The following is a 551900-nucleotide window of genomic DNA, read 5'->3' as shown; positions in this document are numbered from 1 at the left end:
GCCCCAGGTGAATATACTGCAGCCTGTTTCACAGCTGCTGGTTGCAGCCCTGTCGCTCAATACTGGAAAAATGAAAAATACCCACCCTTTAAGAGATTTGACACCATTCGCATAACATAGAAAATATATTCTACACAGTCCCTGATGCCTATGTTCAGCAGCCAGCTGCAGTTACTTAATTTTGATAAACTCATTCATTTTGAATACTCACTATTTAGAAATGCCTTATACTCCATTTGTAATTCCACTCAGAGTGCGAACTGACTATCTTTCAGGAAAAACAAGCTATGAACTCACTGCTTTGGTCTTTGATTCAAACCTACAGGTGACCTTGCAGTTAATAGACACAGAGTATACTTCTGTATTCATCTCCATACATTATTTTTATTTCTGTTGTAGGAATGTGATAGGAAAGACTTAGGAGTTTGATAGTAGTAATGACCAGGCAATAATAGGCAAAGGTGTTCAGATTGTAGAGTTTTTCTAGAAAAATGAAAGACAGAAGAGGATTTTTTTCTTTAAACTCTTCTTTAATTTAACAAGCATTTCAGGAAAATCGATTTCAGAGTGAAATGTCCTTACAAGAGATTATTCACAGTGGAATGTAAGCTAGTGAGATATACATGAAACAATCGGTCATAAGACTCACTTCTGACAAAGCCTGGGTTGTTAGATACCTTGTGGACGATGGGCGCTTTCACACATGTACAAGAAGTTTTTTCAAATTGGAAATTTACCCAGTGTAGCAGCAGCAACATTAGGGGTAGTTTGTTACAATATAAGACCTGAGCTTGAAAAATAACAAGCATTCAACCAAATGCAGGTTAAGTTTGGGCTAGGCTTATTTGATGACAGTTATTTGCATTCGTCCAGCGCAATTTGGCATCCCGTCAACCTATTTCCATCAGTGTTTTGTGATTATCTCCTAATAGAAGTGACTCCAGCATATATTAAATTAGGAATCCACTAAGCATTGTGAGAAACTGAGAATAAACACCTTCTTTTCTGTCTACTCCACGACCATCAGTTGAGCAAGACTGCATGCATGATACAGACACTCATGGTGTTGACTCCTGATGAATGACTTGCTAGAAGCGTCCCACTGTGTGTCACCTCGCCCTCCCTCTTTCACTGCACTCTTGCCCTTTTCTCCCTCATTGACAAAACCATTGTTGTCTTTACTCCGCAACTAAAAAAAAGCCACCCACTGTGCGGCACCTGGTACCTGTGCTTTCACACGGTCCTCTTACTCTGACACAAAGGAAAGCTGAATTCTCATAACAACTAACGACGTCACTGATTTGCCAAATATAATGTTTACGTTTTTACAATACTGTGTAAAGTAATTTATATGATGTTGCTTTTGTATGTAGAGGGGACCACACTCAGTGTTTTATTTTTCATAGATGTAGAGTTTAGTGTAGATTAAGGATCACGTGCTTAAATGCTGTGTAACATGCTTCTTCTGCAGAACAGTGTAGGCTTACTTGTGTCAGTCTAATCTAGTTTGTTGAGGATAGAGGATATTAGATACTCCTTTGTCGTCCTGCTCATTGTATTTTATGTACAGTGGTAATAAAACACTAAAATGACAAATCAGAGGTTTGAATTTTTTTATTGTTATTGTTTCACCAGTATAAACCATGTTTTATTGCTCAAACAGTAAATCTGGATTGGTGTCAACTACCATTCAACTCACACGGTCTTCATTAATTTATGATTATATTTGATAACGTATATTTACAGTTCAGTTCACTGACGTCCAGTTTTGTCCTAAAAAGTTATCGCTGTGGTGATAAAACAAACAAACAAACAAAACAAAAAAAAAACAAAGTGGCCTAAATGGTGGCCTTTCGGCAACATAGGCAGCCCACCCTCACCTCTAATCCAAAGTTCTATCGCTAACAGTCAGTCTGTAGTAGGGGTACCACCGCTGGTCCATTTAGTTCATCAATGAATATGCTAGGTCCTAGGTCTTCAACAGGAGGTCTGCAACCCCTAGGGGTTCGTCAGAGTTACTGCAGGGATGCCGCCAAATTATTGTTTGGTAATTTAATTAAGTTTTAATGTTCATTTATTCATATATTTTAATATTTTTAAATTAAAACATGTCTGAAAACATGATTCCAACATACTATTATTAAAGATAAATTGGCCAATTTCTAAAACAAACGACAACAAAAACATGTGTACAGTAAATAACATGATGATAATGATAAGCTAACTGTTACCTATGAATCCTTGTGCAATCACAAGCTGTAGCTAACACTAAGCCCTTTGCCCACTGAATCCGTTTTTTTTTTCCAATTAAAAAAAACCCCAACGATCTCATGTTGTGTCAATCACGTTTGCACACTGAGTCCGAAACTTCTGTCCGTCATCAAAGTTTTCGGAAGAGGTATGATTTTTCTGCGCTTTTCACATCTATCAGAGACATTAGACCAAGAATCAGTGAAGAAAATGTGGCAGCGGGACGCATCCATGACAAGACAGAGGAACGGGAAGCACAGAATCATTTCATAACTCAGATGGTAATGTTCAATGGGATGATGATGAAGAAGAGGAGGATGTGGACTGCACACAGAATGTGGAGGACAGCTCCACCCCTTCATGCAGCTGTGGCGCCAAATGAAAGACAGGAAGGGAGTGGTGACATCCAGAACAGCAACTCAAGTGGAGAGGGACAAAAGGAGGGAGTGTCTTTTCATTTTGTCACGTATTGCAATTTTTTGGCAACTAGAACAACAGAACACATCACAACCAGTGTGAAAGGTTTCTGTGCCTAATGATTATTTTTTGAATAATGGATTAAAAAAAACGCATCAGAAAAAAATGGACTCAGTGTACAAAGGCCTTTATTGTGCCACCGGTCCATAACAGCTAGGTGAACTAGTTAGCTAACTATTGAAACACATTGGCCAATTAGCTGTGTTATTATGTTTATATTTTATTATGTGAAATTATTACTGACTGGTTCCAAAAATTGGAGCAGCTTCAGTAGTGTGGAATAAACTGTGGCGTCCTGAATGTTTCATGAACAGCCCGGACTTCTCAGGCTTTTTTAGCGAGTTACCGCTCAGAGGGAACTCATTCAGCAGCTCCTCTGGCAGCAGCTTAGCGTCTCGCCTTCTCCTCTCTCGCTGTTTGCACACAGGAGTCAGTGTCGTCAAGTGATTTTGTCATAAACCTTTGGTAATGTAAAGCTACGTGACACTCGTGGCTCGATAAATACTACATATATGTGAATGTGCGATAGTTCTGGTATCATAACAGCCTGTCACAGGTTACAGCGTGATGATTAGAGGAGAAATGGCAGAGCATAAAGGTCCAGGTGGAAAAAAACCCCAACTCAATTACTAGAAATTTTTGCTAAAAGAGAAGGAACTCACCTGTTGATTTATATATATAGATCCCAGGGTACATTTTTTGTATCTGGGATCTGTTTAAATGTGTAATTTGTGGTAGATTTTATTTTGTTAAACTATTAATATTGTCTACTCTGATAATCTGAATCTCACTTTGAGTTACTGTTTACAAACTTAACTTTTTACTGAATATCTGAAATTGTTTCTTTACTAATTTCTCATATTGTCAAGAATATTGTTATCCCAAAAATACCCTTAAATATTGTGGTATCGTTTTAGGGCAATTTCGCCCACCCTTAGCTGGAGCCTTTATGGGTATGGTGGAGTGGAGAGGATTAGAGTAGGATTAGAGTAGGAGAAAATATAATCTGGGGCGCAAAACAAAAAATTTTGCAAGATTTTTTTTAGCCATGTTGTTTATTCTTGTTGATTTCTCATTTGTTTATTGTTTTGAGGGGGAGGGGGGCACCAGGGGAAGCTTGCCCTGGGTGCTGAATGTACTGGGTGACCTTGTGGTGAACCCACAGTGGGTTTGGCAGTGTGAACAATAACATAACTTACTTTCAGCAGATACTCTGATGCTCCCAGGCCAACATCTCATGAGTCAAAGTTGTGATTCAGTTTGACAAATGTCCTAAAACTTCAATGTTTTGACTTCATAGTTAGAACCATATCCTAAGTTTGACTCCATATGACGTCAAAATTATAAGCCACACACACAGTTTCAAATTTACTTGTGATACATAAAGACGTCTGTCAGCCCAAATGTGTGTGAGCTGTGTTTTGGTTGGCTCAGTCCTCCACTGCCTCCCTCTGCTATGGGCGTACACGTTGGGTAATGTTATAGTCGTCCCACAGCTGAGGTGCTCTGGGTTCAGTTCTGCCCCCCTGTGGGTAAAGTAACCACCGCATGGGAGTTAGTCTCCTGCCACCGAGGTTAGTCATTAACCTTGTCTTCGCAGTCACTCAGGGCACCGAAGAAAGCGGACAGCGCTCTGTCCAAGGCATGCTGCCGCTCGGCCGTCTCATCTTACCATGGGCGACTGTAACCACTGCACACCCGGCCGGGCTTTGTCCGTAGAGGACGGCGTCACCGTCGTGTTCCACAAAGTTGACAGCCATAGCACGAACTGCAACGACGACCGCGACGACGACGACGACGACAACGGCGATGATGAACGGACGACAGAGAGGATTCACTTGCAGAGTAACTGCCGTGTGTCGTGGGAAAACGACTGTGATGCCGCCGAGGGAGAAGCGGGAGGACGCGAGGATTCACCGGAAGGCAGCGAGGAGAAAACGCTCTGTCCGCTGGTGTGTTGCGTCAGAAGCGGGCTCGCATCCCGAGACGGAAGCGCACGTGAAGGTAGAAGAGCGCACGCACTTAGACAGTTAAAACTGAAGTGATAACGTGTCTGTCCATTCTCACATCACTTGTGTGTAAACTTTGTGATGGGAAGACGACACAGAAATACAGTTGTAAAGCAACCAATGGCTTCCTGCGTGACAGCCTCACGTTATACAACCGTGTAACGTCATGTACTATCAGTTTAAGCGGGTGCTGATATCACGTGGAGGCTATTAGCCTATTAGCTGAGATTTGTTGAAAGTCACTACACATTTTTTACACACTTCTTTATCATTGCGGGCACAAATTACATATTTCATAATGAGCTTTACGTCACAGTTAATCTGGTCCCCACTGATGTGAGCTGAGAAATCATTTTAAATTATGGTTTTAATGGTCCTTTTATGGTTGTTTATTATTTCCCGAATAAACAGCAATAACTGATGGTGGTCCTTATCTTTTAATTCTGCCTAATAACAAGTATGATGCACATAAGGATAAGCTGTTGTAAGCCATCTTAACAATTACATCACCTTTAAAGAGGAAGGATGACTGTGCACTTTTCAAAGGGCCACTCTAGGACCATCACAACTGTAGTATTTGATAGATAGATAGATAGATAGATAGATAGATAGATAGATAGATAGATAGATAGATAGGTAGGTAGGTGGATGAATAAATATATAGATTCATAGATATATAGATGATAGAGAGATGGATAGGTTCATAGGTAGATAGACAGCTAGATAGATTCATAGATGAATAGGTTCATGGATGGATAGATAGATAGATAGATAGATAGATAGATAGATAGATAGAAAGGGTCATAGATAGATTTATAAATATAAATATAGATTCATAGATATATAGGTGATAGAGAGATGGATCATAGGTTCACAGGTAGATAGATAGATTCATAGAGGAATAGGTTCATGGATCAATAGATAGGTTCATAGATGATAGATAGATAGATAGGTAGATTTGTAGATAGGTTCGTGGATAGATAGATGGATCATAGGTAGATAGACAGATAGATTAAAAAATGAATAGGTTCATGGATCGATAAATAGGTTCATAGATAGATTCATAGATGATAGATAAGTAGATTCGTAGATAGATAAGTTCATAGATGGATGGATGGATTGATAGATAGATATATAGGTTCATAGATAGACTGATAAATAGATCTGTGGTTTGACCCAGGGGAAATTGCAATGCTAATCATTCAAGGTTTTTTTGTGATCTCTTGGGGCAACCAAATAACATATTAAAAGTATAAAAAAATTCAGGGCTCAAAATTTGGGGCCATTATGGTCTCTCAAAGAAGTACATATCTCTGCTTCTGAACACAATATTTTCATACAATTTATGTCTACACATTAGTTTTTTTGGATGTTTTTTCCGACCACATATAACCATCAGATATGACCTGTTCTGAATGTATATGTGTGATTAGGGGGTGCCCTTTTTCTGAATTCAAACAAAATCAATAAAATTAGGTTATAAAGCATATTATCATTCAATTTCCTGCATATACAAATGTGTTCGTCCATGAAAACACACACACTCTGTTTCTCCACGTCAACCCAACCCTTCACCTCCCCTGCACAACAATCCCCTATTTAAATCCTAAACTTGCAATGAATGATGACGTTATAGATACTAAATAGAGAATAATTTATGCCCAGTTTAGATGCGGACACACCTATAGGAGCAGTGTGGTGCAACCTGTAAGTGGAAAAGTTGGCAAAAAAACAGTTGTTGTGTAGTAGTACCTCTAATGTAGGTCTGTCATCAGTATATCCTCTTGAAAAGTGTGTTCTTGGAAAGATTGACCCCAAAAACTTTGGAAAAGACACCAAATATGTTTGATAGGTGTACAGAGACTCTCCAATATTAACATCATTTCACCCAAACCATGTCTCTGTAAAATGTAGAAATTTTTCTTTTGAGCTTGAAAATGGAACATTATACTAAATCCATGAAGGTATACTTTTAATATATGATGCAGGAGGGTAATAGGACCATTAAAACTAAGAAACATTACTATTGCAATTCCTACTGGGATGGACTCTGTCTTAAGTTATATTGACTGGACTATATGTTCCACCTGGCTCTAGGGACACTAAATCAATGCCCAGACGGAGTTTGGCTTTGTCTTGGAAGTTTACAAGGAAGTGAGAAATGCCCTTTCTTTACCCTTTGCACCTGATGGAAAATGATGTCACGGAGCACTTGAGGAAGAAAGACTGACACTAGTACTAGGAGTGGTGGAGGAAGTATTCTGATCCTTTGCTGAAATAAAAGTACTAATACCACACTGTAGAAATACTCTGTTACCAGTAAAAGTCCTGCATTGAAGATGTTATTTAAGTAAAAGTACACCGCCGGCCACTTTATTAGGTACACCTTGGTAGTACCAGGTTGGACCCCATTTGCCCTCAGAACTGTCTTAATTCTTCGTGGTATAGATTCAACAAGGTGCTGGAAACATTCCTCAGAGATTTTGGTCCATATTGACATGATAGCATCACACAGTTGCTGCAGATTTGTCGGCTGTACATCCATGATGTGAATCTCCCGTTCCACCACATCCCAAAGGTGCTCTATTGGACTGAGATCTGGTGACTGTGGAGGCCATTGGAGTACAGTGAACTCATTGTCATGTTCAAGAAACCAGTTTGAGATGATTTGAGCTTTGTGACATGGTGCGTTATCCTGCTGGAAGTAGCCATCAGAAGATGGGTACACTGTGGTCATAAAGGGATGGACACGGTCAGCAACAATACTCAGGTAGGCTGTGGTGTTTAAAGCATGCTCAATTGGTACTAAGGAGCCCAAAGTGTGCCAAGAAAATATCCCCCACACCATTACACCACCACCACCAGCCTGAACCGTTGATACAAGGCAGGATGGATCCATGCTTTCATGTTGTTTACGCCAAATTGTGACCCTACCATCTGAATGTTGCAGCAGAAATCCAGACTCATCAGACCAGGCAACGTTTTTCCAATCTGCTATTGTCCAGTTTTAGTGAGCCTGTGTGAACTGTAGCCTCAGCTTCCTGTTGTTAGCTGACAGGAGTGGCACCTGGTGTGGTCTTCTGCTGCTGAAGGTTTGACGTGTATTTCATTCAGAGATTATCATCTGCATACCTTGATTGTAACGTGTGGTTATTTCAGATATAGTTTCAGTCACTGGATATTTTCTCTTTGTCGGACCATCCTCTGTAAACCCTAGAGATGGTTGTGTGTGAAAATCTGAAACACACAGACCAGCCCATCTGGCACCAACAACCATGCCATGTTCAAGGTCACTTAAATCAACTTTCTTCCCCATTCTGATGCTCACTTTGAACTTCAGCAGGTCGTCTTGCCCATACCTACATGCCTAAATGCAGTGAGTTGCTGCCATGTGATTGGCTGATTAGCTACTTACATTAACAAGCAGTTGAATAGGTGTACCTAATAAGTGGCTGGTGAGTGTATATACCTATAAATCAAGAAAATGTAGATTAAAATATAATTAAATATAAAAAGTAAAAGTACTCAAAGCAGAAAAATTTTGTAATTTTTTTTTTTGGGGAGGGGGCATGCAAAATATCGCAATGCTATGCTGTATCAATTTTTTGCCCCCATCCTTATATAATGTGATACAAAATTCTATCGTCCAAGTCAAATCTGAAAAGTGTAATGCTGTAATACTAATGCAGTAATATAACACTGTGATAATCTCTCTGTCTGTGCCTACGAGGCATTATATTATAGCTAAGAATAAAAAAAGAGAAGTTTTTGGCTCGGTGCAAGGTTGAGAAAACAAATGCCCTATATCATTGGTAAATGAAAGTAGACCACACATTGTGGACAAACACAAAGGAAGATGTCTGAGAGACCTCAGGTTGGAATTTAATCTCCACAAGCATATCAGTTTATTGTTCCACAGGCAGGGTTTGCAAACACAACACCGCTGTCTTGTGCAAATCTATCTAAATCAACCGAGTTTCGCACCCGGGCCAAATGGAGTTCAATAACACACTTTAAACTTCCCTGCTCCACCCTGCAGTTACTGTATCAACGTAAGCTTGACACAGAAAACAATGTTTTTATTTTTTTATTTCTGTTAAATGAAATGTGAAATAGTGATATCGTTCTCAGGACGCCTTCCTCTCTTTTTTCTCTGCTTCTATACCCTCCTGCTCGTTCTTTGACTCTCTCCTTTTGTTCTTTTTCGCAGATTCGGAGACACCAAAGAAATGTTCAGGTCTTGGTTTGTTTTATGCGTTCCTGTCCACAGTTTTCTTCTCCACCATTGCCCTCTTGGTGAAAACCATCCAGGGAATCCACGCCATAGAGATCAGCGCCATACGCTGCTTCTTCCAGATACTCTTTACTATGCCATTACTCATCTACCACAAGTAAGCACCAAGGAGAAACTCAAACATTTAGATTTCCACAGGTAGCTTGTGTTGCTTCTTGCCTTCATCTAGTTCCACTGTTTGACACACTTGGCTGTTATTGGCGTAAATGAGTTGACATATTCGCAATGATGTAACCTACTGTTTGTGTAGCAGATATGCGACATACAGAATTTTTTTAAATTCAGCACTCGCCATTGCCCATCGACATCGAAACTGGGTTGGATTTAGATGCCAGACCTGCAGCACCTGTACTTGTAATATTACTCAATGCATTAGTTGATGACGTGACTCCATCAGCACACCTTAAATCTCACTGTGATAACTTTGACCATTACTTTAGTATTTATTCTCTCTCTTGGATGACATACACTTTTAGGGTGCATTCACACTGGCGCTATTTGGTCCGCTTTAAACGAACCCTGGTCCGGTTCCACGGATGGTGCGGTTCATTTGGTAAGGTGTGTATGCTCATTGGAACGCTGGTGCGGTTCGTTTGGTAAGGTGTGTATGCTCATTGGAACGCTTCCTGCTTCCTGGTCATTAGTCGTTTCGGGCAACGCTTCCTGCTTCCTGGTTATTAGTTGTTTCGGGCAATACCGCCCCCAAACGAGCAGCTGTTGTAACTGCGTGACGTTGTCCAGGCAGTTTGGTCCACTTTAAAAAGTGCAGTGAGAAAGTGAAGTGAAATGAAGGTGTGAAACTTTTTCCGCATTCCCTGCCCAATCGAACCGAGTCCCCCGGACTATCCTTGTGTGAATGCACCCCTAGTAATGAGTGGATCTTAAAGATATTCTAATCCTCAATTGGAGAAAGAAAAGCGTCGAGGAGAGTTGTTCCTGTGGGCAACACTAAACACCTGAGCTTACCTGAGAAGGACTAAATGCACAAACCCGATATTTTTGAATATCCCATGGAGAGAGACTCTCACTGCAGCCTGTTCTATTTTGTTCCGAAAATGTCGGCGTGCAACCTCATTCTGTGGACGATAAACGAGATGCAGACTTCCCTCTGTATCACTTGTAATGAGGAAATACAGTGAGTGCTGGACGGAGCAGTGAGCAAAAAAGCATGAAGAAGAGGAAAACCCAGCTCATCGATTGGCCAGGACCGAAAACTGAAATCCATTGTGGGCAGCCACAAGCAACTGCGATATATAGTCCTCTTACCATATATCAATAAGTGCCTGCACCTCCTCACTACTCCACGTCTGCCCACGAGACATTTTCCAACTTTTTCTTTTTTTTACCTCTGCTTCTCCCGGTTTGCGCTGTTGGCTTTGGGGTTTTTTTTTCCCAAAATGCAATGTGCTCTACGTCACTTCCTCTCTTTGGTTCGCTGGATAGGCCGTTTGGATTTCTGACTGTAAGCGAACCACACCAGGGTTCCCTTGCAATTGAACCAAGACCCCCAGTTTTCAAGCGGACCAGGGTTCGCTCGTTTGGTCCGCACCAGCGTTCCAATGAGCATACACACCTTACTAAACGAACCGCACCATCCGTGGAACCGGACCAGGGTTCGTTTAAAGTGACCAAATAGCGCCAGTGTGAATGCGCCCTAAAAGTGTATGTCATCCAAGAGAGACAATAAATACTAAAGTAATGGTCAAAGTTATCACAGTGAGATTTAAGGTGTGCTGATGGAGTCATGTCATCAACTAATGCATTGAGTAATATTACAAGTACAGGTGCTGCAGGTCTGGCATCTAAATCCAACCCAGTTTCAATGTCGATGCCCTCTGTATCACTTGAATTGAGGAAATACAGTGAGTGCTGGACGGAGCAGTGAGTGACAACAACTCCGCCCACATTTAAGGGTACTGTTTGCGGTGGAAACGCTAAACAGACTTAAGTTCTTGGTTCCATTTTTGAAGGGTTCCAAAGGTACCATACTGAAAGTGTTTGGTGGAATCGGGGCTATTGAGACCCCAAAAATCCAAAGTTAAATGTCTTTGAAAATTCCCAAAGACTGCCACCAGTGCTTCTATTCATTCATTTACCTATTCATCCATCCATCCACACGTCCTCTACATTCCCCTTTGTTTTTACTTTAATTCATACCGAACTCTCCACCTCTCCTTCAGCCCAATCCGTTCATCAGTCCGTCACTGTCATCTCCACATTACTTATCCATCTATCCATCCATCCACCCATCCTGTCATTTGTCATCCCTCAGCTCACTCCGCTGCTCAATTTGTCACCATCCCTCCTCGTCTAAAATTCAGTTTATTACTTCCTCTGTCAGTCCGTCTAATCATCCATCCATCAAGCCATTCATTCATCCATCATCCTCATATCTCTGCTCCTCCAGGACAGGTTTCCTCGGTCCCAGAGATAAGCGTGTATATCTGGTGCTTCGGGGTTTCATTGGCTCCAATGCCATGATCCTGCTCTTCTATGCTGTTCAGCAGATGCCGCTAGCGGACGCCACGGTCATCATGTTCAGGTAGGATCTTAATTGATTGTGGCTTAGCGGAGATTATACTAATACAGAGGGATTCTATTCTCCCTGAATTGTACAACTGCCACCTTTTTTTTGTGCTAATCCTCCTCACGTGCTCATTCTTTCACACTTTTTAACATTTGCACTAATTCTGCTTAATTATGTCTCTCATGAAAGATCTGAGACAAATGTGTGAGACAATAATCAACGCTTCTCTCAGATTACCTGAATGTTTTATTCATTTAATAGTACCCATGCATGTATTACTAAAACTCTCTTCTCTGTCAGTAATCCAGTCTTTACCTCCATCCTGGCCTGGATCTTCCTCAAGGAGAGATGTACCATCTGGGACTGTGTCTTCACTGTTTTCACCATCACTGGAGTCATCCTCATCGCCCGACCGCCGTTCCTCTTTGGCGAGGACCGACGTGGCATCGAGGGCAACTACACTAACCACATCAAGGGGACTATCGCTGCCTTTGCAGGTGATACGATTCATAAACTCAGCGTTTATACAGCAGTTAAGTTTCTCTGACTGTGATAGGGAGGTAAAATCATTCAGGAGGAAATATGATGCTCAGTCTCCTGGCACGTCTCTCCGTCAGGATTACCATGGCAACTGGGGGAATTCAGTGCGCTACAGCTATGTCCCCATGGCACGTCAGGGTCAGATGAGAGATACAGTCTTTCCAATTAGTTGTGGTTCTTCTCTAGGGAGTCTCCTTGCAGTCGTGTTTGAGTTTCCCCACTAGCTGGAATCATTAGTCTATCATCAAAGTCAGGATCCCTCACTGGCTTCCCCCCCTGCAAACAATTTGTCGTATATTTCTGTCAAATCAGCCTGATAGAAATTGAATGCTGGCTTTGAAGTGCTAAGAGCTTTTTATTTTGCACCACCTAAGTGTCCCAAATGAAGATCGACCAATAAATTAGGAGCTTCACTTTGTAGTTAACCTTTCTTTTCACCACCACAGTCACGTATCTTTACAGCACACTAACTGAGGAGCCTCACTTGTGATTAATCTCACAATCCTCTCCACCTTCATTCGTAAATTACCCGCCTTTCACGCCAAATGTGTGAGTGAAAAGCTGTTATTTTCGATGAGGAGTGTATCTGTGATTCACTCAGCAGAGGTGTTGATTTCCCTGATTTTCTGTGTTTTCTAGGTGCAACTAAAACGAACCAAAGCCCCCAAAATAGACCTCCAAATAAGCAGACCTCCACAGCACATGTCAACACATGTAAATGTATTCTGGCATTGACAGAAGGTGGATGTCATGACACCAGCAGTTTCGCTGTAGAGAGAAACTGAGGATTTTTTTTATATGTGCATTTGTAAATTCCAAGAGTTGAGAGGTTTAGTAAAAAATCTGAAGCATTGCAGAAAATACCAGAGTAGGAGAAAAGTGCAGGTGGAATTGACAGACTTTAATGGCCGTAACCAGTAATCCTATCAGAGCTTTAATTCTCTGCCAGAACCTGATTGGGCCTGACTCGCCAGGCTGAAATTTCTCAAAATTTCCCAGGGCTTAAATCAGTTTTGCTCCAATTTCCCAGCAGTTTTTATTTTTTATTTTTAAATGCAGCACTCGTAGTCTTTGTAAAGTCATAAATAATGTAGGCAGTGGGCTGTTTTGCCAGTAACTCATCTCATTTCTTGTCCCTCATCAATGGGATATGTTATTCAATCGCTATTTATTATACACTCACCAGTCACTTTATTAGGTACACCTTGCTAGTACCAGGTTGGATCCCTTTTGCCTTCAGAACTGACTTAATTCTTGGTGGCATAGATTCAGCAAGGTGCTGGAAACATTCCTCAGAGACTGTGGTCCATATTGACATGATGACATCACACAGTTGCTGCAGGTTTGTCGGCTGCACTTCCATGATGCCAATCTCCCGTTCAACCAGATCCTAAAGGTGCTCTATTGGATTGAGATCTGGTGACTGTGAAGGCCATTGGAGCCTGTGTGAATTGTAGCCTCAGTTGCCTGTTGTTAGCTGACAGGAGTGGCACCTGGTGTGGTCTTCTGCTGCTGTAGCCCATCTGCTTCAAGGTTGGACGTGTTGTTGGTTCAGAGATGGTCTTCTGCAGACCTTGGTTGTAACCAGTGATTACTTGAGTTACTGTTGTCTTTTTATCATCTTGAACCAGTCTGGCCATTCTCCTCTGATCTCTGGCATCAGCAAGGCATTTTCACCCAGAGAACTGCTAATTAGTTATTTGCAGTGTACCTAATAAAGTGGCTGGTGAGTGTATATGGCATATGACAAGTTTTTTGGATGTGCTGAACATTAATAAGGAGAAGGCACAGGTTGGAGATTGTGTCTCAAATGTCTGTCAATGCACTGAAAAGACTTTAGTTGACTTTAGGTTGTTATAAATGTTTAAATATTTTTTTAAAAATACATATATTTTACAGTGAAAATTATTTTTTTTCTTAAAATCAGGCTCAGGCCCAAAACTGCTGCAAAGGTTCAGGCTCGAACAGAAACTGTGCGGGTTCCTGTCAGGTCTTTGGGCCCGCAGCTTGATCATAACTCTAAATCCTATAGATATAAATGGTCACCAGAGGATTCGCTAACAAGTTTAACTTAATTAGCTCAAATAATTCCACAAGGAGGAGGTCTGTAGCTATGAAGCGCTAGATTAAATATGTATTTTATTTGTCCTTTAGGTCTCATATGTTTTTTTAATGGTTTATACATTGAGTGCTGTATTCATTCAGTCTTTCATTTTCTATTTATCCATAGGAGCCATTGGAGCTGCCTTCACATTTGTTGTCCTTCGCAAAATGGGGAAGAGTGTCCATTACTACCTCTCTGTCTGGTACTATGCTGTCATCGGGTTCATCGAGTGCGTCATCACTGTATCCGTCCTTGGGGAGTGGAAAATCCCATTCTGCGGCCGCGATCGCTGGCTGCTGATGCTGATTGCTGTCCTGGGTATCGCCGGCCAGACCTTCCTCACAAAGGCCCTGCAGATTGAGAAGGCTGGACCTGTGGCCCTGATGAGAACTATCGACGTGGTGCTGGCGTTCATCTTCCAATTTATTTTCCTCAACCGTGCACCGACCTGGTGGAGCCTCGGAGGGGCGCTGTGCGTAGTGGTGAGCACAAGTGGAGTAGCACTTCGAAAGTGGTACGTCAACTCTCACAAGAGCTGAAAAGGAGGAGCGACACAGAATACTGTGGCGTAACTATTTATTCTTTTTTTTCACTATCATATGTTCTTGATTTATTCTGTATTTTACTTGTTACTTAAATGCAAACCCTTGAGGAGGTCTAAGCTTTTTGGAGAATTGAAAGCAGGAATATAGAAAGATAATTTAGTAGGAGTCAGTTATGAGTTTATGATTGAATTCAAAATTGAATTATGTGCATCTATACATGTTGATTCCTGAGAGTCAACCTGTGGAACTCATTGTTATGCATTTATTTTTGTGTAAATGAGCACTAGAGGAAATAGGAGAAAGGAAAAACTGTTGCTGCCCCAAAACCATATCCGGCTCCCTGGAACCTGAGCAGCTAACTAAGTATTCAACACAGATTTCCTGTTTTGTCCTTAATATATAGATAACATAAATGGGACTGAAAGTTGAATTTTGCCATGGTGAAGCAGTCCATTTTCCCTTCACTGTATTGTAACCTGAGTGAAATAGCCAAAGAGAGAGGTTTACTGCTTTGGGACCATTCGTACTGTGTCACATAACTTGGTAATAATAATAGATTGAATTAAAAGTAAACTACATATTAGTATGTACTAGGCGCTATCAAATGGGCATCTGCAAAAAGTACTTAAAGGGACAGTTCATCCCAAAATCAAAAGTACATATTTGTCCTCTTAACTGGAGTGCTGTATATTATCTAGATTGTTTTGGTGTGAGTTGTCAAGTGTTGAAGATATCGGCCATAGAGATGTCTGCCTTCTCTTGAATATAATGGAACTACATGTCACTCGACTTGTGGTGCTCAAAGTGCCAAAAAAACTCAACAGCAATGTCTAATGAACTAGTTACTGAAGATAATCCACAGACCTTGTTGTGAGCAGTTTCATGTAGGAACTATCTTCTACAGAACTACACTGGCCAAATGTATGACCGCGCAGAAGGAAGCATGCATCTACTCAAGGACAAGAGAAGTATGAGGGCCCCATGTATACTGTCACATTCTTAACGTGAAGTTACAGAGGATAGGTTTGAAACAAGTAAAGTTACTGTGTTTAGGTTTAGGAAAAGAAACATGGTGACGATGCAGCTTAAAATGACTCCGAGTTCACACATTTCCGAACACTGGTCTCCAGGGGGAAAGTCCTGTGTTTTGTGACCCATCCACCAACGCAACCCTCCTTCTTTACTCTTGTGAGTGCATTGGTCACATGATTGCAGCCTTCCCAAACACATGGGTCATAAACAAATTACTGGCTCATGATTATGTGGGATATGTGTGAATTTTGTTGCATTATATTTTGTAAGAAAACTGCAAGAGAGCATCCTGGTGCTTTTGATGGCGTCCGCCATTATCTTGAGTAACTGGGTCATGATATCTGGAAAGAGACATTGCTGTTGAGTTTTTCAAATGTAATTTTTTGGCACTTTGAGCACCACAAGCCAAGTGCCATCTAGCTCCATTATATTGGAGAGAAAGCAGACGTCTCTACGACCGAAATCTCCAACATTCAGCAACTCACACCAAAACAATCTAAACTGATAAAAAGCACTACAGGTAAGAGGAAAAATGTGTATGTTTGATTTTGGGGTGGACTGTCCCTTTGATACATCTGTAGTGCTGACAGTACAACTAAAAACCAAATAAGCAGTATTAGCACTTAAATACGCACTTTTGTCTGGCAAACAAAATGTGTTTAGTAGAAAGGCACTGCAGACATTAAAGTCAACAAAAATATATGTATGAAGATAAATAATAATATTCCCAAATTGGTTACAAGAGTTCACTTGTAAACAGAGAGATGCTGTAAGATTTGCTCAGGGATCTCATTCCTAACTGCTCATTATGCCCGGTTATTAATACACCTAAATCCAACCCAGCATTCTTATTCATGAATCATTTATTCCTTTGTGATTTTTGATTTTATTTTTCTTCTGTCACCCTGTCTCCTCTAATATATTACATGGTAATATCCATTATTATTCAGCTGATAATTTCTCAACAATATTTTAGAAGTGCCTTAACTTTACCCTCCAGCTTCCCTTTCCATTAGAGCTGTTCAGTAACCAGCAACTTGAACTGGGCAGCTCTCAGGTGTGAGTGTGCGTATGAATCCGAAGTAGGGTGCTTCTTACAAAAGTCAACCCAATAGCTAATGATTTTTAAAATCAATTTTAAGTCTAACAGTACTTTAATAAGGCACCAAAGACATGACCGTTATCCCTACTCTAAAGACCACACGCTGATTTCTTCATTATCTCAGTAGGAGGCGTCTCTGTCATCTTGGCTCGCACTTAACGTCGCTATTAAAGCATCTAATTAGTGTTCGCAGCAGTCTGAAATAGGAGTGTTGGCACTTTGCTGCGAAAGAGTACAAAAAGCGTCAGAAAGCTGCCACTTTAGTTAAACAAATGAGATGAAAGAGATGCATACAAGGATTGCTAGATAACTTCCTCTTCCTAGAGAGGAAAGATGAGAAGTGAAACTGCATCAAAGGAGTGCGGGATTTTCAATATGAACACTTCCTGAATATCGGCAATATTGTCAAAACTTTCACCTGTTCAACTGCTCATTAATGCAAATAACAAAACAGCCGATCACGTGGCAGCAACTCTCATGGTCAAGACGACCTGCTGAAGTTCGAACCGAGCATCAGAATGAGGAAGAAAGGTGATTTAAGTGACTTTGAAGGTTGTTGGTGCCAGACGTATTTCACACACAACCATCTCTAGGGTTTACAGAGGATGGTCCGACAAAGAGATAATGGATATTGTGCTAAAAGCAATATTGTGTTAAAAGGTCGCCTCATGCAGCGCTGGACCCAGCGGCATATTGAATCAAAGGTGATCTCAATGTGTTAATGTTTGTGGGAAATCCCAGACATACCTTTATTTCAGGGGATGTGGGTTTGTAGCCCAGCAGCCTGTGTGTGTGTGTGTGTGTGTGTGTGTGTGTGTGTGTGTGTGTGTGTGTGTGTGTGTCTGGTATAAATCATTCTGTATTTTTAGCATTTAGCCAGGAGTTTCCCCTCTGTCATGACTGATGAAGTCTCGGTGCAACTGCGGTCCTCTGTTGTGGGGATGTTTAATTGGGTGAAATACAGCCAGAAAAGAAAGGCAGTTAGTGCTGCCAGACTGCTATTTAACATCCCACAGTCTCTTCCTCGCTTTTTTTTTTCACATGCTGCTGTTTGTGTTCTTGTTGTCGAGCACAGCTGCATCATCAGACTTGCCTCCAATTATAGCTCTTCCTTTTAACTAGTAAGTCACTAATAAACTGAACTCTTGAGTTTGCACGTTGTTGTTTTGTTAAATCGGATCTAATGTGACACTTCATTTGACAGTGATGTAAGTTGGTTTTGATATTTCTCTTCTTTAAGAAGTCAATCACAGATTCCAGGAGGAATATGTAGAGCAGGGATGGCACAGTGTGACATCTGAAATCTTTCTAGGCTGGAAAAAGGACTTTCCTATGGGAGCTTATTTAATTTTTATATCAATTTGCTGCGATTATTATGACTAGGAACATGTATCAGTTCATAAAATTCTGGTCTTACCCATTATTTTTAAAGAGTACAGTATAGTTAAATGAATAATTTGCAGTAGTGCAGCAATTTACAGTATACTGAGGTATTTAGTAGGGCTGCCCCCGACTCAGAACTTTCCAGGTCGACCAATAGTCGTCATTTAGGGCCATTAGTCAACTAGTCACCCGCATGTTTACGATATGAATTTAATTATTAACTGATATATTTTGGGCGGGGCAACACAATGGTTTGAGTTCAAGGTCTGAGAAAGAATAGTATCAGTAACATTGTTAACACTGTGCTACAGTACAGAGAAATACAAGCGTGGTCCAGTCATATAGGTTTTGATTTATTTTGACAAGGCGCAGCTCCTACTAAGAGTTTCACGTTTTTGTTTTTTTGTTAATGAAATCTTTGTTAATGACCTTTCTGATCGACTAATGTTTGGTCGACTCTAGGGAGCAGCCCTGGTATTAGAAATACGGATGCTCCTCTTTCTATTAAACTGACACAGAGATGCTGTATTGAGGGGATGTATTGTAGTGCACAGCACAAGCCACTAGAGGTCAGTCTCTACTAGCGGAACAGGTGACTGCGAGTGATGGGGATAACATTACAGGACAAGTAAAAAATCCTCTGTTTGGAAGTATTGCCACATGTAACTTAATCTTGAAATGACTTCTTCCAACTAGAAAAGCAATTCATGACCCACATGACTTCATTCAGCACCTCAGATTCATTCACCCCACTGTTGTGTCAATATCCGCCCTGGCAACTTGTGTCGTCAGGTCCTCTAAATAGAAGCTAATTGTATATGAGAAACACATCAGTGCAATGTCGTACATGTTTCTTGTTACTTACATTGTTTTTTTGCACAAGTATCTTGGTATACCGAATACCCTTGTGAAATAATGGGAATGTATGAGAAATATGATATGATAAAATATGATAAAAGCTGGTCTATCACATGTAGTCCCAGTATCATACTTTAGTGTGGAGGACTTTATTTAAAGGCACTGTAATCATTGTTCCGTAGTACACAAGGCAGTTACCGTTACTTCAGATGTTCAGACACTAATTATACGTTCTTCTTGTTTGATTTGCTTTGACGTTGCTTTTTACCTCCAGAATATTAGTTTAGCTGACTTGAATGCTGGTAGTGTTGTATTTCCATCAAATGGCTAATTAAACATTTGTTTCAGAACCTATAAGCCTTACAAAATAAACTGTTTTTAGAGTTTTTAAACTATGCTTTATAGTATTTATTTTACTATTTCTGTAATGTATTACATCAAAATATTCTATGAGATGTATATATTTCTGCATAGTGATTGATTATATTTAGTATACTATGATTTAATAATAAATTCTATATGAATTTATAACTGTTCTTGTCTGTGGTCTTGTTTCCTGCTGTCAGACTTTATTTATTTAACCAATCAAGACACATTTAAAATGCAACAATAGAACATGTAATACAAAAATCCACAATAAAACAACAACTATTCAAACATAATGGCCTCTTAAGAAAAACAAGCTCATGTCTCTGTCACCACAATGCTCTTGAATTTATCAGTGGATATAAGTGTTTCTAATTTTAGATCTTTTTGAAGATTGCTCCTTGCCAGAATGCAGTTTACCCCAGATTTGTTAAAATCCGGGGTACATTAAAAAGCAACCACTGGGTCGACTTCTGCAGCCAGGTTTCTTTTTCACAAATCATTTGAGAAATTGTGGCTTCATTATCTTTCTAACCTGACTGAAACTTGTGGAACAGACCCAAACTGTGTAGATGCATTGTCTGTACTTAGTCATTGTCCCAGAGCCCATGGTGCTACCCTCGCTTTGCTAATGGGTGACAATGGTGACAGACCACTGAGTCAGGTAGCTGTTGACAGGAGTGCACAGAATAGTACCTGGCTGAGTGGATTGTAGTCATTGTTTGTACGCGTGCATGCAGATTATGTGTCTCTTTGAGCATGGCACCTTTGTTTATTTCCGCCTTTGTTTGTACACAGTTGTGAGGCATTGTGTATTCATGCAGAAGGGCTGTGTTTCATTGTGTCGCAACATAACCCATATCTTGCAATAACAAAGGCTTGTACCTTCCATAGAGGGCTGACTGTATGCAGATGGTGTCATAAACCTTACTCTAGATCTAGGCATGGTTGCGGGGAAATTTCTTAAGCTGAGCGCTGAGCTAAGTAAGTGTGAAGAGGGGCTCTTTGTTGTGGGGGAGGATTAGGACTAACTGGATGCTAAAATGTGTTGTATAAAAATGAAAGCTGGGCTTTTTATCTTCCACCTACAGCTTAGTTCTTTCTTCTATGTTCTCAATTTCAACATGCAATCACCATCAGTCTATATAAAGCACATCACCTATCCAATATACCCGTGTTATTGATAAAGGTCACACTATACAAATAACACAACCGTTATAGAAGGATGTATTTTGTTTATTCTGTGTATTATTGGTAGTTGCAGTAGTAATGGTGCATCTGCTGTGATCAATACCATTATTATCAATGTTATTATTGAATCAGAGCCCAGAAGTAACAGTAATATAATAATAGCTTCCTTCACGTGTAATGATCCTTTACTGACAGCAGAGGGCAGGATCCACTAGAACTAGGACTGGCTCTTGAACGCCACTTCACCTCATCCTTTCTGACTTTCCCTGAAACTTTTATGGTGGATGTAGCTTAAGATATTGGTTTTATTAATGTTTCACAGTCATAATCTGAATAACTGAATGTCTTTGTCCAGTTTTCAGAGTCATTTAAAGGGACTTACCTGTAGTGCATCAGGATGAATTCTGAAGTGTTTGGGGCACCATTATCTGCTCAGATTCAACCAAATGCTTCAAAACTCATTGGACGATGCTTCACAGTGCAGTTGGACAATGACCTGAAGCATACTGCAAAAGCAACCAAAGACATTTTTAAGGCAAAGAAGTGGAATGTTCTGCAACGGCCAAGTCATATCATCTGACCTGAATCCAACTGAGCATGCGTTTCTCTTGCTGAAGCCAAAACTGAGGGCAAAACACCCAAAACACAAGCAGGAAGTGCAGACGGCTGCAGTAAAGGGCTGGCAGAGCATCACCAGGGAAGAAACCCAGCATCTGATGATGCCTATGTGTCCAACACTTGAGGCAGTCATTGACTGTAAAGGATTTGCAACCAAGTATTAAAACTGACTGTTTAATTGATGATTATGTTAGTTTGTCCAAATACTTATGAGCCCTTAAAGTCGGGGGACTGTGTGAAGAAATGGTTGTAATTCCTACACGGTTCATACTACATTTTTGAAAAAAGCCTTAAATGAAAGCTGAGAGTCTGCACTTTAAGCAGGTATTCATTGTTTCATTTAAAACCCATTGTGGTGGTGTAGAGAGCCAAAATGATGACAACTGTATCATTGTCCAAATAATTATGGACCTGACTGTATGTTCATATTGCTTTTATAAATCAATAAAAAGAGAATCACCAAAAATAAATAAATAAATAAATAAAAATAAATCATTTCACAATTTGCCCTTAAGAGCTTTGCTTTGGAAAAACAGGTTTGTAGGTTACTGATTGGATCAGATAAGTAAGGTGTGTGTACAAGATATCTAACAAGTATATCAACAAGTACCTTATTTACACTGCATTTCAATACACACTTGTTTTCAGGTAAGTATGTTATCTTCCATCATGGGGGTAAAAGGTATTCCAGGGCAAATTCTCAAGTCTCTCCCTTCCTTGTCTACTTTCTGTTTTCCCTCTTGATTACAAAGCAATTTCTTGGCAAAGTGTAAAGTCACATCAGATGTAATGGACTGGTGAAATCAAGATACGGTAAGGCATGAAAAAAAAAACGCCCTCGTGTTTTATCAGGGCGCTGGGGATTCCCAAAGGTTTGCGCGCTCCTGGGTGGAGGAGAGCTGGAGGAATGGAAGGGTTGCACATTCCTGACGGATGGCATAAGACTTCCCATCAGTGGAGCGGGAGGGAATTGGAAAATAATCCCTCATTTTCCAAGTTGAAATAAATGCAGTTATAGGCTGTGAAGTGGAAAAGGGCATCTCTTTCAAGCACGTGCTTTCGCTGTCTCGGGGGGCGGGGCGGAAAACGGCAACCTACTTTCTACTCTACTCCCTGAATGATGATAATAAAAGCGATCGTGCGTTGGGGAGATCAGTGAGACCACGTGTCGTGTGTTTGCAGCGCGCGAAACATGCCAAAAAAATTGAATAGATTATTGCAGCACTCATTCCAGATGCTATACATCTGAAGACTGAATCTGTCCCGCATACAGATGTGGCTGATTCAGCTGAGGTGAAACACATCTGGATCTATTAGCAGATTATATGAGGCAGGGTCAGTCCAAGCAACAGGCTGGAGGAGGAAACAAGGTGTCTGTCATGTGAGGGCCAACCTGCTGCACCAGAGGCACTTATTTCACCAGTCTATTTATGTGATTGGCCCCTGAGTTAAAGCAAATAGGCTGACAGAACAACTTAACTCTGAAGTCTGTGGTGAATTCCTATAAAACAATTTTTTATCAGACAAGTGGAAACTGTATAGTGCACGCTGAATGGAGTGGATGACTGGCTATATGGTGTGAAATTGTTGCCAGACATTCCAATGTGGTGACACACACACACACACACACACACACAGAGGACCACAAAGTAACCCAGAGCCGCAGTTATTGTCCTCCTGTCCGCAGCTCAGTTGGCTACTGGGAGAGAAGATGCTGCATTCACTTGCTGTTGGATATTTTACAATTAAGTTTAACATGGCAGAAAACACCAATAAAAAACATGATTAAATACACATATCTTGCATTTACCACACAAAACAAAACACTTAACACTATTATGCCTATATGTGACATAAGTGACATACCATCTGTGTATTGCACATCTTCCTTCCTTCCTATCTAGCGCAGCAGATTATATGTGGAAGCTCATGTGGACCACATGCCCAGATACATTCCAGTTCTCTCATGCTGTAATAATACTAACTAGTCCTGAGTCCTGAGTGTTGTTTTATTTGTTGCAATTCAATTTAACAATGTACTATAGGAATAACCACCACAAAAACACATCCATCCATTTTCTAACCGCTTATCCTCTTGAGGGTCGCCGGGGGGGGGGGGCTGGAGCCTATCCCAGCTGACATTGGGAGGCAGGGTACACCCTGGACAGGTCGCCAGACTATCACGGGGCTGACACATAGAGACAGACAACCATTCACACTAACATTCACACCTACGGCCAATTTAGAGTCACCAATTAACCTGCATGTCTTTGGACTGTGGGAGGAAGCTGGAGTACCCAGAGAAAACCCACATTAAATTAAGATAATATGGTCTTAAAATGACTCTTGGACGAGAGGCGAAATGTCTTCAAGAAACACAAGCAAATCCAGTTGCATACAGTATAGCACTTATGCTTGGCATTCATTGTTTTACTATTTGTTGTATCACACAAACTACTGCAATTTTCCCAACTTGGTTTTACCGTACAGTGGCCTAAATGCAACTTTCCATATTTGCGAAGTTTTTCCAAGTTATAACATATAACATGATACTAGTCCATCCATACCCATTGAGTACAGCATACCATACCATGACTTAGAAAAAACAAAACATTCAGCCACAGGGGGAGCCACAGCGATCTGTCGCATTTTAGCCATTTTTAAGCATTTTTCTGTTGTTATAGCGCCACCCAGTTGCCAATTAGAGTTAAATTCTCCAGTCACCTTGAGGCATCCTGTTCTACATATCTACCACGTTTAGTAAAAATCGATAAGGCGGTTAGGCCTAGATAAGAAATTAGCTCTCTAGCGCCCCCATTTTGTTTGATGGGGTCAATAATGGAGGGGTCCCCTCAGATTATGTGTGGTCATATGCCTACAAAGTTGCGTGGTGATCGGTGAAACCCTTGAGATGTTATACACCTTTATGTGATGAGCCACGCCCTCCGCAATATTCATTGCCTTATAGAAGCTCAGTTTTAGTAAGTTTTCCAACTTTTGCCAAGAGGGAACTTTAGATATTGGTCCCTAGATTATGTTCACCGAGTGTCATGCAGATCGCTCAAACGTCCTAGGAAGAGATCGATTTTAAGTGTTTTTCAAAAAAATCAAAATGGTGGAAAATCTATATAAGCGGAAGTTATGGGTTCTTGAGGCAAATTTGTTCCTCATGAGGAGAGGCATCTCTGTGCAAAGTTTCATGTCTCTACGACATACGGGACATGAGATATGCCCATTCAAAGTTTGCAATTTCAATCAGTTGCTATAGCGCCCCCCTTTGGCCAATTGATGCAATATTGCTTCATTCGCATCCTCCCATGACCCTCTACCACTGTGCCAAATTTCACATGGATTGACCAAGTCAGTGAGGAGAAAAACGTGGAACAGACAGAGTTTTCGTCATTATATAGTAAAATAAAGTTGTGGATCACATAAGGAAGTGGTTGGGTACAATGGTACCTAAATCACCAAGGTTATGCCTTATGGGGGACCAAACAGAACTGCCGAACGTATCAAAATATGACCCTGTGGTGCTAAATGTAGGGGTTGTCACAGCTGCTCAAGTGATCCTCAGATTCTGGAAGAGTACATCACTTCCAGATTTTGAAAAGTGGAAGGAATCTATGTTAGAAATTGTGTCATACAAACATGTTAGCTAGGGTCAGTGATGAAGTTGAAAGCCACTACTATGGGTACAAGAATGTGTAACTACCAGGTGCCTGTTGATATGTTGAGTTCAAATAACAGTACTGTCTTGTCTGTTCAGATGACTGAATAGATAAATAAAGAAATCATATCATAACATATCAGCCAAAAAGCCTTTGGAATATATAAGAGCACACTCACTATCTCCTTGGTAACCCACCAATCTACCTAATAGTACACCCAACCCATCAACAACCACAACACTGTCAACAGCTGGACTAACATGTTTACCTTTACCTCAGACTATTCCATCTATCATCTACCCTATATACATACATATATATATATATATATATATATATAAATATAGTATCTAAACATGAGGCTACAGTCCACAAAATAGTACTTATTTTGGCAACCAAAAGCACTTTGAGTCTTGGTTTGACTTTGAACTACACTTTTCCGAGGAGCACCTGAAGGCACCAGAGCAGAGAGAGCAGTTTCCCACCGCAGCACGAGCTGCTGCATCAACTGTCTCCCCGCGCGAGCTGTGGAGCAGCCAGTCCACGACAAGTTAGCAGGACGTGTGTTGAACCCGTCAGTACGCGCAGTTTACATGGATGCTAACTGGATTTGACAACATTTGTCGGTAAGTTTGTGCCAACACGTCCTCAAACTGTCACGTCAGTGCACGTTCAGACACCTTTTCACGCGCTGCGTTGCACGAGTCGCGAGCGGTTTGTTTGTGAAGTCGGTGTCAGTGTCAGCGGTTAACTAACTGGGGCACAGGAACCCCGAAGTCACCGAAATCAAGCTAATAGAGCCGGGTTTGCGTTTAGCCTGGTTTTCCCGGTACTATAAATGAAAGTAGGTTAAAAGTTGTTTGCTCGACTCAGTTTGAACCGGGACAGCAAACTGAAATCACTCTCACTAACTGGGGGTCCTGCTGTGTCTTTTGGGGCTCTCCTCATGTTAATAAAAGCGCTTCAACTACCATTAGCCATCTTTTTAAATGTCTGTGCTGCCTTCAGGGTGCATTACTCTGTATAAAGGCTGCATCACTGACAAAGTTGCTTGTGTTTATTGACATTAGCTTATTTTTGGCTAACATTCAAATGCAATTTCCATTCACTTTAAAGTTGGGTGTGCACTTGTGCATGCTAGTTTTCAGTCTGACAGGTCCGATTCTTGTTTGCTTACACAGAGTCCCCCAGACATCCCTTGGGCTCTGTGACCTTTGACCCTCTTGTATGTGATGCTGCAGCAGAGGTTGCTTTAAACTAAAGAGCTCCAAATGGAAATGAAAGCTCAGATAAATCAGATCCAGCAGTTTGGTTTGTGTCTGTGGTCCAGTGACACATGGGCAGCTTATGAAAAAAAAATCACTCCCTATGAGTCTTGACACTGACTACTAGGATAACATGGCCATATTTACAAGAGAAAAGAGACTGGAGCTGCTGTCGTTGACACAATCACTGTATGATTGCAGAAAAGTTCTTTGTAAAAACTTTCACTTCTCCTCAGATTGATGCTGTTTGCATAGTGCACATCTCCAGTCACCTTGTGTGCTCTAACATCAGGGCATAATATGAGGCAGCAGTTGGAGCGAAGGTGTGGTTATGTCTTGAGATAGAAATCAGGAGCAGTCAGGGAGGGAGACTGGTTGGACTTGTTGTTTTCGAACTCATTCTCTGCCTAAGTGCATCCTCACTTACAGAACTCCTTGTAGGTGCTTCCCATTTGATTGGTTGTCTCGGTGACATTCCACTTTGGAAGGGTGTTTGCGGCCAAAGTTGACCTTTGACCTTAAAACATGTAGCAGCTGTAGAATACATTCTTTTTCCATCATGCTTCTCAAGCTGCGTTGATTACCTGTGTCTAGAAATGACAGGTGCCCTGTGGAGATTTTTGTAAACTAACAAAAGTTATATTTATTGCACCAAACTGCATTGCACAAATCCTTGAGTTGTAACAGTCATGTTGAATGTTCTTCTTCGCCTTTCCCTGGTGTGTTGCTATGCACGGTTGAAGCCTAACCTAGGTAGTAGCAACAGCCAATTGGAAGCACTCACATGACCTGGATAATAACATGGCAGATGAAACAAATTTCAGATAATGAAAAAATAATATGACATGAGATGAAATTACACTGCTGTACATCATAAATGGAAATAGGCAGCCATATAGGTGTTAACATTAGCACCTTTTACACTGCCTCTGAAAGGCAGAAAGTTCATGCCGTCATTCCACTTGCCGTGCCGTGTAAAAGGTACAGTCGCAGAATGGGGGGGACATAGTTGTCTCGCCTTTAAACTAGCAATGGAGGTAGCAACAGTGCTGAACATATGTCTGCGCAAACAGGGCAGCTGGCAGGACGGGATCATGGGCAACACAAGTGTGACGTTTTGACAACGTGTTATGCGTGTGACCCAGCACCGGGAGATTTAAAAGTAGCTGATAGCAGTTAGCAGCTAACTCAAAGAATAAAAACAGCGGGCAAAAATGTCTGCAAATTGGAAAAACAATGAGGCCCGGGAGCTCCTTACCCTCCGAGCAGAGGTCGTGATCTACCACTGTATAACAGGGACGGTAAATGATTGTTATTGCCATGTAATGCCATTGTTATTGTTTTTGCTTCCACAATGCCGGCATGCTGTCCAAAATCACACACTTGAGTGGCATTATGTCGCTGTTCTGGGTAAAAATGCAAAGGAGGCACAAAGAAGGGACTTTGTGGCGGCACTATAGCACCACCTCTATGGAGTCTAATCTAGTCTTAACATTTTTCCCTTTACCAGCTGTCGCTCAGTGGAATAGTGTGAAACTGGTGGCAGGAATGTGTATTGGGTTGTCTGTGTATTTGCACATGCATGTGAGTGCTCATCCTTGTGTGCAGCATCAACAAAACAGGGACCAGCTCATAAAACAACAATGCTCTATAGTGCTACTATTATGTCGAAAGTCCACAGGGTACCTTCAAGTCTGCTCTGTTTACAGCCACTTCACAGCAGTACACAATTAAAGGAGCTAAATGCTGCATTTAAATTCTTACACTGCCACGAAATTTCTGAGATTCAGGTACTTTACACCTTGAGTTATTCACATTCATATGTCCTTATGCTTTTCATGCTGTCTTACATACAGTTGCTCAGACAACACATGTGAACATGAACAAATTTTAGGCAAAGGCAAAACCACCGATCAAAGCCATTACTTTACATAATCAGATATAAAAGCCAGATCCCTTGCAGCAGAGTTTACTGGCTTCAGTGCTGAAACCAGACTTCCCCAAGCTTGAACTAGACCCTGATATGAACTTATTTTGACTTGGACTTGTCCGGGAAACAACTGGGAAGTGATTAACTGTAATTAGGCGGAGACGTGTGTTGCGTGATTGCCATATGCTTACATGATGTTTAGTCTGTCCCCAGAAATGTAATGAAATTCTATAAATAAAAAATAGGTGATTGCATGGAGCTGATTTGACAGACTAGTTCATTTAATTACAATAAACAGCAACAAGTTTGTTGTTTGTTGTATGAAAAACCTGAGGCTTATCGTCATTTCTACTGGCGTGGATCACTTTTGTTATTCCTCAACAACACACTGTCTGTTGTTATAGACGCACACACACACACATTTATTCACAAATACTGGCGCTTATTTCATTCTCCACTTCAGCAGTCTCCGTTTTTGTGAGTCATCTTTTTGTCTGTCTTTGTTAACGAGTGCATGCACGCACCGCGCACACTTGCATTCACACACTTATCCGCCGTGAAGATACAGTCACCCCTTCTTGAGTCAGCCCTTGTTACACTAACACAAACATACTCTCACACACACACACACACACACACACACACACACACACACACACACATAGAGCCCCACTCTCTCTGCACACTTTCCACTGGCGTCTCTCTCTGCCCTGCCTTCTAATCAAAGCCATATGTTCCCCAGGTCCCTCGCATGAAAAGTCTGTTCTGTTTGCAGCACTGTTCCCAGCGTAACCAGCCTCGCACTTTGTTAACTGGCAGATGGGAGACTGTGTTGGAAATGAAAGGTAACCTGGCTGCAACAAAATGCAGGTTGATGTTTCATCCTTTTGACTTTATTTTCCTTTCCTCGAAATGCTTTTGTCAAAGTCTGTTTGAGTTGTCTCTGGGCGATAAAAGCTGCTAATGGGAAGGTGGGTATTCTCTTGCATAAGTCCTTTGTGCAGTTGTGTCAGTATTTATGAGCTCTCCTGGTGGCTGGTTTGAAACGCTCTTCATGAACACTCCCTGAAACAAGTGTTTGAGATTTCAGGGTGTGTAGGATCACATCGCCTCTTCAGAAGAATCAGCTGTCACTTTTTCTTATTAGAAAAACATGTGGTCCAGGAGGCCAAAAAGAGACTGGTCAAACTTATTAATCTGAAAACCATGACCATGACTAATAAAAACATAACCAGTGCTCTTGTCATGTGGGGGGACCCACTAGAAACTGGCATGTGACTCATTATGGGTCCCAACCCAAAAAATATAACCGTACTCCCTTCAAATGAAGAGTAATACATGCTTTAAATTCTCCTCATAAAGAAGATGCCATCCTGTTGATCTGGTTATGGATAAAGTACAGATTCCACTCAGCTGGGTTTCTTCTCTGAAAATTTACAGGCCAGCACATGGAAAGCAGTTTTCCATCAGATCTCTTGAGCTGTGATTCTCTGCCCAAAGCTGGCAGGATCCGACCCATTGGGTTTGGACCAAGTCGAGCTTTTTGAATTTTCCCAAACTTCAATTAGGTCGGGCTTCAAGGCACTATTCAGATGTTCCCGTTGTAAAAACGGACTGATTGATTGTTGATGGCTGACTCCCATGTGTGATTAAGAAGTAGAAATCTACAATTTATGGTACACACTTGATGGTTTTGACTTTGAAAATAAGAGGTTGATTTAGATTTTGTTTTGAATCAAAATCATACGTTAGTAGGGTTGTGACTCATTAAATGCAGCAGTGGTTCAGGTTTGGGTTTGGGTTTGAACCGAGACCACGCCAGTTTTTTGATTAGAAACCTGGTCCAGTTTTCTCTCAGCCAGATCAAAACTCTGCTGCCCGCAGTCATTTTGTCAATAATGCAACAATCTAAATTAGGTTTTTATTTGTTGTAATCACAAACACTCACATGACATTGTGCTTTTATTTGTTGATTTTCCTCTTATAATCTAAATTTGTGTCTATGCTCCATCTGCTCTCGTCTCTCCCTTTCTCTTTGTCAGCTTCTTTTCAACTGCGACCAGTTTAAGGAATGTGATTCTATTGTAGTCATATGATGTGTCTTTTCTTCTCTGACCCCCCTGTGTTAAACAGAGGGGGGCTCGTTTGCACGAGTGTGTTAGTATACTGAAGATTTAAAGGGAACTGTGCAGGGTTTTCTTTTACTAGATCTCCACACCACATCTTGATTTCCAATACACTGCCACAATACAGAGTATCTACCTTACTTTACACAGCTCGCTTCACATTCCTATTTAGCATGTATAAAGCTCTTAAAGGGATAGTTTGGATTTTTTAAAGTGGGGTTGTATGAGGTTCTTATCCATAGACAGTATACGCCTCTAGTTTGGAGAAGCAGGCAGGAAGACTGACATTAAAGCAAGGTAATGCACTGCTGTGAATGGGGCTAGCAGCAAATTGCAATTTAGCCAGCTAAAAAAAGTCCCATCTAAACATTCATTAACAATTTAAGTGTGGCGGTAGCTGACGACAAGGAATGGTGTTGCTAGGTTTCCATTTCTTTTTTCCTGCATGTGTGTCCTTGCATATCAGTCTATAGCCCCTTTTACACTGCCAGATTTTCCGCGAATGTTGGGCTGTTTTGCTGGCAAGCTGCGAGCGTTTAGACACAGAGCTGGATTGGCGAGTTGATCTGAGGTGCCCGATTTTCCGCCTCGTAGCATAGTCATATTGGTGGAACCCTTTTAGTTTAAACAGACCAAGGCGGCCTTCCGCAACAGGAGGGGCTGTTGATGACTTGTGGGAGGAGCTGTTGATGATGCCGCATGTGCAACCCACCCAAACGAAGAGGCCATTAGCCGTCAGATGACGGGGGCGGTGAAGAACGGGCCGACTTATGAGAGATTTGCTGAAGGACTGACCAGCTACGGCTTCCCTCCATGTCACTGTTTACGTCACATGCTGAATTACACGTTTTGTTACTTGCTCACGCCCCCCATTGCCCTGAAAAAGGCACATCGATGGATAAGATCAGGGGCTCCTGTGTCCAGCGATGTTGAATTACTGTTTTTCTAAATGGAGTCTGGCTTTAAAGAAAACAATATGGCTTCAAAACAGTTTTGTTGCTGACCTGTCCACAGCAGTACATCACTTACATTCCATGTCAATACTCCTACCTGTTCCTCCAAAGTGGGGGCTTGCAGACTGACATCTGCTGTGAGTAATGCACTAACTATGGACCTCTTACGACCCCCTTCAAATGATCAGTTATTCCTTGAATAATAAATTGTCAAAAATTCTTCTTTGTTTTCACAAAGCATATGTTACTTCTCTTTTGCCAGCTCACTGGAGCTATGTTATTTAATTTTGTTTGGTATTTTCATGATCTTCCAGGGAATACTTGTCAGTCATTAACTTTTGAAGGTAAAGTTATTTTTTCCCGTAGTCAGTCCAGTGGTTTCGGCCAGATTAAGACTGAAAGCAAGTATGTTATCAGTGCATCCTTTGTTGCATTACACTCTCTCACGTGTAATATTCTCTCTAAAGGATTGTTTTTCCCTTATTTCCTCTTCTCGCCAGTCCTGTTACTTGACTCACTTCTCAGAGTTTCTTAGATTATGAATGGAATTCACATTAGTTAGGTTTTGGAACTTTCTCTATAGCACTACTAGTCACCTTTTTGGCATCACCAAAGCATTCGTGACTGCAAAGATGATCTAATTGAAATCTGTGTTGTCAGCTGCATGCCTGTCTCTTTGCAGCTGGGTGACACAGTTGGAGCGTCACTCTTTTGTACTCACATGGCATATGCTGTTTTTTCCATGGCCCATACACAACAGAAAAGGGGATTCCTTCCCTCCCTGACCTGCTTATTATGCTGGAGGAATGCTACAGATCCAGCACTGAATCTTAGTGTGAAGTATTTAGCCGAGTAATTTGGAGGCTCAGGATAAGTGACATTTCAGCTCAGTTTGAATCCAGCTCTCATTTTACACTTTTAGATTTTCCATGCCATTTACTCCCCCTCTTACTCTCCTTATCCACTGACTCTGTTGTATCAAAGTGAACTTCAGAAATAATGAAAAATACAAAGCAGTAATTCACGGTGCTGCTTTCCACTTCACTGATTTGGCCATACTTTCCTGCACTCCATGTGAAGTTAGACCTAATAATCACATACCAGGGCATGAGTCATCGTTTGGATGAGTTGTGAAATAATCCTCCATGAATGAACATTAGAAAAAGGCTTTTATGTGAGCATGAAGGCCTCCTGTTGAGGGGATAAACAATGATTTAGGACACGGTTGCAAAAAAGGTTCTGTTCCTGAGACACGAACTCATTAAAACAAATTGTTACTCATGTTGATTGACTACCCAATGAGACAATAGGTTATTACACAAGAGGCATTAGTGTTTAAATCCATAATTTCAATAAGAGGTCGAATGTGTTAACTTAAAAAAAAGCTGTCCTTCTTTAGAGCTGTGTCAGATTTAGATTTACATCCATCAGTCAGCACCCCAGTCGCCAGAATAAATGTTGGCATTGTACACTTATGCAAACCACGAAAATGTAACATTAGTATGTTTCATATATAGCGGATATGTTGAAAATTTCAATTTGATGTTGTGACAGCACTGTGGTTAATGTGTGGTTAGGTTTAGGCACTTAAACTACTTGGTAAGGGTTAGGAAAACATCATGTTTTGGCTTAATATACCCAGTTTGGTTGCTACAAACACTGCAGGAAGTGTCACGAACTCTCGTTTAAAAAAAAAGAAATGGTTTTGGCACTATAACACAGCTGGACCTGTCTCGTACTCTTGGTAAAAGCACAACAAAACACTTTTGTCGCTACCAGAATGGCTGGAAATGTCTCAACCTGTCGTTAAAAAAATACCCACTATTCGTTGGTTTTGAACAGTGTTCTGCTGCTTGGCAGCCTGGGTGGTGTCTCACCATCACCATACCCTCCTCCTCCTCCTCCTCTTGATGAGAAACTCATCTTACGTGCATGTAATCTGAGCTACATCCCTTTAGAAATGTTGAAATGATTAGTATGAAACTAACAAATGTAACATGTCTGTGGTTTGCAAAACGTACAGTGCCAGCATTTTATTCTGGTGACTGGGCTTTTACTTGCTATAACCACCTTGATCTACCATTAGCTTATGAAGTGCTTATGGCTAGCAGTTTCCTACCTCCATCCATTGAAATTACCTCCTGAGACCCTGTGACCTCATATGAGGACACCGCATTTTTGGTTTCCTGCACCTTATACTTCATTCTACTTAACTCAGACCTGTTGTCCTTGTTTGTGGACACTTGCTGTGCCATCTAGTGGTAGTAAGAGCACAATGCACTAATCCATGGTAAAGCAAGATGGCAGCCACTCTGCAGCCGATCCGGACACAAAAGTGGGCAAGGTACAAAACCTGATCACATGCTATGGTTGAAACTTGTTTATTTATAATTGATTAAGTTTGTGGTCTGACAACAAATTTGACCAATTTAAGCAACAGTAACACGATAAGATGCTGTAGGATGTACTCGTTTGAGGACATTGGGATTTTTTGAGATGTACTTTAAATCAGTGGTTCCCAGCTGGTGGGTTGCAGTCCAGAAGTGGGTTGCTGGTCCATTGTGACTTGTGAACATATTAAGTTTTTAAAAAGCACACTTTCTTTTGAAGTATAGTGAATTCCTGGCACAAGCTTTTATTTTAAAATACTGTTTCATGCTGTAGAGTGAGTGAATAACGAACAGCTGCTCAACAGAGACAGAAAAGTAGCTCCACAACATGGCCAAACACAAGTATGATGTTGAATATATTGAACTTTGTGGACCTTGAACTAATAACTAAGGACAAATCTGGACCTTGTGGCTGGACCAGTTGGGAACCACTGCTTTAAAATGTACTAAAACTCACAAGTAAAACTTGACCTGTGATGTCACACCACATTGCAATACTGTGACATGCCCTGTATGTGAAAGCGACATTAGTATTACACGGTGTTAGCTCCAACACAAATTACACTGTACATCATTTTCTACTTGATGTATGGCAGTGTGGAAATACTCTCTTGAGATAAATGAGGGAACAAGTGACACGTCACACCCACAAATACAAAAAACCCCGACAAAAAACAGCACAGTTTTGTTGTTAACCATCTGATTTTGATTATATCCCGTTTCTTCAGGACTGTCAGAGGTGCTGAGATCATCCCCTTTTGCTTTCATCAACATGTGTTACACTTTATTGCAGCACGGAATATGTTGGTAGTACCCAGCAGTTCTCTTTTAAAACAAGATGAGCAGACAACTGTCTGTCCGTATTTCATCTGTTTTTTTTCCAGTGCTGCAGCTGAGATCACTGTTTTCCTTGGCTTTTATTGAAGTATACAAGCTGTTTGAAGTAGTGTACAAGCCCATGTTCAAACCTTTGCCTCAACTATATTTTAATATTTCTAAAATCCAGGTTGTTGTCTGGGATTGTCTAGAATACAACCAAGGGCCTATGTGCTATAGTTTAAAGGGGAACACCACCTAAAGTAAGAGTTGCATGTGTTATTTCCATGGCCAATGAAAGTTCAATCAATATTTGTGAACATGAGCTGCTCTCCCACAAAGCCAGACGCCAGAAAAGTAGGCTAAGTCTCAACACTTGTGATGTCATAGGGTTTAAAGTCTGGAGCTGCTCCATAGACAATGCATGAGAGCCTGATTTTGTGGACCCAAAGAATGTTTGTTTTCTGTTTTACACCCAAATGAGCTTCATTCTATTGTAGTGTTCTCAGCGTTGAAACAGAAAATGTACCCATGTACTCAGAGCATTGCACTTCCAGGTAGACAACTGGCAATAGATTTTAGTTGCGGAGTGTGTGTTTGTAAATCCAGTATAATGGAGTGTGCTGTTGTTTGATGTAACAGATCTTTCTGTTTTTACGTAAGTTCACAAACAACCACATGAACCACACATACACTTAGCTTGGCGCTCTGCTGCTCTGTCTCCACAGACAGAGTGACAAGAGTATGCTCTACTGCTCAGGGAGTGTGGTGCTCTGAATAACATAATGGTGCATTTCAACAGTGCTCAGAATTTATGTACGGTCCGGTTTGTGCCAAAGTGTGCTTCGGCAGTTGGAGTGAGTATTTCCAAAGGAATGTAAGTCCCCACTGGTTACCTGGCAACCTGATGGGCACAACAAGACTTGGCATGCACAGGTTTTCAGCGTCAACGCAACTGTATTATCTCTGAGTGTGAACACAGTGTAAAAACAGAGCAGAAAAAAAGACATGCATGTGACTCAGGTGTGCAAAAGCTCCACTTTTTAACATTTTTTGTTATTCAAAGAAAAAACCTGCTCAGCCTGTCTGCCTGGCGTTAATTTCATTATAACATAGGATATTAATCCTTGTTAAGGGACATGCTGTTCAGTTGGGAAGCAATGGCGCTTGTGCGTTGAGTCTCAAATTCGTGGCATTCCTGGAATTTAAGCTCTTGTTGCATAGTAAGTTGTTTCAGTATATTGCCGGTGCTTTGACAAACCATTTTTCCCTCTCCAAAATGACCCCGCCTGGCACGTTTCTAGCAGCATAGATGCTTGAATTTGGAACAGGTTCTCAACTGGAACTGGTTCGTGAGTCCCTTCCCTTAATAAAAAAGATCTAACTTGTAAATTGGTGAGTTTTAGAGGTGCTGGTGGGGGGTGAGATGGGGTGATTGATATCTTTGACCAGAACAAGTTATCTCTGTCGTTTCTAGTTTTTCTACTAAGCTAACCAGCTGCTGTGTAACTCTTATTTTAGTTATTTTCAAAGGGGAGACATTTTACACCTACTTCGATGAACAAAATGGTTTCAGGTTTCAATTTTAGTAATTAAACAGTTGCTTAACCAAAATAACCCCCATCATTCTGACTGATAATAATATAAAATCTGTAATATTATGATACGGTAAAACCTCAATATTTTCTGAGACTGTTATCATACTGTGAAAATCTTGTGACGTTGCAACCCTACAACATATTCAGCATCTCACTTAGGACCAACCATTCATGGTTATGTGTCACCGCAGTCTGCCACATCCTGTGCTGTAACTGTCTGTCAAATGACTGTTAAGGTGAAACATTTACATCAACAAACCTCAGAAACACGTTCTGATTGGCTGCTGACTTGGCAGACTGACTGTGGGAGGCCCATCCCACATGTCAGTGCCTGTTGCTCTCTCACACACTAACTCTCTTTCACTCTCTGTCTGTGTGTTTCTCAGCTGACAACAACACAGTGAGCAGGAATCCTGATTCACCTGGAAAACCTGGAGTATTATATTTACAAGACTTTTTACAAGGCTACCTGCCTACTTTAATGTAAGTATTATCATTAAATTATACCTACCTCATTGTAGTGCTTAGATTTTTGTACCATTTTAGATAATTCCTAGAAGAAGAAGGAGTCTGGTGTTATGAGTACCATGTGCTTTACAATATTGTATATAATACGACAAGTCAAGTAGAAGTGATTGAAGGTTTTCTTGGTCAGTGCACTTGTCACTCTGTGTGACCTGGTTTCCCTTGTGGGTGTGCATGTGGGTGTGTGTTTGTCTGCGTTTTTGGCCCAAGGCTGAGATTTAGCCTGGAAGAGCCATTTGATTTCCCGGTCAGGGTCACAGTTCAGCTGATAACAAGAGCTACTTTGAACTGTGTTCAGTGTGTGTGCATGTTTTAAGGTTAGCAACTGAAGAGACTGTATCATTATTTTTTAATTACTAGCAGTTCTCTTTTATTTGTAAATGTCTGCTATGGTTGTGGTGCTGTGAAGTCTTTATTGTTGCCATTTAATTTTCTATTTCTGTAAGTTCTGAGGAGTAAACGCAGCCATAAGGATCAAGACTAAATGAACAGCTGTTGCACATCTATATCAAACCTTAATTCAAATCCACATGCTTCCATTTAAAATAACCACAGTGTGGAAATGCTATCCTGTTGCTAATTTCAGACTGTTTTTAAATTAACTCAATGGTAAGCACAGCTGTCTATCTGTGGATTCAGGATTTAAAGCCACAGTGTGAAACTTCTTGCCTGGAGTAGCCAAAAAGTTATGCTAGTCTCGCCCTTCTAACCCGTATTTGGACAGGTTCATGCCCTATTGTGTGTCAAGCGTGTCCGTGTCCTCGAATGACATTAGTGTCAAGGCGACAGCTAACATCTGTACAGCCACAACATTAGCTGAAACAGCAGACGATGAACACAGATGGTTCCCAAATAGAACGTTGTTGTTTTCCATGTTTTTTATTGCATCTTGTCTGCACATTGCCGTACTTTCGTTTCTCATTGCTCCTCCCAGTCGTTTCGGTTGGTAGGACTTGCCTGTGCTATGGTTGCTGATCTACGCCCAAGCTTATTGGCATGTTCATGCATACCAAACTTCACGCGTGATTTCAGGTAATTAAGAATATAGACATGTCCTCACAGGTACACAGAAAGGTAGACTACTCTTATTGTATTTTATTTATGATTTGATGGCAGAAAGTGAGAGTCTCATAAGACACAGGCATTGGGGAGAGATATTGTTCATCTCATGCAGTGGCTGAAGGCTTTGCACATATACTTTGTCAACTTTTGATATATCTGGTTCAACCTGTTCGTTGACTGTGACACATGCAGGTGAGATTCCTCCTGTTTTGGATCAGGGTGGGCTGTCAGTACTAAAAAATGTAAACTCACATGAATGCTGATTTTGCTGATAAGGATATGGGCTTTTGAAAACTGATTTGATTCCCTCAGCTGAGGTGGAGATTTTTTACCCCTCAAACATTCAAACATTGAGATGAAATGGGCCTCGTTATATTTTGGTTGAGGTGAAGAGAAACCTCTTCAGCATATTAGTGTGTCAGAAGTCTTGATGTGTCTCTCACTTTAATCTGGAGTGTAGCTCCAGGGAAGCAGCTCCCACGTGTTTCAGTTTCAGTCACAGAGATTGTGCAACTGAAATCTATTATTTACCTTGGAACTTGTAGTCAGTTAAATAATGTGCGCTAATACGCTGCAAGTGTGTGTCTTTTTAAAGTTTGGGGTTCGTTTTGGTACGAATTATTATTCATTAAATAAGATAAACTTTATTAATACTATGCAGGGAACATTGTGGATTATTTTTTAAATTCTATTTTTATATAAAACAGGTCACTGGGATATTAAAAGCAGATATTATGCACATCCCATGATCCCCGAACCTGTCTACCCTGTCTTCCCAGATCTGCTTTATAAAAGGCAACAAATCCTGTTTGTACCCTCCATCAGCCTTATTTTACAGTGTTGGCGTGCTGCAAAATGTTTTGATGTGTAACCATGACAAAGTTACTACAAGTGTATGTATGTGTCATCCTGGTGAAATGTGGTCCTGGTGACACCTATTTTAGCAGGAACTACCACAGATGTGGTTTGGAATACTTTACCAGGTGTTTATACATCTGTGTGTGGACAGATTGTGTCACTGTGATAGTGTCACAACCCTGCAAGATGCAGTCTTGAAACTTTACAGGTGTGTAGCTGAGATTAAAATGAACGCTGAGTTATAGGTGGGTGTGGTCTGAGCAAAGGTGCTGGAAGTAAGGGGGTAGGAAGTAGGGAAGGGGCCATTTCTCTTCCCCTTTACGCCCCCTGGCCCACATTTATTTTAAGTAATGGATTGCTGCATCATGGCTGGAGTGATGCCAAGATGGTCTCAAGTATCATATCTCCCATCAGGCGCGCATTTCTCCAGCCTGGTTGACAAGCGGTTCTGCTCCCAGCTGTTGTCTCCGTCACCCGGCTTGACACATTCGCTCGTGGCTCGCGCAGAAAATAGACCAGACGCCGAAATGATCGCTGCAGGGCGCGAGCTGGTCACGGTCCGGTGCTTCGAGGCTATTCACAGCGCTTCCGCGGGCGGTGTGGCCACGGGTGAGAGAGGGGGGGCGAGCGAGAGCGTTTATAATGTAATATTACAGATAATTGTTTTATGTGTTTTAATGTGTAGGTATGTAAATGTTTTCAAAGACGTTTATGTTGAAATAAAAATACCTACAAGTAGTTACGTTTCCTTGTATTAATACATATACAAGTATGTTTCCTTGTATTAGTTTGCACTCTTGTGGACATAATGCGGAAAAAAAAAGAGGTCACAACACACGCAAACTAGTGTTTTTTGTTGAATACCGCGACCATTCGCTCGCAACTCACGCAAACAATCGGTGTCTCTTCTATTTTTTCTTGTGGTGTAAATGAGGCCTACACGAATCCTACTACCAGACTTTTCGACAAGCCGAGGTGTTGTGGCTCCAGTAGCACTTTTTTTTTTTTTTTTTTTTTGTTTTGGGCATTTTGCCTTTAATGGACAGGACAGGTAAGCGTGAAGGGGGGAGAGAGAAGGGGGGATGACATGCAGCAAAGGGCCACAGGCCAGATCCGAACCCAGGCCGCTGCGGCAACGGCCCTGTACATGGGGTGCCTGCTCCACCACTAAGCCAATGACACCCCCTCCAGTAGCACTTGTAAAAGCCATTGTTTCTAGCGAAGACGATGGAGAACAGGCGTTCTTCTTCGGCACTCATCTTTGGCACCGACTGACGCACGTATACTGCCCCTGTCAGTTCTGACAGGAATCGACACGGCTTGCTGAGGGCAAAGTTGTATCCGGTACTTACGTTACCGAAAAAAACAGGTATCAACGTACACTGCCTGGCCAAAAAAAAAGTCACCACCAAAAAAAAAGGTCATACACTCTAATATTTCGTTGGACCACCTTTAGTTTTGATTACGGCACGCATTCGCTGTGGCATTGTTTCGATAAGCTTCTGCAATGTCACAAGATTTATTTCCATCCAGTGTTGCATTAATTTTTCACCAAGATCTTGCATTGATGATGGTAGAGTCTGACCGCTGCGCAAAGCCTTCTCAAGCACATCCCAAAGATTCTCAATGGGGTTAAGGTCTGGACTCTGTGGTGGCCAATCCACGTGTGAAAATGATGTCTCATGCTCCCTGAACCAGTCTTTCACAATTTGAGCCCGATGAATCCTGGCATTGTCATCTTGGAATATGCCCGTGCCATCAGGGAAGAAACCTATTGATGGAATAACCTGGTCATTCAGTATATTCAGGTAGTCAGCTGACCTCATTCTTTGAGCACATACTGTTGCTGAACTAGACCTGACCAACTGCAGCAACCCCAGATCATAACACTGCCCCCACAGGCTTGTACAGTAGGCACTAGGCATGATGGGTGCATCACTTCATCTGCCTCTCTTCTTACCCTGATGCGCCCATCACTCTGGAACAGGGTAAATCTGGACTCATCAGACCACATGACCTTCTTCCATTGCTCCAGAGTCCAATCTTTATGCTCCCTAGCAAATTGAAGCCTTTTTTTCCGGTTAGCCTCACTGATTAGTGGTTTTCTTAAGGCTACACAGCTGTTCAGTCCCAATCCCTTGAGTTCCCTTCGCATTGTGCGTGTGGAAATGCTCTTACTTTCACTATTAAACATAGCCCTGAGTTCTACTGTTGTTTTTCTTCGATTTGATCTCACCAAACGTTTAAGTGATCGCCGATCACGATCATTGAGGATTTTTTTCCGGCCACATTTCTTCCTCGAAGACGATGGGTCCCCACTATCCTTCCAGTTTTTAATAATGCGTTGGACAGTTCTTAACCCAATTTTAGTAGTTTCTGCAATCTCCTTAGATGTTTTCTCTGCTTGATGCATGCCAATGATTTGACCCTTCTCAAACAGACTAACATCTTTTCCACGACCACGGGATGTGTCTTTCGACATGGTTGTTTAGGAAATGAGAAGCAACTCATTGCACCAGTTGGGGTTAAATAACTTGTTGCCAGCTGAAAGATAATCGCCCATGCAGTAATTATCCAATAGGAGGCTCGTACCTATTTGCTTAGTTAAATCCAGGTGGCGACTTTTTTTTTGGCCAGGCAGTGTATGTTTGCATGTTTGCATCGACTTGGTACCGAAGTATCGGTTCTCATGACCACACTAATACCAGTATCTATATATCCACTTTTTTTCCCTAAATAATTTTAGTGATCCTTAAGTCTCTTCTGTAGTGGGATTAGTATCATATTACGCATGTATACTCTTATTGTGATGGTCCACCAGCAGATGAAGACATGAAATGCAATGCTTGTCAGTGTAAGTAATATTTATTCATTGTGCAAAATAAGAGCATGTTGGCCAATTCCGATATTTTAAAGCCAGTATCGAACGATGCCGATATCATGCATTCCTAGCCCTTATGTGTGGAACTCTAGTGTTTTGGCATTGCACAAAATGAGCATAACTCAAGCAGTGCTACCTCTAAAAGTCTTGAGTCTTTTTTTTGAGCTATCAAATCAGTGTTGTCAAAAGGCAGAAGCTAAGCTGCAAAGTAGAGGAAGACATATGAAGGTTAGATGTCACTGTGAGCTTATGAATGGAGCACTTGTCTGTTTCATCCCTTTGGCTTAAGTCTTGTCTGTGTGAATGTAGCACAGAGCCTTGAAAAGAGGCTGCAGACACCCAGCGCAGACACCTTGATAAATGTGTGTGTCTGAGCATGTGGGTGGTGTTGGGCACCAGAATGCTTTGACTGCATGATTTACCATGTATCAATGAGTTGTGCCCTTTCCTCCCTATTTGTATAACACACACATGCACGAAAAATGTTGCCAGTCCTCCCTCCCTGGTCGGTCCCACATTCCTTCGGTGGCCCACGCACTTTGGCAGGGACATAGTGCTGTGGTCGCTCTAATTATGAGGTTTCAGGCACTAGTTTTTGGATTTATACATTGCTGGCCACTGTTGACGATACCAGAACCACACAATTAGTATGCGTACATGTTGTGGGTGAGTGTCTCTATTATGGATGTATTTCGTGCAAGCAGGGTGCAAAACTACTGTCTACCCAGCTCTGATTAATGCAGCTACCAGAGTGATAGATTGATCTAGACAGAATAATTGAAATTAAGTCAGTTTTTCTGAGATATTGGATATGAGACATAATTTCCTGTTTATTGTAGAGCTGTGTTTGATGAAAAGCAGCGACTAAAAGTGGACTGTTTGGTTTCATAGGCATCCTTGCCTTTTCTCTTCTCCAGCTGGCACTCTGCAGACTGAGTTTGCATAATTGCTTCCTTTTTAGCAGTAAGAGCTTTCATTAAAGACAAGAGACGTGTATTTCAAGACTGCTGGACAACATCAAAAATAAATAAGCTGATTGTGATAATTGCAGTCAAATGCCTTGATAACATTGCCAGTGTTTGTGGATGAGTAGGAGGAAAGTTTAGGGGAGTATCAATATTTGATTGTATATAACGTCTGTATTTATTAACTGGCTTTCAAGCTCAAAACATGTTGTTACAGATAACATTAGGTGTGTTTTCATCCAACTGTTTTATGCGCTTTGTGCGCTTTGGTGAATAAATAATGACATACCTCTCTTCATCATCTCTGGAAGGCTTTTAACACGGTCATGCGCACAGCACTGTTACCAGAACTCTTCGAAGTGCATATAGCTGTAATATTAGTTGTTTTTTTTTAAGGTCATTTATATTGCGTTTTTGACTTTATTGATAGGGCAGCTAGAACTAGTGGGAGAGAAAGGGGGATGACAGGCAGCAAAGGGCCACGGGTTAGAATTAGGGCTGCCCCTGACTAAGAATATTCGTAGTCGACCAATAGTAATCATTTAGGGCCATTAGTCGACTAGTCTGTTTACGGTATTAATGTAATTATTAAATTATATATTTTAGGCGGGGGAAACAAAATGGTTTGTATTGAAGATGTGAGAAAGAATAGTATCAGTAACATTGTTAACACTGTGCTACATTACAGAGAAATACAAAACCGTACTAATGAACCTTCATTAATATAGGCCTATATTTTATCTACAAGTGCACGTCACACACTGAGCGAGCCGCCTGTTAATGACACTGTCGACAAAGCAGTAATGATTGTGCTAAGTGGCTAATGGGCATGTAGCTACTTCCATGTTTCAGATGATGCGTCATGTTTGTAGTCGACCAATGAAGATGAGTTTACATATCACCTTGGGTTCGTCCTTCACCTTCTCAAAATGATCCCACACTTTGGATTTCCTGCCCGACATGTTATTAACTAGCCTGTGGAATAACTGCAGGTACCAGCCCTGGAAATTAGGGGCTATACACATGCTGCGTCTTTAACCTACTGGAAAATGCGAGATTGGGCGCTGGGCGCTACTCCAGTGCCTTTCCTGTGCCATTTTTTAAGAGTACTGTGGCAGGTTGCATCAGTGGTTGTCATGCAGCATTAACAAGTATCATATCGTATAACCCATTTATTTTTTGATGTTGTTGTTGTTGGACAGTAGTGGATGGAAAAGCATTTAAATTCACATTTTCTTTTGTTAATTTTCTGATAAATTGGTTAAAATTTGCTCTACATTTGGGTGGAAATCCAACTAGTGAAATTAATTACTTTTGCTTACACCTTATGGAATCCTTCTTTTCAACTGAATTTTAATTTCAATGCTTCTAATTTTAATCCAAAGTTGTGTTTTTTAATATTTGGGGAACATTTCGTGCCTTTTTAGATAGTAGATAGTAGAGAGACAACAGGGAACAAGGGGAGAGAAAGAGATGGGGAGTAACATGTTCAAACGTCACTCTGCAATTGTCAAGTTCATGGTCATCACAATAACTCCTAAGCCACCAGCATCCCCCTATTTTTATCTTTATTTACACTGACATCACATCGTGGAGATTTCAAGATAACAGTTGCAGTGCACCAGTCCAACACAGTTTTTCTTATTATCCAGAAAAAATATCTCATGGTGATGCTAGATAACTGTGGGCAGTCTAGTTATGGGAACCAATTTTTAGACCACATTGATGTTGATATGACTCCCTTGAAGTTTTTCCATGGTGTTAATCCATACTCTTTCTCCAACACACTACTTCACTGAGGGATTAAGCACATAACACGTGCCATAGCTCATACATCATCTCAGGAAATTGGGATAAATGTGCTGTTTATAGTTTTATTCTCATTGCCCCAGAAAGTTGGTATTTTTTATGGGTATAACATGAGTGTTGTTCCTTCCCTCATTTTTCTCTTTCCCGCTTAAACTCAGTATTTGTTGTTTCAGTTGCTTCGGTCACAATGGCTCACGCTGTGTCTGGTGATTTGGCTGAATAGTTTCAGATAAGAAAGCTGATGTGATGAAAGAAGAGAGCACAGAAGGAAATGAGAAAAAGTCTTTTAAAGTTAGTAAAATGTGTTTCTCGTGTGTTTCTTTCAGTTTCATCCATGGTTCTATTAACTCAATCTTAAAGTTTGTTGCTTTCTCACTTAATCCTCTTTGAATAAGCTTTGATGGCAGTAATGTTGAGCATTTATTTAATTGCACATTAAAAATACAGTGGAAATTGCTTTGAATAATGATTGGTGTGTCTGTGTTTCTCTTTCTTTTTTTCTCTCTCAGGACCTGCAGATGGATAACCATGGCACAGATACATGTCAGGACCAGTCAGGGCTAGTGCGCACAGGCACACACACATGGCCCTGTGAGCTGTGACTGTGACTATCAAGGAAATTCCTCAGTCCTCCAGGGTCACCTCCGTGGGCTCTCTATCTGGCCATTTGTACAGCTGCACAAGCTTCTGTTTCTACAGCACACGCACACACACACACACACACACACACACACAGAGCACACTCTGTATGGACATGTTGTCTTAGTCACTCAAGAGGTCACTGGAAGCTGAAGTCATTATTTGCCCCAGCGCAGGCCTATGACCATGATGGTACACTGAAATTGAGAGAGAAGCTTGGGACTGTTATGTAGCATGACCTGAAGTGGATCGCTCTCATCATCTAAGTAAGTATTTTAACTGAAATACAGAAGGTTTGGTGCTGATGATAGTGAGTCACTTACTCATTCAGTCAATCAGCCACAGTGTGGAGCTGCAACAGAGAGATGTGCTTTAATCCCACACAGCTGAAACAATGTAGATATATTAATGAATATGTGCTCCATGCAGGGACTCACTATCATTAGTCATCCAGACCATCTGAGTTACAAACGTGACGCTGCTGTCACCTTACATAATATATGGGGTTTTGAAGTCTGCAAATTTCATTTCCTCTGCAAATTTCATTTCCTCTTGCTGCTCTATGGAGCCACTAATTGAGACGGAAGACGTCTCCTCAAATGTAAGGGATTAAGAGAGTCCTAGAGAAATGTAATTGACTGATGCTTGCATCACAAATGCAGTCTGATGCAACTAGTTTTAGATAGATAAAGGACTTAAAGTTGTTGGTCACTTTTATGAAAACAATTTTTTGTTGCATTTGCTGAAACTGTCACTATATTCTGAAAGAAGTACATGAGACAGATAACCTGAAGAAAATTATGTCACTCCCCCTCCTTCTTCTGCCTCTAATGGCATTTGCGAGAATTCATGCGGCCAACTGAAAACAACCAATCAGAGTCGGGGAGTCTAACGCCGCTAACGTAGCTTTAATTTCTGTGACCCACTGATGCTCATGGACAGACGCACAGATAATGAAGTCAGTAAGATAACCTTATGTAGTCTGTGTTCACTGCCACTAACTGCCATTTCCCTCTTAAGCCCAGTTCAGACCAATGATTTACGATGAGATGAAACTGTTTTAGAATGTTGCAGCAGTGTGAACTGGCCATCTGAGCTCGACTCAAGCCGGCTGTTGGTGTCACCTGCAACTCAGCTGGTCAAATTGCCAGCGGATGGTTTTACAACGTAAACCGTGTCTCCTGTTTCTACAGCCAGTCAGCTTGTAGTGAAGTCTGCTGGTAGAGTCAAAAAGACCGCAGTCGGTGTGTTTTAATATTATTGTGGCGTATTTAGAATGAATACAGTTCATCTAATGCTCATTTTGTTTCCGTTTTTCGCCGTTTCATCACTACTACAAATGCAGCTGTATCCAGTATCTCACTATCACTGTTCTCATTCATATTTTAAGAAGCTACAAAGTAAATTCAGCCACAAAATAAACCTGAAAAGCTGCAAACAGAGCAGAGGTACGGAGAGTTGTTGCATAGAGATGATACACCATCTCATTTAGTTGCATTGGTGTGATCCGGCAGGTTTTCAGAAAGTTGCAGAACAAGGCATTGCAAGTAGTTGCATATTTCAACTCGTGTCATCGCGAATCTTTGGTCTGAACTGGGCTTAAGATTCCACATGTCTGTCAGTGAGCATGACTGACATGATTGACAGCTGTATTAGAGACTCGTTTGCTCTGATTGGTTGTTTTCATTCACAAGCAGTAATGCTGTTAGCGGTGTGAATATAGTGACAGTTTCAGCCAATATGACCAATAGATGTTCTTTATAAAAGTTCCCAACTATGTCTTTAAATCTTCTAAATGCTGATTGGTTACATTTCTCCTGCTTAACTGTCATCAACAACAAAGTGTTGCTTATTTTCAGAGCTGCAGCAAAACAAAGGCTAAAGCAGAACGTTCCAGGGACACGAGATGTCTACTGAGGAAAATCAGACACAGGTCGAGGCTGTAGTTCTGGCTCAGCGTGCTACACCCCCATCCACTGGGAGCAGACCCAGCAGAGAGGCGAGACACGCAAATGACAGCCAGGAAGTGCGGCAACACTTGGACCAACTGTGGCATTCAAAACAGCGGAGCAGCCCTTCCCTCCTCTTGTATAGGAAGTTGCCATGTGACAGTGGGAAAGTGGCAATTTTGGACGAGGGATACGAGTGTTTGGAGTACAGATCAAAACTCTCGAGTGCTGCGGCGAAACTTTATCCAGAGCTAAAGGCTGGCAAGAGAATTGATGGAATAACTAACACAGCTATGCCGATACCTGGGAAAAGTTCAGAGGGATCTCCGTGCCAGCTGGACACCCCTGGGGAGGGCGTGGATGCAGGCAGAAACAGAACTGGCAGCGCCCGTTGCTCCTGCACTCTGTCTAGCCTTTACACAAGTCCAAACATCTATTGTTGCCACAGCTCCGGATCAAGTCCGAGCCCCAGCTCCAGCCCTGTTCACAGTCGTCGCCTCTGCCCCAGCCCCTCGCAACCCAACCAGAGACACATTCGCCGCAGCAGCCTGCCTGTGTCTATGCTGGCTTTCCACAAGGTAATGTGGGAGGAAGTTGGTCACCCTGGTTACCTATATACATTTAGCTGCTACATCAAGGCTGTGTTATGTGTTCTCTGTCCTCGAAGTGCTTGTTTTTAACATGAAATAAGCAAACATCACAAATTTTATAATGTAAATTAAATATTTGTCCCCATTAGAAAGCCCATTCAAGCTATTTTTGCTGTAAAGAAACATTAAGATTATTTTAATTTGTCATGTTTTCTGCTCCTAGATATCACCCTGCCTCTCACCCCACTGCAGTCCATCCAGTGAACCGAGCTCTGTGGTGTCCTCTCCCTGTAATTCCCCCCTTCCCAAGCACCGCCAGCATCAGCAGAATGGACACATTCACCGGCGCCATCTCAAAGATGGCTACTCAAGTTTAGAGAGGCTCAACAGGAGGCCCAGGGTTGACAAATACTCCTTGGAGAAACTGTTTCTGAGACGAGCATCTCTAGAAAGTATGAGGACAAACCTGAGGCATGATGAGACGTCATCCTCAGGAGTGACCAGGAACTGCAGCGAGGACAGCAGCAGTGATGAGGGGGATGGGGAGGGGCTCTTGGATAACACAGAGTTTATTAGGAACCGTAAAGAGCGGTCCACTGTCCTGGTGAGGCGCTTCTACAAGAATAATCAAAAGGTATTTATGTGCAACACTCCTTTCCTGTTGGTTTTATGACTAACAATTTTGGTGTCATGTAGAATTTGTGTCTTGGCATCTGGGTGTTCAGTTGATATCTTGATCCTGAAATACTTTCCTTCTCCGTAAGATGACCAAGTCAGTGTGTACTGGAACCAGAGCGATTGTCAAGACGCTGCCGTCAGGACACATCTCAGAGGAGGTCTGGGAGGTGGTTGTTAATTACAGGATATGGCAACCCAGCAAGAAGGATGTGTGGCCAATCGTAATGCGTGGTATGGGAGAAGAATTCAGAGCCTGCGGGGAGATACTGCGTTATGTTGGAGTAAAGCTACAGCTGGTAAGAGAGTGAATACACAGACAACACACACTAAGGCTCTGTTAACATTACAAGCAAATGTGGTCCAAATCTGAGTTATTTTTCTCCTCTCATGTGACACAGATCATATTTTTTTAGGAGTTGTGTTGACACAGAAATCTGATTATTTACAGTCACATCTGGGTTACTTTCATATGTGGTACTAAATCCGATACATATCTGATCACTGGTCACGTTGGCCATGGGTTAGGCGTTGATCACACAGAAAGTGTCTTGCAGGTTGCAAAACACAAGGTGTGCCACTAAATTAAATGCCACTAGTGAAAAAAAGCTCGCTGCACCTTTTCAATTTTGCAACCATGGACTCACGTAAAAATAGACGGGCAGAGGGTCCAGCTCTGGTTGAGGGTGAGAGGCTGTCAGCAAATAGTTTTTTGGGTGCAGGGAAACGGAGATCTGTGTGGGTACATGAGACCCTAAAAAAGAGGGTGGATCATGGGGAGTACCACCAGTTGGTCCAGGAGCTTCTCCTCGATGATGGCTGTTTCCAGGCATATTTTAGGATGACTCGGGCAATTTGACAACCTGCTGTCAATTTCGGGCTGTATAGCTCTGGGTATCCAGCAACCACTACCACCAGTTTCTCCTCCACTGTTTACCAACTGTAGACCTCTTATCATGACCACCACAGAAGGCCCTACTCTGCTTGAATCATCTGATTGGACAGTGGAAAAAAAGATGAAGAAAGAGATGACATGGGCCGTTTTTACGCTTTGGGTTAAAGTTTTTTCAACTCGACGAGTTCAGAGTGCTCGGAAGAAGATGCTGTGCGCTTAGAGTGCAAAAACACCAGGGGTGTCGCAACACAAAAACACCGAGCAAAAAGCTTCATTCTCATTAAAAACAATTACAAAAAGGAACCTCCAGCTGCTAAATCACTTTATGTGTAATCAGGGCTTTGGTTTGCCTTATGCTTTGACAGCATTGTTGTGAGATGCTGATGGAGATATTGGAGTGAAGTTTTGGAGAAACTGTTCCTCCATGAAACCCTTCACATTGCGGCCCCACCAACACTGATTTATCTGCGCCCACTACCAGCTTCGGCTGCTAAAAGAGCTACATCTCTGGCATTCCTTTTTTCTTCTCAGGTTTTACGTTTCGTATCCCAATGCCTCAGTAGTCTGAGAAATGTCCCATTTCATGACAGCTGCATATCCTGAAAACAAAGAAGGGTCTGATAATTTTACTCTGCATATTAATTCGCCACGTGCTTCTGTTTGGAACAGTGGGCAGTCCTCTTCACAACATACGAAAAATTGTCACCTGACTTCTGCAGCAAGTCGTTCGGGATATGTACACTTGCACCGCTGTATCTTTAATATTGTTCCTATGTGCCAGTTTTGTAAATGTGCATTTATTGTTGGTGTTTCAGTGCACATGTGAGGTGTTGTCAGGACAGAGATCAGTTCACACTGATGTCAGATATGGGTCACTTCAAACATGAATGTGAAAAGTCTAAGCAGAACGATTGGATTTGAGGAAAAATCAAGTTGAGCATTAAGCCCTGTAATGTGAAAGTTTTTAATATAAATGCACAATAGAAGCATTTCATATCTCAAGGACTTTAATGTGTCGTAAAAGTTGGTTCATGTAGGTTCAGGACAGCAGTGCAGTGAACTTCTCAGGTCTAGTTTATTTGTCTCACCCAGGCCACTGTTAACATGCTCCGCTTAAGAAAGAACTGTACCAACACAAAAGGATTTCAAGTAACTTTACAGTGTTAATCAACACAATTAAACATTTTTCCATAATCATCCTAAGCCAAGGGTTATTAAGGTTGCCTTTTTAAGAGTTTAGGAAATGTGTTGCAGTGGGAGGCATTCAGTCTTTATGGTGTTCATGGCCTTACATCACTGACGTTGCGCCTCGAGCTGTAATGTGCTTATTCTTCACATGCTTTAAAGTGATGTGGATTTTCCACAGATGATAAGGCATCGGGTTTAATATGTGGTTTGCTTCTCAAACTCTCTTTTCTCTGCCACAAGAAAATGTGCAATGCTCAATAGCTGCAGTGGCACAGGAGTATGACTTGATTGATTTTTGCTTCAATGGAGGAAAATTGTTCTTGGCTTTTGCTCCGCTCTGTTTGGGTTGAAATGTTACGCCTGTTATGCATGAGAGATGAATAATTTGCTCAAGGAATATGTTAATAGACCAACACACACACACATGCACACACACCTCAAAAACACACACACACACAGGCTCTTTGTTCAGGGTAGGCCCCTGCTGCGGAAAAATGATTTATTCTCTGTTAGTTCTGCTCCCCGTATTACTGACAGACTGAATGACTGGTCCTTCTGTGTGTGTGTGTGTGTGTGTGTGTGTGTGCGTGTGTGTAAATGGACTGAGCAGAGTTGGCATCTGCATTAAAGTTATAGCCATGGAAATTGGAGAGAAGGTAAATGAGCAAGACAGAGTGAGAAAGTCAGAGAGAGATGGAGGATGGAGGAAAAGAGACCGAGGGGGACAGACAGAGAGGAGACCGGGACGTTGCTGTGTTATTATCAAGTTTCCAAGCAAAAGAGAGTGTTTTTACAAACACGAAAAACCTCTCACAGGGGCTGTTCGGCTTGAGCAACCTTGGCAGGCGCAATTCGGTAAAAATACTGCTTGTTGCTACCTTTCAGCAGGAGTCATTTTGTCGGTCATAAGTCATGCTTGTTAGCGTGAGGGGTGCAAACATTATGAGAATCTGTGAAGACTTTATCAGCAGCATCACTCAGGATACTCTCCTGTTGTTTTTTGTTATCTTCTCCCTCCTTTTCCTGTAAGAACTCAAAACACATGGAGCCTGAAATCCAGTGCCCTGAAGACACATGCAGCTGCAGAATAACAAGACCAAGTTTATTATATTGTAATGCCAAGCAGCACATTTCTACCTAACTTCTCTGCTGTGTATAATTGTCACAAGAAATACTGTATGTTTGTAAACCAATTATTAGGTAAATATTAGCAGAGTGACTATGTCTACTAGCCATCTCCTGTAAACAGGGTTCATACACAAATAATATGAAATAGCAGATGTGTTTTTAGGGAAACATAAAGTTTTCCAGGGCTCAAACTGGACCAAAATGGTTTCATATGCGACCTTTTTTTGTGAGTGTGCGAGATAAAATATCACGTGGTCGCATTCAGGCAAGTGCATGATGCAAACTGAAGTCAATACTAACAGTGACAGAAGCCCCTTTTACACTGCCAGATTTTCGGCAAATATTGGGCCGTTTTGCTGGCAAGCTGTGAGCGTTTAGACACACAGAGACGGATTGGCGAGTTGATCCGAGGTGCCCAATTTTCCGCCTTGTAGGGTAGACATATTGGCGGAACCTTTTTGGTATAAAAAGAACGAGGGGTTCTTCCGCCACGGGAGGGGCTGTTGATGACTTGTGGGACGAGCTGTTGATGACGCCGCATGTGTGACCCACTGGTGGTGGATAAACAGGAAACAGCTGATTGCAGGAATTAGCAAACAGCTAGTAGCAAGAGGGAAACACAAACCTGACAGACACTGTAAAGATGAGCAACTGAGGAGACAAGGAATTGCGTGCCCTCCTTGTCCTCGCAAATGAAGCGGCAATTAACCGTCAGATGACGGGGACAGTGAAGAATCGGCCGACTTACGAGAGAATCGCCGAAGGACTGACCAGCCACAGCTTCCCTTCCACTTCACTGTTCACGCCACATTCTAAACAAAAGTAGGTAGGCGGCATTTTGCCACACTCCCCGATTTTGTTTTTATACTGCCAATGCTGAAAAAAGACTGATTGGGCTTTCCTGCAAATTTGCACAATTCCTATTTAAAAAGGGCTAGAGTCAGAGCTGGTCCACATAAAAGGATCTAACACAGGTTCCATGTGGATTGTGGGGTACGCAATACACACTTCTTGTGTGTGAAACGTCTGTGTCACTGCGCTGCTTTTTTATAAACTGTCATAATCTGGTCATGTCTTTGGCTGTGTCCAAGCTCTACTTAACCCCACTTACTCTACTTGTAGTACACGTACACATACAACTGAAGTTACATCCAATAACTATTATTACTAACAGCACAACATTACCAGCGGATAGACCAGGTGTTATTGCAACTTCACTGTAGAGAATTGTGATTTTTATTACAACTTTATAGTAATATCTGTTTAATAGAGCAGCTCCAGTAACCCAGCACCGTACTAGTTGTTTAAACTTATTCTTTAAATAACAAAAATTATATATTAACGATAATTTGTACTGAAGTGTCATGTCTTCGTAGTCAAATGTTGCTTCATAAAGAACAGGCATCTATTAGCTAATAATTTTATCAACACCGGAGTGAAATAAATCAAGGGAAAACAAACAAACAAAAATAACACATTTTTGATCTGATTGCCCAGGCAATAGCAAGGTGAAAAAAGTGATGAAGTAGTGGAGCAACAGTGTGGAGCAAGTGCCTCTCAAAATGTAATTAATTACATATAACTAGTTACCTTCATTTAAAAGTCGTAAGTTACTTTACAATAAAACTCTCTGTGTGGCTTAATAAGTTATTTATTACATTACTTTTTGTAATTTTCGCCAGAATGATAATATAATAGGCATTTTAAATGGATGAATGTCATGTTGTTTTACAGCCAGTAATTAAAGCACAGAGGCTCCAGTTAATTACAGTTCATTTCAAATCCATTGATGCAGGTCTGACTCATTAATGCATTTACATACAGTTGTAACCACTACGTATTAAAGGCTCTGCTAATATTAATAATACTGTGATGATCTAGAACAGTTAGATAGCCTAGACCGTTTAAAATAAATGAACAGCCTTGGGTACAAGGAGGGTCAGGCAGAGGATCAAAGCCTAATAATTATAAGATATGGATAAATATGTGTCTGCCTATGATATGAAACATAATAAAAAAATATTGAGGTTAGCACAACAAACAGAATAGTGTGCGAGTAAATCACTATGATGAGCGCAAATAAATACACCGGTGCTGAAGGACCCAACTGCTGGTTCCTGGTGTGCCAGTTGGCTACAGCAGCACCGGAGAGTGTTAAGCATGAGAATGAGACTGTGTGCTAGAGTTGCTCTGCAGTTGTTGGGGATGTGAATGAAGAAAAAGATCCAACATATACTAACATCACTTATATATGTCTATCACACTGGTGGGAGTATTGCGGTGTGGATCAGTGTGGATAAATGAAAAATGAAAACAATTAACAGTTTATTTGTGTGGTAACGCATTACGTGACACCGAAATCCTGTCAGTAACACGTTCTATTATTTTGTTACTGCTAAAAAGCAATATATTACTGTAATGTGGTACACATTACCCCCAACACTGATCGTAAAACCAGCACGGTTTGGCTGTATGTTGATTTTATATATTGAGTTGTTGTCATGTCTTGTAGGATAATGTGTAATGTTCATAATACACAGTGCAAAGAGTCCCATATTGCAGTATCATTTAAAATGCAATTTGGCGATTGAAAAATGTGATTAATGATTCCAAATGTCTCATACACAATTTTGCGCTCAGTTTTGACTGTTTTCTGAATATCTTCCTACTTTAAGACTAGTCAACTAGTCTAAGCTTAAACTTCGGTTTAAACGTCAGGGAAATCAGTCGATAGGAACATGCCCAGCGCTGGTTCGACCAGCTGAGAAAGTTGTTTGCACCAGTGCTACCAGTTGAGAAGTTGAGAACTCTAGGGCCTTGTTTTGTATTAATATTATGAGGATATTATGAGTTGCAAAATGTTGACGCTGAACATACCAGTGAAATGTTCACTGAAAACGTATTTCATTTGGTTTTCTGCCCTAATAGGCAATCTAGAAATACAGTTTTCACGTGTAGTGACTATAGCATTATTTTGTTATTATTACCTTTTTCTTTAACATTCAACCTAACTCACGATCTTTGCTCTAAACTGAACTAAAGTGCTTTTGTTGCCTAAACTTAACCACAGACAGGAGTGTGGACACAAACCTGGTATTCTTGTGTCACAGTCCTGCACTCTGTGTGTCCACCATCCACCCTGAACACCTCCCCACGAGTCCAGCATGGTACATAGATGACTTTTTAAGAGACACTGTCTTTGAACATAATCCAGGCAGTGATTAGGTTGTCACCACAACTTAATCATGAATGCAATCCAGTAATATACAAATGTAATTTCCAGGAGACAGGGTTGATATGAGGGCACTTGACCGGCTTGTGACTGTGCTGTTATTATGTGTTAGTTTTTCATGATTGGATTCTGACATGCGCTTAGTTATAATGCATATGTGTGTGCATAAATGTACAGATGTGTATTTGTGTTTTTTATGAGTTCATGCATCGCCACAACAGAGCCAAGCGCTGTCTAAAGTTTCTCACGTGTGGAGAGGGGCTCGTACGCTCATGCCATACAAGCACACACTCGTACTCATGTGCACGCTGCAGTGTGGTTTCTGAGTTTGCCAGAGTGTTTTTATGAGTCCTTTGTGGTTGTAGAAATACGGGCCGAGTTAAGTCGAGGCAGAGCTGCTTTAATAATGAGCCCGTTGAAAATGGGGGAGCTGCCAGCGTTTTCCTTGTCAAAACACCATCTGAGCTACTCCTGTAAGGGGTCACCAGAGAAACTCTGAGAACACGGAGCGGCAGTGAATAAGTGGAGTTGTAGCAGGGCTGTCATCAGGATCATAAAAAACTATGAAAAAGCAGGAATGCGTCCCATTACAAACAAATGGGAACCATATTCCTTCTGTTTCTGTTTTATCTGATAGCATACAGCACATAGAGATTGGAGAATACAACATTTGAGTTAAATCTTAAAGTACATCATGTTTATTTTCGTCCCGAACCATCTGATCACGCTAATTGGAGATCGTAGGTTCAAATAGTTGTATTACGTAAGCAGCAATCCGTGCACAAACATCGTAAATGATTGCATAATTGCGCAAAACAAAGCACTGTTTCCAGCCATACTCCATGTTCCACAGGCCCCCTATATGTGGCGTGTTAGCCTGACTCTGCAGTACTCATGTTGAGGAGTTTTCTGGAGGTATCCTGTGGCCCCGTGTGTTTATTGCTACAAGTAATGAAGCGAGCCAAAGAACACAGGATTATATGAAGGAGAGATCGTAGCAGGGCAGCAGGGAGGGAGAGAGAAGGAGGGAGGGAAGGGTAACACACTGGAGAGAGAAAGGGAGAAAATTAGATTTTAACAGTGGAAAAAGAAGAAAATCTACCATGGAAGAAAAGTGAGAAACAAGGTGGGGGGGAATCAGGCATGGACTATTTGAGAGAGAATAGGGAGTGGAAACAAAAAGGAGGTTTAGACCAAGGCAAAGCCATGAACCTATGTTTTATATAGGTTTTTTAAAACAAAAATTTATAGTGGAAAATGGACATGATGGAAAATATTCTAAATTAGCACAAAAAATACAAAATAAATTGTCAGTGTTCCCATTAAACGTTTTTAATTCCCTCCGTGCACTGATCAGTGTATTATTGTGTCGGGGAAGTTAATTACAAAATAAGGAAGTGTTTCATTACGTTGTGCAAGTTTAATGGTGAAATGCTCTCTCTCTCACACACACACACACACACACACACACACACACACACACCTGGCATAGGGATCAAACGGTCTTTAAAAACCAGAAGCATTTTATTGTTTGCCTTTGTGGAGTCTACCTATTAGAGCCCCGCTGAGTCCTTTCATTTAACTCAAAGTGGTGTCAGGCTAAGTGGTAAGTGACCAGGCACACACAGGCAGGCACAAACATACACCCACCCACACACACCCACCCATCCACACACACACACACACACACACACACACACACACACACACACACACACACACTTTAGGACTTTTACCACAGCAGTTTGGGCTGATTGGTTTTGGGGCTGAGAGATGGATGGCTGCAAATATATCTTATATGTCTTCCCATTATAGAAGATGCAGCTAGTCTTCAGGGACAGAAATAAATTCTTCCTCCCTGCAGGCTCCATGCTTTCCGGTCTCCCTCAGTGTTTCTTCTTATAACTGTACCAAAAGCCAGAACGTTGCCAGATCAAATCCGGGAATATCTTTGCTGGGAAAGTGAATCAAAAATGTCTCTTTCTAGAGTGTGCTTTGGGAGTTGTTAAGGACTTCTCTTATTAGATTTTGATATTCACAGGCTTGTGTCCAGGAGATATTGTGCAACATGGTTGTCCATCGTTTCCACTATTGATCCAGCTGGGAGATTTTTATGCCCATTAGTGCTTTGGTCGTGCTCGAGTCAAGTTAACTGAAGTGCTTTCAACCCATCCCACTTGGAAACTGTCCAATAACACCAAGCCATGTTTTCCAAACTTAATTTTTCAAGTTGTCATGATCACATGTTCATTATCACTTTATCTCCTTTGCCTCCCGCATAGTCTCCACTGTTGTTGTGTGTCATTAATGACACTTTTTATAAATTGCCTAGTTGCCTTGTTTAAAAGACTTAGAACGATCATGACTCATACACATAAAGGATATGATGGACCTTCTGTTAAATATGCATGCATCCTCTTAATGCCTTCACTCTTGAATTGAGGTTCATTACAAATCTTAAAGCTGTCATTCACCATTGGCATCACTGGCATGTCTTTATATAAAAGACCTCTAAATTTGCTTTCTTTATATTTATGTAAAAGTTTCTATCTGACAAATGCTGACAGCTACTACAGTCGCTCTGTGACATATTCATAAGACTTAGGGTGCATTCCAAATTGCGCACTTTTTCGTTTTACTTTCAGTAGGTCCCTCAAAAAGTATGTACTGTTGTATGCAGTATGCACACAACTGGGACATACTACACCCTGAACTTTGACCCTCTTGCTTTTATATCTGTTTCCTTGGAGATAAAACAAATGCCACTAACCGAATTCGCCATAGACAAAGATCAAACCGGAGAGATCTGCTGTTGTTACTTTGCAATGTATCTAGTTTAACTTTAAATTCTATATTTTAACGTATTATATTTACGACAGTGAACTTACATGTGCATTTCTCGGTCATTTTTATTCTCACAGTTGCGTACATCCTATTGTTGTTTGTAATATTTCTGATTATTTTGTTCACTTAAACAATTAATATTCCTATTGTTACTATGTGACTGGTCATCAGTTACTTGAATGAGCCATCATCCGTCATTGCGACTTTTGACAGCTGTCAATCAGCTGTCAGTCAGCTGTCAAACAGCTGTCAGTCAGCTGTCATCTCTTGAAGGCTCAGTGGGTGTGACACATTGTCGGCTGCGCAGAGGATTGTGGGTCAAAATATCCAGAAAAACATGCTGGCTTGCCTTCTGCAAAATCAGACCAAATATAGAAGAACATCCTGTTTTTTTGGCATACTTACATACTACGTATTGGGACATACTAAATATTTCTCTGGTATACTATATAGTGTGATAGTATGGGTATTGGAACACACAGTTACTCTTGCTGTCTGTCCACAACGTCCATCTTAAAATGGGAAAAAGGGCTTTGCTGCTCCTGCAGCTTGAAATCTGCAGCAGACTAATTTAGGTTCTAGGAGAACTGGTCTCTTCAAGTGTTTTCAAAAATAGATTGAAGGAGGTGGAGGAAGGTACGCCAAACTGTAGACGCCTTGACTGAGCTATTTGCCTCTATGTGATCCAGGATATGTTGACCTGAGTCCTGTGTTTGGTATAGTCATGAGGTGATCTGAAATTTTATTGTCTGTAACTGTGTTTGTTTAATGTGCAGCTGCCTGTCTTAGCCAGGACACTTATGAAAAGGAGACTTGTAATCTCAGTGAGGTTTTTGCGTGGTTAAAATTACATTTTAAATAAAATATATAAATGTTTTGTTACATGTTATTAGGCATGGGATGATATCAAAATAACGGTAGGCACGGTAGCACAGTGGTTAGCATTGTCGCCTCACAGCAAGAGGGTTCCCAGTTCATATCCAGGGTGGAGCCCCTCTGTGTAGAGTGTGGGTTTTCTCTGGGTGCTCCGGCTTCCTCCCACAATCTAAAGACATGCAGGTTAACTGGTGACTCTAAATTGCCCGTAGGTGTGAATGTGAGTGTGAATGGTTGTCTGTCTATGTGTCAGCCCTGTGACAGTCTGGTGCCCTGTCCAGGGTGTACCCTGCCTCTTGCCCAATGTCAGCTGGGATAGACTCCAGCCCCTCTGCGACCCCTAACAGGATAAGCGGTTACAGAAAATGAATGAATGAATAATATCAAAGTTTCATGTCATGGTTATCCTAGCCAAGATAACTGCTATTCTGTTTTGATAATCATCAAAATATGCTTAAAGCTCTTTAAATAGCACATACTAGAATCACCTACCTCACATTTTATAGACACTGATATTTCTTTGCATCACAGGCAGACACTTATTTTTTTTTAGTGAACATAATTTTCAGTGAAAAGCAAACAATCTTGAAAAGGCGGTCTTCTCATTTATTTAAAATGGGATTGTGTCTTTTGATATCAAATATGCTGATCAATGAATAAGGTCTTTGGTGTTTTTTGATGTTGGTGTGTACACAGCCTGTTTTTGCAGAGTCTCTTTTATTGTTGGTTGCCTGCAGTCTGTTTGGGTGCTGCTAGACACAATGTCCACAATTATCCCCATAATGGGAATCGATATATGATCAACTTCATGGTGACAAAATTGCATATCGACCCATCCCTTTTTTTTTTTTTTTTTGACAATATTTGGAGCTCCATTTAAAAGCACGGATCACCAAAATATTGTCTGTTAGATTTGATTCACAAAAACAACAGTGACTGAATACATAATTTCCTGAAGTTAAATCTCAGACGGCCTCTTCAGTCAGTGGTTGCAGTTGATTAAAGAGGAACACTGACCACTGAAATATCAAAGTAAGCACATTTTCTGCCTTTCTCTGTAGCCAAAGACAAACTCTGATTCAGCCTGAAATCCAGTCTGTTTGATTGCTCCATATATGGATGAACCAAGAATGATGAATGAAAACATGACACTAAAAATCTCCTTAATCACCTCTGATAATCATCCATATGGCTGTGGCTTCTGTCAGTATGACTCGCAGGGCTCCCCGGCACTGCTCGTTAATGGTGTCTAGCTTCAGGACACGCTTCCTCCCGTTCAGCAAATGTTAACTTGGCTGTCCCAGACAATAAGATGCAGCGTGTGACATATGGGAGTTGTTGTTAAAGCTCATTCTTGTTTGCATTGCTGAGTGTTATTTTCCCTCCAGCCCTGTGCTGGTTAAATATCCATGCCTGTAAAATGGGTCATATGTTTGAAGAGAAGTTATTTACAGGCTCAGGTAATAACTCTTGCAAACACATGCACATCTTGGATACCAATTACTGCTTGTCTCAAAGGTAGCATTTTAAGATAAAATGTCCAGCAAATATCCGCTTTTAAGACATCCATAACGTGCTGTGTTGTCATGGGATGACAGAGCTTTGATTGGCTGTCCAGGTTATTGCTGCAGTAAATAGACTGGTTTGTTTTTTAGCCAGGGTCGTCAGACAGTCGGCACCAACAGTTTTCTTTTCTTCTTTACTGTATGCAACTCCTTTTTCCCTCTTGTTACGATCCTGTTTAATGGATCTGAGGTCACTGGCCTACAATGTGAGATGGTAATTAATGTGCACACACAGTGTTAATGCTTAAGTGTTTCGGTTCGAGCTATTTAAAAGGTTAAGTGAATTAAATTATTACCATTACCATCACAGTTTGAACTATAGGAAATGGAAGTCACTGTATAGCTGGAAGCACAGTTTTTTTTCAAATGTAAGATTATGAGAGACCCCACACATAAAGAGTCTTTTCTTGCCTCTCAGTTGCTGAAGCACACACACTACTTGTTACCACTCAGAGCCTGAGAGGCTTTCAAACAGCCTCTAATGCACTAATAAAAACAGTTTGGATGAGAAAGGTGGAAGAAAAAAGATCTACATGAAACCTGGTTGTGAAAATTGGCTGAGCATGGCATGTACATTTTTGCAAGGTGAACTAGAGTTGAGCAACATTGCAGCTTGCCAGACCAGTGCATGAGACCTACTATTGTTTTTTTTGTGTGTGTAATCAGCAGGGCATGTACAGTATTTTTCAGTATCTGTCCTACTGTCAACATCATGACTCAATTAAGCAACTTTGTATTGTGTAATTGCGGTACTGAATGTACCTGAGTACCTTGATCAATTTGAAGATTGACTGAATTTTACAAGCTCCGCACTAAGTTGGAGTCTTAATCGTTTGTTATTGGAGAGTATCTCTCTGAGTTAGGTTTATTAAAGGGAAAAATGTTCACCCCAAAGTCAAAAATACATATTTCTCCTCTTACCTGTAGTGCTATTTATCAGTCTAGATTGTTTTAGTGTGAGTTGCTGATTGTTGGAGATATAGGCCATGAAGATATCTGCCTTCTCTCGAATGTAATGGAACTAGATGGCATTGGCTTGTGGTCCTCAAAGTGCCTTTGTTGTGATCTGCCACCCAAATCAAGGAAGCCTGCATCTGCTACAAGCTAACCTAGTACCACTGAGCTAGCTAAAGCCCCGTTTCCACAAAGCAGTATGGTACAGAAAAGTTGTGGATGGTACCAATGGAACAGTTCCATACCGTCCCCATTAGGGATGCACCGATCCGATATCTGGATTGAATATCGGCCACGATATCATCAAAATAGATGGATCGGGTATTGGAAAATGCAACCTATACCCAAGGCGATCCTTTCCCTCTAAATCTGTTGCGACGCGAACTATGTCATACGTCATGGAGCAAAGGAGAGAATCTGCTGTGTGGAGGTATTTCACACTGTTTCAACTGCTGTTGCACAATTGTTCATTTTTGTTAAAAATAAATAGTTCATTACTGCATTAATCCGTTTCATCTTGTTTCATTTTATCTTAGGAAAGAACTGTGTAGTCATCAATGCCTGATGCCTCTAGTCTTTTCCGTTCTACATGTAAAGGTATATAGCTTTTTAGGTCAACCATGGTATCGGTATCAGTATCTTGTGTTGGCTGATACTCAAAGCCACAGCATCGGGATCGGTATCGAAACTGAAAAAGCTGGATCGGTGCATCTCTAGTCCCCATTTTTGGTTGGGGTACCTAGCACACAGATCTGGTACTAAAGGGTGGAGCTGTGAACACTGCAGTCTGTTGATTGGTCAGTAGCAGACGGTCACTCTGCTCAGGGCTGAGTTGTGGCTGGTTTTGAGGCTCATGTAACCACTGTTCATACTGTGGAGAGTCTTCCATCTGTGTCACCAGTAATGAGGAAATACAGTAAGTGAGTGACAACAACCCCACCCACATTTAAGGGTACTGTTTGCGGTGGAAATGCTAAACAGAGCTAGGGTCTAGGTACCATGTCTGAAGGGTTACTTTTCCCAAAGGTACCATACTGAAAGTGTTTTGTGGAAACATGGCTTAACACTACAGCTCAGCTAAGGAGGTTTGTTTAATGTAATGTTTACATGTTGTGCTGAGATGAGCATGAGCCTCTTGTTGAGGAGTAGATGCACACTTCCTTCTTGCCAATGCTACAGTTGGCACATGTAGTTTAGTAGAAAGAAAATAGTTCCTACATGAAACTGCTCACAACAAGGTCTGTGGATTATCTTGAGTAACTGGGTCATGAAATCTGGAAAGACACATTGCTGTTGAGTTTTTCAATGGTATTTTTTGGCGCTTTGAGCACCACAAGCTGAGTTCCACCTGTTTCTATTATATTAGAGGGAAGGCAGACATCGCTACGTCCGATATCTCCAACACTCTGCAACTCACACCAAAACAGTCTATACTGATACACAGCACTACAGGTAAGAGGAAAAATGTGTAATTTTGATTATGGGATTAAGTGTCCCTTTAAGTTTAAGATCTAATAAATGTTTTCTCATACCTTCTATCTCTTCAGATCCCTCAGTTTTTATAAGCCACCAGCAGTGCACAAACATTCAGGCAGTCAGTCAGCTAAAGAACAAATATAAAATATGATTTCTTACTCGTACAATAAAAAAACACCAGAGAAATGCATATTTTAAAGAAAGAATTAACTACCATGAAAATATTCAGCAGGGGAATTGAAAGGATTCAGATTAGATGAGCAGTTTCAATTCTGAATTATAATCATATTAACCCCAACCCCAAACACACATAAAAACACACACATACACGCTTCCCCTCCATGTATGTCACACTCATTTAACCTCGTGTCCGTCACCCTTATGTTCTCTCTCTGTGCGTTGTGCCACTACAAAGGAATGTGCCGAGCAGGCCACTCTCTCACCCAGCTGGGTGTTGCGGCTTAGCCTGAGATTAGAGTGTGTGTGTGTGTGTGTGTGTGTGTGTGTGTGTGTGTGTGTGTGTGTGTGTTTGTGTTGAGACACACTCTTGTTTAGTCAGATGTCTGCTTACACTGAAAATGGGTAGGACAGTCAGTAAATATCTAGCGTGCCTGTGTAAGGAGTACTGCTTTTCTCAGTGACAGTGTCTTGAACAATGTGACCTCTCTGCTCTTTAAACATGGTGAGACTTCTTTCCCAGCTCCTTCGTTTATTATCCTTTTAAAAGTTTGCTTGAATCTGCTGCACAGGAGCCCATGTGGCTGCTGCTGCTTGTTTGTGTTGATACACATTCCATCTGTTTGCTTTTGTGGTTCGACAGAAGGGTGTCAAAACTGCATGTGGGTGTTTTCACTTCATGGAGTTAAAGTGTGTGTGTGTGTGTGTGTGTGTGTGTGTGTGTGTGTGTGTGTGTGTTAGCCCAGGCCTCTCGCATCTCTGTGATATTATGGGAAAATTGCGCTGCTCCAGAAGCAGGGGAACGGTCCCCACAGAGATGCAGAGTCAAGGCTGTTAAACTGTGGGTCAGGACCCGACACACAAACACAAACAGTGGAGAATTTTGACCCCAGGAGGTGAATACAGTATGTATAGCCACACAATATTACACAGCTGGTATATGTTGGTTTTTGGGTGATAATAACCTTGAAAATGTTCTATCATGAAAAATGTCATGAACTTTGAACACATACAATATTCGGAATGCAAACAAGCACACACTTGAACTTCCTGTCATAGTGAGTAGGGGTATAACTGGTCACTTGTTTCATCATGATACAATGACATGTCAAGTCTTAGAACAAGAACAACAATATGATATTTGCTGATATCACAAAGTCTGTCACGATATGATTTCGATTTGACTCAGGGGCCTGCAATCGATATGAGACAATGTCAAATGCCCATGTAACAAAACTGATTAGAGATGAAGCTGCCACCACTTTCTTTTTTGCATTTTGTCATAAAAGATAAAAACAACACGTAAATAATCGTAACCAGTTAAAAACAGTGACATTTACTTGAAATGGACTCCACCAACACTCATAAAGCAGCACATGGGATACATTAACTCTCAGGGCTTTCTGCCAGAGAGCCCTTTCTGGAAGAAATCTTTTTATTTTAACCCAAATCATGATCTTTTTCCTAAAAATTTACAGCTATCGGATTTTAAGCCCTGAAGGCAAACGTCTCCATAAGACATGTATTAACAACAAAAACATTTTACATTTTACACTTTTAATTAAATAAATTAGCCTAGCAGCTAGCAGACTTTTTTCCTACTCATAGCTCCAACAATTACATATATTATTAATACTTTTTACTACTCGCTGGTGGTTTAAGTCATTCCATCTCCTGCATGGTTGAATTTCAGCCTGCATGCATGTTTTTTCAGCCTAACATTGCTGTAACAGAGCGGCAGATGTTGCAGTGGCAAGAATTTGGCGAAGTTAAATGCTCACCCAGAATTTTATTTCGTAATAGTGCTGTTTACATACGGCATGTGCTCTGTCTGTTGACCAAAATATTTCCACACTGCTGATTTGCTCACATTCACACCTACGGTCAATTTAGTGTTACCAATTAACCTGCATGACTTTGGACTGTGGGAGGAAGCTGGAGCACCCGGAGAAAACCCATGCTGACATGGGGAGAACATGCACACTCCACAAAGAAGGGTTCCCCCACCCTGGGTTCGAATCAGCTGTGAGGCAACAATGGTAACCACTGTTATCAGTCTCTATGTGTCAGCCCTGCGATGATCTGGTGACCTGTCCAGGGTGTACCCTGCCTCCCGCCCAGTGTCAGCTGGGATGGGCTCCAGCCCCACTAAGACCCCTAACAGGATAAGTGGCTACAGAAAATGAATGAATGAATGATTTGTCCCTGAGTAAATAATGTATCCTTGTTGTTTTACTTGGCTACTTGCCCTGATCTGCCTGTCGCTGTTTGACAGTGACATTGAGTCTCTGAAAGATTATATGGATCGATGTTCTCACTTTGCATCAATAATATTGCATCTCTGATCATTGAAACAGTGCATTGATCAAAATCGATGGTTTTGATACACGGATCATAACTTTCTGTTCCTTCGACCTCCCAGTTACATCACCCTCATGTGGCACAGCATTTCTGCTCACAGCACCCCGACGACACGGCTGCCGCATGTGTCTCATTCTTTCTGCTCCCCTCCAGTGATGTAACCACCTTTTAGTATTAAAGATAACCCACTAGCACCACTAACACCTGGATTTGATTTAGAAAAGAGCATTTGGGTGGAAATGAAGGGACAATTTTCATGAGAGCATGAAGCGGTCATGCTATTATTGTTGCACTCGAAGAATAACACAATTGGTGTAAAAATAGGCTGCCACCTCCCCTTCCTTATGCTTTGACTCATAATTTGAGTGGTCATCCTGAGGGGATTTAGCCAAAATTAAACCCTTAAGCTTACAGGATGTGGTAGTTTTAATTGCATTTTCATTTTTGTGGAGCAGAGTTAAAATGCATCAGTGTTAAAGCAGGGTGTCTGACAAACGTATTACCAAAGTATAATTGTAATCTTAAATTAAGGTTGGTATTTAACTTTGCAGTAGTTACAGCAGTTTTAAACAATAGGTTTCAAGACGTTTTAGCCTTGCCGAGCAGCATCTGGCCCACTGATGTATTCCTGAACAGGGCAATGAATTTCTATCAACCAAGAATTTTAACAACAGTTTGCATGTACTACTTAAACATTGATCTAAATTGATAAGCATGGCTTTAAAGATACTTTCCATTTACTTTTTCCTGCCTTCTGTTATTATATAAAAGTATATCAAGTAGAGGTGAGAGGGCTGATTGAAATTGGTAATAGCAATGACTAATGAAAAGTGAGCCTCTGGTGCCATCTAGTGAATAAAAGAATATTTGATGCTACAGATGATCTAAGCATTGTTGGTATGTGAACACCTGTGACTGCTGAAGCATGAGTCATTATTTATGTTTCATGAGAGATTGTGCATGAGAGATTCTTGGCATACAACTGCACTTCCTGCCGTCTTTTGATCTGCATGCTTGTGGTTTGTACGTGGGTACATGGACAGAAAGTTTCACCAACAACAACACTGATGTCATGTCTATGTCTGACTGGTCGACCTTGTGTTAATACAGCAATGTGCAGAGCAGAGTTGGTTGATCACTAGTGCTAAAGAGTCTAAATTCAGTGTCATTATAAGTTGCAATCTTGTAGGATGAGGTCATCTAATGATCTGTGAAATTGTGATTGCCTTTTTTTAGAAGCTATTTTCCAACATTTGATATATTACAGGACTAATAATGAATTAAAACAATAATCAAGAGATTATTTGAGTACTGCCGATAACGGATTATTAATGACGGTCTACAAATGTTGTGAATAATATCTGTAACACCTTCTTCAAGTCCAAGATTACATCTTAAGGTTGCTTGTTTTGTCCGACTAACGTTCCAAAGCCTAAAAGTAAGAAGTTTATTAACAGTTAAGACACAGAAAACCAGCAAAAAACTCGCTTTTTGTGGCACTTGCGCTTAAAAAAATGACTTAAACAGCTAATCATTCATCAAAATAGTTGCCACAAGTTTTTTTTCTGTTGATCAGCTATGTGGCTTAGGAGGTAAAGCAGGGCATCCACCAATCGGATGATCGGGGGGTTGATCCCTGGATCCTCTAGACTGCATGTTGAAGTATCCTTGAGCAAGACCTGAACCCCAAATTGCTCCCAAAGACTGTTCCATTGGTGTGTGAGTGTGTGTGTGTGAATGGGTGAATGTGACTCGTGGTATAAAAGCGAAGACTAGGAAGGCTTCTTACTGGTAGAGGTGATCCTTCATTTTCTTTTATTTTACTTGTCAGATTTGATGTTTTTTCCCTTTAGTTGTCAGTGCTTCCATATATATCCACAAGAGGGCAGCACACCTTTTAAAATAAACCAGCATCAACAGTTTTCCAGAATTGTCCTTGCAAATATTGTGCTGTTGTATAAACTCTGCTTTGTAATAAGCCACTCCAAGGTGTTGTGAGAAAGACAGAGATAGCAGGCTGGTGTCTGTGTCCAGTGGTTGAAAAGTGTGCAGAGTCACAAAACAAAACAGCAGCACATTATATTATTGTCTTAATTTATATTGACTGGAGGACTTTGTGCCGTCGAAAGGCAATTAATGTAATAAGTGGAGTATAATACATGAATCTGACCTCTCATTACAGCTCAGGAGGCCAGTCTCATTAGCCGAGTATTGATCAAAGACATGCAAAGCAGAGACTGAGGGCAAGCCAGCTGTTGGCTTTGTTCTAACGAGCACTTTGATGTCAACTGGGCATGAAACAGACTAATTTTTCCACTTGATTAGGCAGATTCATTAGGACGTTCTGTATTCATTAGACCTGAGACTGTTATGTAGGGTTGTCATGATACTAGAATTTTAAACACTGATACAATACTAGTATAAAAAAACTGATACTCAATACCTCTTAAGATACCTCGTCAAAAAAAACAGTCTAAGACACACAAAATATGATTTTAGATCTGTTTTTTAATAGCTTTGGTTTTTTGGTACTATCGAATGTATAATTGATGGAGATTGTTCTGTGTTAGGTTAAGCCAAAAACACACCAAGCAGTGGCGAAGTGTGGTAGGCTGTAATATATGCATTTTTCTGCAGGCGGGAGGCGTGGTCATGCGTTTCAGGTAGGAAGAAATTCTCTGAAACATAGGTCAGCAGGTCATATGAGTCACAGGATTCTGTTTCCTGATTGGCTGCCAGTATTCTCTGGTCGCAATTTGCCACCAAAAGTTAAACTATCTCGAGTTCACAAGTGAGGGTAGAATGAAGTGCAAAATGGATTGGCGGTTTGGTGTGGAGGTGATACGGGTGATGTGTTGTGGGGAAGAGGGAGCTGAGCCGGAAGGCCAAGCTCTTGATTTACTGGTCTATCTATGTCCCAACCCTCACCAATGGTCATGGGTCTGGGTAGTGACCGAAAGAGTAAGATCGCAGATACATGCGGCCAAAATGAGTTTTATCCGTGGGGTGGCTAGGCTCAGCTCGGACATTCAGATGGAGGTCGGAGTAGAGCAACTGCTCCTTCGTGTCAAAAGGGGTCATTTGAAGTGGTTCAGGCATCTGATCAGGATGCCTCCTGGGCGCCTCCCTGTAGAGGTGTTTTGGGATCGTCCCACTGGTAGGAGGCCCCAGGACAGACCCAGAACACACTGGAGGGATTACAAGTCTCATCTGGCCTGGGAGCGCCTTGGAGTTTGCCAGGGTTGCTGGGGAGAGGGACATCTGAGGTACTTTGCTTGGCCTGCTACCCCCGCGACCTGGCCCTAGATAAATGGATGAAAATGGATAGATGGATGGAAGTTAAACTATCCCCAACTTTTAGAGTGGCAGACACTGCTTTCCATAGACACTGCATGGCAGCTTGCTGCAGGCCACTCTTTGCCAGCTGCTCTATGTATTTTGGATGTTATACCACTATTACAGTTTAGAGAGGAAATGATCTAGACTTTTGATTAAATGAAAAAAGGGGTTTTAAATGTATACTTTGCAGGAATTGTTGGCTACTGTTTGTTGACAACATTCTTCCCTTTACTGGCTGTACGTACACTACAAGCTACTGTACTATCGTGGAAACATTACATTTGCTGTAATGGAAAAGCCAATACTTGAGCTAATTAAGCTAACTGCCAGCACCAATTCATCTAACAGAAAACAGCCCAACTTTGCGTTGCTCTTCATCCTCATCCTCTCCTTCAGTGCTCACCAGCAAAATTGAAAATGTAAAGCCAATCCCAGATTCACTCTCGTTTTGAGACACAAAATAATAAGAGCATAGAACAGGCAGAGGGCAGAGTCCATGCAGATAAATACACCACCACACACTCATGACCCACACACTGGGTCATAAGTAATGATAAAGAGAGATCACTCATGTATGAGACTACACATTGTTTATTTAGGAATACTGTTTAGTATATATTTTTGTATTATCCGTACTATGCTATTGAGGTGATTCATAAATGTTCCTTAATTGTCCAAACAGTAATCAGTGTCTGATGTCTCAGCCGAGAGTGTGTTGATACATGTCATGTAGATAATACAGAGGTTGTTGCAATGTAACTGCAAGTGCTTGGCACCACCATCGAGCGAGCTGGCTTAAACAGAAAAGCTGCAACACTGGTCTTTAATTGGAGGTTGGCATAGAAACGCTCACTGGAGCAAAGCTAATAACAAGGATCAAGTGCCCCTACCTCAGTCTCTATTGGTTTAATGGCCCACGGCGTCACCTGTCCCTGTGACAAGCCAAGCTGGAACGTGGCAAGTGTTTAGCCATTATGACACCTTAAAGGCGATTTGGGCTCAGTGAGAATTAATTCGTATTTACCCAGAAGAGCACAACATGGAGGCTGATTTTTTACTTCACTATCTCAATATTTGAGTCTTTTAGCCTGTGAGTCACAAACATGGAAGCACTGTAACAACATAATAGTGGCACACACATGTATAGAAGATATTTATACTGACAGTTCTCATTGTAAGTTATGTTCAGCATATAAATGTTGCACTACACGTACAATTTTTCTACAGTGTGACAAAACAACCCAAATTCAAGGTTTGCCTACTATCTTTTCTGGAGCTTTCAGCCTCATCATGCATCTCATTGGTAGGTGGAGCTTGCTCAGTTGTCATGGCGATGGATTTGTTGACATGAATTTCAGTTGTGATCTCGTCTGGAGTACTGTTTTAGCTCTTCTCATCTATCTCTTCCATTGGATTCTCTTGTTTACAAAGGATATTCTGGGCCAACTTTCAGCATATTTATGTGTATACCCAAAGCAAAAAATTGAAAATGGCTATGCTCTCCGTTCTCAGAACATTTTTAACTGTTTGTACTGAGAGTACTTTCAGAGTTTGGTAAGCGAGCATGTATGTATGCAGCTCTGTATATGTGGAATCTTCTGCAGAAGGACTTACAGTTGCATACATTGGTTCCTCTCGGCCGTTTCAAAGCACTCTTGCGGGTTTTTTGTACACAGTGCCAATATCACAGTGTATGTTACCTGGTCTTTGTAATCATGTGTAGGTGACCTTTTTGGCATTTTTTTTGGTTCACTTCTAGTATACATTAACATACATACATAGCACATGGTCCACTTACTAGCTGCGTCCTGAGCTTTTAATCGACTGATCACATGATCTTCATCAGTAGTTTTCATTTATTGGTCAGTGAGCAATGACATCATGTGACACTTGGCTGTAGTTCTTAAAGGAAATGGCCACTTGGCCACAATGAAAATACAGACAGTACTTACTGGCCCTCATGCCGACAAGAAGTCCATTGTAGTTTTTTAATTCACAAAACTCGTTCAGGGTTTTGCAGGATAACAGCTTGCCGGGATAACAGCTACACTTGAAGTGCATGGAACCCACATTTTGAAATAAAATAATGTAATAAAACTCGGCTAATGCATTTCAAAAACGTCAGAACGGCTTGTCCGCCGTAATCCAAGTGCCCTGAAGCCGCGGCATGCAAAATTGACGTAATTTACTCCATTTTCATAGCATCATTTCTCACCGTGGTCAGTTAGCCTGCCCTGCAGGCGTGCTGTGTTTGCATGGCAACTTGGGCGAGACTAGCTGATGGCTGGTGGTGGTGCTAGTTCTCGAGTCTCGCGCAAGTTGCCATGTAAACACACCGTTATCCTATGATGCCCCGAACGAGTTTTGTGGATTAAAAAACTACACTGGACTTCTTGTCGGCATGAGAGTCAGTAAGTACTGTCTGTGTTTTCATTCTAAAGTGGCCATTTCCTTTAACTCAGGAATAACCTGCTACGGAAACATTTCGTGCAAACCGTATTCACTTGGCAAATAACACACCACTCATATGTGAGTGGGGAGTTTTTCCTTATCCACTGTGAGGGTCCAAAAGACAGAGGGATGTCATATGCTGTAAAGCCCTGTGAGGCAAATTGTGATTTGTGATATTGGGCTTTATAAATAAAATTGATTGATTGATTGAAAATGATGTTGTAATGTCATCACTGGGCCCAGTCCAATAAGACACACTATTGCTTACTTAAAATCAAGATTCAAAGATTCAAGATTCAGAAAACTTTGTCTGTCACTTAATGAAAGAAAATTGTGCCTGGGGGCTCACGAACAACATAAAAACATTCATTTGTAGGATGTCCAGTGGCTCACCTGCTTAAGCATGCAGCCCCATGTACTAAGGCTGTGTCCTTATTGCAGCAGCTCTGCTTTGATTCCAAAGTGGGGCCTGCTGCGTGTTGTCCCCTCTGTCTGTCTCCCCCCTTTACTGTCACTCTTTATCTGTACTATCAAACAAAGGCAAAAAGGTCAGAAAATCTTAAATAAGAAACATACAACCATGAAATTACATTAAAACACAAACGATTCCATTAATAGATGAATAAATAATGTATGAAATGCTGCTTAAGCTCAATCTTGTTTTTACTTTGCATAGTACAGTTTGTATCGACACAGTATTATCTCCTTAATTTGTACTTTGTAGTCGGCTACTGCACAGTTTAATAAGGTCACTGGGGGGAAGGCTTTTGCACCATTTCCTGACTTCTGCCAAAACGCACAAGTCGCCTCACTGTATTACTAAAAACACTATCCTGATATAAGCATTTGCTCTGTCTTTCGTCAAAATGACCAGTTCCTTTCATTGATTGGCTTCAAACACTTTGAATTGTCTTTGGTGGATCACTTCTGGATTAGGTGACTGATGTCTGCTTTGAAAAAGAGGCTCAGTTTTCAGGTCCTGTGTAACGGCTCCCAAATTGAGCTTTGTCAGACATTGTTTACACATCGAACAGGCTCGTAGAGAAGGATCGATTGAAATCTTGTATACCAGTGTCTCCTCTGTCTTTGTGTGTTTAGAGTGAGCTCACTGATAGAAATCTCCCCTGTTGCTGCCGGATTGTGACGGGCCAGTTGCCTCATAACCTAATATGGGGGTACCGTCTGAGATCTCTGTCTTCTCCTTGTCTCTTCCTCTCCTGTCTCTTTCCTTTGTATCTTCCCCTCTCTGCGTCTCTCTCTATCTCGCCTCCTAAGGCTTTCTCTGCTGATGTAGAGATCTCTCTTGCACTCCCTCTCTCCCTCTCTTCCTCTCCCTCTCTCTCATGCTGTCTTTCGCTCAAGCCCTGCTCTCACTTTTCTAAGTGTACTCAGACTAAGAGGGATTGGAGCTTGGTGGTTTTTCTTCCTTTCGCTTCAATATATCAGCCGTATTTCTGTGCTACAGTAAGTAAACTGTTTACTACGAGTTCTCGCTGTGTTTTGACGGGGAGAAATCTTTTCATTCATTGTGTATTGTGGCTGTGAGGAACTTCACTTTGAGATTTCCATTTTTAGTCTGATCAGCGTTGCAGCAGCAGGACTTGACTTAATTTAGCTAAATGTGCAAAGTTGAACACGGGGAAAGCACTTGATAGTGAAGTGCTGCCAGAATACGTACGAACTTATTTGCTTTAGGATAACTTGAGAATATGTGTATGAAAGTATGAAAAAAGTTGTGCAGAAGGCCTTTTACAGCGGTCTTGTTGGGACATAATCGAACAGGGAGGAAATTAAATTTGCGTGATTTTGAAAATGTGGCATTACTTGAAGAAGGTAGATAGACGTTAAGTGGAGTAGTTAAGATGTTTAAAACAGCAGTTGTCAAGTGTTAAACTTTAAGATTAGTAGCATGCATGTGTACCAAACCCAAAAACATGCACAAATAAATGAGTTAAAAAAAATAAAGCACAGAATAGTAAGATCTGAAAATAAAATATGAATGATAAAACAGAAACCTTTAAGACAATCTAAGGGTTTAGAAAACATGTGGGTCTTTGGAGGGAGAACAGTTCCAAAGCTTTGGGGCGACTACTGCGAATGCACGATTGTCGTTCCCCCTTCAGTCTTAGAGATACAGTATAAAATAGTGCAGTAGTAGCAACGTATGCCACCTTTTGTATTGTTATCTCCAGAACATTCAAGCAAAAACACCTATGCAGCTACTACTTTCAAATCCTTCGACTGTATTTGTCTGCAGAATTATATTTTGTGTCGAACTTTAAGAACTCAGAAACATCCATCAGGCTTATCTCTGGCTGTCTGACTACGACTGTGTGCCATTGTGTAGGAGAGTGTAGCGGCTCGCTGTAGTATGACATCATGAGAACTGTAAGTGGGGGAGTGTGGTGGTGTGGAGGGGTCCTGCTGGGTTCCTCTAATGGGTTCCAGGTTGTTTTGGCCCTCAAGATGACCCCAATTTTTTTCTCCCTCCCAGACTCTTTCTCCAACTTCTCTGTCATTTATTTCCCCTCTGTTAGACTTCCTCTGCTCTCCACTGGCTTCTCCACTCTGTGAAACTTGCCTCTTCCTCTCACAGCTTAATCATAATTTGTCCTATCAGTAATGATAACATATTACTCACCCGCTAGATTGCTTAGATTTCGGAGACAAGGATCCTTCCAATCAGTACAGCACTTTGTCGTTCTTATATCTCCAAATAAAGTCATTAATGCCTCAGCTGAACTGCGTAGATGACCTCCTATTCTCTTTAATTTTTCCATTGGGTTGGCTGGGCTGTACATTGTACGCAATGGCTGCAAGAAACCCAGTCTTAAATAGCCTTATGGGACGTTCTGCATGTTACTGCTCTGCGTCAGTCTTCACATTTTCTTTACTGTGATTATTAAGGGTAAATATTGATGCATGAACTGGTCATAGACGATCAAATAGATGATTGTAACCATATTCTTTTTGATTGCCTTACATTTGACTCTAATAATGTCTTAGAAATAGAGAGAGACTGATACTGCTTTACTTAACAGGGCTCAAAATACCTCTGTGTACAAGCACTGGTGCATGTAACTTTTAAGATTACATTACAAAAAATTTTAACTGCACCATTAGGTAAATTTGTCCTTATACACACTTCCATTTTGGCTAGATTTGACCGAAATTACAGTAATGTACAGTAAAACTACTTCAAATGTTATATAGCCATAGGAGCATTTTAAGCAGCTTCTCAGTTTTTAAAATCATATAAGGACTTCTTTGGTGACTTCTTAACTTCTAATTTATATGAATATTTAGTTGCAAATATAAATAAATACTGTAAAACTTCAGTTAGTAGCACGGGTTGTTATTTATTTAAATCAGTGAAATCAACAGGCCTATATTTGAGACAGGCATCTATATGGGACAGACACAAAACTGTTGCACAGCAAAGATGGTAAATACAATCAAATTGTTCAGTTAAATCAGTATGATTATTAGTTGTTGTAAAAGTTAGGATTGCGGTAATATATTAATTACGAATCATTCATTTGTTCCAGCTCCCACAGACAAAGCATCAAAGAGAGAATGAGTTACGGCACTCAGTATACCGACACTTTATCCTGTTAAAACAATACTCACAATTCGGATTCATTTTTATGGAAAAACCCTTTTGATTCTTTTGATCTGAGGACCCTTACAGACTAAAGAAACATGAATAACTTACAGGGTAATCGAGGAATGGCCACATAATTTGAGCTAGCCGACAACCCGGTTTTAAATGCGAAGAACTACTACTACAAAAAATTCACTGCTTGGCAACCAGACCAGGCCTCTAATTGAGACAGGCCTTTATTTGTCTAAATGTGTAGCCACACCAGGCTAGTAGATGGGACTGGGCGTTTAATTGGGACTACGCTTTCAATTAAGGTTTTAGGGTAGATAAATAAATAAATATTACTGACTGAATATTAACCCCTACACTTCATTTAGCACCTTCATGATCAGTTTCAGTGCTGTCAGTCTGTGATGTTTACAGCTGTACTAAGTTTCCTTACACTGCTGCCAACAAGAGTTGAGAATGACCTTATGTTATATGCACTATCATGAACATGCACATGGTGTCCTTAGCCCTGCTTAATTAAGCTCTGTTTATAGCCCTTATTTTCTAAATTGTTGTGGTGCAGCTGGTGAGCAACATGTTAGAACCATTACCTAAACTACGAACATTAAAATAGAGGCTCAGAAGTTTTCTTTAACCTCACTTAAGCCCATTAGGAATCCCCACTGTGACTCTTCTTGTTGTAATAATATAACTGTGATAAATAGTTATGATACATAGTGTTCCACAAAGCAAACGGTAACATTATCTACTAAAATGGTGACTAAGCACAACTTGTCGTTCCCTTTCTACTCTTCATTCACTCTGCTCAAATTAGATTAGATCGTCCTTTCCTGTAAATGGTGTCTTTTCTGTTGCACTTTCTCCTTTTTCTCCGCTGTTTTTCCTTGCTGGCTCTAAAAGGGGTCAACGACCTGGAAATGCAGCTGCTGGCTGATGATCTGTTTATTTGTTTTTTTGTCTTCATTTTTGTGATGCTGCTTATCTCAGCTAAAACTATGCAGTGTGTTGTTGTGTGCTCAAGGTTAACATCTGCATTTGAGTTTCTAATAGATGACATGCAGTGCCCACCGCTCAGCTCAGAGTTTTCCACTCCTCTCCTTCTGTTTGACACACACACATTGAGTACACACAATAATGCCCTAAGCTTGTTAAAGGTGTGAGGCGGTGCTCGGGAGGTGGGCCCAGCTCTTGGATCTTTGGTGAAACGGCTCCTTGTGAAATTCAGCAGGGGATTATGATTCAAGTCACCCTTGGCCTCCCTCTCTGTTTCCTCTGTTGTGCTCTCCTGTGTTTTTCCCACTTCACCTCCTTTTTTTGTCTATTTCTGCTGCACTGTTCTTTTTCTCCCCTCCTTCATCTTTTTTTCACCTCTTTTTTCATGCCATCTTTTGCTCTCTTCTTCATGCTGTCTATTGAGCCACTTCCTGTTTTGACAAACCTACCTCAAACCTTGTCAGTCTTCTCTATAATAGTTTTTCTTCTTATCATTACAACCCTTTCTACCTCTGTCATTCATCCTTGTTTGTTATCATCCTCCTCCCCCTCATTCCCGCTTGTTCCCTTCATCTTCCTTCCTATCTCCACCAATTTTAGCAGTAGAACTGGAGGATCTAGTTAGGGGGAAAAAATGGATAAAAGGGGCCATAACGTAAAAAGTAGCTGGTTTAAATGTCTGGTCAGAGACAAGCTGCCATGTTATTCTCCCTTTTAGATACACTAATCAAATGCTGATTTACTGAACAAAGGCTTGGGCCACAAGTGGTACTATGGACTAAAATGAATAACTCAAATCAAATTAAGGCTTTGAACTAAACATTTAATGTGTGTTAAAAAATAATGTATACCCTTTGAGATCCCCTTTTTAAAAATGATAATATATTAATAATCAATTACACTGTAAAAATTAGCCTAGCGACGAGCTGAGATTTTCTCTGCCAAGAAGTATAAATTACACACAAGACTTTAAATTCTATTTTTGTGGAGGCATTATTATCTACACAATTTGTTGTTTCTTATCTTTGAAATAAAAGTAAATAAAAACTGCGTTTCCACTGAGTGAAATGGTTTCAGCTTACAAAAACAAAAAGGAGCTCTTCATTGCCACAACATGTTGTTTAATTCCTGGGGAGGTGCACGTCAGGCTACGCCGTAGGTTACAGCGTAGGCTCCATGTCAACGCCAAGCCTACGCAGTAGCTACAGCGTCAATTCAACGCAGAAGTATAATTCCGCCTAAGAAGGGACTTAAAAGAGATCACTGACTCAGCCGACCTGATTTCCTTGGGCAGATTGTTCCAGAGCCTCGGGGCCCTGACAGCAAATGCTCTGTCCCCCTTAGTTTTCAGCCAGGCCACTGGAACAGACAAAAGACCTCTGCCCAATGACCTCAAAGTGTATGGTACTAGGAGGTGAGACCACCAAGAACCTTAAAAGTAATCAGGAAAATCTTAAAATCTATTCTAAAACATAGTGGGAGCCAGTGTGAAGAGGCCAAAACTGGAGTGATGTGATCACATGTCGTGGTTTGGGTTAAAAGCCTGGCAGCTGAATTCTGAACAGTCTGGAGTCGGTTAATAGATTTTTGATTCAGGCAAGTAAAAAGGCTGTTGCAGTGATCCAGGCATGAAGAGATGAAGGCGTGTAAAATTGTCTCTGTGTCTTTAAAAGTTAAAATGAGTCGTATTTTTGAAACGCTTCAAAGAATATGAAAACACGATTGCACAAGCTTTGTGACATGCTGCTCAAAACCTAAATTACTGTCAAACCTGACTCCAAGATTTCTTGCAACAGGTTTGATAGTATCCAACAGGGGACCAACCAAAGGCAGAATTTGTTGTTGTGTCTATATTTTGTCTGAGTTCAGGTGAAGGCATTTTTTTGACATCCAGCTTTTAACATCAGTAAGACAGTCATTGAGTGAGCACATCATTCCAACGTCTGTGGATCTAATGGGCAGGTACATCTATGTATCATCAGCGTAAAAATGAAAAGAGTATATCGTATAAAGTGCTTAAGGGGAAGCATGTAAGGAGAAAAAAATTGGTCCCAGGATTGACCCCTGAGATACGCCATACTAAAGAGATGAAAATGAAGAGAAGTGGTTGTTGACTGAGACACAAAACCTCCTGTTCATCAGATAAGATGAAAATTACTTCAAAGCTGTACCTGATGTCCTCACCCAGTGCCTCAGTCTGTTTAACAGGATGTTGTGATCCAGCATGGGGTCAACCAGTACAAAGACTGAACACATACCCCCATCAGTAGCCATTAAAAGGTCATTGGTAACCTTGACCAGGGCAGTTTCAGTGCTTTGATACTTATGGAAGCCAGATTGAAACTTCTCAACAGTGCAAACTTTTAATAATCTAAAGTTTATATTATTGTTTTATTTTAAAGGAACAGTGTGTAAGATTTAGGGGAATTTATTGGCATCTAATGGTGACGATTGCAGATTGCAACCAGTTGAACTTCTCCTGGTTAGGATTCCTTTAGTGTTCATTGCTCAGGACGTTTTTACCAGGAGCCAAATTATCCACAGACGTCTCTTTCTCTCCAAAAACAAACGTACCAGGTGATTTAAACTGGGAGAAACACTGAATAAAGCAGTTTCATGTTAAAAAATCAAGTGTTTCTGATGCTTTCTAATGTGTTCTGTGCTCCTGTAGTAACATAGTGGTGCAACATAGCAGATTCCGTGGATGAGGACCAGATCCCTAAACCTTTAGCAGCTCAGTGGCCTTGTGGTAGAGTGTCCGCCCTGAGACTGGGAGGTCGTGGGTTCGATCCCCAGCCGGGTCATACCAAAGACTATAAAAATGGGACCCATTGCCTCCCTGCTTGGCACTCAGCATCAGGGGTTGGAATTGGGGGGTTAGATCACCACATGATTCCCGAGCGCGGCACCGCTGCTGCTCACCGCTCCCTCAGGGGATGGGTCAAATGCGGAGAACAAATTTCACACACTCAGGTGTGTGACAATCAGTGGAACTTTACCTTTACCTTTAATTGCTTTTCCTATTTGTATTATTTTAGCCCATTTTTTTCACGTAACGTCCAAAGCAAATGTCTGTGAATATAGTTCAGTCTCTCCATATATTGGGAATCCCAGGGAAAAGCCTTCACCAATGACTTTTGGGGGTTCCCAAACGCCCACACACTTACAACACCCACATTACATTTACAGTGCAGTATTGCATGAGTCTAACTCCTAGAAATGTCATCATCATAATCCACCCACTGAGTCACAGAGGACTTGATCTGAGACGTGACTCACACAAGAAGGGTTTTCTTCCATGGCTTAGTTAAAACAACAAACTCCACTGCTTTTGTGTGAGATAACCAGAGCCATGTTATTGTTCAGTTTTTATATGGTGACCGTGTTTTTTTTAGTATGTAGAAATCATTTCTCTCTTGTTTGTCTTCATTCAGTCATTTCCTCCGTGTCCATTTGAACAGCTTTAGCTGTGAGGCCAGTACTCACTGTGCTTGTTGATGTACTGCAAACACCTCTTGTCTCCTGTTCCATCTCTTTAACGTGGTTGGTAATTACAGTACTGAAACTACCACAAAGACAGTGTTTCATAACCTTGGACCAAGCGGCGCATTAAAAATGAGGTCATGCATGAATAGGAAGTTTGTTTCTAGAAATGTTTTTATCTGTATAGTTTGGGTTCATCTCTAAATCTGCTGTAGCTGCTAATTTTCCTATGTGCTTGATTTTGAACTTCTCATTTAACATCACTTTTCTTGTGCTGCTTTCAGACGCCTTTCACAGGTGTTTAAACCTTTGAATATTGACCAAATTGGTGTGATTTCTTAAAAAAAAAAATGTGAAAAAAGACGACAAGCAAGATACGAAATGTCCCACAAATTGGAAAAAAAAAAATCAGAAAATACTTAGGAAAAAAAACCTAGGAAAAAAGAAAAAAAAATAGGAAAAAAACAATATTTATAACAATTATTATTACATTTTAAAAATGCAGAATTACTATTATTTTAAGCACTCTTTCCAGGTAATTTTCTTGTGTGTGAGTTTAAAAAAATGTACAACAGTTTTTTTTTTGTTTAAATTTTCTCTTTTTTGTAATTTTTTGTGCATTTTTTGGGGGTCGTTTCATTGCTAGTTGCCTTCTACCCATGTTTTTAAAAGAAATCAAGATAATTTGTTCAGGTATCAAAGAGTTAAGATTCGGTCGGATTATGTCCCTAATGTGTTTTCATAAGGGAGAATCGTTCATGTGTGTCTGTGTGTATTGTATCCCATAGTATGTGCTCTCTTCTGTCTTATTCAAAGCATGACATGACATTAGGCTCCTCCAGTCTAAGCAATGCTGACTCAAGTGCATGGACCACCTACACACACACATATAACATGCACTCAGACAGAACTCAACAGCACATAAATACACGGAGCATACAGTTAATACATATGCATACACAGCCTGTACAAGCATATATCGAATCTATATCTGTCAGTGTAACTACACACAACTTTTTTTTTGCCTATGAGCTTGTACACACAAATGAGCGCAGCACCCAGTCAGCGGTGAGACAGTCCAGGCTCAGGCTGCGGGAAAGCAAACATTACCTTGTGGAGACAGAAACAGCAGAAAAGGTCAGAGCAGAACAGGACAGTGCGGAGAGGTTGTCTGCTTCCTGGTGATGCAAACCAGGATTTGGAGTCGCTGGGATAAAGTGAGGGGTGTGCTGCGTACACTAAAACACACACACATATGCACACAGCACATTTCACATGTACATATCACAGCTGAGAGGTGGGATGTCGGCTTGGCATGTTTGGGTGTGCTTGCTTTATGGCCTGTGATTTGGTTCACTGCGTCTAGGTTGGGTGGGGTGAGAGTGTCTGGGTGCTGAGATACCAGAGCTGCTGAACATACCTGGCTCCTCACCGAGTTTTCAAATAGACTAGGTGCAGTCGATTTAAATGGTCTCGTCGCGCTGGGTGGGCAGGGTGCACAATTTCTTCATTTCCCTCAAGACAGCTTTGTGGGCTCCATTTTCACTGTATTAAAGCAAACACACTGTCCAAGTGGTATGAAGGATTTCAGGAATATGGGGATTTCTCAGACCTAAATCTTCCAGTGATTTAAAGCACTCCAAGAATGAAGCAGAGGGAAGATTCAACTGAGTTTTATTGGCTTCTTATGGCCCTTTATTGTTAGTTTGAAACATTAAGTTGTCAAGCTGCAACATTAAAGTGTTGAATTAAATGCTCTCAAGTGTTACTGTTTGTTTTCTAAGGCTTTGTCATTGTATTTACAAGTGTAAGCACATTGTTAGTAATAATGTCTATGTAGTCTGCTTTTCTCCCCTCTGTCTGATGTCTCTCAACTGTGTGTACATTTTCTTTTATGGTAGCACAGTGGTTAGCATTGTTGCCTCACAGCAAGAGGGTTCCCAGTTCAAATCCAGGGTGGAGCTCCTCTGTGTCAGTGTGGGTTTTCTCCGGGTACTCCGGCTTCCTCCCACAGTCAAAACACATGCAGGTTGATTGGTGGGTCTAAATTGTCCATAGGTGTGAATGTGAGTGTGAATGGTTGTCTGTCTCTATGTGTCAGCCCTGTGATAGTCTGGTGACCTGTCCGGAGTGTATCCCACTTCTCACCCAATGTTAGCTGGGATAGGTCCCCCTTCCCGTACCAAACCTTTTTACCCAAAATTAAATCAACAGAGCACTGCTATCACTTTCACACTTTACTACATCCCTGCTATGTAATAAATCTTTGCGTCAAAATAAGACTTAAAATAAGGTTCTCCTTCTGGAAGAACATAATTCGATTTTTTTTTATCACACCATATACAAAATACACCAATCAGTATAAAATTTACAAACATTCTGGGATGGGATTGTTCTTATCCTTGAGAGAGTTTTAGGTTACAAGATCCCAGGGGACCCACGGATTGTGTACTTGGGATTAATACCTGAGGAGAAGGACACTTATCTATTCAAAGCCCTTATACTGGCATGCAGAAAGACCTTTCACCTGAGGACTTAAGCAAGGACACATGTACAATGCTGGGATAAATGGATACATGTTTTGGTAATTGAATAATTGAAAAATTCATAAATATAAAGTTTAAAAATAATAATAATAATATTCTTCCTCTCTTGAATTCAGTCCCTCTCCTCAAAGCAAAATATAAATTAAGTATTTGTTGTACACACATCTTTGGACGAATGGAATGCAGTTGCATTGGTCATATCCGTCTGTCTTTGGGAGCTGGATGAATCCAGTGATGCCCTGTACAGTGTGGTTGATGCTTGACGAGGACGGGGATTCAGTGGGGCAACGTTTGCAACATTATTCTTCTTGGCCTTCATGCATTCATCATGCTGCAGACTGTGTTGTGATGTTTTTTCTCTTCGATGGTTGAGCAAGTTAGTTATGTTGCTTTGCGGCACAGCCCCAAGTCTCATGCACTGTAAATCCAAAATACTTCCAAACAAATAACTAGGTCTTTGTCTTCTGCTCCAGACATTTGATTTTCATTTCGCCTGTCTGCTCTCTGTTGTAACCTTAAACTCCTCTACTCTGGACTGCAGCCGCAACATTCAGGAACGTTTTTCACAGGCAGGGAGCACGCATGCATGACAGCTGTCATGTCTGTTAGTTTAGGGAGCACCTGATTTATTATGCAGCTGAGGTTTTTATGAGCGAAGCACACATTTTAAACATCAATATCACAGTCCATTTAATTGTGGGAAGCCAAAATTGTGACCATGATTAATATTCCATTAAATGTGGAGCCATAGCTGCTAATCTTTGCTATAAAGAAAGTGAAAGTTGGGAGACATTTCGTGGGATGAGAAAATGAGGAAATGATGCCACATCCTGCAGCTTTAATGTTCCTCAGAACTCTCTTTTATTTGTTCTTTTGCATCAGACTTAATTTTGGCTTCATGTGTCATGAAACGAGGTACATTTCCACAAGGGGTTTTGTTCTCAAGCCAGAAGACTTAAATCTTGTTCTGTCCTCCAAAAAAAATACACCCCAGTATCGTAAATGAACATTTTAAGACGAAAATAAACCAGCGCTCGCTCAGTGAAGGAAGAGTTAAGGCTGACGTATATCCCAGTGACCTCGGCTCAGAGTCCGCAGACCAGAATAACAGAGTTCTTTTAACGCTGACCTTGGCTGACCTTGACCCTCCATGATGCTTCTAAAAGTAGAATTTAGTTGAAACCATGTATTTTCTATTCCTTGAATGTCAGCGTCGTGGGAGAGTATGTCGGGGGTGGCAGGGTACTAATGCAGCGATTTGTCTGATCCCATGTGAGTACTTTGAGTAATTTACCAGATTAAGGTTTGTGCCCTTGTGTGTGTTTTTGTGTGCATGACAATAGTGGGAGGGAAAATGCACTGTACACACACACATACACTATTGCAGCATGACACAGGCAGCTGGGTTATAAAGCATCATGGGATTTCTGCCTTGGAGTACTGTACAACATTCAGAGTAATTGAAGAGGAGTGCGTATGCGAGCGAGACAGGGTGTCAGTGTGGGAGTATGCAAGTGTGTTGGTGGGCCAGGGACATCAAAGTAAAGAGGTCGAGGTGTGGGTGGTTGGATTTCTGGGAGACAGCTTTGGCTTCTCCAGTGTCTTGCATGCTCATACATACAGTATGTGTCTGGTATGATATACATAATGGCACGGGCATGAGTCAGAGTGTGTTTGCATGTCTGGATTTTAGCATGTGTACGTATGCGTGTGCATTCCAGCTCAAAGTTCAGTAGATCTGTGTGGTGCCCCGTGCTAATCCTTTCCCAGAATGGCTGTTGCCAGGCAGAGAAATTACCCAATGGGGCACTAATGGGACTTCATGGCAAACTCATTCATAACTGTAGGTGACGGGGACTGATTGTGTGTCATCATGAAAGGTCATAACTTTTATTTACAGTATTTTGGTGTTTGCAAATTTTATAAATATTCTATTCTCCCTTAATTTACGAATGTGCTTTGGGTCCAGTGTTACAGATTTGATCCCCATACTTGAGAAAGACAGGCTCTCCCTATTCTTTAGGTGGCAGCAAGCCTCAAAATAGGGCACATCATCCAACCACGCTGGACAGTTAGATTGTGGGTGGTAGAATTATGAATGGTAGTAGTAGGATTATAAATAGTAAGAAAAAGTTTTGGAGTTCTTGATTGTTACAATTTATTCTAACTGTTATGTAGCAACATTAGCTCTTAGTAGCTAACCTTGGTGGAAAAACTCACCACCTCCTGCAGAGCTGTGAAATATTTATCCTTGGATGCACCTTCTGTCCCCTGCACTTACGAGTGATATCTGAGTGATGGCTAGTGATAGCTCTGTGGACAATATTTTTAACAGGAGCTGAACACTCAGTCTGAAGCAGTAGAGAACATCACACCAAGATGACCTTAGATCCAAAATCCCACACCATTGCCTCACATTACGATTTGTCTTTCATGATACTCCACTTCCCGTCTTGGTCTTGCATCACCCTGAGACCTTCTTGAAGAGGTGGTCTTGGTTCGGTTACAAACAAATTCTGTTGCGGTTCGTTTGTGGTGAGAACGTCTTCCGACCTCGATCCGAACCAAATGCAGTCACATGACACATTGTTTGGGTCAAACATGAGCATGTTACAGTCCTGGAGGATTATTAATGTGCACCTCCTCCTGTACTGCCTTAATATGCACATTCAGCACATCCAATGCATCAAAACATTGTTTTCTAGTTGGAGCTGCGCCTCGTTTTCAAACTGTATGGTTTGACAAAAATGAACAATGACAGCAATATAGTCCACGATGACCAGCGCTAAAATCAACCTGCGTAGTTGTCCCTCCATTGTGACATTAGAAAGTGTCACATTTATCTTGCAAGTGTATTCTTCTTCAACATTTGGTTTACTTCCTGGATTTTTCCCTCATGGAAATTCTGACCAATCAAGAGCAGCTTTCTCGCACAAGGCATTTTATCTGGTCCACTTGTAAATGCTGCCGTGAGAACATGAACCAACTCTAGGCAATTATGCAACTTTGTAACAAAATTAGTGCCTGGTTCAGACCAAAGCAAGACAACTCTAGGTCTGAAAGCATCCTGCGGTCAGAATTATGTTCATAGCAAGTGTAGAATGCTGTTGGCCACTCCGGGCACCAGAAACATACAGAGCACTGTTGCCATCCACTTTGAGTCATATATAGTACTTCATCTCCAAGTAGTCTTTATCTTAAATCTTAAGCTCCTAATCTTTACTATAAAGGGAGTGAAAAATGGAATAGGAAAATTAGGAAATAATGCCACATCCTGCAGAACCCCCAGGAGTTCTGAACAGCATGAAAAAGTTCTCCAGAGATCCTAGAACGTTTGCTGTTGGCCACTTGGGGCACCAGAAACATACAGAGCAACATTATCATTCATTTAAAGTCGTGTTCCTTGCCACCTGGCTAATGTAAGTCCAATCATCGCTCACTTTTTTAGCTCTGCCTTTGGTCTCTATCAACGCCTCATAAAATTATCTGGCCCTATTAGCTGCTAAATGCCCCCTTTATTCAACTGTAGCCAAAAATGATGCCATTAGAGCAGATGGACTGAACTGTATTTTGAAGAAAATTTAAAAATACATTCATCCAGAATGTCCCAAAACAGAGATCACAAAGTTTGGATAAAATTCTGACTCTGAAAGGAAAATAGAAGTCCCTTTATATACTACACTATATAGGGCTGCTCCCGACTAAGAATTTTCCTAGTCGACCAGTAGTCGTCATTTAGGGCCATTGGTGGATTAATTGCCCACATCTTTACGATATTAATTTAATTATTAACTTATATATTATTGATATATTGTGGGTGGGGCAACACAATGGTTTGAGTTGAAGGTGTGAGAAAGAATAGTATCAGTAACATTGTTAACACTGTGCTACATTACAGAGAAATACAAAACCGTACTAATGAACCTTCATTAATATAGGCCTATATTTTATCTACAAGTGCACGTCACACACTGAGCGAACCGCCTGTTAATGACACTGTCGGCAAAACAGTAATGATTGTGCTAAGTGGCTAATGGGCATGTAGCTACTTCCATGTTTCAGATGATACGTCATGTTTGTAGGCGACCAATGATAGCTTTACCTTTTTCATCTGCAACTATTAGACCAATGAAATCTTGCCGACTAATGACCTTTCTGTTCGACTAACGTTTGGTCGACTATCAGGGGGCAGCCCTAACACGATACTGTATTTGCAATATGGACACCATGTGCTCTTTGTTACAATTGCAAATTTGTTTGCAGCACTGTAGCCTAATTATTATTGTTACAGTGAATAGTAAAACAGACTTTAACTTACTGAAAGTGGAGCTCAATCAGTGCAGCTGCCTCTAGCAATTACAAGTTGCCTTCACTGAGCTTAAGCTATTAGCATTTCCTGTACACACACACACACACACACACACACACACACACACACAGTGTAACATGAGATACAGAGCTGCATTAGTGGCAGTTGACTCATATAGCTGTAGTTCTGCTAACTGGCTAAATGGTAAGACCGGTGGTCCTGTCACCGACTTGGAAGAACAACACGATGGATACATTGGTATTGGATGACCTGTTCTTACGTAATTGAGCTCAAATGCAATTATTGCCTCCATGTCTGATGGGACTGTGGCTACATTAATCAAAAGACTACTGTCTGTCCTTCTGCCTGCCTACTTTACAGTAATAATATTTGACACTGAGATTAAAAAGCATTAGTGAAAATGGAGAATTCTGTTGATTTATTTAATTATTTCCCGTTAATGGATGTTAAAACTAGTTAATAGCCTGCTCACTCCCACACTCACTCCTTCGCACCTTCACTCACCCACTCACTCATTCCCTTGTGCCTTTTGTAATTCACAACAAGAGTACATTTCAATTCCATCCTTGTTATTTATAGGTTCACTTGTGTTGGGACATCTGTGAAACCTGAGAATCAGATCGAGGAGTTTTTTCTTCCCTAAATAGAAACATCTCCTCTCTTTGAGTTGTGTAGATACTTTTGACCATGTTTTTATGTACTTATACACACACATACCACAGTGTTTTTGTGATCTTGGAGGGAAGTCGGTCTGTATGGACATGTGTTCACGCAGAGTTTGAAGATGAGTTTGTTTGTTTGTGTGTGAAGACAGCTGCTTTGTGTCCGTCAAAAGCAGCACCGCATTCCCCGCAGTGTCCTTTGAAGTCAGGCTCTCTTACACACTTGTATGTACACACACAGAAGCAGCTTTTTCTGAGTCATTAGTCACCTCTTTCAGACTCTCGGTCTGTGTGGTAAAGTAGAAGTAGCACTTACAGTCAGAGAAGAATCCTTTTAAATGTGCTCATGTTAAGAATAAAACGGTATCAGGAGAAGGAACAACTGACTTTAACAGGGTGAAGTGAGTAAAGTGCCCACAGAGCTTTACACCAAAATACACTTAGTGGATTTTTCAGTCTGAAGGGGCTACTAATCCTACACACAATTCATTCCTTGGGGATTTATTGTTTGGTGCTATTGTAGACAACAGCAACAATCCCTGGGGCAACTTGTCACGATATCAAAGTCATATTTAAAAATAAAATCATCACCATAAACCACTGCACACTAAACTGAAATACTGTGATTTCACTAAGAGCGAACAACGGGTTTTGCCCCTGGCTTCTTCAAGTTCACTCAAAAGAAGAGGCCAGGATGATTGTACTTAAGTATTAGGACTCTGATGATGATGATTTTATCTGAGATGTTCCTGCGGCCAGCCAACACCTGATCCTTGAGACTGGCTGTGCAGAGGGAGTTCTGTTTACTTATATTTAAGACTCTTGCATGAAAAAATCTTCTACCAGCACAAAGTATGAAGTACAATATAGATAAAGAAGTATTTCAGGGGCGCAGAGAAGTTCATCTGGTAGAGCAGGAGCCCCGTGTACAAAGGCCATGCCCTTGCTGCAGCGACTGCAGGTTCGATTCCAACTCGGGCCTTTTGCTAGAATTCAGTATGCTGCACCAGACCAATAAGCAAAAGACCAACTTAATGCAAGTGTCCTGTCTGGAAACAATATGGCAGCTAGCTGGTAACAAATTATCTGGTATTACAGTTAAACAGCAACTAAAATATGTTTCTGAAAACCTTTTGGGCAAGAAATAGGCAACACAGTAACAGAATCTAGGTTTATATTTGATCAGCACTGCTTTGTTTTACCATTTGATCTGAGTTTGGATATAACTTTAAGAGAAAAAGAGAGGGTCTCTCTTGATTGGCTTCTATACTCTTTAGCCCCGTTTCCACCAAACACTTTTGGTATGGTACCTTTGGAACCTAAAGTAACCCTTCAGATGTGGTACGTAGACCCTAGCGTTTCCACCACAAACAGTACTCTTTCATGTGGGCAAGGTTGTTTTTAGCCTGGTGAAACCAACCTGATCTCGCGAGCTCATGTTCTATTTTGCTCCGCAGATCAGGCTGGCCATGGAATCATAGACGCGAATTCTGGCATCGGTTTTGGCTTACCGGGCCAATCACAACCATTTATTACTTTGGGGCGGGTTATTTGAAATCACGTCATCAGAATAGGAGGGTCAAGGAGCGGAGTGAATGCATTTCGTAAACAACCAACATGGCTACTGATTTTGAAACTGCTATGGTAAATGTGTTGAACAAACTGGAATGTATGTTTTCTTTAAAAGCAGAGCAAACGGCTGCACTGAAAGCTTTTATTGAAAAAAAGGATGTGTTCGCCGTCCTTCCTACAGGGTTTGGTATAAGTTTAATTTACCAATGATGGGACTCAGGACAGACCCATTCACGTTTTGGGAATTGGGTCTGGCAATGCCAGGCTAGGTTGTTTTCACTCACTGCTCCGTCCAGCACTCACTGTATGTCCTCCTTTATCAGTCTGCACCTTGTTTATCGTCCACAGGACGAGGTTGCATGCCGACATTTTCGGAACAAAATAAAACGGGCTGCAGTGAGAGTCTCTCTACATGGGATATTTAAGAATAGCGGGATTGTACATTTAGTACTTTTCGGGCAAGCTCAGGGTTTTAGTGTTGCCGGAGACCACAGGAACAACACTCTGCGACGCTTTTTTCTCTGTGTGAGGGTTAGAATATATGTAGTTCATATATCCCGGTTAAAATTTATATATATATGTAAACGCTTGAAGATCCACAAAACCAGCCACAACTCAGCCCTGAGCAGAGTGACCGTCTGCTACTGACCAATCAACAGACTGCAGTGTTCACAGCTCCACCTTTTAGTACCAGATCTGTGTGCTAGGTACCCCAACAGAGGGGGGGACCAAAAGTGGGGACAGTACGGAACACTTCCATTGGTAGCATCCACAACTTTTCACAGTGAAAACAGGAAACAAAGTGTACCAAACTGAACTGTACCATCGGTGGACACGTGGCTTATGTGTCCTAATGCGTAAGTACAATCTGTAGTTGGAACAGCAGACCCACAGCAAGCCAAAATCCACCTGATAGCGCAGTTTGAGCTGGGAAATGAGCAGGGAGATCTGGGGTGCTAGTAAGATAGAAGTTCACCACAGTTCACACACACATACTACTCACATTGTTATGATACAAAGCCGGTTAAAAAGAGGCAAATTATCCCTTTAACTTTAGGTGAAGATGATATGAAAATAGAAATAGGAATCTTAGAAGGCAAAAATACCAAACAAGATGGAAATAATATTCATTCGACTGATGAAAATGAAGCAACATTGTGTTAATAGTCTTTTTTATTTCAGTTCTATTGTTTGTCGAGTGGAGTAATGGTTCAGAGACACAAATGTAATTCCATATTAGCTGTTTTTTAGGGCTGTTTGCAGCCACTTAGTGATTTCTATTGATATTTCTCTTGCTTTGATACTCAGCACTGAAGTATTCAGGCAATGTTAAAGAGCATAGAAACTTCTCTACCTGTAAATCCTTTGGGTTTGATTTGTTTATTAGTTACCAGAAAACAGAAAATATAGCCTTAATGAACTCAAAGCCTTCCCATCTAAATGTAGAGAAAATAACGGAGGCATGAGTGTTATGTTCGACCCGGGCCAAGTCTGCTTTTTTTTTTCTTTTTGCTTTTGGTGCTGTATTAAATGTGGAAAAATACACTGTTAGTAGACTTTATGTCTGTTCGGTGGACATGCACAGCCTCTAGATGCTGATAGAAAAAACGAGGCCTTTTACCAGAAATGTGAGTCAGTGAATGTTCTGGATAAGGAAAGAAAAAAATCGATGCCGCTTGTGTTTAATCACACTTTAGTTTATTTCATAATGTTGTTGAAAGTTTCAGCGTTTGGTAACAAGCTTGTTGCAGGAAAGCAGGTCAATACAGTACGTTTCACATAATGGGCTTGTTACTGAGAGAGAAGGTGTGTGTGTGTGTGTGTGTGTGTGTGTGTGTGTGTCACTCTTTCTCCGTCTCCCTCTCGCTGGCTCTGTCAGTCTCTAAGCGTGCAGGCTGGTATGCCTTCTCTCTCTCGGGATGGCCCAGATCTGACAACACCTAGGCCTACACCCCATGCAGGAAACCCATCCCACTGAGACAAGTCGCTGGCCATGTACTGTGTGTGTTTTTGTGTGTGTTTGAGCCGCTGCCAGCTCTTCATACAAACAGGACATATTTTAAAGAGCGAACACAGATTCACTTAATTCTCATAATTTACACTATAATCCTTCCACTATCAGCCTTCACTTCCCCCCTTCCTGGCACTATCATGAAGCAGTGCTTATTGACGATTCCACTCAAGCCATATTTTCTCATGAAACTTGTATTGCATTCGTCCCCCACTCTGTCACCGGCATTGATTTTGTCCAATTTTGTAATACCCACCCTGCTGACGGCATTAGCGCCCACTCACAGTGCCACAAAATGCCGCCGTAATGGCTTTTCTCTGAAATTTGTGCTCGTCTGCAGGTTCACTCAAGGACAAAGTGCAAGTGAATCGGTTTGGATAAGTGTTTCCTTTTATGTCAGATGGATTTAGTTCCGAGAAGAGTGTGAGCTGAAGGAGGAGGAGGCGTTTCTTTAAGGTCAAAATGTTCGCTCGGTGCAAACTCCTCAGTGACTTCTCCTCTTTCTCTCTCGCCTCCCACCTTCTTCTTCATCATCTCCTCTAATATTCTCCCTCCTTTTACCGTCATATCTGTCTGTCTCGCCCTGATGATTTCTTTGAGGATCCCTTTTCCACCTGTCTTCCTATCTGTTATGTGCCTCACTGGTATTTCTCTATTAATGCTTTCTTTTCACTCTTTGATTTCCGCTCTGCTGAGAGGAAATTGCTTCCGATAATGACCACAGCAGAGGAGCTGATGACAGTGACCTCTGATTCAAATGTTATATAACGGTCTGGAAACACCACAGCGTGATATGAATTTCGCCAGAAAGCTTGTGAATCACTCTTGAATCTTAGTTATTGAGTTAATGTGTACTTTAAGACTGATTAGCAGGATCAAATTTATACCATATTAACTGTGTTTTACTGGAACCATGGACGTAACCTTTATTTATATAAACTGTAAGTAAGTTAGTAAGTGAGTCATTTGTCAATGACTTCCTCAACAGGTTAACAACTATGTGCAGGACAGAGAGGAACTCCACCTGATTCATCCTGCCAAAAAGCTCCTGCTGTCTTGCCCTGGATGCGTGTGTCTCAGGGAGTCTCATCGGCCGTCGCACCCTCTCAGCACCAGCCCAGACAGACCGGGCCTGAACCCCTGTCTCAAGTCTGGATGTTGTCACCCTTCTCACTCACCTAGGTTTGTCACCATTTGTTTTGTTTAATAAAGTTTTTCTTAACTTTATACCAGTATTTGGTCCATCATGTGATGAAGAGATAGGAGTCCTGGAGATACTGTAAATTTGTTTGTTGCAGCTTCTTTCCCATATGACGTCACTGACAACATTTTCGTGCTGTTCAGATGAAGGACAGGCAACTTGAGGCAACGACTACCACACTGTACAAATGCCCATGATTTGCGCTGTTTGCGACTCTTCCAATTTATCAAATCAGAAGAAAAACGAGTCTTTATGAGCCCCAAAAGTATCAGTATCAGAATGTAAAAAAAAACGCCTTCCTTGGACTCACTGTAAAATTGGAGGTCTTGAGGATGCGATAAATTACGACGATTGATTTCATCCAAGCTGGTCAAATAGGTCAGACTGTGGGAAAAATCATATTTCTTCAATTTGTAATGATCACATCCAATAAGAGTTTCAGTTTTCTGATGGTACCTGCTGCCTACAAGTTTATCAGACCATTTTATGTATTTACTTGCCTCTATTTTGCAGGTTGCACAGTGTATGGATTTATCACTTCCTGCCCTCCATCCCCATTTTGCGCATTGTAATCGTCACATTATTGCAGACAAGCTTTTAACAGTTAAACATTAAGATAATTAAGCAAACGTAGCTGATTAATGGTTATGTACAAGTGGAAAAATTGATATCGTAAGTTGCAGCAGCTGCAGTGTGTGTTGGTAACATAAAACGCAGGGTTTCCCCACACATTCATTTATTTGTGGCCCACTGCCTCAACATTAGCATCCGTCGCCACATATGGATTTTGTAGTTTTGGAGCTACATGTCTCTCTTGCTCACAGCTGAACTTACTCAGGCGGAGCAGCAGAGCACCAAGTGCAGTAAAAGTGAAACTTAACTGTTCTTTGAATAATGTAGTTGTAGTATTGTCTGTTTTTTTTTTTTTTTTTTTTTTTTTTTTAAGCCTAGTTTAGATGAAACATTCTGCATTCCCATGGATATCACGCACACTGCAGTCCAGTGCTGGGTGCAGCCTGTGTATCAGCAGCAGAAAAGAGTTTGCTCGCCTCTGCAGCAGCTGCTCCTCTAATCCATCAATTTAATCTGATCGATCCGACCACAAACTGATCAAAAGGGAGTCTTGAAGGTGGTAGTCAAACACTTTGTTCCTTAATCATCCACCCTGTGACTCAAACTCAACAGACTGCTGCTGATGAAAAAGATAAAATGTCATGAAAAGTGTTGCTTGTGCTGCGTTCATGGACCCTTGTGAATTTGTGAGTGCAATGTGGCAGTCTTTCATGATGTGTTTATTGCGCAAGTTGACACTGGGCCTGACAGAAACGTTCAGATTATAATTAAACTTGATTTTTCATTTCCATTTATTTGTTTCTAGGTTTTATCTTGCCTGTGGCCAGCGGACGTCGGTGTGTTCGCTTCTGACCGGAGCTCTGCTTGAGGCCACAGCAGCTCTCGGTGCCCGCTCCGCTCTGCCCTACCCTTTGCCCCAGGCCCCCAACAGCCACGCTGTGCTGAAAGGTGGGTGTAATACTGTAGTGTGTTTTATTTATTTGCTTATTTGAGTGTGCAAAAATTTGTCTTTTGTGTATAATTTGTGATCCAGCAATAGTATAAAACCCAGATCATACATACATACAGTATGTACAGTATGTGTTGATCTGCTAAATAGAGGAGCATTATATCTGATGACAAGTGAAGCGGGGACTTTGGGCAGAGCTTCTGTATCTGTTTGATTCTGAGAAGAAAAGGTTCTCACTATTCCCCTGTGGTCTACAGCTCCACTCTTTCCTCTTCCTCTCTGCTCCTTTCCCACACGGCTCCTCATCCACAGCGGGTTTTGGGTCGGTAAAAGCACGTCTGTAGTTGATCCCAGTGGTTTGCCCTTTCCTTTTTACTTTTCTCTTCATTTCCTTTGCTTTCCTTTCTCCTACCATCCTCCCTGCGTTCAAAGTGGTTCAATGAGCACAGCAAGAAGAAAAAGCCTCCTGACATCACAGGGTCCACACAGCTCTGACACACACATACACACAAGGTTATGTCTTTACATCCGACAAAAGGTTATATGCACTTCAAACATGCGCCTGTGTTTTTTACATAAGAAGACAACATTCATATGCCTGCTTTTCATTGTACTCGAACCACATAGCAGCAGCTAACTCTGCCACTGAAATGTCTTGAGACAGACATAAACATGTTAATTCCTAAAACTTAATGAGACAAGAAAAAAGATCTCATCATGCCTACAGTATGTCATCTCTTTGTCTCTCCTACTCTCCACATGACTTCATCCTCCAACCAGTCGCGCTGTTGGTCAGTCGCTCAGCTGGTAACTGTCTGTCCACCTTCTCTACAATGATGTTACGTATGACATAAATGTAAGCCGATCCTGACATTAATTTCCACTGGCTTTTGTCCAGGGGACAGGCTGTCTCTGGCAAGATCAAGGAGACGCTCACACACACACTAACATGACTTTTTTGCATTTGTTTCTTTGCTGCCCTCGTTTTTATCAATCATGTTAACAACGAAAACTTTGACTAGAGAACAAGACAAGCTTTTGGAGAGCAAAAAGATTCACACACAGACACACACACACACACACACACACTGTAGCAGCACATATCTTTAACATGACACCGTGTTCTGTTCTAATGGGTGTTGCAGGAAACAGAATAGAGCCAGGCACGCGCACACATAGCAGCTTAGAAGTCTTGGCAGGACTAGGGTTTCATAGGCGCACACTCACACACAGCATGAGAGACTCCCTGTCTAACTTTCTCTGTCTCGCTATCTTAGCACCAAAGCTTCCCAGATATTACCACACTGCTGTGTTCTTAAAAAGTTATCCGTTTCCAGTCTGTCATTCACGTTTGTCTTTCATGGAAACCACCTGTGTGGCTGTGCCGTTTGAATGAATTGACATGTATACTAGAAATTGGTGTCTGTCTCCAGAGATGATAGTGTCCCTGTAATAGAGACACATACTGTAGTTTTGGTGTTTTAAAAGTTGCTGAGTGCTGTGTTGGAAGCTTAAAAAGAACCAACAAAAGAGTGGCTTTAGAAAAAGCTATTTAGCAAGAAATAACTTCTTCAGCTGTCTCCAAATGGCGTTTTTAGATGGGGCATAGTTTTTCAGAGGACTTTGTTTGTAAGATTAAAGTAATTTTCAGATGTCATAAAAGACATTTCATTATCCTGAAGCTTTGGGAAGGTCAGACTTAAGTTTCACATTTGGATAGTGCTTGTGTAGTTATTGCTTTCTTACCATTTATGGTGTTGTTCCTCTCTTCAGTGTTTCAACAGAACAACCTGCTCGTCTTCTCTCCTGTGTTAGTAAAAAAGCTTTTTCTCAATCCAACTTCAGTTTAAAATGAACATAAAACCCCCTAAAAAGTTGCCAGCAAACATTAAGTGTGAATGGTAAATGGACTGCACTTATATAACGTTTTTCTACCTTGACAGACAAAGCGCTTGTGTCTGTTTATTGACTGTACAGTCTTGGAACCAGGACGCCCCTTGTGCCTGTTGAATAAAGAGATCTATCACGCAGTTTCGGGTCAGTCTTTTCAGTTTGATACCAGCTTCTGCTAGCTTTACACAAAGAATAGGTATGAATAGGTATGAATCTGTCACACAAAACTGACTGGGTTTGAAATAGACATTGGACTTTAGAAACACAGTGTGACACCACTGTCTGTCAAAGTGGTCCAACTCCTCTGGAAATGAAAAGTTCTTTTTATTGTCCCTGGTGAGGGTCACCTATATGTCAAGTCTACAGAGGAGCTTTTGTGTTCTCTCGCCATACATTTCCTCTCGTTATTTCTCTTTGCCTTTATCCACTTCCTGAAGTGAAAGAGTGAAACTTACTTTTTTCCCTGTATCCTGGTGGTAATTGCTTATCACTGGTAAAAGCTCAGATGGATTTTCATGTTGAGGTCTTAGTATTGAGGAATACACATGTTTATTTTGTGTTGCAAGTGTTGGATTTGAGAGATGCTAGATATTCTTTACAGTATATCTTATTTTAGAGTGAAACATGTTGCAGTGGTTTCATGTGTCTCTGTATCTTTGTGCTGCACATGATTTTTAATTTGTTCTCCAATAGCTATCATATACTAGTCAAAGGGCTGCAAAAAATGATCATCTCTGCCCTTTTTTTTATGAATCAAAGTAGTAGAATATCCAAAAGTAGTGAAACATGCCCTGTATAATTTCACAGATTCCAAGCTGACTTCTTGAAATTGTATATTTTATCCAACCAAAGTTATTCACTTTATTATTGTGTAAGACAAAGAAAAGCATCAAATTATTACATTGAAGAAGCAGGAAACCAAAAATCTTTGGCATTTTTGCTTAGAAAATTACTAAAATGATTATTCTAGTATTATAGTTGCCATTTAATTTTTGTTTGATCGACTAATGAATTAGAGCCTTTTTTTCTGACCTACGGTGTCTTTTTTTCAATTGTTGCCAATGAAGAGAGAATGCTGCTGCCTAGAAAAAGTGACGCTCCTAGCATCTTTATTTCAGTGTGCTTTCGGCTTTTTTGTGCTTTGGCCACATAAAAGGGTGGCACAGTGGTGCAGTAATAAGCATTGTTTGTAGCTCTCCCAGCGTCATTGTGGGTTTTCTCCAGGTACTCCAGCTTCCTCCCACAGTCCAAAGACATGCAGGTTAACTGGTGACTCTAAATTGTCCGTAGGTGTGAATGTGAGTGTGAATGGTTGTCTGTCTCTATGTGTCAGCCCTGTGATAGTCTGGTGACCTGTCCACGGTGTACCCTGCCTCTCACCCAGTGTCAGCTGGGATGGGCTCCAAGATATTGTTGTCAGAGAAACATACCCTCGTGGAGCACATATGAAGCACTGGGATGAAGTGCTCCCCAGCACCCTGCCACTGCTTTTTTGCTGAAGAAAAACTATAATCAACTAATCTTTTCAACTCTACTAAGTCACAACAATGAGATACAGATGTCCTGATTAGATTCAGGATTCAAGAGGCTTTATTGTCAATTCTACAGTTATGTAACAGACATACAGAGAATCAAAACAATGCGTCACTCTGAATTGACCCATGGTGCAGACATTGCAAAAGAATAATATAATATAATAATATAAATAAGGAAGTCAAAGAGAATAGAAGAGGTAATACAAACTTGAAAATAGATTACAATTAAGTAGTGCAAAGATGTAACTGCAGTCAGTTTAAATTGTGTAAATGTACACAAGAAAACACCTTTTTTTTTGTTTTCTTGTGTACATTATTCCTACCCCTATCCTATTCTGTCTTGGGATCCCTTCACATTGATGAATTTATGGTGCGCCACAAAAGTTTTGGAGCTGGACTGCTCATTAGGAGTGCTGTTGGAATATTTATTATGTACCATCGTACCGTTATTCAGAGCACCACACTGCACAGACGGAGCAGCAGAAATCCAGGCGCAGTGAAAGTAAAACTTTATTAATTCATATAAAAACAGAACACTCTATTTCTTAGAGCACATAGCTCTTACCTTAGTGTCGTCCATCATTTTTCCAGCCTACTTTAGATAAAACTGACTTAATTGTTGTGGAAACCGATGGTCCAGCATTGGATCTATAAAGTTCTCACTCGCCTCTGCAGCAGCTGCTCCTCTAATCCATTGGTCTGATATTATCACCTCTGATCAATCTCACCACAAACTGATTGACTGATTGGTTCTCTACCCCATGACTCAAATTCAACAAACTGCTGCTGAGGGAGATAAACTCATGTAGAGTTTTGCCTGTGCTACGTTCATGGACTTGCAAAAACTCTTTGAATTCAGAGAGGGGACACAGGATGATCACAAAGAGACACACACATGTCATTCGCAACACACAGATTCTGATTCTGTGAGAAACACTGGTGTCCTAATAAGGAGATTCAGTATAGTGGTAGCAAACTTGGGCTGGAAGTACATCTTAACAAACTTTTGGCTTTGGCCCAAATGCTTTCAAGGATTACTGGGATAATCACCTTGCCAACCTCGGTGTATTCTAAGAGTTTTTATGGGAGTGGTGAGAGGTGGAATGTTTTTCTAGACCTTCTCTTTGTGCCACATCCACTGTAGTTATCTGAACCTACTTTGCTGGTTCCTCTGATATATGTAAATGACTTATGTCTTCTTGTACCATAGCAGCTGGTTGGTTTTAGTAGCGGATCAGGAGGAGCGGTTTGGAGATGATAAATTATGTTTTACTGGTTGAGTTGGCACATGTCCGGCGCAGGCTTTGTTGTCAGGGTAAACTATTGACACCTATGAAGACAAATACTGGTGATGGAAAAATGTTAACGGAGTATGACAAGGGTAAGGTCAAGGTTGTTTGTGTGTGTCCTGCTTAAACACAGGGGTAGAGATACTGAGAAGTAGAGAGGTCATAAATCACTGCTAAATGTGTCAGTAATTACAAGCAGTTGTTTTTGTTACATGGAGTTTGTCTTGGTGAAATGTTTGAAATTTGATGCTCGCCCAGTCCACATCAGCTTTAATACTGTTGATGTTTGAGGCTTTGGCAGGAGTAGTTTTCACTCAAGCACAATATGTGTAAAAAAGCATGTTTTAAGAATGTTTGTGTAGGCGTGGGCATATCCATTGTGACTGTAGCTGTTTGCATCTACTTGCGCCTGATCTGCTAACACAGATCACTTCTGTTAATGTGTTCGTTTGTGCAAGTAAACATATGCATTGGCAGGATCATTAAATGTCACCACTGTGGCAGTCAAAGGGTTTAAATGCATATGGTGTTTTTATTCTATATCCATTACATTGTGCAATCAAAATTTGCTTCATCATGATTAGTTAAAGCAAAAAACATGTTTCTACTTTTCAATCCATACTACGTGCGTTTACATGTAGCCATGTATTCCTTTTGCATTCGGGTTGAAAGCCCTACCCGAATATAAATGCTCCTTGTAAACACCTCAACCCGAATGAAAACAGCCAACCCGAAAGAAAATCTAATCGGGTGCACAGAGGTGGAATATTCCTTTTCAGAACCCAAATGGAAGAATTTTTCTGCCTTGTATACACCTCCTACCCGATTCCAACCATTCCGTTCTTTCTGCGCATGCGCGTTTCCTTGCCCTTCTGGCATGATGACGTAGCGCGCATAGCAACGGGCTGAGATAGAGGAGTCGGACTTGTTGCACTCACCGCTTTCCATTCGCCAAAGCACGGTCTTCTATCTCCCTTCTTCGACCTTCTACCTCTCTTCTCCTCCTCAACAGACGAAGCATTAGCAGAACAAGGTTGTTGTCGTACTGCTGCTTCAAGAATATAAGCAAAACAAGCCCGAAAAAGGCACTAAGAACGGCGGCGTCAAGCATCTTGTTATCCGGAGCGAGGACTGCAGTGTTCTCTTCTGGTAAAGGTAAACACGTAACATCCGCCCCGTCCCCTATCCAATCAGAAACCTTCCCTGCCCCAAACCATGCACAGACCCGAATAAAGGCGATTAAACTGGTCTCCCGTGTAAACCCTCATTCGGAATGAATATTTCCCATGTAAACTACCTGGAAAAACTTTAATTCTGAATGATTTCATTCAGATTTATTTCATTCTGAATGAAAAGCCATCATGTAACCGCATCCATTGAGAACAATTGTTAGTTGCAGGCCTAAAGGAAATGAAATCTATTCATTCATTTATTCTAGTTTTAAGTATTTAACAGGCAAGATGTGAAAGATGCAAAGTGCAAAGACAAAAAATTACAAACATGTTACAACTCTGTCTTTGGGGGCAGGAGCATAACAACGTGTAAAAGGCCTTTCCCTTCCTGGTCCTCAAGCCAGAGACCTTAAAGTTGAATTACAGATAAAGGAAAATTATTTATTACTGCAAAATAAAGAACTCAGTTATACAATAATTGAAGCAATATAGCTCAGGGTGACGGCCCAAACAACAAGCAAAACAACTATCTTGTCCCAAAGGTACTGGCTAATTCTATAAATATAAAGAAACAAATGAAAATTTACTTGTTCTGGCTCCCTAGGATACAGCAAAAAACGGGAGAAAAAGATTCAAAATAAAATGGCAAACAATCCATTCATTAAAAGAGCAAACAAACAAACAAACAAAAAAAAACTTTTGCTGGTATAGACAAGCCTCACATAGGCCGAGTCCTCTGCAGTGGCATTGGTTCGATTCTGACCTGGGGCCCTTTGCTGCGTGTCATCTCCCCCTATTTCTCCCATCCTTCTTGTCTATCATAGCTGTCCAATCAATAAAAGCAAAAAGTGCCCCAAAAAATAGTTTCTTTTAAAAAATAAATAAAGAACTCCCAGTGCTTTTTAAAAATTTCACGCTATGCATGGGTTTTGTTTTTATGACAATAACATCTTGGCAACAACTTATAGCTAGGTGGCTTACGTAATGCTACATTTACCAAGGATTGACTAATAAGCTTACAACACATACGGTGGTAAGAGCAAAACACTACCAACAACATTGAGTGTCCCACCGAACGTCTCGCACATACCGGCTTTTCTGTCTCTGTTGTGACAGTAGACACTAGCCTAGCTAACTGAGCAGCGTTGACGACACTGGCACTTTTTCTGAAAAGTTCAAAGAATTTCAACTAGAAATGCTCGGAGCGGCAGCACAAAAGAGATGGAGCGCTCTGAGAAAAGATGCTGGACATGTGACGTTTTCTCTAGGCAGCCAAACGCAGCTACATGCGCTCTCTCCTCATTGGGAACAACTGAAAAAAAGATGCTGGCACTCAGATAAAAAAAAAAAACGCCTTGTGGACACAGCCCCTAAAAATAAAGCGATTCTGTTGTATCTGTTATTCTTAGCGGATGTCATCTGTGCCTTCATCCCTTGTTGCTCCCCTTACATGTACATACACTGTATATACCCAGTTGTAGTTATTTACGTACAAAGAAAAACTCCAGTGAACACCGCTGGGATTTAGCCATATTCATGTGAACTGTAATTGGGAGTGGTTAAAGTGCTTTTCTTAACCTCATTTCCTTTATAGCACAATTTACTGCACAGCTAAAAAGGAAGTAGGTAGCTCAGTAATAGGCTGCCATCCTTCCAGCTCAGTATTGGTGTTTCTTTTCTTCTTTCTTTCTCTCTCTTCCTCTCAGTCGACATTGTACATTGTGTTGCCTCCCAGCATTGACAGCAGATGTGGTGGGGAATCATGCTGGAGGGAAGTCTCAAGGATTTCAAGAGCACATATTGTTAACATGGACATAATGCTAAAAATACTCATCTGAGACTGGACTTCTTTTTCTCTACCACTTGTGAATGATCAGAACTTCTCAGAATATAATGTACAAATATATACAAAGTTTTTGCATTAGCTGTGGTGAAATCAAAGACCAAGATAAGAGCTGAGCAACTCTAGCATGTTACTGGGACAAGTAACAGCATGATTTTCAATTAGGTTGGAGGGAACGGGAAAGGCTGCTCATATACTGTCACTGTTTCTTTTTTGTGGCCTCTCCAAACAAAACGATACAGTAGCTAACATTTATGTGACTTTTAAAGGACTTCAGCTAATGATTATTTTTATTATTATATTATATTTCATTATTATCAATTTGCGCATTTGCAATAGTTAAAAATTCCCTCTATAATTTCCCATAACCCAAGGTGATGGCTTCAAATGGCAAGTTTTATTCAACCAACCCTCCAAAAATTCAAGTTTATTGCCATGTATGACAAAGAAAAATGTCATTCTCACATTTAAGAAGCAGGAAACCAGCAAATCTTTGGCTTTTTGCTTTAAACAATGACACAAACCATTATACATTGATCAAAATAGTTGCCAATTAATTTTTTTCTTTTTTTCTTTTTTTCTTTTTTTTTGTCTTGTCTTTGTGTCCTTGCATCAGTCTGTGTTCCCTTTCTACATTCTGTGGTTTTGAGGGTCTGTGAACGTAGCACAGGCATAACTCATCGTTTTTTGTGAAGTTTTGAGTTGTGGGGTAAATAATTGATCAGTCGTCCTAAAATTGCTTGTCTTGTTGGATTCGACAGTCTAAAACCCAAAGGCATTCAAGACTAATTGAGAAGTAGGACTGCCCCTGACTAAGAATTTTCCTAGTCCATCAATAGTCATCATTTAGGGCCATTAGTCGACTAGTCGCCTGCATGTTTATGATATTAATTTCATCATTAAATGATATATTTTGGGCGGGGCAACACAATGGTTTGAGTTGAAGGTGTGAGAAAGAATAGTATCAGTAACATTGTTAACACTGTGCTACATTACAGAGAAATACCAAACCGTACTAATGAACCTTCATTAATATAGGCCTATATCTTATCTACAAGTGCACGTCACACACTGAGCGAGCTGCCTGTTAATGACGCTGTCAGCTAAGCAGTAATGATTGTGCTAAGTGGCTAATGGGCATGTAGCTACTTCCATGTTTCAGATGATACGTCATGTTTGTAGGCGACCAATGAAGATGAGTTTACATATCACCTTGGGTTCATCCTTCACCTTCTCAAAATGATCCCACACTTTGGATTTCCTGCCCGACATGTTATTAACTAGCCTGTGAGATAACCGCAGGTACCAGCCCTGGAAATTATGACCTTTCTGGTCAACTTATGTTGGGTCGACTATTAGGGGGGCAGCCCTACTGAGAAGGATCATGTAAACAGCTCAGTAACAATCAGCACCTTACTGAGACTTTGCTTCTCGCATCGTGGGAATCTTGTTTTCCAAAGTGCAGAATCTGTAACAGTTTCTGTGAGATGGCTCATTGTATGATAACACAAGATGAGAGAGAGAGACAGAGGGGGGTTAATTGTTTTCAAATCTGTCATTACCCCCTATTGCTTCCATAGGGTGTCCAAATGAGTGTATGAATTGTGGCACTGTGTGTTCATGCAATGGGATGGTCTGGCTGGTCTAACTCTAGCACACGGCTGTGAACTATGTATGGACTCAGTGAAGAGGGGGCGGGGAGAGCAGGAGACAGAGAGAGGAAAAGTGAATATAGTGTGGAGAGAGAGCAGGGACTGTTTGCTGATAAGAACAGGGAGAGAAGCCAGGTGAGTGAAAAAGAGCAAAGATACAGCGTGAGTTGGAGAGAGTTAGAAATGGATTAAGTGCGGGAGGGAGAGAGCAGACAGCCAGAGAGAGACAGAGAGAGCAAGAGCAGCTGCAGGAGGGACTCACGGCTCAAATGTGGACAAGTGTACCGCGGTCGCCCTGGCGCTGAACTGTCAGTGTGGAAACAGAGTGGCCAGCTGTATCTAACACCCATGAAGCACTCTCACAGAACGGACTACAAGCTGATCAGTGAGTAGAGGAAATGTGAGTTGCTGTATGGCTGCCGGTGTTCACACACAGCTCAGAGAGAGTACACTGATGAAAGAAGTCAGTCTGTGTGTGTGTGTGTACATGAGATTTTAAATGTAGTGTCTTTTATATATATGTTAAATGGAACTACTGTGTGGTCAGCACTTAGTTGTAATCATTGGACTTAATTCATTAAAAAGAAGTACTTAAACCATTTGTTGATGTGGTAGTCAGGTAACGTGATTATGATAACACGTAATTTGCTCAGCTAGGTGTTTAATTACATGTTTAGTGAGATATAAACTGGTTTATCTTAACTGTAAATCCAAATTGATAGTTACTTAGATAGGTAGATACTTGCTTAAATCCTTAATTTTCATTGTCGTTATTTTCAGAATGTAGCTCTGTGGAACATGTAGTGGATGCACTTTACCTTCTCTGCTTTTGCTGTCAGATAGTTGCCAAGTGCAGACTCACGGTTTTGTCTTTGGAGGGCTTGCAGGCTTTTGTGTTTGAGCTGTCGCTGAAGTGACAGTTGTATCCTCTCAAATTTGGTGTTTCTGATGTCGTTACTGCACATTTTTCTGTCTCAAATGTCACTGATACCTTCTATGTGTATCTTTTATGTGGGAGAGGTTTTAATGTATCTTAGCTTAATGCACAAAACTCACAAAGTGTGACTCAGTTTTTTTTTTGTTTTTTTTAATTTTATTTTATTTCATTTTCAGAAAGGGTCTGCTGGACTGTAATTTGGTTTTTGTCACCTTATTTTTGTTTCCGAATCAGAGTAAGGGTTATTTCCAAGAAGGTTTTTATTTATAAGAAATTTGTCTTGGTGTTTTGTGCATACAATGAACACATTAAAAGGAAATAAAGAATAAAGGCAAAGTGCTGCAAATTCAAGAACATAAATATAGAATAGAAAAAATACAGTAAAAATCCATCGACAAATATGCACAACATACTGTACTTGTCTTAGAATGAGAGAGTTTTACAGTTTTGTATAAGTTGTGTAACAGTACAGATCAGGGGATGTGCAAAAGATGGGGGAGGGGCTGGAAGGTGAGAGTGTCAGTGGGGGTGCCGGATCTTGTTGACAAAGCCAACTGCAGATGGGGAGACTGTTGTTCTTGTTGTTTCTTTATGTGGCATGAGATTTTGGTTATGATGGACCAAAATGTCATATTTTGCCTTCCGAACTGCAAGATTTGATTAACTGAATGATCGCCTGTACCCTGTGTAAACTGCAGGGGGCAGTATTTTGTAATTTGATGTAAAACTTCGGCATTTTATTACCTCTGCCAAGTAGGTTATGTTTCAGTTCATTTGTTCGTTTGTCAGCAATATTACAAAAAATGCATGGTTCTGATTTTTAAGAAACTTGGTGAAAGGGTGTAGCATGGACGAAGGACAGATCCATTAACTTTATAAGCATGTCTGAGTCACAGGGTGGATACATGAATTATTTTTCACTTCCGTTAACGTTGCCAGATAGGGCATTTGGCCTTGGCGGAGGTCTGCAGTCTCTGTGTACCCTTCCAGTTTAAATATGTGATGGATGATGCAGCAGTTTGGAAAACGTCTGTGGAAGTGTTGTGCACTGTGACCCCTTCATACCAGAAACCTGACAGCGTGACAGTCAAGAATTTCAGGATCTCTGGGCAACTTCACACTGAATTGACCCTAAGAATGAAAGTCACCTACGGCTACGGATATGTTTTGTCTCTGAGGATACTTTAATGTACCTTACAGTTAAAAACAAAACCACCGACGGTACCAGAGTGTTGCATCTGATTTGTGTCAAGTCACTGTGAAGTTACACAGAGACACTGAAGGCTTGGCAAGGGTATACGTTTCTTGTTTTGCAACGTGTGTTTGCCAGGGCAGATTGAACGGGCCTCATTCACAGTACAGATTGACCTGATACCTCTAATATGAAGATAAGAGTGTAAAGCAAACATTTAGGACTACATGCATCTTTCAGAATCTTCAAATGTACCTTCACATGACTCAGTTATGTGACGTATTCAATGCTCTAATTTGATCTATGGACTAATTACAAGGAGCCTTTTGCTCCTTATCTATATCATGGTTTTGTTGTAGTCCTCCCCACCAATGAAGAAAGGTCAAGACATCTTAAATGTTATATTTATGTCTGCACGTGGTCCTGTGCACAAATCTGATCCAAGAGGGAAACTCCCTGTGATAACCATGTTGTCATCAGTCAGACAGATCAATGTTTATTGCTTCTGCCGCCGCTGGTGCTGCTGCTGTGTGTCTGTGTGTCTGTGTATTTGGCTGCGTCTGTGTATTATGACTCCTTACGCTATTTATTTTTGTGTGTTTATGTTTGCTGCTGCCGTGCGTGACTTTGTTTGCTACTACTTGTTGATGTTTAGTTGCACAAGTGTGTGTATGACCCTGGAGGGAAACCGTCTGATGCTGCAGTTTGGCTGGAGATTTCAAAAGCCATATATTTGATTTGTGTTTCCTGAAGAATATTTGACTTGGAAACCAATCAAAATACACTGTGTGACAGAGCTACCCATGTGGTGACTTAACACTACAGTAGATCAGAGCATATCGCAATATTCGCATGTGATGTAAGATAGTTTCACCCAAAACCAGGAAGCAAACTAAGATTGATGATGTTTCAGATAGAAATTGTTTTGCATATCTGACTATGTTTATAGGCTCAAAAGGCTAATTCGTTAACAGGCCTTTGACTCTGTTTGCTGTTTGTGCTGCACCTGTTTGAGTGCCCTACATACTCCAGCGTGAAGTTGTCATCAGCTCTAAACGTGGTTGTGAGAACAGTGCGTGTATGTGTGAACTTGGCTGGCAAAAAAAAAAAAAGGACGGCAGAGTGTGTGTTCAAGGTTCCTGTCCTTTGGCTGGTGTACATAGCTTGTGATTTACTGAATGAATGAGACCAGCCTTTAAGGCTTGAAAGGCTTGTTGAAAGGTTTCACCTATTTCCTTTCATAATGATTTTCCAGTTATAAAGTATTGGCAATGAGTCAGGTTATTGGCTGATTTAGAGCTAATACATACTCCCTTTTCGTTCAGAAATAGATCCTTTCAGGGTGCCCACGACTCACCTTGTAAAGTGGGTGCCCATGTCAAAAAAGGCTATGTCCTTGCTGCAGCAACTGTGGGTTTGATTCAAAGCCTGGTTCTTCGCTGCCTTTATTCCAATATATGGCACTAGACGGCAGAGTCAGAGGTTTACGACAACAACAAACAACGTTGGAAGAGGTCTTAGTAATGTAACCTAATGTAATCACTGGTGTATATAGCGGTGGTCTGCGAGGGAATTAGATACATCTCGACATGTAGACTGAGAATTCGTTTCACTACAGTACTGATTTGTTCTGTTCCACCATTTATAAAACATCTTCATCATGTCCTGTGGTTGTGTCTTGCTTGAAATACGGTACACTGCCCCCACGATTTCTGGTGGTATTGCTCTGTTTCATCTGTATTTGTAAGCTCTCAGAAAACTGAACGTGTCCTTGTACATATCAAAGGTTGAGTATAAATGATTGATGTACTCCGTGTTCATTTTGTATCATATCATATTTGTGCAGGTTCTCTGAAAGCTCATAGATACAGGCAAAACAGAGTATTACCGCCAGAGATCATGTGGGCAGTTTAGCGTATTTCAAGTGAGATACGACCGTAGGAGATGACGAAGACTTTTAAAGACTAGCTGAATGTAACAAATCAGCGATATAGTCAAAAAGAATTCTCCACCCACATGTTGCAGTGTATTTAATGGCCTCACAGACCACCGCCGCCCACAACGCTCCCTCTGTTGGAAGGTTCATTATTACAACTTCCTTTACTGTTGCCATATTTGTTGTTGTGTGGCACTATTGACTCTGCCCGTTGGTGCCATCTATCAGATCGTCATTATGACTCATTCAGCCATTCATACGTCTTTTTAATTCAATATTTCACAAAACATGCCATGTACCTGGCAGGTCCTGTTTCTGACTTGGTAATGCTCCAAGCACGTATTCCAAACTACTGGATGGTGAAAAACGGACAAAATTAGCCTCTCTGCCATGGCCACAGGAAGTTGCTATTAGGTTTCTATTCATCCGTAAAGAAATGCATCATCTGTATATTTACAGATATAGACACCAGTCACATATGAAATGGATACTGGATCTCACTGACCGAGATTCATTTTGCTATGTGTAGTGTTTGGTATTCCCCTTGAAGTGCTGATTTTGTTATACATGCTGATGTACATGTACATATAATTTTCCTACATCAAATTAAACTGTGTACATATTGTATAGTTGAAGTTATTTCAGCTTAAGTGTGATTTTTTTCAATGAATTGAATGGATGCAACTATCAGCTTTAAGTCTAATGTTTAAATTGTAAATCTTATTGTGCATATATATATATGTTTTTGATCAGTAGACATACAATCAACAATACAGCTTCAAGTAAAACAAAACACTATATGTATGAGTACTGGTCAATAAGGTGTAACAATAATAGGACAAAGCACAGATAAAGTCACTCTAAGTCACTATAATAGATACAAATGTATGTGCATGCATTATTCAGTGTCTTTTTAGAACACTAAACATGTAGCACTCTAACCTTCCTCGCTCTGTTAACGTCATACTAAAACAGAAATGTCATGAAAATGGTTAAAAAGGATGTTCAGGCAATCTCCTCCGTCCACCACCGCATTTAGAAAAGGATCCATCCACACACATGCACGCACACACAGCCACAGGTTATTTATATTCAGCATGCATCACAAATGAGCCAAACCCATGCATATAAATCACAGGGAGATCATGGTCAATTAGTCCAGGTTCATGTTCGCTCAGTCTCACAGCAGGAGTGCTGCATGCTCAATATTTCTCATCAGTGCTTCTCAAACTAGTGTTTATGATCTGCGATGGTTCGGGGGCCTTTTTACCCGTGGGTCCACCACAGACTATATTAGATACACTTATCGCCATCGCTGGAATCCAAGATCTTGTTCCATCCAGTCTTCAGTGTTTATTTATCAGTTTTCTGTTGCCAGTGCTGATAATGGTACAGTTTGCGTGAGGCTTTGCAGGCACGAGTTCATGATATCATGAATAACACATGATAAAGCACGCTGAACATTTTCTCTAACATTTTTTATGTATTGATTCTAATTTGGGACCCATCCATTTGACACAAAACAGTGGTTTATAAGAATGTAGGTCTTGATTTTTAAAACAATAGATTCCATATTTGGCCCCTTTTAAGAATAAACATTTATAAAACTATGTGTTTACCACAGCTTTCTTTATTTTTAACATGGTTGGGATTTTTTGTTTCTATATTTTTTTTTGTATAAATGCACACTTGCTTTTAATTAATTCTTCAGAACCTATCAAGACCTTTTTGTCACTGCCTTGTCTGAGAGCTTTTTCTGTCTCTGCCAGTGTGTTTCCCAGTTTAAAGGATGAATAAATGAATGATGGGTGGTCATGAAATTCATATCACTAATTTGAGGGTGTCTCCATTTCCACTTCAAAAGGTTAGCATGTGACACAGTTGTGGGCCGGAGATGAGATATTGCTCATGTCCCCGAGAGATGTAACGTTTGACAGTTAAGATAAGATGTTTGTCTAATGTTTTTAATACATTATGATATGTTAAACTAGTTTAAATATAAGTGTTTTTTATGGAAAGCCAAGGTGCAAAGACAATATTTCTGGTTATTTTATGGCATTTTTGCATATCTGTGTCCTGCAGTAGGAAGAGAGGAGCTGACAGATGACAAATGTTGAGAACCAAATAAAAGTTCACATCTTGACGACATGATGTGACCACATTTTTCTTCATTTTTTCGATTGTTTTACAAGTTGCAGCCGCTTCTACGTAATTTCTACCCTAGTGCTTGTATGAAAGGGCTCAGTAACAATATATTCGAAGGACATCAGACTCTCTGATTCACATTTCCCTTTTGTCTGTAGTATAATAGTTTTCATTCTCTGTTTCACTTCATGCAAATATTGCTATAAAAATGTGCTCTAGGTCTTGAATCTGTAAACAAACCGTCTATAATAACCTGCAGTCTGTCTCTGTGAAGGACATTTAAAGGATTTAGTGAACTATGCTGTCTGTCTAACTGTGATAGATAGCACACCTGCTGCGTAGTGTAAACTGCAACATTTCCACTTATTCTACTTATCCCTGCCTTCTTCTCTCGTCTTTTCCTCTGTTCTCATTTTTCATTCTTCCTATTTTTTCAAGTTTATTTCTTTTAAATATTTCCTCTCTTCTTCCTTCTTTCCTTTTCCCTTCCTTGGTCTCTTCTCTTTGTCCTCCTATCTATACCCCCTACAACACGCACGCACGGATACATGCACGCACTGAGAGTTCATTAAAGGAGCCCTGAGGCCGGATCCACAAATCAAACTGTGTAAATAAGCAAGTTTTGCTCCTGCAGAGCAGTCACTGCTGTTGCCATGGCTACCTGTTGCACATCTCACGGGTTACCAAGGACGGCCTTTAAGTGTGTGTCTGCATATGTGTATGCATACACTTTTTTTTTGTATGTGTGTGGTTGTGGGAGGGGAGTGTTACTCTGTGCCATATAGAGCAGATGAAATGCTGAAAAAATGAAACACAGATTTTACAAACATTTTTTTGATTTAATTCAATCACGATTCTTTGGCGTCTGATCTGATTCAAAATCGAATGAATTATTGAATGAATGGAAAAAGAGGCAGACATTTCAGTTTCTTGCTCCAGGACACCGTGTGCCAAACCATTTCCTGGTGTCCTTATTTCACTGAAATACAATATGAAACATAAATGGTCTTCAACGGAACTGCATTACTTAATGAATTTATTAATTTGAAAGCACCTTACAGTTTCCTGCCTGTGTGAGATCAATGAGGGGAGACAGAGTGCTCCGCTGTGTTGTTGTTAACATTGTGAGAGCAGCCTCTCTGCTGCACGTTAGCTCCGAGGAGAACCAGAGAACCAGAGTTTTTGAGGTGAAACAGGCTGAGCATCGAGTTATTTTCTTCACCTCAGTTCAGGGTTTTCCCTGGGTTTTTTGGAGACCAAGGTGGCAAAGGCCTGTGGCAGGGGGCATCTTGACAGCTGTACTTTTAGATACGGTCCCCCCTTCTATTAAATATGAAAGGAAGCCCCAACATGCTTGAGCTTTACACTGCTGACTTGTATAATCAGAACAGACATGTCCTGTGATTTTCAGCCTTCTATGATTATATTTACCCTTTACAGCAGGCACATCCTGACAGCTGAGAATATGACTGTCAGGTATTGTCCCCCCTCTATTAAATATGAAAGGAGGGTGGAAATCACAGGACATGTCTGTTCTGATGATACAAGTCAGCGATCCTGAAATGTGTGTTTCTCTTCTATAATACACATTGTACATCTCGGAGGTGACGTCTTTCCACATACGTGGTTCCTTCGCCTTTCAAACGGGGCAGACCTCCATGGGAAACAGTAGGAGAGACACAGCCCGAGGGGGGAACCAGGATCTGACACAACACCGGAGGGAGAAGAAGGTCCGTGGAGCTGTGCGCCGGATGAAAAAGAAAGCCATCACAATATGCTTCACGTTCGTCCAGCGAATGCCTGCCTGTGCGAGCTGTAGACTGTCCGACTTCTGCCTTTTTCATTCTGTCGACATGACGTTATTGACTAACATTTAAAAAAATGATTTTTGACATTTGTGAATCGATGCAGAATCATCCAAGTCAGCATGACAGTGCATCCAAGAATTGATTTTTTTCCGTCACCCCTAATGCACTTCCATATCTGTATTGATACTTGGAACGGCTGATGCTTATGTTGGAATAAATGCTGGAAAGCGTCAAGGTGCAGTGTCATGGCTTAGGTTTGACCAGTCGGCAACATTAAGTACTGGAAACCAGTCACCCCAATAGTCTCTGCCTCAGGAGAAGGGACTTTGCAGGGGGGCAGAAAACAATGTTCCAGTGACTGGAAATAGTTCTGCACATTTCTGTGATGAAACCACAGGGAGTCCCTCAAATGATTCCTGGAAATGGAATCATTCGCGGTGGAAAAGGTCTGTTAGTTTATGTGGCATTCATCCTGACAGTGTACAGTTGTCTACCTGGCAGCTCCAGCACCAGTGTAGAAAGTGTCCATTAGTCCTTTGTTAGCAGAGATGAGGACAGGTTTGCATATGTGTGTGTGTAAACAGACAGACTAATGGACCTAACTGAAATCCAAACACAGGAACTGGCGGGTGATCAATGCTGTTTACGTGTAGAGGGTGAAGTGTGCAGGCTTCTCTTGGCTGGTCCAAAGGTAGAGAGTATGTGGTATACAGGGACTGATGGATTGGGGAGGCTCGAGACACTCAGGTTAATCCTGAAAACAGAGATGAACATTTCATTGAGGCTTAAAACTTTTATGGGGAAGGGGAAACATCCGAGTAGATAATATCTCACTTTTAATCCCTGCTTTTCTTCCATTTCTTGTATTTCTGTTTTCCTCTGCACTTAATACTACTGAAGGCCTTTTGTCCATTAACCCTCCTGTCTCTTCATCTCTCTCTCGCTGTTTTCTAAAGTTTAACAGTTTGTTTTTGATATGGTATGTAAAAAAAACTATGATCACTCATCTCTCTTTTCATCTGTCTTCCTTGCTCTTCTTTATCTGTCCATCCAGAGCGTCAGCTGGCCAACAGTATGACCACCGCAGGCTCTCTTCCTCCCAGTGTCAGTGGGATCAGTAAGGAGCTGGCTGAGGTGCGCCACCTTGTTCAGTTCCCCGAGGAGATTGCCTGCATCCTTACTGAACAGGAGCAGCAGCTTTACCAGCGGGTGAGAGGTCACGCACACAAATGGAGAAAATAAGAACCATCACAAGAGTAACGGTAGACTTTCTTCTGAAATTGGCAGTAATCGTAATTCACTCGTCTGTTCCTTCCTCCAGGTCTTTCCCTTGGACTACCTCTCTTTCCTCACTCGAGACCTCGGCAGTCCTGAGTGTCAAACCAAACGACATCTGAACCTCAAGGCCTCTCTTTCAGTGCCTGCCATGCCTACCCAGAGTGCTCAGCGAAGTAACGCTGTGGAGGATCTGGTGGCGCGCTTCAATGAGGTGAGGACTCTTGCTTATATAAAATGTGTGTGTGTTCACTGTTTCAGCTCTACTTCAATCCTAACATGCTCATGTTTTAACCTTTTTGTATGCAACCTCTAAGGGCTTAAAAGGTTGTGATGCAATCTTGCGCTATCAGGTTATATCTGACAAGCTCAGTTTTTAGTACAGGATTTAAGCTTGGGTGACTTGAGATCACTATGTGGAGTATTTTAATGGTGCGACTCCTGAATCCCTTGAACAGCTTTTGAAGCAGACCCTTATAGAAATGTTATCCATGTTGACAGAAAGCACTTCTTAACTATTGTGAAAATATAGAAAGAAAACAGTGCTCCAGTGAACTCTGGTGACCTCCACTTAATAATGACATCACCAGAGACAGTGTAAAGGCATACATTGCGATTTGACATGAATGTGACAGGCTGAAAAGCAGAGCAGACCATAATTTTGTTTTCCTTGAGTTGGGTTTGCGTTGCGGTATATGCCGTGTGAATCAAAACAGCTTATCAGCTCATGACTGATGCACACACTGTGCGTACACAAGTACACACACACACACGCTCACAGCGGTGTAAGTTGGCTGACTCTCCCGGGCTTTGTGTCTTTCATAGTGAGTGACTTTTAGAGTAAACAATCACAACACTGAACTGCTGAGACAGAGAAAAGTTAGAGAGGGAGAGATTGATTGGAAACGGTGATGTCATCTTTAAGTTACATGCCTCTCACATCAGCTGGTTTTCATTTAAGTCAGCGAGAAGAGAGAGACACACACAAAATCAAATGTGCATTGCAGCCATATATGGGCAGAATGGAACAAGAGTCAAATGACAACAGTGATTCTCCTCGTGAAGACACAGATGAAGCTGCTTCAAATCCTGACACAATCAGAAGAAGATGAGCTGCAGTCAGAGGCTTTTGTCTTATCTTTGAGTGTATGTCATTGTTTGTTATCCTCAGTGATTTTGGGCAGTGTTGTGTTATGTGTTATGTTAGAGATATGTTAAAGGATCTTAATGAATATTTCTTTACAAGTCACATTACAAGGAGTTGGTTTCTGTTTTTATTCTTTAACAACTCACAACTATTCATGGGTGTTTCAGTAGCTCATCGCATGGAGTATGTGCCAGGTGGGGCTGAGTCCTTGCTGCAGCGATCTGTGTTCGAGTCCAGCCTGGGGCTCTTTGCTGCAGGTCCTTCCCTCCCATACCTGTCTGACACTTTTAATAAAGCATGAAAAATGCAAAGAAATATTTAAAAAAAAATGTATTCTTTATTAGCACCATTACTAACCAAGCTGAAATGATTAGTACAGGGGTCTTCAACATTTTTCAGGCCAAGGACCCCTTAGCCGGAAGAGAAACGGAGCAGGGACGCACTACTACATATATTGTATAAAATTAATTTGCATTTTAAATTGGGCCTGCAAAAATATGTAGAGCAGCCTAATGTGCCAAGTATAAACATACCCTTTTATGGGGCATACCTGTACTAAACTATTGAAATAATAACTGTTGGCAGTTTCACATATTTGTACATCATGTTTGTGTCTGAGGTGGACAGTATGTCCACGAGTCTCTTGTTCGAAATGTTACAAAACCAGCCATCACGGCTCACCAGGATGTCCGTATACTTGTAATACTAATACAGCTAACTGGCCAATATGTTTTAATAGTACGTAACTGTTAGCTAACTAGTTCACTACATTATTTGGACAGGAACCGCACAGTGCTATAGCTAACATGATTGCACAAGGATTCATGGGTAGTAGCCGATCATCAATGTTGTGAACCGTAAATTAAAGGTATATAGGTTGACTTATCTTTGCTATTAATGTGTTGGATTCATCTTAATGTGTATTTTCAGACATAATTTTTAGATTATTATAACTTAAATGACCAAACACAGACCCCTTGTTGAGGACCCAGGGATTAGTAGGTTAATAGATGAATTGATCACCAAAAAAATTTATTATTTCAGTTTCTTTGCACATATACATGTATATAAAAAGACTTAAGGTTAGAAGCCAAAGGTGCCTTATGAATACACGTCCCCTATTGAATATAAATAGTCAAACTTTAAAAAAAGAAAAAAGGACACAGATAAAAAAATAAAGATTGGATAATTCATCAAAGTTTGAAACATTTTTTTAATAGATTTTATTTCTCAGTTTTTAACTAACAATACAAAAACACAGGCATAAGAAATACAGATTACATGCCAGTTCATAATGTGTCCACAGGAAGGTTGAGAGTTCCAAAAAATTTTTTTATTACAAAGCAGTAAAATAAAATTGATAGAAATGTAAAAAAAGTTTAGTGTTTAAAAGTTGAAATACATTGCAATGAAATCCACAAAGCCTCTGCCAACAAGAGTCCGTGAATTTAACATGATTGATTGCAGTAAGAGAAGTAGGTTGTTCCAAAAACCAACTATTATGAAAATCAGTTAATTTTAGCAACTTCTTAAACAAAAAATGTCAAAGTGTATTTCAGTTTCTAATATTTTCTTTTGAATAGCCTTCTGTGTTTGTAAACTGAAAATCTTTGGGTTTCTGCCTGTTGGTTTCAACAAAACAAGACATTTAATTGAAACAACTTTGGTCGTTGGTGTATTTTTTACTGGGTTTTGATCTCAAATTGAAATTTCCAAGTATGGATATTTCCAAAGCTTTGTTCCAAAAAGAGATATTCTCTACAAGGGACTGGACTGGATCCACAGTTTTGGAGATATTACATTATGAGCTTCGGAGTCTGGTGTCTTTCCTCACACTTGACAGACGACATTTTGTAAATTTAAATCAAAATTTCCCAAAAGTTACTCCTGATTTTGGCTGCATTCGTTTTCAAGCCATGTAAGGGAGTGAGAGATCACGCCGTTTAAAAGGAAGGGTGAGAACTTTGGGCCTCTTTGTGTCTGTCCGGAGTGGTTAGCTCTGACAGGACAAGCATGTTCTTGTGCGTTGACTTTGTCATAGCTCTCTGTCAACTTTGGTTATGTAATTCATGTATCAAGGACAAACTGACCCTCATAGTTCAACTAATAACACAGCCACAGATGGAGACAGACAGACAGACAGACAGACAGATGGACTCATACACAAACATCAAAAGGGGGATCAGCTTGTACCTAGCTCCGGTTCTGTTCGTGCATGTGTGTGTGTGTGTGTGTGTGTGTGTGCGTGTGCGTGTGTGTGTTTGAAAATTTGTCAAGCTGCTATTGATCATACCTCTGTTATGCATGTAAGGGAGGCTGTTGTTTCAGGAAGCATTTTGCACATCTCACTGTACTCCTATCTGTTCTTGTCTCTTGTTTGTTCTTTTCTGCTCCTCTGTTCCTTTACACGCTCTCACTCTCTCTGTCTTTTTCTGTGTATACATAGCATCTCTCTTCATATCCTGTCTATTATCTCTATTACACAACACTGAGTACACACTTAGGCTATCTGGAATATCAGAAGAGATGCCAACTCCGTAAAATGCCTTGATCTATGGCGGATCAAAAAGCCACTTTGCAGCTGGCCAGAATGGTTAAGATGGTGACTGTAATTCAACCCAGATGCTGACATCGCTATGTCATAACGCTAGAGGTGACTGATAGCAGATTTTCACGCAAGGCGAGCACATCCTCGCATGTACAGAGCAGGGGAGGAACAGATAAGACACTGTAAGGCAGCAGGGTTGTTTGTCAGTTAGCCACACACAGTAGATTCTAGTATAACTGAAGCATAAAAGAGTAGAGACACATAGTTAAAGTCCCTCTTCAGACACATTCTAAAGTACACAGAAAGTACTCTGATATAATCAATATTTTGTTCATCATGGATAAAAAATAAACAACAACTCCTGGAGCGTGGACTGGTAGCTGGAGAGGTGCCAGTTCACTTCCTGGGCACTGCCGAGGTGCCCCTGAGCAAGGCACCGAACCCCCCAACCGCTCGGAGCTCCTGTCATGGGCAGCTGACATCAGCTCTGACATCTCTCCACTTAGTGCACGTATAGGTCCAGTTTGTGCATGTGTGTGTTCGGACCTGTGTGTAATTGACAACAGAGTGAAAAATTTAATTTCCCCTTGGGGATTAATAAAGTATATAAAATTAAAAAAAAAAAAAAAAAATTAAAAAAACTACAGCTGCTTGTGCTAGGTTTCACTTTGCACTATTAGCGCTAATTTGACTGTTGAAGAAGCAGTTAGCGTCTAGATGGCTATTGTTAGTGTTAGAGGAAACATTGGAGAGATTCAGCTAAACATGTTTGAGCCTCAGTCAGACCCAGACTCAGATGAGAAGTCTGTTGAACACCAAAATCTGCAACTGGCAGACATATTAGAATGATAAGTTAAGTTAGCATCTTTTTTTTTTTTTGTTTATGTTGTTTGTTGGCTTGTTAGCTTGCAGGCTAACTGGCACAAGCTGACACAGCGTTAATGGTTGTGAAAGAAATAGTGATATTTGCTACAATGGGATTTTTGGTAGATATAGTGGAAGGAAGCTCCAGGGTCTAGTTTACATCCAAAAACTGCACACTGTACCACGCTCTCAAAACTTTTGGTATGCTAATGCTAACTCTGCTCTCTGTACCGACAAGTCCGCTCTGTGCTGGAGGTTTCAGGTCTGTTTGCCTGTGTTGCGTCGAAGTCGACATGTGTTTCCTGTTAGACAGCGATTGACTTTTGTAGTAGTGACGTACCTAATCTAGCTAGCCTGATTTTATGGAAATGTTCAAACATCGGGCAGCACGGTGATGCAATGGTCGGCATTGCTGCATCACAGCAAGAGGGTTTCTAGTTCAAACCCAGGATGGGGAAGCCCTTCTGTGTGGAGTTTGCATGTTTGCATGTTCTCCCTGCTCAGGCTTCCTCCCACAGTCCAAAGACATGCAGGTTAATTGGTGACACTAAATTGTCCATAGCTGTGAACGTGAGTGTGAATGGTTGTCTGTCTCTATGTGTCAGCCCTGTGATAGTCTAGCGACCTGTCCAGGGTGAACCCTGCCTCTTGCCCATTGTTGGAGCTAACCCCCCACGACCCCCAACAGGATAATAGATAATAAGGAAAATGAATGAATTAATTCATGTTCAGACATCACCCCCTTCAGCAGAGTAATGTTAAAAAAAAAACCTCTCTGGTGACAAACCTGGCACGGATACAAGTCAGTAAAGTCAAGGCCAGACATTTTAGGGCATATAAACATAAGACAGACATGTTTTTCAGTTGAAGGGGACTTTCCTGACAAAGATAATAAGATCTGATAGAAAGCTCCAGAACAACAAAAATAGACCTCGTGGCAAGTTTTCTTTTCTCATCTACTGTTTTCAAGGTCAAGAGAAAACCTTGATCTCATTTCCATTTTATTTCCAATCAACTGCATAATAGTTTCGTAGGAACAAGAAGGATAAGGAATTAGTGGTTGACGAGGAAGTAGGAAATTTCGAAGGAACGTGGTCCAACTTTAACTCAAGATTTATCTTTCTGTTTCTCAGTTGGGATAGATAAAGACGTTACATCAGTGAGAAGAGTTTAGAGGAGACAGTGAACTCTCTGAGGATGGTGGATTGCACTTTCGCAGTAACCCTCCCAACCCTCAGCCCTCCTCATGCCCACGCTCCTATCACACAGGAATGCATAAACTGGTGTACTTTCACTCATATTTTGATAGGGAGAAAAATGTGACACTTAACAAACCATAACACGATTATACACTGTAAGTGAGTTTTAAGAGTCTGACAAATAAAATTTAGCAGTGAAAGACTGTAGATTGTGTGTTTATGGAGTGAGTTATGTGTATGTATAAGCTCTTATCTAAGCTGCCTGTATATACTGTGTGTTAAACTGTATACTGTATGTGCCTCAGGGTGAGTATCTGTGGTCTCATGCATAGTGCATGTTCATGGGTCTGCATTCTGTACATAGGTATCGGGGTTTGGTTGCATGTGTTATGTATGAATTCTGTGCGTGCTTGTGAATGAATCCACTTAAAGGTCAGAGGTGAAAAATCACATATACCAGTATTTCATCACAACCTGAAACAAAAACTCTACGTGTGACTTCTTTATTACATGTTTTTGAGTGTGAGTGCATGTCTGTATTTAGTCCCTGTGAAGTCAGGTTGTGGTGAGCTTTACAGAGCCTTACATAACCTAGTAATAGATCTCTGGGCCAGGGGGATGTTTTTACCGCCTGCAAGGGGGTTAGGGAGTTTCTGTGTCTGTGTGTGTGTGTGTGTGTGTGTGTGTGTGTGTGTGTGTGTGTGCTTTTATGTGTGTGTGACTACATTCATGAGGCTTTAACACATAGAGACAGAGACACTAGAGAGCAAGAAACAGCCAGATTGAAATCTGATCTTTTCCTGCATTGTGTATGTGTATGTGTCAGTCGCAGAGAATGTGAAAGGAAGCTGACCCTGATACATATCTGGTTCTTTCATCATGTCTTTTGCGCGTGCTGGAGGGCAGTGAGCGCAGAGACACAGTGCTGCTGATACGTATCTGATGTGTACGTGTCAGCGTGTGGCCAACTGGCATGGTCCTGTGCATACATGACCACTTTAGACACAGCTCGTCATACCAGACTTTAAGAGAGATAACATGAGCACAAGTAAGACCACACACACAATAGCTTCAGGTGGCCGTCACTTGGCTGTGGACTTTGTCTGCAGTTTGCTGGGTTTTGACACACCAAGTAACCGCATTGTAAAACACACTAACACTGACAAAACAACTGTCTTAAACTAAACATGTTTTCCAAACAAATATAACATGCTAACCTTATTAGCACAAGCCTATGGAATTTTACATTGTATAAATTAGCCTAGCGACGAGCAGAGATTTCCTCTGCTGGAGGCTTCACTGTCTTCACAATTTATTGTTTCTTATCTGTGATATTAAAGTAAATAAAAGCTTCATTTCCACTGAGGGAGATGGTTTCACATTACAATAATAGACGGGGGTCTACGTTGCCTCGACTTGTAGTTACATTTCTGGGGAGGTGCACGTTGGGCTATGCCATAGGGTACGGCGTAGGCTCTACGTCGACGCAGAGCATACGTCGTAGGTACAGCATCGATTCTACGCATAAGTATAAATCCCGCGTTACAAGTTATCCTAGGCACATGAAGTTAACCCCCAGATTGTCCAATTAGAAATATCCAGTAATATATATGCAGCACACACAGATATTTTATCACTAGAGAGGGCTCATTTTTTTCATTGGTGATAAAACTTGCGTTCAAGCTGCCCTCCAAGAGTGTTACTGTTTGTTCATCATTTTTAATGTGATAGTAACTGTTAATAATATGATGTCAAACTCTTTATCACCAGGTGAGTTCGTGGGTGACGTGGTTGGTCCTGACAGCAGGGTCCATGGAGGAGAAGAGAGAAGTTTTCTCCTACCTGGTCCATGTCGCTAAATGCTGTTGGAACATGGGAAACTACAACGGAGTCATGGAGTTCCTGGCTGGACTCAGGTTTGAAGACAAGACATTAATTCCAATATGCTCACATACTGTATGCGGGGATACCTGCTCACACTTCCCCAACTGACATTTGAAGCTTTCTTTGTCCTCCAGGTCCCGCAAAGTGCTGAAGATGTGGCAGTTTATGGATCAGTCAGACATCGAGACCATGAGGAGCTTAAAGGATGCCATGGCTCAGCACGAGTCTTCCTCTGAGTACAAGAAGGTTGTGACCAGAGCGCTTAATATTCCAGGATGCAAGGTAGGTTGATATTTGATATTAGTTTATCATGTGGCCCTATAATAGTTCACATTATTTCTCACTTGTCTGTCCACTGGAATAAAAAGGTTATAGTACAATAACAGCCATAATGGGATGTGTTTTTGTCCTGTCCTGAAGGTGGTGCCATTCTGTGGGGTTTTCCTGAAGGAGCTGAGTGACGCGCTGGATGGGACAGCGAGCATCATCAGCCTCAAACCACCTGTGGACAATCCAGAGGACTCAATAGAGGTATGGTAAACTCCCACAAACATACACACATCTCACATAACTGACTCCAGCAGTAAGAATCAGACATGTTAGTATAATTCATCCTACTCTGCTTTTCCTGTCGTCCTCTCTCTAGTTTGTGTCCGATTATAGCGGCCAGCACAACTTCATGTCGCGATCTGGTCCAGACGGACTACACGTCCCAGAGAAAGAAGCTACTGTCAGCAACATCCTCCAGATTATCAGGTACACGAACTCTTTGAAAGTGTTTTCAAAAAGTAAACTATGGAGTGTGGGTGCCACTTTTTTTGCTCACTATTTAGCTTTGATCTCAGATTTTCTCACAGTTTGTTCTCCTCTTTCTGCTCAGATCTTGTAATCGTAGTTTGGAGGCAGAGGATCCTGATGAGACGTCCACCAGTCCCTCTTCTACTGGCCCATCCCCTGCGTCCAGAAACAACTCCTTCAGGGACCGCTGCCGCAATCAGTCAGTACCCACTTTTTCCCTCTCGTATTGCCTGGCACATAAGATTATTTGCATTTTGTTTACCCCTTCAGTGTGCAGCTCCAGGTACCACACAGCAACTCTGGAGCTCATAAAAATGAGTGACTTGCTTATGAAAACCATAGAGGGGAGGATGTTTTCTGTAACAGGGTCTTTAAATCATCCAGGTGAAGGATGATCTGAGGGGGATGTTGCGTAAGTCGTGACCAAGCTTATGAGATAGACAGTACAGTATCAAATGGCACACAGTATCTGACCCAGTCCATCAAAACACTGGGACATCACGTATCTGCTGACTGCACACAGTAGTGTTTAACTGTATTTCTTAATGCTGATGTCTTTTTTTATTCCCTTGTGTGTGTGTGTGTGTGTGTGTGTGTGTGTGTGTGTGTAGGGTGAGTTTTTCAGTCTGAATCATTCTCTGTGATCTAAAAGTATATAATATACACATTATTACGGTATGTTAAAGGAATACTTCCCCAACCAAATGACCATTTGTTTATCATTAACTCACCCTGTGTTACGTTGAATTTGGTGTTTTAAGGGGTAAGTTCAGATTCACCAAAGTCACACAAACTAACTTAAAGATAAAAAACAACAAGCTTACTCAGAGTGTAAGTCCATAGTACAGGCAGGCAGTCCAAAAATGCATGTGAGGCACTCTGACTGTTGTAAAAAATCCTGTATTTGTATGTGGATAAACCAACACATGTCGACTAGAGAGTCTTTATCAGGGTGTGCAGTTTAAGAGCTCATGTGAGGTTCATGTGACACAGGTCATTTGATATATTGTTATAGCCCTAGTAGACAACAAAAACAGCATTGACAGAAATTGCAAATGAAAATGAATAATTAAGATATTTAGTAACAAGAAAGAAGGTTCAATACCAAATAGATTGTGACAAACCTGCACATAAAGTGGCAGAACCTGAGAAATATAAGATATATATATAGGAACAAAAAACAGTATGTGTGAACAGACAAACATAAAGTTGCAATATTTATAAAGTGTTAAACTCATGGTAAGTAACCAGCACTAACTAACTGATCAAGGCAGTGGTAGACCAGCAGCTTCAGTGTTCAGTGAGGTAAAATTAATGCTTTTGTCAATGGAGTCTGGTCCCAAGGAGAGCTTTCACTTCAGTTTTAGATAGTAAGGTTTTGTGAGAATGCAAGTGTTTTTGCAAAGTACTGAGCATGTATCTAGATAAAGGAGACTTGGAATATTAATTTAACATGAGTTGAGTAATTTATATACAAATGGTCAGTTGGTGGGGTGAGGTATTCCTTCAAGGCAGCCAACATTTTTGGCGAGCAGCTCCTTTAAGGCAAACTGGAGCGATTCTGTTGTCTCGCACTTTGACCCTTCCTGCCAAAGGTCTGTTTCAGAATGAGGTCTTTATTTCCTGTTTGTTTGCAGACAATGACTCATGACTCATAGACAAAGAAAAAAAAATGGTCTGTTACATCCAGATTTCCATCAGAGCTATGAATATTGCCATGAATGATTGGCATGGCCGGTTTTAGCAGTTAGCTGTTTCTGAAAACGACACAGCCGCCTCTTTGAATAAATATGGCAACTGCAATGTGATGATTTTTAAAAGACTAAAAGTTGGATTTAATGCCAAAATATGCTTCTTGAAAAACACAGTGTTCACAGTATATTAAGGGTGTACATGGACATTTTGCATTCAAAGCAAAACCACATTCACAGCAACATTTCTGAGGCCACATGAACCAAACATTTTACAGTAAATCCCATTGTTCCGAGTCATTCCATTTCTTCTCTCACAGCGCAAATACCTTTCATAAACACCGGCACAAGATAATGGCTTTGTGAAGGAACACATCTGCAGATTGTTATTGAGATGAGGTGATGTTCACATAAACTCCTGTGTCACAGAGATAAAAGATAACAGGTTAGTTTTCCTGTCAGGACAGGAAGGAGCAGGGCTCTGGTACTTTTCAGCACACTGGTGGCAGGTGGCTAACGGCACAAGCTGGAGTTTGTTGTGAGAAAACTCATTTCATTTCGAGGGTGAGCTGTGGTGTTCGTCTTTAAGGAGACCTGGATTATCTTGTCTGTGTTTCTGGACAGTTTTGTCTGACTCTGAGTTATTAGTTCACCTTAGAGCTCAGGATAACAACTCTTGTTTCATTTTGGCTCGGGGTACGGTGGTCATTCGTCTGCACTGGGATGCAGATAAATATTATCTTTCCTTTTCAGAGAGGTTTAAGAATTCTGTTTCTGTGTTCCTGACCTTTCCCACTGGCATCCTCGTTTTGCTGTTTTTCTCTTCACTTCTGTTCAGAAACCTCTCTGTCTCTTTATTTATCTCACACTTCCTCTTTTTTTCTTTGTCCCCTTCTCCTAATATAGTTCCCATTCAACTAAGACACTGCCAGAATCAAACCGTGTCTTGTAAGTGGTTATAAGAGAGCTGGAAGTTGTTTAAGTGTCAGTTTGTGTAGAAGCTTGTTTAGTAAATAAGGAATGTGCGATGAAAAATGCATGATGCTTTTTGTGTTCGTTCAACCGATGCACTACAGTACAGAGGACAATTGTGTCTCTTACTGTAGATGCAGGTCATTTTTGTCGTTGTCGTTGTTTACCTCATCTGCTGCTGTTTGGAAATCAGTAAACTAAAACTTTGTAATTCCGATATTAAACTTATATATAGATATTTTAAACTCTTTTCCCATTCTGCATATCTGCCCTTGGAACTACGCATCTTCAGATTCATGGTGGGGGATTTGTCGGATTCCGAGGGCGACTTGTCGTCTGAGCCGGTGGTGAAAGAGGTGGAGTTTCAGGGGACTGAGGAGACGCACAGAGCTTTCAGCCATGGCACTGAGCTCATTCCCTGGTATGAGACACACATTTACACACACACACATTCACACACTCACATATAACTCAACAGACACTCAACACATTTTGTACTTTTCTTTTCCTAGGTACGTGTTGTCGCTACAACCAGATGTACACCAGTTTTTGCTGCAGGGGGCTACAGTCATCCACTACGACCAGGATAGCCACCTCACTGCTCGCTGTCTGCTGCGACTACAGCCTGACAACACAACGCTCACCTGGGGTAAACTATGACAGTGTCCTTATAAGAAAGCAGTATGATCTAGCAGACATGAGTTATCACTGGTCATTAAGTTTGCCATACTGATTCATGTAATAATATATGTTAGTTTACTGCGTTACAGTATTCTGTTGTTTATCTTTTTATTTTCCTTCAGTTACAGAAAAAGATATCCAACAATATTCGTTTGCTTCACGGGTGCACAGGCTTCAGAAAATGTAAACCCAGCTGAGTACGATTTTGTATGAAGGGTCTTGTAATAAGCGTTAATTAATAGGTAATAATGCCTCTATTAAGGCCTTATAAGATGCTAATTAGCATTATGTGTTAATAAGACTCTATAAGTGGCAATAATAGCATAATAAACATGTTTACTGTTGATTGTAAGATGTTTATAAACATGTATAAGAAACTTGTCAACAATTTAAAACTACTTAAAGGTAAGCAATGCAGGATTTTCTTACGAACAATGTATAGACTCATAAGCAAGTAATCCCTCCTAATCATTACTTAAGAGCCACTAGAAGTGTGAGGCAGTGTGTTTTCTTGCTTCCTGTATTTTCTTATGTCTTTGTTAGAGACATTTATGGCCGTGTAACCCCATGGTGATCAGTTGAGGCTTTATTAAAAGGTAGCGACCAGGTGCCAGACCATAAGCAGCAGGCATCCAAGAACCACAGCACTGAAAAAACACACATTTAGTGAGGTGAAACGCCAAACAAGAGTAAATCTGGGGTTGCATTTTACTTTCACTTTCTCTGGTGAGCCTGTTTATTAACAGTAACCACCACCCCTGCATAGTATACCTTTCAGAACGTTAATCAAAGCCTTATTAGTTGGTAATAATACTTTATGATAGCATCATTTATTGAGTCCTTGTTAAGATTAATACAGACTGCATTATGCAACTTACAAACTTGTTGTCTGGGGTTTATATAACTAACACTCTTGGTGTATTTTCATAATATATATGATTTCCAGCAGTGAGTTTACCATAGTGCTTTCTAAAGGATTATTTAGACGAAGTGTGTGCTCAGGTGAATGTGTTAAAAAGGACTTGAATGAACAGCTTTGTCATCAGTACAGTTTAAGACGAGTGTGTTTATACCTCAGAGAGACAAGCCCCGTTTCCTCTCTCATTATTACTGTTTAAACAAAAGGAAAACAGGCATCCATCATATATAAAGGCGTATTTCCTGTGTCGTTATTATGTTAAACAAAACTTAAACATGTTAATGGATGGTAGGTAAGCACCATGTATTTTGTAACACATACATTTTAAGCTGGTTGTAAATGTTGCGCAAATTCCTATGGCTTTACTACATTTCAAACATATCGTAAATGTGTTGATTCATGGCAGGTAAGCCTCAGAGCGGAGGGGCTTCCCCCACAGAGCAACCACTGGGATTAGGACAGACTGTGGTGGCAGGACTAGCAGAGGGCCTTCTGGACCTGGGAGTGGTGAAGGTTTGTTAGAAAGCTTTATTTATCATTTATTTGCACTGTGTAAATCTGCATCTTTAATGTCATTTACTACTGGAAGACTGTTGATTTATCTTGTACGATTAGTTGTCATTTTTGTGTTTGAGCAGCATTTGATAGTTGTGAGTAAGACTTCACACTTCAAAACTATGTTTATTTGAATCTCCAGGCGGTGTTCCTGGGTCATCAGGGAGTGGACATCCACGCTGTATGTTTGCAGAACAAGCTGAGCCAGCTGACAGTGGAGGAGAACGGTCTCAGTCTCCTCTATGGCCTCAGCACCACTGACAACAGGTTAACACTCCACTTTGAAATCCACTACTGCATTGGTACACTGAAACATGGCTAAAAAATCATGCTTCTTGTTACTAAATATTTTAACTCATCTCTAGACTCCTGCACTTTGTGGCCCCGAACCACACGGCACGGATGCTCCATAAGGGCCTGTCTGAGTTGGTGAATGCAACCAGAAAATTAAAGAAGTTCCCTGACCAGAGGTTGCAGTGGCTGAGGAAACAGTATGTCAGCTTGTATCAGGTAAAGTCTGACCTGGATGATGTTTCCTTGACTGTTCTTATACACCTTTACTTCCATAAGTGTCTGAAGTAAAAATGCATGGATTTAAAGTGGCCAGCAAAGGTGATACAGGATTTAGTGAAAGCAAAGAGTTGTAATTGGTGTATTTTGAAATTTGCATTGCCATGCAATGGCCACCGAAAGGAAAGCTTTTCAGCTTTACTGTTTTTCTCTTTTTCTTAATTGGACTTTCTGTCTAATAACGCCAACTTTTAAACATCCCAAAACATTTAAAAGTGCCTCTAAATTCCAGAGAGCCTGGGAAAAGTGTCGTGTGATCTGAAATAGTGTCAGTAGTGTGTCATTTTGAACAAATTTCACTTTCTATATGTTTGTAGCACTGAGAAATGATGGAAACTTTGATTCTTAGATTCTTTTATGACATCCCTTTTAAGTAATTTCTAACATCCTCTTTCTGATTTTCTTTTATCTGTTCCCGTTTTTTTCTTTACTTTGATTTGTTTTCATCATGTTTGCACCCTTCATTACATATTACTTATTATATGCCTCAACTGAGAAGCACTTACGGTTAGCTCCTGTTATTTTTAAATCTACTATATACATAAAACTGACTGGACTTGAGTCACCCCCATTTAACCCCTGTGTTCGCCTACTTCCTGTCCGTCTAATCCTCTGCTTCTGTATGTTTGTCTCTGTTAGGAGGATGGCAGGTACGAAGGCCCCACACTAGCTCATGCCATTGAGCTGTTCGGTGGGCGGAGGTGGAACATGGGCACAGGTGGAGTGGAGAAACCTGCCGCCCAGAAAAACAGCCCTCTGAGCATCAACGATAAGACCAAGAAGAAGAAGAAGGTCCTCGTCAGGGTCAGTACAAAAGAAACTTAACTGTGCCCATCACTCTACATTTAGCTCAGACTCTCATCAACAATGAGTGAGCAGGCAAACCTCAGTGTATCACAGGTACACTTGTGAACTGTCATTTGTTATGTTTAACATAATGTACGTTTACACAGGGAGACAGTGGAGACGCCACGGATGATGAGATGTTCTCCAGGAAAACCCGGAGCTGTAAGGAGGGACTGTATCGAAACGGACCGGAGTCTGACAGCATTGACCAAGAAGATCCAGGTGACATTTTAAGGAGCTATTAAGAATAAAATATCACTAAATGTGTGCCAAGTGAGGATGTAGCTAGATTATTACACCCATGAATATCGTTAGTAAGTTACATGGCCAGATGTAATTTGAAGAATAAAACAAGCTATTAACAGATTATTTTCTATGGCACTGTAAGATTTTTATTTACCCTCACTCCTCTTTGACTCCACAGAGGACAGCTTCCCTGGACCATTCTCCCTCTCATCCAGTAAAAGCCCTGGATTGCTTGCCTCTTCTTCCTCCTCCTCCTCTTCCTCCAGCATGGCAGGGTCCAACCATTCTCGCCCACAATCCTCTCCCATCCTCTCCGGAACTGTCAGGTCACAGCCAGGGTATGTACAGTTCTGTATATGAAGACTAAAGGTGTGAAAGTCTTAGTGTTTCACTTAGGTTAAGATGTTTTGTCTTGTCTCTGTGGGTCGCAGGGCGTGGAGCAGCAGGTCGTGGCACGGTCGAGGGAAAAGCTGCCTCAAAGGCTTCCAGAATCTCATGATTTCTGACAGCACGATGAGCTTCATCGAGTTCGTTGAGCTCTTCAAGTCATTCAGGTAGATACCCAAAATTAGTCTGCTTTTGTTTTTTGTTTTACACTTTTGGTGCAGTAAAGTATCAGCAGAAGATCAGGTCCCTAAAGCAGAGATTCACATACCAGCTTGGCAGGCTTAATATAATGTGTCGCATCAAACACATTTATATCTGGTTAAATGTAATAAAATGTCATTCAGTATTGACATACTGTACATGTTCTGTTCATTTCTATCATCTCACTCCCTCTTCTTATACAACCATTGTGTTCTAATCAAATGCAACTAAAGACAGTATGATAAAACAAATTCAACAAATGCTTCTCGAGTTTATCATGTCTGGGAACTTTTCCAAGGATTCTACTCAGTATAATATTTAGCTTCTGCAATATTTTTCCCCGTCAAATCAAAGGAAACAATGTTTTGCCTTGATAAGCAGCGGATTATTCTCATACCAGTCCTCCTTCATTTCTTAGATTGCAGTGAATCCTCTCATCTGCTGCCCAGCAGCTTCCTTTTGAATTCCACGATTGTGTGTGATTCCATGTGGAAAAAGTTGAAGTACAGCCTCTCAAAAATTCTTCTGATGTTTTTAGCTATCTGAACATTGTCTGTCCAGTGACTAAATGAAAACCTTCCAAACCCTGCATCAGTTTGTTATCATGAACAAAAAGAGGAACTCGTACAAGGGACAGCAAAATGAAATACAAACAAATGACACCTGCCTTGATAGGAAAACGAAATATTACAACAACAGAGGTATCTCACTATAGGATAAGCCCCTCGGCGTATTCCTCACAAGCCTAATACTATTATGTGACGACTGCATTAAGAGAAGGAACATCCTACTCCTATAAAAGGGGTGATGCAGCATCACCAGCTCACTCATGTTATCAGAGAACCGGGGTTACCTTTGTAACCTAAAGACTTTTAATATGTGACTTTTCATGTGGTCTTTTTTTTTTTTTTCCTTAATGAAATTTTATAATTTTTTCACATTAATTACAACATCATCATTTATGTTACAGTCCTGAGCTTGATAAAATAATAAACAGTTGAATATTACTGTAGGAAAATTAGTAAAATAACAATAAGAAAAAATAATGAAACAAACAAATATGAAATGAAATTAAAGAAAGGGACAAATAAATTAAGAAATAGGGGGTAGTAGGGGTTGAATCATAAAGTGTTCCCGACACACTCATTGTTTATATGCAAATAATTCATAAAGTGAACATCGGTATGGCCTCTGGAGCTTTCCTGTCTATTGTTGTAGTGCTTCCTCTTTGCATTCAGTCCCTTAGATTACCAGGTAAGCAATTTATCAGTGGCTACTGTGCATTTATAAAGCTGCTGTCATTTCCCCTTTTTTAACCCTGAGTCTTTCAGTGGAAAGTACTTGAAAGATTTCTTTATACTATTGCGCTACCACTGTTTCTTTCTTGGATCCGGTTAGATAGTATGCACTTCCTTTCAAGGAAAAGAAGTTTCTTTAGCTCCTAGATCTTTGGGGGTCTCAGACTCTAGCTTTGGATGGTAGTCCCAATGAAAACACGATCTTTACAAATATTACATGAAAGAATTGTACTCAACTTCTTTGCCCTACATGGTCAGAACTCCCAAAAACAATTCATGTAAGATTCATCTGACACATTAAATATCCACTCAGTGCATAGAGAAAAGAAACTATAGAAAACTATTTTGTCTGCAGTCTAACACAGTGCTTCTGCACTTCTGTGTCCGAGGTGTAAAACTGGAATCCTTAAATGCTGCTTGTCAGTCTAGGGTGGCTGAATGGGAACTGACCTCTGTTCTGTGTTTATATCCTTCACAGCATCCGTAGCAGGAAGGACCTGAAGGAGCTGTTTGACACCTTCGCTGTCCCCTGCAGTCGTTCAAGTCCAGAGTCGGCTCCTCTCTACACCAACCTCAGCATAGACGACAAAGACACGGGGCTACAGCCAGACCTCGGTAAAAGAGCAAACAGTTGCATTCATTTTATTTGTTGTTAGCGGTCAGACTTCTTTCTCCTTTCCCCTCAGCTAATCTCTTCCTCTCCTTTTCAGATCTATTAACCCGCAACGGTTCCGATCTTGGTCTGTTCATCCGGACGAGGCAGCAGATGTCTGATAACCAGAGGCAGATCTCAGACGCCATTGCAGCAGCCAGCATCGTGACCAACGGGACCGGAGTGGAAAATGCCTCACTTGGCGTTTTGGGATTGGCTATCCCTCAACTTAACGACTTTCTAGTCAACTGTCAGAGAGAGCACCTGAGCTATGACGAGATCCTCACCATTATACAGGTAGAGTTGGAAGGAATGGATGACTGCACTTAAAAAGTTTTTGGATGGAGGCCCTTTACTGTAGTTAGGGACTTAGAGAGGGATAAGATCATGTAGATTTGTGAATATGACCAGACAAATGGATAGAATACAGATGAAAGAAACCTGAGACACAAGGAAGGAAGAGGGACTATTGATCAATAATGATAATTAATTGTTTTATTATTTTGTCTTGCAGAAATTTGAGCCATCATCGAGCATGAGGCAGATGGGTTGGATGTCATTTGAAGGCTTTGCAAGGTAAAGAACAAATCAAAATACATTGCACATTCATGTCCGCACTGAAACACAATTAAAGTTCATACTGAATCAATAACCCATAAAAAACTACATTACATACTGTATCATAAAACAGTGGGAGTTAAAGTTTATAATTTAAATGGACGTACGATATGATAACATTGTAATCAGTGCAATAGCATAATGTATTATCTGATCGTCCCTCTCTCCATACCAGGTTCCTGATGGATAAGGAGAACTTTGCTTCTCGTAATGAGGAATCCCTGATAAACCCAGAGGAGCTGCAGTACCCTCTGTCCTACTACTACATCGAGTCTTCTCATAACACCTATCTGACTGGACACCAGCTCAAAGGAGAGTCCTCTGTTGAGCTGTACAGTCAGGTAAGTCGGCCTTTCTCCTGTTTGACTCACATTTTAAGGTTGTTCTGGACCCATAACTTCCATTTTATATGTTGTATATTCAGTCTAGCGTTGGGTAACATTCACATTTTAACCAGTAATGGCACCTGGAATTTAGTACAGGTACCCAATGTTACATTTTTGGATACTTTTCTGTCTCTTTAATAACAAATATGTGATTCTGTGGCATCACAAACCAAAACAGAGTCTGCTGCTTTCTGGCTTTGTCCAGGGACCGCACACTCTGCTCCTCCTGGGTTACAAATATGCAGATAAATATATTTATTCATTCCCTTTTTAATGGGCACCAGTGAGGAGCAGTGGGCATTGCTTCTGGTCATGGTTGCGTCCATGAAATGCGGCTGAGATGCGAGTCTGCACGAATCCACTGCGGACAGCTGCGTAGATTAAAATGAGAGCTTATCTGTTGCATGAGATGTGCGAGTGAAAAACACATCTGATACGCTTGCTGTGTAGATACAGGGAAGGTTTCCACTTGGCACTGCTGCACTGCATTCTGGCTGCGGCCCTGCTTTGTTTGTTAGATCCTCTATTGTCTGGAGTGGCTAGTCACTAGATGTGCTCTCAGGTACCACAATTGGGCACAGACTGATTTAACATGAACCAGTACTTGGTAGTACGGACATAATTTGGTTGATACTCTTAAAAACATAGGGTTTTAGTTCCCAAACCTATTCCTGTCTGATGATTTAATGTAATTTTTCACCAGGTGCTGCTGCAAGGCTGCAGGAGCGTCGAGTTGGACTGTTGGGACGGAGATGATGGCATGCCGGTTATTTATCACGGACACACGCTCACCACTAAGATACCCTTCAAGGTAAGGAATGCATATGAATAATTTAATTCAGAAAAGAGATGACCATTGATTGGAGGAAAAAAAAAAACTGTCAATCAATCACTGGCTCTCCTTGCTTTCTGCTCCTTGGCAAAAGTTTCCGGAGCCATATCGCCAAACAAAAATTGCACTGCTGTATGTTGCTCTTGAGGGCCGTATCAATACTTTATATTTTATGTAATGGGAGTTCGACAAGTCAGAGTCCTCAAACAACCTGTATGTTATCTGATGATGGAGCTAAACCCGGTATGTTTTTTATTTAATTTTTATTTAGCCAAAAAAAAACTCTTGAGATTAAAAATCTCTTTTTAGCAACATAAGCTGCAGACAGCATAGAGCAATATAGATTTTTGGCTGTTCCTGTCGAAAGATGACCAGCGTAAAAGCAACGTGGTGATATCTTTGGTCGTGATCCCATATCGTACGGTGAGAGAGGTTCAAGGATGGCCTTTGTCACTGTCTTGCGATCACAAACAACTTGGGGAAAAAATTCTGACTGTCACAAATTTGGAATGACCATCTCACTGCGTGACTTCTGTTACAACCTACATCTCCTAACCAGTTAATAGAAACGCAGCATAAAATGACGCACCGATCAGCGCGACAATGCTAAATGCTAGTAGATGCTAATAAATACACTTAGAGCTCTTGTTGCATAATTCCTCTTCATCCTCTTCCTCACACTTTTCTGACACACATAAATACCACTATAGCAAGAGCACAATTCATGTTTGTTTTTATTTTTCTCTTTGGATGATGCACGCTGATGGCGTTTTGTTCTTGCGTACTGACATCGATGGACATACGTGGTAGCCTGCGATTCAGTAGGCGCTGTCATTGTACAGTCTGCATACATCAAACTTGTACCCAAGTTTATTAGATCCACGTCACACAGTGTAGCTGGGGCTGTTTTAGTAAATCTCATTAGTATTGGTTTCCACTGAGTTTCTTTCAGAGTCTCAGATTGACTGTGGAGTGCCGTTTCTAAGATTGAAATCTCTCCTATGATCCTCCAGGACGTGGTGGAAGCAGTAAACCGGTCTGCGTTTGTCAATTCGGACATGCCTGTCATCCTGTCCATTGAGAACCACTGCTCCCTTCCACAGCAACGCAAGATGGCTGAAATCTTCAAGGTATGACTGCAGCTGTGTGTAAAATCTAGACTACGCATAAATATACAAGACACAAATTTCCTCGTCAGTGTCTGTAAATGTGTGTGTTTTCCATTCTGATTAGTGACAAGTCATTAGTGTGTGAGAGTATATTACACATCCCATAGTACTACCTTCTTAAGCACTTGGAAGGGCGGCTCCATCTGTGTTGTTTTCTGGGTTTTTTAAATGAAACCTCCACTCAACTGTTAGCACAAAGTAGTGACGTAGGTTAGAGCAGCGAGGGCTGGTAGTGACAACTGAAAGGATTCATTTGGATTTTTTGAAGTGGGGTTGTATGAGGTACTTATCTATAGTCATTGTAGACCACTTTGCCTTGCTGTCAGACAGACCTTTGACAGAAACAGTAATTGTAGAAACTGCTACAGCCACACTCCTTCAGGTGGGAATGTTTTCCTCAGTGACACTTGTAACAGCACTTTTTTTTTTAACAAGGCTAGAACTTATTCTTTGCCCGGATTTTCTTAGCTGCTGTGGGCATTCGAACTGGCTGACTTCCAGCCAGAGGCTTGCTTCTCTAATCTTCAGACTCCTCTTTCTTTTTTAAGTTGTATACTCAAAGGCCCACATATCTGGGCATGACAGAAACATCATGGAATATCATTGGGCTTTCATCTAACAAAACTCCCAGCATCCTATCCTCCCTGGAGACTGACTTCTTCTGAGTGGCTTGATTTATAAACGTCTTTCATGTGGAGACAGCTCTGTGCCTCCGGCCAGCTTACGTCACCGTGGGCTTGTTTATTTGCAGTGTTGTTCTGTGTTGATAAAAGCACTTTTACTTTATTCTCTTCCTCACGCTTCACATCATCATCATATAGTTGGACATCACTATTGACTGTCTGTCTGTCATGTTTGAATATTTATCCATCAGACCGTGATTGGGGAACGTCTCGTGACACGCTTCCTCTTTGAAAGCGACTTCAGCGACGACCCTCACCTGCCATCTCCGCTGCAGCTGCGGGGGAAGATCCTCCTCAAGAACAAGAAGCTCAAAGCGCACCAGGCACCGGTGGACATCCTCAAACAAAAGGTCTAGAAGAGAAAGGCATCCTGTCAACACATATAAACATGTACATAATTTATATTTAGCAGGTAGCATTAGTACATTCAATATTTAGCAGTGTTGATTAGAGTGCTGTCACATAAATAATAGATGCTAATGTGCTTCAGTGTACACCTCATCACACCATTTTCACTTAGTTTACCTAGCACACATAATGTGCTTCAGTATATACACATCCTCTGTAGACAAGAGCTCGTATATATGCAGGTAATGGGTTGCTATAGATCAAATGTCAGATACAGGTATATCTTTATGAATATTAGTTATTCTCACACAGTTTTTCTTTTAAATGCAGATTCTTACTTTGCAACAAGGCAGTGTATTAGGGCCATTTAAAGTTAAAAAAATAAAGAAAAGAAAAGAAAGAGCCAGGGGAAAGGGGTTATATTCTGAAAAATAATCCTCAGTATTGCCAAGATTAAAGTTATGAATTACGAGAAAAACAACTTGAGTATTCTTGTTAACTCGTGAATTTTTTTTTACCTAATCAGGTCATATATTATGTCATTGTTATACCAATTTGATCAAATTCGTAATTTGGGTAATTTAATCTTGGAGTACGTTCTCAGAGTTTTTTTCTTGCAAATCATTGACTTTATAATGACAGAGAATAGCTTTTTTTTCTCGTAAATACATGAGTTATTCTTTTAAATTGATCTTTTTTTTCTCCAGAAATTTACAACTTTTCTTTCTGACAATTTCAATGATTTTTTTTTTTTTTGGTGCAAATTTATGACGTAATAATATCAGAGAATATGAGTTTTTCTGGTAAATTTACAACGTTAAGTTTTTCTTTCCCAGAAATTTGCAACTTTAATATCAGAGACTTTCTGAGTTTTTTGTTGCGTACTAATGACTTTATAATATAACTGTATAATTTATATTGTATAATATATGCATTTTTCTTAAAGAAAAAATAACTCTTTAATCTTAGAAAGTTTTTTTTTCCCCAGTAATTTATAACTTTAATCTGGGAAATTCTGAGTTTTTCCCTCAGAATATTACCCTTCTCCGCTGACCGTGTAATTTTTATATTTTTTGTCCTTTAATTTTTTTACCTACAAGGGTCCTAATCCGCAGCCATATTGCTTTCTGTATTTTAACCCTTTCACAGGCTCACCAGCTGGCCCACATGCAGGCCCAGGCCAGCAATGGGTCACCAGGGGTTACTTCGCCTAGCAACCACACCAATGAAGAAGAGGAAGAAGAAGAAGACGAGTACGACTACGACTATGAGTCTCTATCAGATGGTAAGGAGAACTGCAGTGGAGTTTAGGATCCCTGGAAACACACCTCATAAGCATGAAGCTAACCCGAAACTGATTTCCACTGATTGTCTGGCTACAATACAACTTAAATCATATGTTCATCTTATGTTTTAACCCTTGAATCAGTTTCTGTTCACACTTTTTCTGGCTCTTTTTTTTAACACTCAAGTCTCTCTTTATGTTGGTGATCTATTCTCACTCTTTTCCTTTCCTGATTTATCTCACCTGTTTTCCACTTAGCTGACGTCCTCACAGCCTCTACTGCCTCATATGGCCTGGAAGGTAATTGCACGGCTCTGTTGCGCCTCTCTATGTACCAGTGTTTCCATCTCACTTTGTTTTGCAGTGGTAGCTGGTGGTCTTTGGCTGATTCATTTTGTTAATTGGTGATACGTTGTCGTATCTCCTCTTCAAGAGTGTGATTTAAATATTTACCCTGCAACTGAGTTTAAAGGGGAAATGATGGTTCTTTGTAGCAAACGTCTATCACTGCAGAATATCTACAGAGGAAACACTGGTATTTAGACGTGCACTTGTGATCTGCATCATTGCTAAAGATGTGCCCGCACACTGTAACAGCTGCTAGCTTTCTGCTTTTTGTGGACATCCGGTTATGTCCTGCTGCACTGTAGCTATCTATTGTGCAAAGCAAGCAGCAGTTTGAATTTTAACTTCACATATTGTGTTATGTCAATCCAGTAAAAACTATATTCTAACTATATTCTTAAAGTTGTATTGATTGACTGTTTGAGATATAATAAACATACTAACGTGGAGAACTTGAACTGATGACCTCTGTTACATGACGTCCTCCCTCATTCTCCAGTGTAGCTAATAAAATAAGGACAGCCACGTGTGTTCTTTTGCACAGAAGTTAAAACTTCTCTACTTTCTAATCGCTCTAATTCATAATGCTTTTAAAATCATAGCAGGGTGCCATCCAAGCATATTTGTCTCTACTAAAATGCTAATAATGAATGGTTTACGACATCAGGAGTTTTTTTTATGATGTGAACTTGTTCTATCATCATTATGGAACTGCAATAATGCTGGCGTCCTTAACTCCCGGCTCGCTACAGCAATTTTTCTTGTGACTTTGTAAACATGCACTCAGTGTATCCATCATTCACAATTACTTTAACTCTAAATCAGATTCTGTGACTATGAACGAAGTCTTTAGAGAAACCTGGATTTTTTTAAGAGAAATAATAGTATTTGTGATGTGAGCTTGTGGTTTGTGTGTGTCTTTGTGTGTGGCCTGTTGGTTTTTTGACAGTATGTTTTTAACGTTCTGCTTCAGGACGCACACTACAGTAGATCTGACACAGCCTTCGTGAATTATTAGAAAACTCTGCTGTATGAATGCAGTATAGAATAAAGGCTGGACTGACTCTATACTAACTCTAGCTATGTAATTATGAATGACATCAAAATTAGATGTGTAGGGAAAAAAATGTGTCATTCATTTCATTCAGTGTTAGCATGATTTCTCTTTCTCCCACAAACGCATCACCTCCCTTCCTCCTCCTCTCTGTACTGTATTTGTCTGTGACCTCGCCAGTGGCTGGGCAGGCTCATCAGGGAAACAAAACAAAGCCATCTGGTTTCTCAGGCCCTATGCTGCCCCCGCACTAAACAACAGACCAGGGGAAACTACCCTGTCCCAGCACTGCTCTCTCCCAATCCCTGCCCTCTGCTCATCCCTGTCGTAATAACATACCGGTCAAAGACCTTTCAAATCCATTTCTCCAATCTCAACCTCATAAAGTTGATACATTTTAATTCTTCATTTTTTAAAGTGAAATATTAAGACAGCTAGCAAGACATCCTGACTAGATAAACCACCCTCTACTGTCTTCATTTGACCCTTCACGCTTCTTCACAACATCAGCTGGCCCAGTAAACACAAACACTTGAACTCTAAACTGCCAATCTGCCACCATCTCGTGTTTAACAGTTGCTCCCTGCAGTCACAGTCTGGCCCAACTCTGGCTACTGTCTGCAGGATGACACTCAGGGTCAGCTCTACTGTCAAACCCTTTACAAACGAAGAGATTCCAAATGTCAGGAATTAAACAAGTTTTCAGTGATAAAAAGCCGCTGCATTTTTAAGCTGATAAGTTTTTTCCCCTTGTTTTTGGCTGCGATTAATGTGTAGGAGGAATTAGAGCAAAGGGAAAAACTCCCCATTGATGCTGCCATTTACAGTTAATAGACATTGCTTTGAATGTCAGCAAGGAGGAGCATTCCTGGGCTTTTGCTCATGGGATCTGCAAGTAGTCAGACATTGATAACTGCTTTTTCCTTTATAATTATTCTGTAATCATCTCCACCCTGCAGTCATCTTAAAGGCATAACTAATCTCTGAATGAGATGTAGAACCACTGTAGATTATTATACCCAAGTGTATGTCAGTACACACCAACACACTAAACATGTTTGTGATCTCACTCAATGGCAAACACCATAATTAAATGCTGAAGCTAATTCAAATGTAGCTTCAAGCTGCATTTAAAGGGACAGTTCAGCCCACAATCATAAACAAGTAGGGCTAATTATCAGTCTAGATTGTTTCAGTGTGAGTTGCCGAGTGTTGAAGATAGCGGCTGTAGAGATGTCTGCCTTCTCTCGAACATTGTAGGACCGGATGGCACTCAGCTTGTGGTGCTCAAAGCGCCAAAAAATACCCTTGAAAAACTCAACAGCAATGTCTCTTTCCAGAAATCATGACCCAGTTACTCAAGATAAACCACAGACATTGTTGTGAGCAGTTTCATGTAGGAATTATTTTCTTTCTACTGAATCGCACATGCCGACTGTATCTCTGCACTGGTCTCTACCCTCTGTGTGGTGATACGGTTGGCGGGTGTAGTTTGGTAGAAAGAAATAGTTCCTACATGAAACTGCTCACAACAAGGTCTGTGGATTATCTTAAGTAATGGGGTCATGATTTCTGGAAAGAGACATTGCTGTTGAGTTTTTCAAGGCTGTTTTTTTTTCCCAAGTGTTTTTATTGAGCCAGAGTTGTAGTGTCAGGGCTCATTTCATTTTACAGAAAACAGTTTTGAAACGATGAGCTCAAAGATACCCTTGTCTCACTCATAAACCCATAGTCAGAATAGAATATTGTATTGTGATGTGATGGTTAGAATTCAGGAACTGTACTTTGTGCGAGGTGTGATATGAGAGGTTGCCAGATTGTGATATATTGTGGGAGTCTGCCCTTTAAGACGTATCTTATCCTTTCCAGGTGTAGTTTGCTGTTGAGGTCAAGTAGCCACATATTGTAGGTTGGAACTGTTGTTCCTTTCCACGACATTGGTAATAGCTTTTTTGTTGTAATGATACAGTAGGGGAGGAATTTGGAGAGTGGGCAGTGGAGAGTTTTCTTAATGCTTCGGATACACCCAGAATGATTAATATAGGTTCTGGTTCTAGTGAAATATTAGTAATTTCTGAGATGCTGTTGAGGATATCGGACCAAAGCTGTGAGAAAGGGTTGCTTGTGGGGTTCAACATTTATCACAAGTAGATGACAAATTTGGATACATGTTGTGTATTGTGGCCTTGGAGTAATGGAGTCTGTAGCTACAGAGTTTTTCAAATGTGCCATGTAGTTCCATTATATTCAAGAGAAGGCAGACATCTCTATGGCCGATATCTCCAACACTCACTTAAACAATAATAAATAGCACTACAGGTTAAAGGAAAATAAGTGTTTTTGATTTTGTTGTCAACTGTCCCTTTAACGTCAGTGGTCGCTCAATGCTCTGACTTCATTGAAGCAACAAGAAAAACCCAGCTCCTCTCTTTAAATACAAAGTCAACATTTGTTTTTGCAAGAAGTAAGATTCCCAGACGCTAAATTTACTTCCTCTGATATACAGTATGTCTCACCGGTGATTTAACGTACAGTATATCAACTGGGACACCAACTCCAACGCATGTTATTCAGCAAGTACTTTTTAAATCCAGGCTGGATCGTCTCCAGGACAGCTTCTGCCTCAACTATGCTGGATCACTTGTTGTTGCTTTGCTGCTATACAGAACTTTTTGGGTTTGTGATGGCGTGCAGAATTTGCATTCATCAATACATGTCCACATCGTTAAAGAGAGGTATGTTCTGGGGCGTGCTTGCTTAATTGGCAGGTATCTCAACCTGTCACGCTCAACCATGATGGGTGCGTTTCATCAGTTTCACCCAGGTTCCTCACTGCTCAATTTTTGCAGTTTGAGTATGGTTCAAAATCATGCCAATTTAATTTGCGCCGCATACTCAGCTGTTTTTGGCACTAGATTTACCCGTTAAACATTACCTGAGGATGTTTGCTCTGCCAGATATTCTGCTGCCCACACTACTACACCTAGTAACACCTGGGAGCTACTATAATTCATTGTATTTCCTAAATAGATAACATCCTGGATGACAAGCCAGAGGGGAAGAGCTCAGCAGATAAAGAAGAGCAACCTGTTGATGAAATACCGAAGAGGATGAAGAAGTCTGATAGCACCACGCAGAGCAAGGGAAAGGTAGGAAATTATGGTTTGAATATTCCCAAGAAGAAGCCGATATGAGGTGTCAATGGGTATTTTGGCTGTTTGGATTCTAGCAAGTCATTTTTTTTGGTTTTGATTACAGAAACAAAAAGAGATTTAAGAAAGATTTTGCATGGAAGTTGAGTATGCAAGTACTCTCCTCTGCCTGTGTGTCTATGAAGTCTCCGCTCCAACTGTCTCCTCAGTATTAACTGTATTGTCCTTGTCCTGGCCCCCCCCGCACCTGTAGGTGTTTGACATGGAGCTGGGCGAGGAGTTTTACCTCCCTCAGAACAAGAAGGAGAGTCGACAGATTGCCCAGGAGCTGTCTGACCTTGTCATCTACTGCCAGGCTGTGAAATTCCCCGGTAGAGAATATTTCATCATCCAGTCTCTTTGTTTCTCACACACACAGTTCTTATGTTAACACACATTACTGAGTGTTACTCCATGTTCCCGCTTCCTTCCGACACAGATTCAAACTGATTTATTCTCTTTTCCAAATCTTCTTACACCTTCCCCTCTTTTTCTTTTGACACGCTATCATGTTCAACATCGCTTTTTCCCCCCGTCTTGTCCCACTTTAATCCACTCCCATGTTTTATTTAAGAGGTCAAACCTTTCCCCCTGTGTTTCTGAATTTTTTCATCGCAAGACATTTAATATCCCAGTGTTACACTCCATTCCTCTCCCACACTGGACACCCACAGAGATGACGAATCCTTCTCTCCCCATGGGACAGATATGGTTACTTCACTGTGCTGTCAGTCCCAGAGCAACACAACAAACAGCACAGTTGTTATACAGTGTACTGTACATTAATGTTTGTGTGGTGCCCTGGTGGCTGAGTAAATGGTAAAAAATGACATGTGTTTAGTTTAAAATACATGAAAATGCTCTCTGCTCAGCACTTAAGGATGTTTGACTTTGCTTTCTGTACCCCGATAAAACATCTCTTAATCCCTATTTATTGGGATCTATCTTCATTCCACGCTACCATTTATCTCATATATTTCTTTGTCCCTTAAATATCTCTTATCTCTCCTTCCCTCCCTCAGGTGTCCTCTTCTCTGCTTGTCTCCTCTTTCCTTTACATAACATTTGCCCTTATAAACATGCAAGTGTTTCCACTGGTATTTTATTTGTTTACTGTTTCCAGGGACCTGTGATCTGAGAAAGAGAGGACAGGGCAAGCGGCCCATTTCAGACAGACAGCAGACTGGTTGCTGCTGTTTGCTGTCTGAACTGGTTGCAGACAGACATGCTCCTTCTAAGAACTTGTGCACAAATCATCTTCAAAAAATACTCGCCATTCAGAAAATTCATGGCACGTCTGTCGTCTCAAATAGTCTTTTGGAAAGCAGACAGGGATTTGACACTGAGTAAGAAGTGGCTCGAGATTTACAATATTTACATTAACAGCATTCTTCCATTAAAGCTTGGGTATGGAATTTTGCCATCATGGGGCAAAATTCCCATGATAAATATTGAGCGTATTGTAATTCAGTTCTGCCTCTCTTCCTGTGACAAGAGACTTCAGCCAATCACAGGCCATTGTCAGAGAGAGCAGCTGTCAATCATGTTAATCACTGCTTGAGAACTGCAGTTTCACCATCAAACTAGGCAGTGCTGATCATTTGAATCAAGCTCTGTTACTGCATCGCCTTAATGACATGATTGACAGCTGCATTATAGAATCCTCAGCTCTGATTGATTGTTTTCGTGATTCTTGCAAGTGGCCCTTTTACATGTCACGCCATTATTCCGCCTCTCCGTTCTGTATACAAGGTACGTTTGCGGAATGGAGGGACCGAGTTGTCTCACCTTAACGCGGGCACAAGAGATAGTAACAGCACTGAATCTGCATCTGTGTAAAAGGGACAGTCAGCAGGACGTGATCAGGGATGGGAAGGGTGGGACGTTTCAACGACGTGTTATGCGTGTAACCCACTGTTGGGAGATTTTAAAAAGCAGCTAGAAGCAGTTAGTGGCTAACTCGAAGAGGAACTGTAGCCAAAAATGTCTGCAAATTGGGAAAAATATGAGGTGAGCAAGCTCCTTAACCTCCGAGCAAAGGACGAGATCAGCCGCCAGATTCACAACCAGTAACAGCCAGACAACCAGTGAGTTCCCTGGCTTGTTTCTCAAAGTCAAAAACATATTTTTGTGTTCACTTTTCAGCCCAACTTACAGTCAGCACTATTAACTCTAATCCTCCGTGCTCATTAAAACAAATGCACTTGGAGTGACGCCTGGGAGGGAGAAGACCAACTTCCTCATTATGATAGAAAGTGACGGCATTTAGAGAAAAATGATTTCTGGATGTTTCGACACAAATTGAGAGATACTGATGTCATGAGTGTGGTCTCTCCAGCCTGTCTGTGTTGCATTATTGACCACTTCTCCTCTGTCTGCCTCCTGCGTGTGGGAAACACAGGCCTGTCCACGCTGTCTCCAGCCGGCTCTGGCAGAGGGAAGGACCGAGGAAAGAGCAGGAAGTCCATATTTGGCACGGCTCCTGCTCGCTGCAGCACAACAGGGGAGGTCACGACCCAGAGCCGCACCCCTGGGAAAGGTACGCAGGAACTGGGGGTGGTTACTGTTAATAAGAGGGTGTGTGTGGAAAAGGAAGATGTATTAACACATATATTTTTGCTCCATTTTTATGTTTGTTTGGGTGCAACTAAATGCAGCAAATTAGACTGGACAAGCAGCTGAACTGTCGCCACAGCTCACAGAAATATCACATAATATGTTAGAAGATAAATGAGGTTAATATCTTGTAAAACCTGACACCAGAAGGAGTCACGATAAACAGTATTTGTTATGGCTGTATGTGAAAGAATGTGAGCCTCTAGTGGATTTTTGGAGATACAGTTTTTGCTGTTTCATATTGTGATGAACTATATTGACTTAGTTCTTCCTATTGTTGCCAGGAAAGATGTTCATTTTTCTTGATGGGCGGATCGGTACTGTGGGACTGATACTTCGATATTCTCAAGCTATTATTAAAGTTTGGGGAAAAAACATTTTTAGATTGTATCCATTAGCAGTTAAACTCTCAAAGACCATCATCAGATTTAATTAATATATTGCTAAACTCTGATTAGTGCTCAAAACTGTTCTAACCATAGTCTGTATAAAAGAAGTAGACGCAGCTACTGTGATGTCCCCCATTGGTTTGTGGACTCCTGTTTTGAAGCCTCATCAGGCATTTTGGATGCTGCCATCTTGGTATTTTGGAGCCAGATATGACTATATTTGGACGAGAGGATGGAGCTCAGAGGGTAACACTTTGCCACACCTCTATCCTTTTTGACAGGTTGCCGTGGTAGCGACTTGTCAATCACAAGCAGTGTCGCGCTAAATCATACCCTGCTTTATTGTCTATTTTCTCTAAATGGGACTGTAATTTACAAAATGACTATTGTGTTGTATTAAAGTAGACTTGAAACATTCGTTCAGACCATAAACTCATCAGGAAAATATTAACTGTGGTAATAAATCAAGTGAGAAGCAGGGTTATTTTCTCATTGACTTCAATACAATCAGACTTCTTTTTGCAACCAGTGGAGTCGCCCCCTGCTGGCCAATAGAGATATTGCAGGTTTAAGCCACCTCCACATTGGCTTCACTTTTCAGACCTCGAAGCTACCTCCACTTCTATTACGCAGTGTATGGTTCCAACTCTTCATGGAGGACCACATCGCTCAAAGTAAGAGACTGATCGAGCTAATACATTTTCAGAGCCTTTAAATTTTTCTTCCGTCTTCCCTCTAGGTGGTGCTGAGCGGCTGAGCTGGGAGGAGCAGCAGACGTCTCCCATCCTCAACCCACCCACCTCTCTCAGCGCCATCATCCGCACACCCAAGTGCTACCACATCTCCTCAGTCAACGAGAATGCCGCCAAGCGCCTGTGCCGGCGGTACTCTCAGAAGCTGATCCAGCACACTGTGTGCCAGCTGCTCAGGACATACCCAGCAGCCACCAGGATCGACTCGACGAACCCCAACCCTCTGCTCTTCTGGCTGCACGGCATCCAGCTGGTGGCTCTCAACTACCAGACTGATGGTGAGGAGAGATTTTCTATTTGTATGCATAACCATTCTAACTCAACGGCCACTAGATACACTGCCGCTAGTACCAGGTTGGACCCCTTTTACTTTTCAGAGCTACCTTAATTCTTGGTGTCATAGATTCAACAAGGTGCTGGAAACATTCCTCAGAGATTTTGGTCCATATTGACATGATAGCATCACACAGTTGCTGCAGATTTGTCTGTGGCACATCCATGATGTGAATCTCCCATTCCACCACATCCCAAAGGTGATCTATTGGACTGAGATCTGGTGACTGTGGAGGCCATTGGAGTACAGTGAACTCATTGTCATGTTCAAGAAACCAGTTTGAGATGATTTGAGCTTTGTGACATGGTGTGTTATCCTGCTGGAAGTAGCCATCAGAAGATGGGTACACTGTGGTCATAAAGGGATGGACACAGTCAGCAACAATACTCAGGTAGGCTGTGGTGTTTAAACCATGCTCAGTTGGTACTAAGGGGCCCAAAGTGTGTCAAGAAAATATCCCCCACACCATTACACCACCACCACCAGCCTGAACCGTTGATACAAGGCAGGATGGATCCATGCTTTCATGTTGTTTACACCAAATTGTGACCCTACCATCTGAATGTGGCAGCAGAAATCCAGACTCATCAGACCAGGCAACGTTTTTCCAATCTTCTATTGTCCAGTTTTAGTGAGCCTGTGTGAACTGTAGCCTCAGTTTCCTGTTGTTAGCTGACAGGAGTGGCACCTGGTGTGGTCTTCTGCTGCTGTGGCCCATCTGCTTCAAGGTTCAATGTGCTGTTGGTTCAGAAATGGTCTTCTGCATACTTTGGTTGTTACCAGTGGTTATTTGAGTTACTGTTGCCTTTCTATCTTGAACCAGTCTGACCATTCTCTTGTCTTGACCATGTCTACATGCCTAAATGCATTGAGTTGCTACCAAGAGATTGGCTTATAAGTTATTTGCGTTAATAAGCAATTGAACAGGTGTACCTAATAAAGTGGCTGTTAAGTCTATGAATGTTTGTCACTCATAAGCAAACATTAAGCATGAAGTCTTTCATTTTATATATATATTTATACAGCTTATTCCAAAGTTGTAATTACTGGAAGATAAAGTTCTATTTATCATCTTTGTAATACAGTAGAAAGCAACTCCAAGGCCTCCTCTGCATGTCAGCTTTTCAGACTTTTGCAAACCCTTGAAAATGGCTGAAAGGCTTAAATTCTACATGAGCCAACACAGCTCAGTTTTCAATGGAGAGAAAAACAAGACATTTCAGATAAAGTGAGGAGTGTGTTCGTGTGATTCATATAATTGAAAAGTGAAAATGATCTGTTTTTCTCTTATTCCTCTTTCTGTCTTCATTTCTCTTTCTCCTTGTTTCTCATTTGCCTCTGCCTCTCTGTTTCCAGAAGCTCTCTGCTGTCTGTGGTCGCTGTCTGAACTCTGAGAGTCGGAGTTGTTTTCTCTAAAAGGCATATAACATTAAAAAAAATCTTTCGTCCTCCTCTGTCTTATTCTCCTTTGATCCCTGTCTCACTCTCTTTCCTTTTCTGCTCTTCCTTCAATTCACTCCTGCCTTGTGTTTTCATCATTTTTTTTTACCATTTGGAATCAAAGTTTACAAAACATCATCACCCGGGTGTAAGCAGATGGTTACATGCACTCAGACATGTCAATTTTGTTTGTAGGACACACAACCAAAGAAAGTTCAGATGGGTCATGCAGGAAAAATCTTTAATATCTCTTCTGCTAATGCCCTCGATGTGGAGGTTTTTGAGTACATTGTTGATATTATGACATCCGTCTTTCTTCCAGATTTGCCCATGCAGTTGAATACAGCTCTGTTTGAGGCCAACGGCGGCTGTGGCTATGTCCTGAAGCCGGCGGTGCTGTGGGACCGCAGCTGTCCGCTCTATCAGCAGTTCTGTCCGATGGAGAGGGACGTGGAGAAAATGAGCCCCGCCGTCTATTCCCTCACTGTGAGTTAAGGTGACATACAGAGCAGAATGGAAGATCAATTAGGAAGACAACTTTATCCCTGATAGTTTGTTGTCTGCACTTTCATTCCTTGCCTCTTTTTATCCGCACCGTCAGCTTCCTACCTGTTCATATATTTTTCTGCTTACCTCTTTCACGCTGTCATTTTCAATTTCAGGCGTGCTGCGTGTTAATTTTCTCAGTTAAGAATGTTGAATCATAACATTGCTGTTTACGTTTGCAAAGTGTTTTATTTGCAAATACTTTTTGCTTTGGAGCACGGAAAATTATTCTCCCGCCTCTGGCAGTGAGCGTAACACAAACACTGTTGACATGTGCTTATAACATATGCCTGCAAGTGAGCTTGCCACATATTCCCCGCTTCCAGGAGCGCTCTCTCCAAGTCTTCTTTTTTTTCTTTCTCTGAATACCAAGTTTCAATGCAGAGAATATGCACAGCGTCAGCTAACAAAGCTAAAGAACATGGTACCACAGCTAGAAACAAAACATATGATTGGTTGCACTTCACTGCTTCATTAGTGCACCCAAAAAAAGTTGAGGCCAGCTCAGCTTTCAATTGTAGCGCATCACGCCCTTCAGCAGCGACAAATGTCAGGCGTCAATTTGTAGCTTAACGCCACAGGCTTCCATTAAAAATGACTTGTAGCCTTTTGTTGTGTCGCTTATAATGTGAACACTGCATAGCTTGTTAAGCTCGTTGCAGTCATCTATAATTAATCCTACCTGTGTATATTGTTTGTGACAAAGCTAGAATACACGCTAAAGAAGGGTGTCTTGCCAGAAACATCTGTGTGGCAACATTACAAAGTCAAATTTGAGTGCTGTCCTGGAGTCGTATTCACAAACATTCTGAGAAAACTCTCAGAGAGCTCCTAACTCAGCCTAAAAAATTTAATGAGGAGTCCTAGCTTAGGAGTGATTAAGGAAAGTTCTCAGAGCGACTCTGAGCAAGGAAGGGGCAGAAACTTTTACCTTAGTGAGGAGGTGTGGTCGACCCTGTTCCTAGGTGTGATGCTTTCTTTTACCAAATGTGATTGGTTGTCACAGACACGACCCTGTATGAGCCTACAAGGTGTGGACACCCAGTGGAAATGAGATGAACTGCTGACTGTGAAAGGGTTGTCATTGTTAGTGTGATCACTCTGCTGATGGAAGGCTGAGACAGCCTCAAGTCATCACTGCTGCACTGTTCCAGTTTTTCAAATATCTTAGTGTTGTAATCATTTTTATTTTTGGCATTATAGCGTTATGTGGAAAATATGTGTGTGTATCCCTAATGACATCAACCACACAAATTATCCCTGATCTGTAGCATTTCATTTACTCACTGTCGTCTAGTGTTTGGAGAAGATTTCTCTGACCTCTTGATCTCTCCACCAGTTTCTCATCTGATTAAGAAACTCTTAAACCTCTTAAAAGTCCTCCTCTCTTCTCTTGACAGTTTTTCACCTTAGGAGCTCTTTTAAGGGCTAAGACACAAGGACCTAGTCTTAACTTTAAGGGGAAATTATAAGAAAATGTCACAGTTCTAAGAAGTTTCTTAGAATTTTGTCACAAGGAGCAACTCTTAGCACTAGGTAGCTCTGTGAATATAGTCCCTGGTTTACTTCTTGTATCACCACTATAGCTGCTGCACGTTACTATAGTCTCTCCCCTCTTCCTGCCCTGTTTGAACCTTTTAGGTCGACTTAAAACGCATCACTTCTGGTGCAGTAGTGCAGGAATGTTGGAAGTCGCTATACTGCAAAATACAAACACCTTTCCCTGGTAGCTATAGGCTTCATCAGCACTGTGTAAACTTAACTTGAATGTAAAGTACATTCATTTATATGTAACAGTCCCCCTTTTAAAAAAAAGGCTCACATCTCATTTTTGATAAAAACTAAATGCACATTTTTTTAAAATAGTGTCCTGAATATTTGAGATTAATTTGTACCCTGATTTGCATGGTGCAGCTTCTGTTTTCTGTCTGTCACTGGTGAACCTGCAGCAACTGCACAGACATTATAACTGGACACTCAAACACACACTCCTAAATACTTATATTAAGTCCATTAAAGTGTGTTTGGACAGTTTTATTTTGAAATGCTCTGTATGTGCTTTTACTATTTGACAGTCATGGAGGCCACCCAGTTATTTCCCTATAACAGTGAATGAGAACAGAACCTCATAAAAGCTCTGCATTGTAGCATGTCCACACTTTGTCTGAAATAAAGTGTGGACTATTGTTCTGCATGTGCATTTCATCATGTGTGTCACTCATTACTTATTGTTAGTGGAAATGAACAATAAAAGCGTGAGCTGAGACGTTTAAATGCCTCAGAAGTCATGTCATCACACAGTTATTGGTAGCATAAATAGCAGCATTATAAGCAGCAGTGAACACTCTGTTGATATAAGGTGGTTATTTGTGCCTTTAGGTGTGTAACAGCGAGAGTTAATGTGTGGAGGGACACACACACAACGCACACCTGTTCATAATGTTGAAATGCTGATGATGTTGCTGCCTTTAATTAAACGGTTTATGCTCTGACAGTCATGATCGTCTCTGAGGTTCAGATTATCCGCTGTGATGCTCTCTGAGGCATCATGAACACTGCTCTGGTAAAAAGCAGCAGTATAAACAACAGGGATGATCTCACACTCATAAAACCTGTGTGTGTGTGTCTTTAGATGAAATAGAGTCTGTTGGCAGGTCAGAGTGACTTCAGGCTGTTTGTGTTCTCTGTCCTGCTTGGCTTTGCATCAAGTGAATTGAAAACAAGTCTGATTTAGTATCAGGGGAAAGTATTAAAAAAGAAATGTTGTTCAAACATGGTGTTAATACCATCACTCAGTAATTATTGCACCTCTTATGTCTTCTTCTTCTTCCTCTCAGATCGTCTCCGGGCAGAACGTTTGTCCCGGTAACAGCGCTGGCAGCCCCTGCATTGAGGTGGATGTTCTTGGCATGCCCATTGACAGCTGCCACTTCCGCACCAAACCCATCCACCGCAACACCCTCAACCCCATGTGGAGCGAGCACTTCCAGTTCACCGTGCACTTTGAAGAGATGTGTTTCTTACGCTTTGCTGTGGTGGAGAACAACAGCTCCCAGACTACTGCTCAGAGGACTCTGCCTCTGAAGGCCCTCAAGCCAGGTAAGAGTCTGAGACACAGCATGTATGCTGGAAAGGAACAACACAAGAAAAAAACAACAGTGCACAAAATCTGTAAAAGCTTAGCTCTGGTACATATAAACGCCTGCCTAAACAGGTCTGTCTTTAACTGGCTTTTGTGACTGAAGTTATAAAAAGCAACGAGTGACAAATTTAGTGTCTTATTAAGACCATCAAGATAAAAGTTATTTATTCCCATGCATGTTGCTCAGAGTTATTGCAGTGACTGGTTGTTGGCAGCGCCGGATCTCTCCCTGTCTCCTTTGCCGTGCACATGGTGTGAGGCAGACTGCTACTTGCTGGAGCAGTGGGAGTTAATACACTCTGTACTCTAAACCTCTTGTAAATAGATACTGATTCAAAAATTGTTTTTTTAGATAGATAGATGATAAGGAGTTGACTGTCTATAAGAGGCCTAAATTCACAGTGCAGAATAATATTTCTCTGATTCTTGTCTGATATGTAAATCGTCTGTTGCAGCTGTTTTCTTTTTTAAAAGGAAAACATGTCCAATAGAGTGGGCTGCACTGCAATTTATTTTCTGTTGGATTTCATTTGTACATATCTGTTCACTAACCTGGGGCACTTTCTTATCTTGAGGTTTGTTTGTGTGAGAGAAGGCCCTGTAACCTGCTGCAGATATATAGAAAATGTAAAAGATATTTAATGGTCAATGTTTTATGAATTTTCATTGAAGAAAAGTTACAAAAAATGTTTGTGTGTGCTGTTGATTATAACTCTTACTAAAAAAGGAAATTGGAATCTGCAGCTCAGACTCAGAAGCAGCCAAGATGATCTGTAGATCAAAGCACCTGTAAATATTAATGCCTATATAAATCATTTACGTCTGCAGTGAAAATAGGATTCAAAAACTTCAAAAGAAAAAAAAATATTGCAAAAAAAAAAAAAAAGTAAAGCTCTCAAACTCATAACAAAAAATTGGCTTCAGAAACTCAGTCCCAGTGTAGAGAAATGGAGGGAACTAATGGAAGAAGTAAAAGAAATGGAGCAGTTGAAATATAAAATTAGAGGAAATCCAGGAATGGGACGTATACTGTGGACTAAATGGGAGAGCTACACAAAAAGTAGGGGGGAAATGACATAACATTAAGATCTTGCACCTCAGCTTAATATTAAAAAACAACAACAATTTAACCAGACATCCAGACCGCCAATAGATTGTTATAGTTACAGATTGTTAAAGTCAACAACCAAACATGGGGGGCACTTTATCTATTCCTTTCTTAATTATTATTTTAAATACCAGTATTTAGGTATTGTTTTGTTAATGATATGTTTACCCCCTTCCAGCTATACGATATTCGGCAAAGTTAATTCAACATTTATCGTGTATTACTGTATGTGTCTTCAGAAATGAGTTGGATTATATGAACTTCAATGTAAAAGTGGATGATTGTCGTAATGATTTGGGGTTGAGTGAGAAGAGCAGGGGATGGAGGGCACATAAATTTTATGTATTTAGTATTCTTATCCTTTATTATTTTTGATAGTCTTAAGGGTAGATTCTTTGTTTGATTGTTTATTTTGTTTTTGTTTTTTTTGTGTGTGTATTGATTGAAGCTGCTGTTTTATTTTTCTTTTCTGTTCTTGTCTTGTTTTTCTTCCTCTGTTGTGAGGATATGATCATATGTCACAATGGTGTTTCACATTTTGAAAACAACATCTTAATCAACAACATTCTGTAGTACATGTGTAAACCTGTGCGCTTAGTTTCATTTAATTCAGAAAGACAGCAGAAAATGTTCACAAGGCTTTGATAGATAATACAAAACGAACATATCTGAGGCCAGCATCTGTCCGTTTCTTTTTTTAATCAGATCATTCGGTGTTATCGTGTAGTCAAAACATATTTTCTTGTTGTGTGTTTCAGGTTACAGACATGTCCAGTTAAGGACACAACATAATGAACCTCTGGAGGTATCAAGTCTGTTCATCTTCACCCGCAGAACAGAGGAATGTCCCACAGGGGGCGCTATTCCCTCATCACTGGTAAGACCTGAAATCTCCTTTGAATCTGAGATCACAGGGGTTACATTTATTACTGTACCGCCACTGTGCCTTAAAGACTGTCCATAATAACCTGCTGCCCTGCACCTCTCCTGCTCTCCACACAGCTGTTCAGTTCAGAGGAGAAACGTGCGTCACTGCAGAACAAGGTGACGGTGTACGGAGCCCCTGGTCCTGAGCTCTTCACCGTGTTCGGTGTTACAGAACAGACAACCGCCAAGCAGCTGCTGGACACGGTTGGTACTTCAGAAATAAAGATTCATGATGCTTGGATAATGTGACTGTAGCCTGAGCAGAAGGCGCACACACACACACACACACACACACACACACACACACACACACACAGTTTTTGTCTCTCAAGTTCAAGTTCTTTATTTAACATATGCACAACATTTACAAAGAAGCAGTGGTTTGCAGTGAAAATTTAAAGTCTCAGGCTCCCTCTCACAATGCTCATTACATATGCAAATTAAAAACAAAATGAGATAAAATATAAAATAATGTAATGAGACATTAATTACATAAATGCATAATAAGAAGTATGAATCTACTAAGAGGTGTAAGCAGTTGTAAAACACAAAGGAAAAATATAGAAAAAAGTGAAGAGACATTATTAATTTGTCATGTTGTGTCACACATACCTACACAGGTTGTAGCATCCACAGGAAACCCGTCAGAGTACTTCCTGTGCGAGGAGAAGGTCCCTCTGCTGAAGGAGCGCAGCGAGATGAAGCGCTGTGCTCAGCACCGTCCTCTAGCGCCCGAGGAGGAGGTGGTCAGACTGGTGTCCAGCTGGAACTCTGAGGAGGGATACGTGGGGAGGATCTGCCTCAAGACGAGAGAGGAGGTAACATATAGAGATTAAGTTGGTAGAAACACCTAAAGTGATCCCAGAGTGGATGTTATCAGCAAAATAATGGGATTATTTGGGTTTATTGGTTTTAACTGAGTTGAATTTTTCCAATTTATCTGTTGAATGATTTAAAACACATTCATATCAGTATCAAACTTATATAAAAAGCAATGAACACTTTTTGTTTGACCCATCATGTTGACTATGGCTCCCCCTTGTGGTTGTCTTATAAACCACAGCAGCAGGGACAGCAGCTTCTTATAAAGTAGCTACATTTATTTTAAACACTCTCTTGCATGGGATTTTGGCTATGACTGTGTGTTTTTATTGTTCTAGAACTTAAATGAGAGGAACTCGGTGCCAGAGGGAGAGGAGGAGGTGACTGTAGGAGGCAGAGAAGGAGCAGGAGCAGGAGGTGGAGGAGGGGGAGGAGGAGGAGCAGCAGAGGACGACATGTTCTTTGTCCAGGTCCATGAAGTTTCACCAGAACAGCCTCACACTGTGATCAAGGCCCCGCGCTACAGCACTGCTCAGGACATCATACAGCAGGTGAGAAGAGTCGAGAAAGCACTCATTGAAGTTATGAGGAGAGGTTGGATCTTTTGAAGTGGGGTTCTGTTAGGTATTAATCCATAGTCAGTGTATCACCCATGGGTTGTCTAATGCAAAGGTAAAGCAGTGAAAATATTCTCAATATGACGCACACTTGAGCTTAGATTGAATTGTGTAGGTCGGACCTTTTTTAAGTGGCTTAGATACGCTTTGTCGCTTCCCTTTTCCACAGCAGTACATTGCTTAGCATCGGTGTTGGTAGTCCTGCTGCTTCTCCAAACTGGGGGCGTGCTGACAGTAGGGCTGCCACTAACGATTATTTTCATTGTCGACTAATCTGCTGATTATTTCTTCGATTAATCGACTAATCATTTTATCGAAAAATGTGTTAAAATGTTGAAAAATGTCAGTCTGTCTCTCCCAAACCCCAAAATTATGTCATCTAATGTCTTGTTTCGTACTCACGCCGAAGGGTTTTAGTTCATCGTCATGGGAGAGTGTGTAAAGCTACCAATATTTGAACGTAAGAAGCTGCACTTTTCTATGAAAAATGACTCAAACCGATTAGTCGACTACTAAAATAGTCACCGATTATTTTAATAGTCGATTAGTCATCGATTAGTCGACTAATCGTGGCAGCCCTAGCTGACAGACATTTACTGGATGTAATAAACTGACTACTACTTACACAACCCCAATTTAAAAATCCAAAACTTTGCGTCTACCAACCTTAAAGGAGCCTAACTTGTTTCTCCTACACTCTGTCCATCCAGACTTTGTCAAAGGCCAAGTATTCCTGCAGCATCCTATCTAATCCCAACCCATGTGACTACGTCCTGATGGAGGAAGTGACCAAGGACTCCGGATCTAAGAAGACCTCCACCGCCAAGCCCCTGCAGCGGGTGCTGCTGGATCACGAGTGTGTCTTCCAAGCTCAGAGCCGCTGGCGAGGAGCGGGAAAGTTCATTCTCAAACTCAAAGAGCAGGTAGCTCTAAACGTAGTGATCGACTTCCAATGCTAGAGACTCTTTAGATTTTATCTTCCATGTTTTTGTTTTATATTTATGTGCGTTGCATCACTGCTTTGAGCTGCTTCAACTCTGTATGTGAACTGTGACTGTTTCACTAACATCTGTATTAATCCATGTTGTGTTGTGCTCACTGTTGTATGATGCTGCATGATGATGTGCTTTTTAACCTGTCACTGCTTCCCTGGTTTGTAACTTTGCTTTGTGTGCTCTGTTGCTCTGCTTGTTTTCGTGACTCTGTTTATATTGTTCTAATGTTTTTACATGTTGTATGTCTGTCAGTATTTATTTAAGTTATTATTCATCCTTTTACACGTGAGGCCTGTGTGTGCTGAGATGTCTGTATGTAAGAATGCTGAATAAAGGTTGAATAATCTTATAAAATTTAGTGTCTCTTTTTTGAAATAGTCAAGACAGAATGAGTGGCAAAATAGGAAGTATATGTTTGGAAGAAGAAAAACCAACTGCACATTTCCATGTGTTCTGTCTGTATTTCACTGACACGAATCTGTCTCTGCTTCCAGGTGGTGCGGGAAGACAAAAAGAAAGTAATTTCCTTCGCCAGCGAGCTCAAGAAGCTGACCAGTCGCAGCCGCAGCATGACGACTGGCGGTGGAGTAGACGGTCCCGCGCAGAGTAAGGATGATAGAGCTGCATGCTGTGTGGCTCTGACAGAGCTCCAGGAGTGAGGCTCACACTCTGCCTGCTGTCTGTGCATGGAAAGGCAACAGAGGTACCGTATGTTGTCTCTAACACTTAACATCACAGAGGGACGAGAACAGTTTGAGATGCCACTCTGTTCAGCTTTAAAGTTTTAGTTAGCTTTGTAGGATTTTTACGTGTTTGAGATGTGAGTGCACAAACTAGATCAGTTGAATTTGAGGTTTTTATTGAAGTTCTGATGATGTATGAAACTCACTTCTCTTTTTACAAGTAGAAAAAAATGATAGTCAAAGTCATTTTTTTCTGTTTTGGGGACCACTAGGTCTTTTTCTTAACCTTATTAGTTTTCAACCTGGATTCTATTTTCTCATTTTATTGTGTTTGAGTGACTTATCCCTACGGTCAATTGTATTCATTTATATCCACCAAAAGTGCTTGTTTTTGCCACTGACAGGCTCAGATTGTTATTTTAAGTGTTTGACAACATCACTGAAAGGACCCTACAGAGAAACTTTGTCCTTACCTTTCACTAGTCTGTTTGTTATTGTGACCAAGTCTTGCTCAAGGAAAGTTCTGACATCTTGCCATAGCCGACTTGTTGGAGGAAAAACAACAGTGGAAGTATTAGTGAGAGTTGGAGAGAGGAGTGCCAGGAATCCAGAAGGCTGTGCTGAGTGTTAACTGAAAGATTTTCAGTGTCATGGCTGAATATTTAGCTGGGTTAGACAATGTGAGAAAAGTTGGCAAGGTTTCATAACAAGACTTTTCCTTGAGTGAGACTTGGTTACACACACTGGTGACAACAAACAGACCGGATCAGTGAAAGGTCAGTAAAAAGCTTTTGTATCTCTGTACGATCTTTTTGGTAATGTTGTCAAACTCTTTGAGCAAAAAGACACTTTTCATGGGCTTAAAATGACAAGATTGCCCATATAGATTACATTGCAACCTGTTTCACTGCTGCAGCCCCTTCAATACTGGACCTAATTTTAAAAATGGTTGTGTCTTTTAGTCACTTAGACACAAAAACGTGAAAATAGAATCCAGGTTGAAAAATACTTTAGTTTCCCTTTAAGTCAGAGTCATTATTTAAGCCTGATTTTTGAACTATCACAACTTTTTCTTCAAAATATTTCATTATACTCAAAATTCCAGATTATATTCTTGTCTAGCAGTGACCCTAAAATTCTGTTGGATGCAAGAGCATCTGGGAAAAAGTGAAGATGAATCTGGTACTAAATTTATTCATGTTTATAACAAATGCTAAAGATAAAGAAGCAGATAATATGAACACAGTGTGTGTAGAGAGCTAACAAATGCTCCTGTGTTTGTACCATGCACCCCAGAGTCTGTGATCCACATTTACAATATGCCTGACCCACATAATCTAATACTTCATTTCCAGCAACATTTCATTCGTTGTGTTTAACAGACACGTCATTGCAGTGTGGCAACAATTCTTTATCGTTGTGATGTTACTGTAGGGTTGTACCGAAGAGTTGGAAGCATCAAAGCTTCATTTGAAGCTAAATATGGCTATACACCTCGATAAAGTCGTACTCCGCTCTTTAAAACAGTGGCCTCCACAGCAAATTGCGCAGCGCAGCACGGCGAAGAAGAAATTCATTTCAGTAAATAGTTAACGTGAGCCATTAGCAAATTTTCGGGCCTTCATTCGTTGTATGTATTTGTTCATGTCTTACAAAGGGTTTAACCTGAGCCAATGCTGTACAGCAATGATTGTGATCATTCCACATCCATTCAGGGCCAGTAATGTACAGTTTATATTATCATTTTTTATTAGCATTTTTATGCAGTGGTATCAGATCAGTTCTCGGTATCGGCTGATATGCAAGTTCAGGTGTTGGAATTGGTACTGGAAGAAAAAATGGTATCGGAAGTTCTCTAATATTCTAGTTTTATATTACGGTATTTGCAGATTTAGATTCCAATGGTGTCTGTGCAGAGTTGTTTTCAACTCATGTTATCCAAACATTTCCAATAACTCCAGAGCATTGTTAAGTCCAAAAGTCAAAATTTATTAAAAAAAAAAAGAGAGGTGTAATAATTTCCATATTTAAAACATTTTTATCTAGCGTAAAAAGATATTTTCCTTCAGTCCAAATACTCAAAACAACATTCATTTGACCACAGTAACAAAAATCTAATTTGGCTCTAACGCTGTTAGAGTAAGTTACCGAAGTCGTCACAAAATTATAAAAAGGTCAGATCAAATTGAGGATTTTGTTCAAGGATTTTACATTTTTTTAGGATGACATTCAAAGCTTCTTCAAAAACCTTGAAAGAATAGAAGCATTGAGTGTACAGCGGCTAAGCCTAAACTTAAAGCCACTGAGAATCTGCATGGACAGGCTGCTTAATAACTGATGCGCTCGCCTGACCAAACCGACCGCTGCTCATCAGGTGAAACAAAGAGTTCAATTCTTCTTCTTCTTTGATGCATAATTGATCACCACTGTAGTCTTCAACGCAATACTTGCAAATATCAATGAATCTGTGTCCATAAACCATTCAGAGGTACAAATTGTCAGCATACACCTGATTTGGCCCGTCCAGCAACACCTGTCCCTCAATGAATGTTTCCTGTCTATACTGACAGTGACCCCTGCAGGACAAACTAGCATCCCACATATACATTATATACTGGGGATGGCTCCTGTAGAGTGTAAGGACAGATTTTCGGTACAGCCCTGTGTTACTGAGTGTGTATTTTATACTCCAGTTTGTCTTTAAAGCCATGATCTGTGATCCTCCGCAGGGTATCTGTCTGCAGCTGCAGGGCTGAAGGCGTGGGTAGCAGAGGGCAGGGTGGGTGCAGGAAGGTTCCTACAGGCCTCCTCTTCCTCATCTTCATCCTTTGGAGGGCAACTCCAACCTGTTCAACTACCCACCTCCTTTCTGACCCCCCAAGCCTGGAAGCTTCACCTCCTCAGGAACTGGAAGATTCACAAATGAAGTCCGGAGAGAGAGACACTTGGGTTGACCACTTCTAAACTTGGAGGATTCTCCTTTCCTAAAGAAAGGCGAGATGTCCCGACATATTGTGGAAATCTGCGAGATGATATCCCGCCTTGTGTTAGTTGAGCAAGCGGGGGACATGATTGAACGGGTTAGGTGACAGATGCTCAGCCCCTTTGCTTTGTCGAATGCATCACTTTAGAGCAGTGATGTTCATGTGGGGGCAGGCAGCACTGGCTCCTCATGGTTTATTGGTTGTAGTGTGGCTCTGCAGAGAGTCCAGAGTACCAGGGGCAGCTGCTGTTACTGAGGTCATTGAGTATGTGATCAGGAAAAGCTGACAAGTGTTCCTTTTCTTACCAATATAAAGGAAGACTTCCCTGAGTCACATTCAAAGGATGAGAGGTATGAATGCCAGTTTTTTTATCTCCCAAATATTACACCATGAGACAAAAAGGAGAGCTGCAAAATGGCCTCTGGATTGAATGAGTTTAAGGAACCACAGTTCTTTTAAGAGTTAATCAAGTGTCCTACCACAAGCTACAGTATCATGTATTTGGTTTATAAACTATCCCCCCTTTCTGGTATCGCACAATGAAAGCACACAGCAAACGGAGGGAGATCTGCCTGTAAAAACTGAAGGAGAGATGTAGGAGAGTACGAGGGGCCTGACGAGGTGAAACAGTATTCTTCTCTTTCTCAGGTATGGGCTCTTTATTTGTCTGAGGGCATTGTGAAGGAGGCTGACAAGCTGGCTTGTTAGGTTCTTTTCTTACTGTTCCACGTTCACAGTACTGTAAGGGCACATTTGGGGCATCGCTCACAGAAAGACACGACAACGTGCTGACACGAAATATTCACGTGTTCTGTAAAGGGAGCAGCAATGCTTCTGGCAGTTTCTTGGACACTACTGTCGCTGCCCTAAAGGTGATGATACATGGACAGCATTTTGAGGCGGTGAAGCTGTGCAATAGAGGCAAATGTGGAGCAGCTTTTGATGACTGTGTTGATAAAGTTGCCCTTACATGTTGCCTGAAAGGTGCAGTGTGTAGGATTTAGGGAGATCTATCGGCATAAATTAAATGTAATCATAACTATGTTCTCGATGTTCTCAATGAGGCCGTCATATATACACAGGCAATTGGTTCTCTTCAGTGGAGCCCGCCATGTTTCTACAGTAGCCCAGAACGGACAAACCAAACACTGGCTCTAGAGACGGCCTTTTGCATTTTCATGTTACCTGGAGGCCACCACATGGAAGGGTTGAGGGGTATTCAGTTGGTTGCAATCTGCAGTCTCACCACTAGATGGCATTAGATCCTACACACTGCACCTGTAAAATGTTGCGTTACTGCCCTCAACTTTTGGTCGTTTTGTGGCTCTGAGGACAATAAGTGGCTCGTTTCACAAAGTATTTTAATTCTGTCATCATTGTCCTAATTATGTCAACAGGCATCTTATCTGGCCAGATAAATATATATTGATATATTGTAACATTTATCGAGGAATGCTACTTATAACTGGGGCAGGGTTTGAAATATTACCAAAACCTTTTCAATGGCTTCTGTTGAAAAATTAAAAAAAAAAAAAATGTCTATAAAACCTTTTCGTTTGTTTAAAGGTGCTATATGTAACTCTGGAGAAAAATAAATGGTTATTGAGTCTCATTTGTAGGTAGTCACATACTGACATTTTGGAATAGTGGTTCGATCAAATTACCAACCCAAAGCAACAAAAATTTATGACCTACGAATGAGACCCAACATTTATCCTTCTCTAGAGTCACATACAGCACCAGAAGGAAAAGAAGTTTTCAAAGGTTAAATTATCTAAACAGAAGTGGCTGTAAAAAACCTTCACCAAAATAAAATACTGCCTAAAATTGGCAAAGTGATCATTTGAATTCAAAGTTATCTGATAGAAAATTAAAAATCTGACCAGACTTTTAATTCCAGGCTCCTAGTTCTAATGTTTGTAATGTTAGCAAGCAATTTTGGCTAAATTGAAAATTGTAAACCTGTTGACCTCAGTGCAAAAAGCACTTCATGGGCAACAAAAAAATACCTAAAACTCCTTTATTTAAATGGAACAATGATGATTTCAGCACTAAGATCCTTTGAAGAAACAGCCCCGTCTTCTTCAAACAGCATTTTGCACATTTTGTTTTTCCTTTTTCTGTCAGTATCTTCAGTGTTTATGTGTTAGATTGTTCTGAGATGGTCGATAGTGATTTTATTATGATCATCATATTTATTACTTTACATTTTGGCCCTGTTGCGTATTTAGTTCTGAGTAAAGCACAAGATAAATGTTTGGATTGTTTTGAAAACTCTTTGTCAAACTAATTTGGGTCTGTAGTCTGAGCCCAAACATGAAATTGCCCACAGGAAAATACTCTTAAAAATAGAATGGATTGCATTTCAATTTAGTTTATTGGCTTAAATTTACTGTCCTTGATATTGAATGTAGATGAGTAGTATTGATTGATTGTCAATAATGATTGTAGACTTTTCTTTATTTCCACTTAATACTCGTTTTATTCTTCTTTCAGAATTTACTAAAACTTGATTGATTTGGGGCCATTTTCCCCCCTTTTTCTGTTTTAATGTGTAATATTTCCATATTATTAAAATGTTGATTAGTTTTAGATTATTTTATTTGGCATTTCAATTATTAATACAAAGACCCTCCTTTAGTGTAGTCATGCTGATCCCTGAGGAGCTCACTAAGATTTTTAAATCTACACTTAAACATTTTATGTCGTTTGCTCATGAATGGTGACGTAACAACAAGAAAAGACCTAAAAGACCCTACCTTACAGTCCCTCACCGTCTGGTGGACTCCCATGGTACCTTATATCTAAAAAAATATGTACGGTACTTAATGGTAAGAGACAGATATCTGATCCTGTTTGAATTGTGCTGTGATTTTGTCTTTTTTTTTTTTTTACTTACAAATTATCTGACAGTGACAAATATGATATATGAAATTCATTACACAATTCAAACAGGTTCAAAACATGATTTCTCCCTCACCATTTACTCCCATATATACGTTTTCTGACATAAAGTCCCATGGTGGTCCACTGGGTGGGGAGGGACTTCACTTTATTGAGACAAAATGACAATTTTCTGAATAATTCTGAAAAATTACACCGGTATAAAAATTTAAATTTGCCCATTGTTAAAGGGAAACTTAGGTATTTTTTTCAACCTGGACCCAGTTTCCTTGTGTTTTTGTGTCTAGTGGAGACAACGGTTTTTGACATTGGTCTAGTATTGAGAGTGACCGCAGTGTAATCCCTACAGGTAATTGTATACCACCAATGTACATCCATTTTTAGTGCTTGTTTTTGCCATTGACGGGCTCAGATTGTTAATTGAAATCTGACAATATTATGGAAAAGAGAAATGGAACATTTTTCTTAACTTTCTCTCCATATTCTGTCTCAATATTGGACTAATTTCAAAAGTGGTCTCGATTAGTCACTTAGACATGGGAAAATAGAGTTTGGAATCCACAATACGATAATATCACAATGCTTAAGTCACGATTCAATATTATTGCGATAAAATATATTGCGATTTATTACCTTTTTACAACTGTAAATTGTGTCCCTAAAGGAACATCTGTCAACATCCGTTTTATCTAATGAGATAAAGTTTAAATGATAAAGTCTTTTTTTTTTGTATTTGTAAAAAAGTCAATATTTGGCACTGTGTGACGATACGATATTGCCACACAAAAATACTACGCTGTATCAATTGTTTCCCCACTCCTAGAAAATAGGATCAAGGTTCATTAGTATCAAAGTTTCCCTTTAACCCACATTCCAACATAAAACTTCAGATGTAAGAGGAGCTTTCCAAAACCTGCAAGCAGTGAAAATGCAAGTAAAGACACCAAGTATAATTTTATTTAAAAAGGTCAATGTGTGTCCTTTTACTTTGACTCTTTAAGTAAAACTTTGCTCAGTGCCAAGTAATGATGTTTGAATTTTAGTGCAATAGTGAAGTTCTGTCTTTGACCTTTTAGGTTTTTGTTCCACTTCTTGTTTTTAACTCTTATTTGTTATCTTCACACAAAAAGCTCTCGTCAGTGGTTAGAAGGACGATCTTTTAGGATAGTTACAATTAAGGTAGATTAGATTGTGATCCAAGAAACCACGACTCTAAACTGGTGGTAACTTCAAACTATCACGCTGGATATCAGCTGATGTAACTACGTGAAATCCACACCGACTTTAAGCAGAAAGGGACATTTTCTGTTAAGCTGTAAATCTATAATCAGTGATGCAGAGCTGCGTTCCTGGTTTTCCTTCTTTCTAACCTGTAGACCTCATTTCTGAATGTAACATTTCTTAACGTGTTGAACCTGAGACAAATGTGTGTTTGGATGTTATTTATTTCAATGTGAAGCCCTGGTTGGCAATTATCTGTTGTTGTTTATGTATAATTTCCTGTAAGTAGTGTTTTTTTTAATTTATTTCAATATGTGAGAGGATAAACTCTCCACTGCCCTGACTTTACTCAAACTAATTTAGAGACGTAAAGAAATATTTTACTTTATGTGTAAAATATTCAGTATAGTATTCATATTCCTGGCATGTTATTCTGCAGCACACAGCAGCATCTTTTAATGCCTTTTATTTTGTGAGTTTGTAGAAATCTGGACAAAAGCTGATAGTTTGAAACTTTGTTTTTGTTTTTTTTTTAAGATTTTGGTGTATTCACTATATCCGCTGAATATGACATGTGTTTGCTGACTGTGGGCTGTGTTTCATCTTTAGTGCTCTGTTGTTTCCATAAGATGTGCAGTATACCCATTAACATCCACTATGTGTTATGATGTGGCTGTCAAGTGAACATTTGTGTATTTACTTGAATTTTTAAATGGATGAGAATTGGTGGATTTGTCTTATACCACAATCACAATAAAAATAAGAAATACTTAACTTATTGTGTTCTAACTTGGCTTTATTCCGAGGTAAGATGAAGTCATTGTTTTGCAAGTAATATTGCTATACTATGACTTTTCTTTTTTACTTCATACTTACATGCATACTTTTTTTTCTACATACTATACTATAACTTTATATGACATTTAAATGACATACTATACTGTGAATTGTTTACCAGTTACCACTATGATATTTACTATTTTTTTTTTCATGGAAAAAGACAAAAAATCAACATACTATACTATGACATTTTTCATAGAAAAAAATTCACATACTATACTATGACTTTTAATCAAAAAAAAAATCGACATACTATACTATGACAATTTTGTGCAAAAAAATTGACATACTATACTATGACGTTTTTCATTGAAAAAAATTGACATACTATACTATGACGTTTTTCATGGAAAAAAAATCGACATACTCTGACTTTTTTCATAGAAAAAAATCGACATACTATACTATGACTTTTTTAAAGACAAAAAATCGACATACTATACTATGACTTTTTTAAAGACAAAAAATCGACATACTATACTATGACGTTTTTCATAGAAAGAAATTGACATACTATACTATGACTTTTTTCATAGAAAGAAATTGACATACTATACTATGACTTTTTTAAAAAACAAAAAATCGACATACTATACTATGACGTTTTTCATGGAAAAAAAATCGACATACTCTGACGTTTTTCATAGAAAGAAATTGACATACTATACTATGACTTTTTTCGTAGAAAGAAATTGACATACTATACTATGACTTTTTTAAAAACAAAAAATCGACATACTATACTATGACGTTTTTCATGGGGGAAAAAAATCGACATATACTATGACAATTTTGTGCAAAAAAATTGACATACTATACTATAACGTTTTTCATCGAAAAAATAGACATGCTATACTATGACATTTTTCATAGAAAGAAATCGACATACTACACTATGACGTTTTTCATGAGGGAAAAAAAAACGACATTATACTATGACAATTTTGTGCAAAAAAATTGACATACTATGACATTTTTGTGCAAAAAAATTGACATGCTATACTATGACTTTTTTCATGGAAAAAAAAACATACTATACTATGACATTTTTCATAGAAAAAAACTGACATACTATACTATGACTTTTTTCGTTTTTCATCGAAAGAAATTGACATAATATACCATGACTTTTGTCATGGGGGAAAAAAAAAAAAAAAAAAAAAAATCGACATTCTATACTATGACAATTTTGTGCAAAAAAATTGACATACTATACTATGACGTTTTTCATCAGAAAAAAAAAAAAAATCGACATTCTATACTATGACATTTTTGTGCAAAACAATTGACATACTATACTATAACGTTTTTCATTGGAAAAAAACAACATACTATACTATGACTTTTTTTATGGAAAAAAAGTCGACATACTATACTATGACATTTTTCTGCCAAAGAATTGACATACTATATTATGACGATTTTCATCGAAAAAAATTGACATACTATACTTCGACTTTTTTCATGGAAAACAAAAATTGACGTACTATGACATTTTTGTGCAAAAAAATTGACACACTATGCTATAACGTTTTTTATCGAAAAAAAATTGACATACTATATTATGATGGCGTTCATGGGAAAAAAAATCGGGGTTCCATACTATGATATTTTTGTGCAAAAACATTGACATACTATACTATCACTTTTTTCATGGAAAAAAATTTCACATACTATACTATGACTCTTTTCATGGGCCAATAATCGACATACTATACTATGACATTTTTCATTGAAAAAAATTGACAGTTTTGTGCAAAAAAAAATTGACATACCATACTATGACATTTTTCATCGAAAAAAATTGACATACTATACTATGACTTTCATGGGGAAAAAAAAAATCGACAAACTATAGTATGACATTTTTCTGCAACAAAATTGACATACTATACTATGACTGTTTTTGTGAAAAAAAAAAAAATCGATATACTATAGTATGACATTTTTTGTGCAAAAAAATTGACATACTATACTATGAAGTTTTTCATAGAAAAAAATCGACATACTATACTATGACTTTTTTCATGGGAAAAAAAAATCAACATACTATACTATGACATTTTTCATAGAAAGAAATTGACATACTAGACTATGACATTTTTCATAGAAAGAAATCGACATACTATACTATAACCTTTTTCATCGGAAAAAAATAGACATGCTATACTATGACTTTTTTTTATGGAAAAAAATCGACATGTTATACTATGACAATTTTGTGCAAAAAAACTGACATACTATGACGTTTTTAATGGAAAAAAATCGACATGCTATACTATGACTTTTTTCTTGGGGAAAAAAAAAAAATCGACATACTATACTATGACAATTTCATGCAAAAAAATTGACATACTATACTATGAAGTTTTTCATAGAAAAAAAATCGACATACTATACTATGACTTTTTTCATGGAAAAAAAAAATCGACATACTATACTATGACATTTTTGTGCAAAACAATTGACATACTATACTATAATGTTTTTCATCGGAAAAAAAATCAACATACTATACTATGACTTTTTCATGGAAAAAAACTGACATTCTATACTATGACTGTTTTTGTGGAAAAAAATTGACATACTATACTGACTTTTTCATGGAAAAAAAATTGACATTCTATACTATGACTGTTTTTGTGGAAAAAATAGACACTTTAATATGACTTTTTTGTTGAATAAAAAAAGCAACATACTATACGTTTTTGTGCAAAAAACATTGACATAGTATACCATGACTTTTTTCATGGAAATAATTGACATACTATACTAAGACTTTTTTTCAAGGATAAAATCAACATACTTTACTATCACATTTTTCATGAAAAAAAAAAAAAACTGACTTACTATACTATGACTGTTTTTGTGGGGAAAAAAAAAAAAAAAAAAAATCGACATACTATACTGCCCTACAAAGCCTAAGCGCAGTAACTACGCAAAGGGTAAAACTGAGAAAAATGGCTTTAAAGTTTGGTTTTGAGACAGATTTTGTAGTTACTGCAAATTTTATACTGTTTTTTTCTCTAAAACTAAGCAAAACTGAACTCTGAAACTTTGTCACAATATAAAACAGATATCAAGGAGTTCATTTTTACTCATAACTCAATTTTTACCAAAAATGTAGTTACTGCACTTAAGCTTTGTAGGGCAGTATACTATGACTGTTTTTGTGAAAACAAATTGACACACTATACTATGATTTTTTGTCGTGGAAAAAAAAATCAGCATACTATACTATGACATTTTTGTGCAAACAAATTGACATACCATACTATGACGTTTTTTGTTGAAAAAAAAAAAAAACACACTATACTATGATGTTTTTGTGCAACAAATTTGACATACTATACCAAAACTTTTTTCATGGAAATCACTGACATACCATACTATGACTTTTTTTGTGGACAAAAAAAAACAAAAAAAAAATGACATGCTATAGTATGACTTTTTTTAGAGGGGAAAAAAAAAAAAAAAAAAAAAAAAACATACTATACTATGACGTTTTTTGTTGAAAAACAACGACATACTATACCATGACTTTATTAATGTAAAAACAATGAAATACTATACTATGACTTTTTGTGGAAAAAAAAAAATCAACATACTATACTATGACTTTTTGGTGGGGGAAAAAAAAAAACCCAACATACTTAGTATGTATGACTGTTTTTGTGACAAAAAAAGTTTACATACTATACTATGACTTTTTGTCATGGGAAAAAAAAAAAAATCAACATACTATACTATGACTTTTTTTGTGGGAACACACACACAAAAAAAAAGACATGCTATACTTGAAACGAATGTGTTTACGACCCAATTGCAGCACAGCAGACACACAGGTACAGCTGGTAATGACTTCAATGTAGTTTGCAGCAGGCACAGAAAAATGCAGAGGAAATGTCCAGCAGTTGAAAATCCACACAGCATACACACTGAAACCAAAACAACAAGAGTCTCTGTTCAACAGGGAGTCACAGGTTGGATCAAAGAAACTCGCACTGTTGCAACAAGGCAGGAAATCTCCACACAGCCACGGGAACAGGCAGACTGAAACCAGAAGGGGAAAAGCAGAACTTGTGGTTGGGGACAAACAGCTGAGGAAATTACCGGGATTCAGGCAAGGTAAGCAACAGGAAATCAGTCCAGGAAGTAGTGCTGGAGAGTCTTGCATGCAAAATAGCGAAGAACAATCTGGCAGTGAGTGTGTGGAGAGCAGGAGTCTTTATACTGGGCCAGTCTGATTGAAAGCAGGTGAGTGGAGTTGCCTTGATGAGATGGGTGTGGCTGGCAGTCAGAGTGGAGCAGAGGTGGGGTGAATGGAAAAGTACTGCATGAGGTGAGCAAAATGGCAGAACTGTGACAATACTATGATGTTTGTTGTTGGAAAACAGTGACAAACTATACTATAACTTTTGTTCAAGGATAAAATCAACATATTCTATTATGTTTTTGTGAAAAAACATCAACATACTATACTATGACTTTTTTTGTGGAATAAAAATCAACATACTATACTATGACTTTTTTCAAGGATAAAATCGACATACTATACCATGACCTTTTGTGCAAAAAACTTCACATACTATACTATGACTTTTTTCATAGAAAACATCAACATACTATACTATGACTTTTTTTGTGGAGAAAAAAGTCAACATACACTATGATTTTTTTCATGAGAAAATTCGACATACTATACTATGACTTTTTTCATGAAAAAATCAACATACTATACTATGACTTTTTTCATGAAAAAATCAACATACTATACTATGAAATTTTTGTGCAAAAAACTTGACATACATAGAAAACATGGACATACTGTACTATGACTTTTTTGTGGGAGAAAAAATTGACATACTATACTATGACATTTTGTACAGAAAATAAAGTCGACACATTATACTATGAGTGTTTTTGTGGAAAAAAAATCAACCTACTATACTATGACTTATTTTGTGGGGAAAAAAATCGACATACTATACTATGACTTTTTTCATGAAAACATCAACATACTATACTATGACTTTTTTTGTGGAGAAAAAAGTCAACATACACTATGATTTTTTTCATGAGAAAATTCGACATACTATACTATGACTTTTTTCATGAAAAAATCAACATACTATACTATGACTTTTTTCATGAAAAAATCAACATACTATACTATGAAATTTTTGTGCAAAAAACTTGACATACATAGAAAACATGGACATACTGTACTATGACTTTTTTGTGGGAGAAAAAATTGACATACTATACTATGACATTTTGTACAGAAAATAAAGTCGACACATTATACTATGAGTGTTTTTGTGGAAAAAAAATCAACCTACTATACTATGACTTATTTTGTGGGGAAAAAAATCGACATACTATACTATGACATTTTGTATGGAAAATAAAGTCGACATACTATACTATGAGTATTTTTGTGGAAAAAAATCAACATACGACTGACTGTTTACATGGAAAATATCGAAACACTATACTATGAATTGTTTGTGTAAAAAAAATCAATCTAATCTACTATGACCTTTTTTGGAAAAGAAAAAAAATCAACATGCTATACTATGACTTTTTGTATGAAAAAATTTGACTTGTCATACTATGGCTTTTTTAGTGAGAAACAAATAGATATACTATAGTATGACATTTTTTATTGTTAAAATCAACATGCTACACTCAATTTTGTTTTTGCAAAAAAACTACACCTTGCCATTTTTTATGGAAAAAAAAAATCGATATATCAACTATGACTTTTTTTTCAATTCACATACGATACTATACATATTATATAGTATGTACTTTACTCCTTTTTTCTGAATAAAATTTACATACTTTACTAAGACTTTTTAAATGACAAAATATCAACATAGTGTACTATGAATTTTAAATTAAAAAACAAATCGACATACCATACTATGATTTCTTTAATAATAAAAAATTGTTTTAAGGACAGTTTATAACACAATTTAGTGTATATCTATCTTTTGGTAATTCACTTTTTATTGTTCTTTCACAGCGCATTAAAAAGAACAGCATGAACATGGACATGAACAACGGTTAAACAAAAATAACAACCAAAATTCTAATACAAAATACACACACACAAAAAAACAGTTAAATAAACTAATCCTAAAATACAAATACATATATATCTACATACACAGGGTAAACATTTTGCAGATCTCTCTGGTCTCCTTCACTCTCACAGTCATCACCTCACATCCTTTTGTTATCAGACATGTGTCATAATCAAAACATGACCTATCATTTACAAGAAAATCCCAAAACAGCACTTCTCCTGTCAACCATTCATTATCACATTCATGTAGGGACCTTATATTTTCAGAAATACATCCTCCCCGTTGTTCAGCCTAAAAATCAGCTGTTCATTGCTGGCTATTTTGGTCATTTCCCCCATCCATTCATTAAATGGAATAATAACTGGCTGCCCTGTACTAGTTTTGGTAACTGTGTTTGAGGTAATAAAGGGAGTTTTCGTTGTGCAGACATTATACAGCTTCTTAATTGCAGATATTTACAAAAGTCCTGTTTAGGGACTCTGTATTTAGTTGCCAGTTGTTAGACAGACATAAAATTATCATCTTTGAAAACATCTCCAATGGAGATAATCCCTGCCTCAACCCACGACTTCCAGTAAAGAGTTATTTTACTGACTTTCAGTTTGTTATGCCAGAGAAATGATTTCTTAGTAAAGGACGGGTTAAGCCCAGTAAGACGATGTAATGTTTCCCAGGTTTCCATTGCAAACAGTAACAATGGATCCTTAAATGGAATTTCACCCCTAGTTTGTGAAATAAAGGCCTGTAAGTTCTTTTTCAATCAAGACCCTACCTGGAGCTTGTTCCTCTGCGATATGAATTTTGGCCAATTGATTAAGAGAAAAGGCATAGTTGTTAAAAGATATTTTATGGTTAACTATACTATGACTTTTTAATGGAGAAAATGAATAAACTATACTATGACTTTTTAATGGAGAAAATGAATAAACTATACTATGACTTTTTCATCGAAAAAATTGACATAATATACTGTGACTGTTTTTTTAATACTAAATAAGCAATACATTTAATAATTTAATAATAAATAGGATTTTTTTTACGTCATACGTTACTATGACAATTTAATGCTATACTATGACAGTTATATGGCAATTGGTTTGTTATGACTTTTGTAAAGACATTTTATGACATACCACAATATGAATTACATATAATATACAATCACTTTTTTATTTCTTTATATCATACTTTACTATGATTCTTTTTTAAACTGAATTTTTTGTGACATTTTTATGACATACTCTATAATGACTTTTTTAGTGACATTTAAGTATACACTATACTCTTGTACTACTTTTGTACAACATATTATACAACATATTATTTTATGTTGTTTTTTTTTTTTTAACATGATGGACTATGACTATTTCACCTCACAGTATTCTTGACTTTCCTATGAAACTGTTCATGGCATACTGTACTTTGACATTGTTATGACATTTTAAGGGCATACCATTCTGTGACTAACTGCTACATGACACACTGCGCAATAACTTGTCAGTGACATATCTGTTGTTTTAAATGAGTTAGGACAATAATCCAATGATGCACCTTAAATTACAATCCACAAAAATGGTCCCCCAACAGCAGAATAAAAGTTTGCCATGCCATCACAGTCTCTGACATAAAACCCAAAGAACAGCTGTAGGATGAGCTGAAGAGCAGAGTCCACAACCGTCGACCTTGGAATCTGCAGGACCATGAGGTAGTCTGTACAGAGTAAGGGCCTCAGATCCCGTGCCATGTGTTCACCTACCTTGTCCCGCATCATTGCAGAAGACCTGTTATCCTGGCAAGGGGAGGCTGCCCAACATATGAAATGACATAATAACTGTGACAAAGAAGATTTGTTTCATGATAAGAATTTATTGTTTCTTTGAATTGTTACTTCAATTACAGGTTAGAGCTTTATAAATATTCTTAAATGAAAGATCATGAGGGTGTTACCAAAGACATTTGTCGCATCTTGTTTTGCTTATTTTTGCTAAACACTGCCAACTGTGGAGTGCACTGTATGGTAGCCGGAGAACAAAGCTTAAGTGTGTTTGTGTGTGTTAAAGCTTTTTTATATTATTGATGTATTACTCTTTCGAATAAACCTTGCATTCAGTTAGTCATATTATTTCTCTTGTGCCTTGTTTCTATCCCGTTTATTTGAAATATGTTTGATGATTGACACAGTGACCCGAGGAGTTATGCAAACTTACTGTTCAGTCGTGCTGTCTTACAATCATTGTTAATTACATATAAGTTAGTGTGTGTGGTGTGTGTCTTAAAATATATGGAAAGGGTCTCAACTGTAGCACCAGAGTCCTGCATATATCCTGTCCACAGTAGCCTGAAAGCTTTAGTTAGTTTGCAGTCAGTTTAGCTACTTTTCACAATACAACTTTTTACACTCTTCCTGTCCAGTGAAAACAAAACAAAACAATACAACAACAAAAAAAAAAAAGAATTTGAATATTTTTGATATTGTGTACTACGGGGCAGGATTTGGAGTTTGGAGGAAATGGCCACTTTAGAATGAAAATACAGACAGTACTTATTCACCCTCATGCCGACAAGAAGTCCAGTGTAGTTTTTTAATTGCGAGACTCGAGAACTAGCACCACCACAAAATGTGGGTTCCGTGCACTTTAAGTGTAGTTATACAACAGTTAGTTCCGGCCCTGCAATCTGATTGGTCGAGAGACAGTAAAACCGTGATGATAATGGAGTACAACATCACGGTTATTTCACTGTGTATGTATCACTCCGCCTCACAGCTGACTGCAATCAACAGTCAAATCAAAACTTACAGTTATTGTCAGTTAGCTCAGCAGTTGCGTTGTAGGCTAATTAATTCATCCCCTGTCAAACAGCCAAAAATATGGATTTATTTCCTAAAATAAGTTTTGAATTGAACTATGAATGGTCATCAGAGGAAGATGAGGGAGAGGAGAAGCTGAATCCATCTGAGCACACATCCAGGTTTGTCAGCGTTTCATCAGTGGAGCTCAATGATTTGGAGAAAAGCAACATACTGTCAGATCAGAAGGCAGAGTCAGCTGTGGCTGTGAAGCGACAGTCCACCATGCAGTCACCAGAGACTTATTTCACCAGCTGCACAATTAATGGAAACATGCAGATAAATGTGTATAAAGAGTAAGTGCCTGGCGCACCATGTCTGCGTTACATAGCAACGGTGACAGCGGAGTCCTGAGGGAACTATTTTTGTTGGCGGAAGACAAATAAAATGCTTAAATTATCTATTTTGTCCTCATTTTTCAACATTTCTTAATCAGCCTTGCTTATTTAATTGTTGAACTGTTGTATATAGCAATATCACACTCGAGCTTGTGATGCCTCGTGCCTATGACCGAATCACAGCCGTGACGATATCACAGTACAACATCACTCCCTCTGGTGTGATATTGCTTAATTGTTATTCCGGCTGGCTGTTGTCTTCCGATACCCCGAACGAGTTTTGTGGATTAAAAAACTACACTGGACTTCTTGTCAGTAAGTACTGTGTGTATTTTCATTCTAAAGTGGCCATTTCCTTTAACTCTGGGTTTTCAGTACTATGAAGCATGGTTTTCTTTTTACCGGGATAAATCACCTTGGTAACTAACCTGCTCTGGAGCACAGCCTGTCAACACCCCAACCCCTGACCAATCGGATCACTGAAGAAAAAAGTATTCATGGACCAAAGTCTGGAGTCTCAGGTATAAAACAATCAGCCTGTATATTGTTCGAGGTCAGTAGAATCATTTAATTGTTCCAGGGCTCTATTTCCACTGGTTTTAAAACAGAGCTTCTGATAAAGGGAGAGATCGTTAACAAAACTGACCTCACAATTTTAACAGGATTTTAACTTATGCAAAGTTTATTTCAGTCCACAGAGACAGTGATGATATTTTACACTCTGATTCCATCACTGCAGCGCAAAATAACATGAGAACTGGGAAAAGGTGATATTTTGGTAATAAAATAATCCACACACTGTTAACTGAATTTAAGTCTTGGGCCAATGGTGACTTTCTGAATAGTATAACCAGTGTTTATAGATTTTCCTGTTATAAGATTACAGAGTATCATTTACATCTTATGCCACTGACATTTTACTGTCTCGCAGTTGTAGACATGTTCAGTACCGTTTCATCTCATACGAAGCGGCTTACTTCATTCATGGTTCTGATGATGTCGCTCGTGATTAACACCCTCGCCTTTTTCACATGAAAGCGCTCGTAGCTGAATAGGAAAATCCAGAGTTGACTGAACTAGTTGATAACCAGCTTTGTAGTACAGAGTATCCAGATGGCCAGTGTTTGGGTTAGTTAAGCCAAAGTAACCAAAAGATATCCTGGGTCGCAGTACAGGCCTCAGATGGAGATTGCATCGACACAAAGCTGAAAACATATCTGTTTTTTGACACCATGAAAAGCTTTTAGAGACACGTAGCTCTCACAGGAAAGCAACACTACAAACATATGATAATTTCATTTAATATCGTGAGTTGCTGAAAATTTAAATTAGCCCAACCTTAAGCATCTACAGCAGGTGTTAAGGAGAACAGTACATAACCTGCAATGTAACTACTATATTCAAGTACTTGTTTCTTTTTGAGGTGCATAATGACACCATTTGAGCTAAAACAAAAGAAGGAAGGACACTCTGTAACTGTGTTTGTACATTTGCTCTTCATGCAGCCTGTCAGTAAACTTAATCTCAAATGAATTTGTACAAAACATTAGTTTGAAGCACACACAGTAAATCAGCTTTGCTTTTGGCCCAAATGCCTCTTTTACCATAATTTCAGCCACTAATCAAATCTTTTGCGCCTCTGTCACTGATTAATGAGCTGAGTTCATTCTGCCTCCTCCTCCAATAAAGCACAGTGGACTCAGGAATCACTGACATAATCAGCTCATTTAGTTGAATCAATAACAGCGGCTCAGGCGTGCCCTTCCTTCCAGAAACTGTTTAAAATATTACTCTCCGGTACAGTCCGCTAATTCCGGGTAATAAGGAGCACTCTGTTTCAAATATCATCAATGGTGTGGCAACCTCTGTTGAGTTCCTTAATACAAAATTATGCAGTCATCAAATTAAATGTGAGAGTTTTAAAACTTGGTCATTCTGCAGCTTAATGGTCTGGCTTCGCTCAGACTTCAAATAAAATAATTCACTGTTCCCAATTAGAAAACTCTCCCACCCTCGTCATGATGAGCTCTGACGAGAGAGAGAGAGGGATCCATGAGCACTATTAAGTGGATCTCTCAGGGATCTGGTGGGATGAGGAGATTTAGAATAAACTCTTCAGTTTTAACAAGAAACTAAGTGGAAAACTTTTCTGAATCTCACAGCCTGGAATAGAGTTAAAGCTTTTATCTGTCTCCTCCCTTTGAGTCTTCCATGAATAATGTACATGTAAATGGTAACTTTGCTGTGTTTCATCCTGGACCCTATTTTTGTGTCTAAGTGACACACTGACAGCCAAATGAACATTTTTTCTGTACTTATCAGTGGTCTGTTTGTTATTGTGACCAAGTCTCGCTCAGCAAGAAGTCTTGTTCTGAAATCTCACGAGAGGTGACTCGAGAAGTGAAGCCCAGTTTCCACTGAGCAATATGGTACGGTTCAGTTCAGTATGCATTTTTCCCGTTTCCACTGTGAAAAGTTGTGGATGGTACCAATGGAACCGTTCCGTACTGTCCCCATTTTTGGTCCCCCCTCTGTTGGGGTACCTAGCACACAGATCTGGTACTAAAAGGTGGAGCTGTGAACACTGCAGTCTGTTGATTGGTCAGTAGCAGACGGTCACTCTGCTCAGGGCTGAGTTGTGGCTGGTTTTGAGGCTCATGTAACCACTGTTCATAATGTGGAGAGTTTTATTACTAAACTGTAACTATAAAATGAAAGGATGTTTTGCTGCCTCTCACAGCAGCTGGAGTTCGAGAAAAATAATTCACTGGGTCGACTGCCGTCAACTTTTAAGGTGGGACGTTTACTTGTAATGTTACTTAATGCATGAGTTGATGACGTGAATCCATCAGCACGCCTTAAATTTCACTTTAACAACATTGACTATTTAATTTTTATAGTCTCTCTTGGGTGACATAAGGCCCGTTTTCACTTAAGAAGTTCCTGGTACAATTTGGGGGGCAGGAACTTTACAGGAACGTCCTCTCGCTCGGCCCTCTCAACCGCCGTGTCTCCACTGAGAGGGCAGAGTAGGAGGAAAGTTCCTGTAAAGTTACCGGGCTCTGGATGTGACGTAATCGTTGCGTGACCATTTTGACCGGGGCGATGTCGGCTATTTTGTTGCTTTCTGTTGCCATCACATCCCGCCTTGAGTATATCCAATCAGCACCAAGTAAACCCAAGCCCCACCCAGGAGTTTTTCAGGGCCGTTCTGAGTACCTACTCCGAGGCAGGGACTTGTTTAGCCCCTGTAAAAGTTCCGGAACTCTGTCCTTCGGGGGTGGTTCCTGCGGTGGAGACACGCACCAACGGCCCCAGCCCCGTAAAATTACCCTGAAGTTCCTGTGGTGGAAATGGGCCTATACACTTTTAGTAATGAGCGGATCTTCACACGTTTAAAAATATATATAAATTTTGACAGGATTATGTGAACATCATATATTCTAATCCTCACTCTGAGAAAAAAAAAAGAATTGTGGGGCGTTGTTCCTGTGGGCTATAAACCAGGTGCAGACTCTTGATACCATGTCTAAAGGGTTACTTTTGGTTCCAAAGGTACTGTACCGAAAGTGTTTGGTGGAACCGGGGCTCTAGTGTTATCTAAAAGATTTTCAGTGTCATGGCTAAATATTTAGTTGATTTATACAGTACAGGCCAAAAGTTTGGACACACCTTCTCATTCAATGCGTTTTCTTTATTTTCATGACTATTTACATTGTAGATTCTCACTGAAGGCATCAAAACTATGAATGAACACATGTGGAGTTATGTACTTAACAAAAAAAGGTGAAATAACTGAAAACATGTTTTGTATTCTAGTTTCTTCAAAATAGCCACCCTTTGCTCTGATTACTGCTTTGCACACTCTTGGCATTCTCTCCATGAGCTTCAAGAGGTAGTCACCTGAAATGGTTTCCACTTCACAGGTGTGCCTTATCAGGGTTAATTAGTGGAATTTCTTGCTTTATCAATGGGGTTGGGACCATCAGTTGTGTTGTGCAGAAGTCAGGTTAATACACAGCCGACAGCCCTATTGGACAACTGTTAAAATTCATATTATGGCAAGAACCAATCAGCTAACTAAAGAAAAACGAGTGGCCATCATTACTTTAAGAAATGAAGGTCAGTCAGTCCGGAAAATTGCAAAAACTTTAAATGTGTCCCCAAGTGGAGTCGCAAAAACCATCAAGCGCTACAACGAAACTGGCACACATGAGGACCGACCCAGGAAAGGAAGACCAAGAGTCACCTCTGCTTCTGAGGATAAGTTCATCCGAGTCACCAGCCTCAGAAATCGCAAGTTAACAGCAGCTCAGATCAGAGACCAGATGAATGCCACACAGAGTTCTAGCAGCAGACCCATCTCTAGAACAACTGTTAAGAGTAGCTGCTAGGAAACCACTGCTAAGGAGAGGCAACAAGCAGAAGAGATTTGTTTGGGCCAAGAAACACAAGGAATGGACATTAGACCAGTGGAAATCTGTGCTTTGGTCTGATGAGTCCAAATTTGAGATCTTTGGTTCCAACCGCCGTGTCTTTGTGAGACGCAGAAAAGGTGAACGGATGGATTCCACATGCCTGGTTCCTACTGTGAAGCATGGAGGAGGAGGTGTGATGGTGTGGGGGTGTTTTGCTGGTGACACTGTTGGGGATTTATTCAAAATTGAAGGCACACTGAACCAGCATGGCTACCACAGCATCCTGCAGCGACATGCCATCCCATCCGGTTTGCGTTTAGTTGGACGATCATTTATTTTTCAACAGGACAATGACCCCAAACACACCTCCAGGCTGTGTAAGGGCTATTTGACCAAGAAGGAGAGTGATGGAGTGCTGCGGCAGATGACCTGGCCTCCACAGTCACCGGACCTGAACCCAGTCGAGATGGTTTGGGGTGAGCTGGACCGCAGAGTGAAGGCAAAGGGGCCAACAAGTGCTAAACACCTCTGGGAACTCCTTCAAGACTGTTGGAAAACCATTTCAGGTGACTACCTCTTGAAGCTCATGGAGAGAATGCCAAGAGTGTGCAAAGCAGTAATCAGAGCAAAGGGTGGCTATTTTGAAGAAACTAGAATATAAAACATGTTTTCAGTTATTTCACCTTTTTTTGTGAAGTACATAACTCCACATGTGTTCATTCATAGTTTTGATGCCTTCAGTGAGAATCTACAATGTAAATAGTCATGAAAATAAAGAAAACGCATTGAATGAGAAGGTGTGTCCAAACTTTTGGCCTGTACTGTATAATGTGGAGAAGTTGGCAAGATTTCAGAATGAGACTTCTCCTCGAAACAGATGTGGTTATACACACTAACCAACAAACCTGATCAACAAAGGTAAAAACAAAGGCTTAATATAATGAAGGGATCCTTCTATAATGTTGTCAGACATCTGTAATAACAATCTGGGCCCTGTCAGTGACAAACAGCAGCAATTTTAGTGAACATAAATTGATGGAGCACAGTTGTCCATAGGGATTACATTGCAGTCCTTGTCCTTGTAGTTGCAGCCGTCTCTTTCAATACTGCACCACTTTCAAAAATTATTGTCTTCATTAGTCCAGGTTGAAAAAGACCTAAGTGTCTCTTTAATATGTCATATTATATGCACTTAAGACCTGTAAATCTTAGCAGGAGGAACTTAACCAACCCTTTTAGAGATTAAAGCCTCATGATAAGAATATTGTGACTTCTTAAAATATGCTGAGAGTTAGAGAAGATTGATACGTCTCTCTTCTCATCTGACTCTGCAAGAAAGCCTAAAGAGTGTACATCAAAAATGTCAAACTATTCCTTTAAAATAACCATTAAAACAGTTTCAAGAACAGAGAGTGAAGCTCCGAAATGTAGCCAAGAACAAAGTATTGAATCTGCAGATCTGAACCAGAAAAGCACTGACTCCATTAGACCTTAACAAAGTCACATCTCACCACGGTCATGTCATGTTAGTTCTGGATAGAGGAGACACCAACACAGTACCCAGTTAGCCAAACTCCACGTTTCAATGGATGAAATAGTCTTTTTATTTGGATAAAGTTTGCCAAGCAACTTGACAAGGATAAAAAGGCAAGTTTGAACAATACAAGACTTCATGTGTTAATGCAAAGTGTCAGGCAAGATGAGTCGCACCAGTAGCTGTAATTCTGAATGAAACAAGTGCGGTGACACCAGTCGCTTAAAGGGCCATAAAAAGTTCACAGACTTTTTCCTCAAGTTTCCATCATTATCTCTTAGCAAAGTAGAAATATAACAAGTCCTCTCATTCTAGGTCCAGTTCTCCGCAGGGGGGTTGCAGCTCTTAGATCAGTTGGGCTTTAGGGACACTCTGATTGGAATATTGAGCAGATACAAAACAGACATTTCATTACAAGTAAATCAGCAAACAGCCAATCAGATGCCGAGTTACTTGCTTTTTCTTCTATATTTTCATCATCTGTCTCTGAATTTAAACAAAAATAAAGAAATTATTTGAGTCAATATGTGAGGAATCTTACATCTTAATGAAATTCAGTTTGAACACCAGAAAATGCTAATTCACCTTTTAGCTGAGCACCAATCTGTTAATAAGATGTCTTTTAATTGGATTGGAGCATCCCCATTAGTTCCACAACTAATGAACAGAAATGATGTCTGAACACTTTAATGATCTTGGCAATAAGGAGCGAGCACAGTGGAGTCACGATCAGTCAGAGTTTAGTCATGGGTATGTGAAGGCTGTTCCACGGGCCCATCCATAATTCCTCCTCATCCGACTGCGTTCTGTCACTCGGGCACTCCAACGGCTCCCCCATAACAAGTCCGTCGTCCTCTTCATCATTACTGCCGTCTACCTTTGACTCTCTCTCGCCATCATTCAGCTCCTCTTTCTGTGCTGTGCTCTGATGCGGCTCTGTGCCGCCCTGCGCCGCTCTGAGCAGGTTTGATTTAGACGCTACGCAGTCAGGGCCCATGTTGCTGGTGCTGGTCGACCCTAAAGAAACGCTGCATTGTCGAGTGTTAAACACATTCAGAGTTTTATTGTTGTCAGTGTTAGAGAAAGAGGAAGTGGCCGTCGCAGAGGCAGCCATTCCCGAACTTTGGAAGGTGCGCAGCGTCTTGCACCCGCTGTCTGCTGCCGCCACTCTGGGATGGTTCAGGGGGACTCTTTCCTCCAGCGTGGCAGCCATTTTGTCGAGTTTTTTAAAGTGCTTGGCCAGCCGTGAGCTGAAGACGGGGGAGGTGAGTTTGAGGTTGTTGTTCGTGGTGGTGGTGTGAGTGTGTGTGGGGCCTGTGGTGTTTACTGTGCGTCGGGTGCGGATGATGGAGCCGTTCTGGGCCACGTAGATGCTGCCGTTAACGTTAGCGTGGCTGTTGAGGGTGGAGGGTATGCGGCTGCGTTGGGACTCTGGCATACTTTCTTCACCGGTGGAGCTGGTCTCATATTCCCGGTCCACCACCAACTTGATCCGACGTTTTCTACTGCCGTGCTGGAAAAACACAGAAATGCCACAAAGATAAGATGTCATTAAACTTATGACACGAGGCTGAGAGAATCTGTTCTTATAAAGCCCTGTTCACACACAGGAACACAACTCAAGATTTGAGGCAAAAATGTGACTGTCTTTTCCTGGCTGTCTGTTGCAGTTTGGCACATAACCTGTGCCTCATCAAATATTTAAAAAAAAAAACTTGTGTTCTGTTCATTTTCACTAGAACTTAAATCATTTTCAAGACCCATCTCTTACATCTGTGTAAAATTGGGAAGGGATGTCTTCTCAGTGAGTATGGACAAGAAGACTACAGCAACCAATAACTCAATCAATGAACATTCTGACATGTGAGTATTGTTTTAAGAAAGACAAACCACAGCGGACAGTGACATCAGAGCACTGACCACAACCTCAGTCCATTTCTACAGCAGACAGAGTGAGAACTTTGACCAGCAGAGGTCAGGAGAAAACAACAATGTTGAGCCTCTGTTATCTCAAATGTAATGTGTGACCATTTTCGTTTACTTTTTACCTTTTAAGATGTTTGTCCTGTAAAGTCAAGAAAGCAGCAGCTTTCACTACACTGCAAACACACTACACAGCAAAGACAGGTCAGTGCAGCAGTGTTTACTCCAGGTTTTTTATATTAAATAAGACAGTAGGTAAAGAAATAACCTGGGTTTCATGCAAACGTTACTTTCTACTAAACTGCATTAACAGGCAGAACCACTTCTTCTCCTCATATACTTTATGTGTTGAATGATTTGACTTTTTGCAGTAAGGTTGGGAAAAAACTTCTGCTATATTTCCAGTAGATTAGACACTTTACAGCAGGCAAAACGTTTTTGCACAAGTCAAAAATATAAACAAACATCTTATCGATCACTTTATATAGCGTCCATGTAAACAGTTAAAGGGATAGTGCACCAAAAATGAAAATTCAGCCATTATCTACTCACCCATATGCCGAGGGAGGCTCTGGTGAAGTTTTAGAGTCCTCACATCACTTGCGGAGATCCCAGGGGAGAGGGGGTAGCAACACAACTCCACCTAATGGAGGCTGACGGCGCCCCAGATTCAAACGTCCAAAAAACACAGAATTGAAACCACAAAATATCTCCATACTGCTCGTTAATAGCGCGGTGCACAGAGAGGCAGTTAGAGCTACAGGCTACAATGAGGTTAAAAATGACTTTTTATGTCGGGGCTTCAGGACACTTGGATCACAAAGGACGAGCAGTATGGAGATATTTTGTGGTTTCAATTATGTGTTTTTGGACGTTTGAATCTGGGGCGCCGTAAGCCCCCATTAGGTGGAGTTGTGTTGCTACCCCCTCTCCCCTGGGATCGCTGCAAGTGATGTGAGGACTCTAAAACTTCACCTGAGCCTCCCTCGGCATATGGGTGAGTAGATAATGGCTGAATTTTCATTTTTGGGTGCACTATCCCTTTAAGTCGGAATCTCTGATCAATATGAATTCACTCAGGTTGAAGAAATATTGTCCAAGTTACTGCAGCCACTGATTCAAAGCAGCCTTTGAATCATGTACTGCTTCAATAGAAGAAATCACTGAGGAAATGCTTTTAAAGGTATACTGTATATTAATATCCACACTAGATGTAACTCTGTTTAATACAAATCACTCTATGACACTAAAACCTCCTCTATGTTAGGTCAGAGCAAACACTGCTGCACACACACACTTTGGGAGAAGAAAAGGGCTCTTGTGAAAATAACTGCACAGTATGACCCTCAGTTTTTTTCATTTAACCCTGATAGTATGGAAGAAAGAATACAGAGAAAGAAAACATCTTCTCCCCCAGCAGATAACAGAAGGACTGACTGATACAGGGAGAATGACGGACACAGAAAAAGAAATGACTAATGAAAGAAGCCTGCGCGAACCTTAGATGCAACAAAGAGAGGTCAGTGAATAACAATGTTTGAGCTACAGCGGCAGAGAAATAAGCAGCTGCAAGCGGAGCTTTCACAAAAGGTAAAAGTCAGCTCAGGAGAAAAGCTACGGAAGTAAACCAGCCGACCGTTTCTATCGGAGAACAAGGGCTGTCATAAAGGAAGAAGAGGGAGAGGGGGATAGGCTGATTGGAAAAAAAGGGGATTCGAGATACGAGTGAAATAAAAAGGCAAGGACCCACAGGAAAAGATACTCTGAGAGGGCAGCAGATGATGCGCAGGCAGTTTAAACTCCTGTGAACGTAAATCACACCAAACAAGGGGAAAAAGAAAGATTACAGTAATAAATTCCACCCAGGTAATGACTGCACACCCAAACCAGGCATTTTCACTGAGATCTTACTTAGCGGCAAAGAATCTGGAGGGGCTAAGGCCTCATCTGCATTTCAATCGGCTGACTCATTTTCCAAATCCCCCTCTTCTTCATCCTCATCTCCGTGGCCGCTGCTTCTCTCATCCTCCTCTGTGTCCTCGATGATGGGTGACAAGTCGTCTGAGGTGTCCATCATACCCGAGCTGATGTCTGATTGGATGGTTCGCCTGCTCGGCGATGACTTTCGGGATCCTACACTTTCAGCCCCTTCCTCCTCCTCTCCTGATTCATCTCCTTCGCTCTCCTCCTCTATTGTTTCATGTGAAGAACGAGAGTGTCGAGAAGTCTGAGGCCTCGCACTACGAACTGTAGAAGCTGAGGATCTTGAACTTTTAGAGTCGCTGCTGCTGTTTCTATCTGTGGAGTGGCTGCTTCTGCTTTCTCGCTTTAATTTGGCACTACTTCTCCTCTTACTACTAACACTGTTGCTACTCGCAGTACTAACGCTACCCTTTGAGCGTTTTCTGCTTGACTCCTTCCTTTCATCCTCGCTCTCAAGCCTCGACTCCTCTTCAGTCTCTGACCCCTCTCCCTCCTCATCTTGGCTTCCACGCTCTGACTCTCTGTCTGTGTCAGGAGTTCCCTCTTCCTTTTCTGTTTCTGTGTCGGATTCGGTCTTGTCGCGCTCGGCTGTGACAGATGAGGTGGGGCTACTTGCATCAGAGGGGCTAAATTCTGATGGAGACTCCTTGCTGCCACTTCCTGTTTCTGAATCACTGTCATGAAATCGTTTCTCTGTCTTCCACCACATCTCAGAGGAGCTATTCTCCCCTCCTAGCTCCCACCGCCCCCTCTCCTCCCCTGTGGCTCTCTCAGACACTGATGCAGAAACGCTCATATCTCCTATGGAGCCATACATCTTCCTACTGTTCTCCCCTCCCCTCTCCCAGCTTTTTTCATCCATCCACTGTTCGTCTCCCACCCTGGCGGGTCCCTGGAGCCTTCTGGAGAGGGAGATAAGACTGAGGGCCTCGCTCAGCTTTTGTTTCATCGGTGGGGGTTTGCTGGTTTCAAAGGACGTCTGGAAATAACTGCCGTCGATGACCACGCCGCCGTCCAAGCTGGCAAAGTGGCCAGGGAGCTCTCCCCTGTGCCCTGGCCTGATGCCTTCCACTCCATCGGCAGCATTTCTCATCCCATTGTTTGTAACACCACCTCTGCTTCTTCCTCTTTTTTCCATCTCTTTTCTGCCTCCTCTTTCCCTTCCTCTCTCTGTTGCTTCATCTCTCCCTCCCCCCGTGTTTTCTTGTCTCCCTGCTTCCACTCTCTTAAATCCCCTCCCTCGACCTCCTTCCCCCTCTTCCACGGGCCTGACTCTGGCTTTGTTCCAGGGTGGGTGGATGGCAGGCGGCTGCCCAGATGTTTTACTACCAGAGGACAGCAGTGTGCTCACTCTCATCACGGCCTTCAACCTGGCGGCCGCACTGGAGCTCTTGGGCTTTGTGTTCATGGCTGCACCACCCTCTACCTGTTGGTGTGTGTCGCCCTCAGTTCTTGGGGCTGCCGGGGTCTTTCTGGATGGCCCATGAGGAGGTGGAGGACGAGGCTGGAGGTAGGCAGGGTGTGGGGCTAATCTACCTCCTTGAATCTGTCTCCTCACCTGTTGTCACGATGACATTAATCCAGAACCAAATAAGAACTTTTAGGAAAAGAACAACAGTTGACATTTTAACTGCACAAAGTATCTTCTCATCTAGGGATGTCCTGACCAAGTTTTTTTTGTACCTGATACTGAACCGGGCCAACCTGAATTAACTGTGTTCCACTGAGTGTTTATTTTTTTAGTCATCTGTACGTCTTTTGTGTTAATTAGGCTACATTAATGGATTACTGTTATTGGCTTTTTGCCCCCGGAATTTTTGTTTGAGTGTGACCATTGTCGGTTCTCCTCCACACACAGTGAAACACCATGAACCATAAACGCACAAGACTTTCACACTGAGCTGAAATGAAAGGAGTGCTCATAATTTTGGTAAAAAACACAAACAGTCTCGTACTGCATTTTTGCTGCTGTTTATGGTATGTGGTGTTTTGCCGTCTTAATACACATACAGGAGCTCAGCTGAGTGGAGGAGAGAAAGACAACAGGAGAGTTGGAGACAGCTTCACTCCAAGTATCCCTACATTAATGCTTCCTGTGTAAAAACACCTGTGTGACAGCTGACATTAAACAAAGGATCGGATCCTCTGTATAGCTCAATGTACCAGATCCCGATCAATTAAAAGATGCCTCGATCGGCCCAGATCCCGACCTTTGAGATTGGATCGAGATGCTTTTCTCAATTAACGCTCAGCAAGAAAGTGAATATGTGTATTTCCCAAAATGTTGAATTGTTTCTTTATTGTTGTTGCATCCCAACCTTCAAAGCAGTCTAACTGTTGTATTAGTGTCATATTTTAAGGGACAATTCACCTCCAAATCACTTACCTGCAGTGCTATTTATCAATGTAAATTGATTTATCGGCCGTAGAGATGTCTGCCTTCTCTTGAATATAATGTAACTAGATGGCACTCAGCTTGTGGTGCCAAAAAATACATTTGAAAAACTCAACAGCAACGTCTCTTTTCAGAAATCATGACCTGGTTACTCAAGGTAATTCACAGACCTTGTTGTGAGCAGTTTCATGTAGGAACTATTTTCTTTCTACCAAACTACGCCCGCCAACTGTATCACTGACTCAATCAGAGATAGAAGCATTTATTTTTTTAATGGGCGAGAGGCTCGTGCTCATAATAGTGTGAAATGTCAACATTAAGCACCACAAGCTGAGTGCCATCTAGCTCCATTATATTCAAGAGAAGGCAGACGTCTCTACGGCTGATATCTCCAACACCAGTGTTAATTTCGTTGACGAAAACTAAGCTGAAAATTTTTCATCAGCACCTTTTTTTCCATGACGAAAACGTGACGACGTACATCTTGATAATAAAATTTTAAAAAATTAAGGGAAAAAAAAAAAAAAAGCAAAATCTGTGCTCCATTTTCGTTGACAAGACAAGATGTGACGAAAATGTCAGTGGTGCACTTTCAGACACTGAAAGCCGAGAATGGTCATGCTTGTAATTATCTTCAAATGCCGCATGAGCAACAGGCTGGTAAACGCCAGCAAAAACACTCACACTGGAGCAGCATCAGCTGTTGGTGCGACTTGTGACCTGCAATTCAGCAGTAAATAATCAGCCATGTGTGTCTGACTGTGGATGGTGGAGCTGCTGAATGGATTTGTGGAGTGTGTCAAATGCAAAAACGACTAAAATGTGACTTTAACTAATGAGCATTTTCGTCTCAAGACTGAGACTAAATCTAAAACAGCTGTCAAAATTAACACTGTCCAACACTCGGCAACTCACATAAAGACAAGATTGATTAACTACACTGATGAATGGCACTTCAGGTAAGAGGAAAAATATGTACTTTTCTTTTAAGGTGAACTGTCCCTTTAAAGACTCCTAAAGATCATGTTAGTTATCACGCGAAGAGCACAGTTTTTATTACTTGAACTGAACTATACACTAACTTAGTACTTTAACTAATTTCTGTTTTGTCATTGTGCAACACCAATAAATGTGACTATGATTAATATTTTTTTGCATTTACCTCTGCATCAGACTCCTGCGGGCTGTAGTAGTAGCTGCCGTCGTCATCAACGACGACCTCTCCGTATTCATCGTAGAGGCCAGACGGTGAGATCAGTTTCCTGCGACTGCCGTACTGAGGAAGGTCATATCTGGACAGAGACAGGGAGCATTACAGATGAGCAATAACCAACAAGAAGCTGTGCAGAGCAGATATTAAAAACTCTAAATTTTACTGTCACACATTTTTGCTATGTGAAATAATAAAAATCAAATAAATGGAATCTGTGGTGTTGTAGAACAGTTTCAGCCAATCAGAAGTAGAGACAGGAGGGAAATCTGCTTTACCAACAGAACTGTTGGACTTGGCCGACGCTTATCCACAGTCACTTAAAGCAATAGCACAGGGCAACACTGTGGTTTCACTCCGATGATAAGCAGTGTCTAATGACTTGCCTAAGAAAAGCTGACTTAATCACAAAAGGAGCATTTTGTCGCCAGGAGACATTTTGTTAGCAGAAAACACTGGAATCAATTTTTCCTCCCTTTTGTCTCTCTCTTTGCCTGTTGCTGGGAGCGCTGCCTGGCTCCACCGGCCAAAAAACTGTGTTGTGCATCACCACTTGGGCTCGGTGCCCTGCGGCAAGCAACTCCGAGAGCTGGTGGGTCAAAAAACACATCTTTTCAAATGCTATCCTGGAAACAATATGTCCCAGTGTGATTAAAGTAACAAATCTGCTGGAAGTCCTTTGGCCTGGTTCCGTAACAGAGTTGTACAGAAAGTTGCCTCGTGTAATCACTCCGCTTACAGTCAACTGGTGGGAGAAGTTGCTCTCCTATTACACTAAGTAGCCAAGCAATAAACAAATGGAAGGAGCACGTGGATGAGTGATGTGTGTGGGTAGGAAGGAGGGGAGGCGGAGGTGTGCTTGGGGAATAAAGGGGAGCAGGGAAGAAAGAGGAAACCATGAAGAGGTCAAAACGGAGCGACCAGGCCAGTCATAAATGTTAGTTATAATCCTTACAGTATGGCCTCTGCAAGCTAATGTAATGAGTCTTAACCTTCCACTAAAACCTGCTTATGGGATTTCACAGTCATTAACCCGCAGACTCAAACTGGAGTGCACACACAATCAAATTACTTAAAGGCTACAGCAAGTCTCTGCTTGGAGTAGTCTTTTCTTCCCCCCTTCTTTCCCTCTGTTCTTCCCTTCATCATTCCCCCATCCTTCCTCACTCCTCCTCGTGTCTCCACTAGGGGACACTCACAAACTGAGAATCACTCCATGCAGTTTAAAGTTGCCAGAATCACTGGCATCACAGCCCAGACATGATGGTGTGTTTTTGCAGTTGTCTGTGTGTATGGAACAAAACTGGGTTACTGGCCCGTTTCAGGAGGGTCTCCATATGTTGAGTGACTGTTTAATGATCAGCCTGAGGACGTGTGATCATATCCACACAGTGAAGAGCCTGCACATGATTAAAGTGCTGTTACTGTATGCTGTAATAGTCCTTAAAATTTGAAGCAGCATGACTATATTTTTCTATAATTCAAATTCTTTATTTATCAATTCATTAAAATATGAACAAACCGACAGTATTGTTACTGGAACTCAACGTATCCACAGGCACCTGGTCGCTACACATTCTTATACCCTTAATAGTAATTTAGCAACCACAGCGGTACAACTAAACACCACATCGTTACAGTTCAACAGACGTATCACAAACAAAAAAGCCTGCCCATGACCTTTTAAAGCTTTCAACTTCATCGCTGACCCCAGCTAACATGTGTTCGTATGACACATTCTTACATAGATTCCTTCCACTTTTCAAAGTCTGGAGATGATGTGCTCTCCCAGAATCTGAGCATCACTCCAGCAGGTCTGACGACCCCGACATGTATCACAACAAGGTTATATTTTGATATACTCTGTATTTCAGTTTGGTTCCCTACAAGGCATAACCTTGGTGATTATGGTATTGTTGTACCTAACCACTTCCCTATGTGATCCACAACTTTTTCCCAAAATGGATTAACCAGTTTACATTCCCAGACTGCATGTAGAAATGTTCCTGTTTCCGTCTGACAGTTCCAACATAAATTATTAGCCAGTAGACCCATCCTGTACAACTAAAAAGAAACGTTCTATGAACTAGAACTATGAATTGATTTATACTGAGCGGAGAAATACTACTGTGCATATTCAGTAAACCCACAAATAGAAATGATCTTTTCGTGTATGCACCAGATGAGTAATTCCATCCAACCGAATAGACGCCATCTTGGCATCAAGTATCTATGTATTATTATACATCTATGGGAAAAACCTGCATGGAGTATAACAGATCCAAACAATTCCTCCCTACGATTCCGCGTCAGCTCATTTTGTGCAACCACTGGTGCAGAAAGCATAAATGAGCGTTAAGAGTAAAAAACTGCTCTTGATTTCTGTTGTCTGTTAAATATGATGCGGGAATCAGGACACTGTTATCGTATTTCTTGGTTAGGAACAGTCAAAAAATAGTCCAACATAACTGCCAGTAAAACCATAGCGTGGCGCTTTTACTCTTCGGTTTGCATGAAAGAAATAAGATAACTTTCAATTAGTGCGTTTAAGGGTGCTTTCAGACCTAGAGTTGTCTTGCTTTGGTCTGAATCAGGGACTATTTTTGTTACAAAGGTGCATAATTGCCTAGAGTTGGTTTGTGTTCTCACGGCAGCATTTACAAGCAGACCAGATAAAGTGCCTTGTGCGAGAAAGCTGCTCTTGATTGGACAGAATTTTCATGCAGGACAAATCCAGGAAGTAAACAAAACGTTGAAGAAGAGTACACTTGCAAGATAAATGTGACACTTTCTAATGTCACAACGGAGGGACAACTACGCAGGTTGATTTTAGCGCTGCTCATCGTGGACTATATTGCTGTCATTGTTCATTTTAGTCAAACCATACAGTTTGAAAACGAGGCGCGGCTCCAACTAGAAAACAATGTTTTGATGCATTGCATGTGCTGAATGTGCATATTAAGGCAGTACAGGAGGAGGCGCACATTAATAATCCTCCAGGACTGTAACATGCTCATGTTTAACCCAAACAATGCGTCATGTGACTGCAGTTGGTTCGGACCACCTCTTCAAGAACGTCTTGGTCTGGTTGTTTTGGTGCGCACCTGAGTGTGATTGCTGTGTTAACACCAGAGACAGAGCCAGGTTTAGCCATTTCCTCCTTTTCCAGTCATATGCTAAGCTAAGCTAACTGGCTGTAGTTTTGTATTTAGCGCACAGAAACATGAGTGTGGTATTGATTCTCTTATCTAACTCTCTGCAAGAAAGCAAATGAGCATATTACCCAAAACGTTGAACCATCTCTTTAATATTTTCTCCCATTAGTAATTAATGTCCTCATATATCTTGCACTGAGCCTAAAACAGGCTGGATGTGCAAACTTCTTCTTTCTGTTCTCACCTTTGTCCTGCTTCTGTCTACAGAATGAAAATGGTATCTTCACTGAGCCAATAATGCCAGATCTCACTCTCCCCATCCTATATTTTTCATGTGGGTGCCCTAACTCAGCACCTATCAGCGTCTTGACAGTCACACTGCTCATCACCCACGCCAGTAACAATTTTGGAAAAGCAAGATTTAATCCCTTGTTGCTCCATGGCGTGTACGTTTGAGTATTTTACTCTTGACTAGAGGGCAACATGAATTTGGCTTGTTTTGTTGTTTTTGTGTTGGGTTTTTTTTCAGACATGCGTCAAAACATCAGACCTGTGCAACAAATGGTTCACGTTATTTTCAGCATCTGTATAAATCCAATCAGAATCACGCCAATGGCAGATGGCTACATTCCCACATGCAGAGAAAATCCCATTTTGATCCCATCTTTTGAAGGCAGATGAAAGAAAAGGTCAAAAGGTTATGCAACATCCTTCCAAATGGCTTCCAAATGGATTAGTGTAGCTATGGAAGCAAACACTGCAACAGCTGTTGTCTGCTTCTCAGAAACAAAACTCAGGCATGAAAACTTTGTCTGCGTCCTGAGAGGCTGGTTTAGCATTTGTTAGCATAGTCTTTGAAAAAAATCCCGCACCTTTCATTTACAACTGCGACGAATAAAGTGATTAGATCTGAGTCCCACCGGGTCACAAAGTCTGATTTCCTGCTCCTGCGTACGTACAGAGTCAGACATGAGTTTGTGGATGTTGCTATAAGCCAACAGCATCTGGCCCATTGTCTGCTTCCACGGCTGGCTGCCTGATTAGCTGCTACAGTATTGCAATGCAAGGCAGAGAGAATTAGCTCTGTGTGTATGTGTGTGTGTGTGCATGTGTGAAAGAAAGACTGAGCAAGTGAGCATTGCTGAGTGAGTGTATGAGTGAGTGAGTGAATGAATGTGTCTGCCATGAGAGAATTTATGTGTGTGTGTCTAGTACTGTGTATTTATGTGAGTGTGGGTGGGTGTATAAAATCAAGTTCCCGGGAGTCTGCAGCTAAAATTATAAGAATTACACAATGCATCACAGATGGCAGGCTGGGTGCAGACTAACACACACACACACACACACACACACACACACACACACACACACACACACACACTTGGGAGGTATGCAGTGAGTCCTCTGCGATCTTGTCCATGAACGCTTTGATCTAATGTATCTCTGTGTGTGTTTATTGCCTTTCTATACAGTATTTCCGGCTTTTGCAACATCCAAGAAAAGATACACACATGTACAGTACATGCACACACACACACACACACACACACACACACACACACACACACACACACACACGCTTTGAGCAAAATCTCTGTAAGCTCTTCCTTCAGCTCTTGTGACTTCCTGTAGTTCAAAAACATATTAAGCACACATGAGTGCGGGGAGGTTGGTATGAGGCAGGTCACCGGTGTCGAGATTCCACAGTAGCCGTCATACTGTGTGACTGACGTGGTCAGTGTAATATCAAAACAGCTGCCAGAGGGCTGACACGAGGCCAGATAAAAGTGCACACAGTGAGCTCCAGACTCGTGCGGGAGGAAATATGTTTCATCGATGTCGAGGTTGAAGGTCAGAGATGAAACATAGTGGAGATGGTCTGCACTCACTGCCCTCAATATGTTTTCTACTGCGTGTCACTACTGGTAAATAATGAATTTACAAAACAGCATTCACTGCACTGCAAATGAAACAAACACAATGCTGTAAAAACAAACACCACTTTTCATTTACTATTACAGTGCTGTTTAAGCAGCTGTGACTGATTACTGTTTGGAGTTAATAAGACCTGCTATTTTTTTTTTTTTTTTTTTACAAAATGATAATTGTATTGGAAATATGATTATTAGGGCTGGGTAATACGGCTGGAATCAGTGTAATGACATCAGGGACAGTATATATTGCAGTGTTTCCAAAACCATGAGATACCTTGTTAACTATTTGCCTTCAAGAACACTGTGATCACCTGCTGCTGGTTTATTGGAGGTTCCCAGAAACAGCCGAAAGAACATCAGGGATTCAGCCTTTGTCAATTACACCACAAAGCTGAGGAGCAAACTACCTATAGATATCAGGGAAGCTAGCTCGCTAGATATTTTTAAAAGAAAGCTAAAAACGTATCTGTTCACTTTAGCCTTAAACGAGCTGTGACTTTCCTGATACAGGTCTGAGTTTGTGAGTTTGTTGGGGCTGTTTAACGACTCAGCATTGGGTGTTCGCTGGAAGACGCTGACTGACTGTTTGCCAGGAGGAGAAAAACTTCAGAGACAGCAGCAACAGAAAGTTTGCTGCCCTGGTGGGGAGAGGGGACGGTCGAGGATCAGGCCCCGGGCACAAAAAGGATCGAATGCAGGCATTGTTTGACCGGAGAAGTTTCGATACTACTTGGCAGTGGGTTATTTCGGTCGATAACTGAAAGGTATCAAGTAGTTACACGCAGTCCTAACATACAGTATGTTAAGATTACAGACAAGCAAAATGTATATACACTCTAAAGGTAGAAAAAGCAATATGTAGGATGTGCATACAAACCCGTGATCGTAGTTGTAATAGTCTTGTGTGTAGTAGTCCTGGCCGGGGTCGATGCCAGACTCCATTGATAACTCCTGTCAGATTAACAGACTATTGTTAGCAGCTTTCTAAACACACACATAGACAGACATACATACCTACTACTAAACCCACACAAATCTATCTCCACAAACACACACTCATATGTACATATTTAAAACACATCCCTCATGAAAAATTGCACGTACACAGACCCACACATGGAGAGTAAAGAAGTATCCAGAAAAGAGAGATAGAGTACCTCTGGTCTGAGCAGAGAAGGTCGGAGAAGTTGTTGCGTCTGCCAGAGGGAAAGAAAAGCAACGAATGACAAGACAAATGAAAGAAGTTAGAAGCTCTCCCCCAAAATGGAATACATCTACTTTGGAAAATCAATACCTGATGTTCTTCATCCAATATTGCTAGAATGCAGAGAATCCTGTCTGTGTTTGTTTTCATTTGGTGTTGTCAATCAATTTGGTGGGAGCAGGTATTACTTTTTTTCTTGGAGTGGATATCAATTTGGAACTCAGTTTTAGTTTAAAATTAAATATTTACAAGTTTCAAAATATAAGCCATTAATATTCACAAAAAGGCAGCAATACAAGCGTTCCTTCTGTGTAAAATGTAGTCCATTTGCACAAAGACTGAGCATAGTGTTGGTTCAGCCAGGACATAATGTCAAGCTCAGCTCAGATCCCAGCTACATCAGCTGATCTCAAACAGCCCAATCAGCTGATAGAGCAGCTGATTGATGGAAGGGAGTCAGCTGATAGATCACATGATTCTTTTCTATGCAACCAATTGGTGAATCTCATTCAGCGCGCCCTATTTAAACTGCTCTGGCCTGCCTACTGTTGTTGTTTCCTCTGCAAGCTGCTTTGCAACCTGCCTCCACCCCAGCTCCTCCTTTTCATGATTTGTCTGACTTATCAATGTCATGGGTTCTTCTGGAAGTCTGCACACCGGGGCGGAACTTTCATGTGGTGAAAAAAGTTTCCGCCCAGACTGTGACCCCTGCGGTATTTGCCGGTGGAACTACACAGCTGGGCCAATGAAATTGTTTGTTTATAGTGACGTCACGCAGACCCGGGAGAGTTCAAAATCCACTCAGGCAGGACAGTATGGGAGAAAGGTTGATGAACCCCGTATCATAGCAACCCGTCTTTTTTGATAAAAGACGGGATGATTTTATGAACAATGAATTAAAGGACAACATCTGGCAGTCCATTGTCCAGCTTGGTGGCTGCGGTGAGAGTGGTAAGTGCTAAAGAAAGTGCTAAAAAATGTTCACCCACACCCATGGGTCCACTGCGTGGACATGGAACACAACAACGTGAAATTCCGCACTGCGTCCGTACCACGCCTGTGTGTATGGTTTATGTGCGGAAAAGCGCTGCGCAAATATTCTGCAAATCTGTCCTGCATTTCCGCATCGCGGCATTGAGAATGAACCTTTAGGCTTTACATGGAGGCGCAAGGAAGGGCAGGGAGTTTTGCTCCCTCTGCCTCAGGCTTTCCTTGTTTGCACATGGAAGGGCAGACAGGTGCGCTCTCTTTGCCTTAGGCTTTCCATGTAGGCACACAAAAGGGTGGAAAGGTGTGCTCTCTCCACCTTAGGCTTTCCACCTAGGCGCATGGAAGAGTGGAAAGGTGCAAATGGATACTGCAAATGGAAATTAAGTTTTCTTTGACTAAAGAGTTCCTGACTGAACTAACATGTACTACATGTTAAACCATAAACATTACGTAAAACTAACAAGCATGTCTGTACACTGTCTTGAGATAAAGATCATTAAAGTTTCTCTCTGAAGGTCATATTTTAAAAGGACTAGTTGACTGTCTTTATCAGTGTCTTTGTGTTTTTGCATTTTAATACGCATCATCAGTGGATTGCAGACATGGGAGATAGTCAATTACACGGCTACAAAAATTTGTAAATACAAAGCACTGATTACATGCTGTACCATCTTGATTACACCGAACAGAACTGAACAGAAAGAGCAGAACACAATAAAGGGTATGACTGAACATCAGAGGTAAATAAGAAAAAGTCAGTAACACACATGCAACTACTGTATACAGCATGCATACAGAAAAAGACTCTTACCTCATGTTGTCCATATCCACGCCTGCAAGATCAAAGAGAGAAACATTACCAAGGAAACCTGTCATTAAACATAGTCCTTCTGATGTGCTTTTAATACATGTCAGCACTTTACTGTGCATCTTCCTTACTGCAGAGGAAATGGGATGTTTAAATCAAGAGCTAAATGGAAGTGGCCGTCGGAAATATACACATTACATTTTGCAGAATTTAACCCAGTTTCTAAGAAGAAAGCAAAAAGATGAGATGTGTATGAGCATATCTATGGGACTGTGTGTATTTGGAGATAAATGGAGAGACAGGGAGGGTTATATAAGAGAGGAAGAGACGGAGACTAAAGGACGAAACAACACAGAGAAGCTGAAAAACTACAGCGAACCATTTCTGCACTTTCATTTACTGTTATTTTCTGTTTATTTTGTTGTTTTATTCTGGCAAATATTCAGGTTCAAACTCCATAAATACATAATATTCACATCTAATTTACAGCCCAAATGAGCTCATCCTATTGTTGAGAAAACTGTAGATGGAGTAATAGTATGTCAATATTAGCCACAACAATAATAAATCCATATTTCAGTTACTGTGCTATTTGCAACTAGTGTAATAGGTGGGATGTTTTATTCATGAGCACAGGGCTATTTATTATCAGGAAAGATGTTTGTCTAATGTAAAATCTGTGTATGTAAACACTGTTGCCGACTCCAATCAAACACTTGTGGCTATTTTTTTTTTTTTTTTGGAAAGGCAGGCGTCTAATAACTGGTCTCTGATGCTTTCCCTTTTTCATACACGATAATAAACTGAACAGCTCTGGATTTTTGGACTGCTGGTTGGATTAAACACTATTTGAAGACCTCACCTTGGGCTCTGGGAAATTACATAGGGCATGTTTGACTATTATCTGACATTTTATCGGCAAAATGATTAATCGGGAGAATAACGGAGAGATGAATCCACAATGAAATTAAAGGGGAACACCACCCAAGTTGAGACTTCCAATGTATTATTATTAAAGTTCAATCAATATCCGTGAACATGAGCTACCCTGTCAAAGCCAGAAACCACAGAAGTAAGCCTCGAACTTGTGTTGTCATAGAACCTAAAGTCTGGAGCTGCTCCTTAGACAATGAATGGGAGACTGATCTTGTGAACCCACAGTTTGTTTGTTTTCTTTTTTTATACCCAAATGGCCTTTATTCTACTGCAATGTTCTCAGTACTGAAACAGTAAATGTATGCATACACTCAGAGCATTTCCCTGGCTGCTCTCAGTGTCATCTGGGTTTCTCAAGTAGTGTACTGTGATGTAAATCCAGGTGTGCCGTGGGATTTTACATTAATATTGCAATATTCAACTGCGCCTACACAAAAAGTTATAAATGAATTTTTATTGAGTGTATCAGTATGTTGTGTGCAACCATTTCCTAATAAAGGCAAACTCTAGCTAAAAATTTAATTTAATTTCATTTCATTTCATTTAATATACCCTTATGGGCAATCCATTTGTCACCGTTCGGGCATGGGAATATAAGTGTGTGACTCATCAAAGGCCTGACTGACAGCCAGTGTGAGGGATGATAACATTTAAAAGGAAAAAGCCATGAGTGGGACAACGGATCGCTTTATTGTACAGAGCAAATTACAACAAAACACCAGCGAAGATGAAGACAGTATCAAGAAAGCTATCTGTCCTATTTTTTCTTATTTTTATTGTCTTATGTTGTGATAAGAGTGATAACACATGTTATAGAAGCTGTTGTGCACAGATTTTTGGCTTGAGATTTTGTGCCTTGGGCAAAGAAATCAAAGAAGTCCGAAGAGTACACACAAAAAGTTTGAAAAACACTGATCAAGAACATCTTTTCCAAGTCACTGTCTGTGGAGCAGTTCCAGACTTTTTACTTTTGACATCACAAGTTTGAATTTCAGCACTCTAGCTTTTGGACTTGGGAGAGAGTTGTTCTTATTTACTGTGTTAAACCATAAAAATCACGTTAGAATTTTGAAAATGGGTGTAATTCCCCTTTAATCATTGGCTCTACCTGTTAGTGATAATCAAAATTGATTGATAGTCCTGATAGAATATTATTATTAAGGTTTACAACTGAGAGTTTACATTAAGTGTCCACAGAAATGTGAAAATGTAATCATGATTGGAGCATCTACAAAGTTGTACTCCTCATCGTTCCAGCTGTGTCAGTAATTTCTATGAGCTGCATGCTCCTACATTAGAAAAGATTCCAGTAAAATAACCCAACGTTACAGCAGCGGTCGGGAGCAAATTGAAATTCTTTCTAAATATTCGACCATTTCCTTTGAGAAAGGAGCCTTTGCCCGGTCCGACTGATTTATTACAACCATGAAGGCACTTGGAAAGCCTTTGCTTATGTTCTGATCAGCTCAAATCCAGCCAATAATTACTCTCAACTTACTTTGACATCAAGTGAAGACAGAAAATCAAAGATGTCCAAAGAGCATGCACTCAAGTACTTATCAGAGGGATATAATCACATCAGTTAAGTTGTCTGCAGGAGGCTGTAGCCTAAATACATGAACTTATGGCCATGTGTAGCCTGGTAACATATCTTTAATGTTGTATTTTAATGATTATATTCACATGCTACATGATACGTTGATGCTTGGCTGGTTAGACAACATGCCAGTCATACCGTCATCCCTGTAGAATGTTATAACTGGAAACACTTTCTCTGCACAAACTGGTCATTAACACAAACTTCCTGTGTATTACAGTTACATAAACGTTGCACTAAAGGTGAGATTAAGTCATTGTTTTTTAAGTCAGAAGTCTTTGCACACAGGTCTCAAGTCAAGTCTCAAGTCCTTAACTTTGACTTTCAAGTCCCAAACAAGTCAAACCGTGCATTTTGCCAAATTAAAAGCCATTTTAACAACAGAATAATAATATACTGTAAAACTTCTATTAAAAGACACCCAGTCTGGTTGCCAGGCAGTTATTTTTTTTTTTTTTTACAAAGGTTCTCTTGGATGTATAAAACTGGACTGTTGACTTCCCACTTGAGCTAATATCAGTTAGCTGTTTAGATTGTGCATTTCATATATGGTTCACCTCTTGTCAATATGGAGATGCTACACATTGTTAGCTCTGTTCATTTCATTTTACTGAAACCATGAGCACCAGAGAGGACCGTAATTCATTCAGATTTACCAGCATGACGCAAAAACAAGTGGTGACTCCCTTCCTCTGAGGCTGTCATAAAGTCAGAATATGTGTCCATTCCTCGATTACCCTGTAAGTTATTTATATTCCTTTGGTCCGTAAAGGTCCAACGATCAAAAAAATCAAGTGTTTTTATAAAACACAATCCAAGTTACGGGGAGGCATGATGATGCAGTGGTTAGCATTGTTGCCTCACAGCAAGAAGGTTCCTGGTGTGGGTTTACTCTGGGTACTCCAGCTTCCTCCCACAGTCCAAAGATATGCAGGTTAACTGGTGACTCTGAATTGGCTGTAGGTGTGAATGTGAGCGTGAATAGTTGTCTTTCTCTATGTGTCAGCCCTGTGACAGTCTACCACAGCGGCATGGAAAAAAAAGTGCTGACTCCCTACCTCTAAAGCGCTCAAAAAGTCTGAATGTGTACATTCCTCGATTATTTATATCCCTCTAGAATCGAAAGGGTTTTTCATAAAAATGAATCCAAGTTGTAAGTACTGTTTTAACAGGGTAAAGTGTTGGATGCCATAATCCTTGGGTACAATAATCTCCAAATCTTTGTATAATAAACCCATTATAACTTGTTTTGTCCGTACAAAAAAACTAAAGTTGATGTCGTCCTACATGCAACCAGTGGCAAGTGGCTAGCTACCACATGTTAGCTGGTTCTCCCAGTGCCTCTGATCTTAACTGCTATATCATGGGCAACTGGACTTGCTTGACTTTCTTGAAGACGTTTCACCTCTCATCCAAAAGGCTTCTTCAGTTCTAACAGACTGGTGCAGAGTCGCAGGCTTTGAACTCTGTGTGGGTGTGAACCCTTACAGTGTCGTTGAGGTCACATGTGAGCTCTGAGTTTCAGAGGTTAAGGTCATCTGTGAGTTGCTGATCCCCCCCCCCCCAGCCATCATGTGTGTAGTTAGGGTTAGATGGGTCCATATGCAAATGGGCAGGGATCCCAAGATTACCATGAGCTGGATGACTGAGAATCTTCACCAGCATTGCCTCTAATCTCTATGCTAAACTAAGCTAATTATCTGTTGGCTCTAACATGCTGATATTTGCTATATAGAAGAGAGTGGCATCAATCTACACTTATAGTACGTGTTTTTTCCCAATGCCAAATTATTCTTTTAAGATCCTACCCCCATTTCACCACATATCAGATTTAGTCCTCCAAGCAGCCACGTTGATGACAGAATGCGGGAAATAAGCTTGATGCTGTTTACAGTTGTGTGAAATTAAGACTGTTTGTTCAGAGAAAACCTTCCTCAAACAAAGACCAGAGGACAAAGAGAGAAACAACAATGAAGACAGTGAGATGGAGTAAGACAGAGAAAGTTCAAAAATGAGGGATAAACAAAAGTGTGGGTGGAAAAAAAGCCACGAGGAAATAAATAACAAAGAAAAACAGCCAAAAATCTCTCTGTCCATGCGTCTTAACTATGTTGCCAGCAGGATGTATTTTCATGTGAAACCAAGGTAATGAGCTGGCAAAATGAAGATGTATCACAGAACAACAAATGGTGACTTTTAGAGGACACATCAGATTCTCCTTCCTGTTATTAGAGCGCACACACACACAGGCGCACAGACAAATTGTGAAACCACTTGAGCATTTCATTAAATAAATTCAAATGAGAACATAATTGTGCCTCTTAAACACACACAGTCACATTTCAAGGAGAAACGGTAGCCTTTCATTCAGGGTCAAAATGCAGTTTAAACGAATGATGTTGCTTCAAAGAGACAAGATTACCTGGTTAAATAAAGGTGTGGAGGGATGTATTGACTGACATACCCGTGGAGGGGTACAAAATGTTGAATGGGTGAATGAATGGAAGGATGAATGGATTAATACATACATGAAAAGGTTGATTTTTGGGTTATCTACAATGAAATGCCCCTTTCACCATCGCTGTGTGTGTAAAATGTGTGTATACTCTCCAGATTATAGCTGCCAGCAGTATGTGCCTGGCATTGTGTGTTGGGTGATCTGTTTGTGTGCGTGTGTCAGTGTGTGAAGATAAGTCTATCGCTGTGTCCTTGTTGCTCTGACAGACACATTATGAGGTCCTCTGGAGACAAAAACACACAGACAGCTATCTGATATGCGTCACACAAGCACACACACACACATCTGACATGATTGACTCTCACTCTCTGTGTCCTCTCCACGTTGTCTCTCAGTGTGTGTGTGAGAAGCAGGGAGACAGACAGTGAGAAATATTATTAGCTCCTAAAGAACACACTCAGACTTTAACACCCAATAACACTCACTTCCTCTCTTCTCTTCCTACAGTTTGTCTCTCTCTGAGTTACTGTAGCTTCCTCACCATTTGCACTGTCTCATTTGTTACTTCCTTTTTTCCACTTTTACTCCCACCTGTTTCACTCTCTGTCTATTTCAGCCTTTCTCCCTCATCATTTGTACATGCTCTCATTGTGGTTGTATGTTATGTCGAAAATATTTCCAAAAATAACCTGCTCTCTTCACATTTTCAGAATAAAACTGTTTGTAGGAAGGTAAACATTTGTACTGTCAATGTGGTGAGACACTGTTGCAGACAAATGCTCCAGCTTCAAACAGCTTTATGTCGACAGCACTTATGAAATACAATAACTGACCCTTCGCTAAGTCCCGCCCCCTGATGCAGATCATACGCTAATCATAATGTAGCATCGGGCCGGCTCAGACCAGGGTCTGACAACACAGCTGTGCTCCATTGACTCTAATGCAGTCGTTACAGATTTCCTTCATTTTCAGGCTGGTTTTGTGGATTTGGAGCTAAATGTTGTGCCTGGGGCACGTCGTGTATTAATGATACTCGTTACCTGGAGAGGTTGGAAAAAGATATACATTTCTTTCCTGTTCCAAAACCAAAATCAAACCCTGAAAAGTGTAGGGTTAGCTAGCTAGCTACTGAAGATATAGCCCACTGAATGTATACACATGCTGCTTTTGCTTTTTAATGATTATAACAGTGAAACAAAGACCGACCCTGCTGTACAGGAACCAGTGAAGGGAAGCAGTGTCATTGCGGTGTGTGCAGATGCATGTTATTTGATTCCCCCCGCAGATCCCTGCCTGTCTGGCGGTGGAGGTCGAGGTGCTGGCAGCGGTACGGGGGCAAAGCCAAACACCGTTCATCTGCACACACTGAGATGCCACACAGCTGGTTCAATATCAGCAGAGTTTCCCCTTATATTCATTGTCTTCTGTGGCGATCAGCAGTGATGTGGTGGTTCACTTTTACACTGTGATCTGTAGCCTATAGTTCGGCTTTAGCTTCTAACTATCTTTGTCTTTTTAACCTGTTGTTGCTGCTGAGTCAGTTTGACATCCTGGATATATCCTTCAAACACAGACTGTAGACCCCTCTGTCTGCTTCTCTCTGGAATCACTGTTTCATTTTTCCAAAAATATGATCATATTTCTTCAGGGAGTGCAGTTAGTTACAGTGTGGGCCCCATGCTTACTCCGACAGCTTGTCGGACCACCGCAAAGGGGCGGGGCTTAGCGAAAGCTCAATTTGGCATTTCTAAGGTAAAATGTCTGGCCTAAACCTACACTGACCACATTTATTATTTTTACAGAGCTTCAGTCAACACACAGTTTGATATATGACCCAGTTATAGAACAGGTGTGGTCTTATTTTTGGGGTTTTGGCCACATATCGCTATCGGTAAAATCATGGAACATAGCTACATTGTTAAATCAAAGTCCGATGGGGTAAGAAACACTGAGGTCAGACGATCAGACATGTTGTTAACAAGACTAAAGGCCTTTGCACACTGAGTCTGTTGTTTTTGTCCAAAATTGTTGCATGTCTAACAATAGATACGACCTCACATTGTGTAAATCATGCTTGCACTTTTCATCCGTCATTAAGATTTTCAGAACAGGTTGATTTTTTTTTGCGTTTCTCGCAACCGTCAGAAGCCTTTAGAGACATTTGACTATGAATCAATGAAGAAAATGTAGCGGTGGGACACAGCCATGACAAGACAGAGGAACGGGGCGCACAGAATCAGATAGCGACTTTAAGCGGGTCAGATGGTAATATTCAGGTGGATGATGAAGAAAGACAGTCAGATAGGTAGGAAAAGGCAAAGGAAGCAAAGAAGGAAATGTGTCTTTTCACTTTGTCACATATTGCAAACTTTCACAATGAATAAATCAATAAAACGTATCGGAATCAGTGTGCAAGGTTTCTGTGAGCAACGTTTTCGGGTGACGGATTAAAAAACGCATCCGAAAAAACTGTCTCAGTGTGCAAAGGCCTCAAGAGTCTATAGCTATGCTAGCATCTCTGTGAGGCTGTATGGGCTGTATGCAGTGCTTTAAAATGAACTGTTACATGAGCATGCTAACGTGCTCACAGATGCTGTGTCTGAAATCGCTCACTACTCCTTATATCAGGCAAGTCCAAAGTCCAGCCCAGGGGCCAACTGTAGCCCACAAACCTATATCAAATGGCCTGCGGTTTGTCTTTCAAAACAAACCATAGGTGGCTGTACAATATTGATTAATCAAGTAATATCCCTTAGCATTATTTATTGTTACATTTACAACACTTCCAAACGAGGTGGTGGGATGGGAAAGGGGACCACGCCAACTTTGGAGACCAGTAGCGTATGCAGCTTGTATGTGTTATCTTTTGATGTAGAGCATCTTTGGTCAAGTCAAGCTCTTAGACATTTATAACAGACAGGTCCTTCAAACAGCTCATGCTAAATATATCGTACTGCCAGGACCATGCACTCCTGGATGAGTGCAAGCTTTTGCCCTCAGGACATTGTTTCAGGGCACCTGTTAGGAGCACCAAAACATTTCTACTCTCCTTCATCCCGATTGCTATTGATATGATATATTGATAATACAAAATAGCCCCCTGGCTGCATTCCTCGCACACATGCAGTCTTGTACATGTGTAGCCTACAAGGTATAAATTTCCATTTCACTGCTCCAGCTCTGTGATTTATTTTGTCGATGTGTCATTGATGCTGTCTTTGGTATTCTGTTTTTATGTTTTTATGTAAACCCCCGACTGCAAAACAACTTTCCCCCTCGGGGGACAATAAAGATAACATGGAATCTTGGATCATCCTTGTTTTCCCTTCCAAATAAGTCAAGGTAAACTGGGGGTTTCTTCAAAACCTGTACTGTCATCTGTTTGCCCTTGTTCTTGCCCTGTTTGACTTCTTTATCTGCAATGTCACCAGTGATGCACTTTGTTTATCTGATCTCAAGACTGATAGGAACACTGGCCCAAACCACAGACAAAAAAGATGCTGTAATAAATCAGAGCTATCCATTCAGGTTAAGAGAACTGCAATTCAATAAGTCACACACGTTGGTCGACACGTGTTGAAATCTAATTGTCTTTGCAGCATCTTATAGCTATTTGCTGCTTCAGTGACCACATTTCCCATGATAATCTTTGCTATAGCAAGGATCAAACCTGTGACATTACAGTTACACGACAGCCACTCTCTCGCACTGTCTCATATCTATGTTTCCCAATCCGGTTTAAATTAAACGTAGTGAGCTTTGCTGAGTGTTGTAAACAATACATATTCCCAAAGATGTCAAAGGACGTCTGTTCTCAAGCAAAAACACACAATGAAAACCGAGAAAGTAAATCTGTTTGTGTTTAATTATATTAAAGTGAACAATGTGCAATTAATATCATGGGCAACTGTGCAATCACTACGGGCAATATGCAATTAATAACAGCACAAAGCACTGTCTGTCTTTTGTTGGGGAACCATCTCAGGATGTGGTCTCACTTGCATACTGGGATGTGCCGGTGACAAGCCAAGCCTGTCCTTGTACACATACATACAACTTGTATGTAACTCAGTGTAATTGTGTGTACATAAATATGTCTATGTATGCTAATTTGAGTGCAACAGTACCTGCACACACACACCTGCACACACACTTGTCACATTTGCATTCAAGCACTTTTGCACTTTCAACTGGTCCCCCAATTCTTGGTCTAATCATGTCTGTATTACTGTTCGCTATATGTTTGTTTATTTGTTATTGTTTTTTTTTTAAGTAAACATCAACCTGCCAAGGGACTGAGGATGGAAATTAGCCATTGGCTACAATCCTACATATTTACATTTAATATTCATCAATATGTACTGTCCCTGTTTTTAAATAAACAACTAAATAAATAGATATACTGAGTGTGTGTGTGTGTGTGTGTGTGTGTGTGTGTGTGTGACACGACATGCAGCACATTGAGGTTGAAAGCTAATCTTAACTGAAACAGTAGCACCGCCTGCCAACTGTTTAATGCAGCTGTGTGTTTGTGTAAGTGCACATGTTCACACTCCTGTTTATGCCCCAGCTCCTCTGTGTGATTGTCTGTTAATGCTTTAAGTATATGGATTGAGCCTTTTATAAATTCACAGCTTAACAAGGTTTGTGGCTTGATCATGATTTTGTCGTGTAAGAACAGAAAAAATTTTACTGAACAAAAGCTGTGTGAATGAGTGAGGACATTTTTGGAAAGTGAGGACATTTTGGCTGGTCCTCACTTCTTTACAGGCCTGGTTGAGGGTTAAGACTTGGTTTTAGGGTTCAGGTCAGAATTAGGTTAGGGTGGGGCATTGGTAGTGTAGTGGATAGTGCCGGCGCCCCATGTATAGAGGTGATGCCTCGCTGCAGCGGTCGCAGGCTTGACTCCGGCTTGTAACCTTTTGCTGCATGTCAACCCCCACTCTCTCTCTCTCACCCCATTTCACTCTGTCCTGATTATTAAAGGCAAAAAGCCCAAAAAATAATCTTTAAAAAAAAAAAAAAAAAAAAAATAGAATGTGATGGTTAGGGTTAGTGGTCAGGGGCTAGAGAATGCCTTATGTCAATGAGGGTCCTTAGAGAGACAGAGGTACAAGAATGTGTGTGCTTCTACCTGTACATTTTACATAGTGGGGACCAACATATGTATTTTAGTAACAGAGTGAGGACATTTTTGCAAAGTGAGGACATTCTGGCTGGTCCTCACTTCCTCAAAGGCCTGTTTTAGGGTTAAGTCTTGGTTTTAGGGTTCAGTTTAGAATAAGGTTCAGGTACAGGTTGGGGTTGAGCATTTAGCTGTGATGGTTAAGGGTAGGGTAAGGGGGAATGCATTATGTCAAGGAGGGTCCTCACAAAGATAGAAGTACAAGAATGTGTGTGTGTGTGTGTGTGTGTGCACAACCACCAGCTCCATAGATTCCACTGGAGACAGTATAAATCCTCTCATAATGTCATCCCTCGATAACCACAGATATGACCAGCAGGGTTTGTTTTATTTAGCTGTACATTATGATTTGATCTGATTGCCCAGATATAATCATCAGTGTCATGCTGATCTTGCGGGACAGATGTGATTCTGTCACCTCATGATGACAATATGCGTCTGGAGACAACTTGTTTAAACGGTTTTAGCTGATGGCAGTGAAATCTGCTGCTGACAGAGCGATATCCACAGGCTTTGATTCCACACTTACAAGTCAATTTTAGACATTTTTAAGATAATGTCTGCGCTTCAAAGGCTCCCTCTTCTCTCCATATCTGGTTAACCGTAAAGCAGAGGTCATATTAGAGGCAGATTTGTCATTGCTTTTTGCTGTGTAACAGCTACAGGTATTTTATCAAAGGAAAGGGGAGGACCTGACATATCTTACAAGCAGTTACAGATGACATTCCTGGTAAGAATCACCCGTGAATCTCACCAGCGGAGTTTGACTATCACATTAAAAATGTATTTTCATGTAATTTAAATGTATATATGGAAAAAAAGTATATCAAAGAGAAACTTTGCAGAGGTCTGTGTGTGCATGTGTGATAAGATTTTATCTGAGAAGGCAGAAATCTAAATGTAGCAAAATTCCACCGTGCCAGCTGATCTGCAATCTTATTTTCAACAATGTTAATTACGGTAGTTATGTTAGAGTTAGTCTAAGTCTTAGGACAGAGATTCTCATTAGGTTTAGTCACATTTTAGTCATTATTATCCTTTATTCTGTAAAACTTTCATTTAAAGCCCAGTCCCAATTAAACGCCCAGTCTCTTCTACAAGCCTGGTGTAGCTACCTATTTAGACAAATAAAGGCCTGTCTCAATTAGACGCCTGGTCTGGTTGCCAAGCAGTTAATTTTTATGGAAGTTCTTTGGATGTATAAAACCGGTTTGCTGACTACCCACTGGAGCTAACGTTTGTTAGCTGTTTAGATCACACAAGTAAATATAAATGTTTAAACTTTTGTCAATATGGATAAGCTGACCCTTATTAGTTTGGTTCAGTTCATTTTACTGAAATCATGAGCACTAGAGAAGAGCGTAATTCATTTAGATTTACTGGCATGACGAAAAAACAAGCAGTGACTCCCTTCCTCTGAAGCTGTCATAGAATAAGAATGTGTCAATTCCTTGATTACCTGGTAAGTTATTTATATTTCTTTAGTCCGTAAGTGTCCAGTGATGAGAATAATCAAAAGTGTTTTCCATAAAAATTAATCCAAGTTATTAATATTGTTTTAGCAGGATTAAGTGGTGTTGTGTCGGTATGCCGAGTGCCATAAACAAAACAATAGTCATAACATAACACATAATTGATATGTTATTCGAAGCCTATTTTTTATACAAGTAGTATTCATACTGGTTCAAATAAACAATTTGATTGTATTTTCCATCTTTGCTGACCAACAGTTTTGTATAAAAATAATTAAAGGCCTGTCCCTTATAGACACCTGTCCCAAATATAAGCTTATTGAGTTCAGTGATTTAAGCAAATGATAGTCCGGGCAAGTAATTTAAGTTTTACGGTAGTTTAAGTTGACTAAAAGTCAGTCATTTTTGGCTAACTTTTTGTCATTTCTAGAGTTTTCCGATGGCGCCCCAGTACTGTTCCACTTCCAATGGACGGAGGGACACTCCTCTTGACTTCATTATTATCTAATTACTGGAACTGGTAGTAATAGGGTAAAGTTAGGATTAGTTTTAATATACATTCCTTCTTTTTTTTTTTCCTCTTCCCCATCCTTTTGCCTGTCAAACCTGAAGAGCAAAGACACATAGACACAAATACACAACCTTGCCCCCTTAGCCCTTGTCAACGCTTAATTTAATTGTTGTACTGCCCTTAAAAAAACAACAAACTTTTCTAAGTCAGAATATTTGTTCTCTTTAAACTAATCCAATTAGGCTACTACAGAAATTGGAATTGGGGTTACAGGTTGAATCAAGTGTTGACATTTCTTTCAGACAATTTTATTCTACAACTACATATAATTTCTATCCAATTACTGCAATTTGCATTTCTCCAACAGTTTTTAAAGATCCTTTCCAGGTTTAAAAGATGAAATAAGCACACACTGATAATATTTGTACCCAGGTTCACTGTAAACTTTGACGTTTCAGTCTCACTCTGAAGAAGCAGAGAAGTAACTTTATTTCAGCCTGATTTTTTTTTCTAAATCTGCAACACGTTAGTCTGGAGGTTCAAACTCATGTTCTCTCAGAGTCTGTGATTACAACTGGACTCTCAGCTCTGTCAAAGATAACTCCACTGAGTTCAGACCTTTTACTTACAGCACAGCTACATTCACAGATAACAGAGCCTCCAACCTGCCTGTCAGGCAAACAGCCACCACTGCAACCAACAAAACTCCACAAATCCTCTCAACAGCTCCACCATCCACAGTCAGACGGATCATGTCTGACTGTGGATGCCATGTCAGTCATCCACTTACAGCTGATACAGCTGAGTGTGTTGCAGGCTAGTGAAACATCCTGGTGCTAGGCACCCTGATCTTATATCACTCATACAGTCTGATGGCCCACCACCACTTGTAGTCCTGTCTCGTCAACTTAAACAAAACATATATTGTCATAGTTTTTATAATCAAAGATCCATTTTTTTTAGCTTGTCAATGTTTTATCTTGGTCATGGAAAAAAGGCTGATGATGAACATTCTTCATCATAGTTTTCGTTAACAAAATGAAAACAGATCTTTAGCTATTTATGACCTTAAATGATCCTGTCAAACATTTTGTTTTTTGCAAAGACCTCTGAAGTATAAGGCTCAAGGCAATTGCCCAACTGAGCTTTTCGTTAATCTGCCTAAATGCAAACAAACAGATGGGGATGGGAGGCTTCTGCATGGAAGATCAGTGTTACTTTGCATATTTTTGCTATGTAGTTTTAAAAGCAGTAAAACATTTGTTCAACAATGAACCCCTTTAGATCAGTGGACACATCATCAAACGTAAAAGTCCAGTGGTTAGTTTCAGGTTGGCCTGATGTGTCTGTGTGACCTTCATTAAACACAGTGTCTCATACCTGAGGTGAATGGAACATTGTATTCCCTCATTAATATGCTACAAATGTAGGAGGCTCTGTACATGACTACCTCTGCATACTTTTCTGGCACAATTCCATCAAGAGAAAACAACTGCACAGTCGCCGTCATTGTCAGTCAGTAGATGTTCCACTTTACACATGCCCATAACACTGCTGCTTCACTTCTGATGTACATGATTGGGGTTTCTATCCTGGTGACTGTACCACTAGTGCTAATGTTTAAGTGACACAAGACTGGGGACTATTTAGTACTAACGACCACAATAGTGGGCAGCACAGTATTGCATTGGTAAGTATTACTGCGTCAGCAACAGGGTTCCTGGTTTGAACCCAGGATGGGGGGCCCGAACCCCAGGGTGGGGGAGCCCCCCCGTTGCAGAGCTTCTGTGCTCTCCCCATGTCAGCGAGGGTTTTCTCTGGGTACTCCGGCTTTCTCCGACAGTCCAAAGACATGCAGGTTAATTGGTGACTCTAAATTGTCCGTAGGTGTGAATGTGAGTGTGAATGGTTGTCTGTCTCTATGTGTCAGCCCTGTGATAGTCTGGTGACCTGTCCTGGGTGTACCCTGCCTCTCACCCAGTGTCAGCTGGGATAGGGTCAGCACACCTGCAAACCCTAAAAGGATAAGCGGTTACGGAAAATGAATGAATGAATGAATGAATGAATGAATACTACAATAGCTAACACTATAGGTTCATGTGGGGGGCAATTTCTAAATAGTTACTCTTCCAGCACTGAGGTGGTTTTCAAAGTGATGTGTCAAATAAAAACTGTCTTTGATATTTTCATCAGCACCACATATTTTATTGAGAAAAAAACTTTTTATATTTCAAATCAGTTATTTCCCAATTGATTTTAATGAGGGAAACCTTGGGTAAAAGAAGCAATACAACCCTATAGAAAAAAGTTCATAAAAATGTAGCACATATTGTAAAAACACTCTACATAAACGTTATAGACATTTCTCTACTGTATCAATGCACCTAACCCAATACAAACTAAATGAATATTTGACAGAAAGCGGAACAGACACAAAAACACAAAAGACAACAGCCAAAAGGAATGTTTCACTTTCACAATGTCTGCATTTGCAATTTGAAGTTTTTAACACATGTTGATGTACTTACCAATTCATATCAAAAGATAAACCCTGTCTCCTGCAAATTATGTTCATATTTTGAAGGAAACGTAAAGCTGGCAGGATTATAGTTTCCATCAACACAATGAGAAATGTTGATGAAAAACAAATCAAGTGTACAAGTCACAAAAATGTTAATTCTGTACTAAATGTATCAGTTTTTGATTTGATTTTCTGCCTAAAATCTTTCAATATCAGCTCATGGTGACTAACGCATTATCAAACATTTTCCTAGGTATGCTCAGGCTCTGGCAGTACTTAAGGTGAAGGTTAGAGAAAGATTATGGTCTTGGTTTAAAACTGAAAAAGTCCACAGTGACTTGAATCCCGAAACACAATGTGATTATCAACATTTAACCCAAAGTTCAGACCATGTGAGCGGAGTGGAGTGGTGACAATATCCACTCCCTGCTCCCTCTGCTCTCCTGTTCAAAGCAGCTAGAGGCAGCTTCACTCAAATCACTCACACCAGAAAAAGAAAAGAGCTGTGTTGTATTTTAATTTTAGCTTGTATAATTTCTCAGTTTCCTTGTGAGAGTACACCGTTGTCGGGTTTGAACAGACATTTTCAATAGATAATACTGTGTGCACGGTACACAGGTGCATTCTGGGTCAGGCATGCTTCAAACTCATGGTGTGAGTGGTCCCAGAGCAAAATTGGTGCAGGATTGAGTGGGGGATAAAGTGACGCTCTAACCTTTTTGAAAATCTGCCCTGCACTCCATTCAAAAGCCTTCCTCTTGCCCTCCCCGCTCGCTTGCGCTCCACTCCACTCACATCCTCTGACCAAGATCTTTATCTAACCTCAACCAGAGTGCATTTGTTGCCTAAATGTAATTACAGACAGGACTTATGATGCACACCTAGGTCTCTGTTGTGCTTTGTATATATCATTAGAAAGAGAATGTAGCTTTTCATTCACTCAAAACTCGAACCACCACTTTGTGGTTGTATGCCTTTGTGAACCAGTCAAGTTGCAGTTAGTTTCCACCCATGTCTGCGCAGACTCATACATAGGCATGACAGTAGACAATGCTTCAAATATGGATGTTGCTGCAAGGAAGTTACAAAAAAACATGGATGCTTCACACATCTTCACCCCAACAGCACAGAGGATCTATACAATCACCACAATGTCAAATGCTTCAGCTGTGGAATAGACTTGTGAAGATGTCAGTGCAGAGAGTCACTGAAAAGATTTTTAATTTGGAAACCTCCCACTGTCATTCCTGGGCTAATGAGTTGAAATCATTATTTTATTTGAACAATTTGTCAATTTACAATTTATTTCTCAAAACAGGTTAACCTGTGATATTTGGGAGATTGGGAGTGAAATATTTTGCATGTTTGGAGAAAAACTGGTCTGTTTAAACCTTACATGAAGTGTTATCTAAACAAAAGACAAAGATCTCCATGTGCACAGTTGAGCTCAGAAACGTTACCATTAGCCTTAGAGACTGGAAGGTTTACTGTTACCCCAGAGGAGGACAGAATTTGTTTGTTGTGTAATTTGGGTGAAGTCAAGAATGAGGTTCATTTCTTGTTTTACTGTCCTGTACTGTATATGAAGACATAAGGAATGTACTTTTCAGTAAAATGAAAAATTTGAATTTTGTTTCAGGAAGGGAACCTTTTTTGTAGCTGAATTTTTTTGCCAGGCCTGGAATAGAAGGCAGAGTATTCTGTTTCTGGACTGAGCAGTAAAACAACATGTACTTTGGATTGTTACTGCAACGTCATTTTAATGGTATAAAATGAATGAATAAAATGAAAATAAAATGTCATCACCGCATCATCATATCCTATTAGACTATTGTGTTAAAATTTGTCACAATTAGTGTATGAATTCTTGAGTTATGGTCAAAAACATGTTGTGTCAAAATCATCATCGAGTCCAAGTGAACATTTGTGCCAAATTGAAGAAATTCCCTCAGGGTGTACCTAAAATATCATGTTCAGGGGAAATTTGACAGACCAGAGCATGGTGACCTTTGACCACTATAGGAGCCAAATATGTTATTGGGAGGTTTGCTTCTAACTGTGTAATTCACTGTGTGGGCATTGGGGGCGCTGTACTGTGACCTGGTGAGTTCAGGCATTTAGGATGTGACCTCACTATGGTCATCAGGTGTTTGGCCCTGAAGGGCAAATGATTTTTGACCGCAATGGCGCGGACTGCTACAGTTTTGTTTGTTTGTTTTGTACTGAGCATCAACCCTGGTCAAATACCTCAGTAGCTAGTAATAGACTTAGCTCCTTTAACAACCACCAAAATCTAATCAGTTAATTGTTGAGTCCATGTGGACGTTTGTGCCAAATTTGAATAAAATCCCTCAAGGTTCCTGAGATATCACCTTCACAATAATTAGATGGATGGATGGACAACCTGAAAACATAATGCCACCAGCCACGGTTCTAGATGACACGGAGGCATAAAACATTGCCTGTGAATGCAGTCCAGCCAGTAACTACATTCAGTAACTTGATGTAAATGGTAACAACAACTTAGTAAAACATATATATGTAATTTCTAGGAGACAGGGTTGATAAAGATACATAGTTGTGCCCTGACTCAAATTAAACAAAGATGGAAAGATGTCTGCAAACAGCAACCTACTGACAGGAACAGATGGATTGTGTCCTTATACACAGACCAGAATCTGTGATCATACATTATTAGGTAACTATGGAACAGTGAGAACAGATGAAATGGAGACAGAATGTGACACTGATCATGTCACTGGCTCTAACAGTGGAATACTATCCATGCTACAAACAATACAAAGAATCCATGTCCAGCAAAGTTCAATCCAAGTTGGCAGGTTTAACATTTCACACCCACTACATCTAGAATCAACTAGTTAAGACGTCCAGAGGGTGTGTTTTACACCCTGAAATTAGCTTTGCACAACAGCAAGAGGGCCCATCAGCAATCATGTGTCTTTGACTGATTATAATTTGTTGTTGACAAGAATGTCAATCACTTGGCGTGGATGTAAAATGGTAATGAACGCAGTCAAACTGAAAGTTAACCAGGAGACATTTTGCCACTTCTAATCACTTGATTTCACAGCTCCCATCTGCAGCTAATTTAAGCCAATTTTCCTCAGTGTTAATTAAAAAAAAAACAAGTCCTAGAAATGTCGTTTGTGGGGAAACTAGAATAATGGCAGAGGCAGATAATGAGTTAGCCCTCCAAACAAATACTACTTGAATTCCTCCTTGTAGTTCAGGTTCAATGAAATGGGGACACAACTTAAAAAAATGGACTTGACCTGATTATCATTTCATCTTCATTCTTCACCACTCCTTTAATCCTTCACTGTTAGAGAAATAGTGAAGGAAGCCCTTTTCAGCTTTTACATGAATACATTAGGACTGTGCAGGATGTGACCTTTCTTGCTGTTCACCTTCCCTCTCTTCTCCTTTTCTGTTCCATCATTTGAGAGGATGAACATTTTACTTGTACCCAGAGTTTATATTAGTTCTTTTTCGTTCCTTATGTAGAAAACAGGAAGTCATGTTGGAAGAGCACAGCTGTAGTGCAGTAAAGAATCACCGAATCATCACAGCATCCCACTGAGCTATTTTGAGCATCAGTCCCTTGACAGCTCCGCCGCAACTATGCAACAATGTTAAAAAATTCCTCTCTGTGTGCTTTCCATATCATAAAGGCAAAGGCTAGAGCATTGTAGACTGAGAGGGGAATCGTTTCTCAAGTTCTTCCACGATGGAGTTCATGTTTGGGTTGGGCTGAATCTGTGGAAGTGGGGGTGGGGGTGGGGGATCCTCTCCTCCTTCTCCTGCTTCTCCTGTTGCTCCTACTCCTTCTTTACCTCCCTCTCCTCCCACCCCTCCTCCTCCTGCTGCTACTGCTGCTAATGAATCCAAGTAGTCAAGGGAATCAAGAGAATCCATGGAGGCCCGGCTCTTCATGACCTTTTTGAGTGGGATCTGTTTCTGATCTATCTGGCTGAACATGTTGGCCACTGACTTCTCGATGTCGGCGATGTTTTGAATGTTCTTTAAGATTCCTTTCAGCTCTTTTCGGGGAGGTTCGGGCTCCATGGGGAGGGGTGGAGGTGGCGGCCGGAGGGACACAGGCCGCAGGGTGGGCGCCTCCGAGATTGATGGGAGGACAAAGGTGGATGGACGCAGGAGTGAGGGCGACAGAGGGGGAGGGAGAGGTGGAGGCGGGGGAGGAGGTGGGAGTGGTGGAGGAGGATTTTGCTTTTCTGTATGGTTGGAGTGAGATGAAGCAGGAGGGAGAGGCGGAGGGGAGGGAGGGCAGTGTGGAGGAGGAGATGATGGAGGAAGTGGAGCAGATGTGGGAGGTGGAGGTGGTGGTGGTGGGGATGGAGGTGGAGGTGGTGAGGTTGGAGGCGGTGGCGGAGGGGTTGATGGGGGATCAGGGATGACGTCTAAATGGACCTGAAGTCTTTCTTCCGGACTCTGATTTCCTGTTAAATTTGCCCCGAAGCGCCGCAGCACAGGAGGAGTTGGCTTGTGACTTGGTGGAGGGGTTCCTCCATCACTGTGGGTGACAATGATACTCGGGGGACCCTCTTTGACGTGAGCAGGTGAAGCATTAAGGGTTTGCTTGTGATGTTGAGGAGACTCCTGGAAAACAGAAAGTAACATATCAGGTGACAGAGATCCTCGCGAATCTCTGCTTTGCCTTTGCCTCATTTCCTGGAGCGCCTGTTGCTCAAACTGTCTCGCTTGTTCTTTGACCGTCAGCTTGGGTTCCAGACTTGGGCTTCCCATCAAATCGGAATCCAACCCACGGTCGAATCCTGAATCCAGACCAGCATCTTTACTCTCCTTGAATTCAGCTTTTAGAAGCTCCAGCTCCCACTGAACGGGATCCATAACCACTTGCCGCCTCAAAGCGTCGTACATCTCTCTTCGATGCAACCTTGATGGGAGAGTCCAGCTGTGTCCACCTCCAGATCCCCACCCGCTGTCACTGCCACTGTACCCACCGAACCCCACGTCTCCTCCAGGGGAGCTGAGCCTCAGCCAGGCCTCTCGAAGGCCTTTCCTGGAAGGGGTGAAATTCCCAAGAAGGTCTCTTCTCCTCTGGCTTCTACCAAGAGTCTCTGGGCTGCTCAACGTCCCGTCCTCATGGTAGATGGGATTTTTAATGGTCAGGGGGTTTTCATCAGAGAGAAAGGTGATGTTGGACTCAGACTTGGGCAGGTTGTTGAGCACCCCTCCGTTAGCGACGCACTGACGATGGGCAGCGATCGCTCGTGTGGCAAAATCTGAAATCAGACGCTGGCGGTCGCTTTCATCCAAACTGCCGCCAGTCCCACCGCCACTGTGGTTTGACGGACTGGTACATGCATGGAAGAAAATGTGAGAAAAAAGATGGAATGAAGGGAGAGATAATAAAAGAACCACAGATAAAATATGAAGTAGAGGAGGGTATAGTGAATTGGAAGGATGTAATTATATATATCGAAGCTAAATGAAATGAAAGAGGGAGATAGGGACTGAATGAAATGTAAATGAACGAGCAGTAATGCACAGAATCTTTAAATGAAATGTTTCATAAAGGGGAGAGACAACAGGAGGATACATAAAGAATGGTAGAAAGGCAGATAAAACAATAAAACGTCTGCTACAGCTGTTTGATAAATGAAATGAAAAGAGACTTCACATTAAGAAATAAATGAGGACAGAGATGAGAGGAAATGGAGGAGGGATCTTAAAAGAAGGTAACGGCAATTTCTCTCTGTGCTGTTTTTACCAGAGGGGCAAGAGATGGAGCGCTTAAAAAATAGTTTTGAAACACAAAGGAAAAGAATGCAAATAGATTTTATGTACGCTAAAAGTGGTGCGCTACAAAGACGCTATTGCATCGCAGCTATAAACAATGTCAGCTCTGTTGGGGCAGGGAAAGACAAGTGTGTGTCATGGAGTTCTGAGAGTATGCAGATTTTTCTTCCAACAAAAGAACTGATTATATCCTTCTCTGTGGTTGAAGGTGCACTAATCTGTGAAATCTCTGGTGTCCTTTATGGCTTTGTTGAATCTCTGCAGACTCTTGGTACTTCATGGGACATGTCTGGCCACTTCTATGTGCTATTATAATTCATCGATGAGCCACAATCAAACTTCAGTAACACACCTTTGCTCTATGATCTACCAAGGTACAACTTACCCTGCACATAAAACAAGAGTAGCTACTGACAAGCACGGACACAAACACAAAACTAAAGCAAGAACACGGTCACAGCATCATATCAAACTAGTCACAGATGTGAAGCGATTTTCAGCATCAGACTTACTTTTGTCTGTCAGTCATGGATAAAAGGTGGATGGATGAGAACGAGAGAAGATGAACACATCAGTCAACATGAGGACAGGAAAAGTACAGTGATGGAATGACAGCACAGAATATTAAAATGTTAAAAGTTGTAAAAGAAGACAGAAGAGACAGTAGAAAAAGTTTACACAGTGTGCCTTGTACAATGAAAAGACCTCACAGATCAACACTCTGATATCAGTTGTTGAGAGAAGAGAGTATTTCTCAGTAATTTCTCACAGCCTGTCTGGGGAATAAAACTTTCAAGTCGTAATTTAATTGCCATCCCTCTACGGTTGTTTGTCATTATGCTACAAGATTAGGAACAGAAAACAGCCTAATTTGTCACATACAGTATATCTGTTATAGAGAGCAATATGAGTTTCAAACGCATGTATTCATTTTGGAAAACCAGATATTAAAAGATTGAAGTGTTGAAGTCAAAGGGTTTTATAATACAAAGAATTAAAGTGTAATATCATCTTGTTCAGGGATATTCATCACATCAGATCTCTCTTTTTTGAGTTTTAATCAAATTACAGTATATTAGCTATTTTCCTTTTTCTTAGTTGCTTTTCAAAGTAAATGTTTTGAACTATATAGTGTGAATATTATCCGGTAGTCTTAAAGGGGAAATGTATTTTCAACCTGGACCCTATTTTCCAAAGTTTTTGTGTCTTAGTGACTAATAGGAACAACCATTTTTGGAATTGGTCAGGCATCGAGTCTCAGAGCGGCAGCTGGCAGCAGCCAAACACGTGGCTATGGAATCAGTCGGCGCAATTATGCATCATCACTTTACATTAGCTAAAATGTCTTGTTTTTGCCACTGACAGGCTCAGATTATTATTATAAGTGACACAATTATGGAAAGGATCCCTACAGAGATAAAGCTTTTAGTTGAAGAGTAAGATCCTTTTTGGTTAACCAGAAACAGCCCGGAAATTGCCATCACCAAACCCACCACCCACTGCATTTAGCATGTATAGAGGAAGCATATATTCACATCTACCTGTGTGAATTGAGAACTTATTTTAACAAAACCAGAGATGGTGATTGTTGGAACGGTGGAAAGACGAACCAGGATGGGTTTTGTGAGTTTGATTTGTTTCTGTTGACTTTGAATTTTTAAATGAAGTCTAGTGTGCTTGGCGATGGTGATTTAGGGCGATTGATGGTTAATTTTTTTTTTTTTTCCGTGGGGGAATTTTGCACAATAAGCCCACGTGGTTTAATGGCAGCCTGTATTGCTTCTGCTGACTGCAGCCCTGTCACCTAGTACTCAACCAATTTCAAAATTCCCTTTAGTAACTTAGACACAAAAACATGAAAAAAAAGGGTCCAGATTGGATTTTTTTTTAATTTAATTCAAATTATTGACCCTTTAAAGGGTAATTGAAAAACGTCAATGTAATTGTGAATAATAAGGATTTTTTTCATATGCATAAGGTGTTAAGTGGGATTTATACTTGTGTGTCAGCTCTATACAGACCCTATGCCGTAGTTTACACATGTGGCCTACGCCATTGCAAGCATTTATACTTCTGCGGTAGTGTGTCCGTGTCACTCTCCAGTTACACCTCCAAAACACTTGTCAGTGTCGGGGTTTCTATAAAGTGCTGTAATCGTTAGCTGATTTAAAACACACATTAAACACACATTAAACATGGCTTAATAGAGGCAATTTCAAACACAAGTACACAAATCGGCTTAAATATACCTTGCAGCATTCACAGACAAAGCTCTTGTCTTTTGATGCACACATTTTCCCCATGAATACAACATACCAATGTTATTAGCACAAGCCTATGGCATTTTACATTGTATAAATTAGCCTAGCAGCTAGCAGACTTTTCCTCTTCTCATATAAAACCAAGGACAACAGCAACATTTAACAAAGGTAACGTTAGATAATTCAGCTCTATTACAACTCACAAGGTTCACTGACAAAACAACTGTCTACTAAACATGTTTTTCAAACAAATATAACATGCTAACATTATTAGCACAAGCCTATGGCATTTTACATTTTATAGATTAGCCTCTACTCATACGAAGCCAGGATAAATCACACACAAGACTTTAAATGCTATTTTTGTGGAGGCTTTATTGTCTTCACAATTTATTGTTTCTTATCTGTGAAATTAAACTAAATAAAAGCTTTGTTTCCACTGAGGGAAATGGTTTTCAGATTACAAAAATAGACAGGAGGTCTGCGTCACCGCAATGTATAGTTACATTTCTAGAGAGGTGCACGTCAGGCTAAGGCGTAGGGTGCGGTGTCGATTCGATGCAGGAATATAAATCCCGCTTTAAACTGTTATCTGCCATTTTAAATTGAATGATAGTCAATAACTGCGACAATTATGGGGAAAAAGCAACCAAACCATACAGCAGCCAAGTTAGCCTGGCAACAGCAAATTCCAGTGAACAAGCTGAAAAAAATAAAATGAATTTAAATTAGTATATATGTGCACATATTCTACGTATCTTGTTATTGCTTGATGTATGTGATAACAAAAACATGTTGTATTTTGCTAAATAACCTGACTTTTAATGTAACTTAAAAAAAAAAAAAACATGCTTCATTTAACATGCTGCTGATAATAATTTAAAGAACAGTTAATTTCTTATAGGTAATTGAAAACAGACATTAAAACCTGAGTCTGTCAAGTGAACAGCCAAAGGTAATTAAAAGGAAGGAATGCCTCTAAAATCAGTCTACTGAGCAGTTTGATAATGGACCTTAATTATGAATGTGCAAACTTTTGCACTTTTCCAGGTTTTATACTCTTAAGGGATTATTTAGTCTCTTCACGATTCCAATGATACAGAACACACACTCACACACTAGTGTTGCACAAGAAATCCCAAACTGCCTACTTTGCAAACACACACACGCACCAACACACACACAAAAAACCTTCCCCACCACAATTAAACATGCTCTGCAGCTTATCAATAGAATTAATTATCGCCCAGGGTGGTCTTTATAAATTACGGGCTGCATTTATTTCAATTATCTCATATCCAAGTTCATTTCCGCACACATTTTTCAGAAGATCATTTGGGCTGGTTAGTCGCACATGCACATGCACAAGCGCGCGCGCACACACACACACACACACACACAGACACCAGTTGGAAATCCCTTGTTGTCATTTGGAGATAGTTCCTACCATCTTGCATATGAATTGCTCTCATGTTAATAGGAGTGGGGAGGCATATCAAGGACAGACAGGAAACCAGTGATGCATGTAATGCTGATAAGAATTCCTCTCAACTTCTTCTTAACGCTCCAGTAAGGAATTACAAATGAACTAACTGTGTATTGCCTCGAGTGAGTGTGTGTATGTGTGAGGTTGTTAAAACTTTCAGATAAAAGTTAATACGGTGTCTCCACGTACAGTCACTATTACACTCTTGTTTGACCAAACCAACACGTGTCAAAGCAGCAGAAACTGGCAAGAGGATAAATTAAACTTAATTTGCTAGAAGACGCACAGAAACGAGGGAGCTACAGTAAGTGGTGAGGAAAATATGACTAAATTGCACGATAATAAAGAAACTTTCTGAGGCAGCGGAGAGTGGATGGGCAATAATGTCCTTCAGTACTGTTAGGGGTGGAGACGTGGGACAGAATTAATAAAAAGTGGACGTAATTTCACCATAATCAGCAAAAAGCATATTAATATTGCCTCAGTTTCTTGGCTGTGATCCACAGCCTTGTAATTAAGAGCACTAGAATTTCAAAAACAAACAAGTTGTGTGCAAAGCAAACATTAAATAAACTCATATTTTAATTGGCTGCGAAGGGTCATCAACACAAAGGTCATTCCTAGAGGACTTTTATTTTTACAGTGGTACTGAAATCGATGAAATCCATGATGTAAACTAAAAAGGAAGCACTCAAAGTGAATGTTGTTCTGTGAACAGATTGTTGACCTTCATTTTATCTTTTGTATAGTGAGGACATTGGTATGCATTACAACAAGAGAACTGACAAGGAAAGAGCTGCACGCCGCTGAACTTTGTGAAGATAAAATTGCAGGGTTTATCTGCGACTGTTAATGCATTCAAAAATCAGAGCTTTGTTTGGCGTTTGTTTGATGTGGGGTTACAAGGCTCTGCATAATGCCGCCTCTACATCATGTCAGTGTCTTTGACCAGTGCAAAAAGTAAAATTAAGGGAAGAGAATGTCCCCAAACCATAAAAGAGGGCCACATTCACAACAGTCTGAGGCTGCTCTAAGAGACTCAGCTGATAAATCCTCGCAAGAGCTCCAAACTCAGGAGTGATATGGGAAAGTTCAACACAGCAACTCAAGTGTGATGAATCAACAACTTTTATTTCAGTGTGTGTGTTTGAGTTGAGGTCACCGGTCGATCAAGAAAAATGTCAGCATGCTTCAATCAGACTTCAAAGACACTTAATGATTAGGCCTTTTCCTAGGACAGTGAAGACATGACCTGCCCTACTTTGCCTTAGTTTGCCTCTCATTGGCTTACTGTGATATTCTTATACTAACCCTAACCAGTCTTCTCTTCATGCCTAAACCCAACCATCCCAATATATTAAGGCAACGAATACTAGACAATTAGCTCTTTTAGAAAAGCTGACATCATCGGAATGCATGCTTAGGTTGGCCATTGGTGAAGGACAAGATGGTTATTTCTCTGCACTGTTTTATATTAAATATTCTATTGTCTAAAACCGAAGATATCCTTTCACCAACAGGCTAGGCTCCAGTATGTGCAAAACTCAGCTACCAGGGTGCTTACCCGCGCTAAGCCTTGGCACCACATCACCCCCACCCTCATTCATCTGCACTGGCTTCTGGTTAAGTTCCGCATAACCTAAAAAGTACTTCTGCTTGCCTACAAAACGCTCCACAACCTCGATCCACCGTACATATCGGACCTTCTCCACCAGCATACCCCATCACAGAACCTGAGGTCCTCTGACTCAGGCCTCCTCTCCATCCCCCGGACCTTTGGGGAGAGAGCCTTCAGTGTGGCGGCCCCCACCCTCTGGAACTCTCTCCCGACGGAGATTTGCCATGCTCCATCTCTGGACACTTTCAAGTCTGCGCTGAAAAGACACTTATACACACAAGCCTTTGGCAGCTAGTCTGTTTAACTTGTTCTGTCTTATTTTGTTTGTTTGTTTGTTTGTTCGTTAAGTGTCCTTGGGTCTTTTGAAAGGCGCTATATAAATAAAAGCTATTATCATTAACATTTTTTTTTGTAGTAGCAACAACCATAGAATTAATACTAGGCATGGGGCAAGAGGTTGTTTTTCACTTCCTGTTTCAAAAACAAATGCAACGCAACATGGGGACAGCCCTCCATTCCGAAACACCGCCGTTCCAAACCACCCCCACTCCGAAACTGATTTTCAATTCCATATCGAGTTTCCTGCATCAAACACTGCTGCCCGCCCTCCGGCCGCACTCGCACAATTCTGAAATTTGTTGTACTACAAAAGCTTGAAATGAACACTAAACTCTTTGTTTTTCATTGAAGATATGTCACTGTCTTCATTTATTATGTATAATTTTGCTAGCAGCAAACACATTTAAAAGGAGCCGCTTGTCAAGTCTTTTTACGTGCTCTGTCTGTGGGCGCGCTCCCGGCCACACTCGCACAACACGTATCCCCGGGGGGTCAGACAGACTAGTGATAATCTGGCTTCAAGAAGCAAAGATGTAGGCCTATCCATGACAACAGTAAGCCAAGTGGAGCTGTAGTTGGGTGTAACCACGCAACATACTGTAATATTCAGAGGAATGAAATTATCAATCAATCAATCAATCAATCAATCAATTTTATTTATAAAGCCCAATGTCACAAATCACAATTTCCCTCAAAGGGCTTTACAGCATACAACATCCCTCTGTCCTTTAAATTATGGAGTGGCTTGCCAGCAGACATTACACATGCAACAAGTACAGCTGTTTTAAAGAAGAGGGCAAAGAGATACCTAATGGCACAGAACACCAACCCATTGCAAATAGGCTTTGTTATGTAATACTTGACTCTACAAACTTAAATGTGAATCTTTGCCGGTTTTATGGTGTTTTAGCAGTATTACAATTTCCTTTGAGCTGTAAAATTCCTATTATTATTATTATCATTATTATTACTTATTTTTTTGTGATCATTTCTGAGTATTTTGTGAGTAATCTACTGGTTTTGTTTTTTGTTTTTGCTTTTTTGGTTGTATTTTGTTTCTTTTTGCCTCGGATTTTCAATTCTATATTGTTTTAATCTATGATGTAATGTGTAATGGACCCCAGGAAGAGTAGTTGCTACCTTGGTAGTGACTAATGGGGATCCAATAAATAATTAAATAAATCAATGAATAAATAAATAAATAAATAAATAAAGTGGGAGAGTAGGGCAGTTAATGCCTTCGCCATGCTAGGAAAAGTAAATTTGCTTCTGGAGCTTTGCAAAGCTTGTTTATTAAGCCCTTTTCTTCCACTACACAAAAAAACCCAGCTAACACCCATTAACATCTGGCTTTTTAATACAATGGGAAAAGTTTTAATTGGCATTCACACCCAGGTCAAATGACTTTGCAGTAGTCACAGGTACTTATCGCCTCTGGCTCCAGTCGGCATTGATGGGAACACAACACCCAAGTGAAGGCGATAATTTTAGCTTCTTTAAAGGTGAGATGCAATAATGAGCTACCACAAAATACAGTCCATCTACACCCAAGCAGCACTCCAACATCTATCCAAATTAGTCTGCACTGAGTTTGAAAAAGAGACCAAATAAGTACGAGATATATAAAAAGTTGGCCAAATTTTGTATTGACTCTCAAACTGATCATTCTGGGGCTGCTTATATAAAGGTATTACAACTTTACATATACTTCCTTGTCCATATTAACAAGTGTTTATCACTTTTTAATAAAGTCTGTCTGAATATTCTTTAGAATGTGTAATAGTGTACTTGTATTAATATGCTATCATATTACCATATCAGTGGCATAAATTGATCTCAAAATAACAATAACTTAGCTTATTGCAGTTATATCTGGGACAATATATTGCCAAACTGAAGTAGTTATTGTAACATGCCTATCAATGATGTATTATTTATCTTTAAGTTTCAATAAATATTTTGAGCAACACATTCTTTACAAGATGTTGAAGTCCACAGGCTGAAACGTACTGACATATTGTGTAAGCACAGTCGTCTTATCATTCATCAGTTTGACAAGAAACTGGCTCAAGATATGACCAATTAGTTTAACTGCTGGCCTGTGCTGGCAGCCATTAAAATATGGTTGTTGAACAAGTCTGTTGATGGTGTGGACGTGCGTCAATCAGTGACCCAGAGAACACCAGCAGAGTCCACATTCCCCATTAAGGCGGTTTTGTTTGCTCAGAAGGTGAACACTTCTACAAGTCATGAAATGAATTACATCTCTAAAGTAAACAAGGATGTGACAGAGTTTGAACGTTGAGCTGTTAATCCACCTTGTTCTGTATAAAAGCTACGAACATGGAATGCGGAGACAGAAGCACAGAATCAACATCAGTCTAAAAAGTGTGAGCTGGCAGAACAGGATGGGTGTGACATTTTGTTATGTGTGTGACCCACCAATGGGAGATTTTAAAAAGCAGCTAGGATCTATGAATGAAGGGTCTTTGGAGGGTCTTTGTTGCGGCAGTGTTGCAGGATCTTTGTGTAAAGAGTTATTGTTTCTATGTTGTCACTTTTGCACTGTTGCATTTTGGTTTTACACTACAAACATCGTCATCTTGGGTTGAGAGGATTTTAATATGAGCTACCAATGATGGATTTTGTTGTTGAGTTTGAGCTCAGCACAACTAGAAAGAAAGAAAATAGGAAAAATGGACTCTATACAAGACTAAAAAAAGATGACGCTGGACTGGAATAATAATTAATAGATACACTATTCCTTAAGGCTGTAAAGATGTGTATTTACCCAGGCAGTTTTTGTTTCTTTAGCTCTTATTATTTTTCAAATATTTTATTATTTCACTATGCTGTTGTAAAATGATGTTGAAATTGTTTTAATAAAGATTTAAGTGGAATAAAAGAAATGTCCTGAACTCAAATATTTCAGTTATTGTCAGGGATTATGGAGCAGCTTATTTTTCTTCATATTATACACACTCTGACTTCGTATTAATACAAAGTCAGAGTGTGTATAATGCGTCTGCTCATAACATGGTGGCTTATGTTGGTAATTGTCATTTTTGTGCTGGTTTATAGTTTCAACCATTAGTGAGGTGGCTGTTATATCTCTTGAGACCAGCTGTATTTTCCTGCATACTGCAGGAAGTATGTGTTGTCGGTACATAAAATAAGTGACTATTACATCGAGTATCCAAAAAAAGTCTATAAGAATATTGTAATAGAATATAAGCAGCTGATAAAATTGGTGGACAAGAACATCCTAGATATGATCATCTCTTTCATACAGTCATCCGAAGGGTCTGATGAAGTCGACGGGCCGTACGTTTGACACCCCTTATCTAAATATTATATGTAAATATTTGAAAGGAATTCAATATACATTTTTTGCAGTATCAATACACCAATACCAGCTGTGCTTTCTCACACTCTTTTCTCCAACAGCAAGGTGACACACACAATACTAGAGTTTCCATATAGCTCCGCCTCCTCTCACTCTCAAGCCCCTTTTACACTGCCAGATTTTCCGTGAATGTTGGGCTGTTTTGCCGGCAAGCTGTGAGCGTTTATACACACAGAGCCGGATTGGCGAGTTGATCCGAGGTGCCCAATTTTCCGCCTCGTAGGGTAGACATATTGGCGGAACCTTTTTAGTTTAAACAGATTGAGGTGGCCTTCCGCAACGGGAGGGGCTGTTGAGGACTTGAGGGAGGAGCTGTTGATGACGCTGCACGTGCGAACCACTGGCGGTGGATAAACAGGAAACAGCTGATAGCAGGAATTAGCGAGCAGCTAGTAGCAAGAGGGAAACGCAAACCTGACAGACGCTGTAAAGATGAGCAACTGGGGAGACAAGGAATAGTGCACCCTCCTTGTCCTCTCAAACGAAGAGGCCATTAACCGTCAGATGATGGGGACGGTGAAGAACGGGCCAACTTATGAGAGAATCACCAAATGACTGAGCAGCCACGGCTTCCCTCCCACGTCACTGTTTACGTCACACGCTGAGCTACACATTTTGTTACTTGCTCACGCCCCCATTGACCCGAAAAAGGCATATTCTGTATAAACAAAAGTAGGTAGGCGGCATTTTGCCGCACTCCCTGATTTTGTTTTTATACTGCCAATGCTGAAAAAAGACTGATTGGGCTTTCCTGCAAATTTGCACAATTCCTGTCTAAAAAGGGCTTCAGAAACATGTGTTTACATGACAAAACCAGTATGAAATCAAAAGTCAGTTTTCCCTATGGTATTGAAAATGGTCTTTATTATTTTTCAAGGTATTGTATTCAAGTTAGAAATTCCAGTATCGTGACAACACTAAACTGCATTTCCCAAGTGCGTTACACGACATAGTACAGGTGACGTAAACATCAAAAGTCTGGCTTTTTTGGGGGGGTAAATAGTATTCAAACTACATTAAACCCAAGTGTGTAGAGCCTTCTTTTTGCCTTCCTTCTGGTCCTTTTGCACCTTAGCATTTGGTTTTGAGTGTGGTCCCTGGTCCTGTCCCAACTTATAGAGTGTCATATAATATAATGTTATGGGACTGACCGCATGTGTGGACACCACAAAGCTCTCAAAGCAGAGGACGGCACACTGCCAAAGGCTGGAGTTTAACAGTCATAGAAATGTGAGCTAATGCCTCTGCTTTGGCTCATCAATGTAAATGCCACTTTCACACTTCACTTACATGGCGTTGTCACCCAGCTCTTCATACAGGTTGTTGGCAGTGCATCCCCCAGGTTTGCCCGTTGGCAGTGCCATCTGGATACGGGCTGTTTTGGCACACTCTGCCTGGCGTCTGGACACAGCAGAGAGGAAACACAGGGTTAGGTATCAAAAGTTAAGAGTAAAATCCCGACCTTTGAAAGTAGTGAAACGGTCATGAGCAGGGCAGGAGGGCTTATAACATCAGTGCTTTCATCTCTAGCTGAGTCCTTAAGTGAGTTTTCATGTCAACTTCATTTATTTCTGTATGTTTTCAGATCGTGCAATTCTAACAATGTACACATGTTTTATACACAATATCTCATAATAGCATAGTGTAATGTAGTGTCTGTCTGTCCACCATTTTGGCTCAGACTGAAATGCCTTGACAACATGAATGAATAACAATGCAATTTTGTACAGACACTGAAACTCTCCAGAGGATAGAGACTGACTCTGATGATACCCTGAAATTTTCTCTCGCACCACAATGAGGTTGACATTTTTGTTTTTGGTGAAATGTCTCAACAAGTTTTGGATGGATTGACGTGAATTCTGCACACACATTCACGTGTTCCTGTTCCTGTTCATCTCAGGATGAACTGTAATTACTTTCGTGATCATTTAAGTTTTCCTCCAGGGCCATCATTGGATCAAATTCTCAGTTTATCCAGTAATTTGACTGATGTTTTTTTGTAATTATTTTCAATGAGAGTGGGATGTTTTGCTTGCTGCTTTTGCGTTGCTAAGTGCTACACAATTTTCTTCTCTATGCACCTCACCTTTTTGCAGCAGCACGCCTCGAGTTAAAAAATACTTCAACTCAGAGTGTTAAAAGCAGCCAACATCATCTGCCCCCCCCCCACCCACAATTGTCCAATCAGATGAACTGAGCCAGGCCTTCTGTGGTGGAAATGACAATAAGTGGTAGCGTAATGTTAGCTCGCCTTTAACGTCACCCTACTAGGCAAGCTGCAAGACGTATCTGAACAAATTGTTCCCTCAACTACTTTCTGATGTTTCCCAACAGTAATAAGGCATGACAATTGACAAGAGATTGTCAGTTGCTTAATTTGCATTATTCACATCATTCGCAATTTTTTTTTATTTACACCCAGTGTGAACACAACATAAGATCAGCTTTTGGTACTACCCATGATTTTTCCTCTTTCTAAGGGTTTCATGTACCCACACAACTCTGCATTTCCCTGTGACCAACATACTCTTTGGGAGCAGTTTCTAACCCTCAATCAGAGCCAGAGCAGGTGCCCCCTGCCTATGTTGCAAGTTCACTTCACCACAAAATAGCTTAAGGACATGTGATTCAGTGGTTGCCTTGCAACAATTAAAAAAAGACGCAGTAAGCCGCAAAACGCGCTCTGTCCAATCAGGGCGTTAGCATTTATCACAGAGCCACTAGTATTGCTGTAGAGTCTTATTCTCTTAGGGTGCTTCCAGACCTAGGGTTCGCTTGCTTTGTTACAGAGTTGTATAATTGCCTAGAGTTGGTTCATGTTCTCACGGCAGCATTTACAAGCAGACCAGATCAAATGCCTTGTGTGAGAAAGCTGCTTTTGATTGGTCAGAATTTCCATGTGGAAAAATCCAGGAAGTAAACAAAACGTTGAAGAAGAGTATACTCGCAAGATAAATGTGACACTTTCTAATGTCACAATGGAGGGACAACTACGCAGGTTGATTTTAGCGCTGGTCATCGTGGACTATATTGCTGTCATTGTTCATTTCAGTCAAACCATACAGTTTGAAAACGAGGCGCGGCTCCAACTAGAAAACAACGTTTTGATGCATTGGATGTGCTGAATGTGCATATTAAGGCAGTACAGGAGGAGGTGCACATTATTAATCCTCCAGGACTGCAACATGCTCATGTTTAACCCAAACAATGTGTAATGTGACTGCAGCTGGTTCAGATCCAGGTCAGAACACGTTCTCACCACAAACAATCCGCACCAGAGTTCGTTTGTAACCGGACCAAGACCACCTCTTCAAGAAGGTCTCAGAGCGGTTGTTTTGGTGTGCACCTGAGTGTGATTGCTGTGTTCACACCTGCCCAATTGAACCACACTTAGGGGGCAAACAAACTTGAGTTCGACTGAACCGAACCAAACAGGGCAGGTGTGAAAGCACCTTTAGTCAGTGGTATACTGAATGTTTGTGCCTCTGTTTTTTGACTGAAAACACAAATCCATATAGAATTGTGAATCATTGTCAAACTGTTTAAGGTGCCTCTCTGCATGACAAACTATGTAACACTTACACTAAACAGTGTCAAAGTGGAAATTATGAGACAACAGCACACTGAATTTCCCAATTTCCCAACATTCTCTTGAATTAGTTGCTGTCGTTATCTTTTAAAAGGATCTTACAGAACTTGCTGAATCGTAGCAGCATGTCCACTTCTGTTTTGTTCCTACATGTCCAAAACCATTAAAATGTTAATATGTGACATGCACAACCAACAGGCATTGGTATTCTTGCTATCACTTGTCCAATATCATGATCTGGACTCCTATATGACCACACACACACACACACACACTCTAATAAAAGCATCTTCCTTGGACATTTACTGATTCCGTGTTCTTCAGGATTCATTTGTTCGATTGTCCGCTGTCCTTTCTGTCTCACCGCCCTTACTGATCTCATCCATTTTATTGTACAATGACAGTCAACACATTAATCACAATGAGAGGTGTTTAAGACAGCCATGACATTAATATTTTAGCATGGGAATAATACGAGAGCAGTACTCACTCTTTGAATCTGGCGGTGACAGACGCAGCAGACAAGAGACAGAGAAAGAGAGAGAAAGATTGGTGATTATTAGAACCATAAATCACACAATACCTCTTGTTAGCCAGGTTTACTTTTTGTAATTTACAACCCAGTTGGACAATTGGTCTTCATTACAGTCATTTAGCAACAGAGACTAGTAATTATTATGCTGATGATTACTACTCTGTTTTTCTTTCTTCAAATCTCCTCTGCTCTTCAGTCTGTTGTTATTTGTCTCTCTTTCTCAGCAGGATGAGAAGCGCTCTCCAAAATGCACTGATCCAGTTTACATGTGTGTGTGTGTGTGTGTGTGTGTGTGTGTGTGTGTGTGCCTGTTTATGTGTGTTTGGGAGACAGATGAAATTAATAGCCTTTCACGGTGGTTAGCTAAACAAACTATTAGAATTGGCACTGTGGGACAGGCTGGCATGCTGAATCATCTGGGGAAGTGACTGGCTCAGGTTATAAAATGATAAATAGTGCTAAAGGACGTCCTGTGGGAGCTTTGTCAGCTTTGTCTTATTCTCTGACTGCCTGCATCCTCCTAAAAGAAAATCATAAGTACTCTAAATGACTTGTTATTTCTGTTACCATTGCTATTTAAAGTAAAATCCTGCTTTTTTTTTAGACCCACATGTATATTCATACATTATAGTTTAGTAGCGCCAAATTGATGCTGAAGTAGATGGTTTCATTTAAGGCACAATTATGTATGGGGCGGCAATGCTTAGGCCCAGAAATCACTCCAAAGGTACATTACAAAGAACATAAAAGCTGCAGAAGACAGGATTTATTGCTGGGCTGTTGTGTTTGAATGCAGTAGATTTAATAGCTACACAATAAACCACCTGCCAATGCATGCAAGAGAAGTAAACATGGACATGGAGAGTAAAATAAAAAGGTGAGGGTTGTGCATTGATGGGCAGCTGAAACCTGGTAAGGACTGACACATTTGTTAGTCCTGTCTCTGAATATTTTCCAACCTTCCTAACCTTTCAATGGCAGTAAGCTGCAAGCCCACTTGTTCCTAGTGGGGACAGACACCTTTTAAAAGTTGACAAAAAATAATTAAGTTTCATACATATATATTTTTCAAAAGGCTGAGTTATTTCCTGAAACAGCTCGACACTTTCGCTCTTAGCTTATGTTTCTCAAACAGGTGTAACTAGTGCATTTGTTGGGCACTATCTCCAGGTAGGTAGGATCAACTAGTGAATATCATGACATCACCAAGATCATGTATGCCAATTTAAAATAAACTACAGTGCCAATTTCCATCCATAAGTGCAGATATGTGGCAAAATCATATGGTTTTAATTGTTTCTGGACAACAATGGAGCTCTTTGGCACAGAGGAATAAGCTATATTGGGCTTGGGATGACCCTTCGTTAAGTCCCACCTTCAAAAGCAGACTGGCCAATCATAAGCCCCATTACAACTGAGCAGTATGATACCATACAGTTCAGTTCAGTAAGCTTTTTTTCCGTTTCCACTGTAAAAAGTTGTGGATACCAATGGAAGCGTTCCCTACCGTCCCCATTTTTGGTCCCCCCTCTGTTGGGGTACCTAGCACACAGATCTGGTACTAAAAGGTGGAGCTGTGAACACTGCAGTCTGTTGATTGGTCAGTGGCGGACGGTCACTCTGCTCAGGGCTGAGTTGTGGCTGGTTTTGAGGCTCATGTAACCACTGTCCATGAAAGGATGTTTTGCTGCCTTTTCTCTGAGAAAAAAATAATTCTTAATTGGGCTGACTGCTGACGACTTTTAACTGTACGTTCAAACCAGAAGCTTCCAAAGAGGCAAAGATGCCCAAGAAGCACGACTGTCAAAAATATCTGTGGCAGCTTTGGTTGCTCTAGTTGCTCATCACGTGAATCATTGAATGTTCAATCGTGCTTCTCAATTTAAAGGAGCCACAAAGCGGACTACTGGGTTGAAAGCAGCGTAGTTGCTGCTTGCTGTTGTCCAGTCAAAAAGCTCTTAGTTGGCCTACACAAAGTTATGTTTGGTCAGTGAAAACAGAAAACGTATGTCATCCCATTCAACCCAAGCAAGGAAGACTTGCATGCCACGTCGCAACATTAGCCTGCAATTCTCTCCTCTATTACTAACATTACACACTTTAGAACTCACTAGACCAACCAACTACCACTGTGACGCGGTCCCAAGCCTCATTCTTTTTATTTTGGTCTCTGTAACGGAACAGCGACACATTATAAAGGACTGAGTGGGCGCGAATGCAAGTAATAAACTTCTCGATATCCATTGTCGGAACAAGTGTGTTGTAGGAACCAAAGTTACATGGCTTGTTCTCTGGGACCCGCTTCATGGAAGCACGTCAGCATTCCCTTTGGTTGTCTCTGAACTGTGTCAGAGCTCATCACCATAAAGTTAAACGAGTTTTAACTCTCCTCTGGAGCCGCTCCGGTTGCTTTGGTCGCCCAAGACACGCGGCTGATGACCAGGTAGCCCAAGTTGCCCAAGTTGCCAGGCTCTCATTGAAAATGAATGACTTCCGGCATTTTGGAAGCTCTGGTTGCTGTTGGTGTGAACGTACAGTTAGGTGGAACGTTTACTTGTAATGTTACTCAATGCATGAGGTGACGACGTGAATCCATCAGCACACCTTAAATTTCACTGTGACAACTTTGATCATTACTTTAGTTTTTATATGACATACACTTTTAGTAATGAGTGAATCTTCAAGAATTTACATATATATTAATCTCGAGCGGAACGGCATATATCCAATCCTCACTTGGAGAAAAAAAATCTTTGAGCAGGATGTGAGCAGTGAGGTTGCATGTAGGAGAGCTATGGCGGCTAATAACATGAATGACCCTAACTCGAGCCAGTGTTTGGTTTGTCACTACTGGGCTACTGTAGAAACATGGTGGGGCAACATGGCGATCTCTGTAGACGCGGACCCACTCCCTATGTAGATATAGAAGGCTCATTCTAAGGTAACACAAAGGCAATAATTATTTTCAGGTAATTATACACTAAAGAATATTATATTCTATTTCTGCGACTAAAGCTATGCTGAATGTATACACATGCTGCTTTTGCTTTGTAATGATTGTAACAGTGAACAAACACCTACCATGCTTTACAGGAACAGTGTTGCAGTTTGTCTTACTCTGTGATCTCTAGGCTTTAGCTTTTAACTATCTTTATCTATTTAACTTGTTTTTGCTGCTGAGTGAGTTTGACATCCTGGATGTATCCATCAAACACATATTGTAAACCCTTGAGACTGCTTCTCTGTGAAATTGCTTTTGTTGTTTTCCAAAAACTAAATAATACTTCTTCAGGGAGTGCAGTTAGTGGTAGTGTGGGCTCCATGCTGGCTCTGACAGCTTGACAGACCATCAGCAGCTAACGACCACAAAGGGGCGGGGTCTTAGCAGGACCAGCTCACTGTCGGTTTTTGACCTTTTCATGGGATTTGTTGATAAAAAGAAAGTAAACTACTGTAAAATATGGCCAACACAAGCCAATAAGAAGGATAGTAAGCTCGTACAGTCTCATTCGGTCGTTAGTGTCTTTAAGTTCCATTTCTATTCAGAAACTGCCATAAAACAAACTAAAACAACACCTACACATAAGTCATACTCACTGTTTGTAGGTGATAATGACAATCAGTATGGCTGGGACACAGCAGATAATGATAATAACTGCCAGAGCCAACAGCGCCCCCTCTGTGTAGCCTACAGTCTGCACAGCTTTCTTCACGCTGGTCACCACCTCAGGGGTTCGGATCTCCAGAATCCGTCCACCAGGAGGGAGGAAAGGCTGGAACTCTTTATTGATGTCCAAGAGTTTACCATCAAGAAACCTTGGGAGAAGAAACACAGTGATGTAACTGACAAAAAAACTATAAATTGACCTCTAATATTCAGTGCAAGTGATGCCAACATCAAACCAGTGGTAATATGCGGTGGTAAAGGCCAGAACTCTGTGCCAGCTAAATATCAGAAAAGTTATCCATGCAGCAAATTGGTCTGTTAGTCAGCAAGTTGCCCACTTACTTGTGTGGTTATACTTTTTTGTTTTGTAAAAATAGCACCCAGTTAAATTGACGACTGACACAATTCGTGAGAACTTTTCTTGATCGTCTAAGCTGCCAGAAAGAACAAGACTGACTTCAACAAAATAACCTGCACACTTGTGTGAATGGCAGCACTCCAACAAAACTAATTGAGGCCAGTTAAATTAGGAATTACTTAATTGCCATGTAATTTAGGTTCAGTCCTATCTCATTTTATGATATAAAGATTTTGGAGTGCTGCCACTTTACTTTTTATGGATTTGTTGTTGGCAAAGTTCTTACTTGTAGAGCTCCTGTCTCGATACAGCTCTATTTGTCAGCGGGTCGATGGCATAAATCATGAGGTCCGACTTGGTGTAGTCTTCCTGCTCCATTCCGTCACCATGGCGATGGGGGCCAATGGTTTCCACAACAACCTTTGCGCCCGGTATCTGTTCCTGGACGTAGCGCTCCAAGATGCTGAGGATTAAAAAGGATGGATTGTGACGCCTTCAGGATATATGTCGAGACATGGCTGACACACACGTTAATCAACACATATACAAAAATACACACCTTTGTAGACACAAACATGTGCTTACAAGACCCCGGTCACACCACACAAACCAAACAGGCACACAAAACCACACACACATTTTATTCATCCTGTCAGCTAAGCAGAGTCATGCTGTGAAATATTGATTTCTGTCCCGCCAGAAACACCTGCTCACAGCAGGAAATGTCCCACTAAGGTGTGTGTGTGCGTGTGTGTAAGAGGGGTAGAGAGAAAAGATGGTAAGTACTTTAAAATGTCATTATCCACTAATGTGTGTGAGGAAAAATAAAGCAGTAACCTGACTGAGCTGTGTATTATGGACAAAATATATATCATAGAATGAATAATGCAGTTTGTGTTTAGCATAAACATTTTTGCCTTTATTCAAATGAATGAAAATACATTTGGCAGACTGTGAAAGAAGATATTTTTACTTGATTCAAGCAATTCCTGAAACAGGCTGAGCTGCACTGAGGCAAAGGCAGAATATCTCCCATTAAAGCTGCTACTGTGGTGTTGATAAGGTTATGTTTTCATGGCTCAAGCCCCAAATGTTTTGAGTGTAGCACGGAATATCATAAAGAGTGTGTGTTGGCCTCAAGAGATGGAGGGTGGAGGAGGATAATAAAAGTGCGAGCTGGTGGGGGCTAGGTAACACACAACGTGTTTGTGAAAACATGGATGCTTCACCCACATCTTCCCACCTGCAGCACAGAAGATACAATCAGCACCGTTTCAAGATCAGTGTCACCAGTTTGTTGTCTGACCAAATGTCTCCCCTTCTGTTCCTGAGATATGATGTAAAATAATAGCCTGAAAAGCGTTCTTTCAGAACATAATGATGTAACAGTGAAGTTGACCTTTGACCTTTTGGATTTAAAATTTCACCACTTTCTCATTATATCCTGTTAGACATCTGTGTTAAGTTTTGCCACAATTAGCAAAAGACTTTTGGAGTTATGGCCAAAAACACTGACCTTGACCTTTGACCCTCGACCACCAAATTCTACTGAGTTTATTCTACAGTTCAAGTGAATGTTTGCTCCAAATTTGAAGAAATTCCCTCATGCTGTTCTTGAGATATCACGTTCACAAGAATAAGATGGATGCGAGGTCACAGTGATCTTGACCTTTGAGCCTTGATCATTGAGATCTCATCCTTCATCCTCAAGTCCAAGTCAACCTTTGTGCCAAATTTGAAGAAATTCTCTCAAGGTGTTCTTTAGAAATCATGCTCACGAGAATGAAACAGACAAGGTCACAGTGACCTTGACCTCTAAACTATGACCACCAAAACCTGATAAGTTCATCTTTGAGTCCAAGTGGACATTTGTGCCAAATTTACAGAAATTTCATTGAGCTGTTTTTGAGATAATGCGTTCACAAGAATGAGATGAATGCAAGGTCATGGTGACCTTGATTTTTAAACCTTCACCACCAAAATCGAGTCCAAGTCAACCTGTGAGCCATATTTGAAGAAATTCCCTCAAGGCGTTCTTGAGGTATCACATTCACGAGAATATCTGTGTTTTTAACGGTACCATGCTTGTAATTTCGTTCTGCTTTGCATCACTGATGTTTTTGCTGAATGACAATAAAAGGATCTTGAATCTTGAAGACAGACAAGGTCACAGTGACCTTGACCGCTGACCACCAAAAAGTAATAATTTCAGTGATGAGTCTGCGTGAACATTTGTGCAAAATTTAAAAAAAAAAAAGTTCCCACAACGATACTGCATTCAGGATGGGAATGACGTATGTACGTATGAAAGGATGGACAACCCGAAAACATAGTGCCTTCGGCCATGGCTGTCGGCGGCGCTGAGACATGAAACGCCAAACAATTAAAGTGAGTTTTATGAAGAGATTAAAAAGAGGTCACAGAGCTGAGATCCTTGGACAGAGAGTTCCACAGCTCAGGGGCCTGAATAGCAAAAGCTTTGTTTTTCACCTTTAACATTATTCTGTGAAATCACATACATATTCAGAGGTATTATAGTATAAGACGAGTTATCTGAGATGAGTCAGCAGCTGCTTATCAGAGTCTAACAATAGACTTTATGTAAGCAGAGGCTCAGTGGTTCACCAGAGAAGGTGTCCATCATCAGCTTTTTCCAATGTTGAAGGCACTTGCTAACCTGAAACTGACCTGCTCTCTTGATAAGAGCTTCAGTATACTTCCTAAAAATAAAAAAAATCTTAACATTTCTTGGTTATAAGTGTCACAGTATAATGCAGTATAATGTACATTACCTGAGCAGCTTGTCTTTGTTTTTCTCCACATAAGTTGGAGGGACGTTTGACACAACCACCTGCATGTCCAGCTGGTTCACGACTGACACCTACACAACAGAGAGAAAAAAAATGCAATTAAAGCTCATTTTAGACTGAGCAGAAAAACGAATGTTCAGCTGTAAAATATTTCACTAAACCTCATCAGATGGCACTTCCACAGCTTTGTATTGGAAAAGATAACAGTTAAAATCCAACTATGTTTCAAGCTTGTTACAATTCAAATTTGTTTTCACATTCTGGGAATTAATGATACGATGCAATACGATACAATATAATACGATATTATGCATTATACTTTAAAATTCATCTTGGACTCGAATGAAAAGCATACATCAGAAAAAAACATAGAAACAAATACTACACATAGCAGTATTGCACATCAGCCACTTGTGTTGCACATAACACCAGCACACAACAGAGCACCATGAGCAAAGCACAACACCACCCCTAAGCATCAAGCAAAATAATTTAAAGTCTTAATTGAGGTTAGCAAATCTCACTGCAATTGAGTTAAATTATGCCACTTTATTGGTGTTGAGAGAAAAACGTAGAATATAAGTTGGAGGAAATGACTCCAAAAGCATTCATACAGACATTACAAAATGAAATTCAAGGACTTACAAAGTACTTTTTCAAGCACAGTTTTCTCTTCATTTTCAAGGACCTCACTCAAAGCAAAAAAAATCTTTTTCAAATCTACACTTTTATTAAATATGACTAAATTATGTGATCAATGTCTCTCTTTTCAGTTAAAGGTTACCCATCACACTCTCTTTAGGCATAAATCATTGACTAAACATTTGAATGTCATAGAACCATCTGAAAGGAGTGCAAGGAAATTAAGCCAGCTGACACAGCTGTGTTTCATATATGGCGGCGCTATCACATTGGCGCATAGCTGAAAAGAGAGGAAAACAAATCATGCTGAAAGGCAGACTCTTTAAGTTTAGCTATACCAGTATGGGCCTACTGATTTTGTCGGGGCTTTCCTCATTTGTGTGTGGAAGGGCAGAGAGGTGTGCTCTCTCTGCCTTGAGGCTTTCCACGTAGGTGCGTGGAAGGGCAGAGAGGTGCGCTCTGTCTGCATTAGGCTTTCCACATAGGCACTTGGAAGAGGCTTTCTGTGTGGGACTAGGAAGGGCAGAGAAGCCCCAAAACAGAGCCATACTGTCAAATGGAAATAAAGCTTTCTTTGACTAAAGCGGTCCTGACTGAAGTATATTTGAAACTTTCCCAAAACATTGTGTTAATTCAAAACCATGTGCAGGCCTGGAAAACAGTTTTTCTAATTTCAGAACTTTTCCATAAATTTCATGACTGTGGGAAACCTGTATTAAACTTGCTACCAACATAAAAAATATAAATATACCTACCACTATCTCCGCCTTACTGCTGTGTCCTTTACCATAGTTGTCCGTAGCAACCACCTCAAACTTGAAATATGACCGCCTCATGTTCCGGTACATGATTGCTGTCTTCACCACGCCGGTGTATGGCTCGATGACAAAGCCGTCTTTAGTATCTTTACTGTCTTTGCCAGCAGGAGGGGGAATGATGAGCCTGTACATCATAGAGCTGTAGTTACCGGTGTCTTTGTCCAGAGCCTGTAAAATGAGGAAAACAAGAATCACAACACAGTGTCATTATTGTAATCATCTTCATAACACCACCAAAATATCATCATCATTATAATCACTGTTATAATGAAATGTCATCATCATCATCATCAGCGACGCAAACACTGTGATCAAGTCATTGTTGCTATTATCATAATAATCAATTATATGTTCTGGGGTGATTATCATCACGACTGTGAGCGCTTTGATTCCAGGTGTTTGAGCAGCTGATCAATATGCAGCGCTGCCGTGTATATTGATTACTTCAGGACTGATATCTTGTATTTGTCCCTCACCAAAAGGACAAATATTATTGCTGCTTTTTCCTCACTTTATTTTCTCGTGGGAAAACCTGCTCTGTTTGTTTGTGCTGTTTAATGTAGTACTCTCAATCAGCAGTAGGGGGTAAAGTGGTGCTTTGAGCTGTGTGCAGGCCTATTCATCTGTTCTGTCATTCTGGCTAACCATCAAGTTTCTCCCTCATTCACACATACATGCAAACCTCACATTCACGTCCAGACACAGACGCACACTCAGACAGACATTGATTTATTGCTGGCTCTTTACAAGAAGGGCTGGGAGTATAGACTACAGATTCAGCTCTGAGACACCCACCACATCAAAGGTAACGCTATGATAGCAAGAGACACAAATGTTTTATTTTTCTTATGGGCAGGGGATAAGGAAATGGAGGCAGGAAAGAAAAAGAAGACATAAAGGAAATAAGTAGGTATACATATAGAAAGATGAGGGAATGAGGGAAGACTGAGGAAAGAATTGCTGTACAGATATTTCTTTTTCTTGGTGTTCTTACTTGCAGTTGTGAGTGGTACAGTTAGGATAACTTTTCAGCAATACATCAATACCTGCAGTAATATCAACCACCTGTTTGAACTGCAATAGTACAGGTGTGGAGTACAGACCTGATTATTTTCTATTGCACCTAGAAAGAGTATAGCTGTGTCCTAAATCCACATACATACAAAGTCTAAGTAGGTGGAAACTGGAAAAGTGACAAGATTAATAATTCTGGATGTTGGTGAAAAAGCTCCAGGAAAATACTTAGAGCTGAACTGCTGGAAAAACACTGTGCTGGCTCAGTTTCTGTCACAGTTTGATTGCTTTTGCTCTGTTGCATCATTTTCTGTAAGTATAAAACAGTAAGGTATGTTGATGTCTTGTGTGCCAACCAGTGTTGTCGTACTCCAGGCCAAGACTGGTCTCCAGATCACCTTTGTAAGCTCTTTATCTCATCTCAAAATCACCCGCATTTTTACTCAGCCTTGTCTTGGTCTCAGACAAAGAGGATTCAGGTTTTTATTTAAAGACCGGTCAAGACCACAGCTGCAGGGTTTAACTAAATTGCCTGCTCAAAAAAGGAGTGTTGAATAAAGTTGGTTAAGTTGATTCAACTCCATAGTGTGTGTTTGTATTTGTTTGCTCATAGAAAACAAAGGACAATTCCCACACGTAAAATTCACCTCTGCAGTGTCCTCTGATTATTTTATCACGCCATTTCTCATGGTACACTTTCACCTGGGCCACACTGCCTGTGTGAGAAGCATGTGACGACTACCTTGCTGAATTGCTGTGGCTTGCACGCGTAAGGTGTTCACACAGACAGTGTTGCTGCTGCGGCCCTGCTGCAGAGCTGCCTGCTGCTAAAACTACTGTATTTCCACAATTAAAGGCCAATACTACCATCACTTATGGAGCAGTGCAAGCCACTGGATTTTCAGCTTCATGGTCTTGCAAATATTTCACAATAAAAAGCCTTTTCTTAACAAATGAAGGGATTATATCCACAGAAACACTGTCAAAAGGCTTTTATTTTGAAACAGAAACAGGAAACATTCAGTTAAATAAATATTTATATTATTTCATTTCTGTCAGTGATCTAGACATTGAAATTGAGAGGTGGTATAATATAAATGTCAAAAGACCATTTTCCCAGGTAGTTTTACCGAAAACCTCGCACGTTATGTGGGAAAAAAATAGGCAAATCTCTTATTCTCTGATGTGCCTCAGCTGAGCAGCAGCTGAGGAGCAGCCGAGCAGCACCTGAGCAGGTGCTCCCCATGCTGGCAGTGTGGCCGCTCTAACCTGTTAACACCGTGCCGAAAAAAACAATACAAGCGGTTCCGCAATGTACATGCACTGCTCATACAGGCAGGGTGCCCCAGGTCTCATACATACACACATATACGCTATACACAGGCATGGCAATAAAAGAGATACATGAAGTGGAATCTTCAGTTGTTTTCTGTGGGTGATTTGGTGTGAATGTGGATCTTTCAGATCAATTTTAGGAGTGCATATGGTTTGCATGTTCCACATTTTATTGTAAGTGAGTCATGCAGTGTGGGACTCACACTGGTCTGGCCTTGGTTTTGACTTGATCACCCTGCCCTCAAATCAAATCCAATACACTTCTTATCCCTAGCACTTATCCCTTACCCCTCCCTTTTGCGCATTCATGTCAAGGGGTAGGGCAAAGTGTTAGGGCTACATAACCCTCCGAATGTAGTTTTTTCAGAGGCACACTTTAAACCAAGTATTATTAGAAAACATCAGTAAGATGGCTCCACAAGAAACAAAAGAAACCCGCAAATGTATTTTCTTTGTTAATAAAGACTAGTCCATACCCATTGAGTGCACAGTTGCCCACGTACAGTTTCACATGGTGTATGTTTGGGATACAGGTCATAGGAAACTGACGATTAAATAGTCAACTGAACCCATTAAGAAGAGCAATGTATTCAGACAGAGTTTTTGTGAATTTGATAGTACAATTGTGTTACTGAAAGTACAGTAGTGCCATTGGCAATAGTGGGATAGTTAGTGGGCTAAAACTGTACATTAGTAGTTGAGGTAGCACGTTGAAAGGCAGATAGCTAAAGTCATTGCCTTATAGAAGCTCAGTTTTAGTAAGTTTTCCAACCTTTGCCAAGAGGGAACTTTAGATATTGGTCCCTAGATTATGTTCACTGAGTTTCATGCATATCGGTCAAACTTCCTAGGAAGAGATCGATTTTAAGTGTTTTTAAAAAAATTCAAAATGGCGGAAAATCTATATAACCAGAAGTTAAGTTGTTCCTCATGAGGAGAGGCATCTCTGTGCAAAAGTTTCATGTCTCTACGACATACGGGGCATGAGATATGCCCATTCAAAGTTTGCAATTTCAATCGGTTACTATAGCGCCCCCCTTTGGCCAATTGATGTAATATTGCTTCATTCACATCCTCCCATGACCCTCTACCACTGTGCCAAATTTCACATGGATTGATCAAGTCAGTGAGGAGAAAAACGTGGAACAGACACACAGACAGAGTTTTCGTCATTATATAGTAAGATTTGAAAATTATGATTATCACTGATTTATCTTAGTTTGATGATGCTTAAATATATTATTGTCCTTTCTTTATAACAAACATAACAAAAGAAATCGCTAGTATGCTAATGTCTCAGTAGCTAACTAGCTAGCTAGCTATCATTACATTGTTATTGCTGATTTGTGCATGACAGTCCCAGATTGTGTATGCCTCTGTCAACCTGTCAAGTTGTACTTTACATCCATGTCTGTCCTAGTCTGAGTGGGCGGAAGTTCACTGCATAGATCAGCCTCTCATTGGGAACGAGCCACCTGCTGAAGTCCCACCCTACCACCTACGGTTGCGTAGCAGTTTTCAACCGTTTTCAACACGTCCTTTACTAACTTTTGCGGTGTTTGATCTTGCGGGGATGTAGCCATTTTTCTGCCATGGTTCGCGTCCTGTAGGTGATATTTTTGTGGGCGTGTTACACCAAAACCTGTTTCCCCCCGGGAATATTTTTGCAAGCGCACCGTTGCTGTTCACCGCCCAGAATGATTGTGATTGGTTGAAAGAAATACAAGCAGCCAGGGCGTTTTTTTCTCCAATCTTAAAGTGAGAGTCGGCCCAGCCAGACCTTGCTTTTCTTGAGAAAGGTCTGGTGAGTGAGACTATGGGCTCTAGCTTTGCAGACCAGGCGCGGTGGGGCGCAGCGCACCTGCGCTTCACCAACTGGGTGTGGCCAGGCGGATTTTGTAAGTTTGGCACACCGTGCACCTGCCGCAGCTACTCCTCTTTCCCACCTCCGTCCCTCCTACTGGCGCAAGTCGGAAAGAGGGAGGAGAGAAGGCGTGGAGTGGGTTTTACACACATCACACCAATCAAATGAGCCCCTCTCCTCACCCTTAAATGCGCCGCGCGAAGGCGTAATGAGAGTTTACTCAATTCGCCATGGCAGAAGAGAGCAGCAGCGTCAGACGGCCAAACTCCTCCCAGGAGGAAACTTATGTTTTGGTCTGGGAGGTCCAAGCTCGCAGTGTCCGAATATACGGAACTGCGAGCAGACCTCCACGGGCTGATGATGCAAAGGTAGCCTGGGAGGAGGTCACCACAATTGTAAATCAATGTTGCGTTTCTCTCTCTTTCTCTCTTTCTCTCTCGCAGTCTCACTCTGTTTCTTTTCTTTTGACTTTTCTAAGATGACAGATGCTGAATATACAGTGGTGGAAAAAAGTTTTCAGACACCCTTAAAATTTTACACAATCTCAAATATTATCATGAAATATTTGTGGAAAAATCTTTTTTGTGTTTCAAAAGGTGTGGCTGCATTAGACAGATACAAACAAATACAAATTATATTTTTTTGTTTATTGTTTACAAGAAAAACTAACAAAACTAAATTCTTGACAGTTTCAATATGTCAGTTCTCAACATTGTCGGTATCAAAGTCAACAAATAACAGAGAATGTGTTCAAAACTGAACAAAAAATAAATAAACCATCACATCATCAAATTAATATTTAGTAGTCCTGCCATTGGCACGTAGTAGAGCTCTAATCCTGGCTGGCATGTTCCCCACGAGCCTTTCACACTGTTGAGGGGTAATCTTGTCCCATTCTTCTTGAATTACTGCTTTTAATTCTTCTAAATTCTTTGGTTTATGCTTTGAAACAGACCTTTTGATAATCCACCACAGATTTTCAATGGGGCTCATGTCCAGGGATTGAGCTGGCCACTCTAAGGCTGGATTGCACCAACAAGGTTTAATTTAATCTAAGATTAGCTCTAATCAAAGAGTAGTAAAACTAGGTTTAAAATGAGTTAATCCAGGTTTAAAATTAAGCAGAGCTCTGTTGCACCATTTAAAATTAATCTCAGTTTAGTAAAACTCAGTTTAACTGAATTTAAACTTAGTTTAAACTATTTAAATCAATAGGGATAATTGTGGATATCGAAATTAAAATTAATAATTAAATATGCAATTAAATATATGGGCTACATCGGAAGCGTGCTGTCAGGACCCCGGATTTATAAAAAAAAAAGAGGGAGACTGTTTCAACGGGTGCTTTTCCGTTTTCCGTTTAAACGTTACATTGTTGCTAGCTAGCAAAAACGTTAGCCTAACGTCAATTGTGACAGATCGGCTACGTTATGGCTCGGCAGAGAAGCTCAAACTTTTCCTCCTTTGAAAAAAACTTGCTGACCGAATTAATGGAGCAATATGGGCAAATAATAGAAGACAAGAAAACGGACAACAGCACGGTGAAAAAGAAAGATACTGCTTGGCAGCAACTGGCTGACAATTTTAACGGATCGACCGGAGTGAAAGAGAAAAAAGATGTCGCTCAGCTTAAAGCTTGCTGGAAAAACTTAAAAACAAAAGCCAAAAAAGATGCGGCGACTGTGAGACGAGAGATGTTGATCACAGGAGGAGGTCCTCCGCCAAAGAAAGATGATTCACTGGCGGAGAAAATCAATTCCCTCATCCCGCAGCAGATGGAGCCATTACAAAATCCGTATGATGACGACGGCATCTTGGACCAGCTCACTTCAGACTCACCCGGGGAAGATGGTAAGTAATCCAGTCACGCTTTACTGACCTCAGTCAATAATCAGTTATTATTTGGCCTATCCAATTAATTTGCTTTTTCGCCATATATTTTGGTTTATGTTTTGATAGAGATCGTTTTAACACTGCAGCCAGTGCAGCAAGAGGAGCATCTGCAAGACAGTGCTGCTTCCTCTTCTTTATTGTCATCATCCTCCTCATCTGATTTGAACAGCTGCAGGAGAAACAAGCGACCCTACGTGACACACCAGGAAATTTTGGTATTAGAGAAAGAGAAGACTGAAATGGAAATCGAAAATGCCATATTACAGAAAGAAGTATTAAAGCTGCAGAAGGAAGTGTTGCTGCTGAAAAAAAAGAAGATGCTTACTGATAGTTTCACCCTTGATGCCACTTTTTTATCATAAAATGAGAATATTCTACAGTGATTTAACATGTAGCCTACCTCTACTGTAAAATGAATGGGAATTAAAAAATGTATAGCTATCTGCACTGAAATATTTACAAATAAAATAATTTAGAAATAAAATTTCTTCTAATTTCTATTTTTACTTTTCTTCAATGTGTATCTTCTCTGTGCTTCACAGTTTTAAAAAGACACTTGTTGACAGGTCAAGCTACTATTAGTTTATTGATATTGCTTAAAGCAGTATTCAACCAGACATAGTTGGCAGTAACTGAATTATTATGTGGAAATAGACTTTTCACCACAATGTCAGCAATTATTTACAAAAACATTTATTAATATAATTATTCAGAAAAGTGGTTCTGTATTAGAGTTTGCCTCACAGCATTCCCACTTGGATTGGCATTGTGCTCCTCTCTGTCCTCTCTGTCCTCATGTAGGTCCTCATCAGCTTCAAAGTGTAGCTCATCTCCATGCCTCTTTCCAAAGTTGTAGAGAACTGCAACTGCGACAATGACGGTCAAGGTGGTGTCCAGTTTTGTGCGCAGTCCATCTTTAATGCAGGGAAACCTTCTTTTCCATGCTCCAAAGAGTCGTTCTATCACTCCTCTGGCTGCAATGTGACGGGAGTTGTACCTTCTCTCTGCTGGTGTTTGAGGGTTCAGAAGTGGAGTCATCAGGTATGAGCGGCATGGATAACCATTATCCCCAAGGAGATGGCCCTCATAAGCTTGGTTCTCGAGGATGGCACAAAGCTGACTGTTGTCAAAGATCCTGCTGTCATGAGTTGATCCTGGCCAACGTGCTACAATGTTGGTTATTTCAGATTTTTGATCACACACCACTTGAACATTGATGGAGCAGTATCCCTTACGGTTGCGGAAAAGCTCTCCATTCACACCACCAGGATTCTGTATCGGGATATGTGTGCAATCAATAGCACCCAGCACCCCTGGAAATCCAGCTCGCCTGTAGAAACCAGCAGCTGTTTCCACTGTTGGAGAGAATCGGATGTACTGGTTCTTCAGAGATGCAATGGACCGAGACACTCTGCTGACAATACGGCAAACAGTTGAGTTGTGTAGACCGAACAGGTCTCCATCCACCCTCTGAAAACAGCCAGTAGCATAGAACCTCAGGGAAACCAGGAGTTGTAGCATCGGTGGTACAGCTGCATTTCTGTCACTGCCATGTTTGACAGTTGGTCCAATCTTCCTGTTCAGCTCCAAAACTGTTTCCTTGGTAAACCTGTATCTCACCAAAAATTCCTCTTCATCATAAAATTCAAGAGGATTGAGCCTGTCTCTCAGTTTTCTTCAAGGAACTTCATTATTTTGCTCTATCCACCTCAAAAATGCAGCCATTGTTAAAGTTAAACCTTCCCAACTGTCAGTTTAAAATTAATTCTCGATCACAGTTTAAACTGGAGTTTAAAGTTCTGGTGCAACAGAATTAAATTTAAACTTGGTTTAGAGGAAAAATTAAACTGAGGTTTAAAGAGAGGTTTAAATTTAATCTGTCTTAATTTTAAACTAGGTCTAAAGTTTGGTGCAACAGAATTTAAACTTAAATCATGATTTAATCTGATTTTAAAGTTAAACCTTGTTGGTGCAATCCAGCCTAAGACCTGGATACTGTGCTCCTGCAGCCAAGTTCTACTGGCCTTGGATGTGTGGCAAGGGGCATTATCTTGTTGAAACATCCAGTTTTTACCTCGACGGAACAGTGCACGCACAGAAGGGAGCATGTGGGTTTCGAGAATGGTACAATACTTGGTAGAGTTCAATGTGCCATCACAGACAGTGAGATGACCAACACCAGCAGCACTCATGCATCCCCAAACCATGATACTGCCTCCACCATGCTTGACAGTAGGTACTGTACATGCTGGAGATAATGCTTCGCCTGGCCTTCTGCGTACCCTCACATTAGTAGGAGGAAGATAAAGCTGGAAACTGGACTCATCTGACCACAAAATCTTCTTCCAATTCCTGGCTGTCCAGTTCTTGTGTGCCTGGGCCCAACGACGCCGGGCTAACCTCTGTCTCTCATTGATCAGGGGCTTCTTGATAGCCTTGTAGGACCTTAAGCCATGATCTAAAAGTCGGCCACGTACAGTGCGGGTGGAACACTGGACACCAGTTTGGTTTGACCACTGCTGCTGAAGCTCCTGTGATGTCATTCGGCGGTTTTGCCTGCACATGCGGATCAGGATGCGGTCATTTCTTGCTGAAGAAACCCTTGGACGCCCAGATCTTGGTTTGTCTTCCAAGCTGTTGGTTCGTCTGTATTTCTGCAGAGTGTATCCAACTGCTGAAGGACTGCATCTGCACTTCCTGGCTATCTGGCGGCAGCTGTACCCTTCCTGGCTGAGAATCTTTATCTTCAGGCGTGTTTCCTGCGTTAGGTTCCTTGTTTTAGCCATTTTTGTGTCTGAAGAACTCTCAAATGTGCTGGCTTTATGTAGACACGAAGCTTGGCAACAAAAATTGTGTCTTTTAATAAAAAGAACAACCTTCATCACTGGTACCAAAATGACCCAATACTCAAAATTTCTTATGTATTTTTATGGAACCAATCAATTTTAAGTTTTTAATGGCTTTTTTAGGATTTATTTCGTATTTTGGCTGTGACTGTACTAAAAGAAATTGCACTTGAAGACCTAAGAGTGATTCTTAATGCAATATTTCACAAATGCATGGGGTGTCCGAAAACTTTTTTCCACCACTGTATACTCCCTATCTGATGCTGTGGCTGCTTGTGGTTGGCTGAGAGGGATGTGAACTCATTAGTTTGCAGCTGTGTTAATCAAATCAGGTTGGGTTACCATTATGCATGCCAAACGTGCCAAACGGTGCCAATCCCCTTTGATCTGACATCAGATGTGACGGGACAGTCGATATAGAGATACATTTATGTGCTGATTGCAGATAGTTGCATTGCATAGTGTTTTTTTTGGGTATTTATTGCATTGTTAATGTGCCTGATATTCTGGAAACCTGCCTGTGAGGTTTTGGTGACGTGTGCGCACTGTCCGCCGGTCAGCCAAACTTCGGCTTACACTGGCTGCGCTCCGCCTGCGCTGACAGTGGACCTGGTTTCAGTTGGCGAGCTTTTAATGCACCTTCGGCGAAGCCTTTTGGCACGAAACTGCCACTGCGCCAAGCTGGATCTGTCGGCACCTCCCCCTGCTGCGCCGCCACACCCATCTCAGCGCACCTCGGTCTGCCAAACTACCAAACTGAGTGCACCTCAGGTTGCGCTGCTCTAAACTAGCTTTGCGCGGGGTTCGCCACCCTGCGCCACCTGTGCTGTGCCGGGAAACTAGAGCCCTATGTCTGTCCAGACTCATATCCATGTCAGCAGACGCACACATCTCCAACCCTGCAGCACAGTAGATCTATACAAGATTAGTGTCACCAATTAAGTATCTGATTAAATGTCTGCCCTTCTGATCCTGAGTTAGGATGTTGAATAATGGCCAGTAATTTTTTTTTTAAGATCATTATGATGTCACAGTGAAATTGACCTTGGACCCTTTGAATATAAAATATCACCACTTCATCATTTTTATCTTGTTAGAGTTTTCTGTGAAATTTTGTCATGATAAGCGTATGAATTCCTGAGTAATATGAGGAGGTCACAGTGAACTTGACTTTTGGCCATCAAAATCTAATCACCTCATCCTTGAGTCCAGTGGATGATTGTGCCAAATTAGAGGAAATTCCCTAAAAGCATTCTTATAGTATCACATGGACAGAAAACATAATGCTCCTGGCTGCGGCTGTCTCTGGCATAAAGAACAGCATTTGTATGGGAATGATTCTGTCCCATATAATGGTTCCTACTGTATTTGAACTGCACTTCCTGGATTGTACTCTACCTTCTCACAAGTTCCTCCAGCAACACACCTACACCAATGCAGCTGTTTGAATATTTTTAAAGCAGTGCTATTTTTGGTATGAACACCCACTAAAAGGGAAGGTTGGAATTAGGAATTAAAAGCGAGGGGAAAAGGCTGCAGAGAGAACAATGATTAAACCCTGCATTTGCATTGGTTGTGTTGGGAGAAGTGACAAGCATCTCTGGGAGACAAAAATAAAATCACAAATTGGTTTTGAAGAACAAAAAAACCTTTGGAGGTATCGAGTAGGTTTGCCAATGTGAGACTCATCTGCAAGCTAATCAATATTTGTGTTCTGGCATCCTCTGAGGGACAAAAAGACTGAACTCCAGCACGTGCACTTGAACACGTACACTCTGAAAGCATGGCAGCCCTGCATGAAGCAATATACACAGAGATAACAAAACGTAGCCTGGCATACACACACACACACAAAACTCATTAAGACGACGTGCGTGCTTCAGACAGATGTGATGGAATTAGTTATACCTGAGTGAAACCACATTTCTCAAACTTTCTCCCCACCTCCTGTCCTCACTCGCTCTTTCATCTGAATGTTAGCAAATTTGCCCTGAGCATCCCTGTCCATTTTTCTAGTCACCCCTCCCCCCTCCATTCATCCACCCATGAATCATGCAAGTTTTTCCCACCTTCTTCTGTCCAGTTTGTCTCTCAGCAGGATGCCAGTTATCTTTATCTAACCATCAATCTTCCCCCTTCCTTCCCATCTCAGATCTATCACCTCTCCCTGCGGTGATCGAGCCTACTAGCGAGCCATTAGTTCTTCCCGTCCATTCTGTTAAAGTATTTAGAGAGGTCAGATGACGGTAGAGCAGGTTACTGTAAACCAGCTCCAGCCTTGACCCTGGGAATCCATATGAAAAACCACCACCCTCAGGTGTTTGCAGCGGAGGAATAATAATTTGAAACACCAGGTTTATGAGTGAGAAAAGAACATTTTCTATGCTTGTGAAGCTGTGATTTTGAATATGACTCTTTGTTGCGTGCTCTCCCTTATTCTCTCATCTTCCCTGTCACTCTCGCTGTGTGTGATCTAATGAAGCAGGAATGTCTAAGAACGATCTTGAAAACTCTAATAAAATATTAAAGCGCATACTTTCCTGCCAGAGACCCTGCCCAAGTCTCTTGTGGCATCCTGGCTCATTAAAACATATTGCTACTTCTCAGATAGAGGCTGAGAGCTCTGTGACCCATTTTGGGTCCTAAAAGCCATTTTAATAAAACGAGAGTTGCTCGAGTTGTTTACAGTGATATGAGATTCTCCGTGTTAGGTAAAAAAGGAAAGGAAACGGAGAGATGTATCAATTCACAGAGAGATGGAGGGATGTGTCAAGGGAGGGAGACAGAATAATCTAACCAGTTAATCTTGTTACTTACTGGACTGAATTTATCTCTATTTAAAGTAAACAACACAAATACAAGCACACAAGTCAACCCGGGCGCTGTAATCACCTTCAAACTGAATTAAGCTGGAAGCTGTCAAGGCTACTTTTGTGTCCAAGTCATAACATTTTGAGTCTCACATGAAAGTTTTGAATATTATGAGGCGACAAATACAAGAAACTACAACTACAAGAAAATATAAAGCAACACAGCATTGTTACAAAAAGTTGGAATATAGTCAGCCAACTTGCATGGAGTGGATTATTATGTAAATGTTGAATACGCACAGTATTATTGGAGAGGAAACATCAAGCTAAGCACAGCAGGGAGTGGGTGGACTCTGAGTCTACAGGTGGGGGTGGGAGTCGGGCTTTTGAAACTATATGAACAGTAGAAGCTACAACCACAGCCACAGCAGCAAGCGACACCACAGCTTTCAGGTGAGTGGTGAGCAGAGCGCTGACATCTGAAGTTCACTGCCATGATTAAAAGACTTTATACAATGTTTGTTGAAGTGAGAGGAGTGTGCCATGTGAGTGTAGCGGTGACTCCAGTTGGGCTGCCTGAACTGACAAGTAAGTGAAACTAGTCCATACCCATTGAGTGCACAGTTGCCCACATACAGTTTCACATGGTGTGTGTTTGGAATACAGGTTATAGGAAATTACAGATTAAATAGTCAACTGAACCCATTAAGAAGAGCAATGTATTCAGAGTTTTTGAAAACGTGGGATGGACAGAATGACTGACTGACAGACTGACACACTGACAGTTTCTGTGATTATGTACAGCATACCATACCATGACTTAGTCATACCAAAAATTAGAAAAAAAACAAACATTGGGCCACAGGGGGAGCCACAGCGATCTGTCGCATTTTAGCCATTTTTAAGCATTTTTCTGTTGTTATAGCGCCACCCACCCCAAGTTAAATTTCTCCAGTCACCTTGAGGCGTCCTGTTCTACATATCTACCAAGTTTAGTAAAAATCGATATGGCGGTTAGGCCTAGATAAGAAATTAGCTCTCTAGCGCCCCCATTTTGTTTGGTCTGGTCAATAATGGAGGGGTCCCCTCAGATTATGTGTGGTCATATGCCTACAAAGTTGCGTGGTGATCGGTGAAACCCTTGAGATGTTATACACCTTTATGTGATGAGCCACGCCCTCCGCAATATTCATTGCCTTATAGAAGCTCAGTTTTAGTAAGTTTTACAACTTTTGCCAAAAGGGAACTTTAGATATTGGTCCCTAGATTATGTTCACCGAGTTTCATGCAGATCGGTCAAACTTCCTAGGAAGAGATCGATTTTAAGTGTTTTTAAAAAAATTCAAAATGGCGGAAAATCTATATAAGCGGAAGTTATGGGTTCTTGAGGCAAATTTGTTCCTCATGAGGAGAGGCATCTCTGTGCAAAGTTTCATGTCTCTATGACATACAGGGCATCAGATATGCCCATTCAAAGTTTGCAATTTCAATTGGTTGCTATAGCGCCACCCTTTGGCCAACTGATGCAATATTGCTTCATTTGCATCCTCCCATGACCCTCTACCACTGTGCCAAATTTCACATGGATTGACCAAGTCAGCGAGGAGAAAAACGTGGAACAGACACACAGACAGAGTTTTCGTCATTATATAGTAAGATAGATAACTTTTTGCCCCCTAGTGTTTCCAAGTGGTATTACTGTTAACACAGCTGTCGCAAAGACAACTGGATCCACTTTTTCTCAGAGACAAGGCTCTTTCGCTTTTGCCAAGTAAGGTTTCCAGTAGGGGTGAGCAATATGGCCCCAAAATAATATCACGATATTTCAGGGTATTTTTGCGATAACGATATTCTTGATTTAAAGATATAATTCCTAAACATATAGCCTTATTTTATGATGACGGCACTTTAACTACATTTTGATACTGTGGGAAATATTCTCTCTTTTCTTTGTATCCAGACAAATGTTCTTGTTTTTAGCCCGGCAGAAGTAGTGTGAAGACATCTGTTATTTTTTATATTTTGTTATTATATTTTTTACTTGTTTTAAAAAGCTAAATTTTATTTTGGAAGATAATTGTGCATATTCTAAGTGATCCCCCTACAGCCATTACATTGTGCAATCAACATTTACTTCAAAAGTTAAAGTAAAAACTTGTCCGTTTCCACCTTAATTACATTATACTGTTACGTGTTTCTATATTTTATCCACTCTTAGAGTTTGGTTGTATATGTAGGTATGTGTGTGTCTGTACCTGAATTTGCAAGACGGAGGTGAAAGTTTTGGCATCCTCTGCGACCCCTCCAATGTAAAGAGACCTGGTGAAAACCGGTGGGTGGTCGTTCTCATCCTGGATGTCGATTATCACCTTAGCTGTGTTAGCTAGGACACAAATAAACACACATACACAATTTGAATTACAGAAAGTAGAAAAAGGGATCTTCTGTAAAACTCGTGCAGTATTTGGGATTAAAAGCAAACAATAAAATGTAAGACATGAATTAACAAGGACAAACACAGTCATTGTGTAAATCACTCGTGTCAGACCTGCAGTTCTGAACTTGCAAGTCCAACCTGTGTCACATATCGGCAAGAAAAGCAACAACAATCGTTCAGTCCTGCAGTTGTAGACATGTTCAGGAAGAGAAAGTCACAGCTTCTGCATTCCCTGAAGGTGCAAGTATTACACTTACAGTAGCTATTACTATTTTCACTTGTCAGCGATAGTATTGACATGTCTACACTACTTGTTTGAACTGCTGCTTCCCTTTTCTATAGGTTCAAGAGGTGTGTGGCAGGTGTAACACTGGTCTGACAGTGATTGAGGGGCCTCTCCTAAAAGAGTATCTGCAGCCAGAGTTAGAACTCATTATCATGAGGTGATCACCTGCATTTTGAGAAACCAAAAATGAGCAGGGACAACAGCAGGGGCAAAGAGATTTTAAGTCCTTGAAAACATGGTTTCAAATCTTAAGCATTTCTCTTCAACATTTAATAGTCATGGTGACTAAATCAGCAACAGTCAAAGTTTAAAATGGAGCTATTATGCTTTTTGTTATTTTCTGTTAAATATTAAATGTTACAATGTCAGACTCCCATATTAAATGTGGCCAATGTTTCAAATAATGATGTAAGCATATGTAAAATAATCCATGTCAGGAAATCTACTTTAGACCTTTATTTCTACTTTTGAGACAAGCTGATGTCAGCTTGTGATGGATATCTTTACATGGTCATCAGGGGCGGACTGGCCATCTGGAGGCTCTGGAGAATCACAGGACGGCCGGCGGCCGCCATGCAGTCATCACCGTTTTTTGTTTTGTTTTGTTTTGTTTCCTTTTTCTCCCTGATAATCTACTGTTCCACGTCCAGTCCGCTAGGTGGCAGCCTTTAAATTGGATGCCAGCCGGCCCATAGATATCTATGAGCCAGCCGGCTGGCAATCAAATTGAAGAAGAAGGAAGCGCATACATTGCGCAAATCGAGCAGCCGTGTGCAGTATGTGCAGATGGGAGAGACATTACAGCCTCTTTACACTGTGATTCATCATAACTCATACCATGTCTTGTTGTGTGTTTCAGGTAGTCACCTGCATTGTATTGTTCAGCAGAGAGACATCTGGACTGTGTCGTTTATTTCTCAGTGAGTATTCTACACTATGCTCTTAACACAACATCTAGTCAACATCGGTACTATTGCTATAATTTGGAAGGTATAGTATTATGTGTTAAGATTTAAGTATTTTGACACCCGTGTCTGGGGCTGATGAGTTTCCACGCACCGGTTGTTGTGGGCTGCGCCGACAACAACCAGGCCTGTTTTTTAGTCCCAGTCTGCCCCTGATGGTCATCTGCTTCAGGCACACTAAGTGTTTACATTACATTCACTGCTACATGTAGCTATATGCTAACGTCAGGGAGACCAGTCATCTTTGTCGTAGATGTTGTTAATTTCTCTTCTCCCTGATTCTTGATAACCTTCCTGCTGGAACACGTCAGATTGTCAACATTTTGGATTAAAAGCTTTTATTGGTGATTTAGAAAGTAGAAAGTTGTGATATACTCCATTAGTTACTCCACGGCTGCAACGATGGTGCTGAGACACCAAGGCCTTAGATATGGAAGACTGGGAAAAGCTGACCAATCAGAGCAGACTGGGCTTTTTAGGGAGGAAGCCTTAAAGAGAAAGGCACTAGAACAGAATGTTTCAGACAGAGGGTGAATACAGGTGTTCCTGCACAGACAGTATAAGGAAAGTAAAGTGTTTTTGAACATTAAAGCATGTAAACATTTTGTAGAAACCTGAAATACAAGCATGAACCTGAAAGTAAGTGTAATAGGTTCCCTGTAACTTTGGAAAAAACATCCTTAGGTATTATTTATTAAGATGGGAAAGTATTTAATAACGTTGCCTATCATAATTATGCAGATGACACGCAAATATACATATTGCTTTCACCAGGTGATTATGGACCTGTAGAACGCCTGTGCCACTGTATTGAGCAAACAAATGATTGGATGTGTCAAAATTTTCTCCAACTCAACAGAGATAAGACCGACATAATTGTCTTTGGGCAAAAGACAGACAGTGTGTATCAGCTCTCACTTCGAAGACACCCCGTCTTTCTTGTAACTAAAAAAAACTTTGGTGTTATTCTGGACTCACATTTAAACTTCCACAGCCACATCAACTCTGTGAAGTCATCTGCCTGCTACCATTTGAAACACACTGCTAGAGTCAGAGGAATAAAGAAAAGCAAGACCTTGAAAGGCTCACCCATGCCTATTATTTCCAGTAAATTAGATTACTGCAATGGTCTGTTTGTAGGACTTTCCACACAAGCTGTTTGGCAACTTTAGTTTTTTCAGAATGCTGCTGCTAGGGTCCTGAGAAAACTAGGAAAATGACCACATTACTCCAGTTCTAGAATCATTACACTAGTTACCCATCACTCCAAGAAATCTTGCTGCTTGTGTATAAATCACTCTGTGGCTCAGCGCCCAAATATCTCTCTGACATGCTTGTGACATATGAACCTTCTTGGAACCTGAGGACATCTGGGGCCGGCCTAGTGACCGTCCAAAGAGTCAGAACAAAACATGGTGAAGTAGCGTTTTGTTATCATGCAGCATAAACCTGGAGTAACCTCCCAGATGATGTTAGACAAGCCCCGACTCTGACATCTTTGCACCTTCTTTAATGGTGATTTTTTTCCAAAATTGTACATCACTTAGTAATTAATTTTGCCTTTTATATCTTTTTTCTCATTACTCCTTTCTGTATCCTTTATTATGTTTTATACTTTATTGCTCTGAAAAGCACTTTGAACTGCCCTTTTGTATGAAATGTTCTATACAAATAAAGCTGCCTTGCCTTGCCCATTGTTAAGACAAATTCTGAAAATGTGCTGTGAGAAATATAACCAACTACTGAATAGGGATGCTGCTGCAGAGGTGATCCTGCTCTGAACCATTTGACCACATTTTTTAAAATATATGCATCAATAATCTTACTAGTCATGACATTGTGGTCGTTTCAAGCCAAACATCTTCAAAAATACTTTCTATGGCAAGATTCAAAATCAAGTTTCGCATCAGTCACACTGTAAGTGGTATTTTGAATTATGCACACAAACTGAATGGAAAAATCTATTTTGAATGATCAAAAAAAGACGAAACGTGACTGTCATTCTTCCGAGCTACACTTTCAATATGGGACAAAGCTTTGTGCCAGTGAGCCTCTTGTCATTCATATTCAGTGGTTGCAACTTGGAATGACTCACATTCAGTCTTATCTGTCCAAAAACAGGGAGTTGTGAGTCACACCCACGTAAAACTGCAACACAATACATCAACCAAAGTCTGTGAAAGGGCGAATCATGTGTCAGAGGGAAAGAACAAATCCCAGGATTGTGTGAACTGCTCAAGTTTTTACTCCAAAAAGACAAAGGAAGAAAAAAAAATCACATTAAAAACTTTGGCACGCAAAAAGAAAAACACAAACAAACAAGCAGATGCAAACATTAATCTTCTTATCTACAACAGCAATGAGACACCACACCGAAACATCTATTTACGATTCCAACCTTAACTTGAGTTAGAGAACTGGATTAACACATTGTTAGAATCTTATTGATTTGTTGCTTGATTAAAATGCGTAGCAAAAATAATGGAAGGAGATTTGCTAATGACTACAGTGATTTGTAGTTTTAATCCCTGCAGAATGCTTAAATTCAAATAGCTGGATGAAATGAGAATAGCATGTGGTAAACACCATAATTAAAGAAGAAAGGGGAAACCCGGGGAGCTGAGCATCAATTAAGAAGAGCTCAGACTTGTTTTGAAGAAAAGAGAAAAGAGAGAAATACCAGCAGATACAGGCAGTTAGAAAAAGGCAGAGAAAAGAGACGGCAAATTAAAAGGACAGAGGGGAAAGAATGAGGGACTAATTAGAGCCATTTTCACTTCATTTATAATTTCAATTAAAACTGTTCAAACTGTTAAAAACTAGGTTTTTCCACCCACATGCAACTGAAGGAAATATTGTTTTTGAATGGACTGAAATGAGAATAAAATGAACGAAAAATAAGACAGAGCAAAGAAAGGAAGAAGAACAAAAATATATAATGTGAAAAATTCAAAGAATTTAAAGATATACTATGCAGGATTTTCCTGAAAAACAATATATGAAGTCATACAAAAGTAATCGGCAGCACGGTGGTGTGGTGGTTAGCCCTGTCGCCTCACAGCACAGCAAAAGGGTCCCTGGTTCAATCCCAGGAGGGAGCCCTTCTGTGCGGAGTTTGCATGTTCTCCCCATGTCAGTGTGGGTTTTCTCTGGGTACTCCGGCTTCCTCCCACAGTCCAAAGACATGCAAATTAATTGGTGACTCTAAATTGTCCGTAGGTGTGAATGTGAGTGTGAATGGTTGTCTGTCTCTGTGTGTCAGCCCTGTGATAGTCTGGAGACCTGTTCAGGGTGTACCTCCTGCGACCCTCAAGAGGATAAGCGGTTACGAAAATGGATGCATGGACAAAAGTAACCATTACCCATGACTAGAATTGCAGCTGTGTATTTATCACGCAAAAGTGTGGGCACCCCTGTTAAACATTATCTGAGAATTTAAATGTGTTAGGGTGCCCAGACTGTTGCATGGTGCTCCTTTCTTGTTTAAAATGTTAAAAAACCACGTCTCAACTTTAACCTCATATCTTTTGGAGGTCTCTTCATCTCCTAAATTACTAACTAAATTACTTGCAGTAAACAAAATTTTGACCAGCGGTGCCCAAACGTTTGCATGCCACTGTACCTTGAAATGTAGGGATGGAAATTGATAAGATTTTATTGATACTAATGCCATTATTGATTCTACCCACCGCTCGGATTCTTTACTGATTGAAGTCTGAACTCAGTGTGGATGAAATGAGAGAATATTTGTAAGCTACTCATTTATTGCAAAAACCATCACCTCTAACAAAGAAGTGGCTCTGTTTCCAGGGCTGCTGGCCATTTGGGTGCCCTATGTGCAATTGTTTTGTTGTCCTGTCCTATCCTTTCCTTTTCTCTCCCGTCAGCACGATTACTGTAAAAATAAACTTAAATGAATAATAAAAAAAACAGTACTGTCCCATTTGTCACACAAAACAGAGGAAAAGTCCCACACTTTATGATTCTGCAGAGACAGTATATTCTCCACTACAGAAGAACTACAGAACAGGCATTTTTCAGCAGTTGCAGGAGGCTCTACAGAGGCACACGTCTGTGGCTGCAAGGTCGTTAATGAGGTCATTATATGACAGCTTCTGAGCAAGCTCTGCATTGATGCTGGTGACAGAAAGACCACCAGATGTTCCTGTCTCATTGTTGAACGCAGGCTTGTTTTAATGAGCTTAAGTTTCAAAAAACTTCACTCAGCAGAGGCAACTGACTGTATTATTGACTCTAATAATAAGTGCTGTGTTCACCCCTTTTCAACAGTCCTGGGCTGGCTTGGCTTGGACAGCAGGGATTTGCATTTCCATTACAACAGGGCTACCCTCTTGAAGGTGTGTCTTGAACTGATGATGGCTTGTCTTGAGTGATGATGTTTAAAAGCAGAGTGCTGATCCACGGCTGAAGTCCCCTGTTATTTTTGCTGCATGTGTTTTTCCTCATCAGGGCAGGTGAAGTTTACCTGTTGGAGGTGAGCTGTTTGCAGAGGTGCAGTAAGAGCCTGTTGTCTGGAGCTCTTCATCAACATCTCACTGTGTCTGTTTCTGCTTTCACTTTCCTCCCCGCCATATTATGAGACTTAATTGAAGAGAAGTCACTAATAAAGTTACGCCACTTTGGTAATAACACTTTTAATTTCTTGTGGATTCTTCACAATAAAAGTCCCCCATTATTTTGGTATGTAAAAACTTTTATTGTGAAACAACAAAATAAGGAAATGTTGAGTTTTCGAGCAGCAACTTCACACAACTTCTAATATGGCTGATAGCGAACATGAAACAGTAAAATAAAACAGATAAAAGTAAAAGCAAGGTGGAGGGGAGAAATTAAACTCCAAACCACAGAGATTCAGTTAGAAGCTACAAAAGTACTGAGAGCTGAACACAGAGACTTCAAAAAACGCCTTTCTCTCTGGTCTCCTGCAGACAGAAGGGAGGAGAGTCTCATAACACACAGGCTTGCTTGGGGGAGAAGGGGGGATGGTCAGGGATTGGCCAGCTTTTGGACCTACTCCTGAGAATGTCCATTTCTGGCACGGCATGGTGGCCCACCACGTCTAAATTGACAGTGGAAACACAAATCGGCGCAGCATGGCTTTACTTGGTGGGGCCAAGAGCAACAATGGAAAAAGGGTATAAAACCATCAACAACACAGCTCCAACCATGTTGTGTCTGAGAGGGCCTTAACTGGGAGAGCTAATGCAATACATGTAATTATGATTGATGATGATCATATTAAGGTGTTTTGGTGTCCCCTCTGGGACTGGAGCCCTACACACAGTGCGTGCTGCACATGCCCTTAGATGCGGCTACTTTTATTTCATTACATTCATTCAATTTCATTCACAGCACATGCCGATTTGAGCGTTGCATGTGCAGTATTCTATAAATCAAAGTGCACAGCCTGGAAGCAGCTCTGTTGTCATCTTTCTATGTGAAATGAAGCCACACTTTAGACTGTTTCCTCCTCTCTGCTATGACTCGTTCTTGTTGCAGGTTTCCAGCAGTGTAGATGCATGAGCGTGACCTCGCTCTTCTTTAATGCTCAACTGTCAGAAAAACACGCTGGCATCAATTAAAAGAACTGATAAATAGGGCTGCCCCCTGATAGTCGACCAAACGTTAGTTGACCAAAAAGGTCATTAGTTAGCAAGATTTCATTGGTCGTTTAATTGCAGAAAAACAAAACAAAACAATAAACAAGCAAACGTGAGACTCTTTTAGGAGCTGCGTCTTGTCAAAATAAATCAAACCCTATATGACTGGACCATGTGGGAATTTAATTTGAAAGGACAGACACAGGAGGAGGCCATGCACAGCATTCAGACAGGAGTCACGTTACAAACCAGTCACAGCTGACAGATATCTTTCCCTTCTTCCATAAAAATTCAGTCTGATAAATACAGAGAAGTTGATCATGTTAGTGCAGGGCTACCCAGAGCTTTACATCTGTCCCACAGACGATAGGCCTACACACTTGTAAACGGCACTTGGAAGAAGATCAGCTGTGCTCTCAGGATCTCAGGTAAATAGGCTATACCATGCTTGTTAAGGTTGCTTAGGAACCTCAGACGCAAGCTGCCACTGCGTTCTTGAAAGCCGGCACAGAAAAGGCACAACAGTAGTGCCCAGCGCCTGACCTCTCATTTTCCAGGCGGTTATAGAAGGTGCATGTGTACGGCCCCTAATTTACAGGGCTGGTACCTGCGGTTATTCCACAGGCTAGTTAATAACATGTCGGGCAGGAAATCCAAAGTGTGGGATCATTTTGAGAAGGTGAAGGATGAACCCAAGGTGATATGTAAACTCATCTTCAATGGTCGATTACAAACATGACGTATCATCTGAAACATGGAAGTAGCTACATGCCCATTAGCCACTTAGCACAACCATTACTGCTTTGCCGACAGTGTCATTAACAGGCGGCTCGCTCAGTGTGTGACGTGCACTTGTAGATAAAATATAGGCCTATATTAATGAAGGTTCATTAGTACGGTTTTGTATTTCTCTGCAATGTAGCACAGTGTTAACAATGTTACTGATACTATTCTTTCTCACACCTTGAACTCAAACCATTGTGTTGCCCGCCTAAATATAATCATTTAATAATTAGCCTACATTAACATGGTAAACATTCAGGCGACTAGTTGACTAATGGCCCTAAATGATGACTGCTGGTCGACAAGGAGGCAGGGGGCAACCCAACTGATGAGCTCAGAAGCATACGATTCTGATGAATCAGAAAACTAGTTCTCGATTCCCATCCCTACCTTGAAAGATGTGCGTAGTTAAAGGCAGGTTCGGTACAATGTAACACTGACCTGACCTGCACAGATCATCCTGTGCCAATGTTTGGGACAGAGTATCTGGGGAAATGTTACAGCTCTACAGATAAAATCTACAATCTTCCAAACTGCACACCAGCTTTATGTGGCCACTTTGATCTTTGCAAACATGCTTGATATTTGAGAGATAAATTCTAGGCAGTTACATAACTACATATTATGTATATAACACCTATGATAGCCAATGAGACACAAATCTAGAAGGAGGAGGAAAGGCAAGCATTTTAAAACAGCAGCGGAGAAGAGAGCAAGCTGGTGTAGCCTACAGGGTTGATCGGCACCTGAGAGAGGAAAAGGCTGCTTGAAAGATAACAACAGCAGCTGAGGCCCAATATAACATGTCTTCCAAGACATAACTGTAAAGACAAGGTGAAGAGTTGAAGAGAACTTGTACAAGGTAAAAGCAGAAAGAGCTCCAGAGAGAATGAGTGAGATAACTGTGTGAGCAAGAGCGAAAGCTGAAGCCTGTGGCAAGTTTATCTTAACAATATCACGTAGTGGGTGATGCACTGTTATTTTTAATCCTTCAGTGTGTGTGTGTGTGTGTGTGTGTGTGTGTGTGTGTGTGTGTGAGTGTGTGTGCGTGTGTGTAATTAGAGAGAAGAAAATCTGTGAAATTTGCGGTGATGCAATCCGATGTCAAAAGTTAGCCCTGTAATCTTGAAGGAGGAGAGTTCACAAACACGACCACGCACTTACTCTTTGAGGGAACTCGGAGGTTCGAGGACACCACTCTCATGGAGTCCGCTTCCACCTTCAGAACGTAGGAGGAGTTGGCCTCATAGTCCAGGGGCTTGGCAGTGGAAATCACTCCTGTCGTTTCATTTAATGCAAACACACCTGGAGACACAGAGAGATAAAGAAAGACAGCGAGAGCGGGGGAGGTAGGATGAAAGAAACAGGGAGCAAAATATAGAAGGGAAAGGCCAAAGAGAGAGACAGAGGGATTTTCTTTTACTCTCTTGTATAAAGCAGTCGGATGGTGAGTGGGAAGTTTTACAGAGTGAGAAGGAGGTGTTTGCATAGGAGGTATTTTAAACATTATTTCAATAAGAAGCTTCAGCATATGACATATGAGCAACCCATTACTGCTCGGCCCCATTTACACTTGACATTTCATAAAGCCCAGGTGCAATTTAATCTCTTTTGTTTACCCTTAGCTACATCTCATATGAATCTGAGATCAAGTCTTGTTTCCCCAGACTAAATGCAAGTCAGCATAGGCCCAGTCCAGGTGGTGGTGGTATTACACCTTAAGCTGTTTGGTTATGGCAAACAACAGCAGATTAAAAATAACTTGTAGAGTTTAGCCACAACAGGGTGTCTACAGGTATCAGGCAGTTAAATTTAATGCTTTTTAAGACCCTGTCAGGGCACCTCTTGACCAAATTTAGGACAAATTCTTGGACAAATCATGTTTTACTTAGCAAAGCATCGCAGGTAAGTAGTATATTATGTGGTATTGTGCAGAGGTCAGTGTTATGTAGGTTTATGGTTATTAGAGTGAGTTAAAGTGACACTAACCTTTCTGGAAATTTTACGCTTTTCTTAGTTTAGGTTAAAATGCTATTAATAAGCTGATGGCACACTAAAATGTAAGTGAATTCCACCAGTTTCAAAACGCCAGGGTTGCATTTGACTGTGCAGGACAGGTAACGTTATGTTTAGTTTGCTTCTAATATAACATATAACGTTATATGACAACACAGCATCCAGTTGCTAATGGCTAACGTTACCCTACTGTAGCGTAGCCTCTGAAACATTAATCTTCCTTGTGCGTTTCCACTTACTAGTAACGTTAATGCTACTATCTAACGTTAGGACTGTAACCTTATTCTAAACTCATCGGTCATCACTGACTCCGGTTGAGTTTTAAAACTCTGGGGTTGCGTTTGACTGTCTTGGTTGTAACGTTACACTCGCTCTCCTCTTCCGTGTATCTAACGTTACCTTGCCAACGCCTACGTCTATCATAGACGTAATGAGGACGTAATGGAGGAGGGGGGAGTAGGCCTTTGGAGGGAGGTGGAGTTGCAGGAGGAGGAGGATGGGACTTTGGAGGGAGCCGTGAGTTGTGGATGTTCATATTTTTTCTAAGTGCTGTGTGAAATGCAAGGAAGGTGTCTGGTCTATTTTTCACCGGAGCCGCGAGCGCTTCTGTCAAGCTGGATCGAGCGGATCGTACCAAACAGGAAGTTGGACACAGAAAAGATGAGAGAATCCGGCCAATTTTCAAAATAAAATAACAACAGCACGCACTAAGGAACGTGAGGAGAAAATACTGTGTTTATAATTTAAAATAACACAACAGTGCATAACCGAACACATTTTTCAATACCATAATCACTTCATTACAATTGTAATTTTGTGTCACCGAGCCTACAGGCATAACTACATAACGCCCTCGACACACCGGGCGCGTTAGTGACGCGTTAGTGCCGTCCGGTGTGTCCAGGGCGAAGCCTAATGGCACGGATGTGTGGACATCTGTTCATCTTTTCATTTATGTCCTTATTAATGCACAATTTATAACTTGCTTGTTGGATTTATTAAAAACGAATGAATTAAAACTAAATGTCTTTGAATCTTTATTAATCAATCTTTATTATCATTTAAAAACGAAAATTAAAATGACCGGTAAAAATAGATTATGACCGGATTTTTATGACCCTGTCGGTCAAAATGACCAGCGCCGAGAAAGTCTAGTGCAATGTCTGGTCCTGTGTATCTGTTGCGGAGGGCTCCGAAGGGCCACAACTGTGACAGAGCCAGAATGCAGCACAGCCGCAGCCGGTGGAAGCACACACATTGACTAGAATTGAAACATATCAGTTCCGCTGCCGTTCCAGAGCGCAGACGCAACCAACACGCATCTGGTGGAATTTGGGGGTCAGTATCTGAGAGCATAGTATTCAAGACCAATCCGAACCTGACTGGCATTCTGATTTTTTATGTCTGAACCCAACCCACACCTGATGCAGTTAATGTGAGGAAAAAACATGATTGCTCACTTGACCGCAGTTGAAAACTTGAAGGTGACCGCATTTACACCACTGTGCCCATTTCCTTGTGTCACTTTGACAAAAAGGCGACATAGCGAGGAAGCAGTTGGTTGGCTATTGTGTAAAGCAGTAAGAAAGCAAAACCCAAACCTGGCCTGGCCCACTGGGTTGTGACGGGCTTAGTTCGGGTATCCACACTCAAGTTTTATAGTTTTACTAGTGAGTCACCCTTAAATTTAGGGAGGTGACTTTTGTTATTTGGGAAAGATAACAAAGATTGTGTTTTGGTTGAACCACACATGTCCACTGTTGCTCTGTCACCACACAACCAGGAACTTTGCCACAGAAATAAGATAATAGCTGCTGATAAGCTTATAACTACACACTGAATGGTAATAGTGAAGTAGCAACTTTATCAGTGGTCACACCCAGGCAGTGAATCCAGCCAACTCCACAACTGACAACAAGCACTACTCTGAGTACACTCACCTCCCTGGTTGCCTTCCGTGATGGAGTAGATGATAGTTTGATTGACAGCAGCCGCCATGATGGCTCCCACTGGGGTTCCAACAGCAGCCTCCTCGCTCACTGGTGGAAACCTGGGAATGGATCAGTCAATCAATATCAACTGATAAGAAAATTAAATATGTATATGTAGACTGTGGGCCCACTTCCTCTCAAGGGTCAACTGCAATTTGGCAAGTTATAAACCTGTGAGAGTTAAATCTGTCAAACACGTCCAAATTTTTTTCTCCTTCATGCTGACAGCTTCCTGTACCTCAACTTTACCCCAAACAATAAAAGTGTATGTAAACACTCTTCACATTCAAAGAGCTACTCAGAGGATATAGCGATCACATAGAAAGTTGTTCTTGTGTTAAGAGATGAAATGAGAGTTGGCTGCTGAACAACAACCTTTTTAAAGCAGGTAATAAACAAATTCACTTCACCACTACATGTATTCTTCTTCTCCTTTTAAATTTCTGACAACATAGATCATCAATTAACTGCTGTTGTCCAGGCAACTATCAATTGTTGGATGCTGAGTGTCAGACTAATAACAGTTGAAGCGGTCAAAGCAGTATCTCACAACTACCACACACTGATGACTCAAAAATAAATACAGTGAATAGTTCACTCGAGTTGATCCTCACAACACACTGGAATGACCTGTGTCCAGTGTTTGGCTGATAAATGGTGATGGACTTGGACTCTGATAGCCCCTTTTTAGTCTCCAACCACTCAGAGCGACCTCATTCACGCACATTCACACACTGTTGTCCGAGGCTACCATACAAGGTGCCACCTGCTACTCAGTTCAGACACTCCCACACACTCACACTGAGTGCACAGGCACAGCCATCAGGAGCAATATGGGGTTCTATATCTTGCTCAGGGATACTTTAACATACTGACTGGAGGAGCCGGGGATCAAACCGCCAATCTTTTTTTTTTTGTAACCAAATTTTATTCAGCAGTTCAGTTTAATTATGAGCATACAGTAGCACAGTGTCATGGTCTTCTTTTTTAAACAGAAATATTAACCCTTTAACCCCCCATCCCCCAACAATCCTCTCCCAGCTCAAGACCAAAGTAATGATAAATGATTAAAATAAATAAAAATGATTGAATAACATACATTACATTGCATACATTAGGTGTGCAACTAATTTAAAATAGATAAAGACATAAATGAAAAACATGTTAACCTAATCCTGTCTGCATCCTAGAAGATCACAATCCAAAATGCATGTACCCACAAGGTTACATCCCCACACAGAGTTGTGTCTACACAATAAATGCATCAATATGCATGTCGCTGTGTGTGTAGATATATATACCCCCATACAGTCAACACTTATCTTTCTCCGGTCACTCTTCCCATACTGTAGTGGTAAAGATTGCACTGTTTCGACGTTGGAGATAAGAGGCTGCCAGTGTTTCGAAAACTTCTCCAAACCACAGATTTTTTGATTAGCGGATAACCCACTCTACCTCCTGAGCCCCAGTACAAAATAAGATGCAAAATAATTTCGAAGATCTTTGGTTTGCTTTGGAAAAAAAGGCTGGTGATAATTAGGGCTTCAACTGTCAATCTGTCAATTGCGATACAATAGTGAAGATCATAACTTTCCTGGGTCCAAGGTGTGGTAAGGTGTGGAGTTAAAGCTTCATAAATTATTTGTAGTTAAAAAAAGACTAGTTGATTATAAAAACAGTTCAGTCAGGAAAACTTTAGTACTTTATTTCCATTTGCAATATCATATTTGGCGGTATGGCTCTGTTCTGGGGCCTCTCTGCCTTTCTCAGGCCTACGCAGAAAGCCTCTTCCACGCGCCTACATGGAAAGCCTAAGGCGGAGAGAGCACACCTGTCTGCCCTTCCATGTGCAAACAAGGAAATTCTGAGGCAGAGAGAGCAAACCAAAATGGCACTGATAAGTCAGACAAAGCATGAAAAAGAGGAGCTGGGGTGGAGGCGGCTTGCAGAGGTAGGCAGGCCAGAACAGTGTAAATAGGGCGCCCTGAATGAGATTTGCCAATTGGTTGCATAGAAAGGAATCATGTGATCTATCAGCTGACTCCGTTCCATCAATCAGCTGCTCTATCGGTTGATTGAGCTGTTTGAGATCAGCTGATGTAACTGGGATGTGAGCTGAGCTTGACATCATATCCTGCCTAGACTAACACTATGCTCAATTGACTAGTTCATTTTTAATCTGCAAGTTGATTAACAGAAAATGAACTAGTTAATCAACTTGCAGATTAATAAAGTAATTGCAGTCCTCAATGTACTAAAGCAAATACAGCCCACTGCATGGTCCTTTAAGATGGTGTACATTTTGTTGGTATAAATCTTGGTCTGATCCAGTACATTTGGAACAGTGTGTCTGACAGGCCCTATTAACGGCCTTAGCCAGGCAGTGAAATTACACCATCAACAGCTTTCAAAGAGAACCCAAGCATGGTCTTGTTTTTGTCCACCTGCCTCTCATTGCATGTGGTGGGCAGTTTTCCCTGCTTACAGCCCTGACAGATTTTCTCAGAATCTGGCAACCCTCAAATTTCCAGCAGATTTCACTCCATTAAATAAACCCAGTCCAGTCATTAGGCCAACCGTCACAGCTGGCTAAACATTATAACATGGGCTACCAACTGGCTAAGCTATCAAGTAATCACAACGTGATGAATGGGACTGTTGGGGAGAGGCAGAGAGAGAGTGTGTGTGTTGATGTTAACTTCCAGCTCAGTCCATTGCACCTCTAACCACCTGCTCTACCCAAACACCCAAAACAAGCAAATACGTCATAAACCTGAACTTTAATGAATGGATATAGATTTAAATGGGAGGGAAATATCGTGATATTGCAGCTTGAGGAGGTTTAAACTGCAGCAGCTGAAGCAAATCATTTACATACATTGAAAATAGATACATACCAGCCATGTTCACAGCATACATTTTGAGTTGTCATTGGAGGAAAAGCACAGGTGTTACGAATAACATTAACAACTGCTCTGTTCTAAGTGTCCCAGTGAGCCAGCATGCACAATACCAGTGCCCTGCAACCAAAGCAGCTAAATAGCCCTCATTAATTTCATCATTTACACCTGTTCTTTTCCTTCTGTGGCTAAGGTCAAAATGTCTTCTGTGAAAAAGTAGCCCTGACCTTAATAACGGTAACTTTAAGCCTTGATGAAATGTAAACAGGAGAGTTGTATAAAAATTCACCCCTGTACAGTTGTCATGAAGGGGGAATTAGTTACAGAGACCAACTCCTTTTCTTGTACCAGGCTGTAAACATGTTTATTTCTGCAGTTAAGTTGGGTATGTTGATGTGAGGTTGGGGATTGACCTGCTCCTGGAGCCGGCCTCAAGTGGCCCTTGGATGAACTGTAGTTTTTGGCACTCCAGCGTTGGCTTCATTTTTCAGTCCCGGAGGTTGGCACTTGTTTTTTTAACTTTTTATATTTTTGGGTTTCTGCCTTATAAGATACACAGACACAGTAGGGCCGGGCAATATGGAGGAAATCAGGATATTTTTACCAAATATTTCAATATTGATATTACGACTATGCCTTAGGAATGACTATTGGTGCTCTCACAAAATATTTACACCATAAGATGTTTGATAAATAATCATCAGTAATGTGGATATAATGACTATCTGGTCATCCGACCACTCAAAGTGCTTTATACACAATTCAATTCAATTCAATTCAATTTTATTTATAAAGCCCAATATCACAAATCACAATTTGCCTCACAGGGCTTTACAGCATACGACATCCCTCTGTTCTTAAGACCCTCACAGCGGATAAGGAAAAACTCGTTGTACAGAACAGATCAGCATAATAAATTAACAGTAATCCATATGACACAATGAGACAGAGAGAGAGAGAGAGAGATGCAGGTAATGACAGTAGCTTACAACAACATTAATGAAAGTAATAATATTATAGTTCTGGCTACTGTGGTACAATATGTTGAAAGTATGTATTAATATCTGACAGCAAGGCACATTCACGCACACATTTATACACCGGTGTGCGAGGCTACCATACACGGTGCCACGTGCTCCTCAGTTTGTAACACAGTCACACACTGATGGAACAGTCATCGGGAGCAATTTGGGGTTGAGTATCTGCTCAAGGATACTTCGCCATGCGGACTGGAGGAGCCGGGGATGGAACCGCAGATATTCTGATTAGTGGACCACCTGCTCTACCTCTGAGCCAGAGTTACCGTAGTAGAACAGCTAGAGCAGTCTAAGCTAAGAAAATTATGTCACTTTATTGGATCAGGGTTTCCCATACATTCATTTATTTGCAGTAGCCCAACATATTATTGCTGTTGCCGCCACATATTGATTTTGTATGTATATGACATGGACATGGACAATTCCAGTCACCTTTCTGTCAGCTCAGCGAAATTTGTGCTAAATTAAGGCTTTGGAAGACAAGATGGAAAAGAATGGGCACCAGCTGAACTAGCATCCTGCTGAGGTGCTGGAAAATAAACTGGACCTTCATGCTGCATCAGTTTCCAACGGGATATCAGAAACTGGAATTCCTCTGATGCACTAAAAACTGACTAAATTCTGGACAGAGCTATTCAGCCAGAAGGTTCCTTTTCTATATGGCAATCCGACTAAGCAGGGGACTCTGGTGAGAGAAGGAGAAAGGGCGTGTGCTCTATGGTGAATAAGGACTGGTGCGACGGTAGAAATGTGAGGTGTTGTCCCATTCCTTCTGTGGATCACTGCTATACACCGTTCAGGGGCAGCTGCAGAGTGGAGCTGCGCCTTTTAGGAGGGAGCAACCACACAGCTGTATTGTTGAGGTCGGAATGTGTGGAGAGTAAAATCCTTCATAACCAGAAAACCCAAATTACCAGAACCATGCGGAAACACAGACGATTATAAAGCAGCAGCCAACAAAGTAAGAAGACATAAAATAGGACAAAATCACAGGTTAAAGAAGATGATGGGATCACATTTTACTATAATTTTACCTTTGGTTGATTGATTGACTGTATTTTTGGAGCTGGATCGTTGATTTGGAGCGCTGTTGGAATATATAGATATATATGGTTGGGTAATTCAGAGCACCATGCTCCTGGAGTGCAGAGCGTACTCTGGGCATAGACGGAGCAGCAGAATGCCAGGTGGAGTAAAAAAGGAACGTAATCGCTCATTAATCTTACTATATAATGACAAAAACTCTGTCTGTGGGTGTGTCTCTTGGTGTGTCTGTTCCATGTTTTTCTCCTCACTGACTTGGTCAATCCATGTAAAATTTGGCACAGTGGTAGAGGGTCATGGAGGATGCGAATAAAGCAATATTACATCAATTGGCCAAAGGGGGCGCTATAGCAACCGATTGAAATCGCAAACTTTGAATGGGCATATCTCATGCCCCGTATGTCGTAGAGATATGAAACTTTGCACAGAGATGCCTCTCCTCATGAGGAACAAATTTGCCTCAAGAACCCATAACTTCCAGTTAAATAGATTTTCCACCATTCTGATTTTTTTGAAAAACACATAAAATCGATCTCTTCCTAGGAAGTTTGACCAATCTGCATGAAACTCGATGAACATAATCTAGGGACCAATATCTAAAGTTTCCTCTTGGCAAAAGTTGTAAAACTTACTAAAACTGAGCTTCTATAAGGCAATGAATATTGCGGAGGGCGTGGCTCATCACATAAAGGTGTATAACATCTCAAGGGTTTCACCGATCACCACGCAACTTTGTAGGCATATGACCACACATAATCTGAGGGGACCCCTCCATTATTGACCCCATCAAACAAAATGGGGGCGCTAGAGAGCTGATTTCTTATTTGGGCCTAACCGCCATATCGATTTTTACTAAACTTGGTAGATATGTAGAACAGGATGCCTCAAGGTGACTGGAGAATTTGACTCTAATTGGCAACTGGGTGGCGCTATAACAACAGAAAAATGCTTAAAAATGGCTAAAATGCGACCAATCGCTGTGGCTCCCCCTCTGGCCAAATGTTTTGGGGTGTTTTTTCTAATTTTTGGTATGACTAAGTCATGGTATGGTATGTTGTACATAATCACGGAAACTGTCAGTCAGTCATTCTGTTTGTCCCACGTTTTTCTACTCACTGACGTGGTCAATCTATGTTTCCCATGTGAACTACCAGTGCGCCCCACTTTTAAGTCAATACAACATAAAAACACTTTAACTATCTGCCTTTCAACGTGCTACCTCAACTACTAATGTACAGTTTTAGCCCACTAACTATCCCACTATTGGCAATGGTACTACTGTACTTTCAATAAAGCAATCGTACTATCAAATTCACAAAAACACTGTCTGAATACATTGCTCTTCTTAATGGGTTCAGTTGACTATTTAATCTGCAATTTCCTATAACCTGTATCCCAAACACACACCATGTGAAACTGTACGTAGGCAACTGTGCACTCAATGGGTATGAACTAGTTCATATAGAAACAGAGTGCTCTGTTCCTTATATGCTTTAATTTTAGTGTTTTCTGTTGTTTTTCAAAACTACTTTACATGAAACTCTCAACATTTCCATGGAAACGGCACACTCCACAGTCCAGCGCTGTGTCTAAAAGTTTTCTTTTACTCAGCTCTGCAGCAGCTGCTCCATGAATCTAATCCATTGATCTGATGTGATCAGGTCTGATTGATCTGACCACAAACTGACTGACTGATCAATTCTCCATCCTGAGACTAACTCAACTGCTGCTGAAGAAATAAAAAACTCCGGAGGAGTGCTGCCCTCACTGCATTCATGGAATTTAGAGAAGGGATATAGAATGATCACAAAGGGACACACAAACGCGCACACAAAAGAGTTTTCTAATCCCTCCCCTTCAGCTACCCCCACAAACAGATCCCGATCCTGTGGGAGACACTGAAGATGATATCTAGTTTCAATTTACAATATCACATAGGCCATAGCCCGGGCTAAGTATAAAATAAACAGTTGACAGGAAATAACTGAGGAGATAAACTCAAACCTGTAATATTGCATTTTTATGGTCAGTATTTTAAAGCTCTACACCACCTGGATGCTCCTTAAATGTTGTACTTAATTTTGAAAGTAGCAAAGAGCCAAACTTGTGTCACATGCAAGTTTGATGTACAAAATTCTTGATGCTGTATTTCTTTTATTTGCTATCCTTGTTTATTCTTTGGTTACATCCTGTATTGATTATTGCAATTCTGTGCTCTTTGGTCTCCCTCACAGGTGTCTCCATAAACTCCAGTTGGTCCAGAATTCAGCCGCCTGAATAACTACCAGAACCCCCTCCATGGATCATATCACTCCTGTTCTCCAGCAACTTCACTGGCTTCCTGTTAAATATCCCATCGATTTTAAGATTCTGCTTCTCACCTTTAAGGCCCTTCATAATCACACCCATTGCTACCTGTCTGAACTCCTTCATATCTATATACCGTCCCGTACTCTTAGATCCTCTTCTGCAATCCAACTCACATCACCATCTGCCCGCTTGACTACCATGGGGTCTAGAGCCTTCAGCCGTTCTGCCCCCCACCTCTGGAACTCTGCCCCACGCCATTCGCAATATTGACTCCCTAACGCTTTCAAATCCCGTCTGAAAATACATCTTTTCCAGTTGGCATATTCTGTCTGATTTAATGGGGACACACATGCGGTGACCTGCACTGATGATGACTTTATGATGATGATCTTATACCTAATATTTATAATTGGGATTTTTGTCTAGTCTCGCATGACGGGGGCCTCCATTACTTCGGAATGGGAGTCTGGGGACATTTGTCTTTCGTTTTGTAATAGAAATGGGCGGGGATATCCAGACCACATGATGGCGTTGCCATAGGTACGGCACGCTATAAATCCTTAATTTCTCCAATCTTGTGGACGTTGCAGCTCTGCAGTATAGCTGAATCAAATGAAATCATATCCATTTTAATCTCTTCTTGCGATGCACTGAACACTTCCTTTTCTGTTTTACTACGGACAACAATTCGGGGAACAGCAATTCCGGTGTAGGCGGGTGTAAGGCAAAGCTAATCAGCCGTTGGTCGAGGAAATACAGAAGTACACAGATTTGGATCACATCACTGCCTCTGGGAGCCAGCTCTAGTTCTATTGCAACTTTCCTATGGGAATGTCCACAGACAACAGAGTCAGCCAGCGTGCTGATGTCATTGGCGTCTGTGTAAGAGACAAATTTTTGTCTTGTCATTTTATTATTTTTTATTGTATTTTACAGACGTGTTTGATTTTAATGTCTATGGATACATAGCTGTTTTTTTTTTTTTTTACTGTGTCTTGTAAGGTGTTCTTGAGTGCTTTGAAAGGCACTTAGAAATAAAATGCTTTTTTTCCCCTGACAACAGACACCAATATTATGAATAAGAGTAAGAAAATGCCCTCATTCACATCGTTTTCAATTTTAAACTTTTCAAATGATACAGAATGGGACTGTAATAAAATTAAAGAGCAGAAGCTTTATGAACTCTGCCAACATATTAATGAGTGCCTGTCTGTGGTCATTCACACTGTGCACTCGGAGCAGGAAATAAGAAACGTCACATTTGCAGCTGTGTAGTTTAGCTACAGCAGCACAAATATAGTCTATCAATTAATTAAGTCTTGTTTTATAGTAGTGTAGTAACTTATAAACATGAAACGATTTTATTCCTCTCCTCTCACTGACTCCACTAACTCCAAACCTCCTACTTCTTCCCGACACATCCACGTCCACCTACATTTCTCCTCCTGCATCCGTATCTCCTCTTTCCTCCATCTTTCCCTCCTCTCCTCCCCTCTCCTTCCTTCAGGCTGCTGCTTCCAGCCAACATCCCAGCAGACCTCAGCTACAATTGTTATCCATTCCTCCATCCCTCCCTCTGCCACAATGGCAGTTTGACAGGGGTGAAGAAGCACAATTGAGGGGATACCCACACACACACACACACACACACACACACACACACACACACACACACACACACACACACACACACAGCCATGAGCTGAAGCGCCAGACTTCTCTTGCACACCTCTAATACAATCATACCAGCGCATGCAACTACTTGTGGATGGGTCAAAAGGCATTTACAGGCATAAAGATGCACACGCGCCTCCATCAACATGTATAGTGCACGGTGTAGTACAGATACACACACCTGCACACACACTCACAGAGCTCATTATCAAGCCCTTATCCCCCCTCCTGTGCTCTCTAATCATTGCTGTCCTAACTACAGCAAGCTGGGCTGATACTGATAACAGAAACACACGCACACACACGTGCACTTCTACACTTGTGGGGACATTGTATCGACCTTCATTCATTCTCTGGAGGCTTACTCTAACTGTAATGTAATAATTCTAACAAGAACCCTAAAACCAGCCATGTGGTCTTAGCCTTAAAATGAAAGATTTGCCTCGTGGCGACAGAATTTTTTAAACAGTGTGAACAGATTTTTCTCCACACAAAGTGATGGATAGATAGCACGCATACACACCAGAAGCACATATTCAGAGTGAAAGCAGGATATAGGACATAAACCTTAAAAGAGCTGTGAGAGTGTTCAGAGTTCCAGCAGTGTGAAGGGATAGACAGAATTATGGGGATCGTGATAGATGTTGGCAATGATACCCTCCTCTCTGTGGGTCTTTCTCTTATAGCCACCGCCATTCGTTTGTCTCACTCATTATGCTTTTCCGCTTTTTAGCCCGTCTCTTTCAGATATGTATGATACATCATGCTCCCTTCTTGTCATCATTTTTCCCTCACCTCACACTGCTCCTTTTCATTACTCTCATTCTCTACTGGTTCTGTCATTTCTTTTAATCTCTTTCTTTCTCTTTGCCTCTCTGTCCACAAAAAAACTACAATGTCCTGTGTGCCGAGCAGTGCTTTGGTTCTGTCGGGCTCTGGCAATTCCTCCTCACACTCGTGTTTGATCTACTGGATGATATACTGTACTCGGTGTGGGAGGCCATGCCTGGAAAACGGAGAGGCAAACTCAAGTAGGTCAAATCTTATTAGCCGATGTTGGCAGTCCATGTTGTGATCATTATCTAAGATAGGCATAGGTTGTATAACTGTATCAAGCTTGGAGGAAGCATTCACTCCAACCACATCTTTTAATTACCTTCTGCAACTTCTGTGTTTACACTTTACACTTTGAGTTACCTGTCATGATGTGGCGCACAGATCATGAAATGCCTCATTATTTTTTTCCACTCGCAATCAACAGATTTACTTAGTTTTTGCTCTTCAACCACATTTCTACTTGCAATGGAAAGCAAGAAAAAAGAAAGAATGTAGCTCTGCAGAAAGCTGGAAAGATGCATCCAGTGTGGTCTGTCTGCACAGTCTCAGTACAGTCACACAAGACATGAAAAAATAATTTTAATAATATAATGATCATTGCAGTTACATTTTATAAATGAACCAGCCATAACTGAAATTGGATTATGATTTTGTTCAAACCACAAAACTTTTTTTTTAATCAAGAAATTTATTTAAAACAGCTTGACCAATGATTGTTTAGGCAATTGGACAGCCATTGTGACCTTCCTCAAACTGAACTGAAGTCCTCAAACGGCAGCTGATCTGGTAGAGGTTCCTGACATGTGATTCTGTAAGTTTGTATAGCTGTTTTGTCTGCTAGGTAATGGTAGGATTGGCTTACATTAACAGGTCCGACCAATTTATTGGGAAAATTGGCCCTATTTTGCCAGCTGTTACAGCTGCTACAAGTAGTTTTTAAGTGGTTATGAAGCAGTCTCAATTTATACTGATGCTTCTAAATAACTTACATAATCAAACGAGACAAGCCATCATAAGATTAGATAAGATATCTATAAAGCTATTCTCCATGCCTTTCCTTTGGTCTGACTCCCCATGGAATCAGACAATACAATTTACTGGAACAGCCCGTTTACATTTTCCCAGGCAAAGATTTGTTGTAAGTAGTACGTTAGTAGGTTAAAAGAAAGGGGGAGGAGAATTTTATTTTTGATGTTATATTTTGTCATTTTGGTCAGGGCAGAATCAGCAAAAGAGAAGATGAAGAAAAGAATTGACCAAAGAACAAACCTTGATAACCTTGACCTTTGTCATTCAACCACCAAATTCTTATCAGTTCACCATTGAGTTCAAGTGGACGCTTACCAAATTCAAGGAAACCCCCTCAAGGCACTCTTGAGATATCACATCCACAAGAATGAAACAACGAGGTCACAGTGACCTTGACTGTTGACCACCAAAATCTAGTCAGTTCATCCTTGAGTCCAACTGGACATTTGTGCCAAATTAAAAAACAAAACAAAACACAAACAAACCTTAAAGCATTCTTGAGATATTGTGTTCGGGAGAATTAAACAGACAAGGTCACAGTGACCTTGATCTTTGACCACCATGTTTGTGCCTAATTTAAGTTAAAAAAAAATAAATTAAAAAAAACCTCAAGGCATTTTTGAGATTATCACGTTCATGAGAATTAAATGGACAAGGTCACAGTGACCCTGACCTTTGACCACCAAAATCTAATCAGTATATCACTGAGTTCAAGTAGACATTTGTGCCAAACTAAAAAACAAAACAAAACTCAAGGCATTCTTGAGATATTGCATTCACAAGAGTGGGACGGATGGACGGACACCACAAGAACATAAAAGTTTGTTATGGCTTTCTTGCACTTGCTTCCAAAACAAATACATGCCCTAGCCGGATCAAGATCTTTACACTGTGAGGTGGTGAAATGCAGTCGTCATCCCAGGAAACACCACTGCTCCTGTCCACAGGGGCTGCCACAATCAAAATCAAAGTTCCTTGTAGCTGTTTTACAAACAAGATGCTTAAAGCTGAAGTTACTGATCAATTTGTATGAACATTCTGTGAAGGGTAATTCAAAGATAGAGATAAATTTGATGTCTTTATCATCCAAAGACTGTTTCTCTTCTCTCATTTTTTTTTGATGTTGCCTAAGTAGAACCTTCAAGTCTAGTTTAGAAAGTTCGATATCCAATAAGCACTTGGATCTTTTGCTTGAAATAAGTTGGAATATGTCTAACAGCTAGTGGTCTGCAGCCCAGTCTAGCAGCACTGACTGCTACATAAACATTAATGGAAAATGACACCTGTTCTCTCCCACTGTCGCCACATCTTTCACTATATCTCCCTGCGCTCTCCCTCCCTTCCCAGACGGTTACTAATTGACTGTGGGGATTTTCATTAGGAGACTGTTGAGCTGAGGGGTCTTAACTGCCTGCAGTAATAACCTTTACAGCCTGGCTGGTGTTCTGTAAGTTACTTCGTCTCCTGCTGTGGCCATTTTTTTTAGCACTGAAAGGTTTCAATTTTCAGTTCACATGTCCCTACAATTTCAAGAGCTTGTAGAGACATGCTGGTTGAAATCCAAACAGTTTTCTGATAAGGCAGGTGTTGCAATTTTACAACATCAGACTCTTTAAAATTGGGTTTCCAAACTGTTGCTTTTGGTCTGTTGAGGACACAGCATTAGCGCAGCAGGCTGTTGTTAAAATGTTGTGGTAGTGAGCCAATATTGGTGATTTTATTACAGATGCCAGGATGTGCAACTACTCTATTTTTTTCTCACTGTTTATTATTTCTGCTCAGCACTGTCTGAATAATCAAAATTCATTTTCTGTACCCTCTGGCACTCTCCGTCTCTCTCTAATCCCACATCGCTCTCTCCCACCTCTCTCCATTCTGCCGTACCGCTTCACACACGACCTCTCCATTTTTGTCACTCCTCCTTTCTGTCAATCACTCTCCCTGAGAGATACAGAGAGCTGTAAAGACCAAACCGATTCTCTCTTTTCTGTCTTCAGTCGGCAAGTGTCTCCTCTCTTCACGGCCCCCCTCTCACCTTTTGCTTTACAGTCTTGTCGTAATTGTCAACTGACAGTCAAATGGCGTAGTGTCTCTAAAACAGTCTGACGCTGAGTGAAGTACTGATACATAAAACATATGTGAAATAGAGCAGGGAGAGAGAAAGGACAGGCAATATGTACAAGAGCTTTTGAGAGAAAGAGGGAGTCAGAGGAAAGGTGACATATAGAGACTACGAAACATGCAACAAGAGCAAAAAAGGGAAGGAAAAGCGATGACACGGTGAAAGGAAATGGACAAAGAGAATGTGTTTGTGTAGATTTTGAGCATTGGACTTAGGAAAAAAAACGCTGATGTTGACAAGCTGAGAGTCTATGTATGTTTGCAAATATGCTGTAACAAGAAAATGCATCTAACACAACTTCTTTAAAAATCACTGGTCTAGCATATCTTTAGAGTGATACCATCTTCTTCTGCTCACAGTCACAACCGGGCACACTCACATAGACGTGCAGTAAAATTATATTTGAAACTGCTATTTAAAAACCTCCAGTCCAATGAATAACAAAAGACCCCGGCTTTTACATTTTTGTTGAATTTATCGTATCTGATAAAATAATGGACTCTGCATTGAGGTTGACACATTTATCCAACTGAATATAAATGAAAATTAATAACTGTGTGAAAAGATCATTTGAAAACCCTTCAGCTACAAACAGCAGCAATGACTGATAAGTCTCAGTTTATTTTTTAGGATGCTTTCACCAGTGTTGTGCACCAAGCCATGTGTGGGTGGAAACACATGATAAACCAGCTACTTTGCTGAGTCTTTCTCTGCTGTAAGTAGAAAAAAGGGGGAAATGGCATTCATTATATCCTGATGAAGACTTGTATAGTCGAAACACGTTGATATCCCCATTTTATTAAAGGATTTTTACACTACCTCAGAGTGCCTTGGTAGTTTGGACTATCTTTTGTTACATTTTGATATCTCTGTTTACGAATAGGACAGTCCTTCTTTATTATACATCAATTTTTTCCTTGTCCACGAAGAGCACCTGTGTGTTTTTTTTTGATTCCTTTTATTCTGACCCAGGGCAGCACTCACCTTTTTCTTTTGTTTAACTGGCATTCATTATAGTTCAGTCAGGAACACTTTAGTCAAAGAAAATTTATTTCCATTTGCAGTATTATATTTGGTGGTATGGCTCTGCCTTTCCTAGGCCTACGCAGGAAGCCTCTTCCATGTGCCTATGTGGAAAGCCTTAAAGCAGAGAGAGCACACTTCTCTGCCCTTCCATGTGCTTACGTGGAAAGCCTAAGGCAGAGAGAGCACATCTCTCCGCCCCTTCCACGTGTCTACATAGAAAGCTTTAAGTGGAGAGAACACACCTCTCTGCCCTTCCACGTGCAAATGAAGAAAGCTTTGAGACAGAAAGAACACACCTCCTTGCTCTTCCATGTGCCTACATGGAAAGCCTAAAGCAGGGAGAGCAGCAGCAAAGACCCCACGGGAACAGAACAGAGCAGTGACAAACAGAAATGACATCGATAAGTCAGCCACAACATAACAAAAAGGAGGAGCTGGGGTGGAGGCGGGTTGCAAAGTGGCTTGCAGAGGAAGCAGCAACAGTAGGCAGGTCAGAGCAGTTTAAATAGGGCGCCCTGAATGAGATTCGCCAAATGGTTGCAAAGAAAGTAATCATGTGATCTATCAGCTGACTCCTTTCCATCAATCAGCTGCTCCATCAGTTGATTGGGCTGCTTGAGATCAGCTGATGTAGCTGGGATGTGAGCTGAGCTTGACATTGTGTCCTGTGTGAACAACGCTGTGCTCAGTATTATGGTCTACTTTGCTTCAGCAACATGTCTTTTTTTAAAAAGGTGGAAAGAAAAGGTCCAAAATACACAGATATTGCCTCATTTGAAACATACATTTTTGCAAAACTTGTAATACAAAAATAATGTCTTAATGTAAGTATTCAACTAGAGAAATTTCACAGTGATATGTGTTGGTGTAAACTAAGGCTGCCCTATAACAGCTGACTGAACATTAGTCATTATTTAGCAAGATAACATTGGTCCCCTAATTGCAGAAAAACACAACAAACAAACAAACAAATAAATAAACAAACAAACATGAAACTCTATTAGGAGCTGCACCTTGTCAAAGTGAATCAAATCCTGTATGACTGGACCATGTGGGAATTTAATTTGAAAGGATAGACACAGGAAGTGGCCTTGTCAGCAGTCAGACAGGAGTCACAATGATTTCTAGGGCTGGTACCTGTGGTTATCACACAGGCTAGTTAATAACATGTCGGGCAGGAAATCCAAAGTGTGGGATCATTTTGAGAAGGTGAAGGATGAACCCAAGGTGATATGTAAACTCATCTTCATTGGTCGACTACAAACATGACGTATCATCTAAAACATGGAAGTAGCTACATGCCCATTAGCCACTTAGCACAATCATTACTGCTTTGCCGACAGCGTCATTAACAGGCGGCTCACTCAGTGTGTGACGTGCACTTGTCGATAAAATATCGTAAACATGCGGGCGACTAGTCGACTAGTGGCCCTAAATGACGACTATTGGTCGACTAAGAGAAGTCTTAGTCGTAGGCAGCCCTAGTCAGAACTTTTACCCTATTCATCTGTAGTGTATCCACTTAAGTGCAAAATCTGATTTACAATCAAGTCTTTTCTGTTTCTATCAAAGTACAAAATTATATCCTCTGGTGCACATATGCAAAATAATAAAACAAGTTATCTTCTATAACCAACCCAAATAAGTGTTTTCTGATCTCATACCTCTATCTTCAGGAAAACAAAGTTTGACAATGTTGTTACAAATGACTGTTACAAAAATTATTTAAAAGACTGTTTTTGATCTGCCACTTCTACTGTTGTCTTTGTTTGATGGTGGCTTTAGAATACACAGGGGAAATGTATAGCATATATACTGTAATTACTCTGGTTTATTGTTCTTTGGTCAGCACTTCTGAAGCTCATGATACATAAAAACAGACTGTAGCAAGTTCAGCATTTCATCATTATCCACCTGTGTGTGCTGGTGTGTGTCAATTTGTATTTTGGGTAGTTTTAATGAAACATTTTTATGTAGTGTGACTATACTTCCATGTCTGTGTGTGTATTGGGAGCAAAGAGACATCAGGAGATGGTCTTGATTGTGCTTGTTATCATCAAAACCAATTCTTTCATCATTACCTTTTCTCTGTCTCTTGGAACTACCCCATCAATCCCCTTCTGTCTGTTCATTGTCCATGGTCCTCATTTCTTACCAGACGCTTGACAGCTGCAATCACGTCTACTAATTAACTATAAAGACCCACTTAAGACAAAAAAATAGTAACTAAAATAAGTAAAAGTAAAAAAGAGACACTAGTTGAAAGAGACTCAGAAAAGACTGGTGTGGCATTGAAATTTTGACCTGTGTGCTGAGGTAAATGTGCTTTACCATAGACTTAATTGTCTCCTTTTGTTCACAAGCTGCCTGCCCCAGTCTTTTGGCCATTCTTGCTGTTTCTCTTGTGAATCGATTGTTACATAATCAATTGCTAAAAGCCCGAGGCTGAGGAGAAGGAACACTATTATCAACCCCCCACAGGCTGGTTTAACTTCCCACATTTACATACAATAATGCTGAATCGCACATAATAAATTAATTGGCTCTTTCCCCTTTGATTTGATTATTAATTTCATTATATCTTCATTTTTCTTTGAGCATGTGAAGCTCTGTCAGTTTGCTCATTAGGATTGTGTGACAGTATGTAAAGTGGTGTATCTTCATCAAGCTCGGGTCCTCTACCAGAGGCCTGGGAGTTTGAGGGTTCTGCGGACTATCTCAGCTGTTCCTGGGACCAGACTCTTTTGCACAGAGACCTCAGATGTTGTACCTGGAATCTGCTGGAGCAACTCTCCAAGTGTGGGGGTCACAGCCCCGAGTGCTCCGATTACCACTGGCACCACTGTTGCATTTACTCCCCACATCTTTTCTAGCTCCTCTTTCAACCCTTGTTTTTTTTTTTGAGCTTCTCGCGTTCCTTCTTCCTGATGTTGCTGTCATGTTGCCATCACCAGTTTGTCAGTCTGAACCTGGAAGTCTCACAGGATCTTAACTCGGCCAGTCTCAACCACTTTACTAGGTGTCTTCCATTCTGACCTTGGGACTTCCCGCCCGTACTCAGTGCTGATGTTCCTGTACTCTTTGCCAGTCACTTGGTTATGGCGTTCCATGTACGCTGTTCCTGCCTGCATCTTACACCCTGCTGTTATGTGCTGAACTGTCTCAGGAGCATCTTTGCACAGCCTGCACCTGGGGTCCTGTCTGGTGTGGTAGACCCCTGCTTCTATTGATCTTGTACTAAGTACCTGTTCCTGTGCTACCATGGTTAGTGCTTCTATGCTGTCTTTCAGTCCAGCCTTTTCCAGGCACTGGTAGGATTTCTTGATGTCTGCCACTTACTCACCCTCCTCTTCTGCTGCTTAAGGTATTCATTTAGCAGCTCGTCTTTGGGGGCCATCTTCCTGATATATTCCTGGACCTTGGTTGTTTCATCTTGGACAGTGGTTCTGACATTCAACAGTCCTTGACCCCCCCTCGCTACGCTTAGTGTACAGTCTGAGGGTGCTGGATTTGGGATGAAACCCTTCATGCATCGTGAGAAGCTTCCTTGTCTTGATATCAGTGGCCTATATCTCCTCCTTTGGCCAGCTTATATCTATCTATCTATCTATCTATCTATCTATCTATCTATCTATCTATCTATCTATCTATACAGTTGAGAATGTGGCGAGCAGACAGTAAACCGCAGTCACATATTTTGGTTTTGTAAAGTGATAGGTGGCTTCTGGGAAAAATCTATTGGAGAATTGTTCAATATATTTGGCATTTCTTTAAATAAAAATCCACTAGCCCTGTTACTTGGGAGTATACCAGAAGAGATCAATGAGAAAGATTCTCTCTTGTTTTTACTAATCAGGGAAGCAATGACTGAAGAGATTGTAAGGAACTGGTTAAGAAATAACTTCACCAATGTTACATGGAAGGATCTTTTGAAGGAGATATACGCAATGGACAGAATTACCATGAGAGTTAGAAATCCAGTGCATATTTTCGAAGAAAGATGGGAAAAAGGGTTGAGACGTATAAAAGAAGATGTTTCCAATGATCTTTGATTATTTGACAGCTAAAGTAATGAGATTGATAGCATAGAGGTGTTTTCTTGTTCTTTTTAATTCACACAAATATGTGGGTAACTATGTGTCTATGTTTGGGTACACACACATTCAAGGGTATGAGCATGTATGATTAGGCATGTGGGTATCGTGTGTGTTGATATCAGTGTACCTATGGTAAACCTAGTTGTTATATAATCTAAATTTAAATCTATGGGTTTTTTTTAACTACGTCCTATGAAAAAAGTAATTTGCTTTTTTGTTTTTTTAAAATGTCTTAATTTATCATCATTATATTATCATCGCTTATTTCCTGATATTGATAATGCTTTTGTTTGTTTATGTTTTATGTATTTATGTTGTTGTTTTTTCCTTTTACCTTATCTTTTTTGGTTTCTACATATAAAATGCAAAGAAAAAAAAAGATAATCAAATAAAAGAATTGTCTTTATTTTTTTAAAGCAAAATGCCAAACATGCTGCTCTCATGCTTCCTAAATGTGAGAATTTGATGGGGTTTTTTTTGTTTGTGTTTTTTTTTAATTTAAATTTATGGGTTTGTTAGTCTGTTATTATGAAATAATGTATAAATAATTTCCTTTTTTCTTTTTTAAAGTCCTAAATTTAATATCATTATATTATTGTCACTTATTTCCTGATATTGCTGTTGCTTTTGTTTGTTTATGTTTTATGTATGTATTTTCTTTTTTCCTTTTTACCTTATTTTTTTCGGTCCCTAAATATGTTAAATAATCATCAAAATGCAAAAAAATTAAAATAATAATAATAATAATAAAATAATAATAATAATAGTCATTAATTAAGCAAAATAGCCAAACATTTGCTGCTCTGATGCTTCCTAAATATGAGAACAAATTTAATAACTTTGGAATTTTGGACTATTGGTTGGATAAAACATACCCTTTTAACATGTTTCTTTGGGCTCTGAGAAATTACACAGGGCATTTTTCACTATTTTCTGACATTATATTGACCAAACGATTAATGGTAGATTAACCAATAATGACAAAAATCATTAGCTGCAGCCCTACTCAGATGTACAGTGTTCATCCATGCTGGGGAAGACCAACATTCAATGACTTCAATTAAAAGTAGCTTTTAAAGGTTTGCTGAACTTAGACTGTAATTTATTGCTGTGTAGTGTAGTTTAAATGAAATTTCTTAGAGTCAAAGTTCTAACAGCAGAGATGAAGAAAATTAATGAATCAGTGTCTGTGACAGCACATTCCCAGTAGACAGCAGTAGTACAATACCCTGTGTACTCAAAAGGGACAAAACAACACATCTTATGAAAGGATGTGGGAAATAATGGCTATATTTAGGCTCTGCTCAGTGCTGGCTCAAAATACACTTTGAATCCTAATTTTTCTCCCAGTGTTTGTACTGCACTGTGGCTATATGTCAGCAACCACAGATCAAGGTAATCTCAAGCAGCAACATAGGACTTGAGACTCACTGACCTTTCAGAAAAAATCATAGATACGCTGTACACTGTCAACACACTGTCAGCGATAGATTTTCAATTTCTATAGACTTTCTGAATTATGGGTTTTACAGTGAGTCCATTTTAACTTTTTTTCTTTGATGTGTTGGTTTGGCAATCCGGGTGTCAACGTCAAGAAAAATAGTCTGTACAGTTAGAGAGAGCAGCAGGATAACCAGGAGGAGATGAGGATGGTTCAATTAGTCTGACTGCACCAACTCTCCTTTTCAAACTTTCTGAGTTCCGCACGTGACCCCCAGTTTGGGGTCACGCAACCCTGCAGAAAGAGTTGCATGCATACAGGCCATAACTCCTGTTTTTATGGCTTAGAAACATTGATAATGGAAGGTTTTGTTTTTTGAGAAACAAGCAGACAAGACATTGCAATCTTCAGCTGACTGATCTGACAGGTTGAGAGCACTGTCCACCTACTACGTCTTATACAGTATTGCTTATATATAGCATATATAGTTACCTATGCGATAGGTGCTATTTATATTTCAGTGAGTTTGAACTTCCATTACCTGCCAATTTTGCTATGGGAGTATAAAGGTTTTTATGCTGCAACGAGCTTTGCAATCATGTTTGTAATGTTTTCAAGCTCACAATGCTCCTTGTGTTGTATAACGGAGCTGGGTACTGGCTATGAAGACCAGTTGAGTAGGAGAGGAAGGTCTCAGCCATACAGCAGAGAGCAGAAAAAAAGAATGTTAAACACATAAAGGTTGTCCATAGAAATGAAATCCAATTACTGAAATAAAATCCATCTCTATGTTTGTGTCCTGTATCTACAACAGATGCTTGTCAGGGTTGGGGAATAATGGAACACAAGTAACGTGTTATGTATTGTTCTGCCCTGTTTGTATTTATTGCTGCTGCTCACTTTGAAAGCGCCAAAATGGAAGAGTAACAGCTGATTGGTGAAGTTGAATTGAGGAGTTATCTATATGAAATTCCCTCATTTCACAATAAAGACCTAAGTAGAGGCAGATGGCTGAAGGAAGGTCGCCAGGGAGATACAACTTTCTGCTAAATTACCATTGCCAATGAAAACCTAAATAATAATAATAACACATTTTATTTATAGGCGTCTTGCACAAACCTCAAGGTCACCTTACAGGCAAAGATAGAGAAAATAACAGCAGATTAAAAAAGAGTCAACGAGATAAGGAATAAAGTAACATTGAAAAAAATAATAACATAAATAAATATGAAGCAAAACAAGTTTACAATTAATAAAATTCTGTGAAAATAGTGTATGTGTGTGGCTAGATGTACGAGAGTCAGCCTGAATAGGCTAGTTGAAAGAGATGAGTTTTGAGGCGGGATTTGAAAGTGGAGAGAGTTGATGCTATGAATGTCCAGTGGGAGGGAGTTCCAGAGGTGAGGGGCAGACTGGGACATTGAGGTGGATGGAGGAGGAAGACCTGGGAGTGTGGATGGGAGTGTGGATGGGAGTGTGGATGGGGGTGTGGATGTGCAAGTGTTTGGAGAGGTACAAAGTAGCTAGGCTGTGGATGGCCTTATTGTTGGCAATACTGTATGTCATTCCGGTAAATAACACAATACTAGAATTACCGCCTCCTGGTTGTATGGATCCAAGAACCTAGGAAGTTACACTTGCAGTTTGCATCCATGCCTTGACCTTTGACCACCAGTCGAATAAGTTCATTGTTGAATCCAAGTGGACGTTTGTGCCAAATTTAAAAAACAAATCTTGTTATTGAGATAACATGGAAAAAAATGAGACAGACAAGGTCACAGTGACCCTATGACCTATGACCACTGAAATCTGGTAAGTTCATCACTGTGTTCACATGGATGTTTGTGTCAAATCCAAAGAATTCCCCTCAAGGCTTTCTTGAGATATTGACAACACAAAAACATAATGCATTTGGCCACGTCTGGCGAGGAGGCTTAACGTGTTTTCTGTTAAAAATTACAAACAGAAAGATAGCAAGTACTCGCCCATCTTTTACAATGGTTACGTCTCCAGCAAAGAACACAGCTGATAGGTTGTGCATATTTAACCGATTACAACCTGGTCTCTCTAACTCATCGAAATCCGGCACTTGGGTGGTTTCTTGGGGGGTCAGACACTAGAAAAAAAAACAATCCTGTAACATCAACATGATAAGCATCCTGTCGCCGTTAAAGTTTGATGGTGCTCGGTGGTATTGGGGGAAACGTGGCATGACAAGAGCAAAATAGACTTTCACCAGGGAGAGCGGTGTTCGCGTCCTGTTAGATTATAAAGCCAAACCCTGTTCTTTTATCCTAAACCTTATCACGTGTGTTAGTTGTTGAAGGAAAGTAGGCACATCGTCCCAGAACATCAACAACTAACGCACCCAGGGTACCTTTCACGTCGTACCTGGACGTGGAAAGTCCATGACCAAACGTCGATATGTGGCGAGATCGGAGTGAGAATGTGTTGACGATTCAGTTGGGACAGAAAACGTCGCTCACTTTCTGCAAGAAGACGTGTAAAATTCATATGAAGCACACACTTCCCATAAACAGATTTTTAAAACGAGTGCGCAGCGCACCTGCCGCAGAACAATGGCAGAGGTGATGCATAGGCAGGACATGGCATGAAAATTTAACACCCTACAAGTACGAGTAATCTAATGGAATACGTTACAAATGACATTTTAGGGCATGTATTTATTCATCTGTAGTGGAATACGTTTTAAAAGTAACCCTCCAAACACTGGCGGTCTGTCTCCCTGACTGAATACTGACTGAGGATGTTTATGCATCAAGCCTGTGGAATATTTAGAGTGTCAGTCTGCCTGTCTGTGCATCTTCCTGTCCATCTGTGTCTCACTGCCTCTCTATTCCAGTCCTCACCTGCTTGTCTGCTTGTTTGCTTCAATCTACTTCAATATGTCAGCCTGTCAACTCATCTGCCACTTTAAAGACTCTGCTGCCTGTATGTTGATCTGCCTGTGTGTGCATGTGTCTGCCTGTCTATCAACTTCAGTGTGTTTTTGAAACGGTGTATTCCAGCAGCACTGTCACTTGTTTTCTCTAGTTTTTTACCCCCATCAAACTTTTACTGTAGTTTCTCTTTCCTTTCTCTCCCTCCTCTCTATCTGAAACTCACACTCCACATTTCTGAATTGCTTCTCTCCACTATCCTCTCCCAACATCTTCCTCTATCTGTCCTTCTTTCTCTTTTGTTCCACTCTCCCATGTTACCCCTCACTCTCTTCCTCTTCCACAGCTCACCCCTCTCACTCGCTGCCTCCCAGCTGCAAGCCATCTTATAAATAACAACACCATGGTTGTTTGCCATTTGTTGTCACAGTCGTAACATTGCCAGGAGCACTCTATGTGCACTTGCCTGTTTGTGTGCATCAACAAAACAAGGTAACCTTCAACTGAATTGGTTAGACATATACCGAATTTATAGTGCCACGCATTGGACATGCTTGTTTTGACATACATTGGAAGAGGACGCATTTATCTCACAGTTAAAGTGTTTAAGGGCCTCGGGGACTTTATTCATTTTGGCAGAGAAGACGTTTAATTTGATAGAAGATAGTTTACAGCGGATGAAACAGGCTGTTGACTTTATAAACAGACAGCAAGATGGGAAGGAAGTAACAAAAGGGGCAGAGATGAAAGGAGGACTAAAATATTTTACACCAAGTCCAAAGGAGAATATTTGTCTGTAGGCATGCCGCAGCAGTCGGTGTTACTGGTGTCACACGGTGTTCAGGCATACACGGATTACATTACTTTGCCTTTTTTTTAAAAAATCAACACTAAGTTGGATGACAGATGTTAAAATTATAATCTCCAAGTGTCTGTTCCCTACAGCAGAGCCACAGCACAGAGCAGCAGGAGTCAGATTTCATGTAGCCTTGACGGGAGTAGGTGAGCTGACTGAAAAGGCACTGGTGAAGGATTCGGTTCATCCATTTTCACCCACATATCCAGGGCTGGGTCGTGGGGGCAGCAGGCAGAGCAAAGTACCCCAGATGTCCCTCTCCCAGCAACACTTTCCGGCTCCTCCTGGGGGATCCTGAGGCGTTCCCAGGCCTGGATGAGCTATATAAGCCCTATAGCGTGTTCTGGGTCTGCCCCGGGGCCTCCTACCAGTTGGACGTGTCCAGAGCACTTCTACCGGGAGGATGTGGTGTCAAAGCGGAAAGCAAAAGCAACTGTTTGGCCATATTCCAGATTGAAACCCAATGCTTATAGGGAACGTGATAATGTTAATAAGGTAGTGAGGAGGTGTGCAGCCCGTCACCCTCAGCTCTTTATGTAACAGCTCACTGTGGCTGCTCCTTCTTGTTCCATAGCTTTCTGCAATATTTCAAACTGAACTGCTGTCAACAAATGCTGAAAAAGCCTATTGTTTCATTTTGTAGCCGGATTTTTAAAGAACAATAGTAGTAGTGCTAATCTTACCGACAAAAACCTTGCATTTCCTGTGACTACTTCAGAAAAGCCACCTTGTGTTTTGCGGTTAGATGCTTTTATTGTGAAGCTGTACCAGTAGGAAATGTTTTGTTTGCATTAGCAGTCACTTGCCCCTACCGGGTTGGGAGAGAGTTGCTGCCTCAAGTGAAGGAGTTCAAGTATCTCGGGGTCTTGATCACGATTGAGGGTATAATGGAGTGTGAGATGGATTGGCAGTTTGGTGCAGCTTCTGCAGTGATGCGGGCTCTGCGCATGACCACCGTGGTGAAGAGGGAGCTGAGCCAGAAGATGAAGCTTTTGATTTACTGATCTATCTACATCCCAACCCTCACCTATGGTCATGAGCTGTGGGTAGTGACCGAAAGAATGAGATTGTGGATAAAAGTGGCCAAAATGAGTTTCCTTCGTGGGGTGGCTGGGCTCAGTCTTAGAGATAGGGTAAGGAGCTCGGACATCCGGGGGGAGCTGCTCCTTCGTATCGAAAGGGGTCAGTTGAGGTGGTTTGGGCATCATAAGTGCTATATACACTATACCCTTACAGAGTCGTTAAGGTCACATCTGAGTTGTTGACGTCACACGATGGTCAGGTGGGTCAATGATTCACATGTGATCTTAACGTCTCTGAAACTAGGAGCTCACAGTTGACCTCAGCAACTTCTGCAAGGGTTCACACCCACAGAGAGTTTAAAGCCTGCGACTCTGCACCAGTCTGTTCGAACTGAAGAAGCTTCTTAGGTGGTAGGCGAAACATCTTCAAGAAACGCAAGAAAGTCCAGTTGCCTACAATATAGCACTTACGTCTATCATGACCTGGATGACTGAGGATCTACACCGACTTGGAGGTGTTCTGGGCACGTCCCACTGTTTATCACTCACAAGTTTATTACCTGGTTGCAAAATTTCCTCACCATAGCATTCCTACTTGTCTGGAAAATTACATATACAATTTCAAAGGCGCTGTATGTAAGAATGTGGCCAAAATGGTTCCTGCACTCAAATTCAAAATACTGCCGCGAGTCATGTCCGCCCCCCCTCCCCTACAGATTCGAGGTTGCTGGACAGCGGCACGTTGGAGCCGGCTGCTAATGCTATGTAATGGGACACTGCTAATGCTGCTTGCCGTGCTGCTGTAGCTCAGTCGTAACTATAACTGATGCTGAGACTCTACTGACTGCGTGACTGGTAGACGGCGGTGGGTGGCGCAACAGGTCAAAACACAAATGCAAAACATAAACATGATTTGCAGACTGCAAAAAAAATTTTTAGATGCAAATATTCTGGCTGTACTATTGTCGTCGGTGAGATCAGTATCAATCAATCAATCAATTTTATTTATAAAGCCCAATATCACAAATCACAATTTGCCTCACAGGGCTTTACAGCATACAACATCCCTCTGTCCTTTGGACCCTCACAGCAGATAAGGAAAAACTCCCCCAAAAAAACCCTTTAACGGGGAAAAAAAAACCCGGTATAAACCTCAGGAAGAGCAACTGAGGAGGGATCCCTCTTCCAGGACGGACATGGAAGTATACATGGAGTATGTTATATGAACATTATTCCTTAGTCTCTGTGACATATTAGGATGATTTTACGACTATTTGCTTTAGATTTCTTACATATAGCTCCTTTAATCAAAAACAATACTAAACTGCTTCACAGCTTAGAGCATCCAAAAGGAAAAAAAAAACACACACTGCAGAATAGCATCACTTGAGATCACCCCTCCTATGCCTTAACGGGGCAAAAAGCGAAATCGTTTCACCGCTAGGTTCGCTGTTGTGCACTGCCTATAGACCAAAACAAAGTGTGTCATGAGCCACTCCTCCCTCTACCTCTGCTCTCCAAGCACCGCAGCATCTCCACGGACTATTACATCCAGACGGTCCTGGTGTTTCTTCTGCAGGCTCCGCTTCACTCAGCTTCACTCAGCTGCCCGATAAACTCGCTGCTTCTTCCCACATTAACCTGAATAACAAACCAGGGCTCGGTGCTCCGGTTGGATCCAAACGGAGAGCTGGGGCTAATGTTAGCTGGGAAGCTAGCGGAGGTTAACTGGTTGTGCTGGCAGCTGAGTGAAGTGGAGCCTGAGGAGGAAGCACCGGTTAGCCCCGGTTTCACTACAGGCAGATTCACTGAACGTACATGAACGTGCAGTCAGACCGGCCTGTAAACAATGGGCTGGAGATCAACACAGAGAGAGGGTGTGTGAAGTCATGCTATACTCCAGATGAAATTACACCTCTAGTTCTTCACATAGCAATTTTTTAATTCCTTCAATCTAGAAATGATGAATTTCGCTTATTGCTCCTTTAAACTGATTTTCTTTCACCCAGTCAAGTAAATTCTTTGGTGTTGCCAAATGTGACATAGATTGTCTCAGTGGAATTTCCAGGCTTCCAAGAACAACAATCCCCAACTGTCTCACCAAAGCCTTTTACAAGTCCCCCCAAAAACCTCACAATATATGCAAAGACATGTAACAGTCCTCAGGAAGGGAGATTCGAAGACAGATCCCCGTCCTCAGGTGGGTAGGGTGCAACAGGTGTAAAAACAGAAATTAAAATAAATGAGGAGACAAGTTTTAACAGCTGAAATACATGGAACACGGATGTGACGCGTAGGTGGAGCGAGTTCTTCACCTGTTACACAGACTCTATCTTTGTAGTGTGTGGTTGCTGCCAGCCTCACTGTGTGTGTGAGTTTTGCCAAGTGATAATGCAGTTGTTAAAGCAGTGTTTGGAAACATATGCTATATAAACTGGTACTAAATTAAATTACTTTATTGTTGTAACTACAAGATGCATTGATTGGTTTATTTATTTTAATGTGAAATGTAAAAACATCTCCAAGGTTGCTCTGCTGATTTTAATTGCCTCTGGCACAATAAGCTGTTCATCTGAATCATTTTAAATCATGTTGTACTTATTTTTTACACAGTTTTATGTAGTTTTTACCTGTTGTAAAAATAAATGCATCAAATATGTAAAAATAGCAATGTGCAGTGCTGTCTGCGTGTGCAAACATGGCTTTCATATATAATAAACTGCTTCATATGCATAATTTGAATTCTAGAAAAATATCAGCAACACAAAGGACATTGCTGCTTGAAATTTGAAATACTGAGGGACAGGAAAGGAGTAACAAAAGGGGCAGGAGTGAAAAGAGACACTGAATGTACATGTTCCCAGTTTTAATCATGAGTCCCGGTGCTGATTCATAATTCATCTCTTGTTGTATGCCAAACATATGTCAAAGACAAAAAATCAGTATCAGGACAGCTTGTGGGTTGCAGTAGCTAACACAGCAATATGGAGAGACATGGGAAGGGATGATCCGAATTGCACTGTACTCCAAGTCCGCCCACTTTTTAGTGGTCCAATCAACATCAAAAGATTTGATTAAAGTCCTTCTTGTAACTGTACACCACTCGAATATTCCATTTCACAGGGAAATACCTCGTAGTACAGAACCTAAGGACACTCTAACCTCTGTTTCATGAGGTCTTTAAGTACAAAGTAAAGCCTAGTTCACATTACATGATTTTCACAGCCATTTTGACGTCGCAGACGATCTTGAGAGCCACCTTGGGGCAGAGGTGAGTCGGCAGATAGTCTGCCACGACAAGTCCTCATGTGTGAACAAGCCTACGAGCAAGCCGCCCCCTTGTCTGAGACTGGGACTGGATATCTGGCATGCTAGAAAACTGGAGAAGTCTGACACGAATGACAAAGCGCATCAGCCAATGAGAGGCGGGATACGTCCCACGTCAGCACGCAGGAGGACGGAAGAAATGTGAAGAGGACAAGCTCAAGCTGGCAAGCAACAACAATGGCGGCATCCACAGGATCACCGGGAGCATGCTGTGTTTGGACCCAGGCCCTGGAGGCAGATCTGATTCAACACTGGGAAGAACATCCATGCCTCTATGATGTGTCGTCTCCAAGTTTAGTGACATCACCGCGTTATCTGGGGCTCTGTTGGCGAGGGCTCGGTGGAGAAATCTTGTGGTGTGCACACACAGGTCATAATACAGTTGGCGAGACTCCCGCTGACAGAAACACACATCGCCAGGTATGAACATTCAAAAGATTATGATAGTCTCTGCAACGCAAAATCAGGGTGAACATCGTGTAATGTGAACTAGGCTTAACTTGACACACATAAAAGGAAGTCCTCTGCAAATCTCAAATTGTTTTATTTTCTTGGGGCGTCGGTGGCTTAGTGGTAGAGCAGGCGCCCCATGTACAAGGCTGTTGCCGCAGCGGCCCGGGTTCGAGTCCAGCCTGTGGCCCTTTGCTGCATGTCATCCCCCCTCTCTCTCCCCCCTTCACACTTAACTGTCCTGTCCATTAAAGGCAAAAGTTTTATTTTCTATATTTTCATTGTCTTATTATCAGCTATAATCATATGTAAATTATTTTGAATTGCAGTAACTTGTAAGAAAGACGCTACACAAATTGATTGACGTCTCAGAAAAGCCAGACGAAATGTGCGACTGCAAATGCTTGGCATCAATTAAAATATGTTATAAACATTTACAATAGCAAATCTAGACAGTTCCTTTTTTTAAGATTTGCTCAATCAAACTCCAAACTTTTCGTGAACTTAAATCATGAGCTCAATAAAGCAAAGCAATACAAAGCCTGGCTCCATATATTTACCACTATACGAAAGAAGTGTTGCCGACGAGAGACAGACGTATTTATTCTGTCTGTTCCAAGTGTAAGATTAAAGATGCAGTCGATAAGTCTATATCTTCTTATCAAAACTCATTTTCTTGTTATTTCAGTTACCTTCATGGCAGATGAATGTGATTGTTGTCTTTCAAAGGGAAAGTTGACAGTTGTGGGGTTGTAATTGTGCAGCTGGCTGATAGTGATAAAAACTGTGTGCCCTCCTGCATGGCTGCCTGTGATTCCTGAACAGAGCATGCACTGTATATATCAGCGCACACAACCTGATAGATAGGAGCCTGATTTATCTTAATCTCTCGCCATGGTGTAGCGTTTTATCTCGATCTTTGTAATGACGCAAGACAAAGCAACATATTGCCATCTTTGATCACACAATTTCTTGATTAAAAACAAAGCTTTGATGTTTAGAAGTGTTTTGGCTCTTAACTCTGTCTCCACTCTCTAATTAGATTTATTAACAAAGTAACAGGCTATGAGGCTTTTTGAAAGTGTGTGTGTGTGTGTGTGTTGGGGGTGGGTGCTACGCCTGCATTCACAGATACACAATTACGGTCACACACACACACAGAAGCATAAATACAAAACAAACACACATACATGCTCACATGCATACACGAGCGAGGGAAGTGGTGGGAGGGGTTTGTAGATTTCAATAATCTTTGAAAAGGCAATATTTTCTTTCTGTTCACTTAACCTCATGCTGATAATTGCCACTGGGTGCTGATAACTATTCATGTGTATGTGATACCGGCTGCATACTAATTCTGCAGGTGCACGGATACTCCTACAGTGAGACAAACACAGAGGCAGGGAGAGAGGGGGAAGAAAATCTGCTCCACACACAGTCGCTACAATAATCTAACAAACTTCCTGCTCGGCTTATTAACTGTTTTACTAGATGAGAAACCCATGGAGTAAAAATGCACAAACAGCAGGTTACAGTGCTAAAGCTATGCTTCACTGGTGTTCAGTCTCACTGCACTGTGAGCATGTGTGTCTGTGTGTGCTTGTTTGTGAGTGCATGTGTCTGTGCATGCGTGTCTGCAACACAGCATATTAAATTTGATGCACGACGGACAAACAAACATGAAGAAAATCCATGTTTTATAACTCCAATATGTTAACACAACAGTGCAGATTCTGCTCAGCATGTGATACAGCTTCTTATATTATTAAATAAATATATCAAAATCTATTAAAGGTCCAGCGTGGGGGATTTAGGGGGATCTATTGGCAGAAATTGAAGATAAAAAAAAGTATGTCTTGCTTAGTGTATAATCACCTAAAAAGATAAGAATCTTTGCATCTTCGTTATCTAATTCCCAGTTCAGACCAAAGATTCACGACAAGACAAAACCGTTTTAGAACATTGCAGAGGAAAGTTGCAGCGGTGTGAACTGGCAGGTCAAAGCAACTCCTCTGGTCAAATTGCCAGTGGATGGTTTTAGAACGTAAAGCTCGTCACCTGCTTCTACAGCCAATCGGCTTGTAGTAAAGTCCGCCGGTTGAGTCAAAATTACCGCAGACGGCGTGTTCGTTTGCTGCAGCAGGTGCTCTGTCCCCGCTCAGCCCTCTGTTTCTGGCCCTTTCTAGTCTTTCGACCACTCAAAGCACTTTTTACACTACCAGTCACATTCACCCATTCACACACACATTTATACACTGGTGGCTGAATCAACCGTAGAAGGTGCCAGCTGCTACTCTGTTTTTTTTTAACACACTCACACACTGATGGAACAGCCACCAGGAGCAATTTGGGGTTCAGTATCTTGCTCAAGGATACTACGACATGTGGACCGAAGGATCCGGGGATTAAACCGATTAGTGGACGATCCTCTCTACCTCCTGTGCCAGTGTCAGATGGTGGGCCGCTGCTGCTGCTTACCATATTTGCCCCCCTCCGTCACACACATAATTTCTTACTGACTGATTAATTGCCACTGGTTTTTAATATTGTTGTGGCGTATTTATTACAAATACAGTCCATCTGACGCTCGTTTAATGTTTTTGTCGCTTCATCACTACTACAAATGTAGCTCTATCCAGTATCTCACTATCATTATTCTCATTCATATTTTAAGAAGCTACAAATTATATTAAGCCGCAAAATAAGCCTGAAAAGCTGGAAGAAGTACAGAGAGTTGTTGCATAGTGATGATACACCATTTCATCTCGTTGTATTGGTGTGATCCGGCAGAACGTTGCACAACGGCGTATTGCTTGTTCACCGAAAATCTTTGGTCTGACCTGGACCTCAGAATAAACTGTTGATATCTACATAGCCAGCAGGTGCTCGTCCAAAGAGATCGGCATGTTGCACTGCCATGTTTCCACAGTAGTGCCTAACAGACAAACCAAACACTGTATCTGGATCGGGCCATGTGTATTCTCATGTCGTCCACAGTTGTTAGCAGCTTCTCTGTGACGAGCAGTGTCCAAATTACACAGATTTTTTTTTTTACCATGAGACTGCTTTATCCAGTGTTTTTATTAGTTTAAATCACCTAGTCTGTTAGTTTTGGAAAGGAGGATACCTATGTCGACAATTCGGCGAGGGTAAAAACCTCCTGAACAAAGAAGACTTTAGGAATTCTAACTGAGAGTTCACGCTTGGCTCATGGGAGTTTCAGCTGGTTGCAATCTGCTATTCTCACCACCAAATGGCACTAAATCCTACACATAGTTCCTTTAAAAAACAATGTCTTCTTTGATTTTAACATTAATGCAGGGGCATATATAGAGACAGGGCAGGCAGTGTGGTTGCACTGGGGACCCTGGGGTGAAGGGGCTCATAGAGAGAGTAGGCCCCTCCAAGTGATTCAGATAGGCACCTTGGAAATATAGCTGTGCTCCAAGATAAATCATAAAAAAGAATATTATCAATTGAAAAATGGCGCCATTGGCTATATATGGCCTTAAAAAAGGCAAACCCATCTGCGCCAAGATTTACTTTTTATTTTTTTTTAAATAGTCAATAGCTATCGAAAACAAAATTATGTTTTTCTGTATAAGCTAGGAAATGATTGTTGGGTAATATGTATGTTGATGTTGACCAATGTCAAATCTCTATTTGTGTCAAGACAATACAAGCACGATAGCATGCATTAGGACCTGTCAAAACTTCCTTATGCCACTGCATTAATGGCAGAGCAACTGCATTACGTAATGTAAATCTGCAATATCCTCGACTTCTCGCTGTGTTTATACTGTAAGTGAAATGTCAGTTTTGTTCTGGCTCTATAGCAGCCCACTGGATTAGAAATGACACATATATAACCTGTAGAAGGTTAAAGTGCTGACTTTCAGCTGTAGTCATTCGATGAACAGTGCAGGAAATTGTAGACCTTTTTACACATACCCCTGAGGGTGAAAATAAGGTCTATGAGTCCTACACTGCTCACCCTATATGGATGTGAACAACCCAAAACACACTTAAAGCTGACAGTCAGCACTTTAAGCTCAGCTGTTTCATTTGAAATGCGGTTTGCTGGAGCACTGAGCCAAACAACAAAACATGTGTCACTGTCAGGCTGAGGTAACACAGTCATAGTCATATCATACATAGTTAAAAATATACATAGTTAAAAATATATACAAATGCATTTCAGGTTTCAGTTTACAGTAAAAGTGTTGATTATGACACACTTAACAAGCCCAAACTGTACTTCACATCTACTGTTTAAAAATGCTCTGACTTTGATTTGACAGCCTCTCACAGGATCATTTGGTCAGTGTGGAGTAAGGAAAGTGTTTCCTTTGGGGACAGCTGGGTCAGTGGGGCTTCCATCAACAAATGTTATTGAATGTCCAAGTTGTTTTGAAGCGTCGTGGTTGAATGGTCACCCTCGTCTATTGAGGCCTGAACTGTATACAAGTTCACATCTCATGGGTCCGTGTTTTCTCTGTGCCGGTGCCAGTTTGCTGCCTTCTGTCTCTGATACACTGAGATTAGACTGACGTGAATCTACTGTGCATGTATTGGTGTCAGTGTTGGGCAAGTTACTCTCAAAATGTAATATATATATTACATATTGCTAATTACCTAGGTACTTATGACACTAATAGGTCTGACCCATTCATGCATTCACATACAGTGGTTAGCACTTTGTACTAAAATCCCCTGCGTATATTAATAATAGCATGATGTTATAGAACAATTAAATAGCCTAGACAGTTTGAAATAAATGAGTAGCCTTGGATACAGGGACGGTCAGGCAGAGGAGAAAAGTCTGATAATTATGAGATATGAATCAATATTTGTGGGCCTATGATATGCAACACAACAAACAAAAAACAAGATTAGCACAACAAACGGAATGCCATGTGAGTAAATCACTATGACAAGTGCAAATTAATACACCAGAGCTAGAAGAGCCATCTGTTGGTTCCCGGTGTGCCGGTCAGCTACAGCAGCACTGGTGAGAGAGTTATACACAAGAATGGTACTGTGTGCCAGCTTTACTCTGCAGTTGTAGGGGATGTGAATTGACACACATCCAATCTATAGGCTACTAACATCACCCAGATGTGCTGATCACTGGGACAAAGGAAAAACACAAATCGGAGGTCCGCTCCTTATCCACACTGCTTTCAGGCTGCCTTAGGAGGCAAAAGCAGAATGGGATACATTGTAGACACTGCAGGTGCACTAATGACGCACAGTGCCAACACACAACTTTCGGGGGATACTTTTCTCGTTGGCGCACTGGTGAAGTGGATCAGTGTGGACAAATGAAAAATGAAAACAATAAACAGCTTATTTTGGATGGTAACGCATTATGTGACATTGTAAATGTAATAATATTACCCAAAATCCTGTAGGTGACGCATTATATTACTATGTGACTGCTAAAAAATATATATTACTATAACATGTTACCCCGAACAGTGATTGTTGTTAGGTTAACCTCTCAAATCAACACATCCTCATACCTAAACAACAGAACAGGTCTTTTGCTAGTGACTCCAAAAACAACATATTTGATCAATAACTGTCACAGTTTTGAACAGGTGGTTAACGTGGTTAGGTTTAGGCAACAGGACAACTTGATAAGGTTTAGGAAAGATTATAATAATTAAGTTACATAAATTAACAGTTCCGTACGTAGGTTAAAATAACTAAATGCTGGCTTTTGGTTTCATAGGAGACACAAACAGTGGTGCACTGGGTGAAAGCACTCCTCCTGCTCTCTCTACCCGGTTAGTACAAGCTAACATAACACAACGTGATCTCATCCCTTCTCTTCATATTTTACAAATAGCGTTAGTTCAGGCAGGCCACGGTGTCAAGCTCAGCTCACATCCCAGATACATCAGGTGATCTCAAACAGCCCAATCAGCTGATTGATAGAAGGGAGTCAGCTGATAGATCACATGATTCCTTTCTACGCAACCAATTGGCAAATCTCATTCAGGGCGCCCTATTGAAACTGCTCTGGCCTGCCTACCATTGCTGCCATTTCTGCAAGCCTCTTTGCAACCCACCTCCACCCCAGCTCCTCCTTTTTATGCTGTGTCTGACTTATCAATGTCATTTCCGTTTGTGACTGATGCTGCTCAGTTCTATGCCTGAGGGATCTTTGCTGCTGCTCTCCCTGCCTTAGGCTTTCCATGTAGGCACATGGAAGGGCAGGGAGGTTTGCTCTCTCTGTCTCTGGCGTTTCTTGTATGTGCGTGGAAGGGCAGAGAGGTTTGCTCTCTTTGCCTTAAGCTTTCCATGTAGGTGCCTGGAAGGGCAGAAAGGTCCCAGAACAGAGCCATACTGCCACATATCAAATTGCAAATGATAATAAAGTTTTCTCTGACAAAAGTGGTCCTTACTGAAATATGCATAAAATAGGTAAGATTGTAGCTGCTTGCATTTCTGTTTGGCACAGTGTCTCTTTTGATATTTCCATTGACGGACATGAAAGTGAGAGAATTTCAAATTGAACACCCTTTATAAATAATGTCACACACAAAATGCTGTTCATAGTTTAAGAGTGTGCAAATTACAAATTTTGGATATTCAAATGCATTTGAAATTTGAATAATTTCATGTAGTGATGAACCCTAAATGTACACTGCGCTAAAAAATAAAGGCTGCTTTTCACAGATCCCTTGTTTTCATCATTCTTTTTCATGATAGGAATTAATATTACTGAATTCAGCCTTGCCCATGGCTATAGTACTCTGTTGAAACCATACGAAATCATTAAGCAGCATTAGTAAGCTCCTAAAACCACAGTGGTACAATGGTTAGCTTTTATTCAATAAAGCTGGGATAATTAATTCAAAGCTGGTGCAATGTACTCTGTGCGAACACAACATGGAATTAGAGGAACAAAAACCACTATCTCATACGCACACACTAAAATACAGTCACAAAAAAATGTACAATGTGAGGTGCCCAGAGAGACATGCAAAACACACATACAAAAGACAAATACCCAGAGAAAGGGACATCCACAGTGCACAAACATAAGAATGTACTGATTAACAAATACACATAACAAAAAAAACACAAATCCACACCAGAATTTAAAAAGTGCACACTCACATAGACAGACACACACACTCTTTTGGCTAGAAGCGATGTTACATATTCATAAATGCAGTATTATATGGCTGGCTGACATCTCTCTCTCTTGCCTCTAACCCTTTTCCTAAAAATAGAGAGGAGCTTTACTGTGCTCTGCGTGAAAGACAAACCTTGACATCTTGAAATTTTGTCTGTAATGGTGGGAAAATATGTCTGTATTGGCACTGAAGTTGCAATTACTCCCAAACAAGCTCATTAGCTCGGCGTTTATGGTGCTCAGGTGTTTGAATGAAGAGAGCTGAAAGCAACTGAAATGTAAATACAGATATTTTACCTTCATGAAAATCACAGTCAAAGCTGGGTGGTTCTTGCGTGACATATGGCATGTCAGCTACGTGAAAGTGAGCTGCATCACAGTAAAATGCCTAAACACACACACTCTGTACATAAAACTGTGGAACGCTTTGAGGTGTGATGAAGCTAGACGAGAGGAGCGAAACAGGAAGAACTGAAACATAAGAAAGGAAACTGCAAAAGAGACTCAAAGAATGACAAAACTATCCTTAAAAAGCCCACTTTGTTCTGAGCGGAAACAGGGTCCAACCTGGAGTCATTCAGTTTTGTAGAAATATATGGAAAATATGATGTTTAAAAACATCCTCTCCTGCAATTTTCATCTCAGTCTGATGTCTCGATATTGTGCCTGACAGACGACATAACAAGCAAGTACACGGAAGGAAACCAATTCATTCCGAATAGAAGTATAGAGGGGCTGATAAAAACCAGGATGGCAGGAAGAAAATGTTGGAAGACAGGAAATAAGAAGCTACTGTAATGTGGAAAAAACATATCAAGATAGAGAAAAGTAGTAACAGGACAGAGAGGAATGAGCAGAAGAGTAAATACAAATTTCTGTATAAATTTAATGACAGATAAGACAGAGAGACTGACAGAGAAATGGCAATAATAGCTGTATGTTATAGGCCAATCGCACATCTGACCTTATCCACACTCTCTATCTACCCAGCCAATCACAGAGGAGAAGACCTGAGGTGACCCCATGGCCTCATAAAAGCAGCACCAACTAGAAGAATTACGATCATGACTCAAGAGTATATTGTATTGTTGTTGGTTGAGTTTGTAGTGTGTGAACGCTGGGTTTATTGGCTTCTCAAAACACAGACTGAATGAAAATGTGTATGTTTGTTTTGTCTTAAAAAATATGATATCAGTCTTTCACGTTTATTGTTGTTTTACAGCTTCTGCAGATAGGCATCTATGCAGCAAGAGAATGAAGTTGTTTTGGATAAAAAAGAAAAATTAGATCTCTTTATGACAATTGTTAGCATCAGGAATTTAATGTATTCATGTTTTGTAATATAAACAACTCTTTACCATTCCCAACCATGCCCCTCTGCCGTAGGCATGGTTGGCTATTTTTGTGAGATACAAACACGCTAAAGCAAGCACAGGAACTGAAAGTAAATTACATGCATTGGCCAGCCCACCAACTGCTGGTGGTGGGTTATAACAGACCAGGGCAGCTGTGGCTCAGGAGGAAGAGCGGGTCGTCCACTTATCAGAACCCAGCCAACATTTGTATATGGGGCCCATGTGGGTAGAAAATGGGCTGGAAAACAGGCCCTATATAGGATTATCCATGAGTTCCATAATGGCGTCATGCCACTTGCACATCAAAAACACACATTAAACATGGCTTCATAGCAACAATTTCAAAACAAACTGGCTTCACTATAACTCGCAGCATTCACAGACAAAACACTTGTCTTCTACTGGACACATTTTACCCACAAATACAACATGCTAATGTTTTTAGCACAAGCCTATGGCATTTTACACTGTATAAATTAGCATAGCAGCTAGAGGACTTTTCCTCTACTCATATGAAGCCAGGGACAACAGCAACATTTAACAAAGATAATGTAACAAAATTCAGCGCCATTTGAACTCACAAGGTTCACCGACATAACAACTGTCCTATACTAAACATTCCAAACAAACATAACATGCTAACATCATTAGCACAAGCCTATGACATTTTACATTGTTTAAATTAGCCTAGCATTAAGAGGAGATTTCCTCTGCTCATATGAAGCCGGAATAAATCACACACAACTTAAAATGCTATTTTTTGGAGGCTTTATTGTCTTCACAATTTATTGCTTCTTATCTGTGAAATTAGAGTAAATAAAAACTTTCTTTCCACTGAGGGGAAAGCCCACTAGCCGCTGATGACTAGTTATGGACAGACTAGGGCAGCTGTGGCTCAAGAGGTAGAGCAGGTCGTCCACTAATCAGAACCCAGCCAACATTAGTATGTGGGGTCCATGTGGGTAGAAAATGGGCTGAAAAATGGGCCCTATATGGAATTGTCCATGGGTTCCATAATAGCCCCATGCCACTTGCCCACATGGGTTTCATGCAGGGTTACACTTGATGTTAGTTGGGCCCAAACAGGACAACATGCAAGATTCATCTGGGTCCCAGCTTCAAATTCTATGTGAACTACAGCAGTTTGATCCCTGGCTCCTACAGTTCGCATGTCAAAGTATCCTTGGGCAAGATATTGAATCCCAAAGTTCAGTGTGTGTTAGTGCATGTGAATGGATACCAAGTTGCAGGTGAGTGGTCAAAAGATAAGAAAGGCCCTATACAAATTTAAGTCCATTCATCCATTTAGCAGTATTGAGCAACAGAGACTGAATCTCAGTGCTGGCAGTGCACATAACTTTATCAATTTCTGTAAATATAGCAATTATAATGCGGGAAATACCTGCACACATTTATAGCAATGTCTCATAAATTTCATCCAATATTTGAGCTTCTGCTGAACGCAGGAGGGTGGTTGGAACACTGCATCACACAGACTATCTTCCGCCTTGGACAACACACCTGGCGTGCTCTCTTTCTCTCTCTACAAGGCTGAGTCCCCTCTGCTGTTCCAGAATCTCTTGCTACCATACAGATTTAATGTTGTGAAGTTGAAGGCATACAAGCATGATGGACCGCTGATGGAACCCAAAAGCATTAGTGCAAATGGCAGAGCCGGTGATGTCAACATTAACGATGGTTATCTCCTCAGAGAGGTAACAGTAACATTAGCAAGGTGAAACAGCCGTCCAAAGACAAGTTTAAGGCTAACTCGTTCAGAATCTAAAGCCCTGTTTCCACTGTGTAGTATGGTTCAGTTCAGTTCAGTTTGGTACGCTTGTTGTTTATGGTACCAATAGAACTGTACTGTACCATTCCCATTTTTGGTCACCCCTCCGTTGGGTTAATGAGGGAATACAGTGAGTGCTAGACGGAGCAGTGACTGACAACAACCCCACCCACATATAAGGTGGATGGTGGAAACACTAGGGTCTTGATACCATATCTGGTTTGGTTCCAAAGGTACCATACAGAAAGTGTTTGGTGGAAACGGGGCTTAACCGTGGCTTCAATTTAGCAACAATAAAATGAGCTGCTCCTTTTACCAGCCGGTGCTACAAAACAGCATCTTTAAGAGGTGTGATGTTTTTCTTACAACAAGGAAAGGGAGAGAATAAAGCATGGAGACAAGAGAGAAGAAGGAGCTATAAGAAGAAAGACTAAGCTCAAAGAGATGACCACTAGAGAGGAGGAGAAGGAGATTACAGCAATGTATGTAGTGTAGTTAGTATCTGCGGGAAGGACAGGACAAAGTGTATGAATCCCCCTATGTGAAGCATTTAAAGGGGAATTTCCTGCATTTTAAAAATCAGTTTCAGGTACTGAGCTCAGAGGAAGTGACCACCCAATGTGCCTTTTTGTGTTTTTCATATTGAGTGTCTGTTTCTTTCAATGAATTTACAGCAGACTGTGAAAAACGTGCTGCTGCCCCTTTAAGCTGATGCTACTGCACATTTGTTTTAGATGGAATTTCAGGATTTCTAGTTTTATAATAAACTTGCCAAAGTTCATTCATTTTATTTTTATCCTTTTTCTGGAATCTCGTTACACTGAAGCACATACTTTTGAGTTATAATCAAAACTGAATTTGGCGAGTAAACATCATGCTGTTCAGACTTAGCACCTTCTGTTTCATGCAGTGTGTGTGCATGTATGTGTGTGTGTGTGTGTGTGTGTGTGTGTGTCCCCGAGAAAACAGCTATCAGAAATATTATCCACTGCCCCGTAATGTGAGTTGTCACAGTGGTGTTTCTTTAAATGTGGCAGAACCACATTAAGCGCTCTGTGCTTTAATCCATCAGAAAAACTTAATCATAATAGATTCTGTTCTTTGCATATTAAATCTTCTTCTCCATATTCTAATTATGCCTATATTAATGCCTTTTATTAATTTGCCAGATGAAAAACAAATCCTCTGTCTTAGTCGGAGAAGCAACTGGGCACCATCCAAAATTTTAGATGCTTTTTTTTTCTTTCTGGCTGGGTGTTTGAAATTGAGATGAATGTCCCTCTCTCCATAGGATTGCAGCGACTAAACTAAACTCAACAACTAAATGGCTGCATTCCCACATTGAGACAGTGACTATAAACTGTGACTGAGGGTGTGATATCAGCCCAGAGTTTTATTGGTGTTTTATTAATAATTTACAGCTCCGCTTTTTCTTGTCAAAAAACTATGTCAGAACCTTTGCCTTTAGTGGTTTTCATCAGCAACAAGAACAACAACAAGGCAAGTATCTATTAAGTTTCTAAAAGAAGACTTCATGGCAAGGTCTCATCCTTCAATGTACAGTTGGCTACAATTGTCTGTAATTACATGGGTGTAGTGTCAAATATATAAATCCATGGATAAATATCAATTCTGAATACTTGAAACTGTTTAAATCCTAATTTTTAGTAGTTTTTATGCACCTGTGTCAGCTGTGCTTTCTTGCTCTCTCTAATTATTCTTATATGGTCACTGCAGTGATTCTGCTGTTCTCTGCTACTAAACAAGAAAAGAAACATTATTGTTGTCACGTTATATTATCTTATCATGTTATATTTACCTTTTAATAAAAGATTTACATTTTAAATATATATACTACATTAAAAATAAAAATAAAATTTTAAATTGAAATATATTTTTTAAATAAACAATTAAAAAAAATAAAATACTAATTAAAATACAAATTAAAAATAAAAAATACAATTTAGAAAAATAAAAAAAATATAAATGATTAAATTAAAAATAAAAATTTCATTCCCTGAATGCCAATTTTTCACATTATCAAAAATGGTATTGAAATTTTATATTTTTAAAGATACTGAATCGAAGTAAGAAACTCCAACTTCGTGACAACACTACATGGGTGCACGAATAGCAAATACACAAGTAGATGTTGTACATGTGAGCGAGATCAATCATATTCTAAAGCAGTGGTTCTCGACTGGTGGGTCGCGATCCAAAAGTGGGTCACGGGTCCATTCTGAATGGATCGCAAGTGACTCACAATTTGTCAAGTTTGTGACAAAACACACAGTTCTTTTAAGTACGGTGAAATTCCAGCACAGAGCTGTGTTTTTGAAGTGCAGTCTCCTGCAGTGGAGTGAGTTACTAACTTACAGCCATGTGTCAGAGACGGCAAACTACTATAGTTCGATGACATGGCCAAACACAAGTGTTACGCTGAATGTATTAGACTGTGTAGACCTTGAAGAAATCTGGACCCCATGGCTGAACCAGTTGGGAACCACTCATCTAAAGCCTGTTGTAATTGAGATTAAATGTGAATTTGGCGATTAAACACTGATAATGTGAACAATGGGCATCTCTCTCACTCACATGGATGGCAACAATTCTGCTTTAGATTCATAATTATTATGGTTTTCATCATACTAATGACAACCACAATTTTGTCCTACAGATATTAAATGTATTTTCATTATTAGTTATCTCTATGAAGTAATTCACATTGTCAGTGGCAGAGTCATCCATTTCTGCACTGGATTCAAATGGCAGGCACATGTGCAAGAGCTTCAAAAGGAAAAGACACATGCACATACTGGACAAAATTCAGAAGACAGCAGAGCCAGAACTGTCAGTGATGGGCATTTTAAAAGTAAACACATTTGTGATGGTGAAAGTATTGTGATAGCAATGTGTGAAGAAGACATCATGTTTTTAAATTTACAAGTTGCTCATATTCTTCTGTTGTATTTCTGACAGAGGAGCTGCACAAACTGCATTTTCTTTCCCCCAGGGATCCCTAAATGTGTCATTTCGAACAGGCCTCTGGTACCTGTATTACTGTGATGTTCTTAATGTTATCACCAGTTACAGCAGGTGTTGCCACATCAACCAGAACTGAAATTCTGAGGATTAGAACTTCAGAAAAATAGCATGTACTGTGTGTGAGTGTGTGAGTGTGTGTGTGTGAGTTTGTGCGTGAGTGTGTGGTTGTGCGTACCTGTATTCTTCCTGAGTGAACACGGGAATGACGGAGGGCTGCAGGACTGTGATCTCTACAAGAGTTGTATTCTCCTTTACTGGCTCGCCATCATCGTAGGCCACCACCACCAGCTGTAAATCAAACACACACACACACAGGTAAAGACAGAGTCACAACACTCAGTAAATATTCACGTGCTTGTTTGCAACATGGCTGTCTACCGCTGCCACTGCTCTGCACGCTAACATTGTCGAGATATCAATTCACAGCATTTTACAGTCTGCTGACGGCGGAGACAGCCAAATAAATTGAGGCAGCTAATGCATGACAGGCTGATAATAAACCAAAATGAATGTCTACATTTTTGTTGCCCGCATCCTAAAAGCATATTATTTGCATGGGAATTGGAGAACAGGATAAGTGCGTATCCCACTGGTGTGCTTATTTTTTCCTGCTTTGCCTTTCTTCTTGGTTTAATTGGGGGGTAACCACTGTTAACCAGACCCAGAGGATTCCTAATGAGGGCAAAACCTAAATATCAAGACACTGAAAAATTGTCTTTCCTCCATCTTATTTAGCCTGGAAATTGTTACAGATACTGCATTGCCCTTCATTATATTCACGCACTAACTCAGACTCTATTAAATGCATTGATTATTCTTTAACTGCTGGAAACTTACATTGTTTGTTGGAATATGTGGTACTTAAAGGAATACTTCACCTGCAAAATGAGGATTTGTAAATCCATTCCTCACCCTGTGTTATGTTAAATTTGCGAAGAAAACTTTGTATTTCTTGCATGCCTAAAGTGTGAGCTAAGATTCCAACAACTGAGAAAATTCTTTATGGATTAAAGTGAATGGGGGCCACATTTAAAAACAGCAAAACTGTTTAACAAAATCTGTTTACAAACTCTCACACAACTCGTGCAGTATAATCCAAGTCTAATTTATCCAGTTGTACGCTCAGTACTTCCCAAGCACATGTATTTTTGTTGAAACCTTACTAATTAAACACTTTCACATACAAGTAGCACGTCTGGGCATGTGCGTTCATTTGAAGTCTGCCCGAAATCCCACCTCCCAGCAAGTTTATTGGCCAAGAGCTCTGTTGTCACTTACCTGAGCCTGTCATTTTCTGGCCAATGAATGAGTGCAAAGCACTTGCCAGGTGTGCTGCTTGTCCATGCACAACTTCATACGCTTACAAAAGCAACTTACTACCATTACACATCACTCAAAAGAGTGCAACCTGGACAGTGCACAATTTTTAGATCTGGTCAAACTTGAAACTAAAATAATCATGTTTAAAGCAAGAAATAATTCACTTCTGGTTATAATTTAAGAGGAGAATTTAATTTTAAAAAACAATGTGTTTGTACAACTGTGAAAAGACTGTGTATTTCAGTGTGTGGGGTGGACTTGTGGAATGGGCTGCGTGATGAGAACAAAGCACAAATATAAATCAATTTAAAAACTATACAAAAAAGATATTTTCAGCAAGTATAGATGAGGTGTTTTTAAGTGTTGAAAGTAGAAAGGTTTTAGCGAGTTGGCATGTGTTTGCAAAGTACTGAGCATATGACTGGGTAAACAAGGCTTGGATTATACTGAACAAGTTGTGTAGGAGTTTGTAAGAGCATGTTTTGATGGAGTTTTGCTGTTGTTAACGGCGGCTCCCATTTACTTCAATCTATTGAAATGTTTCTGTTTTTCTTTCTTTAATTAATCACAGGCAAATAATGATTCATGTGGCACAGCTGACATGACATGACAGTATGGTTTCACAAAAAAAGAAAAATAAATAGACTTACACAGAACAAAGTTAGTAAAAGAATCACATCAGTAATTCAATTGATGAAGTTAATAGTACTAGTACAACAAAAAAAAACAATTCAATTTATATGACAGGTAGAGTGTAATTATAATTCAATATAGTTCCACTTTTCATAAAACCAGATCTCCCATTTCATGTTGTGCAACTTTAAGATGATTTCTAGCAATACTTTTTTTTTCATGAGAAATTGACTTTGCACTGTTTTTTTCAGGAAACTTAAATTCAAATTTGTTCTTGATTGAGCTTTGAATATAAATATTTTACCCAACAGAATAATCATATTTATTATCTGGGGACAGTTTTCATCCAGGGCACCCAATAAAATGTTTAAAAGTGTAAGTTCAAGACATACATTGAGTGGCCCCAGCCAACCTTGGATATCAGTCCATAAACCTTTTTTCAGGTTTTGGATTCTTCGCTCACCATGGAGGCATGTGACAAACAAATGTTCTCTTCACAAATTCAGCGTGACACGGGGTTAGTAATTGATACACAAAGTTCCTTTAAGGGTCTTGCTCAATAGCAAAGTGACTTTTTTTCAACCTTACTGGAGATTTGAATGGGTTGCCCTTTTTCTCCACTTAAATCTTTATTATCAAAACAATTTTTGTGACATTGACATTTCTGTTACAACAGCATAATAAAATAAGAAAATCACTGAAAAATAAGAGCTAACGAAACAACTACTTGTGTAAACATACATTTTACAGCCTTAATGATTAGTGTATCTATTGATTATTACTCCAGTCCAGTGTTGTCTTTTTGAGTCTTGTATAAAGTCCATTTCTCTCATTTTCTTTCTAGTTGTGCTTCTTGTAGTCTCAGTATGTGTGTCAGTTTCTCCATTAAAAAGATTTATTCCACACTTGTTAGCCATTGGTCCTTTGTTGGTGGTGTCTCTAATGGGTTGCCTCTTAGTTACAAACCAGTTTCTAGCCTTGCACACTGCCAAACTGCTCCAAAAATGTTTTTTGAAAATACATAAAGCTGTGATGTCGTTACTGTGCGATAAAAGCAAATTAGGTAGACATTTGCTACATAACAATGAGATTGTCTGACTGTGTATCTGTCCTTGTAAAAATTATACCTTAGACAGTGTTTATCTCAGTTATAATCCTAAAATTGTACACAGTGTTGGACTGATACATTTTGTTGAGTTATTAGGAGCAAATGAGGTAGAATTAGTCCCCTGAGTAACATCTTCAGAGGACGCTGAATCCTTGTTGTGTTAATTAAAGCCCAATGAAAAGATGAAATTAGCATGGCCCAAAGCCCCATCGAGGAGTGCAGCTGGGAAAAGGCAATTTTTAAACTAATAAACTACTGCGGTATACTTTGTACAGTGGATGGGGATTTATAGGAGTGCTCGGTGCAAAGACACCTTTATGTACACAAATGCTACAAGTAAGCAAGTCTGAGAGTGATGATCAAATTAATTTTTAATGACTCAGTTCATGTGATGTCGACCCAATCCTCCACCCACTAAATGCAAAAATCCAAAAACTAAAGCAAAACAGGGAAGCATCAGATAAATCCTCTCCAGTAAAGATTTTCTCTTTTGGACTACAGCTCCTGTGCTAGTGTTTACAGTTTGAATAGATCAATTCGATTGATTAGGAATTACATTAAGTGATGCTGCATACTGTATTTACATTGTGATATACAGTAGACTCACTAAAGCATGGCTTTAATTAAAACATTGTCTATATTACTGTTTGATGGAAGTTAGTATCTTTCTAGTGGGAGAATCTTGTACTGCTGTTTGACTCAATCACAGATGTGGCACGACGTGATTTTGCCAAGTAGGACATGCTCCTGGATCAATATCCCACATTACGTTCCTGGACCAACATTGCAATCAACCAATCACAGCCCTGTGACATCATCAGTGTGCTGCTCCTGTGCTTCTTTCAAAATTCCTTTGTGCTTCTTCAGAGCTCAGAGAGTTTTCCAAATTGAAGGTAGTACAATTAAACAAAATCCTCAGAAACGCTACATAAAAAACCTTGCAAGCTGCTGCAGGGTTAGCGAGTTAGCTTGCTAACTAGGTAGGCTATGCTAACTATTAAACTTGCCAGTAGACTAGAATATTAGTGTGTTAAGCAGGATTTATACTTGTGCAGCAGATTACGCTGTAGCCTATGCATGTTGCCTACACTGTTGTGAGCATTTATACCTGTGTGGTGGTGTGTCTGTGTCACTGTGCAGTGTTAGTTAAGTTAGTAAAGATTAGATGATTCAAAACACACCCAAAACACACATTAAACATGGCTTAATAGTGACTATTTCAAACACAAGTACACAAATCAGCTTCACTTAATTTCACAGACAAAGCACTTGTCTCTATCTGGACACATTTCCCCACAAGTACAACATGCTAATGCTATTAGCACAAGCCTATGGCATTTTACATTGTGTAAATTAGCCTAGCAGCTAGAGACGACGAGCAGAGATTTCCTCTGCTCATATGAAGCCAGGATAAATCACACATAAGACTTAAAATGCTGTTTTGTGGAGGCTTCATTGTCTTCACAATTTATTGTTCCTTATCTGTGAAATTTAAGTAAATAAAGCTTACAAAAATAAACAGGAGGTCTGAGTCCCACATTTCTGGGGAGGTGCACATCAGGCTACGGCGTAGGCTCTATGTCGATGTGGAGCCTATGCCATAGGTATGGCGTCGATTCAACGCAGAAGTATAAAAAAAACAATATTTTAGTGTATTACTTGTTAGCATAGCCAACCTAGCAAGTTAACTCTATAACCCTGCAGCAGCTTATAAGGTTTTTGTTTAGTGTTACTGAGGATTTTGTTTAATTGTACTAACAATTTGGAAAACTAGCTTAGCTCTGAAGAGGCACAAAGGAATTTTGAAAGAAGCACAGGAGTAGCAGACTGACAGTGTCAGAGGGCTGTGATTGGTTGATGTTCCTGGACCAACGTTAGTCCAGGAACGTGACGAAGGTTGTTGATCCAGGAGTATGTTCTACCTGGTAAAATCCCATTGTGCTACAGATGTACATGTTTTATATCGCTTAGAATGCAAGTGTAAAATAGAAATATCATGTTGTTGCATTCGTGGTACAAAAAAGAAAAATTAAAAAACTGCAATAGGTATCCAGGTTCAGGTAACTCAGCCTTTTACAGAGTGCTTCATACAACAAGGGTTACCAACCTTTTCTGTGTTTCTGTAATATAAACCAATGTCTACTTGCAGTTCATGTCTGAGTGGTCAGCAGTTCAATAAAAGAGTAATTTTTTTCTTACTCGAGTGACCTCAAGTGGGAGCTGAACATGAGCTCTCTCATCAAAAAAGCACAACAGAGGAGACACTACTTGTGGCAGCTGAAGAAGTTCAACCCGCCAATCATGATGCACTCCTACACTGTCATTATGGAGTCCATCCTCAATCACCATCTGGTACGCTGCTGCCACTGCCAAGTTCAAGAGCTGACTGCAGGGAATCATTCGCACTACAAAGAAGGTGATTAAGTGCAATCTGCTGTCCTCCAGGACCCCCCACCCCCTTCTGATTTTCCTTTCTCAGACTGTTTAATGTCAAAAGACTGATATTGTCATCCCTAGAACCCTGACACTAGCATGGCTAAAAAATCGAAGATGAGAAAATCACAAAAATAAGCACCTTGTGTCGAAAAAATAGTCTTATTTTTTCTTATTTACTACCTTAGATTCATCATATGACCCTCTGTGGGGCTCCCAACCACAGGCATACAACAGTGTATACTTTATGGATTACTGGTGACCTGGAAGTTAAACTGTGTGTGTGTGTGCATACTTACACTGAACTTGAGGTTGGGCTCCTCGTTGAGGTTTACTCTGGTTACCACATTCCCCGTCTGTTCCTCCACATCAAATATACTTGCAGAGTATGGATAAGCCTCCTGGTTGACTTTGTAGCGCACTAAACCCGCTGGGGTACCCTGTGAAGAGAACAAGTACACTTAAGATGACAGATTTAGATGAATGTGGTATTCGGGTGAAATATCTACTGCATGCTGTCTGGAGTACTACCACTCTTACAGACTTCTTGCAGAGTAGCATCAAATTAAAAGCACAGTGTGGTAATGCCTGTTCAGTATTTAAAATCCAAAGCAATTAGTTTCGGCCTAAATGTCAGAGAGTGTGTCCCAGTCCAAGTATATATGAAGCAGCTAAGACACACGTCACCACTTGGGATATACAGTGTGAGGTTCAAGTTTAGGAACTCTAACGATCATGAACTGACCTCTTGAGTGTTGATAATGCCAGTTGGTGTAACTAATTTGACTTAAAATGTCAGGAAACACATACAATTACATTATTTTATACTTTATAATATTACAGATAACCAGCTTATAGTTTTCTGGCTATCATCTAACATCTTGACAGTGTATCTGATTGTCTTTGGGACAACTTGGACTGGTCACTTGCTGCCATTAAAACTGTACTGTCTATTTCCCCCTTTTTTTCTTCGGAGACAGGAGGAAATCTCCACTTATCTTAGTCATTAAGACTTTGATTGCTTTATTGCTTTAAATTTTAAATTCCCACAGGTGCTCAATTGGATTTAGGTCAGAGGAACAAGAGGGCCAATCAATGGCATCTATGCCTTCATCATCCAGGAACTGCCTACACACTCTGGCCGCATGATGCCAGGCATTGTCCTGCACCAGGAGGAACCCAGGGCCTACTGCACCAGGACGAGCCCAGGGCCCACAGCACCAGCGTAAGGTCTGACAATCAACTGCTGGCTATGACATGGAGGTCTATGCAACCCTCCAAGGATATGCCTCCCAAGACCATCACTGACCAATAGCCAAACTGGTCATGCTGGATGATGTTACAGGCAGCATAATGTTCACCATGGTATCTCCAGACTCTTTCACATCTGTCACATAAGCTCAGTGTGAACCTGCTCCCACCTGTGAAGAGAACGGGGCGCCAATGGCGGACCTGCCAAATCTGGTGTTCTCTGGTGAATGCCAGTCGAGATACACAGTGCTGGGCTGTGAGCACAGGTCACACTCTAGGATGCTGAGCCCTCATGCCACCCTCATGGAGTCTGTCTCTGACAGTTTGGTCAGAAACATGCACATCAGTAGCCTGCTGGAGGTCATTTTGTAGGGCTCCGACAGTGCTCCTCCTGTTCCTAATCACACAAAGGAGCAGATACCTGTCCTACTGCTGGGTTGATGCCCTTCTATGGCACTGTCCAGCTCTCCTTGTGTAACGGCCGGTCTCCTGGTATCTCCTCCATGCTCCTGAGACTGCGCTGGGAGACACAGCAAACCTTCTTGTGATGGCACTTATGGATGCGCCATCCTGGAGGAGCTAGACTACCTGTGCAACCTTATTGGGCGACAGGTACCACCTCATGCTACCAGAACACCAAACTGGAGAAGAATCGGTCAGGAAGGATAAGGAAAGAGCAACTGTCTGTGGCCACCACATGCAAAACCATTCCTTTTTGGGGGTTGCCTTCATGCCTCTTCATTGCACCTGTTGTCACTTTCATTTGCACCAGAGCAGGTGAAAGTGATTCACAATCACTTGTGCTTCCTAAATGGACACATTGATTTCCCTGAAGCTTAACTGCCTTGGTGTTATACTGTGAAGATTAAGCGTTACCTTACTTTTTCTGAGCAGTGTATATGCCGTATCAATAATCTCTATACACAGATATTTGTATATGTATGCAGAATCTGTAGGCAAGGATATCGGAACCATTGTGGTTGCTGTTTGAATACTTCTTCTACCACTGGCAGTACTTGTCGATGTGTCTGTTCCACTGTGAGCATTCATTAAAAACCATCTCATAGTGTAGTGATTCAGCAAAACTTCACTGTGGCGAATTCTTATAAAGATCTGTACTTCAGAGGTAAATTGTGGGTCTGAAGGGTAGAAGTGACATTGACATCTAAATATAATATATATATCCAAGGCTGTTAAGGTGCTATTTAGTACCTTGTTTGAGCACCGGGCGCCTTTATAGCACACAGCCTTGACAGCATGATGTTACTTTTTGACCCAGGAGAGTCTAGCTTGATGCTTAGACCTCAAGTCTGAATCAATTCAGCTGATGTAGGAAGACAACGAGCACATTAGTCAAAGGAACATGGGGCTTTTAAAAAGGCTTATGGGGGTAACATTGCCAGAGTAGAAGATTTCACACTGATATGTGGGACTTCTTGAGCAGTAATGCAAAGTAAATGTACTCTGTGTTTCTGGTCTTTTTTTTTTTTATAAATATTGACTTGGTGATTTACTACACTGTAAAAGTGCAAATTTACCAGTTGGTTGTTTCCTGTTTCCGACAAAGATGAGAGCTATTTTTCACACACAGCCGCTGCATTTCAGATTAGCATCTAAACAAAAGGCTGTGTGACTCAGCAAATCCACACAAACCATATTCACACTGCACTTAGACCCCGCTATGACCATTTTACAACCTTTTAAACCTGGAGTTAACTGCACCAGACTATCTAATGGCTCACAATGGAACTCTAAAGTGAGCTAACCTTCATTTTACAGCAGGCAGAGTAAACCAGCCTATATTACAAAGATGTTTCGAGTTAAAAGCCCAATTGAGGTATTGCTAAGTGTTAGACTGGGGTTAAAAAACGGCTCCACTGGAGGAAGAAGTGCAAACACATTCAAAACACACGCACAGACACTGGAGACAAGCGTCATTATCTTGCATCATTCCCATACATAATTTGAGGAACAGACTGTGAAAAACAGTTTGATTGAACAGCAGCAGCTGGAAATGCTCACCACAGGGTCAGAGTCATTGGCCATCACCGTGGTTACAATGGTTCCCTTGACAGCATTAGGGGCAACCAGGCCTCGGTACACTGACTGGCTGAATACCGGAGAAAAGTCATTCATGTCCTGGAGAGAGAGATAAACACACACAGAAAGACATTAGGATTGTAAACATACAGTATAGCAAGCTGCTTTTGTGTTCCTGTAAGTGTGTAGAATTTTACACATTTTTAATGTAAACAACGTGCAACGTGACTTTATGAGCATATTGCTTTTGCTTTCAGTCTGATTCTTAATTTTAACTTAATTCTCATTTTCACTTTCGCTCTGCAGTCCCCAAAATTACCCACAACTGCAGACTCATTTTTCATAGGTTTGGGAACATCTGGCCTCCACAAGGGAGAAAAAGCAACAGCTGTTTACAGGAGCAACACCTAACCCAGATAACACAACCCTTGAACCCATAATCTAATGCTAATGTTAATGTATGAGTTGATCTGTTTTGTTCTTGGAATTGGGAAAAACATCCATTTATCAGTGAGCAGAAGAAAAGGGGTGGTCACAGGATGGAAAACCTGTGGGTCTAAACAGGTGTAAACAGTTGGGTTGGGGGAAAAATTTTTATATTTTGCTTAGCGATACTGTAACAATACAGGGATGCCAAGTATCAACCTTTTATTATATACATCCCTAATTTTTGCAAATACACATTTTAACACAACTTTTGGTACTAGAATAATAAAATGAATAGCTTTTTCGGTCCACTAGATGGTGCTGTTTTGTTTTTCCTGGTGAGGTCAGCAGAGGTCTCAGTCAGCGGCATTTGGCAGGAAGTTCATCAAAACCAAGACAAAGGCAGCGTAGAAAGAAATCAGAAATGCGGCGTCTGTATTTCAGTCAAACGTCTGGACTTATTTTGGATTTTTTAACATCGAAAGGAAAGGTCTTGAAAATATGACGCATGTGATTTGCAAGCAGTGTCATATGAGACTAAAATACTCTGGGAATACTAAGAACGTAAGTGCTTATCTCATACTCGACCATCCAGAGATAGTGTTGGCTGACGGCCAAGCTAACACTAAACCTGCTCCACCGAAAAATCAACCAACACTGCACACACCTAGCTTGACAAAACTACCATCCAACTCTGAGAGAGCAAAGAAAATAACACAGTCCATCACCTACTTCATGTGCAGAGATCTGTGTCCATACAGCATTGTTGAAAGCAAAAGCTTTTGTTACATGCTACAAACACTCTGTCTGTATGTGACTTAGTTCCAACCTTTTTATCACTGATGCCGTAACAAAGCTCTACAGAGAAATGAAGCATAAAGCTGAGGAATCTAAGTACAGCAGGGAGGGTGGCATTACTTCAAGGTCAGTGGATTCATATGTGACTATAATGGCACATTATCTCACAAAGGACTGGAGACTGCTGTATCACGTTCTCCAAACTAGAGCGGTACATGAAAGATACACCCAAGCAAACACTACAGAGCTCCTGCAAAATGCAGCGCAAGAATGGGGCATTGTGGTTGTAGCAGTCAACATTTCTAACATGGTTGTGCCATTCAGTTAGCATCACATTTTGCTGCAATAAAAATGATTAAAGTCAGATGAACAGACTGAAAACTTTGTCTTATGAGGTTAAACTGATGTTGACAAAGTTTTTCTTTGGGAAAATAATTTGTAGTTGGAAAAAAAAGGTAATAAATCGCAATATATCGCAATATTTTGTATCGCAATACTCAGCATATTGCCATAATATCGTATCGTGGCCTATGTATCATGATAATATTATATCATGGGTCCCACCCCTAGTAAATTGGGCGAGAAAACAGCAGAAATATTGAAAGTGAGGACACCAATAATGTATTTGGAGTTGACATTCCTTTTAGACATTATACTGTATACACTGGTGACATCTCATTTAAAGGGTGGAGTATCAATAATAAGAAACTGGTACAATGCTTCTGGCAGCAAAAACAAAGCTGTCACAAGGCAGTGGCTAAAATAAGAGCCGCTCACCACTGATGAATGGACAGAAATAATATATGAAATATATATTATGGAAAGGTTGTCATTTTCCCTCAGAGTCTGAGCAGGAGTTTTGTTCCACATTTGGACCAAGTGGACAGATTACATTAAAGCTTAAAGTGTCAGACTGTGGCTGACTTGATCTAATAATAGCATCTAATAGCTCGCTCTTGATTCATTTTTTTTTCTCCCCTTCAACCCTTTGTAGCATCTAAGCATCTAAGTTTCCAGCATTTGATTGTAAATAATTGAAGCTAATGTTATAAAAGAAAACCTCTGGAGGAACCAGGCTTTATAATAATTTTCCAAGGTACCATTTGTTTTAAGTGTGTACAATGCTGCGTGGATTTACTTGCAGTAACACTAATACTATGTAAAAATGATGAATGTGAAATGAATGCTTTTCAAAAGTGAAAATAAAATCGAAAAATAAGTAAGTGAGGACACCACAGAAGAATATTGTATGGTATTGGGGATGTCAACTGTCGGTTAAGCACAGAGAATATTTTTGACTGGTTACGCATGTCGGTCTGTGGGGTATTTTACTACTTTTACCACCTGGCTCTGGTGGGAGCTAGCTAGCTAGCTAATTTGGCCATTTTCGCTAATAACTACCGTCCTGGCCCAGCAGTGTTGCTGTGGAAACATTATGGTCATCCTCCCATCTCCCCCCAGGTCGCACTGGTGAGGAAGCAGCTTAGTTTTGCGACACAACCACACCTTTGTATGTTATCACTGTTAGCTCTGTTAGCACCATTGGCAGTGTCACCACAAGTAGTCTTGCTAACATAACTAACAATGCTAAAGGAGTTTTGCGTCTCAAAATAAAGCTGCTTACTTGCCAGGGATACCTGGGGGGAAACCAGAGGGTGGCTGCCATGTTTCCACATCAATGTCATCCTGCCACTTTAACAGTGTTACCAGCGGTAATCACAAATAAGCGGCACCACTAGCTAGCTCCCACCCAACCTGGGTGGTACGCAGTGCAGAGCAGCAAAGGCTAACGTTAGCTAACCAGTGGAGATCAGAGGTTTCACATATCAATGCAGCAAGTAAGCTGTATGGCAGCTAAGCCAACAGAAAAAAATGGCATCACACTTACATCACAAAACAATAAAATTTCACTACCTATAAATGGATAACAATCACTGCTTTGAAATGTGCTGCTAAAGCTCACTGAGTCAAAGGCCCATTGTAGTTCACATCATTTTGTGTTTTTTCCTCCTTAAAATGAACTGGTTGGTTACGGGTTACTGGGTGTTCGACTATCAAAAGCAAAATTAACCAAAACTGAAGTCCCTATGTGGTATAATGGATTTTAAAACTTGTTCCAGATTTGTCAAATTGAAAAAGACAAGGAAGTTTAAGCGGGATAGATTTAAGTCTAAAGTTCTGGTTGTCAGAGCTCCAGACAAGACATGAATGTTCCATAGATTTTGTGCAAATGTAGTAAATGTGCTAATGGATGCATCAAACCACTGGTGTGGCCCCTGAATGTCAGAATAAACACACACCCACACACTCACCATAATTCTAACAGTAACAGAGGCGAGTCCAGGAGGCATGGTTCCCTCTGAGTCCGTGGCCTCTACTGTGAATGTGTATGTAGCTTCTGAGTCAGCCAGAGCCTCGTAGTCCAGAACTTTAAGAACCGACAGCTCTCCAGTCACCGGGTCAATGTGGAACAGCCGAACGATCTCCTGGTCTGAGCCTTCACTTCTGATTCGATATGTGAGGTTGGAGCTGAGGTCAGCGTCTATTGCCTACAGAGGAAAGAGAGAGAGTCGGGGAATGGGCAAGAAAGTAATATCATCACCTTGTGGATTTATGGCAAGTTGAATTTTTTATATTTGCCAGAAGGACAAGGATCTACATGTGCTGGAGTTCGAAACAGACTGGAGTATTTTCATTAGGTCTGTGTTTGGGCTGGTATGTCTGAAGCGCCTGTGGTAGTGACTTTTATAGTCTAGCTGGTGGCCTGTATCTTATTTTTCCTACTGTAAGTCTTTTACTGTGTAGCAGGAGAACAAGCTGTCTTTTTCTTTCGTTTTTTACATTCCTGTACAACTCAGTGTGTCTTCAAGTGTTGTCAAATTAAAATTCTGACTCTTTAAGATGTATCTAGTCCTGGCTGGAATGCAACAAAGATTTCAAAATAGATGGAGGTAAATAACTCAAGACTATGCCGATGAGTCTTTCTGAAAGCACTCAGTAATTGAATTTATGACTTGAACGGATAAGGACCCCTTTAATTTGTTTTGTTAAAGAATTGTGACCCTTATTCACAGTGAGTGAGACATTTTTCTGTTGATAACAAACTTGTTAGTGCTCACTGGTGGACAAATTAATGTAATGCACTATTTTGTTGAAAACATTTTGGCATCTCTGAACTGCATTACTTGTCACTTATTGGCTGATGGAGATACCAAGCTACAAACAGCCAATACAACGGTCTGGATGATTTATTGGTTGCAAAAAGGGCTAATTTACACACTGGAACCTCACAATTTATAAGATGCTACATCAGGCATTTTTTTTTAGAAAGCTTCAATGTAAACAACTACGGAAATTATTACAAAATTAAAGAGGACCTGTTATACTTGTTTTCAGGTTCAGGGCTTCCCACACATTTATTTATTTGTGGCACACCACCACAATATCAGCATTTGGCACCACATTTAGATTTCCTCTGGTAGAGTTAACTCTGGGCACAGATGGAGCGGCAGAACGCCAAGCACAGGAAGTAAACTTAGCCGTTAAGTCATGTAGTCTTAGTGTTGTCAATCGTTTTACCAACCTACTTCAGATAATACCAGCTGTGTTTCAGTGAAACCACACACCCCACGGTACAGTGCTGGGTCTAACGAGCACAAGGAAGTTTGCTTTCTCTGGCCTCTGCAGCAGCTGCTCCTCTAATCCTTCAATCTGATCTGATTAGATCAATCTGACCGCAAACTGATCGTGAGGAAGTCTTGAGTGTGATGATCAAAAAGTTTATTCCTCAAATCCCTGTCCCATGACTCAAACTCAACAAACTGTCGTTGATGAAAAAAGTAAAACTTGTGAAGATTGACACCTATGCTGGGTTCATGGACCCACAAGAACATCAGCATTCAGGGAGGGGACACAGAGTAGTCACAAAGGAACATAATATACACAAACAAAAAGAGAAAGTTTGCCTATCCAGCACCCCTCCTGAAAAGGCCCAGTTTGCTCTGATCGGGCAGCGTTTGGCAGAGTATGGCAACACTTCCCACAGTTTAAAGCTTCTAAACCCAAATCTTCACCACCACACATGTTCCAGTCGGTATCTAAAATCTGGGAGAACTGACCTTCCGCTAAGCCCCACGCCTTTGTGATGGTCCGTCAAGCTGTCGGAGTAAGCATGGACTAACTAACTGCACTCCCTGAAGAAATATGATCATATTTTTGGAAAAATGAAACAGTGATTCCAGAGAGAAGCAGACAGAGGGGTCTACAGTCTGTGTTTGAAGGATATATCCAGGATGTCAAACTGACTCAGCAGCAACAACAGGTTAAAAAGACAAAGATAGTTAGAAGCTAAAGCCGAACTATAGGCTACAGATCACAGTGTAAAAGTGAACCACCACATCACTGCTGATCGCCACAGAAGACAATAAATAGAAAGGGAAACTTTGCTGATATTGAACCAGCTGTGTGGCATCTCAGTGTGTGCAGATGAACGGTGCCAGCACCTGGACTGCCACTGGCGGACAGGCAGGGATCTCCAGGAGAAGTCAAACAACATTCATCTGCGCACACTGTGATGACACACAGCTGGTTCAATGTCAGCAAAGTTTCCCTGCTTCCCTTCACTGGTTCCTGTACAGCAGGGTCGGTCTTTGTTTCACTGTTATAATCCTTAAAAAGCAAAAGCAGCATGTGTATACATTCAGTAGGCTATATCTTCAGTAGCTAGCTAGCTAACCCTACACTTTTCAGGGTTTGATTTTGGTTTTGGAACAGGGAAGAAACATATATCTTTTTCCAACCTCTCCAGGTAATGAGTATCATTAATACACGACGTGCCCGAGGCACAACATTTAGCTCCAAATCCACAAAACCAGCCTGAAAATGAAGGAAACCTGAAACAACTGCATTAGAGTCAATGGAGCACAGCTGTGTTGTTGTCGGACCCTGGTCTGAGCCGGCCTGATGCTACATTATGATTGGCCAGTCTACGTCTGGAGGCAAGACTTAGTGAACTTAACATCAGCAACCAGGATTACATGATTCCTTGACATTAGCATGTAGCTAAATTTAGCAGCGTAGACTATGTAATGGAAACCCTCACAGTAGTGTGCCTGGAGCAAATGATCATATAAAGAAATATGTCATGAGCTGAAGTCAGATACTTTTGAAAGTAGAAAAAACATTAAAAACAAAGTATTCAGAATGGTCTGAAGCCTGAGGTTTCTGCTCACAGGGAATACTTTCATATGTTTACCACAATATTTGAAACTTTAGCCACATTTTATAAGAACATTCAACATTGTACGATTATAAATATGATTGACAATAAGAAAAAAGCAACATAAGTTCCGAATGGACCAATCCATCGATCAGCTAACTCACCTTTAACTGTAGTATGACTGTATCCTTTGGGCTGTTCTCTGGGAGGCTGACATTGTACGTTTGCTGGGTGAATATCGGGCTGTTGTCGTCTACATCCAGAACGGTGATGGAGAGTGTTAATCTGGATCGCCGAGGGTCCACTGCACCATCCCAGGCTTCAACGATCAGAAAGTAGTGACCTTTCACCTTTAAGATGACAGAAAAACACGGTCAAACATCAACACTACAGCTACAAAAAATAATCATACTGTCATCTTTGTCAGTTTACTGCTTTCTTTTTTTTTGTATCAACAACCATAACAGTCCAAATCCAAACACATCATCGTTTCCTCTGACCTCTCTGTCCAGTGGCACCGTAGTCCTGATCGCTCCAGTGGCGTTGATGGAAAACAGCTTCTGGTGGTTGATGAGCCGGTAATGGACCTGACCACTTGCCCCAAGATCTGGGTCTGTCGCCTAAATATGGACACACAGACATCACACAAGCACACATGGAATAAGAAAGGAGGCCTAAAGGTTTAAATCATCTCCTTTGAAATGCCCGCAATTCATCAGACTGCCTTTGAAGCAAATCGGTCTTTTAATTAAAAGTGAGCTTCCTCTCGAATCAAGCTAAATGTGAGTGAATGAAGTATGTCTGTGAGTGTATACAGTGGTGAAACACTTAACCGCGTTCAATCTTGTTAACATTTACAAGGCTTTTTTTCGGGAATAAAGAGAAATATATTTGCGAGTGGGTGAGTGAATGTGTCTGAGTGAGAGGGGGAGATATTGGGGAATGACTCAGAGGAGAATTATAAATGCAATTTCCTGCTTTACAGCTTCACTTGGGGGAGGCTTTGTCAAATTGCTATGCGTCCAAGAATCCTTTGTATTAGCTATGACCTTTTGACCTTATACGTCTAACCCAACACCGTCTTCTTATAGCTATACTCTTCAAAAATGACACTATAGATAGCTATTTTTTCCTTCCCTTCTTCCATCCGTTCGTACCTCATGTAATTGCTCTTGTCTGTAAGTTTCACACAAAAATTCAAACTTTCTAGGTAAAGCTATGACAAGGTGACAAAGACAGACCTTAGCGATATCCTCTACCTCTGTCTCACATTTTCCCAGCGTGGGCTCCCAGTTTTCATTTTTTCCTCCTTAATGCAACTTGTCCAGGGCAATTAAACTTCTTCTCCACAGGTAGCAAGTGTTAAACTTTCCCAGAGTTAATGAGACAGTGGTTTCAATTTCCACTTTGGGAAAAAAAGGTAGCACTGTCTTCCTTTGTTGCACGTCCGTCATCTGACTATCTATCCATGGACTACAGTCAAACTCTGGCTCCGTCTCCATGTCATCTCTTTCAACTCATAAAATAAGGTGTTGAGAAGATGACAAATTGCCAGCCGGAGTTCTTTCACCCTGTCTGAGCGTTCATCCTGTCCAATCAGCATTCTGACGGCATTAAAATAGATGAGAGCGGGGCAGAGGAGAGCAGAGCACAGGGAACTATTAACATGGTTTGTGTGTGCGTGTGTTCGTGTGCGAGTGGCTGAGGTTTGCTTACGTTGCTTTCTGACTCTGGAAGTCCCCAAAAGAAAAATATAATTCAGAGGTTTGTAGCAAGTGTTAAAATTAATTGCTTCACACCTGTTCTTATGGCTAACAGTCAGAGAGCTGTGTGTGTGTGTGTGTATGGTTGTGTGTGTGTGTTATCAGTCAGAGCTCGAGCAGTCAAGGACTTTGCATGACAAAATTAGTCAGCAGGAAGATTATTCTGAAGTTGATTAAATGTTAAAAACACGGACTTCCTCGTGATTAAGGATAATCCCTGTGGTATTTGCATACATTATGTTTCATTGTTAATTTTGTCAGCAAAAATCATGACAATAAATTCTCTTTCACTGGAGATATTGCCATGACAATGATGTGATGTTACTGAGAATGTAGTAATCACTGAGGATAAAACCCATGGGAAAATCTATTTAAGATCAATCTAACGAAAGGATGAAAAGCAAAAACACAGTGGAATGAGAGTCAGCTGTTGGCAGCTCTGCCTGACTGTACTGAGGCACAGCAGGGCTTTACGCAGCAGGATGCTAACACACTCACAGTGACATTTCTAACATGCTTTAGCACACTTAGCTTAGCACGTTAGCATTTTAGCATCCTAACATTTGTCAATTAGCACTAATTGCAAACAACTAAGGCTAAAGGAAATTTGTTTTGCAGGTATTGTATAATAAAGATGGACAACAAAAGTGAAGGCAAAACATCTTGGTTGCCCCCTGGTGGCTGGCTGCAGTATTAACCCCACCACCCTCCCAAAACATTCTCACTCCGACCTCGTCAAATATCGACCTTTGGTAATGGACTTTCCACATCCAGATACGACGTGAAAGGTACCTTGAGTACATTGGTTTTTCACATTCTGGTATTGATGTGACGTTCGCGAACAAGCTGATTCTTTGAACCGGCTCTTTGACGTGAACGAGTGAACCGGCTCTTTAGAGTGAATGAGCCAGTTCCTAATTTCTTTGTTTTTTTTTGCTGTAATTTACTCTGTATCCATTAATTTCAGATTATTTGATCCGTAACAAGTTGAGAGAGACTAGTTTGTGAGGGAGAAAGACAGTGCAGCCGCTCACTCGTTCACTTCAAAGAGCCGGTTCAAAGACTCGGCACGTTCGTGAACATCACATCACTACTATCCGCTAGCACTTGCTTGTATTGACAGGCTTGTTGTATATAAAGGGCGTTGCTATGGCTACACCAAACTTTATGTCTGTGGAGTCTATTCTGGGTCCATGTTACAATATCCATATCACGTGACGCGATATATCAGCAATGCGATCTGTTGTTGAACCCACTTACAACCCCCCCCCCCATAACGCTGATGGATGTTCAAGTTTGGTTTCAATTAATTACTTGATGCTAAAAAAAGTAGGTCATGACTGTGGGTGTCAAATGAGGGCCAGCAATCAATGTCAGCGTCACTTGAGATTGGTTTGATGGCAGGAAATTGATACTGTGGAGATGTGATGTGATGTGATCATTTACCAAAGTCTTGAAAAACACACATTTTGACCTGATTATGATGCAAGGTGAAAAGTTAAGTTATTTGTTTTCGTCCGCGGGGGATTAGGGCTGTAAAAATTGTTCCAAAATGACATTGAATACTATTTGGCTATTAAAATGGATCACAATAAACATATTTGCTTGTGTAGGCAGGCCTTTATTTATTTTAACAAAAAACCTGGTGTTTTCATGGAAGTGTAATGCCCGTCGTCCAGTTTCCCCACAGCTTTACACCATTTTCTCTATCAGCATTGCTGCCGTTGACAACGCAGTTCACACTGTTAGCATCGTTAGCTGCTAGCCTGCTCAGCCACCTCAGTCTTGAGAGCCACGTGCAACCTGGCTCAGACTCTGCATCATAGATATGTTCTGAATGTGGTTTATATCACCTTTAAATGAAGCTGTTGTAAGCTGTGTCATATGTATGGCTTTATAGTGCATGTTGTATTTCTTATGTAATGTATTAGTGTTTTATTTGGTCCCCAAGGGGGCGCACTTAGTTCAGTGTTGTAGTGTGGGACCCTGTTTGCTCTTTGCTTGTTTGCACGCTTAGGAGAAACACCTGTGGTACTCTGGAGTTCAATAACTTCATTAAACTAAGTCTCAAAAAGTCCAGCAGCTGTTGTACTGCAGCTTTCTCCTCCACAATCAAATATTAATTTTTGTTTTAGGTGATTTTTACAAATCTAATATATATTCAAATTTAGATTATTTGTTGGCAGCCCCACCGGCAATCTGTCCAGTATTTCTCAAGACATTTCACTCTTGTCTAAAGTGGACCAGAGTAAATTGTAACTTCAGAGGCTGTGTCAAAAATTGTCAGTTCGAAATGTTTATCTAACTCCCATCACATCAGTTCATATTAATATTCCATTTTATTTGCTGTACTGTGTCAATTCTTGCTGTTGCAGTGACCCATTTTTCTCCGTTTGCCCAATTTAGGATCATTAAAGTTTCATCTTATCTCATGCTGTGACTATTAGGATTAATAGAAATTAAGTTCTGTCTTGCCGGCATTATGCAGACAGAGAGAAGAATGAAGTCTTTTTGGTGTGATTTGCATTCAGCGCATCATTGATATCTGCATGTAAAGCTGTATTATGAATTTAATGGAGCATCCAGCTTTTGGATGATTATCTTGGTTTGTTTGGAGAAGACAGAAAGAATTAACCATGGACAATGAGAGAGAGAGAGAGAGAGTGACAAAGAGACAGAGAGGGAAAGAAAGGATGGGGTCTGAGAGATGAGAGATTTAAATTAGGTGGCGAAGGAAACAAACATTTTGTGAACATGAAACTGTGTAAGTTTTGTTGATGTAAAACAGCAGAAGTGGATGTAATGTGTTTGTTCTTATGTTTGTATTTTTTGCAGTTACATTCATGCAAAGCAGTGTTGTGAATGAATGATGTAAATCATGACTCTTAAAGCAAATATTTAACATTTTGGGAACTACACTTGAGTGCCTTCTGACAGAGAGTTAGATAAGATCAATTGTATCTTTTAGGGTCGACGTCACAATGACGTGAGTTTGTTAGCTGGAGGCAAAACCCAAATCGCCACCACAGGGCTAAAAATGCTGCTGTAGCCCATCTGCTTCAAGGTTCAACGTGTTGTTGGTTCAGAGATGGTCTTCTGCATACCTTGGTTGTCACGAGTGGTTATTTGAGTTACTGTTGCCTAGGACCCTACAATACCAGAGTGACGACACTTGCATTGACTCCTGTGGTATGCTGAAGTTAAGCTTCACGCGCCCTCTAGTGGGGCATGAGGGCATTACCTTTCCGACCAGAAAACCCATTCACTTATAGTATGTCTGACGCGCACTTGCTTGTAAGTTGATGAAAACGGCCTTGTTTTTACTTTTAGGTGTCTTGGTCATATTAAGTCATGCTTATAATTTGTTTATTTCAAAATGTAGAGAGTAACATTCACCGATGCTCCTATTACGTTAGATTATGGTAGATTATGCTTTTAGGTTTGCTTGACTTTGGAAACCCACAAGAATTCCTGGTCGGCAGCAGTGCAGCAATACTGAAGTTCAGTCAGTTCTTGAGCGGATATGCAACGCGCTATCCCGCCACTAGAGGGCACATGACCAACTTTCCGCTTAACCAATGTGTGTTGCTACTCTGGTATTGTAGGGTCCTACTGTTGCCTTTTTCTATCATCTTGAACCAGTCTGGCCATTCTCCTCTGACCTCTGGCATCAACAAGGCATTTTCACCCAGAGAACTGCCGCTCACTGGATATTTTCTCTTTTTCGGAACATCCTCTGTAAACCCTAGAGATGGTTGTGTGTGAAAATCCCAATAGATCAGCAGTTTCAGCAGGTTGTTTTGACCATGTCTACATTCAGTGAGTTGTTGCCATGTGATTGGCTGATCAGTTATTTGTGTTAACGAGCAGTTGAACAGGTGTACCTCATAAACTGCACTGTATGTTGTCAAATTATGTTTGTCATGTGTTCCCTTATGTGCTATATATGCACTGATGATTTACACAATTAAGGTTCCTAATGGATAATTAAAGTTATATTGATTTGGACTGATCTGAAAACACTCATTCCTATGTAAGGTATCCGTAACCGTACGTGTTTGGAAGTGTCAGATCAGATAAATTCCCAATCATAATTACAACTTGGATGTTGACAGGAATGCTGTTTACACATCCAAAGCTCGTTATTTCAATACTTCTGATATGACACAAACGTGGCATAGAGCTCACTAATTAAAACATTATATCAGCAGTGAGCCATCCTGGCAACAGAACTCCAGGAAGTTATCGGTCAGGGCCAAGAAATCGTCTGGCACATAACTTCCCTTTAAACAGCAATTTGTCATTTTTATACTTGGGTTTTTGTACAGATTAAACAAACAAGACGTTCATTCACTTGTATTTCACAAAACACTCCGAGGATTTTAATCTTCCTTGTTGTCGTCCGACTACCCTTGATCAATATTCATTGGAATACAGAGGACCATCTGTTTGCAACAACCTACTTCCATCACTTCAATCAACATCTACATTGCCGTTAGAGTCTAATTAGCAAAGATTGATAATTTCATTGTAATGCATGTCAACTTGTTAACATAAACTTGTCTGTAAATTGTATATTTCTATCAATTATGTATCACTGCTTGGTCTTGAAATTTTGATGAATTATGCAGTCTTTGTTTTTATCTGTTTTTTTTAAGTGTGACTATTGATAAGACTATGTGAAGTATTTCACATGATTCTTTTCTCCCCACAAAATGTTACTTTCTTTTTCAATTTTATGTATATGTGCAAGTACACAAAATAACATGTGACGAGTTAATTAGTGAGCTTTGGATGCGCTACCAGGCAAGGGTGGGGGAAAAATCTATATAGTGTAGCATCACAATATTTTGCATGGCGATATTGTATCGATACACGGATGTAAAGTTTGGATCTTTTATCATGTATATTATTAATTTTTGCAAATGTGCATTTTAATACGACTTTTGGTACTAGAGTAATAAAATCACTTGCTGTTTCTGTCCACTAGATGGTGCTGATATTTTTTTTCCTGGTGAGGTCAGCAGAGGTCTCAGTCAGCTGCATTTGGCAGGAAGTTCATCAAAACAAAGATGGAGGCACCAGAGAAAGAAATCAGAGGTGTGTCGTCGGTGTTTAGATGAAACAGCTGGACTTATTTTGGATTTTTAACACGGAAGAAAAGAAGAACTAATACTCCAGGAATACTACAAACATGAGGGCTCACCTCACAATCCACCATACAGAGATAGCATTAGCCGCTGACGGCTGATCTAACGCTAAACCCGCTCAGTCGAAAAAATAATACCAATACTCAATACCAAGTACACCAAGTTCGGACTTGCGCACTTGGGAGTTCTGACTTGGCAAGTTCGACTCAGGAGTACAAACTCCCAAGGACGGCTGCCATTGCCGCTGGTCTGTGAGAAATGCACTCTGGGATACCTGGCTGTCAAAAGTCCACACAAGTCACCTCCAGATGCATCCCCGATGGAACGGGCAGAGCAAGTTCACATCCAGGCATTTGGACTGTACTTGGTTGGATGCAGACTTTGAATTGGAACAGTACTTGGGCTGCGACTTTTGACATTTCACAAGTCCGCAAGAATACAAGTCCAGGCAAGAACACAGATTGAGAAATGCCTTCCAACTACCATCCAACTCTGAGAGAGTGAAGACAATAGCACAGTCCATCACCTACTTCATGCACAAAGATCTGCGTCCATATAGCGTTGTTGAAAATGAAGGCTTTTGTTACATGCTAAAAACACTCTTTGTATGCGACTCCGACATTTTTTCACTGTAGAATACAGCATGAAGGGTGGCATTAACTTGTGACGCCTGGACTTCAAGTTCAGTGGATTCATATGTGACTATAACGTCACATTATCTCACAGAGGACTGGCGACTGCTGTCTCACGTTCTCCAAACTAGAGCAGTATATGAAAGTCACACCGGAGCAAACACTGCAGACCTCCTGCAAAATGCAGCACAAGAATGGGGCATTGTGGTTGTAACAGACAACACTTCTAACAAGGGTGTGTCATTCAGTTAGCAGGTCTGCTTTGCATCGCATTTTGTTGCAATAAAAATGATTAAAGCCAGATGAACAGACTGAAAACTTTGTCTTATGAGGTAAAACTGACAGTGACAAAGTTTTCCTTTGGGGAAATGATTTGCAGTTGGCATGGGGATTCCCACCCCTACTGACAGGTGAATTGTGTTGCCTTTGGACAGCACAAGGCTAACTGTTTCCTTGTTTTCAGTCTTTATGCTAAAGCTAACCAGCTGCTGGCTAAAGCCTGATTTATGGTCCTGCGTTAAATCAACGACGTACCTACATTGTAGGGTACGTGGCTACGCAGGAGGCTCGCCGCAGCCCCCGGCGTAGCCTGACGTGCACCTCCCAAAAAATGTAACTACACGTCGAAGCGACGCAGGCCCAGCGCAGACCGAGAGGGCAGTGATTGGTTTGCTTGGTAGCAACGCATTTCTGGTTTCGTATTTCCAGATTGCGCCATTCCCGCCATCTTTAAACATCTTCTGTTGCGATGTAGATGTTACAGTATTAACATACTTTCTTCGACATCCAACAACTCCAACTCCAGCAAGATTCTCTCTCTCTCGGTCGCCATTGTTCACTGTGACCGGAAAAGCCAGAAGCTAAACAAAGAATCAACTAGAGACGACGATAACCATTCAGTATAACGCAGCCCCCTACCGCTCTGGCGGTGAATTGCACCACGACGAAATGGAGTGACGGAGAAGTTCGAAGGGTTCACGCCGGCATCACGGCAACGACGTAGGTAGCGCAGGACCATAAATCAGGCTTAAAGCCTAACACACAGATAACACAGTGGTATCTCTCTACTTAACTAACACCTGGCAAGAAAGTAAATGAGCATATTTCCCAAAATATCAAAGTGAGAAATTCCCAAGCTGCCATTGACAGTGAATACATATTTAGAGTATTCATGCACCTTCACATGCTTTTTCACAAGTTTCTCAAAAGGCAAAAATAACTTAATGGCACACTCAAATGTGCAAAGTGTCAATCTTGCAACATTTTCTGGAAATTGAGTTATGACATGAAAGATTTAGCCCTGTGATGTCAGCCAACTGAACTGATTGAGAAAACTTGGGGAAAAAAAAGAAGATAAATGGAGAGCAATTTTCCTCTGCCTATGTAAATTATCAAAGGGGCAGATGTTTGAAGGAAGGCTTTATGGACAATAATGTTTCCCAGTCAAATATCAAACTGCCAACAGTAAAGTTGTCATAGCATTGCATTTTAGAGAGTAGATTAAATCCTTTAGATAGTGTGATGGATTAATCATCTGGATGTCAAACATATTGATGTCTGCAGTTCCTGGAGTTAGGCACTGGGCATGTGTGACTTTCTATCCTTCCACTTTTATTCTCTTTCTCCTCCATCTTATCCCTCCCTCACTGTCTTTCCCCTCGCTATGATTACATTGCCAGACAGTTAAAAGCCGGAGACACAATAGAATTAATGTCTTAGCTTCTTTGCGCCTGCTGCTTTTCAACACACACAGCTTAAAGCCTGAAATCTACACTCCATCTCCACAATCGCTAGCTCTGCCTTTTGTGTTCAGGTGCTCGTACCTCTATTCTTCCAATTTCCCTTTTTTCTCTTTTCTCTTTTCATCACTTTCTCACCTCCACCTCTAATTTCATTCCCGGATACAGCGATAGACGTACCTGCAACTGAAACTAAATTACTGAGGTGTTTTTTTTCTTTCGCTGTGCCGATACATGATACAGTCAGGTATTATAACAGAGTGGGAGTCTTTTCTCTGTAAGTTGCAAATACAGACAAGCCATCACTCGTGTCTTACTCCTACATTGTGTGCATGAGATTGTTTCTGTATTTGAGTCTCTGTTATTTTATCTTTTCAGCTCTGTTTCCCATCAGGTAAATTTGTGCTCATTTCAGCAGATCGGTGTAGCGTCAAATATTGCACTACTTTTCTGCAATTGGAACTTTACTATAAACATCCCAGTGTCATGTGAACAACACATGCACAACATATGCACTTTATTTTTTGTGTTGTGTTGGTGTGGTTTAAAATAGCAGTGGGCGATATATCAATTATACTTGATGTATTGTGGCTTGTTCCACGTGTGATGTATGAAATGTCTGTATCACAAGCATCGAGTATAAAGTGTCATGTCATTTTTTTATGCCACTGCCGTAAGACTCACTTTGGCGTTTGGGTTTTCTTGCTCTCTTCCACTCAGAGACAAAAAGAAAAAAGACTCACAAACATCATACGTCTCACACACACACTCTCCACCAGTTTATCCAGACCTCTCACTCCTGGGGGACAGTGTGTGAACAGGTGCGGCTTGTGTTTTTGTATCTGCAGGGCTCCAGACTATAATCATACAGTCACATTTTGCAACCATGGAGCACCACTGCGATATGCACATATTGTTAATATATTAACTGGACAGCGGATAAATGCTCACATTTAATAGCGGTGTAACGGTTCAACTTTTCTAACTGCTAACATCTCACATCCAATTATTTACTGGAAGCCTCAAGTTCACAACAAAAAACATCAAGAATTTCGCCTTGAGATGAGCCAGGTGCTTCACAATAAAAAATACCAGTGGTTCTGCTTTGATTTATTTGATTATTTATTACATTACATTACAACAATACTTTATTTAACTTTTTTTATTGCAGTACTTTATTTAACTCAAATACAACAGTAATTAACTTTATTGTAACAGTATTTTATTTAACCTTATTAAAAGTACATTATTTAACTTTAATACAACAGTAATTAACTTTATTAAAACAGTATTTTGTTTAACCTTATTAAAAGTACATTATTTAACTTTAATACAACAGTAATTAACTTTATTAAAACAGTATTTTGTTTAACCTTATTAAAAGTACATTATTTAACTTTAATACAACAGTAATTAACTTTATTAAAACAGTATTTTGTTTAACCTTATTAAAACAGTACTGTAACTTTTTTAAAACAGCACATTATTTAGCTTTATTATGTATTTAACTGTATTATTTATTTATTAAATATTTATTATTATTATTATTATTATTTATTTTTCATTTTAACGGTGCTTTAACTTTTTAATGACACACTTTATTTAATGTTAATACAACAGAAATTAATTTTATTATAACAGTATTTTATTTAACCTTATTAAAACAGTACTTTGTTTAATTTCATTGTGTATTTAATTTGATTAAATATTCATTAATTAAACATTTATTATTATTTATATTCATTGAAACAGTGCTTTAACATAATTATGGTACTCTAACTTTATTAAAACAGTACTTTATTTAACTTTATTATGTATTTAACTTTATCATTTATTTATTTATCATTTATACTTATTAAACAGTGCTTTAACTTTTTCATAAAATATTATAACAGTACTTTATTTAAATTTATTATAACACTATTTTGTAAAAAATTCTAATGACAGTACTTTATTTAACCTTTTTTTTTACTTTTTTACAAAAGTATTGTCACTTTTTTAAAATTGTGCTTAATTTAACTTTATTATGTATTTAAATTTATTATTTAGCTATTATTTATTCATTTATTTAATATCATCATTATTTACTAAAACAGTGCTTTAACCTTTGTATAACATAATTGTAGCAGTAGGCCTACTTTATTTAACGTGGTTATAACAGTACTTTGTTTAACTTTATTATGAGAGTACGTTATTTAACTTTTTAATAACTTTATTACAATAGTACTTTACATTTTTATAATGGTACATAATTTAACTTTATTATAACTGTACTCTATTTAAGTTTATTGTAACAGTATTTATTTACTAGTATAGTATTTTAATAGTCTACAATAAATAGATTTCAGAATATTGAGTGCTACATCTTGTATTGCAATATAGCCAAAAATATTGCAATATCATTTACAGCCTGTATCAGACAGACCTGGTTTAAAGCAGTGGTTCCTAAACCTGGTAGTCTGTACTCTCACAAGGGGTTACAATATGAATCTGAGAGCTTGCGTGATGATAAACAGAATGGTAATGAGGAAATGTGTATTTGTGCTTCACAAAAATGCATTTATTTTCCCATGCTCTACACTAATTCAGATTTTTATTAAGTGAAAATTCATTCATTCGAGATCTCATCACTTCATGTTGTCACACACAAAAAACACTGGTCTAGAGAGGCAGCTTGTGAATGCTGATCTGTTCATATAAAAACAAGAAAACCATCATGCATTCCATGTCCTGTTTGTTTTCTTTTATTAACTGCTGCTGTGCGTCCTAGTGGTAAAAGTGGCTTTCTAGGATGAACTAAATCAGAGCGGTGTTTTGTTTCTGGTGAAATGCTGTTGTGGTAAATGGAAACATGGTCAGTTCAAAACTGAAGCCTGATCAAAGACACTGAAGAGAGATCGATATGCTCTACTTTCTGAAGGTTTTCCCCCTTGAAGATCTTCAGTATGAAACCATTCACAGCTGGTCCTAACCAACATGTTTTTGGGCTGCGCACTGCCACTGACTGTACATGTTGAGAGTAAACAACTGTGCTGTAGGGACAGGCAATCATGCCATGAAGGACAAACAGTCTGCAATTTTTTATTCCAGCTAACAACTGCAGCAGGTGATTTCACTGATTCATTCCCCTCTCTGTGGTTGAAGGCGCGCAAATCAGCAAACTCATCTGGCGCTGGACTGGGAGAAAAGCTTGGGAATCCTTTTCAATGGCTGCCGTGGAGGGATGAACCAAATTGCAAACTGATGAAGAGGTACTCTGGGAGGCAGCTAGCTGATATAAGATGGTTGATTTTGAAGCCAAATAGCATGTGCATGGGGTGCTGCTGCAGCTCCTGTGATGAAGCCTCGCCCATAGTGTCTCCAGTTGTGACAGTGTCAGCATTAAGGAAAATATTTACAATTTAATCACTTCAGAAGCTGCAAATGCGAGTCATGCAAATGAAGTGCTCACCTTTTTTCATTATTTCTGACCTACTATAATCTTTGACGGTCATATGACCTCTCTGGATTCAGCCAGTCTTTCCTGTTTCTAATGCATTTTTCACCTCTTTAAATAGAAACCATGTCTTAAACTCATGAAAGTCAGATTAAGAATGCAGCTGCAATCCCTTAGCTCCGTCGTCACCCCTCTTTTCTCCCTCACACTTATCACCCCTCCCCAGTGTCTCTCTTCCATCTCTTTCTGCCACCCATGCATGTCTCACTTCCTTTCCTCTTCCCATCTCGCTCTACCTTACCAGCATCAGCAAACCAAGGTCAGGTCCATTCATTCTTCCGGAAATCTGTTTAATACCTACAAGTAGGGACCCTGGTTTGGAATGAGGCCCAGAGTCGTGCCTTGCACTGCCCGCTGAGGGATCACACCGTCTGTTTTGGTTTGGAAATTATCCAAGGGTCCTTGAAAGGGAGGAAGTTCAGGATTGGAATACTTTCAAGTGCCCTCTCTAAAGATTGGGATGGGTATTTGGATGTTGAATTTGGAACGCGCCCAAAGGTCTGAGCGAAAGTTGAAATTTGGGATCCTAGGAATGAAATGTCCTCTTTAAGGATAAGGTTGGGTTTAAGAGTTTGGTATAGTGCCCAATTGTCCAAACAGGAAAAGATATAGATTTTTTAACTGAGATTTTATCCCAGACATTGGTCTATAAGGGCCACATATTTATCTCAGGAGTAGTCCTAGCATTCAACCAAGGAAGCGTGATTAACATTTAGAACCTGGCAAAGTGTCAGACTGATCAAAGACCCCCTGACACTGGTGTATAAAGGCTATGAATTAAGCTTGGAGCAAATCCAAGCAAGCGTGCAACCGAGGGAGCATCTTTAAAGATCAGAGCCTATCAAAGTGTCAGAATACCCATGACCCCTGTCTGGGGAATACATGAGTCAGTTATTAGGTCTGGAGCGAGTCCAGACCCTTTTTGGTAAGTGGAGACAAGGGTGCTGATGCAGGTGAAAATGCATCCCACAGCGCTGAGGAGAGATCATGATACTCATACATGAGATCATTTTTTATTATTTATTTTTTTTAACTCTATAGTATATTTATTGCAGACTTTAGCTTTTTCCCAAGGATATTTTATCAGTAGCAGTGCTTAAGTGGTGGAGACTATTAATGTCCCTAATGTTAGTTAATAGCTGTTGCCACATCACAAAGAAGTCTAGCTAATCAAATCATAACATAACAGAAAACCTAGTAAAAACCCACACCATCTAGGGAAAGGCCTGATTCACTAACAAACCATGAATTTGATCCAATAGTTGCTACTGGCATTTCTACAGCAGGAAAACTGTCATTTCATTTTCAATGTATTTATTGCTTTTATTATTTTTGCAAATAGCATGAATGCAGGACATACCTAAAACCAGGTATTGTAAACCAAAAAAAAAAAAAACCCTCATAAACTAATAAAGAAAAGTTTAAACTTTGTGTTAAAAGTGTTTCCTGTTACTACTGGGTACAGGCTGTGTGTGTAATACACTTGTATTTGTAGTGGGAAGGGAAACAATGCTTTTTTATGGTTATTATCATAATATTGGTGCATTATTAGATTCCTGGTGATGCAGACTCCATTGAAGCATAAAAATATTGAGGTGTTATAGAGGGTTTTTTTTTTCTTTCAGTGTCCTACTGAATTCAGATAGACCCCTGGAGAGAGTTCAATCCAGTTAGCTACATACCGTAAATATAAAGTAACTGCTATTACATCTGTAAGCTGACACTTGTGGGTAATTTGTATAACAGGATGTGTGATTTGGTTATAGCTCTCGATTATTAAATATATCTGGCAACTGAAGGTTGTTCTAAAATTTGGAGGGTTGTAGCTTTTCTTTTTAATTCAATAATGCTAACTGCTAATATTGCTAACTGCATGGGGATGCAGTGGTTAGCATTTTTGCTTCACAGCAAGAGGGTTCCTGGTTCACACTTGGAGTGGGGGGTTGGAACCCCAGGGAAGCCCTTCTGTGTGGAGTTTGCATGTTCTCCCCGTGTCAGCATGGGTTTTCTCTGGGTACTCCGGCTTCCTCCCACAGTCCAAAGACATGCAGGTTAATTGGTGACTCTAAATTATCCGTAGGTGTGAATGTGAGTGTGGATGGTTGACTGTCTCTATGTGTCAGCCCTGTGATAGTCTGGAGACCTGTCCAGGGTGTACCCTGCCTCTCGGCCAATGCCAGCTGGAATAGGCTCCAGCCCCCCCGCAACCCCTAACAGGATAAGTGGTTAAGGAAATGAATAAATGTTTTAACATACTGTACAACCCAGCTGCAAGAGAGATGTGCAATGTCATACAAAAACATTATTTGATCAGGAGGTCCAGTGTTACTGTACAATAATCTGGTTTATCAGTGAAGTATTTGAACTGCACTGCAGACTGGAGTCTCTACTAACAGCGGCAAACAGAGTCACAGCTGACTCGTATGAACAGGTCCAGTGTAGGTTGAATCATACCTGCAGTCTGTGTTATATACATGCAGTAAACACCTCATCAGTCAGCAGCCTCAGAGTCATCAGCCACCACCACCTACAGCAGCATGTGGACTCCATGGGGGGATTTATCCTGCTACTGCTCAGATGTCCCTAAAACACAAAATATCTCCCTCTGGTGTCCAAGCACCAATTCTTCTGTTAAATCTTAATCAGCACAAATCATCTCTTAATCTGTACACTCATATTCTGTGTTAAATATTATATTTACTTCATTCTTCTGTGTCTCCTGATTGAAATGAAAAAGCGAAGGATCTAATGATTTGGTCATTACTGACATGTTGTTTCACCATTAGGAGGAATCATTGCTCTACTAAAAAAGTACATAATCTTGGGAATTTAAAGGGCCACTGTGTAATATTTGGCATGGTTTATTGTCAATCTGAATCTGAATCTGAATATTCTACCCATTAATATATTTATACAAGTGTATGATCACTATAAAATAAAATTCCTTTAGTTTTTGTAGCCTTATAATTATGCTTTTAGATATATATATATCGCAAGGGCCTTGCTTTAGAGAGGTCGCCATCTTGCGCCGCCATGTATGTACGGCAGACCGAGCAGACAATCCAGCCAGCCAGAGAACACGTTTCGCGTGTATAAATAAACCAACGAAGACAGCAGAAGGAAGGAAGAAGGAGGAGGAAATAGCAGAGAGTGTTAGTAGTTCGTAGATAGAGAGTAGTGAAAAGTTTATTTAGTTATAAAGTTTGCGAATGGACCACACTTACCACGCAACAGGAGAGAATGAACCCGAACCGTCATCTGCGAGGAAAAGAAGACGCAACTTCACTCCTTGTGATGCACTCTCTGCGGCGCTTTTCCTCCTGATGATATATCTCTCCAACGATGGTAGCACCGAATCCCATTCTGTGCATTCAGCCTCTCTTCTCGCCCGCTCAGCATCAAACACATGGAGTTCCTCATCTGTATGCTCCGGCTCAAACAGGTATGGCTCTGGGTCTGTGTCCGCTACAAGAAACTCTTCAAAATCGCGTTCAAAGTCGTCCATTGCAGCTACTATAGTCCGGAGATATTGCTAGGCTAAATAAACAGCTGAGCTCTGTTTACAGGCTACGCTGTCAGTCAGTGTGCGGGCTGGAGATTGAGCAGAGAGGGGAGGTGGTCTCCACTCGGTATGGTAAACGAGTATGTGTGTATGGAGTGTGTGTGTTACGCTAGAAGAGTCAGAGTTTGGGACGGAGTCTTTTACCCCCTGGAGTGTTACCGGAGTTTCTGGAGTGCTCAAATAAACGGGCCTTTTTCCCGAATGCTACTCTGGTCTCCTGCTCGTAAGGGATTCATTACAATATCGTAACGTCTTAGATTTCTAAATAAACATTCACCTCATCGCTAGATAGACCTACTCCTGAAAAACTCGTGCGCAAGGCTTTTTGTCCCTACGAGGCCACTGTCATTTACCCGACGGGAGGGATGGGCGAGTGAGCCCTGCAATCTAGAATTTGACCACTGATGTCACTGTTTTCAACCCATTTTACACACTGGCCCTTTAAAAAGTAAAGTTAAGAAAAATTAGAAAAACACTCTTTTTTGATGAATAATCCGCAGTTCTATGTTTAAAATCAAACTTTGTTTATGATGAAAAACTTCAGTGTTCCAGGGAATGAGAGCATTGCCAGACAGTAACATTTAAAATATGGGGAAAGCATCCAACCCAAATAGACTCTGTCCTCACACACCATTCTCTCAAATCCTGTCCACCCAGAAATATGCGCACACACGCATGCACACGCAGTCCTCTGAGTATAATAACACACAGCGCTAATTACAAAGCTACCAAGGTTTACAGAGTTATGTTAGTGATCTCTGGTCCCCAGTGTAACAGATTATAAGAGCAGAATTTAATTAGAGCCTCTGTGAATTTTTGTGTTGCTGCGTGTCTGTCTGTATGTGCAGTGAGAGACTGCGAAGGCGAGGACGCAGACATTTAGATGAGTCTTAAAGGCACCTCTACACTTAAAGTAATTATGTCTGTCTGCTAAGGTCTGTGTGTCAGGATCGCTCACAGTGAGACATGCTGATCTGTGCCACGGTCACAAACAGAGGGGAGCAACCGGTTTCAATATAAACTGCAAGAGAAATAAATGAGACAAGTGTAATCTCATTCTACATGCTCTGTCTTTTTTAATTGTAAGATGTGCAGCCTGGAATTATTGATACAATGAGATAAACTGTTATCTAAATTGGCTTTTTTTGTTCATGGCCCATCATTATAACAAAGGATTAGTGCGAGGAAAGCACACAAACAAACACACAGCCATGAATGTGTGCATAATGAACACATACAAACACATGCTCTTATGTGAACATGTGCAAATATATTATATCATATACATCAAAATGTATTTGAGAGAGTAGCTATGTGTCGGAGTAGCAAAGAAGGGAGCGTGTGTGTGTTTGCTGTTTCTCTGTGCATTGTTTAGAGTGTGTGTGTGTGTGTGTGTGTGTGTGTGTACATGTGTATCTTCCTACCTTGACCTGTCCAACATAGGCGTGATCCCGCTCCTCGATGACAGTGAGGTTCACCGGCAGTGAAGAATCGAACAGCGGGTCGTTGTCATTAACGTCTGTCACCACAATGTTCACGGTTGCAGAGGAGGTCTACGCACACACACACACACACACACACACACACACACACACACATACACACACACACACACACAGAGACATTTGTGTTACTATTCTGGTCAGCTCAGACAACCTCCTAAGCTGAATTTTGTGTTCCTTTTAACATTTTTGACCGGCGTCAGACAGTTTTTTATTTGATGGATTATCAGAGCGCACAGGATGAATCCATCTTCAAATCTCACCAAGGTTTAATTTTACTAACTCACTCTATTTGTCCCTCTTACTAACAGTTCCCTTATGTAACTAACTAAAGAGCCCATTTTTGCTCAGTAATTAGCTGCACTCGGGTCTTGGCTGTCCAGACTCTTTCAACTGTTCACTCTGAAAATAGACTGAAAACTTCTTCACCGATGGTCCACTTTGCTCCTCCTCTTGACAAGTTAAAAGGAACACTTGTGTTCAGATGTGCGTACTTAAGAAAGATGTGAAAATTACTAATGAACTTTAGATAGGGGTAAAAAAAGAACACTAATTGGTCAGGTGGAAGTTCTTACGGAGGACAGCTCAGTTGTTTTAAAGGTCCAGTGTGTAGAGTTTATGGGGATATACAGGCAGATATGAAATATAATATTTCTAACTATGTTTTCATTAGTTTAAAATAGGGCTGTTCCTTGAAAGTCGGAGATGTGAATCGTCAGTTCGAGACCACTCAAGTGGGATTTATACTTGTGCATCAGCTCTATGCAGAGCCTACGCCATTGTGAGCATTTATACTTGTGCGGTGGTGTGTCTGCATCATTCTACAGTTACACCTCCAAAACACTAGTTGGCGGCAGGGTTTTGGTGAAGTGCTGTAAAGTTTAGTTGATTTAAAACACACATTAAACACAAGTACACAAATCAGCTTTACTATAACTCGCAGCATTCACAGACAAAACATTGGTCTTTAACTGGACACATTTTCCCCACAAATACAACATGCTAATGTTTTTAGCACAAGCCTGTGGCATTTTACATTGTATAAATTAGCCTAGCGGCTAGCGGACTTTTCCTCTACTTATATGAAGCCAAGGACAACAGCAATATTTAACAAAGGTAATGTCACAAAGTTCGGTTCCATTACAACTCATAAGGTTCACTGACAAAACAATTGTCTTATATTAAACATGTTTTCCAAACAAATATTTCATGCTAACGTTATTAGCACAAGCCTATGGCATTTTACACTGTATAAATTAGCCTAGCGACTAGCAGAGATTTCCTCCGCTCATAAGAAGCCAGGATAAATCACACACAGGCCTTAAAATGCTATTTTTGTGGAGGCTTTATTGTCTTGACAATTTATTGTTTCTTATCTGTGAAATTAAAGTAAATAAAAGCTTTGTTTCCACTGAGGGAAATGGTTTCAGCTTACAAAAATAGACAGGAGGTCTGCGTCGCTGTGACGTGTAGTTACATTTCTAGGGAGGTGTGCGTCAGGCTAGGCATAGGCCCCAACGTCGACTCAGAGCCTACACTGTAGGTACAGCTCAAAAATAAATAAATACATTTTTTAAAAAAATAAACAAAGAAAATAAAAATCAAATATTTGTTTTAAACTGCTGAATCTGATTCGACTGCAATAATTCTGTGTCAGATACAGGCCTAGTTTATAACCACCCAAAAATTAGAACTGCTGTGTTTTCTATAGATGGAGCCATTCGTGTTTTCAAGTCAGTCAACATAGTTCACCTACACGCTTTGCACATGGGATAAGTTTTAGTTAGCTGCAATCTGCAACATCACCACTATGCCACTAAACCCTACACACTAGACTTTTAATTAGCTTTTGTTTTGTTAGATGGCTAGATGGGAATCTGTCACAAATCTGTGCCAACAAAGACGGAAAATACAACAAAATCAACTGATTACTGAAGTGTTACAGCATGCGGCTTTACTCCCTCCCAAAAGCCCAAACTCACTGTCTCAACCAGGCTTCGGCATGGTTAGCTCACTCAGAGTTTTTTTTAAAAAGTTCAATAAATGCATGTTTCCAAATTCAATGAGTAACAGGGGTAAATAGGACCGTCCCCTGAAAGCCGAAGATGCCCATAATCAGTCAGAGACCCCTCGGTTGACTTGGGAGTTGAGCAGTTGTTTTTTTATGAATGAGTCATTTTGCTGTCAGTGAGTGTGTTGTGTATTTCTGGGGGTATTTCGGTCCCCAGATGGAGCTGCAGAGTGAGTGCTCCTCACTCTGACGCTGTTCGGAGGAAGACAGGCTTGGCCCAGTGAGGCTCTGGGGTAACGTTATCTTCTGCCTTCTACCTAGAAGGGGTGAATTTACAGCTCACAGCAACTTAATATAATACAGACTCTGGCTTTTGTTGGATATCTAATGTTGGCAAAAAATATTGTTGCTATCAACAAACTAGTTAGCATGTATTAGCTAGGTGGGCTAACAACGAAATTGGATTCAACTGACATAATTCGAAGTCAGGTGCAGCCCTGGTGTTAAATAATCTCAAATAATTATAAATAATCTCAAAATTGACTAAATTAACTGCAATTATAAAATTAAGCAGCCATATTACAAATCTATCTTTACAGTAAATGTCATTCACTGTTTCGATTCCAACATCAAAAGCATGGAAAACTGATAGAGTAAGGGCAGAGGAGCAGGAAAGAGGTCACCAATTTCTTAATTTGACTTTCATGAGAGCAGACGAGAGAGAGCGAGGGAGACTGATCGAAGATTTGACTTTTAAAGGAGGAAACTGGGAGGAGGTGGAAAATGAGGGAGAGCTAACCGATTCACAATGGCGGGATGAAAAGAGAAAAAGCGGCGCGCACGCGTGCATGTGTGTGTGTGTGGGAGAGTGACAATCATAGGGGTGACAACAGGGTATTGAGGTTGGCAGGGCACACGGTGATGCAAGTAATTTGAGGTTAAGAGCTCACAGTTGACAAAACAGTTTATCCGAATGCCAATATATGTAAAGTAGAATGAGCTCTGATATAATGAAAAGGAAGGCTGTGAGCGGTGCTGGCAAACACACACACACAGACACAAAGAGAGAGAAGGAGATGCAGTAAGCTCCATTTTGCATCAGGGGGGCTTGAAGCACATCATTTTTCCATAACGGCACATCTAAGAGTTTATTATCTGCCTGATATCGTGGCCACCTGCCAAAGTTTAACACCCACCCAAATATGGAGACATCATATTCTCATACCATGCATTGTACGTGGATTATTTTCCAAATGACCACTGAAAGATTCATGTTACTTTTCATAGTAGTAGCTGTCTGTGGAGGTTTTACATTGTACGAGCACCCTGTGGTAGAATGTCGGGTGGTATAAAGGTTAAAAAGCCAGAGCTGTGGATTCATCCTCTTTGGAGTAAAATATGATTTTGGCTTTCTGCAGGGTAATCCCTGCCTGTCTTGACAATTGCTCAGCAACCTCTTGTGATAGATGGGAACCCACTGATGTCTGCCAGCTTAAGAAACTTTGCCAGTTCCAGAAACTCAGGGTGTGTTTTCCCCCTTAAACACCAAGCTGCTACGCTTGCTTCTGTGTTGTTGCAATTAAAAGATACGCCTGGCAACAGTTTCCTCATTGCCTTCCATCCCTGTGAAAATTAATCCACAATTAATTGATCCTACTAAAAAGTGTTCCTTTGTACCACAGACTTGCATTGTCCCAAGATGAATACCAACACATCCCTAAGCCACACTGGTGACATGTTTCTTCAAGTCAATCAAACCCACACCATCCTGCTGTCAGAAATAAGAAGAGTATAGCATTAGTTTTAAATGTCTATACAACAACAAAACATTGTTAGAGTTTGGCGTCTAGTCTCCGGCCTTATCGTTCCCCGCAGATATGTTTAGATATTGGGGAGTGAGCAGCAGTCCTGATGCAGGGCAGCAGCAATATTAACAAGGCAAAGGGAGAGCTGGGGAGATTTTGCAGCTTAAATAGACTGCCAAATTGGGAGGGTGTGTTTTGTAGATGACATATGGGGAGTGACGTATGATGTGTGTGTATGAATCACTGCAGCTCGAGCTGATTGCCTGAAATAGCTCGCAGGCGTCGGTCCATTTCAGTTAAAACACTGAAGTTGCAACTGCCTTAGTGTGGCGCTGGCGTCAGTCACATTACTTATCCTCAGTTTTATTGTCCTTACTTTATCCAGACCTCCACAGACAAAAAGGGTGACAAAGAGGGTGGAGCTGATTGACAGGTCACAGTGGTCACAGGGTAGCCACGCCCTAATGCATACCGTACTTTGTCATCTATTTTACTCTAAATTGGACCTTAATTGACAAAATAAACGTCACGCTGTGTGGAGGAAGAGCTGAAAATAGCAATTGAGACCATGAACTCATCAGGAAAATGTTTACTGAGGTAATAAATCAAGTAGGGACATTTTCTCATTGTCTTCTATACAATCAGAGTAGTGGACCAGTGGAGTCGCCCCTGCTGGCCATTAGAGAGAATGCAGGTTTAAGGCACTTTTACATTGGCTTCACTTTTTTTAGACAATCTGTGGCTTATGACAATGCCATTTGTTGCCACCGCTCCATCTCCACCCTTACCACCTTACAGCCAATCCCCATTGAAAGCGTTTATGGAAGTGTGTTTGACGTCCATCCCTCGAGTGTCTCATCTAACAGATATGCTTCCATTTTATTAAATGTACAAGTCCAAACTGATTTTGTGTTCCTGAGACGGCCCCTGCACTTTATCAAACTTCAAGTCTAGTTTTTGGACTTTAATGAAGCTTAATCTGCATAGACAGCTGTTTAAATCATACAAATATCCTGCTGTATATGTGTTCTGAACTCATTAACACTATCTACATTGATTTAACAAGGCTCCCAGTCTGTCTGAGAGCATGCCTGTTTCACTAAAAGCAGATTCCCCTCACACACTACGGGGGGGCGAGTAAATAAAATCAATTCATCAATACATAAAAAACCCTGTTGATTTCTTTTCCATGGAGCCGAGATGAAAACTTTTTGGTTTAGTAAATTTCTGCTGTTAGCCTGGTGAAGGCAGGTTAGCACTGTCCACTCAGCTTCTCAGCAATTGCTGACGACAGAAGGCTGTATACGGAAGATGGAGTCTGCGTGGATTGGATGACGGGATGCTTACGCACCGCTCAAATCTCACTTCTGCCTTGCGTCCAATGGGGAGTCCTAGTCTAACATGTACAACATTTTTGGAGTTGTTGATTTCACAAACATAATAAATGAGAAGTGTCTCTGACTAATACATATTAAACCAAAGTTGAAAATAGTCTCAAATAAATACACTGTTTACTCCTAATTGAGTAATGTTCATTTAAAACTGCATTGCCCAGCTGTAACTATATGTATGTGGGCCGTTTCCAAACAGTCATATCTGAATGTATGGGTTTGAGGCCACATAGAGATGTTGAAAAGTATTGTAAGAACAATAAACACACTGGTTCTCTAATGAAATGTTAGTAAATCTGTGAGTGGATTTGCACATAAGAAACTTCGGTACTAATGCTTGTCAGCAATTAGCATACATCCCTACCTATGAATGGCCAATGACCACCATATATGGAGGTGCTAATTACTATAGGTACTATAGGTTCACAGGTGCATCCTGTCAACCTGTGAACATGAGCAAACAAAGAAAGAGAAAGAGAGAAAGAGAAAACTTGTCCAATGCAAGGTGTTATCAGTAATGTGACAGGGACAGGTAAATCAAAGGCCATGTAATGAGGTAACAGGTGCTGTTAACTCCGTGTCCTCTGTTGTGAGAACCATCCAAAAAGTTAAACAAAAATAGCTCTATGTGAAACTTGAGTATACACACACACACAAAGAATCACACCAGCTACAGGAAGCTCCTCCCAGTCACAGCTCTCTGCTGCAGAGGAGTGCATTGCTTCCATCATCAGAGAGACCTGTCTGTCAGTTTGCCCTAAGCCTCAGCATTGTTCGTCACTGTTGTCAAATTAAACCATGATTAAAACAACTTAATGCAGGCGGTCTAATGTAGGCAATAACCCACCGTTAAGGTTAACAACAAGTAAGATAGTTACACAGTTTCCCTCCAACTTGTTTTTTTTTTCACTGCAACCAAGTGACCAATGAAATCTTGCCAACTAATGATCTTTTTGGTCAAATGACCTTTGGTCAACTATTAGGGGGCAGTCCTAAACTCCAGGGTTGCATTATAGTCTTGTCGGGCAGAAACTGACACCCACATTGGCATTCAGATTAGGTCTCATAATGCCTCTTGAATCTTGAAGATCGGAGCTACTAACATATCGATGAATGCCGAAATACACGTAAATGTCCTTCTGTGTAAACACTGTGGGGGGTCATGCAAGGGCTGGAGCCTATCCCGGCTGACATTTGGCAAGGTGTGGGGTACACCCTGAACAGGTCGCCAGACTAACACAGGGCTGACGCATAAGCCCCTTTTACACTGCCAGATTTTCTGTGAATGTTGGGCCATTTTGTCGGCCAGCTGCGAGCGTTTATACACACAGAGCCGGATTGGCGAGTTGATCCAAGGCGCCCAATTTTCCACCTCGTAGGATAGTCACATTGGCAGAACCCTTTTAGTTTAAACAGACCAAGGCGGCCTTCCGCAACGGGAGCTGCTGTTGAAGACTTGTGGGAGGAGCTGTTGATGACGCCGCACGTGTGAGCCACTGGCGGTGGATAAACAGGAAACAGCTGATAGCAGGAATTAGCGAGCAGCTAGTAGCAAGAGGGAAACGCAAACCTGACAGACACTGTAAAGACGAGCAACTGAGGAGACAAGGAATTGCGTGCCCTCCTTGCCCTCGCAAATGAAGAGGCCATTAACCGTCAGATGATGGGGACGGTAAAGAACGGGCCAATTTACGAGAGAATCGCCGCCTGACTAGCCGCGGCTTCCCTCCCACGTCACTGTGTACGCCACACGCTGAGCTACACATTTTGTTACTTGCTCACGCCCACCATTGCCCCAAAAAAGGTGCATTCTGTATGAACAAAAGTAGGTAAGCCGCATTTTGCCGCACTCCCCGATTTTGTTTTTATACTGCCAATGCTGATAAAAGACTGATTGGGCTTTCCTGTAAATTTGCACAATTCCTATCTAAAAAGGGCTATAGAGACAGACAACCATTCACACTCACATTCACACCTACGGACAATTTAGAGTCACCAATTAACCTGCATGTCTTTGGACTGTGGGAGGAAGCTGGAGTACTCAGAGAAAACCCACTCTGACATGAAGAGAACATGCAAACTCCACACAGAACTTACCCTGGGTTCAAACCAGGAACCCTCTTGCTGTGAGGCGACATGCTAACCACTGCACCAGTTTACATACAAATTCACGTTTCATGAATGAGACACATTGTTGGTTTTGAGTCTTTTCATGGGATTTATTGACATTAACACCACCCTTATTCTATAGGCTACTTTTATCTTTATTAATGTAGTTACAGCAGTGGTAATTTACACAGTATGTAATGGCAGAGACATAAGCTGATTCACATAGCAATGCCAATACAGTACTACAGAGTCCATCTGACAACACCACACTGTCCTGCACAAAAGTTTAAGTTGCATCCCGCAAGTAGAATGCACAGTGTCCTTACAGTGGAGCTGGTTTACTGCACCAGCTTGTAGGGCCTTCAATCTGTGGCAGTATGATGGATTCACTGGCCAAATAGCCAATTAGGCACTTTGTAGTCTGACACTCTCACAACGGGACATTTAATAATAGGGGACACAGACGTGTGTGTGTGTGCACGCATATGAAGACAACCCAAGGCCTTTCGAGTGATGCTGATTAATGGGCCCGTAGAAGGCGACTACACCCCAATCTTCTCTTCTCCTTTTTCTATTTCTTTCTTTCCTTGTCTTCCTCTCTGTCTGTAGCTCACACACCTTCTCTCTCTTTCTCTCTTCTTCCTGCTCGTGCGAAATATAATGGAGTGTCAAGCAGAAAAATGTCCAAACTACTTTTAGCCATTTTCAGACTTAAAGACCTTTGGGGCACAAAGATAATACACTAATTGTCAAGGTCTAGAGAGCAATTGACTAAGTATATGTGTGCATGTCTGTGAGTGTGTATGTGTCAAGAGTCCTTTCTAGAAGTGTGTATGAACACACAGTACAATTGTTAAGGTAATAAGAGCTCCCTGAACACCTCTCACATCTCTCTTCCTTCCTCTTTCTCTCAAAATTCCTCCCACTTGTTCTCTCCCTTCATATTGTGTGCGAGGGAGTGTGTGAGAGAAGGTCAGAGTATTCAAATCAGCATTTTCTCTCCTCAGAGGGACCTTAAACTTTACCTTTTGCTTTAATTGACATGTGGGGGAGGGGGGTCAGCGAGGAGGAGGAGAGGAGACAAACTTCTTTTAATGCTAGACTAATAGATGGATGATGAGGGGGAGAAGAGAAAAAGGAGCTGAAAGAGGAAATTGTTGAAAGCCAGAGGAGAAGAGAAGGATGAAAGAGGGGAGGGCAGGAGGGGGGGGACTCCATCCAATGTCTTCATTTGACTTTCATGTGAGGGTAACTGAAGATTTGACTTTTAAAAAAGGAGAAACGAGGAGAACACGAACAGAGAGAGATGGAGAGAGTGACTCTGATGACCTGTGATCAATTAGGTAAGTGAGAAAGTCAGGAAGGGCACGCAATCCATCTTTGCGAAATGGCTCATGCAGCAGAGTAAATAAGATTTTTTCACCATTTTGTACAGTTACGGGCTGATTCAGACCACATCCACACTGAGCCACAGTTTATGTGTGAAAACAACATGCATTGACAGTTGTGTTTACAGGTCGTTCAAACACTCCATCTGCATCGAAATGCCAAAACAATCAAGAAACTATTCAAATCTCTGCTTGTTTTTTTGGTTTGAAAATAACACTTGCTACAAAGTTTTTGCACTCGAGAGAGTTGGATCGTAAACTACCAGGATCTAAACATGAATGCATAAAGTGAGTGCATGTAAGGATGAGACAGTGAGGATATTTTCCCACCCGTGACAACAATGACGCTAAATATCTGTAGAGCACTTTGATCTTTAATGTCAATTTTTTAGATCGTCCCATTCCTTTTAACAAAACTTAACAGCAATAGTTGGTATTGCTGTGGGCTCTTCTCCCCTGGGGTACGCCCTCTGCCCGAGGATGACCACATCTTCCTCTATCATAATTTTGGCTTTTTTTGGTTGCTTAGTATTTTACGAATTAAGCTCCATTTCCACAGAGCAGTTCAGTTCGGTACACTTTTTTCCCATTTCCACTGTGAAAAGTTGTGGATGGTACCAATGGAACTGTTCCGTACTGTCCCCATTTTTGGTCCCCCCTCTGTTGGGGTACCTAGCACACAGATCTGCTACTAAAAAGTGGAGCTGTGAACACTGCAGTCTGTTGATTGGTCAATAGCAGACGGTCACTCTGCTCAGGGCTGAGCTGTGGCTGAAGCTTGAAGTTCATGTAACCACTGTTCATACCATGGAGAGTTTTAACTTCAAAATGAAAGGATGTTCTGCACCGTTCTGCAACGTTCTAAAAACCTGCTGGTTCACACCAGTGCAACTAGATGAGATGGTGTATCATCTCTATGCAACAACTCTCTGTACTTCCTCTCTGATTTCCAGCTTTTCAGGCTTATTTTGTGGCTGAATATAATTTGTAGTTTCTTAAAGCATGAATGAGGATAGTGATAGTAGTGTAGTATTTGTAGTAGGGATGAAGCGGCGAAAAACATAAAATGACCATCAGATGGACTGTATTCGTAATAAATACACTACAATAATATAAATAATCAGTGCCAATTAATCAGTCAATGAGAACGTGTGTGGCCTGCACATGTTCTGTCCGAAACTGGCCCGGCTCGTCCCTTTAACTGTAATTATGAGCCCGAGCCCGGTTTACACCAGACATTATTTTTAAGGATACGAACGTGGACATTGAAGGTTGACTCTGGTCTTTCTTTCCATGGCAAGCCTTCGTCATGTGCCTCTTAAGTGTCAAGGTCCCCATCTTTTTGCTGTCATATACCAGCATCGTGCTGCACTTGGTACAGTCGACGAAGCCAACACCCCGGTGTGTTAAGTAGTTGGTTCCATAGCCTAGGTCTATTATGAGGAGCCCCACCTGTCTGAGCCCGAGGATAGTGGCAGGAAAGTACAGCCTGGTTCAGGCAAAGAATCTAAGCTCTAGTGTGGGGGGCATAAACACATACAGTGAGCATCAGCAGCAGTGACCCACTGTCCAACACCGGCACATCATGAGAACAGCAACAGAGGGCTCAGTGGGGACAGAGGACCTGCTGCAGCAAGCGAACCAGCCATCTGCGGTCATGACTGAACCATCGAACTTCACTACAAGCTGACTGGCTGTAGAAACAGGTGACGAGCTTTGTGTTCTAAAACCAGCCGCCGGCGATTTGACCAGCTGAGTTGCAGATGACACCATCAGGTCACACTGCTGCAACTTTTCTCTGCAACGTTCTAAAACTGTTTTGTCTCGTTGCGAATCTTTCGTCTGAAGTGAGCATTACATCTGTAATTTGTTGCAGTGTGCAAGCTGAGAATTTAAGCTACTGGGGAGTGAGCAAAAACAAGATTTTTGTAGGTTTATCAGTGCTCAGTTAAAATGTGTAAATCTGTGGATAATTGTTTAGTCCTACTTGGTACGTGGATGACTAATGACTGTTTTTTTGTAAGTGCACACTTTCATGCTACAAGGTCTGCTCTATCACATGTGACTGTCGCAGTTTTAAACAAAAAGTTGAAGGCCAGATGAGCCTCACTCATCACCAAAGAATTTTTTTTACTCAGGTAGTAATTTGTTTCATTATTTTTCATTTTTTTAAACAGCTTGACCTCTACTCAGGGTTTCAATTCATCATTACAAATAGATTTTGGCTTGTCATTTTAATGGTGATGGTTATTATGATTACTATTAACGCTGAATGAGACGTTTTTCCAGAAAATTGCCTGTGATATCCCTCTTTCCACACAACACCTTCTGGCAGCCACTCAGTTTAATTCCACTGGGAATGTGAAACAACTCAAGTAAAGACAACCAGTTAATATCTGCGCGGTGCAGTTCAGTCTCTTACCCCATCTGGGTGTCTGTCTGAAGCTGTGACCACCAGGGTATAATAATCCAGAGACTCCCTGTCCAGAGGCTTGTCCAGGACCAAATACCCTGAACTGGAGAAAGAGCACACAGAGTCCTGTTAACACTTTAGGCATGGGCTTAAAAATGGATCACAACAGACAAATAAAAAACACAGGACTTTGAACAGCAAACACAGCAGAACTGGGTACTGTGGTGTAGCATGTGTTGGTTTTCATACCCAAGAAGTTTCAGTTCATAAGTCGCTGTTTGCAAACCATCATTCTCACGCTGATCCTGACAGCTAATTGTGACTACTTTCTATGCTAACTCTGGGAAACATTTGGATAACTGTCTTGTTTTCTTAAAATGTTTATCCCTCTTTAAATACACCACTTTGGAGAAAACTTTTCAGACAGTTGTGAGCACTGATAACCACTGCATGAAAGCTTTTACACCCAGAAGTGTATTTCTGCTGTGATTATGGGCACTTTGCTGATGCAGATGACGCCTCATACCTACCAGCTCACCCACAATGATATGAGGGAACACCCTCCAGGGTGCTGTTGCTATAATGGCTCAGGCAGTGATGTGTCATAAAAACCCCGCTATTCTTAGGTAACAGCCTTTTCACCAAAATAAGGAGTGTGTGTGCTAAATACTTAAAAACTTCCGTAAGATCTTTAAATCTGAACACTGATTAATTACTTATTAAAAAGAGACTTTATTATATTTTACTAGCCAATGGTGATTACAGAAAAGGTCTCACAACATCAACATATGAGTTTATTGGTGCATATCTAATACTGATATGTACTGGGAGACCTGAAGTGTATCCAATACCAAAGATTCCAGAGGGTGAGAGGCAGGGTACACCCTGGACAGGTCACCAGACTATCACAGGGCTGACACATAGAGACAGACAACCATTCACACTCACATTCACACCTACGGACAATTTAGAGTCACCAATTAACCTGCATTTCTTTGAACTGTGGGAGGAAGCTGGAGTACCCAAAGAAAACCCACGCTGACATGGGAAGAACATGCAAACTCTACAGAGAAGGGCTCCCCCACCTCGTTTAACTTTTTCCCTACTTCGTGACTACTGTCAATCTCCAGAAAAGGAACAGAAACACCAAACCGAGAAACCTCACTAAGTGGCCTTGGAACTTTGGTACGTCGAAAGGGCCACTATACATATCATCTTTAAATACACCTTTATTTTTGAATATCTCCGTCACCATCAAACAGCACAAGACAGATAAAAGCAAGCAGCCAAGAGAAAGACGATGAGGATGTTTACTCCCCTTTTGGGTGTAAATCAGCAGTGTGGGAATATTTTGGCTTTCTGGCAAAGGATGGGTCAACAGACAAAGCACATGCCATACGTACACAATGCTGTTACAAGATTAAATAACCAGGAAACACAATGAACCTGGCCAGGCATCTAATTTCACTAACTTGTCTCAAGTACTAGTGTTAAACACTGAGCATAATGCACATTCTATTTTTATTTTTTATTTTAATGTACATTTTGATTTCTGGCGTCACAGTGGTGTGGTGGTTAGCACTGTCGCCTCACAGCAAGAGGGTTCCTGGTTCAATCCCAGGAGGGAGCCCTTCTGTGCGGAGTTTGCAAGTTCTCCACGTGTCAGTGTGGGTTTTCTCTGTGTACTCCAGCTTCCTCCCACAGTCCAAAGACATGCAGGTTAATTGGTGTCTCTAAATTTTCCGTAGGTGTGAACGTGAGTGTGAATAGCTGTCTGTCTCTATGTGTCAGCCCTGTGATAGTCTGGTGACCTGTCCGGGGTGTACCCTGCCTCTCGCCCAGTGTCAGCCGGGATAGGCTCCAGCACCCCCCTCCCCCTGACTCTCAAGAGGATAAGCGGTTACGAAAATGGATGAATGGATTTTCATTTCTATTTCATTTTATTTTATTGTTTTATATTCACATACTTATATTTCATAGTTGTTTTCTTACTTCTTTACATTGGAGCAACTGTAACAAATCACAACTTTTCCCTCGGGGATCAATAAAGTATTTTTGACTCTTATTCAAATTGTTGCTTTTGCTACAGCAACGTAGCTGCTTTGTGATGTCAGCAAATAAAGTGTCACTGTCCAAAGAAGAGTAATATGATGAAACTTGTGATTTACACCCCAAGTGATTATATAACTGATAGACAAAAACAAATAGAAGGGGAAGAAACAGTAAGCAGCTCCTTGAGTCATGTTTTTATAAAGCACAAAGTGGGAAATATTAATATGGTTCACTGGTCATATAATCTCAACTTACTCATTGAGCACAATTCAGCAATCAAAAATGTCCAAACAGAAGCAAAGAGATAAAAGTCAGATTTAAGGGCAAATGATTAACGCATAAGTTAGAGTCTTCTCTGGAAGATCAACAGTATCAGTGCAGACTGTCTGAGACTTCTGACCAATCAAAACCAGCAGAAGCCTTTGATGTCGGCCGTGATTGATTACACTTTTTATTTTCCAAGAGAAGATTTACATAATGATTGAAGTGTTTTTAATTTAAGCTACTTTCATGAATTAGAAACCATCTGAAATGCACATTTTCTCCACATACTGACAGTGTGTGTGTGTGTGTGTGTGTGTGTGTGTGCTTGAAAGTGTGTGTGCATGTCTGCGATTATGTATGGGTGTGTGTGTGGGGATGTTAAGTGGTCTACAGAGGGAAAGATGTGAAGCTGTTTTTTTTAATTTCTAACAAAGTAAAAAAAACGTTTCATGTGTTTTTAGGGATGATTCATAAAAAGCAAAGTCTGAGTGAGCACATGTACTGTACACACACACACGTCTTATTTCTTAAATTTACACCACACATTTTGACACATTTTCTTCACATGCCCACTGCTCTCAAATCAAACATCTGCTGCGACATGTGTGGAAGACCTACGATAAATCCAAATGTTCAGGATGAACCCAGGAGAATTCAAATTTATTTATAAAGGAAGCTGATAAACCTCCTCAAAGCTCATCACTGGCATCCCATGCTGATGCTGGCCCCTTTTATTTCTGTCTTAAACTAATCCGAATCTTCTGGCCGTTAACGTGTGTTCCTTCGGTGGCAGCCACCTTGCGAAATGGGCAAATACCAGAACGGTTCGGGTGCTCTCCAGATGCGCTTCGGTGAGTATTTAACTGAGCCAAATCTGCACAAAGGCACTGAAAAATCACTTCATCCTGTGCCAATATGAGGCGGCACGGCATGTTGCACTTGTGCGGTGGAAAAGGAACAACTTGGCTTGTCCTCGTAGTGCCATAATGCACAAAACACAGCTGAGGCACCCCAACATTTTGGCACATGTTGGAAGATTTCACAGTGTCCGACAGAACAGATACTCCTAGAATGCAGAAATTAAAGCTCTTTAATTCATTTTAATCTTTGCTGTTATGAATGACTGTGCAGGGGACTCCTTCACTTAGTCCTCTCCTTTCGTTTTAAATCCGCTTTTGTCCGTCACTCTTGTTCATCGCTCCCTTCGCAGCTCTTTCTAACACTCTGTCGATCTTTTACTCTCTCCCTGCCCTGCCCTCTTATCTCTCTTTCTCCTCCTCTCCCTCCTTTCTTTCCCATCTTTATAATTCCGCCTCTCCTCCTGCAGTCTTTCACCCTACTCTCTTTTGTTTCTCTCTCGCCTCCTCCCTCTAGAAATGTAGATAGGATCTTTCCCCAGCATAAGAAATGCATTTTTAATGAGCAATAAATGAATAAATACAACAAAAGCCCTCAGAGTCTGTGTGTGTGTGTGTGTGTGTGTGGGGGGGGGGGGGGGGGGGGGGGTCTATGTGGGAGAAAGTATGGGGGTGTTTATGTGAAGCCCTCGGCAGAGCCGAGGATATAATGATATAATTAAGGCTGCTTCCAACCGACACACACCCACACACGCAGACGATAACTGCATACTGCCATGTTGTACAGTATGGACAAACTCAGATGGGACATATACACATCAAGATACTCAAATAAGAAAAAGGGCGCTGCTTTAGCTACTGAAAATATTAACTTCAAGAAGCTCCAGAGTTTTGATCCAAAATGATAAAATACTATTTGTGTGTGTGTGTGTGTGTGTGTGTGTGTGTGTGTGTGTGTTGTTGTATGTGTGTGTACTTACTTCTGCTGTAGCGCAAAATGTCCATGGGGGTCTCCGCTGTGGATTTTGTAGGTGATGGGGTCCCTCTCCCGATCCACTGCCTTAAGAAGTAAACACAGACATACAGCACTCTTATTTAAAACATTAAATTCTACCCCTAAACACAGCAGTAATTTCCAGCTAAGCTGGAGTTACAGTTGCCAGGGAGTACGTGTAAAGAATGTGGAGTAACTCCATTAGTAGAACAGTTACAATTTGATCTATTAAAGATATTTAAGATTTGAAAAAAATAAAATAAAATCCTCAGATTGAGTCAGCTGTAACTCCTAAACACTATGGTTACAATAAATCAAACACTTTGCCAACTTTCAACGACCTCTGTATCATAACAATTTTGATAGTATGTGCAAATCAATTCTGATAACCTTCCCTCCATCTTACCAGCTCCCTGATCTCCGCGCTCACCTCCCAACTCAAAGAAATACGCCATCTAGCGGATATTTACTGGCTCTAGGGCTGTTGCTTGAACTACAGATTGTACTTCTACATATTCGTATGCCCGCCACCACGGACACAAAGAGTATAGAAGCAGATCCTACGGTGAATGTGCCAGGAAAGGTAGTATCGGCACGGTCAGTACCTGGAGCTCGCATAAATGGAGTCTGGGTTTGTTGAAGGTTGCAGTGCTGTTTGGGCTGAGAAAGCCATGTGTAAGTAAGGTAAAGGAGGTTGTTGGGTTGGTGTGGGGAGCAGTGAGAGCTGGCATTAGGGGAGTGTGTCTGGGACGCCAGAGATCACTGTCTAGCCTCCTGGACGTGTCGTGGGACCAACTAGATGAAACACTGGTGAAAGGAGGTTCCCACCTGATGACCCCAAAGTCGGGTTAGTTATCACTGCTCACTGGTCTGTATAGTTAAGCCTTGCCATAACAACTTATCATAGGGCTTAGGAGGTTATTCACTGAGCGCTGATCCTTTATCTAGAGCACAAATTTCTTGTGTTTATTTGAACAACCAGCTTTGTATCATAACAATTTGGACAGTATGTGCAAATCAACTATGATAACCTTCCCCCCCGATCTTACCAGCTCCCTGATCTCCGTGCTCACCTCCCAACTCAGGAGCATACATCATCTAGCGGATATTTACTGGCTCTAGGGCTGTTGCTTGAACTACAGACTGTGCTTCTACATTTTTGTATGCCCACCACCACGGACACAAGAGTATAGAAGCAGATCCTATGGTGAATTTGCTAGGAAAGGTAGTATCAGCACTGTCTCTACCTGGAGCTCACATGTACGGAGCCTGGGTTTGTATAGAAGTAGTAGAAGAGTATAGAAGTAGATCCTAAGAGAGGCTCACTCCTCTCTTTCTCTCAAACTCAGATCACACTCAGATCAAACAGTAAAACTAGGTAGCGTTGATCAAACAAACCAATATTCTGTTACTGTATTGCCTATTTCTCTCCTAAAATGTCTTCAGGAACACATTTTAGTGCACTGTTTGGCTGTAATATGAGAATTTGTGACAAAGAAATGGGCACAAAACTGAGTCCTGTACTGTAAAAACCGTGGCTGAAGAAACTGAGATCAGACAGTTGAACTAAGCGGTAGAGCCCTGCGCGGGACTGTTTTCTTCATCCCGCTCCTGCCCGCTCCCGCTGAATTCTGACCATTACTGCCCGCAACCACAACGTGTGTGTTACACTCCCGCCCGCTCCCGCAATGTGTATGTCCACTCCCACCCGCTCCCGCAAAATTCTGAGAATTTATGCCCGCACAATAATAGAGATGCATTGATTTTGTGTCTTCTCCCGTCCCGCAGGAGAAAACACGTCATTTTATAGGCTATTAATAAAGAGATTCATGGGGTTGTTTGTTTCATTTCCCTGGCCTGCATGTCTTTTGACGCACTGGTCAGGAATAGCACTCCTATTTCGTTGTTTTCATTTAGTTTTTAATGAAATAAAGGCTGTTTCATATTCTATTCTCCTCCTCTGTATTTTATTTGTTTTTCTACCTTTATATAATCACGCAGTGATTGAGGTTAAGGTCTCTTTTCTAAGAGAGACGTGAATAAGAAACATTAATGAGATAAAGATAAAGCCTATGCTCAATAACACCGGCATCATCACGCCTCTTTATGTAATTAACAAATAGCAACGAGAGTAGGCTATGAGTGGCTCAAATAACACTAATAAAAAACATAAAATAAACAAAGTTAACAAATGAAACAAATGAATTTAACAAATGAATCACTTGGCCATAATACTGCTGTGGAGGAAGAGAATGTTGCTGACCAACTGCGGTCCCAATCCCGTGCGTCTCTCTTCCAAGATGCGCCCACAGACACTAAAGGCCTGCTCTGAAGGCGCACTGGATGCGGGGATACTGAAGATGAAACGCGCCAGCTTTGAGAGTGCTGGGAAGTAGAGGGCTCAGTGCGCCTTCAGACCTTGTTTGAGCTTCTTTTCCACATCATTTGTTAACTCCATCCTGTCGCTATAGGCTACATCCTGATCCTGCAGTGTTTTTTTTAGCCGCCCGTACCCGCCCGCAGCAAAGTTCAATGCCCACTCCCGCAAGATTTGGGTCCCGTGGGACCCAGTCCCAATGCAGCCCTCTACTAAACGGTGTTTATTCAATGTGAAACAGGATTCTGTTGCAGCTTTGCCTGTTTCACCCCAAATGTTTTGAAAAGCATATTTAAGCTTACTGTTTAACTGTAATTTGAGATTATTTGTTACCACCCAGCTGCAATTTTGTTTCCTGTGGAAAAATGGCCAAGCTTACACCACCCACCAGTGGGAGTGTTTACTGTTACGGTACATGGCAGTGCATTCTTGTAGTTGTAGGTTTTCTACCTCTTGAGCACAGCTCCTTTTCTCTGTTTTCACCACCTACAAAAGCATATGCGTCTTTCTCCTGCATAGACAGCCCAGTTTTATGAAAATACCACTTTTCCAGCAGTGAAATACTTCTTCAACAGTGTGTGAAAACTTGCGAGACATTGAGAAGCTGAAATTGTCAGCTGATGTAATGACTGACCAACTCAAGTAGGGAGCTAAAACTTATCAACTGATGGCTGAAATAGTTGGCTACTGTAAAAGTGATGGATAACAACTGTTACAGCTAAAAAAAAATGACAAAAGTGATTGAAACAGTTTGCAAAACGTAATGGATAAATGTCTGAAACATCCCATTTCTGCTGCTCCAAATGTGAGAAAAATAGCCTGGGAACCAGACAAATCTGCAAGCTCGTGTTTTATTTGCTCGGGCAGATGTGTCTGGTCCTCCTTTGGTTCAGACAGATTTCAGACCAGTCACAACTATTTATCTAATGTGGTACATGTTTCAGATGATAAATGCCAAATACTTGTTGATGCCATTGTTGCCTTGCGCACCCTCATGCCAGGAACAACGGCAAGCATAAACCTAGCTTAGTAAAGAGGAGCGCTACTGAGGGATCTTCAAGAACAACCAAAATGGCTGCAACTGATGTAGAACTCTCTGTTGAAGTACTATTTTCAAATTTCCAACAGCAAAACAGGAATACTCGTTTACAGACATACTGATGCGACATTGTCACAGCTCATTTCTGCACACGTTAGTCTGTTGACATTTCTCTGTAGCTCAGATCTACATCAGGTTTTGTTGCTCTAATTGGTTGTAGGTCTAAGGCTGGGTATTGTTTAAAAAAAAATACAATACCAGTACCCTTAAAATGATACTGTTTTGAATAGAAAACATAATTTGAAGCCTCTCTTTTTTTCTAATCCATTCTAATCAATACCCATCATGTGAATGGAAGCTTTCAGTAATGTAAAATGCCACCAGACGCCAGAGATGTGTAGTATAGCCATACTTCCGAATGTTTTGGTGTCATTTCAGTTTGAGTTGTCATTTGAATTTAGTGTACTCGACAAATCGACAAATGTCGACAAATGTGAAGCAATTGTGTGATGCTATCATGTCAATCTGAGGAATGTTTCCAGCACCTTGTTGAATCTATGACAACAAGAATTAAGGCAGTTCCAACCCAGTACTAGCAAGGTGTACCTGATAAAGTGGCCTGTGAGTGTATAAGACGTGTGTGTGTGTGTATGTGAGTGTACCTGCAGATTAAGCAGTATAGCTCCAGTCCTCATTGCTTCACTGATCTCCAGGTTGTATTGTTGCCGGGGGAAACGTGGAGGGCTCTGGTTGTTTGGAGGCAAAACTTCGATATAGACCGTAGTAATGGATGACCTAAAGAGAGAGAGAATAAGACGAAGGAATGGGTTAAGGCGTATAGGACAAGCAGAGAGATTACAAAGACAGATAGAGAAACGGCCTGTAAGAGGGAGGCAGATAAAAGAGGAATAGCAGCAGAGAAATGTTGGAGAGGGATGAGAGGAGAACAGGAGGAAGAGAAGCGCTGGAGGGCAGCACAAGAGGATAGTGGGTAAAAAAGCAGTGTCAGGGAGGGTGAATGGTCTATTATTTAACTTTTAACTTAAGAGTGTTTGTTTCTTTGCACTTCATGCTAAGTTTAACTAATCGATAATAGCGTGGAGTCAACAACAGTTTGAGTGGCAAAGAGAGTAGACAGTGCTCTGCTGCTGGGCTTTCACAAACGTCCTTTTGCAAGGCTTAACGTTTCTATTGTGCGCTTTGACAAACTTATCCTGCCGTTTCAATAATTCATTCATGTAGAGGCTGGTGCTGTTTCACCCAGAGAAAACATTTATCTTTCTTTTCATTCATTTAAATAAAAGTATGTCTGTATCGAGTAACACTGTCTTGTTAGGGCATCTTGTTAGGGCAGCATTATTCCCTCAGAATCTCAGCTGTTACTTTAAGACGAGCCGAGCACGATAACACATAACCTTTACTATCCTATAAGAATTAGTAATATTGAGGGGTTTTGCACATGTCCAGAAACAGAGCTGCAATGATTGGTGAATTAACTGAGTTGTTGTCAATTGTTAAATTAATCACTAACTAATCTGATAATCAATTAATCAGTTTAAGTTTAAAATAACAATATGGCTGATGGCTGATGGACGATAGCCAAAACCAGTGTTTTTTTTTGTTTTGTTGCTGTAGTGTTTTTTGTTTTTGTTTTTATCTATTCACCATATTGTGCCAGGTAAACAATGAAATCTCCATTATTAAAAAAAATAACTGCCACCGACTGCTAACAGCTAACGTTAGCTAGCTTTCCTCCTGCCTGTTTCAAGTAGAATTTGTTGTTCACAATTTAGCATGGGGAAATAATATTGTGCATCCTCTGACATACTGAAAGTGAATTTACAGTGTTCTTAATCTTGAAGGTGTCCCAAGGAGGATCTTCGTTCAACCCAAACACGTTTTCTATTGTCGCTGTTAAGCCCATTTCAGACCAAAGACTCATGATAAGACGAGTTGAAACAGTCAACTTCTTGCAATGCGCCATTCAGCAACCTTCTAAAAACCTGCCAGTTCACACCAATGGAACTTGAGGAGATGGTGTATCACCTCTATGCAACAACTTCCTGTACTTCCACTCTGATTCCCAGCTTTTCAGGCTTATTTTGTGGCTGAATATAATTTGCAGCTTCTTAAAATATGAATGAGGATAGTGAGATACTGGCTACAGTTACATTTGTGGTAGCGATCAAACAGTAAAAAACCGACACCAGCACACTGTAAGGACGGAAACAGAGGGCTCAGCGGGGACCGAGCACCTGCCGCAGCAAGCAAACACACCATCTGCAGACATTATGACTTGACCAACGGATTTCACTACAAGCTGACTGGCTGTTGAAACAGATGACATGCTTTACGTTCTAAAACCAGCCACCAGCGATTTGACCAGCTGAGTTGCAGGTGACACCATCAGCCGGCTTGAGTCGAGCTCAGACCGGCCAGTTCACACTGCTGCAACTTTTCTCCACAACAATCTAAAACTATTTTGTCTTGTCCCGAATCATTGGTCTGAACTGAGCTTAACGTTAACCAGCATCCCTCCTTCGAATTTTAGGCAGGATCTGTTGTTCACACTGTAGCATTATCAGGGAAACAACATGGTGCTTCCTCTGACATATCGATAGTGAGTTTACAGCATCCTTCATCCTGAAGGTGTCCCTGGGAGAATCTCTGTTTGTCCCAGACACGCTTTCTATTTGCGCCGTTGGTCTTAAGCCCTGCTCTTTAGCTCGTGCAAAACTGATATGACACAAGAGAAAAAACATCAGCCACTGCCATCTGTAAATGTCATCTCATTTGCTAATAGGTTCATGGCAGTCAAAAAAGTGAATACTGGGTGATACCGATGTTGGGCAGAATAATCAGTAATTTTTTTTTTTTTTTAAGAAAAAAAAAGCAAAATTGTCTGATTCCAGCTTCTTAAATGTAATTATTTTCTGAGCGAATCTGATGACGCAACAAGCGAAACACGTTGTTCGCTCCTTTTGTTGTTAAACATTTTTGAATAAACTTTGTGTCAATCCTGATATTCTAGTGTGCGCTGGAAGTCTTTGAACTCTTGACTGTGATTTATCCTGCACAAGCTGGCACCTAGAAGAAGCACTGCGCCGCTGTGCACAGGGATTTACTATTTTTTTAGTAAACTGAATATCTTTGGGTTGTGGACAAAACAAGATATTTGAGGACGATATCCTGGATCCCGTTGCATAAAACCACAGCGCAATCATTAATTGTAAAGAGGCTGAAAGAATGCAGCTTTGGAAAGTTGAGTGATCCTCTGTTGGTCACAATCATAAATTGACTTCTAAGTGGGATATCAGCTGCTCATCATTAAGTGTGTCCATCGGGTTCTCCCGGTCATTAACACTCTTCTCGGGATGCTTTAATTTTTCTCATTAATCTCCATAAACTGAACCATGCGATTAAGATGGAGTCAGAGACTTTGTTTTTTGTCCTTACTTTTATCACTAAGGTTCTTAAGAAAGAACCTAAGTTCTTTAGGGAACTTTAAGCATTTCCTTAAGAATAAGACCACGTTAAGGAGAAAACCTTAAATCGTTAAGCAAACATTTTACCTGAAACCTTAAGGAGAAAACTTAAGCATGTTTTGTGCAACCAAATTTTTCAAGTACACCTTAATTGGACTTGCTTGAGAGCTTTGTGCAACCACTGATCAATATTTTTCACCATTTTCTGACATTTTTTGACCAAACAACTAATCAAATAATCAAGCAAATAATCAACAGATTAATAAGTAATGAAAATAATTGTTGGTTATAGCCCCACCCAGAACTACATTCAGTACTTAGTAGAGTGATTATGCAGATGACTATTGAGTACAGCTATTGAGCAAGGTGAATTAAACCAACTGTGGATGAAAAGTGGATTCAGAAATTCCTTAACAGGTCAGGAAACTTGATTAAAATGACGGAAATAAAGAAATAAAGATTTTCATAAAATAAGTGGGGAAAGGATTAAAAGTAAATTAAGGCAAAGAAGAAAAGGGAATTACATTGATTTTCTAATTTACAAGGCCATGACACCAAGAGAAAATGTATTTGTAGCAATATCTGACAGTAGATTGCTTCACTTTGTAAAATTAAGTCTTAATTACACAGTGTTTATTTCCCCTCTATAAATATCTCTAGCTGTTCAATAAGCTGGATTCACTGACATTTTTTAATCAACATAACACTTAGTCCAAAAACAGCCTGTCACTGTAATGACCTACGAATGACAGAGCTGTTCATTTCCAGCCGGTAAACAGCTTGTGTCCTTGTGTCAGTTTTTCTTCCTGAAAATATTTGATCACCTGGTTTACAGTTGTCATGTTCACAGAACTACAGTTTTCAGCCCCTCTGGCAAATTGACTGCCTTACATAATTGAGAGATAAGAACATACTAACTGCAAACTGAACTAAGACCCGACTGGAAACAGAACTGACATCTGCTATACCAATTATCTTAGACAATTCAGTCATGTATTTTGATCCTGGACACCACCTTCCCACAGGAACGAGATTCAAGGGAGCTGGGACTCTCAATAATGACTTCAAAATAAAACGCTCCACTGGCAGGGAACAGGACTTTGTGGAGATGATGGCACAGGATACTTTGTGAGAGCAATTTCTCTGGGTTATATATTACACCACTCCAAATTTGCATTGATAAAAGCAAAGAGAACAAAAAATGCTATAAATTAATTGAGCAGATGTACCCTGAGACCGATTAACATTCATCTCATAGCTAACGAAAAATATCTCGCACCTCTTCCAAAGAGGTCAAGCACAAAACTCCTAATACATTTTATTTGATATTCACATTATTATATCAAACCCACCTTAAAGTACAACCGAACCTTTTTACCTTTAAGTAGCTTCAAAGTTAGAAAGATAATGAAGCTGAACACTGTATCAGTGTGGAATATATACCATATATACTTTATCAGTTTGTTAAACACTGTCAGCGGAGCTATATGTTTAAATTGAGTTCAATTTTCACGGCACTGTGTTGCGAATATTCTAGACTAATTGAAGACCATTATGCATTTTCCAAGTATCTTAGAAAACTTTGGGATCACCCCTTGAATTTAAAGGTCCAGTGTGAAGGATTTAGTGGCCTCTAGTGGTGAGGTTGCAGAACTGAAAACACTCCCAGGTGCCAAACATGTAGGATGCAAAACAACGAATGGCCCTATCTAGTGGCCATTCTGGGCTACTGTAGAACAACATGATGGACTCTGTAGACCTGAGGCCTGTACTACAAAGCAGGATTTGAAGTTAGCGAGGTAACTTCAGGGTTTTCAGTACTACGAAGCTGGTTCTCTTTTTACTGGGATAAATTATCGTGGTAACTTATGCTGAACAACTTCACAGTATCGGATCTGACTAATGGGATCACTGAAGAAAAAATATCCATGGACAAAAGTCTGGAGTCTCAGGTAAAAAACAAGTAGCCTATATATTGTTAGAGGACAGTAGAATAATTTAATTGTTCCAGTGCTCTATTTCCACTGGTTTTAAAACAGAGCTTCTGACAAACACAGAGAACGCTTCTTTTACACTCTGATTCCATCACTGCAGCTCAAAATAACATGAGACACCTACGTGATGAGAACTGGGATAAAACAGATAATATTTTATTAATAACTTCATCCATTTTAAGATTACAGTTTGTCGTTTACGTCCCACACCAATGACATTTTACTGTGATTGTTAGTTTCAGGTGATTAGTGACTCCTGCCCTATCCAATAAAGTGATGCTGGCCCACATGAAAATAACAGTGGCTGAGAGAACATCATTTGGATGAAAATGTCACATAAGGCAGGAGGAATGTCTCGTAACTTGATGGAAAAATTCCAGTCTTAGGTTTTGTCAAATTGGTCACTACTAACACTTCTCAGGCTGTGTCTATGTGTATACAGATAGTAATAAAAACACATATTGTCCTCAAGGTTTTGCTCTCTTCCACACACAAACAGAATTATAGGTCAATAAAACAGAGACTTTTCAAAACACCTCCTAAAGTGCAGATTTTGGACATGCCCATTGTTGCTTTGTGTAATGAGCACCCTGCAGAAACAATAACAACAATGGCCGACTACCGGCTTTTACCTTTTGTTTCCACTGCTTGGTCTAATGACTGCTTCACATTTAAACTTAGCATTGCTGCACCACTTCACAGACGACCAGATGCATCTGCTGAGCCCAGTGTTATTTAGTCCACCTCAGCGACCACCGTTTTTAGTCCACCAGAAAGGACAGTTTTGGATCAGGCTCAGTCGAACCAGCAGATGGTGGGACAATTTCGAGAGTGGGACTGTTGTCGATGAGGTGTGCAAGGAAACCTTTCACATGTCCAGGGCATGACTTGAATCTTTGAGTCGGCTCTTTTGTTGAATTTTGTTATATTGAAAAGGCATCAGTGGTGCAGGGTGTCTACAGATATAACTAAGGTAATTTTAATACTTTTTAAAGACCTTTTTAATACAACCAAAAAATGATAACAAATGGTTGAGTTTAAGTTTGATGTGTTTAATGTAATAAGAAAACAAAATCACATCGCTGTCATAAATACTATATATTATTGCAATTTTTCGGTCTGTCCAATGATTGTAAACCGTCATTGGGTCCATCAGGCTGGAGAAATTTATGCAGTACTGTGCCCGAAAAAATTTAAGACCCATGGAATCTAAAATTTAGGCAATTTAAGACTTTTTAAGGCCTTAAAAATAAGAAAATTTAAGACATCTTAAGACATTTTAAGGACATGTAGACACCCTGTGGTGATGTGATCTCTAGTAGGTGTTTTGAAAAAGGTAGGCTGTAAACTTTAAAATCTTTTTGCAATGCATGTATTTTCATTTTAGTGTGGACAGAGATATTTTGTAACAACTGTCGAGTGGACAGTTTTTAAAACAGAAAGAGATTTGGTTTTAAAAAATGTCTGTATACATGTAAACAGAGCCTTAATTACCAGGTTGGAAGAAGCCCAGTGACTCCCAGTTTCCCAGTGTTACCCCCACATGACATGAGTGATGTTTGGCTTTACTCACCCTGATTTTCTGGGTAGGAAACCACAGGGATTTAGTTTGTGTTCCTACTTGGCGAGAGTGCTGAGTTTCAGCGGGGAGAGAAGGGAGAGATTAACTCCACTCAAACTGGATCATCGACTGAAAAGCCAAAGAACCTCGGGTCTAAACAATAGCCCACAAAATCTGTTTACGTTTACAACAATAAATAAATAAATTATAGATAAAGGCTGAAAAAATGTAAGCCGCCAGAGAGAGTGAAAGCCAGTGTTTTATTAAAACAATTCAGATGGCATTATTGATGAAAACCGATTGAGGGGCTGGAGATTTTTCAGTCGTGGTTGCTACTGTAGCTGGGGCTTCTCTTTCTTCCATTATTTTCCATCCTAAATCTCTGTCTACCAACCGAGGCATTTCCTTCTTTTTAAAATCTCCCTATTTCATATGCACTATCCATTTCAAGGCCATGCTTATGGGTTTCTACTTGTGCCATGCACACAATCACAAACCCACGCATATGCACATACAAACACTAACTTGCACATCAAATGCTCAATAAATTAAGTGAATGGTTGGCAAGCAGCAGCCTAATGTTTCTGCTGTTAATCAAACAACTGACACAGTAACTGTAATGGTCTCTCAACAGTAGTTAAAGTGGCACTTTTACTACTAAGTCTAATGTTACTACTACTGCTATTAATCTGTTAGCATACATTCTGCATTGCAGTTTTAGAAGTACATGTAATAACATATTTGGGGCTACAACTTCAGGACTGTGTAGACTTGAAGCTTGTAGTTTACTTAGTAACACCTTCCAGCCATGGGGTTTTTTTATGTGTAAGAGGACAACTGAAATTAAGTAATTACATAACAGTAACAAATCGAGCCTGTTTGCTGTCTCTACCTTTAATGGCCAGACTGGTGTGGTACTCGTTAAGCTTGACACAGCCAGAGGAGGCAAAATCAGCCACAACCAATAGAGGAGAAGTGTGTCGTATTTACATGTTTTTTCACTGAGACATGGCTGTTTTTCTTGCTGGAATAGTGCCATGAAAGTTTAGTAAGGAATACTTTAGTCAAAAACTTCCATTTGCAGTATTATATTTGGTGGTATGGCTCTGTTCTAGGGCCTCTCTGCCTTTCCTCAGGCCTATGCAGAAAGCCTGTTCCACACGCCAGCATGGAAAGCCTTAAGGCAGGGAGAGCACACCTCTCCGCCCCTCTGAGTGCTTCGTGGAAAGCCTACAGCGGAGATGGCAAACCTCTCTGCCCTTCCACGTGCCTATGTGTAAAGCCTTAAGGCAGAGAGAGCAAACCTCCCTGCCCTTCCTTGTGCTTACATAGAAAGCCTGCAGCAGACAGAGCAAAGCAAAGACCGCCCAGGAACAGAACAGAACAGCATCAATGACAAACAGAAATGACATTGATAAGTGAGACACAGCATGAAAAGGAGGAGCTGGGTGGAGGAAGGTTGCAAAACAGCTTGCAGAGGAAGCAGCAACAGTAGGCAGGCCAGAGCAGTTTAAACAGGGCGCCCTGAATGAGATTCACCAAGTGGTTGCATAGAAAGGAATCATATGATCTATCAGCTGACTCCCTTCCATCAATCAGCTGCTCCATCAGCTGATTGGGCTGTTTGAGCTCAGCTGACGTAGCTGGGATGTGAGCTGAGATTGACATCATGTCCTGTCTGAACTTAAGATATACTCAATTTGTTTCTTACCAAGACATTCTTGCATTTCCTGCAAGGATAGTGACATGAGAAGGGTCTGCTTTCGACCAAGACATTGCTGCAACCAAGTGTTTTTTGTCCCTAAATGTAACCATGTTAACCACAGCATTATTGAAATGTAAGGAAACTTAAAGTTTCAACATATTATTTTATAACGTACAAATGTAACGGATCAGTGGTTTGCAGAGACGTGCAATGCTAACATTTATTCTAGCGACTGAGTTCTCGTACCACCTCTATATTTTACTATACGCCTCATACGGTGCAGTGCAAAATGACTTCTTTATCTTGATCTCTTTCTAGCTATTTATCCTATCACATCTCTTCTCTCTGGCGGTGCCCTCTTTTCACTCATACCCTACAGTTTGATGAAAGTATAAATGAGACCCCTGAGCATAAGCTGTTTTCAGTATTCTGGGGTGCATCTATCTAGGCCATGCAAAAGCACTTCTAATCTGAATGAAACATGTATCTCAAGGGTTCTTCAACAGTCCCAGCAGCCTAACATGGAGATGTAATACTCACAGGCTGAGATCCAAAGTCATTAAAAAATGCTGTCAGTCATGTCTTGTTGGTGCCCACCAGGAAGAGGACACACAGCTCATTTTGGGCCCTGACCCATAGTTTTAACAAATCAGGTAGCAGAGATGGATATTGATTTGTTATGTGGGTTATGTTTTCAGCTGAGATAAACAGAGGGTCTGGGGAAATTTGGGGACAATCTGTGAGCCGATCACTGGAACCACCTCAATCTGCAGTGGTTCACATTCTGTATTGATTTGGCAACTACATAGCTGGAGCCATATACGAGATGGCAGGCAATTACTAGGTTTTTATGACTGACAAACATTGTTAGGGAGAGCAATCCATTGCAGTTGTGACAACTAAGCCATTATGTTTTATCATTTTAACACAGATACAAGTGAGCCATGATAATCAGGTTTGTTCTACTCTTAAGGTGCTATGTGTTTTGTGAAACTGGGTGGATTTATTAGACACAGTGAAGTGATTCAGTTTGGATAAATCTGAGGACGGCTCACAAGTCAACTGTTGGAGCAAATTTAATTTGTGTTGTTTCATAAAGTTTTGGGGCTTCCAAGTGTCCAAGATGCTGAGCAGACTCAGAGACTTAATTATTGGTTTTAATTAGAGACGTCCTGGTGTTGATCTAAAGGATTGGGTTTAAGCCTGATTCTGTCTTAACTGTTTTGTCCTCGTCAGCCTGCTGGTGTTGCTCCCCTCTTACACAGCCAGGCTCTACATTGCGAGATGCTGCATATGTGAGTGAAAATTAGAGTGTGTGAATGTGAAAAATCATTTGGGCACACCAGTGAGTGACTCTAAGGTCAGACATTGAGGTTGCCAAAGTGCAAGGATACTTGAAAAACCCGATTGCGACATCCCTACTTCTCATAACTATTGACAATTTACAACTATCGCTGACTTACCATGATTGAGCAACTGTGGCTGACCCCCTGATTTTTGATTTTGAGGTGAATTGTCCCTTTAAATTTACCATATTTAGCAAATTCACCCAACATGATTCACTGACTGACCCATCAGCTGTAGTCTCTGTGGTGTGTTGAAGTACAGCATTTACCAGGAGTCATGAAGTGTTAGAAGAGCACTCCGGCCATTTTACACATCAAAGTCTGTTTACAGGTGTCGGGGAGTATTACACCATATGTGAAAAATGTTGTATAAACCCTTTTTGTGGCTGCAGAGGTCTGATAAACTGTCGCAAGTGATGTCACTGAAGTTTGAAAATGAACAAAGTCTGGTGGTGTGGAGTTAGACAGAGGTGAGCTCATGGACCTCTGTAGCTCTCTCTTCATCTCCGCTTACAGTACATCTTACTGGGATAACATACCTGAATCTCCAATTGACCAGCTGGTGGTTGAGTTGTATTATGGTCAAGGAATAAGATTGCATGGCATAAAAAAAAACAATTTAGGCAAGGACACTTTTAGCCGATGAAACCACCAACCATCTCAGACAGTACTCATTTCGTTGACGAAAACTTTTACGAAAATTTTTCATCAACAACCATTTTTCCATGTCAAAAACGAGACAATGACGAGCTAAAGATAGATCTTGACAATATAAACTAAAACGAAATCTATGCATCATTTTGTTGACGAGACAAGACGTGACGAAAATGTTAGCTATCAGACATTGAAAGCCAAGAACGGCTGAGCTTGTTATTAACTTCAAATGCCGAATGAGTGACAGGCTGGCAAACTCCAGTATATAGTCTGAACCAGGATGTGTCACTAATCAGCAAAAACACTCACAGTGGGGCAGCGTCAGCCATTGGTATAAGTTGTAAACTGTAATTCAGCAGTAGACAATCAGCCATGTGTGTCTGACTGTGGATGATGGAGCTGCTGAATGGATTTGTGGAGTTTGTTAGTTGCAGCGGTGGCTGTTAGCAGCTCTGCCTTTAGTCACTGAATGGCAGCAGAGCAAGCAGCCACTTGCCGCCAGACTTCAGAGCTCTGCCTTTAGTCACTGAATGGCAGCGGAGCAAGCAGCCACCGGCCGGCAGAGTTCATAGCTCTGCCTTTAGTCACTGAATGGCAGCGGAGCAAGCAGCCACCGCCCGCCAGACTTCATAGCTCTGTCTTTAGTCACTGAATGGCAACGGAGCAAGCAGCCACTGGCCGGCAAACTCCACTCAGTCCGGATTGTCTCAAGAAGGTTTATGGGCTGATGCTGCTTAACAGGCAGGTAGGAGGCTCAGTTATCTGTGATTACTGTGCTGCATTTCAACAATCTGAACCCAGATCAGATTTCTCTGACACAGATAAAAGTTTAGTTTTAATCACCAACTCTGTGAGACATGAGTTTGAACCCCCAGACTAACCTGTTGCAGTTTAAGAAAGAATTTGGGCTTTAATTAAGTTTTTTCTATGCTTTTGAACAGTGAGATCAATAAGTCAGAGTTTACAATTAACCTAGTTGTCTCAGATTAGTTACTTGTGGCGTCAAAGTTTTTGAGATGATAAATAGAGAACTGTTGACTAAATGGACATGAATTTTCACAGAATAAAGGTTTTGAGTTTTAGTCAACTAAAATAGCTGTCAAAATAAACACTGATCTCAGAGTAGGGCTGTTTAATTATGGCAAAAATCCTGATCATGATCATTTCGGACAATATGAAATCACAATTACTCATTGACTTTGGAAAGACCACGCATTTATTGAACTTTAAAAAAAGACTTGTCTTTTTAATAGTGGATTTTTTCTTGAGCTTAATATATAATATATAGATATAAAAACGGTGCTAGAGGAGCAGCATGCACGGGAATTAATTACAAAATAAGGAATACATTACTTAATTTGTTGCTAATCACTTATTGAAAGCAAAGTTGCTAAGAGGGTCTTAAGAACGAGAAGCTCCAAGTCTGCAACCCCGAGCACGCCTCTGTAAGGAAAGGGTGCGCTCAATTTACGACACAAGACAAAACAAGAACATCATTGCAAAACAGTATGAGGCACAATAATCATTTCATCGCTATCACTTTGTTTTCATAATCGCTGGCAGCCAAAATCTTAACCGCAAATACTGTAAATGGTAAATGGACTGTGTTTTTCTGGTCTTCTGACCACTCAAAGCACTTTTACACTACATGTCACTAGGGTTGGGAATCTCTCTGTGATAGACGATTCGATACGCATCTAGATTACGGGTTACGATACGATTCAAAAACGATATATTTTTAATACAGAACAATTCGATACGATTCGATATAGTGTAGGAACGATATGATTCGATACGATTACGATTCGATACAGTGTAGGAACGTTATGATTCAATACGGTTTGATACGATTCTATAGTTAACATTTGTTGATGTAGACATTAATCATATATTATAAAATAAAGAAGCCAATTCTATAAAAGTGACATTCTTACAGTATTTTCAAATTTGTAATAGACACATCCCCAAGCATTGTTGCTGTATGGCACTGGCAAAAATAAAATAAAAAGACAAACAACAACAAAATCACACATTGTCTGTGTTTTTGTATGTATCTTATATGGACTTGAGTCTGGAATAAAGTTTATCATAATGCTGTACAATATAAACATAAAGCAGAATAAAATAATAACATGCAATGTAGGGGCAGAATCTGACATTTCCTGTTATTAGTTGATATCATGGACTGTGATGACTAGCAGCTTATCACTGACAGCATGTCAGACTATTTCTCTGTGTTTGCTACACTCTGTGTTTGTCATTTATAAAAAGATAAATCAATTTTCTATAATACATCAATGATATTTCAATGGAATAAATTACTTATTGACTTATTCATACTTCAAAAACAGCATCAATAAGTGATTAACATAGGGGGGATCAAAATAAAATAAATAAATAAAATAAAAATCAACCAGCCACCCTCCTCCCCTGACAAGTAAAGAACAGTCCCTAAAGTGCGGTGAGGTTTGTGGAAATGTGAACAGCTCGTTTCTCCTCTGACACGTCACATACCTGTGTGCTGCCAGGGCTCGGCTGTTCAGGTATTTTTGGGCAGTCATGACACCGACGAAGACTTCTTGGACCTGGAGCCGGGCTTCTCGGTCACCGGTAAGCCGTTATCTTGTGCGGCGGAGCACTATGGCCGCCGTAACGTTATTTGACAGGAATACGTATTTCTGTCTGTCTGTGACCCTCGTTCAACCCACAACCGGCAGGATTCGCCTTTAGTTTCTGCTGCGGCTTGGCTGCTCCCTGGTTTATCCAACCAGCATTAGTTTCTGTTCCTCAGCTCCACCGGTCAAGCTGGCGCTGATGTTTACATCCATTATCGTTGTCAGTAATGCCTGCTACGGAGCATACTGCCGGCTCTCGCGTTGTTTTAGAGATGCAAACTGTTAAAGCCAGTCAACCGATTGCTAGTCTCGCGATACCCGATCCATGACTCTACAATCAATTCATCTAAGTATTCATGGCTGATTCGTATCGATTGAGGAGGCTGCTACCGACGCAGCCGTATCTCACGCTTGTCAAACCGGATATCCGGTCGTATCGGTTATTCGTTTCCAACCCTACATGTCACATTCACCCATTCACACACACAGTCACACACTGGTGGCCGAGGCTAACATACAAGATGCCACCTGCTACTCAGTAACCATTCACATGCACTCATACTCTAATGGAACAGCCATTGGGAGCAATTTGGGGTTCAGTATTTTGCCCAAGGAGGAGCTGGGGATCGAACCTAAAATTGGGCAACGACCCACTCTACCTCTGAGCCACAGCCACCGTGGTTAATCAGTGCCATCTATCAATTGCCCAGCCCCATTTCAGAGCAGTAAGGGGGTTTAGTGTGGAGCTCTATAATGCTCAGAGGGGTGGTAACCGCTGACGGACCAACCGTCACATGCAAAATGTTCATTCTGCTGTCCTACATTCCTACATTTGACCAGGTGCCAGTTGAGTTGATTAAACTTGATTACATTTTCATCAGGAGACTGATGAACAGAAATCTGCACTGTTGGCCGCTGACAGCTAAAATTAAACATCTGACTATTCAGTGACTTCCTGAACATTCCCCACTGATCGGCTCAGCCTCCGTGAACCTATAAAACTAACTGCCTCTCACACCAGCCAACCTAATGAGTGACCGTCGCCTCAGTATTTTACTGTGCCTTTTCCTCTAACAATTTTTTTTTTATTAAACGTCCCCGTGTGTCTGTAACTAAGTGTTGCCTCTGTTCTCTGCTTTGTGTTTGAAGAGCAAGGAACTTGGCTTGTTTGTCCTCTCTGCAAGGACACTGCAGTCTTAATTCATCCTTTTGTTGAGATATTCCAAAGTGCAAAACACAAAGCGCTACACCCAAGTGTGTGTGGAGTATCAGCAAACAACAGGGTGTTGCTCACGCTGGAGCAGGAGCTCCGGTTGTATGGCTTTTGTTTTCATTGATGCCAATTTCTCATATGTTTTTTTTTTTTTTTTTTTTTTTTTTTTTTTTCTTTAGAGTTTTCCTTATGGTGTTTCTGTATTAGATGAAATAAAAGAAGACAAGAAGACAAGAAAATGAAAAGGAGAGACGATGTGCATGTTTTTTTTTGCAACCTGCAAAAGCACACGGCCCTGTTCTCTGATGTTCCCTGAGTCAGTCATGGTGCAGTGAAAAACACTAAAGGAATCAAACTCTGTGCCACTGCAGCTGCTACAGAGCGATGTAGATTGACCATGTTCCAGTGGGTGAGCGGTTCGATGGCTGGATTTGCTTCTCTTCTCAGATATTGCACGGTAATTGCTAAAACTAAAATTTCACAATTTAACAGCTCTCTGCCAGACTTTAGCTACCTAATCAATACACACAGAGTTAAAAAATATTGGGAGCAGCTGCATTTTCCATGAAATAACCCAAGTTGGGAATTGCCTGAGTTTGTGAGTTGCTGAAAGTTATGGCTCCTTATTGATTTAATCCATGAAGGAGAGATGAGGGGCAGGAGACGGGAAACAGGAGGCAGGGGAGAGCAGAAATAAAAAAAACTGTCACCTTATCAAGTCAGTCCTTGTGCTTTCGATTGTGACAGGGCCAGAGTGTATTACATTTTGTTTTTGTTACCGTCTGTGGCATTTATTCTAGACGCCATGTGTGCCTGCATTTGCTGAAATTGTCCCTTCTCTGAAATGCAGACGGTGTAATTTTCTTTCCGTTTCTCAAGAAGAGGGTAACTAGCAGTGAAGCACCCTTTCATTACCTTTCATTTTGTGTTTCGCTTTACTTCTTTCCTTCTCATGCTTACACTATCAATTTTAAACTCCTTTTCTTGCCATTTTCCAATATAAAACTAATTCATGATATATTTCTAAAAATGAAAATGGCTCACCTGCAAAGGAAGAGCAGATGGGGAGAATGGCACGAAAAGTCGGAGAGTGCCTGTGTGGAGTGTCTGACAATGAGTGTGAAAGCTCAGGAAATCTGATGACCTTTCAAGCCTCAGCTCCCGACAGACAGAGGAAAAGACTGATGAAGCAGACAGGGAGACACTCTTACCGTCTCTGAGGTACGGGCCCATTGTCCATGGCTTCCACAGTCAGCGCGTAGCTCCGCCCAACACTGAGCTCCACACCTGGTGCCACGGTAATGACCCCAGTACTGTGAAAACAGTTCATTTGGTATTACACGATTATGGACACTTTCATTCACACTGCATAATGTCTACACAGCCTGTGAAGCGAAAGCAATGTGTTAGCAGAGCAGCAGCAGCAGCAGCAGCAGACTTCCATCAGTGCCTATACAGGATACATCCAGTGACTGCAGGTCATCAGTGTTTGGCAGGGCTCAGAGCCCAACACTCACTCCAGTGTTTTCATGACTTTTCAAGGACCCATCCTAAAATTTCCATGACCATTAACAATACATAACACAGACAATACTCCATCTAAAAAATGCAGCTGGCATACATGGAGGGAGAGATGGAACACAGCTAGAAAATCAAGTAACGTACGTGATGCTGAACAAAACCTCACATCAACATATTAGAGCTACATTACATGAGCAGCTATATAAAATAAATCTGCTGTTATATTATGTGGAAGGTTACCCACAAAAGATTACTGTGACAATATATCTCATTACACACAACAAAATCTTGTAAGGATTTTACAAATTCCATGACTTTTCCAGGCCTGGAAAACAATGTTATAAAACTCCATTACTTTCCAGGTTTTAAATGACTATAAGAACCCTGTCAATTGCTGTGCTTGTGAAATAGAAGGCAATGGACTTGCTGCTACGTGCATACTAGGAGCATTAGATGTGCTAGTAGGTGTTTTACTTTCTTAGTTACAGACAGAGCTTCGATAGTCCTTTACCCCATTTTCAGTCTTTATGCTAAGCTAAGTATAATTGGGACAGATCTGATTCAATTTCGGTATAGGGTTCCAATAATGTCGTAATTCACTCATTGGATATCGGACTGATGTCACCAGTCCATGTACAGCTCGAGATTCCATAGTCTCATGTTGGTTACCACATATAAAGCACCTGGCATTAATCACTGAGCGTATTTTTGGACTTTTTTTGGACATTTTGCACACATGAGGAGCTCACTGTGTCCAGCGGATCCAAGCGGGTATGCAGGCGAAGTGTTGCTAAAGCCCAGTTCTGACCGCTTTCGTCAATGCAACTAGACAAGACCATGTATCATCTCCATAGCAACAACTCTCTGTACTTCTGATTTCCATTTTTTTTTTTTTTTTGGTTTATTTTGTAGCTGAATATAATTTGTAGCTTCTTAAAATAAGAATGAAGATAGTAATTGTAAAATACTTCCTACAGTTTAATTTCTAGTAGTGATGAAATGGCAAGAACATAAAATGACCTGAGCCTCAGATGGACCATATTCATAATAAATAACCAGCGGCCATTAAACAGATGGTTGGTTCGCTGTCACATGCACATACTCATTAACTGACACCGACACACCGTGACGACCTAGACCGACATACGAATCAATAACTGCTGGGATGTAAATGAGATGGACTCGGAGGATGCCACAGTAAGCAAACATGCCATCTGCTGACAGTTTGTTTGTCTTGGCTAGCTGACTTCGCTTCAAGCTGATTGGCTGTTGAAACAGGTGAGGTGCATCATGTCTTAAAACTAGCCACTGGCAACTTGATGAGCTGAGATGGGCCAGTTCACACTGCTGCAACTTTTCTCTGCAAAGTTCTAAAATGGTTTTGTCTCATTGCGAAACTTTGGTCTGAACTGGGCTTTACCATCCGAAAAGACCTTAATGTCACTCAGCACAACTCATGAAGAATGGCTTGCTTTGTGCTTTACAATCACAGTTTAAACCTGCACAGAGAATGTTCCCCCGGCCATGGTGGGATGGCTGCAAAGAAACTAGTTAGCTATGCTAGTGTCTTTTAGCCTGGTAAGACCATGCTGATGACATGAGCTCAACATTGTGTTTCAGTCTCTGTATCGCTCTGGACTTGGTGCAGCCCCAAACACTGTCAGTGGGTGGGAGTACTTGCCTTGACGGACAAAGTCCTTCAGCCAATCAGTGTAACAAAACACTGGGGAACATCTTCATCACCAACAAAGCCAGTGGATAAATTAAGCTCCTGCTAAATCCATTGGAAGAATGGCCAAAACATCCTTTCCTCTGAGAAACCCCACAAGTATAGTCTTGTTGTTAATTAATTGTTGTTATTGACTTTATATCTGCAGTAACTTCACTTATTGCTGTGTTTACTAACATTAGAATTAGCTAGATTTGCTGCTTACGTTGCCAACTACGCTGCAGATCCCAGATTTACCCCGATTGGATTTTAATTTCTGGAAAGTTTTTGGGCGGCACCAAGTCCAGACTGCTACAGCGAGCGAAACAGAATATTGAGCTCACCTCATCAGGATGGTCTTGCCAGTGTCTTCGGCATGGTGGTCAAGTTGCTGCTCCAAGCCCAGAACACAGTGGGCTGAGGAGAGTGGGACTCAAGGGCCCATAAACAACACATTACTACCTTTTCACAGTGACTGTTTTCTGGCTTTCAACCAGGCAAATACAGCCTGCCATTTGTTTTATCGCAGTGACGGTCCTTCACCTCTTTAAACAAACAGCAAGGGCCACTTGTGGTGCTCTCAATAAAGATTCATTCCAACGCTCTGCATGGAAAAACCACAGCAACCACTCAACGCTTGTGGTGTTTGACTAATATGATGTTTTTTTGATAGTGTAGGTGTTTATTTCTCTACACAGTTCTCGCACTTTCATTTCACATATTCACTTTGAAAACCCTATAAAGGAGCTGTCAATTTGCCATTGAACTCTTTAAGTTTTTCCAAATCATTAAAGGAGTTGCCATAGCAATGTGCACTCCTGCACTTGTTTGTTTGTGAAGCCTACTTAACCTAGACATCCAATAAATTGCCTTGGAATACTTTTAAATTGCAATCCAATGCAAATTTGATGTATCAGTGTCAGCATCGGTGTCCGCAGATGTCCAAATTCAGGTATTGAAATTGGATCGGAACTGAGAGAAAGTGGAACAGTGCATCTCTGAAGCTAAGCTAACTGGTTGTAGCTTCATATTTAGCATAGAGACATGACAGTGGCATCAATCATCTCGTCTAAGTTTTCCCAAGAAAGTGTATTTCCCACTACTAACCATTAAGATAAAAATGTCGATATAAGTACAATGTAAATGATATATTTACCTGCTGTTAATAAGAAAATGTCCCTGATCACCAGCTAAGATCCGGTAGGTGACTTGACCGTTGGGACCTGCATCAGAGTCGACTGCTACCAGCTGAGAAGACAAAACAAATACAAAAAAGCATCCATGTGAGGTGTAATCCTTTAATAAAGCATGCTGCATATACTACACACACATTAGAACTGACACATAGTGTGTGTTTGACAGTGCATACCTGTAACACAGTTTCTTCAGGCATCATATCTGTAAACAGGTTGACATTATAAGAGGCATTAGCAAAAGTCGGAGTGTTGTCGTTAGCATCCAAAACTGTTATTGTCACAGTAACTGGAATGCTCTGCTGGACGCCGTCTGATGCTGAAAGCTGGGGAGACACAAAGAGAGAAAAGAAATAACGTATACTGTATCTCTCTTGACAAGAGCAAAGAAATAAAATGTTCCTCCTTTGACAAAATGTTACACTCAGCCGAGCAACAAAAAACTACCTTTTGAGAAACCTGAGGTGGGCGGACTGTGTACTCAATATGTCCTTGACATCTTGATAGCGTCTGTTTGTTTCCTTGTTTCTTTTGAGGTAGAGTTGTTCTTAGTTTTCTCTTTTTTCAATCTAAATCCCTGTTTTGGGTTTATTTATGTGTTTGTGGGTGCAGCTGAAAACTCTTGAAAGTCTCTGAAGTAATCTGTCCCGGCTGTCTCTCCCTTATATTTAATTTCACCTTCCAATTTCCTCTCAGTGATTGCTGCTCCCTACCGCCTTTAATAAGTCTGCTTAGAATATGTATAAAACATGAGCCATGAACAAACATTTGTGCCCAATTAATCATAACGTCAATGTACATTAAATTTAATCTAAAATACCTTTCATGATGTGAAGTTTCTTCGAAGTAATTTCTTACAAGAATAGTTTGACAATTTGGGACAGGTTCATTTTCCTGCCATGTGTCTTCACGCTAACTTAAGAGTGCAATCGATGTAGAATAGCCAAAAGAATTAGTACATAATGACAATTCTTAGTGTCTGACAAACAAGCAGTATCAGTTGACACACCTACAGCTTCCCAATACACATTAAAGGGGGTTTCCTGTCACTTAAGCTACTGTTTTCCTTTTATTCATACAACCTCACATAACCTCACATAACCAAATTTGGCCATATCTTCCCTCTGTGGGAGTCATCCGACCCCCATCAGTCAATATTCTCATCTGAAATGCCTTTACACACTGGGGCATGATGAAAAAACAACACAAAATTGTGAAATAGTCTTCTCTATATATTTTGCATCAAACTATTCACACCAGCAGTGATGAGAATTTGCAAAAGCTTCAACACATATTCAGTAAAAGGTTTTAATGTGAATAGATTCGTCGGCAGGGGTGCAAATTTCCAACAACTACGAGGATCCTATTGACCCAAAGCAGCATGTGTCAGTCTGTCTAAGGTAACCTGTTGAGTAGCCTCAGCTACTGTAAGCTGTTTTATCAAGTTTCCTTTAAGTGAAATGCTCTGAGTGAATTTAAGTTCCCCCTGGTAAACATTTAGCAGTGTTTATGTCCAGGGCTTGTGTTGTGAAAGGTAAAAACCTAAGGAGGAGAGCTGGTATTGATGCCTTTGTCAAGGTTAAAGATCTTGCTTCAGACTATGAAGCCTCCATGTTTTTTTTTTCATAGTCATAATGGGGGATGTCAGATTCTGTTAATTTTGCTTTTAAAAGCCCAACACCTATTAACTGGTAATTAACTGCTTAATTTTTCAGGAAAAAAAAAGAGTGAAATACAAAAGACCACTCCTTTTAGTCCATCTTTCCCTTGACTCACTGAGCTGTAGCACTGCATGTCTAAGCGCTATCCATTTAAAGTTAGTGGTGGTGAAATTTCAATTTTTATGTGATGTAACTGTTTTGCCTTTTGTGGTGGGAGCTAATGTTAGCTAGCTAGCGGCACCGCTCATTCAGGGATACAGCTAGTAATGCTGTCTTGGTGTCAGCAACCTGGTCTCCAAACAGGTCACCCTAGGTAGTACACCACGTTATTTTAAACAGCAAACCCCTTTTTAGCATTGTTTACTATGTTAGCACCACTTGTGGTGCTAACACAGCTAACAGTGTTAACATAGTCAAAAATGCTAAAGGGGTTTTAGGGGTCAGCATTGAGCTGCTCACTCACTGGGGTGAGCTGGAGGTGACTGAAGAGTGGGCACAATGTTTCCACAGTGACACTGTTGGATCGGGAACATGGACTGGTCCAACTGGTCCAGCCACGGGTCCAGAATTATCATTAGTCATTAGTTCAAGGTCCACACAGTTTGATACATTCAGTGTCATACTTGTGTTTGGTCATGTTGTTGACTTAGTTTGCTGTCTCTGTCAAGTAGCTGTAGGTTAATCACTAACTCAACAGCAGAAAACAGCACTTCAAAATAAAAGCTCTGTGGCAGATATTTACCGTACTTAAAAATAAAATGTGTTTCATACAACCATAACATATTCTTGAGTCACTTGCGGTCTACTCAGGATGGACCCACAACCCATTTTTGGACTTGAACCCACCAGCTGGGAACCACTGTTTTAAGGGTATTACTTGCGGTAATGGCTGAATGAGTGCGCCGCTAGCTAGCTAGCTCACAACAGACCCAGGTGTGCTTAGGGCAGTAAACTGAATAGCAGCAAAATTAACCTATAGACAGACATGTGGAACCTGTCAAAAATATTCTCTGTGGTTAACCGATTAACCATTGACATCCTTAGTTACAATGTGATTGTTTGATGCCTTTTTTTCTTGTACAAAAAGGTCACAAACATCAAATTTGTTCCCAAAAAAAAATCATGCTGCTGTCTTGCTGTGTAATGTTTGCGTTCCGTGTGAAAGTTCTTAGTATTTCATGCTGTGTGAATGGATCGCACAAAAAAGGCGTGTGTCAAAGCCTTAACTCTCAGCCACAGTGAATACGTGCATTTCCCAAAATGTCAAGCTAATCATGTCATTATCTGCTTCATTCATATTCACCAATTCAAGTTTTTTAAACAGAAAAAATGCAACATCGACTATGCATTCTGGCAATTCCTGAAATGTTGCAAAGCGTCAGTAACGAGGAGATAAAACTCAAACATGTAAAGATGGGCGGGCTGGCTGATATTACACATCTCCAATTAGAATGAAAAGAGAAATAAAAAATTCTGCATGTTGCATTATATTTGTGTTGTGTTCATGTTTAATGTCACCAGTGGGGCTGTTCTCATGATGTTGTTCTTCTCTGTCCTTCATTCAGCACACAAACATTTTAACATTCACGATCCTGTATGTAAAAAACAAATGAAATGTGTTCTTTCAAAATGTCCACGATGCATATCAAAGTGCACATCAACAGAAGCGACAGAAGCTTCCTCACTGATACCAATCTCCTCCGCGAGCTCATCTGCCAAGAAGCTGATTGACTCCTTTAAAATGAAAATCATCCTCCATGTCTCATAGCTCACTCTCTCCCTCACTCTCCTCCTCTAGTTTAATTTCTCCTGCAAGGCTTTCATGATGATTACTGTACACCTCTGCCTTTCAATCAATACACCTCTGCCCTCTGCTTTTCCTGTCTTTTACTTCCAAATAGCTGCATGCAAACACAAGCAGGCATAAACTCGTACAATATGCTGCACTCCCACACACGTGAACACTTACTGCCAGCAAGACCAGGCTGAACTTACAGACAGATAGCAGACTGCTGTATGAGACATCAGTGCTGTACTGAGCATCATATGGTGAGGCATACCCAGAGGGCGGTAGACTTACAAGGAGCAACTCCACTGTGTAGAACTATTCTGTTTTAAGCAAATGTCCTGCATTCAAAATACAGTACAAACATAACTGCATCAAATGTACTCATGATGCAGAATTTCCCACTTCAGAATAATGTATATTGGATTATGGGATTGTATCAGTGATGCGTTCAAGTGTTCATCACTTTAATGTTGCAGCTGGTAACAGTGGGGCCATATAATCACCACGGTACAGCTACAACTAGAAGGGGGACTTTACCCTAAGTCAATAAAGTAAGCTTGCTTGTATTAATGCTAGCACTACCAGTTAGCATTAGACCCAGCCAACATTTGTATGTGGGGCTCATGTAGGTAGTAAATGGGCTGTAAAATGGGCCTTATATTGGATTGTTCATGTGTTCCATATTGGCCCCATGCCAATCGCCTACATGGGTGGGTTTGCCCAAGTGTGTCCCACATGGGTCATGCTGGGGCTACCTGGGTTTAAAGTGGGTACGTGTCCAAAATTGGCATCTTATCTGGGTAAACCCACCCATATGGGCAAATGTCATGGGGCCAATATGGAACCCGTGGGGAGTCCCATATAGGGCCCATTTTACAGTCCATTTACTACCCACATGGGCCCCACATACAAATGTTGGCTGGAGACTGTTTGAAGTTAATGGTACAATTAAAGTTAATGCTACTGAGTTAGCAGCTGACGCTTGCATTTACATTAAGTGAGCTGACAATAACCTTACATTAACTATGAGGAGGTAAATCTCTGCAACAGCTAAAATCGTGTTACTAACGTTACTTACTAGATTACTTGCTCCTCTTCATCTACAATGGGATCTTTCCATCATGTTTTTGTCTTTGGCAAAATGCTCCTCTTGTCCAGTAGACACACCAGCTAGCAGGGCTGTTTATATCTTTCTGGGGGCCCTATGCAAAACCATATTCCAAATGCATATGAGACCAGTGAATGCTTTTCACACATAAAAGAAACTTATTCTAATTTAAGTTGGATGCATTAATTCAATCAAAATCAAAACAAAGTCTATCGCTGGCCCCATCAGAATATACCTGCCAACTGGTTCTGACAATCTTTCTGGGGGAAACCTTGGATACTTCATGGACAGCATCACAGTGACGTCGCATTAACAACAATAACTTCCAGGTAGACAACTGGCAATTGATTCTAATTCCTGAGACATGTTAAATCTGCAGACTTCTTTAATTCTGTTGTCATTTGAAGCCCTAACTATCACATAAAGATATATAATGGGGCAGCAGTAGCTCAGACCACAGGGACTTGGGTTGGGAACCAGAGGGTCGTCGGGTCAAGGTCCTGTCCAGACCAAATATGGAGTGTGGACTGGCAGCTGCCTCCTGAGCACTGCCGAGATACCCTTGAGGAAGGCACCAAACCCCCAACCCCCAACCCCTATTTAATGCATGTATAGGTCCTGTTTGTGCACGTGTGTGTATTTTGGGCCTGTGTGTATATATGACAACAGAGGGAAAAAAATCGAATTTCAACTCAGCGATTAATAAAGTATATCTTAATAATGTTAGTTAAACACTGTAGCTCAACCTATCTGATGTTTCTGCTGTCTGAACTTATTTTATGTACTGTATTGCTTTGCTTTGCATCTTTGATAAACCAAATCTTAATGGCATGGAAGCTCAGCAATGTACTGCTGTGGACTGGGACCACAGCTAAATGGATGTTTGCCACCTAAAAATCCAAATCAGTTTAAGTGTATGCTATGGTTGGAATATTGCCTTTTCATTTCCTTACACTTTAAACCAATCAAGGCAGCGGTAGACCAGCAACTTCAGTATTCTGCCTCCTAAAATCACTGTTTCTGTCAATAGAGTGTGGTGGCTTTGAGATAACAGTGTCACAAAAGGCTGTCTGATAACGTACACTTTAAATGAAAGATTCTGTATATGTGGTGCTTTTATAGGTGGCTACAACTAACCAGTTGAGGCAGCATTTGCTCAGTGCTGTTCATTTAATGTAAGTGGTGCAGGGAATTTGTACCTTACTGGAAACAAACTCTCTGATTTGGCCTATATTACTGCCCCCAAATTGTTACCTCATCCTAACCTATAGTAATACACCATTGTCATTAAGTTGTTGATTATATTTTGTATCATGAACCTTCATCCACAAAGTAACTTGTTTATGTAGTTATATGTAGTGGAGTACAATATTTGCCTCTAATGTGTTGTGGGGTAGAAATATAAAGTAGCAGATAATGGAAATACTCAAGTCAAATACAAGTATCTCAGACGTGAGTAGAAGTACTGTCCATCACTGCAGACACTGTTTGGCAGCAGGCAGACTCTTTGTGTCCTACCAGTAAAGAAGCTGCTGAATTAGATAGCACTGAGTAAGAGAGTTCGAAAGGGCAAAGTGGACCAGAACAACACAACCATAAGGAACATAAGAGAGGCTGACAGAAACAAAGATGGAGAGAGGTAAGCACAGAGGGACGGCAACCTCTGTAATAAGCCTTATTTTCTACATTCATGTATGCACTGAGCAATGGAAGAGCCAGATACTGGCCTGAATGCTGAAAACTAGCCAATCACTCATGAAAGCCCTGCTAGTCATGCTAAATAAATTAACGGTGGCAGTAAAATCAAATCCATATTCAAACAGCAGTGGAGGTCAACGTTGCCCGTTTTTGAAAGAGCATACAGTTAAGTGTAATGCACAGATCTTCCCATCAATGTCTCTTTTCTTCCATATCTTTCATTCTGTGTGCTTCCTGTTTCCCCTCCAGCTATGTCCCTTGTTGATTTTCTCAGTAACCTCCCGCTCCCTTAAAACTAAGTCTGTTTCCTCTCTTTCACAAGCACAGCCATCCCATGCATTTTCTCTCCGCTCGCCCTCCCTACTGGGAAAATGGGAAACACACTGAAAGCGTCTGACGCGCGGGTTTTGAAGTACACCTATTGTTTTAAATGGCTGAAGACACACCAAAAGCGTTATGAGGCGCATCAAACTGCCTTGATGCCCCTACTCTGACCTTGATTTGATTTTAGAGCGTCAAATGAGGACCCGTTTTTCTGCAGCTGCAGTACCAGCTCGGGGAGAGCTAAAAGGAATAAAAAAAAGTATGGACTTTTTCAACTAGAGGACGATATTTTAACAAAGGAATACATTTAAATTAATACTAATAAAATAAATAGGTAAACAAACTGAAAAGATCGATATATACATTGAGCCTGTTTTCAGAGGAGCTCTCATTTTGGAGGGCAAACATTTCTTGACAGGCAGCTGCCAACGGCGTCTGTACAGTAGGAGCATTTGTAAAAGATGAAATAAGATGGCTGGTCCCCAGTGGCTTTACTGGTGTTCCACTGCCAACAAACTCACAAAAGCAGCAGCGCTCACAACAGTTGCCCTCCTGCCTTATGTAACGTTAAAGGCTACTCAAATAATACTGTACAGAAAATTAATGAGGGGTATAAAGTATAAAATATAACCTTGCTCCTGCCTGCATATACGGCCTGCTGCTGGTTCTGTGCTGCTGAAACTTCATATACCATTACTCAAATGAAAATGTATAGAAAGTTAATGTCTTTTGAAAGACATTGGCTTTTGGTTGCCAAAACTAAAAATATCTTTGCCATTTTTAGTCACCTTCAATTTATTAAAATACTAAAGCTTTATTACAATGTCTGAACAAAATGTGCAGTACAGGTTTATCTAGTTAAATTATTTATCTGGTCTTATCTGTTTGTTCAGATTCATATTGTTCTGTGTGAGTTGAATCAATTGCACATTTGTTTGTGATGTCGACAGGTTAGTTGAACATTTCCGCCACCCACAGTCAAACAGCTTAACTTGCTTCACCATTGTAGCATCAGGCCGGCTCAGACCAGGGTCCGACAACAACACAGCTGTGCTCCATTCACTCTAACGCAATCGTTTCAGATTTCCTTCATTTTCAGGCTGTTTTTGTGGATTTGGAGCTAAATGTTGTGCCTGGGGCACGTCGTGTATTAATGATACTCGTTACCTGGAGAGGTTGGAAAAAGATATATGTTTCTTCCCTGTTCCAAAACCAAAATCAAACCCTGAAAAATGTAGGGTTAGCTAGCTAGCTACTGAAGATATAGCCTACTGAATGTATACACATGCTGCTTTTGCTTTTTAATGATTATAACAGTGAAACAAAGACCGACCCTGTTGTACAGGAACCAGTGAAGGGAAGCAGGGAAACTTTGCTGACATTGAACCAGCTGTGTGTCATCACAGTGTGCGCAGATGAATGTTGTTTGACTTCTCCTGGAGATCCCTGCCTGTCCGCCAGTGGCAGTCCAGGTGCTGGCACCGTTCATCTGCACACACTGAGATGCCACACAGCTGGTTCAATATCAAGAAAGTTTCCCTTTCTATTCATTGTCTTCTGTGGCGATCAGCAGTGATGTGGTGGTTCACTTTTACACTGTGATCTGTAGCCTATAGTTCAGCTTTAGCTTCTAACTATCTTTGTCTTTTTAACCTGTTGTTGCTGCTGAGTCAGTTTGACATCCTGGATATATCCTTCAAACACAGACTGTAGACCCCTCTGTCTGCTTCTCTCTGGAATCACTGTTTCATTTTTCCAAAAATATGATAATGTTTCTTCAGGGAGTGCAGTTAGTTACAGTGTGGGCCCCATGCTTACTCCGACAGCTTGTTGAACCATCACAAAGGGGCGGAGCTTAGTGAAAGGTCAATTAACCTGACTTGCATGTCTTTGGACTGTGGGAGGAAGCCGGAGAAAACCCACACTAACACTGGGAGAACACGCGAACTCCACACAAAAGGGCTCCCCCCACCCTCTGCTTGAACCAGGAACCCTCTTGCTGTGAGGTGATAATGCTAACCATTGCACCACCATGTTGCCTCTGACTGTAACAGTAATATTTAAATATCATTGATGCAACAAATATTAAAAATTTATTTATTTTTGGTTGAACATTTTGCTGTTTGCTGTCCCTTCTGTATTTGTGTTAAAAGTTATTTCTGCTGATGGCATGCAGAGGCCGTGAATTGGTTGCCAATGACAAGCTAACAACGGTTACTGTGGAGCCCTGAATGTACAAAGTGTTTGCCTAAAAAGTGACCTTTTCTAAAGTCCTGCCAGGTCAGCATCAATCGCCCCTTAGACTTAAAATATTACTGACTTCATGGATCAACTTACGCCTACACATCCCCCTGGTCCTTCCTATCCATCTACCTCCATCTCCTCCTGTCTTCTTCTCTTCCTCTGGGCTCATTCTTTATTTCACACTTTTTTTTGTCTCCTTTTTGCACCTCTTCACTAGATAAGAACCTTTTCTCAAGACTACCACTACGGTTTTATCAAAGGTCTCTGATCTGAGGTGAGTTATTCAAATACATTCAGACGCTCATCTCTCTCTTTCTCACATACTGTATGTAAAGCACATGAGTACAAAAGGCTCTACAGTACCGTGAATGTGTAAGAGTCCTGCGTCTCTCTGTCCAGCGGCTGCAGCAGGGTGAGATGTCTTCTTATTCCAGTGGCAGACACGGAGAAGACATCAGAATAGCTGTCCAATGAGAACTGGAGCTGAGGGTCTCTGGTCTGTGGGAAGGAAAGGAAGACGTTTAGGACGACAGAGACGACACAAGGGCGTAAATCTGGTGCATTTACACCTGAGCACGTCTATGTAGGTGAGATAAAAGTAACACGGATTATAACAGGGCAAGGATATGTCTGTTTCTGTCTCTCCATTACAAATGATTTTATTTGACAAATTAAAGGAAAACCAGAATAAACATAACAAATGAAAATGTTTCTATATGCATAACAGCTGAGAGCAAAGAAGTGCATAGACAGGGGAAGGTGAATGAAAAACGTCTCCAAGGTTTTCTTGACATAAAAATTCTCCTATGAGGGCTCCGTGTGTGTGTGTGTGTGTGTGTGTGTTACACTCAGTGATGGAGAGGCAATCCTCATCTGAGTCCTCCTCTGACATTACCCACACAGTCACCTCCTCTCTTTGTGTGTGTGTGTGTGTGTGTGTGTGTGTGTGTGTGAGCTCTCATTCCAGATAAGGCTGGCTCAGCAGGGTAGGGGGGCTGATAATATTGTCGATGTAGCCAGTGTGGATATTGAGTCATAAATAAACACACACGCACACACAGACACTTACAGCCGTATGCACACACATAAATAAAAGTGATGGACGGCACATAAAAGCAATTAGGACTAATCATCATTGTTGGTACTTAATGCTGGAGGAAAGACCGGGGTTAGCAATATTTAAAAAAGCTCAACGTATATCAATTGCCACAAACACACAAAGTCTCAGGAACACACAGAGGCACACACATTATCCCCACTAAGCTCATTCCCTGCTGTGGGGGTCTTTTAGAAAGCAATGAACCAAAGCTTGTTTTTGTCAAAACGCCTATGCTACATCTTAAACAAACTAAGCTCTTGGGAATGCATCGGCGATAACAATGCTGCGGCACTGTAAATTCTTACATTATCACTGAGAGGCAATTTAAGAGGGGAAATGGTTTTACAGGGAAATTAGACGGAGCACTTCACACACTGCAAGCAGGGCACAAAGTAGAGACTCAGTGAAACAAAAGGAAAGGTTGAAATTGACACGTCAAAGGATCAGCCCTTGGTTTATGTACATTACCTCGTCTTTAAACACTGTCCCCGTGCGGCTGTTTGTGTTTACATGGTGACTTAATTGTGTTTGGAGACAGAAACCGGTGTGTTTACTTCTGTTTACACACTTGAGATCTGCAGTTTATATTACAAGGGGTTAGAAAAGTTCCAAAGTGGCAGAATCTAAGTGTCAAATAACCGTTGGCTAAGCCCCTTGTCGGTCCCAGCTGCCTGATCGGTACCGTGGCAGGAAGTTGCTGACTTCTTTGTGTTTTGCGCTTGATTAAGTTGCAGTAAATACCTAAGGTGATGGCTGCACCTGCATAAAGTAATGAATATGAGCTTGAACTTTTTTTTTCTCGACAAAGTATTTTGGAAAATAAAAAACAAGGCTTAATTTGAAGCACACAGTGTAACTCACTGCATGAGTATACAAGAATGGAAACGCTTCAGAACTTTCTAAGGTTTCTAAGACTGCATCCAGAGGTACACAGCAAGAAAATGACCTGCTCATAGTTGATTCAAAACTTAATTTTCCGAAGTGTAAATAAATACAAGTACACAGTTACACACTGGTGGCTGAGGCTACCATACAAGGTGTCATCTCCTACTCAGTAACCATTCAGACACTCATACACAGATGGAACAGCCATCGGAAGCAATTTTGGGTTCAGTATCTTGCCCAAGGATACTTTGACAGACGGTCTGGAGGAGCAGTGGACTGAATCACTGATCTTCTGACTAGTGGACCACCCGCTCTACCTCCTGAGCCACAGCTGCCCTGCCTTGTTGACTCACTTTACCCAACATTATACTTCCTGTCTCTTCTGTTCATACTCAAATCATATACCTCATCAGTATTTTGAACAGTCTTCATCAATAATATTGTGAGTCTGACACATAGTTTATTCCGGAGCTACTGATAAAAGTAGCTAACCAGTGAGCCATCTCGCTTTCCTCTTGTCTCTGCTGAGTTGCACTGATCAGGCAGCTAGACAACCCATGACGACTAACGGCCTATTTCCACCAGATGCGTGTTGGTTGCGTCTCCGCTCCGGCACGGCAGTGGAGCCCATAGGATTCAATTCTAGTCAATGTGTGTGTTTCCACCGGCTGCGGCTGTGCTGCGTTCTGGCTCTGTCTCAGCTCCGGCACTCCGGAGCCCTCCGGAACAGATACGCAGGACTTCTATTTTTGCCAGACGCTGGAGCACAACGCATCAATTCAGCACAGAGCAGATCGTGCGGGGCAGGAAGTCGTGCACAGAAACACAATAAAACATCCGGTTAATGTTCAAAATAAAATGCACAGTGTTCACGGCGGATCATATTTCCCTGCACTACACCTTGAAAACTACATAACGGGCAGAGGCAGGCCTGAAGTCAACAGGTCAGAGGTTTTCAGAAGTCATTTCACCCTGTTGACACCATGGACGAGGAGATATTAATCATGGCAGTGCACCGAGATGTCTTCCGGCGGAGCTGCACCGCTCCGCACAGCAAACGCAGCCGGTGGGTCCAGTCATCACTTAGCAGTCATAACAAGGCATGGTACATGTTGAGGTGTTGGGCATGGTGCTGTAGTAGGAGTGATACTTCACATCTTAAGAGCAAAAGTGGAAGGAATGGATGAAATGATATGTTTGTCTGCTCCAATGACTGTACATAAAGGTGAGTTTTGCGTCTCCACTTCCTACCACTTTTCCCACCCAGGTCACAAATTGTCTCTTGCCTTCTGACAGGAGCTTAAAGCCATGCCCAAATAGACTAAAAACAGTTTTCACCCGTGGGCCATCAGACTAATAAATTAAAACAACACTTCTTATTAGTGCAATACTCTATTTATTTTACATGTGCAACAGTTTGATCCAATCTATTTTTTAAGACTTTTTATTTCCAATTTCATGAATAATGATGATGTCTTCTGTATTTTTACTCACTTGTTTTAATGAGTCAGCGTTAAAAATATTTTAATTCACTGGGTCGACTGCCGGCAGCACACCTTAAATTTCACTGTGACAACTTCATTAGTTTTTATATGACATATACTTTGAGTAATGAGTGGATCATCAAGCATTTATATATATTAATTTCGACCTGATTATGTGAACAGCATATATTCTAATCCTCACATGGAGAAAAAAAAGCATCGTGGATCGTTGTTCCTGTGGGCTCCAGCAACACTAAACACCTGAGTTTGCCTGAGAAGGACTAAATTCACAGACCTGCTATTTTTACATATCCCATGCAGAGCGACTCTCACTACAGCCTGACAACAACCCTGCCCACATTTAAGAGTACAGTTTGCAGTGGAAACGCTAGGGTCTAGGTACCATGTCTGAAGGGTTACCTTGGTTCCAAAGGTACCATACTGAAAGTGTTTTGTGGAAACAGGCTTAGAACATACATCAGCATGATAAGAACTCCCTGAAATAACGGAAACTATCTTTGGGAAAAAAAAAAAAAAAAAAAAAAGATATTTACTTTTTGGCCTATGTTCCATCCACTTACGTGGAGGGGGCGGGGCTTATAATCTAAACTGCAGCCAGCCACCAGGGGGTGATTGAGATGTTTTGGCTTTATTTTAAGGTAGCTGTCATGTCAACCCTCAGGCAATGGTTTGCTCTAACACCAACTGCAAATGTTAGCATGCTCAGCTAACAGCCTGCTAGAGTTGTTATCATAGCTGGTAAACTCAACAAGCTGCTGACTATAAATAAGAAGCTTTTATTTGCATCATTCCAAAATCACTGTTTAAAAAAGAATTAAGACTTTTTTGAGGAGTAAATCTGCCAGCATTTTTACTATCAACAGCATATGTGCCAAGCAGGAACGGAGAGCTCGACAGGCATAACGGCAGTATCTAGGGGGCTTAGCAAACGGTTAATTTCCATCTGGCAAATTGTTAAATGGCACGTCTTACATGCAAAATAAATTATTAACAAGTTGCTGTGAAACTTTGGGCAACAGGCACTGGAATTTAGAGCAAATCTATAAATACTAGTTTTTGTCATGAAAGAGCCATCAACCAGCGAAAGGTTCAGAGAACTCAGCAAAAGGAGGTAAAGGTAGAGTGAACGACCTCAGCGGATACCTACAGGCGTCTGATTGGCTGCCAGCTACAAAGGAAGTAGATGCAACAGATCATTTAAGTGACTCCTCAGAGGTATAGGGCTACAGCACAGTACACACATAGAATTAAAATCTAAATAAGGGTTCATAAAGACTCAAATTCAATCTATTTATTTGCACAGTGGCTTTCTGCTTCATGTATATTAATATATTAGAGCCATAAACAATGTTAAATACCATTCTGCAAAAAGGAAATTCTGCATTCTTCTCTGTATTCACAATAACATTTCTCTGACTATTAACTGTGCTAATTTGATTTGTCAGAACACGAGTGCTAATCTGCTTAGAACGCCTTTAGTCACTGACAGCTCTGTATGCTTTTATCCTCACCTCCTCCACATCGTTATCCAGAGCCACGATGGCCAGCGGTGCAGACAGGCTGGCAGTGGTCGCTATGGTGGTTCCCACTGGTGATGCCTCACTGACGTAGCCATGGTAACCGGTCTCCAGGAAGTAGGGTGCCTGGTTGTTTTCATCCAGAACTTCGATTTGGAGGTTGGCAAACGCCGGCAAGGGGTGGCCATTGTCCTGCTCTGCCTAAAGGAGGGAGAGGAAAATTATTGTTCATTTTGGCTGTGATGCTTCACCCTCTGTGCTCCACCGGCTACTCCTGCTGCTGAAGTGGTGTTTAATGACAGCACTCGACATAATAAATACGCAATAAGATAGTTGAGACAATTTCCTTTAAGAAAGCAAATTTTATTAGAGACAAACGGCAAATCTTGGGTTTCTATTTGCCTTTTTTATTGTTTGTGAATTACACAGATGGGATAAACAAAAGAATTGTGTGTAGAGCTGCTTTTACCTCAAAGCACATTAAAGCCCCATTCAGACTGGATTTATTTCTCTGGTGAAGGTTGGGTGATTTTAAAATTGCCAGCACTGGTCAGTGATTTTAATCCTGTCCCGAGCATGACTACATATATGTTTGCAACCCCGACCCCTGAAATAATTAAAGCCACAATTACCTCCTGTTTTGCTGTGAACACGCTGGTCCTGCTGTAATTTAAAACCCCTCCAGATCAATGTCCTTGTTTTTTTAAAGTGGATCTCTGAGTAGTTTCCACATGAAGAGCTGCTTGTCCTTCCACTATTTTTTTTTATCATCAGTGCAGTGTGAAATGTGACTTTGACTCAGATCATCAAATGGGTTGTTATAATACAATGTCAGCTACAGGTAGGCAGGTATTCTCAGTAAAGCACCTTCTCTCCCAGCTTATATTTGTTTACCTTTAGCAAACTGGCACCATTAAATGTATGCTGAGGCACCCATTAGCAGTTCTATCTGCAGTGCACCCATGGGTGTGCAGGCAACTATCACTGGATTACTTTCATACTACAATGAAAAGATTCTCAGGCAAGTTCTGAAGCGTCTTTATTCTCTGACTGCTAAGTAGATTTGTGGACGTTTATTCACAATGGACATCTGAGATAATGATATCTACGGTGGTGTAACTGACACTGAATCATATCAATGTGTTTTTTTATGTTTAAAGATTAGACTTAGTTACTGTATAAATTAAATCACCTCACACAGCAGCTTTGTCTCACATCTCCCCTTAAACTCTACCACGCCCCCTAGGGGAGGATTTATCTTTCTCTTTTTGTGGAAAGTCCATCTCTATTCGGACCCTATGCTGTAAATTTCCGATGGCTAAAATGCCATCTGGAACAATGAGTTAAATTATTGTGGAGCATAGCTGATATTTTAACCCCCAACCCCTCCTTGTAATGTTACAACCCAATCGCCAGAATAAATGTTGGCACTGTACGTTTTTTTCTACGAACGATTTTGGTTTACATTCAGTGTTAAGAAAAAACTTGTGGAAGCTACTTTTCTGTCTGTGATTGATTACTGTGTATTAGTAGAAGTAGTAGTCGTGTTCGTAGTATACCATGCATCTCTAGGTTTTATTACAAATGCAAAGACCCTGACTTATCACTGCATTCTTTATGATTTGGTGGGTTGGACATCATTGACCATCCACTACAACAGCACTGGTATATTTTTAATCTATAAAGAAACACTGGGCAAACTCCCGGTCCACCTCTGCACCCTTCGGTGTGTCAGCTCTGGTAGTTACCAGCTACGCTCCTCCAAGTGGTTGCTTTTTAATGAACCCTGGGTTTTAACAGATCTGGGGAAAACTGCATTCTCCCTACTCTGCACCTTGGACATGGAACACTCTTCAGAAAGAATCACATCCATCGATGAATTTAAGGGCATCATTAAAGAATGTGGTGATAGAGATGTGCTTGTTTTTCTCTTGAGGTCACTGTGTTTGAATAGTTGTTTTATTGTGGATCTTTGTATTATATGTTGTATTTGTTGCATTTTAAATGTGTTTTGATTGGCTGCTACCTCGGCCAGGTCTCTCTTGTGTAAGAGGTTTTCAATCTAAATGGGAAAATCTAAAAAAAAAAAAAAAAAAAAAAATAAAAATTTTCTCACCTAGGTGTCACACCATCCACCGTCCTCGCCACTTCCTGATGACAAAGTCAGCTCATAGTCTATATCACTTTAGGAATGGTAACATAATACAAATACAAATTTAATGTATGCGTGGTGTATATCAATTAAGATTTTAAATAATGTAGCTTGATGCTGTAGGGGTTGTGTTGTTAGGGGTTCATACATGAATGGCTGATGTGCAATACTGTTATGTGTAGTATGTGTTTTTATGGTGTATGCTTCATGTCTTCTAGACTATCATTGAGTGCGTTTACATGGACAGTTTAATTCCCTTTTCATTCGGAATGAAAGTTCATTCCTATTAAAAGTGATCTTGTAAACACCTAATTCGGAATTAAAATGGCCAATACGATTGAAATTTCATTCCTATGTAAGGAGCTATTCATTTCTAATTCTGAATGAAAGAATTTCTCGCACTTGTATACACTCATTCCTCTTTAAGTTCATTCCGGTCCTTCTGCGCATGCTCGTTTCCTTGCCCTTCTGGCGTGATGACATATATAGCATGCGCACGACTTGATGCACTAACCGGTTTCCATTCGCCAAAGTACGGTCTTCTATCTCCCTTCTTCGACCTTCTACCTTCCTTCTCCTCCTCAACAGACGAAGCATTAGCAGAACAAGGTTGTTGTTGTACTGCTGCTTCAAGAATATAAGCAAAACAAGCCCGAAAAAGGCACTAAGAATGGTGTCGTCAAGCATCTTGTTATCCAGAACGAGGACTACAGTGTTTTCTTCCGGTAAACGTAAACCACACGCGGATCCAAATAAAGGCGATTAAACTGGTCTCCTGCGTAAACCCTCATTCGGAATGAATATTTCCCATGTAAACTACCTGGAAAAACTTTAATTCCGAATGATTTCATTCAGATTTATTTCATTCTGAATGGGAAGCCATCATGTAACCGCACCCTGTGTAAGGCAGCAATACTTGAGTCTAAGCCAAATTGCCCTCCAGGGACAACAAAGTACATCATATCGCATCGCACTGTATCGTATCGTATCGCATGTATCATAGTTTGCATTAACATTAAATGCCAGCACTTTCTTCTGGCGACTGGACTGACTGTTAATCCTGTCTGAATGGGGCTTCAGGAGGAATTAAATGCCAATCTAAAATACGTCTATACAACTGTTTAGCCCTACTTGCACGGTGCTAGTGTTACCAGGGAACCTCCTGATTCAGAAATTAACTTTCCTACATTTGTGTTTTGTGCAGCACATTCACACAGGATGAGCAAAGTCTGTATTTTATTTAAATTTACTGACATTATCTCCCAGATATGATGTGCACAGTCATTTGTAACTCCATGTTGTGTAGCGCGATGAGCATCCTGCACCCAAAATGTTGTCAAAACATTTATAACTGTCAGTGCAGAATCCATAATTCTTGATCAAGGAAGAGGCAGAAAAACCTATATATGACCCGAATCACCAAGATACATATTCGCACAGAACTAATATTATCACATGACCTCTGTGTTTGCCAAATATAGTAGGTAATTTGTAGTGGAATATTAAGTTGACAAATTAGAGACATGGCAGATTTCCTATTGGATTAAGATGACGAACAACCTCTGTAATTATTACGTTACTAAAGGTGTCCAGGTCATACTAGTTCTGCACAAATAGGGCTTTTGATTTCCAATATACCTGTGTGTGTTTTTCTGTATGTCTACTGATTAATTGCCTGTGTGTGTGATAGTGTGTTTTTCTGCTTGTTTATCCTACGCATCTTTTTTGTTTGCCATTGTCATTTACAGCTCATTCTTGTTGCTGTTTTGCTCCCTCACGTCTCCTCCAGCTCCTATCCTTCATTCATTAGCTTAAGTGGGATCAAACAGCTTTACCATCCCAAAAGTACACTGAATGCGGTGTCATTTTATAAACACGATATCTGTACACTGATATACACAGATTCACACACACCTTTAACTACAGCAAAAACACCCTATAGAGGAAAAATTGCACTTTCAATTTCAGCAGAGCAGTACCTGATGTATGCTTGGTGGTGTAATTCTATTACCAGCCTAATTGAGACAAAAACACCTCCATACAGCATGTGATGGTTCAAATGCTTCACAATTACTGGCACTTAATATGTTCAGGGAAAGTGCCAAATAAATAAATTAAGGAGGAACTGTTAGTCTTTATTTAAGATTACAGATTTGTTGATCAACAGCTTGATGGATATATGGGGTTAAATGCTGAGAGAAAAAAACAACAAAACTGCACATTGAGAACGGAGGGGGGCCGTTCCTATAAGACACATGCTGGGAGAAAATCAAGTTACACCTCCCCTGTTTGCGGTTCCAGTGTTTCTCACCTTGATAACCAGATCAAATCTGCGGTAGAGTTCTCTATCGATGGGCTTCAGTAGCAGGAGCTCCGCCGTGGTTCCATTCAGGCTGAAATAGTCTGCATAGGACTCTGGTTTGCCTGAGAGAGAGAGCAGGCAATAAGACACAAACAGTAAGAACTGAGCAGACACAAAATATACAAAGATTGGGTAGCATGTGTATGAGACAGGGAGAGACATCAGTAATTGGTTTAAGAATCAATATAAGTTTGCCTGGTGGGTGTCTAGGGGGAGTATAAAAGATACAGGGAGGGGGGAGGGGGGTAGAGCGAGACAGCTAATGCTCCCAGTTTTCTCATCTCTGCTCTCCACAGGTGGGGATGCAGGAACACACACAAACACATTCATATATGGTGCTTTAGAATGCTGCATTGCTCAGTGGGGAAATCAAGTTCTGGTGAGAGGAGCAGCAACACAGGCACACGTGTGCACAAGGCAGAATAACTCCCCTGATATTTGTGTTTACTGATGTTTTTGTGAGTGCATATCTTCGTCTAAAGGTTCTCTCTTGTGTCACCCAATCAAGCAAATTTGCAACAGTCCGTTCTTTGAAATCATTTTGTCGTCCAGAGCAATTGCAAACCGCTGTTCATATACACTGATCGGCCAAAACATTAAAACCACTGACTGGTGAAGAGAAAAACATTGATCATTTTGTTACAGGGCAATGTTCTTCTAGAAAACCTTGGGTCCTGGCATTCATGTGGATGCCACCCTCCCAAATATCATTACAGACCAATACACCCCCTCATGGCAACAGCACTCCCTGATGGAAGTGCCCCCCAGCAGGACAATGCACCACGCCACACCACAAAAGGAATGGCCTGGCGGACGTGAGTAGGAGGTCACGGTGTCAACCTGGCCTCCAAATTCCCCAGATCCCTATCCGATCGAACATCCATTGGGCATGCTGGTACCTTACCTCCCAACCTAAAGGACTCAAAGGATCTGTCGACAACGCCTTGGTGCCAGACAACACAGGACACCCCCAGGGGTCCTGTCTCCATGCCTCGACAGGGCAGATGCCACATCCAGATCGGATTTGGCTCTGACCCATCAAGGCCTGGACAAAGGACCTTTGGGGCACCAGTTTGTCCCACAGATGCTCAATCAAATTGGGATCTGGGGAATGTGAAAGCTAGGTCGGTGTCTTGAGGTCTTTGTCTCATTCCTTGGACCATTCCTGAGCAGTTTTTGAGGAGTGACATGGTGCATTGCCTTGCTGGGGGGGCTACTACCATCGGGGAGTGCCATTGCCATGAAGGGGGTTACCTGGTCTATAATGAAGTTTAGATGGGTAGAATTCAAAAAGGGCCATCCACATGAATGCCAGGACCAAAGGTTTTCCTGCAGAACATTGCACTGTAACAAAATGATCGATGTTTTTCACTTCACCTGTCAGTGATTTTAATGTTTTGGCTGATCAGTGTATAGTCTGTTAAAGGCCATTTGAGCATCTAAGAACATTAAAAGCTTCCCCAGCTGACCCTCATCTGTTATTAATTCATGTTCACACTGTAGATCTTAGAGAAGCTGCAGAGTTGCAACAGATTTTTCCACCCTTTGTGACACTGTCTCTCATAATCCTCACTCAGACTGAGATAAGTTTCACAGGAGGAGTCAGAAATGTAATCAAGTCAGTGTAAAGTCATGTCAGTAAATTTTTACACACTATGCAGATCCATATGAGTAAAAGTCAAAGTTTTTCGTGGCTCTGCATTTTCAAACAGTAATCAAGATGTTTTGCTGCGATGGTGCACTGTTGCTGCTATAAATCACTTTTAACCTAAGGTACTTATGAAGCATTAATGGGCAGACAATTCCATCGCTGTAATTTTGGAAACATTTTATCCTGTGCAAACTGGCTATTAGCATCCTCTTAACAATTACTTCACATATAGTATTACTCAGCCGAGTTAATCCTGCATCTAAACATGTAAGAGCCTTCCTCAGAAACCTTATAATCCTCTTCTAACAATTGACAATTAGGCCTAGTGCTAAGGATCCCCAAGACCACAGACCTGCATTTGACAAGATTTGGTTCCACAAAGCTCTACGTGAACAGATGTGTTGATGTCACTCCAAATTACAGTTATCTTTACTGCTTTAGGTAAATGGTCCATTGAATAATGTGCTCTTTTGGTGTGGCCATTCAGGATTAACTCAAGAGGACAAGATTTGGATTTTGAGTTTGTTTTTTTCAGACATTCAAATTCAAACTTCTACATCAGGGAGGCTGTGTATGTGTCTGTGCCATCGAGTTGGCTATATAGACAAAAATCATCTTTAATGGCAGCAGTTCCCAACTGGTCCAGCCTCGAGGTCCAGCTTTCTCCTTAGTCATTAGTTATAGGTCCCACAGTTTAAAATATTCAGCGTCGTACTTCTGTCTGGCCATGTCACTATGCTAGTTTGCTGTCTCTGTCTGTAAATCACTCTCTAGCCCCTTTTACACTGCCAGATTTTCCGCAAATGTTGGGCCGATTTGCTGGCAAGCTGCGAGGGTTTATACACACAGAGATGGAAAGGCGAGTTGATCCTAGGCGCCCAATTTTCAGCCTCGTAGGGTAGTCATATTGGCGGAACCCTTTTAATTTAAACAGACCGAGGTAGCTTTCCACAACGGGAGGGGCTGTCGATGACTTGTAGGAGGAGCTGTTGATGACACAGCACATGCGGGGGAGACAAGGAATAGCGCACCCTCCTTGCCCTCGCAAATGAAGAGGCCATTAACTGTCAGATGACAGGGACAGTGAAGAAGGGGCTGATTTACGAGAGAATCGCCATCTGACTATCGCCGCCTGACTCACCGCGGCTTCCCTCCCACGTCACTGTTTATGTCACACAGTGAGCTACATGTTTTGTTACTTGCTCACGCCCCCCATTGCCCCGAAAAAGGCGCATTCTGTATAAACAAAAGTAGGTAGGTGGCATTTTCCCACACTCCCCGATTTTGTCTTTATACTGCCAATGCTGAAAAAAAAGACTGACCGGGCTTTCCTGCAAATTTGCACAATTCCTATCTAAAAAGGGCCACTGTGTCTGTTGGAAATTTACTGTACTTGAAAATAAAGTGAGTCTTTTAACAAACTTGTCACGTTTGCGAATCACTTGCGGTCCTTTTAGAATGGGTCTGTGACCCACTTTTGGACCACGACCCACCGGTTGGGAACCACTGCTTTATGGTAAATGTTATTTTATATTGTAGTATAGCACATGCTCTGGTGAAATCAACCAATTAACTGGAATATGTTTTTGATCGGTACAACAAATCGAAAACGTAACAAATTAGGATATGTCATCATATTTTTGCACATATAATACAAATAACCAATATTATCATTGAGCTATCCTGCTCACTGATTTGCAACACTGCAGTTTAAAATGGCCTAAAGGCTTCTACATATTAGGTACAATCTAATGGTACTGTGCCTAAGTAAGATTGCCCCCTTCTCCACTCCCCTGCCACTCAACTTTTACAATTGTAATGTTGTTCTGTGCCCAAGTACATTTGGCTTACTTTACTTTTGTGTTGTGCTAGAGTGTAGAAAAAGGGACAGAGACAATGCCCCTGGGACTGTCATCAGTGGGGACCGGCAGAGCAGTAAGGAAACGCTCTGCTCCTTTACAGGCATCAGTATTAGATTCAGACTGTTTCACAAGAGTTGGTGTTCACACTTTATGCGTACTGTACCGGAGTACACATGAACTGTACTTGACACCACCTTTTCAAGTGGAGTCCAGAACAGATCAGCAAAATGTGTCCAGATACAGTACACTGTGCTCACTTTCCACCAAACACTTTCAGTATAGTACCTTTAGAACCAAAAGTAACCCTTCAGACATCGTACCTAGACCCTAGGTCTGTTTAACGTCTGAGCAGAGTGACCGTCTGCAATTGACCAATCAACGTGTTCACAGCTCCACCTTTTAGTACCAGATCTGTGTGCTAGGTACCCCAACAGAAAAGTGACCAAAAATGGGGATGGTAAGGAACGGTTCCATTGGTACCATCCACAACTTTTCACAGTGGAAACGTGAAAAAAGTGCACTGAACTGAACTGAACCGTACTGTACTGCTCGGTGGAAACGGGGCTTAATCAAACAAACTTTGGACTTCAGGGTCAAGTGTACTCGGATCCAGGCCAAGGTCTTAATCTGTGGATGGCACATACATTTACACTGTCTCACTGTATATATTGGCTTATTACCCAATACTAGTACCAGCCAGGGCTGGAATTTAGCACCAGTCACCAGCCAAATGCTGGTAAAATATGTAAGGGGCTGCTAGATTTGCTTTACTCACCAGCCAAAAACAATAGTAATCTCTTGAGTGGCTGGTAGATTTTGGAATCCATCACCGACACTGGAAGGTGACCAAAGACAATAATTTCCAACCCTGGTGCCAACCAATCAAACTTAACAAAATGTAAACCTACCGATGAGGATGGAGTACAGAATACCCGGCCTGTCAGACGGAGGTTGTATGTTTCTGTCTTGGTCCACAGCTTGAATGGGTGGAGTCACATTGACGGGATTCACCTTATTCTGGAAACAAAACCAAGAAGGGCATTAAAGTCAAAACCATTACCAACAAATATGACATCATAGACAGCTTAGTATAAAATACATCATTCCTAGCAACAGGATACAGTACTTGGGAACGTGTGCCAGTATGGTGTAACAACATTACACACTGAATTTAAGGATGTACAACAGACAGATGGCATGAAACAAAGAGAGAAGCAGGCAAACAAGCACACTTGAACTTATGGAACATTTTTGACTTTCCACCAGCACTGCCAGCTTTAATTAATAACATCTACCGCTTAGAGCAACAGCTAAAAAATGGAGAGGGAGTGGATATTAAAAATATATTTCTTGGTGGTCTGTCCCGCTCAGCTGTTGTAAGGTATAAAGAAAAGCTTTACCTAAGCTATTTATTTATGTAACAAGCAGCTCTGAGCACGCCAGCAAAGCAAGAGAGTTGAACAGGAGGAGTAGGAGAGAAAACACACTGTGGTATACTTTAAATCACACACAGAGCATGCAGGCCCACACATTCAATTCTGTCGATGTGTGGAAAGAAAAGAAATGATCATGTTGGTAAATGAAATCATAACATAGAACAACAATAACGACTTATTTCTATTGTGCATATGTATAGTGCTGCTCTACATACATACACACACACACACACACACACACACACACAAATACTGTATGAGTGTGCAAGTGTGTATCCCTATCTGCCCTATCTGCATGCGAGTGTGGCCGGGCTATAATGTTGACTTATAATAGCGTAATATGCTGAGCTGTGGATAATACGAAGACCCCCCCCAGGGAGAAACATTACATGTCTATAGGATAAAATCTACAATCACCAAAGCTATAAAATGTCAAGCCAAGCACACCAACAAGACTGCACATATTCCCAAATGTACATGAATGCATCAGCACACACCCACACACACACTCACATATACACCAGACACGATAGCGCGCTCCTACAGCTGCTACGATACAATACTTTACCGCCGCACCTGTCGTGCAGCACTTAAAATCTACTAGCCGTCACGGAGCTATATCTCTTTGCCTGTCCCTGAGAGAGGAGAGGAGGGGGACACAGGCAGAGAAGAAGTTATGGCGAGTAATGAAGTGGAGTAAAAGAGGGTGTAAATATATGGAAGGGAGATGAATCTGCCAGGAGTTGAGGGTAAACAGGGAGCAGAGAGAGATGTAAATGCAGCAAAGAAGAAAAGGGAGGGGAGGCAGAGAAAGACAGTCAGGTCACTGGGAACACTGAGGATACTACGATTTGTGTTATTAACAGTGACAGTCATCTTACAAACATTACTTTACAAAGGAAACATTAAAGAAACACTGACAACGCTATAGAAGTATAAAAGCAACGCAAGCGTCAGAAGTGACAGTGAGCAGTGAAAGAAAGATCCTGAGTTAAACGTAAGGTGTAGAGAGTTCAACTCTTAGAAATGAGAGGATATGATTTCTGACAGTAGACAGTCCCACCAAATGTCAGCCACTCTAGCAATTAAGGGCTCCAATATTGTGCCCAACATTGATAGCCTTTTCAAAATGGCTCAGCAGTAGTAATTCTTTCATAAAGATCAAAGAATTCCTTTAATATGTGAAATATTTCAAGTACTGCTTTGCAACAAGCTCAGCTTCAATACATTTAATCATTTCCTCAAGAAGGCAAATTTGATTCTTGAATGCCCACATTATCCACTCCAGTGTGTGACCTCCCTGCTTCAGACCATGCCCACTTCAGAATGATAACAAAATAAAATAGATGACTCTCCTTTTCACTTGTACCTATTGAAACATTTGTCTAACACACACATATGGTACACGCTGACTCACTAGCGTGGCTTACTTCAATTAGGGCTGCAACTAAAGGCTTTTTTCTTTATCAATGAAGGCTGAAACCGTTGCTGTCTGGTGCATGCAGCCACACACAGCCACACGAAAAAATATCCAGAAATCATAATATTCAGTGGTTTTAATATAGCACCTTTCATTAAAGAAATGCAGCACAAAGTGATTTACAATAAGGGCAGTATAAGCACTGAGTGCTTCACACAAAAATAGACATAATGAAAATAAAACAGACATTTATAACAGTTTAAAACATGGATTAACGGGGCGTTGGTGGCTTAGTGGTAGAGCAGGCGCCCCATGTAAAAGGCTGTTGCCGCAGCGGCCTGGGTTCAACTCCAGCCTGTGGCCTTTTGCTGCATGTCACTCCCTCTCTCTCTCCACCCTTCACGCTCATCTGTCCTATCGATTAAAGGCTTAAAATTGCCCGAAAAAATATCTTTAAAAAAAATAATAAGAAAAAAAATGGATTAACTGATTCATAAAATCATAGGGTTGTAAAACTATAAGTCATAAAATCAAGTATGATTTTAAAAGAGTTGCAGCAGCATGAAGCGTAAAAAGAGTTTCAGACCTGCATCAGGAAAGTCAGAGCAAGTTAAAGGCTAAAGTGAACAGATATATTTTTAGCTTTCTTTTAAAAATATTTAGCGAGCTAGCTTCCCTGATATTTATAGGTTGTGTGTTCCATAGCTTTGTGGCTTAACTGACAAAGGCTGCATCCCCGATCTTCTTACACCTGTTGCTGGGAGCCTCCAATAAACCAGCAGCAGATGATCGCAGTGTTCTCGGAGGCAAATAGTTCACAAGAGAGTTAGTGATGTAGCTTGTCGGGCTTTGTGAACAAGGAGGAGGAGCTTAAAATCAATTCTAATTGTAACAGGATGCCAGTGCAGAGCAGCTCAGACTGGCCTGATGTGCTTTCTCCTCTTGGTTCTGGTTAATAGCCGAGCTGCAGAGTTTTGAATGAGTCTCTCAGTGGTGTTCTTTGGGATGCCAGTGAAAAGAGCGTTGAACAGTATGTAGACTGGTGCACGTAATGTGGAACCAAAGTTCATGAGTGCAAGTTCATCAGGAAACTTTTAGCTGTACGCTGTTAGCAACAGGTGCTGAGGTTAGCACAAGCCGATTGGCATGCAAGTCAGTCACACTATCCATCCATCCATTTTCATCCACTTATCCAATGCCAGGTCACGGGGGCAGGCCAGATGAGATATATAATCCATCCAGTGTGCTCTGGTTCTGCCCCGGGGCCTCTGGCAGAAGGCGCCCAGGAGGCATCCTTGGCAGATGCCTGAACCACCTCAACTGCCCCTTTTGAGCAAAGAAGCAGCGGCTCTACTCCGAGCTCCGTCTGGATGTTTGAGCTCTAAGGCTGAGTCCAGCCACCCAACAGAGAAAGCTTGTTTCGGCTGCTTGTATCTGTAATCTCATTCTTTTGGTCACTGCCCAAAGCTCATGACCATAGGTGAGGGTTGGGATGTAGATGGACCAGTAAAACTTTGCCTTCTGGCTCAAACTGCCTCTTCACCACAACACTCTAGCGCAGCGCCTGCATCGTTGCCAAACTGCCTATCCCTCTCACGCTCCATTTTACCCTCACTCGTGAACACTATGGAGAGCACAAATAAAACAACAAAGCTGGAAGACCTGTCCGAGGATTCCCAGTCAGTAACGGAGAGACAGCTTTGTATACGACAAGGACGTTGTGTCACTGTTGATCCACTACTGTTTGGTATTTGAATGGAAACATACAGTATCCAACATGCTAACACACATTTAATGATATCACCCAGATGTGCTGATCACCAGAATGACAATTGTTTGGTTGCTTTGAATGTTTAAATATAGCCATAGTGGAACTAATTGAAAACTCTTCCTAATGCATATGTTTTATTTTTTATTATTCTATTGTTGTGGAACAAAGGAACTCAAAACATAGGGTTTGGACATTTGAGGGTTTACTCACATAAAGAAAAAGACTTTGTTCGTCATGACAAACAAGCAGTATCCATTGACACCTACAAGCTTTCCAATACACATTACAAGGTGTTTCCTGTCACTTAAGCTACTGTTTCCTGTTATTCCAATAACGAGTTCTGGGAGCAATTGCTTCTCCTTACATAACAAAATTTGGTCAGTCATATCAGGCCATCTGGCTGAAGTCATGTCAGGTCATCTACACTATACTATTTATTTAGTGTTCTAAATTTCATAGAATAAGAGATGGTTTTCAGTTTTATAGCCTGTTGTGACCTGTGTGTTTGTTCAGCAATCATACAGTCTAATACGTAAGTGTTTAAAATGTTCCTTATTTCGATGATAGAAAAGTTTATCACTCCTAAAACAAACCATCTTTGTGTTAGTGTTAGTTTTAGTTACTGTCTATGTAAGCTGTCCCCTTTGTGTTTAATTTGGTCAGATCACCCATCATATATGTTGCCCCATTGTCTCATTCTGTTTGTTGAGTTAATGTCTAATATTACTAGCCCTATTTTTCAGTAGAGTTATGTTTTGCTGACCTCTTTTAAGGGCCCTATAACTCTAAGTCAGTTATCTTAAGTCATTTGACTTGTAAAATTTACTTTTTGGGAAAATAAACCCACCTTTTTTGAAATTTAAACCTGTGTTTTTATGCTTTGACAGCTTGGTCCATGACATTCCCAAAGCCCAAGTTTTTATATTCTAGTGGCACATTTTATCCAACTAACAGTTAAACCCAAAGCTTCTAAGTTTGCAGGAAAGACAAGATAAAAAGATTCACATTTGATAGCTGCAACCAGACATTTTGGGGTATTTTAGCTTTTAAAAACAATGATTGTTTAGTTAACTATGAAAATTGATGCCAATTAGTTTTCTATTGACTGATCAATTGATTAATCAACTAGTTATTTCAAGTATAACTCAAACTATACAGTACTTTACTGATCTGCTGTTGTTTTCTGTTTTGTTTTTTATTCAACACTGCTTCTCTTTTTTGCTGACTTTGAGAGACTGGAGTTACTAGAGCGAGTAATGTCTGCAATACACTACAAGACTTTGAAAAGACTTTTAAAAGACCAAAGTCTGACACCCTCTCACATCTAAAGATAATGTGAACCTCAGTCACTTACAAAGATTTTTCAAAAGACTGTAGATCTTGCAGGGTCACTATTTGGTAAAGTTGGATTAATAGTTGTGCGTTTGTTTGTCTGTGTCACTCTGCAGTTACACCTCCAAAACACACATTAAACATGGCGTAATTGAGATAATTTCAAATACAAGTACACAAATCAACTTCACTATAACTCACAGCATTCACAGACAAAGCATTTGTCTTTATCTGGACACATTTTCCCCGCAAATACAAGCGTTGTGTTAACGTTATTAGCACAAGCCTATGGCATTTTACATTGTATAAATTAGCCTAGCGGCTAGCTGACTTTTCCTCTACTCAAATAAAGCCAAACCCAACAGCAGCATTTAACAAAGGTAACGTTACAAAGTTCATCTCCATTACAACTCACTAGGTTCACCAACAAAACAGCTGTCTCATACTGAACATGTTTTCCAATCAAATGTAACATGCTAACATTATTAGCACAAGCCTATGGCATTTTACATTGTATAGATTAGCCTAGCAACAAGTGGAGATTTCCTCTGCTCATATGAATCCAGGATACATCGTACACAAGATTTAAAATGCTATTTTGTGGAGGCTTTATTGTCTTCACAATTTATTGTTTCTTATCTGTGAAATTAAAGTAAATAAAAGCTTCGTTTCCACTGAGGGAAAAGGTTTCAGCTTACAAAAACAGACAGGAGGTCTGCATTTCCGAGATGTGTAGGTACATTTGTGGGGAGGTTCACGTCACTGCGTAGGGTACAGCTTAGGCTCTTTGTCGCAGAGCCTTCGCCGTAGGTACAGCTTTGATTTTGTGCCTAAGTATAAATCCTGCATAACTCCACCAGTTTCTCCTCCTTTGCTACAGCCCAAGAAAACAGAGACTTGTTCACATTCTTGTGCCTCCCCAGAGTCCCCTCCATGTGTACCGTTTACCTGATTTGCTGCCTCCTGTTTGGTGCTGGAGAGAGCGCAGCTGTTGGTTGGTGACAATGTTTACATTTTTGAACTTCACTGTTTGCATGAGCCAAGTCTAAAAACTCACGACAATATGAAACATGTTTGATTTTTCTTGGAACGTCAAGACAAGAAAATGACTTCCTTAAGACAGCTCAGACTGAGTTTTATGACCATTTCACACAACATCTGATGAATCTAAACTTACTTTAATGTGAACCCCCCCCACCAGCAAACACAACAGGCTGGGCAGGAGATGTTAAAAATGTCTTTCCTCCCTGGGTTTTAAAGGCTTACTGTCAGAAACATGCAGGTAGACATAATCAGAAAAGCAAACCGCAGGATCAGCAAGCAGAAGATCAGCAACAAGTATCCAGCAGACACGAATGCCTCAGACGCTACAACACCTGAGCAGGACCACCTGGCAAATGTGTGTGTCGGGGGGGGGGGGGGGGGGGGGGGGGGGGGGGTAGCCTTTTTTATATACTGGGGAACTAATGAGCAAATGAGCAGCAGCTGTGCAGGCAGGTGGCTGATCCCGAGAGCAGCAGTGATCAATAGAGGAGGGAAAAACCCCAGAGAGGCGTCTAGTGGTCAGGTGAGGTGTTGTGTCAACCCTTGAGCTATACAGGAGCGCATGGCAAGATGCTATTCGTGGTGCAACAGAGACACAGCACTCCCCTATCACATAAAAAAATGACAGTTCCACAATGCAGTGTGCCGCAGTGCTGCAAAGTTGAAGTCCGTGTTGAAAGCAGCTACAAAATAAAGTTATAGCATTCAGTGCTGTAGTTTTTGATGCTTTGTTCATCTGTATGTAACCTGTAGCCAATCAAACCTGTCTGACATACTGACAAACTAAATGATTTGTCAGGTCTGTGGAGAGTTGTTTACTGTAGTGTTCAATAATCTATTTCTTTCCCTTACAGCCATAAATTTCTGAGTTGCAGAGGCAGCAATGTTTTTGAAGTGCATGTGTGAACATGGCCTGACAGCCAACTCCTCAGCTTAAATGACCAGCATCTTGGTGTGTACGTGTGTGTGTGTGAGAGAGAGAATAGTTATGTTGGCTCTGAGGCTCTGAGGTTGTCATATCTCATCAGTCTGATTAGGACTCAAACTATTATAGAGCCTTGACTCTCCACTTCGTTCATTCCTCTCCTCACTTCACCTTGCTATCTTTCGTATACCCCAGCAACAGCAGCTGTATGCTGCTCTTTCCACCTCTCTCATCACATCTCCAATTTCTATCTATTCGTCCGTCCTCCTCTGTCCCCTGACCTCCTCTTTTCCCTTCATCAACAGTTTGAACCCTGAGCGTAAACTACATTCATTAAATCTGGAGTTCATTCAAGCAGAATGTATCAGAGTACTCATGTCAGATGGCTTCAAAGTCTAGTCTTAATCAATCCAATAGGGCCCCTGAGAGACAGCTGCTTTGAAAAGATAGAGGTGCATTCAGGCAAACCTAATGGGAGAGATCATGCTGTTGGCATAAACACACATTAATTTAAATGACCTAATATAAATTAAGTATATGATTGTTTAAGAGAAAGCTTTAGTGTTTCTGCAGTGCATCTCACAATTAGCAGCCCCTTGGTCTATACGTATGTGGTTCTCTTTCTCATCAGTTGAGCTATGGTTAATATTGCTGCTTATGCTAGCTCTCTAGTTCTTTGACTTTTAATACCAATCAAACTGCTGCTACCGTCTCTAGATCTCCTGTGTGCTGAACAACTAATGCAGACTCATTTCAATAAGACCACTGCACTGGCAGTAGAGGTGTCATAAAGGGTTAGGGGCAGGGTGGAAAATTAGCACCAGCCATCAGCCAAATGCTGGTAAAATATGCAAGTGGCTGCTGGATTTGCTGAGCTCACCAGTGAAAAAAATACTTTGGTAATTTATTAAGTGGTTCACCAGCTGAAACACTGGACTGTTTTGGCGAAGAGGGAGCTGAGCCGGAAGGCGAAGCTTTTTATTTACTGATCCATCTACGCCCCATCCCTCACCTATGGTCATGAGCTCTGGGTAATGACCGAAAGAATGAGGTCACAGATACAAGCAGCCAAAATGAGTTTCCTCCGTGGTGTGGCTGGGCTCAGCCTTAGAGATAGGGTAAGGAGCTCGGACATCCGGATGGAGCTTGGAGTAGAGCCACTGCTCCTTCGCATCGAAAGGGGTCAGTTGAGGTGGTTCAGGAATCTGATCAGGATGCCTCCTGTGCATGGTGAGGTGTTCCAGGCCCGTCCCAATGGTAGGAGGCTCCGGGGCAGACCCAGAACAAGCTAGAGGAATTACATATGTCATCTGGCCTGGGAACGCCTTGGGGTCTCCCAGGAGGAGCTGGAAAGAGTTGCTGCTGAGTGGTTTTCCCCATCATTATAAGCACTGTTTGTGGTGCCTAAGCTGAATAAAATGGGAAAAAAAACATGCTGCTATGTTTGACTCTGTGTTGGTGTTTTTCTGTGGGCAGTGTTCAGGTGCTCCACACACCAGCAGGGCCGCCATAACTGGGGGAACATCGGGTCACCTGAGACTTTGCTCTGTTAGTGTAGGCCGGTTTGACCACAAAGATGCGAGTGGTGGCTAGCTTGACTACAGTCCGTTTGTCTGTCATCCAAGCTAGTTCAGAACCTCCTGTGCTTCTTGGATCATTCAGAGGCACTGTCTAATGTTTCTGCATCAAGCTAGATGTCACTCTATACGGTCAAACGAGCTGCTGCTTAAGTTGGATCCCCCCCCCCATGTATTCTGACCTGTAAATGCATTTAAACAGACCAGGATACACATATGACTACGTCAGCTTTCCAAAATAAGGTGTTAACAGCGTACAGCGTAATATAAGATTAATTAGATTGTATTCACAGATATAATAAATCATGTTACCTGTGTCCAATACATATTAAGACATCACACTAAATTGTGAGGGAAATTACTTTATTCTTTGATGTTGGGTTGCTGGAAAAAAATCTGACAGTGAAAGTTATTGCTGGACCCTGCAGTCATGTGCAAGAGGCCCTCTGAGACGCTCAGTCATCCAAAAAACTGAGGAATTCAACACCAACAGCTAAATGTATTTATTTCTTAACTGATGTGAAGCACTTTATTTTACAAAAGGATGTAATGCTTTGTTTTATAACTGTATTGAAGCAATTTATGGGATAGAAAAATGGTGCAATGTTGTGTCACAACATGAATCATCAATATTCATTATAGTTTGATTATTTGTTTTACTTAACTGTTGAAATTTTATTCAGCCACCATGATTAGACACTTTCTAATGACGAAACGTGCTTAAATTGTAAAACACAGAATTAAGAAAAATTAAAGAAAATCACAGAATTTAGGGAAATAATCAAATGGAATCTGGGAAAATATTAAAAAGGATTTCATAACGCCCTAAGCACTGGCTGGATTGCAATACCAATCATGGAGATGGAGAGGAGAAGTGTTGCTGCTTTACTGAGTTTCAAGAGTTTAAACCCATTACATGGTCTTGTTGTGTGTTAGGGTTCATAATTGGCACCGCAGATATTTGAGTGAGGGTCTTAAGGACAGAGGGATGTCGTATGCTGTAAAGCCCTGTGAGGCAAATTGTGATTTGTGATATTGGGCTTTATAAATAAAATTGATTGATTGATTGATATTTTGACTTGCAGGAGATGCACAGGTTTACCTTAAAACATAAATGATAGCTCTGTTAACAATGACTAACTAAGCCAAGCCAGTGAGCCGGCACATGCAATACAAGGGCCCTGGAACTGGCAAAACTGCATGGGATCCATCCATCCATTCATCTATCCATCTTCATCCACTTATCCAAGGCCGGGTTGCGGGGCCAGCAGGCCAAGCAAAGCACCCCAAATGTCCCTCTCCCTAGCAACGCTTTCCAATTCCTCCTGGGGGACCCCAAGGTGTTCCCAGGCTAGATGAGATATGTAATGCCACCAGCGTGTCCTGGGTCTGCCCAGGGGCCTCCTATCAATCGGATGTGCCCGGAACACCTCTAATGGAAGGCACCCAGGAGGCATCCTGATCCCGAACCACCTCAACTGGACAATTTCGACGCAAAGAAGCAGTGGCTCTACTCCAAGCTCCCTCCAGATGTCCGAGCTCCTCACCCTATCTCTAAGGCTGAGCCCAGCCACCTCACGCTTGTACCCGTGATCTCGTTCTTTCGGTCACTACCCAGAGCTCATGACCATGGGTGAGGGTTGGGACGTAGATGGACCAGTAAATCAAAAGCTTCACCTTCCGGCTCAGCTCCCTCTTCACCACGACAGTCCAGCCCAATGTCCACATCACTGCAGATGCTGCAACAAACCCCTGGTCCATCTCACGCTACATTCTACCCTCACTCCTGAACAAGACCCAGAGATACTTGAGGCAGTAACTCTCTCCTAACCCAGAGGGTGCAGTCACCGTTTTCTGGCAGAGAACAATGGCCTCAGATTTGGAGGTGCTGACTCTCATCCTGACCGCTTCACACTTGGCTGCAAACTGCCCCAGTGCATGCTGGAGGTCATGGTGTGATGAAGCCAACAGAACCACACCATCTGCAAAAAGTAGAGACGCAATTCTGAGGTTCCCAAACCGGACCCCTTCCTCCCATCATCTATGCCTTGAGATCCTGTCCATGTATATCACAAACAGGATCTATGACAAGGGACAACCCTGGCAGAGGCCAACACCCGGATGCAGCTCTCACTTTGGTCATACAGGGACTGGATGGCTGGTCGCAGCAACACCGGTACCCTTCAATCCCGCAGTATCCCCCACAACACTCCCTGAGGGATGCAGCCATCATTAGTTTAATCAAACAAATGTATGCCTTTCCTGTTATGACACATCAAAATATCTGTGTTCCCTAAATATGAGCTTAAATCTGACTTCTGCAAAAGGTCTCAAATCCTGCAGTGAACAGGGATTAAAGTTTTTTTCAGAGAGTGAATATCACCAATAGAAAGGAAAAGCAAAGCAACCTCAGTCTGTCTGAATGATCCCATTTTCCTTTACTGCTGTGATGTTGTGCGATTACAAATACTGGAATGAGTGAAGCATCTGGAGTCAGCAGCAGCTGTGTATTGGGAGCAAATTGACAAGTGCGAAACAATCTTTGCGTTTGATGCGTCATGTTTTATACGTCGCTTCAGATTTTTAAACCCCTCAAGTGTTTTCCCAGCATAACTTTTCTGTGTGTCTGCCTTTGCCTCTCTCTCCTCCTCCTCTGTTTGATGCCACCCTCCACATCATCCCCCCTCACTACCTCTCCATCGTAAACCCCGTCCTTGTCTGCGTGCACTTGCTCCTTCTCAAAACCATGAGGTGTAAAGTTGATTTACTCCTGTTGTTCCTCGCTGTGTCTCTCTTGGCTTGGAGAAAACTGTGTGTGTGTGTGTGTGTGTGAGAGAGATGGTGTATGTGTGAGTGAGAGGAGATAAGAAGAGGTTTGGAAGCAGAGAAAGAGTTCCTGCAGTGTGTCTGGGGTAAAGTGAGCATACGTGAGCACACGTGTGACAAAGATCTCAGTATAAACAAAGAGATGAAGTAGACAATGTCCAGTTAGGCATGACTGCTCAACTGGCTTGACACTGTTACTGATGTGTGTGTGTGTGTCTGTTTGTGTGTGTGTGTGTGTGTGTGTGTGTGTGGGAGGATGGGCGGGTGTTAAGGCATGAACGCACTGCTAGCTTGTCACCATCAAGGGTGTGTGCGCGTGTGTGCCTGTGTGTGGTGAGGGATGAATGCTCTGCTGACTTGTCAGAGTTGAGGATTTTGCCCGCAGCAACTTTGTCTCATTTACAAAGTGGCATTGTAAGTCACTCTGGATAAGAGCATCAGCTAAATGCTCAAGATACAAATGCAAAATGATATATACACAGCTGTGTAAGCATAAATGTGTTGCAAACTCACTTTTATTAGAAAAAAACAGTAGTTCATACAAGGGTTGGGTATCAAGCTAAATTTCCAAGAACTAAGACGTGCCTTTCGATTCTGCTGATGGATTCTTACCTTTTGTTCATTTCAGTAAACCACAGTAAACACTTTACAGTCCATAAAAGTTGCACTCATCTGCCTGGACCTGTTACCTGACCTAATATCACGTTATTTGTTATGCAGTACGTCAACAAAGCATGTGAGAAGAGACATCTGTTTGGATCCTGGACCACAGCTGACCAACTGCTCCAGAGTTTGGCTTATCTTCACTACAAAAGACAAAAACATGGCAAAATGCAGTGCACCATGTTCAATGTGTTGCTGTCTCCCAGCAACAAGGACACCCCAGATACAGCTGTTAAAGCTGTAGATGGTAACTTTTATAAAAACATTTATCTTTCCTGAAACTGTCTTTCTACACAGCTCTAAATAAAGAGATTATCCGTGAAAAAAACATGCTTCTTTGCCTACTTAATTGCCTTGTAGCACTTTCACTGGCCCTACTGCATGTGAATGAAAATGACCAATCATAGCAGAGAAGACTCTTGCACAGTTGTTTAACCTTCTGTCAAACTGTCAAACTAGGCAGTGCTGATGAAATATGGATCAAGATTCTGTTACTGCGTTGTCAATGTCTTGCCTCAAATGTCTTCAGAAACATATTTTCGTGTACTGTTTAGCTGTAAATTGAGAAAGTTGGCTTGGCTGGTGGACTGTGCTCGGTACTTTGGCTAACTATTATTTAGGATTCTATATTAAGGGTAATTTCCAATATCTTGGAGGTATGTATTTCTATCTGTTTCGGGGGAAAGTTTCCTGCATTGGTGAATCTGTTTTATGGGGGGCACTCTCCTTAACAAATGCAGCTATTAGGTGCAACCTGGGGTCAGAGCTTCAGTACAGTATAAACGTCTGTACATTCTGGCTGGCAGAGAACACTTGGGTCACTCTCCACACTATATGTATTTAAGAGACTTGATTCCTCACACCAAATCTGTCACTTCTTCAGAGAGGAGAATTTCCCTCACAATTTCCAACATGTTGACCAGGTCACAAACTTTCTCATTTTACAGCTAAACAGTACACTAAAATATGTTTCTGAAAACACTTAAGGAGAGAAATAGGCAATGCTGGAACAGAACCTTGATTCATATTTGATCAGTGTGATTGCAGGGTTGGGGCTGGAGCCTATCCCAGCTGACACTGGGCAAGAGGCAGGGTACACCCTGGACAGGTCACCAGACTATCACAGGGCTGACACATAGAGACAGACAACCATTCACACTCACATTCACACCTACGGACAATTTAGAGTCACCAATTAACCTGCATGTCTTTGGACTGTGGGAGGAAGCCGGAGCACCTGGAGAAAACCCACGCTGACACGGGGAGAACATGCAAATTCCACACAGAAAGGCTCTCTTCTGGGTTCGAACCAGGAACCCTCTTGCTGTGAGGCGACAGTGCCAACACTACACCACCGTGCCAAATTATATTTTATTTATTTAATTATATTTTTAAATCATGCTATTTTCAAATGGCAAAGGCTTAACATCTGATCTTCCAAGGATCTTAACTACTCAAGGGATTGATATCGGAATGGTTACAACGTTCAAGTATTTAGGTATCATCACTGATTGTCTTTCAAAGCACATATTGAAAATCTTGTCTCCAAGCTGAAGGTTAAATTGGGCTTCTTTTTTACAAATAAATCCAATTTCTCCCATCAAGCAAGGAGACACTTGATATCTGCAACTTTTTTACCTCTGCTGGATTATGGTGATTTGCTTTTCATGAATGCCCCTGACCAGTGTCTCAAGAAGTTAGACATTGGGTACCATTGTGCTTTGCGCTTTTTTACTGGTTGCGGAAATCGCATCGACCACTGTACTCAGTCTTTGTATGTCTGCAGGCTCTTGCATTGGTTGGTTTGTATATATTAATCTATCCTTGGCCTGGTTCCTTCTTATCTGTCTACATTCATGTGCAGAAACCAAAATCAATATGGCCTTCACTCTCATAATATTCTTCAAATGCTGGTTCCGAGGGTGAGAACAGAACTCGGCAAAAAAGCTTTTGAATATCCCGCCCTTCGTCCTGGAATAATCTTCAGAAGGATCTGAAACTGGCCGAGCTGATCACTGTGGGGGATTTAAAGTTGATTTTAAAGAAATTATTTACTTTAATAACTTTGATTTGTGACTGTTTTTGTTGATCATTCCTTCTAACAAAGAAGAATATTTATTCTTACAAAGAAAGGAAAAAGAACTCTTCTCATCACTTTTGAATTCGATAAGCAGAATCAAATTTGTAATGATACCCCGGTTCATACAGAAATTTACAGCACAATTTGTCAGAACGCTTTCCTCTTAATGGCAATAGGTAACGCAGCATTGCACATGATGACACTGACAGGAATAGAAACATGCCCTGAGGCTCTGCACAACACACACAAATACAATACAGAATATAACATATGTACACAACAGGCACACACTTACCGGCTCTGTCAACTCCAGTACATTAGCCCGGTACGTGATGGGACTACAGTCACGGGTGTTTCCCACAAGCGTACATGGCAAAAACATGGGACCCAAGTCGTCACCATCCAGTACGTCCACAGTCAGAGTGGTGGTGGCCGTACGGCGCTCGCTGGGATAGGGGGCTCGGTCCTAGACACAGAGAGAAAGGGAGCTTTCATTTTATTTCTGGATGATATTGCACTTTCTTCTTTGGATATTTGCATATGTTTATCTTCATGTCCTGAATAGAAAGTGACCACAACGTCGTCCTGCTGAATATTCTCAGAAAATCAAATCAACGAAGCTGCGGGGAACTCTCAGTGCCTTCAAAGGCTGGTGTCTACTTGACTTAACGTCTTCATGTCAATTTATACCTCATCAAGGGCAGATAAACAGACTTTTAATGTGTTTAAGACTGGTTCAACACAGCTCAGCCCTTCACAGACTGCACAGGCATAATAAAGAGAAACTCTGTTTGCTCCACCAGTGTAAATAATGAACTTCATTAACAAGGTTTTATGAAAGCTGGTGAACTAAACACATTTTACACATGTTCTTTCATCATAATCAATTATTGAGAAATTTGTTAAATTACATTCAATAAAAGCTTAAAAAAACTGGCATGAGCAAGACAAAGTTTTAATAAGGAGTAAAACAGCACAATGCATTGTTCCCACGCACATCTGTAGCATTTCAGTAAGTGGTTAAAGAAAACTGAAAGAACTAAACGTAGCAAATAATGTTTAACACCTTCCAGGCTTCATTTAAGTATATAAATTAGATTACAGATGTGCAGGGAAGAGCTAGTAGTAATGCAAGTAAAGTAAACATATTAGCGATGGATAAAAGAAGCATTTGAATTATTACTAAGAAGATGATGCTTTCATTCACAATCAGACCACTCCCACTACTGTCTGTGGCTACTCAGTGAATAGCCATAATTAAAACTAGATAAAAATTATATATTACAAAAATAACACTCCACAACGCTGGATTCGTTGAAGGAGAAATGTGCAGGGCAAATAAAGTACTTTTTCTTGCACCCAATGCAAATATAGCCTCGTTTCCACTAAGCAGTACAGTACAGTTCGATACGCTTTTTTTCTGTTTCCATTGTGAAAAGCTGTGGATGGTACCAATGGAACCGTTCTGTAGTGTCCCCATTTTTGGTCCCCCTTCTGTTGGGGTACCTAGCACACAGATCTGGTGCTAAAAGGTGGAGCTGTGAACACTGCAGTCTGTTGATTGGTCAATAGCAGACGGTCACTCTGCTCAGGCTTTATATATATATTAATTTTGACCGGGATATGTGGCAGAATATATTCTAATCCTCACTTGGAGAAAAAAAAAAAAAAGCGTTGTGGGGCATTGTTCCTGTGGGCGATGGCAACACTAAACCCCTGAGTTTGCCCTAGAAGAACTAAATACTAAATACAGCGGGTGCTTGACGGAGCAGTAAGTGACAAGAACTCCGCCCACATTTAAGGGTACTGTTTGCAGTGGAAACAGTAGGGTCTAGGTACCATGTCTGAAGGGTTACTTTTGGTTCCAAAGGTACCATACCGAAAGTGTTTGGTGGAAACAGGGCTAAAGTGAGTTGTCAGAAAAGTTGGTGCAATCTCAAGCACACCTTAATCACCTTCATAATAAGTGAGTCCTGCAGTTTAAATGTAGCTGATTTACACCTGCTCAGGTGAATCAAATACTGTCATGCCAAAAGACCTTTTTCGCAGCAGATATTCTGACCTGGCATAGTAGGAGCGCTGGTGTTACTAACGACACACAATAGCTTTTTGTAACTATTCAAGGTCAGAGTATCCAATTCTAATTTTTCTTGTGCAACAGTGGAGCACAGGAGGTATGGGTGGGAGATGGTGAGAGAAATATCTGTATCTGGGTATTTGTAGTGTATGTTTGTATGTGTATACAATGCAGTTTTGTATTGAATTCAGTCATTGTTAATTTCATTATTTACCCCAGTGCTTTTCCCACTGTAACATGTCACAATATCTGCAGTGATAAAGGCCTATTTAGTTAGCCCAGGGAATCTTTTACATTTCACTACCGCCAGTAAACCTGGTGTAACACCCAAAGAAAGTTCCTGACTTCTGTTGTGGAATTGTTTGTAGCATGTGTGAAATACTGCTTTGCTTCCAGTGTTAGCATCGTTATTGCAGCTCTGCTCTTCCTACTCCCCTCTGTGGCCTCGGCGCTCTTATATTTGCATCTTCAAATATATTTTCATGATCTCACAGGTGTTTAATGTCAGCCAGGGATGAGAGCATCTTGGCCTGGGGCGAAACCACCTATTAAAGACAGTATTTCTACAGACTGTGTCCATCCTTTCAACTGTACAAGCTGTATGCCATGTTACTTTATGAAAACAAGCATAGTGGACGGCAGGAAAACTGAATTAATACCCCAGTTTCACCCCGGGCAAAGATTATTACGTTTGAAGAAACAAACTGCCCGATAGTGGGTAACAACCATTTGTAGAGTCGTTCCGTACAGGTGACGTAACATTAACGTACAAAGCCTCAAGATTGCTCCTGACTGCAATGAGCCACAGTTCGTTTAGTTAGCTTAGTTTAGCTCCAGTTATCACACTTCATGTTGCACTATTCATCATCACTTACCAATTTATTACTGAGTGTTAATTCGATCTATCTTTAAATCTATTATCTAACGCCAGGGAGGGATAATCTTCTCCCTGAGCAATGGCAACAGGACATCCATTTTGTCTTGCACAGACCATTACAGGTGTCCAGCAGCAGCCCAATCTCATTAATACCCTATGCATTCAACACAATGCCTTTGGAAGCAATATGAGATACAAGTGTTTTAATTGGAACAACCACTAGATACATTATATTGAAATTCAAATACCACTGAATTCATACATTGAAATAGTTTACTTTGACAAACCATGTATGTAAATATATTTATTCTAAACTGAACAGACTTTTCTTGACAATTTTTTTTTTCTGCATTCAAATGGAATACATGACCTCATGGCCTTGAATACCACATTAAGGGTACGTTCATATGGTCACTTCTCATGAACATGGTAACACAACCCCAGTTGAACCAGTTAAATGTAGCACTATTTTGCAATATTCACAAAATCAGATCTGGAAATTCAAATTTCAAAATTAAAAAAAAAAAAAAAAATACTTGAATGTTTGGATTTGAATTTAACCAATTAAATTTTGACTGATGTTCTATCAAAAAATGTTTTCAATTTGAATTTTTGTTTTTGAATTTGGATGTACTGAATCTTTTTTTTTTTTTTTTTCTGCGTTGAAACGGAACTCATGAACTTGTGATGTACCCCTGATGTGGCCTTGAATACCATATCAAGGGTACGTCCATATGGTCACTTCTCATGAGCACGGTAAACACGAACCCAGTTGAACCAGTTAAATGTAGCATTATTTTTGCAATATTCACAAATTCAGATCTGGAAATTCAAATTTCGCAATAAAAAATAAATAAAAACATAACACCTTTTGACTTGAATGTTTGTATTTGAGGTTAACCAATTAAATTTGACTGATGTTCCATTAACAAATGTTTTCAACTTCAATTTTTGTTTTTGAATTTGGACAAACTTTTTAAAAACTTTTTTGGAGAGGAATTTTGAATATGAGAACATTGACAAAAATATATCCAATTTTGGCCTCTGAAATTATAAATCAAGAAATTTCATATTTTAACCCTTTGAACCCTATTCTATTCACTAGTTGTTAAATTTAAAATACTTACATACTTACTTAAATACTTATACTTACTTTTAAATACTCTCTGCTTCCATTCATGCCTACACCTCCTACTGGTGTAATGTGATACTACAGCAAAGCAAAATGACATTTATTTTACCACTACTTTAGTTTTAAGTATCTATGATATCTTAAAAAACATCACCACTTACCCAGTACTGATGTAACTGTTGACATTCGCAGTAAATTAATTGGTATTGTCGGCACATAGAGGTTTCAGGCCTTGATATTGGTGATACACTGTAGCCAAATTCTTGTATTGTGTAAGCCTTGAGCTTTAACTTTTGAAAGACATGTATTAAAAACAGGGGTATTCAACCTTAAAAAAATACAGCCAGCTCTTGTCTTTTACTATCTTGTATTAAACTGAATTCATATTCCACTGAAAAATGTTTGTATTGTGTAAAGGTCTCAAGCTTTTGAAAAAACCCACACCAAAATTAATGATGCATACAAAATGAAAAATGGATGTGCTTACACACTGTTTAGTTTTTATTCAGAAAAAGACCTTCAGAAGACTTTAAGCTGGAGAGGTGCACGTAAAATGTCAGTACAACTAGAAACACTCAGTCCTCGTCAGACACTGAAAGTAAAGCTTTTCACAAACTTTTATTACGGCTTTGGCATGAATTTGCAATCAGTCTTTTGTGCAGGCATTTCTAATTCCAGTGCTAATGTCTACGTGTTGATCTGGGTTTGGTGAAGTATCCGCCATCTAATTGCACACAAAGGTAGCTGCTCAGCAAATTCACAGGAAACACTTAAAAGGCCTATTCATCTGAATGGTCGATATAACTGCTGTGCTTTCAGTTTTTATTTCCAGATAATTAAGATTAAGATATACACAAACACATTTTATTTTTTTTCTTGTAAAGCTCTCAGAACAAAATAGCCACATCAACGAATCTACAGGAAACTTATGAAAAACACTCTAAATATAACATCTTCTATTTTAAGTTTATGCAATTTATTTAGATCCTATCTGCTTCACCGTATATGTGGTGGTGTCTGTATAAGGCAGGATAGATTTCTTCCACTAATGTGAGAATTAGCCAAATTACCCAGATAAGAAGCATGAAACCTTAATCAAGTTCTATTAAAGTTCCTGTTTTAATGTAATTTAATTAAACCTAAAGTGAGTGTTTCTTCACGACGCCACGCTCTCCTTACTGTCAATCATCTCGCAGTGAAAGGAAGAAATGGAGGTCTCCGCTAGGACATAATCTCCTTAAAAACATGGTGCCTTGCACACTTCATTGTAACATCCATGTTTTTATGGGGCATCTTTCAAAACCAGGACAGCCATTAATTTCAAGCAACGATTGACACCATGGAGAATCTAATTATATGCTGCACGGATTTCAAAATAACTGGAGAAATGTAAACTAGACAGTGACAGCAGAGAGCAGCCTCCAGAGTAACTGTAAATAACACCAGCATTGTATTTCTATTCTGCACTTATTCAAACTCTGCCCACATCCCAGGCTTTAAACTGTTTCATATTGTCTGTCACTGAAGCTATTAGAAAAATAAACTTTTTTGTTCCAGAGAGGTGTGATTGTTTAGATTGTTTTTGGACTTAAGTCAATTAAATGCATGAAATACTCATGCGCACTTTATTGCTGAGAATTAGATAAGAAGATCAATACCACTGTCACAGCTGTGCATTGCCTTGAATGTTAGCATCGGTGCAATGAGGTCAACTCTAAGTAATGCTGTGCTGGTAGAATGAGGAGAAATCCCACTGGAGCTCAGAGGGGACAAACTTTCATTAGCTTACTGGACTCGTCGTAAAGGATGTGGCGATGGGAAATACCAATTAAAGTGTTGTTAATGAATGCTGGGAGGATAACGAATTAAAGGGAAATGGTTTTAAATGGGAGATAAAAGATACATTAGATGAATATGATGCTTGAGAAACAATTTTTAATTCCCCTTCTCCAATAAGTAATGTCTCTTAAGGTTAAAGTTGATTTTAGTGTCATGGAGCTTAACAAAGATTGGGTGGAAAGTGACATAGGATACTGCAAACCAGTAGAATCATTGTTACACTTTCATATTTACTGATGGATCAAAGGATCAAAAGATCATAATGATCATATACGAGCAGGAGTAACAATATCACACAATTTTAACATTCATTTAAGTAGTAGAATTGATTTTTTGCTAGGCCCTGCCCCTTTATGATGGTCCAACATTGTATTAATTAGTGAGTTGTATATACACAGATTTTCGTACCTGCCGATACAGCCAGATTAGCATGCTGTTTCCTTTTGCTTGCAGTGTTGAAGCTAAGTTAAGGTAACTGGTCACCATTTGTTGCTTTGTATTTATTGTATGGACATGACAGTGGTATTGATCTCCTTATCCAATTCTTGTAACTGTACGTTCACACCAACAGCGACCAGAGCTTCCAAAACGGCCGAAGTCATTTATTCTCAATGAGAGCCCGGCGACTTGGGCAACTTGGGCAACCTGGTCGTCAGCTGCGCGTCTTGGGCGTCCAAGAGTTTATGGTAATGAGCTCTGACGCAGTTCGGCGGAAACCAATCGGAATGCTGATGTGCTTAGATGAAGCGGGTCCCAGAGAACAAGCCATGTAACTTTGGTTCCTACAGCGCACTTGGTCCTAGAATGGATATCGAGAAGTTTATTACTTGCATTCGCGCCCACTCAGTCCTTTATAATGTGTCGCTGTTCCGTTACAGAGACCAAAATAAAAAGAATGAGGCTTGGGACCGCGTCACAGTGGTAGTTGGTTGGTCTGGTGAGTTCTAAAGTGTGTAATGTTAGTAATAGAGGAGAGAATTGCAGGCTAATGTGTCTTCCTTGCTTGGGTTGGATGGGATGACATATGTCTTCTGTTTTCATTGACCAAACATAACTTTCTGTAGGCCAACTAAGAGCTTTTTGACTGAACAACAGCAAGCAGCAACTGCGCTGCTTTCAAGCCAGTAGTCCGCTTTGTGGCTCCTTTAAATTGACAAGCACGATCGAACATTCAATGATTCACGTGATGAGCGACTAGAGCAACCAAAGCTGCCACAGATATTTTTGACAGTCGTGCTTCTTGGGCGTCCGCGAAAGACTTTGCCTCTTTGGAAGCTTCTGGTCTGAACATACAGTAAGAGAGCAAACAAGCATATTTCCCAAAATGACAACATAATCTTAACATTGCTAATCATATGAATGTGTGTATGACTGTAATGTGTGAGGCCTATGATAAGATAGTAATTAAAAGATTACATCAGACTGTTATTTAAATGAATTATTTAGATTATAAATTTATGTTGCTCCTCTCCTGGTAGCACATATTGTCTCTTAGTCTTTGCTTAGAATTTCTATTCAGCAAATTCACAGCCACTCAAAACACTCTTAATATTGTAGTCAGACGAATAGTGAATACGCCAGGCTTTCAAGCAGTCAGAAACACATTAATCTTTCAGTGTACTGTTGACTTTTAATAATGCTTTCAGGGTAAATGGACCTTGAGACATATGAATATTTGCCACACTTTGTTGAGACAAAAGGTTTTGTAAACAAGGTTTTCCCATCACTACAAAAACCTTAATGGCGCAATCAACAACTTAAACAATTTTCTGTCGGTGCCTCGGTTTAGATCCTTTAAACGTCTGCCACCACTCCCCATGACGCTTTGCATGTTGGGTGAAATAAACTGTATCATAGACCACTTTCATGAATAAAACATACGGAGTGATAGATTAACAAAGACATTAGTGATAATTAAGGATGTGCTTATAGCTCCCCTTAGGATGATTCAACAGAACAGAAATAGTCCAAGGCTGTGTAACAGTTATGTCACCGTGACAATAAAAATTTACATAAAAATAAAAACACTCTAGGCCACAGACTCCCACTCAATCAGGAGTTTGTTTTCCTCAGACATCCTTTATAACAGGTCTCAGATGAAAGCCTTTCAAAAATTTAAACTTTTTATATTATGTGACAAAATATTATATCATACTTAGAAATGGTCCTTGATAGCTGCACAAAGACGTGCAGGCAAATATGTGAAAAACAAAAAACACTTACATTTGCTTGTATGATGACCAGGTAGCGTGTTATCTCCTCATAGTTGAGTCTTTCTTTGAGAACTACGGAGCCGAACAGTGTCAGAGGGATGTCAAAGGTTCTGTTTGTTGTCTGAAACACACACAGATACAGTGCAAACACAGTGAGTCACAGGATCAACAGTTCATTTTCACCTTTTTAGGGTTTAGACAAGCTAAGACACATTAATAGCCGTGAAATGATTATAATTACACATTCAAGTTAGAGCAGTACAGGTGTAGTAGTAGAGGTAATTGTATATTAGCCTGGCAAGAATATTATTTCAGTAGCATTAAGACAATCACATAGCCCATGCCTCAGCAACTGATAACAAAGTTAACAAGTTAGCTCATATTTTTACAATATTGCTTTGCAGAAACTGAAGCTAATAGCTGATAAGATATAATGTAGTCCACGTTTGATTTCATGACATGGATTGGTTATTTACCTACCATTAATAAGACACATGGAGCATCAAAAGAATATTGCGTCCAAATGCTGCTCTAATGATGATTTTAAACGATGAAATAAATGAATATGTTATTATAAATGCTTCTCTGTGAATTTTGGTTGATTTAAGCCCGATTGTTAATCTCAGTTATGTTACATATTAAAGTGACAGGTCATCCCCATAATCAAAAATACATATATTTCCTCTTACCTGTTAGTGCTATTTATTAATCTAGATTGTTTTGGTGTAAGTTGCCAAGTGTTGGAGATATCGGCCATAGAGATGTCTGTCTTCTCTCCAATATAATGGAACTGGATGGCACTCAGCTTGTGGTGCTCAAAGCACTAAAAAATATATTTGAAAAACTCAACAGCAATGTCTCTTTCCAGAAATCATGACCTGGTTACTCAAGATAATCCACAGACCTTGTTGTGAACGGTTTCATGTAGGAACTATTTTCTTTATACTGAACTACACCCACCAACTGTATCATTGCACAGAAGGATGCGTGCATCTACTCATGGACGAGAAGCTCATGCTCGTGACAGTGCGAGATGTAAACATCAATGGCGTTTTTCTTTCTACCGAGCTACAACAGCCAGTGTTATTACCATGCAGAAGGGAGGGTGCATCTATTCATGGACAAGAGGCCCGTGCTCATGACAGTGAGAGATGTAAACATTAATGTCATCTTCTTCAACTGAATTGGAATTTTGGCTAGCTCAGTGGTGCTAAGAGAGCTAGCAGTAGATGTCAGCTTCCTTCTGCACAATGATGCGGTTGGTGGGTGTATAATGTAGTAAAAAGAAAATAGTTGAAGATAATCCAAAAGCATTGTTGTGAGCAGTTTCATGTAGGAACAATTTTCTTTCTACTGAACTACCCCCCAACTGTATCACTGCACAGAAGGAAGCGTGCATCTACTGTTAGCTAATCCAGCACCACTGAAATAGCTAACATTACAATTCAGCTGAAGAAGACGCCATTGATGTTTTCATCTTGCTCTGTAATGAGCATGAGCCACTTGTCCATGAGTAGATGCACACTTCCTTCTGCACAGTGATACGGTTGGTGGGTGTAGTTCAGTAGAAAGAAAATATTTCCTACATGAAACTGCTCACAACAAGGTCTGTGGATTATCTTGAGTAACCGGGTCATGATTTCTGGAAAGACACATTGCTGTAGAGGTTTTCAAATTTATTGTTTTGGCGCTTTTAGCACCACAAGCTGAGTGCCATCTAGTTCCATTATATTGGAGAGAAGGCAGACATCTCTACAGCTGATATCTCCAACACTCTGCAACTCACACCAAAACAATCTAGATTAATATGTATTTTTGATTTTGGAGTGAACTGTCCCTTTAAGAAACCAAATTCTGACATACTGCTGGTCACTTCATGCTATCAGTAGGCAGATGGATAACCTACCGGGTCTTTGGGGTTGTACTGGATGGTGTACTCTATCTGTCCATTGGGACCGTCATCGATGTCTGCTGCCCCATTGTTCCCCCAGAAACCAGAGAAGATAGTGGTTCCTACTGGCGTCAGCTGAAAACACAACACAGAGAGAGAGAAAGAATTAGTATATATTTTTCAGTATCTTCTTCTACAAGCTCACAGTACATGATGTCAAACACTTTCACACTCTGTACCACCGACATCAAACAGCCTCTATCCTGTACTGTTGTGTCTTGTCTTCCTGACATCTACTGCCTGTATGTGGCAGAGATGAGAGAGGAGCACATTAAAAAACTCTTCACATGCGTCTGGCCATAAGGGATCTTGATACCCCACTGTCTCTACAAAACAAACAGAAAATGACTTGCAGTTTTATGTTTATTGTGCTCAAATGGGGCTTGAGAAGGAAGATCAGCTTGCAGCTGTTTGTGTGCTTCGGAAATAAAATGAAACACAGGCAGCATGCTTTGTCCAACTTTCTGTCTGTCCACAGTCTGTGCCTCAGTCTGTCTCTGTGCTGTGAATGTTTGCTACACCTCATTGCTCCACTGAATAGATTTTTTTTTAGATAAAAGCGGGACATTGGGTGATAGAAAATCATGTATGGTACATTAAGAGTGCTTGCCAGAGATGAAAAAAAAAAAGGTGCGGATATCTTCAGTTTTCTTTGATTTAAGTTAAATAACATAGTGATAATAAATGAACACAGATTGGAACCATACACTCATCGTTATAAAATAATGAGTCAATGTCAAAACAGATTACAGCAATAACCAAGACGGTGTAGGTAGACGCTGCTTATTACGCCTACCCCTTTTCACAGTATAAAATGAACAAAATTAATGAACTAAACAATTCAATCGCATATGTCACAAAGTGTTTCTGAGCCTCCTGATTTATTCTCCCTTTTCATGTCTTACTTTTATTTATATAAACAGTTGTACGTCAGCAGGAGTTTGTTATGTGATGCTCAGCCACCAGCTGATATTAGGGTTTGAATCAGGCCTAAAATTTTGAGCCAAATCTGACTGGAGTCCAAAAATGTTCCTAACCAAAATACACTCACCTCACCAGCAGCCCATTCAGCAGCCAAACCAAAAGTAGCTTCAGTATGGAGAGTACACTGAGGAGTTGAGCTGCAAGAAGTGGCTGCTGAAGAGCTTTGTTTTTCTTTTTAATGCCAGGTGCTGTCAAATTCACATCAATTGTTAAACAGTGATAACATCTGCCAATTATTTGTTGCTAACCAATGTTTGATTGTAGTTAAAAGGGCTCTTTGCAAAATTCAGAGCATATGAGTTTGGCAGATCTGACACTCAACACGAAAGTGGCACTTAATCTACTTTGGCTAAGCCACATACTTTCTCTCTGGCCATTGACGACTCCAAAGTCCGTCCATCACCCCAGGTAAAGAGTCTGGGCGTCATCCTGGACAGTATATTGTCCTTCGCGCCCACATCAACAATATTACTTGGTCTGCATACTTTCATCTGCGTAATATTAATCGTCCTCGCCCATCACTTACACCTCTGAGTGCTGCTATCCTTGTTTACTCTTTGGCTGCATCCTGTGTTGATCATTGCAATTCTGTCCTCTTTGGTCACCCCCTCAAAAGTCTTCATAAACTCCAGCTGGTCCACATTTTAGCTGTCCCTATCACTACTAGACCCCCCTCCATAGATCGTATCACTGCTATTCTTTGGCAACTTCACTGGCTTCCTGTTAAATATGGCATCGATTTCAAGATTCTGCTTCTAAGGCCCTTCATGACGCCCCTTCCTACCTGTCTGAACTCCTTCATACCTACACACCCTCCCGATCCTCTTCTGCAATCGAACTCTCATCACCATCTGCCCCATTGACTACTATAGGGTCTAGAGCCTTCAGCCGTTCTGCCCCCTGCTTCCAGAACTCTGCCCCCCACAACGTTTGCAATATTGACTCCCTTTACGCGTTCACATCCCGCCTGAAAACACACCTTTTCAAGGTGGCATATTTGGTCTGATTAATGGAGACACACATATGGTGACTTGCACTGACGATGACTTTATGATGATGATCTTATACCTAATATTTATGATTAGGATTTTTGTCCAGTGGAGAGTTTACTGAAGGGTTGAGCTGCAAGTAGCGTTAATATTTGCCAACTATATCTTGCTGACCAATGTTTATTTTTAGTTAAAGGGGCTCTATGCAAAATTCAGAGCATATGAGTTTAGGGGATCTGACACTTGGCTAAACTGCATAGCTTTTTTCTGAGCACTGACGACTCCAAAGTCCATCACCTCAGGTTAAGAGTCTGGGTGTCACATTTACCTGACTGATAAATATCACAGGTTTTGTTTTACTCACAAAATATAACAGTTAAAATAAAATGCATTAATATTTACTAAACTATCCAGCATTATATAAGGGTTATAAGAGCTCCATCTTTAGCAACACTAAGTAAATTTAAGTTCATTGTGCTGATAACAGGCCAACCTTCTGAGTGCAGGACTTTGACTTTTGCTGTGTGCCATGAATAGTTTTACTTAAGTAAAGTACAGCTGCTAATAGCCTACTAACATTCCCAGTGAGGGGAAGGGTGAAAATAAACATTTGGGGACGTCTGAGGCCTGTACTACGAAGCAGGATTTGGTGTTAGCGAGGTAACTTCAGGGTTAACTCTGGGTTTTCAGTACTATGAAGCTGGTTCTGTTTTTACTAGGGTTGTCACGATACTAAAATTTCAAACTCGATATCGATACCCAGGAAAATATTCAATACTCGATACCATTTTCGATACAGCAGCAAAAAATTAAGAGGCATGTCATTTTTTTAAATAAAGATCAGAACAGTAACATCAATGATAACAACAAAAATAAATAACAACCAGAAACAAGATCTGTCCATACAAATGTATTTATCTACAGCCCTGTTTATTTTCTGTGCTTCTGGTGAATTGGCACCATGTTTTCGTTGCTCATTAAATAGAGTTGGTAGTTTAGGCTCAGGATGCTCCTGTTTCTACCTCACTATGTGATCAGAGAACCAGGGGTTACGGGAGAAACCAAACGTTTTTTTAGCTTCAATCTGTGACTTTACAGTTAACATAACTTTTCAGACACACATAATTGTGTTGTCCTGTTAAACTAACATTGTCTATTAATGTTACAGACGGGCATGACTGATAAAGTTTTCTGCTTAGCTCCCACATTAACGTTAGAAGTTATATTTTAGTTTGATACTGGCGACACCAGCTGCTCAGCTGCTAGTGAGGGGAGGGGCTGTACCTGCCGTCTGCAGCGTGCTGTGTTCACTTCACCAAATATTTCCAAAGAGCGCTTTTTCCTTTATCATTTTTGACCAAAACCGGCTGCTCTGATCCACCTGCAGCCGCGCTGGCCATATTACAGCAACAGAAATGTGTGCATGCATGCACTGCTTTTACACTCTGATTCCATCACTGCAGCTCAAAATAACATGAGACACATGTGTGATGAGAACCAGGATAAAACAGATAATATTTTATTAGTAAAATAATCCACGCACTGTTAATTGGCTCTTGTTATTATAAATGCTACATTTGGGTCAGACAAACCTCATTAGTCATTAACTACTTTTCCACCCTTTAACCTACTTCAGCAGCAGAAACAGTCTGGTGTTACTTTAAAGTGTTTTATGTGACATATTCAGAGTAGTTTCATCATCATCCAACTAAACAGCAAAAAATACTCTATACTAATGTCACATAGGCCCATAGCTCAGTGATACCTGCTCGTAATTTAAGTCTCAGATAACGGTGAATATTTGGATGGTGTTTTCAATGTTTCTAGATCTTTCGTCAAGATTACAGTTTGTCGTTTACATCCTGCACCACTGACATTTTACTGTCTAGTCAACAAGACACTTTTGCTACCGTTTCATCTCATCTCATATGAAATACTTCATTCATGGTCCCTTTCACATGAACGCGCTCGTGGCTGGATAGGAAAACCCAGAGGTGACTGAACTAGTCAATAACCAGCTTCATCAGGGTTTTCCCTGCCTATCTAAGACAAAGGCGGGCCGCCTGGGTGATTTTAGCTGCCACCTCCGTTAAAGTGTCTGTGTGTGCATGGGGGGGGGGGGGGGGGTTCAGATGTAGCGTCTTTTGCGAGCACAAACCCATTACTTTCAATTTAGGTGTGCTTGTTTTTTCGTCCAGCGCACAGCTCCACGGACCTGCTTTTCCCTCCGGTGTTAGACCCCGGTTCCCCCTCGGGCTGTGCCTCTCCTACTGTTTCCCATGGAGCTCTGCCCCGCTTGAAAGGCGAAGGAAGCCCGTATGTGGAAAGACGTCACCTCCGAGATGTACAATGTGTATTATAGAAGAGAAACACACATTTCAGGATCGCTGACTTGTATCAAAAGAACAGACATGTCCTGTGATTTTCAGCCTCCTTTCATATTTAATAGAGGGGGGACAATACCTGACAGTCATATTCGCAGCTGTAAGGATGTGCCTGCTGTAAAGGGTAAATATAATCATAGAAGGCTGAAAATCACAGGACATGTCTGTTCTGATTATACAAGTCAGCAGTGTAAAGCTCAAGCATGTTGGGGCTTCCTTTCATATTTAATAGAAGGGGGGACCGTATCTAAAAGTACAGCTGTCAAGATGCCCCCTGCCACAGGCCCTTGCCACCTTGGTCTCCAAAAAACCCAGGGAAATTTCATAGTACCTGTTATCCAGACAGCCAATGTTAGGGTTAGTCAAACCAGATAACCAGAAGATATCCTGGGTAAGTTCAATTGGCTTCGTAGTACAGGCCTCGGGTCACCCTGGTTAACTGGAACTGAATATCTTTGGGTTGTGGACAAAAAAAAAGACATTTGAGGACGGCATCTTGGGCTTTGGAAAACATCAATTGTCATTTTTCACCATTTTATGACATTTTATAGACCAAATAACTAATAGATTAATCGAGACTATAATTGACAGATTAATTGACAATGAAAATAATAGTTGCAGCCCTAATGTACATAAAAACTAAAGATAAACACTATGACAGCCTTTATTTACAATGACTTGTAATCTCTGTGCCATTGAGAGTGCTTTTGATTTTGGTTTTTATTTGTGCTTTGAATTTCACTTTACTTTTAATTGTACACGTGCTACAAGATAATCACTTTCTAATAGAGAAGAGAGAAGCTTGATATTCAGAAAGATATTCGATATGATTTTGGGAGAGAAATTCTTCACCGGAGAGTTGAACGCTTGCCACAGCACATGAAAGGAAGAACTTCGCCAGCCACAAATTGCCATGCTGTATTTTTTCTGTCTTGTGCCTCGGGATCTGTGATTATGTGTCAAAACAGAAGTCTAATCTCCAGACAGCATGAGAAACATTTGAGATTAAGTTTAATTTAGCTGCTGCACCAATGATTTGTTACATCATTTCCCTCAACAGGGTTATCTCTGCCTCCCACTGATCCAACAATGGTCCTCAGAACGTCTCATGCTGTCACTTTGCCACTTTCGGATACGGCTCTAATGAAACAACTCCAGACTCAGGCACCAGTGCCAACTCATGAAATCAGTCACAAGGATCACCTTGTACCCAAAAACTTTCACGGTGAACTCATAAACTGTGTCCTAGACGTTCTTATAAATAACCATATTGCCTCTCTGTGTGTCTTAATCTGTCTGCCTCACTTTCTTGCACTCAATAATCGTTAGTAATAGACAACTAAAAGCAAGTTTTATGTAGATAAAGCTGGATGTAACTCCTCAGACACTCTCTCAATATTAAATTTATTGCATTAGGTGGTTGGAGTTCTGGGGCAAACTAAAGTGAATTAGACAATAGCTGTCTCTCTAATGAGCAGACTTGCACTCAAACCTTAATTATTGCCCACATCAGAATAAATGTATTCACTTTTTTTAAATTATTACCACCAAACTGACCACATTTACCTTGAGCTGGCACAGGAATCATATTTTAGAGTTTTTTTACGACACATCTCCTAAATTGTATGGTGGTCGTTGAAGTGAGCGGAGGGAATGATTTTAGTAAGAGTAATGAGGAACTGGAGAGCTGTGAGAGGTGGTGGAGTGGAGGAGTGGAGGAAAGACAACCAGGAATATATAGAGTGTGGCAGAGGAAAGGTGGGGAGGTTGAGGAAAGGTGACATAATGAAGAGCTGGGAGTGGTGAGGGGGGGCATGGGAGTGGGGGAGTGTGGGGGAGCTGCAAAAACAGAGAAGAGAGGCCAAGAGAGAGAAAGAGAGAGGTTGAGAAGACAGATTGAGTTGGACAGGCTGTGGAAGACTGTATAATGAGATATTCTACTGGGTCCGCCTAGGTCTGCGCTGGCAGCAGGCTACATGTATCCTTGTCCAGTTTTCAGTTTGAACCTCCTCTAGTTAAATCCTGCACCCCCAGACTCGGGAGGACACCCTAACTGTGGGATTGGCATCTTAAAGACTATTCTGGAAGCCGCTGAATAACAGATTTAGATCCTTTCCTCGGCTGCCCAAAAACTCTGCTTTCTCCCAGCTTATGGCACTACCTTTAAACTTTAGTCTGACAGAGAAATGCCATGTATAATAGTATTTGGTGGGTGTATTTATTTAAAGGACACTGCAGTATGTACATATGCCGGGCCTCATTTTCCGAGTGCAGGTCAATGCAGCCTCTGATGCTGGCAGTGTTAGTGCCACACATGACCCTCAGAGCAGCAGGGGAAAAGCTTCATACAGTGCAAATGACCGACTGTACTCATGCTGGACTGTGACCAAGGGTGTAATTTATGAGGGGGACAGCGGGGACATGTCCCCTGCACTTTGTCAGAAGGTAGTGTTGGACCCCAACATGTTTTTCAGTCCGAAAACTAACTTTATATTAAAAATAAAAAGGTGTTTGTATCTTACAATTGGTATGGTTGTATAATTTGAAAACTAAAAAGGATTTCAAAAATCTGTGTAAGTCCAGATTAAACATTGTAAGACGAGATACATTTTTAAATCTTTAGCTTGCTAGGCTTTCAGGGGTTAAAATTGTGTTTTTGATACATCTCCAAAAGTATAAGAGAGAGCAAAACTTTTTTTTGCATTCATTATTATATTTTAACATGAAAAAATGCATTTTACTCCCCACTTTACACATTTTGCTTTTTTTGCACCACCTTTATTGTTTCTGATGGTCTGAACTGTGCCCACAGACCATCATATATGAGCTCAAGTAACACTTTGTATCTCAGAAATACTTTATTGATCCCCGAGGGGAAATTATTTATGTTACAGGTGCTCCTTGCAAGAGAGGAAAGATACGTGAAAATATAAGAAATTTAAACAATAGTATTAACAAATATATAGTTAAATAAACAGGAATTATTAACAAACATAAACATAAATAAATAAATATATATATATATATATATATATACATATATATATATATATATATATATATATACATATATATTGTAAACTGAACAAGATTATTTATCTAAAAGCGTCTCGGCTCCAGTTTTACAATAAATACATATGTTGATATTCACATTGCTTATCAGTGCAAAATTGAACTAAATCCAAGCAATAGGTGAAAAAAACTACCTCTGATTTTATTCATTTTTGCCTCTTGGGTGAGTCAGAACTGTCATTGTGGGGGGAAGAGAGGGACTGATTACTGAGGGACCCAATGGGAAAGGGATCCTCAAAAACCCTGGGACGATTGTTGCAATTGTTTATTTATTAGCACTATAACCAAATGAAAATTGGATGACTAAGTTGGTTTTAAAGACTTAACTTTGTATTAAAAAAATGTGAAAGCTCTCTGAGGCCCCTCTCACTCCTCAAGGCCTTGACACATCAAGCTGATGGTTGGCCATCAGTCAATGTTTGAACATCACTAGCAGTAGCAGTGGCCATTTTTCCACCGTTTCAGCATGTTTCAATTGGCATTGGTGACAGCGGAGCCTATCAGTGAATGAAATCACTCTGACTGGCAGTTCAGCTCAGTGTACGAGAAGAGAAACGGAAGTGAGGAAAGTAAACAAACAGCTGACATCGAGAGAGTGAGATCAAAACAAACTTGTCATACAAGGTATGATTATTTTTTCTTTAGCCATTGAGGTCTTAACCAGAAATGTTTCGTGATGGTTTGTGTTATTGTTCAGTGGTGCATGGTAAATATCCTTTGTTCTTTCAACACTTTATTGTATTGCTAATGTGCTAACTGACTAACTAGCATCAAGACGGTCTTCCGGTTTCCCTTTTTGTGTGACAATTACAGACAACTGTGTCTGCTGTGAGAGTTATTTCCTCTCCTGCAAGCACAGAACATATGTGCTGGTTAGCAGTCGGTGAAGTCTTTGCGGTGTGTTCATGTGTAACTTTCTGGCTGACACAAAGGCGACGTGAGACGACGCAGCAAGAGGCTTTCATCACTGCTAGTTCCCTGAAGTTGGTTTGGTGTGTCAGGACCTTTAAAGGCGCAAAATGATTTAGTTCGCCCCTGCACTAGAATTTGCCTCTAAACGCAACTTGAGCAGAGTGAGTGACTGCTTATGTTGCTGGAGCACCAATGTACACGAAAGGGAAATCAGGGTTATAAAGAATAAAAGAAGGAAGGAAAGGAGAGAAAAGGAAAGCAAACTGGCTGTGTAAATGAGGCATGAGAGAGGCATGGATCAAGAGAGGAAGGGGGGCCCACTGAGAACACTTTTTGTTACAACCCCCAATTTAATGATGGGGGCATATCAAATTTAGGCAAAAACATGGTTGTGTTTGTTGTACCTCAGGTAGGGGCATCTAAAAAACTGAAGCCCTTTTGAAGACATGAGCCTGAGACTTACTGTGTCCTCATCCCCCACCTTTAAAATCTAAATTCCACCCCTGACTGTAGCCCCCCACACTTTGGTCTCTAGTCTCAGACCCATGAGTCCTGTTCCTGCCATGATGACGGACAGCAGCACTGCAGCATGAGGGCAATAAAAAGCTCCTGATTTAGGTGAAAGACGGTAAAATATTTCCACCACACTTAGCTTTATGGGTTTTTTAAACCTCACAACAATTCAGTGAGAAAAAGAGGTTGTGTATGTTTATATGTGTGAAACTGTCACTGTGTATGTGTGTGTGTGTGTTTTACCTCGCTGACGGCAACGTAGTATCTTGGCTGTTGGAAACGTGGTGCGTTGTCGTTGCGGTCTCGTACAACAATGCGGACTTCATGTAAGATCACCGTGCCGACGAGCTCATTGGTGCACTGAACCTGAACCACAATGGACTGAATATAGGAGGGGGGCTGGGAGAGGAAAAAACAGAGGGAAACATATATATACGGTTAAAAGTAACAATTGCACGGAAGCAATAAATAATTAACCAGAAAATAAACCAAAATAAATAAAACAATTGCACAGAAGACTGCCTGCGTCTTGCATTGTACTTTTTGTGCCAAATCAGACTTTCAAAAACATCTGCTGGATAAGTTTACAGAGCCAAACAGCAGGGGGCTGGTTGTTTTCCAGCTGTGCTGGAGCTAAAACTTTCCGAGTTTCTCACAGTAGCGAGTGCTGGAAAAAGTGAGACAACCATGAAAATTGGTTGCTGCCACATTTTGTAGTCGAGTGAAAAACAAAAACAACAAAACAAGGAGATTCTGTCACATGCAGAAACATTACGATAAATGTGCTCTTAATTGGAGAAACCGGAGAAGCACCTGTGAGATTGTGTGACACCCATGGAAACAGAATGACAGTAGAACTGACAGTCCCATTCAAATCAATACGGCAGTACAGTCAGAGTGGTGGACATCTTTATGTGTATCATTACTATTGCAAAGAACTGTGACAGCTGTAACGAGCCAACTTCCATATAAACCGACCTGCAGCAAGTCGCAGACCCCCTGAGGTGAGGTTCTGGAGTAACGATCACAGAAGCATTGGAGCAGTACAAAGCATGGAGAGGTGTCTTTCATTGCTATTTTCAGCCTAGCAACCAGAAGAAAATGTTGGCATTGAATGTTTCTGCAAACCAATAATACGTTACATCTCCATGTTTCATGTATATCATATCAACATTTCTACGATGATGTAGTATACGAGCTGATTTTGTCATCTAGAGGTGGAGAACATGGTGGATGATGTGTCACCTATGCAAGACCGGTTGTGACTTAGCGAACCAACCAGGTATTTGAATCCAAAGCACGACCTTTTACTAGGGGTGGGATGAAAAAATCTATACAGCATAGAATTGCGATATTTTGCGTGGCGAAGACATGCTGTATCGATTTTGAAATACAACTTTTGGTACTAGAATAATAAAATCAATTGCTTTTTCTGTCCACAAGATGGTGCTGATGTTTTTGTCTTACGTCGGTACCAAGTCAATACAAGCACGCAAAAAATACATTGGTACCTGTTTTTTTCCGGTACCATAAGTACCGGACACAACTTTGCCGTCAGCGGGCTGTGTCAATTCATGTTAGAACTGACGGGGGCAGTATACACGCATCAGTCCGTGCGGAGGACGAGCACCGAAGAATAAAGCCTGTTCTCCATCGTTTTTGCTAGAAACAATGGCTTTTACAAGTGCTGCTGGAGCCAAAAAACCTCGGCTTGTCGAAAAGTAAGGTAGTAGGAGTCGTGTGTGGAGAGGGTTAGGGTTAGGTCTCATTTACACTGCAAGCGATGCGTTCGCGTAGCGCTCGCAAACAGTTGCTGTTTACTCGCATTTTCATTTTGGCAAGCATGTTAACAGGTTAGCGCATTCACACCGCATCCGTTCTACGCGCTGCTCATGTCTAACTGCTTTCGTGAGCAAGCTCGAAAATAGAAGAGATGCCGTTTTTTTGACCGAGTCGCAAGCGAATGGTCACAGTATTCAACAAAAAACACGAGTTTGCGTGTGTTGTGACCTCTCTCGGCCACTGTAGACATCTCCCCCTTAACCAAGCTAGACCTGACAGGCACATGTTTCATGTACTTTGCAAGCCAGAGATAGTGTTAGCCAATGACGGCAAAGCTAACGCTAAACCTGATCCGCCAAAAAGATCAACCAACACTGGATGCACTCAGCTTGACAGAGCTACCATCCAACTTTGACAGCGCAAAGAAAATAACACAGTCCATCACTTACTTCCTGTGCAAAGATCTGTGTTCATACAGCGTTGTTGAAAAAGAAGGCTTTTCTCACACGCTAAAAACGCTGTCGGTATGTGACTCCATCCTGACATTTTTTCACCGACACAGCCGTACCCAAGCTCTACAGAGAAGTGAAGCATAAAGCTGAGGAATCACACAGCAGGAAGGGTGGCATTAACTTGTGACGCCTGGACTTCAAGGTCAGTGGATTCATATGTGACAATAACGGCACATTATCTCACAGAGGACTGACGACTGCTGTCTCACGTTCTCCAAACTAGAGCAGTACATGAAAATCACACCGGAGTAAACACTGCAGAGCTCCTGCAAAATGCAGCACAAGAATGGGGCATTGTGGTTGTAACAGACAACTCTTCTAACGTGGGTGTTGCCATTCAGTTAGCAGGATACATGCATGAGAAGTGTTTAATTTGGCCTCCCAGAGGGCATTAAATCTGCCCACAGTTCAGTTTGTCAGGTGTATGCACCATTTCTGACAGGTTTTATGATGGTGTTGGTCAGTCTGTCTGCTTTGTGTCACATTTTGCTGCAATAAAAATGATTAAAGTCAGATAAACAGACTGAAAACTTTACTTTTCCTTTGGGAAAATAATTTGCAGTTGGGAAAAAAGGTAATAAATTGCAATATATTGTATTGCAATACTCAACATATCACAATAATATGGTATCGTGAGTCCCACCCCTATCTTTAACTAAACATAACCAAGGTGTTTCTGTGCCTACATATAGCCACACATTAACCACAGCTTTGTTGAAATGCATCTGCTACACAGTAACGTGATGTAACATATCCATGGTTTGAAGAAACGTACAATGTCAACATTATTCTGTAGACTGGGTTGCTATATTCAGTGTTTTGTTGCGAGAGGAATTGAGGGTTCCTTCATACTTGAACTAATCAAATGACATCGGCAGACAGTTCAATACCTGTTCTCCTCTCATTTTATCTCTATGGACAAACCAGATTCATTTGGATTTCTATCATTTGACTTCAAACTTTCACAAAAGTGAATTTCAGTGGCCTTACATCTCGATCCAGAAGCCGTCCAGTGCTGTTGAGGTAAAGGGCTTGTTTGGAAGGGTCCAGGATCACCCAGTAGTCGTGGTTATCCCTTAGCGACAGGGAGATGGTACGATCCGGACCCTCGGCCACGCCATTTATCTGCATGTTCTCAACCAATAACGTTCCTGGGGATACAACAAAAACACTTGTTATTACCTATCAGCTGAAGAGAGAAAGACACAAAGTCTGGAGTACCTGGAAATAGAATTAAATAACTTCTGAAGAGAAACGGTCCTGGATTGAACTTTATTAGTGAAAGGAAAGGGAGACAGCCTGAAGAGACCCTTCTGCTGTTCTTGATGTTCTCAATTTATTACACTATATACCTGGAGATTACATGTAGGTTGTAGTCAAGGTCAAGGGCAATGAGAGACGCACGCAAACAGAAATGGAGAGTGGAAAGCATGTGGAATTGAAATTAAATTAAGTATAGTTGAGCAGATGGGGGGCGTCTTTGTTTGCCGTCTCTATACGAGTACCTGGAATCCTTAATAAATGGAACACAAAATAAAACGAACATTCCAGAGAAAGACATTTAAACAAGTAAACATTTTAGAAAAATAGATAGTGCAGATAAAAACTTGATTAATTCAACACAAGCAATGAAGCGATTTGGGAGAGCATTGAAAAACAGAGAGAAAGAGAGTGAAGGAAATACAAACAGAGAGACAAGACATGATGTGAGTGGAAACTGTCTGCTGCATATTATCTCTCAATCAACACAAAGCCAGGAAACGTTGTAGCGGAGAGGAGCACCAAGTCAGAGAAGGTAGGTTTCACAAGAAGAAAGAAAAGGCAGATGGAGAATCAAGACAGACGTCTGAGTTTATTCCTGACAGAGTCAATATGAAAACCGAGCCCTGTTGACAAACTTTTCAAATTGTTTGCATTAGCATCTCAAAAATAAAACTCCCACACAGGTCAGAGATGTGTGAATAAATCCACTGCTGGTTTTCACAGTTTTTAAGTATTTTTATACTTCACACTCATGCGTTTAATCAGTTTCCCAAACTGACGCGTGGCTGTCAAGATGAAAATAAACAGCCATTACCTGCCCAGGGTCAATTTTTTCAGTTAAATGGAAAATATTATAACAGGAGAGGTGCAGAAAAACTGTTTGACCGCGTGACTCTGAGCGGCTCCAAATCATAAGAGGCCCATTACCAGGCCTTAACACTGCATTATTAAACCAGAAAAACGCTGGCATGTGTGAGCACAAAACTGTCTTTGAGAACACTATTAGACATTACAGGTTTCAGCCTGAGTCACAATTTTTTTTTTTCGGTGAGCGCATGTGGGCATTAGATTCTAAAAGCCCTATACTCATGGGACTGGTATTACCAGGGGACCTCATGTGAGGTAGATATTACCTCCCCACGTCTGAGTTTCATATGGCACATTTGCAAGGGATAAGTGAAGTCTGTATTTTACTTCAACATACTGACATTATCCTCTAGATATGATGTCAAGGCCATATGTGTAGTGCTGCAGGAACATACCCCTTTTTCTCCATTTCATATACATTCTTAAGAGCCAGAGGATCCAATCATCACTGAAGTGTATGTCGTGCAAGAGAGACAATAAAACAAATGGAATGGTCAGAGCTGTCATATAGACATCTAGGGTGTGCTGATTGATTCATGACATCCACTCATGCATTGAGTAACATGCAAAACAATGTTTCACCTTCAAAGTTGCCAGTTGCCTTTGTCACAAAGTAATACTTTGCTACAAGTATTTTTTGTGACTATCTGTACTTGAGTTTGTTGGTGCAAAATTAACACAGTGGTGATTCAATAGAACAAAAAACATTCAATCAAACAAACAGACAATAAAAAAAGGTACATATCTGAACACAAGGACAGAAAGTTGAGGGCTGGTAGAGCCTGGTTGGTTCCAGAGTTATTTACCAGAGTAAGAGTGTCCATTTGTCTGTTCTTTTATTTCTACCAACGTCCACTTTTACTCCACTACATTTCCTAAATAAAATGTATATACTTCTACTCCAATACATTTCTATGTACTGGAGTAGAAGTATTTCACTTCAGATTCACTCCAGTATCTCTAAGTCCTAAGTCTTTGTGTTACTACAAAATAAAATCCAAAGGTCTGGCAACTCTGGTCCCAGCTTGCAGGTTAGATCACAGGTTAATCACATAAGGGTCAGTGCAAACAACTGCTCTCAAAGCCGCAGTTAAGTTTAGATTTCCTACTTAGACAACAATGGAAAACAACAAACTCTCCATTCTGGACAGAAGTTAGTTGGAAGAACGTCTTGCATTACTTTAAAAATCCTACCCAGGAAAAATCTTTCTCAAACCCGATGGATTGTTGGCGATCATGCGGGAACATTGCTCCTTTATGGACTAAAATGCATGGTATCCTTGAAACTGTTTTCTTAACCAAAATAACCTTTAATTTTGAACTGATGTACCTGATTAGATTCAAGGACCTCAAATGGAGGCAATAAGAAAAATATCTGCTAAGAATATTATTGGTGGCATATAAGAAATCCCTAACCAAGACATGGCTGAAAAAAGAAATACCGAGTATTGATGAATGGATTGACTTGGTATATAATATTTACATAATGGAGAGAATGGCTTTTAGTCTGACCTGATTTTGTCTGAGTGAGTACTAGAAACACGGTGTGGTGTGATCAGTCGCATGTCTACTGAGTTTATTGACTGCACATGTACAGCGCCATTTCTAGTCTTCTGACCACTCAAGGCTCTTTTACACTACATCACATTCACCCATTCACACGCACATTTACATGCTGGTGGCTGAGGCTACCGTATATGGTGCCATCTGCTACTCAGTAACCATTCACACACTTTCACACACCAGCCCCTTTTACACTACCAGATTTTCCATGAATGTTGGGCCGTTTTGCCGGCAAGCTGCGAGTGTTTAGATACACAGAGGCGGATTGGCGAGTTGATCCGAGGTGCTCAATTTTCCGCCTGGTAGGGTAGTCATATTGGGGGAACCCTTTTAATTTAAACAGACCGAGGCGGCCTTTCGCAACAGGAGGGGCTGTTGAAGACTTGTGGGAGGAGCTGTTGATGAGGCCACACGTGCAACCCACTGGTGGTGGATAAACAGGAAACAGCTGATAGCAGGAATTAGCGAGCAGCTAGTAGCAAGAGGGAAACGCAAACTGGCAGACACTGTAAAGATGAGCAACTGGGGAGACAAGGAATTGCGCGCCCTCCTTGCCCTCGCAAACAAAGAGGCCATTAATCGTCAGATGACGGGGACGGTGAAGGACAGGTCGACTTACAAGAGAAGGACTGACCAGCCGCGGCTTCCCTCCCACGTCACTGGTTACGTCACACGCTGAGCTACATGTTTCGTTACTTGCTCACGCCCACCATTGCCCCAAAAAAGGTACATTCTGTATAAACAAAAGTAGGTAGGTGGCATTTTGCCACACTCCCTGATTTTGTTTTTATACTGCCAATGCTGAAAAAAGACTGATTGGGCTTTCCTGCATATTTGCACAACTCCTATCTAAAAAGGGCTACCGATGGAACAGCCATCTGGAGCAATTTGGGGTTCAGTATCTTGCACAAGGATGCTTCGACATGTGGACTGGAGGAGCTGGGGAGTGAAGCTCCGATCTTCCATTTGGTGGACGACCTGCTCTACCTGAGCCTCAGCTGCCCCAAGCAGTAGTAGGAGTAGTAAGTCTTGATTCAACATCCTTGTTCGCACAAGCTATTTATGTGTCGTTTATTCTCTATGCTTATTTTATGGTATGATTTTTATTTATTCTATTACTCATTAAACTTTTTATTTTACATATCCCCCTTTCTTTTGCTCAAAAAGTCTACATGTTCAGCTGGTTGTGGATTTTGTTTACATATATTCATATTGCCTTTATACACCAATAAAAAGAGAATTACAAAAGTTTGGATTTCAAGTCAACCCCAAACTGCATGTCAGATTAGATGCTTCATGCTAACAACTACATTCCACTGGATGATGAGATAGACGTCACGATGGAAGCAGAAAATGGCATCTCACAGCAGAGAGGGTGAGTAATGACTGAAGATGATTGAAGGATTTGTGACAGGTAACTGCGCTGTGACTTCGTTACTGCAGTATGTCAGCCCTGGATCGTCTAAGGTTTTCTTCAAATCCTTCACGTTGTGAAGAAGACCTTGATTTACTTCAAGTGTAATGTATGCTCCATTTTTAAGGTGGTGTACATGTTAAGAACTTCTAAACGCTCTTTTTTTATATTTCCAGCATTAACTTATACTTTTACTTTTTATACTTAATTACATTTTATACCATAACATTACATTTGATACGTAAATACAGTAAATAACAGTTACTTTAAGATAAAAGTTCCACCAAAGTCATTGTCTGGTAAGATATCTGTACTTGTATTCAGGTATGGCTTTCAGGTACTTCATCCACCACTGAAATATACAAAACACAACTGCTAACAATATTAATATCACCCCAAATCATAGAGATACCAATTTCCACATGACTAATATTATGACCTGTGTTTGGCAAAATATGGTAGGTCATTTGCTGTGGAATTATTACACGACAAAGTACCAAAATGTCAGACTCGAGCGGGATTAAAATCACAGATGACCCCGCAATTATTGCACATTACCGCAGGTCTCCAGGTAATACTGGTCCTGTGTGAATAGGGCTTAAGTGGAGAAAGAGACAAAATGTAGGGAGAATTTCACTCTGCATCTGCCCTTAAATGGATGCTAGTGCGAATGGATCAGTGCACCTGTTCGTGTGTGTGTGTGTGTGTGTGTCTGAGAGAGAAAGACAAAGGTAGAGCAATAGGTTGAGCGAGTGAAAATTGGAAATGTGAGATAAAGACAGAGATTTAGACAGAGGGAGAGAAAAAAGTTGAGGACGAAAGCGGGATTGTGTTTGCTTTCTTGTGTGTGTGTGTGTGTGTGTGTGTGTGTGTGTGTGTGTGTGTGCTACTTTCCCTCCATGTGCACACACACACGACAACACAAACACACAGACACACACACACACTGAACGATCTCATATCTGATCTGCCAGACATAAAATTGGGTCATGGCCTTATGTGCTACCATGGAAACCGTGTCAAATGCCTTGCTGTGATTCGCTGATGTTAAATAAACGGGGAAATTTAACGAAATTGGTTTCTTTATATGAGAAATGGGATAGAAAATGGAATTCATTAGGGGAGTTTCATTCCTTGCCATCATTTGGCTATCTCTCTTCTGGATTTCTGCCGCTGTCTCGCAAAATGGGTAAAAAAACAGGCAAAGAGGAAAGAGACAGATATCGCCTACACCTCGTCTAACTGTATCTAATTTAATTCCATAGGCCAACTCATATAAATGGGCTCTTTTCACAGTGACCTCACTTCATGGGATGTGTGACTGAATATCGCACTCAGCGGCACCTGATTAAATTGACCCATGTGTTAAAGCATGCAGGCAGAACGGCACGGAGCCGCGAGTGTGCGCAGCAACACGGGGAGCAGAAGAAGAAAGGAACCATCCGAGAGAAAGAAGCACAAAGAGCAATTAGAGAACAAGAGAAATGAGAAAGGAAAAGGAAGAAAGTGAGGCGAGAAAGATTGGGTTGAAAGAAAGGCTGAGAGAAATAAAGAGTAAAGAGAATATTAGGGGGAAATAGAGAGAAAACGAGCATTGTGGCTGCGCATTAATAGAATTTTTACAGGACATTAGCTTAACTGGATGTGGCGACAGGTATGAGCCATGCACTGAGACATAATCACCATCCATGTGCTACATTGGCTCTTGGTGAGGGGGATGAACGAGGGAATACCAGTTTACAGTCGGGTCAGGAGGAGTTTCATCACAAAAATTTATTCATTATTTGAGGACAGGAAATTAGCTTCAATTAATAAAGTAGCCAAATAATGTTGCCAGAAACCCAGAAATGAGTTAGCACTATCGCACCTCCGGTTCCCTTGTCTCAAAGTTTTTGGTTAGATGCCTGAAATAAGGTCTGATATTTCCATGTTTTGTCCCACAACGTACAATAAATCATAAATACTCCACATGAATTTTTAAACGTTTATGTGTATTAAAAAAGGTGTTCACTAGCAAGTGGCTAAATGAGACCACAGCGGTTGTTGAGGACATTCGACGTCATCATGCCGAACACGTCTTTGCAGTCTCATTGTGGTGGTGACGTTGAAGTCATTTGACCGTGGTGTAGTTTGTTTATAGACTTACATTAGCTTTTTTGGTTTTGGCGATTGCATGTACTCTTTAAAACATCATAAAAGTAGCATTTGCTCATGAAAATTATCTTGCTGAACAATATATCAGGTTTATAAGCTTTGGTTTGCCAAACATATTATTTTCTGCAATAACTCAAAACCCAATGCAAGAATACCGTTGGCTTTTTGTCAATGGAATCCAATACATTCTCACTCCCAACTTTTCAAATAGAAATGCTTTGTCAGTGGCCCTACATGTTAAACTGTGAGGCTCTGGGTACCCCTCTAGCGTCAGTTTTGGACACTCAGCGACTGCATGTCAATTTCTGCTTCTCAATTGAATTGTGTCAAAATAAACGTCCGTTTTCACAGAAAATTTACAGTGTCCACTGTGCATAGTCTCTTAAGACCTTTGTTCACCGAGTCAGTTTTTGTCACATGTGTTTTGTTAAAATCTGTCATCCATAAAAATCGTTATGCACAGAAACCTTGCACACTGATTCCGATGCGTTTCATTGTTCTATTTGTTGTAAAAAATTAGCAACATGAAAAGACATTTCCTCCTTTGAAAAGACATTTCCTCCTTTGAAAAGACATTTCCTCCTTTGCCCCTCTCCACTGGAATCACCTATCTGGCTGTCACCACTCCCTCCCTGTCTTTCATTTGATCACACAGCTGCATAAAGGGGGTGGAGATGTCCTCCCACTCAGCAGACTTTAATTGTATTTACTATGTATGTCAGTGGTTGGCACTGAATTGGCGTTTTGTGTATTGGTGTATAAAGGTAAGAACATCATTGTTGCTGTCAGGTGTTTCACCCTGGTAGGGCAAAAGGTTTTTGAGCACTGTGGCACGGGACAGTGTGCAACGTGCTGAAAGCTGTGTGTTTGGTTTGGATGAAAGATAAAGAAATGTACATTTATTCAACCTGTGTTTGCTTGTGTGAATAAATATGCCGATTGTTCTGCAACTGGAACCTGTAGGTTATTGTCTGAACTCAACACAACCAAGGACACTGTGGTATCACCTGTGGAAAGTGTGTCAGCCAGGTCAGTCTGGGTAAAACATCTGTGTAGCAGAAAGTATTAGGCTAAGGTCCTATAGTTGGTTTCATCTGGGAGACAGCTGTTTGTATCGTTTTTGTCAAAAAATGATGCCAAGGGCCACTGACAAAGCCTCTGTATTTGACAGAACATCATCCTTGCATCACTCTATAATCGATCCCTCTGTATGTATGACTGTTTGTATCTATTGTAAGATCGAAGGATTCTGCCAGCTAATCCACACTGAGGTTCATCTTCAGTCAAATGAAAGGATGACCTCGCCAGGCACATCCACCAAACAAACCTAAAATATCTACAGTGTATGCTGACAATGAATGTCTTTTTCTTTGGGAATGGCCAAGGGCAGCCATGTTTTTCATTACATCTGAAACTGTAGTAAAGCCTCAGGTGTGTTTACCAGAAAAAGTGCAGGCAGGCATTTGTACTCTATTTTCTTACTGTTGCTTTTGACAATCGTAATTCAGTCTTCACAGCCAGATGTAGGATTTATTTATGCCCGTGTTCCATTAGCATATCATGGCAACACTAATGCACTGGGGGTTTTTTGTATTTCAAAAGTGACCTTAACCCTAACACGGCCTAAAGATTGTGAAACAACTTCAGTGGACAACTATTTAGCTGATATATTTGCTCCCAGAAATAGCAGCTGCGATTCTTTTCTATGCATGCACGGAATAATAAACTATTTTATTTGGCTCTGGGGCCCCTACAGCATTATATGTGGTCATGCTAGATTAGCAAAGCTGAGTATATTTACAGCAGAACACTAAATGTTAATGTTAGAGCAGTGAGCGAAGATGATTGTACACCATTGCCTTCAATTTTTTTGTGTTTAGTTGGCATTTATTATCTGCTAAATGATAAATTTAATGCATTATTGTGTATATTCTGGTATTGTTAAGCTCCCTGCTGAAGTGTGTGTGTGTGGCTCTGTGCATGTAGGTGCGTTTGTGTGTCCGTCAGTCCCACTCCAACACCTATCCACTCATTCTAATCAGCCTTTTACTTGATATTATTAAAATCAAACCCCCAGTTTCAATATTATCTTCTTTTTATGACATTTCCACGAGGAGAAAAACTCCCTAACTTGTATCTTGTTACTCTCCCTCCCCCCCGCCTCATTTCTGTCCTCGAGTCCTCTCTCCCTCCCTCTATTGCCCACACCAACCCAAGATAATCACCCTAAAGCGAGATTTTCTATTAAATCTGTAACACTATTTCACAGCCACAGAGCAATACATGGCATTATGCATACAAACCATTCCAATACTAAATTATTCTTTGACAGCCCTGTTAGGAAGATTACTGCATGAACGGGCACAAACACACACTTGTATGTATAGTGTGTGCACACAATGAAGACATTGGGGCCAGCCACATGATGCACACATTGTTGTTAGACAATAATATGCACACACACACACACACACACACAGTATACACGGGTGTATGTGCACACATATGAGCACACATTGTAGCTGCCGGAGGTTTTAACACTGCTCTAATGCAAAACACTCAATTAAAAAGATAATACCATTTTACAACCAAACCTATTGAAAAGTGTGTTTTTGCCACAGATACACAGTCAGACAAAAGTAGAGTGTCATAGCTTCCTCGACTAATTTGCAAGGCTGAACTCTTATTATTGCATGTTGAATTGGAAACAAACTTTTACAAACTGGTTTGCAGCGGAAAGACAGGGGATGCAAGGACATAATATCCACTGTGAGAGTGTGTGTGTGTCTGTGTGTGTGTGTGTGTGTCTGTGTGTGTGTGTGTCCCTCACTTTTACAGTTTGATTTACACACTTAAATCTCTCTAAACAATATCCTCTAACTGTATGGCTGTTAAAATCCAAATTTGCCAAAATGAGGAAGCAGAGATGTCAATATGAAGCTCTAGCAAAAGTTCAGTCAGAAAGACAATAATTTTCATGCTCAGACTGTAAGTTTCTTTCTCACCCTGCCAATCACTCCTTGCATGTGTGCTCACTCTCCATCTTTAGGTGTCATTGTCTGGGTAGGTCAAGTTGAGTCATCAGCTGATTCACAATCAAGCAATAGCACAGTCACTCATTATCACCACCTAGCCTTTATGGATTCATCGGCCTCATCTGCCTCATCAGCCATCAGCCTCAGAGTCATCAGCCACCACCTCCACCAGTGTCTGGACTCCATGGGGGGATTTATCCTGCTGCCGCTGAGATGTCCCTTGATCACAAAATATCTCCCTCTGGTTCGGTTAAATCTTAATCAGCACATATCATCTGTTAAACTGTACATTTATATTCTGTATTATATATTACCTTCACTTCATTCTTCTGTCTCTCCTGATTGAAATGCTATCATGAGTAGTTTGTATTACGTGTGCTCACAGCAATAAGCTTACCAGCAGCCACAAACCTCTGATAAGCATAAATTGTACATGTAGCCTGAGAGTATGACCTGCAGACAGTACTCAGGGCTAAAAAAATGTAATCCAAAAAACTCAGCTGAATATTTTTTGAGTGAAAAAACTCTCCCACTGCCATTTAATATATATTTTTACACTCAATATTCAAATTGAAATAGCTAGAATTCAAATACTGGGGGATCGGTCGCAAATACCAAACGTATCCAAGTGTGCATTTTCTGTTATTATTGTGGGTCTAATAACTGTCTGTCAAGTTATTCTAAGACACTGGAAGACAACAAAGGCCCTGGAATTGAAAGAATGTGTTCATACAGATGTGGAAGTAGCATATGAATGTATGCTCAGTAGAATAAATGGTGGTCAGGAGAAAGGAGTGTCTCCTTAGGACCTGTTATGGACTCATATCATGTGAGTTTGTTTTCTTCTCTTTTCCTCTAAACTTATTTGTTAATTTTTCGTTATGTACTGGAGTCCACCTCCAAAAATAATATATGTATGTCATGTATCGAGCCTTTCAAACCAATAAAAACTTGAATTATATAAAAGAAATGATATCAGTATAGGTGAGGTCACTGTATTAACAACACAGCACTTAACACAGCAGGTGTTTTTCTGTGAGACAACAGCACCATACATTTGGCATTTGGAATTTGGATGGCACGGTATGACGACTTTCATCATAACAGTTTTTTTTCTAGATTACTAAAAAATACGCACGTCACTTATTTTACTTTGTTTTTCTCTTTTAGAAGATCTTTTGTGTCTCCCCATTTCTGAAACCAATCACACCTGTCCATGGTGAATGAGCTTTAAAGGTTTTATCCCGCTGTAAGTAATTTCAATTGAACAAACACACATTGAAAAACAGGGGTATAGTACTGATTCTTTCAGTACCAGAGCGAACCTATGACACTAGAACATGAGTGCACAGTTAAGTTGTGAATCCTTTCGAGGGTGATGTTTACATACACTAGTCAGCTATGACTGACCACATGATCAGATGTTAGACAGACTTTATGAACAGTTTAATCATGCTGAGAATGTTATGCAGCAGTCAAACAAACATCCAACTAAGTAGTGTAGGCGATAACTTGGATGTAGCCTTGTAGGTTGTAATTAGCATAGCATAAAGGAGAATGAACACAACTAGTTTCATTTACGTAATGTTACTTGTGCAAAGCAAATGAAGCTGTATTCAAAACATCCATTCTGATGAAAAGCAACAGTGCAGGAGAGGTCACGCTCATCCAGGCTATATGAAAACGTGGCAAAGCACACTTTCATTTCCTGCAGGTGTTGTGGATGCTGCACAAGCTGACCAAGTTTAACAAGCTGGGTTGGTAATGTGTCTTTGCATCACCAATAAAGAAACTGTCAGAGGAGTGATGTATAGGGGGCAACAGTCCATTGGGATTTGGCTTGGGAACCAGAGGGTCACCAGCTCAAGTCCCAGTAGGGTTCAAGCATGGAATGTGGACTGGTAGCTGGAGAGGTGCTAGTTTGCCTCTACCAAGGCACCAAACACCCAACAGCTCCAACAACTCTCCATTTAATGCATGTTTAGGTCCTGTTTGTATATGTGTGTGTATTTCAGGCCTGTGTGTATATGCACAGTGAGGAAAAATGAATTGATTAATAAACTACATCCTCTTCTGTCTTCTTATTTCGTATACAGCTAGCTAGCTATAGACTGAGAAAGGACTTTGGTCTTTGAACAAAAAATTACGCTGACTGCTCTTGCTCAGCTTCACAATTTATTAGTAACACTTGATGTTTCGGTCCTCCTGGATGTTCGTCGTTCAACACCATTATTTGCAACATTGAGCTAAATAGAAAGAAGAAATAGAAGAAAGATGCAGATTGGGGATAGGTTAACTGGTGACTCTAAATTGTCCATAGGTGTGAATGTGAGTGTGAATGGTTGTCTGTCTCTACATGTCAGCCCTGCGATAGTCTGGCGACCTGTCCAGAGTGTACCTTGAATCTTGCCCAATGTCAGCCGGAATAGGCTCCAGCACCCCTGTGACCCTCAAGAGGATAAACGGTGTGGGTGTTTCTCAATAACTGACAACAACCTGATCACCATATGACACATATCCCACAAACAAACGAACAAGGGAACATGAAAAACCTCAGGAAAAACTTAGAAACCTCTGGCTCCTTACACAATAAAGGCTATTTACAAGATTAATTACAAAAAATGCTGCTCTTATGAATGAATGCATCAGCCTCATAAATCATTCAGAATGTTCAACATTGCATACATTTGGGCGGCAGTAGCTCAGTCCATAGGGACTTGGGTTGGGAACATGAGGGTCGCCTGTTCAAGTCCCCGTCTGGACCAAATATGGAGCGTGGACTTGTGGCTGGAGAGGTGCCAGTTCACCTCCTGGGCACTGCTGAGGTGCCCTTGAGCAAGGCACTGAACCCCCCAACCGCTCGGGGCGCCTGACCAAGGGCAGCCCCCTCACTCTGACATCTCTCCACTTAGTGCATGTAGAGGTCCTGTTTGTGTGTGTGTGTGTGTGTGTGTGTCTTTCGGACCTGTGTGTTAATGACAACGGAGTGAAAAAATTGAATTTCGCCTCAGGGGGATTAATAAAGTATATATATGTATTATAAAAAAAATAATAATAAAATATGGCATGTATTATAAATTTTGAGATCCCTACAACCATGATAGCATGACATGCCATGGTATCTCATCAGTTAATCCTTTAGGAGATAGAGTTTGCAGATTAACTAGTACTACTTCAATGTCACCACCTCTCTCTGGCAAAGTAACTTTTGCCCTGGGACCTAAATGATGAGATATCATATTTGGAGTCACTGAAATGTACTACTACTGGATAATCTGTATTATTTCCCCTTGTGGAGCTCTCGTGTTCACTTCGGGTCCGTACACATGCCGCGTTTTTTGCGTGTTCAACTTCTGAAACAGAGCAGCACACACCGCATGTCATGGGACGAGGGACAACCAAATATCTTTCATCTCCTCTGTAGATATCAGTCAGTGGTAAATATGGAAAAGAAGATCATTTTGGTGCAGGACTGTCAGAGCTTTTCAACTGTCCCATGGACAATATGCCCACACACAAACAGCGTCTGGAAGAAGATGAGCTCTGCACTCAGGATTTCAGGTAAATAGGCTATGATACAGTGCTTGTTATGGTTGGCCCCTTATGCTCTACTTTAGGGGCCGTACAAATGCTGCGTTTTTTGTGCCCTCAAATTCATTGCTTTCAATGTAGCCACATGGCAGGCACACTCAAACGCAAGAGTGACACCGTTGTGGCAAGCTCGCATTCCCAAGCGCCTATTTTCAAGGTGCAATGGCTGGGCCCCAAGATAACTTAAATTTAACTTTTGGAACATAGCAGCGCGCACCACGTGTCATGTGACGAGAAACAACCAATCACAGCCGACAGATATCTTTCCCTTCTTCTGTAAATATTCAGGACTGTCAGAGCTTTATTTCTGTCCCACAGATGATAGTCCTTCACACTTATTAACAGCTCCTGGAAGAAGATCAGCTTTGCTCTCAGGATTTCAGGTGAATAGGCTACAATACAGACCTTGTTAAAGTTGCTTAGCAACCTCTGATGCAACCTGCTGCCGTTCTCTTCAAAGCTGGCTCAGAAAAAGCACAAAAGTAGCACCCAGGGCCTGACCTCACGTTTTCCAGGCGGTTAAAGGTGTGCCGAAGTGCATGTGATGTTTTACCAACATAGGATAACCCACAAAGACATCTTTGACACTGTTGATGAAATACTTTCTACCAGTGTGTGGATGAGTAAAATAATTCATTTTGACCACACCGTTACACTGAGCGCATGCTCTGCATTTGTAACACCCATTTGGAAGAGGTTTATATGAAAACAACGGCTATTCCATTTGCTCTTATTGGCTGTCTTGCATGACAGATGCTTTAGTGCTTTAAGCACTATGTGAATTTTAACTGGATTATGCAAACTGTAAATATTCTCCTGACTTAGCCCTGCTGCATCACTGCACCTATGCTGAAAAATTAGGAAACACAGTCACCCCAGAGGAGTCCTAAAGCGGTTTACATCGTATTGGAAGTGCTGTAAATAGCTCATAAAACTTGTTGTCATGACGGCCAATATAGATGGCGAGTCTACATGTAATTACCAGTCCGAGTGCATTTGCAGTAAAAGAATATCTAAGAACAAGGTAAAAATGGAAAACAGGAGGATAGATAGCTGAATAGGATGCATTAAGACATCAACACATACAGGCATGCCAGCTGTGTGGATGGTCAGCGCGACTCTCCTCTCAGTCTGGTGTTGCTATGCTAATCTCTTCTTATGTCAGTTAGGATTACAGCAATCAGGCCTCACAATTTAAAACTTTGTTGAAAAGCAGACATGGCAAACATTATGATGGGTTTCTGTCTCTGAGCAGTAATCTATAGGCTGGAGATAAGAGGGCGATTTAACCACACAGACCGACTTGTCTGTGTACATTTCACCTTAGTGAAAGATTTAGTGGCCTTCCTCGCAGCCAACATGAGCCTCAATTTACTTGTGACGAAAGTAACGATTAAACTCTTCAATTAAAATGTGATCCCTCCACAAATAACCTCCTCTGAACTTCACAAAAATGATGTTCATATACACAAACAAGCCGGCACTGAAACACACTTGTGAGCGGGCTCTGGGATTGTGTGTTTGTTTTTATTCCTTTGCACGGTCTAAATGGCAGATCCATCAAACCAGGAGCCACTAATTAGCTAAGAAGGTCTTAAACAGTTTCAGCTCAGGAGACAAAAATATGCTGAAGATATTTCCTTTGGTGTTCACATAAAAGGTGTCTGAAAACTCTGGCAGCCTTATTTTTGTTTGGATGGCAGGAGAGAGGAGAAAGGAAAAATAGCTATTTTCTCAAATATTCAAATGAGGAGTTGTAGTCAAACAAATGTCCAGCATCCAATACTATCATTTCTCTCTAACTCCAGAATGCATCTGCAAAACAACCATTTGACTCACAACATCAAGGTCTGGGGATAGTTGGGTGTTTAGGAAAATGCGCTCATTAGCTTTCTTGCAGCATTTGCTGCACTTGCTTAGCTTTAGCATTAACACTGGTTACAAGGGAAACCGTTAGCCTGGCTCTGTCCAAAGGAAACAAATCTGCCTAGCAGCTCCTCTAAAGCTCACAAAATAACATGTTACAAGTGTCAAAACAAGATTTCTTTGGATTTATAGGGTATTGTGTGAGTGACTTCCTGCCAAGAAATCAGGACTGACCCAACAGTGCTTCTGTGGAAACACTGCGCCAACCCTCCAGTCTTACCCCATGTCGCCCCAGTGAGTAAGTGGCTCAACTTTAAGCCGCAAACCCCCTTTAGCATTGTTAACTATGTTATCACTGTCAGCCTTGTTAGCGCCATTAGCAGTTCTTTAGCGCTTCGCTTAACAGAACGGGGTTAAAATTATTTATTCTTGCAGTTCTTCTACACTTTCCAAATGTTATGGCTTCGTATCCGCTGCTTTACAGATGTCTCTTTTCCAATGTAAGTCAATTGGAAAAAGTCTTTCTGGGCCCAATGACATCACGTGATGGACCTGGGAGTTGTAATTCCATTGTTTGGCCACTAGGAACATTGGCTTTAAAGCACACTGCACTTCCTGGGGGCCTGGGTAGACCAGAGGGTGGCCACCATTTTCCCACAGCAACGCCGTCCCGCCAGCATTAACATCAGTAATCAGCAGGAATGAGCAGCGCCACTAGCTAGCTCCCACCTGACTTGGGTGGTGCGCAGTACAGAGCAGCCAAGACTAACATGAGCTATCCAGTGGAGACCAGGGGTTGGGCAATGGGCACCATGTTTCTGCATGTTAATGTGGTAGCTACTTAAAAATAAAATGAAAGGCAAGACATTAACATCAGATTATATTAAAATTTCACCACTTCTAAATAAAAAGCTCGCTGCGTCAACAGAGCTCTGGACTATAGCGAAAGGCCTCTTTTATTCATGTCATTTTGTGTTTCTTTTTCCCTTACCAGTTAGTTACTGGTTAATGGGTGTCAGGCTAATGCGAGCAAAATTAACCGAAAGTGACTAAATAAAACATGTTAATTAGTGAGTAGTAGAGGTGCTGGTGAGCAGGTTGTGTTTCCTTTGGATAGAGCCAGGCTTGCTGTATCCCACTGTTTCCAGTCTTCCAGGCTAAGCTAAGATAATCGGCTGTTGGCTCTCTTCACATTCAAAATTCAGTAACACAAGCAAGCACACATATCTCGTCGTTGTTCATGCTCATACACAGTGAGTTAGTTTAAATTGAATGACCTAAAGTCTTATCTTCTGGGACAGGGATCCAACCATGACACAGTTGGCACCAGCCTGATGAATATTAATGAGTGCAGGTTACACACCATGCCAATCAGCATCTGCTGAAAAGGTCAAAATCATCTAACAGTGTTTGTTTACAGTACGAGGTGATGACTATCTTAAAAACTGAATTTTTTACAAAAGTGCTTACTGGTCACAGCTTGAATTAGAGAGCTCTATTTAAATCCACTTTTCCAGCACAGAATAAAGAAGCAAAACAGCTGAATACTTTACCGTTGGGGCTTTCTTCATCTATGGCAACAATGGTGGCAGGAGGACCCGACCGGGACAGTTTACATTCTGAAAGAAAATGGAAAAGAAAAGGTACATTTAAGGTTAACACTATTATCTTGTAAGGTTTCACTTCTTTATATCTATTATAGAAAAGCATGAAGTGTTCAAATTCAATTGTGAAGCACATGGATAACTTCATTTGATAAATGTTAGTATTTAAAAGGAAAATGTCTTAAAATGGTTTGTAAGTTTTTTGTCCTTTAAAAATAAGTGGCTGCTGCAATCACTCTGTCAGTGAAGAGTGCCTCTCTTTGAAATCGAATTGGACCCTGCACAGCACAGCGCTGGATACGCAGAGGGAGTGTGGTTATAAGTGGCAACAACAAGGGGCTGAAAGGAGTGAAGGTGAACACAGGGAGGGAGCAGAGAAAAGGACTGAGTTGTAAGGGGTTAGCAGACGGGAGTGAAAAAGAGGAGATAAAAAGGAGATCAGATGGAATAATAATAGACAGGGAGACCATAGACATATATTTGCAGACACCACATTGACTGTGTCAGCTCGTTACAGCGATACATTAATGTCGCTGCTATATTGGAGAGGGCAAAACTTACCTGTAAACAAATGCCAGTAATAAGGGGGAGCAGTTTTTCCTGGATAAAAAGCAGTGTAGCTATAACATTTCTCCAACAAATTCAGTGAGTCATTTTTGTATGCAAGGCTTTATGATCTATAGCAAAAAAAAAAAGAAAAAGAAGTTATGCCTCCAGTAAAGTAGAATCTCAATGGTTAGGCTAGGCTATAATCACTGATACAATATGTCAGAAGGAAATATAAAAACTCATATTTGTCAAGCAAGGATGTGGCTTATGTTCCTTAGTTAATACTTTTGGAGACGTCCCTAAATAATATAATTTAATGTGAAAGTAGGCAGCTTTTTAACTAGCTAGTGTATTAGCTAGCTAACGCTGTCTGCTTCTAACTTTCACCACTGCTCATTTAAAAAGGCCACCCCGTAGCTTATGTTCATTAGTTAATACTTTTGTAGACATCCCTATACAATATCATTTAATGTAAAAGTAGGCAGCTTTTCAACTAGCTAGCATGTTAGCTAGCGTGTTAGCTAGTGTGTTAGCTAGCTAACGCTGCCTGCTTCTAACTCTCACCACTGCTCATTTAAAAAGGCCACCCCGTAGCTTATGTTCCTTAGTTAATACTTTTGGAGATGTCCACAATGTTATTAATGTGAAAGTAGACAACTTTTCAACCAGCTCGCATGTTAGCCTACCTAGCGTGTTAGTTAGCATGTTGTGATGGTCCGACAAGCTGTCGGAGTAAGCATGGAGCCCACACTCCTGACGAAATCATATTTCTGGAAAACTGAAACAGTGATTCCAGAGAGAAGCAGACAGAGGGGTCTACAGTCTGTGTTTGAAGGATATATCCAGGATGTCAAACTGACTCAGCAGCAACAACAGGTTAAAAAGACAAAGATAGTTAGAAGCTAAAGCTGAACTACAGGCTACAGATCACAGTGTAAAAGTGAACCACCACATCACTCCTGATTAGGCTTGTGTTGGTTTGAAAATTTTCCAACCGGTTTGATTTAAAGCCAAATATCCAACCGAACCGATATATTGAATTATATACCTACTTTTACCACTGGGGGTCGCATTTGAGCTATTTTTCCCAATAAAAGCCCATTATAGGTGTAATGCGCTTCCAATCCACTAGGTGGCGATAATGCTGTATTAACCGCCAATACACACAAGGTTACACAAGAAGAAGCAGAAGAACATTTCTCTGGCAGCAGCAGCAGACAGCTGAGCGGAGCTGCGGAGTCCGCAGTCCGCAAGCCTCTGAGACAAACTAAACAAAACACTTATAGGCTCCTCCACTTCATTTCAAAACATACATAAACCTTATTAAGTTGTCATAATGCATGTTTAAATGCAAGATAAGTTGAATATAGTCCCTTGACACGCTGCTGGTTGAATATCAGCAAAGTTTCCCTGCTTCCCTTCACTGGTTCCTGTACAGCAGGGTTGGTCTTTTTCTCACTGTTATAATCATTAAAAAGCAAAAACAGCATGTGTATACATTCAGTAGGCTATATCTTCAGTAGCTAGCTAGCTAACCCTACACTTTTCAGGGTTTGATTTTGGTTTTGGAACAGGGAAGATACTGTACGTATATCTTTTTCCAACCTCTCCAGGTAATGAGTATCATTAATACACAACGTGCCCCAGGCACAACATTTTGCTCCAAATCCACAAAACCAGCCTGAAAATGAAGGAAATCTGAAACGACTGCATTACACGTCGATCAGAAACCCATGACTATAAAAATAAGTCATTGTAATAGGTTGAGAAATGTATAGTTATAGTGCCTTTTATCCAGGAAAACACAGCTCCTCTATTTACTTGCATTTGCTTACAGGCAAATCCTGTTCTCTCCAATTTGGCAATGATGCTGGCGTACAATAAAGCAGCCAATGACACATCTATGTTTCTATATCTATGAGGAAGACACCAGTTTTAGAGAGAGACAAACACAAAAAAGAAACCCTATGAAAACCATGGCTTAAAAAATACAGCAAGTACAACAGTGATAAATATTTAAACATAATTAAAGGGTAAGCTCGGTAGATCTAATCTATATCTTATTATCCTCGTTCTTCTCTCTATAGTGAGAGGATAGATTGGGTGGGAAAGAGCAGAGGATTCATATAATTACAGTGAACTGTTGAAAAGGAGGTGAGGTGATGGAGGCGAGATTTGACAGTGTGGGGAGACTAATGCCCATTTTTTCAGCAGTTACAACAGACGTAACCCCCTGCAACCATCTCTGCAGGGTTAGCGGGGGTTAATAAAGCCGCACAGTGGATGAACACACAGTTAACAGAAGAAGAAAGAGGAGATAGATCTTACCCTCATATTGCCAGTCTGCAGTTTGAGACATCCCACCAGGACGGGGAGAAGAGGAGGAGGAAGGTAGCAGGAAGGAGAGAAAAATCATGAAAGATGAGAATTAGACTTCAGAGCAAGGCAAGAAAACAACCAGAGTCAAACATGAAAGGAAGTGGGTGTGAAGTTCTGAAAAACATGGGCAAATTAGAAATGTGCCGTGAGGTGTGCCTGTTTGCATGTACAGTACACAAATGTTGACGTGTCTATCTCTGTAAGCCTTTCCGGCTCCATTCACAGCTAGAATAGCCAGAATACGGAAAATACAACAACACCCACATTCACCAGACAGGGCAACATTATTGTACGACTCTCAAGGAGGTTTGTGAGGGAAAAAAAAAATCCCACAGAGAGGCTGGAAGACGGATATCTGCTCACCTAGAAAATAGACTTCATGGAGCAATGATCACACTTTCTCTCACTCTGTCTCCCTCCGTCTTCCCCTCCACGATTAAACATTACAACTGTGTGACATCATAGATTATCTCAGGATTCACTGGTATTGTGTCTTGTTTCTTGCTATGGGAGACAGTATTGAGTGTTCCCAAATATAGATTAAACTGTCTCAGGGATCCAAATTAGCTTATCTTATTAGCCAAAAATGATTGCTTTTCCAATTTGTTATGCTGAGAAGGAGGCAAAGGATGTTTTTTTAACTAACGGGCGTGCTGATTTAAAACTGACACTCAAACCAAGCCAAATGTTAGCTTGTGTAATTCACACCACACTACTGTGCTGACTGTAGAGGAAGTTTTTTAGGTGTATGACATGTCCAGGGGTAAATATGCTACAACACAATCTACGTTCATAGTTGTCATTGTTAGCTACTTGTTAGCTTGCACACAAATTAAGCATTTATTAGCAATTTAGCAGCTGTTCAAGATAGCATTCTTAGATATTATTTTGTCAGGAAGTATGACAAGTAAAGAAGTTCAAACTGCACAGTCTACAGTTACTGTGTACTACTGTCTTTAGCGTCCCTTTTGAATGCATACCCTAGAAACAGAAACAAATGCAAATGCTGTCCCTACTAACCTACTAACATTAGCAACCCCGGCCATGCTACATCATCACTATTGTGAAACAACCCTATCTCCCATGCAAAGTACTTTGATAGACTTCTAATTTGCTTTGCAAAATATACTTTGGATAAAACATAATTTCTCCAATGACAAAGTTTTTGTCTGATCTAGGAAGTGTGACAATCTTAGAGGCCTACTGCACTGAAGTCTTGTGCTGTGTGTACACTACGTGCGACACAGTAACAGGCTACCAAGCCTCTGACATAAAGCTACAAACTGAGGCCCGACACTTCTCACTATGGAGGGGCTTGATGCGCTACAAACCAAAGTTGAGGTGTCTTGAACTTTTTCGGTGCTCCAAAGATGCAGTGAAGTGTCAACCATCATAAGGTTTGTTTCTAGCTGTGGAACTGTGTTATTTAGCTTACTTAGCTGGCGATATGCTAGCTTAATGTGCACTGCGGTGCACACTAGTGTTGCACGGTATACCGGTACTAAAATAGTACCACGGTACTAGAGTATTCCAAACGGTACTATACTGCATTTGGAAAATACCGGTACTTTGAAATTTATTCAATTTATTCATTTAGTTAATTTATTTTACTCATTTATGCACACAAACACCTTCCTTGTTCCTATTGGAGCACAGATTGCACAAGTGGTGTGTATGACAACACCTGTATCAACATTTGCAGCTGGCGTACGTGAAAAAAGACAGGAGAAAGTCTGCCTCGCAAAGGGAGACAACATGAGACAACACAAACTTGGTGGAACATTTGAGTTACCAAACCGTGACGTCCGTACCGAGGTACCTACCGAACCATGATTTTTTGGTACCGTTACACCCCTACTATTTATTGTTCTAAAGGTTTGTATCCAAAAGGACTTTTCCTTAGGAAAAGTACCAAAAAGTATTGAAAAATATCGAAATTCATATTGGTATGGGTACCTAAACAAAGATTTTGGTATCGTGATAACACTAGTGCACACAGAGATGCAATTGATACATTTATGAAACGCATCAATATATTTTTGACAAAAGCAATAATGCACGTTGTTGCAATGTTGCTGTAATGCTGGGTTCACACTACACTACATTTTTATCCATTCTGGTAGTCACTATGTCAGATTAGGTTATTGTGCAGTCATAAAATAGTGCCATGACTTGGCCGACAGACATGACGGACTACATGTTGGTCCACAACCAGTCATCGCTGGTCATCTTTCATGACATGCGTGTGTCACTGGATTATTCTGGTACTATTACTCTGCTGTTTCATGCCATCATTTTTCCCTTTTTACTGTGTCGTGGTAAAATCCTGAGAAGAAACATCAAAAAGGCTGGGGTGTTGTTGACGTACAGTTGTCCACAGCAGCAGATCGCTCTGTGTTCCTACTGGTCAAAGTGACGGCTGTGGCAGGAGCAGTCGTGAACAACAAAAAGATAATCAAACATGCTAAACTTTCCGTTGGGATGTTGTGAGGCGTCCCAGACGTGGTGTCAGTTGTCGTCTACTGTGACACGCTACATGAAATGAAATTGGACGATGGATTATTGTGCACGACACTCGTTCATGATCCGAGTCGACACTGTACGATGCTGAGGTGTGCTATAATCGGGCTGATATCGTGTAGTGTGATCCCGACATAAGTGTGAACACAACATTAATGAGGATGTTTGGGTGAACAAAGCACAGGACTGCATCACCAAAGACTGAGATCCATGTTCAGTGTCATACATGTTGTAAGGTTTAGATTAATGATGGCTAGAATAGATTGTGGTCTAAGTTAAATATTAAAGGAATAGTTCAGCATTTGGGAAATACACTTGTCCACTATTTTGTGAGTGTGATGAGAAGGACAACGCAAACTAATGTAAGTAATGTCTTGCAGTTGGATCAATCCAGCCGTAATTCAGTGATCAAAACAAATTTTGGCCAGGGGCTTAAAGTGGTGGCACCTTGCTCGGACCACACCCATCCTCAAACTATGCCTTCATTTTGATCCCAACTACATAACTGTAAAGTTTCGTGACTGCATCTTGCACAGTCGTGACACTACTGTGGTGCAAAATTTCTCCACAGACAGACAGACACACAGTATAATCACCTGGCAAAGTGCTAAAACTGCATCTATGGCAGGTCCTGTTACAATAGGTGTCTCTATGACCACATTTTGCCATCATGACACACACACACACACACACACACCAAGGTGAAAACAATACCAGCCTGGCTGGTAAAAACAACAATTTGTGGTTCCTGGTGAACAACAGGCGGGCACAGTGACCTCCCAGAGTCTTGTTGACACAGGGAGGTTGCCAGGCAACGAGCTGCATAGAAGTTCTGGGCTGACGGATAAAACTGTTGCTGTCAATAAACATAGTTACCCCATGTAGCTCTCTCTAAACCACAAATTACCTTTTTTAACATTACTATTTCTGTGCGAATAAACAAACATGAGGCAATGTGTTAATTAGTGAGATTTGGAGGTGTTGCTGGATGGATATTATTAACTTTGCAGACAGACAGACGGACTGTTTCCTCCTGGCCACAGCATGTATGCTATGCTAAGCTCCATATTTAACAAACAGTTGTGACAGTTGTGTTTATCAGCTCGTTTAACTCTTGAGAAGAACAGAAAACGTCTTTATGTAAAATCGCCCTCAAACCAACATAACTGTAAAGATGCTGTTAATGCTTAATTTGCCTGGATTGAATACTTTAGGGTCAATAAATGAATTATTTTGGCATGTTGCAGATACATTCCAGCATTATTTGCTCTACAAAACACATGAGCTGTGCATGATCACTAGTTTTTAAGAGACTGGGTTTTGCCTGCTGCTTATTTTTAAGGCTTAATGTTCATGCTGTACCTTTAGTTCCACCTTTCTGTGCAGGTTCCCCCGACCAACGTGAACCCTCATTAGCTTTCCAACCACAAACATGGCCTGATTGCATGTGCCTTACAGTACATCCACCATTCAAGGTCTCCGTGGTGGAGGTGGTGGTGAGCTTGAATTCTACCCCATCACCCTTTTGAAGCTTTTCTAAGGGAGTATCTCAGGTTAGCAATCGAGAAAGATGCATGAGCCATGGAACAATAGTCACTAGTTACATCACACTCTACCAGCTGGCCTGTGCATGTGTGTGTGTGTGTGTGTGTGTGAGAGAGAGAGTGTGTGTGTGCAGCAGATGACAGATGTGTATCCCCTGCTTGACTGCCTTTTTATCCTTCAGTGTAAGCTGATGCCCCTCATTTATTACTAACCAGCCATTTGTTGTCTATGGGGCATCTCTGTCTGTTTCCCTCCCCTGCTCTGTCTCTTCTCATCTACCTCCTTCTCTCTACCCATCAGTCTGCCCCCCCCCCCCCCCCCCCCCCTTAAATAATAAAAATTAAATGGGATGAAACAGCAAAGCAGTCTGGGTAGTAACTTAAAGTGACATATGAACAGGATGCCATTCCAAATTGAAATGAGCTTAATCTTTTTAAAATCCAAACACCCGGAACAGAAAGGTAATGCTCATTTAAAGTCCAATTTCTCTCCGTCTACAATCAATTTGAAGAAACTGTTGCCACTTCCTCCTGTTAAATCCTGATTAAAACAAATGCTTGCATGAATTTGCACAGAAGTGTAACCACGAAGATGGAATCAATTGCCAGGTATAATAAGCAGCTCCTTACTATAATTTCCTCCCCCTGTGCAAAACAGTTAAGTGAACTCAAGGTTGACAATCTTACTGTGGAGAATTACACAAGGGAGGGAATTCAGGATGATGAGTCAATTGCATAGAAATGCTAATTCCCCGCTCTCCTCTCACACAGGTCACAGGCACATTTCCTCACAAGTGTGCACTTGTTTGTACGAGGTATCCAGTAAACGGGCCCCTACAGCACAGTTAGCGTTCTCTTGTATGGCAGTACTTATCCTCCGCAAGTGTCCCACTCATGCTCACCCTCAAAAGTTTACTTGTGCATTTCTTCCCTCATTGATATGTACTTGTCTTCCTGTAGGCACTCACTTATTCTCCGATAAGCGCACACTTGCTGCCCTCCTCTCTCAAAGTTTCAGGAGAGGGAAAGAAAAAAATAATCACCGAAATGACTTTGTGCATGAGCAAGTGAATAAATCCATCTAATGCCAGGTTTCTGTCAAGCTGATGAAAAGCTCCACGGAGAGCTTTGTGAGGGGAATGGGAGGTAAAGCGTTCAAGGTGTGGACCACATTAAAAAAAAAAAAAAAAAAAAAAAAGACTTTGAAATAGACCTCTCTCCGTTCAGACAATATCACAGGCAGTCAATGAGAAGAGCTCGCTCCTTTTCAGATTTATCATCCACCCAACGCCTCTTTATTTAAACCTGGAGTGTTTCAATCAATATCTTCCTTATTTACTATTCAAATTCTGTCCATCTAAATTTGGCAAGAAGAATAAGCAGGAACGAGGTGCCAAGGGTGGCAGGGGAAAAAAAGTCCCCATTAAGAACAAAGTTGACGAGGAGAGGAGAAAGAGAAGTGAGTGTGACTGCAGATGAGGACCACAGCAATCACCCGAGAGTTCAGACAGGCTTGCTGAAAACAAGCTATTGTTGTTCGGTACACACACAGCTTAGCAACTGTCTCCATGATCCACACACACACACACACACACACACACGCAGCTGCTTAGAAACCATTTCTTCACGACACAACTTCATGTGCACATTCACACTACTTTACACAGTTCACACAATCGAGCTCATATGCCTGTCTGCACCCGCAACCATGCTAGAGTTACCATAAAATATACATGCTGAGACTGTGACTCAGGGAGGCACCTGGACAACGCTGATTGTGTTTGTGTGTCCACTGGATATGTAGAATGAGTCACTCTGAACAGACAAGCTGCCTGGAACAAAGGTATTGATATTGGCTTTACTGTTTTGTTACTGTCACAACACTGAAGGAATAATTCAACATTCCTGAAGTTTATAAAAACCACAACATTTCAGATGCTGGCTCTAGCTTTAAGGGTCCAACACACCAAGCCAACAGCCAGTCGAAGTTTCTAAAACTACATGTTAATTAGTAAGCTTTGGAGCGAGGCTAGCTGTTTCCCCCTATTTCCAGTCTTTATGCCAAGCTAAGCTAATGGGATGCTGGCTTTAGCGTTAAGGGCCTGACACACCAAGCCAATGGTCAGCCATTAGTCAATGTTAGGTCATCTGTGAGTGTCTGTCGCCGCAGTTTGTGTGAGTGTCCTGCAACTTCGGTAGTAGCCAATCGTCTGCTTTGTTTCGGCTGATTCAGCATGTTGAATCAGCGTTTGAGAAGGTGGAGCCCATCAGTGAATGAAATGAGTCTGATTGGCAGTCCTACTCAGAACACAAGTAGAAAACAGAAGTGAGGAAAGTAAACAAATGGCTAAAGTCGAGAGGCCAAGAGTTGTAGGTTATTAGGTGAGTTTTTTTTTTTTGAGCCATTGATCTCTTTAGAAGAAACGGTTCATAATTGTGTTATTGTTCGCTAGTTCTTTCAACAACGTTGGCTTGTATTGTTAATGTGCTAACTGGCACGTTACGTCTGAAATCGTTGCACTTCTAAAAATAAATACGACCTCACTTTGCGTCAATCGCGTTTGCACACTGATTCCAAAACTTTAGTCTGTCATTACAGTTTTCGGAACAGATTCCATTTTCTGCATTTATCATGCCCATCAGAAACCTTTATAGACGTTCAAACAAAAATCAGTGAAAGAAAACGTGATGGTGGGACACAGTCGTGACAAGAAAGAGGAACCGCTCAAGTAGGTGCAGAACGTACATGCTAGTTGGCCGTTGGATGTAGTCTTTGAAGTGTTTTGAGGTGCAACTTTTTGGCTGAGACAAATGCAACCGGCAACACGACAGTCAGTCTTTATCACCAGTAGTTATTTGATAGTGGTTTGGTGTGTCTGAGCATTCACTGATAGAGATGACATTGATATTGATCTTCTTGTCTAACTCTGCAAGACAGGGATTAAATGTTAAGTCTAAAATGTTGAATTATTACTTTAAAGCGGATAGGACTGGGCAATATATAATATAAAATATTTTCTTACCAAATACCTCAGTATCGATATTGCTACGATATTGTAGGGTTGACTTTTGGTACTTTCACAAAACATTTACACAATAAGATTTTTAATTAACGATCCAACCTAATAACCAGAACAATATCAGCACTGAACTTCTGCAAGCTACGCATACCTAACACCTAGCACATTATTGTGGTCAGTGTTTGCTTAGGCTTAGGCACAAAAAAAACACTTGGTTGTGGCCAGGAAGAGATAGTGTTCTGGCTTAAAATACCACATTTGGGGGGCACAAGCTTGGCAGGAAAAGCAGTGATGTCTTGGTAAAAACAACATCTTTTCATGGCAATATCCCTGTCCCAATATTCACAACAAAACATCCACAATTAAAGCCTATAAAGTTGCAAGAAAAACACAGACTGGTTGCTACAAAACACCCACAATGGAGCTTAAAAGCTGTTGGAAAGGCACACAGAAGTCAAATAATCATTAGCAAAATGTGGATATAATGGATTAAGTGAGTAAAGGCAAATAATAGAACAGTTAATACAGCTTTAAAAACCAGGAAAAGACACCACTTACGATATCATACTATCCAAACTCTAAGCCAATGGCTAGTCTTACATCACGATGTCCACATAATATCAATATATTGCCCAACCACAACTCTAGGTATGTCTACACTTCTCTACCACACTGATCTCTGAAGAATGCATTTACTTGTTCTTGGATTCATTAGAGGAACATGTGTTAAACATAGCAATGGAACATACTGGGAAAATAAAGTCTATAATTGCCTGGGGAAATCAACCAGAAGCACACATTTGGAAAGAAAATCTGAATACTAATCACAGCAGCAGCACATATAATCCAACCAGAAATTAGCAGTGTGTCTGCAGAGGTTGACTCAGTGGCAGAGCATCAGACGACACGGACCAGCAAAAAGTATTGGCAAGCCGAGGACGCTTTTTTCCCAAATGACAGTGAAGAATACCACAGGCATCGGAGCCATCGCACTGGCCTGCTTCCACTGAAATAATTGACTCGTTTCATCTGGTGATGTTTCGGATTGGGGCTGTGAAAAATGCACTGTGGTGCCTATTTCACAGGAGAGTAAATGTAGCAGGCGGTCTTCTAAAGATTATAATGTTCTGTATTCTTGTTTCTTATCCAGGGGGGAATGGGCTGAATGATGATGGTAATGTAGTCAAGTAAAGCAAACAGCCTAAAAGCAATAGTTCCTCTCTTCTTTAAAACAATTTCTTTAAAACCATTTTTATAGACCTGCTTTAATGATACTGTCTTTTTATTATCTTTTTGTTTCTTTGTATCACCTTTTATTCTTTTTATTTCATTTTTTCTTACTAACATATTTCCTCTTTTGTATCTTTTGCCCTCTTGTTTTAACTCTGTCTTATCTTCACCTCAAATTTTGCCTTGCTTTTGTTTGAACCGAACTATTGGCTTTCTAGTTGCCTTCTGAGTATCCTGTTGTTGCTTTTCCGTCAAAGCACTTCATAAACTCTGTTTTTAAAAGATGCTATATAAATAAAGTTAAAAAAACTTGTAAACTAACTAAACAAACTAAAACTTGTCTAGCTCTGTCCAAGATGAAAAAATCCTCCTACCAACACCTCTCAAGGCTAAAATAAGCACCTGAAGTGCACGTTTTGAAGTACACATATTATTTTAAATGTCCAAACTTGCTCCAAGTCAATCTGCTTTGATGGCCCAACCTGTTATGATATTGGAACGCTAAATAACGACCCAGTGACCAAAGTCACTAAGTGTGTTTCCATTAACCCTAGAAATGCGCAAAACCTAAATATCGCAATAAAAAAGTGGTAATGGAAACACCTGCATTACGAAAAAACTTTCAAATATCGAGAGAAAGTTTTTACGCTCTCATGAGGTGGTTATTCAGACGTGTCGATATAGAAGTATATCGCAAAAGTGTAATGGAAACGCTTTTTTCGCAAATATACGTCACCGTACATGACATTGGTGAATTCCTTGTTCACGATCCTCTCCCAGAAATCCTTTATCTGTGGTCACTGCCACACATAAGGACTTTGCCTTTGGAATAACACTCGCTCTCTTCATCTTTGGTTGTGGACTACTGCAACAGCAGCAGTGGCAACCGGGATGATTGTTCGCAAGAGATTTGGAATGTCCATCATAAACATCATAAACAAAGTGGAGTCTCGCAGGATGAGATTTTACGAGAATTATGGCTCATACGCAAAACACCTTTTAATGGAAACACCTGCAAGTCGCAATTGCACTTTGTCGAAACTTTAGAAATATCACATTTATTATGCGCAAAACTGTAATGGAGAAGTGACTAGTGAGGCAGAGAGGCAGACGTGTGGCAAGAGTGCACACAAATTTTGGGCAACAGTTGACAGCTATGGTTAGCTCCGTTAGCTGAGCCTAAAAAACTTATAACCATAAAACTTCAATTAAAAGCCCAGTCCCTTTTTCTAGTCCGGTGTAGCTACACATTTTGACAAATAAAGGCCTGTCTCAATTAGAGGCCTGGTCTGGTTGCCAAACAGTTTCTTTTTTTTAAAAAGAAGTTCTTCAGATGTATAAAACCGGGTTGTTAGCTACCTGAAAATTATGTGTCCATTCCTCGATTACAATGTATGTTATTCATATTCATTTAGTCTGTAAGGGTCCTCAGATCAAAAGAATCAAAAGGGTTTTTCATGAATATTAATACAAGTTGTGAGGATTGTTTTAACAGGATAAAGTGTTGTTGTGGTGGTATGCTGAGTGCCGTAATCCTCTCTAATGAGCGTCTCTTGAAACTAGATCAAATGACTGATTCATAATTGATACAGTATATTATCTGAAGCCTTATATTTAAACAATTAATATTCATACTGTTTTAAATAAACAATTTGATTGTATTTTCCATCTTTGCTGAGCAATGGTGTGAAAGGAATTAAAGGCCTGTCCTATATAGACCCCTGTCCCAAATATAGGCCTGTTGATTTTGGCGATTTAAGCAAATAATAGCCCGAGCTATTAATCGAATTCAAGGTAATTGTAATTCTGCAATACTTCACTGACTATGCATTTAACAGCTGTGTTGTCATGTGTCAGACACTAAAGATAAGAACAGTAAAAGCTTCAACCTTTGGGGGTTACATCAGCATTACAGACCCACCCGGTGTCATCTTTCATGTTTACTAACATCAACTGTGCATGTTCATAAAACTTAAAACCTACTGCATAAACATAACAACAACCATCAATCAGTATGGTATGGAGTTATGATTTGCTGTGCTTTAGGTGATTTACACCCACGTGAAAGAAAAAATACAAGATGAAATGAGATGGCTGGTCCACCATGGCTTTACTGCCAACCATCTGATGAAAACAGCCACATACACCCAACAGCTGCCTCCTGCCTTAGGAAACATTAAAGTCTATTCAAATTGAAATGAAAAGAACTTGCATAAAAACTGTTTCTTGAAATACTGCCAGTTCTTTGGGGTTGGAATATAAATCTGATGCATGAAGTGCGCCATAGAGGCTTTAACTGACGTGCGTCACATGAGGCGTGTTAAAGCTACCGTTGGTAACTTTCATAGAAAATAACTTTTATCACTTTCTCTATATTCACACAGCACTAAATGAGACAGATAATCTGTAAAGAAAACACATACTCTTCTGCCTACTCTATTACCCAGTAGCATTTCTGATGGGCTTACTGCTTGTGAATGAAAACACAAATCAAAGTCAAAGAGTCTCTGACGCAGCTGTCAATCATGACAATCACTGCTCGTGAACTGCGGTCAAACTGTCAAACTAGGCAGCACCGATCAAATATGAATCAAGATTCTGCTATTGCATTGCTTATTTCTCACCTCAAATGGTTTTCGGATTCATATTTTAGTGTACTGTTTAGCTGTAATATGAGAAAGTTTGTGACCCAGCTGCTATGTTGGATACAGTTAAACAGGAATATGAACCACCGCCCACCAGCCTAGTCCAACTTTCTCATTTTACAGCTAAACAGTGCACTAAAATATGTTTCTGAATACATTTGAGGTTAGAAGCAGGTGATGCAGTCACAGAATCTTGATTCAGATTTGATAAGTGCTGCCTAGTTTGACAGTTTGACCAAAGTTCACAAGCAGTGATTGAGATGACTGACAACTGCAAGAGAGACTCCTCAGTTCTGATTGGTTGTTGCTAACCTTGCCATGGTCTGATTCTAAAATTCAATTAGAGGCAGCAGGAGGGGAGGAGGGACTTATTTTTTTCTCCACAAATTATCTGTCTCATGCGCTTCTTTTTAAATATAGTGATAGTTTCAGGAGATGAGTTATGAGTTATTCTTATAAAAGGTACCAACTGAAGCTTTAATAAGATGTTCATTTTTAGTGCATTTGGGGCCTTAAAGCTCAGGGATTAAAATATCAATTAGTGACTTTCTTTCTAGTATCAGGCTCAACACTTTCTTTCAAAATAGTTTCTGAGGCTTTTTAATGAAATTCGTCTCTGTGCCATATTGCGAAAACGTGCTCATTTGGGTTGAAGTTGTACTTGACTGCATCCTGCTTGTTACCATCTGTTCAACACTCGCTTGGCTACCTTGCCTGGAGTCTTGACTGTGTATGGGAAAACCCAGTGATGGTGAACTCCAAAATATGCTGGAGTAATATGTGAACGTTTTTTTTAAAAAAAAAAAAAAAAAAAAAAAAGGAAGTTGTCTCAGGAGGCATTTGTGTTGATCAGATTTCTGAAAAGATTTCTCTCTTTAAAGCAGAAAGGAGTTTGAAGAAGTTGCTTCCAATGTTGATTGATGGCCACAGAATTTGGATGTGGCACACTCGAAAAAAATAAATAAATAAAAAAAAAAGGCAAAGTAAACATTTTATGATGAAACGGTCCACTCTCATGAGCAGGACTGAAGGGATATTGATAATATAGAAAGCTGAGAGATGGAAGAGCTTGCCATTCATTATGCAGTTGTGAGATGTGAGATGCCATTTTTCAAAAAAGCTTTTGGAGTAACCTTTAAAGGAGCAGCATGCAGGACCTAAGGGGCTTTCACACCACTGCATGGTAACTTGCCGCCTCCAGTCATTTAAATGAGGGGAGGGCGCAAGAGGGGAAGCAGATTATAACATGGAGGGTGGGGGTAGACAGCAGTGGCCGCCCATGTGTAGACACACAGGTTTTGCTTTGCCGTGGCTAGTTTACTTTGTTGAACTCCTGGGGGTTGCCGCCTGCCTGGCCAGTTGATTAACTGATATTATGGAAACATGAAGACAAGATGGAAGAGCTGATAATGTTGTTGACTGAATACCCAGAGTTATGGCGTCTTTACAGCAACTTTTAAAGACAACCAGAAAAAAAGGTGGGCCTGGGATAACGTTTCTACCTAAGTTCAGATGGCTGGTAAATTGTCCAAATATGTAAAAATTTTGGGTAATTTAGTGATTTCTGTTGTCCTACTACAGTATGCAGCTACAGGCTAGCTTGCACTTTTGCCAGTCGTTCAAGAAAGCACCTGCCTGGCATCGTAACTATGCATCATGGTGGCAGCAGCTGCATTTTGGGGGAACGCTCTTGTGGGTAGGCAATTGTCAGACTGGAAAGCCTTAGGGCGGAGAGAGCACACTTCTCTGCCCTTCCATGTGCAAACGAGGGAAGCCTGAGGCAGAGAGAGCAAACCCCCTGCCCTTCCATGCGCCTACAAGGAAAGCCTAAGGCAGGGTGAGAAGCAGCAAAGACCCCCCCAGGAACAGAAGAGAGCAGCATCAGTGACAAACAAAATGACATTGGTAAGTCGGACACAGCATGAAAAGGAGGAGCTGGGGTGGAGGCAGGCTGCAATTAGTCACACACTCTACAGCAGGAAACGGCACTTCAAAATTAAAGCTCTGTGCCGGAAATTCATTGTACTTGAAAATACATTCAGAATGGATCTTCAACCCACTTTTCGACGGCGACTCACCAGTTGGGAACCACTAAATTAAACCAATAATAACATTGACTAAAGCAGTTTCACATTCAAATCAGTAGCCCTTTTTAGATAGGACTTGTGCAAATTTGCAGGAAAGCCCAATCAGTCTTTTTTCAGCATTGGCAGTATAAAAACAAAATCGGGGAAGGCGGAAAATTGCCGCCTACCTACTTTTGTTTATACAGAATGTGCCTTTTTTGGCGCAATTGGGGGCGTGAGCAAGTAACAAAACGTGGAGCTCAGCGTGTGATGTAAGCAGTGATGTGGGAGGGAAGCCACGGCTAGCCAGGTGGCAGTAGTCAGACGGTGATTCTCTCGTAAATCGGCCCGTCTCCTCACAGTTCCCATCATCTGACGGTTAATGGCCTCTTTGTTTGCGAGGGTGAGGAGAGCGGGCTATTCCTTGTTTCCCAGTTGCTCATCTTTACAGTGTCTGTCAGGTTTGCGTTTCCCTCTTGCTACTAGCTGCTCACTAACTCCTGCTATCAGCTGTTTCCTGTTTATCCACCGCCAGAGGGTCGCACGTGCGGTGTCATCAACAGCTCCTCCCACAAGTCATCAACAGCCCCTCCCGTTGCAGAAGGCCGCCTCGGTCTGTTTAAACTAAAAGGGTTCCACCAATCTGACTATCCTACGAGGCGGAAAATTGGGCGACTCGGATCAACTCGCCTTTCCGCATCTGTGTGTATAAATGCTCGCAGCTTGCCGGCAAATCAGCCCAACATTCGCGGAAAATCTGGCAGTGTAAAAGGGGCCAGTGTTTTTCCGACGCTGTTCAGATGGTCGCTAAGGACCCTGCTAACTATGGTGGCTGATGACAAAATGCAACTGGCCCTATCTTGAGCCAGTGTCTGGATTATCTGTTCTGGGCTACTGTAGACACAAAACAACATGACAGTCTCCATAGACGAGGACCTGCTCCTTATGTAGATATAATTTGCTCTTCCTTAGGTAACATTAACACAACTATGCTTATCTTCAGGTGACTATACACTAAAGAAAACATACTTATTATATTATATTCCATGTCTGCCAATATATCCCCCTAAATCCTACACACTGGGCCTTTAAAACAATGCAGTGAAATCTGCAAAACAATGTGTTTTGAGTGTCTTTAAATACGCACACAATAAAATGAATGAGGATTAATGGCGTCACAGTGACCTTACATAGTGAACAATAGTATGTGTGGGCGTGTAGCCATTAATAGTGTTCCACAGCGTTTGTAAGTTAATTACAAATTGGGCCTTTTTGATATAACTTAATTACCATGCAAAGAGCCCCTTTGAGATAATTACTTATTAAAGCACATTATTAAAACAGTGTAAATGAAAATGTTAAAACAAGAAGCCATGCTAGTGATTTCGTCTCGTTCATTCTCGCCGATGCCCCGGTGTCTGTTTTACAACACGGCCCACAATACAAGTCAGCCCACGCTCCAAAAAGTTTTGCCACAGAATGGACTTCTAAAAATATACCACACAATCTTTCTGACAGGAGGATTGAAAGGCATGGTAGTAAAAGGTGCAGACAGACAGAAGGAGAGGGTGTTTTTCACTCTCAAAGTTCTCATGTGTCATGTCCTTTTTAAGCTTCCATCAGCAGGTACACCAATCTGCACCTTTCCCTGGGGTCCGATTCCTCTCCGTCTTCCCTCAGCTACCCAACCAGCCAGCCGTTCATCCATCACCCATTCATCTATCCATCCACCCCCCACCCCCCACCCCGATCCATTCATCCATGGAGGACAGAGGAGGGTACACAACTGAAGAGGTGAGACAGGGGGACAGAGAGGAAAAAAGAAGGGGAGGAAAGGTAAAGGAGGAAAGATTGAAAGAAGAGAGGAGAAGGAGAGGGTGGATGGAAGGTTGTGGAGAGAGGAGTAAAAGGAGAGGATTGTCGAAGAGAGACAGTGTGACCTTGTGTTAGATTGATGTATCTCTGGAGAAAACGGATTGTAGACCTGCTCGCACACACACACACACACACACACACAGACACACACACACACACACACACACATGCAGGCACAGTGCTGTAGGGATCACCACTTTGTCACTGTGCTGGCTTATCCATTATCCTGACTCTCTCCCCCTCTCTCCCTCTGTCTCTGTCTCACTATGTCAGGTCTGTTCCCGACTGGTGTGGGGTTGAACACAGCTGACAGCGGTAGTGGTGGTAATCAGACGGTAGTCGTTCTGAGGACGCATGGTGGAAATACATAAACACCCCTCCAGTAACCCCAAATGCTCTTATGGTAGCCAGCAACTGTTGTTGTCTGGAGGTACAGCCTGGATTCTGACTCTGCTGTGGAGGAGACGAGGATCAAAAGAGATTTAAAAGGAATGGTTTGACATTTTGGGTGATGTGTTTATTCGCTTTCTGTATGACGAAGAGATGTGAGGATTGATGTCAATGTCATGTGTGTGCTTTAAAGGTATCATGGTGCTGAATTGGGTTGAACATGTGGGGGGCAAAAAACGTGGGTAACATCTAATGACATCATGTTGTGAGGAGACTGCATGCTCCAAACAAGTTTGGGCTTTTTTTGGGTGGTTATCGCTTGCAGGCGCTGGGCAGGGTGCTTTTGAACACATAAATATCAACAGTCACGTTCTCTGATGTGCTTCAGTACAGCCCCAATTTCAAAAAAGTTGTGAGGCTGTGTGAAATGTAAAAACAGAATGCAATGATTTGTGAATCTTTTTCGACCTATAATCAACTGAACACAGGCCAAAGACAAGATATTCAATGTTCAATCTGATAAACTTTATTGGGTTTTTTTGGTAAATAAACACTCATTCTGAATTTGAGGTCCGCAACATGTTTCAAAAAAGTAGGGACAGTAACAACAACAGACTTGAAAAGCTGTTATAGGCCCAAAAAACGCCTTTTTGAGGCATCCCACAGGTTAAAGTATTATGATTGGGTCTGACAGAGGCATCCTCAAAAGGCTTAGTTGTTCACACTTGTGTTTGGCCATGTTGTCGAGCTACTTTGCTGTCTCTGTCGAGTGGCTGTCCATTAGTCACTCACTCTACAGCAGGAAACCACACTTCAGAGTAAAAACTCTGTGCCAGAAATTTAGTGTACTTAAAGTTCGTTTTTTACAAACCTGAAATGCTTGTGAGTCCATTAAGTATAGGCCCGCAACCCACTTTTGGACCGTGACTCACCAGTTGGGAACCACTGATCGAAAGGCAGCAGGTTTCTGTTCCATCTACAGTCTCTAACTGGAGTGATGAATCACCAGAGGCCCAACGATACGATATTATCATGATACTTCAGTCACGATACAATATTACTGATATCTTAAATGTGCTGCAATATGCTGAATATTGCAATAACATATAGCGCGATAAACTGCAATTTATTACCTTTTTTCTACTGCTAATTACATCTTTAAAGGCAAACTTTGTCAACATCTCTTTAAATATAATACATTTAAATAAATTTAAATTTAATAATTTATATAATAAAACAAAATACTTGGCATCCATGCAAAAACACAATATAGCCACACAAAAGTATTGCAAAACTATGTTGTAAAAGTTTTTCCCCCCATCCCTATTGGACACTGCGTCAAAATGTTGCCTGGTGCTCTACATATTTACCATAAAACTTCAGTTAAAGCCTAGTCCTAGTTGACCAATGCTAAGCCCCACCCTCAAACACAAAGAGCCAATCACAGTGCGTATAGCCATTCCCATACACTCGGACATTCTCTGCCTGGACGTTCATTGAAATGCATTACAGAAAGTCAGTTTTGTTTGATTTTATGAGCTTTTTCGGAGATTTGAAGTTTAAACATGGTCAAACGGTGTGCATGGTGTACATGCAACTCCGACACAAGGTATCCTGAGAGGCTGGGCGACGAGGTGTATTTTTTACCCTTTAAACCACATTTCAACCGAGAAAAGTGTCTCCTTTGGATAAAGCTGTGTGGTAACGTTAGACCACAACATCAACTCAACGTGAATAAGATTAACAATGATGTCTACATCTGTTCTAAGGTAAGACAACATTGTGTTTGAGGCAACATATTGTCACTTTGCTGGAAAGAAATATAAAGTTATCTTTAACATCTCTAGCTAACGTTAGCTAAAGTTAGCCTAACGTTAGCTCCTAGCTGCTGTTCATCATGTCACCTTGTTTGCTGGCAGTTCATTAGCCTATTTTGTTCTAGTTTGTACTTTAGTGATCTTACATCATTGTTAGCTGTTGTCCAAAGGGCTCTAGTTAAGCTAACGTTAACTTCTGGAGCTTAGCATCATTAACTTTTCTGTAATCGCAGGAATTAACAAAGGTTGGCAAACTTTACGCTGAATGATTCAATGTAAATACTGTAGCACCAAACTAATGGAGAGACACTCTTGGTAAAGATGAGGTGATTAAAGCAAATAATAGCCCGGGCTATTAATTGAAGTTCTACGGTAATTATAATAGCCTACAGGTATATATGTGTCTGTGATGAGAACTACGACGTGATAGAGATTGTTCAGGTTCAAAGCTAAACTTTAAAAATTGAATTTCCGTCCCTGGTCCCAAACAACAATACGTTCCCTCTGTGTTAAACTTTCCACAGGATTTCTAAACTGTCAAGGGAGTCTGCCCACTAAATTAGCAAAATAATGTTTGGCATGCTCCTGACGCATTGGACAGACACTTGACTGTAATCTGGTCAATGTGTGAGAGGTGGCGGCTCTGATACCATCCAGATCAACAAAATCACCCACCATGCCTCATCGTTCAAATTCACCAGTAAGAGAAAACAGCCTGCATTTTCCTGCTTTGCACACCCCTGTTTTAACCAAGGAAAACCCACATTATAATCCTAAACATCTGCCCCAGGAGGGGAAATTCTGATCTCAAGGACAGTGTGTCTGCAAGAACCATCCACAGGTTACTTTTAAGCGCAAAGCTAGAATCAAGATGTCTTTAGTCTAGCTTAGCAAGGAGGAAACAAATAGCCCGGCCTCTTTCCAAGGCTCACTAATGTCTCCTTTGTTCAGCCCATAAACAGAAATGTAAAAATGTTTGTGGTTTTAGGGGGGATTACTTGCCTGAGTTATTTCTTGATGAGCAACAGCAAGGCGATGTGAAAGTCTCAGTTAGGTTGCCAGGTTTGTACAGTCTGTACAGAGAAATACGCAAATGCTGGATGGCAACATGTGCTGGCTGAAGATGCTGCACAGAGGTGCTGGGTGGATAATTAAACTGTTAACTGTTGTTAATCAGGAAATGGATCCAACTACCCCGAAGTACATCAAGTCAACTTTCCTCCTGCCTGCGGTCTTTATGCCATGCTATACTGGACATATTGTCGACATACTCAAAATGAAAGTAAATAAACCTTACCACAGTACTGAATTTTTCCTCCTACTCTCCTCTTTATGTGAAGTTTTATCTGAACTCTTCAAACTCAGTGGCACTTGATCAGTGCACTATTTCCAATGCATACTGAGGTTATTCAAAGGTTTATACATGCTGTATGTGTGTGTCAAGGACGGAACCTCTGGTACTACGGCTTTCGTTGACTTAACACAATAATGATGTGAAGGCACAGCTTTTTGAAAGTAACGTTCAGAGGTGGCGAGAGAAAAGTAGGGACATTAAGAGTGCAGCAGAGTAAAGAAAGGCAACACAGAGAAAGAAACAGCGAAAAATGTGAAAGATGCAAAGAAATACCAATGCAGAGAAATACTAGTCTGCTTTAGATATGTGGATACAAACGGGAGATAACAGGGGCCGATGAGAAGGAGACGAAAAAAAGTCAGTGAAAGGGACAAAGACAGAGAAAGAAGAGAAGCGAGGGCTGAAGTGAGGACAGATGGGAGAGACGTTCACTTCGGATGAAACATCTAACAACAAAGGAAAGCAGTAATAAATATTGAAATCACCTTGAAAACTACACCCACAGCCACACACTGACACCCTCGCACATGCTGACACACGCACAAAATATACCATAAATCTGCAGCACCAGCCCACCACGCCGGCACAATTGACATTAGCGGTGTAGCAGATTTGTCATACTGTCCTCCTCCATCACGCAGACGCACAGGGGGTGGACACAATATCACAGACACCTGTACATGTAGTAGAGTCTGATACAAGAATGGAATCAATACCTCAATACTGTACATGACTCTACAAAGGTATTATGTCCTGCGTGTTACTGCGTTCGATTGTGTTCAGTTGTATTTTAGTGTTTTTATATGGAAGTTGAGAATGATGGAAGTTTTAAAGGTGGTTGCTTTGGCTGCAAAACTTATCGTGGCCAGAAGATCAACCCCTGATACTAGGGATGCACGATATGTATCGGGCCGATAAATCATAGGATGATAATTAAAATCATATCTGATAAATAGCGCTGATAATACGAAGCTAGACTGCTTTCATTGACCTGACAAGGGCAGCATCTACCTGACACAGTGGGTGGTGGTATGTGCCTTAGAGTTGGTTTGCGAGCTGCTAATAAACACAGAGAAGAACAACAACTGCAGCATGATGTCTACAGGGCAAAACATGTCGCAGTGTGGGGGTCTTTCACAGTTTAAGAGGAAGACAATGGGATTGCACCGAGGGTCTGATCACTGACCTCTCGACACCCCACCAGATCAGCAAACTTCCTGCAACTGGTAAACAGGTTATAGCTCCCGCTTCATAGACACAGCGCTGAAGGCCCGTCTCCAAGGTGTTAGCACGAGCTAATTAGCAGCAGCGGCTCACATCCAACACAGAGCTTTTAAAAGGCTCGACTCTGTTGTTGAACTTATTAATAATCACTAGCCATGTGATGCTACAAATAGCGTTTATTTGTATCGTTACCTCTCCGGCTACATGTGTGTGAGATACAGCCACTTGTTTGTCTGAGTTGAGCGTTAATGCGTGAGGTGAATCAATAGCCCATTGCCGTTCTACTTGGTAGCTGTAGGCTCGTCTATCGTGGGATGTCGAGATAGTACCTGGGTGTGTTTATAAAAATGCAGGATGACAATATAAACATTTCATACACCAGATGTATCGCGGAAGTGTAAACGCACATTCAACTCATTCATATGAGTCAGCTGTCACTGTTTGTCTCTGTTAGTAGTAGTTGTTTTTGCTGTGTTAGCAGTAGTGATGTCAATTTGATTTGGTTCAGTCAGAGCTATGGAATATTAAATCAGCCATATTTTCTCACGACATCTCAGCCTTTCTTACCCTCAGGTGTACATAAACTACGGGTTATACACTTTTTAAAATACAAAAATGTGACATTATCGGTTATCGTATCGGTTATTGGCCATGAGAAGCAGGTAATTACTAGGGATGCACCGAATATTCGGTAACCGAATATATTCGGCTGAATATTGCAAAAACACACACATTCGGTATTCGGTGGAATAAGTTAAAAGCAAGGCCAAATAATACCGGCGCGGTTTTGATAACGCAATCAAACAGCGTGCTGTGACACGCGGAGTAAAATGTCGGCAGTGTGACGATCCATCTGTCACCGCACTCGCATTTGCGACTAAAAATAGTTTTGAGCGAGCAAAATAGGCTTAAATCATTCAGCACGCTGTGCGAGCAGCCTACAGATTTCAACCAGCAGCAGAAACGAAAGGCGAATCCCACCGATTGTGGGTTGAACGGGGGTCACAGACACAGACAGTAATGCATTCCTGTCAAATACGGCGGCCATCAGCTTACTGTGACGGAGAAGTCGGCTCCAATAATATCCTCTTCTTGGCGTCATGACTGCCCAGAAGTACCTGAACAGCCGAGCCAGCCGAACACAGGTATGTGACGTGTCAGAGGAGAAACGAGCCGTTCACGGCCCACAAACCTCACCACACTTTAGGGACTGTTCATTACTTATGAAGGGACTGTCAGGGGAGGAGGGTGGTTGGTTGATTCTTATTTTATTTATTTATTTTATTTTGATCCCCACTATGTTCATCATTCATTGATGCTGTTTTTTAAATGAATAAGTCAATAAGTAATTTATTACATTGAAATATCATTGATGTATTATAGAAAAGTGATTTATCTTTTTATAAATGACAAAAGGCACATCTGCCTCATTTTTGCTGTGGTATCCTGATACTACTCAGAACCATGGTATTTTCATTGGTATCGTACAGTGGGATCCAATTTTGGTACCGTGACAACACTAATCTGGAGGGGGTTCATCTGCAAAAACTAATGAAAAACTAAACAACGATATTCGGTATTCGGTACTCGGTATTCGGCCAAGCGTTTAATATTATTTGGCTTCGGCTTCGGCCACAAATTTTCATTTCAGTGCATCCCTAGTAATTACCCATTATCGGTATCAGTTGAAAATATCCCTATCGGTGCGTGTGTAGCCTAAATATAAGCAAGTTTTATGAAGAACTGAAATTGGAGCATTCAGTTTTCACTCTTTGAATAGCAGAAAAAAGATATAGGCAGTGATTCAGAGGTCTGGGGGGAAATACTCTTCACCCCATCTGCTATATGTGGCATCTGACGGACAATTAATGCATACGCTCAATGACAACAAGACCCCAATACCTTCACCCCATCTGTTGGCTTCACCATTTCCATGGAGGGTTCACCATATTAAGGACCAGCTAGTGTGGAGTGAAGCGTACAACACTTACAATACAAGTACTGACTTAATCAAAGGTGTGAGTGCTGGATGATAGAGAAAAAACATCATATAAATTAAAATTCTGACTCACTATATCATTAATAATGCTTTATGTATGTTAATCTTTTACTCTGTGTACTTTTACAACACTGCCTTTCCCAAACAGTGCAAGCACCTTATTACGACCAATATTAACGTCCACTGTTAGGCCACAACCCCTAGTGGCTGTAGTAATTATGATGACGCAAAGGTGAAACCACAGAGAAGCTCAGATTACAACACACACGGAGGGAGTGTGACTTCATTCTCTGCTCAGGACGCCATTACTCCACCATATCACTACATAGCAAATACCAGTTTTCTGCTATGTTAATGCTCTAAATGTCTCATACAGAATCTTAAATCCAAACCATCTTTTCCTAAACTTAACCAAGTATCTTTGGTGCCTAAACCAATCTGCGACCACTTCACAATGAGCACGGTTACATGTGCACAATAATCAGATAACTGGGAATAATCAGGTAATGGTAATAATCCGATTTGACGCGTTTACATGCACTTCAGTACTCTGATAATCAGAAAAACCTGGTTTACATGATTCAGTCCTTCAGTTGGATTTCTCCCCAAGTACATGACATAAAACTCAAACTTCCTGTTACAGTAGGTACTCATATCCTTGAAAAACCTCGAAAAGTACGCAAGTCATATATTTGCAAAATAAAGCACTCATCATGCTGACAGCTTTTATATTCTTACAGTACTGTTTGTTTTTATCATTAACAAATACATGTGAGAGCATTCTAATGTGTAGTTTAATGTGGAGCCAATTTTACATACTTTGGGTAGATTCGGAGTAAAAGTACTGCAAAGTGCAATATACGAGTGTATTGTATATAAACTTGTCACAAGTGCATAACATATAAGTAAGATAAAATAAAAGTGACAATTTAAACACTGAGAATATAAAAATATATTATTTTATGTAAAATCTTTATCTGAAAGGAAACAAAAGCTGTCAGATTAACGTAGTGGAGTAGAAAGTACAATATTTCCCTCTAAAATGTAGTGGAGTGGGAGTATAAAATAGCAAAACCCGAAAGAAACCAGATTAAAGGGTATACATGCACCGAATAATCTGACTATTGGGGAAAAAGCTAGGTGTGTTTATCTGATTTCTCATAGTCAGATAATGGCTTTTATCTGATAAAGCCTATCAGATTATGCTGTTTACATGACCACTTGAATAGTCAGGTAACTCCAGAAATCAGATAATGACCGGTTTATTAGTGTGCATGTAAACACGCTCAATGTTAATCACATGGAAAAACAGCGACCGTTAATGGTCATTTACTCCTTCAGTGGGAAACAAATGTTTCCATCGGTTCAGCAGGGGCACTAATTTAGGAAGTGCTCCTGTGAGTTGTATTTGAGTGTAGGAACAAATGATCTATGTGGTGATACGGGTTGGAGGACTTGTTGTGACATGATATACATTTCTGTAGAGGGTTTCGTGCTAATCCACCAATCGATCAGCCTAGAAAAGTAGCAATGGGCTAACAGAAGTCAGATAAGGAGGAAGGAAAGACATTCAACATGCTGATAGACTGAATCAGCCAGAATTTAGCCACCTAAAAAAATAAAATCGATAACGATTTAAGTTTACACAGTTTTATGCAGCTTTACGCAATATTTTCACCACTTAACCTTCCCTTTTCTGTCAGGGAATTGAAGCCATTTTATCAAAGCCACCAGACTCCACTGACAAAACAGTAATGTAACTTAGCAGAACAATGGGCTGCATTCAGCCCAAAAAACATAGACAAAAGTTTAATTTAAGACGCCAGGGTTGAATTCAGCACCTTTCAAAGGGACTTCATCAGTATGGGAAACATACATTTACATTGCCAAAAGCAAGTGTAAAATTCATTCATTTCCATAGCTGCTTATCCTGTTGGGGTCGCAGGGGCCAGCCTATCCCAGCTGACATTGGGCAGAGGCAGGGTACATCCTGGACAGGTCACCAGACTATCACAGGGCTGACACATAGAGACAGACAACCATTCACACTCACATTCACACCTACAGGCAATTTAGAGTCACCAATTAACCTAACCTGTTTGTCTCTGGATTGTTGGAGGAAGCCGGAGCACCCAGCATAAACCCACGCTGACACGGGGAGAACATGCAAATGCCACACAGAAGGGCTCTCCAACCCTGGGGTTTGAACTAGATACCCTCTTGCTGTGAGGTGACAATGCTAACCACTGTACCACTGTGCCGAGTGTGAAATAAAAACTGTATGAACAATATGTAAAGATCCACTAGAATTTAGTTTATGTACACATCCCTGCTGATGAGATACACCTCTGACACATCCACCAAACAAAAGACTGTAGCAAAATGATGCACACAGTTTTGAGATTTAACATGCCCCTGGAGTTGCTGGTCTACCACAGTCTCGATTGGTTAGTGTGCCAGATAACATGGTGAAAATACTGAAATGAAGTGTACATCTAGACTGATATATCTATTGATATTAGACTATATATCTTTAAACATTACAGTTACGGCTTAAAGTCACAACAGAAATAAAAAAGTTTGCCAGTTTCACATCTTCACAATTGAAATGAATTGCCAGTAGACCACCTGGAAGTGACTGAAGTTGTTAGTGTATCGTCATTGTGACTCAGTCTATTGTTTCAGCCATGGTGTTGAATAATAGGAGATATATGTCAACAGCTCTATGAGTATGCTGTCCATCAGTATCTATAGTAACGGATGTTTCCTGCTTATTGTAGATGGTGATGAATGTGACCCACAATTCACCTGTTTATTTATACCCTCCCTCTCAATGCAGAGAGCCCTACACAGCTGCGAGTGAGTTCATTCAGAGTGACACTCTGTAGTGAAGGACTAGTGAGTAGGAATCGGTTTGGGAGAGGGTCACAGTCACGCTAGGAACTGTCATTTACATAGAGTCGGAGTCCTTTTGCAGAACATCCTGCACAATGCTGGCTGGCCTGAGAAAAAGTCACGCCGAGAGAGGAGCTATCTGGTAATATCTGGTTCACATGGTGTTATTATTCTCTCTTTTTGGCAAGCACTCTTATCATTTAACTCACTGCAGCTGTGCCACATAATCACAGGCATGTCATGACACACACACACAGACCTGTTTCATTGTCATGCAGGAACTCTCATAGACAATCACGCAGGTGCATAGGGATACACTCACAGCAGCCTGAATGCAGAGACACACACACACACATCACACTCAATATACAACGACGACTCAAGCATAACTCTTTTCATGCCTTCTGTTGTGTCCTGTTCATACTCGCAGATAAGTCACATTCAATTAAAACAACCAGTGAAGCACCGCCTACACACCGCAGGCTTCAAATGAATTCATAATCAGAGTCGAGTACAGGAATTCAGCAGAGCAGAGGGTTTGCATTCCGGTCTGCTACTTTCAGCCCGAGTAACATTCAGTAACGTTAAGGAATGCAACAATAGCTAGAGTGCACGAGATGTGTGCTACAAGTCAAACTCGGTAATGAGCATTAAAACATTATGAGCTTAATTACTTATAAGTCATGACAGGTTTTTTGGGGTAAAAGGGTTGGTAACTGTTAAACTTTCAGCCCGAAAGCCTGATTTGACACATTGTGTGGTCTCACACCCTCATTAAAAATATACTCTTGTCACTCGGGGAACCCAAACTGAGTAAATATAGTCTTACCGTACCTTGGGACCCAGGCTAATTAAAACATACCAGCACTCTTGTCTTGCGGGGGTCCAAACAGCTAAAATCAACTGCTCATCCTGGGACTCATTAAAAACACACCAATGTCATGATGGGACCCAAACTGAGTAACATATTGTCTGTCAAGCCGGGGAAAATCCAGACTCATTAAAACCTACTATTCTTGTTATGTACAGATCTGCCAGAGTAAGACCTGCAATTCTGTTTGTGAGACCCTGTTTAGGAAACATAGTTTCACAGGTATAAATGAATGCAGGTGGACAAGTGTGATGAGGAGAAAAGAGGAGAGACAGATGGGTCCAGGGAGATCTGAATTATTTGTATACTTCACTGAATTCACAATAAAAAAGCCGAGATGATGCTCGCCTTCTACCTCTGCACAGAAATGTACACGCTCACAGACATTCACCTTTGGCTGCAGAGCCCTGTCAGCTAAATGTCAACCAGATAAATCGTAAGGACTAAGAGTTAAATGGAATATTAATATTCTGACAAATCGAGCAGAAAGTCAAGAGAGTATTATGCTGAGCTCTCCCATCGGTGATGACTTAATTTCTGTCTTACCTTGCTTCAGTTTGCTCTCAGTTCAGGGCAATATGAACGTGGGTGTTTTTCCAACACTAAAATAGCCCTGGCACATTTTTTCCCCCCTGTTTAATATTCTTATTATCAAATTACCTACAGATTCTTCTCACATTGTGAAATGAGAGAAGAAACAATTTGATATTGACACGAAAACTGATAATTATAACATAGTTGACGAAAACATAAAGGGACAGTTCACCGCTCAATCATAAATTGATGTTTTTATTCTCACCTACTTTTTTCACCTGCTTATGAATCGAGATTGTTTAGGTGTGAGCTTTTGAGTGTTGGGGATATCGGCTGTAGAGATGCCTGCTTTCTCTTGAATATAATGGACCTAGATACTAGATAGCAGATACATTTAAAAAACTCAAAAACCTCTCTTTCCAGAAATCAAACTAGGGTTGCTATGGTATGAGATGTTCAAGGTACGATAACCACCTCAGAAAATATTGCGGTTTCTTGGTATCATGATATTAAATAATTTATATCATTATCAATCAGAATGACCCTGATAGGCATCATAATCGAAGGGTTAATTTTGGTCGACAAACATTTCATTACTGTAATTAAAACCTGAAACCATTTTGTCAAGGGAAGTATGTGTAAAAAGTCTCCTCTTTGAAAATCCAGTTGCATTTTTTTTCCAATGTCGTAGATAAGCGTAGATATGTACATGGTATGATAACCTTCAACTTTTATATCACGGTATACCTTGACAACGATATATCGCTGCAACCCTAATCTTGTCCCTGTTATTTAAGATAATCCACAGAACTTGTTGTGCGCAGTTTCAGGTAGTAGGAACAATTTTCTTTCTACCAAATTATACCTGCAAACTAGAGCTTAGATTCTCTGCCTGAGCCCGACAGCCCCATAATAGACCTAGGCTATGGAACCAATTACTTATCACACCTGGGGGGGCCCCTTGACGGCGCCACTGGCCGCATACATGAAACGGGGACCTTGACACTTAAGAGGCACATGATGAAGTCTTGCCATGGAAAGAAAGACGAGAGTCAGCCTTCGGTGTCCACCTTCGTATCCTTAAAAAAAGACGGGTATAAACCAGGCTCGGGCTCAAAATTACAGTTAAAGAGACAGGCCGGGCCGGGCTCGGACAGAGCATGCTCGGGCTTGGGTGGGGTAGGGCTGGATTTTTTGGGCCCGATCTAAGTTCTACCGCAAACCGTATCACTGCACAGAAGGAAGCGTGCTTCACTAATGGGCGAGAGGCTCGTGGTTTTGACAGTGCCACATGTAAACACTAATGGCGTTCTCCTTGGTTGAGCTGTAAGGTTAGCTAGCTCAGTGGTGCTAGGTGAGCTAGCAGTGGACACACATTAGCGCCAACGTCAAAATTAAGCTCAAATGGAGTCATGAGGTTTCTCACCAGCACATTTTCATCCGTCATTGATTAGAACGGTGGCATCTGAGACAATAATTGCGTTGCATTATGTTACCATCAACTTACAGGTTACAGAGAATATTGTATCTACTGTATGTGCGCACTTTTTCTGCTATCCCTGTGGTCCATCAGCTTAACTTCCTGCAGTCCTCTTCCATGGAGCCTGCCATGTTGCACTGCCATATTTTAACAGAAGCCCAGAATTGTCAAACCAAACATACCCTTTTTCCACCAAATTAGCTATGGTTATTGAACTTCAGGACTCTTTGGACGTAGGTACTATCTAATGAACCAGCTTGTGTTTCTACCAGGTTTGATAAGAACCATTGTAATCAAGGATGTCACCAACAGGATGCGCTACACAATGCACAAAAGGAGTAAACAGTGGTAGCATGATGGCACATTGCCCTTGATTACCTGTGAGCTTTTGTTATGTTGTTAAAGATCTTTGTTTTTAAGCAAATAACAAGCACAAACCAACTGTTAATGATAAGAAGACGAAGAAGACTATTGAGTGCATGACTCGTTCCTTTTCCTCTTTCGACCTGCTATTTTATGGTTCCAGCTGGGAACAAACTTTTTAGGCTCTGAACCAATATATTTTTGGTCGAAATGCTCTGAACAATTCAAACAAGGTGCAGGAACAGGTAATGAACCTGTTCTCATTATTGCATTACCTTAAGACCACCAGAGACCAGCTTCCTTAATTTGGTCCGCCATTAACGCAAGTAGTGGCAAAATACCTCGACAGCATCGTTAATGTGGTCTGTAGGATCTGTAGCGGTCGCCATTAGCGTGGCGCTGATTGGCTAATCGCTAGACTGGCACTGGCACTTCTCCATCTTTTTCTTATCTCATCTTCACCTCTACCACCACCAGTGTCTAGATCCCGTGGGGGGGGGATTGGGGCCCTATTCACCTATGGATTCATCACTTTCCTTTAGTCATACCATCTCGATGGCCAAAGGCTTGCCATATTTTTCATTCTTATGTGCATATGTTAAAAAATATTCTTTTTACTTTGAAAAGTGAGTCTCTCCTGATTGAACTAGTACTAGCCAATCAGAGGAAGAGTACTACGGACCATGTCCTTGCCTCCTACTACAAAAAAATTGGCGTGAGGATAAGGGTATTCAGTTGTTCAGCAAATCAGCAAACTCACCTCTAGATGCCACAAAATACTACACACTAGACCTTTAAGTTTGGCCCCAGTAGAAATGGTAGACATGTGAAATGGAATAAGAACAGGAAAAGGCACTATTTATCATCATCATCATCATCATCATCACCATCATAACACCCTTTGACAAATTGTGTTGTGGCTGTTGAAACAAAGCACTGTTCATCTTCAATCATCTCAGGATCAATAATGAATCAGGAAAATCTTGTGCCACACTGAAGCTGACTGAGATGGGCTGACTACCCAAGATAAGCCTGAAGTCAGAAAAGCCACGTGCACAACCCTGATATTAAATCCCCGCCGAACGGCCTGGATTCGACTCTCAATTATAAAACAGAGAGAAAAGATGAAGACAAAGACAGAAAGAGTGGCTGAAAAAAGACATGGATAAGGAGGAGGATGATGGAGACTGCCTTTACCTTCTGTGTCTTGGCCGAGACAAGTTGATAGTAGCAGCAGATAAAGGACTCCTGTTCCCATTATGCTCGGCCATTTGACCCGGCCCTGTGACAGAGGCCCCATTAAGTGCGTTCTAACCATCTTCACCACCATGCTTCACCAAGCATCCAGCTGCAGAGAGAGGAGGAGAGAATATAAACACGGGTCAGTCACAATCACTCACCTCATTTTCGTCAGCGCAGTATGCAACACTGAAAGCAGTCATTTTCGAGTACTTCCTTTTTCGGGCTTCGGCACCTGTGCTCTGGCTCTCAGCGAACAGTGATGTGGAAGCATCCATTAACATACTCAAAAGATGACATCTGCCACTAAAAGAAACAGCAGCAGTAATACAGAGTTTGATGTAGCAGAACTGTATGTTCCCCGCCCATCCCGACAGAAGTAAGCTTTGAATGGAAATGTGCTTTCTGTGTTGACAGTGCACTCCATTACATCCCCAAGGTGAGGTGCCCTCGCAATCTAATGCTCAGATGGCATTCAGTGTTCATTTTGTGAATGCACTTCACGTCACCAATCCAAAATCTTTGATCAATCTTTGTGCTTGTGCATCAAAGTAAATGATCGTTTCACAGGGATTGCCACCACAATGGGAAATATAGAAACCTGTGGATGATGATAGAGAAGGAAATATTCTGTGCAATGTAAAATACCCGCAGTGGCAACAACATCTCAGATCTTGCAGCGGAAGATTTGACACAGTTGATAATGCATTAGACGTCTTGAAGGATGCTATACAGAAGAGAGAGTCAGAGAAATACATAGAGCGGATATGTGAATGTGTGTGTGATTATGTTGAGAGTAACAACATTTTATAAGGAGTGCATGTACAGCTATTGGGAAAATACAAGGTTTCTTTTAGGTTCACAGTCAAAGACATATTTAGGGTAGCGTCTGAGACTGTTTGTGTACATGTCTGTAAATTGGTCTTTGATTGGTTTGTGGTAATGCAGCTCAAGCCCATCCAGCTTCATTACTGCCCACTTACTCGCACAAAGTGTGATGACCTGTAAGAGAAAACATCTTCCAGCTCAACACAGACGCTCAAAGGATAGTGTTTGTCTAAGTGGGTGTTTATGTGTGTGGTAGGTCACACTTTTTCCCATCTACCATCTTCCCAGCCAGTTTGGGATTTGAACTAAACGTCTGGATACAAATTAGCTTCTTTAACCTCTGCTTACTAACCATCTAAACAGTCCACTGTGTACACTGTGTAAACAAAAGCTGTATAACAGTGTTCTGATCCAGTGGCACTATTAACTGAATCAGGCCCCTGAACAGAAATGGTTCAATCATAGTTTAGTAACCATAGTGTTCTTAAACCCAGGAAATGAGTTTATAACATAAAATATGTCAGTAAATACCCCACTCGTGAATTTTGAAGCTTCTATGTGTCTTGAAAAAGGTGGTTGCTATCAGCTGGCTAAATGTCTTTTTATGGTGGTAACACTAGGTCATGCGACCGTAGTGTAGTTCGTTCATAGCCCAACGTTAGCTTTTTATTTCTGGTGATTGCATTTAGGCTTCAATGTTCATGAAAGTGGTGGGTTTTTTTTTAACTTTTAGGTAGCATAAACAAGCTTATTTTCAGCAAAATTTAATCTAAAAATTCCATCAGCGTTTTGAAAAGGGAACCAGTGTGATGCTAACTACTTCATCAGCCTACAGAAAAATTTAATCCCAGGAACACTCTAAAGCTAATTTTCACTAACTAATAAGAGCTATAATAACCCAGTAGTTTCGACAGTGGTGTCTTTTATCTAGACTTTGCAAAACCAAAAAAAACAACAACAAAAAGGTGAGGTAAAGGATTTGTGTTTATCTGCTCTTCATAAGCTGCAAATGTTAGCATGCCTGGCTAACTAGCTTACTTCCTAGTAGCCTAGTGTTATTCCCAAGGCTCTATCCTTTTCTGTATTTGGATTGGGAAAATTTACACTCCATCCAAATTTGCGTTAGATAGTGGTACATTTGCTGAATTATAGGTTCAGTGCAGCCAACTTGGTGGTGACTTTCTTGCTAAATTTAGCTACTTTTTAGACCTCTTTAAAAAGAACTAGCTGCAAATTCAGTGACTCATTCAGACTATCAGGGAAAAAGAGAGAAGTATAATTGGTAACTCAGTAGTTTAGACAGTGGTGTCTTTTATTTAGACTTTACAAAACCAAAAACACAACAACAAAAACATGGAGGTAGGATTCATGTTTATCTGCTCTTCTTAAGCTGCCAATGTTAGCACACCTGGCTAACTAGCTTATTCCATGTAACCTAGCGGAAACATTTGTACTTTATTTCTATTTATTATACTTTAACCTTATTCAAGGATTAACTATAGCTTTACCCTGCATCAAACCATTAAGTGGTGAGGAGGCTAACTTTTTGTTCAGGATTTTTTGAGTTTTAGTGTCAGCATTAGCTTACGCTAGCTATCAACTGCTGATTAAATCTGTATAAGCAACATTTATTATTTTGGCTGACAAAATCCATTGGCCAGACAAGATTGCTTAGGTTAAAGTTACTGTCCCACTGGCTAGCTAATTGCTACTGCTCTGAACTTTAGTAATACAGCGGTTACCGCTAACGTAGCAACCCATGAGGCTAAATGCCGTCACTGCAAAAGTATAACATCTACCCTTGATCCCCTCCATGTTACCAATGTTAGCTCTGTTAGCACTGTTGCTGTTGTTAGCGCTGTTCATGCTGTTGACACTGTTTGCACTGTTAGCACCACGAGCTGTTAGCTGCCAGCTCAGCCACCTCTGTGTTGAGAGCTGTGTGCAGCTTTGACTCTGGATCATTGATATGCTCTGAATGTTGCATACAGCTTCTTTAACTTTTAAAATTCAAGACCATTATTCATTTGCCACCACTATCATTATAAACTGTGTATGTCCGAATAAACGGAAAGCTTGACATTAAATGTAAATCATATCCTGTACAACATATAATTTCTACATCCGTATGATTCATCTGATCTACAACAATCAGTCAAGACACACTGCTTTGGTATGTAAGCAGAGTTTGTTTCCGTCTTCATGCTAATACTGAGAACATTTTTCATTCTACAGAGAGAGATTATCTGAATGGGACCTTATCTGAGACTAAACTGAGCTGCTCTTATTCAGTAACAACAACAGTAACTGCTCCCCGTCACGCAAAATCTGCCGCCTGTTTAATTAGAGCTGATTTATGAAGTTCCCGTGGCAGAGATTACCACTGTGACAGAGTCAGATTACTATCGCCCTGCCCTCTGAATGGAGATGGAGTTGGCTGACAACGGAAATGTAATTGTAATATTCTACCAAACCCCAGAGGTGAAATCCAGCAGTCACGGCGGCTTCAGGGCAGCTCCATTTAAGGGACACACTTTAGACTCACAATGCCACGGTGCTGCTCTTAACCGACCGTAATTGAGTTTAACATATTAAACTCAATCTATGCATAATGGTGTGCAGGTGGACTGTGATCAAGATGTAGCAGAGTGTCAGAGAAGGTCCTGCAGAGGAAACTGATAACACCCCTGACATTGTAGAGATATTCTGTCTCAACAGAGAGGCAGATGGTATTTTTTTCCATGGCACTGATTTTTATGAATCGCCAGGGATACTCGATGTTTATGAATTCAAACTTTCTCCAAGTCCCTAATGCCAAGCTAAGCCTGTTGATGAGTTTTATAAATAATTCTAGTAGTTTTTTAATAAGGCTGAGTCTCCAGGCGACTAATCTCTGTATGGAACCCCTGGTAGTCATATTGTGATATTGGCGAGAAACTGATGGACACATGCGGCTCAGCTTGCATCAGGGGCATTTGTGCTGGCTTGTATTTAAAATTACATCAGAAGCACAAAAACAAGTTATATTCCCTCAAACTTTATGAAACTATATTATGTGAGTAGCAATATTGCAATGCCAGGAGGATGTTTTTTTTTTCATTTGTTAAAATGATGGATGAATTTTGGTCGAAATTTTTTAATTAATGTAACCCAGGGTCACATTATCACACATGTCCCAGTGCAAAGAATGACAAAATAACCATGCAAAAGTACGAAAACTGAGAACAGCAGAGAACTTCATTACCATTACCATTTCATGTGATCTAGCCTAAGTGTTTCAGCCTTAATGGTTTGCTGCATTTTGTTAGGACGCCATCTATACATGCTGACATGGCACTCCTGAGGCCTGTACTACAAAGCCAGTTCAATGTACCCAGGATATCTTTTAGCTATCTGGCTTGAATAACCCTAACACTGGCTGTCTGGATAACCGGTACTACAAAGCTGGTTATCAACTAGTTCAGTCAACTCTGGGTTTTCCTATCCAGCCACAAGCGCGTTCATGTGAAAGAGGCGAGGTGTTGTTTATGAGCAAAATTATCAGAACCATGAATGAAGTACTTCGTATGATATGAGATGAAACATGAAACAGTAACAAAAATGTCTGCGGCTGTGAGAAAGTAAAATGTTGGTGGCATGGGATGTAACACTGGCCGAGACTCACATTACGTGTAGGTATCACCAGGCTATATAGCCCCGTTTCCACCAAACAGTTTTGGTATGGTGCCTTTGGAACCAAAAGTAACCCTTCAGACATGGTACCTAGACTCTAGCGTTTCCACCGCAAACAGTACTCTTAAACGTGAGGGCAGGGTTGTTGTGACTCACTGCTCCGTCCAGAGAGGTGACCAAAAATGGGGATGGTACAGAACGGGGCACCTCTTTTTCACCTGAGATTTCGAACTTTTGTCCATGGATACTTTTTTCTTCAGTGATCTCATTGGTCAGAGGTCGGGGTGTTGACAGACTGTGATCCGATACCCTGAAGTTAACCTGCTCCAGAGCAGGTTAGCTGTTTAGCACAAGTTACCATGGTAATTTATCCCGATTAAAAAGAGAACCAGCTTCGTAGTACTGAAAACCCAGAGTTAACACTGAAGTTACCTCGCTAACTCCAAATCCTGCTTCGTAGTACAGGCCTCGGGTCTATGATAAACATTAAGTAGCCTAATAAGAGGAAACTAGCTTTTTGTAATTGTCTCGTTATCTTAAGATAAAAAGCTAATTTTCACAACACAACGAAATGAAATGAAACAACCATTTGTTTTCTCGTGATAACAGTTTTATTATCTTGTTATCTTGAGATAATGGAATTTAAAACATAATTGAGAGGCTGGCCTTTCTTGGCTCCTGTACTTTTGCAATATATGGTTGATTGTCATCATTGTCATTCTTTGTGCTCACTTAGATATGAGCGATAATGTAACCCAGGGTCGCATTAATTAAAAAAAATTAACCAAAACTCAAACAACATCTTGACAAATTTAAAAAATAATTCCTGGCTCACACAATTTAGTTTCATTATATTCATATTCAACTTCTGTACAAAAGTACTGCGAACCATCGTGAAAACATTTAAATTGAATTTCTTCCAAGTTGCATAGAACTTGACCTTGTCAAACATTATCTGGAAACTTTTCCAGTTATCATCATGTAAGTCATATAAAGATGTTCTTAGTCTTTATTTTGATAGACTTTCATAATAAATTACTTCCAGTTTCGTTTGAGAAATGTGAAAAACAAATGTTGGTTAATGCTGCAGGGTGCTGCTCCAGGGTTGAGGCCACTTCATGCTCACTTGATGAAATAATTATTTTAATTGCTACACAGACGAAACCCTGTTAGACCTTGTTCGACACCTAGTGACCCCAACACTCTCAAGATGCCAGCTTTTCTTATTTTATTGCCTGAACCTGACAACACAAAGACAGCTGATCCAAAATAGACTTGTTTGACACAATAACCTATTCTCCAAGGACCCCGGTAGGCTACTCTCACAAGCGAATACAAAGCCAGATTGATTTCTGACAGTGATGAATAGGAAAAGCGTTGATGCGGTCCCTCTTACAATTGAGATATCACACATCCAAATCTCAGTTTTATCCAGAAGGTCACACATTTTTATTTTAGACTGCTGCAGCTGTATTACCAAATAATATTGCCAGCTAATTGTGAATGGGTAAAGAAAGAGAAACTTGTACCTGATTTGTAACATCCCTAAACTATGGCCAAGTCTGGCCAAAAGATATACTTTAGTTACCTCTAAAGTAGACCTGTTGAGTCTCTCAGCCTCGCCTCTAAACCTAATATAATTCCAAGCATAAGAAATGTATGAGACTGGTCCTTGACTGGAAGCTTGGCTTAATAAATGAATATTGCACAGATTGGACTTTGCTGTCGCTGCTTCATTTTTCTCCTCTATTTTTATTATACTTTCATGAACTACATAAACAATGTGACCCCAGATAACCAGTTTTCCTTATTAAATCCACACCAACCACAGAGCAGGAGATGGAGATAAACAGAAGCAGACAAGTTTGATTATTACACTATCATATTAGAATTATTAAGATAGAGAAAACTGAAGGGTTGAAAACAGGGCTGCAACTCATTACAAGGTAATGTCCTGATAATGTTGATAAGGTGCCCCGAATATTGTGTGTGTTCAGGCTTCTACTTCAAGGGGAGTATGTTTTATTGGCAGAAAGGAAGTTTGCAAGTTTGACCCTTACTGGTGAAAAATGCTGCGAGCAACATCGATATTAAAAACATCAACTGAGGGCACATTTCTCTACCATCTTGTATAATTGACTTTTCAGATTAAAAAACTCATGACACAGTTTGTGCACGATAATTACATTTAACCCTAACTCTGTCTTGTGTCTGAATTTGAAGCATGTTTTGTGCTATCTGTCTTATTTTGTTTGTGCGTATCTTGATCAGGAGTGTTTTTCAGGGCTCAACAGTAAGGACTACCCGATCGTCCCGCGCAAGTAAAGCATTACATCGGTCTGCTAACTCCTGCTGCCTACTTGCCTGAACTTGCAAGTGGTAAAATACAATTAAACACATTGCCAGAGCTGATGATGTAGCAGCTAAGGAGTAAGACATCATGCCTTCTTCTCTGTTGAGAGTTGCACTTACAGACGACATTTATGAGCTGAAAACAGGAATTCCAGCCTGGTCACACTCCCAGAGGGTCAAAGTATGCCGCATGGGCAGTGTCCTTGGCTTCATTATGACGCTGGAGACACTGGTTAGCATCTGTATGAGACCAACTTCAATGTAAACCCATCCAGGTCAATATTAGACGCAATGGACGTAGTTTAAAGAGTGTAAAACTCCGCTCAGAGTGGGTGAAAGGGGAGGTGGATAGGTCCAACAAACGCTAGATGTTGGTCTCGGAGAGAAGTGCTCAAGACCAACAAGAGACCCATCGGCACCTTTCTGGATGCGCTTGACGCACTCAACATTGGCTGCTGTCTTTCTGCCCGTGTTTATGGATCACAAAGCCAAGAGCGTTTTGGCGACATCCACAATCTTTTCCTCACTATACCCAAGTACCTTTTTTTCCTAAACCTAACCGCACACCCCTTCTTACACTGACCCCCTCTGTTTCAAGATACAATGCAAAAGACAATGAGTACATTTCTGACCCACCTTCCCAAACCGGCCAGGGAAAAAAAAACATTAACACTCACCTCTGTCTTGTAAAAGGCAGGTTTCAAAAACAGGTTAAAAAGACAAAGATAGTTAGAAGCTAAAGCTGTACTATAAGCTACAGATGACAGTGTAAAAGTGAACCACCACATCACTGCTGATCGCCACAGAAGACAATGAATATAAAGGGAAACTCTGTTGATACTGAACCAGCTGTGTGGCATCACAGTGTGTGCAGATTAACTGTGTTTGGCTTTGCACACATGCTGCCGCCAGCACCCGGACCTCCGCCGCTGGACAGGCAGGGATCTCTAGGATAAATCAAACAACGTTCATCTGCGCACACTGTGATGACACACAGCTGGTTCAATATCAGCAAAGTTTCCCTGCTTCCCTTCACTAGTTCCTGTACGGCAGGGTCGGCTTTTTTTTTCACTGTTATAATCTTATCTATCTACAGTATCTACCTATCTACCTGATGAAGGTCCATGATTGAAACGCTGTAGCCTAATACCTTTAACTTTTTTTGCAAGTGCAGACAGTGTGCAGGTGTTCTCCTTTTTGATTCACTGTTATAATCCTTAAAAAGCAAAAGCAGCATGTGTATACATTCAGTAGGCTATATCTTCAGTAGCTAGCTAGCTAACCCTACACTTTTCAGGGTTTGATTTTGGTTTTGGAACAGGAAAGAAACATATATCTTTTTCCAACCTCTCCAGGTAACGAGTATCATTAATACACGACGTGCCCCAGGCACAACATTTAGCTCCAAATCCACAAAACCAGCCTGTAATGAAGGAAATCTGAAACGACTGTATTAGAGTCAATGGAACACAGCTGTGTTGTTGTTTGACCTTGGTCTGAGTCGGCCCGATGCTACATTATGAGGGTGTTTATTTAATAGGGAATATGTTGAATACATATATGTCTTGCACCATATAACTAAAAAGCTCATTTTCATGTGGTCCCTTTGCAGAGGCTGTCAGTGATGTACAAGTTGATGCAATATCAGATTTAACAATAACGGAGTGTTGCAGTACATTACAACATTACTGATCAAAACAAACATCATTACAACGAAAATAACAACACATGGCACAGTCACCAGTTAGCTTACCACCATACGATCAGTTATTTAAAGCAAACTGTGAGGAAAATCAAACAATTTTTCACAATAGGAACTTAAGTAAAGAACAGATCCATAATATTAATACAGTATTTCTTCATGAATTCCCGGTTGTTATCATTTTTCAACTGGGCCCAATCAGAACAAGTTTCTGACCCTAATTATGAGACTGTGTGTTGGGCAGAGTTGCCGGCTCATGTTTAATTCCCTGGTAAAGTTCAGAAAGCACTGTGGCACTCGATAGTAGGCCATGCTGTAAGCGTCAGTAACCAGGATGAAGTGTATTAGGGCTGAAGGCGCTTCTCCTCTGGTAGAACTTCAAAAAGTTTTATTCCTCCAGAGAGGAGAGGAAATACACCCGACAGGGAGAGGGAGACAGGGAGAGAGACGCTCGCACAAAGGAAATGAGGAGGAGAGAATAAGAGAAACATGGAGATGCAGTGGAGACAGAGAAAGGGAGAGGGAACAGAGAACAAGAGGAGAGACGGGGCAGGAGGTAGAAAAAAAAAGTGAGAACAAGAGATTACGTTAGAAAATAGGAAGAGAAACCAAAGAGTGAGACTTTGTCCCAGACAATACCAGACAGACAGACAGACAGACAGACAAAGACAGAAAAGCAAAGAGATGAAGATTGTGACCTGCAGTTTAAAGGCCACTGGTTTCACTGAACGTCAACAACCTCTTATTGATGTAACGTGATGGCAGGGAGGGGGAGAAAATGAGAAGAGGGCATTGCCAGGGTGAGAATAGCATAGAGAGTAGGATAAGAGAGAGACAATGGCAATCTGAGGGAGGTAAAGAGATTGAAAAGAAAGAGAAGGGCACTAGAGAGAAAAACAAACAAATGAAAAGAGAAAGTTTGGGAAAGAAAAGAACAAAACTTTGACCTTAAAGCAGAGGAGGTGTTGATGGAGAATATGCATCTGTGTGTGTTTAAAAATAGTGAAATAAAGAAGCTAAGTAACAAAATGGAAACTTAACCCAAAACAATGAGACAGAGCGAGAGATGTTGACACGCTGTTCACTCCCGCGGTGTTTGTGATCAGCTTCCTGTCATTGCATGTGACTGATAAGACCTTTTTACTGTAACTCTAACTGACTGTGTGCGCATATGTGCGAAAAAAGACAACAAATAAAAATATTTCCCTTGTAGTGTCACAGCCGACATCTGTCTATTTTTCTTTTTCTGTCAGTCTGTCTGTTTGCCTGTTTGTGTTGTGTTTGTGTCAGTGTATCTGTCTGTCTGTCTGTCTGTCTGTCAGCCTGTTTGTCAGTGTCTGTCTGCTTTGCAGAAAGGCATATTTCACAGCTCCTCTGCTGCCAAAACAAGGCTAGAAATTTCGTTTTTTCCCCCTCCTGTTCAGGCAGATGGCTGCCAGCCTTATGCAGACCGACTTCTTATGTGTGGTTTATTGTCTCGCTCCAGGGTGTTCTGCCAGGACACACAGAGCCAGTGAACTGTGACTCTCTGGTTACAGGATGGTCTGTAACGGAGCCATGCTGCTGTACAGCGTGAACACAGAGGCAAAACCTGCAGATTCACTGCAATATACCCTCGTGTTAAGGGGACAGGCCCAGAGGGGAATCTGGAATCTGATTGGCCACCTTTGATGACCCCCTACCAGAGTAAGAAGGTAGATGTTTGTTATGAGTATCATGGGTGGGCAGCTGCACAGAGGCATATGTATGGTGATATTTCTTGTTGGCTCGTCAATAAAAAAACTACAGACACAAAACAAGCCTAACTACAAAGATACGCAAAATGACCACAACTCTTTGTGGCCACAGATACAAAATAATCACAAAGAGATGGAAAACAACAACAACAACGATACATGACTGCAAAGAGACCCAAAAAAACACAAAGCGACATAAACTGACCACAGAGAGAGACGCAAAACAACTACAGAGACACAAAATGACCACAGAGCAACAAAACCATCACAAAGCGACATAAAACAATGACCACAATATGACTAGAAAGAGATACAAATAACCACAAGATACACAAAAAAGTGATACAAAATAACCACAGAGTCGCACAACAACCGCATAGTAATATAAAACGACCACAAAGAGATGCAAAATGACCATGAAAATATACAAAATGACCACAGAGACACAAAATCACCACAAAGAGACATAAAATGACCACAGAGAGATGTTCAACAACCACAAAGAGACATAAATCAACCATAAAAAAATGCAAATCAACCACAAAGAGATGCAAAACAACCTTAACGATACACAAAATGACCACAGAGATACACAAAATGTCCACAAAGAGATGCAAAACAACTACAAATAGACATCAAGTGACTACAAAGAGATGTAAAACCACAAAAAAGCACAAAATTACCTCAGAGAAACAAAACCATCACAAAGCAACGTAAAATAACAATGACCACAATATGACTAGAAAGAGATACAAAACAACCACAAAGATGCGCAAAAAAGTGATACAAAACAACCACACAGACGCAACATAACCACAAAGAGACGCAAAACAACCAGTGACATAAAACGACCACAAAGAGATACAAAACAACCACAAAGAGACACAACATTAGCAAAAAGAGACACAAAATGACCTCAAAGAGATGCAAAACAGCTACAAATAGACATCAAGTGACTACAAAGAGATGTAAAACAACCACAAAAGAGCACAAAATTACCTCAGAGAAACAAAACCATCACAAAGCGAAGTAAAATAACAATGACCACAATACGACTAGAAAGAGATGCAAAACAACCACAAAGATGCACAAAAAAGTGATACGTAACAGCCACACAGTCACACAACGACCAAATGAGACCCAAAACAACCACAAAGTGACATAAAACGACCACAATGATATACAAAAAACAACAAAGATATACAAAGTGACCATGAAGATACACAAAATGACCACAAAGAGATGCAAAACAACCACAAGAGACATAATATGACCACAGAGAGATGTTCAACAACCACAAAGAGACATCAACCACAAGGATATGCAATACCGCCACAAAGATACACAAATTGACCACAAAGAGATGCAAAATAACCACAAAGATACACACACTGACTACAAAAAGATGCAAAACAACCTTCAAGATAGACAAAATGACCACAAAGAGACACAAAATGACCACAAAGACACACAAAATGACCTCAAAGAGACACAAAATGACCTCCACAAAGAGACAAAAAAGGACCAAAATATTGACCCTTTGGCTGTGTCCCTTATAGCTGTTTTGCATCTCTTTAAGTAGTGTGACCTTTTAAATGCCTGCATGGAATGGCTGCTCTTCTGGGCTGTTAGTAGTAAATATCAGCTGTAGAGTGATGTTATTTCATAGAAGTGTTTCAAGTTGTTTATTTAGCATTCATTTTATTCTAAACGACTATACTACACTGCTATAAACTAAACTAAACTAAACTAATTACAACATCTTTACTCACTGTACAACAGGTCCCCCTTCTTCATAACCGTGCCCCAGTCTGGCCCCTCCATTAAAATGTTTGTGAACTGCCCCTGCTTATTTCTCAGTTCTCTTAGACTGATTCTTTTTATGTGTGTATTGATAACACAAGAGGAGTAGGTGTTGAAACACAGGCTGAAGCTAGTGGTGCCAGGACTGTGTCAAGTACAAGTAGACAAGTGTCAGGCTAAACATCTTAAATCAGTTTTGTGCGCTTTAATGCGATAAAAGGCTTTTAGAACACTGTCAGAATGAAGGAGATGATGCATGTAGGTTAGAGCAAACACTATATGCGAATACACATACCACTGCACATCTGCATTTGGACTAATTCAATTATGTGCGGTTCAATTTTCTGTACGAACGGCCATTAAACCAGTTTGAACAGGTTTGCAACATGCTGATTAGGGACTAAATCTACCCCAGCTGGCAGAATCAGAGAGCACAAACACGCGCACACACACGCATACACACACACACACACACACACACACACACACACAGTCACTCCTGTTGACCAGGCTGTCTAATAAGCTAATGGTGGGGCACTTTGCTGGTCCTGTTGTGCCAATCTCACAGTAACAGTCAGCACCTGTGAGTGTGAAGAGGCGGCATCCAAAACACCACAATTTGCACACAAGCGCCGAACAGAGGAAAACAGAGAGGTGGAGAGAGTAAGTGAAAGATCGGAGGTGAGCATAAATTATAAAAGTTTTTTAAAGCCTCAGGTCTTAATGCTCGCTCAAGTTCTGGATTTCACAGGACTGCAAATTCATCAGCGAGGGACGGAGTGATTGAGACAAAGCAAAGCAGGTCCAGGGTAGAAACTTTCCTACTAAATATAGAGAGCAGATACTAAAGGACTAACAGAATATTAAAGCCAGGCCGGCCCACCACTACTGACCTGATCTCACCTCTCAACCTGCCAGCACAAACACTTGATACTGCAAATAGAGATGGAGCCAATTTCCCAACATTAAATTGTAATAAAACCCAAGTTATACATATTTTGTGGGTTTGCAGTTTTACAAGCTGACCTTGCTGAGTTCAAGTGCCCCGGGTAAGATAGATCCTTCTGACAAGAATGGTAGTTGGAAATGCAGTTAAATTAACCGTGTTTGGCCATTGTTCTGTACGAGAGCATGACATCTGATGACTAGCAACATTTACTCAAAGACGAAGAGCAGACTAAAAATATAACAGAGTGATCATCAGAGATGCACAGTCAGAAGAGGGCAAAAAATGGGTGAAAGAAGCCCCCAATGGCCACTCATATAGTATTGGCACATTTTCCAATGACAACTATAGACCCTCTTAAACCTCCCATGCTGCCCCAAAACCCTTTATGCAGGGCCCTTAGAAAGAGACAGAGCACTGTGGACTATTAAGGTGGACCAACTAATTTCAGCCACTCCTAAACAGGTAATAGAGAAGTGTCTGGCTGCTGAGTCTCTCCTAAATTAGGGAGACAATAACTGATCCGAACTCAAAATTTTGCTTACTGGGGCTGGCCGTTATATTCCTTGACAGAAGACACACACTGTGCCATCACGGAAATATTTTTTTACCAAACTGCAGTGCCAAACCTGTACAACTCATGTCATAAAAAGCAAGAGATGCAAGTTATTTTCTAGTTCTGACATGGAAATATTGAAAAGAATTGATTTTTTTTGCAATAAATGCAAGTTATTTATTTTCTGCGTTTTAAGGGAACTTGATTTTCACATTAAAACTAAAATGTGACCTTTTTTGTTGGATGTTTTCATTTCAAGCGTTGTGTGCTTTGATTTACATCGCGACGTATTCAATAAATAATCATAAACTAGTCCATACCCACTGAGTGCACAGTTGCCCACGTACAGTTTCACATGGTGTGTGTTTGGGATACAGGTCATAGGAAATTGTAGATTAAATAGTCAACTGAACCCATTAAGAAGAGCAATGTATTCAGACAGAGTTTTTGTGAATTTGATAGTACGATTGCTTTATTGAAAGTACAGTAGTACCATTGCCAATAGTGGGATAGTTAGTGGGCTAAAACTGTACATTATTAGTTGAGGTAGCACGTTGAAAGGCAGATAGTTAAAGTCATTGCCTTATAGAAGCTCTGTTTTAGTAAGTTTTAGATATTGGTCCCTAGATTATGTTCACCGAGTTTCATGCAGATCGGTCAAACTTATGTTATGGGTTCTGAGGCAAATTTGTTCCTCATGAGGAGAGGCATCTCTGTGCACAATTTCATGTCTCTACAACATACGGGGCATGAGATATGCCCATTCAAAGTTTGCAATTTCAATCGGTTGCTATAGCGCCCCCCTTTGGCCAACTGATGTAATATTGCTTCATTCGTATTCTCCCATGACCCTCTACCACTGTGCCAAATTTCACATGGATTGACCAAGTCAGCGAGGAGAAAAACATGGAACAGACACACAGACAGAGTTTCTGTAATTTTATAGTAAGATAATAATCTGTGTGTTACAAAGATAAGATAAACTCTTTCATTAGAAAAAATATCGCAGCTTTAATAGTTGAGCATATTCACAGTACAAACCTTGTCACTGATCTATGAGAGCAAAAACCAAACCAAAATAATCGGTCACTAATCACAATCGATGTAAGATGTTCAATAAATTGTGATACTGATTTGAGGTCATATCACCCAGCCCTATTGCTTACTGTAATTTGTGGAGTTGGGTTGATTTGCCAATCCAGTCCTGTGTACAAGCTTAAAAGCAGCTTGATTTTATGCATAATTGGCATTCTCATTGTAACACGTTCTGTCAAAATAAAAAGTAGCCTCCATCACCAACCTGGGCTGAAGGCATCGCAGCACTAACTCTAAGTCATATTGCATTATTAACAAGCAATATGAGTTCATGTGGTTTTGGGTGACGAGAGGAGACTCTCAAGAAAACCAAAACTGAGCAACTATGACACCATGTTGGATCTGAGGTTGACGCAAGAGTTGTCCGAACTGAATGCAGGCGCCTTTTTGAGCCAAGTTTTCGTTGTAAGCCAAATGATTCTCTTTTTATCTGTCTCATTAAAAGCACCACATTGGATGAGAAACGGCTGATTCATTTAGTTGAAATGAGGAATTATCTTTTATACCTCCTTATTTCACTGCAGAAAACTAAACAAGGTAGCAGCTGGCTGGAGGGAGGTCACCAGGGAGCTAAAAGGTTCTGGTAAATTGCTATCACTAATGACAACCTAGGCCAACTTGCTGTTGGCTGTATTGTATGTAATTTCCAATAAGTATCACAATATAAAAATTAGGGCTGCCCCCTAATAGTTGACCAAACATTAGTTGACCAATAAATCAAAACCCTATATGACTGGATTATTTGGAATTTAATTTGAAAGGACAGACACAGGAAGTGGCCATGCTCAGCAGTCAGACAGGAGTCACGTTACAAACCAATCACAGCCGACAGATATCTTACAATATAATAACATGACGGGCAGTGTGGGATCACTTTGAGAAGGTGAAGGATGAACCCAAGGTAAACTCTGCAGGCGAACATTTGCATATCATCAACTACAAACATGACGTATCATCTGAAACATGGAAGTAGCTACATGCCCATTAGCCACTTAGCACAATCATTACTGTTTTGCCGACAGCGTCATTAACAGGCGGCTCGCTCAGTGTGTGACGTGCACTTGTAGATAAAATATAGGCCTATATTAATGAAGGTTCATTAGTACGGTTTTGTATTTCTCTGCAATGTAGCACAGTGTTGACAAAAGCCCTTTTTAAATAGGAATTGTGCAAATTTGCAGGAAAGCCCAATCAGTCTTTTTTCAGCGTTGGCAGTATAAAATCAAAATCGAGGAGTTCGGCAAAATGCTGCCTACCTACTTTTGTTTATACAGAATGCGCCTTTTCCGGGCAATGGGGGGCATGAGCAAGAAACAAAATGTGTAGCTCAGCGTGTGACGTAAACAGTGACGTACTCCGAGGGAAGCCGCAGCTGGACAGTCCATCAGTGATTCTCTCATAAGTTGGCCCGTCCTTCACCATCCCCGTCATTTGATGGTTAATGGCCTCTTCATTTGCGAGGACAAGGAGGGCGCGCTATTCCTTGTCTCCCAAGTTGCTCATCTGTACAGCGTCTGTCAGGTTTGCGTTACCCTCTTGCTACTGGCTGCTCATTCCTGCTATCAGCTGTTTCCTGTTTATCCGCCACCAGTGGGTTGCACATGCGGCGTCATCAACAGCTCCTCCCACAAGTCATCAACAGCCCCTCCCGTGGCGGAAGGGCACTTCGTTCTTTTTAAACCAAAAGGGTTCTGCCAATATGTCTACCCCTACATGGCAGAAAATTGGGCACCTCGGATCAACTTGCCAATCCGGCTCTGTGTGTCTAAATGCTCGCAGCTTGCTGGCAAAATGGCCCAACATTCACCAAAAATCTGGCAGTGTAAAAGGGGCTAATGTTAGTGATACTATTCTTTCTCATACCTTGAACTCAAACCAGTGTGTTGCCCCGCCAAAAATATATAATTTAATAATTGCATTAATATCGTAAACATGCAAGCGACTAGTCGACCAATGGCCCTAAATGATGACTATTGGTCGACTAGGAATATTCTGAATTGGGGGCAGCCCTACTAATATCAAACTGAGTTTAAAAGTTTTCACACCAGCCAATCCCAGTCATTTGTACTGTAACTGTTGTTCAGTGTTAAATTATTGTTGTTGGGTTTCGTTTTTATTTACTGCATGCACTTTTAGTAGTTTTTACAGGATTAAGTACAACACTGTTAAGAGTTCATATAATATCTGAGTTCATATTTGGAATTTTAAAAAAACAGTTCTTTAATATCCTTGACTGTCCTTCGTGTAATCAACAAGGTGGGGTTGGGGGCTTCTTTATCTGGCCCCCACCCCCCAGAGTCTACGAGCGCCACTGGTGACAATCAACAACTCAATATCAGTACATTTTGCCATCTCTGGCCACAGCAAAGGGAACTACATGTTGGTGTGGCAACAAGATCTCTTCATGCCCCTTTGATCTCACATCGTAGCATCTTGTGCTTTATTTATAAAAGATCCCACTTTTCCTATCATTGTATCTCATCATTAACTTCCCAGGTTGTTTCCACTACATTGCCAGGTAGTTCAATTGCTCTCGAGCTGTAATTTGAATATTTTTCAACAGCCCTTGAAAGCAGTATTAACGCCAGAATACAAAAGTGGCAACATTTCGCTTCAACACGATCGTGTCAACAAAACTGACACTTGTTGCAATTACGTTAGCTCAAGTGCTTCACCAAATAAATGAAGCAATTTGTGGGGTTTGCTCGCATCTGCCTCAAAGGACTTTTATTTTCCAAACGTAATCAGTCTGTTATTGCTGAGCACACGGAAGGTACAATAAAACTAAATTTGGCTTCGGAAATAGGTGTATCAATCAGTTGTGCCACCCTCGAAGCAAAAAGGAGGATATAAGCCATGCGGGGGCAAGTTTTGTGCAGTCACGGAAAAATTGGCAAAACCAGAGAGCAAGTGGGGAAAGTGAAGAAGAAAATGAAGAAAGAATGAGGAATTGAAGTAAACTGTGAAGAGGAAGATAAAAAAGAGAAGCAGACCGATGACAAAATAAAATTGGGAACATATAAAAATGGTTAAAGGGAACACAGAGAGAATGATGGTGAAGCAGAGAGCACATTACATATTATGTAATAAAGCATTAAAAAGCATTGAGGTGTAAAGAAAAGTTTGTTTTATTTGCACATTCTTCAAACCTGCCACAACAATATTGCTTTGTTTAATAGTCATGCTAATAAATAATGTGAATAAAATTCAAAGCCGGAGTGAGAAGGCGAGAGATTTAAATGAACAGAGAGACACAGAGAGGAGGTGGAGCAAGAAGGAAGTCAGGTCAGCTGAGGACAATTTAGCAGCGTTTCCACCGTATTCGTTCCACTTAGAAGAATTGGCGTCTCATCCGCCAAGTCTGCTTTGTCAAATCCTGGAAGGTCTAGTCTCATTTAGGCCTTTAAATCATACGAATCCCTTTCAGCTGATTTCTGATGCTGTTAGAAATACTATGTCTGGAGAGCAGGAGCTGCGGTCCTGTTTGATTGGATGGTAGCTGTATGAAAACTCGCAGTATAATTGAACTCAAGGTTTACTTGGTATCAAAATGAAAATCTTATGGAAATCAAGGCTTCTTTAGAAAGGGTGAGAATGACAAATGTAAAATAAAGCCAATGCACTCAGTCTGCTGGTGTCCCCTCATAACTTCAGAAAGCACAAGAAATTGTCTTTATCTACCTGACGCAGTGGGAGGTGTGGTTGTTGTTCAAACACAGGGCTGAATCACGCTCCACACACTCAACTCTGACACTGACGGCCGGGGTCAGCATCCAATTGTCATATTAGCAATCAGCACTGGCCTCTTTGTAAATGTAATACTGACAAAAAAGCACACATAGTTTGCTGAGGTGGGAGTAAGTCACATATGTGCAAGTCACAAACAAGTCTCAAGTCTCTACCTTCAAGTCACAAGCAAGTCCAATGTTACTGTGATGAGAATTAAGCAAGTCAAGTTGAGTCCCTGCTATAAGTCAAGCAAGACAAGTCACAATTCAAGTCCCATATGAAGTTCTGATGATCTAATAAGTTGTTCACTGACTCACTGACAGTGGTTCAGTGGTTAGCATTGTCACCTCACAGCAAGAGGGTTTCTCTACCCCTAACAGGATAAGTGGTTACAGAAAATCCATCCATCTATTGTCATCCACTTATCCAAGGTCGGGTCGTGGGGGCAGCGGGCCTAGCAAAGCATTCCAGACGTCCCTCTCCCAAGCAACGTTTTCCAGCTCCTCCTGGGGGACCCCAAGGTGTTCCCAGGCCAGATGAGATATGTAATCCCTCCAGTTAGCGATGTCTGTAATAATCATAGACTGTATAAAAATAAGGTAATAACTCAATAAACAGTCCATGAATAAAATTTTTTTTCCAGCGGATATCTTAGTTACAACATGATTGAGCTAGCAAAGCAGCTTTGTGTTGCTATGTGTGGTATTTATTCAGTTATGGGAAATCACGATGTCTAGAAAGCATCAGTGGCTGCAGCTGACAGGGACAGTTAGCAAAGCTAACATCAGGACGTCATCTGTTAAAAGCCTCCCGTTGTCGGATACGACATGAAACTACAAAAGTTAGCTCAATCATGTTGTAATTTTGACATCCGCTGGAAAAAAAAAAAAAAATTCACGTTGACAAGACGGCATTTTGGGTGGAGCGGTCACTATGGATGCGGAGTTTTCTGTTTCTGTTGGTACACATTTCCTGGGGACACCTGCACGTCTCGGCCACGCCCCCTCCATTGTGATTGGCTAAAGCACAGCATTGTTCAAACTCAAAGCCTAGAGTCCTTAATTTCTGTTAGTAAGGTGTTGGCTCACAGGAGGAAAGCCCTACACATGATCAATGGATTGAAGATTTGGCAGCTTTTGCTTCCTTCTAAATAATCTTCTTCTAATCTTAATCATACCTCCACCACAGTGTAGATACCATGCACTGATAATATAGAACAATTTAAAGCAGAAGCTGTATGTTGCAGAATATTGTAAATCTCAGGACCAAGCACACAAACATGAATCTGCTCCAAAAAAACATATATCAAGTCATACATTAACTAGGATCTCTTTCCTATATTCACCTATCCGAGGTTAATTTACAAACCAACACATATGCATGAACTCATATTCCATTTCACTCACTCTGTAGGTAATGGACCAGAAGCACAGTTTAAGCTTTGAGGATCTTTTCCTGTCCTCCATTAAGCCCTGAGGACTCATTTCCTGTTCTCTTCCTGAGCAGATCTCTCTGCCAGCAGGTGACGCAACATTAGGAAGATTTTCAATACAGGAGACAATGGAGCGTAGACTTCATGCATGAATATACCCCATATGTGTATGGGTATATTCACATGTTGCTGTTCATATGTGAGGGAGTGAATAATGAGGCATGCCCCGCGGTTAACATGGTGTAAGTAGATGTTAACTATGACAGATTGTCCTGCCACTGGTGACCGTGGTTGAGCAGTCAGATAGCCTTCACCTCTCCGCTCCGTGATTATTTCGCAGTCACATAATTGTATGGACGGCGATAAATCTCACATCTCATTTCATGCGGTTGGTTTCACCTCTAATGTCGTTGGCAGCTCCGATTTTCATTTTGTCTGATACTCTTTTCTGGAAAAACTCCAGCTAACAATGAGTGAACATGTAGCTGTCAGCTGTCACTGTCAGGACACACACACATGGACATGCACTAGTTGTTGTCTTGTTAAGAGTTGAGACATGTTCTAGAATGAGATATAAGGCAAAACAGAGGAAAGTGACACCCACAGCCTATTTGCAGGTGTTGTCACCACCAGACCCTTACAATTTAAAGTATGCCAAGTTGTTTCCTCCACCTATAAAGTTTTAACCTGTGTTTGCCAAGAGGTGAAAATATAACAAGCAATTACAATGTGTTGGCACCAACACAGGTAGAAATCTGACTCCAAATCATAAGGGTCTTGTGTTTGCTGGGTCAGGGAATGTATGAGTCTATATCCTCAGTGATAGCTATGGTATCTTTTGCAGTGGAAATGCTGCTTTCCATGTCTTTATCTTTTTCACAATGAATAACTTGTGTTCTTTGATGGTCTGATGGAGTTTATGTTACATGAGGGCGAGCTTTGAGTCTTCTCTGTACTGAATATTAATATAGCAGTGTTTCTCTCCAGGAACTGTGTTTACAATTTCATGTGGGGGAGGGGGAGTTGCAGCCATTTTTAACTCTAGTCTGTTAATCAGCCCTAAACCTAAACTAGATTATAATTCATTTGAAAGCCTCGTTCTTAGTGTTTTACATCCGACCTGGAAAACCTCGCAGCCACTTTTATTTGTTATAGTGTACCGTGCTCCTGGCCCGTATTCTGAATTTGTATCTGAATTCTCAGAGTTTTTATCCAGTTTAGTTCTTAAATCAGATAAAGTTATTATTGTAGGCGATTTTAACATTCATGTCGACATTGATAATGACTCCCTGGCTACCGCGTTTATCTCATTAATAGACTCCATTGGCTTCAGTCAGGGTGTACATGAACCCACTCACTGTTTTAACCATACCCTCGATCTAGTTCTGACGTATGGAATTGAAATTGATAACCTAAAAGTCTTTCCACAGAATCCCTTGCTATCAGATCATTATCTGATTACTTTTGATTTCTTTTTACTCGATTACACGCCACTTAGCAACAGTTACTATACTAGATGTTTATCAGATAGTGCTGTCACAAAATTTAAGGAAAAGATTACTTCGTCGTTAAATTCAATACCAATACCTTCAGTAACAGAGGTTTCCCGTGCCGACTTTAACCTCTCCCAAATTGATCATTTTGTTGATAGCGCCGTAGGCTCGCTGCGAACAACGCTCGACTCTGTAGCTCCTCTTAAAAAGAAGTTAACAAAGCAAAGAAAGTTTGCTCCTTGGTATAACTCTCAAACCCGTAGGTTAAAACAAATATCGCGAAAATTTGAAAGGAATTGGCGATTAACCAAACTGGAAGAATCTCGTTTAATCTGGACAGACAGTCTCAAAACTTATAAGAGGGGCCTCCGCAATGCCAGAGCAAACTATTACTCAGCATTAATAGAAGAAAACAAGAACAACCCCAGGTTTCTTTTCAGCACTGTAGCCAGGCTGACTGAGAGTCAAAGCTCTATTGAGCCTTGTATTCCTTTAGCCCTTAGCAGTAATGATTTTATGAGCTTTTTTAATGACAAAATTCTAACTATTAGAGGCAAAATTCATGACCTCCTGCCCTCGGATGGTAGGCCTACCTATCTAACCTCAAACACAGCTGTAGAATCTAATATATATTTAGATTGCTTCTCCCCAATTTCTCTTCAAGAATTGACCGCAGTGATTTCTTCATCTAAATCATCAACGTGTCTCTTAGACCCCATCCCAACTAGGCTACTTAAGGAGGTCTTTCCTTTAGTTAACACTCATATATTAGATATGATCAATATATCCCTATTAACAGGCTATGTACCACAGTCTTTTAAGGTAGCTGTAATTAAACCTCTCCTAAAAAAGCCCACCCTGGATCCAGAGGTGTTAGCCAACTATAGACCAATATCTAATCTTCCCTTTATGTCAAAGATCCTTGAGAAAGTAGTCGCAGACCAGCTGTGTGATTTTCTCCAGGATAATAATTTATTTGAGGAATTTCAGTCAGGATTTAGAGTGCATCATAGCACTGAGACAGCTCTAGTTAAAATTACAAATGACCTTCTGATTGCTTCAGACAAAGGACTCGTCTCTGTTCTTGTTTTATTAGATCTTAGTGCGGCGTTTGACACAATTGACCATCAAATTCTACTGCAGAGACTGGATCACTTAATTGGCCTAAAAGGTTCAGCACTAAGCTGGTTTAAATCTTATTTATCTGATCGTTTTCAATTTGTTGACGTTCGTAATGAATCATCCTTACGTACCAAAGTTTGTTTTGGAGTTCCGCAAGGTTCTGTGCTCGGACCAATCCTATTTACTCTATATATGCTTCCTTTAGGTAACATCATTAGAAATCACTCTATAAACTTCCATTGTTATGCGGATGATACACAGTTGTATTTATCGATGAAGCCAGAAGAAAGTAATCAATTAACTAAACTCCATAACTGCCTTAAAGACATAAAAAATTGGATGAGCACCAATTTCCTGATGTTAAATTCAGACAAAACTGAAGTTATTGTTCTTGGCCCCAAACAACTCAGAGACTCTTTATCTGATGACATAGTTTCTCTAGATGGCATTGCTCTGGCCTCTAGCACTACCGTAAGAAACCTCGGAGTAATATTTGATCAAGATTTGTCTTTTAATTCTCATTTAAAGCAAACCTCACGGACTGCATTTTTTCATCTGCGTAATATTGCGAAAATTAGGCCTATCCTGACCCGAAAAGATGCAGAAAAATTGGTCCACGCTTTTGTTACCTCAAGGCTGGATTACTGTAACTCTCTATTATCAGGTAGCTCTAGTAAGTCCTTAAAAACTCTCCAGCTAATTCAGAATGCAGCAGCACGTGTACTAACAGGAACTAAGAAACGAGATCATATTTCTCCTGTTTTAGCTTCTCTGCACTGGCTCCCTGTAAAATCCAGAATTGAATTTAAAATCCTACTGTTAACTTATAAAGCTCTAAATGGTCAAGCTCCGTCATATCTTAGAGAGCTCATAGTGCCATATTATCCCACCAGAACACTGCGCTCTGAGAACGCAGGGTTACTCGTGGTCCCTAAAGTCTCCAAAAGCAGATCAGGAGCCAGAGCCTTCAGCTATCAGGCTCCTCTCCTGTGGAATCATCTTCCTGTTACGGTCCGGGAGGCAGACACCGTCTCCACATTTAAGACTAGACTTAAGACTTTCCTCTTTGATAAAGCTTATAGTTAGGGCTGGCTCAGGCTTGCCCTGTACCAGCCCCTAGTTAGGCTGACTTAGGCCTAGTCTGCCGGAGGACCCCCTATAATACACCGGGCTCCCTCTCTCTCCCTCTCTCTCTCTCTCTCTCTCACTCTCATCCTATTACTGCATCTTGCTAACTCGGCCATTCTGGATGTCACTAACTCGGCTTCTTCTCCGGAGCCTTTGTGCTCCACTGTCTCTCAGAATAACTCATACCGCAGCGGTGCCTGGACAGTGTGACGTGTGTGGTTGTGCTGCTGCCGTGGTCCTGCCAGATGCCTCCTGCTGCTGCTGCCATCATTAGTCATTAGTCATACTTCTACTGTTATTATACACATATGACTATTGTCACACAAGTATACTGTCTGATACTAATACATACTTTCAACATATTGTACCACAGTAGCCAGAACTATAACTATAATATTATTACTTTCATTAATGTTGTTGTAAGCTACTGTCATTACCTGCATCTCTCTCTCTCTCTCTCTCTCTCTCTCTCTCTCTGTCTCATTGTGTCATATGGATTACTGTTAATTTATTATGCTGATCTGTTCTGTACGACATCTATTGCACGTCTGTCCGTCCTGGAAGAGGGATCCCTCCTCAGTTGCTCTTCCTGAGGTTTCTACCGTTTTTTTTTTCCCCGTTAAAGGGGTTTTTTTGGGGAGTTTTTCCTTATCCGCTGTGAGGGTCTTAAGGACAGAGGGATGTCGTATGCTGTAAAGCCCTGTGAGGCAAATTGTGATTTGTGATATTGGGCTTTATAAATAAAATTGAAAAACTGAAATTGATGTGGACACTAATACAAACTACCAAACCCTTTAAAAGATGTATAAAGCAAAGGTCATGACCTGCATGGACGGATTATAAGACAATGGGTCCCTGGGCGCAGACATGTAAAAGGCCCCCCACCCATCTTGATGGCGGCCATTTTGGGTCTTTTTCTGTTTGAGTCGCATTTGCTTTGTGTTGTTCACGACTTCTCCCGTCACAGCTGCCATCACTTTGAACAATAGAAACACAGAGCAATGTGCTGCCGCGGACAACTGCATGACAACAGCACCCCAGGATTTTAGATATTCCCTCTAGGGACGTTACCACACAGAGAAAAAGGGGAAAATTATAGTGTGAAACAGCAGAGGCACTCTAGCATCTCAGTGAGTACTGCCATTAGCATCAAGCTAGCAAAGAATGTTATTTCTTCATAATGAAGGATTTAAAGTAAGAAAATTAAAAAATAGTGGCTTTTACTCACCACAACTGCAGAGGTTACCACCTTCATTTGAAAGAGACATCATAAACGGGCCGTTATTTATTATTCCCTCTGTATTTTTCTATTTTTACTTTTTATCGGCTCCCGTTGCCTTGATAAAATTAATGCATCACGCCATCATTTCAAACTCATCATTTCCTGTATCTGTTTCAAATTAAAAGCCCCGTTTAACTTCAGTAGAGAGAATCCCTTCATTTTCTAAAAAAGCTTATGTGAACATTTGCAGTAACTTGTTCTAGAATATTGAGTGACTTCCATAGTTCGCATGCAGTACTTCAAATGTAGAAATGAAATAATAGTAATAATAATATTAATAGGACAAAAATAACCCAATGACATCACGCACATCGTGAAAGAAGACCAGGGATAATTTGTCGTGGACCATCGCGTCACGTCTGTCGGCCAAGTCACGGCACAATTTTAAGATCCCACAATCGCCTAATCTGACATGGTGACTGTCGGAACAGACAAAAATGTTGTGTAGTGTGAACCCGGCATTAGTCTCTTTGTCGTTTTCGCGTCCATTTGGTTGTTTGTGTCTGCTTGTAGTCATTTTGTGGGTTTTTTTGTGGTTGTTATGGGGTTTTTTTTCCCATGTCTTTGTAGTCTTTTGAATTTATTTGTGACAGTTTTGCATCCCTTTGTAGTTGTTTTGAGTCTCTTTGTGGTTGTTTTGTGTCTCCTTGTAGTATTTTTGAGTCTCTTTGTCTTCCATTTGCATCTCTTTGTAGTTGTTTGGAGTGTCTTTGTAGTTGTTTTTTGAATCTTTGTTTTTGTTTACATATCTTTGTAGTTGTTTTTGAGTCTCATTGTGGTCATTTTGCATCCCTTTGAAGTTTTTTGCATCCCTTTGTGGCAATTCCACGTCTCTCTGTAGCCATTTGCATCTCTTTTCAACTCTTTTTTGTGGTCGTTATGTGTCTCCTTGCATTTGTGTCTCTGTAATTGCTGTTGTCAACTTTCCAAGAAGAAGAGTTAAAAATCACTTTGAAAAGAGGGTTTGGTCCAGGGGCCCCTGAGACCTTGGGGCCCTGGCTTTGTGTCCCATATGCCCACTTAATAATCCACCTCTAAAAGCACTGTACTGATATTTTATTTTAATTCTGTGATTACGGCAGGGATCAGTTTCTACTGTCACATTTGTATCACGGGAACAGAATGAGCCAAACAGATGAGTGTTGAGTCTATTAGTGAACTACATTTGGCTTCTCAAAACCGCCAAACCAGCTATTAATAGCAAGTAGTATAGATTTAATATGAAGTATGACTCTGCACCTGTGTGTGTCATATTTTTGCCTGAAATGTGTTCAGAAACTGATTTTGGTGAAGAGTTTAGGAGAAACTTGACATTTCCAGAGCAGCCACCACATTTTTTTTCCAGCTTGAAAATTGGGAGGAAACCCAAAGACATCCAGCAAGTGGTGCATTTGTCCAATCAGGTGGAAGAAGTGTTCATATTGATGTCTAGGGGAAGGGAACTACTGTCAGTCATTTATTGTGGGGCTTACTTGGAATGACATCTGTGCCGAGCAAATGTCTAGTGAGCCCTGACAGACCAGGATGATGGAAAACATGTGGGCTGGAGTTCTGAGGCTATGAAAAATTCTTCACTGTTCACATTGCATTACATGTCATTACTGAGGTGGCCCATTTCACTTGCGTAAAGGTGTTTATTCGAGATTTCAAACATACCTAAGTTCATGTAAAGTTCGGTTAAGAGGTTTGTGGGTTAGGTTTAGACTAAGAAGAGATCCTTTTAAAAAACAATCAAAAATGTGGCTGTGATATCCTAAATCTCAGTTTCTATATGGGTCAAACTCCAAAAAAACGGATCCCACAATTTCCATTATGCAAGGCGACAGATACAGGCGAGCATGGTAACCTGTTTGTAATGACAATGTAACATTAGGGATGGGGATTGAGAACCGGTTCCAGTTGTCCCATCCATCAGAATCCTATGCCTCAGAGCTTATTAATTCCTTTTATTAAAACAGTGGCGCATTTCAAAACAATGACTGCAAACTCCTGCGTCCAGCTGTTGGAAACTCAAAGCAAGAAGGAGTCAGGGCAGAGAGGAAGAAAAGGTCCCTCCGCTTGCAATAATCGACCACGGACATTTCCGTCACGTCTCATCTCGTCAAGTTTGTCTCGTCTATTTTGAGCTTGTCATTGTCTCATTTTCCTCATGGAGTTTCCGTCAACCCATTAACACTGAAACCCAGGGTAAATACTGTGATATAATAACAATAGCCCTATTGTGCAGGCAGGCTTAGCAGATTTTTTCTTTTTAAAACTAAATGAAAATGGATGCTGTGGAAATACTCTCTATTCATCTCCACTGTATTCAGACTCAGAGATAATAAACAGTTGCATTTATGCTGAAAACCTGTGTAGGCCTACTGTTTTTCCACACAGAATACTGATCAGGAATCAGTCCAGGAATTAATAAAGAATCGTACCAATAGGTAGAATCGTTGATAGCATTGGTATCAATAAATCTTATAAAGGGGTCCATGTCATTGGTCCGACAGCCCATTGTTTCGACATCCCATTAGTCCGACGGTCCGCGGTGCTGAACGGCTCCCAGGGGGCGTATTTCTGCCTTGATGGTGCGCCGTGACTGGCTCTGGGTCAGCTGGGAAAGGCTTGAGGCAAAGCAGGCTCACAGCTTATGTGTTTGCCACTTTCTTTTTCATTTTAACCCACACCATGATCTTTTCCTAACCCTAACCAAGTGGTTTTTGTGCCTAAACCTAACCAGACCTTAACCACAGGGCATCATGATGATTTCGGAACAACGGGACTTCGGAACAATGGGTTTAATATGGTCGGACCAATGGGATGTCGGACCAATGGGCAGTTGCCCTTATGAAGTTCCATCACTAGTTAACGTGATGTTGTTTAGCAAGTAGAACGCAAACTTAGGCTGCTTTCAGACCTAGAGTTGTCTTCCTTTGGTCCAAATCAGGGTCTCATCTTGTTACAAAGTTGTATAATTGCCTAGAGTTGGTTCATATTCTCATGACAGCATTTACAAGCGGACCACATAAAATGCATGCACAAGAAAGCGGCTCTTGATTGGTCCAAATTTCCATTCGGGAAAAATCCAGGACGTAAACAAATCGTTGAAGAAGAGTACACTTGCAAGATAAATGCGACACTCTAATGTCACAGTGGAGGGACAACTACGTAGGTTGATTTTAGCGCTGGTCATCGTGGACTATATTGCTGTCATTGTTCATTTTAGTAAAACCATACAGTTTGAAAATGAAGCGCAGCTCCAACTAGAAAACAATGTTTTGATGCATTGGATGTGCTGAATGTGCATATTAAGGCAGTACAGGAGGAGGTGCACATTAATAATCCTCCAGGACTGTAACATGCTCATGTTTAACCCAAACAATGTGTACTGTGGCTGTAGTTGGTTCAGATCGAGATCGTAACACGTTCTCACCACAAACAAATCGCACCAAAGTCAGTTTGGAATCGGACCAAGACCACCTCTTCAAGAAGGTACGCAATCACACGTATGTTCACTTCTGCCCAAACGAACAGCACTTAGGCGGCAAACAAACTTGAGTTTGACTGAACTGAACCAAACAAGGCAGGTGTGAAAGTACCCTAAGTTTAGTCTGTTACATGCTAGCATTTACTAATTAACACTAACCCCAGACCATCAGCATCATAATCAGAACTTGAGTGCAAGGAACATTACTGTGCGTACAAAATCACATGGCAAGCCATCCAAAAGTTATCGAGATACTTCAGTCTGGACCACAGAGCAGGACCAAACAACAGACTGACACACAGGAAGACTGACAGTCATACCTATGCCGCTTGCATGACAAACAATTTGTAGTCTCCAAGTACAAGCAAAAGTTACTCAAATAAACTCACTTGAGCTATTTTATCAAAACTTCTTCTGAGCCATTAGATAGCTTACACAGTTTTTGCAGGCTGTGTACCCTCTGTAACTATAAAATTGACTTTGACATCTACGGGTGCCCTTTAAACTGTTACATATTTTCCTGCCAATTAAAAAAACACCACCAAGGTCCCCTTTGGCTGGTCTGATAAAGGCAGGCATTAAAGTAATGGACCCATTTATAACACATTGCTTTCTAGCACTTGACCAGGAATCCAACACGACCATTACCAGGTACTAGCAGCACTATCCATTCACAATGAATTCTCTCCATAAAAATGTCAGACCTAGAAAATCTGCTTCTGTCAGCCTAGTGAACTAATTCTTACCCTCACTATGCAGGCCTGACATACTGCCCTGGAACAGGCGGCAGGGCTTGCACGCAGCTCACAGCTGCCAGCACCACTTAAATGTTGTCACCTGAGTTTGGCTGCAAATCTGCTGATCCAATGATCTGCAGGGCACTGATCGGCACGCACAGGGCCGGTGCACATACCTCCTCTTTAAAGACTTCAATCATTATTTTATAGACTAGTAACAGAGTGAATGAATAAACGTGTTAATGATTTGCTTGATCTTTTCCATTGTGTGATATTTTCTGTCTCTTAGACAAAATTCCTACCTAGAATGTCTCAAACAACTACAAACACATTGGAGCCAGACTGATACATCTCGTCTTATTTAGACCTGCTTCATAAAGTTCAGGGGCATTGTAAGGAATCGCAACAGAGAAACTCTTGCCCTCTTCAAAACACTTCAAAACTGACAGCTTTATTAAATATTAATGTCAGTGGGGAGACTGAAGAATGGAAAGGGAGAGAACATACTGGGAGAATAATTGATGAAGGACTGAAAAATAATTGGTCATAAAGTTGTCTTTCTTTGAGTAGTAGTGGTTTTACGTTCTGGGACGGGAGCAAGAGAAAACACTGAGGGCAGAAGAGCGAGTGCAAGGAAGACAGGAAGGGGAAGAACAAGAGAACACAGAGAGGAGGGAATAAGATGAAGAAGTGGCACAACAAGAGAGATGGTGGTGTTTTCAATTTCCTTTTAGCCTCTGTCCAGTCAGCATGTTAATCTTTACGGATCCCACACTCTTCACCAACATACATCAACTGGAAAGAGTTTTTCAACATCAAAGTTCTTACTGCTCTAAAAAGAAGAAGAGATCTACTATGTTGTTATCTCTTAAACCAAAATGAAAACAGAGCCAATATTGTCCTACTTTGACATGACACAGCTGACAAAACTGTTCAAATACCAGTCTACTGATCCCATTAAAATCTTACTGCTTGTCTGGGTTTTAGCTTGATGTTCAGTTGTGCTATATTTTCTTGCAAGAATGTGTCCCAATTTGAGCTCTCCTCATTACATATGTATAGTTAATTAAAATCTAAAATCCTTAAAAGATATCCTTGATCTGGGATGTGAGAAACACCTGCCGATGTTGCTATTAGATTACTAGGCTAAAGGTCAGGTCAGGTACAGCAGGGATACTCAACTGGCTTTGTCTGGGGACCCTTTTTGCAAAATGACAGGAGACCAGGAGTCAGTCAATAAACAAAACATTAGTAATATTTATGGGATAAAATGAATAAATAAACCAAATCCAATCGCAGCAGCCTCACACAGTTCAGGTGTACAGAGGCATTTCTAGGACTTAAGGACATCTGGGCTTAGACCAGACCTTGGGTCTAGCGGATCTTCCCCTGGTACTTTTTTTTTTTAAATAAACAAGCTCTATTTTGATGCCTTTAATATGCACTCTGACACCTTTATTTAAATTTTAAGCACAAAAAATCCCCAGTTTGAATCATTTTATTTTCATTGTTTATTAGAAAATGGTAGGCACCTATACCAGCACCCTATCTCAGGCCAGATTTGGCCCTGGGATCATAAGTTAAATACCGGTAAATTCATCAATTTCATTTAAAGCCTTGCTAGTGGCTCCGTCAGGCTGTACACAGCAGTGTTTTGAGCTAAATGCTAATATGCTGACAAAGACAAAGTTAACAGGTTGATGTTTAGCAAGTAAATTCTGCTTATCATAAACATTTCAATTTAGTATGTTAGAATGCTAACATACACAAATTAATGCTAAACACATATCTTTAAAAAACCTTCAAAACACTAGCAGGCTCACAATGACAAAGCTAATATCTGGATATTAGCTGGTAAGTTACATCATGTTTACCATGTTAACCATATCAGTTAAGCATGTTATTGACGGAACTGACATTTATTACATTATACTGACAATACAGCCTATTTACATTTTTTTTTATTGACTGATTGATTTGATAAAAAACACACTCACAGTGACAAAGCAATCATGCTAACGTTTAGCAGGTATATCATGTTAACCATGTGAACATGTTAGAATGCTAATATTTCACACAAAACTTCAGAATGCTAACACGCTCACAATGATGAAGCTAATATTCCGATGTTTAGCAGCGCCGCTATTTGATGTTTACCATGTTAACCATCTCAGTTAAGCAAGTTATTGATGGAACTGACAATTATGACATTTTACTGAAATTACAATTTATGATTTTATGTAACAAATTTATTGATTGAATTATTGATCGACTGACTTATAAAATTCTAACATTTGCCACTTAGTACTTAATGCATAAATTTCAGCATGCTAACACACTCACAGTGACAAAGCAACCATGCTAACGTTTAGCAAATCTATAGTGGTTACCATGTGAACATCTCAGTTTAGAGTGCTAGTATGCTAACATTTGCTGATTAGCAATAAAGACATATTTAAAAAAATATCAGCATGCTAATTCACTCACAGTGACAAAGCTAACATGGTGTTTAGCAGGTTGGCTATATCATGTGTACCATGTCAACATCTCAGTTTACTGTATTAGAATGCTAACACACTAAACATTTCTAATTAGCATCAAACACACCTGTACAAAATGTCATACCATGTAACAGTTAAGCTAACTAGTGTAGCTAAAAACAATAGAAGCGGGGCATCAGTATCTTAGTGGATAGCGCCAGCGCCACATGTACAGAGGCAATGCCTCGCTGCAGCGGTCGTGGGCTCGACTCCGGCTTGCAACCCTTTGCTGCATGTGACCACTGTTGCCAACTCCTCAGTAAGAAAAGTAGCTATTGGCTGTCCTAAAAGTCGCTAGAAGTCGCTAAATGACGCCATCGCCTAATTTGCATAATTGTCCATATGCATGTAATTGTAATGGCTGCTGTAGGAGAGAGGAATAACGTTGTGGGAGAGACAAAAACTGAGTAAAAAAACACCCTGAATATGTTTAGAACTACAAATGAACCTTCTTTCAGTGATTTATATTAGACAAAGAAAACTTTACATTTACATCCCGCCCTGACTGTAAATCAGGTCGGGATCAGCCAGCGGCGGTTCCGCGCATGCGCGATTCACTTGCAGTCTGGACGTGGAGAGGTTAACATCTCCTGCTCTGACTGCTGCTGGGAGGGAGGACTGGGCCGATTTGGGGCGAGAGAGGAGCCCACAGCAGCATCCGCTGCTCATTGAGAAGAATAAGAATGATACGTGCTCTCACAACAGAGTCTCCAGAAGTCTTCAATAACATCAGAAAAAGTTGCTAGATTTGTCGCTTGTCGTTTTTTTTGAAAAAGAGTCGCTAGAGGGGTCTGAAAAGTCGCTAAACATAGCGACAAAGTTGCTAAGTTGGCAACACTGCATGTGATGCCCCCACTCTCTCTCTCTCTCTCTCTCTCTCTCTCTCTCTCTCCCCATTTCACACTGTCCTGTCCATTAAAGGCAAAAGTTTTTAAATAATCTTTAAAAAAAAAACAAAAGAAGCTAGAAACTGCACACCATTTTTAGAAGTTGTTTCACGTCTAAGTCGGGGAAACGCTGTCTGGTTTCTAACCCAAAAAGGTCAACATTCAAGTCACAATAACTGACTTAAAAACTTTTCTTGCAAGCAAGGGATAAGTCTCATCAGTGGGCTCTAAGCTTTATCTTTCCCCCCTAAAGGTTGTTCAGTGACCCGAGAAAATCCTCCACCTGGGTACGTGCAGAAAATCCACACTATTACTACCTGAGCTCCTCCAAATGCCACTACATAGTCTCCCCTCAGGTTTCTGTAGGAGCTGTGTCATAGTACGGATTACCTATGCTTAGGACTAGTTTTTGTTCCAATGGCTGACCTACATTTTAATACATTCAGGGATGGAAATTAACTTTTTTGTCCACCTGCCACTGTGGCCGGTGGATTCCAAAATCTACTCTGAAGCATCAGCCACTTGCATTTGGCCGGTCGCTGGTGCTAATATTCAACCCTGAACACATTTATAAAATAGCACTTCTGTGCTGCCACATCAAACAAAGTACTAGTCTAGACCTTAAATCTCTAAACCATGTCCTGGTGTGCAGCCTCCAATATTCGGATTATAAGTACTAGACCTTATGAAATCTCTGGCAGGACCACATTATCAAGTCCCTCAAGTTACAGTGCACATAAAATTGAATTAGATCCTCTGATCAGTCACTGTTATTATGGAGTGTGGCAGTGCTTTTTAAAATAGCCTCCTCCATCAACTCTTATCCTCATGTGTTACCTCACATTACATATTCAAAAGTTGTACCTCTGTTGGGCTATTAATAATAAATGAGTTAAGCTAATTTTATTTTAGCAAAAAAGAGCTGCTGAGTTTATGTAACACCACTTGGTTTAAGTGAATGCAGAACATCTTAAATGCTTTACAAACCTACATGTTATTAAACACTAATGGGGCATTCTACCGATTTTGTGCAAAGTGCTGTCCCTTATCAAAAAAAAACAACAAAAATAATAAAATTGAGTATTCAGACATAGATATTTACAAAGATTATGTTATGACCTATTTAAAACCAGGACATTAAATGAAAAAGTGATAAGCTAAATATATACAAAATCACCATTTACAGGGTACTTTCTATTGGGAAGTAGCTGTCCCCAACCCTGACCTCTAAAATTCAATTCATGTAAATAACACTTAAAACATTTTTCATATTTTTTTCAAAAGTGTAATTTAAAACATCTTTGTGATTAAGTTTAAACACAAGTTGAAAGATTTAGATGTATTGTGGGATTAATTTTTAAATTAAGAAACTATGCTAAAAAAATAGTGTCCCTTGTTTTCATGTCACTACCGAAACACAAGAGTTGTAATGCTCTGGTTGAGTCTGGATTTTAGCCACACCCCTGAATTTCTGAGAAGGGGGGTAGTACTGCACCCCCGTCCCACATGGCTACATGGTAAGTCCCTGATTCCCATCATTTTTTAAATAAATGTCTTCCAAAATCTGAAAATCAGTGTGTAATTTTTAAAACTGTCACTACCAAACACATATTCTCTTATGTAAAAATTTGGGGGGTTTATGCAAAATATTATGTTTTTTTTGTGTGAACAACTCTTAAAACATGTGCTTGTTAGCCATGTGACTGCTAGCATTCTTTAGTTATCCGGAAAAATAGCTAGGAATGTCACTACCAAAACAGTCACTACCGAAACCTATGGTAAAGTTTCGGTAGTGACAAAATGGAATGGTCAGTAGTTAAACCCCATAATTTTGTGGTCTAAAGTCTTGCTCTTCTCTGCTCTGCTCTACTCTACTCTGGTCTACTCTACTCTGCTTTACTCTATACTCTGCTCTACTCTTCTCTACTCTACTCTGCTCTGTCCTACTCTGCTCTACTTTGCTCTACTCTACTCTGGTCTACTCTACTCTGCTTTACTCTATACTCTACTCTTCTCTTCTCTACTCTACTCTGGTCTACTCTACTCTGCTTTACTCTATACTCTGCTCTACTCTTCTCTACTCTACTCTGCTCTGTCCTACTCTGCTCTACTTTGCTCTGCTCTACTCTGGTCTACTCTACTCTGCTTTACTCTATACTCTACTCTTCTCTGCTCTACTCTGCTCTACTCTGCTATATCCTACTCTGCTCAACTTTGCTCTATTCTGCTCTACTCTACTCTGGTCTACTCTATATTCTACTCTTCTCTTCTCTACTCTACTCCGCTCTGTCCTACTCTGCTCTACTTTGCTCTACTCTGGTCTACTCTACTCTGCTTTACTCTATACTCTACTCTTCTCTGCTCTACTCTGCTCTACTCTGCTATGTCCTACTCTGCTCTACTTTGCTCTACTCTACTCTACTCTGCTCTACTCTACTCTATTCTGCTCTGCTCTACTCTACTATACTCTGCTCTATTCTATAATCTGCTCTACTATACTCTGGTCTACTCTATACTCTACTCTTCTCTACTCTATTCTGCTCTGCTCTGTTCTACTCTGCTCTACTTTGCTCTACTCTACTATATTCTGCTCTACTCTACTCTGCTCTTCTCTGCTCTATTCTATTCTGCTATACTCTGCTATACTCTGCTCTGCTTTGCTCTATTCTACTATACTCTGCTCCACTATACTCTTCTCCACTCTACTATGCTCTGCTCTATTCCGTTCCGCTCTACTTTACTCTACTCTACTCTGCTCTGCCCTCTCAAAAATTAAATTGTTTTACTGACCACAAAACATTTGTCTTTGAATTTGTAATTCCCACCATAAGGCATACATTTGAGGAAATATGATGCAACCTTAAAAACAGTATAACGGTCACTATCGAAACAGTGCAGTCACTACTGAAACAGTGGGTGTTTTGTAAAAAAATAAAGTATATTGAGTTATCAACTAAAGTATTATGATGCTAATCGGTTACTTTTATGTTCTGTTTCATCAATTATTAACTCTGAAATCAATCTGATCAGCGTTATGCATTTTACAAAGAAAGATTGCATTTAGATTCCAAAACAGTCTGAAAATACAATATAAAAATTTACAGTCATTTTACTAGATATGTGACCTTTACATATGGTACAATATATATAGGGACAAAGTTTTGGAAATAAAACATACAAAATTTCAAAATATTTCCAGCCCAACTTTGCACACATTCGGTAGAATGCCCCTAATATGATGGAGCCAATATGTGTTGCCATGTGTTTATTGGTGTATTTCTGTTTGGATTTTTAACTGGTTACACCTATGAAACCATGTTTCACATGTTTTGAATCAATAACATCTCATATCTGTCTAATAAACTGTGAAAGCAAATAGTATGAAATATTAAAAGTTATCATTTAATGGAGTTTAATGGATTTAATGGAGTCATACATCTGCATCAATGTCATGACCTCATGAAAGTAGACTATGGTGGACCATGTTACACAGTGGAAGCATGCTGGTGAATAATATGCAGTTTAAAATCATGCCCTTTTTATAGTCAAAATGAAGGTCAACAACTGTATGACTGACAACATGTGATTCCCACTCCCACTGTACAAAAATGAAGCCAAAATATCCCAGATATGGCTGCTGCCATCTTGCACTGGTGATATGTGGAGCCAAAGTCTGTACAGTAGCAATCTCCGCAGTATTGAGTTTCTGGCCATACACCCATCCATCCATCCATCCATTTTCATCCGCTTATCCGGGCCAGGTCGCGGTGGCAGCAGGCCAAGCAAAGCACCCCAGACGTCCCTCTACCCAGCGACACTTTCCAGCTCCTCCTGGGGGACCCCAAGGCGTTCCCAGGCCGGATGAGATATATAATCCCTCCAGCGTGTTCTGGGTCTGCCCCGAGGCCTCCTACCAGTGGGACGTGCCCGGTACACCTAACAGGAGGCATCTTGATCAGATGCCTGAACAACCTGACCCCTTTCGACGTCTCCATACACCCATCCGACCAATTGCAGGCTGCGCAATTGATCTTAAGCAGACCAATTGGCACACACAGCTGTCAATCATGATGTCAAAAAAAAAACTTTTTTTAGCATCATGTAACTAATAAAAACTAAACATTAAAGCTACCTAAAATGACAGAAACCATCTTTGGGAAAATTTATTGGACGTTTACCTCTGCTAACATGGAGGGGGCGGGGTTTATGACCTATACTGCAGCCAGCCACCAGGGGGCGATCAAGATGTTTTGCTTCACTTGCTGGAACAACAAAACAAAGACAATGATGACTCCCTTGCTCCATGAATCTCTCTCCAGAATATTCTGAATATAGTTTCATTTTCCTTCAACCCATCAGTGCTTTGTTTATTTCCCGAGTACTGCATGTGTGTAGGCAAATTTGCACTATAGTGTCCCTCCTACTGGAAAAAAAACCGGGTCCATGTCATTGGTCCGACCTCCCATTAGTTCGACCTCCCATTAGTTTGACCACCCATTGGTTTGACCAGTCTGACCTGTTCGTACTAATGGGAGGTCGAACTGATGGGAGGTCCCATAAGTCTGACTGTCCATTCTGACCTTTCACCTCCATTCGGGCCGCGGGAGTGAAAGGCATGCACCGTATCTACAGGCTGTTACATATTATGCAACCAGCAATCTGATCTATTGAGAGTTTATAGTACTGTAGTGACGCATAGCCTAATTCCCAACAGCAAGATTGGTTCTTAAAATAATAAAAAGTCAGTTAACCCTCAGAACTCAGAGCGGCAGCTTTCATATTTTGCAGAATATCTCTAAAACCACGCAACGGAACTTAATTGATTAAATTGCGTTTAGTAGCTTACCTGTTAGTTGTTCAAAGCTGAGCTTGGGGCGATTATAACCTTTCCAGAAAGTTTTTAATCCTGATTTGACTTGATGGCTCCTATTGGGCTCACTCGAGAGTATGTAGCGCTGTCCTTGGTGCTGAACAGAAAATCAGCGCAGTAGAAAACAGAAGAAGCCCGCAGGGGCCCGCGGGCCCGGACCATCAAATTGGGCTGGTCCAGGCCGTTTTTTTTATGAATACGTCGGGCTCGGGCTCATTGACTCTAAGTTACATTGTAACTAAGCAGCATCCTGCGCAGCCGTATTTTCATTCAGGCATGTCTCACTCTATGCAGCATGTGTGATGTGTGTTTCTGAGAGCGCTTTCTCTCAGAAATTCTCGCTTTTTCACGAGCGAGAGAGAGAGAGAGCGGCTGCGCGCCTCAATGAAAGTGCATGGCAGAAAGATAATAAGACAAAATAAGATAAGAAACTTTATTGTCACTGCACAGCAGATACAACGAAACTTCGTTTGGCAGCAATCTCTTGTCTTGTAGCGGGTACAATGTCGAGCATAACAGGCAATATAATAAATAAATTTGTATAAAATAGGATCAAATATGACAAACTAAATGCAAATAAAAATACTATACATAATTTAAAAGAAATGTGCAAATGTGCAAGTGTGTAAGAAGAAGAGCAGTTATTGCATTTGCCACATTGCAATTGCATGCATCTGTGATCAGTCCCCTAATTTAATTTTAACAATTTTTTCAATCTTCTCCAATTTCTCGTTTTATTTTATGGAAGTGATCAATGTAAGTGCACTTGTCCTAGAGCCGCCACGACGGTTTTTATAATGCAAATAACTCTGTTTAGATAAAACCTACAAGCTTCTCTTCCTATGACTTTTACTAAAAATATGTCTTGTATGTTTTCTGAAGCCTTTAAGTTACAAAAATGAAACACACTAGACTTCTGAGCATTTATACCTCCGACCGCGGCAGACCACTGCCGACCGCAGACCGCTGAAAAATTAGGGAACTGATCACAGATGTATTGTCTCTGTGTGTTTTTACATCTATTGTTGCTTTTAATTTGCAGCTATACTTTTAATGAAGCTGACATGTCATGACAGTCAAGCACACCCCCGGGATTCTGGGATTACGGCAGCCAATCAGCGTTGAGCTGCAAGCGACAGGACCCAGCGAAATACAGCTCCAGTTGGGATTTCTCATCTCAACCGACAAGCGAAATTTTGCTCTCTCGCTCTGTCGCTGTTGCTCGGAGCCCGAGCGATTTTTCTCTCGGGCGAATATACGCTCAATCGCCCGTTTGCATTGACTTTGTATGTAAACTCGTCTCTAGCGAAAAAAAAAAAACAGGTCCGGTGTGAACACACCTTTACATAAAATAAATTTGTTATTAAATAAATTAAAACATATAGCCCACAGTAGATAAAAGTAGAACATGCTAAAAGTAAATACAATAATAGGCTAAATAGTGTCTAAAGAATAATAAAGTGACTTAACAATAATAAATAGTATCTAAGTTATCTATTAGGCTACCATTCCACTCTGTAAATAGAATTTTAAAATTTCAATATGATTTTAATATTATTTTTGCTTATTTCATTATTGTTATTACTGGTTTTACTTTTTAGTAGTATTGTATTGTCTGAGGATGACTCATTTTAGTAACTATCTACAGTAAAAAAGAAACAAACAAAACTCATTTTATACACTGGGCCTTCAAAGTGCTCTCTGAAACTACACCTGGCATGTAGCCTGGTTCCAGACCATAGACCCCGCCCACTCAACTGAGTAGGCTTGCATTACTGGTCTGGCATACTTCAGTGAATTTGCGATTTATCTCGTCCAAATGATGGACGGACCAGTGAACGCCGGGGGTCTAGCGATTAGCCAATCAGTGCCACGCTGATGTCAAGCTGTACGCTGGTGGGTAACTGGTGAGGATAGCAACAATTGTGACCGCTACAGATCCTACAGACCACATTAACGATGCTATCGAGGTATTTCGCCACTACTCGCGTTAATGGAGGACCAAATTAAGGAAGCTGCTAAACTGAATTTAACGGCGATGCAGCTGGGCGTGCACGACGACGGAGACATTTTAAACGGGCAATGCTCGCTTGTTTTCGGCACCCCCGAGGCATGGATACTATTGACGTCAGATTCTGGGTGAGTCGTTGATCTCTACTGATTGATTAGGGAAAAAATCAAATTCCCTCCCCCTTGTAAATCGCCTTCAATGGAAGCCATGTCAGACTGAAGGTTCTGGGAGCTTCAGTCTGACACTCAGGCTACCTGGCATGGCTTGTGTCCAAAAAAATGAAAAAATCAAAACTTTATCGTAGAGCTAAACCAAATACACCATTGGAAAGGTCTCAACTTGGAGAGTCACATATGTCAGTATGATGATTCTACATGGCTCCTGCTTTCAGCCATTCACCTTTGAACCTTGACCTCAGTGCATGTTTGAGGGCTTATAACTCAGCAACAAAAGGAGGTACAGACATGGGACCAACTGTTATAGAGAGCTCTTGACCTCAACTATCATGTGAGTGTAGTCAACAACTGGGGGTGCTGTCAGATATGGGTAAAAAATGGATAAAATTAATTTTCACCCATTTAAAATAAGATATTTAAAATCTGATTACACAAGTGTGTTTACCATCCCCTTAAAGTCCACAGTGTACTCTCAATTCAGTATTTACAACTTCCAGATCTAGGAAAAACACTTATATTTTTTAAAAACTACAATTCCCTGGGACCGCACCATGCAGCTTGATAGATATCAGCAACATAGTTGTAGTTCTTCTGATTTGCAAAGTAGGGTTCTAAATAGGGTTGTAAAAAGATATATCTGCCCAATCTAATATCTAGTAAAGCCGAACTAGTTAGTACACTCCACCTAGATGAACTATGTTAAGAAAAAGTAAAGATGTCCATTAATTTTCGATATTTTAGCTAATACACTAGAAACAGCGTTTTTAGGACGGTAGGTTTGTTTGCGGCTTGTAAAATAGGGTCGTAAAAAGATAGATCTACTGAATATATCTAATATCTAGTAAAGCCGAACCAGTAATGACACTGCACCTAGATGAACTACATTAAGAAAAAAAGCAAGGATGTCGGCTAATTTCAGATATTTTAGATAGTACTCTAAAAACTGCGTTTTTGGGACGGTAGGTTTTTTGCGGCTTGTTGTAAAATAGAGTCGTAAAAACATACATCTACTGAATATATCAAATGTCTAGTAAAGCCGAACTAATAATGACACTGCATCTAGATTAAATATGTTAAGAAAAACTAAGGATGATGGTTAATTTCAGATAATTTAGCTAGTACTGTAGAAACGGCGTTTTTGGGACTGAATATTCGAATAGGCTTATATCAAATATCTAGTACAGCCGAAATATCATGTTACTATTATTATTGGTGGGAAATTATAACAGAGGAATATATTTGCCGTTTTAATATCAAGAACACTTTCGTGTTTTTGTGTGTATACAGGACGTTATTGAATCAGGGAATTCGTGTGTACACCGCAACAATGGGTCCTAACTGACTTCACATTGGCATTGTTTCCGTGGTACCGGCATGTAATTTCAACCCATTACGTGATGTCACCACGGAATGCGGTGTTAAGAGGTCGTGGTCATTTCACGTATTTCTGTGAGATCAGGTTGGGCATATCTCACTCTCTCCAGCATGTGTGTGTTCTTGTGTGTCTGTTTATCAGAGCGAAAGAGAGAGCGATCGAGAGAGAGAGAGAGCAGCTGCGCGCATCAATGAAAGCACTTAGCAGAAAGTAATTAATTAATAATAATAATCATTGTCGGAGTCGCGCTCGGCCGTGCAGGGCTCTACTCGAGAGTGTGTAGCACTGTCCTTGGTGCTGAACAGAAAATCAGCGCAGTAGAAAACAGAAGAAGCCTGGAGGGGGTGTGCAGGCGAAGACGGGTCGAACTAACGGGACCTCACATTGGTTTGACTTCCTATTGGTCCGACCTAGTCGGACAGATGGGAGGTCGAACCAATAGGAGGTCGGACCAATGGGACCCTCTATCGGTCCGACCTACGGCCTAGTCGGACTTATGGGAGGTCGAACCAATGGGAGGTTGGACCAATGGGCAGTTCCCAAAAAACCCACCAACACCTGCTAACATCTGGCTTTTGTATTTAATCAGCATTCCCTCCGCGGACAAATGACTCTGCAGAAGACACAGGTATCGACTCCAACTCCGAATAACAGTGATAGAAATACAACATACGGATAGACGCTTTAATTTTAGCCCCTCTGCTGGCAAGATGCAGTGCCACCCGCCTCCATCCAAGCAGTGCTTGAACACCTTTCAAAACAAAGACGTCACCAAGTTTGAGTAAGAGACTAATCTGATACTAGTTGATACTGCTTTCAACTGGTTACCAAACTATTTTTGGTGTCAAATTTGACGCACCAGAAAATAAAAGAAACAGAATGGCAAAGTCATCTGCCGCAGAACTGTGTACGCATCTCTGGTTTAGTGGCAATGGGAAAGCAGTCGATCGCGTAATTTAAAAGGGTATTCCTGCTATTAAAAAAACTCACATACATGCACTAATTTTGGTGGAAAAGAGACTATATTGTATAAAACTAAAGCCAGTACCTGGATAGCTTAGCTCAGAACAAAATCTGCTCCTGTAAAACATAGAATTGTTTTTTTTTTTACACTTTGGTTTTAGTGCAGATGAAATAAAGAACACATACTGTGTAAATTATTGAGCTTTACAGTTGAAATTGTTAGACAGATCCAGGCTAGCTGGTTTCCCCTGTCTCCAGTATCTGTGCTAGGCTGAGCTTGCCAGCTATTGGTTGTTGCCCCATAGGTAATGGACAGATATGAGAGTGGCATCGATCTTCTCGTCCAGATCTCCACCAGGAAGCCAATACGCGCATTCCCCAACATCGGAACCTTTGTATTTAACCGTTGAAACATATACTATCACTTAGTGAACCACAAAAAAGGAAAGCTACTAGGCAGTAGGAAAAGTCCAGCATGTTGCAGAGCTGGCTAGTCTTGCACAATCTTTCCCAAAAGTAGCTGAGAAAAGTTGGTAAATCTATGAGTGTGAAAGTATTTCAAGCCTCCAGTGATCCAGTTTTAACTTTTCTGGAACAAAATTTTGTTGCTGAGAAATATTTAGCCAACCAGACTGCTCAGTGTGAAGGGAGAGTGAGTGAAAGACAGGGAGGCAGAGAGATGGTGGAATCAGTTTGATGCCAAGAGCTGTGCGTTGACCCTGATTAAATGCCTCCCCTAACTCACTGGGACCACTGATAAGACCAATGCACTCTGGGCGGTGTGCATGTTATGTGTGAGTATGTTCAGGAGCCAGAACAGGAGATAAGGTGTGTCTACACATGTGCATGTACAAGGAGTGTGTGTGTGTGACTCTGCGTTGTGTGTGTGTGTGTGTGTGTGTGTGTGTGTGTGTGTCCCAACACCAATTCTCCTGTGTAAACATGCTGACCTGGCACAACACCAGTAGACACTTTGAAGTTGGCAATAGCCACTGTAATCTCCCTCCCTCTCTCACTGTCTCTCTCTTTCTCTCACACACACACATACACACTGAGCCAGAGGCGAGACTTAACACTGGCAACCTTCTGTGGCTTAGCATGTGGTCGCTAACACACACCCACACCCCTGCACACACACACACACACACACAAACACTCCTCCATTGTCACAAACAATTGCATCCTCTGTCTCTCGAGATAAAACAATAAATTCTCTCACACACAAGCGCATGAAAACACTGACTCTCACATAACCCTTATTTTATTTTGTTTACGCCACCTATAATGGAAATTTCTGCTGACAGATACGTGCGAGTGTGTGTTTTGCTAAAAGTGCCTACCACTCTGGAGTGTATCACACTACAGCCTTGGAGCATCTCCAGGTCTTAAATCAGACACGCTGGCTTCCTGGTTACAATCAGCTCCCCTAATGCACTGAATTATTGGTGATAGTCAGACTTTACATGCAGTTAATGTGAATATGTAAACAAATAAGAAAAATAACATAATACACCTTTAATAATAAGACATCAACAAGTCATGCATTGGATCAGGATGGTTGAAACAGTATGGTATGCACACTGGAGAGTTAATCTTGGAAGACAATGCACACATACACACATTAATTATAAATAATTTTCTGGCTATGCTTAAAGGTAAGGAATGAAGTGGTATGTCCACAGACAATATTTAAAGGGTTGGTTCCCCAAAAATTGAGGATATCGTAAGTTCAGGCAGGACACGATGTCAAGCTCAGCTCACATCCCAGCTACATCAGCTGATCTCAAATAGCCCAATCAACTGATGGAGCAGCTGATTGATGGAAGGGAGTCAGCTGATAGATCACATGATTCCTTTCTATGAAACCAATCGGTGAATCTCGGTCAGCGCGCCCTACTTAAACTGCTCTGGCCTGCCTACTGTTGCCCCACCCCAGCTCCTCCTTTTCATGTTGTGTCTGACTTATCAATGTAGGCTTTCCATGTAGGCGCATGGAAGGGCAGGGAGGTTTGCCTCTCTGCCTCAGGCTGTCCTCAATTGCAAGTGGAAGGGCAGACAGGTGTGCTCTCTCTGCCATATGGCTTTCCACGCAGGTGCTTGGAAGGGCAGAGAGGTGTGCGCTCTCTCGACAATATGGTCAAACAAAGTATGATGTTTAAGGCCCGAACATACCTGGGCAGAACGTATGCGGAGCGGACTCCGCGGAGGTCTGCCCAGACCAAAAGCGGACGTCCGCAAGCCCTGTGCACGCAAAGCTCAGATTTCACGACTGCGCGGACTCCGCTCCGTCCACCAGTGACTGCTCAGCATGTATTTTTCACATCGATGCGCAAGAATTGTGGGTAATGTAGTGTGTTTCACGGACATTTTTACAGGAAAATACAGCGCGGAAGTGCGCTTGACTATGGAAGCCCGAAAGACTGCAGACATTCCTCGCGGAGTCCACTCCGCTTATAGTATGCCCGAGTATGTTCGGGCCTTTAATGTGTTAAACTGTGTGGACCTTCAACTAATGACTAAAGAGAAATCTGGCCCCTGTGGCTGGACCAGTTGGGAACTACTGACCTTGAGGGACTGTGAGATTGTTCTGCTGTTCTGTAAAGAGATGCTACTGCTAAATTCTTTGAAGCTGCATTAAGACATTTTTTGGTCACTTAGGAGCAGAACTATGCAAAAAGGTAAAAACAATCTCACACATTCGACATGGTTAGGTCTTTTATAGCTGACATGTACATAATTGGTTTTAATTTGGAGTCATGTTTCTGGCAATCTGTGAAATGTATGTTCAGCCTTAAAGTCTAGGTAAAGCAAAAATAAGTATGTGTAGTGAGTTTGTCAAAGAAAAATGTGTTATTAACCACCCAGCCAAATTTGAATGATTAAAAAAAATCTACAAGTATATAAAATGAGCAGTATTCCCTGCTTTAAGGCACTGGGGGCAAGTCCACTGAAAAAGCTGAACTGAAGATCTAGCCACTGCAAAGTCATGGCCTCTTATTAGGAACTAACCTATTAGCAAAAAGCACACCTACCCCCAAAGCCAAAGAACAAGTTGCCGCATTCAGCAGCCAACAGCAACCTACTTTATCACAAAGCACACATCCACAGCACTGAGCAGTAACTGCCGGCAGGCTGGGTAGGTAGCAGATTCAGGCTGAAAGCCTGAATTGTACGTTAGCGACGGCTATTTTGCTTGTCCTTTTATGAATATGGCATTTAACAGAGATGTATTTAAAAGTCTGAAAGAGCTAAAAGAGCTTGTTGAACGCAGCAAAATCACCGCTAACAAACAGGGTGAATGAAAAGACACTAATGCTGTGTGCTCAAAGTTAACATTTGTAGTGAGGTAGTATTAATAGCCTCCTGAGACCCAAACTTTTGTATAGTATGCATTTTTAATTTCAACTAGCCATTTGGGATCATTAGGACCCAGTAAGTATAAAAACCTAATCACTGTCAACAACAATCAAGCCTCAGTGTCCTAAAACAAGACGTCCCAATGTCCTCAAATGAGACGTCAATGAAGTCCTACTGTCTTTAAACAAAGTACTTCCTTATCAACAGTGTCATAGCTTGTTGCTAAAATTTGTCAAATTTGTTGCCATATCAAACTACAAACATTATAAATCATAAATAAACAAGTTTCAACCATAAGGTGATCAGGTTTTGGACCTTGTCCACTTTTGTGTAAGGATCGGCTGCAGACTGACTCGGCAGAGATGGCTGCCATCTTGTTTTTATATGGATTATATGGATTATTCTCTTACTACCACTAGATGGCACAAAAAAGTGTCCACGAAGGAGGACGTCAGGTCTAAGTTAAGTAGAATGAAGTATAAGGTCAAGTAAACCCAAAATGCGATGTCCTCATAGGATCTCAGGAGGATATAGCAGGTGAGGGGCTATGTTAATGATCATCCCAATGACAAGTCAGCTCATATATAAGTCACAAATGTTGATTATGATACATATGAAACATGCAATTGTAACATATTTGTGGTTTACAGAAATGTACAATACCAACATTTTCCTATGGCGACTGGACTGGTCTAGGACATTTGTTTGTGTTACTTTTTACTGCAAAATATCAATAAATAAATCAGAATTTTTCTGTCACCTCATGGTGCTGTCAATCTGGTAGTTAACACAACCCTGTAACAATAACAATGTATTTATCTGCTGGCACACAGAAAAATGAAAGCCATTATTCATGCACCCTGTGAAACACCATTATCACTTAGTCTATTATACAACAACGTAACACATTTCCGACCTCAAATAACCACTGCAGCTGTGTTGACTATTTCCAGAATGGTGGCAAAAAAAGGAGTCTGCCTTAGGTGGCTGCAACATGGGTGAAAGCCTGCTACTTCATTACCTCATTGCCCATTGGTTATGTCCCACTTTCACATTCCCAGCCACACTAAAGAGATTGCCACTGCACCAACTGTTGTTGGCCATGTATCATTACCTCAATATGTCAAATTATGAGTAAGCATCCGCAGTGGAGATGGTGAATCTCTATGGCAAACACAGTACCACGTTGTGATACATCTAAGGCTCATTGACTAAGTCTTTTTTATTTGGGTCCAGGACTGAAGAGGTTTAGGAGCCCCATGATCAGATAGAAAGCTACTTAGGGTATTAAACTGGGGCAGGGGGTTCTCAGAACTTTTACCACACAGGATTAAAATTGAGTTAATTTAATCTCACCCTGGGACTCAGGCACACTAGTAAACTTCTCTTTATACAGGGACCCACCACAAACAACCAAAAACAAATTTTTGACCCAGTTCTGGAAACTGCAGGTCTCAGGGAATGGAAATATAGAGTGGGATAATTTGAGTTAATTAATTGCAAAGTTACCGTGCTGTTGCGATCAGGTTGTTTATTTTCCTTTTGTAAGCGCACTAACAAAGATAACTTTAATTGCTTTTACTTTCTTCATTCTTCACATTGGCTTTCTTTATTACTTGTTCTCATTTTGCCTGTTAGAAAAATATAAAGTGGTTACTCACTGTGAACGACTCAATAAAATTTGTAATGCCCTTCATAAGTAATAAACAGAATAAAAATCTGGTCAAAAAGAAAATAAGTTAGGCGGCTCTTGTGAATTTGCCTCTTTGTTTCTCCTGCCTGGGTTGCCAGATATGCAGATTCCAGGCAGTGTTTTGGCCAGGAGGCAGATAATCTTGTTAGGAACAATTAACTCGGGTGTATTGTTGAATGTAAACTCAATCCCTCACACAGAAGCAGTCAAAACAGCACCTGGCACTGACAACCAACAAACTCCGACAAAATGTCAATGAGGATCAACGTTTGTGCACTGAAGTTGGAACATAACAACCAAAGTCATTGAAAAGTTCGCCCGGTGTGAACGAAATACCTGAGAACAAAATAAATACACTAAAGTAAACTGTCTAGAATCACAGATGGTGTGAGTCACCTCTGTGTTTATTGCTGTGAACACATACAACAACCACAGAGGTGACTGGCATCCAATAATCACAATGTTGGGCACCAGGTTGGATTTCTTATGTTTACCAGCAGATAGCGTAGCATACACAAGACAGCACTATGAAAGCAGTGAGAGTGAACCAAAACAGTGAAGTTTCAGGCCAGATGGATAAACAATGAGCTGAAACTTGTGATGAAGCTGTGTAAAGCTGATGGGAGCTGCCTACAAGCAGCCCCTCTTACATGAGGCGTTTTTGGACCAAACTGTTCTGGGGACTCCCTGAAAGGAACTGTCCACTGAGGAACTCCCCTGAGAACGATATACCTTCCAGGGGTGGGAATCACCAAAATCACACTACTATAGTCACAAATATTATTCATTCATTCATTTTCCGTTACTGCTTATCTTGTTAAGGGTCACAAGGGGGCTGGAGCCTATCCCAGCTGACATTGGGCGAGAGGCAGGGTACACCCTGGACAGGTCACCAGACTATCACAGGGCTGACACATAGAGACAGACAACCATTCACACTCACATTCATACCTACGGCCAATTTAGAGTCACCAGTTAACCTGCATGTCTTTGGACTGTGGGAGGAAGCTGGAGTACCTGGAGAAAACCCACGCTGACACAGGAAGAACATGCAAACTCTGCACAGAAGGGCTCCTCCATCCTGAGTTTGAACCAGGAAATTGAGTTGCGATAAAATATATCGCAATATATATTACAATTTATTACCTGTTTTCAACTACAAATTATGTCCCCAAAGGTAAACTTTGTCAACAGCTGTATTATCTAATAAGAAAAAAGTTTTTAATATATTTATCTCATTTCTTTTTTTTTGCAGCTAGTGGACTGAAAGCAACAGGTTATTTTCATTCAAGTAGGCTACTAAAGTTTAATATGTATTGATAATATTAATAAGTTACATAAGAACTGCAGTTTTTGGCACTTTGTATTGGCTTCATTTTTCAGCTCAGGAGGTTGCCGCTTGATGTTAACATGCTCACAATGCAAACAACATGCAGATGCTTAACATATTTACCATCTTAGTTTAATGTTAGCATGCTAACATTTGCTAATTGGCACTGCAGGCAAAAAAGGTTTTTGGTCATGTTTAATAATATCCCAGAAAGAACAGAGACAAAGTGAAACCAACATTTACTTTCGAACTACATTTAAAGTAAATGTAGTTTTAATTTAAAAAGAAATACCACCAAGAGAAGATACATTTGCAGACACCTCACTCCTCGTCTCATGTCTTCCATTGTCCACACAACACAATGCTTTAATGACACACACCTATTGATGCTTGTAGCTCTGCAAGAAGAGCTTTGTTGGAAAGTTTCAAATAAGAATTATAGGCCTATTGTTGGGTTGTCAAAGAAGTTACCTTAAAGTGGAAACAGTCAACTTCTCCCCCTTGGCATTTAGAGGTCATAAAGAGAACTGGATCCCTCTCTGTTTTTCTCAGAGCCTGGCAACTTAGTTTCCAGTTACTTGGGTCATTCCACCATCTGCTATTACTAATACTGGGGATAGTAACAGCAAAGACGTTACACTGATACTCTTTGGAAACTGGGAATAGCTACTGATAGCTACCGGGGAAAACAAAAGCCCTGTCCTCTTCTAGTTTTAGTTGTGCAATGGTTGACATACTTTCTTTGTGCCGTAAATCGAGCCTTCGTTTTCCTGTGAAGATTGTACCCAGTGGCAGACAGAATTACGTAGTAAAGTGAGGTTCAATGGAACCAATCTAGATGTCGATGGTGTCATTAGTCTATAGCCATTACATTGTGCAGTCAACATTTACTTCATACTTTTCCACTGTTTTCGTATTATAAGTGAGAAGCTCCTGGTGTGTTTAAGCCTCATACTGTAAGACCTGAAACATCACACGTTTGATTTTCACCACATGTTCTTTCATCTGACAGGAACACTTCAACTAAGTTCATAAACCCACAGAAGATGTTTTTAGTTACCAAGCAGCTGGTGTTGTTCACAGAGGCCTGACTAACTCAATAAGACATGTGTATGACAGCTTGTTCAGAACGTTGCCGAATAAATACTTACCTCCCAGCTCAGGTACAACAATATTGTCTGGTAAAGTTTGAAAGAAAATCCAAAATTATAAGTTTAGTTGAACAAAAAGAATCAAATTAGCTATTATCTGAGGGTGTACTCAGACACACAGGAGAAAGAGTAGTTTGAGATGAATAGTGGGTCCCACTGTTTTGTTAATGCATAGGAGTTGGGTGGTATATTTGCAAAACTCTAATAGGCAGAATAAGATTAGATTGAGAACATATGCTTTTGGAGAACTGTCCAATACCGCTGAGGATTACACCATCCACCTCCCCTTATATAGAAACTGAAGAACTCAGCCATAGCCTGCAATCTGTCAGGAATAAGAATAGTTAGCCGTGGTCACATGAGTGTGGCTAATTCAGTATGACATCTCTCTAATAGGTAGTCTGGAAGGAAATAGAACAGATACAGAGAGAGGACAGAAGTCACAGGTGGGGAGTGAGTAAATGTAAATAAAGCTATAATGAGGGGTTTAAATCTTTAGTGAGTATAGAGGGATCTGTTGGTGGAGTTAAAGAAGAGGCTCACTGGACCTGACCTCCAATAATTTGCTGGAATTGCTGATTGGGATGAAACAAAAGCAGCCCAAAACAATCTGCAGCAATAATGTTTGGAAATTATATAACAATACTAAATTATTAAACCTTGCTCATATCTATGTGAGTTATTGATGCCATGATCAAACTGTCAACGAAAAGAATGAATACATTCAAGTAATAATGAGCATCTAGGATGCGTAAATTGGATACAAAAAAATGATACAAGGCCATCACTTAATCATTTCATTTCATTCATGTACATGAAATGTAAAATATAAAAACCAATGTCAACCTTTACTAATGTAAAGGTTCCATGAAAGGGAAATCCTTGTCATTAATGTACTATGCTTTATGTCAGACTAAATAAATAACACACTTTTTTGTGTTCAAATTATTCAGTTGAGGCAGCATTTCTTTTTTACAAATCAGGGCTTATATAAAATTCTGTGTTACATTGTGACAACTGAGAGTGAAAATACATTTTTTGAGAAGATGCAGGCACACATTGCCCTCTTAAAAAATGAAAAACATAACCATAACCATGTACGCCTGTATAGGTCAGATCAGACTGTGTTTGCTGTATGATGAGACTTGTATTGAATCATTTGGCTTTTTTTTTTCAGTCTGTAACACTTTAGTCAGAGAAACCTTTATTTCCACTTGCAGTATTATATTTGGCGGTATGTTCTGGGGCCTCTCTGCCTTTCCTTGGGCCTACACAAAAGCCTCTTCCACATGCCCATGTGGAAAGCCTTAGGCGGATAGAGCACACCTCCCTGCCCTTCCACATGCAAACAAGAAAAGCCTAAGGCAGAGAGAGCAAACCTCCCTGCCCGTCTATGTGCCTACGTGTAAAGCCTGAGACAGAGAGAGCAAACCTCCCTGCCCTTCCATGCGCCTACATGGAAGGGCAGGGAGAGCAGCAGCAAAGACAGAACAGGAACAGAACAGAGCAGCATCAATGACAAAGAGAAATGACATTGATAAGTGAGACACAACATGAAAAGGAGGAGCTGGGGTGGAGGTGGGTTGCAAAGCGGCTTGCAGAGGAAGCAGCAACAGTAGGCAGGCCAGAGCAGTTTATATAGGGCGCCCTGAGTGAGATTTGCCAATTGGTTGCATAGGAAGGAATCATGTGATCTATCAGCTGACTCCCTTCCATCAGTCAGCTGCTCCATCAGTTGATTGGGCTGTTTGAGATCAGCTGATGTAGCTGGGATGTGAGCTGAGCTTGACATTATGTCATGTCTCAACTAACACTATGCTCAATTTCTCTTTGAACTTTTCACCAAACTATGGTCGAGGTGTTAATTTCAGACTGTCAGGGGTACGTGTACCGTTGTCAGTGGGGTTGGCTCACTGTCATGAAATTTGAGTAGGGCTCTACCAGCCATGCTAGGCTCTGTGGAAAACAGCCTAGTCAGTAAGCTCTGGTCCTGTTTCACAACACGGAAACTGAAACAACAAAAGAAAAGGTCATGACAACAGTGCCTGGATTCGAATTTTGAATTGGAGCCAGAGTTTGATGGCGATCCTGTTCTTCTCCCGTAGTGATGGACAGAGACTTAATCTGTTTGGAAACCAATTACAAGGAAAACAAACATGCACATTTAGATAAAAATAAGCCAGTCACCATCACGTAATGTGGATGGACTCTTAAGTCAAAGACATGATGACTTACCGTGTGACTTACTGTGCCCTTCCCACTGACATCAATAAAGTGGCACCAAACGCTTGCTCCTATGCAAAATTTCAACACTTTCACTGACAACATGACCCTTTTTTCTTTTATAGTTTCCTTGTTTGACACTACACACCACCACTCCAGTCTCACTACTGTTAGAACAAGACAATTCCTACTACACTGTCTAAACCACTGGTTCCCACCTGATGGGCCAAAAGTGGGTCACAGGTTAATTCTGAATGGACCGCAAGTGACTCAAAAACACATCAACAAAACACACTTTATAAAGTACAGTATATTTCCAGCACAGAGCACAGAGCTTTAATTTTTAAGCACCGTTTCCTGCTGTAAAATGAGTGATTTATGGACAGGTACTGGGCAGAGACAGCAAACTAGCTGGACAATATATCCAGTGGGAAGTATGATGCTTTATGTATCAAACTGTGTGGACCTTGAACCAATGACTAAGGAGAAATCTGGACGCCATGGCTAGACCAGTTGGGAACCACTGGTCCAAACTAATACTGTACCATTGGTGTGGCATTATTTCAACACAGAAGTGACTCTCACCTATCAAAGTCTCTTGTTTCAACCATCTGAATTTGGCAAAGATTCTAACTAGCAACATTCCTGTGTGCTTGTGTCTGATTATCTGATCTGATGCAGAGATAAAAAAGCAGAATCAATAAGGTAAGGCATGCTCGGAAAGAGCTGAAGCTCAAAACACATCTTAATCAACACCAAAATACACAGCCTGAACTTCAATGTGAAGCAGGTAATGCTGTACGGACCAGAGGCATGGTAAACAGAAAAACACACCACAAACTGGCTGCAAACATTCATTAACACCTGCCTCAGGAGAATACCAAACATAAAGTGGAAAGCCAAAGGAAGCAATGTGGACCTGCGGAAAAGAACCAGCCAGGATCCCACTGACTGACTGGCGTTGGATTGGACACACCCTCAGAAAACCTGCCTCAAACATTACCTGACAGACCCTGAAATGGCACCCTCAGGGAACAAGAAAAAGAGGTCGCCTCAGGAGGAGCTGGAGAAGAGGTGTCCAGTGTGGAAGTGGGGTCAACTGGGGAGATCTGGAAAGAACTGCCAACAACTGAGTGAGGTGAAGAACATTGGTCAATGGCCTACACTCCCTAGAGGAGCAAAGGGCTTAAGTAAGGAAGTAAGTGTATCTGATTACCCTGGCTAGATGGTTATAGCTGAATGTGAAACTGTAGATGTTGATATTCTTGACATCTGTTTGTATCCAGTATGTTATGACCTATGGCTAATATGTTACTGCAGGAAGAAAAATACAATCTGAAGCCAAATGAAGGCACAGTGTTAAACACACTCTGATGCTCTTACTGTATTAATAATCCTGTATTCATTTCAAAATAAAAGGCAACAGAAGCATTTCGGAGCAGTGTGACTAAAGCAGCGGCTCCTAATAGTGAACCATGGGACCCAGATTAGCAGCGTTTAGCTAACATAACATCCCATGTGTGTATCATTCAATAAGCCGATGACTAAAGTGAAGACCAGCAGGGCTCTGATTCTTAAGAACCCAGATAACCACTGCAATAAAGGCACACATTTATTTGTTGCCACAGTTACAGTAACATTAATAACCCCTCGCTATTATTGCAAACAACTCTCTGCAGTGCTCACTTCTTCCTCTTAACCAGGGGAGTCAAATTAATTTTAGTTCACAGGCCACTTATAGTCCAATTTTATCTCAGGAGGGTCAGACCAGTAAAACTATTGCATAATAACCCATAAATAACAACACCACTGAATGTTACCCTTTCTTTTGGTGTAAAGAAGTACAGGTACATTCTGGAAAAGTTCCTCTCTTGACAAACAGATGAACAGTCTGAGAAGTCTAAGGAAAAATAAGTCAAAGCTATTGAGGAAGCAGGCAGGGATGCATGATCGGGCAATTTTATATGTATGCATTATTCCGATAATTAAAATTAAACCCAATCCATCCATTTTCTTCCACTTATCCGGGGCTGGGTTGCGGGAGCAGCAGGCCAAGCAAAGCACCCCAGACGTCCCTCTCCCCAACAACGCTTTCCAGCTCCTCTTGGGGGCCCCAAGGCATTCCCAAACCAGAAAAGGTAGGTAATCCTTCCAGCCTGTTCTGGGTCTGGCACTGGGCCTCCTACCAGTGGGACATGCCCGAAACACCTCCAATGGGTGGCACTCAGGAGGCATCCTGATCAGATGCCCAAACCACCTTAACTGTGGACCAGCTTTTAAGGCCGATAAATAGTGCCGATAACAGGAGGTCAGATTGCTTTCGTTGACTTAACAAGAGCAGGACCTGCACACCCGATACAGTGGGTGGCAGTACACGTACCTTTAAACTTGGTCTGTGAGCCGCCAATAAATACAGAGAAGAAGAACAACAACAGCAACTGCAGCATGCTGTCTTGAGCGCAAAACATGTCACGATGTGGACGTCTTTCACAGTTGCAGAAGAGGACAACAGGATAGCACCGAGCGCCGGATCTCTGACTGCCCAAACTTCTCTGCAGTGTAGTTTATAGACTTTACTGATACACCAGAGAATTACACAGTAACTCTGGGCTTCATCATCTCCCGCTCTGTTACTGTTAACTTTAAATAAAGTACTGATGAAAAGTCATTTTAGTTTTACATCCTTGTTTTTATTATGTGCATCTGTAGTGTAGGGTTATATGGGGGCAGGGGCACTGAGGGGAGGCCATTACACAATACCCCAGAAAATCTCTGTCTTTTTCACAGCCTAATGTTAGGTATGAAAAGTCAGAACTCTTCTTTGTTTCTGTTGTGATAACAATATTTTTCTCCCTACATCTTAGCCTTTCTTACCCTCAGGTGTACATAAACTACAGGTTATACACTTCTTTTTAAAATACTAAAATGAGAAGTTATCATCCATGAAAAGCAGGTAATTATCAGTTATGGTTATCGGTTGAAAAAATCCATATCGGAGTATCCCTAGAAGCAGCGTAACCTCACAAACCTTGGCAACCACCTTGGCAGTGCCTTAGAAGAATTCGACCCATACTGTTCTAAGATGTCCCGCCTCCAACTGCTTCAGAAAGCCACTACCAGGATCCTCACAGGTACCCAGAGAAGAGAGACCATATCACACCTGCCTGTAAAGTTCAGAATTGACTTGTGTACAAGGCCCTTAATGGTCTGGACCCGTCCTACATCGCAGACCTCCTAACCTACTATTCTACCCCCAGGTTCTCAGGTCAGCTGACCTGGGGCTCCAGGCTGTCCCACACTCCAGTCTTAAGCTCAGGGGTGATCATGCCTTTGCTGTGTCGGCCCCCAAACTGTGGAATCAGATCTGCCTTCACCATTGTCTCTTTTAAGTCCAGGCTCAAAACCAACTTTTATTCATTTGCGTTTGAGTCCCCCTGATGTGGCTCTCTCTGATGCGTGTCGGTGTGTGTTGTGTCTCTGAATGTGTGAGTTATGTTGCCTCTCATGTCTGTGTTTTTAGCATTTCATTCCTTCTGTACAGCACTTTGGTCAGTGTGAATTGATTTTAAATGTGCTTTCTAAATAAATTTGAGTTGAGATACAATTCTGATATAGATTCTTTTGTACTGAAGCTGCTGAGTGACAATAACGTGCACAATTTTCAATATCTTTAATAATGATCCACAATAAGGATGCATTGTTTTTTTCAGAGAACTGTACCCTGGTCAGGGTGGCGAAACCTCTAAAGCAGCATTTAACATGAAATAAGCTGTTCACTGTTTAACTCCTGAAATTTTGGACCTCTTAGGCTCCACAAGTGCATCGATATTAGGTGTGCAAAGTCATCCAGTAGGTTGGTTCTGGCCCACTGGCTGTATTGATTGATTTATTGACTGGTTCATTTATTTAAGTGTCGTGCACATAATTGTGCCCGGCCACATGGGCTTAGAGGACACTAAACGTTATCAGTACCAACATTCAAAGACGGCCACTAAGTCTTTTCATGAATATATATCCACAGACTCATGCCAAGAGAATTTTAGAATATACAAAAAGATGAACAAAGAAGCTTTTCCAAAATACAGAAATCAATAATTGAAGATTGTAGTATTACATATGACACAGTGTTTTCTGTATTAATATCCATGATATTTCAATAAATCTGGCAAAGACATAAATGTCCTCCTTGAAAAACCAACTCAACCTATCACACTCAGACATCCAAAATAAGTTGGGTTACTTCGCCTGAACTTTTGCAAACAAATGCTAATTATTACTGAAAATGTCATATGACTCAGAAAGAGAAAATACTGCACAGACCAGGGGTATAATTGATCCCATATGAAAATCTTTTTGGTTAGCCTTTCAATCCTCAACTGAACAAGCCAGTTCCAAAGCCAAACTATTTCACACCTTTGCTTTACAAGACAGGATCCCATCCAAGACTGATTGTTAGAACATGATGCCTTAGATATGAGTAAAAATGAAATGTTTTGCCATTTAATTGGCGTTGGCAATTTGTACAGTCAGTGTATGGGTCATATATGATCAGTAACTATTAGTAAGGATTGTAAATACTGTGTCAGTGCTCAAACGAAAAAGTAACAAATAATCCCCAAATGTGAATTTGGTGAAACAGGAAGTAGCTATTTTTTCTAGAATAAGTGAAAAAGCAACTTTAGGGAAGGGGGCTTTTTAAATGCACATTTCTTCTGCACTGTTAACCCTTTGGAGCCTGTGCAAATTTTGATTTCTTTGAAAGAAAAAGAAGGCAAGGCGCAGCGAAAGAAGAAATGACCCCAAAAAATTGCAAGAATTTAGTAAAAGAAGAACAAAAAAGAAACTAAAAAAAGTTAAAAGCAAGCAAAACAAATACTTCTTTTTTTTTGGTAACACTTTACTTGACGGTATCGACATAAGAGTGGCATGACACTGTCATAACTATGACATGACACGGTCACGAACCTGTCATGAACATTATGTACATGTCATGAACGTTTATGACTGCTGTCATTACGTGTCATTCAGTTTTTGTAATGACACATGACATTGTTTGGGTTGTCTTGATTATGACAACTTGACATTAACCAAAGCAACATTACAAGAAGTTGTCTTTGTCATGACAAGTTGACACTCAATTTGTTTGGGATGTCCAGGATGACATTTAGAGTTGTACCGATACCGATACCAGTATCGGAAATGCCTCCGATACTGCCTAAAATGCGGTATCGGGTATCGGCAAGTACAGCCTATGACCAATCCGATACCACGTAATGCCTCACACCATTACGCATTCGCACGCTACAGGCAAACAAAACAGAAACGGAGCGGAGTTTAAAAAGCATTCTACTGTAGCTTTTAAAATGTCTTTTTTACCAAACTGTGTGGCTGCACTTAACCTGTGTCTTGATCTGTGTCAACACTGGATAATAATAATAATAAAAAAAGATTTATGGCATTCATTCTACTACTATGCATTTATTTCTTAATATTTTACATAGAGCTTTAGGAGTTGAGACATACAACAATTCATATCCCCTCCATTTTTATTTTACGTGCTGGTATCGGATCGGTACTCGGTATTGGCAGATACCTGAGCTTAAGGGATCGGAATTGGTATCGGGAAGGAAAAAGTGGTATCGGTACATCTCTAATGACATTACCTGAAGATACCTTTATGTTAATGTCAAGTTGTCATTATAATGACATCCCAGGACATCCCAAACAAATTTAATGTCAACTTGTCACGACAAAGACAACTTGTGGTAATGTCACTTTAATTAATGTCAAGTTGTCATAATCAAGACAACCCAAACAATGTCAACTTGTCATTACAAAAACTGAATGACACTTAATGACAGCAGTCATAAACGTTTATGACATGTACATAATGTTAATGACAAGTTCGTGACAGTGTCATGTCACCCTTATGTAGATACCTTCAAGTAAAGTGTTGCCTTTTTTCTAGTTTTTTTTTAAAAATTACTTTTTTTGCAATTTGTGGGACATTTCTTACCAAGTTTCTCATTCCTTTTGTACCAACATTTTTGAAAGAAATCGCACCAGTCTGCTCACGGCTCAAAAGTCTAAATACTTGACAAAGGCATCTGAAAGCAACACAAGAAAAGTGATGTCATTCCAGGTTTCGAAGGGTTAAACAACCAACTTACTAAAGCACCAGATGAATAATACACATTCACCAAAGTAAACCATCACAGGCAATCTCTCATTCAGAAGGCAAGGACTTAGCAGCAGTTATTTAAATCCACTGTCCTGGTGATTCTGTCATCCAGCATGACTAACAGGATTTGACACGGTGACGAGCGGACGGGTCCCAGGTTCACGAAACACATTCTGTCTGTCTGACCCTTCTTCACACATACACACACACACGCACACACACAAGCATGCACGTATGTACGAGACCACACACACAATCCCACCCACACACACAGGTACCAATGGGTATTGAACACCCTCAGTGTGCTTCATCACAACACACACACACACAGCAGCAATATTAAGTCAGTGTGTGTACACGCCACTTTCAAGCATGACTGAGCAAATTATAAAGGGGCTCATATGTTGACACCCAGAGTGGGATCAAGCCCATGATGGGAGTCATCAGCAAAAACAACCAAACAAACAAAAAAAAACCTTCACCTGTTACACCTCCTTCACATCACCCCCACCTCCTCACCTTTGACTTTCTCCCCTCACTATCTGCTCCCCCTTGAGGAGGCGACAGCTTGCCCCTAATTTGAGGTAATCGGATGACTCTCTTTCTCTCTCCCTGTCTTTATAATCCGAGACACACAGGCTGCTGTGAGGTAACCTGCTTCTGACGGGACCACTGAGACAGAGACCACAGATACACTGTTACTGTAGCAGCTTGTAGGCGCTTACAGTGTCTACTTGTTGAAAACACACAGTGCAGGAGATCAATAAGAGGTGTCTGTGTGTGTGTGTGTGCAAATCTTTTACATATAGAATGGATTTTAAACACCAGGAAATGCAAGTTAATCCACATTAACATCACATCAGACACCCGGCACTAACTGGTGGTGCAACCGCTATCATTATGATCACTGTCCAATAGCAGGAGGAGGATGTGGGGTAAATTAAAGCAGCGTGTTGCATGTAAATGTGCTGAGTTGTCTTCAATGTAGTAAACCAGCACCAATAATCCAGCTCAGCCTGTTTCAGCACCACAGACAGAGAATAGTGGCATTAAAGCAGCAGCTCGGCTCCAACTGTTCAAACTACTGTACTGTGATGTGGGAGAGTTTTTCACAGCAAGTGTCTATCCTTATATGTTTATATTCTAGTGACAGAAGCACATGCAAACTTCAGTTCAAGATACAAATACAGAATAAAGGAATATGATGTATTGGAGGGATGAATCAAGCAGGAGGGAATAAAAGAAATGCCTTTAGGTCAGTGAACTCACCACAGGCACACTATAAGTCACAGCAGACTATGTTTCATTAAAAAACACAGCTACACATTGGAGGACTTACCGTGTTATCGTTGAAGCCATACGTTTAACATACAAATCTACTTTTCCACACACTGTTGCCGTGTCCGGGGCCGCGGTGAGACACAGCCCGAGGAGAAAATCCAGGAAATAACATCCACACAACTCATCCACCCGGCTCCACTTCTTTCTTTTATTTCTAAGGGGATGGGAAAATGCCGCTGTCTGTCCGCGCCTTCAAGCCGAGGAGAAAAATGAGTTTGTGTTCAAGTCACACAGACAAAAAAAAAAAAAAAAAAAAAGAGGTGACAGATAGTGTCCTCCTCCTCTTGTCTCCTGTTAGTTTGAGTCTCCAGTGCGGGACTTAGGAGGTGAGTGCGAGCTGTGGAGGAGAGAGGCAGGGTAACAGTATATCTCCTCTAGTGTTCCCCCCTTTGCGTCCTCATCCAGAGACAGAGAGGAGGGAGGAAGGTGGGAGGGAGGGGGAGGAGAGAGGAGAGACCTAACCACATTAGCAGGAGAGAGAAAGAGAGGGAGGCGATGCGGAGTCAGAAAGGGAGGTTTTTTTTTGTCGGAAGGTATTCTCGCATTTACCGCAGGAGCAGCAGCAGCAGTGATCGGTGCACCACCGTAATCTAATTATGTCCACGGCAAGAGGCGCACGGATTACCGGGTGGTTGCTCTGGTCTGCTCTGCTCTGCTCTGGTCTGGTCTTTGCGCCCCATGGCGGAGAGGGAAGTACACGAGCATTGTCTCATCAAATGTTAACTCGTCACTGTCCACTCACACTGAGAAACAAAAAGTTAGTCGGCTACCATCAAAGACAAAAGATCCTCTCATATCTGCACTCATGTTCTCCTTTCTTGAATTAATGAATGAATGAATAGGTTTTATTTTGGTTGCATAGGCTACATCTGGGGCAACAAAGATTGTTTCACACAAATGTTCTCACAGTTAATAACCAAAAGAGGAACAGGCTGAAGCCCCAGACTATATAATATAAAACCCAGAATATACAATACCAAATTTAAAAAATAATAATAATAATAATTACATACATTATACTCAACACAGGGTGAGAAACCCAGGAAAACAGTAGCTTAAGTGACATGAAACACCTTTTAATGTGTATCCCTGCATTGAAGGGCAGAGTCCAGGGTCAGTGTGGGTTTTCTCTGAGTACTCCGGCTTCCTCCCACAGTGCAAAGACATGCAGGTTAGGTTAACTGACTGTAATTGACTCTAAATTGCCCATAGGTGTGAATGTGATCTTGAATGGCTGTCTGTCTTTATGTGTCAGCCCTGTGATAAGTAATATTCAGACAGGATTAGTTTTACATAGGGATGTGGACTAATGTCAGTTTACCACAGGATGCATGTAATACAAATGTCTGATTCACACAGGACAGGATATGTCTGTAATTCTACCAGAGATGGGAGTGGTAACTCGGTTTGCGCCCTGGCATCACCTCCCTGTCGGCATGTATGTGCTACGTCACTTCCTGCAAGCATCAGCTGAAGGATAATAATAATAAATGATTAGCCCAATATGAAATATTGCCCATGATCAGGATTGTGTGTACACAATGATTGGCAATATGGATTTTTATTAGGCCTACCTAACACAACCAGAAGTCTCGTGGCTCTGGAAAGTGCTTTCTTCTTGACCCTTTTTGATTGGTCTCCCACGTAGGGCTATGCGATCAATGTCCACCATCACCGCTGCCGACAACATCGAATGCTTCTTCAAGCGCCTCCATCATCGAAAAAATGCACAAAACTAGTTGTAAGCGCGGAAAAATGGTTGTAAACAGGACGTGACAAAATATTTACATACATTTTTACAAAGGATCGCGTTTGCACGGGATTAATATTACCCGAGGTAATTTCTCCAGACCGTTTTACAGAAGGTAAAAGTCGTCATAATTTTTACTGACATTATCCGTAATGGCTTCAGACACGGCGTGTCCAGACGGGACTAAGATCCCTGGTAATAATTACTTTACCCCACATCTCCATGTTAAACTAATCCCGTCCGAATAGGGCTATAGTCTGGTGACCTGTCCAGGGTACAATTGGCAATATTGGGATTTAGACTGTGCATTATTATTATATATATTAACCATACCTATTAATAACCTATTATTAGTAATGCCATACTGAGCATTTTAGATGTTGTATCATGTGGAGGTGGAGCTAAATGTACCTGCTTTACATGCTGTTTCATAGTTAAAGCTATAGCAATGCACCTTATTTCACTAGATAATCATACAGTATGTTTTTTACGTAAAATGTTGCTCTGTAAGTAACTTAAGCTGCAGAATAAGGTTTGAGGTTTCTACCGTTTTTTTTCCCCGTTAAAGGGTTTTTTTTTGGGGAGTTTTTCCTTATCCGCTGTGAGGGTCATAAGGACAGAGGGATGTCGTATGCTGTAAAGCCCTGTGAGGCAAATTGTGATTTGTGATATTGGGCTTTATAAATAAAATTGAATTGAATTGAATAAATTTAGTGAAGTAAAAAAGTTTTGTATTTACCCCTGAAATGTAGTTAAGTACATGTATTAAGTAGCAGAAAATGTAAATACAATGGCAAAAAAAGGTCCTTAAAATTGTACTTGTGAGAGTTCTCTACCAATTTAACATTACATTCCTGTAAAACTGTTACATCCCAACCAGATACAGTCCTTTTTATTCCATATATTTTTCTTCTCTTGTCAAAACCTGGCGCCTACATTACCCACAATGCAAGTTTAACACTGACAGTTGGTCAGAGTTTATTGTGCTGGTAGCTTCCAGAGAATGCGAGTGAGCGAGCGGAAGAATCTCGGATGGAGCGCAGAACAGATTTTTGTTGTTTTTTTTTTTAAGTCAGAGGGATACCTTCTTTCTGGCTCTGTCCTGCTCCAATTTTGCTGTGTATTGCACACACACACACACTATTCTCTGTCAAAAATCAGCTGCTGCAAGCTTGACAAAGGACTTCACAAAGTACTCTGAAAAGGAAACTGAGTTAGCAGTGAGCAAGACGAGTACAACAGGGTGAAAAATGGGTTGAGCAGCATGTGGCGATATCGATCGGAGCAGCCTGGAGTGACCTGGAGAGCCTTTAAGCATGTGAGCACAGGGGATGTACAATTCCATGAGCGAAGACATGACATTCTTGTCGCTATACTTCTCTCATATGCTCTGGTAGCATTTTTGTAGCATCGAGCTGCTAACCTCAAGCAGAGATGAGGAGTGGGCCGAAGAGTTCTCGTAAACTCACTCCACATACCCAGATTTATGTCATTTTTCAAACTTGTAGTCCCCAAATGACACAGACACAAATTACACTACTGCGGTCAATCTGTTAGACTTCGCATGGATGTGTGAAATGGGTGTGGTTCTTAAAGTGGCTTTGGGCGGCTGTGGCTCAGAGGTAGAGCGGGTTGTCTACCAATCTAAAGATCAGCGGTTCAATCCCAGGCTCCTCCTCTGCATGTCGAAGTATCCTTGAGCAAGATACTGAACCCTAAATTGCTCCCGATGGCTGTTCCATCGGTGTGTGAGTGTGTCAAAACTGAGTAGCAGGTGGCACCTTGTATGGTAGCCTCGGCCACCAGTGTATGAATGTGTGTGTGAATGGGTGAATGTGACTTGTAGTGTAAACAGTGTTTTGAGTGGATGCTATACAAATGCAGGTCCAAAGTGCTTAGAGGAAACATACTTACTTCCCACCACTCTACAGTTACAGTCACCCAACTTGCATGTCTTATTGCACAGAAAGAACTCCACACCCAGGAGGGAACAACTTAACACTGATGCTACATCTATTGCTAAACATTTTCACTAATCATTCTGGACAAAAGTCTCTCCTAACTCCCTAACTTGTGGCCTATACATAATATGTTGTTTGGACACATAATTGTAAAGCTGTAATCAGTCTATCGGCACAGGGGGAGATGCAGATGACACGCTGGTTAAAGAAGCGTCACAGCCAGTGCCTTTTTAAAAATAATTACTTTGAATATGTAGACTTGAGGAGCAAAACTGAACTCCTGCAAAGACTCAATAAAAAAAAAAAGTTGATTATACATCATCAGAGTGGATTAATGAATCTCTAAAGCCTCTGTAGAAAACTTTTGTGTAATCCTGCTCTGGAGCTCTCACCGCCTCTATGTTAAAAAGATTTCTTTCAGCCGGCTGATCTGTTCACTGTTTGTTTTGAAAGGAGATTACTTTCTAGGCAATTGCATCGTGGATTATTTATTTTGCGAGACATCGTACTTCCCCAAACTACATATTGGCACTTAAAATAAAAAGAAAATATATCAACATAGCAGCAGAAATAGGCTACAAGGAGATGGGAATAATAAACATCGACTTCATTTACTTTGTGTCGACTGTGTTGGCCCGTCTGGGCAGAGAAGTGCACTAAATTGAAAGAAAAAGATCTGAAACTGAGTAAACCTTTACTCAATTTGCCTCGAGTTGAGTCAAGCACTTTTACTTCCTCATATATTTGGCTATATTGCAAATACAATTGAAAAGTTAGTTGTGGTTTATCTGCAGTTGTGAAGAGGCCTGGCACCAAACTGCTGGAGGTGACATTTCGGGATCCCAGGAGCTCTTTTAAATTGGCGTTAAGTGGTGCTCTAGCATGCTATAGTAAAAACAGAATGTTGTTGCCATCCTTCTTCTTTAACTAAGATGTGTCATCTGCAAATAGGCAAAAAATGCTCCTCTCATTATTACCATGAGAGATTCCAAGCATTAAAAAGTGATGCACAATCCCAGAGTGCTTTGCAGCAGACCACTGTGGCAATAATAATGCAGCTCAACCACATTTAGTTGTCATTCGGGGCTTTATCTTTTGCTAATAAAATATGTGATAGGAAGAGTAATAGCTGTACTATGGCCATCTGCTCAGTGATATTACAGTACATTTCAGGGGCGGAGCCAGACGCTGTAAACACTTGGGGCTCTGCCCAAGGGGGGGTCCAGGGATATTTTGTTATGACAGCTTTGTGCACCATATTTCAAACCATTTAAGATAACAGAGTGCCTAAAAATCTGTACATTTGGAAAAAACAAATGATAGTTGCCAAGGGGAAACTAGAATCCTGTAGAGTCTACATCCTTTTTTGTATCTAATTATTCTCCAACTGTCTTCATCATTCTGAAACCACAACCCAACAAATGTTGAGGACTAATTCTCACTCCTCTCACATAAAGAGGCAAAACTGTCTGATGGTACTGATTTTATGTTACTTTAAATAAGTGGGGTGGTGTAAACAGCATTAATAATCTTTCTGTTACACTATGCTGGAGTGGACTTCACTGAATGAAGGTTTAGCTGACAAATCTGCGACATTTAAATCCATCCTATAATAATTTGCTCTAACTGCATATCAAAGATCCGCAATTATGACAAGTAAATGTGGTCTTCAATACTCTGAACTGTTTGGGCCAACAGAAGAACATTTACGTAATTATATTAGATTTCTTTAGGGAACAGCACAGAGCCTGTTTACACCTGGTATTAACATGAATCTCTGGTGATGAGTTCACATGTTGACGGCGGTAAATACAAGTGTAAAAGACCAGCAAGATGCATTGGGATACCATCACTTCAACCTCTTGGTGAGGTGATCTGAAGTGCATTTGACTGCATATCTTTTCTTTATTATTATTATTATCTTTAAATGTCACCTTTACTTAAAAACAGAACTCAAATGGGAACTAATTCTCATTTACAATGATGACCTGGCCAAGAGGAAGTAAAAGAAGGCAAGTCGAAACAAGACAACATCTTTTGTGGTGTAGACTCAAATGCGTCCCCTACATCAGCGCGCTATTGCTCTATAACATTTTATGAGAAGCTGGACAAAGTGTGACCGTCCATCGTTCTGCCCAATGGAAGGAGACATGTCTGTTGACAGCATTACTCTAGCTGTACTGACACAACCTCTAACGTAAGTAGCAAGCATGTTAGTTGCAGCAAGCAAGAGCGTGGATGTAATAGCTGTGCGGGGTCCTTTGACCTTTTAGTGTAAGTGGCAAAGTGGTTGGCTGAAGACACATGATAGACACAGACTACAGTGTGAATTGCTATGTGTCTCAGCTGTACACTTGTGTTCAGGTCACTGAATGCATGTTAATACCAGTTATAAAGGCCAATTTCCACCAGATGCGTGTTGGTTGCGTCTCCGCTCTGGCACGGCAGTGGAGCCCATAGGATTCCATTCTAGTCAATGTGTGTGTTTCCACCGGCTGCGGCTGTGCTGTGTTCCGGCTCCGTCTCAGCTCCGGCACTCCGGAGCCCTCCGGAACAGATACGCAGGACTTCTATTTTTGCCAGACGCCGGAGCACAACGCAGCAATTCAGCACAGAGCAGATCGTGCGGGGCAGGAAGTCGTGCACAGAAACACGATAAAACATCCGGTTAATTTTCAAAATAAAATACACAGTGTTCACGGCGGATCATATTTCCCTGCACTACACCTTGAAAACTACATAATGGGCAGAGGCAGGCCTGAAGTCAACAGGTCAGAGGTTTTCAGACGTCATTTCACCCTGTTGACACCATGGACGAGGAGATATTAATCATGGCAGTGCACCAAGATGTCTTCCGGTGGAGCTGCACCGCTCCGCACAGCAAACGCAGCCAGTGGGTATTGACGGACGGCGGAGCACGCAGCAGATAACCAGCGCTGCCGTTCCGCAACGGACACGCATCCAGTGGAAATCCAGCGTAAACAGGGTCATAAGCCCCGTTTCCACCGAGCAGTACAGTACCATTCAGTTCAGCTTTTTTTCCTGTTTCCACTGTAAAAAGTTGTGGATGGTATCAATGGAACTGTTCCGTACTGTCCCCATTTTTGGTCCCCGCTCTGTTGGGGTACCTAGCACACAGATATGGTCCTAAAAGGTGGAGCTGTGAACACTGCAGTCTGTTGATTGGTCAGTGGCGGACGGTCACTCTGCTCAGGGCTGAGTTGTGGCTGGTTTTGAGGCTCATGTAACCACTGTTCATACCGTGGAGGGTTTTATTATTAGACTGTAACTATAAAATAAAGGATGTTCAAATTCACCAGGCCGAATGCTAGCAACATTTAAGGTGGAACGTTAACTTGTAATGTTACTCAGTGTATGAGTTGATGACATGACTCCATCAGCACACCTGAAATTTCACTGTGACAACTTTGACCAACAATTCAGTTTTTATATGACATACACTTTTAGTAATGAGTGGATCTTCAAGTGTTTAAAAATATATATTTATTTCAACCGTATTTTGTTAACTGCATATAGCAGTCCTCACTCCCACCAAGAGAGACTCTCACTGCAGCCTCTCCCTTGCCTTACCTTACATGAGGTGCAAATGTAATATTTCACCATAATTTCCTTGGAAATTTTCCTGTAATGAGGATTGATGTTTGCATAACCCTGTGTATACTGATGTAAAATACAAAACATAATAGCTTGATTCAGGCATTTATTAATTCTTTTTGCACCAGAGAGGCTTCTGTCTTCCATGTCATCAAGTTGTACACCTTTAATGACGTCATAACATGGTGTAAATCACGCAGAAACGCATATGTTTTTAGATTTGATTTTGTTAAAAATGATGAAAAAAAATCATGTTTTTAGATATATTTTTGGAATGACATAATTGCAGTACTTTTATCAATCATTATGTTCATTGACTTACATAACCATTTAGCTTAGGTTGTTCGGAATTTAGGGGTATGAAGCATTTGAAAAATACTCCAAGAAATGACATAAGAATAAGCCACAATACCAGTGCAGGCATTTAGATTTTAATGGATTGAAAAAAAACATTGGGCGATGGAGCCCCAGAAGCCACCCCTCTGTTCCGCCCCTGGTGCATTTATTAATTACTTTATGATGGCAAAATTCTGATATGATGGATGAGGCCAGACCACTTCATGCTCCTATATGACTGAACATACCTGTCTGTCCATCTGCTCTGTGGGATTACAGCACAGTTACTGTATGTGACGCCCAGCAAAGCAATAACCGTAACAGCCAAATCTACTGAATGTCGATTTCTAAATAAAACGTCCCTGTTGGTTATAAATCGACTTGGCCAACCATAACAGTTACAGACTACCTCTAATTTCAAATCTGATTACACAATCAAAGGATTGAAATTACTACCAGTAAAAGGGGTTTGCAGGCAGAGGGCCAGGCCAATTATAGCCCCTATACCACTGTGATCTTACTTGTGTGTCCATCTGCTCCGCTCTGCTCTGTGGGATTACCCCAAATCCTATTGAGCTCAGGGAATGACAGCCAAGATCAGCAGGCCTGAACTAATCATGACAAACCACCAGTACAAGAGAGGTTTGTCTTTTCCAACAAAGCACAAGATGGATAAAAAAAGGAATTATTATTCACTGATTATTAATGCTCATCTGAGTTGGTACAATTAGGCGTAGATGGCACGCTGAATATCTGATAAAGCCATTATGGAAATAAAAATGGTGCAGTGTGAGGCACAAAGTCTGAGAGTCTGCTGGTTCCAGGTACCATCACATAACTGAGGATACAGTTGATTTCATAATATTATCGATCCATAAAGGTGAAATTCTCTTTCCGCTTGCTTGGCTCCACAGGAAGTGGAGACACTGCAGTGCAGAAGTCAGTTACACAAGCAGATAGAAAGTTGTAATTTTGATATAAACTGCTGCCTTTTACCTGCAGCGTGTTTCTATCCACATTTATACGCACTGAGGTTCTCTTTCATCCTCTTTATCTCCGTCACCTACACCAAAAACTCTGCCCCTACATATCTATAAATGTGACATGACAGTAATCTGATATGTGGTTGTGCTTTCCTCTGTACTCTTACCAATACCAATGCAAGAAAAAGTAAACAATGAAAAATCTTTAGTTGGATGTAAAGGGCATGCTCAGTCAGACCCAGAAGGCCCCACAGTAAAGCTCAGGGAGGCAGCTAAGTGCTGCGCTCTCCACAGAGGTGCAGAGGTTAACCTGACTTACATTTGCAAAACCAAGCCGTTAGTGCACATCCTTAAACAAGTATTTCACTGCTTGTAAGATGGTCTTTTCATAGAACTGGGCTGTCTGTGCAGTCAAAAGACAAAAATACTTTTGAAATCGGTGCTACATGACCAGAGAAAACAGAGAAAAAGGGTTGTGGCATTTACTTTTGTTGAAGAGGTAGAAAACCCACACTTACCAGAATACATTGCACTTCTCCGGCTCTCGCTGGTGGATGACGTAATGCGAGCTTGTCCATTTTGACACAGGAAACAACATGGCAGCCATCTGGTAACTAAAGTTGTCAGAAACAGTGTTCTAGAATATGTTTCTAAAGGGATTTTAGGCAAGAAATGGGCAACACTGACAGAATCTTGGCTCAAATTTGAACAGCACTGCTTAGTTTTACTGTTTAATCTGAGTTTGGTCTGAAAGCAAGAGAGAAGTCCGTGGAGGCGGTTATATTAAAATGTGGAAGTACAATGAATAGTTCAAGCAACAGCCCCAGAGCCAGTGTAAATCTGTGAGATTAGCAGGAATATCTGGGCATGGGTGAGATGGAGGGAAGTTTACCGCAGTTTATTTGCACATACTACCCACACTGTCATGATGCAGAGCTAGTTGAAAATTGTCTAAGTATCCTTTTAGAGTCTTTTCTCTTGCAAAGCTAATTGCTGTTTGAAAGCAGAATTTCATTTTTGTGTTGCTAGTCAAAGCATGCTCATTGTTGCCCCTTGTGGCCATTGGTTATTTATTTATTTTTTAATAAATCAAATAAATCAGTGCTGTACATATGACGTGGGCTCTGCGTCAACACAGAGTCTACACCATACGCTACGCTGTAGCCTGACGTGCACCTCCCCAAAAATGTAACTACATGTGGCGGTGACGCAGACCTCCTGTCTATTTTTATAAGCTGAAACCATTTCCCTCAGTGGAAACAAAGCTTTTATTTACTTTAATTCAACAGATAAGATCAATAAAGCATTTTAAGTCTTGTGTGTGATTTATCCTGGCTTCATATGAGCAGAGGAAATCTCTGGTAGTCTCTAGGCTAATTTATACAATGTAAAATGCCATAGGCTTGAGATAATAATGTTAGCATGTTGTATTTATTTGGAAAACGTGTTTAGTATAAGACAGTTCTTTGGTCAGTGAACCTTATGGAGTCGAATTTTGTAACGTTACCTTTGTTAAATGCTGCTGTTGTCCCTGGCTTCATATGAGTAGAGAAAAAGTCCGCTAGCTGCATGTCTAATTTTTACAATGTAAAATCCCATAGGCTCGTGCTAATAACGTTAGCATGTTGTATTTGTGGGGAAAATGTGCCTAGATAAAGACAAGTGTCTGTCTGTGAATGCTGCGAGTTATAGTAAGCCACGTTTAATGTGTGTTTTGAATCAACTAAACTTTATCACACTTCACTGAACCCCACTGCCTGCTAGTGTTTTGGAGTTGTAACTGCAGAGTGACACAGACACACCACCGCACAAGTATAAATGCTCACAATGGCATAGGCTCTACATAGAGCTGATGCACAGGTATAAATCTGCCTTTACTATACCTGTGGTTTTCACCAACCATTAAATACATGTGGGTGTTTTCTGCCTTCCGGCCTCAGGGAGTAGTAATGAGCCCATTGCAGCTTGATGCACCACAATATATTTGGACAAGCAACACACAAATGAGATTTATACATTATAGAAAGTGTTTTGAAATAGCACTGTTCAGTTTTGTAAGTGAAAAGTATGAGCACTAGGTGGCTGGTTTAAAAAATGTAAGTCTGGTTAATCAACCCACTTCTGTTCTGTAGTGCAGCAGCTTCCCTGAGCTTTTCTGTGGTGCCTTTCAGGACTGGCTCCAGTGCAATGAATTAGACAGTCCCTAATGACAGGGATAAATCTGTTTCAATCACACTTTCTGCCATTACTGTCACAGCAACAGGCTGATCTTTAGTTATTAGGAAAACTTACAAATGCTAAAAATCCTGTGCCAAATTCTTGTTAATTTTTATAGAGGAGCAATAGAAAGCACCCTGACAGGAAACTGGGACCAGCAGGCCCTACAGCGGGTGATTAAAACCACCCAAAACATCACTGGGACCCATTTACCAAGCATCAGCAAAGACAACACCCATCCCAACCACAGCCTGCTCACCCTGCTGCTGTCTGGCATCATACACAAGTACCGGCTGCCACCAGACCACAGGGCAGCTTCTTTCCTCTGGCTGTGAGACTCCTCAACTCCAACACCACCGTAATAAATGGACTCTTTTCATTAACCTCAGCACCTCAGCTCTACACGTTGGGCACACCTTCTTAAACATCAAATTCAAGGACTTTCAAAGCCCACCTCCCTCAAATTGCATTGGACTGCAATAGGAGCCAATACAGCATAGTTTGAGACACGGATTGAGGTTTACTGATGTTAACTTCTGGAGTGTCGTCCTGTGTGACGCTCCAGCCACAGTGTTTCATCCATGGGGTCTTCTTCTATCTGCTTCTAGTTTTTTGATTTTTTGCAGGCATTGCATTGGTCCATATGGATGTCCTGCAGATCTTTAACAAGCTTTTAAATGTCTTTGGTGAGCCATGAGTCCTGGAATTTATATTTTCCAGGCACAACTGAAGGTTCGCTTAATGTTAGCCTTGTTAGCTTGGCGCTGTTTTACCTGCAGCATTCAACTACAATCATCAATGCACACACATCACTGTCGCACTTTTTGAAGGCATGTGGCGCACAAAATAAAGACGCAAATGCAGGACACACACACGCAGACAGCGGGTTTTGCAAACATTTAGTAAAAGGAAAAATCTAAATAACTTTCCCGCAATTGATGAGATATTCCTTTTCACTGTTATAAGATAGGTCCCTAATTTCCAGGGCTGGTACCTGCGGTTATTCCACAGGCTAGTTAATAACATGTCGGGCAGGAAATCCAAAGTGTGGGATCATTTTGAGAAGGTGAAGGATGAACCCAAGGTGATATGTAAAGTCATCTTCATTGGTCGACTACAAACATGACGTATCATTTGAAACATGGAAGTAGCTACATGCCCATTAGCCCACAGCGTCATTAACAGGCGGCTCGCTCAGTGTGTGACGTGCACTTGTAGATAAAATATAGGCCTATATTAATGAAGGTTCATTAGTACGGTTTTGTATTTCTCTGCAATGTAGCACAGTGTTAACAATGTTACTGATACTATTCTTTCTCACACCTTGAACTCAAACCATTGTGTTGCCCCGCCCAAATTATATGATTAAATGATGAAATTAATATCATAAACATGCAGGCGACTAGTCGACTAATGGCCCTAAATGATGACTATTGGTTGATGAGGAAAATTCTTAGTCAGGAGCAGCCCTAATACACACTGAATATCAGTCTGTTCTTTTTCTTGTAAGAACGTGAGAAACAGAAGAAACAGAAATATAATGAGCCCAGGTGTCAGCATGGGTTGTACAATATATTTTGTGTGATAACAGAAGCTGTAAAGGATTAATTCATCAATGAAATCAAACAAAATGTTAAGAGCGAGCTCAGCAGACACACTGAGACAATTACAAAGAAAGCGAGATTTAAACAGAAAATGAAAAAAAGGGCAAACATGAAAGAAAACATTATATTTATTCCGTCTGCCATCATTAAATCCATCTAGTGCTGGAGCTCTTCCTTGTGCATTTGGATGAGCAGATGTTAATAGCTTAACAGGGCTAGGCAGTAAGTGTTTAATTAGGTCTGGGAAAAATGATTTATTCAACACATCTGGGCCAATGAAATAACACTCTCTGGATTCCGTCCTTTATGACTCTCGAGCTGGATTCCCTCCCAAACCTGAAAATATAACTGCTCGGTGCAGCTTGAGCGTTCAGTCTTGACAAGCAGAATCCCTTATAAACACCGTCTGTGTCCTGTAGTGATGTCACATCTCCTGAAGGGAGCGGAGAACAACTGCACCTAGTGGGAGGAGAGGCGCGGTAGGGGGTGTGTCAGTGACGATCAAGCAGTGCAGCACAGTTTTAGTGTGGAGGATTACTGGGATTTGTGCATGTCGCCTGCCTGCTCAGACCACGTCAAAGCCACATGGCGCTAGGTGCAGCTCTGCTCTGTCCTTTTTATGGCTGATAGCTCTGACTTTGATATTTCACTAAGGCAGGAGAGAAGAAGAAGACACATTTTCCTCCCACAATAAGCACGTGTGGCTGTGTGGGGAGAGTGACCACTTTGCCACATCGATGCAGGAGTGTGGACTGTCATGGTGCTGCATACACATCAGGGACTGACCAGTGGATGCTACCTGCTTGATAACACCAAACTGCCACATTGGGGAACAAGCTCCTCCTGGACAGGAAGACCTATGTTTAATTTAATTTAAAGTGCCATGTATTTGTTTGTAGCTATTCTTGCACCTTCAGCACAAGGACATTGATTTTTTTGGCAGATCTGTTCTGGGCTCTCCTTTTCACCATAAAATTGTCATACTGTCATCCTGCCATGGCACACACTGTGTTGTTTTGGAGGGAAAGGAAAACAGGTAACTTGCTTGGGGGTGGCTTGTGCCAG

The 551900-nt window shown here is 40.8% G+C and overlaps 3 protein-coding genes and 1 long non-coding RNA gene across 8 annotated transcripts; 2 read left to right on the top strand and 2 right to left on the bottom strand.

The window, feature by feature from the left end:
* The first annotated feature begins 4257 nt into the window (after positions 1-4257).
* Positions 4258-14879, top strand: slc35g1 (solute carrier family 35 member G1). Its single transcript, XM_033611569.2, has 5 exons — positions 4258-4731; positions 8947-9127; positions 11438-11572; positions 11858-12054; positions 14328-14879. Exons 1-5 carry the CDS (start codon positions 4401-4403, stop codon positions 14738-14740), a joined length of 1257 nt encoding a protein of 418 aa, XP_033467460.1. The 5' UTR covers positions 4258-4400; the 3' UTR covers positions 14741-14879.
* Positions 14880-25456: 10577 nt separating this feature from the next.
* Positions 25457-155698, top strand: plce1 (phospholipase C, epsilon 1). Of its 4 annotated transcripts, XM_078163119.1 has the most exons (47): positions 25457-25590; positions 36429-36525; positions 44652-45047; positions 46641-47308; positions 47544-47954; positions 48085-48294; positions 90680-90873; positions 92271-92413; positions 110871-111025; positions 111138-111305; positions 118620-118765; positions 118868-119015; positions 119154-119264; positions 119380-119489; positions 119614-119730; positions 122129-122170; positions 122487-122615; positions 122707-122843; positions 124201-124307; positions 124492-124616; positions 124715-124859; positions 125559-125723; positions 125873-125987; positions 126190-126349; positions 126443-126565; positions 128376-128512; positions 128608-128846; positions 129064-129125; positions 129343-129508; positions 130257-130364; positions 131399-131515; positions 132429-132587; positions 133735-133870; positions 134129-134170; positions 138300-138418; positions 138675-138792; positions 140862-140999; positions 142205-142495; positions 144314-144477; positions 147375-147636; positions 149546-149664; positions 149790-149918; positions 150335-150532; positions 150875-151087; positions 151864-152076; positions 152643-152851; positions 155561-155698. In XM_078163119.1, exons 4-46 carry the CDS (start codon positions 46688-46690, stop codon positions 152805-152807), a joined length of 7077 nt encoding a protein of 2358 aa, XP_078019245.1. In that variant the 5' UTR covers positions 25457-25590; positions 36429-36525; positions 44652-45047; positions 46641-46687; the 3' UTR covers positions 152808-152851; positions 155561-155698. The 4 variants fall into 4 exon arrangements, with proteins under 4 accessions (XP_078019245.1, XP_078019247.1, XP_078019246.1 ...); XM_078163121.1 differs by lacking the exon at positions 122129-122170; XM_078163120.1 differs by lacking the exon at positions 134129-134170.
* On the bottom strand, positions 67218-79867 carry LOC144459365 (uncharacterized). Its single transcript, XR_013488336.1, has 3 exons — positions 79681-79867; positions 70875-71003; positions 67218-67993 (listed from the first exon to the last, which is right to left on the bottom strand). It is a non-coding gene; the product is annotated as an uncharacterized LOC144459365 (long non-coding RNA).
* Positions 155699-176070: 20372 nt separating the features above from the next.
* Positions 176071-538639, bottom strand: pcdh15b (protocadherin-related 15b). 2 transcript variants are annotated; one of them, XM_078163507.1, is made up of 40 exons: positions 538368-538627; positions 479145-479295; positions 450070-450084; positions 447142-447207; positions 430826-430986; positions 427785-427940; positions 418643-418762; positions 416747-416857; positions 408894-409064; positions 394433-394541; positions 389961-390073; positions 385492-385698; positions 380855-380989; positions 371844-371993; positions 371631-371722; positions 368457-368558; positions 353335-353467; positions 349243-349322; positions 345099-345192; positions 333895-334023; positions 316629-316748; positions 316293-316478; positions 313223-313459; positions 309669-309785; positions 306695-306835; positions 301077-301189; positions 259440-259549; positions 256648-256788; positions 247647-247774; positions 233567-233797; positions 232152-232240; positions 229646-229822; positions 228932-229150; positions 225290-225298; positions 222498-222608; positions 191619-191640; positions 189771-189809; positions 189491-189564; positions 183477-183606; positions 176071-177526 (listed from the first exon to the last, which is right to left on the bottom strand). In XM_078163507.1, the coding sequence occupies exons 2-40, from the start codon at positions 479275-479277 to the stop codon at positions 176747-176749; spliced, it is 5451 nt and encodes a 1816-aa protein (XP_078019633.1). In that variant the 5' UTR covers positions 479278-479295; positions 538368-538627; the 3' UTR covers positions 176071-176746. The 2 variants fall into 2 exon arrangements, with proteins under 2 accessions (XP_078019633.1, XP_078019632.1); XM_078163506.1 differs by lacking the exons at positions 176071-177526; positions 183477-183606; positions 189491-189564; ... (3 more) ...; positions 225290-225298; positions 450070-450084 and having other exon boundaries at positions 228913-229150; positions 538368-538639.
* Positions 538640-551900: the final 13261 nt, after the last annotated feature.

Source organism: Epinephelus lanceolatus, chromosome 21, assembly GCF_041903045.1.
Source record: "Epinephelus lanceolatus isolate andai-2023 chromosome 21, ASM4190304v1, whole genome shotgun sequence".
In the NCBI taxonomy this organism is placed as follows: Eukaryota; Metazoa; Chordata; class Actinopteri; order Perciformes; family Serranidae; genus Epinephelus; species Epinephelus lanceolatus.
Note: the sequence above shows the minus strand (reverse complement) of the source record. Positions and strands in the feature narration are given on the sequence as shown.

What these genes read in the sequence shown, in the direction of transcription:
- slc35g1 (XM_033611569.2), top strand. Translation starts at nt 4,401, where the DNA reads ATGGGCGACTGTAACCACTGCACACCCGGCCGGGCTTTGTCCGTAGAG. An exon ending in AGACGGAAGCGCACGTGAAG is followed by an intron (nt 4,732 to 8,946) that starts GTAGAAGAGCGC and finishes TCTTTTTCGCAG; the next exon opens with ATTCGGAGACACCAAAGAAA. An exon ending in GCCACGGTCATCATGTTCAG is followed by an intron (nt 11,573 to 11,857) that starts GTAGGATCTTAA and finishes CTTCTCTGTCAG; the next exon opens with TAATCCAGTCTTTACCTCCA.
- plce1 (XM_078163119.1), top strand. Translation starts at nt 46,688, where the DNA reads ATGTCTACTGAGGAAAATCAGACACAGGTCGAGGCTGTAGTTCTGGCT. An exon ending in AGTATGTCAGCTTGTATCAG is followed by an intron (nt 124,860 to 125,558) that starts GTAAAGTCTGAC and finishes TGTCTCTGTTAG; the next exon opens with GAGGATGGCAGGTACGAAGG. An exon ending in CCACGCAGAGCAAGGGAAAG is followed by an intron (nt 138,419 to 138,674) that starts GTAGGAAATTAT and finishes CCGCACCTGTAG; the next exon opens with GTGTTTGACATGGAGCTGGG.
- pcdh15b (XM_078163507.1), bottom strand. Translation starts at nt 479,277, where the DNA reads ATGGTGGTGAAGATGGTTAGAACGCACTTAATGGGGCCTCTGTCACAG. An exon ending in AGGACTCTTACACATTCACG is followed by an intron (nt 371,994 to 380,854) that starts GTACTGTAGAGC and finishes GTGTCTCCCCAG; the next exon opens with CTTTCAGCATCAGACGGCGT. An exon ending in AGCCCAACCTCAAGTTCAGT is followed by an intron (nt 301,190 to 306,694) that starts GTAAGTATGCAC and finishes TTTGATTTACAG; the next exon opens with CTGGTGGTGGTGGCCTACGA.